The sequence below is a fragment of the Budorcas taxicolor genome, chromosome 1 (genome assembly GCF_023091745.1).
Source record: "Budorcas taxicolor isolate Tak-1 chromosome 1, Takin1.1, whole genome shotgun sequence".
Taxonomy (NCBI): domain Eukaryota; kingdom Metazoa; phylum Chordata; class Mammalia; order Artiodactyla; family Bovidae; genus Budorcas; species Budorcas taxicolor.
The window spans coordinates 180,636,694-181,213,409 of record NC_068910.1 but is presented as its reverse complement, the minus strand read 5'-3'; the positions used below and the strand labels follow the sequence as shown (position 1 = coordinate 181,213,409).

Genomic DNA, 576,716 nt, shown 5'->3' with positions numbered 1-576,716 from the left:
TGACAAGCACAGTGATAAGCTTGGACCACATGATCCTTTAATTCCCTTCTAAATTAAAAACCATTTTTTTCACAAGTTATAGCATTAAAATTTGTCCATTTGCTAGATAATTTCTCTTTTTCTTTGCTGTACTAACCTGTTAGGTATAATAGAACATTACACTGCCAAGAAACACTAGATGAATGATTATTCCAATTATTAAGTTTTAGATTAGTTAGTGAGCATTTCTAGGTTTTGTCTGACTTGTCACTAGTAATAGTGATTTTGATTTTCTTCCAAATGGATCATTATATGCCAAGGCGTCGCTAAGAGAGCTTCAGCAAGGGTTTATCAAGCTTCCTGTTCTAAGACAAGAGGCCTTTGTGAATCTATCCCATTTTTCTCATCTTTAAAGCAAAATCTGGCAAGTTTGATTGACGTTGCTTGACTAAATCAAGTTGCTGGTGATCCTGAAGTAGCATTGTCATTCTCTAATGACGGTAAGGGGGAAAAAAACACTCTACAGAAAGAATTGATTGATTTATTAGGGGGAAAATTACCACATGTGCTAGACCTTGATTGCAGCTAATATTTGTAAAGCTAATTGCTTGAACTAGAGGATTAAAAGAGTTGAGGGAAGGGAAGAAAAAGAAAACAAGTTCTCTTGGAATACAGATGAAGCCTCTGTGGATTTGGACTGGGAGGGAGAGTTCAGTGTGGGATTTTCAGGGTTGGTGATGACTATGAGGACATTTAAAGTATTATAAGTACAAGAGTTGGGCTTGTTATACAAAACAGAGAGCTGGAAGTGGAGGAAAGTTGTTGCCTGTGTCAAACAAGATGTGTGATACCCCCGATTTTTCTGGGTTTCTTGTTGGTATCTCATTACAAGGCTTGTTGATACTTAAATCTCTACCCAGCAGGATGCCTGAGCTATTACAGCAGGAAGAAAGTCTGTGATACCTCCTTTAATAAGAACAGATGAACCAGATTCCTAGTACAGGGAAATAGTGATAATTCTTCTTGTTGCTATAACCCAGGGTAGGTGTGTTGAGATGGTAAACTTTGGAGTAGTTTGGTCCTATCATTACTATTATTAATGTATAAATGTTTTCCTTTGCGTGGGTGTGTGACACCTAAAATACTGACAATTTCCTTGATGATTTGCATCAAAATAATAGTAGCAATATTAACAAAAATGTAATACATAGGGAGGCTTACTCTGTTTCAGCACTTATTCTACATATTAACTCATTTCTTTTCAGACACAATGGAGCAATTATTAGGTTTCCTATCCCTTCTCTGGTGAAGATATTCCAGGTAGTAGAATAGCTTAATTTTCAGTCAGACAGGTCACAAAGTCTCCTAAAATAGTCTTCAGGTGAAGAACTGAATTGTAGTACAATTAGGTAGATTTGTATCTTGTCAATTCTCTAGAAACAAGGAGTGTTGACTTCTGGGGCTATGTGAGCCAGAGAGAGCTTTAAAGTAATCCTAAATTTATTTTTTGTTGTTGTCATATTTTATTTCTACATTTGTTACAAATTCCATAATAAATTATTATATACATTATTTTGTTTAAAAGCAAAAATAAGCATTGCTTATTAGAAATGAGTGCTTTTTGTTTTCCACATATTTACCATTTTCTCTTTAATATGTTTATTTTTATTGAAGTGTAGTTGATTAAGGTTGTGTTAATTTCAGATGTACAGCAAAATGATTCAGTTATACATATAGACTTATCTATACTTTTTCAAACTCTTTGCCCATTTAGGTTACTGTAGAGTACTGAACAGAGTTCCCTGTGCTATATAATAGGTCCTTGTTGGTTATTTATTTTAAACATAGTAGTGGGTACATAGACATACTGTTTTTTCACTGACTTGCATCAAAACAAAGACTAGTCTCTTATCCAAAATGTTAACTCCATATCAAATTTTTATTTGAGCACTGACTATGGGCAGAAGAAGCTAAAAATAATAGATGATCAAATGGAGACTTGAGATAGTCTTAATAGTTCTAAGGATGGGACCAAAGCAACAAGACGTCTTTAGGTTTGAAAATGTAATTGCCTGGGGAAATCTGGGTTGGTGGAACTTCATATGAAAAGACAATTAACCAGACAATGAGCCCAACAGGAGCCAACAGTGTGAAATGACAACTGCAGGTGCTGCTACCATGTAACACACATACCTTTGGGTTGTCTGCTCAGCTCCCAGCACTTCCTTTGAAAAATTCCTTCAGTACCCACTGATACCAAGTCTGTGTGACCCACCCTTTCTCCCTGGTATTGATTAAGAATAGTCATCTGGACCAGTCAGAATCCGTGTCCTGAAAACTTAGAGGTATGTTGAGAGGCATAAGGTCAAAGTGTTGGAGGCCAGTCTGCAGAGAGAGAGAAGGAAGCAGTCTTGGCCCACAAAGAAGGCCTTGAATTGCCCTCTCCTGCTCTAGCTGACTGCTCCATTTTTCTACCACCTGTCATCCTTTTCCTTCCCAGAAGTCAAATGTAGGTCTCTGCTGGCAGAGTTTTCTTAGTCATTTACCTGTTTGATTGCTTTCCTGGGAAGCACTGATTTCAGCAGCTCTTCCCACTGTCTGGTTCTTGGTTCGATGTACCAAGTGAAACAACAGGGGGTTCCTGAGTGAAGGGTGTGTGGTGCCAGCCACGTGTGGGACGTGAGTACCTGTGTGTCAGTGCCAGTCACAGGGCCCCTGTGTCCCACTCTGCCCCACTCTGCCCCGCCTCATGGGAACTTTCACTAAGGCTGGGCTCACCTGGTCCTCCCTTCATTAGGCGTGAACTCTTCCCTTTCATGTTATCCCTATCCCCGTAGGTATCCAGGGCCCCACCCTCCATCCTGGAAGAACCACAAGAATCCTGGGCTGCTACTTCCTGGGACTGACTTTATGGAGAGGAGCAGAAAGGGGTGGGGAGGGCTGAGCTGAGTCCTGGGATGCAGACAGACCACCCTGTTCTTGGTCCACTGCTGGCAATGTGCTCGCTGCTGGCCAGCAGGAGGGGCCTCACTAGATAACAGTGCAATTAGGTCAGACCTAGAAAGACAAATATCTTATCACTAATATGTGAAATTTAAAGGAAATGATACAAACAAACTTATTTATAAAATAGAAATGGACTCACAGACATAGAAAACAAACCTATGGTTACCGAAGGGGATAGTGTGGGGGCGGGGAGGGGGAGGGTGGAGAGGAGAGAGATAAATTAGGAGTTTGGGATTAACATATACACACTGGTGGTGGTTTAGTTGCTAAGTCATGTCCGACTCTTTGTGAACCCATGGACTGTAGCCTGCTAGGCTCCTCTGTCCATGGGATTCTCCAGGCAAATATACTGGAGTGAGTTGCCATTTCCTTCTCCAGGAAATCTTCCCAACCCAAGAATCAAACCCTGGTCTCCTGCATTGCAGGCAGATTCTTTACTGACTGAGCTACAAGGGAAGCCCAAACATATACATACTACTATATATAAAATAAACATCTAAGACCTAATATATAGCATATATATGTGTGTATACGTGTGTGTGTGTGTATAAAACTGAATCACTTTGCTCTACACCTGAAACTAAAACAACTTCGTAAATTAACTATACCTCACTTTAAACAATGGTTAATAATAATAATAAGTGCAGTTAGGTATAGTAATCTGGGACTTAACTTCCACTGAGCTCAAACCCAGTCTCCCTCTACACCCCATCCTGAATGCTGGTTCCCTTCCTCTTCTTTGCCTTCCCAGACTACAGTGTCCTTTAGCAAATCTGCAAGCTGCAAGGTATGCCCTACTCAGATCTGATCCTTTCTGTCCACCCTCAGGTGGATCACACTTGAATTAATCTCTCATGTATCTTTCCTTCTACCATAACCATTCTCTCCCCACCTCCCCAGCTCCTTTTTCCCCAGCTTAATTAGGAAAATAAATATTTTATCCACCCAGGAGAAAGTCTTACCAGAGTGTATATTGGTTTGCCTTTGTAAAACAGTACTGTCCCCTTGGATGGTAAAACATAGCTAGTTACTAGGACATTAAACTGTTAAAATTTCAGACCTGGTGGCCAACATAGTTTCATTAAGCTCCTGTAAAGCTGGGTGTTCTTTGGAAGGGATGGTGCTAAAGCTGAAACTCCAGTACTTTGGCCACCTCATGCGAAGATTTGACTCATTGGAAAAGACCCTGATGCTGGGAGGGATTGGCGGCAGGAGGAGAAGGGGACGACAGAGGATGAGATGGCTGGATGGATTCACCGACTTGATGGACGTGAGTCTGAGTGAACTCCAGGAGATGGTGATGGACAGGGAAGCCTGGCATGCTGAGATTCATGGGGTTGCAAAGAGTTGGACATGACTGAGCGACTGAACTGAACTGAACTGAAATCAAGGGAAATGTTCTAGGTTAACAGTCTCTTTCCAGGAAATTCAAATTGAAATGAATGTAAGATCTTTATTAGTTTTCTGACTTCTCTGTGCATGGTCCTTATTTGAAAAAAAAAAAAAATAGTCATAGCAGATTGTCAACAAAGTAACCTAGAAGGCTACAAATGCCTTATTTTTAGATTCTTTTCAAGTAAATCACCCAGAGATAGAAAAAGTGGTGGTGAGTGGTAGGACAGGCTGGTCATGGTGGAGAGCTCTGACAAAACGTGGTCCACTAGAGAAGGGAATGGCAAACCACTTCAGTATTCTTGCCTTGAGAACCCCATGAACAGTATGAAAAGATAAAAAGATAAGACACTGAAAGATGAACTCCCCAGGTCGGTAGGTGCCCAATATGCTACTGGAGATCAGTGGAGAAATAACTCCAGAAAGAATGAAGAGATGGAGCCAAAACAAAAACAGCACCCAGTTGTGGATGTGACTGGTGACAGAAGTAAAGTCTGATGCTGTAAAGAGCAATATTGCATAGGAACCTGAAATGTTAGGTCCATGAATCAAGGCAAATTGGAAGTGGTCAAACAGGAGGTGGCAAGAGTGAACATCAACGTTTTAGGAATCAGAGAACTAAAATGGACCGAAATGAGTGAATTTAACTCAGATGACCATTATATCTACTACTGTGGGCAGAAATGGAGTAGTCATCTTGATCAACAAAGGGTCCAAAATGCAGTACTTGATTGCAATCTCAAAAGTGACAGCATGATCTCTGTTCGTTTCCAAGGCAAACCATTCAATATCACGGTAATCCAAGCCTATGCCCCAACCAGTAATGCTGAAGAAGCTGAAGGTGAATGGTTCTATGAAGACCTACAAGATCTTTTAGAACAAACAGTCAAAAAAGATGTCCTTTTCATTATAGGGGACTGGAACGCAAAAGTAGGAAGTCAAGAAACACCTGGAATAACAGGCAAATTTGGCCTTGGGGTATGGAATGAAGCAGGGCAAAGGCTAATAGAGTTTTGCCAAGAGAATACACTGGTTATAGCAAACAGCCTCTTCCAACAACACAAGAGAAGACTCTACACATGGACATCACCAGATGGTCAACACCAAAATCAGACTGATTATATTCTTTGTAGCCAAAGACGGAGAAGCTCTATACAGTCAGCAAAAACAAGACCAGGAGCTGACTGTGGCTCAGATCATGAACTCCTTATTGCCAAATCCAGACTTAAATTGAAGAAAGTAGGGAAAACCACTAGACCATTCAGGTATGACCTAAATCAAATCCCTTATGATTATACAGTGGAAGTGACAAATAGATTCAAGGGATTAGATTTGATAGACAGAGTGCCTGAAGAACTATGGACAGAGGCTCATGACATTGTACAGGAGGCAGTGATCAAGACCATCCCCAAGAAAAAGAAATGCAAAAAGACAAAATGGTTGTCTGAGGAGACCTTACAAATACCTGTGAAAAGAAGAGAAGTGAAAGGCAAAGGAGAAAAGGAAAGATATACCCATCTGAATGCAGAGTTCCAAAGAATAGCAAGGAGAGATAGGAAAGCCTTCCTCAATGATCAATGCAAAGAAAGAGAGGAAAACAATAGAATGGGAAAGACTAGAGATCTCTTCAAGAAAATTAGAGATACCAAGGGAACATTTCATGCAAAGATGGGTGCAATAAAGGACAGAAATGGTATGGACCTGACAGAAGCAGAAGATATTAAGAAGAGATGGCAAGAATAAACAGAACTATACAAAAAAGATCTTCATGACCCAGATATCCATGATGGTATAATCACTTACCTAGAGCCAGACATCCTGGAATGTGAAGTTAAGTGGGCCTTAGGAAGCATCACCATGAACAAAGCTAGTGGAGGTGATGGAATTCCAGTTGAGCTATTTCAAGTCCTAAAAGATGATGCTGTGAAAGTGCTGCACTCAAGATGCCAGCAAATTTGGAAAACTCAGCAGTGGCTACAAGACTGGAAAAGGTCAGTTTTCATTCCAATCCCCAAAAAAGGCAATGCGAAAGAATGCTCAAACTACTGCACAATTGTACTCATCTCACACGCTAGTAAGATAAAGCTCAAACTTCTAGCCTAGTTGACTTTGGCATAACATTGATATTATGTTGACTGTGTGGATAACAACAAACTGTGGAAAATTCTTAAGAGATGGGAATACCAGACCACCTTACCTGCCTTCTAAGAAATCTGTGTGCAGGTCAAGAAACCACAGTTAGAACTGGACATGGAACAACAGACTGGTTCCAAATCGGGAAAGGAGTACATCAAGGCTGTATATTGTCACTCTGCTTAATCAACTTATGCAGAGGACATCATGTGAAATGCTGGACTGGATGAAGCACAAGCTGGAATCAAGATTGCTGGGAGAAATATTAGTAACATCAGATGTGTAGATGACACCATCCTTATGGCAGAAAATGAAGAAGAACTAAAGAGCCTCTTGATGAAAGTGAAAGAGAAGAGTGGAAAAGTTGGCTTAAAACTCAACATTCAGAAAGCTAAGATCATGGCTTCTGGTCCCATCACTTCATGGCAAATAGATGGGGAAACAGTGGAAACAGTGACAGACTTTATTTTGGGGGCTCCAAAATCACTGCTGATGGTGACTGAAGCCATGAAATTAAAAGACACTTACTCCTTGGAAGAAAAGTTATGACCAACCTAGACAGCATATTAAAAAGCAGAGACATTACTTTGCCAGCAATGGTCCATCTAGTGAAAGCTATGGTTTTTCCAGGATGTGAGAGTTGGAGTATAAAGAAAACAGCACCGAAGAATTGATGCTTTTGAACCGTGGTGTTGGAGAAGACTCTTGAGAGTCCCTTGGACAGCAAGGAGATCTGACCAGTCCATCCTAAAGGAAATCAGTCCTGAATATTCGTTGGAAGGACTGATGCTGAAGCTGAAACTCCAATACTTTGGCCACTGGATGCGAAGAACAGACTCATTTGAAAAGACCCTGATGCTGTGAAAGATTGAAGGTGGGAGGAAAAGGGGACGACAGAGGATGAGATGGTTGCATGGCATCACTGACTCAATGGACATGAGTTTGAGTAAGCTCCATGAGTTGGTGATGGGCAGGGAAGCCTGGCATGCTGCAGTCCATGGGGTAACAAAGAGTCACACACAACTGAGTTAGTGAACTGAACTGAGTGGTAGGAAACCCAGGCTGTACTGGGAACAGCCTGTGGAATTACCATACGTAGAAGCCAAACCTCTTTGACTTGTCATGTGCTGAAAATCACCAGCAAGTCTGATCAGACATGATGCTGTATCTTTCAGTTCAGTTCAGTTCAGTAGCTCAGTCGTGTCCGACTCTTTGCGACCCCATGGGTTGCATCTTTAAATGATGTCAAACCCCTGGGCACCAAGCTGTGGACACTATGGAGAATAGGTGAAAATTCATTGAACCTTGGATCCTTATGAAAGTGAACCCCGCTTTACTCTATGCCTTCACTTCTGTTGGAATGAAAACTAGGCTATCAATGACTTTTTTGTATTAATGACACAAGAAATGTTTTATCATTATGAAAAAGAGCACTTTAACAAAGATATTTTAAAAGGAGAACTATAACCTACTAAAAATGAATTAGAAATGTGTTGCCTAAGACTCAAGGTTTCTCAGAGAAGTCCTTGTAACCTTAAGTTAGGTAAAGATTTTTTAGAGAAAAAGAGTATAAACCATGAAATTTAAAAAATGATAAAATGCCTTCTCTTTGAATGACACCATAAAAAATGAAAAGGTAAACCCCAGACTGGGAGAAAATATATGAAAAACATGTATCTGATAAAGAATTTGTATACAAAATATATAAAGAAATTTCAAAACTCAACAATAGGAAAACAACATACTAAGGTAAGAAATATGTCAAAATATTTTAATATGTACTTCATCAAAGAAGAGATGTGAGTGGCAAATAAGCCCTTGAAAAGATTCTCCCCATCATTAGTCAAAATAAAACCACAATGAGATACTACAAACCACTTAGTAAAATGACTAAATTTTTTTTAAAAAAAACCTGACAACACTAAGTCCAACACCAGAGTGTTGCGGTCTTTTACAGACCAGGACCTGGGGACTAGAGTCAACAAAAAGAAAGAGAGAGAAAGAGCAGTATCCCTCAGGTTATGTAGAAAACCAGGAAAGGCTATACACAGGACTTGTACCACTCACGAAGGCACAGGGCGTCCTTTCAAGGAAGTCTTGAAAGCCTGGGCAAGGATGTGAGCTTGGTAGGCTTCCACACTCCAAAGAACTAGCCAGAGACAGCAAGAAGGACACAGGGGACCCAAGTCTCGAGTGGAACAAGGGTATTTCATTAGCAGAAATGCATGCTTATATATCTTCAGCAAAATGATTACTCAGCAGTTAAAAAGAATGAAATTCCACCAGTTGCAGCAAAATGGATAGTCTATTAAGTACAAGGTCACTGAAGAGAGTCACTGAAGGGATTCACTGAAGGGAATCCAAGCAGGTGCTCTTTCTCATGATCTCATTTCTGAGAACTGCGTGCAGCTCTACTCGTTCCTGTATTTCAGGAACTGACAAGGAACAGAGAGTCCTTGAGAAATGGCACACAAAGAAACAAAATGCAACATATTGGATCCCCTAAAGTTGAACGTCCCCTGACCCCAGAGCAAATGGAACTTTAATGCATGTGAGTGGGAAGGCAAAATGGCACATCTACTTTGGGGAAAAGTTTAGCAGTTCCTTAAAAAATTAAACATACACTTTCAGTATGATCCAGGAACTGAGTACACACATGCGTGCGCAGTCATGTCCAACTCTGTGAATCCATGGACTGCAGCCTGCCAGGCTCCTCTGTCCATGGGATTCTTCAAGCAAGAATACTGGAGTGGGATGCCATTTACTTCTCCATGAGATCTTCCCAGTGATTGAACCCATGTCTCCTGCATTGCAGGTGGATTCTTTACCTGCTGAGCCACTGGGGAAGCCCATTTACCAAAGAGGAATGAAAGCATATGGCCACATAGAAACCTGTACTCAGATGTTTGTAGTGGTTTAATTAATAACTGTCCCCAGAGTGAAAAAAATGTCCACCAACTGTGAATGGATAAACCAACTGCAGTACAGCTACACAATAAAATACTACTCAGAAATGCGTGTGTGTGTTAATCACTCAGTTGTGTCTGACTCTTGGCGACCCCATGTACTGTAGCCCACCAGGCTCCCCTGTCCATGGGATTCTCCAGGCAAGAATACTGGGGTGAGTTGCCATTTCCTTCTCCAACCACTCAGAAATAAAGGGGAACAAACTACTGACACACACACAGAATGGGTAATTCTCAAATGTTTTTTGCCAAGTGAAAGAAGTCACACTCAATTGTGTGATTTCACTTACATGACATCTGGAAAAGACAAAACTATTGGGATATAAATTATATCAGTGATTGTCTAGAGTCGTCGGGGGTATTGACTATTAAAAAGCAGGAGGAAAAATTGGGTGATGATTGTGGTGAGGCTACCTGCCTGAAAACATTTGTCAAAATTTCTAGAACTGTACACCTAAAAAGGGAGAATTCTGTTATATTGAAATTATTTTCCCCCAAAGGGGGAAAAAGTAAAATATCTTGAAATGCCACAAATATATAGCTTTCCATATATTTTCTTATGTAAAAAATTAAACATGGGGACTTCCTTGGCAGTCCAGGGGTTAAGACTCTGTGCTTCCGATACAGAGGGCATGAATTCAATGCCGGGTTGGAGTACTAGAGCCAACATGCTGAGCAGCATAGCCAAAAAAAAAAAAAGAAAAGAAAAGAAAAAGTTAAACATGAATTAACTTTTTTCTTAGAATAGAAAAATAGGATATACTAATCAACTCAGTATTTTCTTTAACAAGAATCGTTGCTTCTAAAGGAGTTATAATTTAGGAAATACTTTCAATTTGTTCTATAAACATTCAGTGTGTTTTATTAGAAGAAGGGGCATAGTCAGGAGACCTGGGTTTGACTAAGGGTTTTGACATTAACTTGGCCAGTGACCACAGACAAATAACTTTCCTCTTTGGATTTTATTTTTCCTACTTCTCATGAGTAAATCTGACATGACTCTTAGTTCTCAACCTTTTTTTCTGCCTATACTGAAGTAGCAGATAAACTCCACTGTCATTGGAGGGAGCTTTCATCACAGATAGTGGTTTCCAATGGGTTAGGGGAAGCAGCCAAGGGGGAAAATAACCCTCAAGGGGATGATGAGACACTTCTGAAGTTCTTACACATCTGAAATTCTTGAGAGAGTCACCCTCTACTTGTTTGAAAAATTATTGGAGTAAACTATCTCCATGAAGCATTTTAGTTCATTCTGAGATTCTGCTGAGGATATAAATGAGTAAGACTGTGTCTACCTAACACTAACTTGATGTTGTACAAAAGTTCATCTTTCTGTCATGATTCAGAAGATGCAATAACACCTTGCAGTGTCCCAGGACCATCATCGCCACCACTTGGACCATCAGCTCCCATCAGACAGAGCAGAGGACGCAGATGGAACAATTAGGCTGAAACCGTGTTGACCCTATGATACCCTGCAAGTTCTATTTTTTAAATTTATTTTTTAATTTTTATTGGAGTATAGTTGCTTTATGATGTTGTGCTAGTTTCTGCTGTACAGCAAAGTGAATCAGCTATACATATACATATATTCACTCTTTAAAAAATTTCTTTCCCATTTAGTTCACCAGAGAGCACTAAGTAGAGTTAGTTCTCTGTGCTATACAGTAGGTTCTCATGATTTTTCTATTTTGTACACAGTAGTATACATACATGTCAGTCCCCTCCCAGTTCATTCCCACTCTCCTTCCCTCCTGGTATCCATGAGTTTGTTCTTTACATCTCTATTTCTGGTTTGCAAATAAATTCATCTGTACCATTTTTTCTAGATCCAAATAGAAGCAACGTTATATGATATTTGTTTTTCTCTTTCTGACTTACTTTACTCTGTATGACAGCCTCTAGGTCCACATCTAGGCCCACATCTTTGCAAGTGGCAGAGTTTCGTTCCTTTTCATGGCTAAGTAATATTCCATCGACTATATGTACTACGTCTTCTTTATCTGCAAGTTCTATTTTGAATAAATTGATTTGGGTTAATTTGTTGTGTATTTCTTTTTCATAGAAATAGAAGGAAGGGGAAAATACAGTTACTTGTATTTTCTGGTTCCTTGTATTGTGGGAGGAAAAAAGAGGGAGCAAGGAATTCTGATAGTAAGAATGTGAGCCACTTCTCCCCTAGAACTCTGAGAAAGGAACCATCAGATGATAGTGACTGGAAGAAGCATTTAACAAAACCAAAACAGAACACCTCACCCCTCCCCAGTCCCAATCATTTCCCATTTGTTAATGGCATCGCTGTCCCCTCTCAGCTCAGGCCAAAACCCAGAGTTGTTCTTGATTTTTGCCACCACCTTCTACTCTGCTACATTCAGTCCATCAGTGCCTTCTTCCTTCTCCGCCTCCAAATTACATCTATCCTGACTGTGTATTTTGATCACCCTAGTCCTAATCACCATTGACTCTGGCCTGGGCTCTTGCAACTACCTCTTAAGTTCTCTCCCTTGTACAATACATTCTCAATTTGGCCAACACATTGATTCTTTTTAAATGTAAATCGGATCCCAACACACTCATGAAGGATGCTTTCTGGTGACCATCACGTCATGCTTGTGATATAATTGGGAGACTCTACTGTGACCTACAAGCTCCTCTGGGGTCTGGCCCATCTACCCCATAACATCTCTTCTTATCACTCTCTTTTTGGTCTCAGCACCTGTCCATTTTTATTTCCCAGAGCACTCAGTGCTTGTGTGAGTCTCAGGGACTTTGCTCTTGACCTCCTCTGTGCTGGGAGTGATTATCCCCAGACCTTCCAAGAACTGGTCCCATCTTTCCATGCAGATTTCAGCAACCAACATTACCTTCTCAGAGGGTCCTTCCCAGATCATCCTTGACCAGCTACTCTGTCCCATTGCTCTGTTTTAATTTTTTCATATTACCACCTAAAATTGTATTATATGATTTGTCTGTTAGTCAACTTGAACTGCTGTCTGTTTCTCCCACTAGAATGAGAGTTCCCTTGAGGTCAGGGAGCTTTTCTTATTCTCTACTGTATCTCCAGGGCATGGAACACATTACAGGGAGGACCCAAAATAAATGCTGTTGACTGAATAAATGGGTGCATGTATAGGTTACTTGCACCCTAAGGGCAAAATGTTTCTCCAAATCAGAAGTGGAGAGAACAAGCAAAATCTGACAATAATAGCCTGTCTACAGTCTTTGCAGAATAAATGGTATTAGCATGCCTAAAGAGAAAAATAAGTCAATTGAAGAATCAGCAGAGAAAATACAAAAGAAAATATCAGAGGGATAAAAATGTGCCTTCAGTTGTTGGGAGAGGGAGATTTTAGCCTGTAAACCTGATATGTTGGGTTCCTGATGCAAGGACATTCCAGCAACAGAGATGGAAACAAAATGATGATGAGAGCTTGTCCTATAGACATGAGACTCACTGAACTCCACTGCTTTGACCCAAGCTGCCTGGTCCCCAGCTCGGAGCGGAGGGTGGGGAGGTGATGTAATCTGGCTTTACTTGTCATGCATTCCTCTGCAGAGAGAAAAGTGCTGTCCAGAGCAGGTGAATGGCCAGTCCCTTTGGACACTCTAGTCTATGCATTAAATAAGGAATCCGTGTCCTGATTTATTCTTCAGTTGTTTACGACTTTAGTTAATGGGAGTCCACCCTAGAAAGAGAACCTTCTCATAGACCTAGCAGAATCAAGTTCATGCATCTGCAATGCTGAGGGCCAGACTGTTCTGCAGTGTGGTACTGTGGTGAACCAATACCTCTAAACCATTCCCTTTCAAATTTATTTTCTTTCTCTTCCCCTCCTTCCTTCCTTCTTTCCTCCCTTCCTCTCTATCTCCCTCCCTTCCTTTCTCCTTCCTTTCCTTTACTTCTATCTATCCATCCATCCATCCACCTATTATCTATCTAACTGAAGTAGTAATGTATACACATGATTTACAAAATTTTAAAAATGATCAAATTGTAAATGGTGAAAACTAAGTCTTCTCCTTCCTGGACCTTCTGTCTCCCCAGCTCTCTCCCCTGAGATAATTTCTTGTAAAACTTGCCTGTTTTATTCACTGACCATCTAAGCATAGCTGTAAATATATCCTCTCTCCACCACCTGCTTTCTAAACAAATGATAATATACCATGCAGATTCTTCTACATCTGGCTTTATCACTTAATAATACAAGCATTCTAATGGGAACATATATATGATTGTTTTGATTATTTGGTCTGTCTAATTGTTTTGACAACCACAAATTCAGCCTTTAACAACTCTGGATAGGATCTCAATGACGTATGTGCCCTGTCCAGCATGTACCCACAGCTACCTACTGCAACTTCCCAAGACGCCCACACCCTCTTTCTAGTTTGAGATCTAGCAGCAGTTCTCTGCATCCATGTTGGACACCCTGGCAACCTCTAGTCCAAGATGCAAAAGGGGAATGTTTCTGAGTTTGAACTCTGTGTGCCAGGAGTGGGACCTAGCACTTAAGTTCTATTTTATTGCTATAACCAACCTGGGAAACTTACTCTCAGCCATGAAGCAGCTCCATATACCTGATTTGGACAGGGCTTCCTTGTGCAAATATTTTTGAAACAATTGAATATTTTGTCACCCCCCAAGCAATACCTTGATTAAGCAACCCTTGAATCTGTAATATCCAATACTAGAAATCAGGAATGGTCCTATGTCTTAAATGGGGGGTAATAATGGATGGCAAAGATGAATAGAGTAATGATATAAACACCTTAAAATAGTGCTTGGCACGTAATAAGTGCTCAATGCATGTTAACTATTCTTTATTATATTAATAATTATCCACATTATAATTCTTGAACTGCAGAGAACTGTTCAAGAACAGTTTCTTGAACTCTTTCGTCACTGGAAACAATTAAAATCATAAGCACATTTGAAGAAAACCAATGAACTAAGAATTAACACTTGCTAATGTTAGTTTCTATTCTTGTATCAAGTTAATAATATTAAACATAAGACTTAAATTTTTGACAAATTTAGACTTAAATTTTTGTTGCCCGACATCCTAGTATGCTTTGTTCAGTTGCTCAGTCATGTCCAGCTCTTTGTGACCCCATGAACTGCAGCACACCAGGCTTCCCTGTGTTTCACTCTCTCCCGGAGTTTGCTCAGACTCACGTTCACTGAGTCGATGATGCCATCCAACCAGCTCATCCTCTGTTGCCTCCTCCTCCTGCCCTCAATCTTTCCCAGCATCAGGGTCTTTTCCTAATATATTTAGTTACCATTCTAATATATTTCTTGTTACAATTCTCTCTGAGACATAACTTTAGAGATTACGAGTTCTGAAATGGGGCTATTTTATTTCTTGACAGCAGCTCCCTATGTGAATTCCCTGTAGGAACATGCACAATTTAGTGTGTGCAATAGGATTTATTTTAGTTCCGTAAAAAAGGCAGACTTTGTTTTTCCTCTAAAAAATTGAGCAACTTTTAGGTGTATGTGTATGTGCTGTGTGACCCTATTTAGCAGCAGTTGCATGTGCCATCAAAATCATCTCTTCACATCCTTGTGACATTTGCCTTACTTTCAACTTGTAGAAGTAATGTTATCTAGGTCACAGAGGAGAGAAAAATTTCCAAAGCTAATTCTCCAATTGAAAGCTGGTGTATGTAAAAACAATTCTGTTGGCATTTCCAGGGCATTGAATACCAAAGAGAATATATTTTTATATTTAACTTTGGAGGTGAATATACCTCCAAATCATGGGTCTTCCCTGGTGGCTCAGATGGTAAAGAATCTGCCTGCCAATGCAGGAGACCCAGGTTTGACCCCTGGGTCAGGAAGATCCCCTGGAGAAGGGAATGGCTACCCACTCCAATATTCTTGCCTAGAAAATTCCATGAACAGGGGAGCCTGGTGGGCTACAGTCCATGGGGTCACAAAGAGTTAGAACGACCTAGAGACTTACACTAAATACCTATGTTATAGGAGAATTATTAATAAAGAAGGTTTATCTATTTCATTATTAGTGCATTATACCCAGGCATTGGTGTATTTTTCGGTCCCTCAGACTTTGCTGTAATAAAGGGTGAATCTGTGACACAGCCCCAGATGAACTCCTAGTGATGTGGTTCCCAGAAGAAGTATCATGCCTATCACTGTCCCCTTTCCTAAAACTTCGCTCAACACTGAAATGCATGGTTGATTGCAAATATTCTCTCTTCAGCAATTTGGTAAGATGTCTTTGTAGCAGAATCCTTTGTGTTTTTTAAAAAAATTAACTGAGTTCCGCACAGAGGTATGAAAACATCTGACAGAATACACGAAGATAGTGCTGCCAGTGGCTCTGCCTTCGGGAGTCGTCCTGGGAGTAAAGCAGGTTGAGGAGAAGGGATGCTGTTACTTCTCCCAGGTCTGCCTGGTCGCACTGTTTATACGCTGCATGTATTAGTGCAGAAAAGAAGCCCGAGGCCTGACCATCTACTCCATCTTCCAGTTCAGAAACCAGGGAGGCAGACTTGCCCTTTTAGAATTTTATTTATTTGTTTATTTGGTTGTGCTGGGTCTTCATTGCTGAGTGGGCCTTTCTCTAGTTGTGGTGAGCAGGGGCTACTCTCTAGCTTCAGTGACTTCTCTTGTTGCAGACCACGGGCTCTGCGTGCACGGGCTTCAGCAGCTGTGGTGCACAGGCTTAGTTGTCTCTCGGCACGTGGGATCTTCCAGGATCAGGGATCAAAACCATGTCTCCTTCATTGGCAGGTGGACTCTTTACCCCTGAGCCACCAGGGAAGCTCCCTAGCACTCCCCCCACCAACTTTCTTCCCTTTTGTCCCCCATACCTGATATGCTCAGTCCAAGCCCTGTGAGTTTACTTTGTAAATACTCTCAGTGCACCCTTACCTGCCCCTCCTGTCTCTGTAGACCTTATGAGAGCTCCTGAGCTCTCATCTGACCCTGACACCCCTGTAACCCCACCCATTCTCTTCCCAGGTCCTCAGAAGCATCCCCACCCTGGCTCCACCCCACTCCCACCCCAAGAGCAAATCTAACCAGGTCACTTCCATGCTTGAAATCCATCCCTAGCACACCTACCCAACTCTGACCCCTTCTCCACAGACTGGCATTTATTTATTGAAGTACAGTTAACTCACAATGTTCTGTTAGTGTCAAGTGTGAATCACAGGAAAGTGAATCACAGGAAAGTGATTCAGTTATATATACACATATTTTTTTCTTTTTCAGATACTTTTCCATTATAAGTTATTACAAGATATTGTGTATTGTGTTCCCTGTGCTATATAGTAGGTCCTTGTTGTTTACCTGTTTTATATATAGTGAATGGCAAGCCACTCCAGTATTCTTGCCTGGAGAATCCCAGGGACGGGGGAGCCTGGTGGGCTGCCATCTATGGGGTCGCAGAGAGTCGGACACGACTGAAGTGACTTAGCAGCAGCAGCAGCAGTGTGTATATGTTAATTCCAGACTTAAATCTCTGGTCTGTTCCCAACTGTAAATGTGACCCAGAACACCTGTGCGTGTGCACTCAGTCACTAAGTCGTGTCCAACTCTTTTGCAACCCCAGCGACTGTAGCCCACCAGGCTCCTCTGTCCATGGAATTCTCCAGGCAAGAATACTGGAGTGGGCTGCCATTTCCTCCTCCAGGCGATCTTCCCGATCCAGGGATCAATCCTGCGTCTCCCACGCTGGCAGGTGGATTCTTTACCACTGTGCCACCAAGCCCTAAGCATACCAATGACCCTCCAAAAGAGTTAATCCTCTGCCTGGTGTTAAAAATTCTCATCACCCTGTCTTCCCATCTTCCCAGCCTCACTTTCAGCAGCAAGGCCCCTGCAATACTTCCTCTGTCTCCCGCCCTGTCTCCTGGCCTCTGCTGTCTCCTCTTCTGATGATCCTTCCCCACCTTGGCTTCCTTTGAAGTTCCTGCTCTTTTCCCCCAGTGAAGCTTTGCCAGTACCTCCAGGCAGAGCTGGCTCCTCCCTGTCTGATCAGGGCATCATCACACTTTATGGTAATGATTTCATACTTTCCCCTCTACACCACTGTTTCTTTGGGCACAAAGAGCTTATGCATTTATTTTGCTTATATATTTGCATTTTTCATTTTGGCATCCCCAACATTTTCCATGTGCAGTGAATGAACATTTTCTATCAAATATTTATGCAGATTGAATGAGTGAGTAGATGAATGAGTGCAAAGAGCACAGACTGGGAAGTACCAGCTTTGTGGTCTAGTTTTATTTCTGATATTCAGGCTGGATCTCATTTTTCTTGTTTTTCTTAATAGTACATTAAACACTCCCGATTTCTATGATTCTAAAATAATTTTTTCAGCTCACAGTTTCATTAGGTTCCAGGTTATGAATCCTGAGGGACCTCAGAGGAGCCCTGGAAGCCAGCTCCACCCTGGTGCCTCTAATAATTTTTTGCTCTGTGGTTCTTCAAAATGTACATCTCTGTGCTTTAATTTCCTCAACTGCAATATGTGATTGATAAGATAGTTGCCTCGTGGAGTGCCATTGAGGATTAGACCAGGTAACATAGGAAAAGTTTTTAGAATAATGCCTAGCATACAAAATATGTGGTAAGTGTTCAATAAGTATTGATGATGGTGCTGTTTCCTTGATGTTTTTGAGGGCACTGCACTATTCTGCACAGGAGGAGAGTAAAACATGAGCCTCTGTGAATTATTGTATTCTATAATGATTAAGACAGTACTGTGTCATTGAGTTATATGATTATAGAGCAATACAGGCATAGATAAGTTCATTTGTCTGCAGTGAATTAGGCTTCAAAGATGGTACAGTGAACCCAGGCAATACATAAATAACTATTCTCATGTTAAAACATTCCATCACTAGAAATGTTATTTGTTAATGGGATATTCTGTCCCCTTCTGAAATGTAGATATTCTAACAAATAGGAACATATGAATCGTGTAAACTTTAGTGTGAATGAATTAATTAAATCTTTCCCTGTGAGTAGTGTTGATGGGTAAAATAGATTGGTGCTGGGAGGCTAAGTGATAGAGGGAGAGGAGGGGAAGTGTAACCTGTAAGAATCAGTCAGATGTGATGGGTCTGGGAACTGTGGTGATTCTTGGCAGGTTGGCAAGGTTGCATTTTTAAATTGCAGACTGGCCTCAACCAGGGATCAGGGCTTCCCAGATGGCTGACCCAGTGGTAAAGAATCCACCTGCCGATGCAGGAGTCGCAAGCACCTCAGGTTTGATCCCTGCATCAGAAAGATCCTCTAGAGTAGGAAATGGCAACCTGCTCTAATATTCTTGCCTGGAAAATTCCATGAAGAGAGAAGCCTGGTGGGCTACAGACCATGGGGATGCAAAGAGTGAGACATGACTGAGTGCGCACACACACACACACACACACACACACACACACACACGCACGCACACACTCAAACAGGGATCAAGTTTTGTTCAAAGGCAGTGCTGTTCTGGTTGCTGAAAGCTTGTGCTCAGAACTGCTGGCCTGGATTGTGGCTGCCTGGTCACTCACTCTTTGACTAGCCATCTTATTTTCTGAATCAGCAAGGATCTTGGTTGCAAGTAACAGAAATGCCAACCAAAAACTGGTTTTGGAGGAAGGAATTGTTTGGATTCATGTAACTGAAAAGATCAGAAGTACTGATGCCTTCAGGGCTCAGAGGACGTAGATCACTCCATCCCTTGTCTCAGCTTTTTACTGTGTTGACATCAATCTTGGGCTCCATGGCTTGATGGTAGCAATAGTTTCAGTCTCTCGGGTTCAAGGCACATGGATCTTAAACTTGCTTTTGTTTCAGAAATCTCAAGAAAATTCTCCTTGTGTCTCGTTGGCTCTGAAGGGGCAATCAGTTCATCTTTGGAGAAATTACTGTGGCTGGGGGAAATATAAGTACAAATAAATGGAAAGACATCATGCTCCTGGATTGGAAGATTTAATAGTATTAAGATGTCCACCCTAGTCAAAATGATCTACAGATTTCATGTAACTTCTACGAAAATCAAAGTGGTATATTTTTTTCAAAAATAGAAAAAAAAAAAATTCATCCTAAAATTTGCATAAAATCTCAAAGATCTCAGATAGCCAAAACAATTTTGAAAAAGAAGAACAAGGTTGGAGGCCTCACACTTCCTGATTTCAGAGCATATTACAAAATTACAGTGATCCATACAATGTGAAATCTGCATAATGGCAGACATATAGACCAGTGGAATTGGATAAAGAGCCCAGCCATAAACCCTTGCCGATATGTCAAATGATCTTCAACAAAAGTACAAGTTCAATGGACAAAGGTAAGTCTCTTCAACAAATGGTGTTGGAAAATTGGATGTCCGTATGCAAAAAAAAGAAACAAAAAATCCTGGAAGTTGGACCCTTACCACACGCAAAAATCAAAGTGAAGACCTAAATGTAAGAACCAAAACTATAAAACTCCTAGAAGAAAACATAGGGGGAAACCTTAATGACATTGGATTTGGCAATGCTTCCTTGGATATGGCATAAAGGCAACAAAAGCAAAAATAGACAAATGGGACTATGTCAGCATAAAACTTTTGTGCATCAAGCAACATAATCAATAGAGTGAAAAACAGCCTACAGAATGTGAGAAAATATTTGCAAATTGTATATGTGATAAGGGATTGATATTCAGAATAGATAATCAACTCCTACAACTCAAAAGCAACAGAAAATCAAATAACCTGATTAAAAATTGGCTAAAGGACTTCAATAGATATTTCTCCAAAGATGATATACAAATGGCCAATAGGCATATGAAAATATACTCAGTATCACTAATCATCAGAGAAATTCATATCAAAATCACAATGAGATATTACCATCATTCCTCACATCCATTAAGATGGCTATTACAAAATGAATCAAAAACACCCCCACAAAGTAGCAAATGTTGGTAAGGATGCGAAGAAATTAGAACCCTTGTACACTGATGATGGGAATGTAAAAATGGTGCAGCCACCATGGAAAGCAGTATGGAGGTTTCTCCAAAAATTAAAAATAAAACTGTCATATGATCTGGCAATCCTACTTTGGGATATGTATGCAAAAGAATAAAGCAGGGTCTTGAAGAGTTATTTGCACACCCATGCCCATGCTCATAAGCAGCATTATTCACAGTAGTTAAGAGGTGGAAGCATCCTAAATATGCATCAAAAGGCAAATGGGTAAACAAGATGTGGTATAAACATACAAAGGGGTATTATTCAGCCTTGTCACATGCTACATTATTGATGAAACTTGAGGACATTATACTAAGTGAAATACGCCAGTCACAAAAAGACAAATACTATGATTCCATTTAAATAGAATATCTAAAGTCACTCATCTCACATGCTAGTAAAGTAATGCTCAAAATTCTTCAAGCCAGGCTTCAGCAATATGTGAACCGTGAACTTCCAGATGTTCAAGCTGGTTTTAGAAAAGGCAGAGGAACCAGAGATCAGATTGACAACATCCGCTGGATCATGGAAAAAGCAAGAGAGTTCCAGAAAAACATCTATTTCTGCTTTATTGACTATGCCAAAGCCTTTGACTGTGTGGATCATAATCAACTGTGGAAAATTCTGAAAGAGATGGGAATACCAGACCACCTGACCTGCTTCTTGAGAAATTTGTATGCAGGTCAGGAAGCAGCAGTTAGAACTGGACATGGAACAACAGACTGGTTCCAAATAGGAAAAGGAGTCCGTCAAGACTGTATATTGTCACCCTGCTTATTTAACTTATATGCAGAGTACATCATGAGAAATGTTGGACTGAAAGAAACACAAGTTGGAATCAAAATTACTGGGAGAAATATCAATAACCTCAGATATGCAGGTGACACCACCCTTAGGGCAGAAAGTGAAGAGGAGCTAAAAAGCCTCTTGATGAAAGTGAAAGAGGAGAGTGAAAAAGTTGGCTTAAAGCTCAACATTCAGAAAACGAAGATCGTGGCATCCGGTCCCATCACTTCATGGGAAATAGATGGGGAAACAGTGTAAACAGTGTCAGATTTTATTTTGGGGGCTCCAAAATCACTGCAGTTGCTGATTGCAGCCATGAAATTAAAAGACGCTTACTCCTTGGAAGAAAAGTTATGACCAACCTAGATAGTATATTCAAAAGCAGAGACATTACTTTGCCGACTGAGGTCCGTCTAGTCAAGGCTATGGTTTTTCCAGTGGTCATGTATGGATGCGAGAGTTGGACTGTGAAGAAGGCTGAGTGCCGAAGAATTGATGCTTTTGAACTGTGGTGTTGGAGAAGACTCCTGAGAGTCCCTTGGACTGCAAGGAGATCCAACCAGTCCATTCTGAAGGCGGTCAACCCTGGGATTTCTTTGGAAGGAATGACGCTAAAGCTGAAACGCCAGTACTTTGGCCACCTCATGTGAAGAGTTGACTCATTGGAAAAGACTCTGATGCTGGGAGGGATTGGGGGCAGGGGGAGAAGGGGATGACCGAGGATGAGATGGCTAGATGGCATCACGGACTCGATGGCCGTGAGTCTGAGTGAACTCCAGGAGTTGGTGATGGACAGGGAGGCCTGGGGTGCTGCGATTCATGGGGTCGCAAAGAGTCGGACATGACTGAGCGACTGAACTGAACTGAAAGTAGTCTAATTCATAGAGACAGAAGGTAGTATGGTAGTTCCTAGCATCTGGAGAAAGGGGGGAAAGAGTTGACGTTTAGTGGGGATAGAGTTCAGATCTGCAAGATGAAAAAGAACTAGTTATCTTTTTTGCAACACTAATAAATTTATAAACTTTAAAATAATTGTGATGCAGAGATGTTATGGGGAGGGAGGTGGGAGGGGGGTTCATGTTTGGGAACACATGTAAGAATTAAAGATTTTAAAATTAAAAAAATAAAAAAATAAAAAAAAAAGAAGAAAAGTCAAAGTGAAAAAAATAATAATAAAATAAAATAAAATAATTGTGATGGAAATTGTATGTTTTGGTTTTTTTATTTTAACCACAATTGAAAAAAAAATTCCAATTCCCAACCAGGTCAATTAAATCAAGTGAAATGAGGCTAGGACTTCAATATTATTTCAAAGCTCCCTGGGTGATTCCATGGTAAATCGGGTTTGCAAGTAACTGCCCTAATCTCTAATCCACCATCCCAATCTGTCTATCCAATTCTTGCTCCTTAGCTAATTCCTGCAAGGGGCAGGCCCTTACTCTTTCACATAGAACTGCATGAAGTCAGTTTATCGTGCACCTCCATTCAGAGCTGGATTTGGGTACAGATTCTGTAGGAGCCCTCAGATCATCCCAGATCAATAAGGAGCACAGCATCAGTTAACTCAGGTTTCTGTGCACAACCCTTTGTGTAATTTCCAGGCAGACAAAAACGGGAGATGCCTGGTGTAGCTCAGGATCTGGGTGCAGGCGGAGCCAAGGTTCTCCTTAAGGGTAGTTCAGAGTCGGACACGACTGAAGCGACTTAGCAGTAGCAGCAGCAGAACAGAGAGGTCAGGCAGAGAGGAAAGAGACCCTGGTAGCCCTGGGTGCTGCACAAGGAATGAAAAGCCACACTGGGCACCAGGAGGACAGTGACCCCACCCCCCAGTATCATATGATTGGGATAAGGACAGAGAGGAAGTTCCAGAAAGCAGAAACAATGGTTGAAAGAGGGAGAAGGGAAAACAGTACCATTCTCTTTTGCCTAGAACTGGACCTATTTGATTTGTTTTTAAATAAAATAAAAACTGCCAGAGTAGAGGGCAACAGGAGGTGGGGGGACAGGGAGAGGCGGAACATCATTCTTTATTAGGGAGAGTTGGGAGCAGGTAGTGGGGTTTTTTTGCAAGGAACAGTAATCAATATTCAAAATCTTCCTTCTTAATACACGGATGGATTGAATTCAGGCTTTAGCATAATTTAATTAAATGGACTATTGTTTTTCTTTCTCACTGGTTTTAGCATGAGGTGAGCAGGATTAGGTTCTAATTGAAGCAGATCTATCTGCCTCAGAGCCAAGGAGGCCTGGATAAACAGACTGAGAAGGCTTTTATGTAAATTTCATATTCAGAATGGTGTGGGTGCACAGATGGATACACGTTACCTCCTTAGTTTCCAGTTTTAGAAAGCAGGGGAAAGTGTTGTGTGAGTCAAAATTTTTTTAAAAATTACAGTTGAGTTTCTTCATAAAACATATTAACTAGGTGGTGTTGGAACAGGACTATGTAATTTGTGCTTCTGCAACACTTTCCTCCAGAAAATGTGTTTAGATTTTATTTTGTTTTAAAAGGGGAACCAATCTTTAAGTGCCTATTATATAGCAGCAAGCCCAGAATTTTAAAGGCACTGACTAATGAATTCCCACAATGATGCCTATTTTACAGTTGAAGAAACTGAGGCTCAGGGAGTTTTTTTAATAAATTTTCCAAGATCACTTAGTTAATAAATAGCAGAAGTGGGATTGAAGCCAATTATTTTTGTCTCAAAGCCAATGTTCTTTTTGTCAGTTAATGCAGATACTAAAGGAGGTGAACTAAGCTGTAAAATTCCTTTGATTCAGTTTTCAGAGTTAAACTTGAATGATGGATACACATCTTAGTCCTTAAACTCAGAAGTAAAAAAAAATCATTTTAAAATGTGTATTAATCAACTTAATCATAATGTCAGGCCTCTGTCCGGTTAGATGTTCTACTAATTTCAGCTGAGCTGTTCATTGTCTCGAGTGTTTCCTTAGGATCTTCAAGGATTAGTATTATTTGCTAATATATGTATGTGTGTGTAGTATTTGCTAAATGTAAGTATTTTACATGGAATGGTGGCTGATTTCATTTGATCCTGATGACCACTGAGTATTCTTTTTTTCCAGTGTTTTTCTTGTTTTTTTTTAATGGCAGCTTTCAGTCAGTTCAGTTCAGTCCCTCTGTTGTGTCCAACTCTTTGTGATCCCATGGACTACAATACATAGGCTTCTTTTTTTTGAGATGTAATTGACATGACATAAAATGCATTCCTTTAAAATATACAACTGAGTTTTTTCTGAACATTCACAAAATTGTACAACCATCATTATAATCTAATTCCAGAATATTTTCATCACCCTGTGAGCAGTCACTCTCCATTCCCCCAAAACACTGGCCCTGGCAACTACTAATCTATCTTGATGAATTTTGCCTTTATGGATATTTCATATAAGTTGACTTGTATGATATAACGATACAATGATACCTAGATAAATGGAATCATAAGATAACCCTTTATGTCTGGCATCTTTTACTTAGCATATTGTTTTCAAGATTTGTCATAGTACTCTTTCCTGGAAAATCCCATGGATGGAGGAGCCTGGTAGGCTGCAGTCCACGGGGTCGCTGAGGGTCGGACACGACTGAGCAACTTCACTTTCACTTTTCACTTTCATGCATTGGAGAAGGAAATGGCAACCCACTCCAGTGTTCTTGCCTGGAGAATCCCAGGGATGGGGGAGCCTGGTGGGCTGCCATCTATGGGGTCGCACAGAGTCGGACACGACTGAAGTGACTTAGCAGCAGTAGCAGCAGCAGCATGAATCAGTACTTCATTCATTTTTATGATGACCACTGAGCATTTTTATGTGTTTAAAGTACTTTTGAGAACAGACATGAAAATATTCCATGTACTTATCGAATTCACAAAATATGTTTATCCATTTTTAGTACAACATTTTAAAGGTTATCATGTTTTAATTTATAGCTATTTCCATACCACACTTTGACCTTGCTGGTCCTTAGCATGTCATGGCTACAGCTTAGGGCCCAATCACTGTGGTCCAGTCCCTGGGGCTTTGTTCTAGAAAAGTCCTTCTTTAGTCATGCTTCCTGGAAAAATATTCATGTCTCACCTCTAATTTGGCCTCAGCAATGAGTTTTGGCTTTTGAAAATAAAAACCAGGAAGAGGATAACAGTTATACCTACCTCAAAATGTTCTTGTGAAGATTAAATGGATTATCTTTCAAGTATGTAATACTGTTCCAGTCATATCATAGAGGTTCTGTAAATACTAGCTATTATAGCATTATTTTAGAATATATTTACAAACTAATTTTTCTCTAGTTTTACTTGTATGATTTACAAAATATATAGTAAGATACAAAATTTATGATAATTTGCATATAATCAGTGGTAATATTGGCTTATGCCTTATGGGCACAGGAAGTCTATTATTCACACAATTTCCTTAAAAGATGGAAGGGAAAAGTACAGTGCTGTTACACTTGTATATACTGAATTGTACAATGTATTCTTGCCAAGAGAGAACTTCCATTTTGTCTAGGCATCAATGAGAAATCACAACTGATGACTGGAAGGATTTTCCAAAGGCTAGTTTCTGGCTCTCTTTCTTTCAAATCTTGTTTCTCCTCTGCACCCATATACTCATCATGCGCTGTAGGTCACTTTCCTCTCTGGCGCTGAGCTTTGTTTCATGATGAATAAGTAGAGTGGATAGCAGAAATATTCCTAGAAACTATCCCTACACTGGGATGATTATAAACCACCTAAAAAGATTCCACTGCACCCAAATTAAATGTAATCTCAACTCAACTTCTCATTAGTCAGAACCAAAATTCCCACAGATACTCAATGTCCCCTGATAAGAAGGAAAGCATGATGGTAGGGAATTCTGGATGGAAAGAGTCAGTCATTTTAATCAATTAATATGAACACATCTTCTACTTGTTGTTTAGTCCCTAAGTTGTGTCTGACTCTTTGCGACCCCATGGAATGTCGTCCCCAAGGCTCCTCTGTCCGTGGGTCTTCCCAGGCAAGAATACTGGAGTGGGTTGCCATTTCTTTCTCCGGGGAGTCTTCTCGACTCAGGGATCTAACTTTCATCTCCTGCACTGGTGGCAGATTCTCTACCACCGAGCCACCAGAGAAGCCTTCTATTAATACTTACAAACTTTCTAAAAATATAACTATGTACATTTATTAGGATGTTTGTGCTAGTGAGAGGCCCTGAAGCTTCTTGGTTAGTTTCGTGGTAAACCATTTCATTTCATGAGTATGCAGTAGGACTATCCATGTAAAGGATAGGACCGTGCCTAACACATTAAAAAATGTCAGCCCTCACTGGCCATCAGTTAACTTAGTTTTCTGTGCATAACCTTTTGTGTAACTTCCAGGCACACAGAAATGCGAAATGTCTGATGTAGCTCAGGGTGGGGGTGCAGGCAGAGCCAAGCCTCTCTTTAAGGGTAGTTAGCAGAACAAAGAAGCCAGGAAGAGAGGAAAGATACCCTAGTAGCCCAGGGTGCTGCCTTGAGCAGTGGTGAGGGTAGTAGACATCCCTTGTGCTGACTTTTTCCCACATGCCCACTGCAGCTCGCCCATCCCTCCCCTGTCTTGCTCATGCCCCAGGAAGCTGAACTGTGTGTTCTGTCTCACACAGATTTCCTTAACACCACCATCACCGGCTCCCCCCACCTCTGCCCTCCCCCGCCCCCCACCCCCACCACCCCCCCCCACCCCCACCACCCCCCCCACCCCACCCCACCCCCCCCCCACCCCCGCCACCAGCAGCTTCCTGTTGGCTTTGGCCAGTGGGAGGCATCGGCAGGAGATTATTAAGTAGAAAGAGAGGTTGGGATACTTATCATCCACCACCCCCAAACCCCCAGTTTTCTTATGGTTCTGATCCTGTCTGCATCCAGCTGCAGCTCCTTGTGGGTGCCTCCTCTTCCAGGACCACAGAACTTGCTGGTTCTGTGATTTCCCCTTCTGCCCTTTGCTCCTATCCAGCTTGAAAGTAGCATAAGCTTCCTGCCACTATTCTTCCCAGAGTGCCTCACCACTCCTTGTTAGTTCCTTTAACCTGTCCATACTTCTATAACTAGTCCTTTCATTCAGTTCTTTCAGTCAGTCTTTTTGAGGGTGGGTTTTCCCAACTGATGCATTGTTGTAACCCCAAATCCTGCACCCAGTGGTCGTTTCTGGCTGTATTACCTTTTCTTTCTCCTGAGATAAAAAGTGTTGCTTCTTTTCTTCTTTCCGAAGTGAGCACTGAAGCCACTTCCTCCTCCTGTGGTATAGTCATAAAACTGTGAGATGCACGCATAACCTGGAGAGTTCTGCTTGTTGACCCAGTTGTTAATTTCCCCTGGGGGTGACATGTTCCACAGAGTATTCAGCCTCTTTTGAAAATTTCTAAGTCTCCATATGTGTTTATGTAACCACTTAGCTCTGTCCTGTGTAGCTTTAGGAAAATTTGCTTACACTTATTGGAAGTTGAATTATCCCATCATATTACATAAGATGAAAGCCTGACCCCATTCAACTTGCAGGAGGAGACATTAAGTGAGAAGCGATTTTCAGATCAGAGATCCTTTTCCATTCATGAGTCCTGGAGGGTTTCTCCAAGGCTGAGAAGATTGCTGTCTTTTGAAAGGAATGTAGTTTTTCCTACCCCCAGGAGCTACTTAATCTGGACATTAGAAACGTTTCTGGGAGTGGAGAGGCACAGAAGAAAAGCTCACCAGCACTGTGTTTATCTCTAGTAAGAGAGAAACACATAAGGGGATGCAGAACATTCTTACATTTTGTTCTTGACTTAGCTGCAGGTGAGATCACAGGGATTCTGACTTGATTTGTTTATGTTTTGACAGTATATTTGACCTTTTTCTCTTTAAATTTTTTTTAGGTTTATTTTATTTTAATTGGACTATAGTTGATTTATATTGCTTCAGGAGTACAGCGAAGTGATTCATTGCGGTGGCTTCTCTTGTTGCAGAGCACGGGCTCTTGGGCACATAGGCTTTACTAGTCACAGCTCCTGGGCTCTAGAGCACAGGCTCAATGGTTGTGGCACATGGGCTTAGTTGCCCCACAGCATGTGGGATCATTCCAGATCAGGGATCGAACCCATTTCTCCTGCATCGGCAGGTGAATTCTATACCACTGAGCCGCCAGTTATCTATTTCAAATATAGTAGTGTGTATATATCAATCCCAAACTCCCAATTTATTCCTCCCCCTCGCCTTTTCCCACTGGTAACCATCAGTTTGTTTCCATGTCTGAGTATGGTTCTATTTTGCAATTAAGTTCATTTATATCATTTTTTTAGAGTCCACATATAAATGACATCACATGATATTTGCCTTCCTCTGGCCTTACTTTGTATGATAATCTCCAGGTCCATCCATGTTGCAGCAAGTGGCACTATTTCATTCTTTTTTTATGGCTGAAGATATTCCGTTGTACAGATACACCACAGGTTCTTTATCCATTCCTCTGTCGATGGACATTTAGTTTGCTTCCATGGAAGAGACTCTGACTTTAGATGCCTGTCAGAAATGTGATCTCTGTGATGAAACTGCCTTCATAGTCATGATCACCCACGAAGGAGTTTTACTCCCTAAATGTTCCCAAGAAACTCACACCTGAACCTGGCCCAGGCTGAACTGTCGATCTCGTTCCCTCAGCCAATATTTGTTGAGTCCTGTGACGGGGGAGGCCCTGTTCAAGGTGTGAAAGATAATGCGATGAATGTGGCAGAGATCTTACCCTCCTGAGGCTTACATTCTAGCAGGAGAGGAAGACAATAACAGGTAGACAACTGAATAACATATGCAATATATTATCATTTTAGTTAGTGACAAGTGCGCTGAGGTAGTATTGCAGAGTGTATTTATTATAACCAATAAATATCTTAATAATGTTGGAATGAAGAAAATAACCAACTAGTAAGCCTGAGGCTGCAGTGTTGAAAAAGACTTCTTGCTGGTATCTGGGAACTTGAATGGTAAAAGTTCTCTGCACTGATAGAAAGCAGAGTGGAAAGAGTGGCTTACCTGCCTAAACTGTCTGAACAGCTCCTTTCCCTCCGGAGGTCTGAGATTTTGGTATGAGCTGGGCAGAGGGTGTCTGTGTAACCATCCCCCAATAAAAACTCTGGCACTGAATCATCAGTGGCTTCCCTGGTAGACATTCCATACGTGATATCATGGTATATTGTGAGAGGAACTAATCACATCCTATGTGACTCCATTGGAAAAGCCTCTGTTGGTTTCCTCCAGACTTCAGCCCATGTGCCTCTTCCCTTTGCGGATTGCCCTGTACTCTGTCGGTAATCAGTCACAGCTAGGAATCTGATTATTTGCTGAGTCCTGTGAATCCTAGTGAATCGCCAAACCTGGACATAGTCTTTGAGATCTATGACACAGTTGGGGACTCCAGAATTTCTAGAACTAGGAGATCAAGAAGACAATCCAATTGGGAGATGGTGGTGGGATAGATTAGAGTGCCACATAAAAACTAGTGTGAGTCTCAATAAAGCTATTATTTTTTTTAAAAAAATGCAAAACAGCAATACAAAGAACTGGAACACCACCTAAGGGATACTTAAAGGAAGTGAACTCTCCTTGACTAAAAGACACCCTAGTAGTGACATAACCTAAAATAATGATGGCCACACATGGGTTCCCCCTCCAAGGGTTAGTAAGCTCCTTGAAAACAGGGTGTTACAAGTTGTTCCTATCTTCATACTCAGAGAAGATCCTCTTGTAGAATGATGAGATGAATGGATTTACAGACTTCAAAAAAAAAATGTACCGGGACTCAGAGTTTTAGTGGAAGACCCATGATCACCCAACCAGCCAATAGCTGAAGAAAGTTTTAAATATCCCAACTTGTTTTAATTTCCATGAGCAAAATAGACTGGTTTTGAGATTTAGTGATGTTCTATTACATTTACATTGAGGTAAAATAATAAAAAGAGAAGACGTTTCTGCAGTTATCCTTGTAGCTTCCCTTAGACACCGCTGTCCCTTTAATTGACAGAGACTTTTTTAAAAAAGATTATTTTAAATTTGGCTGCACTGGGTCTTAGTTGCAATATGCAGGCTCTTTAGCTGTGGCGTGCTCAATCTAGTTCCCAGACCAGGGATTGAACCCAGGGCCCCTGCACTGAGAGCTTAGAATCTTAACTACTGGATCATCAGGGAGGTCCTGACAGAGACTTTTTAAATCAAAAAGGCCTAGACTTTGAGCAGTAAGGTGGAAGGCATGGGTGAGAACGGGTGTACTTTTGTGATACCAACAAAAAGAGTTTTACAGGTGGGGCCCCAGGCCCAACTCCCAAGGCAGATGGAGGGGTGGGGCTGGTTCCCAGGCAGACTTCTAGGTTCCAGAGTTGGAACTAACCTCTTCCTTCTTGCTTTATTCCTCATGCCTCTTTTTAGTGTTTCTCCCTCTTCTCTGGCCTTTCATTCTTCTCCCTTACCCGCTCCTCTCTTTGTTTTCTCATTTCCTTTTGTTCCCTCTGTCCTTGACTCCTGCTCCTTGTCCCTTAATTGTTACTGCCCCATTCCAGTACTCTTGTCTGGCAAATCCCATGGGCGGAGGGGCCTGGTAGGCTGCAGTCCACGGGGTAGCACAGAGTTGGACACGACTGAAGCGACTTAGCAGCAGCAGCAGCAGCAGCCTTCTCTCTGGGTCTTTCTTGATCCCATCTTCTCAGTTTAAGTTTTAACCTTCCCCTTGCTAGGCTCTGGCCACCACTTCTGTCTTAGGTCTCAAACTTCCTGAAACATGATCAACTTAGCCTGCATCAGAATGAACCCTTTCATGTGCTAATTCACTTCAGTCGTGTCCGACTCTTTGCGGCCCCATGGACTATAGCCCACCAGGGTCCACTGTCCATGGGATTCTCCAGGCAACAATACAGGAGTGGGTTGCCATTTCCTCCTCCAGGGGATCTTCCCAGCCCAGGGATGGAACCTGTGTCTCTTATGTCTCCTGCATTGCAGGTGGGTTCATTACCACTAGCGACCCCTGGGAAGCCCCAAGGGGATAGTGTGGCAACCCTTTCAGTCAGCTGAAAATTGGAGAAACAGTTGTGGTAAGAGTCTTCTTGAGCCAAGTGTTACTTTCCTCCCATTACACTTAAGCTTGGGGAATGTGTGAAAGATGACACCAACAGTTCAGTTGGGGTTTCCTAAACATTTACTGCTTTGAAGATGATGGTGATCCTTGCTTTTTTCACTAGGACTGTATTTTTAGCCAAAGTATTTGCCACCCCTAAAGATAATATTACCATGTGCTATAGTAAACAGATGCTGAATATCTGAGCATGTCTCTCAGGGGTTAGAGAAGAATCAATCACTCACTCAAACCACGAGCATCACTGGGAATGACTGACCTCTAGCCTCAGCTGGATGCTTGGGACCATTCAACAACCCTTGTGGTGATTCTAAGCAAGTCCCTACTCCCCTTCCCACCCAGGGACTCTGACAGCCATTTGCCATCCTCCTTGAGATCTTTACCTCCAACCCATAGTTCTCACATTCGGCAAATGACCCTCTCTCTGCTTTATCAAGAAAGTGATTGGACATAATCTGAAATAGATGGGGAAACAGTGGAAACAGTGTCAGACTTTATTTGGGGGGGGGGCTCCAAAATCACTGCAGATGGTGACTGCAGCCATGAAATTAAAAGACGCTTACTTCTTGGAAGAAAAGTTATGACCAACCTAGATAGTATATTCAAAAGCAGAGACATTACTTTGCCAACTAATGTCCGTCTAGTCAAGGCTACGGTTTTTCCAGTGGTCATGTATGGATGTGAGTTGGACTGTGAAGAAGGCTGAGCGCCGAAGAATTGATGCTTTTGAACTGTGGTGTTGGAGAAGACTCTTGAGAGTCCCTTGGACTGCAAGGAGATCCAACCAGTCCATTCTGAAGCAGATCAACCCTGGGATTTCTTTGGAAGGAATGATGCTAAAGCTGAAACTCCAGTACTTTGGCCCCCTCATGTGAAGAGTTGACTCATTGGAAAAGACTCTGATGCTGGGAAGGATTGGGGGGAGGAGAAGGAGGGGACGACAGAAGATCGGATGGCTGGATGGCATCACGGACTCGATGGACACGAGTCTGAGTGAACTCCGGGAGATGGTGATAGACAGGGAGGCCTGGCGTGCTGCGAGTCATGGGGTCGCAAAGAGTCAGACACGACTGAGCGACTGAACTAAACTGACTGTATAAACTTCCCCTTTCTCGTAATTTTCTCCTCTCCACCATTCATAGGGATAATGGGTTCCTTTTTTAGTTCAAAGCCGCCCCTTTCACCTGCATTCTTGTTCTGCTTCTCATTTCGGGCATCTTCTATGCACTGTCATCTATCTTATGTGTTTGTTGCTCAGTCTTGTCCAACTCTTTACAACCCCGTGGACTGTAGCCCACCAGGCTCCTCTGTCCATGGGATTCTCCAGGCAAGAATACTGGAGAGGGCTGCCCTTCTCTTCTCCAGGGGATCTTCCCGACCCAGGGACTGAACCCAGGTCTCCTGCATTTACCATCTGAGCTAGCAGGGAAGCCTCTCTTACACATTACCAATTGTTCTCCTCTCTACTGGTTCTCTGCATACAATCCGTGAATATGCTCGATGACTCCCCTGTAGAAACAAACCATCTCTTGACCCTTTCCACATTCCAGTGCCCTGGCTGCTGCCCAGATCTTTCTAGTCAAGTTTCTGGAAAGAAGAAAATTTACTTGTTTTTCCATTTGCTGCCCAGATCTTTCTGGTCAAGCTTCCCTTTCTAGTCAAGTTTCTGGAAAGAGGAAAATTTACTTGTTTTTCCATTAGCTCACCTCTCAGTCGGTCCTCACATCCCTGAGATCTCACTTCCATCATCCATCTCTCTGTCGAAAATGAGGCTGGCCAAGATCTCTCCTCTGGCAAAGATTTTGAAGGGTCTTCATGTTGACAACACCAGTAGCCACTTTTAATCCTTATCTTATCAGATCTTTCTATAGTACTTAATGCTATTGAACTTCCCATTCTTGAAATTTCTTGGCAACTGGGGGTATTCCTCTCCCGGTTCTTTGCCATTTCTCTAACTGTGCTTCTTGATCTCTCTAGTGGGATCCTCTTTCTTTACTCACCTTCTAAGCTGAGAATTAAAAACTCAAGTATCTACCAGGGCCAGGGAAGTAATATAAATAAATGAAGTAAGTATATGAAACAGCAGCACCATCGTAATAATTAATGAGGTCTGACATTAGCCTTGGTGTTAGAAAGACAGTGGGGAGCAGCAGGGGCTGTAAACAATGGGAGAATGTGTATCCTGTTTAAAAGGGGAAGCTTCCTCTCACAGCTGTGGAATACCACAGTGTGAAAATGCAAGTCCAGCTGGGTACAGAGCTCCTGATTTTAAGAGAATCTGAAAATTTTCATTTTCTGGTGAAATTTCCTGATTTTAAACGTTGGCCACAGAATCAAAGGAAACATGCTGAGCTTATTTGTAAAATCTGCCTTAAATACTGGCACCTCACAGTTGTACGCTAGCTCCATGGCTATTTCTTTACATACCCTCCTTGTCCTGTCTCAGTTATTCTCATGATTTTAACTCCCATTGAGGAACTAAAGCCCCTCCTCTCCTAGTCTGGTCTCCCCTGTGACATACAGATACATAAATCCAATAACTTATTGGACATTAGAATTGCATGTTCAGTAAGCAATTCAGGTTCCCCATGTTCAAACTTGCTCTCTTGGTTCCCCAAATACCTCCTCTACCCTCTCAGCTGCTTGCATCACCACCCTCCTAGCCATTTAATCCAGGCTTCAGGGAGTTCATCTGAATTTTTGTCCCACCCTACCACTATTGTCTTCATTAAGGTCCTCAACATCTCTTGCTTAAGTTGTTACATTAAACTCCTAAATATTCCCAACCACTTGCCTGCGTCCAGATTAATCTCCTTAAAATCCATTTTTTATATTGAGACCAAAGTGATAAAAGCAAATTTGATTTATCTCCCATCTTCTTGAAACATTTCAAGAGCTCACCAATGCCTGCTGAGTCAAGTCCAAGGTAGAGAGTAAGATTTTTGGTGACGTCACCCTTCCTTGTCTGGTCCTTGATGCTCTAGTAATTCCAAAGACCCTATAACTCCTCATATGTACCATCATGCTTTCTTTCTTCTTGACGTCACTCTTTCTGTCCTTTCATCTTCTTGCTATCTTCTCAGCACCTTCTAATTCTTTGTTCAAGATTCTTCTTTTTCTGGGAACCCTTCCCTGAATTTCCAGCTTGGGCCAAGAGTCACTCATCTGGGCCCCCATAACCACTGTGTTTCTATGTTACAGTTCACCTGTATCACATTGTAATGGTGTGTTCATGTATAGTATCAGTGTAGAAATCATAACCTAATTTCATTTGTATCCTTTCCCTCACCTTAGCGTCCAATACAATTCCTGGCACATAGCAATGACTTTATACGTAATACTAAACTAAACTGGACTAGCATATCAGCTGAGGAAATGGAAGCAGCAGTCATGGCAACTGGTAAAGAGAAACTTCCCAGGGATCAGAATGAGATGTGGAATTTAGCTGAAGACTTCAGAGAAAGAGGATTCGGGACAAGTTTCATATATAATTTTGGTTACAAAACCACAGGAAGAAAGCAGAGCCAAGTGGTAGTACACTGAAATCCCAGAAGATGGGGTTATAGCCTCATCAAACTAAAGAGATGAATGCAGTCTTAGGCTAGAGTAGTTGTACCATGAGTGTCCAGTTTAGAGAAAAGGGTAGTTCCACTGTTCTTCATCCCAGTCAGCCTGCATCCTAAAGGCAGTGTTCAGGTCTGGGTGCGTCATTCTTACAGGACCAACTGAGAGATGAAGACTGGCATGGTGAGGAGTCCCAAAGCCATGCCAATGAAAGGGAAGTTAAAGGACTGGGGGTATTTGGTCTCCAAAAAGAAAGTATTAGTAGGAACCTGAGAGGAGCCCTGAAACATTGGAAGGACCCTCATTTGGGGAAGGGAAAGTATCTACTTCATGAGGCATCGCAGGATGGAACTGGGAGAAATAAAGGAAAGCTACACAGAGGCAAATAACAATCCCGCATCAGGACAGCTGTCTCAGAAGCAAGAGTTTCCAGAAAGTAATGGACTGTCGCACCAACAGTTCCCCCCAGGCATGTTTGAGGAGATGCTAAACAGCCCACTGCCAAGGCAATTTCAGAAGTGCCAGCTGCTTTGGTGGCAGCCTGGCCTAGATGACCAGTAGATGACCTTCCAATACTAAGAACCTGGAATTCTGTGAGACTAGGGAAACCATCTTTCTTTGCTAAAGAGAAGGCTACAGTTCTGAGGTGAAGATGTGGACAGACGACAGAGCTGTCATTTGATTTCACCAGTTGAGCACCCATCACGGTACCCTTTCTTCCCCTTGAAAATTTCACGTTTGGCGTTCTTGGTGCTCTCCAGCCACATCCTTCTACTTTCCTTAGCCTTGGATCTCTACCCACAATGGATCCTTCAATCACTCCCAATTTACCTTCCCGTGGTGCTGCAGGAGTTTGAGCAACATCCCCCCAAACCAGGAATGACTGTGAGGGGCGGCAGAAGTAGAGATGACCATCCTGTGACAAGTGGATGGCTGATTCTGCGTCAATGCCTCTACTGGTTAGAGTTTGGTTGAAGGAGTCTATTTAAAGGATATATCAGCAAGTCCTTCTTCACAGGGAAGGAGGTTTGGAGAGCCCCACTCTTAAAAAGATAAGGATAAGAAACAAAGTGTGAAAATAACAGAAAGTGTCTCAGTTCAGCCGGATTTAGAGTTCACCCCTCAGAAGTAATCTGGGATCTGGAGATAAAGTTCTGCTACCCTAGAGTTTGCTGGAAACTGGCTAACTTCCTCATTGTTTGATTGTAATTGTCCCTTCTTTATTTTCTCTTGGAAAACTCATCTACCCCTGGTGCCCTGCAGCTAGTCTTGTAGGGAGAGGGATCCCAAAGTTCCTGGACCCAAGTGGGACCAGGAGGAGAAGGAGCCTGAGACCTGGGCTCCCTGGTAGAGGGTTGACTCCATGAATGGTCTCCTTGCCTGGCTTGGAATCTAGTCAGCCTCTTCTACCTGGTCACCATGGACACTCTAGACTCCCTCATCCCACGGCCATCACCAACCTTGTGTCATCCATTTCCTCTGGCCATATGTCCTTTCTTAGGCCCTGAACTGCTGCTGGGGAAAGTTTGGAAATCTGCAGACCTGAATCACTCCAAGTTTTATTATGCTACCAGCTGAGTCATTTTTTCTTCAGCCCTTACACATCGCCACGCTGGCTCTTTCCAAACCAACCACTCAATATGGCCCCAGTCCTCCTCCCAGAGGACCTCACCTACCTCTTTAATGAGGCTACTATCCTTCAGCTGTCCCATCGACACTCACCTGCCTTTCAGACCAATCCCTGGTTCAGAAGGGCTATCTCTCTCAGTTTTAAGAAGACACTTTTCCCCTGACCTCTGGACTTTGACTCCGCTTGCATACTTACCTCCTCAGACATCCTCCTCAACTCTGACTGCAGTCCTCAAATCCAGTTCTGTATGTCTACTGGCCTACAGGACACGTGTGCTGAGTGTCATGACATCACCGAGTTCCCTGACAGCATGCTCCGCATAGAACTTAACCATTTATCACAACCCTCTTCCAGTGTGGCTATCATCAGCTCGTTTCCTCATGGCCGCCTTCCCTCACAGCCATCTGGTCACCACGGAGGGATGAGAATAAAAGAGAGACTAGGAGCTCTGCAGAGATGTAACCCTCGTGGTCAAGCCTCTGAACCACAAGCAGCAGCTGCTTCCCTCCAGACTTCTAGAGACTGGACAAAAACTTAAAAAGGTTAGTTTGAGCCAGTGTAAGTTTGGTATTCTGTTACTTGAACTAAAATGCTCTAAGAAATGGTGCACCAATTCCAGCTGACTTCAGAACCCATGTTCTTTCTGGCATGTGGCTCACTGAGACTTATCAGGAATTTGGAATGGCTCTTGAAACATTCCCTGAATTTACATGTTTGTTAAATGAATGAATGAATGAACTCAACATCAAAGCATTTTTTGAACAAACAATAACCGTTAGAAATCTCATGTGTCGGTTCAAATTTTATGTTTTCTGGAGAGCTTTGAACTGTGGTGTTGGAGAAGACTCTTGAGAGTCCCTTGGACTGCAAAGAGATCAAACCAGTCAATCCTAAAGGAAATCAATCCTAAATATTCCCTAGAAGGACTGATGCTGACCTTTGGCTACCTGATTCAAAGAGCTGACTTATTAGAAAAGACCCTGATGCTGGGAAAGATTGAAGGCAGGAGGAGAAGGAGACGACAGAGGATGAGATGGTTGGATGGCATCACTGATGCAATTGAGATGACTTTGAGCAAGCTTTGGGAGATGGTGAAGAACAGGGAAGCCTGGTGTGCTACAGTCCACAGGGTCCCAAAGAGTTGGACACGACTGGGTTGGTTTTTGTTTTTTTGTCTGTGGGAGTAGAGGCGCTGATAAATAAATTTTGATTAGACTAATACTTTTTTTTAAGGCAGCGTGGTTGCAGCTACAATAGGTTAGGAATTTTCTGGTCTGTCACAGTGGATTGTTAGGATTGGGTCTAAACCCCTTTTGTAAACCCTGGGATTACTAATCAGCACTTGTTTTCCTGCCCCTGGTTGTTAACTGTTCATTTGGCAAAATGCCAATGTGGTTAATCACATCCTGGTTTCCTAAATCTCCATGTTTTCAACAAGAGCCTTCATTTCCTGGGATAAGCTGCTCCTAAGAGTTTGATAACTGAGGCGTAAAGGGCGAATTTTCAGAGGGATGAACTTTCCTGACCAGGTGACCGGAAAAGTGTAGCTGTCAGTCATGTCTCATGTGTTCTAGCAGTCAATTCTGATCACCAAAGGCAGGCATTGCCAAGAAGCTGTAAGTTGGAAACACTGAAGCTTCATGTTTCTCCAGTCACTTATTTCAGTGGTTGTCCGACTGTTTCAGGTAACCTGTCAATGTTTGCAGTTGCTGATGCTAATGGAGGCTAGTGAAACTGGTGACAAACTTTTGCATTAATCAAAAATCCTGTTCTTGCAGAATTCCTTGGCGGTCCAGTGGTTAGAACTCTGCACTCTCACTACTTGGGGGCCTGGATTCGATGCCTGGTCTGGGAACTAAGATCCCAGAAGCTGCACAATGAGAGGGAAGAAAAGTCCTGTTCTCCTAGTTAATCTAACTACAAGGAAATGTAAATTTACATTTAAAATTTTCCACTAATATATAGTCCTTGATGAGTTTCATATTTTAGGGTTCCAGTGAGGTTCCATTTTTTAAAAAAGAATTCTTCTGTTAAAAAGATTGAAACTGTTGCAAGGTCAGCGTGGTGGAAAATCCTTGCTGAGGGATAAGTAATATTTTCTGCCTTAGAGAGAAATCTCAAGGGTTAAACCAAATAATTTGTGTGAGAGCATTTGGCACAGTGCTTGATATAAAGGCTAGTAAAACTCAGTGGAAAGAAGGGGAACAGGAAGAAAGGAAAGGAGGAGGGACTTAATTAAAAGCAGGGATGCTATGGCGACCTGAATGGGAAGAACATCTAAAAAAGAATGGATCTTCGTATATGTATACCTGATTCACTTTGCTGCATAGCATAAACTAATACAACATTGTAAAGCAACTATACTCCAATCAAAAAAATTTTTTTTAAGTGTGTTAGGTATCATTAGCCTCTCTAGATTCACTCTTCACCTTTCCCCATCTTCCTCCCTCTTGGAAGGCTGTACTTTGTAGACGTATCACCAGCGATCCCTTGTCTTGGCCTCCAGTTCATTTTGGTTAACAGGAAATCCTGGTGGGACCCTAGAGGGTGGAATAAGGGCCTTGCGCTCAGTCACTCACTTGTGTCTGACTCTGTAACCTCATGGACTATAGCCTGCCAGGCTCCTCTGTCCATGGGATTTCTCAGGGAAGAATCCTGGAGTGGGTTGCCATTTCCTCCTCCAGGGCATCTTCCTGACCCAATCTGTCTTCCGATAGAACCTGTGTCTCCTGCGATGGCAGGCAGATTCTTTACCGCTGAGCCACTTGGGAAGCCCAGAATGAGGGGCAGGCCAGGGTATTTACTCCTGGGCCCTCCCTTAGGCTGCTTGTGTTTCTTCACTAACACAGCTACTCCTCTCAAGGCAGCCTCCTCCGCACACTCTCTTTCCGGGGTCTGATATCAGTGTTTCTTTGGGGCTGGGGTGCTATCATATGGTGATTTGTAATAAGAAATATATATATTTGGTCTTTGTCCCAATCCTGGCACATAGTTCCTAAAACCTTTGGTATTCCCTAAATGATGGGAGGAGGGGGATACTTTTGTTAAAGAGGCAACCTTTAGACAGCCCCCAGATTGCCAGGGGATACTACCAAATGATTGAAGGGTTGGAACTTCCAGTCCCACCCCCTGACTTCCCGGGGAGCGGTTGGGGGATAGAGAATGAATTCAACCACCCGTGGCCATTGATGTGATCAATCACCCTATGTAATGAAGCCTCCATAAAAATGGACAAGGATGGGGTTTGGAGAGCTTCCAGGTTGGTGAACCAGAATGCTTCCACGTGCCACTGTGCCAGGCCCCAGACTCGGTGGGGACAGAAGCTTCTTTGTTTGGGATCTTGCCCTATCTCTTCATCTGGCTGTTGCTTTGTATCCTTTAATATCTTTTATAATAAATCAGTAATCTAGTGGGTAAACTTTTCCTGAGTTCAGTGAGCCTCTCTTGCAAATTAACTGAACCCAGGGAGGAGGTCATGGGAACCTCTAATTTATAGCCTGTTTGTAAGTAACACAGATAACAATCTGGACTTTTTAAAAAAATAATATTTTTTATTTACTTAATTTTGGTTATGCTGGGTCTTTGTTGCTGCACAGGTTTTTCTTTAGTCACTGCAAACAGGGACTACTCTCTGTTTTCGGTGAGTGGGCTTCTCTGCAGCGGTTTTTCTTGTTGTAGAACATGGGCTTCAGGGAACTCGGGCTTCAGAAGTTGCAGCACAGGGCTCCGTAGTTTGCGGTTCCCAGGCTCTCGAGCACAGGCTCAATAGTTGCGGCACATGGATCTTGTTGCTCCAAGGCTTGTGGGATCTTCCCGGATCAGGGAATCTGTGTCTCCTGCATTGGCAGGCGGATTCTTCACCACTGAGCCACCAGGAAAGCCCAACAATCTGGACATCTGATTGGCATCCAAAGTGGAGGGCAGTCTTGTGGGACTGAACCCTTAACTGGTGGTATCTGATTTCTTCTCCAGGTAGATAGTATCAGAACTGAATTGTAGAATACCCAGTTGGTGTTGGGAAAAAAGAGCCCACATGTGGAATTGGTATTAGAATCACTAGGTGATAACAGCTCCACTGCTATTAACTCCAGGTTACTACTTTGACCTCTGTGGTTCCCCTGTGTTCTGCCCACACTTTTGTAAATAGATGCCTTGTAAAGGAACTCTTGATGTATTTTTCTAACTAAGGGTTACCATTTGTTCCTGCTGGACTCTGACAGAGTGAGTAGCTCTGTATTCTTTGACACTCCAAAAATATTTACCCTTTGCCCCGTCTTCTGTATCACCAGAAGAAGATCTCTGGAGACCTTGAGTTGGGTTTGGCCGGTCGAAGATCTGAGGGCTGGAGGGGAGGGGATAGGTTATTTATCCCCTGCCAGGCTTTGGCTTGGAAGTTGTGTTCTTGTACTTACGACCACAGCTCCTGCCAGGCAGGCCCTCTCCCAGGGCTCAGCTGTTATCAGGGCCATCACTTTGCCCTTCCAACTCTATGGATGGAAAAAGCTCCCCAGTGAACCTCATCCCTGGGTGCTTCAACATTTCTGTTTGGTTCACCCAACTCTGACCCATCTTCATGAAATAATTCTTTCCTTAAACTCTCCTTGTGTCCTCCCGAAGTAATTGTGTCATTATTCCTGCCAGGACCCTGACTGCTGTAGTGGATTTTAAGACTCATGGTGTTATATGCAGATTGGAGTTGTATTACAGCCAATGATTCATTTTTAAAGAAGTCTTAATAAAGCTCTGAGATTACTCAAATTCAGACAAGTAGCAAACACAAGGTTTTCCTTTTATTCCCCTTTCCTGTCTTAAGACAGTAAAGTTCATAGAGCAGGAAAAAAACAATACATTTATTGGTTCTCTATTCAGCCCCAGGCAGGGTGTGTAGTCAGGGAGGGAGCAAGATGACAGTACAGGGATGAGGAAAACTGGCAACTGAAAAGCAGAAGCTATATAATGAATTCAAAACATGTGGCAAACAGAATGGTAAATCTTCACCTATAGGATGTACTTACGTTAAAGGACACCTCATAGATTTAAGCTCCAAAGGAACATAACCAGTGACTCTTACTCTTGAAAATTCAGTAAGTCAGCTACCACCATGGAAGGGAATATGAGTTCCTCAGTTTAGAACTTGGGAGAGAAGGGTGTGAGAAATAAAAAGGCATAACAGAAAGATATATCACGGCCCCATGGTCTATGATTCCTAAGACTTTCCAAGTGAGAAAATCTGTTGTGTATGTAATGAATTTCAGAGAATATCAGCCTGTCTCTTGATCACCATCACTTGATATCATAACATTGATTGAGAGCTCACTCTGTATGAGGCACTGCAGGTGTTGTGGCTGCAAAAATGAATAAGGATGGCAGACAAATTCACTGATGACTCCATATCAAAGTGGACTATGATATTTACATAAGAAAATCTCTCATAGTATAAACATGAGTGACTTGAGAGCATGAGAGTTGTATTCCTCAGGCTGCAGTTAAAACCCAGTCCTGTTTCATTTCTAAGAAGAAATGGAAAGCAGCTATTTACTATCTTTTTATTATTATTATTATTTTTACTTTATTATTGTATTGGTTTTGCCATCAGTTCAGGTCAGTTCAGTCGCTCAGTCATGTCCAACTCTTTGCAACCCCATGAACAGCAGCACGCCAGGCCTCCCTGTCCAACATTAATTTACTATCTTTCATATGATTGCATCTAGAAGGGTAATTTAATGATGACTTCACCTTTCCTCTCCATCCTTCCTGCTAATTCGCCTTCATTATCCCAGTATGGACATCCCAGGTATTCTGTCCTACAAGCCTATTTCCTTGGCACATCCAGAGAGGCATCCAGTGCTTTGAGTTGAAAGTGCCCATGTTCTACAATAATAACCACAGTTCATTATGCCTCCTCATTGCAGTAGTACTTCCTGGTCTTTTTACGCATCAACATACAGGAAACAGTAATATTTTCAGGCTGAATGGAAGAGATTATCTGTGGCTTAAGGCAAAGAGCTTAGGACTGTGATGGTCTTGAGTCCTGCCTCGATACCCCAAGGTCTAAGAGGATATGGGTAGCCCTTTCAATATAGAGAGACTAGGTATTTCTGGTTTCCAGAATAAAGTCCAAATACCTTAAGTTTGTGTGGCAGGTAACACATCCAATTTAAATGGGGATCTTGTTACCTGGTTTTGTCCATTCTGGACACTGAACTCTTAACTCTCTGCTCAGCACAGATATCTGTGTACCAAAACTCTATTCAAAGGGGTTCTTTCACTGGGGAATATAAGAAGATGGCAAAAGATGATGACTGAAGACACACTCTCAAATGAGAGCACTATAAAGTTTATTATACACAGTTACACTCAGCTGATCATAAAGAAGATTTATAATGGGTTGTTTATTTGTCTCATGTTGATCCTCCCGTGACCCCATGGACTATAGCCCACCAGGCTCCTCTGTCCACGGGATTCTCCAGGCAAAAATACTGGAGTGGGTTGAAATTTCCTTCTCCAGGTTATCTTTCTCACCCAGGAATCAAACCCGGGTCTCCTGCATTGCAGGCAGATTCTTTACTGACTGAGCTATGAGGGAGTCGCAAGAAACTGGTAGTAACCCTTAACGATATTCCTCTGTGTGCTTCTATTTGATTCTAGGGTACCTGTGCAGTGATGCTCACTTTTTATCTCAGGGTTTTATTACTTTCACAGGTATTAATAGTTATTAATCGTATTTAGCTTCTGAACATACGCCACAGGAATGGTTGGTCTTAGGCAAATCTGTCTCTGGACCTCTTAGAATATGTAGTACCCCCTGTGGAAGTGTATTATTTGGAGATATAATGGTAGAGATGGGGAAACAGGGGATTAAATTTTTATTTGGTGTTAAAGATTACTTCTGTTCGGAGTGGGCTCTGAAAATAAATCCTCCATTGTATAGATGGATGGTTGCCATGACACTTCCTGTGTAACACCTTCAACCATCTTCTCTTGGCATTAATAGTCCAGACACTATTGCTCTCTCACCAGTCAAGGCCCGCACCAGCTGGATGCCAATTATCTTTCTGTTTTTCTCTACTGCCCACCATGCAGCTTGTTCTCTGGCCACAGCCACACACTTTTAAACTTTTCCTGCATATGTTTTCCCTTTTCAGCCTTTGTATTCCTTCTGTGTATCAACAACAACAAAAAATCTTTCCCAATTTGACTTTGTGGTAAATATTCACTCATCAAGATCTGTGAATCCTTCCTATCTCCCTGGTGGAATAAGTTCATTCCTTCTTTTTATTCTTATCTTACTTCCTCTTCCACAATATTTATCATGCTGAATTATAGTCATAGTGAAGTTTATGTGTTTATGTGTCTATCTCCTCCCCATCCCTATGAGACTATTGACCCCTGAGGTTAGCAGTGGTATCTTATTGAACTAGTGCTCAGTAAGTGCCCAGCCCATATTCTGGCATGGGGAAGATGCTTGACAAATGTCAAATGAATGATGGCAGGGCAGGCAAGAGCTTTCAGCAATGTTAGTGAAGCTTTTCCCTGTCCAGTAGAGACTCAAGTGGAATAAAACCTTGAATACAATCCTGAGGTTTTATATCAAGGTTCTTAAAATTTTCACAGGAAGTAGTTGTTGATTCCATGACTAGCTAGCATCATGCATGCTTAGGGAATAGCGCACGATTGTGATGATAGTTATTTGATAAAAGACATGCAGTTTCCTCTGCCTGGAGCACTCTTTCCCATGCCCACACCAAACTAGCCACTGTAGATTATCTGAACTTCCTTAATCGTCACACTGTGTAATGATAGTCTATTTATTAAACTGGGGCTTCCCTGGTGGCTCAGTGGTAAAGAATCTGCCTGTCAGTGCAAGGGATGTGGGTTCCATCCCTGGTCCAGGAATATCTCCTAGAGAAGCAAATGGCAACCAACTCCAGTATTCTTGCCTGGAGAACCCCATGGAGCCTGGCAGGTTATAGCTCATGAGATCTCAGTGCATCAGACATGACATAGTGACTGAACAACAATAATTTATTGAACTGACTGCTTCTACAAACTATAAATCCATGAAGACAGGATTATGTCAGGTATGTTCATCACTGTATCTTCCGTCTTACTAGAAGCCTTGTGTGTAATTGGTGAAAAGTATTTTTTGAATGAATGAGTGAGTGAATGAATGAAGTTAGTTATCCTTGCTGGCTCAGCCAGCAATCTTTCATAAAAGGATAACTAAATATTACCTGATGGAGTTTCACCAATATAGATCCAGCTCCTTTGAAAGTTAGCAGAGCGAAGCAGGTGAGCAAGATAAATTTGGCAGTGCTTTAGAACCTTGCAAGAGACAAGACATAAAGTCAGTGTAGATTATTTAGCAAACTCTGAAAAAAATTTCCCTGCTGACTTTTATATACTTAAATGAGAGCTATTCTTACAATGATTTTAATGATTCATTTGTGTTGCATCACGTACCTTAGTAGGCAGGAATATTTTTACTGTTTTACTCACCAGAATGTTTTCCCAAAGCAGCTTTTTGAGAGTAACAGAAGAGCTTAGATGGTATGAAACTCAGTCCTTCACTGCTCCATGGTGATATTGTTGGAAGGGGAAAGTTTTTCTATCCCTTTGTCCCACAGAAGATGGTTTGCCTTTCATTTGGCAACAGTTGTTCCAGGCTGGAAGGTTATGAATAGGCAAATCAGAGAAATAATACAAATGGCTGATGCGTATGCTTCATACGTTTCTATCATTTTTTACCTGATTTGGTGCCATTGTTCAGTCACTCAGTCATGTCTTACTCTTTGTGAAGCCGTGGATGGCAGCACACCAGGCTTCCCTGTCCTTAACTGTCTCCCAGAGTTTGCTCAAACTCATGTCCATTGAGTTGATGATGGCATCCAACTATCTCGTACTCTGCCTTCAATCTTTCCCAGCAACAGGGTTTTTTCTAATAAGTTGGCTCTTCAGTCAAGTGGCCCAAGTGTTGTAGTTTCAGCTTCAGCATCACTCCTTCCAATGAATATTCAGGGTTGATATCCTTTAGGATTGACTGGTTTGACCTCCTTGCAGTCCAAGGGACTCTCAAGAATCTTCTTCAACACCACAGTCTGAAAGCATCAATTCTTTGGTGTTCAGCCTTCTTTATGGTCCAACTCTCACATCCATACATGACTACTGGAAAAACCATAGCTTTGACTATATAGACCTTTGTCAGCAAAGTGATGTATGAGTTTTCTATTGTGTAAGAAATGACCCCAAACTCAAAGGCTTAAAATAATACCCATTTATGATCTCCCAGTTTCTTTGAGTCAGGAATTTAGGCATGCCTTAGCTCAAGCCTCTGCTCAGGGTCTCACTGGCCACAATCAAAGTGTTTGGGGAGGCTGTAGATTCATCTGAGGCTCAAGGTCCCCTTCTAAGCTCATGTGGTTGTCAGTAGAATTCATCCACTGTGGCTGTAGAAGTTGTGGCGATCAGCTTCTACAAAGCCAGCATTTCTTTTTTTCTTTTTTAACTTTTTATTTTGTATTGGGGTATAGCCAATTAACAATGTTGTGATAGTTTCAGATGAACAGCAAACAGACTCAGCCATCCATATACATGTATCTCCATTCTCCCCCAAACCTCGCTTCCATTCAGGCTGGTACATAACATTGAGCAGAGTTCCCTGAGCTATACAGTAGGTCTTCTTAGTTACTCATTTTAAATATAGCAATGCCTACTTGTCCATCCCAAACTCCCTAACTATCCGTTCCCCCAATCCTTCCCCCAGGTAACCATAAGTTTTTCCTCGAAGTCTGTGAGTTTGTTTCTCTTTTGTAAATTAACGTTTCTTTTTAGATTCCACATATAAGGGATATCATGTGATATTTCTCTTTCTCTGACTTACTTCACTCAGTGTGACAATTCTAGGTCCATCCATGTTGATGCAAATAGCATTATTTTGTTCTTTTTAGTAGCTGAGTAATATTCCATTGTATATATGTACCATATCTTCTTTATCCAGTCCTCTGTTGATGGACATTTAGGTTGCTTCCATGTCTTGGTCTTTAATATTGTAAACAGTGCTACAGTGAACACTGGGATGCATGTGTCTTTCTGGACCATGTTTTTCTCCAGATATATGCCCAGGAGTGGGATTGCAGGGTCATATGGTAGCTCTGTAGTCATGTATGGATGTGAGATTTAGACTATAAAGAAAGCTGAGCGCTGAAGAAATGATGCTTTTCAACTGTGGTATTGGATAAGACTCTTGAGAGTCCCTTGGACAGCAAGGTGATCCAATCAGTCAATCCTATCAGTCCTGAATATTCATTGGAAGGACTGATGCTGAAGCTGAAACTCCAATACTTTGGCCACCTGATGTGAAGAATTGACTCATTTGAAAAGACGCTGATGCTTGGAAAGATTGAAGACGGAAGGGGACAACAGAGGTTGAGATAGTTGGATGGTATCACTGACTCAATGGGCATGAGTTTGAGTAAACTCAGGGAGTTGGTGATGGACAGGGAGGCCTGGTGTGCTGCAGTCCATGGGGTTGTGAAGAGTCAGACACAACTAAGTGATGAACTGAACTGAACCCTAGAAACATGTAACGTTATTATTTCTATCCTTCGAATTCAAGAATTTTAGCAGGAATGCCTAAAGATATATGTTTTCTCATCAATCATTCTTGGAACTTGGTGAGCCCGTTCAATTTGCAGACTTAGACTTTCACTCATTGCCGGGAAATGTTCTTTTAATTTGTTTAATAATTGCCTCTCCTCCATCTGTTCCTTTAGCTCCTCTGGAACACCTCTTATTTGCTGGTTACACACCCTTGATGCACCCTCCAAGTGTCTTCCCTCTTCCCTAATAATTCCCTCCTTTTAATTTTTGCTCTGTGTTTTGAGATGACTCTTCAGTTTGATTTACCAGACCATTAGTAAATCTCCTCCAATTTATCAGCTGAATTGTATAGATGGAAAGTCATGTTTTTAGTGCCAGAAAGTCTGTGTGTGTGTGAATGTGTGTGATTCCTTGCATCTCCTTAAGTTCCCTTTCCTTGATCAATTTTCCATCTGTCTGTTCCAGAAGCTTGACTTCACTGGACATTTGTTCTTGTTAACCTGACTGGTCTTCTCTTTGCTGGACTACCTTAGAGATGTGTTTGTTGCTGTTTATTATTCCCTGAAGTGCTACTGGTTACTAGAGTTGTCTTCAAGGCAGCATTCCTGCAGGTGGAAGAAGATAGAGTCATCTTTTCTCTCATGAGGCTGCAGTCAAGAAGGCAGCAGGCTATTAGGCCCATCCTGGGTCACCTGGAGGAAGCTTGCTTGCTCCCAGTATCCTGCACTCTCCCAGTTTCAGGAGCAGAAGAATTCTGCCCACTGGGTCCATTTCCTCCAGGTTTCTTAGAAGCCAAGAAGATGTAGTACATATATGTGGGACTGAGATCATTGTCCCTGAGGACCAGAGATCTCTGAGATAAGGACTTGACTGGATTCCTTGCTTTGTGAAAAGCTCCCAGAGATGGGGACTGTGGACAGACAGGATCCTTGGCTGGCTTCCTCAGTCCACAGGGTATGAAGCATTTTGTACTTTGCTGAAACTTTTGCTGCTGCCGCTGCTGCTAAGTCACTTCAGTCATGTCCGACTCTTTGCGACACCATAGACAGCAGCCCACCAAGTTCCCCCCGTCCCTGGGATTCTCCAGGCAAGAACACTGGAGTGGGTTGCCATTTCTTTCTCCAATGCATGGAAGTGAAAAGTGAAAGTGAAGTCGCTCAGTCGTGTCCAGCTCTTAGTGACCCATGGACTGCAGCCCACCAGGCTCCTCCATCCATGGGATTCTCCAGGCAAGAGTACTGGAGTGGGGTGCCATTGCCTTCTCCTAGGACCTCATAAAGCTATTTATCTCAGGAGGGGCAGACTGATTGGAGTTAGGACCAGAGAAGAAAGGAGCCGTGTCCTCTTCCTTCAGCTTCTCATAATCCTCCTCTGTACTCAGCATTGCTTTTCATGGTAAAAGTACTGCAAGTAACCTATCAAAAGGGAGAGGACTAAATACATTATAGTGTATCCACACATGAAATGCTGCACAGTCACTATCAAGATACATAGCATAATGGGAAGGAAGATGCTTCAGAATGCAATGACTCCTGAGATTCCGTTTTAGAAATATTTTATGTGTACGTATATACACTTATGCTTTTTTTAAAAATTATTTTTATTTATTTATTTGTGGCTGTGCTGGGTCTTCATTGCTGTATGGGCTTTTCTCTAGTTGCAGCAAGTGGGGGATATTTTCTCATTGTGGTTCGTGGGCTTCTCACTGGGGTGGCCTCTTGCATTGAGAATCACAGGTTCTGGGGCATGCGGGCTTCAGTAGTTGCAGCTCCCAGGCCCCAGAGCATAGGCCCAACAGCTGTGGCACGCGGGCCCAGTTGTACCATGGCATGTAGGATCTTACCTGATTAGGAATCGAACCCGTGTCTCCTGCTTTGGCAGGCAGATTCTTTACTGCTGAGCCACCAGGGAAGCTCTACACTTAGGCTTTCTGACTGCAAACAACAAAAACTAATTGTGGTTAGCTTGAACTAAAAGTAAAATGAATTTTTTTTTTTTTTTTTTTGCTGCATGAGTACTGACATAGCTAATGCATAGGTGGCAAATGTTGAGCCATAAAGATTTGGGAATGGGAAAGGAAAGAACAATGTCAAGGGCAACGTCTATGCCTCAGGACACAGATCTCTGCAGAGCACTACCAGTGAAGTGGCCCAGCTCCCAAGACCTGGTGTCCCTGATACCCCACTGGATGGAGATCGTGTAATTATCTTGGCTGATGGTGTTCATTCTTGGATCGATCAGCATGGCCAAAAAGGGCAGAAGATATGTGGAATATTCCAGAGATCCATCTTTGTGTATCTCGAGACATTCTCAAAGAAAGGAACACTGCTAGCAGCCACCACTCCAGAAGTCCAAAACATTTTATAAACCATACACACACGCAGATAGATCTGAATACCCATCAGACTGGTACTATGACAGTTTCTCAGGCTTCCTTTGTTTTTGATGATCTTGACAACTATGAGAAGTCAGGTATCTTGTAAGAAGCTCAGCACTGGGATTTGTCTGATGCCTTGCTCATGATTATACTGGGTATGGGTTTTTGGGAAAAAAAGCACAGAAGAAAAGTGCCTTTTTCCTTAAGTCACATCAAGGGTACTAAACGTGACAGACCACTGTTGGCGCTGATCTTGATCACCTGCCTGAGGTAGTGCTTGTCAGGTTCCTGCTATAAAGTTACTCTTCTCCTCTCATCCCTTGCCATGCTGTGCTTTTTGGAAAGAAGTCACCCTGCAGAGCCAACTCTTACGGAGGGGCGTACGCTCCACCTCCTAGAGGGCAGAATGTTATTACATAAATTATTTGAAATTCTTCTGCATTAGAGATTTGTCTCCTTTCTCCCATTTATTCATTTGTTGTATCAGTATGGATTCATAGGTGTTTATTTTGTACTTTGATTTATAAACCAATACTGCTTTGTTTGCTCGAATTGTTCTCATTTTGCCCATTGGGAGCCCTTTCCACTGGCACCTGTGTTCCTTTGATGTACCCCCTCGTAGTGTTTTTATTTTGTTTGCAGTCACCTCCTCACTCTCTGGTACTTCAGTAGGCTCTGGACCCATCTTGTGTATTTCCTGTCCCAGTCTTACAATCACCCCCTTCTCCTGGTAGTCCTGGTTTCTTTTATTGGGGAATGGTGTTAGAAACAAAGAACTTGATGATGAATGTTCTTTTCTAAAGTGTAAAGAAAAAAATCCTGTAGCTTAACTTGGTTTATTCCAGGCTGAACCAACCTCCGCTTAACCAATGTTGGCTAGCTGATAGTCAGACACCTGGCTTCCTGCATGTATATACTTTATAGGAGCTCCTTCTTTCCCTTTCTCCCCATCAAATTTAGATTTTTACAGCTTCCATTTGGAGAAAATTTCTTATGTCCAAAGTTCAGAATGTTACCTGAATATAGCGAATTAATGTGCATCTTTTGAGAAAACCTAAGATACCAGGAAGAAAATATAGTACTCAAAAACCCATTTACATCTCCCATCAAAGATGCTATCAACTTGCTTAGAATTTTCTATTGAGAGCAGAGGCAAATGTATCCCACTTGCTCCTGTGATTGTACTGGGGATTTTGGACCTCATTAACATACAGATCCCTAGAATTAGTCCGTTTATAACACCTAAAGATGTTATATTGAAAGTTAGCTCATTGAAACAAAATCAAGCACTGAAAGCATTAAAGAATAGCACTTCAAACTATGAGCAGTCTGATGTTAGATTGGAAATATACATTCTACTGCAGCGGCCTCTGCCCATCATGGTGAATTTCATGGTGTCTAGCCATCTAACACACCACTGGGTGCAGACATCCTTATGGGACGTTTCCTGTGACGCTGCCACAAACTTGTCATTTCCTCTGTGAATTCCTATCACCTGCTCAATTTGCTCTTATCAGGTAAACACGCTCTGCCTTCCATGCACCCATCAGGGCTGTCCTGTCACTGTCTTGCTTTTCTACCAGTCCTTCTCATTTATTATCTGTTTATTAGAGCCACCTTGCTTATATTTTGCTGCACAACCTCTTTCCCTTATTTGATATGCTCTCAGTTTCTACTTTCTTCATGGAGCTTAAGCAGATGAAATAGAATTAGAGAGTACATTCCCAGCAAGAATCTCCTATATTTTTCCTTGATTTAACTTGTATTTCCTCTTTGATTTCTTCAGTGAACCTTTGGTTGTTTAGTAGCATATTGTTTAGCCACCATGTGTTTGTGCTTTTTAGAGTCTTTTTTCTTATAGTTTATGTCTAATTTCACAGCACTGTGATCAGAAAAAAATGCTTGACATGATTTCAATTTTCTTAATTTTACTAAGGCTCACTTTGTGGCCCAGCATGTGATCAACCCTGGAGAATGTTCCATGTGCACTTAAGAAGAACATGCAGTCTTCTGCTTTTGGATGGAATGTTCTAAAAATATCAACTGATGTGCCCTAAGTGTCCTTTAAGGCCTGTATTTCCTTACTAAATTTCTCTCCAGATGATCTGTCCATTGATGAAAGTAAGGTATTAAAGTCCCCCACTATTATTGTGCTACAGTCATTTTCTCCCTTTGTGGTTGTGAGTATTTGTCTTACATGTTGAGGTGCTCCTATATTCAGTGCATATATGCTTATAATTGTTATATCGTCTTCTTGGATTGAACCCATGATCATTATGTAGTCTCCTTCTTTGTCTCTTATAATAGTCTTTGTTTTAAAGTCTGTTTTGTCTGATATGAGTATTGCTACTCTAGCTTTCTTTTGATTTCTATTTGCATACCTTCTTCCATCCCCTTACCTTAAGTCTGTAAGTATCCCTGGATCTGAGGTGCATTTCTTGCAGAGAGCATGAATAGAGGTCTTGTTTTTGTATCCACGCAGCCAGTCTATGTCTTTTGGTTGGTGCATTTAATCCATGCACATTTAAGATAATTATTGATATATGTGCTCTCGTTACCATTTTCTTAATTGTTTTGGGTTTATTTTTTGTATGTTTTCTCTTATTCTGTGTTTCCTGCATAAAAGAGTTCCTTTAGTATTTGTTGTAAAGCTGGTTTAGTGGTACTGAATTCTCTTAACTTTTGCTTGTCTATAAAGCTTTTGATTTCTCCATCAAATCTGAATGAGGGTCTTGCTGAGCATTTTTGATTATAGATTCTTCCCTTTAATCGCTTTAAATATATTACGCCATTCCTTTCTAGCTTGTAGAGTTTCTGTTGAGAAATCAGCTGATAACCTCATGGATGTTCCCTTGTATATTATTTGTCTCTTTTCCCTTGTTGTTTTTAATATTTTATCTTTGTCTTTAATTTTTGTCAGTTTGATTATTGTGTGTCTTGGTGTGTTCCTCCTTGGGTTTATCCTGCCTGAGACTCTCTGTACTTCCTGGACTTGGTTGACTATTTCCTTTCCCTTGTTAGGGAAGTTTTCAGCTATTGTCTCTTCAAATATTTTCTTGGGTCCTTTTTTTCTCTCTTCTTCTGGGACCCTATAATGCAAATATTGGTGTGTTAAATTTTGTCCTAAAGCCCTCATACGCTGTATTCTTTTCTTTTCATTCTTCTTCCATTATTCTATTTGAGCACTAATTTCCACCAATCCATCTTTCAGGTCACTTATCTGTGCTGCCTCAGTTATTCTGCTATTGATTCCTTCTAGTGTCTTTTTCATCTCTTTGTTCTTTAGATCTTCTAGGTTTTGGGTAAATATTTCTTGCATCTTCTTTATTCTTTTTCTGAGATCCTGGGTCATCTTCACTTTTATTGTTCTGGATTCTTTTTCTGAAAGATTGCCTATCTCCACTTCATTTAGTTGTTTTTCTGGGGATTTATCTTGTTCCTTCATCTGGGACATAATCCTGTGCCTTTTCATTTTGATAAGGTTTCTACAATTTCATTCTGGAGACTGTAGTTCTTCTTGCTTTGTCTGCCCTCTGGCAGATGAGACCTAGAGGCTTGTGCAAGCTTCCTGTTGGGAGAACTGTCAGTGGGGAAAACTGAGTCTTGCTCTGGCCTTGATCAGTAAAACTTTAATCCAATTGTCTGCTGATGGGTGGGACTCCCCTCCTTCCCTGTTAGTTGTTTGGCCTGAGGCAACCCAGCCCTGGAGTCTACAGCCTTTTAAGTTCAGTTCAGTTAGTCAGTCACGTCCGGCTCTTTGCGACCCCATGAACTGCAGCACACCAGGCCTCCCTGTCCATCTCCAACTCCTGGAGTTTACCCAAACTCTTGTCCATTGAGTCAATGATGCCATCTAACCATCTCATCCTCTGTCATCCCTTCTCCTCCTGCCCTCAATCTTTCCCAGCATCAGGGTCTTTTCAAATGAGTCAGCTCTTCGCATCAGGTGGCCAAAGTATTGGAGTTTCAGCTTCAACATCAGTCCTTCCAATGAACACCCAGGACTTATCTCCTTTAGGAGGGACTTGTTGGATCTCCTTGCAGTCCAAGGGACTCTTCTCCAACACCATAGTTCGAAAGCATCAATTCTTTGGTGCTCAGCTTTCTTTACAGTCCAACTCTCACTTCCATACATGACTACTGGAAAAACCACAGCCTTGACTAGATGGACCTTTGTGGGCAAACTAATGTCTCTGCTTTTTAATATGCTGTCTAGGTTCGTCATAACTTTCCTTCCAAGGAGTAAGCATCTTTTAATTTCATGGCTGCAGTCACCATCTGCAATGATTTTGGAGCCCCCAAAAATAAAGTCTGACACTGTTTCCACTGTTTCCCCATCTATTTCCCATGAAGTGATGCGACCAGATGCCATGATCTTAGTTTTCTGAATGTTGAGCTGTAAGTCAACTTTTTCACTCTCCTCTTTCACTTTCATCAAGAGGCTCCATAAGGGTGGTGTCATCTGCCTGTCTGAGGTTATTGATATTTCTCTCGGCAATCTTGATTCCAGCTTGTGCTTCTTCCAGCCCAGTATTTCTCATGATGTACTCTGCATATAAGTTAAATAAGCAGGGTGACAATATACAGCCTTGAAGTACTCCATTTCCTATTTGGAACCAGCCTGTTGTTCCATGTCCAGTTCTAACTGTTGCTTCCTGACCTGCATACAGATTTCTCAGGAGGCAGGTCAGGTGGTCTGGTATTTCCACCTCTGTCAGAATTTTCCACAGTTTATTGTGACCCAAACAGTCAAAGGCTTTGGCATAGGCAATAAAGCAGAAATAGACATTTTTCTGGAGCTCTGTTGCTTTTTCGATGGTCCAGCAGATGTTGGATATTTGATCTCTGGTTCCTCTGCCTTTTCTATAACCAGCTTGAACATCTGGAAGTTCATAGTTCACATATTGCTGAAGCCTGGCTTGGAGAATTTTGAGCATTACTTTGCTAGCATGTGAGATGAGTGCAATTGTGTGGTAGTTTGAGCATTCTTTGGCATTGCCTTTCTTAGGGATTGGAATGAAAACTGACCTTTTCCAGTCCTGTGGCCACTGCTGAGTTTTCCAAATTTGCTGGCATATTGAGTGCAGCACTTTCACAGCATCATCTTTTAGGACTTGAAATAGCTCAACTGGAATTCTATCACCTCCACTAGCTTTGTTCGTAGTGATGCTTCCTAAGGCCCATTCGACTTCACATTCCAGGATGTCTGGCTCTAGGTGAGTGATCACACCATCATGATTATCTGGGTTGTGAAGATCTTTTTTGTACAGTTCTTCTGTGTATTCTTGCCACCTCTTCTTAATATCTTCTGCTTCTGTTAGGTCCATACCATTTCTGTCCTTTATTGAGCCCATCTTTGCATGAAATGGTCCCTTGGTATCTCTAATTTTCTTGAAGAGAACTCTAGTCTTTCCCATTCTATTGTTTTCCTCTATTTTTTTGCACTGTTCACTGAGAAGGACTTTTTTATCTCTCCTTGCTATTCTTTGGAACTCTGCCTTCAAATGGGTATATCTTTCCTTTTCCCCTTTGCTTTTCACTTGTCTTCTTTTCACAGCTATTTGTAAGGCATCCTCAGGCAGCCGTTTTGCTTTTTTTCCTTTTTTTTTTTTTGCTTTTGCTACAGCCTTTATGGTAGGGTTAATGGCAACCTCCAAGAGGGCTCATACCATGGGGCACCTCCCAGGACTGCTGATGCCCGTGTTTCCACCCCTGCAGCAAGCCATTAGCAACCCATGCTTACACAAGAGACCTTTCCACACTAGCAGTCAAGTCTGATTCAGTCTCCTATGAGGTTACTGTTCCTTTTCCCTGGGTCCCAGTGTACAAACAAGAGGGTTTTGTTTGTGCCCTCCAAGAGGACATGCAAGAAACATGGGTTCAATCCCTGGGACAGGAAGATCCCATGGAGTAGGAAATGGCAACTCACTCCACTATTCTTGCTGGAAAAATTCTATGGACAGCACAGCCTGGTGGGTTAAAGTCCATAGGGTGGCAAAGAGTCAGACATGACAGAGCAAACATGCACAAGAGTGGAATCTCTGTTCCCCCTAGTCCTATGGAAGTCCTGCAGTTCAAACCTGCTGGCCTTTAAAGTCCGATTCCCTGGGGATTCCTAGTCCCTTTGCCAGATCCTCAGGCTGGGAAGCTCGATGTGGGGCTCAGAACCTTCATAACAGTGGGAGAGCTTCTTTGGTATTATTGTTCTCCAGTTTGTGGTTTGTTCAGCTGGCAGGAATAGGATTTGATTTAATTATGATTGCACCCCTCCTACCATCTCATTGCAGCTTCTCCTTTGACCTTGGACATGGGTATCTTTTTCTTTGGTGGGTTCCAGCATCCTCCTGTCGATGACTGCTCAACAACTAGTTGTGATTTTGGCACTCGTGCAGGAGAAAATGAGTGTACATCCTTTTACACTGCCATCTTGAACCAGTCTCCTCCTTGATTCAAACTGTAAAAGGAAAAAGCAAAAATGAAAGAGTATATCCTACCCTCATTGAAAACTGATTCTCTTTTTAAAATCAGAATTATGAGTAATTTGCCTAAAGGAAAGTAAATAGGCTTTGAAGTCATTAGAACTGGATTAGAATCCTGGCCCAAGCATTGACTGCCTTTGTGATCCTAGGCAAATTATGGACCTTTCTGAAGCTAATTTCCCTTATCTATAAAATTGGAATAATAGCATTCTATTTCACAGGAAGGCCGTAAAGTTAATTTATACACAGTTGACCCTTGAGCAATGCAGGGGATTAGGGGTGCTGACCTTCCACAGAATCAAAAATCTACAAATAATTTTTAGTTGGCCTAATACATGGTTTCTCCTTCCTGCTGATTCCTGCCTATCTCAGGTTCTTTCATATTGTGCTTCCACATCTAAGGATTCAACTCACATGGACAGTGTAATACTGTAGTATTTACTACTGAAAACAAGCAATGGATTAGTGGCCCTATGTAATTCAAACCCATGTTACCCAACAGTCAACTGTAACAAATGCTAGTTGCTTCCTCCTTCTCCTTTTCAAGAAATTCTATGTAGGAGAACATTTCCCATGAGTCACCCAATCTTTAATACTGCTTGCTGCCAAGTACTTCTTTCTAGTCTGTTAAGCAAGATATACAGAATGATAAAAAGCATTCATTTTATGGATAAGGAAACTATAGCCCACAAGGGCACAAGGTCAGGCCATAGAAAACAGATATAATTCCAAAAGTCATCCAGTTCATTCATGGAATACTTACTGGAAATCTATCAGACATCGCATGCTGTGCTAGGTACCAGGAATATAAAACTGGAAAAGGTAATAGAATTCAGCATATTGTAAGCGAGATAAACACAATCAACAAACTATAGAATGAGGAGATGGGTGCTAATATTTCTCCTGTTGAAGAAATTTAAGAGGCCAGGGCTGCATCTGTACCAGAATATGAATGTGAAAATCAATTGATTCCAATTAAAGAGGCTGCAGAATGCTTCAGTTTGAATCTTAATAGAAGGAAAGTGACTTTCTATAGTGTTTTCGCTCATCCTAAAGCCTCAATCAGACATTCATTTATTTACTCTTTTATTCAAGAGACATTTTTAGAAGACTCACTATGTGTTGATATCATGCATGGAATTAGAGATACCAAGCACAGTAAGATTGCTTCCTCGAAACTCAGAAACTGAAAAAATATAAATTGGCAGCTTTTTAGGCTTATAATATGTATATGTTTTAAAGAAATCTTAGGAGCAATCTAAAGTGTGATTTCTTAATGCAGATACTTAAAGAAAGTACTACAATTAGAGTCTTATTACTTCAAACATCTATCTTCAATATAGAGGATTCTTCTCTTTTGAAAAGCAAGAGGAAAAGATGATTTTTGCAACTTGGTTAAGATTCATATTTGTTCATTGGCTCTCAGGAATAAGCAGTCTGAATTGCCATGGTTGAGAATTGATTTCTAATGCACGTCAGCATCACTGCAGTATATTTTCAAATCTCAACGCTTTTCTCTGACCCTGAAATAGAAATTATAAACTTGACATACATATATATTTATATATGTGTATAATTTTTCCACCAAAGCATACTAACTCAACTAATGTACCACTATTAAAATATAATAGCAAAGTTATTAAATTAGTGTTACAACAAAATCTATATCTATTAATGGGTCTTTCTTTTATTTTTTCCTTGTGTCTTCTAAACCATTTTCTCTTAAAATAAGCTGACCTCCCAAACTCTAGGGTGTTAGTGTCAGCACATAACAGACTGATGGACTAATCAATTTTTTGCTTTTTAGCATTATCTTCAGGGCCTAGATAAACATTATTTATTCATCTTTGTTTGGAACCAGTTTCATGGAACTATACTGAAGGGATTCAAGATACTACTTTATCTCTATAAATATCTTCTGGTAGTGGGTATAGCATATAGGAGAGAAGTGTTGCTTTCAAAGATTTATAATGACCTCAATTACAACACTCTGAAGAAAGGAAGTGGAAAGAATAATAAATATTCTGTGGATGCCTTTCCTCCAAGTCTTGTAAGGTCTCTTTTCCCCAGAACATCTCCAGTCTAGTATTGATTCAGAAAAAAGGGCCCATGTTCTTTTTTAATACTTCCTTTTTGCAACATCAAGAGTTCTGCGATGGATGGTAGAACTGTCAAAACAATTTGTGATAGAAAAAACTCCTTTTTAGAGCACAATGTCTCCATATAGTGTTTCTGCAGCCTAACCTGAAATTATGCATTCAAGTCATGATGCCTCTGTACTATAAGAGAATATCACAGAACACCCTAAGAATGGATTTTAGACCATAACAATTTTGATATAGGAACTGATGTTTGTTAGAAATAATGTCTTTTCCAGGGAAGCTTGATCACAAGAAAGCTTTCCTTAAGTAAACACTCCAGGGAATGGCAAAAAATCAATTGTCTTGTAGAAAAGGTCCTTCCCTAAAGGTCAAAGCCACTTTCATATAAAGTACAGGTAGTTATTTATATAGAATAGTTTCAACAAAGTGAGGTGTGCCATAGCTTCGTTTTTTCTTTTCTTTAATTTGTAAAGGCAAGATCATATGTAAAATCCACACCTCTTCTTGAGATTTGTATATAGATGCTAAATAATAAAGTCTCTTGTAGATCAGACTCCATTGGTGATGCTAGCACTATGGAAATAGAAGCATGGGTTGCTGGCATCTCCTTTTTTTAAAATATAGTTAATTAATTTATTATTTTTGGCTGCTCTGGGTCTTCATTGCTATATGTAAGCTTTCACTATTTTCAGCAAGAGGGGGCTTCTCGTTGCAGTGGCTTCCCTTGTTGTAAAGCACAGACTCTAAGCATACGGGCTTCAGGAGTTGTGGCATGTGGGCTTAGCCCCACGGCATGTGAGATCTTCCCAGACCAGGGATCGAACCCAGGTCCCCTGCATTGACAGGCAGATTCTCAACCGCTGAACCACCAGAAAAGCGCTGACATCTCTTAACATACTCTATCTCAACACACTCTCATGCTCTAGTACTTCCTATTGTTAAAATAATGAGGTAGCCACCTCCTAAAAAGGAGGAAATTAACTACTTGATGGTCATGACCCACTGGTGCCTAAGGATTGATAAGGTCAATAAGGTCAATCACCCTGTTACTTCAACATCAGCTAATCGGAGGATTGTGCACAGGCTCATCACTTCGCCTGCAGCAATAGCACCTCCCCTGGCCTTTAAAAATGCTTTGCTTGAACCCTCTGGTGAGTTCAAGATTTGTAGGGGCGTGAACCCCCCCCATTCTCCTTGCTTGACCCTGCAATTAACTTTTCTCTGCTCCAAAAAAAAAAAAAAGTAACATTATTCACATTGTAAAATACAGATCTTGATAAATTCTCTTTCTGCATCTCTAACCTTCTCTCTACCTTCCTGTTATTGTCATTTCTGTCTCATACACATTGTGTTCTGTCACTGAACATCTGGGCAGATCAGAACATATCTGTGTGACATAGAGGGAAAGGAAATGCTTCACTGGGGTGTAGGTATCTTAAAGTGCTTCACTCATCATGACCATTATTGCAATTCTTTTGTTCGTATCAGGGGAGAAGAGTAAAAATGGAATGAAGTTGGCATCTTTCTGTGCCAGTTAACAGCATTTGGAAAGATTCTTGCCTTACCCGACAGGGCCTCCTACTCTGATTACTTATAAAACCTGTCATTGAAGAGAAACTTCTGCCACAGATCATATGGTCTTACGGCTTTGATTTTTTTGGCTCCAAACCCAACAAGATGTTTTCTTCTCAAACTGAACTACCTCATCACGCATCATAGCGAGCCAGAGTGATATGCTGACTACTACGCTTTCGAGCGTGCAGCTTCCATATCCGAATTCTACTCTCAGAGCGCCACCCCCCCATCTTGAGACACTTAACAGAGAGCTCAGCAGATTTTGATTCCTCTCAAATAATTGGATGTTACATTGGAATTCATGTCAACCAACGTGCCTGCTCTGTGCCAGGGATTCACAGGGAGCCCTTTCTCTGTGCAGGGCTCCAGCTTCCATCCCCTTGGAAAGCCCCATTCCTGTGGCCTCAGCCTTGAGCCCTGACAGAGCCCGTCTTCTGTCTCTTCACACTCAAAGCCACACCTTTGCTAACTCCTTCCAGAGGAATGACTGTCTTCTCACCCACCAGAGACTTGAATCCTGTGGAAAAAGTAACCTTCACAGGATGTAACCAGGAGACACGAGTGCTCCTCACCATGTGGAATGGCAGACATCAGTTCCCTTGTCCACTTTCAGTTCAGTTCAGTTCAGTCGCTCAGTCGTGTCCAACTCTGCGACCTCATGAATTGCAGCATGCCAGGCCTCCCTGTCCATCACCAACTCCCAGAGTTCACCCAAACTCGTGTCCATCAAGTCGGTGATGCCATCCAGCCATCTCATCCTCTGTCGTCCCCTTTTCCTCCTACCCCCAGTCCCTCCCAGCATCAGAGTCTTTTCCAATGAGTCAAGTCTTCACATGAGGTGGCCAAAGTATTGGAGTTTCAGCTTTGGAGTCAGTCCATCCTAAGAACACCCAGGACTTTAGAGCCAGCTAAATCCCCCTTTCCACACACCACTATAATCCTTGCTCACCACTCAGGTGTAATTCCTTCCAGTCATCTCTCTTCTGTCTGTCCTGCTCTGGACTCCCCCCCTATATTTCTTTTCTGCCTTCTTTTGCAACTCTTTTCCACAGTTAACAACCCCATACCCCCACCATTAGTTGCTTCCCTGATGACTCCATCCCTTGGCCTTGAGACATCCTTATTCCAAAGGGTGCCACCTGCCCCCAGGCTTCAGCCTGTCTAGTGGTGGCTAGCCATCCTCCAAGTGCCCAGAGCCTCTCCAGTGGTCCCCAACCGTTTTTGGCACCAGGGACTGGTTTCATGGAAGACAGTTTTTCCACAGACCAGGGTGGGGGGATGGTTTTAGCATGACTCAAGTGCATTACATTTATTGTCACTTTATTTCCATTATTACATTGTCTCTACCTCAGATCATCAGGCATTAGGTCCGAGAGCTTGGGGTCCCCTGCTTCCACCATTCACCTCCACCCTCAGGGAAAATGCACCCATGCCATGAGCCTCTTGACCTTCACCCTCTGGCCCCTCTTTACCTTTTCAGCAGCCACCTTATCACTATCCATCACTGAAGAATGTTCCCCTCAGGAGGGCCTCATTTCCATCCCTCAGCATCTATGCCTGTGCGAGCCTGGGTGGTTCGACATCCAGATGGATGGGCTGACACTCTGGTCTCTGTCACAAAGTCTTCTGGTTGACCACTCACTACTTCCCAGTTTTCCTGGGCACGCATTTCCCTGGTCCCTGGCACAGGGGTGTGTTCATATGACTGAGTTTTAGCCAATGTGACTTGGGCATAAGTGATATATGCCACTTTCTGGTTTGGAGCACTAAAACCTTCCACCCATGATGCCCAAACCTCTTCCCTCTTTTACTGATTAGTGTGGAGAAGCTCAGAGTGGCCTTGGGACGCACTTGGGGAAGGTGTCAGAGGTGCAGGGTGACAGCAGCGTGGGTTCTTGAGTGAAAAGAGCTGCCCAAAGAGGAGCATCCACACCAGCCTCTGATGTGAGTGAAAAGGAAGCTTCTTGCTGTGCGAAGCCAGTCAGCTTTTGAAGTTTGTGACAGCCGCTAGCCGTTTGCCTTAAAATATCCCTCATCTCATACGTATAGCTGACTCACTTTGCTGTACGGTAGGAACTAACACAACGCTGTAAAGCAACTATACTCCAATAAAAATTCATTTTAAAAAATCCTCATCTCAAATAACCATCCCCCTACTTTAGCCACCCACTCCACAGTCACAGATCACAAATATTCCTCTTCATCTCAACCGCTTTCTTACCAATGTCTTCAACTCACTTCACTTTCCTCTCCCCGTACTAAATGCATTTGGAAAAGCCCTAGCCTGTTGGAGTCCAGTTATCCACCTCTTCTGCCTTTCTCCCCAAGGGGCTGGTACGGCCAAGGAAAGCTACTCCACGTGTGGACTGTTTGTGGGCCGTAGTCTGCGCAGGCTTCAGTGCCAAGAGTCCCGCTGTGTCTGGTGAGTCCCCGCTTCTGCGCTCTGCTCTCCTCACGCCTGTGACTCTGTTCCCCAGCCCAGCCCAGCAGTGCACCTCAGAGCACGCACGGCATCTTCTTCCTGCCCTTCCTTCCCACTCGCCACCACCTGCATGAAGAGCTGAACTGCCTTCCTCCAAAGGCCAGTCCCTTCACTGAAGCTGTCTTTCCCCTGCCCCAGCCTTCCAGACCTCTCTTCCTGGGCAGCATCCCTCCTCAGTAGCTACAAATGTTGCTTCTCTGTAGGTTCCTTCCTGTTAGCGTGGAACGCGCTCTCCACCCCTCACTCCCACCATCCTGCTCTTCATCACTCTCTCCTTATCTGCACAGATACACTTCCTGCAAGAGTGCCCTCCCTTGCCCCCTCCCCTTCCTCACCTCCTATTCCTCTTATTCCTCTGTCCTCTGGGATCTGCCGTCACTGTATCAGTGACACTGTCCTCACTGACATCACCCGTGACCTACTTATTGAGTCCAGTGGACACGTCTCAATTCTTATCTTACTGACCTCTTGGCAGCATTCCACAGTGCTGGCCATTTCCTCCCTTTGAAACAATCTTTTCCCTTGGGTTCAGTGACTTCTTACTCTTCCGGTTTTCCTTTTAAGTCTCCATTTAGCATTTTTTTTCTGTGAATTCGGAGTTCTTTTTGCCTTAAGCATTCTTATGTCTCTCTAAATATACACTCCCTGGGCAACCTCATCCACTGTTATATCTTCAAGGAATCTTTTGTCTGATGGTTCCTAAGTGGAAATATCCATTCTAGATTCTTCTCCTGAGTTAGGGATTCATCTTAGTCCGTGTGGCACAGTGGTAAAGAATATGCCTGCAGATGCAGGAGATGCAAGAGACACAGGTTTGATCCCTGGGTTGGGAAGGTCCCCTGGCGGAGAAAACAGTAACCAACTCTAGTATTTTTGCTGGGATGACCCCATGGGCAGAGGAGCCTGGCGGGCTACAGTACATGGGGTTGCAAGGAGTTGGACACAACTGAGCGACTAAGCGCAGCACAGCACAGCATGGCACTTTCATCTCAAATTTTTCAAAGCTAAACTCATGACCTACGCTTTCCATGTCCCACAGCCTTCTGCTACTGCTGTTTCTATCCTTGAAAAAGGCTTCTCCATCAACTCATCAACTGTGGCCAGAAATTCAAGAGTCAGCCGGATTCTCCCCTCTCCTTCCACCTTTATGTCAACCCATTATTCAGCTCTGTAGATTCTCCTCTTAAATTCCTCTTGAGTCTGTTCACATAATTCAACTCCTGTTACCACTGCTGTATCCCAGTCACCACTGGGTCCTGTCCCAAGGGGCCAGCACCTTCCTAACTAGTCCTGAGGCTCTCATTTTTCCCCTTAATAATCCATTATTCACATGGAAAAGTCATTGCTATCTCAAATGTGAACACAGTTATCTCCTATCCCCACTTAAAATGCTTTGCTCATTTGTTATCTATTTTATGCATAGTATTGACAGTGTATAAAAATTCCTCCCACTTCCCCTTTCCCCTTGGTATCCATATATTTGTTCTCTACCTCTGTGTCTCACTATTTCTGCTTTGCAAATAAGATCAACGATACCAATTCCCTGAATTAGAAGGAAGTCCAAAGGGAGGGGATATGTGCATATGTATGGCTGTTTCAGGGCTTCCCAGGTGGCGCTAATGGTTAAGAATCCACCTGCCAATGCGGAAGACTTAAGAGACTTAAGATCAGGGTTTGATTCCTGGGTTGGGAAGATCCCTGGAGGAGGGATGGCAACCCACGCCAGTATTCTTACCTGGAGAATCCCATGGACAGAGGAGCCTGGCGGGCTACAGTCCACGGGATTCCAAACAGTCAGACACAACCTAGCACACGTGCACAGGGCTGTTTCATTTGGCTGTGCAGCAGAAACGAACACAACACTGTAAAGCAATTACACACCGATAAAAAATTGTAAAAGACATCAAAATACAAAACAACATGTTTTGCTGACTTTCTCCTTCCCTGAGGATTGTAGTCAGCTCCTAGACTCCACTCCAGACTTATAGAAGCAAAATCTATAGAAAAATCTCATAAAAATTCTTGTGTTAACACTCCCCCGGCATGCCTGCTAAACTGACAGCTTCTTGGATCCGTCTGGAGATTCTGGTTCCCTGAGCTGAGATGGTGCCCAGAAGTGTGTGCTTTAACATGTCGCCCATGTTCTGCTGATTGTCAACAGAGCTTGGAAACCTCTGCTAGATTTATAAGCTCCATGAGGGCAGGGATCAGTCCTATTCTTTCTGTATCTATTATATTTAGGCTCCCATGCAGTGCCTGTATGTGTTGATAGAAAGATGGGAGGAAGGAAGAGAGTGATACGTGAAATGAACGTGGCTTTCGTAGTGCTGTCAATTTACTGAGTCGGTGCTGTAGCTTCCTGGGAGTTCAGCTGGTAACATTCAGCGCGAAAGGGATAATTTATCTACCTGCCTAGGTAGCCCAACTGCATTTCTAGTAGAGAACCAAATCGAGGCAATCATGCTTAGAATGCAACTGAAGTCAGCTACACCCATTGTTTCTGCAACTGAGTAATATGTGGAGCTCTTTAAAAAATAAAAACTTTCTGACAGACCCCAGGGTTGATCGTTATTGTCTTTATTATAATGTTTCTTGAGCATGTGTAAAACCATATATACATGTGTTATACTTGTAGAGCTTATATTATTATAAACCCAAAACAAACAAATAAAAGTACAAATAGCAAAACCAATAAAATTCAAGTTAGTAACATTAATTCAAAGTGGTAGCTGAAATGAAATGGCTTTTCACCATATGACTATCTTATTGCTGCTGCAGAGCATTCTTGGTGTTTGGCCTGCCTTTTCCTTTCTTCTTCTTCTTTTTTGATATTTATTTATGCTTGACTGTATCAGGTCTTTGTTGTGGCACTTGGGATTCTCTCTAGCCATGGTGCGGGCTTAGTTGCAGCATGGCATGTGGAATCTTAGTTCCCTGACCAAGGGTCAAACTCATGTCCTCTGCATTGGAAGGCATATTCTTAGCTACTGAACTGCCGCTGGATGGCCCTCGCTTGCTTTTCCTATCCTATATATGATTCAGTTCTTCCACAATGTCACTTATAAGGTGACTACTCAGATGAAATGCTCATACTCCACTGTTTTTTTTTTTTAAAGATTATCATTTAAGTGAAAACACACATGAAAAAATTTTCATAGAGAAAAGTCCCATCCCAGAGAATGCACCCATGGATTCCATTTTCAGTAACATGCTGTAACTGATGGACTGATTTGCTAAGTTAGCCAAACAGGGGATGTTCACACTCATGTTCCCCTACTGATCAGGAAGATGCTAGACAATTTGGTGAGCTTCTATTCCCAAGACCTAAAGCAGTACTCATCATCAGTTATTGTTTCAGTTGAATGAGCTGATTCTGCTATAGGAGTATTCAGCATGTGAGCATGTTGAAGGATGGGCAACCACTGTCCATAAGCCCAGTGGGCAGTGCACACCCAACACACTAGCTTCCTAACTCTCCCCAGGAAGAACCTTGGGATCACTTGGCTATGATTACACCAACACCAACCAGCCTTCCCTGGGCTTCCCCCAGGGAGTTTACTTCAAATGAGAGGATGTCCTAACCAACTCAGCCTCCTGGTAGCTTTAGTTCTCAACAAATTGGCTATCTGGTATGTGTGTATGTGTCCCTTGAGAATTTAGATAAAGTGAATCCAAAGGCTTTACCACCTCTGGATGGAGATAACTATACTGCCTGCTGTTGAAAGAATTAGAGAAGATTGTGTTTGTTAAGTGTCCATTATGCCTAAACTAATCTCAGTGCAAGGAATGTGGAGCAGCCAGATCCCCCTCTCTATGCTAAAATGTCCGTCCTTTAGGGGAGAGATGCAGATAGGGGACAAGACTGGATTTATAATAGTATGTTACATAAATTTTAAGTCATTGCTAATATATTTTTTAAAAATATATTAGTTTGTTTATTTGGCTCTACTTCATTTAGTTCCAGAATCTTTAGTTCTGACATTCAGCTTCTAGTTCCAGGGATCTAACCCTGGCCCTCTGCATTGGGACCTGAGTCTTAGCCATTGGATCACGAGGGAAGTCTCATTGCTAATGCATTTTTAAAGCATTGGTTTAAAAAAAAGTATACTCGATGTAGTTGTTTTGTTTCGTTTTTGAGGAAGAGGGGATAGGGAGCAAAGAAGTGCCTCTGCAGCCAGTGAGTCCTAACACCGAGCTTCATTGTCTGCTGCTTCTGCCAATTTTCCTGGAGAGCACATTTTGGAGTTGAAAATGACTTTCCAAAAGGCCTAAAACACATTTAAGGATCCCTGGCAAAAATAGTTATGAAATCATAATATTTATGTGGCTTCTGGCAACAAGAAACATCAACCTCTCATCAACAGTTATGTCATTTTTGTGTCATCCCTCTCTTGAAACCATTATGCAAATATATGCAAAGGTGGAGATTAAAGAATATATGCAAAGATGGAGAGTAAAGAGCAAGGTCTTTTTGCATAGTTAATAACTGTATTTTTTTCCTTATTTTGTAATATTTACAGCACCTAACATATCTAACTCTCCATGGGTTCCAGGAATGTTAATGTTTCAAATCATTACCAAAATAATTTCCAAGGTCTTAAAGAACACTTCAAAATGCATTCTGAGCCTATCTTTTACTTGTGTTTGTTGTTGTTGTTGCATAGAAGCACATATCTGCTTAAAACATCACATTCTGGCCAAGTCACTTTGAGCCCTTGTTTTTCACAGAGCACGTGGACAAAGAAGACTAGCTTCATGCCACTAAGAGAGCATGGAACCTAGCCTTGGTGGTTCCCACCCTGCAACTCTACTTGAAGTATGTTTGCAAGATAAGCTATCAATTCATTCTTATTTTTGTTATTTGATGGCAGCCCATGCTCTGAAATCAAGTGAGCTAAGGGAAAATGACAGAAGTGTACACACAAATACACGAGGAAAACGAATCTTACTTCTTCTCTTGGGCTCTCTGTTGTTGAATATCTCAAAATGCTGTGTCAGCAGTCATATATATATACACAAGTGCCATATTTTAATCTGCACCTATTTTAGAGGCTGATGGGAATTGCTAGGAGATATTCTACCATTTATTCCAGGATTCAGACTCAGATAAAGACCATCCCTGCTGCTGCTGCTGCTGCTAAGTCACTTCAGTCGTGTCCAACTCTGTGCGACCCCATAGACGGCAGCCCACCAGGCTCCACCGTCCCAGGGATTCTCCAGGCAAGAACACTGGAGTGGGTTGCCATTTCCTTCTCCAATGCATGAAAGTGAAAAGCGAAAGTAAAGTCGCTCAGTCGTGTCCAACTCTTAGCGACCCCATGGACTGCAGCCTACCTGGCTCCTCCGTCCATGGGATTCTCCAGGCAAGAATATGGGAGTGGGGTGCCATTGCCTTCTCCGAGAGACCATCCCTAAGGCAATTCAATAGTGAACCTGGACACATTTTAGTATTCTGTATATAGAAAGTTGAATGGAGATCACTTCCTATAAGGTCAAGAGGCCTTTGAAAGTTCACCAACTTGGTCAGTTCTAGAAATTCTTGATTATCTCTGAAGCATGAAGCCAATATTGGGTCACTCCAATAAGACCCACATTTTATTTTCAATCTCACTGACCCAGGGAATCAACATGTGATCATAGGAGACAGACATGTGGTTGAATAATTAAGATACACCATAATCAGGACTCCAAAAGAGGTAAGTGCAGAGTGCTATGGAAGGAGAATGGACAGGAGAGAGTGGCGCCAGTAGGGAGGCAGCGGGTGGTATGAGCATCCTATTAACATTTGTTACATGAAATGTATCTTGCACAATGTGACATAATAGCTGGGCTTTACAGGATGAATAGGAGTTGACAGAGCAAAGGAGAAGAGAAAGTGCATTCAGAGGGGATGAAGTGGTTCAAGAAAAGGCCACCTCAATGTGCAAGCTTGCTCAAGTCTCAGGGGTAATGGGGAAAAAACACTAGAACCATAGATGTGAAAGGAGCTTAGATATTAATTACCTAATCCCACCCTCTGATATTACACAAGGACCAGAGAGGATGAAGAGAATGCTCAACTTTGGAGGATTTGAGATTCCAAATCTTATGCTGAAAAGTGGTAAATAAGCAGGAAGAACCAGGCATTTATACTGCTTTTACTATATAAACCACACCTCAGGAATATCTATGAACCAATTACAATATATAGATCCTGGTTAGATCCTGATTTAAGCAAAACATAAAGAAAAAATCAGGGCAATTTGATTTTAATATTTGATGGTTTAAGAGGATATTACATTTTGGGGAGTAATACAGTTATTTGGTTATGTTTACAAGAGTCTAATCTCTGAAATATTTAAAGATGAAATGATATGATATCTGGTATTTGATTCAAAGAATCCAGTATAAGACAAGAAGGTGAAATTTAGATGAAACGAGTTTGACTATAAGTTGATAACTGCTGAAACTGAGTACATAGGAGTGTATCAAACTTTCTCTACTTTGGTGTATGTTATTGTCCACTATAAAATGTTCATCAAACAGATGAAAGTCTGCCTGATGAATCAGTTGTTCTGAAAATCAGTACTGGAGTCTCATCTTATCCCTAGGAACTAACAGCTACCAAGATTTATATTTATAACTAAAGTAGTTAGATATTTGCCTAAAGAATGATGATGAAATAATAAGTAACACGGAGAATATAAATGGACTTCAGAATGTTTCTAAGTTGCTTTGCATCTATCAACTCATTTTATCTTCACAACAACCCTATAAGATAGTTCATTATTATCCTCATTCTAAAGATGAGAAAAATGAGAGACAAATAATTCACCCAGGGACTCACAGGTAGGAAATGGCTAATCTACACACTTAACCAATCTGCAGAGTGCTTCTCAATGACATTTACAGGTGGAGGAGAAAATCCAGTGGCTTTAGTTACATACTGTATCACTCATCTATTGCTGTGTGATAAACCACCTCAAAACCAAGTGGCTCAAAACATCTATTATTACTCACAATTCTTGGGTTGGTTGGGCATGTCTGTGTTTCACCTGGCCTATTCATGAAGCTGCATTCTGCTGGAGGGTTAGCTGGGGCTTTGCTCAGGTAGGATGGCTAGTTCTCTTCTCCATGGCAGAAGCTGAAAAAAATCTCAGGGGGGAGAAAAGGAAAACAAAATCCTAGAAAGCTAGGCAGGCGATGAGAGGAGAGACTCTGTGCACGGATATTATACTTTTTAAAGTATTTATCAATATTATCAACACATGCAAATAGATTTTTAAAGATACATATTTCTAGGGACTTCCCTGGTGGTCAAGTGGTTAAGATTCCATGCTTCCACAGCAGGGGACATGGGTTTGATCCCTGCTTGGAGAAATAAGATACTGCATGCCACGTGGTGCAGTCAAAACTTAAACTAAAAAATAAAACGAACGGGCTGTAGCCTTCCAGGCTCTTCTGTCCATGGGATTCTTCAGGCAAGAATACTGGAGCGGGGTGCCATTTCCTCCTCCAAGGGGTCTTCCCAACCCAGGGCTCGAACCGCTGTCTCCTGAATATCCTGCATTGAAGGCAGATTCTTTACCACTGAGCCGCTGGGGAAGCCCCCATTAAAAAAGAAATAAAAGATAATTATTTCTAACACATTTGCAATAACCCTATAGCCCCTCAGTTCCTTCTTTTCATAGCAGTCATCCAGCTCCCCAGAGGCAACTACTTTCAATTCTGTTAGCCTTGTCTTGTGATTTCCACCCCACCCCCCACTTTTTAGCATGTTCATATATACCTTCTCTTGCTTGCCTTCATAATATAGTGATATTTCTATTTTTTTATCAAAGCCACATGTACAGTTTTTATTTTTATTGTTAGTTCTTGAGCCAAGTATTGTATGAAGATTGTTCTTCCTTTCTTTAATTACTTTTCTCCTAAAATATTTATCTTATTTTTTAAGTTACTGTAGTTAAAAAAAAAAAAAATAGTTGATGTCTTCCTACACACTGTAACCACTTTATGAAATACCCCCTTAGTAACTTTTCTACACAGTCAAATCTGTCAGAAAATTTCTCATTCTTCCTTCCCTATTTTGGTTTTGTTTTTGGCTCTTATGGAAGAAATTTGTCCGGAAGTCCTCTGTTCTGCCCTAGGTTGAACTGATTGCTCTTTGGGCCTGTTGCCCAGCTCTAGTCCAGCAGCTTCCCTTACCAACATTTTCTTCGCTTCTTGGTTGCATTTCTTATTTTCTCAGATCCCTCCTTTTTAGTTTATTTCCTCAGAGCACAGAGATATGGGGAGTAGAGTGGAAATACACTCTAGTAACACTCTGAAAAAGGTTGAACAAGAGACTTGGTTTGAAAATTCTATAATCCAAAAAATGTCTTTATTCCTTCCTTATATTGGATTTTCTGGGTGCAGACTTCGAGGCTGGAAATTGTGTTTGCCTTAATTTAAAGCCATTGCTCTACTCCTTGAGAGCTTTCTACTCTTACACTTGACAGAAATAGTAATGTTTTGATTCCTGACTCTGAATGTGGGCTATTTTATCCAGTATGTTTTTTGAATTCTTGTTTTCTCAAACTCCTATTAGCATGCATCAGTATTTTTTTTTTTTTCCCATTGTCCTGGGAAATAGGTAGGGCTCTCCTAGTCCTTATGTCTAGAAAACTTGTCTTCTTCTTTTGATAATATCCCCAAATTTTATCTTTTTTTCTTTTTAACTCCTATTATTCAGCTATTCAATGTCTTATAATCTTCAAATGTTCTTATTTTTGCTTTTGTATGTACCATTCCTTTTAAATATTTTCTGAGAGATTTTATAGACTTCATATTTCAAACCATATGTTAATTTTTTCATTTTTATTAATATGTCCTTGATTTATAAAAGGTTATTGTTTTCTGATTACTCCTTTTTATAGTATACTCTTCTTATTTTATGGAAGAAAGTGTTTCTTGTATCTCTGAGAATATTAGTTATATTTACTTTTGAGTTTTCTTCTCATTCTAGTTTACTTTAGGTTATTTTTTTGTCTTTATTTAGTCTTTGTACAAATGTCTGATGGCCTAGAGCTCTCTACTTTATATTAAAGAGTCAAATAGTAGAAATCTGACTGGAACCTCTTGTGCATGAGTGGGACATACCATTGGTGAGCTTCCTATAGGTCAAGAAGTGAGCTAGGAATTTCACTGCTGCTGCTGCTAAGTCACTTCAGTCGTGTCCGACTCTGTGCGACCCCATAGACGGCAGCCCACCAGGCTCCCCCGCCCCTGAATTCTCCAGGCAAGAACACTGGAGTGGCTTGCTACCTCCTTCTCCAATGCATGAAAGTGAAAAGTCAAAGTGAAGTCGCTCAGTTGTGTCTGACTCCTCGCAACCTGGACTGCAGCCTACTAGGCTCCTCTATCCATGGGATTTTCCAGGCAAGAGTGCTGGAGTGGGTTGCCATTGCCTTCTCCTGGGAAAGCCTAAATATCAGTAACTGTAGTGTTTTTCACCCTTAGGTGTCTTGAATGCCCAAACTTTTCTGAGACTTCCACAAGACAAATTGGCATCTCACTAGCACTAAATTTGAATTTCCTCCTCTCTGTTAAGTGACTTACAATTCTTCCTTCTACCTTTTCTATTTGAATGTAGTAGGAAGAAAGATATTTTCTAGTTTATTAAAAAATGGAGTTTGTGTTTCAGTTTATTCTTCCTGTCATTTGGGAATAATTTTAAAAGAGGAAAGACAGGAGAAACATTGTCATTCTACCACCTAGAACTGGATTGTAGAGACATTTTTTTTGAGAAGCATAAGAAAGAGACTTTGCAGAATTCTTTATCCTCTGCATCACCAGGGAAGCCATAAATAAAGAGGGTAAAGAATCCGCCTGCAATGTGGGAGACCTGGGTTCAACCCCCAGGTTGGGAAGATCCCCTGGAGGAAGGCATGGCAACCCACTCCAGTATTCTTGCCTGGAGAATCCGCATGGACAGGGGAGCCTAGCGTGCTGCAGTCCATGGGGTTGCAAAGAGTTGGACATGACTGAGCTACTAAGCACCACACAGCAAGCAGAATTCTAAAGATGTCCTCCCTACAGGGGAGCAGGGAGAAGGTGGGATGAATTGAGAGTGTAGCATTGACTTATATACACTACCATGTGTAAAACAGATGGCTGGTGGGAAGCTGCTATCTAGCTCAGCAAGCTCAGCTCGGTGCTCTATGATGACTTAGAGGGGTGGGATGGCGGGGATGAGAGGGAGGCTCAAGGGGGGAGGGGATATGTGTGTACATACAGCTGATTTGCAATTGTACAGCAGAAACAAACACAACACTGTAAAGCAATTAAGCTCCAATTAAAAATAAATTTAAAAAATAATTTTTTAAAATAGAGATGTCCTCCCAAGATTTTTGCTCAGTGTTCATTCAATCAAACACTAATCTAAGGATTGCTGTGAAGGAATCTTGCCAATAGAATTAAGGCTACTTAATAAGGAGATTAGCCTGGATCTTCTGGATGGGCCCAGTGTAATCACCTGCTCCACTGAAGTCAAAAAGAGTCAGAGGGTGGCAGAAGAGAAGAAGGAGCCATGAAGCAGAAGGAGAGACCAGGGAGATGTGAAGCTTGGAAAGGACTTGATGCTCACTGTTGGCTTAGAGGTGATGAGTGACCACGAGCCAAGGAACGCGATCCACCTCCAGAAGCTGAGAACAACCCCATGTCAACAGCCAGCCAGAAAACAGGGGCCTCCTTCTGATGGGTCTGGAACTGAATGCTGCCAACAACCGAAGGAACACGGAAGCACATTCTGCCCTAGAGCCTCCTGATAAGATCCCAGGGTGGCTGACACCTTGATTTCAGCATGGTACCCAAAAGAATACCCACCTGTGCCTGCTGGGCTTTGGACTTTCAGATAATCAGTGGTGGATTTAAAAAGTCGCTAGATTTGTGGTCCTTTGTTACAGCAACAATAGAAAACAAATACAGGGAAACTGCTGCCGTGTATGTGAAAGAGGCAGAAGGGAGACGGGAAAAGTGGACACGAGGAACTTCTGTGCACTGTAAACAGAGAACCACGGGTATTCCTGGGAAGACTTGACTTCACATGAAATGAGCTATAAAAGTCCTTGGCACTGTGGATTTCATCGGAGGATGGAACTTATTACCAAAAAGAGATAGTTATATTGTTTCAACATGTGTTGGAGATTATTGTGCTAACTGAATGACACCTCTGCCTATTTCTGTGTTCCCCTCCCACACCGGGTATGGGCTTGGCCACGTGACTTGATTTGGCCAATGAGAAACCAGCAAATGTGGTACAACCCAGACTTGATGAGTGCTACTGCTTTGGGGTTTGCTTTGTTGAAATGCTGCTGACAACCTGTGAGGAAGTCTGCTGCTGGTTGGATACGGGGAAGGGGAGGCTTGGGGGGCTGCAGGTTGATTACTCTTTAGAAATAATTGTCCTCTTATTCTGTTTGCATGGAAACATTGATACATTTAAGACACTATTTTTAAAAGCACAAAATCTACTGCTCTGGACCTCTCCTTTCATTTGCCTCCCAGCTCCCAAAGATTTTCAACTCTGCCCTTGTTTCCATTATCATCACAAAGGACCCAGACTCCTCCTTAATAGACACAGCAGGGCGAGAAGGAAGATAGAGGACTTATCACACGCATATTAATTTCTCTTCTTTTATTCTGTCTCACAAGTTAAAAAATGACTCTCATTGTGGTTGAGTGAGTGGTGGTGCTTCACTTCTCCATGTCTAATTTCACAAATATGTGCTTCAATTAGCTTCTGCAAATGAAATAACTTAAGTCCTCATTCAATTTTCTATTTTAGAAGCACCATTAATCTAGAAAACAAATAAAAATAAATTAATTTTTAATGGCTAATGTATATTTGCTCAAAATGAGACTTACAACATTAATAGAGCTTTAAATAGAAACTACAAGACCTCAAACTCTGTGTGTTCTAACTGGGCTAATTCTTTTATGCAGTATATCTAAGGATCAAAGGCAAACCTAGTCAGAAGTATTCAGAAAGAGGGTTTTTGTTTGTTTTCACTTGTCCTTTTGTTTTTAAGACTGAGAACAATCTATTCTTCCATAAGCAGTTTGACTCCAGGATTATATCTTATCCACCAGGCACTATTGATAGGAAGAAGCTGGACAAGGACTTCTGAAACCAAAGTCCAATCAAACCACATTTAATGGGAATATTCAGGGAATGAGTCATTCCAGTTAATTAAATTTTCTGGTTAACTAAAAATTAACCTGACACCCTTTGTTCAAATCTTTTCATAGAAAAATCTTTCTAAAATGCATTAGTCCCTTTAAGGCCTTAGGAAGTGTAGGGTGGTAAATGTAATTGAATCTTTGTTTGATGATTGAAGTCCTTGCAGTGCCCCAGAAAATCATTATGAACATAAATACTCATTGTACTCTATGGTGGATGGAGCAAGTCAAGGAGATTGTGTTGAATGGGCAATCAGCTCAAGATATAATCTGAGAGGAAATGTGTGTGTGTATATGTGTGTGTGTGTGTGTGTGTGTGTGTGTGTGTGTGTGTGAGTGATACTTATCACCTATATTCCATTTGTGTGTATGTACCTTTGTACTTTTCTCTTAAAATCATAAATAAAAATTAATCTCACTAATCAAGTGTCCCAGTTAAGTCAAAAAAATTTTTTTCTGTATGATCATAATTAGATTTCTATGGACCAACTTTAAAAGGATACATGTGTGATGCCCAACCTTATAAGTTATGACACAGCTGTAACTTTTCTCTAGGAACTTTTTACCTTCACCTTCTTTGTTTTACTATATAAAAAGACAATATACTATTATTACAGACCGTATAACAATACAATTATTTTTACTTTCTGGTCTTTACCATTTGCATGTGTATTTCCACAAAGTTATGATCCTAGTGTAATATGATTTTATTTCTTGCTTTATTTACTTAATACTATATAAGAAACACTTTCAGTATTGCCATGTAATCCTTATATTCATTCATTCATTCAAATATTCATTCAACAAATATTTATTGACTGGAACAAGATGTTTTAGGTACAGTTCCAGGCACTGGGTACATAGCAGAGAACCAAAAGGACAAAAATCCCTATCATGGAGCATACATTATTATGAATTATTTTAAATAGCTGCATAGTTCCCTTTTGCTTTTAATGTATTTTCATTTTCATTGTTGGCACCCTTTGGCCTTAGGGCCCTAGGCTCCATGTGTTGTCTCTATAATATTCTGTATGGAAACTAGCTCTTAGGATGCAGGAAACTCACTCACTATAAGGTGAAAAAATAATAGCAGCTAACAGAGCATTTGAACCACACTTAACCTTGTGCCTCGCATCATTCTAAGCATTGTACTACACATTTTTTTAGATGGCTCAGCCACCCCCTGAGGTAGGTGCTATTAACAACCCCGTTGTTCAGAAGAGGAAACTGAGACACAGTTGATCAAAGATATAAAAAAATGTATTTGCAGACCACTGCGGCAGTTGTTCTGGCTAATAGTAATAATACAACCTAATTTTTTGTGTTCTACTCAGTTTGTTTTTTTAATTGAAGCATAGTTGATTTACATTAATGTGTTAGTTTCAAGTATACAGCAAAATGATTCAGCTATATATATATATACAATATATATTTACATATATATCTCCATATTCTTGTTCTAGTTCTCTTTTGTTACAGTTTTTATAAGATATCAATCTTGTTGTTTATGTTATATATAGTGTTGTGCATCTGTTAATCCCATATTCCCAGTTTATCCCTCTGCCCCTCCACCTTTCCCCTTTGGCAACCATAAGTCTGTTTTCTATGTCTGTGAGTCTGTTTCTATTTTGCAAGTAAGTTCCTTTGTATCATTTTTATAGATTCCACATATAAGTGATATCATATGTTATTCATCTTTCTCTAACTTACTTCACTCGGTATGATGATCTCTAGATCACTCATGTTGCTGCAAAGGGTATTATATTTCATTCTTTTTATGGCTAATATTCCATTGTATGTACACCACATCTTCTGTATCCATCCTTTCGTCAACGGAACATAACATAAAGTTTAGTGGAATATAACTTTTTTTGAGTGGTCATTATGTGTCAAGTATTGTTCTAGACTTAATAATTTAATCCTCACAAAGTCCTATTGTAAAGTAAGGAAACTGAGCACAGTTTCATAAGTGACCTGTAGAGTATATGTTCTCAATTACTTGCTTCTCACCAATTGATATTTTAAAGTCCTATTCTTCCAGAGGGCATTTGTATGATAAGAGTAGAAAAGAAATGTTACATCTCTAATATGTGACTTCTGAAGCAGGAAACTGATCCTTCTCCATTGACAGTACCATTTGGACTCCGCTGTTTTCAACTCAAGGACAATTTGACCAGATCTCTACAAATATTAAACTCACGAGAAATAACCAACTGACAGTGGCTAGTGCTGGTCACAGATAACATGTATTAGAAAGGCACAAACTTGACTGAGAAATGAGATCTTTTTAGTGATACTGGAAAACTAAAATTTGATGTGGAAAATTAGACTCAGAAATTATCAACATAAAATTCAAATTTCAGGAATGAGACCTTTAGTAACATTTAGGTCTGTCTAATTTAACCAAGATAAAGACTGAAATTATTAAAAATTAGGGCAACAAAAGAAAAGACTTGGTGACAAAAATAAAATCAGTAAAGTCTGGTGTGGACAAAAACTTGAACGGTGCATCACGCTTCTGCTGGAATATTTTACATAAAGGACAACTGATTCCAGTGAAAATTATTTCAGTATAATAAAAATGGGACTATAAAACAAAAATGGAAATATTTTCACTATAGAAAATTGATCAAGGATTTAGATTAGTATTACGGCTTTTACCCTGGCAAACATGTACTAGTTCTTTCAAGGTGAGAATTAATTAATGTGACTGTCATTCTGATGACAACATCTTATTCAGACATTCTGAGACAAAACATTCTCAGTGTCAAATCCAGGAAGCCAAACATCCTGGATTAAAACTATCATGGCGGAAATAAGACAGAGCTTGTTGGTTGTCTACTCGTAATCCACTCCCCTCTTTTTGTTCAGGTGTCCACTGCCAATAGCCTGTGTTATACATCACTTTAAATCCATTTAGTTCCTATAAACATTCTGTAGAAATTAGTTTGAACCTCAAACTCAATTTGGCATTTAGACTTAGAAGCAATAAACAAACACTTACTGATCATCTAGTATCGGCTTCTGCTGCTTTATTAGCAGCTGTGGGCATCCATCCAAGAAGACCCAGTCCTTGATTTCAAGGAACTCAAAAGCAAATTGGAGAGTGGAGACCCATGATAGCATCACTGGGAATATGAGAGAATATATGATAGATAATAAATGAGCAATAACTCAGAGTGTGAAAATGCCCTTTTTTATTGAGGTGTAGTTGATTTACAAGGTTGTGTTGATTTCTGCTCTACAACAGAATGACTCAGTTATACATATATTTACATTATTTTTAATATTCTTTTCCATTATGGTTTATCACAGGATATTGAGTAGTTCCCTGTACTGTACAGTATGCCCTTGTTGGTTATCCATCCTATATGTATTAGTTTGCATCTGATCATCCCAGACTCCTACTTCATCCCTCCTCCACCTGCCCTCCCTCTTGGCAACCAGAGTGTGTTTTCTCTAGTCTGTGTCTGTTTCTGTTTTGTAGATAGGTTCGTTTGTGTCATATTTTTAGATTACACATGTAAGTGATATCATATGGGATTTATCTTCCTCTTTCTGATTTATTTCACTTAATATGACAATCTCTAGGTCCACTGGTGTTGCTGCAAATGGCATTATTTCATTCTTTTTTATGGCTGAGTAATATTCCATTACACACACACGCGCGCGCGCGCGCGCACGCACTGCCTCTTCTTTATCCGTTCATCTGTCAGTGGACACTTGGTTTGTTTCCTTGTCTTCGTTATTGTGAATAGTGTTGTTATGAACATAGGGGTGGATGTATCTTTTTGAATTATAGTTTTGTTCAGATATATTGCCCAGGAGTGGGATTGCTGGATCATATGGAAATGCTACTTTTTAGTTTTTTGAGGAAAATCCATACTGGAAAATGCCCTTTCTAATGGCTGCTCAGCACCAATTGTGGAACTGAGCCCTCAGAAAGCAAACAATATGTGCCTGTTGAAATAGATAGCTGTCTCTTCTCTTAGACCCACTTTGAGCATAGAGGCTGTGCCTTACTTTTCTTTGGAACCCCAGCACTCATCCCAATACACTATTATGGGTACTCAACGTATACTGGATAAATTAATGAAAGATTGAATGAGTGAATAAACAAATAGGAAAGTTCAAAGGATACTCAGGGGTTAATGAATTAACTAGTCTAGGGTGGAAGTGGGACTAATTTGGAGGTGGGTGGTTGTCAGTCTACACTGGACTTTGTCCAGCATGTAATGGAGAAGCATGATAGATTTTCAGCATGGTAATTATGAAGTGTTAAAGTGACCCTGAGAACAAGCAGCACCAACCCTTTATTGACTGGACTAAGTACTTTGTGTGTGTTAACATGTTTAATCCTCATCATTCTAGGGATTAGGTAATATTAACTCCATTTGTGTTAACTGAATCTCTAAGAGGCTAAGGAAATTATTCAGGATCACACAGCTAGCAAACCGCCTAGGAAAGACTTGAACCCTGGTCTGCTTTACTCCAATTCCTATGTTTGCCCCTATGCCACGGTGACTCCATTGGAGATTCACTGATGGTGACAGGAAGTGTGGACAGGATAATGCCAGGCTATTTGCAGCTCATACTCTTGGGTCTCTGAAATTTGAAAAAGCAGATCTGTCATGGTGTGAGTCAAGCAGGGATTTAATGATGAAAAGAGACAGATCCTTCTTCTCATTGTGTGCTTTAAATAATGCCTCTCCCAAGCCTAGAACTCCTCCTAGGATGAATTGCTTGGAATTCAGAAACAGAAAGTGAAGTGTCCTATCTGTTACTGTAAGATGAAGCCTGACTTCATTTCTGTCTTCAATTAATTATTTTCAATCAGATAACGGTTAGATTTTTCTCAGTGAACTCAAAAGGAAAATTTCTGTTCCCCATCCTCTTCTGACCTTATTTAATTATCTGAATATTGGCATTTAGTATTTGACAAATGCTAACATCTACTGTTGTGTATTCGTGATAGTAAATCCGCAAATTCTTTCCCACTTTAGAAAAATTGGTTCACTGTGAATTAATTTTGACTCATGTCAGTAGCAATGATAATATAACATTCATTTGCTATTCAGATGCTATTACTTGCATCGTGACACAAATTGCTTTATAATTCAGTCTTTATTTTCTGGTCGCCTGAAATAATATATCCTCAGTAGGTGAGGCCTTTCATCAAGAAATTGCTCCCAAATATTCTGTGTTCTGATGCCATCTTATTTTCTTCAGTGCAGAGTTTTAGTGAACTCCTGGAAGATTTGAAATCTGAGATCTGTCTACTGCTGAAGTACCAGAAGCAATAAATGGTCCCCTTTTTTGGTAGGTGATTAAATAACAAAGTGCAGCTGAGGCATCTCATAATCTCCAGGCCCAAATCATGTCGTTGAATGCATTCTCTGACTGTGGGAGAAATCGTTCTAATACACGGGAGAAAATGAGGTGAAAGAAACCAGCCTTTCAAAGCTTCCTGCCACTGGAGGACTGGGATTGTTATCTTCCTGGGGGATCATTGACATCCCGTCAGCACTGAATTACTACTGGCTTAGCTGAATGGGTCTGGGAGGATGAATCTAAAATCAAATGTCGGTTGAAGGGCACAATCTGTGAAGAAAGGCAGTGAATGTAATTGTTCACTCATATGTGAAGGAATGGAAGTTTGGTTTGTTCATAATTGAGAGTGACTGAATCTTGTCTCTGGGTGATGAATACATATTCTAAGAAAAACTATTGCGTCTTAGGTGCCTTCCACCCCGAGGATTCAGCAGCATTCTCTTCCTCTCACAGTTTCACCTTCTCATTCCAGCTGCTGCCAATGGGAACGTGGAACATCTGAGACTCATGCTTCCTGCATGTGTGTGTGCGTGACCCTTCAACCCTATGAATTGTAGCCTGCCAGGTTTCTCTATCCTTGCAATTTTCCAGGCAAGAATACTGGAGTGGGTTACCATTTCCTCCTCCAGGGGATCAGGCGGAGGGATCGAACATCTGCATCTTGTGCGTTGGCAGGTGGATTCTTTGCCACTGTGCCACCTGGGAAGCTTATGCTTCCTATCCATCTCTAATATAGTGAGGGGAATTGCTTTCCTGCAGAGGGCTTCCAGCTACTCTACAGGAGTATCACAGACTCGATGGACATGAGTTAGAGCAAGCTCTGGGAGTTGGTGATGGACAGCGAAGTCTGACGGGCTGCAGTCCAGAGTCAGACATGACTGAGAGACTGAGCATGCGTATGCACACTTTCCCATAAAGAATTAAATTTACAGTGGCAATCATGCAAAAGGGTAATCCTCATTGAATGTTCAACTTTGTGGCTCTTAAATTGCAACCCACAAGCATTTCAGTTGGGCTAGTCACCTTTCGAGCTGTTGGGTGGGTGTTTGAAGCTGGATACAGGCACTGTTCTCTGAGATCTTGCTTCTCAGAGTGTCTCTGGACAGGACCAGCAGCCTCAGCCTCTCACGGGAGCTTGTTAGATATGCAAAACCTCAGGCCCCACTCCAACCCTACTAAATCAGAATCTGCCCTTGAAGAGGATTCCCAGGGGAGTCATATGCACATTCAATTTGAGAAGTGTTGCACTGAGAGGGGGAGGGGTGGCGGAGGGAATGTTGCAAAAGGCCTGAGGGAACCATCCAGACTCATTGGTAGATAGATGTAGCAGAGAAAGGAATAGTGAACTAGCTTGGAAACTGGGAGAAAGCATTTCTCAGAAGCTGAAAAGGGACATTCAATGAGGAAAGGGCTGGACCCTAAAGTCAAATATTTTAAAAGGCTTAGGGAGGGTATATCTGTAGAATCTGCATGGCTTTGGCATGAGAGAGCTTCCTGGGGCAGAAGAGAAGCCAGATTGTGAGGGATCAGGAAAGAGTGACTGAAGGGTTTGCCTTGCTTGAGAAGTTCAGCAGCTTTGGTATTGGAAAAAGGTGGGAGAAATGCTTTGGGGGTTAGGAGCACCTGGTCATGGCAAAGGGAAAGCAGAGATATGGGAGTGCTTGAACATGCTGGCTGAAGAGGGACCTGGCTGGTTCTGGGTGGTGGTAGAATGCAGTACAGGTAGAGGAGGGCCTTCCTTTGCAGCACTGGAGGAGGAGACATCTCCCTGGCGCAGAGAAGAGGGGCTATGGATGATAACAAGATAGACGGAGAAATGTATGCCAGTGTCTGAGAAAGTCTTCTCAGTTCTGGAGGAGGGAGACCCTCCTGCTAAGAATGGATAGGAGAATGCAGAGAAGGCTGAAAAAACGAAGCAGTTCATGTTTTACTCTCTTAAAAAACTCTTAACAGTGATGAAGGGTATCTTTACCTTCCTCTTCTTGAGATTGCAAAATTATCTTTAATAAACAGTATAAGTGGGGGACTTCCCTGGGGGTCCAGTGGCTAGGACTCTGAGCTCCCAATGCAGGGGGCCTGGGTTTGATCCCTGGTCAGGGAACTAGATCTCACACGCCACAACTAAAAATCCCACATGCCACAACAAAGATCAAAGATCCCAAGGGCCACAACAAAGACCTGGAGCAGCCAAATAAATATTTTTTAAAAACTGTATAACTGGGTACTTGCTTAGCTGTCTGGGTTGGGATTTTAGCAAGTTGGGAGCTGTTGCTTTATGGGTGGCTATGTGTGAGCCAGCGCCTGGTGCCCCGTACATCCAAAGCACCCCAGTTTATTCCACACATTAGGTAGTTCTTTCTCACATCCCAGCCCTTTGGTTTCCGACCCCCAAGGCTATTGAATTTTTAATCTTGAAATGCCTAGTCACACCCAATTGGGCAGATCTAATGGCTTTTTTCCATTTAGGTATAACTTACATTCACAAAATGTACCCATTTTTAGAGTATAGTCTGTTGGGATTTGACAAATGCGTATTCTCATAGAACTACCACCACAGTTAAGACAGAGAACACTTCCATCATTCCGTAAGACCCCGAGACACCAAACAGGCATTCTTTTGTGTCAGCTTCTTTCATTCTCCCCCAAACTCCTCTCCCATTCAGAATACCCATTAAGCAGAGTTCTGTGTGCTCTATAGTAGGTCTTGTTGGTTATCCATTTTAAATATAGCAGTGTGTACATGTCCTGTGTCAGCTTCTTTTGCTTAACGTGATGTTCTTGAGATTCATTCATGTTGCTGTATGCATAAAGTATGTTCTTTTTTATTGCTGACTAGTAATCTTCCAATGAATTGAAAACCCACAATTTTTTTTTTTTTAAAGACAGGAACAGCACCTCAAAGGGAAATGTACTTCACTGAAAAGGCCTGAAATGTTCTCTTCTAATTTAACTTAATTTACTTATTTTTGGCTGTGCTGGGTGTTCATTTTGCTATTTGGGCTATTCTCTAGTTGCAGTGAGAAGGTTTCTTTCTCATTGTGGTGGCTTTTCTTGTCGTGGAGAACAGGCTTTAGCGTGCATGGCCTTCAGCAGTTGCGGCTCCCAGGCTCTAGGGCACAGGCTCAGGAGTTGGGGCGCAGGGGCTTAGTAGTTCTGTGGCACAGGCGGTCTTCCTGGACTAGAGATCTGACTTGTGTCTTCTGCACTGGCAGGTGGATTCTTTACCACTGAGTCACCAGGGAAGCCCCACAATTTCTTTATCTGTCCACCTGCTGGTGGACATTTGGGTTGTTTTTAGGTTTTAGCTATCGTGAATAAAACTGCTATGAACATTAATATACAAATATCCGAGTGAACAAATATTATTTAGGGGGAGTATATATTTAGAAATACTCCACTATATGATAAATACACATTTAAGGAAATGTCAAATTGTTTTTCCTAAGTGCTTGTGTTCCTAAGAGCAAAGTGAAAAAATTCCAGTTGCTCTGCATTGTCAGTCTTTAATTTTAGCCATTCTAATGGGTGTGTAGTCATGTCTCTTTGTGATTTTCATTGACATTTCTCTAATGATTCAGCGTATTGACAATCTTTTTCTATGTTTATTTTCCATTCCTACACCTTCATTTGAGTATCTATTCAAATACTTAACCCACTTCTAATGTTTTGTTCTTCTTAAGTTGTGAGAATTCTTTATGTATTCTGGATACCAATCCTTTGTAAGATATATTTATTATAAATATTTCCTTCCAATGTATGAGTTGCCTTTTCATTTACTTAACAATGTCCTAACATAGCAGAAAATTTTAAAATGTTTACTTATTTATTTTTGGCTGCATTGGGTCTTAGTTGCAGCATGTAGATTCTCTAGTTGTGGTGTGTGGGCTCAGTAGTTGCCCTGAGGCATCTGGGGTCTTAACTCCCCCACCAGGGATCAAACCCACGTCCCTTGCATTGGAAGGTGAAGTCTTCACTGCTGGACCACCAGGGAGTTCCCAGTAGAAATGCTTAATATTACTGAGACTAAATTTATCAGTTTTTCCTTTCGTGATTTATATTTTGTGTGTCCTAGCTTGACGGAGTCCAGCCCCAGTGGATCCAGGGTAATTTGAAGGTGGGGACGGAATCGGCATCCTAGGAAAAAACTTATTTAATTACACATAGAGAGAGATTAGAAAATTAGCGGAGAAAAAGAGGCTGAATAACTTGGTTTACGTAGAATACCAATCACTACCTACGTAGGCCACAGGTGTCTTTCCGTTCTCCCGAAGGAGAGGAGGCACTGAGGCCTCCCCAGTCTGATCTTAGAAGCCCAGGCAAAATTAGCAGGCTTGGTGAGTACCCACATACCAGATGGGAATTCAGCCAGAAAAACGGGGAGCAAGAAAGAATGACATGGGGGAATCAGTCTTTCCAGAAACTGATCCCGTTTCTTTATTTTTTAGGTTTGCTTATATACCTTTTGTTATACATAGGGATGAATACAGAGTCACGCGGGGGTCAGCAGTCCTGACCTTTATCAAAATCAGGTGCTTCACATAAATGTATAAAAAAAGGTCTTAGGGGTTTTACATCATCTTCTGGCCATGAGACCTGCTGACATTTTACGATCCTTTCTTTCTGATACCAAAACACTCATTTTTCCAAGGGTGTGTTTTCTTAAACCAGGCACCACCCTCTGAAGGTAGCAGATGAAGTTGCATTCCTATAGGGTGAGGGTGTAGTGGGTTACAACTAAGAAAGGAATTTATTTAACCTAAGGTTAGCATGATTAATCTTAAAGGTTAACACTTATTTCTCCTATATGCTAAAAGATTAATACTTATTTCTCCTATACGCTAGTTATATTCATTATAAGGGCAGGGAATATGGAGATTTAGCAGCAAACATCAGCCCAACAAATGAAAACCCTTCACCAATGTTCCCCTTAAGATCTATTTAGTCTTAAGATAGTGATAAAGTTACATTTTTGCATAGCAAGGACACAGTGATTTATAACAAAGTACAGTGATCTATTACAAAAGAGAAAATTCATTAACTCAAAAATTCTAGTATTGCTAACATCAAAAACTACTATATTTCCTTTTCTATATTCCAAATACATTGATTAATATATTCCCAGGTGCCTAAGGATATGGAGGCCTGGTGGCAATCATTGACTCAACAGTGAGGAAAAGCCCTATGGCAATTAAGATTTTCAAAATACTCCAAACTCTCTGTGCTGTTTATGGTTGAGAGGTAGTGAACAATCCTGTGTATGGCATCTGGGGTCTTAGTATGGATAATCCTGTCACACAAACTAGTTTGCAGAGAGTTTTGACCTGAGACACCCTTGTCACACCCAGGGCAGGGAATTAGCAGCAATTATTGGCACAACAAATGAAAAACCCTTCACCAATATAATTCCTAACCAACCCACTATACTGACAATTTCCAACTTCCCAAAAGAATCTGCCTTTTAGTAAGTCTAAAACATCTCGTGCCTCTCACAATTGGGAGGCTGTAAACAATGACATGTGGCCAGACGAACCTGTACAGGCAGGCTAGATAACCTTCAGAGGAGTTCGTAAGTTGAAACACTCCTGTCACACCCAGGAATTTTTATTGACTTGGAGCTGTAAGTTAACTCCTTCTCAGAGAGAGGTAATGGGGGTCAGCCTCCCATAAAGTCAGAGGTATAGGTGAGAGCATGAAACAGTAAAGTAGGTAGACTCTGGTTTTGGGGGTAGATGCTCGGGAACAGGGGGTTTCCTGAGGCTCGATCCGCCTTTGCGTATGCTGAAGCCTCCTTCCTCATGACCTTTGCCATGGGCGGAGTTCCTCACGCTGGTCCCAGCACTAGCTAATGAATCTTTGCGTATTCCACAATTAAGGAAATTTTCTCCTATAAAACTGCCTTATATTTAACCTTGCTACTCCTCCACTTGGTGATTTGTACCGTCCTAAATTATTTCCTTGTAGTCTATTTCCTTTCTGACTCCTCTTCTTCCTGTCTCTTAATCATGGATATTTCCAAGCTTCTTCTCCCTTTGATGATCAAATAATGCATGGTTGTTAAAGAAGAGTTAGAGGACAAAGAAGTGCAGTAATCATTATAATAATAGAACCAATTTCAAGTGCAGTACCAGCATAATGCCATCTGGAGGGTTGTAAGATATGATGGATAGGAGAGCATATCTGGAAGTCAGGGTTCCTAAGCTTGAATTCTATTTCTCCCATCTTCTGGTTGCATGGTCTTCGGCAGTGGTTCACTCCAGGAAAATTTACAAGATCCGATAGCAGTTTGCACTAGGATTTTCGGTAGCAAAGCCTACAGAGAAAAAGCATCAGGAAAATGACGTACTTCTTTAAGGTCTAGAAAGTGAAAGTGTTAGTTGCTCAGTCCTGTCTGACTCTTTGTGACCCAATGGACTGTGTAGCCCACTAGGTTTGTCTGTCCATAGAATTCGCAAGTCAAGAAAACTGGAGTGGGTAGCTATTCCCTTCTCCAGGGGATCTTCCCAACGAGGGGTCAAACCCGGGTCTCCTGCATTGCAGGTGGATTCTTTACCATCTGAGCCCCTAGGGAAGTCCCCAAAGTCTAGAGAGATAAGGCAAAAACTTCCAAAGCTCTTCCTCAGCTGAGGCCCCACAAAGTATGCTTTCTCTCTACCAGAGAAGCACAGGGACCTGGAATATGTCTGCCCAGGGAAGATTTTTTGAGTCTCAGGATTCAAGACTTTTATGCAGGGGTTGGTAGCATAGGCATCTCCTGCTACTCAATCAGCCTTGGCAATTAAAATGCAGGCCCCAACAGTAAAGCCAAGTACCAACATCATCAGTCTGATGTTATTGCAAACAGCCTGACAAGCCAGTAGAATGTGGCCCACTGCTCCTGGTGTACATAACAAAATCATTAATCACTAATAGGAAGAACTCTCTGAGGGCCACATTCTCAGGGATTGTTCGAGAGTCGGTAGTGGTTCCCTTGGAGACAGAAAGGAGTACGTGATCATACCTGCCGTGTTTACTCTTTCCTCACAGGTGTGCTAAGTCGCTTCCATCATGTACGACTCTTGGCAACCCTGTGGACTGTAGCCTGCCAGGCTCCTCCGTCCATTGGATTCTCCAAGCAAGAATACTGGAGTGGGTTGCTGTGCCCTCCTCCAGGGGATCTTCCCAACCCAGGGACTGAAACTGCATCTCTCTCTTACATCTCCTGCATTGACAAACGGGTTCTTTACCACTAGTGCCACCTGGGAAGCCTGGTAGCCTCTCTAAAGCCTCTTTTCTTTATCTGTAAAATGAAAAAAATAAGTCCATAGGGTTCATAGGATTGATATGAGAATTAAGCAAGATTATACACACACAGTTTTCAGCATTATTTTTTGTACATTGTTGTTGCAATGTACATTAATACTATTAATATTAAGTATTTTCCTTTTCTCTCATGAAAGGATAACAGTACCTGTTTCATTGGTTGGTTGTGAGCATAAAATACAGGTCTAATAGATAGAGTTTGCCACAGAGCTTTGCTCTTATGTCTTCACTAATCTTGGTGCTTCCTATTACCCCATTATCCAGAGGAAACCATGATTAACATTTTGTCAAAGGTGCCTTCCACTCAGTTTATAAACAATTCATTTACACTGTGTTTTCAATAAAGCAGTGGAAAGAGTAACACCCTTTTCAAAGCTAACCTCCAGAATTATCTCCTAAATGTTTCGTGATAGAAGGTTTTCTGGTAGCTGCAGTATCTGGCGTGTCTGGGAGCTCACAGCAAAGGCTGGAAGTTTTCTGGCTGTTAGAACCATGTGATCAGGGCCATCACCTAGACTCCCTCGCCTTGCTGGGGCCAGACAGTGTGCTTCTAAGGTTCAGGTCTGTGAACGCGGATGTGCTTAGCTTTCCCTCTTTCATCCAGTAAGTAGTTCTTAGCTTCTGAGTAGCAAACGTGATTCTCAGCTCCAAGGAACAAGAGCCATGGAATCCCTGCCGTGTCTCCTGCTTTTCCCTTATTTTATGTGAAAGCACTTGTATGTGTGTGTGTGTTAATCTTTTCTGTTTTGCTTGATAATCTGGAAGAATGCCGTATTAATTTTCAATAATCTCACTTTCTAATTAGATCTTTAGTCATCTCATTCTTCTGCTACTGACAATTTATACATTATTTACTTATGTTGATGACTTAATTCTTTTAAACTTTCTATTTTATACTGGGGTATAGCCAATTGGCAATGTTGTGATCGTTTCAGGTGGACAGCAGAGAGACTCAGTCATATATACATGTATCTATTCTCCCCCGTATTCCCTTCCCAATCAGGCTGCCACATAGCACTGAGCCAAGTTCCCTGTGAAAGCATTTGTTTTACATTAAGTACCTCTTCATTACTTCCCTGGTAGCTCAGCTGGTAAAGAATCTGCCTGCAAAGAGGGAGACCTGGATTCGATCCCTGGGTTGGGAAGATCCCCTGGAGAAGATCCACTCCAGTATTCTGGCCTGGAGAATTCCATGGACTGTATAGTCCCTGGGGTTGCAAAGAGTCCAATACGTCTGAACAACTTTCACTTTTTGTTACATGGTGTTTTAGGAGTATACCCCCACTGGATAAAATTAGAAATGCAGTAATGACTTGCCTTTTGCTTTGTAGTTTTTATCTTACATAGTTGAAGTCATACTGTATCCAGCCCCCCACCACTCCCAATCCCAATTATAAGTAGTTTTCCATGTCAAAAATTTTTTCATAATATTTTTTCAAAAATTTTGCTGCAGCAGAGCAGCAATTCCTTGAATTCATGTGATATCCTCTTAATCAATGGCTTTGCAGCTTTTTGGACCACAATTCACCAAAGAAATATGTTATACATTGTTACTCAGAACTCACACACACACCCCTGAAACAAGTTTCATGAAACAATACTTACCCTTACTACATGCTATATACTTTGATATATTTTTTCTATTCTCTATAAATTTTTTTCAAAGATGTTGGTCAAATATACTAGGGAAAATGGGTTACCATTCTTTTTAAAAATATATTTATTTATTTATTTGGCTGCTCCAGGTCTTAGTTGCAGCATATGGGATCTGGTTCCCTGACCAGAAGTTAAACCCGGGCCTCCTTCATTGAAAACAGAGTCTTAGCAACTGAACCACCAGAGAAGTCCCATCACTACTCCTAATGTTCTTGGATTCCCAAAGTGGGATAAATGAGAATTGGTACCTCTCTCTTCTTTCCTCACACAGTCCATTTGTCTTGGTTGGTTCCTCCCTAGAAGCAGAGCTTGAGGTAAGGATTGGGATGGGATGCAGGTTATTTATTTGGGATGTGATATCAAGAAACAGAAGCAAGAAGAAGGATAGGTTAAATCAAGGTGTATTATGGAGCTAGTTGCTGCCATGGGCAAGTGGAGCTCAGTCCACTGGAGAACCCACTTGGAATGGAAAGAAGGTCCTCAGATGTTTCCTCCAACAGATGAGAGGTTGGAGCACAGTAATCTACTGACTTCCATCCTTTGTTGGTTGAGGGTGTCCAGCCTACTTCCCAATCTGACTGCAGAAAAATGGAGAGACAAAAGGTGGGTGCCTGGGTGGGGGCTGTCATCATGCATAGATGTCTCCTCACAGCCTCCACTGAAACATGAGTGAACCAGGAGCATGTGATGCAGAGAACAGAAAAGCAGGAAGAGGGCAACTTCAGGCTTCTCCACCCAGTACATCTTTCTTCCTCCTACCTGGGCAGCCTGTCTCGGGTCTTTCTGCCATGGCAGACAAGCAGAACCTGACTATTGAACTCCTCCAGACATGGCACCCCACTCCAGTACTCTTGCCTGGAAAATCCCATGGACAGAGGAGACTGGTAGGCTGCAGTCCATGAGGTCGCGAAGAGTCGGACACAACTGAACGACTTCACTTTCACTTTTCACTTTCATGCACTGGAGAAGGAAATAGCAACCCACTCCAGTGTTCTTGCCTGGAGAATCCCAGGGACGGCGAAGTCTGTGGGGTCACACAGAGTCGGACACAACTGAAGCAACTTAGCAGCAGCAGCAGCAGCAGACTTGGCTCTTGACACATACACATCATTTAGAAAAATCTTCTGTCTTTCTCAGCAAAGCTGTTTTCTTGCTAAGATCTAATTTCAATGGAGGCTATAAGTATCTTCTATACCAGGGGTACCTCCGTATTTCACTGATGCCCGTCATTGCATCAGTGAGTGGGGGGATTCAAGGATATGGAAACCACTCTAAAACAAGTTCCAAAATGTTCTTTCTCTTACTTTTAATTGTACAGGATGTACAGGATGAATATACCATAATTTATTTAATTATAAACTTTTCTGATTTGAAACATTTATTTTGCTTCCATCCTTGCAGTATCAAAAATAATGTTATAGCAAACATCATTGTGCATAGTTCTTTGAGTCTCATATCATTTTTTTTTTTTTTGGTCTCATATCATTTTACTAAGATAGAATTTAAAGTGGAAATACAGAGTTAAAGATATAAAAACTGTAAAAGCTTTTGATCCATTTTGACCCACTGCTTACCACAAAGTATAAATTTAACCAACGGATACATTCACCAGTCATGTTGTGTGTATTAGGCAAACTTAAAAACATTTTTAAAAAATTCTCATTGTTGAAAATTTAGAAAGCGAGGAAAGTAAAACAGTAACAACCCACATTCCTGAGACATCCATTAATACTCTAATATATTTTATAGTTTTTCTCACTCATATATAATATATATGTATAATTTAAAAATAAAATAGGATATACCACATATAGAGTTTCATATTCTGGCTTTCTCCTTTAATATTACATTCCGCTTTTCAGAAAGATAATTTTAAGTGGTTGCAAAATGTTTCATCCTTTTCAGCTGGGAATTATGTTTGGCTGCCACGAACAGAGTTTAACTGGCATAAACATGTAACAGTTTATTTTTTTCTCATATAATGAGACATCTGGAAGGAGCCAGTCACCAGCTTTGTTACAGGGGTTCAAAGATGTCAGAACTGCAGTCATTACAATTCTCCTGGCTTTTCTCTCAAGGACCCCAAATGGCTGGTGGGGCTTGAGCCATCATCTCAGTGATCAAGACAGCTAGGTCCAGGCAGCAATCCAGGTGCTTGGAAGTCTCAACCAAGGACTTCTACTTATATCTTATTGGCCGCCTTGTCTGTAAAGAAGTCTGTGAAATGTAGTATTTTTAGCTAAGTACATTGCTGATTGTAATAATAGAGGATGTTGTTTATAACAAAGAGGAGGATGGAAATTGGGCAGCTAAGCTATCTCTGCCACAGCATTATATGGTATAATATTTTATTTGACTAATTTCCTATAAAGGAGTATTTAGTTTTTTCTAATTTTTACCATTATACCAATTGCCATGGTAAGCATCTTTGCACAAACATCTCGATATCTCTTATTATTTCCTTATGATGAATTCCCAGATGGAATTAATAAATCAAATCATGGAATGCAAAATTGCTTTCCAGAAAGATTCTACCAATTACACTCTCACCAGCAACATATAAAATCGTTGGGCAGTTTTTCTGAGAGTCATTCATTGAATACTTGCTTTCTGTCCAACACCAGATGGTCCCTTGAGATTTTTTCAAACAGTAATATCATTCACGAATGTTAGAAAATGCAATCAGTCCTTAAATAGAGTATGTCAAAATGGCAATGGCTGAGCACTCTGCCTTTTATTTAATTAAATATATACCAGAAGAAAACGTCCTTGGAGGATGCACCTGCAAGGTGACATACACATTTCAGACTTGTATGTTCTTGTATTTTGGTTTTTGAAGAAGTCCCTAAGATGGTTTTGATACCAATAATGACATGGCACCACGAGAGAAAGGATGACAAGGAAAAGACACCATCTGAGAGCCTATCAAGAAGTTTAAATCAATTTAAGATCTTTAAAACTTAATATTAGAAACTATTATAAAAGATATACATCTTAACATAACCATAGCTATTCTGTGAGCCAATGCAGTTTTAGCAAAGTTTTGAAGCCGCATCTACTGAGTTGCATTCTAATGAAGCTAGTGTTAGCAGAAACAACTCACAGCTATGTCACTGAGCTGAATTCCTCCACAACCACAAGCAAGAGCCAAAATTTGCCATATTTAGAGGTGTATACAGTTTTTAAAAAGTGGTAGTAGCTCAGTTGTGTCTGACTCTTTGCAACCGCATGATTATAACCCACCAGGCTCCACTGTCCATGGAATTTTCTAGGCAAGAATACTGGAGTGGGTAGCAATTCCCTTCTCCAGGGAATCTTCCCAACCCAGGGATCTAACCCAGGTCTCCTGCACTGCAGGCAGATTCTTTACCATCTGAGCCACCAGGGAAGTCCCAGTTACCATGTTCTCAAAAAATTCATACTTTGAGTGACTTTCTGGTAAATTAAGTTGAAATTTTAAATGCACCCTGGAACTCAAATGGAAAGAACTCATAGAAGCTCTGTTCAGGTTAATGCAGTAAAATTTACAAAGGGATTGCAGCACATCCTTTATTAAAGATAATTTTCTAAATAAGAATAATTACCTGCTAATTCATGTTTTGAGAGTCTGGTTTTGTACTTCAGGTCTCTTTAAAGAAAGGCTGGGCTTTAAGTGCTGTCAAAATTTTTCTGGCCTTTAGCTTTCTTTGCTCAAGAAAAGATGAAAGCCTTTGGGAAAAGAGATATCTGCATGTGAGTTTTTAGAATTTAGTCTGTGTTCTAAATAGAGCTGTGCATGGTCATCTAGGTCCCTGAAGTGGTAGTAGATTTTTCAGGCTGTGTCTTGAACCAAGGGAGCAGAAGCTATTGTTTGTTCAGGAGGGCGGAGACCATACCACAAAGATGCTTCCCACCTCTCAAGGGTACAGGCAGTCCCAGTGCTTAAAACTAGACCTGGGATGGAACTTCTCTGGTGGTCCAGTGGCTTAAAAAATGCCCTTCCACTGCAGGAGCCATGGGTTCAATCCTTGGTTGGGTGGTGTAGCCAAAGATTAAGGAAAAAAAAAAAAAATAGTCCTGGCAACTTCCTAGGGAACAAATGCACATAGTTATGAAGTGTATGGATCACAATAAACTGTGGAAAATTCTGAAAGAGATGGGAAAACCAGACCACCTGACCTGCCTCTTGAGAAACCTATATGCAGGTCAGGAAGCAACAGTTAGAACTGGACATGGAACAACAGACTGGTTCCAAATAGGAAAAGGAGTATGTCAAGGCTGTATACTGTCACCCTGCTTATTTAACTTATATGCAGAGTACATCATGAGAAACGCTGGGCTGGAAGAAGCACACGCTGGAATCAAGATTGCCGGGAGAAATATCAATAACCTCAGATATGCAGATGACACCACCCTTATGGCAGAAAGTGAAGAGGAACTAAAAAGCCTCTTGATGAAAGTGAAAGAGGATAGGGAAAAAGTTGGCTTAAAGCTCAACATTCAGAAAAGATCATGGCATCTGGTCCCATCACTTCACGGCAAATAGATGGGGAAACAGTGTAAACAGTGTCAGACTTTATTTTGGGGGGCTCCAAAATCACTGCAGATGGTGATTGCAGCCATGAAATTAAAAGACACTTGCTCCTTGGAAGGAAAGTTATGAGCAACCTAGATAGCATATTAAAAAGCAGAGACATTACTTTGCCAACAAAGGTCTGTCTAGTCAAGGCTGTGGTTTTTCCAGTGATCATGTATGGATGCGAGAGTTGGACTGTGAAGAAACCTGAGCACTGAAGAATTGATGCTTTTGAACTGTGGTGTTGGAGAAGACTCTTGAGAGTCCCTTGGACTGCAAGGAGATCCAACCAGTCCATCCTAAAGATTGGTCCTGGATGTTCTTTGGAAGGAATGATGCTAAAGCTGAAACTCCAGTACTTTGGCCACCTCATGCTAAGAGTTGACTCATTGGAAAAGACCCTGATGCTGGGAGGGATTGGGGGCAGGAGGAGAAGGGGACGACAGAGGATGAGATGGCTGGATGACATCACCGACTTGATGGACATGAGTCTGAGTGAACTCCGGGAGTTGGTGGTAGACAGGGAGGCCTGGTGTGCTGCGGTTCATGGGTCGCAAAGAGTCAGACAGGACTGAACGAATGGACTGAACTGATGAAGTGTGTACAACCAATCTTTTTGTTCTCTCTAGGGTATGTTTGCCTCTATTTCAGTTGTTTAAACTGTGTCAATTTAGGACCAAAAATCTTGATGAAATAAACTGCAAAAAAAAAAACAAAAAACTAGACCTGGCACATAGTTGGTGGTCCAATAACATTCCACTCCAGTATTCTTGCCTGGAGAATCCTAAGAACAGAGAAGCCTGGTGGGCTAGAATCCATGGGGTTGCAAAGCAAAGTGAAAGTGAAGCTGCTCAGTCGTGTTCGACTCTTTGTGACCCATGGATTGTAGCCTACCAGGCTCCTCTATCCATGGGATTCTCCAAGCAAGAATGTTGGAGTGGGTGGCCAAGAGTTGGACACAGCTGAGCACGGACACAGGCACTCGGTGAATTTCCCTCAAGGCATAGCTGGGACATTTGCAATTAGGTAAAATAAAATGGATATGTTTCTGGATAGCTGTGTACAGAGCTGCATTCCAGATCACAGTTCCCAGGACATTTTTGGTCTAGAGGAGGTAGTTGGAACTCCTCTCCTGGACTAGCGGAGGTAGATTACATCACATCATAGTAAAGCAAGCATCTTTACTAATCATGTTTAAATATTTTATATTTTAACTTAGACATGAGCTTTGAATTCATCTTTTATTTAACAGTATATATTGGGTGATCAGTCAGTTCAGTCACTCAGTCGTGTCTGACTCTTTGCGACCCCATGGACTGCAGTATGTCAGGCCTCCCTGTCCATCACCAACACTCAGAGCTTACTCAAACTCATGTCCCTTGAGTTGATGATGCCATCCAACCATCTCATCCTCTGTCATCCCCTTCTCCTCCTTCCTTCAATCTTTCCCAGCATCAGGGTCTTTTCCAATGAGTCAGTTCCTTGCATCAGGTGGCCAAAGTATTGGAATCTCAGCTTCAACATCAGTCATTCTAATGAACACCCAGGATTGATCTCCTTTAGGATGGACTGGTTGGATCTCCTTGCAGTCCAAGGGACTCTTAAGAGTCTTCTCCAACAACACAGTTCAAAAGCATCAATTCTTCAGCACTTAGCTTTCTTTATAGTCCAACTCTCACATCCATAGTTGACTACTGGAAAAACCGTAGCCTTGACTAGACAGACCTTTGTTGGCAAACTAATGTCTTTGCTTTTTAATATGCTGCCTAGGTTGGTCATAACTTTCTCTCTAAGGAGTAAGTGTCTTTTAATTTCATGGCTGCAATCACCATCTGCAGTGATTTTGGAGCCCCCCAAAATAAAGTCAGCCACTGTTTCCCCATCTATTTGCCATGAAGTGATGGGACCAGATGCCGTGATCTTAGTTTTCTGAATGTTGAGCTTTAAGCCAACTTTTTCACTCTCCTCTTTCACTTTCATCAAGAGGCTCTTTAGGTCTTCTTCACTTCTTGCCATAAAGGTGGTGTCATCTGCATATCTGAGATTATTGATATTTCTCCTGGCAATCTTGATTCCAGCTTGTGTTAGCCACTGATTATTTTATGTTTATTGTTTATGAGGTGCTTATTATTTTCATCTTAAGAAACTAAGGCAGAAAGATAGAGTGACCCCCCTCAATGTTACACAACCCATTGTTGAAATGGCAATGTGAGAATTTGAACTCAAGCATGTGTATCTCCTAATCCATATTTTGTCACTATCTTCTACTGTCTCCCAAATAATTCCAGTGTGTTTTCCCACTAAGATTTAAGCTACTCAATAGCAAGGACTGTGTTTCTTACTCTCTGGAGCCTAGTCTACTGGGAAGACTCAGGAAATGTTGAAATAAACTAATCTTAGATTTGAACTTTGATCTCTAACATATATATTTGTAATTACTAGTAAAAGTTGCCCAGTCATGTCTGACTCTTTGTGACCCCATGCTGTATACAGTCCATGAAATTCTTCAGGCCAGAATACTGGAGTGGGTAGCCGTTCCTTTCTCCAGGGGATCTTCCTAGCCCAGGGATCGAACCCATGTCTCCCTCATTGCACGCAGATTCTTTAACAGCTGAGCCACCAAGTTTACTCTAACATAAGAGTAAACAACAACAAAATGCCTTATAAATGTGTTTCTTCACAAGCAATTTGCAATTGTAATTAACCTTTTTTTTTCTGTTCTGTTACTTAAGAACTTGTAACCTAATAGAAAAATGGACAAAAGACAAAGCTTAACACACACTAAAAAAAGATAAAAATGGCTAAACATATAAAAAGATGTTCAACTTTATAATAATAAAGTAAATTAAAATTAAAATGGTAATATGAGATTTCACAATTACCATATGGACAAAAAAGGGAAAAGTTCAGCATACACTATGCTGTAGAGGTTTTAAGATAATAATGGGGCTTCCCTGATGGCTCACATGGTAAAGAATCTGCCCGCAATGCATGACACCTGGGTTTGATCCCTGGGTCGGAAAGATCCCTTGGAGAAGGGAATGGCTACCCATTCTGGAGAACTGCATGGACAGAGAAGCCTGGTGGGTTATAGTCCATGGGGTCGCCACTAGTCAGATACGACTGAGTGACTAACACTTTCACACTTTGACTTTTTCTCATATGTTGCTGGTGGAAATGAAGAATGATAAACCCCTGTGGAAAGAAAGTCACATCAAAATCTAGCAAAATATTTATTTGCCCTTTTTGATCCATGCATGCAACTTTGAGAATTTACCTTAGGAGCCTCTGACTTCAGTTTTACCCTTCAGTACCTGCTCTGTGATAATGGGCTGGACTCCAAGTTCTTCTGATCAGAGTGCCATGCTAAGCTTTGTCAGTAGAGGGCGCTGGAGGGACACTGCAGGAGAAAGGGGCTCTGTGATTCTGGGGTGCTGCATTCTGGGGTGCTACAGCTCTTGCTGTACAGTCCCTCAGTGGTGTGCACTGGAGATGGGGAGAGAAGGGAGGAGTTGATGGAATCAGCTGGTGCCAGAGTGCCCAACCCCTAGTGTCTTTCCAGCCCAGCCTAGACCTTGTGACCAGCTCGTTATGGAACTTTTGGTGAGGACACCAAGTGCTGCAAGAGAGCCTCTGACCACCTCTGTGTGCTTGTGAGCCAGACACTCGTTTCCTGCTGTGGAAAGCTATGGCCCAGGGAGCCCAGCACGTTCGCTACCATCCAGAATGCTGCAACCACATCTTATCCAACTCTGTTGAGCGTCATGGGAATGGTTCCCCTTCCAATGTTGTCCTTCCTTGCTTGAGTCCCCTCCCTCCAGCTGAAGAGCATCCTTTAGAGCACGAGTTGGCAGACGATGGTCTGCTGGCCAAATCCAGCCTATCACCTGTTTTATAAATAAAATTTTATTGAACGATATCCATGCCCATTTGTTTTGTATTGTCTATACAGTGTGAAATGATTGTGACAGAGATAGTATCGGGAACAAAGCCCAAAATATTTACTATTCGTGCTTTTGTATAAAAAGTTTGCCAATCCTATGTTAAAATTCTCTTCACACCTTTATGTTATTTTCTTATCATAGCTTAATAATTTTTAATAGCAACTTTTCCTATTTGAATCACCATGCAGTTTCTGTCTTCAGATAGATACTACCTCTAACAATACAAAAGTACCTGTGCACAAGGTTTTTTATTGCAACCTTACTTGTTATTGCAGAAAAAATAAATAATCCAAATGCTTCAACGTGGACATTGCTTTAATAAACTATGATATCCATACAGAAAGGACTCTGTGACTATGAAAAGAATTAGGAGATCTCTGTGAACTGGTATGGAGTGATTCAGGGTATGGTATTAAGTGGGGGGAGGGGGCAAGCACTAAAGAATATATAAAGTATACCATATCAGTAAGAAAGCTTATTTCTTAAACAAGAAACATGGGAAGGATAAGCCAGAAGTTAATAACATCCATTACCTACACATGGCGGATTGGAACAGAATGAAAGAAATAGAGGAATCAACACTTCTCTGCACATACCAAAGTAGTTTTGACTTTAAAACCTTGTTAATGTTTTACATATTCAAAAGTGAAATTAAATCTACAAGTATGAGAAGAAAAATTTGAATGCAAACAGAAACCAATACACAGTATTTTGAATTAATAGCTAGACCACATGAAAGAAAAAAAAAGAAGTAATTTGAGTAACATTTGAGTCAGTACTTTGACCAAATACATCAGTTCAAAAAAAGTAGTAAAAAAAGAAATCTTAAACTCTGCTTAATAGGTTTTTTTTTTGTAGATAACTGTTACAGCAATTCTGAAACTATTTTTGTATACTGTGCAATTAATTAATGAATAAATATACTGATGCATTAGAAGCCAGGTTCTCATTATAGGAGAGAACACATATAAATGTGAGCTGGGAGAAGACTGAAAAAATATCAAAGTATCTGTTGCATAGGAGTTAAAGTAATGTAAATAGATAGGTAGATAGACATATTGAAAAAAAAAAAACACTTCAATAGCAATGAACAAGTTACTGCCCAGCTTTTGGTTTTTAAATATCACTATACTAGAAAGATCAGTCCTGGGTGTTTATTGGTAGGACTAATGTTGAAGCTAAAACTCCAATACTTTGGCCACCTGATAGGAAGAGCTGACTCATTTGAAAAGACCCTGATGCTGGGAAAGATTGAGGGCAGGAGGAGAAGGGGATGACAGAGGATGAGATGGTTGGATGGTATCACCGATTCAATGGACATGGGTTTGGGTGGACTCCGGGAGACGGTGATGGACAGGGAGGCCTGGCCTGCTGCAGTCCATGGGGTCGCAAAGAGTCGGACACGACTGAGCGACTGAACTGAACCAAACTGATACTAGAAGGAACAGGAGATCCTTGAAAAGACGACTGATTCCAGCACTGGAACAATTAAAGAACAAGATGAGCCAGGATCGTCTTATCGTGCCAGCAGGTTAGAATGTGCTCAAAAAGCTGTGAGAACCTGTCTAAAAGATATGGGAACAGGTCTGAGGGGCTTCTGCTGGTCACTGCTGCTGCTGCTGCTAAGTTCCTTCAGTAGTGTCCGACTCTGTGCAACCCCATAGATGGCAGCCCACCAGTCTCCTCTGTCCCTGGGATTCTCCAGGCAAGAATACTGGAGTGGGCTGCCATTTCCTTCTCCAATGCATGCATGCATGCATGCTAAGTTGCTTCAGTCATGTCTGACTGTGTGCGACCCCATGGACAGCAGCCCAGTAGGCTCCTCTGTCCACAGGATTCTCCAGGCAAGAATACTGGAGTGGGCTGCCATTTCCTTCTCCATCTGCTGGTCAAACTGAAGCAATAGAAGCATCAGATAAACAATGATGGTAATAGATTGTATTGGGTTTCCCAGGTGGTGCAGTGGTAAAGAATTTGCCTGCCAATGCAGGAGATGGGAGAGACACTGGTTCTATCCCTGGGTCGGGAAGATCCCCTGGAGTAAGAAATGGCAACCCACTCCTGAAAAATTCTGGCCTGGAGAATCCACGGAAAGACAAGTCTGGTGGGCTACAGTCCATGGGGTTGCAAAGAGTCAGACATGACTGAGCATTAAAGTGAAGTGAAGTCGCTCAGTTGTGTCTGACTCTTTGTGACCCCATGGACACCAGGCTCCTCCTGCCAATGGGATTTTCTAGGCAAGAGTACTGGAGTGGGTTGCCATTTCCTTCTCCAGGGAACCTCCCAACCCAGGGATCAAACCCAGGTCTCCCACATTGTAGACAGATGTTTTACCGTCTGAGCCACCATACACGAGATTATATTACTGTTAAGTAAGCAGATAGTTCATTTATAGACTTAAAAAAAAAAGAGCTAAAAGTGTCAAACTTCTTAAAGAAGATACAGAAAGTATTAGAATAAATAAGGAATACTCATATAGGATGGGGCTTCCCTGGCAACCCACTGCAGTATTCTTACCAGGGAAATCCCATGGACAGAGGAGACTGGCAGGCTATAGTCCATGGGGTCACAAAGAGTCGGACACAACTGAGTGACTAACACACACTCATATAGTATAAAAAAAGAAAAACCAAAATGACAACTATGTGTAATCCTGGTTTGGAAAAGAAATTCTATAAAGGACACAGTTGGGACAATTGGCAGATTTGAATATAGACTGTGTATTAGGTAATAGTTGTATCGCTGTTAAATTTCCTAAATCTGATTATTTTACTGTGGAAAGGAATGTCTTTGCTGTTGAAAGACACATGATAGTGAATTTAAAGGGTAAAGGGTCATGAAAGCTGTAATTTACTCTCAAATATTTCTGGCAAAACTGCTGCTGCTACTACCACCTCTAATAATAATAATAATAATAAACAAATGTGAAAGTATGTTAACTGGTCAATGCAGATGAAGTGTCTGTGTTTCTTTTCATCAGCCATTGGCCACACTGTGTGGCTGCCAAGTCAAGTGACTGGTCAAGGACTCTTGCATTTATCAACCCTTGCTATTTATTAGCTTATGAACTTTCCCATTCCTTTATTTCATTTTCTCTAAGTACCACCCAAATGTTACCCTGTTTCATCTTCACAAAAATCCTGTGAAGTAGAAATTTTTTTCTGAATTTAAACAGGTGAGACAACTGAAGTTCAAAGAGGTTAAGTGACTTGCCAGAGGTCATTGTTGGTAAATTCCAGTGTAGTCATTCAAACCCAAGACTTCGGATGCAACTCCATTTAGCCTCCCTTCAACCCACTCCAGTGTTCTTGCCTGGAGAATCCCAGGGACGGGGGGAGCCTCGTGGGCTGCCATCTATGGGGTCGCACAAAGTCAGACACGACTGAAGCGAGTTAGCAGCAGCAGCAGGCCTCAGGGGCCCAATGTTGTGACCATCAGCAGATGCTACAGAATCAGGAAGCCAAACAGAACAGCTTTGTGAGGTTAGAAGGGAGAGGCTTAGAACAGAGACTGGCAATTCAGTAATTAGAAAGCATAATAACGTGAGGGCAAATGAATATCTACAGATTTAATGTTCATATTGTTACTTCTTTAAATGACCTGCAATTTTATATTATTTTCTGTTCATCAGACTACAGGCTAGACATCAGACTACAGACTACACATGCACCTTTATTGTTTTCTGATATATATAAATACCATCTTAAAATATTAATATACATTGGGTCTTGTGTTTTTAAACTTCCTACCGTATAGAAACATAAAAAGGAATGAAATAAAAAATAATAATTCCCCTGACATTAAAAAATATATGTATGTGGTTAAAATATCTAAAATATTCAAGTTTTGCTTTGTTTCTTCTATTTAAGATATATGTTCTTAGAACATACAGTCTCCTTCATTCTTTTTAAGGAGCTGTAGGGGATTCCATTGTAAGGTATCAGTACATGTGTGTATACATGTATAGGTATGTGTTTCTGGTTTGTGGAGGGGGGAGCTTATGTATGTGTGTGATTGTATATTCACGTGGCTCTGTGTTTGTGTATTTATGCCTATGACCACTGCTTCCTACTGGTGACTGTCTCTTCCATGCGCTGAAAAACTGGAAGTACAAGGATCATGTCTATGTCCAACTGACTTTGAATTCTCAGCATCTGAGCAAAGGGGTTAGAATGATTGTTGAAACATAATTTTTACTGGCGCATGAAAAGGTCTTTGCATACGATGAGCAGTGGCAAAGAACACAGGCTCAGACCACCTGGCTTTAAATCTTTCTTACACAGCTTACTGTGAGGTCTGAGATGTTTCCTGGGAAAATTCCTTGGCCTTCCTGGCCTCTGTTTCCTCATTGTTGTTGTTCAGTCACTAAGTGGTGTCTGACTCTTTGCAACCCCACGGACTACAGTGCACCAGGCTTCCCTGTCCTTTACTATCTCCTTAAGTTTGCTCGAACTCATGTCCATGAGTTGGTGATGCTATCTAACCATCTCATCCTCTGTTGCCCTCATCTCCTCCTACCCTCAATCTCTCCCAGCATCAGGGTTTTTTCCAATGAGTCAGCTCTTAGCATCATGTGGTCAAAGTACTGGAGCTTCAGCTTCAGCATGAGTCCTTCCAATGAATATTCAGGATTAATTTCCTTTACGATTGACTGGTTTGATCTCCTTGCTGTCCAAGAGACTGTCAAGAGTCTTCCAACTCTCACAGTCATACATGATTACTGGAAAAACCATAGCTTTGACTATATGGATCTCTGTTGGCAAAGTGATGCCTCTGCTTTTTAATGTGCTGTCTAGGCTTGTTGGGCTTTCCAGGTGGCTCAGTGGTAAAGAATCCACCTGCTATGCAGGAGATGCAGATTCGATCCCTGGGTTGGTAAGGTCCCCCGGAGGAGGGCACAGCAACCCACTCCAGTATTCTTCCCTGGAAAATCCCATAGACAGAGGAGCCCGGTGGGCTGCAAAGACTCAGACATGACTGATGCAAAGGAGCGTGCACACTTGGTTTGCATGACTTTCCTTTCAAGAAGCATGTGTCTTTTATTTCATGGCCACAGTCACTGTCTGCAGTGATTTTGGAGCCAAGCACATAAAATCTGTCAGTGTTTCCACTTTTTTCCCTTCTATTTGCTGTGAAGTGATGGAACCGAATGCCATTGTCTTCGTTTTCTGAATGATGAGTTTTAAGCCAGCTTTTTTACTCTCCTCTTTCACCTTCATCAAGAGGCTCTTTAGTTCCTCTTTACTTTCTGCCATTAGATTGGTTATTATCTGCATATTTGAGATTGTTGATATTTCTCCCAGAAACCTTGATTCCAGCTTGTGATTCATCCAGCCGGCATTTCACGTGATATACTCTGCATATAACTTAAATAAGCAGGATGACAATATATATCCTTGATGCACTCCTTTCCCAATTTTGAACCAATTTGTTGTTCCATGTCTCTTGCTAACTGTTGCCTGATGACCTGCATACAGGTTTCTCAGGAGACAGGTAAGGTGGGCTGATATTCCCATCTCTTTAAGAATTTCCCACAGTTTGTTGTGATCCACACAGTCAAAGGTTTTATTATAATCAATGTAGCAAAAGTAGATGTTTTTCTGGAATTCTCATGCTTTCTCTATGATCCAAAAATGTTGACAGTTTGATCTCTGGTTTCTCTGCCTTTTTCTAAACCCAATTTGTACACCTGGAAGTTCTCAGTTCACGTACTGCTGAAGCCCAACTTGAAGGATTTTGAGCATAACTTTACTAGCATGTGAAGTGAGTGCAATTATGTGGAAGTTTAAACATTCTTTGGCATTGCCCTTCTTTGGGATTGGAATGAAAACTGACCTTTTATGGTCCTGTGGCCACTGCTGAGTCTTCCAAATTTGCTGGCATATTGAGTGCAGCACTTTAACAGCATCATCTTTCAGGATTTGAAACAGCTCAGCTGGAATTCCACCACCTCTTCTAGCTTTGTTTGTAGTAAGGCTTCCTAAGGTCCACTTGACTTCACACTCTGGGATGTCTGTCTCTAGGTGAATGATCACACCATTGTGGTTATCAAAGTCATTAAGAGCTTTTTTGTATAGTTCTGTGTATTCTTGCCAACTCTTTTTCATCTCTTCTGCTTCTGTTAGGTCCTTACTATTTCTAGGCTCCTCCTATGGGATTCTCCAGGTAAGAATACTGGAGTGAATTACCATGCCCTCTTCCAGGGTATCTTCCCTACATAGGGGCTGAACCCACGTCTCCTATGTTTGCTGAACTGCAGGTGGATTCTTTATCCGTTGAGCCACCTGGGAAGTTGTGGATGTTTTACCATTGGAAATGGGCATATCTATAGTGAATTCTTGGTCAGTTTGTCTTACAGCAGAATCAGAGAAAAGGTTTTGAGAGCACATGATTTATTGAGGGGAGACTCTCAAGAGACTGACAGGGAACAGTGGGCTAGGGCAGGGCCTAGTTAGGGTGTGATTCTCAGAGGGGGTCTAGCTTCAGTGTGATCCACAGGGAGCTTATGAATTAGACCACAAAGTTAGTCCCACCATTAAGGCAAGGCAAGGGGCTGGGCTTTCCAGTTGGTGCTAGTGCTAAAAAACCCACCTGCCAATGCAGGAGATACAAGAGATGAAGGTTCGATCCCTGTGTCAGGAAGACCCTCTGGAGGAGGGCATGGCAGCCCACTCCAGTATTCTTGCTTGGAGAATCCCATGGACAAACGAGCCTGGAGGGCCATGGTCCTTTGGGTCACCAGAGTCAGACACGACTGAAACGACTTGGCATGCATGCACCCAAGGCAAGGGGCTAGGTTTTCGTGCCCCAGGTCTCTCAGTTGTTGGCTGCTGAAGTCACCCAAGACTGGTGTGTGGCATAACCTCCTCGGGCAGCTCCTATGAGTCGGAAGGCAAGTCTCTGGAGAAAAGGGAGAGCTGTAAACCTTTAGAAACCTTCCCCCACAGCAGCTGGGGGTGGGTGTGCCTGCTTTCTCAAGGAGATGGAGATACCACCACCAACTACTCCAGTCCCCAACTCACCAGGTCATGGTAAGAGTTAACCATTGTTGTTGTTCAGTCACTAAGCCATGTCTGACTCTGCAACCCCATGGACTGTAGCCCATGAGGCTCCTCTGTCCATGGGATTCTCCAGGCAAGAATTCTGGAGTGGGTTACCATTTCCTATGTGACACATAAACCACTCAAAATGAGAACAGGTAACATGTATTGTGCTTAAACCAAATTTTATTCCAAGTGCTTTGACCTTAGAAAACTGTGTCGTATAAAAGAAACCCTCTAATGTCAGCTAATTTTATTACCATATCTAACAGCTGATTTCCAAAAACATATTAAGTATTTAATAAACGAGGGATAAAACACATGTGCAAGGAAGGTGGCCTTCTCGTCTCTTGGATTAGTGTCTGCATTCTTCACTGTTCTTGTTTCATTAAGTTTTCATATAGTATTTTGGACCTTGTGTATCCTGTGGGTATTGAGTTAACATGAGCTATTTCAGTCATTTTAAAGACTTCCATATTTCTATTTTATTGATGTTCAAGAGGTGCTTGAACAAATGTGCATGAGGTTATAGTAAGAGAGCCCAGCAATGCCTGGCCTGCTTGCTGATTATCCCCATCCACCATTCTGGGATTCCTAAGGAAATTGGGCAAACAGGGAAAACTGGGAGATAAAAATCAATGAGCCCTTTTAGCAGCATCTGTGTCCACCAGTAAGGATTGGATCAGAGAGGCAGGAACATGAAGAGAGCTACCTAGTAAGGGGTTTACGGAAGGGACTTGACCTATCTGAGCAGTGGGAGCTGGGGGACCATGTGTGTGAGGCTGTTGGTTCTGCTTTTGGACCTGGGGACACAGACTCTGCAGGGCAGGCTATTGGGAAGGGAAATTGAATGTGAAGTGGGGGAAGCCAGTATGAGCTGGAACCCAGGTTTTTTCCTGGTGTCCCCAAACCTCCCACTTTGACGATAGGAGTCCTGCAGGAATCCAGCTGGTGCCTGTCACAGAGCCAAGCAAGCCCCTGACTCAGGAGTCAGAGAAGCTGAAGGGGGATGGATGGGGTGGCAGCTGGAGTTGTTGCGCGTAGGGCTACAGCACGATGCCACCAAGGTGCTGGAGACCCCTATAGCAACCTTCCCAGAGTGCAGAAGATGCCCCCCCTTCCACCTTCTAAATGGTGCACAGAATGTCTTTTAGGTCCACACAGACTCAGAAGTACACAGGGGAATCGGGGTGGCACAGTTTCAGTTTACACAATACAAATTGCCACACTTGTTGGCAATATCAAAATGAGCTTCAGTGTCCCTTTGGCTGCAGATATGGGATGCTTCAGGAGTCTTTCCTCCTAGTTTGATGATCAAACATGGAAGGAAACTACACAGCCATGAGGACACAGCAGTGGTGGTAGGAGGTGTGATCACACCAGGACCATTGCTGTAACCATCCACCACATCTGGCAACCCCAGGATGGTGAGAGCTCTATCAGCCTGATTCCTGAGGGGCCTTGAGGATCACAGGCCTCACCAGGGTCCCGTGAAGCACAAAGAGATTGAATGAGACAGAAATCTAGTTTTAGGCCACTGGATTTGGAGGTCATCACCAGAGGTCAGCCTAGACTATTCTGACCAATGCATCTCCTTCTCTCCTTTCTTCTCTGTTTTTCTTAACCAATAATGATAACTTCCAGGAGGGCTTACAACCTTTCTTTCTATGTCTCCATCACATACCTCTAAATCTAAATCCTGGAAGCCTTAGAGAAAGAAGAAGACAGAGACAAAGAGGGAATTAAGAGAGGTCCCAAGTCCATCGGCCACTCATTCACCCTAAGAGCCAGGCTTTGTCTAACTCTGCTTAACACACTGAGAAAAGAAGTTAAGAAATACAAGCCAGAGTGAAGGGAAATCTGTGCATGTGCCTTTATAACATGTCCCAGAAATGCCCTGGAATGACGGCTAGATCACTAATTCCTCTCCTGGAAGGGGAGCTAATGAGCTGAGCTGGTGAAGACAGAGAAGGATGATATTCCATTCCTTGCCATGCTGGAAGGTTTTATACTTTACAGGAAGTTTTGTACTTACAGTCCATGGAATTCTCCAGGTCAGAATACTGGAGTGGGTAGCCATTCCCTTCTTCAGGGGATCTTCCCAACTCAGGGATCGAACCCAGGTCTCTCACATTTCACGTGGATTCTTTACCAGCTGAGCCACCAGGGAAGCCTAAGAATACTGGAGTGGGTAGCCTATCCCTTCTCCGGTGGATTTTCCCAACCCAGGATTTGAACCAGGGTCTCCTGCATTGCAGGTGGATTCTTTACCAGCTGAGCTAACAGGAAAAGCCCTTACAGGAAGTTAGTAATGTTTAAATGGATGGTTGCATGATTACAACATGCCATGATTACACAGCTGAGGGTGCAGCCCTAGGATTGTGTCTGATTTGAACAGTAGTTCTTGTGCTTATTTTTTAAGCATTTTTCCCATCCCTGGAGCTCCCAAAGGCTCCTGGCCAGGAAGGAAGGTTTGAAGGCCTTCTGGAAGTTACAAATTATTGGTTAAGAAAAACAGAGAGGAAAGGAGAGAAGGAGATGCATTGGTCAGAATAGTCTAGGCTTACCTCTGGTGAGGACCTCCAAATCCAGTGGCCTAAAACTAGATTTCTGTCTCATTCAATCTCTTTGTCCTTCACGGGACCCTGGTGAAGCCTTTGATCGTCAAGGCCCCTCAAGAGTTAGGCTGATAGAGCAGTCACCATCCTGGGGTTGCCGGATGTGGTGGATGGTTACAGCAATGGTCCTGGTGTGATCACACCTCCTACCACCACCACTGTGTCCTCACAGTTGTGTAGTTCCCTCTCATGTTTGATCATCAGACTAGGAGCAAAGAGTCCTGAAAGCTTTCAGTTATGTAGTCAAGGGACACTTGTCACCTCTCACTACGTGAGAGGTCATGACCAGCGTGATGACACCACCTAACCATAGAGGGCCGTGAATGGATACCTTACCAGGTGCTAAGAAAGCCAGAAATATTCAGACGCAACCCCTGACTCACACAGAGATGTCAGGGAGCGGGGCGTGGAGTAGAATTCTGTTCAGTCAGGACCTCTGGGGAATGAATTACAATGACCAAAGATATTTGAGAGTCTTCCCTCTTCTCTCATCCTGTACATGATGATAAATATCCATCCCCAAGTCACCAGTTCTTGAGATGGGAATTCTTAAAGAGATGGGAATACCAGACCACCTTACCTGGTTCCTGAGAAATCTGTATGCAGGTCAAGAAGCAACAGTTGGCACTGGACATGGAACAACAGACTGCTTCCAAACTGGGAAAGGAGTACGTCAAGGCTGTATATTGATTATCATCCTGTTTATTCAATTTATGTGCAGAGTACATCATGCAAAATGCCAGGCTGGATGAAGTACAAGCTGGAATCAAGATTGCCTGGAGAAATATCAATAACCTCAGATACGCAGATGACACCACCCTTATGGCAGAAAGCGAAGAACTAAAGAGCCTCTTGATGAAAGTGAAAGAAGAGAGTGAAAAAGTTGGCTTAAAACTCAACATTCAGAAAACCAAGATCATGGCATTTGGTCTCATCACTTCATGGCAAATAGATGGGGAAACAGTGGAAACAGTGAGAGACTTTATTTTGGGGGGCTCCAAAATCACTGCAGATGGTGACTGCAGCCATGAAATTAAAAGGCACTTGCTCCTTGGAAGAAAAGCTACGACCAACTTAGACAGCATATTAAAAAACAGAGACATTCCTTTACAACAAAGGTCCATCAAGTCAAAACTATGGTTTTTCCAGTGGTCATGTATGGATGTGAGAGTTGGACTGTGAAGAAAGCTGAACACTGAAGAATTGATGCTTTTGAACTGTGGTGGTGGAGAAGACTCTTGAGAGTCCCTTGGACTGCAAGGAGACCCAACCAGTCCATCCTAAAGGAAATCAGTCCCAAATATTCATTGGAAAGACTGATGCTGAAGCTGAAACTCCAATAATTTGGCCACCTGATGCGAAGTGGACTCATTGGAAAAGACCCTGATGCTGGGAAAGATTGAAGGCGGGAGGAGAAGGGGATGACAGAGGATGAGATGGTTGGATGGCATTACCGTCGTGATGGACATGAGTTTGAGTAGGCTCCTGGTGTTGATGATGGACAGGGAGGTCTGGCATGCTGCAGTCCATGGGGTTGCAGAATTGGAGACAACTGAGCAACTGAACTGAACTGAAGTTGCTGGTTCTTCAAGATAACCTCCTATTCCAGAGTCTTCACTTGCTCTTCATCACCCACAGCATAAGACCCAAACTCCTTGTGTTGTGGCCAGTCTAACAGCTATCTGGGCCCACGGAAAGATTCAGACATGTCAGGTTATGCTAGTGGACAGGTGGTGGCAGAGGCCTTCACCATCAGGGCTCTAAGAAGAGACCTTGAGAGCCCTGAGTGGATAAAAGTCACAGAGTGGAAAAAAGACAGTGTCTGCCAGCTTGGCCCGATACCAACACCTAGGTATAATGCTACGCCTGTCACTGAGATGGGTTTAGGCCAGACTTCTAGGCAAGGGGTGCTGACTACAAAGATCAAAAGGGTTATTTTTAGAAAAAATATCTGGAAGTTCATTCAAGGCAGCCTTGTTTGGGATGTGGGTAATATAAAAGGTGGAGGTAGAGATTGCCTCCCCCACAGTGGGACACCCAGCCAGGCATTTTTGCACTGGTGTTGTTATCAGTGACAATGGTAGGGCAGGCCTGGGCCCAGATGAAGAAACTTAGTGCAGTGTGGTTTTGGCAGATATGAGTGGGAGATGGACCTGGCCATTTTGATAGCAAGTGAAGCAACCATTCCTTGACTGTGGTAGTGAATGTCAGAAGTAATGGCTACACACACATGCCCAGAAGAAGGTGGATCAGATGAAGAAGAAAATGAGCGTTCTACAAGTTAGCCAGAGAACTGGGTTCCAGGTGCACAAAGGGCCCACTCAGAGAGCATCCAGAAGTAATTTATTCATCTGTTCAACAGTTAACTAGACACCTACTATTTAGGGAGTAAACAAAATGAGCAAAGTTCGTTTATGTTTACCAGAGGGAAGGAATTGGGGGAAGGGAGAGTTAGGGAGTCTGGATTGGACATGTACACATGATTATATTTTAAATGGATAACCACCAAGATTCTGCTATATAGCACAGGGAACTCTGCTCAATATGTGGCAGCCCGGGTGGGAGGGAAGTTAGGGTGAGAATGGATACATGTGTATGTATGACTGAGTCTGTTTGCTATCCACCTGAAACTATCACCATATTGTTAATCAGCTATACTCCAATGTAAAATAAAAGGTTTTAAAAATAATGAACAGAGTTCCTGACATCATGGAGTTTACATTCCAATGGGAGATATTGGCAAAAAAAAAAAAAAAATAGAAATCCCCCAATTTAACAAATACATAAATGTGTATGTGTGTGTGTGTGTGTGTGTGTGTGTGTGTGTGCGCACGCGCGCGCATGCTAAGTTGCTTCAGTCATGTCTGACTCTTTGCGACCCTGTGGACTGTAGCCCATCAGGCTCTTTGGTCCATGGGATTCTCCAGGCAAGAATACGGCAGTGGGTTGCTGTCCTCTCCTCCGGGGGATCTTCCCCACCCAGGGATCAAACTTGCATCTCTTATGTCTCCTGCGTTGGCAGGCAGGTTCTTTACCACTAATGCCACCTGGGAAGCCCTTAAATATTTGTTATATAATATAATAGAATTTCAATAGTGTATATATATACTATTATACTGTTTACTATATGCTTTTAGATAGTGTATTAGGTAAGAAACTTTATATTTCTTCAATTGTGAATCAGTAAAATTACATTACTATAATCCTCATTTTTACTCCTAGGCTTTTGTAGCTGGGAGATCTTCAAGGTCATCTGTAGTACTGCTACAGCTCTCAGAGACTCCGCAGGCCTTGACTGTGACGCATGACAAGTCCTCAGCTGACGGAGATGGGGAAGCAAGCTGGGTCGGAGCGGGTCTAGGCCAGGGGACTAATGCTGTCATCACCAAGGAAGGGACACAGATGCTACCACTGCCATGGCTAAAGGGACATTTGAAATTTTGTCCTAGTCCAGGTCAGCATTGGTGTCCAAAAGTCTCTACAGGTGGACCATACCAGGAAGCTCTGGTCACAGGTGCTGTCAGTGACGGTGAAAGGTCTTGGTTCTATGAGAGACCATTCTGGAAGAAGCAGGATGGTGCCTATGGCAGGCACCCATAGAAGCGTCCTGGAATGTAGGCAAGGGCTGGGAAGGTTGTCAGTGACCCATGATTCAGTGAATATTTATTAAGCTTCAATTGTGTGACAGGCTGTGTGCTACGTGTTAGGAATACAGTGATAAAGTCTCAAAGACCCTTCCCTAATGGAGCTTATATTCTGCTAGGTCTCGGCCTAGAGAACTGTAGATTCTATTCCTAGCGGAAATCTATATTATAAATTATGAACCGAGTCTAGTGGTAGAGACTGGCCAGATATCTGGGTGGCAGTTGCAGTTTTATGGCTCTACAAGAGATACTGAGAATTCCAGCCAAATCAAAGAATTGAGGCAGGAGGTGAGGATGGAGTCCTAACACCATCAGGATCAGTCTCAATTAACTCAGAGCAAGGGGTCTAGTCTGCAGAGAGTCTGGAAGGCAAGCCATCCATGACTGACCAGGACTGGGGACAGCTACTCTCCTCCCAGCATCCCTGAACATTAGTGCAGCTCAGCCACCATGCCCTGCAGCCAGCAGCCAGTGAGAGGAGTCACACACACTCCGCCCTTTTTGCTTTGGCTTTTTCTCTGATTCTCATTACCAGCCCCTTCTCCCCTCAGATTCATCATAGGAAAGTCCCTCAGTCTTGGTGACAGGATTGTGTTTCTTCTGTTTGACCCCTGGGTCCCTGTTGCATTTAGCTTATACTCATTCTCAGACTCTTTAAGCTTTTGACTGTTTGGGGTGGAGTTCCTATCCTGAATATTCTTGATGCCAGGCTTTCAAGGCTGCTCACCTGGCCTGCATCCTGGTCAAACCCGCACCAGCAACATTTAGGAGAATCCTGATCATTTTGCCATGAACCCACGGTTTCAGGGGCAAGCCTGTTGCTATAGCAATATGGATGTCACTCTGCTTTGGGACTCTGAGGACCTCGCGAGAGGAACACCAACCTCCTTAGGGAGATAACCAACCCTGTGGGCCAATTACCAGAGGAGAGGGCAAAATGCCTCCCTCACTTAGTCCTGGCAGGCCCTGTGGCCAGCAGCCCCTCCTCCTCCCCAGAGCAGCTTCTGTTCCTGCCCCTAGGGAGATCTGGAGGGAATCCAGAGAATTGCCAGGTTTCATTATGCAGCTTTGAACCTGCATGTTGATTCTCCAGAGAGGCCTGAAGGCTGACATTTCTCACCTAACTCAGGATGGAGAAAGATGATAGTCTCACCCACACACCTGGTAATCCCTCTAAGAAGGTTACACGGGTTTTTGCCCTCAGAGTCTTGGAGATCAAATCCATCAAGGCTTTCATTTCTGTTTTCCCTGGTCAGGGTCCAAAGTACAGCCTTCGTCTCCATGCCTAAATGGTCATTTGATCCCCTTCCACCATCATCCTCATGAAGCTTTGTACATCCTTCTGTCCCAGGCTTGCACTCCTCTCCTTCTCATTCTCCTCCATCTTGGCCTCTTGAATCATTTCTCCATAACTAGCAAATTGGCCTACCTGCACAATTTCTTGTTTAGCTCTCCCTTATCTCCTGCCCCCTCTCTTGCTGAAGCTGTCTTCATCCCTGAGAGTCCTCTCATGTGATTACTATTTTCTTCCATAGTTTATTACAAACAATACAAACTCAACTAATTGGCTTAATGAAGTAGGGTTCATCTTTCTTTACATAATCAGAAATGTGGATATAGATCACTACTTGTATTAGTTTGGTGGCCGGTCAAAACCTAGACTCAGCTCTGTGATCATCTTTGCCCTTTCTTCATAGTTGTAATCTCTTTGTCACAATATGGCTGCTGCAGTCCAGGTATCACATCTGAATTCCAGGCAGAGCTAAGGGTTGGTGCCTGCATCAGGAAAGCAAAAACATTCTCAGATTCCCTAATGAAATTAAGTTTAGGTCTTGTTGGCTAGAAGTGTGCCACATGGCCACCTTTTGATGCAAGGGAATCTAGGAAGGAAATCTATACTTGCTGGCATACTGCAGCCTGGAACAAAATCAGGATTTTGTTAGTAAGGGAGAAGAGGGATAAAGATAGCAAGCAGTGTCTGCTGCTGCAGTCCCTCTCTAACTCCCCAACATTATATTTCCACTGTATGGTTAAAACCCTGCTTCTTTGCACTCATGCCATTTAGATCTCCTACTTTGCCCCCTGTTGTTGCTGTCGTCTACTTGGGCAGGGGTTCCTCTCATTCATTCTCTACATTGGCAATGGGTAAAAAGCCCACCACTCCATGGGACAAGCCAGTTCTTTGTTCCCTTTGCCCAAGCCTTGATCAGTCTGTGTGACAGCTATGTGCAGGTGAGTGGCCTGTCCATCACCATGGCTACTCAGATGCTCTTCTTCCTTCCATCTTCAGTGATTTCCTCTCCATTTTGGCCAGCCACTCCCATGTACAGTCCCTGGATATTGTCATTACCTGTAATATTACTCCTCCAAAATTATCAGTCTGAGTACTCCTTTGCTTTACTGTAACCTCCCCTGCTTCCTGCTGTTTATTCTACAGTTCTCCCACCAGCCCCTCTTTAACGTTATTGGTACTGTCTGTCCTCTGCTACCTTCCAATGCATCAACATTCCCCTTTCTCAACTTCCCTTATGATGGGAGTTCATGAGCAGTATTTCTAGACTCCCTTCTCTGCCCTACACTTCTCTACTTCCATCTCTACCCCTCTAGACTTCCTAGTCCCTCTGTTGCCTCCACTTGTCTACACTTCTGAACCCAATTGTCTGTTTCTCTGCGCCTACATCCAAGCATCTGAGTATCACCCAATGAGGCAGATGGATTCCACTATAAGTTCAAGGTCATTAACTTCAAACAGGTCCTCACACTACACAAAAACTTACTACAGTCCTGTCTCTCATTTTCCCATTTCCACAGGGGCTGTCTCAAGCCTTTCTCCTTTCCTGAATCCTCCAACCTGCCTTCTTTTCTTCCCTGACCTCCTTGTACTAAATTATTGGGAAAGTAGGATCTCACATAGAAACTTTCTTAATCTCCTGAGTATTTCTGCAGCTGTCCTGTGGGTCTCCTGTTCTAATAACAGAGCTATTTCACCTCCCATCTAAGGAGAATCCCCTTTTGCCTTCCAGGAAGCTTATAGTTTCTATTATTTCTTTTTCCTTCCTGTATATTCCTTTTTCTCTTGCCTGAATCTTTCCTGCTTTATTTATATGTCTTCTCATTTAAAAATAAAATAGCAATCATAATCCACTTTCAGCTCCTACTTGATCTCCCTTCCCACCTTCAGAGGTCGAATTCTGTCAAGAACTTTCCGTCTCCACTTCTGTTATCACCCAACCTCAATCCATACTATTCTGTCTTCCAGATGTACCATGTACTTTAGCTGGAATTGTGAACTATTACTTTCCTACCTAAAACAGTATTTCATATTTCTCTTACTTGACCATTCCCCAATTTGGGGGAACGCTGTCTTGTACTGACTTACATGATTCAACTTTCTACTAACTTTCTTTCCATCTTTCCAGCTGTTCCTTTTCTGTCTCCTTTGCAAAATCATCTCTCTCTTCTTGCCGGTACATTATGGAGCTCCTCTAGACTTGTTTCAATAATCTCTCCTCCTCCATTTTATACTTTGCCTCTCAGGATGCATGCATATCAAGCTTATAACTTTAGTCCAGAATTTTCTGTGCTCCTGATCTATATCAAATTTTCAACGTAATATTTTTCATATAAGATATGCATCTATTTAGGTCATCTGTATTAACTATCTATTGCTGTGTAACAAATTACCCCCAAACCACACACAGTTATCACCTCATAGTTTCTGTGGGTCAGGAATCTGGGTGTGGAGGAGTAAGCTCCTCTAGCTCAGGCTCTCAGGAGGCTGAAATCAAGGCATTGGCCAGGGATGCAGTCAGCCCAGGAGGACAGAGGAAGACCTACTTCTAAGCCCACTCATGTAGCAGTTGGTAGGTCTCAGATCCACACTGGCTGTCACTCACAGACATTAGTTCCTTACCCTGGTGCCTTTTCATAAAGCTTCTTAAAGCATGGCAGCTGGCTTTCCCCAGAGTGAGAATTCAGAGAGAGAGGAGAGGGAGGGGAAGATAGCAGTCTCTTTGTAATTTACTCTCAGAAGTGACATTCCATCACTTTTGCCTTATTCTATTCATTAGAAGTAAAGCAGTAGGTCCAGTCACCCACAAGAGAAAGGGATTGTATAAGGATGTGAATACCAAGAGTCAGGTGTTAATATCATGTGACATGTCACATGACCGCCTATTCATCGTCCTATTGGTGTACCTACAGCCCCACACCCAGCACCAGCAATGGGGCTCTACTCCTAGTTTCTCTTTTTCTGTGACTGATACCTCCATCAAGCCTGTTCAGCAACCCAGAAACCCAGGGATCATTCTGGACTGTCTTTTCAATCTCAGCCTCCCATATTTGATCATAACTAAGTTCTGCTCAGCTTTTTTCTCACATATCACTCAAATCTACTCGCTTATCTCTACCCCTTCAGCCTGACAGAAGCAAACACCATCTCCTGCTTGGGCTTGCAGTTTATCTGACTGACTGGTCTTCTCCCCCATCCACTCAAACCACTTCCCTTCCAATATACATTCTATGTTGCAGACAAAGTAATCTCTTCACCATGGAAATCTGATTGGGACACCCTTCTGCTTAAAACAACTAAATAGCTTCCCATTTCCTATTGGAGCGCTGAAGAACTGATGAGCAAATTGTCTGAGCACCAAAGAATTGATACTTTTGAACTGTGGTGTTGGAGAAGACTCTTGAGGGTCCCTTGGACTATAAGGAGATCAAACCAGTCAATCCTAAAGGAAATCAGTCCTGAATTTTCATTGGAAGGACTGATGCTGAAGCTGAAACTCCAGTACTTCGGCCACCTGATGAGAAGAACTGACTCACTGGAAAAGACCCTGATGCTGGGAAAGATTGAAGGCAGGAGGAGAAAGGGATGACAGAGAATGAGATGGTTGGATGGCATCACCAACTTGATGGACATGAGTTTGAGCAAGCTCCAGAAGTTGGTGATGGACAGGGAAGCCTGGCATGCTGCAGTTCATGGGGTTGCAAAGAGTTGGACATGACTGAGCAACTGAACTGAACTGAACTTCCTATTGGAGAAAGACAGGACAGCTCAATAACCTGTACTGTTCTTTGTGGTCCTTTCCACCTCCCAACCTCACCTCACACCAGTTCCCCTCTCTTTCCCCTGTCCAAGCATACTGGCTTTCTTTCAGCCCTGCTAGACACAGGGCCTTTGCACATGCTGTTCCTCTTTAAAACATTCTTCCATCTTTTTGCCCAGTTAACTCCTATTCTGAGCAAGCTCCAGGACACGGTGAAGGATAGGGAAGCCTGGCATACTGCAGTCCATGGGGTCGCAAAGAGTCAGACATGACTGAATGACGGAACAACAACTCCTATTCAGTTTTTAGATCTCAACCTAAGGATTGTTTCCATGGGAAATCCCCCTTCCAGAGCCTCAGAACTCATGTCCTTCTCCTTGAAGCTGTCGTCACAGTTGCAATTTTATACTAGTTTGCATGGTTGTTTGTCTCTTCTGTAAGTGCCATCTACTCAGTCATATCATAGCCACATTTAGAGTATCTGGTGCCTAATAGATACTCAATAAATATATGTTAAGCAAATTGAATTTCTTGAGCATAGAAATGGCTCAGACAGTAAAGAATCTGCCTGCAATGCAGGAGACCCGGGTCTGATCCCTAGGTCACAAAGACCCCCTGGAGAAGGGAATGGCACCACACTTCAGTATTCTTACCTGGAGAATCCCATGGACAGAGGAGCCTGGCAGGCTACAGTCCATGGGGTCACAAAGAGTCGGACACAACTGAGTGATTAACACACTTCCCAAGTAGATGAAGCCAAAGATCTACTGGCTTGACCTGGTGGGTATCACTGAGCCAGTATGTGAGTTAATTCTACCTGCTTACTCAGGATTCTCGAATGCTCTGGGCTTTAAATCCAGATCTGAGAAGGTCTCTGTACAGATTTAGGGATGAACTGGTCCACACCACTTATCTTGGCAGCTAAGCCTACTTCACTGACCTTTGAAGACAATTAGAGACAAATAATCACAGGCTATCTGGCCATACCTTCTTGCCTGTTGGACCTGGCTGAATGTGGTTTGTTCTAAATGGGCCACTGGGGTTTGTTGTTTCTTTCTTTCATTGCTAGGTGGGAGCAGCTAAGGGTCCACTGTGGCATATATGACTATTTCCATTACTTCTCTCCCTGGAAATGCCATAGCATACTGGTAATGTAAGATACTGGCTTTGCTCATCTTCCCTGTCCATAGTTCCTTGTAAGAATGAGGAACTCAGGCTCTGCCAGGATTCTGCTATTCTCTCTGTGGTGTGGATATGAAAATGCTTTTTAGTTTTGCTCCTCTCTACCTATTGGTTTACCCCAGAGTGAATCAGAATGCCCCAAGGCTCCATCTCTGGGGCATTGACAAGCTTCAAGTGCACGAGGCAGTGGGGTTGAAAATGACTTCTCTGTCAGACTGGTTTAAGCAGTTCCATACTCACTGTGTCCCCTTGCGATGCTCCCACTGCTCAGGAATGGAATCCTCCACTTTAAAGAAGAGGAAATAAAAGCCTCCCTAGACGATGCCTCAACTGACTTCCCAAACTTAACCCATGTCAGCCCTGACCCCTTCAGCATATTGTGAAAACAACTTGATTTTCAGATTAAGTTGAATCTTTAAAGTAGCAGGAATTTAGCAAAGAGTTTTTTTGTTTTGTTTTTTAAAGCAAGGAATGGCATGGTGAAATGAGGATTTTTAAAAAATTAAACTGATAACCTCTTGCGTTGGGTTTCAAAAAGAGAATCGGAGCAAGGACCCAAATTGGATTATGAGGAAAATCCAAAGCAAGAAATGTTCAGGGCTTAGACTAAAGCTGTAGCTGAGGGATTATTGAGAATTGGATGAATCTGAGAAGTCTGGGCAAGAAAGAAGCAATAGGCCTTTAAGAGTGCAGTGATTCTACATGGAAATGTTGGGAGATGTTTGCTGTCTATTTGAAGAAGCACCCAAGTGCTCCTTGTCTCCCACAATTATCACAACCACTTTCTGGTCACCTGGACCAACATCTCCTGACTCCTCCAGGCTCCTTTGCTGATTTGACTCCATTTTCATTTGCAACATTCTCTCTCCAAGACATGCTTTTTGTTTTCACTTTGCAACTCCACACTCCATAACTGTAGCCAAGAGCTGCTCTTCCTTCTGTCCTGACCCCTATAACCTCAGCCACCTGGTACTGTCCTGCAAACAAGAAACTGGGGCCGGCTAGGGATGCAGTGATGAACATCTTGAATTGAGGAGGTGGATGAGTCCTTTTTGAGCATCAGTAAAAAAGAGGCTGGAGAGGCTATGAAAAGCATAGACTGGAACAGAAGAGGAGGGTGGAGACTAGCAGGTAAGGAACAGAGAGGGAGAAGAGGTAGGGGGAGGATCAAGTTTAAGCACACTGGACAGGCAGAAGGAGTGGCCTGGGCCATTGACTTTATCTGATCACTTGTGGCCACTTCTACATTAGTCAAGCCCTGGTTTTCCTATTTGAAAACTAAGCAGAAACTCTGTTTCTTCCATCTTCTTGCTGACATTTTTTGGCTGATTGATAGCAACTCTGCCAGAGGGTGAGCAGAAGAAATGAAGGAAGATAAAAATCAAATTGCTAAATTTTATGATTTGTTAACAGCTTTGGAAAAAGGCACAGTGGTGAGAATGTTGAGCAATGATTTAGCAATATTAATTAAAAAATGCTATTATATAAAGGATTCATGTAATTGATTTGTGCACTGCTATTACCCAAATGCTACTGAGATCAAAGAGTTGGCAGCATTTATGTTTTATTCCTTAGAATTTAAACTTTAGATTTAACAAACAGTAGATACCAGTCTTTGATATGTCTAGTAGGTGGGGGAAAGAGTTTCTTCTTATATCAAATTTGATCCAGTTAATTTAGTTTATCATTTCAATCTGTCAAGATATTTTGTGTAATATTCAGATTCTGCCTTCCATGTTGTCTGTGTGACTGTAGCAGGTATATAAGGAAGTACAAGAGGATGTCCCTGGAACTGGGAAAAGAATTCTCTGAGAACTGAAATACTTCATCATAGAATAAATATAGGTTTGTAAGATTCACTTTCATCAGATATAAAACATCCTAACAGATGAGTTATAATCTGTAACTAATAGATGATGAAGGCTGGATCTCTGACTAATTAACACTAAGAAAGCAGTAACCAAAGAATCACATAACTGAAAATGAACTTCTCTTTCTGTATATGTCTCTCTCAACAGGAATGTCTGAAGTCAGCCCTTGTTAGCAGATGTCCCCATATAATAAGGCACTCATTCTCTTGAGCTACAGGAGCCAGGTGGGTGAGCCATCCTCTGAGGGGAGTTGCTCAGTTGGGGCTATAACGGGCTACACTCAAAAGGGCAGGTCTGCCTCCACACCAATAGATTAGTGTCACTTGAGAATGTGGACCCAGTTCAGGCAGGTTTTTCTAGAGTCCAGAAGTGACCGTGCAAGTCCAATATAAAACAAACAAACCTAAAAAAAAAAAATTGCGGACCACCAGAAACCTCTGCTATAGAGTAAATAATACAAGCATTGGAGAGGACAGTGTGTTAGTCACTCCGTCGTGTCAGATTCTTTACCCTCTGGGCCACCAGGGAAGCATTCAGTTCAGTTCAGTCGCTCAGTCGTGTCCGACTCTTTGCGACCCCATGAATTGCAGCACGCCAGGCCTCCCTGTCCATCACCAACTCCTGGAGTCCACCCAGACTCACGTCCATCGAGTCAGTGATGTCATCCAGCCATCTCATCCTCTGTCTTCCCCTTCTCCTCCTGCCCCCAATCCCTCCCAGCATCAGAGTCTTTTCCAATGAGTCAAGTCTTCACAAGAGTTGGCCAAAGTATTGGAGTTTCAGCTTTAGCATCAGTCCTTCCAAACAATTCTCCAAAGGCACCCCTGGGCTGAGGTGTGGCATGTGTCCCGTTCCGGTCACAAGGGAGGTGAGTTCTACCGCGGGACACTCTGTGAACATTCCCCAGAGAGTATTCAGTTCTCCTTGCTTTAATTTTATGCCTACTAAAACAACCTTCTGGTTGCTAGTTTGTTTTTACAACAAACTTGAAAACTAGCTAGAGGTGATCTGAATAAGGCGCTATCCCTATTTCAGTCCCTGGAAAGGGCTATTCCAGTGTGTCAATACTTAGCATTCTGATTTTCTACTGAACTCTTTCTTGAGTTTGTGTAGCATTTGTCTGCTGTAACATCTCTGGGTAAAGGAATAAAATAGGATTCTGGTGCCGAAAAGCTGGGTATGTGATCCTGACCTGTGCACCATAATCCCTCTGTAGAAATCAACTAGCTGTCTTTTTTGTAAATGTGGCAGACACCAATTTGCTGGTGAATGAGGTTAAATCTTCAGCCTTGTCATTGGTTCAGCTCTGTAATTCAAAACTCACTTATCTCATCCCTTGATTTTCAGTCCTCAGAGTTTTTTCTTTCCAGGTCCTTCCCTCTGTGACACTTCTGTCTCTTGAGCTACTAAGTGCTCTTTGGGTAGCCGCTGTTTTCCCAAGTTGTCTTTACATTTCTTCTTTACTTTCTGACCTTTTTCTTCTTTAATTCCTTCCATTATTTTTTGCTCTTTTAATCTGGAAACTCTCCTGCTTTCTCAGTGATTTAACTAAGATCCCACATGTTACAGGTTCATGAGGACTGAAACATCCCTTTAGAGTCGGGCTGACTGATATGGTAGCCACTAGGCATATGTGCCCGCCAAACACATGAAATGTGGCTGGTCTGAAATGAAAAAGACTGCAAAATATCTCATTCAGTTCAGTCTCTCAGTCATGTCCGACTCTTTGCAACCCAATGGACTGCAGCATGCCAGGCTTCCCTGTCCATCACCAACGCCCGGAGCTTATTCAAACTCATGTCCATTGAGTCGGTGATGCCATCCAACTATCTCATCCTGTGTTATCCCCTTCTCCTCCCACTTTCTATCTTTCCCAGCATCAGGGTCTTTTCCAATGAATCAGTTCTTTGCATCAGTTGGCCAAAGTATTGGAGTTTCAGCTTCAGCATCAGTCCTTCCAATGAATATTCAGGACTGATTTCCTTTAGGACTGACTGGTTGGATCTCCTTGCAGTCCAAGGGACTCTCAAGAGTCTTCTCTAGCACCACAGTTCAAAGACTGGCCACATGTTGAAATGCAAGATTTTGCTTATATTGGGTTAAACAAAACTATTACTAAAATTAATTTAACTTATCCATTTTTACATTTTAATGTGGCTACCAGAAAATGTAAAAGTATATATTTAGAATAGCAATATAATTTTACTGTCAATACTGCTTTAGGAAGTCTTTATGTCTGTATTCTTTACATTTCTCTAAACAGCCTAAAGACCATATTAAAAACTTCATTTGGTTGGAATGTTCCCAGATGAATCCCCCATTTCTCTTTTCCTCTATTTTGATTCCTTCTCAAATCATTCTTATTTTCCTTTTTCTTATTTTTAAGAACCTAAAAGAAAGGGGGAATTTTTATTTTTTTGATTCAGAACCAGGCATGGGATAAATACATTTAAATGTAATGGGGATGTAAGAAAAACTGAAAATAAGCAAGACTGCCTCTAGACAATCTGTTAACAAAACACAGTAATACATACACCTGGGCAAGCCTCAGTCCCATGGGGAAAACCAGCAACTTTAATTACTTCACCTACAGGCACTACACTGAGAATTGTTCCTTTCCACTTGAGTGGAAGCATGCACTATGCCAGAGTGAGCTGTCGGGAGTTTTGCTTCTCTTCTACAAGGTCTGTCTTCCGAGGTTCACTTGTGTAAGTGTTACATAAATGGTAATTAATACAGGTAGCACACTGACAATAAATGGAGAGTCAGAGGGATCCAGGTTTGACCCTGGCTCTGCCACTTGCTAACTCAATGGCCTTGGGCCAGTTAACTTCACCTCCGGAGCCTCAGGTGCTAATTTGTAAAATAAGGATAAGGTGCCATTGCTTCTGGAGGGCCAGCACCTTGATTCTGCTCCTAGCCATTCTCTACTCTCATTTTCTGAAATCTGCTTGGTGAATATGATCATGTCTCTCTCTCCCAAGAAATGTCATTCCTCCCCTCAAGCCTCATGAAAATAGTTTTGAGGGGATCACTGGCCTGGGCATTTAGCCTCTGTCTGCTGCAGTTTGCAAGAACCCAAAGAAGCAGTCTCTGACCTGGAGTTGAGATCTTTCAAGGTAAAGAACTGTGACTTGCAGAATGTGTCCATGTGGGCAAGGAGATAAGGCTGGTGAGAAAATGCCTGCCCCAGAGTGTGTACAGGCAAAGGACATCTGTGCATTTCCTACAGACTAAAAGCAGGGAGAAAAAGCCAGCCTGTGAGCTGTCTTAAAGGAACCTCATCCAAGAACACAAAAGAGGACTCAACTATGAGGGACTCCTTGTAGAATTTTGGAAAACCAAGACTAGCAGAAAGAACAGAAGCAGCTAGGAAGATCCCTGTGGCTCAGGGATCTTTGAGGAGTCTTTGGATGTGACCCAACAAAAAAGGTCACACCCCTTTTTACAAATTTCTAAACATGCCTCAACCTGCAAAAGCAGCCCTAGAGATTTAACCTCATGCTTAGAGGATAAAGTCCCATACGCTTTAAATGGCTAATAATTCCTCCTTCTCTGCCTGCATTTCAATCCCTTTCCCTCACCAGCTGTGTTAAAGTTCCTCAGGCACCTGAACTCATCTCTTCTTGCTGCTGCTGCTGCTAAGTCACTTCAGTCGTGTCCGACTCTGTGCAACCCCATAGACAGCAGCTCACCAGGCTCCCCAGTCCCTGGGATTCTCCAGGCAAGAGTACTGGAGTGGGCTGCCATTGCTTCTCCCATCTCTTCTTGCTAGGCTGAGGCCTAAGCTGGGGCCTCTCTGGGGAGCCTCTGGTGTTCTCTGAGTAATTCATGTTCTGTACAAACTGTTCCCAGGCCTAGGGAAGGGAGGGTCATTAACCAAAAAGATAAGATGCCCCTTACAGGAACAGTGGGCTTCCCTGTAGCTCAGATAGTAGAGAATCCACCTGCAATGCAGGAGACCTGGGTTTGATCCCTGGGTTGGGAAGATCCTCTGGAGGAAGGAATGGCTACCCACTCCAGTGTTCTTGCCTGGAGAATTCAATGGACAGAGGAGCCTGGAGGGCTATAGCTTTCACTTCCATAGGAACAGTACCAAATGAGACTCATGTTGTTTGATAAAGAATCTGTGCCTATCTGCTGTACTAACCAGCATTGTGATGGAAATTCAGGCACAGCAGAGACCCTGTGGCTAACTGGCCTTAGTGAGCCTAAAGATCAGCTCTGGAATGGAGGAGAGTGAGAGGTAAGATGGGGATGGTGAACAAGACTATTCTATGTGGCAAGTCTGAAAGTATGCCAATAAATGATGAGATATTAAAAGAGAATGACCACTTCTGGGAATATATCTGAAGGAAATGAAAACACTAACTCGGAAAGATATCTGTACCCCCAGTTCATAGCAGTTATATCCCTAGTTCATAGCAGCTATACTTACAGTAGTTAATACATGGAAATGACCTAAGTGTTTATTAATGGATATGGATAAAGATGTTGTGGAATATTATTCAGCCATTAAATAAATAAGGAAATCCTACCATTTGTGACAATCTGGATGGATCTCTAAGGCATTATGCTAAGTGATATAAATCAGACGTGTGTGTATGCTCAGTCATGTCCAATTCTGCGACCCCATGGATTGTAACCCACTGGGCTCCTTTGTCCATGGGATTCTCCAGGCAAGAATACTGGAGTGGGTTGCCATTTCCTCCTCCAGGGGATCTTCCCAACCCAGGGATCTTCCCAACCCAGGGATTGAACCCGTGTCTCTTGCAGCTCCTGCACCGGCAGGCAGATTCTTTACCACTGAGCCACCTGGGAAGCCCAGTTAGATAAATCACACAGAAGACAAAGGCTGTATGATCTCACTTATATGTGGAGTCTAAAAACAAAATCAACACAAAACCAAACTCACAGAAAAAGAAATCAGACTTGTGGTTACCAGAGGCAGAGGATTGGGGGATGGGGAAACCAAGGAAGGTGGCCGAAAGATACAAACTTTTAGTTATAAGATAAATAAGAACTAGGGATGTAATGTACAGCATGATGACTATGGTTAACACTACCATATGGCGTATAGGAAAGTTGTTAGGAAAGTATATCCTGAGTTTTCATTACAAAAAGAACAATTTCCCCCCTTTTTTCTCCCTTTTTTATTGTATCTATATGAAAGGATGGATGTTAGCTGAACCTATTGCAGTAATGATTTCACAATATATGTAAATTCAACCATCATGCTGTATGCCTTAAACTTGTATAGTGATGAATGTCAGTTATTTTTTCAATAAAACTGGTGAAAAATATGAGAATGAAAACTGTGTTAAGGGTACTGAAAGAATCAAAAGATGATTTTGTGCCTCAAGAGTTTGAGGTGGGGGCTTCCCTGGTGGTGGGGGATAGGAGTTCACCTGCTAAGGTTTGATCCCTGGTCTGGGAGGATTCCACATCCCATGGAGCAACTAAACACAGGCTACTGAGCCTGAGCTGAAGAGCTCGCCAGCTGCAACTACTGAGCCTATGTAGAGCCTCTGCTCCGCAACAAGAGAAGCCACTGCAGTGAGAACCCCCTCCTCCTCGCTGCAGCTAGTGAAAAGTCCGCACGCAGCAAGAAGACCCAGGGCAACTGAAAATAAATAAGTAAAAATTTAAAAAAAAAAGAGAGTTCGAGGTGGGCTTCATACAGGAGTCGACTCTAAGGACTGTCCTTAGGTGGCTATCAGAAAGTGAAGGGCCCAGGAATTTCATATTTGGAAATACAAATGAGAGCTAATTGGGGTGAGGGATTAAGGAGAAAAAATTGGATTGGTAGGTGGTGGCAGATTGTGACAGGTACAAACGTCAGGGTGAGGGAACCAAATATCCATGAGAAGTCCATGTAGCGAAATGATGATTTTTGAGGAAGTATCACAGCTTATGGAAGCTATTTTTTTTTAAATTTCACTTTTTTTTTTTTTAATGTTGAAAGGGCCGAAGAATCCATGCCAGACTGTCTCAAAACAAGGGAGGGAAAAAGAAGGGAGATCAACAGAACTCTCCTTTTCCCTTTTCCCCAAACACTAGGGACACATTATTAACTCACTTTGATTTTTAAAATCTTTATGGTCAGATATGATTTTGAGTGCTTCAAAAGTTTTTCCTTTGTGGAGGTCAGCTGGAGACTGTTGCCTAGGTATCTCAAGGGAAGAATTGAGGTTACATCTCTCAACCTGGTATCACCAAAATACCACTGGTAATCTATCTATCCACACACCTATTCACCCACATCTACTCATCCATCCCACCAGCTAACAAACATCTTTTTGAGTGCCCACCACATGCCAGTTTCCACGCTGTGCACCCAAGTCACCACAGTGAACAACACTGTCCTTTCCAGTGTATGTAACTGTGTTGGGGGCAGGAGAGATTAAACACAAATGGCAAAACTTTTCTAATTGTCACAGATGGGAGATGAGTACTTGGGGGTTCATTATGCTATTTTTTTCTGCATTTTGGTTTGACAATTTTCATAACAAAGTTAGATAACTATTTCTCAAGCAAGGAAGCTAGATTTGACAGATACCTATATCCCAAGGGCAAGTTCAGCTTTGAAGTTACACTCAAGGTGTTAGTGGAAGAGAAGTCCTTTGGGGAGGGTGCAGGGGGTGGTGGGGAAACGCTTCTTGGTGGAACTGTTCTCTGAAAGTACTTGCTCAGATTGACTCAAGAATCCGGAAACCACCGGCCTGAATTGGCTTCAGCTGCCTTGGGAAGTGCTAATAGGTCAGAGTCAAGAGTTAAAAACTAGTCCCCTATCCCCAGTGGCTTATCTACCCCCCCGCCCCCGCCCGCACCCCCCCCCCGCCCCCCGCCTTCCATTACGACCGCCTTGGCTTCAACTCATCAGATTTGAGTAGATAATCAGGGTTAACCAACATCTCCTGAGCACATACAATGTGCCTGGCACTATGCAAAGGCTTTGGGGTTAGATTCCGCTCGCACCATCTTATAGAGAATGGAATAGGAGTCTTGAGAATTCCTCAAGGTAGGAGGAACCTGACCCTATCAAGCAAGAGCAGTTCAGGAACCCATTCCTCCCAATTCCAAATTGTGCGCAATAGATCAGAAACTTGTGATCAGTTTGCTTCGTGGCTTTGAGCAAGTCACCGGGCCTTCCTAATGTGACTCGATTTCTCTATCTATAAAAGGGGTACAGTAAAACCTTGTAAGTTTCTTTCCTTTTTTTTTTGTTTTTTTAAAGGACCAGAGACCTTTACTGTCAAGATCGTGGCACGAAGCGAGGGCTCCATAAATGGCAGCCATCATTCCTGGCCAAGCGCGGGCGCATCCTCTCGGGCGCGCCTCCCGCTGGGCCCCTCGGGACAGACCGGGCCCGCCTCCGCGGCTGTAGTCTCGCAGGGCTCGCGGCAGGTGGCCCTGCATCTGGGTGCCCACGCCCCAGAGAGCGGGGAGCGCGGGCGGATTGGATGACCAAGGTCTCCCCTGGAGGATCCCCCCGCCCCACTCCACACGCCCGGCGCAGGTGAGGTTTCCGGCCCAGGCCACGGGGACAGCGACCTTAACAGAGGTCGAGGCGGGCTGCCCAGCTCGCGCCGGGAGAGGGGTCCTGGGGGCACCCCCTCCCTCTCCCACATTCACCCCAGGGCCAGCCCCGGCGCCCGGGCCCGCGGGCTGCGCGCTCTGCGGCTGCGAAAACCCGGAGAGGCGGATCGGAGCGCGCTCGCAGCCAACTCCTCCGCGGTCCGGCAGCCGAGCTGGGCATGCTCAGTGTGGCCGCCGCGCCGCCGTCCGCCAACTCGGAAGCTCGCGCTCCTCGGCCGTGGGGGCGAGAACGCCGGCGGCGGCGAGCCGGCGTCGTCCGCCGCCCCCAGACAGTGGCAAACTTCGCGGCGTCCCCGGAGCTCGCCCGGGCGAGACTGATACCTTACAAACCAGATCAAACCCAGTCCCCCCCCCTCCCGCCGCCCCTCATCCCAACCCGAATCATGGAGGCTGCGGCCGCCGAAGTGCCGCCGCTGCCGGCAGCCCCTGCCCACTAGCCGGGGACCAACAGGTAAACTGTCGGTGGCGGGGGGTGGTGGTGGAGAGGAGCTGCGGTCGGGTGAGGGTGGGGGGCGGCGGGCTAAAGGAGCCCGAGACGCCCGCGGGCTCGCTGCTCCCGTCGACGCTCGCTGCCAACCCTCTTCGCGCCCCCTTCCTTCCCCAGCCCCTGGAGGGGCAGCAAAGGGTTAAGTCGGCCCCGAGCCACCGTGAGCACGGCCCCCTCCAGCCGCCGCGACCGCCAGCAGCGCTGCTCGGCGCCTGCCCGGAGCCGCCGAGGGCACCGGAGCCGCGGATGCGCCACCGGAGCCCGGCGGGCGTCTAGGAGGCACTGGCTGCTTCCCCACCGTCCGCATGCCTGTCCCTCCCCAACCCCCCTCCAGGCCAGTCTCCCTCCCAGCCGGGTCCGCGCCCAGGTGGCGGGGTCTGCGGGGCGCGTGGCGAGCGGGGGAAGGGTCCCTGTCTTAGAAGGAGGGGCGGGGGCGGGCTGCTCCTCAGTCTCTTCTCGGGTTAGGCGAGCCACCCTCGCCTAGGGCGAGCACTTGAGCCACCCGCCTGGGGCGCCAAAAAAAGTTTTTTTCTCACCCCCTCCCCTGTGCCCCTCCCCCATCCCCACCCTGCTCCCGGCCGGGGTGGGTTTGGGTCCATTGGTGAAAAAAGTCACACGTTCCCATCAGCTGCTCCTCCCCCCTGGGGACAGGGTGGCGGGGTGCTGGGGGGGAGGCGGGTGGAAAGGGAGGTCGGCGCCGCGGAAGACCCCGGCGGACCTCCAGGCTCTCGGGCGGCGGTGAGTCCCGGGGGCTCCAGCGCAGCAGGGTGCCCGCCGAAGGCTGCCCCCATCAGTGCGTGTCTGCGTGCCGGGCAGCGGCAGCATCCAACCTGCTTTATTCCTGCCTGCAGCGCCACAGCGAGTGAGCGAGCGAGGAGGGGGGAGAGGGAGTCTGTCTGCAAAGTGCTGCTCCCTGGTGCTCAGAGGCGGCTGCTCCAGCTCCAACTCTCATTCATTTCGCCGGTTAACATGAGAGATCATGGCCGCCTTCGGGCTTCTCAGCTATGAGCAGAGACCGCTGAAACGCCCCCGGCTCGGGCCGCCAGATGTCTACCCGCAGGACCCCAAGCAGAAGGAGGTAAGGGCGCCGGCGGCCTCCCCGGCAAGCGGGGCTGCGCTCCGCAGCGCTGACCCAGGGCCAAGTTGGCCCAGTGGGCATCGCCGGCGCTGCGGGGGAAGGGTCTGCAGAGAGGGACTGGCGGCGGGGGCCGGACCGGGGGGGAGGTGCTGGGGGGACCCCTGGGGGGCGGAGACCAAGCAGCTGTCAGGCCCCACGCTCCCCTGGGGCGTTCGCTCTCCGGGTGCCGGGTCGCTTCCCGGTTACCGGGCCTTGCGCGGCGCAGCCGGGCGCTTCACCCGGTTCTTCCTTGCGGAAACCCTCTTGCTCCCTCTCTCCCGCCTCTGCCTGCCTTATTTTTCTCTCCGCCGCTTCGGTAAATCCTCGTAAACTTTTTGAAAAATGTTGGAATGCAGTGCCTCCGACACAGGTCTTGGGTTTTGCGCCAGCTGAGCAGGGACGGGGGGTGGGGTGGGTTGGGGAAGACCTTTTCTGTTCAAATTTTGCACTTTGGAGTGGAAGTCGGTTTTGTCCAGGTGATGAATATTTAGCTGTTTGAAAGTACTTTTTGTCTCCCCTCTTCCCTTTAAAAATCAATTTAACAGGGAAACACTGATTTTCTTCCCCAGAGGCGATTGGCTTAACTGCTGGAGGCTGTTTTGTATATGTAAAAGCAGTCAGGTTACCTTGGAAGGGAATGGGTCCCCGGGTTGCTTGTTTCTTTGAGTGAAATTAGAGAAACCTTCACTCTTGAACTAGCCTCAGTGGCCAGAGTAACCATGGCATTTTGTAGTCACGTATATGTTTGTCAGTAGTTAACAAGTAATTATGTAACAACTCTCCAGTTATAATGATCACCCCTGGCTACACAGTTTGCCCAGGGATTTGCTTTTTTTTTCTTTTTTAAGATCACCTGCTACCCAGCTGTACTTTGAGTTTGCCAGCTGCAGCCCACCCATCCTCTGTTTTTTCTTCAGCTAAACATGAGAGCACATTTCAGAACTTCTCTTGCTGGGAACCTAAAAAGCTTCTATTAAAAGTTTACAGGGCCAGTAATATCATAATAGCTCTCATCCTCTGGAGAAGGGGACAACAGAGGATGAGATGGTTGGATGGCATCACCCACTCGAGGGACATGAGTTTGAGCAAGCTCCAGGAGTTGGTGATGGACAGGGAAGCCTGGCATACTGCAGCCCCTGGGATGGCAAAGAGTTGGACACACTGAGTGACTGAACTGAATATCACAGAAAGGGCTTTGTAAAGAAGCCGAGAAGGGTCCTTAAGACTTCCCTTTTGATAAATGTTTCAATAATAGAGGAAGAATGCTTGTTCTGGTTAAACTGTTCTGTTGATAACGTTTCACAAGGATAACGAGTGACAACTCATTTTAGAGGTTTAGCGTGTTAAACCTGTGGAGTAATTCAGATAGAAGCTGGGAAGGTTTGACAGGTGGTTCTCAGTGGAGGGTTAACTGGAGGACAGGAGTTTGAGATTTTGCAGATTTTCCCCCACCCATCTCTCCCTGCTACTCCTACCCAGAATAAAGTTCAATGTTACAGATGAAATAACAAACACTAACAACTGGGTGTAAAGGAAGTTAATAACAGACATTTGTGGCAGAGGATTATTAAAGTTTTGCCGGGGGTCAGGGACACTGGCTGATTTTCATTATCATGTAATTAATGCTTCATCACATCTTACCAGAGGGCAGCATAATTGATAGCATCTCCCCAGTTAAGAGACTTCTCAGATGGTGCAGTGGTAAAGAACCTGCTTGCCAGTGCAGGAGATGTAAGAGAGATGCAGGTTCGATGTCTGGGTCAGGAAGATCTCCTGGAGAAGGAAATGGCAACCCACTCCAATATTCTTGCCTGGAAAATCCCCCATGGACAGAGGAGCCTGGCGGGCTACACCATCCATAGAGTTGCAAAGAGTGGGAAATGACTGAGCAATTGAACACACACAAACACATCCTTCCTCCCCTTGTTTTCTTGTTAAGGAATGGGGACCTGGGATGCCTTGTGGGACTATTTAACATTTATTCCTCAGGTCAACACTCATTCAGAATTGGGACCTCTCTGATTCTGGGAAAAATTAATTTTGGATTTTAGGGTGTCATGACAGTTCATGGAACTCTAAAACTAGAAGTGACCTGAGAGCTCACTTTTTAGAACTTCTTTTGACAAAGTGAGGCCCAGTAGAGTTTACCTGACTCTAGGTGTGTGGTTAAGGGTTAAGCAGCGGAATAGGACCAGCAAAAATGGTGTCTTCTGTCAAGACCAGTACTGTGTTAAGGGTGATTTATGCTAAATTGTGTTGTTCTAATGTTATTCCCTTTCCCTGGAGGCAACCAACATTTTATCTCTCTGGAGCAGAGTCAGAGTTATGTGGGGCTGTAGCCAAATTTGAATACAATATGGAACAGGTGCTTGGCTGTTAGGGGGCGGGGCTGTGGTGAGCAGTGTTTCACAAGCTTCCGTTATTTATGCCTTGACTCAAGAGTTCTCTCCCTCCATCACCTGTACTTCCAATTTTTTCTTTTCCTTTTAGGAAACGTCTTCTGTTTCTTAAGCAGTAATTCACAAGACGTCATGGATTTGATGTGATATATAAAAATTCATATGAAATCATGTCTATAGCTCATTTAAAATTTTATTTATTTGATATTACATATGATTATTTGTCCTGAAACAAGACCATAAATATTAAAACTTTAAAAACTTCAGTGGAAACCATTGGTGTAGTCCATCAGAGAGACTTGCCCCAGATTGTGGGAAATGCTGACTTTAATATAGGCAGACCCGGATTTGGGTTCTGGTTCAACCTCTTTTCAGTTGTGTGGCCTGGGGCAAGCTGTATAACTCCTCATTTGTAAATTAGTATAATTGTGCTGTTCAGAAAATTTTAAGCACTCTGGTTCTAAAACTATTACATTTTTTGTGAGGAAAAACCCTCCTCTTGGTAAAGCTATTCTTATTACTGTAACTGCAGCTTTTATTGTTGTTAACTGGTGCTAATAGTGTTCTGGAAACTAGTTCCCAGGGGACAGGATGGAAACTTGCATGAAGACCTCCTGCAGAGAGTGTGGGGGGGGGGCGGGGAGGGGTGAGGGGGAAACTGGAAGCTTTTGCTTGATCAATTGATTCTGTTCATTTGAGAGCTTGCCATGCCTCAGTGCTCCACAGGACTTGAGTATATCTTGTGTTAAAATACTTTATCCTCTGTCCTCAAGCCTTGAAACCAGGGCCTGAGAAAACTGCAAGGGCTCCTTGATTCCTCCCCCCTCCTCTCTTACACCCGCCCGTCTTGTCCAGTCGGTTTCCCAACTACGTTTCCAACCACCTGCTGCTCTCCAGCTTCACCAGTATGCTTGACTTCTTTTCTGCTTCAGGCTGACTCTTCTCTGCCCCAGGGCTCCTACACGTGCCACCTGGATCCCATCTGCCTTTCCACCCTCACTGCACCATTCCACCTCGCTCTTCTCACCCAAGCCTGTGGTTAGGAGGGTAAGCTTTGGAGCCAGTGTGCTTGGGTTTGAATCCCGGCTCTGCTGTTCACAATACTTCTTACGCTCTTCGAGCCTCAGTGTCCCCTCTTGCAGACTGGGAGTGAGAATACTTCCTTCTCCGTAGAACTGTTGGAAGATTATAGGGATAATAAACATAAAATACTGAGACCAGAGTGAGGCATGTTTCAACACCCAAATGTTTGTTGTTCTGAACTCCCATTGGCCTGCTGCTTCATCATTCAGGTCTCAGCCCAGCAACCTCCTCAGAGGCCTGCCTAGTATAAGTATGTAATTTGTAATTATGTATTTATTTGCGTGTTGCCCCCTGCCCCTGGTGGATCAGTTTCTCCAGGGCAGGGACGAGAGCCGTTTAGAAATCACAGAAATACGCAGCACCTTCTGCAGTTGGTTCCTAGGATGCCCAGGGCATAGGTACTTGTAGGAATGTAGGCATGAAGTGGGAATGAATGAAGAGAAGTCTGGTAACTGAGGGGTGGTTGGGGTGTTAGGGAAAGTCTAGGTTAAAGCAGCTTCCTTGTTTGGAGACTACAAGGCTGAAAGCAGAGGGAAACTGTAGTATTATGAAGGAAGAGGAGTTTTTACTTCTGGGGTGGAAGAGGCCTTAAACAACTGAATAATAGTAAATGTTTTTAGGAAATCAAATTAGTTAGAAAAATAGGTTGGGGCAGCAGTGAGATTTCTAGGCATTGGGAGCCATAGAAACCCACCAGCAGGGTCCTGGTGGAGGATAGCCTGGTGTGCAGGGACAGGGGCTGCCCAGGAGCGAGGTTTTGGAGAAGGCAATGGCACCCCACTCCAGTACCCTTGCCTGGAAAAATCCCATGGACGGAGGAGCCTGGTGGGCTGCAGTCCATGGAGTCGCTAAGAGTCGGACACGACTGAGCGATTTCACTTTGACTTTTCACTTTCATGCATTGGAGAAGGAAATGGCAACCCACTCCAGTATTTTTGCCTGGAGAATCCCAGGGACAGAGGAGCCTGGTGGGCTGCCATCTATGGGGTCGCACAGAGTTGGACACGACTGAAGCGACTTAGCAGCAGTAGCAGCAGCAGGGTTGGAATGGCTGTGTGGGGATAACGTGTCAAACTCAGCACACCTGTAGGGCTTGTTAAAAATGGATGGCTGGGTTTTTTAGACTGAGTAGGGCTGAGGGGGGCTCCACCTCATTTGCATTGCTAACAAGATCAAGGTGATTGAGCTGCTTGTCCGGGGCTCCACTTTGAGGCACTGACCTAGAGAGAAGGTGGCATCCAGTTCTGCAGGGGCTGGAGAGCTTTTTCCATTGCAGGCAGGGCAGGATTAGATATCTGTCAGTGTATTAGGCTGAGGTTGCAGTAGTTTAGTCTCACAGCTCATCCAGGGCATGGTAGGCTTTCCCCAGAAGGCGTCCCCTCCCTTAGCTCTAAGGGAATGAGATGTCTTAGCCCCTTCCAGTATCTTTCCGTCACACTTGGAATAAAACTCAAACTCCTTACCACGTTATGCCTTCAAGGCCCTACCAATCTGTCCTTGCTCACCTCCACAACCACTGCCTGTAGTTAGACCCCCTGGCTCTGCCTCCTGGCCCCATCACTTACTGCCTGTTTGGCTCAGATCTGACCTGTGGAATGGGATAAGATAAGATTTGACCAGTGCTTGGCACACAGATGGTGCTCAGTACTGGTCAGCTACTCTTAGTATGACCCTTGCCTCATTAAATGCTCCCAGGGCTTCCTTGTCCTTAGAATAACATGCACGGGACTCTGCCCTTGGAGGGCTGGCCCCTTCGTGACTTGCTTAGCCTCCTCCAGGCTGTGTGGCGGGTCCACCTCTCTCCTCACACGCCCAGCTCCCTGTGTCTGCGTCCTTGTCCCTCGTTGCTCCTGTGGTCATGTTTCTTGTCATTGACTTGCAGAGAATCCTGGGCAAGGGGGCCTTCCTGCAACCCATCTTCTCTCACCCTTGTTAGTTCACTGTTTTGTGTTAAATTAAAAAAATAATAATTTTACTAATTTTTATTTCTGGCTTTGCTGGGTCTTTGTTGCTGCGCATGCTTTTCTCTAGTTGCGGTGAGTGGTGGGTACTCTAGTTGTGGTGTGCAGGCTTCTCATTGCTGTGGTGTCTGCTGTTGTGAAGCACGGGCTCTAAGGTGCTTGGGCTTTAGGAGTTGCGCTCCCCGGCTCTAGAGCACAGGCTCTGTAGTTGTGGACCAGGGATCAAACTCGTGTCTCCTGCATTGGCAGGCAGATTCTTTTCCACTGAGCCACCAGGGAAGCCTCTGTTAGTGCATTTTGTACTGCTTGTCACTGTCTGAAATGCCATTATTAGGGTCCATATTCTCTCCCTTGTCTTCCTTCCACACTAGGATGTCAGCTGCACGGGAGCAGGGGCTTGTCAGTGGTGTTCACAGTTGGGATGAGACTAGGTGCTCAGTATAATTCTCGAGGAAATGAATAAAACGCAGAAAGAACTCTTAATGAGCAGTTGTATTTATAACCTGACTGTCCCAGTGCTTGTTTTATTTTGGTAACGCCTGTTTTCTTGTTAGCATCTAAAACCCTTAAAACATTAAATGCTTATTTTTAGCCACAGCTGGGGAGGTTGAGGGGAGGGGAGGGAAAATTTCTCAACGATCTTTGAGATGGGAATGTTGATGAAGTTGTTCGGGAGGAGAGGCAGGTTGACCAGTTCCCTGGGGGGATTAAAAGGCAGCGCTGGTTAAAGAGAAAACTTACCCCTGAGATAAATTGACTGGCCCCAGGGCCCCCTGATGGTGAAGGAAATGGCAAGCCACTCCAGTAGTCTTGCCTGGGAAATTCCATGGACAGAGGAGCCTGGTGGGCTATACAGTTCATGGGGTCACAGGTGTTGAACATGACTTAGCGACTTAAACCACCACTGCCAGGGCCCCATCATTTACCTCCCGCAATACCAGTGTTTGGGAGGGACGTCTATATTTATGCGGATATTCTGGCCTGAGACCCTTAGGCCAGAACCAATGTAAGAAGCACTGAGTCAGATTTTCCTGCTGCTCACAGGAGTGTTGCCACCCAAATTTCATGGCAAAGGAACTCAACTGGTTGTCATTTCTCAGGGGCTGCCATTGCCTGCAGGAGCATTGTCAAAGATGCTCCTTAAAACTGCTGCCATAATGCCCTGCCTCCACTCCAGACCTGCTGAGTCAGAAGTTCTGGGAAGGAGGTTGAGGAATTTGCATTTTAAACATGCTTTCTAGGTGATTCCTAAACATATTGAAGTTTTGAAAGCCACTGCTTTAATTTGTGTCTTTACTTGTAGAGACTGTTATAAGCCAAACTCCCCTTTAATCATACCTGCTCCCTGCTATTTGATGTGTTGGAGTCTTTAGATAAATACGCCGTTCGAAGTGTTAGTATAGTGCAAATGCATTTAGCTGCTTTCCCCCCTGAAGTTCTGTTCTGATACTCATGGTTCCCAGCATAGGCTTATTTTCCATCAGCTGTACAAGGTTTATGGCAGACTAGAATTCCATGCCTTGGGCTTGAGATATTCACAGCTCCCTTTTGTGTGCACTTGGCTAAGCTACTCAGTGCTTCACTTCTTGCTTTGTCTCATGAGCATGTTCTTTGAACATATTGGAGGCTACAGAAGTTTATGTTTGATCATGGGCCTGGGCTTTCAATTAGGCTTTTTGGGAATTTATGTAAGGCTCTTCACTTGGTGAGCAGCCACCATTCTTCAGCCTGGTGGATATTTCACTTAGTCTGGGACCTGTAGATATAAAATGTGATTCCTTAGATGGAAGACCAAGAAGTGAGGTCTGAAAGGCAAAGTGCCTTGAGTGAGCACTAAGTGGGAGAAGATGAGGATGAACAGAGCCCTAGGATTTTAGTTGAGGCAGTTAGCAGTGCCTCTCTTGGCTGTGTGTCTGCCCAGGTGAAAACAAAACAAAGGTTGGAGAATGGAGTAAGTGGAAATTCTAAAGAATTGTGATGGTATTGGGTTGGCCAAGAAGTTTGTTCGTTTTTTTTCCAAAAATGTTGTAGGATAAACCGGAACCAACTTTTTGGACAACCCGATGCTTGTTCTGAAATGCTCTTTTAATGAGGTTCTGAACCCGATTGTGAGACTTCTTGACAGACTAGGCAGGAATTAGAGCAGGTGGAGGGATCTGTAAGGAGAGTGAACATGACTAAAGGTTTCTTTTCCCAGTGTTCCCTTTGCAGTGATGAGAAGAGCTGGTGGACTTAGCCTGGAGAAGGGCTGACCTCAGGTCTGATTTGGGAAAGCCAGGTGAAGGGAGGTGCCTACCTCCTACACATTCCAGTCTGAGAAGGGAACATGGAAATACTTGGACTTTTCATTGTCTTTAGAAGATTTCTGAAGTTGGATGATGATGGCAAGGGGGTTCGTTATACTATCCTATTTCTCTGTTTTGGAAAATTTACATTAAATGTCTTATGTTACACAATAAAATGATTTCTATTTAAAAAATATGCATGTCTACATAATCTGGAAGAATTATCACCCACATGTAGATAATTGCTATCTCTTGCGAATGGGTTTGTTGTTGCTAGGTTATGTCCGACTCTATGCAACCCCATGGATTGTATAGCCTGCCAGACTCCTTGGTCCATGGGATTTCCCAGGCAAGAATACTGGAGTGGGTTGCTGTTTCCTTCTCGGGTGGGGGTCTTCCCCATTCCAAGGACCCACGTCTCTTGTGTCTCCTGCATTGGCAGGTTGATTTTTTACCACTGTGCCACTAAGAATGGCTTTAGGGGTGATCTTTTTTTTTTTTTTGGTTACTAATCTGTATTCTATGTTGTAACAGTTGATGTGCACTACCATTGTTATTGGAGGATATAACTTAAAGAGCAATTATTAGGTGACTTTGAGTTTACAGGAGTGCAGCTTTGTTGTTGGTTCCAAACCAAGCTAGAGTCCCTTTAGCTGAGGTTTAGGCAGAGGGATCTCGAGGGTGTAGGTGTAGGCACTTATGACCTGTCAAAGCTGTGATGGGTTAGGGGCTGTTACATGAGCGTTCCAGCCCTATCACTTAAGCTGTGTAATTTGGGGTGCTGTGTCATTTTCCTCAACTATCAGCTGGAGAGGATGATACCTAATCCTCTAGAGTATGGGAAGGAGCACTGTAAACTTAATTGTTACCACATGTTGAGGTATCAATTCAGTGGTGTGCCAGAGCAGGCTTATAGCAGCTGATCATTAAAATTTCAGGAATTTTGTGAGCTGGTTAATATGCTGGTGGCTTTAATTTTGGCACCAAGGGAGTATTTACACCAAGGAAGTTGGCAAATACTATAAATTTGGGGGTTTTGTTTTTAGTTTTTTCAGAAGCTGTCTGTGAAGCATTTACCAGGACGGTGCTGGATATGGTTATATTGTATTATTCTGTAAGATGTTGTGCCAAAACCAAAAAAACTTTTTGGCCAACCCAGTATGTACCAGGTGCCTTGTTGGCTACTTCACCATCATTCTTATCCCCGTTTCCCCTACCTGCTGCTGCCAATTCACTTTAGTCATGTCTGACTCTGTGCGACCCCATAGACAGCAGCCCACCAGGCTCCCCTGTTCCTGGAATTCTCCAGGCAAGAACACTGGAGTGGGTTGCCATTTCCTTCTCCAATGCATGAAAGTGAAGTTGCTCAGTTGTGTCCGACTCTTAGCGATCCCATCTACTGCAGCCTAGCAGGCTCCTCCATCCATGGGATTTTCCAGGCAAGAGTACTGGAGTAGGGTGCCATTGCCTTCTCTGTTCCCCTACCTACTTCCCACAAAAAAAAATTTTTCCCCTCAAAGCCAGATCCTCACTTTCTTTGACTCTCCTGCAGCTTGAGGTGACTGAATTCTGGCTAGATAGATTGAATGGAAATCTGCTTTGTGCCTGACTGCTGGGGAAGAATATACTTCTTTGCTGAAAAAAGTACAGGCATGGGAGACAGTGCTGTCTTTTAACGCCCCGAGAGCTGCTGTCTTCGGAAAATTAATAAGAGGGGATGGTCGTGGGAGCTAGGGCACCTGTCTTGTGACCCTGAGGCAGTGAGCCTGTGGATGAAAGTGGAGATGACGGAATGGCTTTATGAAATTGTAAAGCTACTGAACTGATCTTGGGCCCCCTCTCCATGGGCTTCTTGAGAAGTAAGCAAGAGCTGTCCACATGGTTTAAACCATCTTTGAACCAGTTGTCAGTCTCTTGAAAGTATCTAACATTGTCATGATGCGCATGCTTAAATGCTCAGTTGTGTCCGACTCTTTGCCACCCCATGGAGTGTAGCGTGCCAGGCTCCTCTGTCCATGGGATTTTCCAGGCAAGAATACTGGAGTGGGTTGTCATTTCATACTCAGGAGGATCTTCCCGACCCAGGGATTGAACCCGCATCTCTTACATCTCCTTCATTGGCAGGCGGGTTCTTTACCACTGGCACCACCTGGGAAGCCCAGTGTTGTCATGGTACTTCCCATTTATATTTTGTCCCCCTTATATCATCACAGACTGAGAGAATTCCAGAGAGTACACCTTCCCAGAATTCTCCTCCTAGAACAGCAGGAGACAAAGGTCACCTGCGTCTTGTCTGTTTGATGGCTAATTCTGCGCAGAGCCTCTCAGAAGTGGAGGGCATGCTCACAAGGCTCCTTTATTGCCATTTGTGGTGGGAAGAGGAGGAGAGCCTTCCTCTTTTCTGTTCAGAGGGGGGGATCCTGTGAGTCTGTACCATTTTTTGGGGAAACCAGGTATGTTTGGAGCTGGATGGGTTGCTCTGACTTTCTCATTCAATACCAGCAGACGCTGAGTCCCACAGAGGTTAAGATGCTTCCTTAAGGCAGACCTCCACACAGCACTTGTGTGCCCTGATCTGTCCTTACGACTTTACTCGCCCTGCACTTTGCACACAGCCTCCACTGCTGGTAAACACCCTCGTGTTACTCTGGCATCGAGAACTACTCTGCATTTTAGGGCACCCAGCGCCTCTGTGAGAGCTGGGGACCATTCAGCCATTTGTCTGATCTCCGAGCTTGCCAGAACCTTGAGTGGTGTCTCTTGGGCAGAGGAATGCTCTGGAAGCTCAGGTACTCTCATCTTCCTGTTTCTGGTGGAAGGTTCATAGCCCTGTCCGTAGCCTCTGGTGCTGCTAGGTATCTCAGTCACAGGCCTTTGTGGAGTGTGTTGGGGATTAATCCTGTCTAGCTTTCATTTTCTTGATTGAGATTCTCCTTTATTTGTAGGTAGCTTAGTTGGAGTTACAAACACATAAGATGTACCATTTGCCTGCTTTCAGGGAGCAACATTTATTAATACATGGTATTCCCAGGGACAGCAGAGCCTGGTGGGCTGCTGTCTATGGGGCTGCACAGAGTTAGACACGACTGACGCGACTTAACAGCAGCAGCAGCATTCTGTATAAAGGGATCCCTCTTTCATATAGTCATGAAGTGCTAGGGCCTGAGAAGAGAAAAATTTTAGCTCCTGGGTTTTATTTTCCACCTTCCAAGGGAAGTAGAACTCTATATATGCACGCCAAACAGATCCCGTCATTCAGTCATTATTAATGAGCACCTTGTAGGCACTTTGCCAGCTGTGGCTTCATGAGGACAGGGCCTAAGACTTGTATTTCCTACCATGTCCCTGGCTTGGAGCACAGTGCCTGGCCCACACCTCGGACTCAAAATGCCTTTCATGAATGGGAGTGTGAGTGAGTGCTGAGCATGTTGGAGATGGTCCCGGGTCCCTGAAGACTTCAATCCAGAGCAGTGCTTTTCATCTGGGGTGATCCCCTTAGGGACACGGGCAGTGTTTGAAGACATTTGGGGTTGTTACAACTCTGTGTATGTGTGTATTAGCTGCCGTTGGCATCTAGTAGGCAGAAGCCAGGGGACGAGGCTTACATTCTCTGGTACTAAAGACAGTCCCCCACAACCAAGGCTTATCTGGCCTCAGATATCAGTGGTTCCCAGACTGAGAAAGCCTGGTCTGGAGGAAGTGACATACCTGTAAATAAGGAGCACAGTGTTCTGGATATTCTTTGAGAAGGATGTACAAAGTGCTATGGAGATGATAGGGAGTGACCCAGCTTTTGGCAGGACCTAGTAAAGGAGGTGAAACCCACTCCAGTGTTCTTGCCTGGAGAATCCCAGGGATGGGGGAGCCTGGTGGGCTGCCGTCTATGGGGTCGCACAGAGTCGGACACGACTGAAGTGACTTAGCAGCAGCAGCAGCAGCAGTAAAGGAGGAGGTTTCAAGCCTCGGACTTGGAGGATGTGTAGGGTGGATGGGGCTGAGGTGTGGTGTGGGGCGTGCAGTGGGGAGCTGGGTTGGAGTGGGAAAGAAAGTTGGGATCAATGTATGGGGTCCTTTGCGTGCTGTGTGGAGGTGTCTGGATGTTATGGTCGAGCCCATGAGGTGGCTATTCAAGGGTGTGAAGGGAATGAGATTTAAGATGAGTAAGGGTCATGGTTTGAGGGGACAGTGCTTCTGAGGGTCACATTGAGGCAAAATGACCGACTGGCTAGATGGTCGCTGACATTGGAGGCCCGGGGATGGGTCTGTTAGGTTTCCATGGCTGCCATAACAACTTACCACAAATCAGGTGGCCTAAAACAATGGAGGTTTATTCTCTCGCAGCTCTGGAGGCCAGCTGTCTGGAGGGAGCATTGCTGGGGTTGGATTCCGACTGGAGCTCTAGGGGCGAGAGCTTCTTTTTCTCACCCAGCCTTTGGTGGCGCCAGACCCCCCCTTGGCCTCTTTGTGGCCCACTTGCATCTGTTTCATTTCTGCCTCCATCTTCACATGACTGTCTTCTCCGGGTGTTTGTCCTTCTCTGAGAGTGCCTTGTAAGGACACTTGTTATTGGATTTGGGGCTCACTTGGATAATCCAGAATGAGTTCATCTTGAGAGCTTTAACTTAATTATCTCTGTGAAGATCTTTTTCCAAGTAAGTAACACTCCTAGGTTCCAGGATTTGATAGGATACTCTTGTGGGTCCTATGGGGCTTGGGAAGAAAGAGTAACAGGGATTTAGGAGAAAGATTATTGAGGTGGAAGAGTTGGCAAAAGTGGATGTGTAAGGTAAGAGGGGCGAGTACGAGGATATACCAATATGTTTAGCTTAGAGCAGTGATTCCCAAATTTTCTGATTTTAGGACCCCTTTATAATAAACCTTGTTTAGGATGCCATAGAGCTTTTATATCTCAGTACTTATGGTATTAGAAATTAGACATGAGAAATACTAGAAAAATATAGTAATTCATCTACAAATAATGATAAAACCAATTTCATATTTAAAATGTTTTTATGAGCAATATTTTTCCAAACAAAAACAATAGTGGACAAAGTGGTATTGTTTTACATTTTTGTGAATCTGTTTAATGTCTGGATTCTCATATCTAGTTCTCCATTTAGTCCATTACAATATGTTGCTTCGATTGAAGGATATGAAGAAAATCTGGCCTCACCAATATGTAGCTGGAAAGTTCTTGGGAATCCCAGAGGTCTTTGAAATGGAGAACACTGGCTTATACAGTTGGGTGGGTTGCTGATTGATGGTAGTCCTCAAGCGAAACAAAAGAACTTGTTAAATTTTTTTCCCAAGGGTGGGAAGGTTGGGGAGGGGAGTAGAGCGACCCAGTTCATTTTTTAATATTTTCGATTGGAGATGCCTCTGGGGAATCCAGGTTGCACTGTACAGAAGTAGTACAAATGTGGATTTTGGTGTGATTTTTGTGTTGAAGTCCTGGCAGTGATTGCCTGTTCATAGTGGGCAGAGAAATACAGGACCAGGCAGACTGTGGACCCCTGCCGCAGCACCTCCAAGAGGGGGAGTTGTTGGGGGTGACAAGGGGTCCAGAGGGAGAGCTGGCATCGCCGTTAGCCTCTTCTCAGTTTGGCAGTTTCCCTCTTCAGGGCCTTTGCACGTTTGCTTCCTGTGGCCTGGTTGTCTTCTCTTTATCACTGCAACTGATGGTCAGCACTCAGTATAGTTAATGTTTTTCTTATTTGCTCTGTCCTCCCACCAGTATAAGTTTCATGAAACAAAAACTATGTCCTTTTTTATCCCCCGCTGATAACCAGAGGCAGGGAGGGGGTGTGGGATATGGTTGGGTTAAATAAATATTTGTTGATTGGATCTAGTAACTGGGGCAGTCATTATTAACAAATGGTTCTTAGAAGCCCTGTGTAGGGCACAGTGATGCTGGGAAATATAAGACATGGTTCCTGCCGTTGAAGAACTCTGTATGGAAGATTAGCAGCCCTGTGTGGTGGGAACTGATGAGGGAGGGGTCAGCTCTTTGAGAATTAGAGATGTCTTCAGAAATATGGATGTTTTCAAGGCCTTCTGGGCAGAGGTTGTGAGCAAAGGCACCGAGATGGGAAATGGATGTGATCTTTGGAGGAATTGGATGTAGTTCAGTAAAGCAAGAGTGTATTGAATCCTAAACTTGAACATGTCTTTAGATTTGGGAGCAGTTGAGAGGAGAAGATTAAAACTGCTGGAGAGGGCTTCCCTGGTGATTCAGTGGTAAAGAATCTGCTTGCCAATGAAGGAAACACTTGCCAAATGAAGGTTTGATCCCTGATCTGGGAGGATCTCACATGCCCAAAGCAATGAAGGCTGTGTGCCACAACCGCTGAGTCTGTGCTTTAGAGCTCAGGAGCCGCAACTGCTGAACCCACGTGCTGCAACTACTGACGCTTATGTGCCCTAAAATCTGTGCTCCCCAACAAGAGAAACCGCTGCAGTGAGAAGCCCATGTACCACAACTGGAGTAGCCTCCACTCGCTGCAACTAGAGAGAAATCCTCGCAGCAACGAAGACCCAGCACAGCCAAAAATAAATAAATAAAATTATAAATAAAAAATAAAGCTGCTGGAGAGAGAAGAGCTGTCTGCTGGAGCAAGGCTGGCTTGGTCCTGGGACAAGGGGACCAACGTCCTACTGGGAGTGACCCCTTATGTGTAGTGTTCCGCATGACTACCTCTGAGAAAGGACGGGAGGCACGACATACGCAGATCTCCCTGTTTACTTTTAATTTTCTACAAGCATTTCCAGAGTCATTCTGAATGTGTAGAGATTTTCCTCGGCAAGAATTAACTCAGCCTTCAACCCACATCCAATGTGCCCCAGCTCAGATATGCAAATGCTGCCTTGTCAATTAAAATTTGGTGGAATTTGCTGCTTTCCTTTTCCAGCCATTTCATTCATGGATTAATCTCACAGGGTTGTTGAGGTTAGGACTGTTTAAGGTATTGGCAGCAGGGAAGAGCTAAGACAAACGTATTTTGTCTTAAGTGTCATTGGAATTTTTTTTTTTTTGCTAAGGTGCTGGTTTACATAAAGGTATGGAAGCACTATCAAAACTATGTCCAAGGCAGTGCTAAATAATTTATATTTCTCCTGAGTTCTGCAAGGAAGGTTAATATTGACATTGCTTAGGGTTTTTTTTTTTCTTTCTTTCTTTTTTTAAAGCTCTACACACTGCTTCTGTAGACCGTATGGAAAATATTTTTGGGGTCAGAGCTGTTTTTACTCTTTGGTCAGTTGTAGACTAAATATCAACTGCTTCTTTTGAAAAAGGAAGATTGTGAACTGGAGACCCTATTTACATCTTGACTACTCGTATGAGATCTGCTTTTGTCACCATTAAATAATCGAAATGCATTTGAAGTTATATTTTCATTTACTTAGTACTTGATACGTACTTCCCACTGCACTCAGTGATGTGGGGGTGTAGGAAAGAAATAGAAGCCTGCTTCTGTCCCCTCTAGAACAGTGCTTCTCAAAATATCTGTGGTGAAGGGCCAGTTTTTTTTTAAAATTAATTTTCAATCTGTTGCAGACTGATATAGATGTATGATAAAAATGAATCACTAGAAAAATGAAATGCGGATTGAATGTACTGGCAGTATCAAGTTGCTATGAAAGTTTCCAAGCACTTCTCAATTTTTGCATATTGTTGAGGACTGGTAGCAGTTTCAGATCACACTCTGCGTAGCACAGCTCTAGAAATGAACATCTGGCTCACTGATGCACAGAAAACAATTGAAAAAAATGACTAATGCATTGGCTTTTGTTTGTTTTAAAATTGAGGAATAACATATTCCTCATCCTCAGCACTGAATAACACGTTCAGTATGTTGCAGAAGGGCTTCCCAGGTGGCTCAGATGGTAAAGAATCTGCCTGCCAGTGCAGGAGACTGGGATTCGATCCCTGGGTCGGGAAGATCCCCTGGAGAAGAAAAGGGCAACCAACTCCAGCGTTTTTGCCTGGAGAATTCCATGGACAGAGGAGCCTGGTGGGCCAGTCCACAGGGTTGCAAAGAGTCTGACACGACTGAGTGACTGACACTTTGACTTCACAATGTATAAAGTGCCATGTTCCATCAGGAGAGCCCATGTTGATTGTGTTGGTTATTCTGAAGGCTTTACATGTTTGGTTTTATGCCAGCCTCATGAACACCTCTTGGGTGGATACTATTATCGCCTTTTTTACAAGTGAAGAAACTGAGGCACAGGGGAGGGATCACAGGGGTCGACTTTACTTTCCCAGGGTCTGTTAGCTGCATCGTGATGGAGTTGAAATTGGACATCTGAGACTGTGCTGAAAACCATCCTGCTCTATATATAGGGAGGCTAAAAATGCTGCATGAGTTCAGGAAAGAGAGGGTTGGAATACTTGGAGGTCTTACTGGAGGGTGTAGGTGTGAGGGTCAGGATGCGAGTGAGTGGGAACAGGTTGCACCCTATCTTTCCTAAGAAAGAGCTGCAGGTAGGGTGAGTGAGGTGCCATGAGGGAGAAGACAAGCCTCTGAGATCAGGCTTGGAGTCCTGGAGTCCTGGCCGGCTGCTGTGGGGGGCGGTGATGAGCTCACCAGGCTCTGCTGTCAGATTTATCTCACTAGCTCATGCTTAATAAATCCGGACGGGGAGAGAGTGGAGTCGGGGAGGCTGCGAGGGAAGCGGCTGTAGTAACCAAAGCATGAAGTAAAAAGACTGATGAGGGCTTTAAACAGGACTAGAGAAGAAGAATTGGCAGTTGGTGACAAATTGGTCAAAGGAAACGAAGGAGAAAGGACTGTGGAAAATGCATCGATTCCTTGGACACTATTTAGCTGGGATGGTAGTAGATCCTGTTGCTTGAGGATCTCCGGGTAGACACATGTTTGTGTTCAGTCTTTAGAGAATTACCTGATTGCTGGATTGAAATGAATATTCGGACTCTCCTTCCTACCCACCTCCCTCACCCTGTGGCATGAACTGGTTTACTTGAAGGTCTGATGACTCAGAGGGCTTTGGTTTATACCACTTGTCCCCTGCTTTAAACCTCACCTTCAATACCTGTTATTCAGCCCCCCACAGGCTGCTTTGATGGTGGTAAACATCCCGAATTGCTTGGAAGGTTGGCTTAGCTCCCTGGAAGAGGTGGGAGTGAGCAAGCCTCCCGAAAATAAAAAGGGTGGAGGCTGAGAGGTGTTAACAGAGGCTGACTTTCAGGCTGCACTTTTGGAGGTGGACTGCGGACATTGGCTTTCTTGGCTCAAAATTTCTAGGTTTAGCCTCTGTTTTCGAGTACGCAAATGAACAGCATCACCACCCCCACTAACAACAAAGAAGAGACATTCCCAGCTAACTCGTCTTTGTAGAGCAGTTATCCTCTAATTAAAAATAGTCCACATTAAAAAAAAATCTTAAAAAATAGAAAGTAAAAATCAAATAGTTATGAGATCTAAATAACCATAATTTGAAGTAGTATTTGAATGACAGTCACAGTGATGTTTTTGAAACCTAGCAGAGACCTCAGGTACTTCTGAACTCATCAGAAAATCTAAATTCTCACATCATTTTAGTATCTCTTGATATTTTCAGAATTTTGTAAATCCAGTGATGATTTTTTTTTTTAATTGTCAAACATGGTGAAAGAAAAGTGAAAGTGAAAGTCGCTCAGTCAAGTCTGACTCTTTGTGACCCCATGGACTATACAGTCCATGGAATTCTCCAGGCCAGAATACTGGAGTGGGTAGCTTTTCCCTTCTCTAGGGAATCTTCCCAACCCAGGGATCGAACTCAGGTCTCTTACATTGCAGGTGGGTTCTTTACCAGATGAACGGCCAGGAAAGCCTTTGAACATGGTTCATTAATTAAATAATGGATTAAAAAAAAGAGACATTCCCAACCTCTGTCCTCTCTCCCAGGCAGGAACAAGGATGTCCTGCAGTTTCACTTGATTTTTCCTGCACGCTTTTCGTCTCTGTCACCCATCAAGTTTCCCTTTTTGTGAATTTGCAGTTCATTTGGTGGCAGTCACCAACACCTTCCTACTGGTGTGCACCCAGTGTGGGGTCAGGGGTGCACTTAGGCATGGGGTAGAAAGAGCCAGGATGGGGGCACAGTGAGTTAGTGCACTGGACGGTTAACTTCAGAGGTCAGAAACCATGGCTTGGATTAGTTTTTTCTGCCTTTGGATCACCTAGCCTAGTGGGAGGCAGATTTAGTCCTAAGTGCAAACTATGATTTGCAGGAGGAGTCTACATTAAGATGCGATTTCATTGCACGAGTCGTGTGGGATGGTGACTTACCTGACCTGTGGGGGCTCCAAAGAGGAAGCTGTCTTCTGAGGCTGCCTTATGTACAGTTCTGGGCCCGATCAACTATGGACACCTTAGGTGCCCTTTCCCACATTCTACAAGTCTGAAAGTATTTTTCTTTGGTAGTTTTCCTGAGAGCCACATCCAGGTGTTTGATATCCGAGGGTGACATGCATTTGAAGGTGATTTGAATATAAATTAATAGGCTACAGTTACTTAGAGTGGAATAAATGCCAAGTATATTTGGATGTAATTTGAATCAGAGTTTCTCACTTCCATTGGAGGGGGAGGGCCTGCCTGTCTCATGGTTGAGGGTGAGGGAGGTTTTTGTGGGGAGTCAGGTCCCCAAGAGTCTCAGCACATCATCCTTGGTGGATGTTTCCATTTGCTTCGTTGGAAAGTTACTGAGTCCCTGGATGTGCTGGTTGATCAAAAACCATAATGGCAATGACTGTGATGAGCCTATATATGGATATGTTTTGGCCCCACTGTCGCCAGTCAGGGGTTGAACCCAGGCCACGGCAGTGAAAGTGCCAAATCCTAACCTCTGGATGACGAGGGAACTCCCATAAGCCTTCTTATAAGTGCTTAGTGTGTACCTGTGACCATGTCGAGTGCCTCACATGTTTTTTCTCTTATCCTTTACAATAGGCCTGGGAGGTGTATGGAGGTATCTCCATTTCACAGACAAGAAGGGAGCTAGGATTCTAGTAGAGCTTGATCGAAATCTTACCAGTCTGCTCTAAGATCTCACGGTCTTGAAGAGCCCGTTGGGCCTGCTGGGGGCCTGATTGTCACGTGGCCACTTAAGCACGTCACTCGTCAGTCTGTTTCTCAGCCTGTAAACGGGTACTCGTCCTGCCTGAACCATTTGACTCTGAGGAAGATGGGTGTGAATATTCTGGTAAAAGGCCAGGGAGGAGTATTATTGTGGTCACGATTTTCTCTTCTCTTTTACCTGCTGCTCAGTACTGGTGTGAAGATCGGACTGCCGCCTTTGTGTTGAGCTCACGTCCTCTGGGGTTCATCTGGGTTCCCACTGTTAGTGATTGCTGGCCTGCAGTTGGAGTTTTGGGTAGGGGTGATATATTAATAGCTGGGTAGACGAGGGTGGATGTGTAAAAAGCTGAGTTTCAGATGTGGCCTTGATGCAAATGTGGCCCAGGTGTCAGAGATGTGGGTAGGGGCGGGGAAGACGCTAGGTTGACTTTTGGGGGGAGTCCTGCCTCCCCCCCCCCAGCGTCAGTCTGGCCCCTTCCTTGGCTCTCTGTTCAGGAGGCTGGTGGTAGTGCCCTCTCTCACAAACATTTTGGCTGAGCTGGGGAAACAGACCACATACCCTTCTCGCTCCCTACCCGCCCCAACCTTTTCCTCTAAACTTCTCAGACAGCTATCAAGTCAATTAGAAGAGATCAAACAGGAATCAGTCCCTGTTGCTGGGATGCTGGGCGGCTGGGATGTCCCGTTACACAGAGCCAGGTGATGCTGCTTTTCTCAGCCATTGAGACTCTGCCTTGTAGACTCTGGGTGCTGCCAATGACAAGGACAGTGTCAGAGGGTGGTCTTGCCATGAAGAATAGAGCAGAGCTTCTCTTTTCCCCTCGCCCCTCCCCTGCACGTACATTTTAGTTTCCTAGGGCTGCCGACACAGAATACTGCCCTAAGTTGGATGGCTTAAAACAACGGGAGTTTGTTCTCTCCCTCCTTTCCTTTCCTCTTCCAGCTTCTGGTGCGTGTGTGTGCGCTCAGTCACTCAGTCGTGTCTAACTGTTTGAGACCCCCTGGACTGTAGCCCACCAGGCTCCCCCGCCCATGGGATTCTCCAGGCAAGAATAATGGATTGTGGGTTGGCATTTCCCCTTCCAGGGAATCTTCCTGGCCCAGTGATTGAACCCGTGTCTCTCGTGTCTCCTGCATTGTCAGGTAGATTCTTTATCACTGTGCCACCTGGATAGCCCCCAGCTTCTGGTAGCCCCAAGTTTTCCATGGTTTGTGGCAGCATAATTCTAATCTCTGCCTCCATCAATCTTCTTCTGTGTCTTTCGTGAGGACACCGGCCATGTGCTGTTGGATTAGGACCCTAATTCAGCGTGCCTTTAACTTGATTTTATCTGCACAGACCCTATTTCCAAATAGGTCACAGGTATGGGGGTTAGGACTTTGACCTGTCTTTTCCGGGTACACAGTTCAGTGCCTGCAGGGCCTGTCTCTCACCCTTCCTGCACTTGTCCCCGGTTGGTCTGGTACTGGACCTTTCCTTCTGGGTCCCCTCCTGTTTTCTCAACAACTTCCACCTGTCCACCACCTCGCTTATCTCCTGTTATCTTCAATTTCTCCCTCTACTGGATTCTCTCTGTGTCATCCAAACACGCACACGCTTCCCTCATCTTCATCCCCCCTCTACTCCATCACCCCACCTTCCCATTTCTCTCCACCTCTTTCTCCAAAGCTTCCCCGAAGCATTCCGTGTGTTCAGTGTTGTCTTCACCTTCCGCTTCTTCCTCTGCTCCGTTTTGTTGGGCTTCTGCCCTCATTTTCCAGAGAGCCCTCCCTCTGGGCCCCAGCAGCCACATTGTGCCTGTCGTTCCCTCCCGTGGTGAAGCAGTGTGTCCCCTCAGCTTTTTTTTTTTTTTAAATTTGTTTATTTTGGCTGCGCTGGGTCTCCTTTGCTGCGTGAGTGTTCTCTAGTTGTGAGGACTTTTCTTCATTCTGGTGCTTTCTCATTGTGGTGGCTTCTTGGGTGGAGTATGGGCTCTAGGCTCGGGCTTCAGTAGTTGTGGCACACAGGTTTAGTTGCCCCATGGCATGTGGACTCATCCTGGACCAGGGGTCAAACCATGTCCCCCGCACTGGCAGGCAGATTCTAACCAGTGGACCATCAGGGAGGTCCCTTCCCTCAGCTTTGAGCTAAAGCACGCCTGGTTTCCTTCTCTCTTCTCTGGCCAGACCATCTCAGGCTCCTTTGAAAGCTTTGCCTTCTTTATCTGGCCATGAAATCAAACTGGGTGTTCCCTGGTGTCTGTTCTAGGCCGTTGTCTCTTCTCATTCACCCTCTCTTTGGATGATCTTGGCCACCCCAGGCTCCAGTTACTACCTAATGAAGACAGCTCACAACTTGACGACTCCAGCCAGGACCTCTCTGCACTCTAGACTTCTAAGCAACTATAAGAAACATCTTGTTTGGCCTGATATCTTGAAGTTCCATTTAAAACTGAACTTGTGATCTGCTTCTCTTCCTCCAAAAAACCCCTGTCATTGCTGTGTTATGTCTTAAGTTCTCTTGCTATCCCAGAAATCCAGGAGACATCCTTGATAGATAGCCTCACTCTTTGTCATTCCATCTTCCATGTCCCCAAAAGTCCTGTTGAGTAGCCCTATAGAGGTCCTTCCCGTCTCTCCACTGCTGTTACTGCCATCTTGGTCCTAGCTCCCATCATCTCATGTCTTGGCTCTTAAGGGAGCCTCTAACTGGTCCCAGTCGCCTTGCCCCCCGGGCCTCCTATTTGGCCTGACAAACTCTAATCTGTTGTCGCACTGTGGATTTATTTTGTTTGGATGATGTCATCCTGCTATATAAAATCCTTTACTCTATTTTTAAAACAATTTATTCAAGTATAGTTAGTTGATTTACAATGTTGTGTGAATTTCTGCCGTACACCAATGTGATTCAGTTATGCATATTATATATATAGACATACATTCTTTTTCATTATTGATTATCAAAGGATATTGAATAGTGTTCCCTGTGCTATACGCTAAGACCTTGTTTTTAATCCATTCTACAGGTAATTGTTTGCATCTGCTAATCCCAACTCCCAATCCCACCCCTTCCCCGGCCCCTTTTCCCCTTAGCAGCCTCAGATCTGTTCTCTCTGTTTCATATATAAGTTCATTCGTCATGTTTTAGATCCCACACAGAAATGATATCACATGGTAATTTGTCTTTCAGACTTACTTCACTTAGAATGATAATCTCTAGGTTCATCCATGTTGCTGCAGATGGCATTATTTCATTATTTTTTATGGGTGAGTAATAGTCCTTTGTGTATATATACCATATCTTCTTTATCCGTTCCTTTGTCATTGGACGTTTAGGTTGCTTCCATGTCTTGTTTATTGTGAACATTGCTGCTATGAACATAGGGATGAGTGTATATATTAAAAAAAAATTGATTTTATATCGGGATAGTTGATTAAGTGTTGTGTTAGTTGCATGTGTCTTTTTGAATTATAGTTTTGTCTGAAAATATGTCCTGGAGTGGGATTGCTGGATCATATGGAAATTGTTTTTAGTTGTTAGAAGAACCGCAATATTCTTCTCCATAGTGGCTGCACCCATTTACATTCCCGCCAACATTGTAGGAGGGTTCCCTTTTCTTCACGTCTCTCCAGTATTTATTTGTGGACTTTTTAATGAGGGCCATTCTGACCACTGTGATATGGTACCTCATTGTAGTTTTGAATTCTCTAATATTTAGCACTGATGAGCCTCTTTTTGTGTGTCTGTTGGCCATCTAAGTCTTCTTTGGAGAAATGTCTATTTAGGTCTTCTGCCTGATTTTATGATTGGGTGGTTTTTTGTTATTGAGTTGTATTAGCTGTTTGTATATTTTGAAAGTGAGGCGCTTATCTTTTGCATTGTTTGCAAGTGTTTTCTCCCCTTCTGAAGTTGTCTTTTCCTTTTGTTTACAGTTTCTTTTGCTGTGTAAAAGCTTGTGAGTTTGATTTAGATCCCATTTGTTTGTTTTTACTTCTGTTGCCCAAGACTGACCTAAGAGAATGTTGGTTCGATTTATGTTAGTGAATATTTTGCCTGTGTTCTCTTGTAGGAGTTTTATGGTGTCATATTTTAATGTTGAAGCCTTTAAGCCATTGCAAGTTTATTTTTGTGTATGGTGTGAGGCTGTGTTCTGACTTCATTGATTTATATGCGGCTTTTTGACTTTCCCAGTGCCACTTGCTGAAGAGACTGTCTTTTCCCCATCGTATATACTCTCTCTTCTGTCAAAGGTTAATTGACTGTAGGTATGTGGGTAAAGAGGAGGGCATGGCAACCCACTCCAGTATTCTTGCCTGGAGAATCCCCACGGACAGAGAAGCCTGGCGGGCTGGAGTCCACAGGGTCGCAAAGAGCTGGACATGACTGAGTGACTAAGCACGCACAACACATGTCGGTAAAAACCCTTTACTCTTCTTGTAAAGGGAGAAGCCCCTCACTGGGTCCACAAGACCCTGTGTGCTCCGCCCACTGCTCAGTCTCACTTCACGCTGGGCCCCTGTTGCCCTTGCCCTGCCACCATTCTTCCTTTCACTTTCCTAGGCCCGCAGACCTCACAGGCTTCTCCTGCCTCTGCTCTTAATGGACGCACAGTGCTGGTGATGGTTATGTCTTCCTGATGAATTCACCCTTTCATCATTACGATATGTGCCTTTTTATCTCTGATAATGCTTTCTATCTTGAAGTTTACTTTGTCCAGTATTAATATAGCCACGCTAGCCCTCTTCTGTTCATCATTTGCATGGTGCTCATCTTTTCCCATGTGTTTACTGTCGCCTTATCTGTCTTAATGTATTTAAGGTGCAGCATATGGCAGGGCTTTCTTTCCTTATCCATCCTGACAATCCTTGCCTTTTAATTGGAATCACAGCCTGTTAACATTTCATTAGCATTTAATGTAATTATTGATATGGTTGGGTTTATCTGCCATTTTACTTCAGGATTATCAAACTCTGTTGAAAAACAATTTAAATTCACCTATCGACATTTTAGCTTACCGCTTCACATTTTATTTTATAGCGATTGCTCTAGAAATTACAGTATACATCTCTTGACTCTTCAGGGTCTTTGTAGAGTTAATATTGTATCACTTCCTGCTGAATGTCAGCCTTGCTGTTTTAAGAGTCCTACTCTTAACTTGGTTAATGCCTATTTCACATTCCAAGACGAAATGCAAAGGTGGTTTCTTCAGGGAATTTTTTTCTGACTTTTCAGATTAGGGTAAGCTCCTATCGAGTGTGCTCTGAGCAGGTGGTGCTTCTCCTTGGGGCCTTTATCACAGTTGCAGTTTGCTCACTATGGAATCCCCAGTACTGAGCACACTACTATATACTTCAGTGATTAAATGCAGGGCAGCCCTGGGTTGTGGTTCAAAGAAGGCAAAAGATTGCATAATATACTCCAGGGGATAGGAATGGCATTAGGCAAGGCTTAGAGGTGGAAAAGACAATGTGTATGGCAAGGAATATAATAGTCAAGTAGATCACAGGAAAGTTAAAATATGAAGAAAAAGCTCTCTCTCTCTCTCTTTTTTATACCAGTAACCACCGTTTACAGAGCACTTAATATGGGGCCAGGCACTGTGCTAAACTCTGAATTTTATCTTATGTAACCTTAGCCCTGTGAGTTATTCTTATCTTACTTTGATTGAAGCGACTGAGGTGCGGAGAGGTCAGTTTATCTTGTTCTCTGTGATAGGTAAGGGCTCTGCATTCAAATCAGACCTCTGTGATTCAACACTCAGAATGGGAGCGAGGCTAGGATGTGGAGCTCGATTGTTCGAGGTGTCTAAAGCCCATCCTAGTGGGTTGTGTGTTTGAGTCCTGGCTGGAGTTGGGTGCAGAGAAGGCCTACAGAGGTTATTGAGAATCTATAGAAGGTGGTGCCAGATGCTTCCATTCGTTAGCTTCTTCTGAGGGGGAGGAAAAGGAAAGCCTCTGAGGCTATCGACAAAGGGGAGTGCAGAAAAGGCAGCCTATTTCAGAAGGATCCGTTGGGCAGGCTGAGCTCAGGCAAGGTCTGGACCTGGGTGGGGATGGGAGGTATGAGGCGTGAGAGCAGTGGCCTGGCCTGCTGTGCCAGTGGCCACAGTTAGAGAGATGGTTGTGTTCCTGTAAAGGAAGGACTAGATGTGAGATGTGTTTTGGTAGAAGTGTGCCTCAAACTGGCTAATGTTGAGGTGTGAGGAGAGAAAGATTTTTCCCTCATCTCTTCGGTCATCTGGCTCAGAGGTTAAAGCATCTGCCTCCAATGTGGGAGGCCTGGGTTCGATCCCTGGGTCAGGAAGATCCCCTGGAGAAGGAAATGGCAAGCCACTCCAGTATTCTTGCCTGGAGAATCCCATGGACGGAGAAGCCTAGTAGGTTACAGTCCACGGGGTCGCAAAGAGTCGGACACGACTGAACGACTTCACCTTGGGTCATCTATCTGCTAACAACAGAAAGTGTTGCCTGAAGACTGTTGAATCTGGGCTGTGATGGGTGTTATCATAGCCTTACTTTTCAAATGGGACAGCAGACAGAGAATGCTCTTCTGGGAGAGAGGTGGACAAAGCTAGGGAAAATAATCAAGAAGATATTAAAAAAAATACTTACTTGGCATCTGTAGTTGCAGGTCTGCAGTGGATCTCTAGTTGCAGTACATGGGCTCTAGCTCCTTGAGCAGGGATCAAGCCCAGGCCCCCTGCACTGGGAGCGCAGAGCCTTAGCTGCTGGACCCCTCCAGGGAAGTCCCATAAAGCTGATTTTAAAAATTTTGCTTGTTTGAAGTAAGACCCTGGCTAGGCACAGCCCGTCTGACTGGTCCACAGAGGCACCGTCTTCTACTGGTGCAGCGTTGTCATCTGCGGCGGCATTTCGTTGACCGTCACTGAGTTAGTTTGTTAGATGCGAGTAGGTGATGGAGGCAGTCCGCACGTCTCTGCACGTGTTCTGTGCTGTGGATGAGAAGTCTGGAGGAGGTTAACTGTGTGCACATTTATTTGCTTTTATGATGGTCATTGACAAGTGTGCCAGACTGACTTCCCCACCTTTGACTGAGAAAGAATTTAGCCAATTTCCAAACTAGACTCAAAATTTACTCACTTTCCTGATGAAACACTTACTGAAATTAAAAGATTGCTCCGAAAGTGATCCAAAAAATAACATCATTCTCTGAAGTTCAAGATAAATGCCCAAGATTTATGGGTGCCTTAGTAGTTCACCCAAAGTATTGAAGGTCTGATTTTTTTATCAGTGTCAAATACAAAACTGCGCAGTGAACGCTGGCCTTCTGTGTGAACATGGGCCAGTTTCTAGGCTTTTGTTGCTGTTTGTGTCTGGGTACTAGAATTTGCTGGACAGAAAGGTAGGAAAGCTGTTCTAGGTGAAGGAAATGGCAAGTAAAGTCATTTCCTAGGCAGGTTGATAAGAAGTCTAGGGGTCCCCAAGGAGAGAGGGGTCTGGAATTCCCAAGGAGGAAGAAAGGACAAACTTTTTTTTCCTTCTCTACATTCCTTAGGATTACATAACAACAATGTGTCCTGCCTGAGGACAGTCTCTGGATTAAACCTTCTGGCTAATTCTGTTATCTTAAAATGTAAATTATGGGAGTAGGTCTGGTGAGGTCTTTATAACCTCCAGACATTCTTTGGATTCATTGGAGAATATATAACTTCATTGCTAACACTAACAAGGAGGTACTCTTTCTACCCTCTTCTTATGCCTATGTCAGAAGCTTTCTCTATCTCATTTATACTTTAATAAAACTTTATTACACAAAAGCTCTGAACGATCAAGCCTCGTCTCTGGCCCCGGATTGAATTCTTCTCCTCCGGGGGCCAAGAATCTTGGGCGCCGTGATTCAACAACAACCTTACAAAGGCCCAATAACATTTAACAAGTTCAAAAACTAAATCCCCTAGTAGCTGAGTAAAAGACATTGCCAAGAGGGAATAATAATCCTCATAGTGGTTGTAATAGTAGTAGCCATAGCAATAATAATAACAGTGCTGGCTAATATTTTCTGAGACCTCATGTGCCCTGCACTGAGCTAAGAGTTTTACACAAGCTCACACCACCTAATCTTCAGAATAACCCAACAAGGCCTAATGTAGGGCAGGAAGAAGTCTTGGAAATCTTAGGCAACTTGTCTTCCCTCATGGAGCAAGACATAAACTTTAGAGCTTGTTCTTTTAGATTAAGAAGTTCTCCAACTTTTTGGTCTCAGGATTTCTTTACATTCTTAAAAATCCTTGAGATAAATAAACCATGGGATGTAATATATAGCATAAGCTATATGGTTAATAATAGTGTATGGTAGAAGAAGAAAGCTGAGCGCTGAAGAATTGATGCTTTTGAGCTGTGGTGTTGGAGAAGACTCTTGAGAGTCCCTTGGACTGCAAGGAGATCCAGCCAGTCCATTCTAAAGGAGATCAGCCCTGGGTGTTCTTTGGAAGGACTGAAGCTGAAGCTGAAACTCCAGTACTTTGGCCACCTCATGTGAAGAGTTGACTCATTGGAAAGACTGATGCTGGGAGGGATTGGGGGCAGGAGGAGAAGGGGACGACAGAGGATGAGATGGCTGGATGGCGTCACTGACTCGATGTATGTAAGTCTGAGTGAACTCCGGGAGTTGGTGATAGACAGGGAGGCCTGGCGTGCTGTGATTCATGGGGTCGCAAAGAGTCGGACATGACTGAGCAACTGAACTGAACTTGTCTCCCTAAATTTTTTTAAGTGTTATCATTTTATTTATTTTTAAATTTAGATAAAATTTATTTTTATGGTGTTAGATGTTGATTACACATTCTTTTCTATGTACACACAGAAAAATGTGACATTCTTGGAAACCTCTGCCTCTCATTTTAGAAAATTTATTTTTAATTGCAGGATAATTGCTCTTCAGTACTGTGTTGGTTTCTGCCATATATCAACATGAAATTAGCCACAGGTATACTGTATATCCCCTCCCTCTTAAACCTCCCTCCCACCTCCCATCCCATCTTACTCATTTTTAATGCAAAAATTAATATCCACTTTATGATAAAGAGGAAATAAAAATTTCCGAGCAAGCAGAACTTGAATTTCAGCCTATCGAAGGCTTATCATTTTAGTTGAAGGCAGTGATGTGGTGGATGAGTCTTCCTTTCTCCATGTTGAGGTTAACTTTGGACCACTCCTATTTTAAAGATGGTTTCTGTTGAAGCCCTCTGCAGCCTGGCCTGGTGCACCCCTGCTCTAGGCCACCAGGCTGGACTGTGAGCACGTGTTCTCAGCTAGTGTTGTCTCCCGGCTGAGTAGATAGAGGGGCTCACACAGGTATGCGCAGTGTTTGCCGCTGCTGCTGCTGCTGTTCAGTTGCTCAGTCACGTCTGACCCTTTGCAACCCCATGGATTCCAGCCCGGCAGGCTCCCTGTCCTTCACTATCTCTTGGAATTTGCTCAAACTCATATCCATTGAGTCGGTGGTGCCAGCCAACTATCTCATCCTCTGTTGTTCCCTTCTCCTTCTGCCCTCAATCTTTCCCAGCATCAGGGTCTTTTCCAGTGAGTCGGTTCTTCACATCAGGTGGCCAAAGTATTGGAGTTTCAGCTTCAGCATCAGTCCTTCCAGTGAATGTTCAGGGTTGGTTTCCTTTAGGATTGACTGATTTGATCTCCTTGCTGTCCAAGGGACACTCAAGAATCTTCTGCAGCACCACAGTTCATGATAAAAACATTTAAAACTCAGAGTTCATGGTTGGCACTTTATTTTTTATCCTCCACATTGTATAGTGGGAAAATTTAACCTCCAGTACAGCTGCCTCATTGGAAAAGACCCTGATGCTGGGAAAGATTGAAGGCAAAAGGGGAAGGAGGCGACAGGATGAGATGGTTAGGTAGCATCATCGATTCAATGGGCATGAATTTGAGCAATCTTTGGGAGATAGTGGAGGACAGGAGTCTGGTGTGCTGCAGTCCATGGAGTTTCAAAGAGTCATTCACAACTTAGCCACTGAACAACAACAGCAAGAGTTCTTTTACTGAAAATGGTTTGCCACTAAGACCCTGATTAGTGGTTGGGTGTGTCCTCAAGTGCTGGGGGCTTTAGTTGTCTCAGCTTTGCAAATAAGCAAAGCAGTAGCTGGTGGTTCTGCTTTTTTTTTTTTTTTTTTGAGAATTGTTGACTAGGTGCAGTAAAACAAGTTTCAGTCTCTGTAGGGACCATGGTCAGGACTTTGGCAGTTATCCTCTTTTATTTAGAGAAATCTTTGAAGAGGGTCAAGGCTAGTGCAAGAGGAAGCTATTTGTGTCCCCTGGCTTGGGGATTTTAGAGGCATGCTGTTTTAAAATCTGGACACTTTCCCTTCTATTTTTACTTGATTAGATTTGGCAAACATCTTCAGAGCAAAGTGTCATAAAAATTTGTAGTTTGAGTTCATATAACACATGTTACATCTTGTTCTGAATCTCTCAGTGCTGCCCTAAGGCCATTAAGTATCCAGGGCCTACCTCATTTTCCCAAATTGGGTCCTTCACGCATCCTGGGGTCAGAGAGAATGTTTTCCTTTAAAGGGGGTATGTTGCTGCATTACTGCAGTTTGAGAAACGCTGTGCAAACAACAATAGTAAACACTCTGGAATTCGAATCTTATTCTGAACTGGTTGCTTGAATTCCTGCCATCAACTTTCACTCTTCAGAAACTTGAGGGGAAAAAGCATCATGGAGCATGTTCTAGTTGTGACGTTGTGGTTTTTACCCATTGCCCTTAGTTTCTCTAGGAAGCTGACCTAAACTTTAACAGAAGTGCCCACCAGGCTTCTGTTTTAGCTCTGTGTGCTTCCTGATACAACTGAGTACTCTGCTGCTGCTGCTGCTAAGTCGCTTCAGTTGTGTCCGACTCTGTGTGACCCCATAGACGGCAGCCTACCAGGCTCCCCCGTCTCTGGGATTCTCCAGACAAGAAGAGTGGAGTGGGTTGCCATTTCCTTCTCCAGTGCATCAAAGTGAAAAGTGAAAGTGAAGCCGCTCAGTCGTACCCTACTCTTAGCGACCCCATGGATTGCAGCCCACCAGGCTCCTCCATCAGCCCTGGTGTTTTTATTCACGGGTCTAGGAGAAGTTAAAGGAGTGAAAGAGAAACCTTCCTGACTGGTTTTCTTCCTGGATGAGTGTGTGTGTGTAGCTGTGTGTGTGTGCTTTTGCAGTAGGATGGGTGTGTGGCAGAGAATTTGGACCAGGGATCTCCTGTTGCTGAACTAAGAGGGAGTACCCAGGTTCTTCCCGGTGGTCGAGTGCAGCCCTCTTGCCAGACATGGGGGCCCTGGTTTTCTAGAAAGCCATGAACTCCAAATATTTACATTAGTGGTTCTCAAAGTGTAGTCCCTGGATCCGCATGACTGATCTAGGAAGCTATGAGAAATTTGGATTCTTGGGCATTGCCTCCCTCCGCAACCCCTGACGCCTCGCCTCCCCCACCTCCTGAATTGGAGAGTCTCAGGGAGGGGCCCAGGCAGTGGCTGTTCTTTAACAAACCCATCAGGATTCTGATGCTTGCAGAAGTTTGAGAACCATTCGCAGCTCAAGGCCAGGGTCCTTTTAATTTCTGAAGCAAAACCTTTTGCATTCCTTAGTGCTTGACTGGAGATTATCAGGTTGTCAGGCTAACACTTCCCTGAAGCAGAAATGGGACACAACAGCAGCAGTAATACTAATTGCTGGCCATTTGCAGTGGGTGGGAACGTGGATTCTTTTGCGTTCTAAACCAGGAAATGATCTTTCTTATTTCCTCAGCTGGGATATGGAGGTAATAGTAGTGGAAACCGTACTATCCCTGTTTCACAATTGAGGAAACTGAGACCTAGAAACAGTTCCAAAGCTTGCTTTGAGTCACTTTTGTTTTTCAGGTTTATATATATTTTTTAAATTAAAATTTATTTTTAATTGGAGGATAATTGCTTTACGATTTTATGTTGGTTTCTGCCGCACGTCAACATGAATCAGCCATAGGTATACATATGTCCTCTCACTCTTGAATCTCTTGCCACCTCCCGCCCCACACACCCCTTTAGGTTTTCAAAGAGCACTGGATTGAGTCACTCTTAATTGGAGTTGGAGATTCAAATTCAGACAGTTTGAAGGCAGAGCCTGGGTCCTCCGTTCCCTCTTGTGTGTGGTTCCAGTTCGGTCATCCTTACCCTGGGGTCAGCACAGCCTTCACCTGTAACACAGCTGGAGGCCACGGGGGCCTGCAGTGGCTGGAGTTGGACGTCCAGTTGTCAGTCTTGTGGTGGAGTAGCAGGAGCGGGGCCTGTGTGAAACTCCGTGTTTCTGAAATCTGGATTCCTCTCTTCAGAGGCAGGGCTTTAAATGCTAAAAGCAGTCCCTCTCAGTACACTTTGGTTTTCAGCCGGGGTGTTGTGGCACTCTGGAGGCAGGTGTTGGCAGTTGCTGTGATGCGGGGGTCATTGCCATTTAGTGGGTGGGGCCAGGTGTCCTCAGTGTGGACAGTCGGGCTCAATGAAGAATTGTCCTTCACCGCACTGGACTCTGAGATTACCAGCAAACCTTCAAAGTCGCTTTCCCAGGTGGGAATCTACCTATGATCTTTTTTTGGTTGATTATAATACACATTCCCCTTGTGTGCATGCGTGCTTAGTCACTTCAGTCGTGTCCGACTCTTGACAACCCCATGGACTGTAGCCCGCCAGGCTGTTCTGTCTAAGGGATTCTCTAGGCAAGAATACTGGAGTGGGTTGCCATTTCCTCCTCCAGGGATCTATACACTCAGTATATATCGAATCTCTGAGGAATATAACTATTGCATTTTTAATATATTGGGAGAAGAGTTTATTTTGTTAGTTTGAAACTTTTACCATGTGTTTTCTCTATTTCAGAAACTTTACACCATGCTGTTCCTGATAATTTGAGATGGCAATGCAGACCACCTGTATCAGTCTGTATTTTGTGGTGGCTGCATGAGGTTGATTCTGGGTATAGGAACAAACATTTACTAACTCTTAACGGCCCGCTTCTCCAAATGAACTGCCTGGAGAATCTGTGGAGTTGACTGAGAGAGGGCCCAGGTGGGGCCTGCACAGCGGCCTTGGGTGGGAGAGGTCCAGTGGCGCATCCCTCAGGGTTTTCAAGTACCTATATTGTTATAACTTACTTTCGTTAAAAAAATTTTTTTTAGAGTGAGGGCATTACATTGATTTAAAAAAAAGTTATTGTCTATGAATTTCATTTCAGACTTGGGGGAAAGGGGTATTTAAAATTACTTGCCTTTAGGATAGTGCCTTGGGCTTGATGGGGAGAAGCTGCTGCTCTGGGAGGTGACGTGATTCTAGTCACAAATCCAAACAGAATTAGGGACCCCAAGTTCATGGGGTAGTGAGTGACAGTATGCTTATATTAATTGTTCAAAACAGGTTATCATGCACTTATTTATTCTTTCAACAAATCTGTATTGAGTGCCTTTGTGTGCTCTGTGCCAGTCACTGCTCTGGGTTCTTGGCATGATTCTTTGATTCTTTGGCATGATTATTTATGAACAAGATAAAGAGCCCTGTTCTCACAGATCTTACCTGCTGGCGGGGGTGGCAGATGGGACAGGGATTTTAGGTGGTAAGTGCTATGGACTGTTGGAAGATTAGGAGTGCTAGGGTGAAGGGAATGGGGTGAGCAGTTCCAATTTCAAATACAGTCATCACATTTCTCATTGAGAACATGACTTAAGGTGGTCAGGCAGTTGGCCATGTGGAAACCAGGGGAAAGAGACAGAGGGAGAAGAGGGAGGGAGAAGAGACAGCGCAAGGCCCCAAGGCGGGAGAAGGTCCAATGGAAGGCTTGAGGAGCTGGCCGGGGGTGGAGGGTGGGTAGATGTGTGGCTGAAGAGGAGTGTGCAAGGAGAGGGTGATCAGGGATGAAGTCTGAGAGGTGTCAGGGACTTGTAGCACCTCATGGGGCCCCTTCTCCCATTCTGAGGTGCGGAGTTATCGCAGATTTTGAGGAGGGTCACCATCTCAAGATTTGTAAACTCCCTGTGGCTGCTGTGTTGAATGTGGCCTTCAGGGAACAAGAGTAGAAGCCAGGAGGCCAGTTAGGAGCCACTGCAATGTTCAAGCCTGGGATGATGGTGCCCCTGACCCTGGGGGAGGCATCGGTGGTGGTGGGGAGTGGCCGGATTCTGGATGCATTTTTGTGACATTCTGAATGCAGGATTGGATCTCAGCACTCATGCTTCCCAGCAGTACCTGTATGGATCTCAGTTTGAGGAAAATCTCATGTGGCTGACAGATGCTTCCTTCTGGGGATTATGTGTGTGAGAGACAGACAGACATGGGTGTCCAGGCCAGTGGTTAGCAGTCAGTCACAAGTAGCTAGCTGAGCAGGGGTTTGTTGTTAAGTCTCTTTGCAATCCCATGGGCTGCAGCACGCCTGGCTTCCCTGTCCTTCATCATCTCCTGGAGTTTGCTCAGATTCATGTCCATTGAGTCGGAGTTAGTTTAGAATAGAAAGTGAAGTGGTGCTAAGTGGAGCTAGTTGGTCCTGAAAGCCTCACACATTTCCTCTTAATTAAGCCAGGATGTATCTTTCATGAAAACATATGCTATTACTCAATTAGTGTTTCTTGTGTTACTCTGATGGTAAAGCAAAGATAAAAATTCAATTTCCTTGTCCTGTTCTCCTCACGACCCGATGCGTCCTCCTTCTTCCTTAGACTCTGAGACTGCAGAAATCCCGTTAGCATGCTTGCTTTATTTCAGTGGACTGACACCTTTCTGACTTAAAATTTGCATTATGTAGTTTTGCCCTAGATTTCCAAATAATTAATTTGGAAATGCAGGAGCACCTTAAGATGTCTTCTGATACGAACGTGCAGTTCATTTTCTGTGCACATCCCGATTCCAGCGACCTTTGTGCTGGAAGGAGACTTGATTACCCAAGAGCTCAGTTTCCTCTGGTGGGGTCTTCTGAAAGCCCACCAAATCTGGGGCTGGCCGAGGTATTAGGTGGAGCTCATGCAGTTAAGTCAGGTGACATGGCAGGACTCCAGGAGACCCCAGTTCTTATCTGAGGGGACCTCACAGGAATGATTTGATCTAAGGCTTCCTGCCTAATCATAACAGTGATTTGATCAGTTTTGTTGTTTGTTTGTTTTAATTTTACCCGTGGAACAATGATTTGGGAAGAATTAAGTGTATATTCTCATTCTTGGGCTGTGGCTACCATTAACCCAGCTGGCACTGAGACTATTTCTTGGCCTGAAGTGAGAGGAGCAAAAGGTAGCTTCATTCACTCCATCTTTTCTCTTTTATTTTTTCACATCTGTATCGGGAACTCCGATTTAGTTCGGTAACAGTGATATGGGCAGGGGAAGGTCGTGGTTTTTTTTTTTTTTTAATGCCTTGGGCTATTTTTGATGTGCTGTGACCTTGGTAAGGAAAGTTTTCCTATGTCTGTCTCGTAGGAGATCTTTTTAAGAAGGATAAGAATTGTGGCTGTGTATTTTTAGACCACATTTTCGTGTGGTGTGTGTACTCTGGTGCATAGTGTCATGGAAATTTCTCTTCCTAGTCTAGGATTGAAAAGATGGCCTTTCAGCGCTGGCTTTGTCCATTAGCTTAGCCTCACTTTTTTCATCTGTAAAATGGGCGTGAAGACACATGTCCGCCTCAGATTTGGTAAAGATGAAGTGAACCAAAATATATGAAAGAACTTGGCAAGCTCTAAACTTTCCTTCAGTTGCAGGCCTGTGGTGTTGTGTGGTTAGCACAAACCTTGTGCCTAGGAACCCTTCATTTCTGTCTTGAACTCGCTATGGGGTGTTGGATACTTGAGTGAGCGAGCCAATTTTCCGGAATATTGAACAGAGATAAGCATAGGGGCTGGCAAGGGATGGGGAGTCAGACTGTGGGCTTTCTAGAAGCAGTTCTAGCTTAGAGTCTATGATTTTATGTTTATGGGAGAGGGGTTGCTTTGATTTCTTTCTCCAGTTTGTTAGTGAAAAATTTTTATCTGAAGTCAGCAGCAGTTAACATTTTGCCACCTTTGCTTTCTCTCTCTCTGCACATTTATGTATTGATTTTTAGACCCCCTACTTCTGCTTTTCCTTGGTGAGCGTTCAGCAAGAGTATCGTGAAAGTTTGTTGTCCCTCAGGCTGCAGGAGACTGGCTTCAGTTGGAGCTTTTACGTCCTTGGGACTAATCAGTACCTTTTCTCCAACAGGATGAACTTACCGCAGTGAATGTAAAGCAAGGCTTCAACAATCAGCCAGCCTTTACTGGAGATGAACATGGCTCAGCTAGAAATATTGTAATTAACCCATCAAAGGTAATGCTCATCGTTTCCTAAAACTTCTGAAATGTGTACGTGAGACCCTTGGTAACTGATGTTGATGCATCTGTGTTATTTAAGCCGTGGTCCATATCCACAGTTCCCCCAGGTATCCTTTATGGTGCCCTGCCCCGGGGTCCCGTCAGGGGGCACGCTTTGCTTTCGGCTGCTGTGTCTCCGAACCCTATTTTAATCCAGTGCAGTACTGCTCTCCAGGTTTCCTCACTGAGTCCAGTTGTTTCTCTTACTGTCTAGTACTATAGTCTAGGTTTGTTTGGTTATTTCCTCGTGACAAGATTCAGGTTATGTATTTTTGCTAAGAAGACTACACTGCATATCAGGAGATGTGCAGTGTTAGTTTGCTGATTATTGGTTATACTGTTTGATCACCTAAGGTGGTGTCTGCCATCTCTTTCCATTGCAAAAGTTGTCATCTTTTCCTCGTAGGAATCTCCCCAGGGTGCTGCTTTGAGACCATGTGAATATCCTATTCTGCAATAAAATTTTATGCTATGATTTTTAGCATCAATTGATGATTCCTGCTGAATGATTTATTTTGCTGATGGTTGCAAACGCAAAAATGCAGGTTTTGTAGTTATTCCTTGTATGTTTAATAGTTGGCATTCTTTTGTAAAGGACACTGCATTTTAAGGGGTTCACTTTGGACCCCTGAACTCTTTTAAAATCAATTGTATTACCTTCAGTTTTCTTTTTGATGTGCACATTGTCTCACATTGGCCAGTGGGGGCAACTTTGACCTTTTTGGACCTTTTTGACATATCTCTCGCATGTCATCATTTCCTCACATTTGACACAATAACATTGTCCAGGGCCATCTTGTTCTTTTCCTGCCCCAGCCCAGATCTTGGTGCCTGGGTTGCTCAAGGCTACTAGTGTTGCAGTGTCTGCTGCTGCTGGTGCTGCTAAGTCGCTTCAGTTGTGTCCGACTCTGCGCACCCCCATAGACGGCAGCCCACCAGGCTCCGCTGCCCCTGGGATTCTCCAGGCAGGAACACTGGAGTGGGTTGCCATTTCCTTCTCCAATGCATGAAAGTGAAAAGTGAAAGTGAAGTTGCTTAGTCATGTCCGACTTAGCGACCCCATGGACTGCAGCCCACCAGGCTCCTCCGTCCATGGGATTTTCCAGGCAAGAGTACTGGAGTGGGCTGCCATTGCCTTCTCTGGTTGCAAAGTCTAGGGCCTTTCAATGGACAGAGATGACAGATTTCTTTCCTTCTTCCTTCCCTGCCTCCCTCCTTTCCATCTGTCCATTCTAATGCAGGTACCACAGAGTTTTTTCCCTTACTTGTCCCCTTTCCGTCACTGTATCTCCTTTCTCTCAAATCAAGAACCCTGGATCCCAGCAATATCGACTTGTTTATTCATTGACTCTGTCTTACAATATACATAAAAAAGTGAAGTCGCTCAGTCGTGTCCAACTCTTTGCGACTCCATGGACTGTAGCCTACCACACTCCTTCATTCATGGGATTTTCCAGGCAAGAATACTGGAGTGGGGTGCCATTTCCTTCTCCAGAGCATCTTCCTGACCCAGGGATTGAACCTGGGTCTCCCACATTATAGGCAGACACTTTACCATCTGAGCCACCAGGGAAGTCCTCACTGAGTCCAGTTATACATAAAAAGTTCCAGAATAAATTATACCAGTGTCATTCCAACAGCAATATTAATTTTGTAAAGCCTACAGTTCCTCTACCATGCTTTTTGTCTTTAAGTTAAAGTTCATTTTCATTAAGAAAATGTAGTCAGTGTTGTGTTAAAAATGTTTCTTGAATTAAGTCTTTTTTCTGTGTAATTACATTAACAATTAGATATATAGATTATCTGTTTCTGTTTGTATTCTTTTAAGGTTTTTTTGTCCTTTCTGAGTTATTTCTGTTTTCAAATATTGAAATACTTTTACTCATTAAATTGAAAAAGCATGCATTCAGATAAAAAGAAATCAAGCATACAGATGAATTTCTATTCTTGTTTTGTTTTAGCCAGAGATAAGCATAGTTAAAAATTTGTGTATTATTTCAGATCTCTTTATATGCACACATGTATACACAAGCATATGTAATTTGCTAAACTGGCAACTGAAATATTCAGTAGGAAAGGCTGTTCACTTCAAGGTGATTTGTAATAGCAAAAATTTGAAACACTCTAAATGTCCATCAACAGGGACTTAATTAGATACAATGTAAGTATCCGCACAGTACACTATTATGTGTCTGTGAAAATGAATGAGGACGCTCTCCATATGCAAATATGGAAGGAAGGTTCTCAGATTTACTCAGTATACATAATGAGGTATAGATAAGAGAAAAATATATTTGTGTTTGTTTCTGTGCATTCACACATGAAGAAACACTGGAAAGACATAAACTAATCAAGGTGGTTACTTGGAGGCAGGCATTGGGAGCTGGGAATGAGGCTCTTAACTGTTTTTCTTTGATTTTGGAATAATGTGAATATATTGCTGTTAGAGTAAAATTAAATTTCATATTTTTATTTATTTGTTTATTTTTGAGTTCTGTCATGAATTTTCTCTGAGCTTGTTTTTTGGGAAGTTTGACTTTGCTTACAGTTATTAAATTGTTCATAAAGTTTGTTAGGAACTAAAACGTATATATAGTCCCTGTGTCCCATTGCTATTATTAAATACTTAGAAAAGAGTATAATTGCCAGAGATTGCCCAGACTTTTTTAAAACATAATTTTTGCAAAGCTCTTTAATGATTGCCCTGGTTTAATTGAATAGTCTCTTCAGATCACTGTGGATATTCTTGATAGTTCTCAGACTACTTTAAAATTGTTTTATGCCTTTATTTTGATTAAACTGCTCATACATAATTGCAAATAAAGAATCTTTTAAATATAAAACAATCTACATAGGTAGGGGTTTCGTGTCATTGGCGCAAAGACCAAATACTGCTTGAAAAACTTGCTTATTTTCAAACAACTGTTTTTGGTTGAATTTTTGCATTTAATTTATTCTCTGGATATTCTGCACACTTTGCTTAAAAAATAAAACCATACTAGGAATTTATTTAAGAAAAATAAAGTTCAGACTTCTTTTTTTTCTAATTACTATAATTTTTATTGTCTTACTTCATCAACTTAGCAAAACAAACTTTTTCATTGTATATCTATCTCAAGGAACAGGAGATGCCAATTCACATTAGAAAAGTTGTACCAGTTATTCACCCTGGTAGATAGACTTGGCTAATTGTTTCCAACTGTGCTCCAGCCTATAGACGAATGGTTCATTGAGTTGTGAGCATTAACCAAGGCAGTGATTCTTATCCTGCTGCAGCCTGGTAGGCATTTTGTTTTAATCATGGTTGCTGCTCTCTGCTGACCTTATTGAAGGTATTTATTAGAAATTGTTGTCCACATCCTGGTACTAAAGAATTTCCAAAGGACACAGTGTGATGCAGTGATAGGATTCTTGGAAATTCCAACAGGTTTTCTGTGGATTCATTGAGTTTTTGATGTTACTCAGTCCCTTCCGCTCTTGTCCCTGTCTCTTTCCTTTGTCCTCTTTAAGCGTGGTTAATTTGAAAATGTTAGTCATTCACAGAAGCTCCCTTTGCTACTTTGTTCCATTCAGAGCAAGTAACATTAGCTTTCTCTTGAAATGCCTGTCCTCATGAAATTGGCAGCTCGATCAAAAATGTTGAATATTTAATTTAATTGAACCTTTTGTAATTTTCCATTTAAATAAATTAGATTTCTCTAGACTCATTTTTTTTTTAAGGCACTGAGTGTAAATATAGAGTTTCCTTTCCAAAAATACATGCTATTAAGATAAAACAAGGAGAAGAATGATTACTCTGTGATTACTAGGTTCTGCTGTTGTATGCAACACCTCACAGGAAAAAGATTCTCTCCAGACGGGTGTGTATTATGAAAAAGACATAGAGCTGAAGATTAAAGCAGAACCCCTTCTCTTGAAATTTATTCAGTATGTAATTAATTTTATCTTACAGAGATTTTCAAAGGTGCTTTTTTTTTTTTTCCCCAAACTGCTTGTGAGTAGTGAAACAAAGGTGCTCTGGGAGCTTCTGCGTTATGTTAGTGTAATGAAATTACATCTTTTGGCTTCAAGGTCTCAAATTCCTCTTTTATTTTCTGATGGGCTCTTTGAAGATTTTCACTTAATACAAATAAAATACTAATATGTACATTGCTAACATTCTTGCTTTTTGTCTTTAAACTTTTTCCTTTTTTCCCTTCCACAGATCGGAGCTTATTTTAGCAGCATATTAGCTGAGAAGCTAAAGCTTAACACTTTCCAGGACACCGGAAAGAAGAAACCACAAGTTAATGCTAAAGATAATTATTGGCTGGTTACCGCTCGATCCCAGAGTGCGATTCATAGCTGGTTCTCTGACTTAGCAGGAAATAAACCGCTTGCTATTTTGGCAAAAAAGGTATTTAAGTATTTGTTGCATTGTTTTCCTTGTGGCCTTATAGAAATGAAACTATTTGGGATAACGTTGAAGTGTATATTTCTTTTCCCCAGTTCTCTCCACAACTCAGTTTTAGTGGCAGGTGTGTGCTGCTCATAGGTTGTTGGCCCTTCATTTTGGTGGATTGTGGTGCCAGGGACATCTGGAGACCTGAACGTGCCACACAGGAAGCTGTTGATACAGTAGACAGGGTTTTAAAGTCAAGAACAGGCAGTGAGACTTTATTCTTGTTACATTCTCAGTTTTCTTAGGCCATGCTGTCCAAAATGCACTGAATAGAAACCCTCGCTTTAATGCCATTTCCTTGTCTTGAAAAGCATCCATCCAAATTTTTAACCTAAGTCTCTTTCTGAACAAGTGAGATAAAGGATAGTGATTCTGTGTGTGCGTGAAGAACATCTTTGAAAAAGTTTCAGAACAAAATGGGGCAGTTTTATTCTTAGTTCCCAGCTTTTTGGAGGAGGGGGGAGTGGAGGGAGGGAAGGAAGGCTTCTTTTAGGATCTTTGCCTTTGATCATTTTCCTCAAATGGGAAATAACTGCACACATTCAACAGTCTTATAGTCCCAATAATATAAAACGTCCTTTGAAATTTAGATGAGAGCCAGAAACCTCCCTGTTAGTCTTGATCTCTGACTTCTTACATACCTTTCAAATAATTCCCAGGTCTTTCTCATCTCCCCTGAAACCCTTTAGTTTCAGGAGAGCCCATTTTCCATTCTTAAATTTTCACGAATGGCTGGGTGCAGGCTCAGGTGAGAGGAGAGCTCCTTTGTGTATTTACTTGTTTGTTTTCTAAAGCAATTCTTTGAAAATAGTGCCTGTAGCTCCCATTGGCTTCATTTTGCCCTAGTGTCAGAGCATCATGTTGCTTTTCATAGATGCTAGTGCTTAAAGGCAACAGAAGTCCTTGCAGAGCACAGTCATCAGCATAACCCCCTCTCGCTACTCAGGGAGTGCCTCTGTCTCAACACAGGCTGAACCACATAGCATCTCTTTTCCACTGTTCAACATTCATCACGTGGGCCCACAGGGGCGTGTGAATTGTATGTGAAGGCCACAGAAGTCAAAGGCCATCCTTCAATACTTAATGTTTTTCTACCAATAGTTCATACCCTCCATGTGGGTTAGTACCTTCCACTCCTCTCTAGCCAGCCTGATGTCTTTCTTTTTAGGTTTGCCTTTTTTGTAAGCTTCTGGAATGCATTTTTTGGGGATACTTCCTGCAGGCAAATACTGGTGAGGAATTGATGCCCTTGCTTTAGGGGTATAATGGCCTCTCATCTTTATGGAGGGCAATAAATCGTGGTGCAGTGTATTAGCCACTGTTCTTCTCTCTTTATTAGGAGCTGCCTCTGGCCAAGTCAGGTGTCCCTCAGGTAAGCCCTGACATTAATTCTCTTTGCAAAGTTAACATATATTTTCTTTGTAAAACCGTTGAATATACTTGGATTTATTCATTTCTTGGGCATTTCAAGAGCGATTCCTTCCCATCCCTTCCTCAGCACTTCATCCTCCTGAGATGGTGACGGTTCTGTAGAACTGGGTAGAAAATGTCATTCTCCACATGTTCCTTCATATTAGGAAGTTTAAATACATCTTGTTTAATTTCTGATATTTATCTGTGAGGTGTCTTGGTACAGAAGACCTTCATTTTCCTGTTAAGATCCTGAGTCATCTTCCAGCTCTGATCTAGAGTTCAAAATAGTTTTCCTGTATGGGACGGGATCAAGTTTCCGGACCTGGTTTTCTGCTACTGTAAAGCTCCATAGCACCCCAGGTGTTTAGCCTCAGAGAGGTCATCAGTGACTTACAAAAAGCCTCTTAATTCGATCATGGTCATAGCTATTTGGAAAAGGAGACTTCTTGCTTCTGGGGATATCCTTCTAGCCTTTGGCACAGCTCACTAGGAATGATGTGTTTCACTTGCAGTGACTTTGATTGCTGTGGTCTCAGATATTTCCCTTTGCCTCTATCACTGCCCAGCAAACAGGGGATGCGGATGTTAAGGAGCTTGCGAAGGGAAAGGTGATATAAGGGTGGCCCTTTGGCCAGTGGAAGACCACCACTTGCTAGGTGTCTTACTTTTCTTTTGGTACTTAGATGCAATTCCAGCTTGATTTAGAAACCAAACAGCTGCCCGGTGACTGCCTGGGTTCAGCTACAAGTTGACGTCAGATGGTTTCTTGGCTGAAAATGGAATCCATCTCTGTAGGAAGTCATACTTCAGTCAGTGTAAACATATTTTCCTTCCTGAGTTGGCCCAAACTGTAAATTTGACAAAACCATCAAAATGTGTTTTCTTCCTTAATTAAATAACTTTCTTCACATATGTTCTTCTGAATTCCAAAGCCCTTGATTTGAGCCAACCGTTTTTCTTAGGGTTCTGCCAGCAAGGGCAGTGAGCTACAGGTTTGCCTTGTGCTGTTCACGGAAGACTCAGCTTTGCCTGCTATTTCATCTAAATGTTTCGCATGATCAAAATGTACCCCTCCCCCCCACTCCTTCGTGTCAGTTGCTGCTCAGAAGAAATCCTTTAGGCTTCTGTAAAGATACTATTAGTAATACTTCTATGGAGGTGCTAACTTTACTTTTTGCGTTTGCCTTATTTTTAGGCCTTGATTTTATATATGATATATAGTCTTTTGGTACATCTTACCTAGCGGGGAACCTGACCTTGACAGCTAAAATTTAACTCCCTGATACTGTACTGTCTGTCCCAGTGAAAAATACAGCAGTCTGGTCTTCTGCTTTTCCTCTCCCCTGCCTAAATGATAGTAAACCCAAGCCTTGTGCTCCCTGAAAGATGTGTCTTGTAAGCTAAATGTTCAGGAAATTTTCTTGTCGAAATGTCTCACCGTGATCCACAGAGAGAACATTTCACACCTCCTTTTTAGTTATGTGGTGTGTGATGTGGTTGCCTCTCTCATGGGAGTTGCGTTCTAAAGTCAGCAACCACGGCAGGAATAGTACACGGTCAGAAGTCTGTTACATTGACCATAAAATACAGTGTATGGACACACTGCATCTCAGTGTCCAACCAGGCAGCTTTCCTTCATCACTGGAGCAGCTTGACATTTCTTTGGGAAGAACCAGCGCAAAGATACCTTGTTTTGAAGGGCTATATACAAAAACCACTTTTTAATTCTAGGATTACACTGTACCAAGATTGTGAGTTGTCAAGTTTGTAACGTATGTATAATGCAAAAAATCCACTGTCTAAGCCACTGGCTAACTAAGAAAAATGCCATGCTATATGAATAAATAAGCTGGTTTGAAGCTTTGATTTTTCAAGACAAATCGAGCAAGACTTTGGGGCATAGAAACCAGGGCTAGTGATGTTCATAATTGTGGTTTCCAGAATTTTCTTAGGAGAGGGTAGAGTCCGTGGCTTGAAAATACTTTGGGGGGCATGGAGAAATCTTTGGAACTGGCAACAATGAAAGTTGTCATAATTTTGATAAATGTAATTTTTTTGCTCTATCCTCCTCACCCTGCTGTGAAGTGGACAGGGTCAGTTTATCTCATTCATACATGAAGAGCCTGAGAGTGATGGGTTTAATCACACAGACTAGGGCCAGGAATGAAACACAGAGGTACTCATTGCTATTGGGGGCTGGGGGTGGGACAACACCTGCTTCTCCATCTCACTTTTCCCAAACTGCTGCGTTGTAGCCAATGTGCCCTTTGTCCACTGTGTTACCCTGTATTCATAAATTGTATAGATATGTATAGATGAATGGGCTCTTCCTAGGGTATTTATGAGGAATTCTACAAGACCGGATTAACTCTTGCAAGCCATTCAGCAGTACATTGGGATACTAATTTGCTAAATAGTACCTTTGTGGTCTGGAAGAAATAATTAACTGCCTCAAGTGCCCACTTTCAACCAGTGAATTAATTACCCAGCTATTTCTAGCGCCGTGTTTATTAGGCAGATTCACTGAGCCATCATTTTAGCCTCTATTTAAAATTTTGGGCTAAAGGCTCTTTTAGAAGCTTTCTGGAAATTTTCATTCTTATGAAATGTTACAGTTGGAAAGCTTTATACAAAAATGCCCTTCAATAAGATATAGAGTGGGGACAGCTTTTCTCATGATCTGTCCTTTCCAATTTTGAGATTAAACTCCTTGGAGGACTGTCATGAAATTATTTCCCTCTATTGTTGATGTGAGGAGTAGCTTTCAGCATCTGAGCGCTTGAAAATAATTTGTTTTTATAAATAAGAAAGAACAACAGAACTGTCCCACCAGTGTGCTAAACATAGTGTCAACTCTTTTTTATTAAAATCTGCCTAAAATGTTTTATTATTTTTTAAAAACCACACGTGCCATTTGAAAATCCATCAAGAATAACTTTCTCAGAGTCAGCATGGACTTAAGAGTCTTTTTCTTTCACTTCCCCTTTCTTTAGGCTGGCCTAGCGATGAACATAATATGGGATGATTATAAATGTTATTTCTTTCTAGGTTCCCATCCTTAGTAAAAAAGAAGATGTTTTTGCATATTTAGCGAAGTATTCAGTGCCAATGGTTCGAGCAACATGGCTGATCAAGATGACGTGTGCCTATTATTCTGCTATTTCTGAAGCGAAAATTAAGAAACGTCCGGCCACTGATCCCAATTTGGGTAAGTGAGACAGTGTGATGCATTTTAAATTATCTTGTAAGTCGTTGTTGCCTGCACCTTCTGTACCCAGCCCAGCGAGCTGAGTACTGAGATGGTCCGTTAGGGAAGCTAAGTCACTAGTGGTGTGGATACGGGCTGGTTCTGTTTCCTCAGGCACAGATTCCCAATTCTCTCGGCATGTCCTGTTGCTCTTAGCTGCAAAATATGTCCTGAACAGTTCACCAGCACACTGACTGACTTGTGCTTCCAGCTACCCCATCTCTTGGCTGGAGAATGGTCACAGTCTCCTAACTGGTCTCCCTGCCTTTATTTTTGCTCCTTACATTCTAGTCTCTCCACAGCCGCCACACTGTTTGCTCAGCCTAAATCATGCCATTTCATGTTCCTGATTATAAGTTTATGGTAGTTTTTCATCACAGTGAGAATAAGGATCCAGATTTTCTCCTGCAGGGCCATCCATGGTCTGGCCCCCTCTTCCTGTGACGTTTCAGCCACACAGCCTTCCATCTATCCCTCCAACATGCAGGCTCCTTCCTTTCTCAGGGCCTCTGTCTGTCTTCTTCCTTGTAGTTGGATTGTGGGCTTCCCTGCTGGCCCAGCGGTAAAGAGTCTGCCTGCAGTGCAGGAGCCGATGGAGACACGGGTTTGATCCCTGGGTCGGGAAGGTCCCCTGGAGGAGGGCATGGCAACCCACTCCAGTATTCTTGCCTGGAGAATCTCAGGGAAAGGAGAGTCTGGTGGGCTATAGTTCATGGGGTCGCAAAGAGTCCGACAGGACTGGAGCAGCTTGGCACATACTTGGGCTGTTCTTCCCCGGGGTGTCCGCAGCCTCGTTCACTCCACTGAGGCTGCTGCTCAAGTGTCATTTCTTGAGGAGGTTTTTCCTGGGACACCCAGATGAATAGCATCCTCTCTCTCTTACCTTCCTGCAGTTACGTTCTCACGTGTTGTTGTTTTCTTCACAGCGTGTTTCTCTGTCTGAAACTGTCTTTTAAGATTTTGTGTCTATCATCCCCTCACATCCGCCTGCACATATGCACACATACACGCTCTGGTGGGCATTTGCTGAATGAACTGAAGGGAAGCGGTTTTCAGTCAGTTTCCACTCTTTGGGTGACTAGACAGTGACTCCTTGAGGCAGTGCTAAAACATGCTTTATAAAAGATTTGGTGCTACATTAGAAATGTGCACAGAGGATGGTACATAAAGATTCCATTGAGAGATTAGGTTTACAAAGAATTCTTAATGAAACGGAAATGTGCTTATGGTTTTATAAGACAGACACCCCACCCCTACCCCAACTGCAAAGCTCTGAGGAGGAGCAGGAATGGAAAGGACAGATGTCTTCCGATGCCAGGCAGCACCCCAGATGAGAGTTCGCGTGTGATGTGTTTGGAGAGGTTGAGGGAGCCCTGGTAAACTGCAGCGTAGAGACACGCTAAAAGCGCCGAAACCTAGATTCAAAATGAAGCAAAGAAAACGGCCTAATTTCATGGAGTTAGCATTACCTCATGTGTGTCAAAATAACCAGCAAAAATGAACTATATCTAGAAAGCAAAACCAGACGGTCTTGTCTGTGTGTCAGTAGGTAAATGTCAATAAAACAATGGGAGGAAATAATTCACCCAGTTACCAACGGTTGTCTCTGAGTGTTGTTTTCACGGTATTCTTTTATTCATTCTGTATCTAATTTTTTTCACTGGTGGGTTAGCCGCTAAGTTGTAGCCTGCCAGGCTCCTTTGTTCATGGGATTTTCTAGGCAAGAATGCTGGAGTGCATTGCCCATTCCTTCTCCACAGTATCTTCCGGACTCAGGAATTGAGCCTGGGTCTCCTGCACTGCTGGCAGATTCCTGCATTGCAAGTAGATCTCTTTACTGACTGAGCTATGAGAGAAGCCCCCCCCCCCTTTTTTTTTTCCATTAGCTTATTATTTTACTGGGGGAAACTGAAGAAATGCCTCCCCCTTCTCTAATTACTAAAATAGTACCTTCTCATTACAGCATTTTCAAATGGTGCTGAAGTAGATATAGGACAGTGTTTGTTTCTTTTCTCATTTTCCATGTTTTCTTGAGCTTTTCTTCATTCAGACACAAACACGTATGTGCAGTTCTTATCTCTCTCTCTCTACTTTTCTACCCTTTCTCTCTCTGCATGTATCTATTGCATTTGCTGATACTTCTCCCCACAGCTTAGATATCTAGTTGCTTACTAGTCACTTCTATTTTGATGACTAGCATCTAAAACCTGATGTGTATCAAGTGAAAGTCTTAATTTCCTACCACGCCTAAACTTACTCCTTCTGCCGACTTCTCCCTAGTAATGTTATACATAGTCACCGAGTGGATAGGGTAAAAGACATAGTCCTTCTGGGCTTTTATCTTTCAGAACTCGGCATTCACTCCCTCCGCAATCCTGTGTACTTTTAAAATATAGCCAGAGCCCAGCTATGTATTCCTCTTTCCACTGCTTCTACCCTGGCCCAAAGCACATCCCGCCGCCCCCTCCCCTACCCCCCATGCCTGCCCTGTTTCTTGCAGGGCCTGTAGCTGATCCTGTTTTTGTTCTTGCTCCTCTAATGACAACTTTCTACTTGTAGCCAGAGTGGTCCTGCTAGGACATAAATCATGGCCCACACCTGTGCTCAGCGTCCCCTCACGGCCGCCTGTCTTGTCAGCAGCAGCAGCCTGTGTGCAAGTCGTGGCCTCAGGCATTGACCTGTGGGTGCCGCTCTCCCTCCCACCCTCCGTCATCCCCCGGGTCTACTCCATCCCCTACTCCGGCTTAGCTCAGAGGACACTTCTGGGAAGCCTTTTCAGACCACCGCAGTCAGAATGTCATCTTCCTGTCACTTTGTCTGTTTGTCCTGCTTCATTTTTCTTCATAGCTCTGGTTATATTCTAATTAATCGATCACCTACTTCTTCTGACTCTGAACTGTACTGTTCCTTCCTGAGATATTTTGTCAGATATGTTCTGTGCTTGGTATCTTAGGGCAGTACCTGGCACACACAAGATGCTCAGCAGTGCTTAAGAATAATAAATGAATAATTAGGCTTGAGGCATGCGTGCATGTGTGTGTGTGTGTGTGTGTGTGTGTGTGTGTGTGTGTGTGTGTGGCGGGGGAGGGGCGGGTGGGTAGTGCATACATACTTTTTTTTTTTCTAGTTTGCCCCAATTTGTAAATCTTGAAATTTTCAGCATCACTGGCTATAACGGAGAGACTCCACTGCCATTCCTTAGATGCTCTTCATATTTTTTGATAACTTGTTCCTGTTCATGTTTTCTTGATTTTAACTGTCACAATCACAGAAAGGCAAAACAAAACAAAACAAAACAAAAAAAACCCCCACAAACCAAAAAACAAAAAGGTTTTTGCAGGAATAATTCAGATGAAATATAAAACAATTTTAGGATAAATTAAAAGCTGATAGACTGTCATCTTTTGTGAAGAATGTTTTTAGGGGCCCCAGATATAAATGTATCACCTGGATGTTTCTTCTACCAAATGGAGGGATGCCTGGCTCCAGTGTCTAGCTCAGAACGTCAAGGACTTCTTGTTGGATTTGTTACCTTTTTAAAAATTTATTTATTTATTTGGTTGCACCAGGTCTTCATTGGGTGCTTTAGTTGTGGCACATGAACTCTTAGCTGTGGCATGTGGGATCTTAGTTCCCTGACCAGAGATTGAAGCCTGGCCCCTTGCTTTGGAGTTTGGAGTCTTAGCCACTGAGCCACTAAAGAAGCCCCGGATTCGTTACTTTTACTATTAATATCCTTACCAACGTAACCAGTTGGTTTGGGGTGGGGCTTATTTTCTAAACCGCACCCCCTCTCCCCCGCCCCAGCTAAAATTTCTTTTGTTTGCACAACCACAACAGATAGTTGCCTAGGTTCACCTTTCACCCACTAGCTGTTTTCTCATTTTCCATAAACCACATAATACCCATGATTCCGTTTTTTAATTCAGTTTATGAAGCATTGCATTTTTTAAAATTATTATTTATGTGTACTAAAAAGTGTGACTGTTAAATCCTTGAAAGTTGCCCACTGTCCTTTTCTCATGGTAGAGTATAAAAGTTTTGATCTTAAAAATAAGCATTTAAGGCTAAAAGTATTTTAAAAATGCATGAATTTTAGGAGTTCACCCCAAACCCCTAGGTCCAGCATCTCAGAAAGAGCTTTTGGCTGTAGCTGTCCTGGCTCTACTGCTATGTGGCTGGGTGACTGAAAGTAAAGTCCTTAGTCTCTTCAGCTGTGGGTCCCTTCCACCATGATCCAGTCCACATAGCCTTTAATCGTCATGGTCTTCGGCCTTTCTTTTTTGTGACCTTAACATGTTTGAAGGGGATAGGCCCATTATTTTGTCGGAAGTCCCCTGATGTGTATTTGTCCAGCTGCTCGTGGTCAGATTCATGGTATGCACGCTGGGTGGGAACATCTCAGAGGCAGTGCTGTGAGCGTCTCAGTTCTTCCCAGCACATTGTCCCGGGACCGGTGGTGATGACCTTGAGATGGTGTCTCCCAGATTTCTCCCCTGAAAACTTGCTATTTTACTTTTGTAATCAAGAAGTAATTTAGGTAAACATCCGATTGCTCTTTCTTTATTCTTACCTGTTTTTTAAGTAGTGTACTATTTATACTACACTATATGAAAAGAGCACACCGTTTCAAATATCTGACCTTGATTTGCCACCCCTCTGTTGCACCTGGTACCTCTCACTTTCTACTTTTTCTTCAGCACCTTCTTCAGCTTCTATAAGCAAATGACACAGTGTATTTGGAAGCATTTGGCTGTGTAGACATAGCCATAATGTAGCAACTTTCACACTCCAAGCAAGCTGTACAGCCAAGCAAGTATACACACATATATATATGTGTTGAGTTGGATTAAATTGCATACACTTCAGAAGATTAACTTGCAGTAATAGTGTCTGTGTTCTGGCTGTGATGGTGAAAAGAACCGTTCAGCACATTTGGGGCAAGATTGACTGTCAAGTGTCACCCTTTTCTGGCATTGGTTTTATAGTTTCTGTTATCTTGATGATCGTTCGTCGGATTTGTAAAGTGTTTTCAGTAGAAATGGCCTTTATTCCTTTGTAATAGAAACATATGTTTTATTTTCAGTTCCTACATTCAGCGCTGGAACAGAGCTATAAAGCACTGCTGTTTGATTTTATTGAAGAGAGTTTTTCCTAAAGTTAAGTGGGCTAACAGCAACAAGGGAGCAGACCTGTTGTGTAAATTCTTTAAATGTACCAATGCTACATGCTACTGTCATTATGCAGAGTTACAGATCTCAGATGTAGATGAAGTGAGTTTCTGCCCTGGGGAGACTGCAGAGGGCAAAGAGGTATCCTGTGTAGTGTGTACCCGAAAGCGACAGGAAATGAGAGGGGCCTTGGGTTTCTGGGTGAGGTTTCATGTGTAATTTCAAGGGGGTCAAAGGTTGTATCATGGACATGAGGCCCTTTTTTGGGGGAAACAGATTAGAAGAGGATTAAAATGCTTTGTGGTTAAAACTGCATTTAGGACAAATCCTAACATCAGTGTGTACATGCGTGCTAAGTCGCTTCATGTCCAACTCTTTGGGACCCCATGGACTGTAGCCCAGCAGGCATTTCTGTCCATGGGATTTTCCAGGCAAGAATACTGGAGTGGGTTGCTATACCCTCCTCCAGGGGATCTTCCCAGTCCAGGGCTTGACTAGCACCACATGGGACCGAGATTTTAAAATAGAAGTGATTTAGGTAAGCTTGGGAGAAGAAACTAGTTCTCCTTCTTTACAAGACCTGAAAAAATAAGAGATTGCAGGTGGACACGATGTTTAGAAAATGCTGTCCAATAGATACTAGTGTTAACAGACTTGAGGGAAAACACCAGGTGTGACACATACTTGATTTTAGATATGTTTTAGAATTGAATGGAGTTTTGTTTTTAAATATTTTGAGTTCGTCAGAGAAAAGCATTTAAAATGGGATAGCTAATACATAAAAATAAAAAAGTGAAACTTTACACAGTTATGTAATTAAAATCTTTGAACAGATTGGGAAATGTGACTTTACAGTAAATAACACAGAACCTTGTCTGTTTATGTGTAGGAATTTCCCCTGCTATAAGGAGGAGTCTTATTGTTGCTGAGTTAATGAGTTATGAATTCATCATATAAATCTCGTATTTACTATCATTATTGCTGATAACTGTTAGCAGCATCTCTTTTTTCCCCTTACTTTGAACTTTTTATTTTGTACTGGGGTATAGCCAATTAACAGTGTTGTGGTAGTTTTAGGTGAACAGCAGAGGGACGCAGCCACACATATACATGTATCCATCCTCCCCTAAACCGCCCCTCCCATCCAGGCTGTCTCAGAACACTGAGCAGAGTTCCCTGTGCTCTACATACAGTAGGTCCTTATTGGTTATCCATTTTAAATACACCAGCGTGTGCATGTCCTTCCCAAATTCCCTAACTGTTTCTTCTCCCATCCTTCCTGCTGGTACCCAAAAGTTCGCTGTCTTAAGTCTGTTTCTGTAACAGCATCTCTGGAGCGATTATGGAACTGCTCTCAATCCTGTGTTAAGCGGGACTTTGGTGTTCCCGACGTGTGCTGGGAAAATGAGCTTTCCAGCCTTGGGATTGCCCCTCCCCTTGCTGTCAGGCCCCAAGACGGTATTTCCTGTCGTGTGAGAACAGTCGGTCCTCCGTGGGGTCGCTAGGGTGGCTGTGATGCAGTCTTCCTCATTTCTTAGCGAACATTGCTCAGGCTCTTTTTTCCTCTGTCCCAGCTCTCATTTATTATTCCGGAGCCCTGTGAGAGAGGTGCTTTACCCCCAGCTCACAGATGAGTACACCGATGTGTCAGGTGCATGGAGCCCCTCAATACACGTGTCCTAACTCTGCCCTGAGGCTTTTGCTGGGCACTGTGCCTGGCCAGTGGGGACGGAAGGGAGAGTGTGGTCCCGGCCCCCTCAGTGTTCACAGCAGAGGGAGGGGACACATAGCCAAACAGTCCAGACCGTGGAGGAAGGAAAGGAAACAGCGACACGAATAAAAGGCAGAGGGAGTCCCGAAGGACTTGGGAAGCCAGGGAGGTCACAGGGGAAGTGACATTTGAGTGCAGTTTTGGAAGAGGCAGGATTTTCGGAGATGGGAGGTAGTGGGGATGTAGGTTGGGGGCTATTGTGCAGAGAAGGATGTTTCTGGCCGAAGAATGAGATAAGGAGAGGAAGAGGTTTGACGTGGAACTGCCAGGGTTTATGTTCACCTGGCCTGTCGGTTTCCCATGGGGCTGTGATGAAAGGCTGGCGTGTTTGCTGGAGTTGAGTGATGGGGAACCGTGGAAGGACTTTTCATTACTGTTACTGTTATAACCCTCTCTCTTTGCCTCTTGTCTGTAAATGGGCATAACTGATAGCATCTTCTGGATGAAATGAGTCAGTACTTCTACAGCGTTTAGAATAGTGTCCACCACGTAGCGAGTGGCCAGTGAATATAGACTGTAACTAGTCTGCACTAGGACCACAGTTATTACTAGCCAGTCTCTATTAATTATTTTATATATTGTCCTGGGAACGTTACAGACATGGTTTGTAATCATCGTAACACGCTTGCAATGTAGATTTTATTATTTCGTTCCGTGTATGAGGGAGCCGAGCCTCAGAAGTTAAGTGATGTGCTGGCCTACTGGAAAATGTTTGCTCTTTCCTCCCCGCTGTGGCCTAATGGGTGCTGGGAGCAGGAGGAATTGTGTGGATGCTGTAGGTCTGGGCCCCAGGGGCCAAGAAGTGTTGCTAAAGAGAAAGGTAGGCAGACCCCAGGCTGCAGGACTCAGTGGTTGTGGTCAGCATCAGAGGAGCCAGGACCCCATTGTCCCCATGAATGCCACCGGGAGCAGGCAGAGCGGAGCAGAATGTTTCGCCCAGGGTGCTCAAGAAGTGACAGATAGATGAAGTTGCTTGCAAGATGGGCAGCTCTAATTCTGGCTAAGAAATGTTGGGTGTTCGGTATGGTGAAAAGTGACAACATGTATCATGGACATGAAGCCCTTTTTTGGGGGAAACAGATTAGAAGAAGATTAACATTTTTCGTGGTTAAACTGCCCATGGAACTCCTCTGTTTACCCTCAGTCATTTCCTCTCTACCCCTGAGGTTTTGTTGGGTTGGGCGTTCGGGTTGGATGAGAAACTTCTCTTGGTTGACTGTACTCTTAGAACCACTATCCTTATCATCCCCTCAAAACAGAGAAGAAACAGCTCCCCTTCTTGCTCAGTGGGTAATTAATTTGTGACATATTCACTGAGCCATTTGGACTGCAAAAATAAGCCTTGCTAAACACATAATTGACAGTCTGGTTTCTTATCTAAGCCAACCAGCTTACTTTCAGTTCAGGTCCTTGAAGATGATGCATACTTTTTCTGATTCCAGGGACAAGCTTTGAGTTTCAAGTCAAGATTGCCTCCACATTTTCGTGTATGACTTGTCTTTTATTTGTCATTAAGGAGGCATCCACCTTGTTTACTATGAAAATAACCCCAAATCTTGGACAGATGTGCCTGTATAAGCATAATTTAAATTCATTCTTTACCTAGGCATGAAAGATAGGTTTTAATTGGTGATGTAACACTGGCTGTCTGTTGAAAGCCACTCTCCAATAGAAGGAACAGGACCTATAGGTACAGCTTTGGCACTGTAACCTTTCCCATTCCTCAGTAATTTTTCACCGGAAAGTTTAGCATCCATTGATGAATCAAGTTCAAAACCATCATTTCACTGGGAATGGCTAGATATTGACATTCTTGTGTAAGAGTGGGCTACCCCTCATCATCACCTGTGATAAATCATAATTCTTTTTTGAAAAGGCAGAGTAAATGCTAAATTCTTTTCCTGTGATTATCACTTCTCAGAGTAAGAATTGTTGCAGTTGCATGTTTCAGTTCAGTTCAGTCGCTCAGTCGTGTCCAACTCTTTGCGACCCCATGAATCGCAGCACCCCAGGCCTCCCTGTCCATCACCAACTCCCAGAGTTCACTCAGACTCAGGTCCATCGAGTCAGTGATGCCATCCAGCCATCTCATCCTCGGTCGTCCCCTTCTCGTCCTGCCCCCAATCCTTCCCAGCATCAGAGTGTTTTCCAATGAGTCAGCTCTTCTCATGAGGTGTCCAGAGTACTGGAGTTTCAGCTTTAGCATCATTCCTTCTAAAGAACACCCAGGGCTGATCTCCTTTAGAATGGACTGGTTGTTTAGCTTTTCAATAAATGAATTTCTGTAATTTTTTTTCTGATTAAAAAAATTATATTTGGTCATTTTTATGGGGTTAGTGATATTTATTCATTCAGCATTTTACAACCAGTTATACTTGTTCATTTTAGCGTTTAGTCCAGAGGTGACCAGTGGAAGATGCTTTGGGCTCTTTTGTATCCTTTGACATGACACCATTTGACTTTGATCACCTCCTTTTTGGGCATAGAAAGTCTCCCAGGCTCATTTTGTACTTTCTTCTGCCTCAGGTCTGCAATCAGCCATTTCTGTATGGAACCCTACTTCTTTCTAGTGGGGAATGGTGTTTAGAAAGCCAGATCTGAATGCTGTGAGGTGTGCAATTGCATCTAAGCCATGTCAGTGGATGGATGGATGCTTACATATCTCTGTGTGTGTGTGTGTGTGTGTGTGTGTGTGCATGCATATGGGAGCTCTTATTTCTATTTCCAATTTATCTACTGTTTCCCTTTAACATTAAAGATTATTATTGACTTCTCATTGATGTCATATGTGTTACGTGGACAGTGAAATGATTTTTAGTAACAAGGACCTGGTTACTTATTTGGTTTCCCTGCTGCAAACATATACTAGCTTTAGAATTGAAATCTATTTGATGGGAGAAAGGAAATATGTGAGTACATAACATCTTGGTGGGAGGTGAAAGAGAGCTTACTGTTCCACCATCTTCTGTAGGAGGAAGCTAATAGATAATGCTTAAAATCAGGAAGTACAACAGCAAGTGTGTTATTTAGAGATAAAATGGTAAATAAAAGAAGCACAATGAATAAAAGAGTTGAAAATAGCTGCTTTTGGAGAATGGAAAATGGAGTTTATGGACTGTAGGCTGCTGTTTTTCACAACGTCATATACAGCTATTGGACTTTAAGACATGTGCAGGTGTAACTTTGATATGTTAATGAAAAGTCAGCCAAGCCTAATCTCAGTCTCAAATTATTACTCTGTTTTTGCATTGTTAATGCCTTTTCTGGAAGATATCTTGGTGTATAAAAAAAGTGTTTTGTGCGAAAGATTTGAAGGAAGCTCAGGTAATGAATTACAGTTTTAGTTCTTCTTAAATGATATTTCAAGAGCTTACTTTTCATTCTGTTAGCTACTTTCTGCTGAAGACTGAAACAAAAATTGGAAGAATTTTGTATTTTCTAGGTATGTAGATGTTCAGTTAATTGGCTATGTAAAATTTACAGAGACTTAAAAGTTGTGGTGAAAACACATCAAATTTATCATCTTAACCATTTTCTGTGTACAGTACAGTCGTCTTTAACTGTCTGCACGTTGTTGAGCAGCTGGTCTCCAGAACTTTTTATCTTGCAAAATTGAAGCTCTATACTCATTAAATAAACTCCTCCTTCCCCTCTCTCCCCTCCCCTGCTGCTGCTGCTAAGTCACTTCAGTCATGTCCGACTCTGGGTGACCCCATAGATGGCAGCCCACCAGGCTCCCCCGTCCCTGGGATTCTCCAGGCAAGAACACTGGAGTGGGTTGCCATTTCCTTCTCCACTCTCCTCCCCTAACCTCTGTCAAATGCCATTGTACTTTCCTGATTTATATCTTTAAAAGTTTATAACCTTTAAAAGTTCTAATCAAGTTTAATATGTTCCAGTGTAACTCTGCATTCCACATTGCTACCCTATGGAAACATATTTTAGCTTTTTCTAAAGTAAAAATGTTACAGCCTGTTGCATGTTGGAATGCTGGTATGTGGTAGTGGTGGTTATTGTTGGCTGTGTGTGTATTTATGATCAGTTAAATTTTTGATGAAGTCAGAGGTAATGTCTGCTCATGATTGCTTCTGAATTTCTCAGGAAAATGTTTTCAGAGAGCTTGTTATATTTCATTTCAGTAAAGAGCGATCTATTTTTTAAGGTATATTAAGATTCTCTGCATGGGAATAGATGCTGTGAGGAATTTTGACCAAAAGGAGGCTGTGCTATTTGCCTTCAAGGGGGCTGCCTTTAAGGATTTTTGTGGAAACAAGATGCATACCCAGAACACGCAGCCATAGTCAGAACATAATTACCTGTAATCCTATAAGAAGCGATGGGAGACTGGAAAAATTAGGAGAGGTTTTCTGAGAGAATTAAGTATGAGCTGGGCCCTAAAGAAATCTAGTCTTTAAGTGAAAATTGGGAAATTTTTGTTTTGCTTTTGCATTTTAAAAAAGTATTTCTTGATCTTAAATTATCTAATTATCTTCCTCTCTGGTAAACTGAGAGCAAATGAGTTATGTTTATAGTTGTTGCGTGTACTGTATTTGCTTTGGTCTTTACCATTGCCGCTTCTGGTCTTGTTGGTTTGATTGAGTCACTTGGCCTTGAGTTTCCTGTTCAGAACCCGTTGCCACTCAACACTTGCTCTGTTTCTAGCCACTTTTAATACTGACTCCTGGTCAAATTAATCATTGTAATAAAATACGGAGCAGCATCTCAATTTAATGAAAATCTAGTTCTTTGCTCTTTATGAATTATTAGTACATACGTGTGTGTCTACACTTGGAACATATTATACAGCAAAAGTAGCTGTTTGTCAGAAGTTTTTGTAGTTTGCAGCCTGGTTTTGTATATCGTCATTTGGGCATGTCCTCACAGAATCCCTCTGAGGTAGCTGTGTGTCTCCATTTATTAAGTGGGTTGAGAAAAATCTGTGAAAAGTGGGAGAACAGAGAGTTGGATCCTGGGCTTTCATTTCGGGTTTGTGTGCTTTACAGCTTCCAAGCTGCTCGTATGAGAGGGGTGACTTTGAGTCGGGAGCAGGGGAGTGGTGCTGGGGAGAGGTGTGGAAGGCATTTTAAGAAGCTCAGTATTCAGTGAGGTTTTCGCTGGCTGCGCATCTTGCAGATCTGCTGCTTAAAGCATAAGCAGGGTTTTGAGGAAAGACAGCTGCTTGCATGACTGACAACTTTCTTTTGAAAGTAGATCACAGATATTCATGGTAGAAGACCACGTTAAATACTCAGAACATAGTGAAGTCTCACTTTCCTGGGTCCTCCTGTGGTCTCCCAGACCTCTCAGCATGTGCTTCAGAAGGAACTGCTGTTAGTTTATTTTGTATCTTCTGAAATGTGTTTTTATGTGTATCTTTAGTGCATGTTTTTATGCTCATTTCAGAATATTCGTGCTTGTTTCATGCTGTGCACAGAGAGCCTTGTTCTTGTAAGGGGCTCTACGCTACTAACTTTGTAATGACTTAGAGAAGCTGGATCTTTCCTTTTTGTAATTTGTACTGGAATGTTAATTCCTTGATGAATAGAAAGTTTTTTTTTTTTTTAAATTAAAAAAGATACTCTGAGTTTCCAAGTCATTTTCAGACAAAGTGTGTACAATCTTCCAAATGAAATCTGCAATAAATGGCTTAGGCCTGTTTCAATTCTCCATGATTTTGGAGTTGAGGACTATATATTGGGTTGGCCCAAAAGTACATTTAGTTTTTTCTGTACAATGTTATAGAATAACTTAAATGAACTTTTTAGCCAACCCAATAGACTATATTTATAGGATAGAAAACACATTAAGGGTCCATAAATGGTCAGTTGGAACATCTTCGTGAGAGTAACATTGTTGTTGTTTAGTAGCTAAGTCTTATCTGACCCTTTGTGACACCGTGGACTGAGGCCTGCCAGGCTCCTCTGTCCATGGGCTTCTCTAGGCAAGAATACTGGAGTGGGTTGCCATTCCCTTCTCCAGGGGATCTTCCTAACCCAGGGTTTGAACCTGAGTCTCCTGTGTGGCAGAGGGATTTTCTACCATTAAGCCAGCTGGGAAGCCCTGAGAGTAACATAGATGGAAATAAATGTATCATACACCAGTCTTGGGTCTCCAGAAAAAAAGAACCCAAAGAAACAGGTGATGCTGGGGCAGACGATTAAGCGGATGGGTCTGCACAGTCTGTGTAATCATTTTATATTTTAAAGCCTTTGCTGTGTGGCATGGTTGTCTGGCAATATGATGCCTGTAATATTTGTACTCATGTTCCACTGAAAGATGCTTGTTCAGGATGACAAATTTGACAGCAACTGTGCTCAGGACGTAAGTAGTCAACACAGTGCTGCTCTTTCTGTAGGAACTTTTACTCAGAGCACAACTGATCATGGAATTAAATTTCGACACAAATGCAAAAAGGAAAGAAAAAAGAGAGGAAAATGTAGTTTGCTCTTGCTCTGCGAATGATGGGTGTTTTCTGCTGCCTCCTGAAGAGTGAGGGTGACTGTGTGTCAGATCGACTAACTTCAGCAGCTTTGGTGCATCCAGTGGGGCCGCAGGGGACCTTCTGCCAGCCCTGCTCCTCTGTTCCTCCTCCTCACATGTCCTCAGGAAGGGCCCCCTTTTACTCAGGATTGCACAGAAGTATGTTCCTCTGTCTCCTCCTCAAGTCTCTTCTTGCCATAGCTCTCCTCTCCTGGGGCCGTGAAATCCTCGGCCTGGTCTCTTGACAGGGAAGGTGGTGGGAGCTTGTCCTGAGGGGTTAATTAAACACACAGTTTAATATTTGGAGAAGGAACTTCCCTTTCATTCCGTGAGAGGAATATCTGTCTCAGTGAGGCCAAGGCCGTCACTCACTCAGGTATATTCAGAAGTCAGGAAAAATTTGAGGGACTTACCTCTGATAACTGTACTGCTGCTGCTGCTATAGCTTCAGTTTTGTGAGACTCTGTGCGACCCCATAGACGGCAGCCCACCAGGCTTCCCTGTCCCTGGGATTCTCCAGGCAAAAACACTGGAGTGGGTTGCTACTTCCTTCTCCACTGACAACTGTAACATTAACTTAACCACCTTGGGCACCCTACCCGCCACCCCCCGAGTAGGGGTAGGGCCTCTCGGGGCAGGAGTTTCTTATACACCCCTCTGTCAGGAGGAATCCTCCAGGCTGTGCTGAGGTGAGAAGCTGGTGGTGAGGTTGATGGGCGGGATAAGAGATTCTTGTTCCAGGGGCTAAAATCGGATTCCGTAGTTGCCAGGAGTCTCAGCTTTGTTGCATTGACGGGATTGAGAGAGAACAAGGACAACTGGGGAAGAAAAAAATCCCTAAGAGTAGCAGTTAGCGCTTGTCTGCATTGGCCTGGGAACAGGAATCGGAGACCTGGCGGCGAGAAGGGAAAACTGAACCAGTGTCAAGTGCTGTCCGCAGGTTTCCGCTGTCACCTGGCCCCTCGAAGGCAGACGGGCAGGCAGCTTCCTTGTTGGGACTCGAGTCTCTCTTGCTCCCTCCCCACTAGCCCTTCTTTCTCCTTTTCCTGCCTGAGACCTTGCCGCCCGCTTCCTTGGTTGGCCACTTGGTCTCTCTTTACGCTGAAATCCTCCAGCATTAACTATCAGTCTCACAGTGGTGCAGGTATTTCTACATTGTCGCCAGGGCCCTTGTCTCCGGATGGGGGGCCGGGTATTGTCCCTCCCTCCTCACAGCAGCTCGTTGGGCCTTCACCTCTCTTCAGGCTCCCTCCCTGCCCGCACAGTTCTCTCGAACTTCAGAGAGAGGCAGACTCCCTCAGTTTCTCAGCCACCTACTTGCTTCCACCCCGTCGGACACCTGTACAGACTTAACCCGCAGCAGCCAGTCCTCACCTGTCTTCCTGTCTTGGCCAGAGAGTTCCTGCTTCCAGCCAAGTTTATCTCCTCCTCATCTCTGGGCTCTTGGCTGCCTAGTCCTGTCAGTTATGTAAGTTTGCTTCCTTTCAAACAACGTGTCACAGTTGTAAGCATCTTCTATCTCATCTTATTCTCAAAATAACCGTACAGGCGAAGTCCACTTAACAGCCCTATTTTGTAGACACATGACTGAGGCATGGGTGAGCGACTTGCCCAAGGCTCTGAACCTGCTGAGTGATTGGAGCTTGGACAGGTCAGGCCACCTGACTCCTGAACCCGTGCTCTTCACCACCAAGTGAGTTAACCTACGCTGAAGGCTCAGGATAGGGCTGAGTGACGGCACAACCCATGTTTTACCTCTGCCGGGTAAACCTGCTTAAACCTGTGCCTGCTGGGTTCTTCTGTTGTCATAATCTCATTGTTTAAGGCATTGAACCTGCATATGATAAAGGTCCCTCATCCATGTCTTCACCCTTACCCTTCTGACCTGTTACCCACCTGCCCTGGACATCTTTTCCCATGAATATCTTTGACATCGCAAATTCAGGTATTCAAAACTGAACTTAGAACCGGGAAACCTGAATAAGATTGGTGGATTGTGTCCATGTCGATATCCTGGTTATGATCTTGGCCTTTAGTTTTGCTGGATATTAACATTTGGGAAAAGTCGGGACTTCCCAGGTGGCACAGTGGTATAGAACCCACCTGCCAATGCAGGTGAGTCGAGAGATGTGGGTTCAGTCCCTGGGTTGGGAAGATGCCTTGGAGTAGGAAATGGCTACCCACTCCAGTATTCTTGCCTGGAGAATTCCATGGACAGAGGAGCCTGGTGGGTTTATAGTCCAGGGGGTCACAAAGAGCTGGACATGTCTGAGCGTGAACACACACACAGGTAAAAGGTACATGGGATCTCTCTCTGTTTATCTTAACAACTGCTTGTGACTCTGATTATCTTAAAGTTTAATTAGAACAAGATAATGGAAACAGACATTGAATTTAGCTCCCTCACCGTCCTCCCCTCTTGCCCTCTGTCCCACATCTCTTTCTATGGCACCATGACCTGCTCAGCTATCTCACTGGCAAATCTTGAAGCTACCTGCCTCTTTCTTCTCTTCTCTTGGGCTCGTCTGTGCTCAATCATGTCTGACCCTTTGCGACCCCATGGACTGTAGCCCACAAGGCTTCTCTGTCTATAGGATTTCCCAGTCAAGAATACTGGAGTGGGTTGCCACTTCCTTCTCCAGGGGATAAACGTGACCCAGGGATCAAACTTGTGTCTCTTGCCTCGGCAGGCAGAGTCTTTACCACTGTGCAGGAGACCTGGGTTTCTTCTCCATTATCAGGCGATTCCAGTACTGCCCTCCTCTTTCTCTTGTTCCCTCCTCAGTCACCTGTCCACTGGACTCTGCAGTCTCCTTTTTATTTGTCTCCCCTACAACTTCTGAGAATCTTAATTTATGTATCTGATCTCCTCATTCCTTTGCTTAAAATTCTTCAGTGTCTCTCAAGTCATTTGTGGCAAAAGATCAGACTGTATAGCTTGTCCCTGCCCTGGGGACCAGCAGGTTATAAATGCAGGTTTCTGGACCCCAGTTGAACCTTAAAGGGTAAAAATCTCTGTCAAGGCTAAATCTGTATGTTTAACCAACCAGCGCCCTCTGGTGATCTTTCTGTGCACTAGCGTTTGAGTACCTCTGGCTTCACCTCAGAGGTGACCCTCCCTCCCTCTGCCTTGCATCCTCTGCCAGGCTCCCTCTGCAGGACCTGCGAAATTGCACACTGCTGTTTCTGCCCATGGAACTCTTTCGTAACTTTCCTCAGAAGTTCAGTTGCTAAGTCGTATCCGACTCTTTGCGACCCCATGGACTGCAGCATGCCAGTCTTTCCTGTCGTTCACTATCTCCTGGAGTTTGCTCAAACTTGTGATGTCCATTGAATTGATGTTATCTAATCATCTCATCCTCTGTTGTCCCTTTCTCCTCCTGTCCTCAATCTTTTCCTGCATCAGGGTCTTTTCCAGTTGGTTGGCTCTTTGTATCAGGTGGCCAAAGTATTAGCGCTTCAGCTCCAGCATCAATCCTTCCATTGAATATTCAGGATTGATTTCCTTTAGGATTGACTGGTCTTCTGCCCATGGAATTTTCCAGGCAAGAATACTAGAGTAGGGTGCCATTTCCTACTCCAGGGGATCGTCCTGATCCAGGGACCCAACTCAACATCTCCTGCATCTCCTGTATTGGCAGGCAGATTCTTTAGGTAAAGAATGCAATGCAGGAGACCCAGGTTTGATCCCTGGGTTGGGAAGATCCCCTGGAGAAGGGAATGGCAACCACTCCAGTGTTCTTGGCTGGAAAATTCCATGGACAGAGGAGCCTGGCGTGCTACAGTCCACGGAGTTGCAGAGAGTCGGACACGACTGAGTAACTAACACTGCTGAGCGCCACCGGGGGAGCCCCACCTTCCCTCAGGACTACGCTAAAACCTTTCCATGTTTCCTTGCCTTTGCTCCACGGCATGTCAGACCACTTAACTCCCCGCCCTCAGTGTCTGTGTCCTTGTGTTTCTACCTCCAGAATGAATCACCTCAGGTAGGGACTGCTCTCCTCCCAGCTTTATAGTTCCAGGCCCCAGGAGAGCTTCTGGCCCTTAGTAGACATTTAATGTTTCCTGCCACATGCCCATGTTTTTTTTCTTTTCTTTTCTTTTTTTTTTTTTTGCCACACGGTGTGGCATGTGGGATCTTAGTTCCCTGATTAGGGATGGGACCTGGGCTGCCTGCAGTGGAAGCACAGAGTCTTAACCACTGGACCACCTGTGAAATCCCCCATGATTTTTATTTTATTTTGAGTAGTTACCTTAATCACCAAGTAACAGCACTTAGCGTCATTGCCAGTAAATAAAAACCAGAGAGAAATAGCCCATTAAAAATAACACGGTAAAATTACTCATCCAGACAAAAACAGATATTCGATGTTTGCCGCTCAGCACCAGTATTCTACAGGTAGTTATGAGTGAAAGGAAAAGTGTTTGAAGCATAAAAAAAAGTTTCAGGGACTTCCCTGGTGGTCCAGTGGTTAAGACTTAGGGCTGTCACTGCCAGGGCCCCAGGTTCCATCCCTGGTTGAGGAACTGAGGTCCCACAAGCCTCACCGTCCGACTAACAACAACAACACAAAAACCAAGAAAAAAACTTGGTGACTAAAAAAAGTTTCGGTAATTGACTGCACCACAGCGTGTCATCTACGAACCCCCATGCCCACCCTGTTTTCCCTGCTTTTTAGCCAGAGGGCCCGAGTTTGCTAACTGACCATTCAGCAGAACCAGCATTCCAGCCACTGGGCTGACTCTGCGTTGCTCACACGTCAACCTGAGGCAGCAGTTTTCACTGAGGCTATTTTTTATCCAGGCTGCTGATCAGCACGCTGATTTCCCCTTTCCTTCCCCAAGTAAGCAGTGGCCGAATGGGGGATTTTGGGCTTTCTGTGAATCATTTTATAGAACTCAACTGATTAACTTTTTAAAGCTTTTTGTTGTGGGCATTTCGAACATAGGAAAATATAGGAGGATGTAATAAAGTTCCTACTAACCATCGCTCAGGTTTACCCCTTCACTCTTCTGTTGTTCAGCTGTTCAATCATGTATGACTCTTTGTGACCCCATGGACTGCAGCACTCCAGGCTTCCCTGTCCTTCACTATCTCCTAGAGATTGTGCAAACTTATGTCCATTGAGTCAGTGGTACCATCCAGCCATCTCGTCCTCTGTCATCCTCTTCTCCTCCTGCCTTCAATCTTTCCCAGCATCAGGGTCTTTTCAAATGAGTCACCTCTTTGCATCAGATGGCTAAAGTAATGGAGCATCAGCATTAGTCCCTCCAGTGAATATTGGGGATTGATTTCCTTTCAGAATGGACTGGTTTGATCTCCTTGCAGTCCAAGGGACTCTGAAGAGTCTTCTCCAACACCACAGTACAAAAACATCAATTCTTTATTGCTCAGCCTTCTTTATGGTCCAGCACTCACATCCATACATGACTACTGGAAAAGCCATAGCTTTGCCTAGATGGACCTTTGTTGGCAAAATGTCTCTGCTTTTTAATAACGCTGTCTAGGTTTGTTATAGCTTTTCTTCCAAGGAGCAAGCCTCCTAATTTTATGACTGCAGTCACCATCTGCAGTGATTTTTCAGCCCAAGAGAATAAAGGCTGTTACTGTTTGCATTGTTCCCACATCTATTTGTCATGAAATGATGGGACTAGATGCCATGATCTTCCTTTTTTGAATGTTGAGTTTTAAGCCATCTTTTTCACTCTCCTCTTGCACTGTTCATCAAGAGGCTCTTTAGTTCCTCTTCACTTTCTGCCATAAGGGTGGTGTCATCTGCATAGCTGAGGTTATTGATATTTCTCCCAGCAATCTTGATTCCAGCTTGTGCTTCATCCAGCCCAGGGTTTCTCATGATGTGCTCTGCATAATGCTGATGATGCATAACTCTGATGATGCTGTGAAAGTGCTGCACTCAGTGTGCCAGCAAATTTGGAAAACTCAGCAGTGGCCACAGGACTGGAAAAGGTCAGCTTTTGTTCCAGTCCCAAAGAAAGGCAATGCCAAAGAAGGCTCAAACTACCGCACAATTGCACTCATCTCACACGCTAGCAAAGTAATGCTCAAAATTCTCCAAGCCAGGCTTCAGCAATACATGAACCGTGAACTTCCAGATGTTCAAGCTGAGATTAGAAAAGGCAGAGGAACCAGAGATCAAATTGCCAACATCTGCTGGATCATGGAAAAAAGCAAGAGTTCCAGAAAAACATCTATTTCTGCTTTATTGCCTATGCCAAAGCCTTTGACTGTGTGGATCACAATCAACTGTGGCAAATTCTGAAAGAGATGGGAATACCAGAGCACCTGACCTGCCTCTTGAGAAACCTGTGCGCAGGTCAGGAAGCAACAGTTAGAACTGGACATGAAACAACAGACTGGTTCCAAATAGGAAAAGGAGTACATCAAGGATGTATATTGTCACCCTGCTTATTTAACTTCTATACAGAGTACATCACGAGAAATGCTGGGCTGGATGAAGCACAAGCTGGAATCAAGATTGCCGGGAGAAATATCAATAACCTCAGATATGCAGGTGACACCACCCTTATGGCAGAAAGTGAAGAACTAAAGAGCCTCTTGATGAAAGTGAAAGAGGAGAGTGAAAAAGTTGGATTAAAGCTCAACATTCAGAAAACTAAGATCATGGCATCCGGTCCCATCACTTCATGGCAAATAGATGGGGAAACAGTGGAAGCAGTGTCAGACTTGACTTTAGGGGGACTCCAAAATCACTGCAGATGGTGACTGCAGCCATGAAATTAAAAGACACTTACTCCTTGAAAAGTTATGACCAACCTAGACAGCATATTAAAAGGCAGAGACATTACTTTGCTAACAAAGGTCCGTCTAGTCAAGGCTATGGTTTTTCCAGTGGTCATGTATGGATGTGAGAGTTGGAGTATAAAGAAAGCTGAGCACCAAAGAATTGATGCTTTTGAACTATGGTGTTGGAGAAGACTCTTAAGAGTCCCTTGGACTGATAGGAGATCCAACCAGTCTATCCTAAAGGAAATCAGTCCTGAATATTCATTGGAAGGACTGATGCTGAAGCTGAAACTCCAAAACTTTGGCCACCCGATGTGAAGAGCTGACTCATTGGAAAAGACCCTGATGCTGGGAAAGATTGAGGGTGGGAGAAGGGGGCAGCAGAGAATGAGATGGTTGGACATGAGTTTGAGTAAACTCTGGGAGTTGGTGATGGACAAGGAGGCCTGGTGTGCCGCAGTCTGTGGGGTCACAAAGAGTCGGACCCGAGTGAGCAACTGAACTGAACTCTGCGTAAAAGTTAAATAAGCAGGGTGACAACATACAGCCTTGACTTACTCCTCTCCCGATTTGGAACCAGTCTGTTGTTCCACCTCTGATTCTAATTGTTGCTTCTTGACCTGCATACAGGTTTCTCAGGAGTCAGGTAAGGTGTTCCCATCTCAGTGAAAACAAGACCAGGAGCTGACTGTGGTTCAGGTCATGAACTCCTTGAAATAGAAGATAGCAGGGAAAACCACTAGGCCATTCCGGTATGACCTAAATCAAATCTCGTGTGATAATACAGTGGAAGTGACAAATAAATTCAAGGTATTAGATCTGATAGAGTGCCTGAAGAACTATGGATGGAGGTTCGTAACATTGTACAGGAAGCAGTGATCAAAACCATCCCCAAGAAAAAGATATATGAAAAGGCAAAATGGTTGTATGAGGAGGCCTTACAAATAGCTGAGAAAAGAGGATAAGCCAAAAGCAAAGGAGAAAAGGACTGGAAAAGTCCTTTTCCAGGTTTTCATTCCAACCCCAAAGAAAGGCAATGCCAAAGAATGTTTAAACTATCGCCCAGTTGCACTCATCTCACATGCTAGCAAAGTAAAGCTCAAAATTCTCCAAGCCAGGCTTCAGCAATACATGAACTGTGAACTTCCAGGTGTTCATGCTGGATTTAAAAAAGGCAGAGGAACCAGGGATCAAATTGCCAAATCCCTTGGATCAAGAGAATTCCAGAAAAACATCTACTTTTGCTTCATTGATTGCGCTAAAGCCTTTGACTTGTGGATTACAACAAACTGTGGAAAATTCAGCAAGACATGGGAATTCCAGACCACCTTCACTCTTGGCCACTGTTACTTTTATCTTTATTCTCCTTCCCAACCCCCTCCCCTGCCCTCAAAGCCGTATCAGATCATAGTGAGCTACTTTTAAGTTTTTTTTTTTTATCTGGTTTTGGTTGCCCTGGGTCTTTATTGCTTTGTGCGACTTTCTCTGGTTGTGAGTGGGGGCAGCTCTCGTTGCAGAGCACAGGCTCTTGGCCCGCGCACATCAGTGTTTGTACAGATAGGCTCAGCAGCTGCGCTTGCGCTTTAGTTGCTCCGCAACATGTGGAATCTTCCCAGACTGGGGATTGAACCTGTGTCCCATGCATTGGCAGGTGAGTTTTTATCCACTGCACCACCAGGGAAGTCCCATAGTAGATCACTTTTTATCAGTGTAGAATAGTCGTCTTTTTTTTTCTTTTTGGTACTTCATGAAACGCTGGATTTTTATTTGTAGTAAAGTATTTCAAGCAAGCATTAAGAATTATGTAATAGCTTTATGGAGATATAATTGTTACTGTTTTACAGTTCATTTTAAGTTTACAATTTAGAAGTTTTTCATGTGTTTACAGCGCTGTGAAACCATCATTGCCTTTTTGAATTCTTCTATCATCCTGGAAGGAATCTCGTAACCACCAGCAGTCACTCTGCATTTCCCCAGTCCCCCTCAGCCCTGTAGATGTGCCTTTTCTGGACATTTTATCTAACTGGAATCATAACTTACATGGTTCTTTGAAACAGGTTTCTGTCAGTTATACAGTATTACGTTTTCAATGTTCCTGCATGTTGTAGTGTGTTTCCGTGGTTCATGACATTGTATAGCTGAGTAGTACCATTCTGTACATGGAAGATATTTTATTTTGCGAATGTGAGAGTTGGACCATAAAGAAGGCTGAGAGCTGAAAAATTGATGCTTTCCTGCTGTGGTGCTGGAGAAGACTCTTGAGAGTCCCTTGGACAGCAAGGAAGTCAAACCAGTCAATCTTAAAGGAAATCAGCCCTGAATATTCATTGGAAGGATTGATGCTGAAGCTGACTCTCCAGTACTTTGGCCACTTAATGCGAAGAGGTGACTCTTTCGAACAGGCCCTGATGTTGGGAAAGATTGAGAGCAAAAGGAGAAGGGGGTAACAGGGTGAGATGGTTGGATGGCTTCACTGACTCCATGGACATGAGTTTGAGCAAACTCCTGGAGATATTGAAGGCCAGGGAAGCCTGGCATGCTGTAGTCCAAGGAATTACAAAGTTGGACACAGCTTAGTGACTGAAGAGCAACAAAATTTACTTATCAGTTGGACATTTGTGTTGCTTTCGCTTTTTGGCTCATATGAGCCATGCTGCTACGAATGTGTACAGATCTTTGTGTGGACATGTGTTTTCATTTCTCTGGGGTTTATGACTACTTGTGGACTTTGGGTTACATGATAACTCTGTGTCCAACCCTTTGAGAAATTGCCAAGCCATTTTCCACAGTAGCTACATCATTTTACATTCCCACCAGCAATGTATGAGGAGCCTGGTTTCAACACATCCTCACCAAAAAGTTGGTATTGTTGATCTTGTACTATCCTGTTGTTTAGTCACTGAGTTGTGTTGGACTCTTACTACCCCACCAGGCCAGAATACTGGAGTGGGTTACCATTTCCTACTCCAGGGGATCTTTCTGACCCTGAGACCAAACCCACATCCCACGTCTCTTGCATCTCCTGCCCTGGCAGACAGACTCTTTACAATTGTGCCACCTGGGTAGCCTCTCTGTGAGTGTCCTAATGGTGCCTTATTGTGGCTTTGATTTGCATTTCTCTGGTGGCTAATGATGTTGAGCATATTTTCATGAGCTTATTGATCATTTGTCTATATTCTTTGGAGAAATGTCTATTAAGCTCCTTTACCCATTCAAAAAAGTGGATTATTAATTGCTTTATTATTGAGTTGTAATCATTCATTATATACTCTCGATCCAAGTCCTTTATCAGATAAATGATTTGCAGATGTTTTCTTCCCATTTATGAGTTGTCTTTTCACTTTGTTGATGGTATCCTTTGATCAAGAAAGCATTTTAACAACAGAAAATGAAAAAAATCTTTCAGTCTTTTATTGGGAGTTCGTGAGTATATGTATAGGGCTTCCCACGTAGCTCAGTCGGTAAAGAATATGCCTGCAGTGTGGGAGACCTGGGTTCGATTCCTGGGTCAGGAAGATGCCCTGGAGAAGAAAATGGCAACCCATTCCAGTGTTCGTGGGAGAATCCCATAGACAGAGGAGCCTGGCAGTCTGTAGTCCGTGGAGTCGTAGGAGTCGGACACAGCTTGGCGCTCTCTTTCTTTGTGCACCATCTTGTATGTATTGAACTCCTTTTCTCCCCATCTCAGCCCCCTCCCCACTCTCCCATCAGTCTGTACCAGGCAGGTTTGTACCTGAGTTGGGCTAGTTAAATCCTTTACATCCTGCAGTTTTGAGAAGCAGTCCGTTCCTCCCACGGGCAAGCAAGAACCTTTTATTGTAGTGGGATAGCTTCAGGGGTTGAGGATATAGGTTTTTCCATTGAGGAGCCTGTCATCTTTAAGTCCAGATTCCAGTGGGTCACTTTAAAGATGTGCACCTTCATCTCTGGACTTGGCTGGAGTTTTTACAAAGCAATCTTCGTTGCATCTGTTTTACATAGTGGGTTCCCACTCATTCTGATAAAAGGAAAGAATGTAGTAAGGAAAATAAGCTTTCACAAAATTAAAGGACGTAGATAATATTTTTATATGTATGTGTATATTAGGGTGTAAGGAAAGAATGTAGTAAGGAAAATAAGCTTTCACAAAATTAAAGGACATATATAATATTTTTATATGTATGTGTATATTAGGGTGTATGTGTATAAGTTTTATATTTATACTAGATGGAAATTCATTAAAAAGAATGAAAAGTTCTGTATTTGCATGGGCCTTTTGTAGCATGGTGACTAACGGATGCATAAAGACCAAGTGTGTTAGAGAGGGAACTTGGTATATTTCCTACAGTGGTGTTTGAAACCTTCTAGATCTGCTGTGATAGGTTTAAACTAGAAAATGGAGATATTTTTATGAAGATTTGGGAGACAAAATGATTGGGAAGGAACTTAGTTTTGAGAGGACCTTATAGTGTATTGATTGCAGTCAGTACTTAGGTCTTGAGTATGTGAGGCATGGGGATGAAAGATGGAGGGAATTCTAAAGCATCAGTTAGAGAGTGTGATCCCTGCCGGGTGGTGGTGTGGTGTCCAGCGTCTTGAGAAGGCTACGTGAGAGATGTGACATTTGAACTGGGCCCACATTCGAAAACAGGTGACTGGGGAAGATCCTGTCAACAGAGCATCATAGACGTGAGAGAAGCACCTTGAGCTCACAGCGCAGATCATGCTGGATAGTATTTGGAATGATTTTAATTCCCAGCTAAGGAGTTTGACCTTAATTCATTAAGGATTGCAGATCCATTGAAGGTTTTGGAACCATGAAATTGACATTGATTCCATAAACACTTACCCGGAGTGTTGGGTTAGGCATTGCAGCTCAGCTGAGGTAGAAGCAGGGCCTGACAGTGACAGTTAAGGCCTAACCTTTAGTTTCCTTTCTAAAAACTCTTCATCCCAATAATAATGAGTACTAATGATGATGATGATGGCCACTTATTGATCAACTTCTGTGATGCATGCACTCTGTAAAGTAACTCATCTGGATAGTTACTGACCTGGGTGTATTATTGAGCTCCGTTGTAGAGATGAGGTTGAGATTGAGTGGAGGCCAGATGCCTTGCTCAGGGGTGGAGCTAGGATTGGACCCAGGGCCGACCTCTGCCAAAGGTCATTCTGCTGGTAACCCTTAGTGTGGCCCTCTGTTGCTTCTCTGCAGTGTCACACTGCCAAGACACTTTCTCCATGAGCGTTGTTACATTTGGGGTGCTCTGTGTTTGCCCCCACGGTGAATGCTTGTCTTCTGCTGAGCTCCCAGTTCTCTTGGTAATACTGCAAGTATTCCAGGCCCTAGGGGGTCATTTTTAATGTAACTTGACATGTCTCTGTTCTCCCCTATTATGTATTGTATTTATCAATTTGCATATTTTCATGTACTGGAGTGGAGCATCCCACACCTGCTGTGTTCTTCTGGTTTACCTGTGTGACCTTGAGTTGTGCCTACAGCTCCTGGATTGGTTAGACGATAGGCTACCGTAGGGTGAACTGCATGGCCTCTGAGACCCCTCCTGTTTGGGGGTTAGGCATCAACAAAAAACAGTGGCTACAGGATGCTAGGGAGAGCAGCATCAGAAGGATGAGTCGGTCATTCTTTTTAATACTGACCCCTGACCCCACTCTCAGTAACATTCATGTTTGTAAACTTTCTAATAATCTGACTTCGTGGCCTTGAGTTCTACTTGATATCAGTGAACTAGAGATGTGGCCATAGCCTCAGAGTTTTAGAACTGGTGCACTTTCAAAGCAACTTTCTGCATCCTTTCTGCCTTTGAAACCTCCCCACCTCCCTCCCCCAACCATCTTCCTTAAGATCTCTAGCCATTCCTGTTTTCTTGGTATCACTTAGAACTGAGTCCCCACTGCAGACCAGTTAAACCAGAATCTGATGGGATTGGGCTGAAGATACTGGCATTTGGTAAAATGCACCCGCCCTGGGTGATGGTGTGTGCACGCAGGCCTGAGAATCACTGTTTCTTGCCACTGCTGCCCCCATTTCTCCCTTTTAATGACCAGTCCTAATTCAGCTTGAGAGGGATTAGTGAACCTGAATAATTTTAAAGCGTACAGTACTTGTGGCCATTTTTTATTTTTTGTTTTTAATTTTTAATGAAAATTTTGTGTGCATCCTAATTTTTATACTAGTTCACACTAGACTGTCGTAGGGCCCAGATCTCCAAATCTGTCTCATTGATGTGATAGCTTAACATCAGTTAAATATGGTGAAGTTAAAATATATGACCAAGAGGTCTATATTTGAATTCTGTTTGAATTTTTAAAGGTACTCAAATTGTGGAGTAATATCTTCAGCAATTAAAAAAAAAGATGCATGTATGTTTAAACAGTCAAGCACACAAGGAAAAAACCTGAAAAGATACAGAGCTATTAAATGGTTGAGATTTTTTTCTAGGCATATTTGCATTAAATTTTTTCTATAGTGAGCGTGTGTTTCTTCCATATTTTAATAAAAACAATCTTGAAAATATACCCGAGACAAAGTAGGGGGTGTGTGAATATGTGTGTTATTTTTAGCTCTTGAGGCTAAACTATTCTGAGTATTGAGAATAGTACCATACTGAGAGTGAGTTAATAGCAAGGCTTGGCACACAAAAGCTAGGATTTGGATCCTTGTTATTTTTGTTTTTGCTTATTATAGCTAAGCTAAACTTGTCTCATCTGGTGGTTGGCATTTTGCTTTGTTGAACAAGTGAGAGTCTTGAGATGATTAGTCCATAACAGGGGCACCAGAAAATGATGACACTAATAATTTATTGTTTGGTTTTTAATGACGATGGCGTAATTTTAACAACAATATCTGTTATTGATGGTGCTTTCTAACAAATGATTTATACTAGGAACAGAATGTTGACCTAGTGTCTGTTCATCTTTTGGCATTGGCTGATTACTGAAGCAATGCTTACTTAACATGTGCATTTGAATTTCAGTTTTAAATAAGACACAATTAGAATAAGTAGTTTCAACCAAAACCTAACGGTAGTTATCTCCGGGTTCTGTTGTCAAGTAATTTTAGTAGTGCTTAAAAAATAAAAACAAAACACTCAATTTCTAACAGATGTTTATTTCTACTCTTACTTTTGTTAGAATAGGTTCCTCTAAAATTGAGAAGGTTGGAGAACCTATTGCTGAAATAATGAGAAAACAGCATTGTGCGGTGATGTTTCAGGAGGACGATTTCTTCCGAAATGCTGTTTCACTAATCCTTGGGGAAATTTGGCTGTGAGCATGCAATTATTACATTTTTATCCACAGAATGGGCTAAAGTTGGCACCATATCCCTCATGGTTGCCAAAGGCAACCCATTGATTTAATTTGTGCCCCTGTGGCAGATACTTTTGAGTAATTTCAGTGATTTTTTTTTTATGCTACGGTCTCCTACCTTTTGTCACGCACTGCTCTTTCTGGCTGAGTCCTGAGGCATCTTGTGTTGGTTGGGGAGAGCAGAACGATTGAAGGCCCAGATGATGGTCTGAGGTGGCTGCTCTGGTGTCCCTGGCAGGGGTGGAGGTTGGGCGGTGCAGGTGGGAGTGCCGCCTGGGGCTGGCCCGTGGGGATGGCCAGCCCTTCTACAGATGGACAGAGACAGAACACCCCTTAATTAGGCATGTTTGAACCATGCCCTGGAGCCTGGAAAATGTACCCCAAGAGAACTGCATTTGGGGAATTTTGAACTTTTTTGGAGTAGAACTGTGATTTTTAAAAATATTTGTTTTAAAAAAGTTTTACTGAAGTATAGTTGGTTTCCAGTGTTAATTTCTGCGTACAACATAGTGACTCAGTTATTTGTATATGAAGTGTCAGTCACTCAGTTGTGTCTGACTCTGCAACCCCGTGGACTGTAGCCCGCCAGGCACCTCTGTCCATGAATTCTTCAGGCAAGAATACTGGAGTGGGTTGCCATGCCCTTCTCCATGGAATCTTCCCAACCCAGGAATTGATCCCAGGTCCCATGGATTGCAGGTGGATTCTTTACTGTCTGAGCTACTGGGAAAGCTACTCCCTACCCCCCCCGCCCCACAACACGCCCCCCCCCCCCCAACACACACACATACAACACTCACACACACACACACTTGTCCATTATGGTTTATCACAGGATATTGAATATAGTTCCCTGTACTATACAGTAGGACCTTGTTTATCTATTCTGTATATATAGTAGTTTGCATTTGCTAATCCCAAACTCCTAATACATCCCTTCCCCACCCACCCCCTTCCCACCTTGGCAGCCACAAGTCTGTTGTCCGTGTCCTGAATTAAGATTCTTGAATTACCTCCACTGTTCTATTTCCTGTTTGTGTCTCTGATATTTTTAATTTAAATGTGGACACCTCTTCTCCTAGGTTTGGGGTCACAGAGGCAGAAGGGGAGAGCTGGCCGACGTCGTTGCTGGGCGATGGGGCGGCCATGTCACACTGGTGCACATTACTTAAGGGCTTTGGCATGGGTGTACTTTTCTCAACAGTGCTTATATATGTTTGCCAAAGCCATTTTTGTGTAATAGATTTTTGTTTTATAAGTACACTCTTAACCAGAAAGAGGGAGGAAAAGTAGATTCTTACATTCATTGTATCTGGAAATGGCTTCTTTTTTTAAAAAAAATGCAGAGTGGACGCAAATATCTACCAGGTATCTTCGAGAGCAGTTGGCCAAGATTTCCGACTTCTACCACCTGGCTTCCAGTGCGGGCGATGGCCCTGTCCCTGTGCCACCCGACGTGGAGCAGGCCATGAGGCAGTGGGAGTACAACGAAAAGCTGGCATTCCACATGTTCCAGGTAAGCTTCCTACGAAACTCAAGACTGAGAGCAAGTTCCTTACACTTTAGTTTTTGGGGGGCGTTACATTATATCATCATCATATGAACTAGTGTGTTCAAAGAAAGCCATCCAGCATAGCTCTGAATTTGTATCAAAGGTGACACCTTTGCCCCGAGATGACAGCTTCCTATCATACGTATTGATCGCCAGCATTCAGTGATGTCAGCTCTTTTAATGCCATTAATTGCCTTATAATGGCACTATTAGACATAATCCTCCCAAGCCATTTGACTTTACATAAATTGGAGATATTTATTCAAATAATTTTTTATGCTGATGCTTCCTATCTTATAGTAGATTTTCTTTAGAGCTTAGTTATTCTGAAAGGTCATCTTAATTTTGTTTGGCTGCAGATTAAAATATGGTTGAGAGGATGGGTAATACATTGAGGACTGATTAAAACTCCCATCCTGAGGCACTGATGTACATCATAGTGACCAGAAGATGGCACTTGTGCTGTTATTTGCCTCAATCTTTACTCTTGGAGAAGGAAGGACAAATGTATTCAGCTGAAGTTGTATTATCAGGATAGACTTTCATGACCTGTTATTGTGATGGGGTGGGTGGGTAGAAAGGATGTGTGGTTTCTAAATTTCTACCCTTAGAACTTTAATTATAATTTCCAGGTGGTAAGCAACTTTTTCTAAGAGCTCAAAGTAGGAAACAGCCTGGTCCTTTAGGAGTTAGCTTTGTTAGTTTTAAATCAGTAAAAAAATAATGCTTACAAATCCTAGTTTCATTTAGCAGAGGACTCCTTCCCTGCCTGCTCTGAGCTTTTATTGAGCTGAGGATTTAGCCTGTCTCTTTGAAAAGGTGTCTCTAAGCATGCTTAGTATTTTTGAATGATTATTTTTTAGGACCATGGAAATCAGTATCTCCTTTATAGGAAGCAGTTAGGTTCTAAATGGATGAATCTAACTTTAATGTTAACATTTAAAAGTTCATTATATTTTAATCCATTGTAATCTGAAATGTGAAACTGACTGGAGTGTATGTGTGTGCAGACATTCATATGCATAAGTAAGGGTACGGGTGCATAACAAAAGCATCTTGAGGATGAACATTATGTCATCCTTGGAAGTCATGCTTATGAAGATTCTCTCTGTTTTTGAACCTTGCATTCACCATCTCTTAATCCTTAATGCAAAGTTCCATTTTATTTATTTCTTTAACATGAAGTTTACTTTATTGGTCTGATAATTTTAAATTGCACTTTTTCCTGTAGCTAAACTGTTAGCTGAAACATTAAAAAAATTAGAAATCAGCAATAAGGGGAATCCTCTGGTGGTCCAGTGGATAAGACTCCCTGCTTTCACTGCCAGGACACGAGCTTGATCCCTGGTTGCAGAACTAAGATCCCTTGGTGCAGACAAGAAAAGAAATTAGCAATAAGTGAAAACTTTGATATCATGAATGTGGTGTCACTGTAATGTTTTAAATACATAAACAGTAATTTAGCAGTATATTTTTAAATGCATTGTCGATAATCATGGTAGTGGACCGCTGGTTATATGGTCCATAGATACATCAGAGTTGCTAGGAACAAAGTAGGGCTTCATTTTAACTACTAAGATTGTTACCAGAATGACCATAAAAGTTTCAGTGACTTTAAACATAACTTTGTTTTTATCTTTGTTTGTTTTACATTTTATTGGAGTATAATTCTTTACAGTGTTGTATTTCTACAGTACAGCAAGTGAATCAGCTTCACACACACACACACACCCCCCTCCCTTTTTTGGATTTCTTTCCCATTTAGGTCATTTGTTTCTGTCTTGACTCTTTTATGATGTGAATCATAAAGCTGTAATATGACATTAAATTTATATGTACATAGAATGTCATAAAGAAGTATTTATTTGTGTGTGTGTATATATGAAGGCAATAGATGAAAATGTTAACAGTGCTTATTTTAAGGGGGGCCATACCAACCCTGTGGAACGGTTTGGAAATTTGTGGGAATGTTGTTTTTAGTGTAGTTATGTCAGAAGTTTATATATCATTTTATTATAAATTCCTTTCGTTTCTTATAGGCCATTATATTGATTTTTAAAGTTATATTTTGTAGGTGGGTTATGGTATCTGAAATTCCTTTTAGGATAGCAAAAGAGGCTACTAGAGGGCCTTGGCTCTGATGAGGTTATCAGCCTCTTTTGGAGATGATGGTATGATAGGTGCTTTGTTCTTTGTAGTGGTCAACATTGGCCAAGTTTCCTCCTGTGAGTATGAGTTCATCAGTTCAGTCGCTTAGTCGTGTCCGACTCTTTTGGGCCTCATGGACTGCAGCACGCCAGTGTACTATGAGTTCTTAGTATACTGAAATTTAGCCAGGTACTTGACATGCCCTGGGAATCTGGGCATTCCAAATTTTCCTTCTTGTAGGAATTAATTTTTATCAATTTAGAATGAGGGAGGTATGCAGAAACAACCCCAAAAAACCTCCAAGCCAACTGTGCAAAATAACACCAGTTATTTTCATTCTTTAGAATTTCAACTTTCATCCATGAGACTGCTTTGCAACAGGGAAAACAGTAGTAAAATTACACTTACACATAAAGATAAGAGTGTGGTTTTTTTTTTTTTTTTGAATTTTAGTTGGTTTTGCTGTAACATTATCAGTGTAATTTTTCTTTGTTCATTTAAGGAAGGAATGCTGGAAAAGCACGAATATTTGACATGGATTTTGGATGTGTTAGAAAAGATCAGACCAATGGATGATGATCTTCTTAAACTCTTATTACCACTAATGCTGCAGGTATAGTACATGTAATCGTGAGCCAATTGATTTTATGGGCAAGGAATGAGTCTGGTAAGAATGAAGAGGTAAGTAGAGGTGGCTTTTTTGAAATGGAAGGAGGAAAGATCTTAATGCTACAACACTCAAAGTGATAAGAGGCTTTTGTGTAAGTTGTAAAGGTCACTTGTACTAGCCATGTGTCCCTCTCAAGTATTCTCACTCACGTGAATTTCCCTCGTCCCTGAGCTGAGCAAACAGCTCTTTAAATACTGTCTCCTTCACATAGATCTCTGTGAAAACAAAACCCATTATCTCTTTTTAGGGATATAGAGGATCTTCTACATTCTTTTAATATTCTCTGAGCCCCTCAGGGTGGGAACATCGTATTTTCATGATTGTCCTAAGGTGTGTTAAAATTTAGGCTGTCTGGATGAAATTTATTTAAAGAAAAATTTCTGGAAAAGTAATTCATATATTTGACAATTCAGGCGATACGGAAGAGTGTCCAGTGAAAAGTAGCCAGCCCCTTCCAGAGACCACACCATACCGGTGATCTGTGTCTTCCCTGAGACGTCAGTACTTGTGATGCCTGCTCTAGGAGCTAGCCAGCCATGACTCGTGAACCCTTGAAATGTGACAAGTTCACATTGTCATGTGCTCTTTGTTTAAAGTGCTCACCAGGCTTTAGACCTGGTATGGAAAAAGGGGTACATAATATCTCACTAATACTTTTGTGGTGACAACATGTTGAAATGATAGCATTTTAGATTTAGGTATAGTGGGCCAAATAAAACACATCTTTCTTTTAATTTTGTGTGTGTGTGTGTGTGTGTGTGTGTGTGTTTGCCACCCAATGGATACTGGAAAATTTAAAATTACATGGGTGGCTTGCATTATATTTCTCTTGGACAGCGCTGGTCTGTATTAGTACTTCTGAAAGCTTTTGTTTTTGTTTGTAATGATGAGAAGCCTGTATTATAATGGTCATCTCACCGAGTAGCCTGAGATGTGACTGAAGGCTGGTGTCCTTGTGTTCCTCAGTATTCAGATGAGTTTGTCCAGTCGGCATACCTGTCCCGTCGTCTCGCCTATTTCTGTGCCCGGCGTCTGGCGTTGCTGCTGAGCGACAGCCCCAGCCTCCTTGCCGCCCACTCGCCCCATGTGATAATAGGCCCAAACAGCTCGAGCATCGGGGCCCCCAGCCCCGGGCCCTCTGGCCCCGGCATGAGCCCTGTGCAGCTGGCCTTCTCCGACTTTCTTGCCTGTGCACAGCATGGCCCCCTGGTTTATGGACTTAGCTGTATGTTGCAGGTAAGTCCTCGGCCCTTCCTGCTTTACACCCACATTCTGTGCAGCAAACAGCAGACTTGGGGGTGATGCTTCAACTGTCACGTCACAACTCTAGTTTTATCCTGGTCTAAATAACTGATAAATGGAAGTTTCCTGTTCTTGTATCCCTGTGTTGGATCACAAACGCGAGAGGATTCATTGCTTCTGTCTAGATGACTATCATAGTTCTTTATTGGGGCTGTTCTATGATTGAAAAATTGTTCAGGGAACCCATGGAATAAGTCAGCTGTGTTACTGTTCTTTGGGGAAGACAGCTTCACCATGCAGCATTATGTAGCTTCCTCAGTCTGCAGCTTGAGATGGTTGCCTTCGTTTAAGATCTGAATAGTTTTCTCAGACTCTGTTTAGCTGCCCAGCATCATTGCTTGTGTGGTCCAGGAGGATGTCAGCCACTGGCCCAGTGCTGACAAGAGTGAGATACAGCCCTGTCCTAGACCTGGGAGCTCAAAGATCAGTGTTCAGGTCACATTTCTTAGGCTCCTGCTAATGTGTCATGCTCTTTAGTAAAGGGCTTTGAGAGTCCATGTGCTGAGATGAGGGAAGGTTGGTGGAGGGATGCTCAGGGGGCTGATTTGAGAAGTGGAATTCAACCTAGAATTCAGGGAGGTTTTCTGAAGGAAGTGGTCTGGTCTAGCACTTATCATATTGGTTTAAAACAAACAAACAAGGTGTAGACTGTTCTTGGCAGAGGGAACAGCGTGGAGAAAGGCCCAGAGGGTTGGTAAGTCATCTTGTGGGCAGGTTGGCTTTCTTGAAACGTAAAGTGTGAAATGTGTTGGGGGTCAGGGATAGAAGACCCCTTGTGGGCCTTGTAATTAGGAAGTCATTGGGAGGTTTTATGCAGGGAGTTTTATGGTCAGTGTGTGGCTTGTTAGATTGCTTTGGCCACAGTAGAGGGAAGGTCTTTGGGAGTGGGGAGGATAGGGGAGAGAGAGACAAGGAAAAAGTCAGTTTGGATGAGTCTGTGTAAGTTCAGTTTTGGACTGTCTTATCTCTAATTGATATGTTCAGGAGATGGTTGCATGTCTGATTCTGAAGACGGGGGCAGACCACAGACCAGGGGTATGGATTTGGGCCACTTAGGGCCTCTTGGCTGGTCAAGAACTGGAGAGGGAGCGATCTCCTAAAGAGTTAGTAGTGAGGGATGATCTGTGGCCCAGAGGGAACAAGTAGGTAAGAGATAGCAGGGGGGAAGATCCCAGAGGTGACCAGGGAAGTTTGGCCAGGCTGGAGAGAGAAGAGGGAGGTGGGAGAGTACTGTTATCGAAACAAAGATGATGAGACTGTTACGGTCATAATTCAGTTGTAATGATAGCAGTAGCATTTTTCGTGTTCTAGGCACTCTTCTGAGATGTAGGTATATTGCATCCTTTAGTTCTCAGAATCATCCTATGAGAAGGGAGCCAATATCATTCCTGTAACAGGAATAATGAGGTGGTGGCACAGGTCACAAAGCAAGTGAGAGGCGAACCTGGAAATTGCACCCAGTTGGGACCCAGGGTTCACACTCTTAACCCCATGCGGGACTGCCTCTGTGGGCACTGCAGGAGGTTTCAAGAGGAGTGAATAGGGCACGGTGCCCAGGTGATTGGGGAGGTCTGATAAGGAGATGACTGAGACTGACATGGTGGTTGAGATGGTCAGTGAATGATAGTGAGGAGTCATGGTAAGGTGTGGGTTGAGGAACGTTGGAGATTTGAGAATCATTCCTGTGAAGGGAAGAGAGTTTGGTGCTAGGTGAGTGGAGATTTGAAAAAATTTTTTTTGGTTTTTGATGGGCAAGCCTGAACATATTCCTAAGCTAAGGGTACACTGGTAGAGGGGAGTCCGAGACTAGGAGCGGAGGACTATTGGATGGATCGGTGTCCTGGATACCAGAGGCTTTGGAATTAACACAGGGAGCTACTTCCCCATGGACAGGAGATGAGAAGAAGAAGGCAATGGGATGTGGACCAGTGAAGACCAATGGTCCTGCTGGTGGGCTTCAGGGCCTGAGTTTCATATATGCCATTTGGTTTCCATGAAGATGTCTCCTGGGCCTCAGAGTTTAGTTTTTTAATCATTAATTTTGCATTTTAGAAGAGAAAGACTGCATTCATTCTCTGAGCTGGTATAGTTGAGTGGCAGAAGAGCATACTGGGGAAGATGCCTTCTAGAATCATTACCGCCCTGATTGTAGCCTCTGCTCTGCCAGGTCGTAGCTTTCACGTTGCGCCTCTGTTTCCCCATGTGTGGATGGAGGCTGGGGACAGTTCTTACACTGTCGCTTCCAGGACAGTGTTCAGCACAGGGTGTGTGCTTAATTTAATGAGAACTGTAATAATTATAGTATTATAGAACTATAGTACTTAATTTAATGAGAACCTAATCCATAATTAGGATTAGTGAGTGTAGTGCTTCCAGGCCTGAAATCACCTTGGGCTGGTCGCTCATCTCCTCCGTGGCTTCCATTCCTTTTTGGAACAGTTGGGAAATATCGCTTCCTACTGCTTGGGGTGGTTGTGATGTTTAAGTAAGTTGGTCACAGAAACTGCTTTATGCAAGCTGACAGAGTAAAAAATGTCTACAGGGGTCCAAGGTTGGGGTAGGCAAGCTATAACCTGAAGGCCAGGTCCAGCCTATAGGCTAAGAATAGGTGTTATATTCTTTAAACAAAAAGGAAGAGTAGGTAACAGGGACTTTAGGTGGCCCGAAAGCCCTAAAAGAATTTTGCTAACTGGCTTTTATAAAAAAAGTGTGTTGCTCGGGCCCTGTCCAGGGTTGCTGCCTGCCCAGCGTTTATGAGGCTATATCGGTTCAGTTCAGTTCAGTCGCACAATCATGTCTGACTCTTTGCGACCCCATGAATTGCAGCATGCCACGCCTCCCTGTCCATCACGAACTCCTGGAGTTCACTCAGACTCACGTCCATCGAGTCAGTGATGCCATCCAGCCATCTCATCCTGTGTCGTCCCCTTCTCCTCCTGCCCCCAATCCCTCCCAGCATCAGAGTCTTTTCCAATGAGTCAACTCTTCGCATGAGGCTACATATCATACCATTATTTGAGAGGTTTAAAAAAAAATCTTTTTAGATTTTACAGCCTTAGAAATTAACATTTTAATTGCATGAAAAACATTATTTCAGGAGACAATTTTAAAATTTATTGAATTTTTATTAAATTTCCTAGGTTTCTTGTGCTAGAATTTAGCTTATAAATTAGAACATTCCTTAATTTCTCAATAGGTGTATTTTTACCTATTCAAATGAATAATTCTGTCATAATTTTTTGGTCTCACCATTTGAAAAGTTGAGACTGGGGTTAGAAAAGATGTTCATGTTTTAAGCTCACTCGTTGGAAACTGTAATTTAACTATGACTTTTTTCTTTAAGCTCTTAAGCTTTTGTGGTAGTTTTTTTCCTTCCTCTAAACATCTGAATTTTACCACTTTATTTCCAGACTGTTACTCTCTGTTGCCCAAGTGCCTTGGTGTGGAATTACTCCACAAACGACAGTAAGAGCGCGAACCCCGGCTCGCCCCTGGATCTGCTGCAGGTGGCCCCCTCCAGCCTCCCCATGCCGGGAGGAAACACAGCTTTCAACCAGCAGGTAGACTTGCTGTTTTGGTGGTTTGAGGGGTGTTTGCAGTCTGGAGCAGCATCACGGCACAGTGGGTCAGGCTTGGTTGCAGCAGCCTTGGGTTCTTAGGGGCCCTCCCGTCTCTGTCTCCATCTCTCTGGGGGCAGAGGGAAGTCCATAGCCTCTGTGAACAGCAGACGTTCATCACATTGTTCCTTTTCTTCTGAACATCTTGCTGGGTTGTTCTTGCAGAGACTTCTGCCCCTCAGACGGTAATTATGGTGGTAGTCCTGATATAAGATCACGGCACTCAGGGTTAGTGTTAATATATCAGAGTCTGTGTATTAGTAGAGTCATATACTATAGAGCTGGGAGTCTGGGTATTTAGTAACTATTATATATTTTTGTTAGGACTGGGTTATTTGGTTCAAAGACTGAAGAAACTTGAACCACAGGACTGGGACAAATATTTAACATAAAAGCTCTGTTTTTTTTCCTTTTAAACCAAGCAGTTTTCTTAATAAAACTTGGTTAGTTGCTTTCAGACGTAGGAGAGTGGCTCAAAGATGATATTTTAGAACTTTGACCTTTCTCTATGATGTTCTGAAAGTGTTTCACTTGTAATGATTTTTTGGGTAAGCATTTATTTTTGTGAGCATTTAGCATTGAACACTGGCATAGAGTCAGCACTTATAAATTTTAAAATGCGCTTCTTGGGCAGCCACCTGCATTTCCTACAATGCAGTCAAGACTGTGGTTCACTGTGGGATGCTCTGCTTGTGTGGAAAAACCTGACATGATTTAGACAGCTGCCGTGGCTTTCTAAGCAAAAGTTAATTAGAAGTGATTATCTTTCAGGTTCGGGCAAGGATTTATGAGGTAGAACAGCAGATAAAACAAAGAGGCCGTGCGGTGGAAGTTCGGTGGTCTTTTGACAAGTGCCAAGAGTCAACAGCAGGTACAGAACCCAGCAGAAGAAGGAGTGCTTTTGGATGTTGGATTTTATGCTATGTTTCTGATTCTTGCTACTCAGTCCTCAGTGTGCACAAGGATGCTTTTGGACAGAGTTCCCTCCTGAGTTTTGGGGTCGTTCTTTGGTCTGTGCCCTTTAGATCTGGGCTGTCTAGAATGTCAGGTTTGATTTTGTTGGCAATTCTTTTATGCTGAGAATAATAATGTCTCCTTTTGTCCCACCTGATGATGATTTTGTAGTATGCTGCTCTGGCTTTGTTTGGCCCTCCTTAACTGCTTGCTTGCTTTCTGCATCTAGGGGTGACCATTAGTCGGGTTTTGCACACGTTGGAGGTATTGGATCGACACTGTTTTGACCGAACGGATTCCAGCAATTCAATGGAGACACTTTATCATAAGATTTTCTGGGCAAACCAAAACAAAGACAACCAAGAGGTAATTAATATTTTTTTCTTCTTTTCACCTTTAATTTTCTTAGCATATTTTCTTCTTTTTTATTCAGTTAATTCTGGCAATTAACTGAATTACACTTTTCTATGAAGTGTAATATCTTGTAAGATATCTGCACCCTGAAATCATTGTTTTGGACTAAAATTCCCTACCACTATTAAAATGAAATGTCCATTGGCCTGGTCTAAGTATATTGGTTGGGAAGATTTTTTCTTAGCCCTTTTATCATTACACTTATCATTTTGGTGTTAGTGGAATATCCTTCATCTGATTGTACTTGATATAATGGTTTGGCTTTAATTTAGGGGGAATGTGTTTTAATATTTGGCATATCAGAGAGCAGTGAATTAATTAATACTTCTGGTCATAGTCTTTGAAAAATCTGTAGACAGTTATTTAGACAGGATTCTCTATGGAAGCAGAACCAAAAGAGGAAATTATATATATATATATATATATATATATATGTAAAAATATAAAGGCAAGAGAGATGTTTATTTTAATGAATTGGCTCACATTATTGTAGGGGTTAACAAATCTGAAATGTGTGGGGCAGGCCAGCAGGCTGGAGACACAGGGAAGCTGTTTTTTTCTTTTCTCTTAAGGCCTTCAACTGATTGGATGAGGCCCACCCTCATTATGGAGGATAATCTGCTTCATTCTGAGTTTACTGATTTAAATGTTAATTCACATTAAAAAAAACAAAACAAAACACCGTCACAGCACTATCTAGACTGGACTTTGACCAGGAGACTGGGAGCCGTAACTTAGGCAAGTTGACACATGAGATTAGCCATCACAGACAATTTTTATCTTACGTTTTCCTTCAGTGTCTCATTATTGAACTACTGTAGTAACATAGAGTTTTCAATAATCTTTTCTCAACCTTATTTTGGGAGAAATAGAAGTTTTCTCTGCTTCTACATGCATGTAAAGCGTGCATGTCCAAGCTGTGGAAGCACTAGGAATGCAGTTTTAACACATGGTACCCGTCTTGAAGGAACATTCAATTTAATTTGACTGATTGAAATATAGTTGATTTATAGTTAGATTCAGGTATACAGCATAGTGATTCAGTATATTTACACGTTACACTCCATTTAAAGTTATTACAAAATAATGGCTCTGTTTCCCTGTGCTATATAGGAACGAACACTATAGTTAACTGATCTTTGATTTTCGTCCTCGGCTTTGAGGATGTGTTAGGTGGGAAGAAGGGGTAAAACCAGAAACTTTTCCTTATCCCACCTTCATGTTAGCCTTTATCCTACATGTGATGTGAATTTGTTCCAGGTTACTCTTTTTATACCTTCCCAGGTGGCTCAGTGGTAACGAATCTGCCTGCCAGTGCAGAAACACAGGAGACACGGGTTCAATCCCTGGGTTGGGAAGATCCCTTGGAGAAGGAGATAGCAGCCCACTCCAGTATTCTTGCCTGGAGAATTCCACGGACAGAGGAGCCTGGTGGGCGACACTCCACGGGGTTGCACACAGTCAGATACAGCCGAGCGCACATACATGCCCTACCATTCTTTTTTTTTTTTTTTTTAAAGTAATTTGCAAGTCGGCGCCTTGCTGCTCAAAAACAAGGTTCTCGACCGCGATGCCACATCAGGATGTTGGGAGTGAGGTCTAGACCAGGTGTGTTTTCTGATTCATTGTGAGAGAGTCTCGGTAGAAACACCTCACTATTTCTGTAGTGCACATTGATGGTACGTCTACTTAATTCTGCCTGTTGATGCAGGTTAGAGTATTGCTGTCTTCTTTTGGTGTGGCGGCCTGAAAGTCTCTCTCTTTATAATAAAGGCTTTTTTTTTTTTTTTTTTTTTAAGATAAAAGGCTTTAAGAGTACTAAGATTTTTAATACACATGCATGCATGCGTGCTAAGTCCCTTCAGTCGTGTCTGACTCTTGGCGACCCTGTGGACTGTAGCCTGCCAGACTCCTCTGTCTATGGGATCCTCTAGGTAAGAAGGCTGGAGTTGGTTGCCATGTCCTTCTCCAGGGGATCGTCCCCATCCAGGGATTGAACTTGCTTCTCTTACATCTCCTCCACTGTCAGGCGGATTCTTTACCACCAGCGCTACTTTTTAATTCACAGAGGTGAGCTATCTGCAAAGGACAGTAGGGACACCCGACATTCAGGGTGTCCTTTTAGATTTGCTGAGCTTCCTGCACTAAGTGTTGAGTCAAGACGGTATGGTTCCTTGGAGGGAATTTTACCAAATCCTCCAGAGCCACTTCAGTTTTGTGGTTGGCCTGACATTTAACTTGCTAATGAATGAACTAACCCACTGCAGGATTATTTGCCTCATTCACCCAACCAAGCCAGCCTCTCAGGGAGAAAATGTTGAGTGTCTTCTCAAGGACAGAACTGAGGTCTGATGTTTTTGAGTGGTCACACTGTGCTGTCTCACACACAGTTGCCTCCAGAGTGGGTCGTTGAGATGAGCTATTGTGATAGGGGTGTGTGTGAGAAGAAATTACTAGAACTTGTATTTAGACAACATTTAAAAAGACTTTACACTGTAAGCAACTCTGGTCTAAGTTTTATAATGAACATATAAAAATTATAAATAAATATGTGTATATTGCAAGCATTTACTAAAAAAGCAAAACAAAACAAAACCCAGCTGAGCTGAGTGGCTGTGTGAGAATTGTTTGGAGGTCGCTGCTCTAAGCTCTTGTAAAGGAGTGACCGTTCCTCATTGGCTGTGGGGAAGTGTGTGCCACTAGAGGGCGCCATATGCCCGGGGCTGTGCTGGAGTCACAGACTGTTGGAAGGAACATCCATGCTACCCATTCAAGAGTGATGATATTGAATGTTGACTCAACTCCAGAAAAATTTGATGTGTGAGTGGTTGCTTTGTGGTTACTGAGCTGTTTTATGAGTAAGATGAAAACTGCATTTTAAATCCGTGATTCAGACTGGTCACCTTTTTCTTAATAATCTACCAGAAAGTTAACTGGACAGATCCTTCTGAAATATTTATAACAAGAATTTTTACAATATGACTTTGGCATCTGTTTGTGTGTGTATATCAAGGTATGTGTGTATATGCATGTAAACAACAGTGGTTCATCTCTGTGTTTCCTCTTCACTAGCGCTTACTGTTTTCTTGACTACTGAATTTTATTTATTTCTGAAATTCGTGTGTGAGCTGCAGAGCTGTTTTGACCCCTGATCAGCTATGTGACTTTGAGCAAGTTGCTAACAGGCAAGTTGCTTGTGCCTTAATGCCCTTTCTTGCCTTGGCTAGAATACTTCCTTGCTCTGTTTGTCTCTTAAGAAGACATGAGCACTTTGCCTTAAAAAGTTGTTACTGTTTACATTAATAACATAACAGTCATTATCAGTATTGTATTGGAAGAACCAATGTGATGAAGCTATAATTCTCTGATGAGTGGTACTTCTGTACAGTGGTATGGTTAGGATTCAGAAACACAGCTCACTTCTTTAAAATACACTTCCCCTTTGCTGCTTTCATAATTTGTTTTAGGACTTAGACAACATGATAGGCGACAGAACAGCCGAGCAACCTCTGCAGTTGCAGCCAGGCTGAGGTTCGCTCTTGCCCAAGTCGTGCGTAGGTAGGGGTGTCTTGGCCCCAGACTGCAGAGCCACTTCCCCACATCTCTTTGGGAAACTTGACATTTACCCCATGGATTCTCTTTTCTCTGGAACTGCTGATATGGGAAATTCAGTTCTCTCCCTCTCGTGTTGAGCGGGGTGGGGTGGGGGCAGCTGTCCAGGTGATAGACGAGTTCTGAGGTTCAGACCTGTGTGTACTCAGTCTTAGTATTCCGTGAAAGTCCATTGAAAGCAGTAATGCATGGGATGAAGGCATTAGAGGCCTTAGTCCTGCCCCTGTGGTTGAACTGTGGTCACATAACGAGGGGAGGACAGTGTCCCGTGGGGGCTGTGCTGGGCCGTGGAAAGCATTATTCCCTTACATGCCCGTGCCGCCCACCGTCCCCCAGTTGCCTTGTTGTCCTAGTGGCCCAGCCTCTGCTTCCGAGTTAGGGCCTAGGTGAACACAGAACCCAGAATCCTTGATGTTTACTCTTCTAGCATGATGCTGCTTGCCTTTGCATTCAGTGTAGTGTGAGGTTTTGTAGGCTGCCGTGGACAGGGTACTGAGAGGATGGGGCCAAGGTAACCAGGAAAGGGCCGCACTTTCTGAGGAGGGCGCTCTATCTCAGCTTCTGCTTGGTTTTACAGACCCACTGTCGCCTGATCACCCAGCCTTTCAGGAGAACCTGGATGTGAGAATTTGTACGTGAACTCTCCCAATTGTATATCACTCTGCCAGCCAAGCAGGATGTCTTTCTGGTTATGATGTTATTTTATGAGTAGGACGAAAACTACATTTTAAGTCTTTAATTCAGATTGGTCACTTTTTCTGAGTAATCTATCAGAAAGAGTCGCTGGACAGACCCTTCTGAAATATTTATGACAATTTTTTGCAATATGGCTTCGGCATCTGTGTGTGTGGGGGGGCGTGTTTGCTCAGATGCCTGTCACCTTCCAGGCCCTGCTACGTGTTTCATGCAACACTTACTCACATACTTGCCTGTTCAGTGTTTCAGAACCATTTCTGCTCTGCCTTCTGGATGCAGAGAAGACTAATAACCACACGAGGAAGTTGCCACAGGGGCTGTGGGGACCTCCTGCGGATTCCAAGCCCTGACAGCCTGTCACACGAGACTCACAGGCAGGAGTCACATTCCTGACCTTACCCCTGAGCAGCAGGGTGGGAGGGTCCCCCTCCCCCTTCCAGGGCCCCCAGATCACTTCCTTTCATGTGACTTCTCCCCTGGTTTGTGCTGGGTGTGGTGAGGGGGCGGTGCGGGAAGCAGCTGTGTCTCCGGGTGCCGCGAGGATGTGGATAGAAGGGAAAGTCAAAAGGAGGCAGGAAGAGTGGCCTTTCACTTCTCTATCTGGGACTGGAGGAAGCTGCCTCTCCTCTAAGTAATGCGAAGGCCGGATGGCACTGGCTGGTGGACGCACGTTCCTCTTCTTTGCTGTTAAATCCAAACGGATGTATTTAGTGTTTGTATTTGTTTTCTATCCAGGCTGTTCACAGAGCTCTCCCTGGGCAGGTGTGATGAGTTCACACGGGTTTTTTTGAACGGGGAGTCCAGAGCAGACCTTCCTTCAGCTCTGGCCCAGGCCTCCGGGGCCAGTCCGGCTCCGCATCAGTGTGGCTGCAGGACTCTGCCCACATGGTCCACAGGGCCGAAGCCTGGTGTCTGTTCTGTCCCAGCTGTGCTTGTTCGTGTCTCCTCCTGCAAGTGCGGGGCTCTGCAGGCCCAGGGCAGCATTCCTCCTGCCCAGCAGCGTATCATCAGCCTTGAGCACCGTGCCAGGGCCCGGCAAGCCCTTGGGAGACATTTACTGAGTCGGTACTTTGGGTGCTTGTAAAAAAGCTGCTAGGACCATGAACTGGAAGCAGCCACCCCTCTGAAGGCTTTGGCTTAGGTGGGAGGGTGTGAGGGCAACCGAGATCTATGTAGAATGTCAGGTTTGCCAGGGATTCAGGCACGAGAGGTTATGTAGAGGTGCAGGTACATGGTGCAGACAGAACAGCTTTCCACTGGTGAGGCAGAAGGTCAGTGCATTTCCTTGGTGGCATCGCAGACAGTTCACCTACCTTGATGAGTCTCAGTTCTTTGTTTGTGAACTGGGTATTCTGTCTGCTGATGATGGGAAAATTGCACAAAACTGTATGGATGAAACATTTCAATATTTTATAGCTGGTAGAAAAATACCATGGACGGAGGAGCCTGGTGGGCTGCAGTCCATAGGGTTGCTAAGAGTCAGACACGACTGAGCGAATTCACTTTCACTTTTCACTTTCATGCATTGGAGAGGGAAATAGCAACCTATTCCAGTGTTCTTGCCTGGAGAATCCCAGGGACGGCGACGCCTGGTGGGCTGCCATCTACGGGGTTGCACAGAGTTGGACATGACTGAAGCGACTTAGCAGCAGCAGCAGCAGCAGCAGACAGGTACTCAGTAAATGCCAGCTGCTGTCCTGACCGATGGGTTTAGGGAGGCAGTGAAAGACTCTGGAAAGATGGAAGCAGTGTGATCCTTTGGGACCTCTGTAGGTGTGCATGCATGCACGCGCACACACATGCACCCTTCTACCCATTTCATGCACGCACGCGCGCACACACACACACACCCACCCACCCTTCTACCCATCTCTCTCACACACCCCTCTGCCCATCTCACACGTGCACACATGTCCCTTTACTCATCTCATGCGCACACACACACCCCTCTCTACCCATCTCATGCATGCACACATATACCCCTCTGCCCGTCTCTCACACACACACCCCTCTACCCATCTTATGCACACTTGCACACACACACCTACACACCCACACACCTGTGCCCATCTCACAATCCACCAGTCCATAAAGCACAGCCTAGACCTGTCCACCTTTTTCACGTCCTTGGATTCTCACAGAGGCTTTACCCTCTGTAGGGAAGCAGTTGGACAGAATCAGCTCTCCTCCCTAGGCACTGTGTTTGAGTACCGTGTTATAAGAGAGGTCATGCTCATTTCAGTGCTTTAGATTGTTTTTTTTTTTTAAATGTCGTTGAAGAAAAAGGTCACCTTGTGTCTGAGTATTGTGTTATAAGAGAGGTCATGCCCATTTCAGTGCTTTAGATTGTTTTTTTTTTTTTTAAATGTTGTTGAAGAAAAAGTCACCTTTTAAAGACCAGGAATCAAGACTTATGTGTGCAACTTACTTGCTCACTTGTATCTTACTCTGCGACTCCATGGACTTTATGTAGCCAAGCAGGCTCCTCGGTCTATGGGATTCTCCAGACAAGAATTCTAGGGTGGATTGTCATTTCCTTCTCCAGGGGATCTTCCTGACACAGGGATCTCCTTCACTGGCAGGTAGATTCTTTACCACTGTGCCACCTGGGAGCCCTGGACTCAAGATAAAGAGATCAAATGAGGCAAAAGTCAAGCAAACTAGGAAAATACCACACGTCTGGCTCCCATTAAGGTTCCCTGTGCTGAGCTGTTAGGACACTTGTCCGTGCTGCTCATGGCCCAACCAGAGCTTGTTGAGCCTCAGAAGTCAGCCATCTTCCTACTGGATGCCCAACGGAAGCATTGCTAATGTTTTATTTTACAGCTGCCGTTTTTTTCTTCCTTAAACTAAATCTATTACATAACGGGCATAACATACTTAGGGGAGAAAGTGGTGTGTCCAGACACGTGGACTTTGCTGTTACTGAATCTATTTAGACTGGGGTGGGCCTCTCAGTTTTTCTTTTTTCCTCAAACTTTTCTTAAATACTTTTTTGGCACTAGGCACCGCTGTAAGAAATTTTCCCTGGCTAGTGAGACACCTGTTAAAAAACTGTTTGTTTGTTTTTTAATTTTCTACTTCACAGATGCAGGAATCAAAGCTTAAGAGGATGAGTAAATAGTCTAAGCTTGCACCAAACTCACTGGTGGGCAAACAGGGATTGGAGCCCTAAATGGTTCCGAACAGCATTCTTAACTAGTACGTTCTGTTCCTTGTGCTGTTTCTCTTTCTTTCTTAAAAAAATTTTTGGTAGATATGTTCATTTGTGTTTTATTTTTTTGTTTGTTTGTTTATTTTTTGGAGGCACTGGGTCTTTGTTGCTGCGTGGAGGCTTTCTCTAGTTGTGGCAAGCAGGCTTCTCATTGCAGTGGCCTCTCTCGTTGCAGAGGACAGGCTCTAGGGTGTGCGGGCTTTTGCAGTTGCAGCCTGCAGGCTCAGGAGCTGTGGTGCACGGGCTTAGTTGCTCTGCAGCATGCGGAATCTTCCTAAACCAGGATTTGAACCTATGTCCCCTGCATTGGCAGGTGGCCTCCCAACCACTGGACCACCAAGAAAATTTGAGTGTTGCTTCTTTTAAAAAACCCATTTGATTTCAGGTAACTGTAGCTGAACACGCACGTGTCAGATGTAATTTTGGGAAAAGGAGGAAAAAACTTTTGTAATTATCACAGACAGCTTCCATACTGATATGGGCATATTGGTTTGTGGGAATATCCTCTAACTGATTTTGCTTGGCAATTTTAACGTAATATTTACCTTAGACAGTGCTCAAGTTGAAAAATTTGTCCTTTGTAGGTTATCACAACTGTGAGGCCAGTTCAGATGTGGATGTCGATCCTAGCTTTGCTATAGAGTAGTTGGATGGCCCCAGCCTGGTTACTGGGCCACCCACTCCAGTATTCTTGCCTGGAGAATGCCATGGACAGAGGAGCCTGGCAGGCTATAGTCCATAGGGTTGCAAAGAGTTGGACATGACTGACATGACTTAGCACACAGCAAGCAGTGTCATTCTCTCTGTACATTGGTCTTAGTACTAGACTCCACTTCGCGTGGTGGCATATGGGAAGCACTTAGTAAATGCCACTTGTTATGTTCTTAGCTGGGCAACTTCGGTTGTCAAGTGGGTTGAACCTAGCACTATGTTTTAGAAATTTACATTTCCCTTCTTATCTGTAGGTTTCTTTCATTCATCATAAGAGGCAAGCAGTAAAGTTTATTGTACCATATGGTGACAACTTTTGGAAATAAGCCTACTGTTTCAGTTATTTTCAGTTTGAGAGATGTGGCACTTTTCAAGGACCTGGAGTGATTTACTTTGTGATTCTGATGCATCTCAAATGACTGCTGTTACTGTGTAATTTCATATTTCCCTAACTGTTTTCTTTATTCATTTTATTATTTAAGTGATGATGATTTAACTGAGGGATAGCAAATTAATTTTTTTTGGAAGAGTACCAATTAATGACAGTTGACTTAAATGCTCAGAGCAATTGTTTTAATTTTCTTATCTATCTCCTATCTTCTCAGAACTCGGAGTAGTACTGTTTTTAACTGCTGCTTGAAAGAAAACAAAGGGAAGTCTTTTTTTTTCTTTTTTTGCTTTTGTGGTATATTTTTTTTTCTTAGATGTCACAGGACCTGACTATCAACATTGAATCTAAGGATGTGAAACCAAGAAAAACTGCTTTTTCTGCTCAAAAATCAGCTGTCCCAAATATCTTTTGGAAATGTACATATGGAAATGCTCATATACAGAAAGAGTTTTAAAAAATGAATACTGCTTATATTTAAATAATACATCTTCTGAGTGTGTGGTTAATAATCTTTATATGGTGATTCTGTTAGAAATACTACTTGTGACTGTGTACGACAGGCTTATGTTCTGTTAGCAGTTGAGACCAGTTTTTACCTTATGTAACTCTTGAAATTCATCCAGATCTCCGTACATGTGCCTCAGGTTGCAAACCATGTGACTTGCTAATATCATTATGTATTATTATCATTACGTATCATATTATTTATTGGTGCTGTAATGTGAATTATGTTTTTGTTCAGAGATGACCATTTTGTTTAATGTTGACTAAGAGTGATTAATTACATTTATAAACATGCCCTTTTAGTCTCAGATTAAAAAGCTATTAAAGAGCTTTATTCAGTATCTGATCTCAAGTGCTTTTTGTTTGCTGTTGCTTACAGTAATGAGTCATTGATTTTTCCTATCCTTTTTATGGTACTGTTTTATAATGTAGTATATTAAGAGATTTTTTTTTTTGTTTTAAAATAGTCTTACCAGGTGCCTTGTAATTACTAAAGGAAACCTGCTTCTCAGATGTAGTTGCCAGTTTTTTCCTTTTTTGTTAAAGAATAGACCTGTGGTTAGTTTCTAGAGATTATTAGATTATTGAGTGATTGAATAAGAAATGAATTAAACTTAATCTATTTAGTCTGTGTCCACCCTCTCCTAGGAAAGAAAAAAATGTATCAAGCCCCCTTATGAGGAGAGTCTCTCTTTGCATTTGGAGTATCTTTATTACAGATGTAGGTAACACCATTAATGATGGTTGCAGCAAAATTAATAATGATTTTAGTTTATTTATTTATGGCTGCACTAGGTGTTCATGGCTTTGTACCGGCTTTCTCTCGTTTTGACGAGCAGGGGCTATTCTCTAGTTGGGGTGTGTGAGCTTCTCATTGTGGCAGAACTTGGACTCTGGGGTTCTCTGGACCTTGTAGCTGCAGTGCATGGGCTTAGTTGCCCTGTGGCACGTGGGACTAGGGATCTAACCTGTGTCCCTTAAATTGACAGGTGGATTCTTAACCACTAGACCACCAGGGAAGTTGCTAAATTTTAGTATTTTGCCCCTAGGAGTGGGTCCCATGCTTATGAGGCCAGATGGACAATGCTGTTAGTTGAAGGATCTTGTTCAGCTGCTAAGTCATGTTTGACTCTTTGTGACCCCATGGACTGCAACATGCCAGGCTTCCCTGTCCTTCACCATCTCCCAGAGTTTGCTCAGACTCATGTCCATTTGAGTCAGTGATGCTATCTAACCATCTCATCCTCTGTTGTCCCCTTCTTCTGCTGCCCTCAATCTTTCCCAGCATCACAGTCTTTTCCAGTGAGTTAGCTCTTTGCATCAGATTGGAGCTTCAGCATCAGTCCTTTCAATGAATATTCAGAATTGATTTCCTTTAGGACTGACAGATTTGATCTCTTTGCTGTCCAAGGGACTCGCAAGAGTCTTCTTTAGCACCACAATTCGAAAGCATCAGTGCATCAGTTCTTTGGTGCTCAGCCTTCTTTATGGTCCAACTCTCACAACTGTACATGACTACTGGAAAAACCATAGCTTTGACTATACAGACCTTTGCTGGCAGAGTATTGTCTCCGCTTTTTAATTATCTGTCTAGGTTTGTCATAGCTTTTCTTCCAAGGAATAGCTATCATTTAATTTCATGACTGCAGTCACTGTCCGTAGTGATTTTAGAGACCAAGAAAATAAAATCTGTCACTGTTTCCACTTTTTATCCATCTAGTTGCCATGAAGTGATGAGACCAGATGCCATGATCTTCGTTTTTGGAATGTTGAGTTTTAAGCCAGCTTTTCACTCTCCTCTTTCACCTGCATTAAGAGGCTCTTTAGTTCCTCTTCACTTTCTGCCTAGTGGTATCCTCTGCATACCTTGCTGCTGCTGCCGCTGCTGCTAAGTTGCTTCAGTCGTGTCCGACTCTGTGCGACCCCATAGACGGCTGCCCACCAGGCTCCCCCGTCCCTGGAATTCTCCAGGCAAGGACGCTGGAGTGGGTTGCCATTTCCTTCTCCAGTGCATGAAAGTGGAAAATCAAAGTGAAGTCGCTCAGTCGTGTCCGACTCTTAGCGACCCCATGGACTGCAGCCCACCAGGCTCCTCCGTCCATGGGATTTTCCAGGCAAGAGTACTGGAGTGGGGTGCCATTGCCTTCTCCCTGCATACCTTAGGCTGTTGATATTTCTCCCAGAAATCTTAATTCCAGCTTGTACTTCATCCAGCTTGGCATTTTGCATGATGTACTCTGCATATAAGTTAAATAAGAAGGGTGACAACATACGGCCTTGACATACTCCTTTTCCAATTTTGAAACAGTCTGTTGTTCCATGTCTGGTTCTAATTGTTGCTTCTTGACCTGCATACAGATTTCTCAGGAGGCAGGTAAAATGGTCTGGTAGTGCCATCTCTTTTTTAATGAATTTTCCACAGGTTGTTGTGATTCACACAATCAAAGGCTTTAGCGTAGTTAATAAAATAGAAATAGATGTTTTTCTGGAATTCTCTTACTTTCTCTATGATCCAGTGGATGTTGGCAGTTTGAGCCCTGGTTTTTCTGCCTTTTGTAAATCTAGCTTGTACATCTGGAATTTCTCGGTTTATGTACTATTGAAGCCTGGCTTGGAGAATTTTGAGCATTACTTTGCTAGCATGTGAAGTGAGCAAAATTGTACAGTAGTTTGAACAGTCTTTGTTATTGTTTTTCGTTTGGATTGGAATGAAAACTGACCTTCTCCCATCCTGTGGCCACTGTGGAGTTTTCCAAATTTGCTGACATACTGAGTGCAGCACTTTTAACAGCAGCGTCTATTAGAATTTGGAATAGCTCAGCTAGAATTCTGTCACCTCCACTAGCTTTGTTTGTAGTGATGCTTCCTAAGATCCACTTGACTTGACACTCCAGGATGTCTGGCTCTAGGTGAGTGACCACACCATTGTGGTTATCTGGGTCATTAAGACCTTTCTTGTATACTACTTCTTTGTATACTTGCCATCTCTTTTTAATTTCCTCTGCTTCTGTTACGTCCTTATCCATTTCTGTTCTTTATTGTGCCTGTGCTTACATGAAATATTCCCTTGGTATCTCCAATCTTCTTGAAGCGATCTCTAGTCTTTCCCATTTTATTGTTTTCCTCTCTTTTCTTTGCACTGTTCACGTGAGAAGGTTTTCTTATTTCTCCTTGCTCTTCTCTGGAACTCTGCATTCAGCTGGGAAAGGATCTTACTGATTTTGGAATTTTGGGTCAATGCTCTCTCATTTGTTTTCTTTATGGAAGTTATTTATTCTTGTGGTTTCTATACAGATAATACATGAAGACATTCTTGATAATCAAGAAGTCCCTTTTAGGAGGAGAAGAGTGGAAAAGTTGGCTTAAAACTCAACATTCAGAAAACTAAGGTCATGGCATCTGGTCCCATCACTTCATGGCAATTAGATGGGGAAACAATGGAAACAGTGACAGACTTTATTTTCTTGGGTTCCAAAATCACTGCAGATGGTGACTACAGCCATGAAATTAAAAGACGCTTGCTCCTTGGAAGAAAAGTTAGGACCAACCTAAACTGCATATTAAAAAGCAGAAACACTACTTTGCCAACAAAGGTCCGTCTAGTTCAAAGATATGGTTTTTCCAGTAGTCATGTATGGATGTGAGAGTTGGATGATAAAGAAAGCTGAGTGCCGAAGAATTGATGCTTTTGAACTGTGGTGTTGGAGAAGACTCTTGAGAGTCCCTTGCACTGCAAGGAGATCCAACCAGTCCATCCTAAAGGAAATCAGTTCTGAATATTCATTGGAAGGACTGATGCTGAGGCTGTAACTCCAATACTTTGGCCAGCTGAAGTGAAGAACTGACTCATTTGAAAGACCCTGTTGCTGGGAAAGATTGAAGGTGGGAGGAGAAGGGGATGACAGAGGATGGCGTCACCGAATTAATGGACATGAGTTTAAGTAAACTCTGGGAGTTGATGTGGACAGGGAGCCATGGCGTGCTGTAGTCCATAGGGTCGCAAGGAGTTGGACATGACTGAGTGACTGAACCTGAACTATGCTGAGGCCTGTTATCATTCAGAATGTTTCACAAGACTGAGCAGAGAGCAGGGCATGTAGTAAGTCCCTGGTAGAGAGATTGTTTTTTTCTTTGTGTTCAAAGAATTGCCCCAAGTCTTCACTGCCCATCAAAGACCCAAATCCAGAACGTCACACTGAAGATGAGAGTGTGAGGCACTACAATTAATAACCGGTTCCTTGAACTGCTTGGGGCAGGTGAAGGGGCAGTACCCGCAGAAGAAGTAGGAGTGCTGTTCCCAGAAGGAGAGAATGGTGGGTGGGCCGAGCTTGCACCTTACCTGAGGTTTGAGAACTTCCCTTCTTGCGAGGATTTGAGCTTTGCTAGTGGTCGTGTGCCTCTGACTTCCTCTTTCCTGTGTTCTCTTGCAAGCCTGTCTTATCTGCCTTTGCTATTTATGCATCTTTACTTAGATATTGAACTATTACTCTTTACCGCAGAAAAATAAAAACAAAGCAAACCTCACAGAAGTTCTGCTAGTTCCACTGCTGAAAGCAGTTCTCTGACTTCTGAATCATCTGTGTAGATCGTTCTCTTCCTGTCAGGTCACCTGGTTTTCTCTGATTTGATCCATTAGGTGCCCCTTGCAAACTTTGGAGGGGAAAGTTTGTCAATTTGGGGAGCTGGGAGGGGGCGTGTCTTGGTATCACGCTTCATGGTTGTCTGGAAGACTGGAATGTTTTTACTTTAAGATAATTTCCTTGGGCTGTATTCTTGAGATTGACTGATTGCAGCAAATAATATGAACATTTCAAAGACTCTTGTTTTATAGTAGAAATTAAGTCCAAAAAGAAAATAACCAGTTTTTATTCGTACAGAGTAATACATGAGACTGTTTATATCTGATGCCTAGAAGGCCTGGTGGCAATACGTATTTATTGATGAATTAGTAAGTAAATGAATTAATGAGGCTACTACCTATTTTGTGGTACTCTTTGGTGAGTACCACAAATTAAACTCTTTTTCTTAGGTTTTTAATCTTGTTTATTGTAGCCTTCCTATAATTGCCATTTAATCAGCAGTCCTCTGCCCCTGTAATTCTTTAAAGCTCCACATTTCCTTTTTTTTTTTTAAATTGACTTATAGTTGCTTTACAATGCAGTGTTTCTACTCTACAGCAAAGTGAATAGCTGTACCCCACTTCTTGGGTGTCTGTCCCATTGCAATCACCAGAGCACATTACTTTGCATAGATTTCTCTGTGCTTTGAGTAGATTCTCATTAGTTAATCTATTTTATACATAGTATCAGTACTATATGTACAAGTCAGTGCTAGCCTCTCAATTCATCCAATCCCCTTGGTGTCCGTATATTTGTTCTTTATGTTTGTGTCTCTATTTCTGCTTTGCAAATAAAATCATCCAGAGAAAAACAATGTTCAACACTACTTGCTATTGCTGTAACAAGTTATCAAAAGTTTAGTGTCTTAAAACAGCACAAACTTACCCTTTTATGGTTTTGGAGGTTCTGATGTTGAAAGAAAGTGTTAGTAGCTCAGTCGTGTCTGACTCTTTGTGACACTATGGACCGTACAGTCCATGGAGTTCTCCAGGCCAGAATACTGGAGTGGGTAGCCTTTCCCTTCTCCAGGGGATCTTCCCAACCCAGATTTATTGCATTGCAGGTGGATTCTTTACCAGCTGAGCCACAAGGGAAGCTCAATTATGATCTTACTGGGCTCTAATCAAGGGGTTCGCTGTCCTGCGTTCCTTATACGGGCTCCTGGGAAGAAATTGTTTCCTTCTGTTTTCCAGTCTCTAGAGATCACCAACATTCCTTAGCTTGTGTCACCTTGCTCCATCTGCAGAATCAACCAAGTGGCCCCTTCACATCTCTCCCTGCCTCTGTTTCTGTTGAAAGAAAGTGTTAGTAGCTCAGTCGTGTCTGACTCTTTGTGACACTATGGACCGTACAGTCCATGGAGTTCTCCAGGCCAGAATACTGGAGTGGGTAGCCTTTCCCTTCTCCAGGGGATCTTCCCAACCCAGATTTATTGCATTGCAGGTGGATTCTTTACCAGCTGAGCCACAAGGGAAGCTCAATTATGTTTCTGTTGTTGCATGTCTAACTCTGATTATTCTGCCTACCATATACTTATTTCTCCTTTTGTTCTTCTCAGGTTTTTAAATTCCATTTTTTTCCTTCTGTCTTTCTCTCTCTTTTTTTTTTTTTGGCTTGCCACTCGACTTATGGAATTCTAGTTCCCCAACCAGGGATTGAACCCAAAACTGGGTCCCAGCAATGAAAGCACAGAGTCCAAACCCCTGGACCACCCCTGTTCATCTCGGATTTGAAATTTAACTCATTCCTCAAGCCTTTTCTTGAAAACCACTTTCTGAAACAACTAATGATTTCCTTCCATCTTCTCTCTCTACTCCTGTTAAATGTTTTTGGCTTTCTGAGATGATTTTTATTTTCTTTTTTTTTAATGCATCCAAATTATTTATATACGAGTATGACTGTTCCACTTAATGTATCATATCATTGAACACAGGTTTAGTTCTTATCTTGAGCTGCTAAATTACCTCAAATTTTTGCCTTGAAGTTATTTTGTTTTAAAATAATATTTGTTAAACTTCATTTTACTTATTGATTGTTTTAAAGAAGAGGGAGGTGCTTCATATTTTTAGACATTTGTTTACAGGATAAGAATGCATTTCAGCTTCCCGTATTTGAAGTCATGATGTCCTATTGACAGTTACTCAAATTAATTTGTAATATAGCATCTGGCAGGCAAATTGAAGCAGTCCTCTAATTTCTAAAAATTCTTTAGAGCAGAGCATTGCTGGGGCTGGGGGTGATGGGTGTCTGTACATGGATATCCTGTATGCCTGTTGAACATGTCTGATGGGGTGTACCCTGGGGCTGGTGTTCAGAGTCAGATAAACAGGAGCTCCTCCTTATTTGTGATAAGCAGCAGAATCTAGAAGAGACCTCTTGCTAAAACCACTTAAAATGTAAATCAAAATTTTCTGTAAATATGGGGATAGGAGGATGTTTGAATGGGAAGTTACCTTGGAAAGTAATGCTAAATTTTAAAAATTCATGTTATAACAATTTTTCAGTAGTAAAGAACAAAATGTTTTATGCTGCTGCTAAGTCACTTCAGTTGTGTCGGACTCTGTGCGACCCCATGGATGGCAGCCCACCAGGCTCCCCCGTCCCTGGGATTCTGCAGGCAAGAACACTGGAGTGGGTTGCCATTTCCTTCTCCAGTGCATGAAAGTGAAAGGTGAAAGTGAAGTCGCTCAGTCGTGTCCAGCTCTTAGCGACTCCATGGACTGCAGCCCACCAGGCTCCTCCATCCATAGGATTTTCCAGGCAAGAGTACTGGAGTGGGGTGCCATTGCCTTGACTCATATATAAATATATATGTAATTATTCATATTGCAGAGATAGTTTGCTTTCTCTGCAGGTTGGTATAATATCACCTGATTTTCCAATATGATCTTCTTCTAAGTTAGTCATTAAACTTTTAAATATCTTACTGTTTCTTTTAAAATTGGCATCTACTGAGCCTGCCTCTTATTCCTCCACTCCAATATCCTAAGGAAAGAGTGGCACCATTTGGCAGGCTGTTTGATATTCAGAAAGGAGTGTACTTTTTGGAATCTGGCCAGTGTTGGGAAATACTTATTGGTAAAATAGATTTTGAGATGTATAACTTTTTATGGGCACAAATTGATTAAAATTTTATATTTTAAAAACTCATATTTTAGTGCCACGTCTCACTGATTTTCTTAATTCCTAATGAGTACGTTTTGAGGCCACAAGCTGCAGTGAGTAGACTGCAGGCCTGTTTCTTCATGTTTGTATCTTGGTGTCTGTAAACTAGCATAGGTGGATGCTCATCACCTATGAGGGGCTTCCCTGGTAGCTCAGCTGGTACAGGAGACCTGGGTTCAATTCCTGGGTTGAGAAAATCCACTGGAGAAGGGATAGGCAACCCACTCCAGTATTCTTGGGCTTTCCTTGTGGCTCAGCTGTTAAAGAATCTGTGGGCAATGCAGGAGACCTGGGTTCAATTGCCCATGTGATGCGGAAGTGCAGGTGCCTAGACTCAGTCACTTTCCTCCCCCACCTTCAGAACAGTTTGCTGCCTTACAATGAGTTCCCTTTTCTGAGGGTAAACTTTTTGAGAACAAGGGCCAGATCTTTAAAATTCTGGTTTCCTCAAAGACTAGCATATCCTGGGTGCTTAATAAGTGTTCTTGGAAATGAATTCTCTTTTTCTTAAGACTGATTTTCTAGCATATTTCTGCCCCAAACCAGTGGGTCAGTTTCTTGATGTGTTAAAAAGAAGTCTTTTCCTTTATAGTTTCTTTCCTGTGCATTTCCAGGTCTAGGAGAGCCTGTAACTTGAGTAAGTCAATTATTCTTTGGTAGCACATTTTCATTTTGTTTGATGCAGAGGGAAAATAAAAAAATATAGATACAGACATGTAAATGTAGACATGTAGTAGACATGTAATGTAGACATGTAAATGTAGACATGTAATATAGACGTGCAGTAGACATGTAATGGAGACGTGCAGTAGACATGTAAATGTAGACATGTAATGTAGACATGTAATATAGACGTGCAGTAGACATGTAATGGAGACGTGCAGTAGGCATGTAATGGAGGCGTGCAGTAGGCATGTAACGGAGGCGTGCAGTAGGCATGTAACGGAGGCGTGCAGTAGGCATGTAACGGAGGCGTGCAGTAGGCATGTAATGGAGGTGTGCAGTAGGCATGTAACGGAGGCATGCAGTAGGCATGTAATGGAGGCATGCAGTAGGCATGTAATGGAGACATTGTAAATGTAGATATGCACATTGCTGATGAACTTATTTAAAACTGTTGGCTTTGTTTTTAAAGTAAGTTCTTTTGTTCTCTTTAATATTATAAAGCTAAGCATGCAGTGCATCACTGCATTGACATTTATATATTTGCTTTTCCTGGGATTAGATTGAATCCAGGAAGTCATTCCTCCCAATTTGCTTTCTTTTTAAAAGTGTTATGTTGTCTTTATACTTTGTGATTGAAATATTTCTCTTATTTTACATTAAAAGATTCAGAACTCTTTTTGAGATATCTGCCCTAGATAATTTAACATTTCTTTGTTTTAAGATAAAGAGTTTGACTGAGTTTAGGATAGGAAGTGTAAAAATTTTGGAATAAACTGATTTTCATGGTATGAATTGTCTGCTGGTATCTAAAAGATGATTAGGGAATCTTATCCTGGGATTATTCTTGAATGTCTTGTCAGAGTCCACAAACCATCTGAAATGTTGTGCTAAAGTACCTGTGTGTATATGTATGTTTTTCTTGGGCCTGTGCTCATAGCTGTCATAGTCTTAATTGAGCTTATGAATTCTGAAAAGTTAAGAGCTTCTCACATAGCTTATAAATGCTAGTACTGTGACTGTCTGGCCCTTTTGGCATAGTGTTTATGCAACCAAATGAATGTTAAAGATGTGCAGTTTATGTTCTGTGTCTGGAGGCATAGATCCTCTATAAGGAAGGTGAGATTGCACAAAAGGACAATCCCCCTTCTTACTGTAAACCCCACCATCGCGCCCGCTGTAACCGTTTCTTGGGTCCCTGTGACCATTCTCTGACTCTTCCCGTCCTCAGTGTGTGGTCTCATGTCTAGGCCACGGCAGCTACAGCTGGTAGTTCTGGAGGCAGTGCTGAGCCCTACACTGATGTGGGCTCCCATCTTTTGTTAACTGGGTCTGCTTGTAACCCTTGCTCCTTTCCGTGCCTGGGTGTCACTCTTCATGCTTGTTGTTTCTAAGGCAGCAGGTTTTGATCAGCAGCCCTCCAGTTTGTTCCTTGCAATTCCTCCTTGGACTGGATGACTCGCTAGCCTGGCTTGTTGGGATTATGTGTTGATTGAGGCTGTGAGTAAGGGCCCAAGGGGGTCAGCAGCGGAGTGAAGCTGGTATTTGGGCTTTGTACCAGCTGTTCTTTTTTTTTCTTTTTCTTTTTTGAGGTTTATATTTGTTTCTTTTTTTCCCTATCTTTTTATTTAATTTAGTCGGAGCCTAATTACTTTACAGTATTGTAGTGGTTTTTGCCATACATTGATATGAATCACGGGTTTACATGTGTTCTTGATACTCAGTAGTCGATGTCCCTTTCTGCTTCCTTTGAATTCTGGATGCTTGACGGGGCTGGGTTATGATCTGTGCAAGTGAAGGCATATGCAAGGAAACTCTAATTCTCTTGGAATTATCACAGACTCAGCTGTTCTAAGTGATTTCCGTCCTTGTGACTAAAGTTTTACTCTTTATACCTCAATTGAAATAGATCTGGGAACACTTTCTGAAATGACTGTACTAAGAAGAAAGCTTCAACAGTTTAAATTTTCTGCTGCCTGCATCCTAACTCTCATTCATCAGGTGAGTGTTTCATGTGACATGGCTGGTATCCATTTCTCTTGGTCCTTAGGTTGCCCCCAACGATGAAGCTGTGGTGACGCTGCTGTGTGAATGGGCTGTGAGCTGTAAACGGTCAGGCAAGCACAGGGCGATGGCTGTGGCAAAACTCCTGGAGAAGAGACAAGCGGAAATCGAGGCAGAGGTAGACTTGACTTTCTTTCTGCTTGTTGTTAACAATACTGCTTTGAATGGGATTCTGTTTCTTACTTTCATTGTGCTGTTTTTTCTTTTCTTTTTAAAAGAAAAAGGAAGAATGTACAAATTCACATAAGGACTTCATAGCATGACCCCTCTAAGTTGATGAAGCCCGTAATTTATATTCTGGACTAATTTAAAATCAAACTTTAAAATCTGACTTAGAATGGAAATCTCCCTCTGTGAGGTTATATATGTCTGTACGTTTGGTGTTCTATACCTTTTATGTATATGTGCACACGTGTGTTTAATGAATATGGATATACTTTCTTGAGGCCATTGTGACTGTGAGATTACAGACGCCGATTTGTGTTCATTTTTGAGACTGTGTTCTGGCCCCAGAGAGAGCAGTTAAAGCTTCTGGAGTCGATTGGAAAGGAACCAACAAAGCTAACGTCGCCAGCATAGTGTTGTTGAAGGAGAGCATCAAAATGAGGCTTCCTTTCCTCCTTTCTAGGGGTGGAGAAGGTGTGTGCGTGTTCTGACCAGGCTGTCACTTCTCACCTGGATAACTGTGGGGTCTCCTGCCCCCTGTCTCTGTCTCTTCCCCCTCCCTACCACCCTCCACACAGCCTCCAGTGCTGACTTTTCACCATGGAAACGGATCATATTGTCCTCTTCCTAAAACACCTGATGGCTCCTTCTCAAGACCGACAGAGCCTCACCTGAGCCGCCCACCTGCCCTTCCCACCTCGTCCCCTGCTCCCGTAGATCACTCACAGCTCCGGCCGCCCTGGTCTTCCTGTCCATTCCACACTCACATTCCTCTTGGGGCCTTTGCTCTTGTTGTTGCCTCTGAGTGGCATGTTCTGTTCCCCCTTTTCACGGCCGTTGCCGTTTCAGGAGGCGTCACTTCCTTGTCTAGCATTCCTGGCTCAACACGTGGCACCTGCTCAGGAGACTCCCTCATCACCTCATCTGCGCTTCGGCCTGTCTTTCTCAGGCCATTCTGGTTTACTTTTCCCTATCGCCTCTATTTTTAATGCCTGTGAGTGTAAGCTTGACAACAGGGGCTTTGCTCACTCCGTTCAGTGTTGCACTACTGATGATACACCTGCTTCTCATGACAGTATTAACAAAAATGAAATAGGAAGAATATTTTCATAGACATCTCCTTTTGTTGGGAAAGCACCTTTCACCAAATACAGAGGGTCATGTTGTTGAAATTGGGGCTTAAAGATATTCACGCTAAGGTGTAAACCACATAGCCCCTTTTTATAAGGGCCAAATTAAGAAAAGCATTTCATTGCTTTTTTCCCTACATATTTATGAATGGACTATATTCTAAAGAGAAGTGCAGTGGTTAAACTTTAGTTAACTAAAGGTGATTCCTCAAATTACATTGCTCCTACTATATACTTTTTTGTGTGTCTTCCCTTCCCTCTTTGTGTGTCCCAGAAGACACACACACATAGATGACTATTATTTTAATAGATTTGAATGTATCCATCTCTAAAAATGTATTCTTTTAGAGATGTTTAAGATAATTGATTTCTACTAAACACCATATTCAAAATTTGACTCTTATAAAGGGGATGGATTGAAGAAATCGTATCTAATATAATAGTGTTTTAATGCTAAAATGGATAATGAAAATGGGAAGAAACAAACAAAGGGATAGCAAAAAGAACAGAAAATGAGGTTCTGATTGCTTTTAAACTGTTCCTTTGCTGGTCTTCTAGTTCTGGCCTTAAGAATATAGAAGTTAAACAGCTTCTCTAGATAGGTTTCCTGAACTGTGGAGATTCCTGGAGGTTCTGAGAGAGCTAATTGGTGAAGTGTGATGAGGAAAAGAATCTTGTTAGAGGGATATTTGACCCATTACTTCCTAACATACTCGTAAATTCACCACCTGACAAAAGCAAACACAGAACAATCAAACTCAATAATACATGCCCAATGTAGTTCATGAGAAATGCTGGGCTGGAGGAGGTGCAAGCTGGAATCAAGATTGCCGGGAGAAATGTCATGAGAAATGCTGGGCTGGAGGAAGTGCAAGCTGGAATCAAGATTGCTGGGAGAAATGTCAATAACCTCAGATATGCAGATGACACCACCCTTATGGCAGAAAGTGAAGAGGAACTAAAAAGCCTCTTAATGAAAGTGAAAGAGGAGAGTGAAAAAGTTGGCTTAAAGCTCAACATTCAGAAAACGAAGATCCTGGCATCTGGTCCCATCACTTCATGGGAAATAGATGGGGAAACAGTGTCAGATTTTATTTTTTTGGGCTCAAAAATCACTGCAGATGGTAGTTGTAGCCATGAAATTAAAAGACACTTACTCCTTGGAAGGAAAGTTATGACCAACCTAGATAGCATATTGAAAAGCAGAGACATTACTTTGCCAACAAAGGTCTGTCTAGTCAAGGCTATGGTTTTTCCTGTGGTCATGTATGGATATGAAGGTTGGACTGTGAAGAAAGCTGAGTGCCAAAGAATTGATGCTTTTGAAGTGTGGTGTTGGAGAAGACTCTTGAGAGTCCCTTGGACTGCAAGGAGATCCAACCAGTCCATTCTGAAGGAGATCCCATTCTGGGATTTCTTTGGAAGGACTGATGCAGAAGCTGAAACTCCAATAATTTGGCCACCTCATGCGAAGAGTTGAATCACTGGAAAAGACTGATGCTGGGAGGGATTGGGGGCCGGAGGAGAAGGGGATGACAGAGGATGAGATGGCTGGATGGCATCACCGACTTGATGGACATGAGTTTGGGTGAACTCTGGGGGTTGGTGATGGACAGGGAGGCCTGGCACCTGGCCTGGTTCATGGGGTTGCAAAGAGTCGGACATGACTGAGCAACTGAACTGAATGAGTAGTTTATTGTATTGTACTGTATTACGCATTCAGTGGTTATTTATACCATGCTGTGTAGCATTTATAATCACACGAATAATGTTTTTCACAGGAGTTCTTTGAAATTGTTTGAGTTATTTTGGGGCATTTGCTTCCCTGATTGTTCATTTGGTAAAGAATCTGCCTACAATGCAGGAGACTTGGGTTCGATCCCTGGGTTGGAACGATCCCCTGGAGGAGGGAAAGGTTACCCACTCTAGTATTCTGGCCTGGAGAATTCCATGGACTGTATAGTCCATAGATGGGGTGTCAAAGAGTTGGATACGACTGAGCGACTTATCACTTTCTTTCACTTTCTCTTAACTTTCAGAAATTATATTCGTTTATGATGCATGGTCCTCAAATAAGTATAGAGATCTCAATTTTGCATGTTTTATCCAAGAATGTAAATGTTAATGAAAAACCAACACATTTCTTGACTCATTGTGAGTGTACTTGTCTTTAATAATTAACTTTGCTTGTTTGTTTTTAATCTCAGAGATGTGGTGAATCCGAAGTCTTAGATGAGAAGGAGTCCATTTCCTCAGCCTCCCTCGCTGGATCTAGTTTACCTGTTTTCCAGAACGTTCTTCTAAGGTTTTTAGATACACAGGCCCCCTCGTTGTGTAAGTAAAGATCTTTGCTTCTAGATCTTAAACAAGGGAATTGACCTTTTTTTGGGAACTGATCTTTTTTCTCCCTTACCTGTAATCTTATCAGTGTAATTTGCAGTGAATATGCTGCGTATTTTACTGAACAAAATTTGGGGGCAGTTATCAGTGGATGCTTTTATGACAGTCTTCAAAGACTTGAACGTTTCTGGAGTTTTAGTAGTTAAAACAATAGGTCCGTTTGTTCTCTTGTATTTGATGGATTAATTTTCCCTTTCTAGATCTTTCTTAACCAGAAGAGTGGCATTAAGGTCCTGTGACGCTCACGACAGTTATTGTGATGATGAACTTCTCTTCTTTCCCTGTTTCCTAAGTTTCTGATTTTCCAACTTCTAATGTTAAAACGGGGCAAAGGTGAAGCAAAGGTACCTTAGAAGCAGGTTTCTGATACACGGAAATGATTTGTGAAGATGGTCGACGGCTTGTCTATGCTCTCTTAGTTGTTCGTGTTCTATCATGTTCTTTTTGTGTCTTAATTATTCCACTGCTGGTGGGGAGTAGGGTGGGGATGGGGAATAAACAACCACCAAGTGGGTTTATACTGTGGGTGGAAACTTGAAAAAAAATCATTTGTGTAAGCTCAGTTGGCTTAATCTTATTTTGAGGTTTTTATTTGATGAAGTACAGCAGGGAGTATCTTATCTTCAGTTCAGTTCAGTTCAGTTGGTCAGTCATGTCCGATTCTTTGTGACTCCAGGAATTGTAGCATGCCAGGCCTCCCTGTCCATCACCAACTCCCGGAGTCCACCCAAACCCATGTCCATTGTGTCGGTGATGCCATCCAACCATCTCATCCTCTGCTGTCCCCTTCTCCTCCTGCCCTCAATCTTTCCTGATACTTACAGTATCATGGTCTTTTCAAATGAGCCAGCTCTTTGCATCAGGTGGCCAAAGTATTGGAGTTTCAGCTTCAACATCAGTCCTTCCAATGAACACCCAGGACTGATCTCCTTTAGGCTGGACTGGTTGGATCTCCTTGCAGTCCAAGGGACTCACAAGAGTCTTCTCCAACACCACAGTTCAAAAGCATCAATTCTTCAGCACTCAGCTTTCTTCCTAGTCCAACCGTCACATCCATACATGACTATAGATGATGGTGGACCAACAGAAAAATGGCAAAAAGTGACAGGAAAGGGAAAAAAAGTGTGGGAGGCAGAACAGGAAAGTATCTATGGAGGAGAGAGAGATGAAGCCGCAAGAAATAGTGCTGCTTTGACTCCTCTGAGGAGGACCTCATTTTCAGTTGAGTGACGCCTGGGGGTGAGGTTTTTTTAGGTTCTTGGTGGCTATCCTAGGGTAAAGAAGAACAAGAACCTGAGCCAAACTGGTGATTGGAACAGAGGAAGCGCTGAAGCCCGGAGAAAGACAGGAGAGATTCTGGAGAGGAGAAACTGTGTTGTCGGTAATGGCAGTTAGCAGTCGGATGTACCTTGTGTCCTAGGGGAGACAGACACTTGGTCTTTGGTCCCCTCATCTCATCCCCATTCCTGTTCTTGCTTTGGGAAAAAGTTCTTCCTCCTGTGCCTGGCTTGCTCTGGATCTTGTTTATTGCTTTGTCAGGGAACGCTCTTCTGCTTCTCTGAAGAGTTTTCTCTCGCCATAGAGTTTGGAGGTGAGCAAGAACAGACATACAGGCTTAAGATTTTAGGGCTCTGAGTTTAGTGTTCCCTGGGTCCATCTGTCGTCTTTCTCAGTGTTTGAGTGTGATGGTACCAGGGCCTGAGCTTTGTAGCTTAGTCTTAGTAGTTTAATCATTTTTAACCTTATCTCAACGGTAGAGATACAAAGTTTGAGAGTGTAGTTGCAATATTAAAAGTCATAAGTTAAATAGCTTACTTATGAATTTTAAAAGATGGCAGAGCTTCATCTTGGGGCCCTTTTTATTGTATTGTTCCTTTTCCTTTTCAGTGGATTCTACTCACTAGCTTTTTTCAGATACCATCTGAATTATGGTTCTGTTGTGATGTCTCCTTTTAAAAAGTGCTCCATTCCCACCCCACCACCCCCCTTCCCCCGAGTATACAGATGCTCAAAGTAGAACAGACAGATATGAATCATGAATCATAACAGTTATAAAAGTAAAATGCGAGGAGAGTAATCTCGCCTTGCTTTTTTTTCCCTCTTACCTGAAATTTTGTGTGTTTACACGGTTACTTAAATGGTCATTCATTTGCCAGGGACCACTACCTTTAATTTTGAGATGGTGCCTTGAACACTGGATGCTGTTTTGCAGGTACAGTGGGGACAGAACTGGTGTACTGGTTCTGCAATGGAAGCTAGACTTCTGTAGCGAATTTTCCAATAAATCCTTTATTTAAAAAAAAAGAGAAAATAGGAAAAATAGTGAAAATTTTAAGCCTGAGTGCTTGTCTTTGTTCTTTTTCTCCCCTCCTCAGTCAGGGAAACTGAACTCTTGATGGCCTTTGTCTCCTCACAGCGGATCCAAACAGCGAATGCGAGAAGGTGGAGTTCGTCAACCTGGTGCTGCTCTTCTGCGAGTTCATCCGGCACGACGTCTTCTCCCACGACGCCTACATGTGCACCCTCATCTCTCGGGGAGACCTGTCTGTCACCGCCTCCACGCGACCGCGGTCGCCAGCAGGAGAAAATACGGACGAGCACTATCCAAAGGACCACGACATGAAAATGGAGGTACGGTCCTGGGAGGGGCCCCCGCCTTGGACCTGAACTGTGCTGGGAATCACTTTTGGAAGGGTTGCATGCTGGTGGAAGGGTGATGGCTTTTCAGTTGTAGTCTCTTGTTTCAAAGCTCATTTATTGCTGCTTCTCACTGACACAACAAAATTTGGACTATAGTTTATATCTTCTAGAATTTTCTTCTGGGTATGCTAAAACTGAAAAGATTCGACAGGCCATCACATTTTTCACTGAATTGGAATTGTGTGCTTCCAGTTTTATGTATTTCTAATCTCCAGTTTTACTGTAATGTTTAGCTTCAAATTTGGACTTGTTTTGGCCCTGATGTCATGACTGTTTTTATTCTAAATAGCATCTTTCCCCCAATGTCTCATTACTTATATCGCTGTTTGATACTTATATTGCTGTTTTATACGTATGTTTTAGTCATAACACATTATATTTTCATTTCAATTAATTGCAAATTTAATCTATCTTTCAAACTTAGAATTGCGCTTTTCAGCAAATTACTTTATGCTGTGAGTATGACTTTATCATTTTCTGCCAATTTTCTGATATTTTGGACATTGTTCCAGGTACTTATGGGACTTTTCAAGGCCAAAAACATGAAGTTGGTGATGGGAAATAATAGAAAATTGTTAGAGATTATGATAGTTTCTGAAAAATAAAGCCTCATGTTGGTCCTGTGAGAGTTTCAGCATATGCTGTTATGATATTTTACAATAATGGCTATCTTTGTAATTTAAAAATGTGCCTTTAGAATTGCACACGTGAATTTATAGTTTATACTCTTAAATATTTTTGAAAATTACTTGTTTAATATGAATACTTTTGTTTCTAAATTTGTCCACAGTAAAAAAGTTAGAGTAAAACATAAAATTACTTTACCTGTTTATGCTTTTTCTATGTTTCTCTGTCTCTCTCTTTTTTGTTTCCTGTTTTTGCACATCAAGGTATTTTGTATGTTAAATATACTTAGATTTTTCTTACTAAGGCTAGTTGGTGAGCATGTGACTGGGAATAGCCCCAAGAAGGCAATTATGGTCAGTTTGGTTTTAATCAGGAAGTTTGCAATTTTTTTCTTGAAATAGCACGGAAGTTAAATCTTTTTTATCATGAGGACAAAGAACGTGACTTTGTAAAGCAGTGTGTATCTTAACTTCCTTTTCTTTTATTGAAGAAAAACACACTGAGGGGAAAAGAGACATAAGATGACTTAATGTCACTGTCATGTTTTAGCTTCAGCTTCTTAATGAACTACAAAATTTACAATGTGACTTTCTTTCTCTGGCAATTATCAGGAACAGACTATTATGGCGCATATGGGCATTGACTCAGGAACTACTAATATTTTTGATGAAGTAGACAAGAATGACTTTAAAACTGACTTTGTTTCGGAATTTCCAGTAGGTTCAACCTTCCAATTCTTATTGACCATGAACCCCTCCTCCCCTACCTCTATCCCCCGCTGTCTCCTCCTTCTGCCCCTTGCCTCGTGTATTGGCATGACCCCTGTACTTGTGACGTAAGTGTCTTTCTCTGGAATGAATTCCACCCCAGGCCACAGTTCATCATCTCACGCTGCTGTCTCATTTCAGTTCATCCTCAGTTTTCGCTGCAGTCCCTCCTCCTGTAAATTAAAACACTCTCATCCTCCTGGTTGACCGTGACTCCTTTGTTTAGAGATCATTATCTCTCAGGAATCCATGAATATTTTCATCAGGACAGGACATGTTGATTTGCTGGATGTATGTTCAGCTTCTAAATAACAGCTTTCCTGGCTCTGGACTTCTTGTACATGCTTCTGCTTCATCTCGGCATAATTACAAAGTGTTCTTCCTCATGGATCTCAGTGTGTAACTAACTCTTTATGAAAGCACATGTTGGTTGGGGTACAGACTAAAACCTTTGTATCTGTTTTTCATGAGCTTTATAAGTGAATTATTTCTTTGTGTATGTTTTTGTAGGAAATGTAGCCCTATGAGGAAGACACTTAGTTATCAGTCTAATTTTATCCCTGGTCCTCTGGGAAATGGAGCCGTGCACATTTCTTACCTGTGTGTGTGGTTGCCACTTTCTCATCTTTGGAACGGGGGATGATGCTCCTGATCTGAATGTGAAATTTGTGGAAATTGACACAGTTCATTATTTTGCTAATGTTTAAATAAGGAGAAGATATGGTACGAGTGTCTTGTGTGTTGGAGTTGTGTGCTTTGGTTTCGCGCTTTTCATTTACAGTCTCCAACGTTTGTTTTACATGACTTAGATTTTTTCTCCCATGCCTGGAGAGTCCTGTGAGAGTGCCAACCCTTCTCTGGGCAGAAGAATGTCAGTTAATGGTGAGAAGCTGTTGAAGAGAGAAAAACCAAGGGAGTTGATTTTTCCATCTAATTATGACCTCCTACGACACCTGCAGTATGCAACCCATTTTCCCATACCTCTGGTAAGTCGCTTGTCAGTTGGCAAGCTGATCATTTCATTATAGGGTCATTGATTATTCAACTGCTTGCCTGAGTACTACATATGAAAGAGGTGAGTTTTTTGTATTCACTACCTGCTTTTGTTTGTTATGGTTCTTACCATGTAGCTTATGTGCTCGTGTAGTCTACATTTGTGGTATCGTACTACTGACATTTAGCAAAATTTTTCACATTAGTATACTTGTACTAACAGCATCTGAGTCACTGCAAATGATGTTGGTATGTATTTCCCTACTTCGATTTGAAACTCATTTACTAAGTAGCTTTTATCTGCACTGTATTGTGGTAGGTACTTTTGGCATTGTACAGATGAGTAAGAACTTTTGAGCACAGAAAAGATGAAAAAGATAGGGAGACAAATGTCTATAAAATGACAAGCCCCAGAATAAGTGAAATAACTTGAGTAAAAACCCAAGTGTCCACTGAAAAGTGAACCGTTTGACTTTCCCAGAGCTCTTCTGCTACTCTGAAAGAATAAAGATGGGAGGAGGGGAAAACATCTGGTTGAAAAATTGGCTCATGCTTCATAGAAAAGGTCATATATATATGTGATGGACTTGGATTTCCACTTGTTGACTTTAAGAACTGGATGATAGCACATGGGAAACAGTTGCTGGGAAATTTAGTGTTTGAGTCATAACAAGTGATGTGGTTTATTTTGAAGGGAAACAAGATTAGTTTTCTGCTATATGTTATGAAAATTGGGCCAAAATTTATAACAAAAAAATTCTTAGGTTCACTATCCTTTTTCATGGAATTTTATTTTACCTTATTTCAGTGAGTCTTTTTTTTTAAATAGAAGACTATTATTACTACTATTTTTAAAAAAAATGTAATTGTGAGGTGCATATTATATTATTTCCTGGACACCTTTGAGGAGCTTTGATCTCTAGGCTAAATAGTTTCTTAAATTTTTTTATTTTTTTGGTTATTTTTGAACATTCTCTGAAATGACTTTCAAAATCACTACACCCATATATTTCATTTTCTTGTTACAATTAAGAACCCCTTGTTAATTATCCTATGTCTAGGACTATATTGAAAGTAACTAAAATTGTTTCTTTTTCATCACTGGTTGAATATACCAATATTTTTCATCTGCTGCCTGTGGGCATCACTCATTTTCTACATATTGGAACAACTTCACAGTGTATTTAGGGCAGCAGAAACAGTAGCTTGATATTTTAGATAGATAGATATTTAGTTCTTGAAGAATTCATGGGTGAACTATCATGATGTCTGATTTGTTTTAAAAGAGTCAAAAAGATTTCATATTGAAGTCTAGAGTTGAGTTAATATTAATGTACTGGTGTTAATGTCCTGGTTTTGATGAATACATCGTGGTACGTAAGGCTTTAGCTCTAGGGCAAACTAGATGAAGAAGATATGGGAACTGTCTGTACTATCTTTCTGCTTTATCTGTAAATTTTAAATTATCCCAAAATGTGTATTTGGAAAAAATAGGGGAAAGGAAGGAAATGTGGCAGAAACTTGAAAATGGTTGAGACTGGTTGAGGGTTCTGTGCTCTTCTCCTGGGTGAGCAGTGCTTTGCAGGGCTCCCTGTGTGTGTGGGTGTGAGAGCAGGGGGCTGCGAGAGCGTGCGCTTCTTTCCTCTGTGATTGTGAATTCATGTGATCTGTGGTGACACAGCTGTTCCCAGCACTTAAATTCTCAAGACTGTCCTCTTCTTTAGAGGAAAGAGCGTGAATGATTCCCAGGGACCAAGTCTCCTGATGGATTATGACAGAATTCAGCTGTGATGCGAAATCATAAAAGAGCTGCTAGAAAATTGACATTAGAGGGTAGAATTTTTTAATAGCCTTCTATTACCAGTTGTCTGGAAGTGCCTTTACTGTGAGTGTAATTGAGACTAAACCATCAGAAAAGGGGAAATAAAAGCGTATACTAGTAAAACTGCCATTGTGGATGCTGTAGTGAGTCTGACTCGCCTATTATGCACATGAGAATACAAGAATATGATTTAAAAATAAAAAGTTTGTTTTTTATTGCCCCTGCCCCCACTTTGTCTCTAAAATGTGGCTCTAGTGAGTGAAGGCCAAGGAGAGAAGACTAAAAGGCACCTTGACTAAAAGATTCAGAAAAGTAAGCTAGTTTCATATATGCTCTTGTATGAATGATGTCTTCATGTGCTCATCAGTAAGACTGTGCTCTCAGTGGGCCACCAAGCCCAGGTCCTAGTGTCCAGGCATTCAGCCAGCCTCTGCCACAGATCATTTAGGGTCATTTAGACCCTATCTGTGTCAGACATGTGATACCGACAGGGCTTCCTGTCATTAACCACTAGCCCGCTGGGGCTGGTGCAGTGCCTGCCATGTTAGAGGTGTCATGGGCACTTTTTTGGGTGCCTTTTCTCATGTACTGTTCTCCTTAGACTATACATCCTCAGACAATGTGTAGTAAAGCTATGGGCAGGAGTTGTCCAAGGTTCAGCTGTCAGAAAATAGTTCGAGGCACAGAGCTAAAAAATGAGTCTGGAATTCAAACTTGTTACTTTTCAGGAACACCGTTTCTTTTCCCTTCCTTCCTTCCTTTTCTTCCCTCTTTCCTTATTTTTCTTTGTCTTTCTCTCTCCCTTTATTCCCTCCTACCGTCCCTCCTATCCTTTGAGATCATTTATTTATTTATTTTAGTTCTCTTTATTTTATTTATTATTATTATTATTTTTTTACTGTACAGTATTGTATTGGTTTTGCCACACATCAACATGAATCGGCCACAGGTGTACACGTGTTCCCAGTCCCAAACCGCCCGACATCATTTATTTTTATTGAGGTAGTGTTGATTTATAACGTTAGAGATGTTTCACGTGTAAACATTTTATTTCTACTGCGGTATCCCCCGCAGCGTGCTCACCACCCAAAACTTAGTTTCCCTTTGTCACCAAACAGCTGATCCCCGTTACCCATGTCACCCTCCTCCTCTGGTGACCACTACTCTGTTCTCTGTGTCTGCGTGTTTGTTTTTGCTCAAACAACACCATTTCTTAATAATTGCATTACTGATTGTTTTGATGTGGGCTTTTATAATGGAAACAAAAGCAATACAAAGTCTTATAAATGCTTATCTTGATTTTTCAGTCTTCCTCCCGTAAGTGAGTCTTCATTTAATACCGTCTACTGAACCCTTTCTGCTTTACTCGAATTTGAGAGGATTGGATCCGTGTGACTCTGAGAGTGGAGCCACGCACACATTGCATGGCTGGGCCCCCCATGGGGTCACACTCAACTCTAGGACCTGGGGGCACACTTCAGCTAAGCTCATGCTGCTTTCTTTCTAAGAAGTCCTTGAAATGTGGAGCCGACGTGTCTATTTCAAGGCTATTTGACTGGTGCTAGTTTTCCATACCTTTGATGTGAGTTCCAAAACAGTAGTTTTAGCAGTTAGTATAACTTAACATCCCCCCACTTGAAAATGTTATGGGGTATGTTCTTTACTGCTACAAATAAATAGAAGAAATCACTGAATTTGTCATTACTAACAGTAGAAAAATCGTTATTTATAACTTATAGGTAGAATATAAGGTACATTCAAAAACCATGCTTTTCCGAGCCTTTTTATAAGTAAAAAATTGTAAGCTACTGTGGTAGGACACACTTAGATGTTAAAAATTGGAGCATTGAGCCAAAAAGTTACTGTTTTTAAGTGATGGATTAAAAATCAATCAGGCTCAGGTGGTTTCAGGTAAGAACTCACTCCCCCCCCTCCCTTTTTTTAAAAAAGTGATCTAAAGGGCTTTAAAGTGTGTTGCTAAAGGGCTTTCTGGCAACTCACATAGAGAATATTTTGCGTATTTTTATCAGAAGTCAGCTCCAGGCCTTTAAATTAATACCTAATGAATATTTCAGACTCTGTCATAGAACTCATTTAGGTTTTAAGGATATTGCAGGGTTTATATTGGTTCAACAAGACTTTTTAGTTTTTTGTTTTTTTTGTACAAACATTTGTATTAAGGAGCATCAACAACCACAAGAGTACAGTTGGGCTTGTATTCAGAAACAGTTTCTCAGTAAACCAAGCCGCATTTGCCCTCTGTCTGTATTTTTACTTACGGAGGCTCTTTTCTCCCTCCTTCCCAGGAGTTTGTACACTTGATTGTCTAGTGAGGCAAGAAGTTATAGCATGAAAAAAATCCTGTATTTATGCATTGTTTTCAGACCTTGATTTTTCTTTTTGAGCCTTGGACTCCTTATGGGAAGCAAATGTCTCAGTGATCTTTAATCGGAAAGCTTTTGAGAGATGATAGTACAGGATTGGATCGAAACACAGATTGGACACAGCCAGGAGCAGTGTGGCCTCTTTTGCCTTGAAAAGTGAAATCCTGGTGGAACAGTCAGATATGACCTCTGTCTGGCTGAGGGTGTATGGGATTCGGACAATGTGATAAGGAACAAAACATATGAGGTAGCCTGTAGTCACCAAAAGTATACTGACGAGAGCTCTCTTCACGTTTGGATAATTTTCATTATCTTTGTTTCTGTAGAGTTGTCGAATTACAAGGCAGTTAGATATTAAGATGATGGCTGAGAAATTGAAGAATATTGCTATACTTATGAAATTTGTCAGCAAATGCCAGTTTCTTCCAAACTCATTTTTGAATTCCATGCAGCCCACGTTGGGCTTTTCCTTGATGTCTTTGATGGGAATGATCATGTTTGGCACCATTATAAGAAGGACCATTAGCCACACAACAGCCGATATCATTTTAGCAAACCCAGGTTCTTGTATTCGATAAATCTTGGAGGTGTGTGTCAACTGAAGACAGCGATCAATGCTAACGAATGCTAAGAAGATTATAGATAAGTACATATTGATGTAGATGAGGCAGGCTGTCACTTGGCAGTGGAATATCCTCAGCTTCCAGGGTGCGACACCCAAGTCAACAGTGATTTTCACTGGTAATGCCAGAGTGAGCAGGAAATCAGCTGTAAGCAAATTAATTAAGTATATGCTCACACACCTGTGATTTGTGTTTCTCTGTATGAAAGCCCAGGTTGCAAAACAACTTCCAATAATTCCAATGAGGAAAACTAAATAAAAGAAATATGTGAATGGCTCTAGGTCTCTGTAAACTGGGCAGAAGGTAGAACTGTTGGTCATCTTCAAGGACAGTAGGGATGATTGTCCAGAAAGAACAAAGACAAAAAGCTCCAAAGAATCTGTTTAAAAAAAACAAAAAAACAAAACAAAACAAATGAGAGGGAAGGGAGGTTAGTAATTCAAATTAGAAATTGTTTTCTTCAAACAGAATTATATTCCTGAAACCATGGTCTCAATGACTCTGCTTCTTAGAATTTTATTGGTGAAGTTACTTGATGTGTGGATTGGTGGGAACATCTTTGATTACGAGGAAGGAAGCCTGGGGTTTCCATGGTCTGATTTTGTGATTTTGGGAAATCCCGTGTAAGTTGCTGCTAGAAGGGATATTTTTGACTTCACACTTTTGCATCCTGATAGCTTGTTTGTAACCAGTTGGGTTGGAAGTTAGTTTGTAGAGGAAATAAGTGAACTGAATTTCTGAGAAATAGAGGAAACAAAAGGTTTGGTTGCGGCTGAGCCTGAATTGCTCTCAATGAGGCTTCCTGGCTTTTGTTTTCATAGGTTGATAGAACTCTTCATGCTGGAGAAACCTAGGTGGAGAGGGGAGGTGAGAGGGGACAGAAAATTGTACTAAAATCTAAAAGATTTTTATTTAAATAATAGGCCTTTTGTTGTGTAACCTACCAGAACAGTTTTACAATCAGAATTTCGTTTCATTTTTCTTTTTTAACAGAAGTTGTAGGATTAGCATCTGGTCTTTGCCTGATGTTCTGGATTATGATGGTGTAGACCTGTCCTGTCTGGTTTGGGAACCTACAACCACAGATGACCATTAAGCCCTTGAAAAGTTACCAGTCCAAACTGACTTGTGCTGTAAGTGCAAAGTACACACTGGGTCTTAAAAAATATTTAGTATGAAATATTATAAAGAGTAGTCACTACTTGCACTATTCTTACAATATTTTACATTAAATCTTTAAAACCCAGTGTGTACTTTGCATTTACAGCACAAGTCAGTTTGAACTGGTCACATTTCAAAAGCTTAAGGAGTAAAATTGTGCTGTTTTATGCATGTAGTGCAACAGTTAGTAAAATGTGTCAGTAATTTTTATATTGAGCATATATTGAAATGATATTTTTGATACATTAGGTTAACTATATTATTAAAATTATTTTCTCCTGCTTTTGCTTTTTTAAGTGTAGCTGCAAGATAGTTTTAAAATAGCTTTGTGGTTTGCTTTGTATTTCTCTTAAACAGTGCTTGCATAGATGTTTCCTTGTCAGTATTGGCAAGAAGTTTGACCAAGATTGTATTTTAAAGGCTTCTAGGGCAAGAGTCGGAGAAGGCAGTGGCACCCCACTCCAGTACTCTTGCCTGGAAAATCCCATGGATGGAGGAGCCTGGTAGGCTGCAGTCCATGGGGTCGCTAAGAGTCGGACACGACTGAGCGACTTCACTTTCACTCTTCACTGGCATGCATTGGAGAAGGAAATGACAACTCACTCCAGTGTTCTTGCCTGGAGAATCCCAGGGATGGGGGAGCCTGGTGGGCTGCTGTCTATGGGGTCGCACAGAGTCGGACACGACTGAAGTGACTTAGCAGGGCAAGGGTATATGATTGTTGGTTACAAAGTTCTCAGAAGCGAAGCTCAGTTATATATATATATAGATAGATGTATCAAAACATCTAACTTTAGCACTTTAGGGTTTTTTTTTTTCTTCTTTCATTGTGGGTTTCAAGGCAGTCAAGGCCAAGTGTATAAGTCCTGCCCTTGGAACCATTATGATCATCTCTGATAGTGACAAAGTCTTGTCATGTTCTCTCCAAATCTGGAATATTGGATGATGTATAGCGTAAGTTAAACAAACTAGGCTTCATAAACTCATGCCCTTAGGGCTGTGGCACCCTCCTCATGAATATTAAATAATTTCCTTCCTTTGATTTATTGATCAGAAGGTTTTGTGTTTTAGCAAGAAAAAAAATTCATGTGCAGCTTTTAAAAATAGCAACCAGTAACTTTAGGGGCTAAGAAGGCCACTTCTCTGAAACATCCTTTTGAAAACACAAAAACTTTAGAAGCTTTGTTGAATCATTAATTCTCCTAATTATTTAATGATCCATTGGGTACATCTTGGGGTGAAACAATATGTAAGTGGATGGATAAGGCAGATGTATATAAAGCTTTCTAAATTAAAGGGATATTTAAAGAGAGTACATGTTTTTCCCATTTCGCTACTTGAGATAGGACTTGAGAGTCCAGGAATAACATCATTCTGTACTAAACTCAGTGATAGTCATCAAACACATTCTTTGTATCTGGTACCATGCCAAATACTTTACATGTACTGATTTAACTTTTTATTATTTCTATCATATAGATGTTGTCTCCCTTACCTAGTGAGCCCATATATTGGGTATATACTCTGAGAAAACCATGATTCAAAAAGACACATGCACCCCAGTGTTGGTTGCAGCACTGTTTACAGTAGCCAGGACCTGGAGCAACCTAAATGTCCACTGACAGATGAATGGGTAAAGATGTGGTACATATATACAATGGAATATTACCTGGCTATAAAAAGGAACAAAATCAGGTCATTTGTGTCCCTGTTTTATAGATGAGAAAGCTGAGGCACCATGAGGTTGAGTGGCACTTGCGGTTTTATAGCTGGTAAACTGTAGAGCCAGGATTCCCAGCCAGACAGTCTGATCTTAGAAGCCATGTTCAAAACCGCTTTGAAACTATGTCTCAGTAATAGTAATAATAATAGTGGTTATTGTTATTGTTTTGAGGAATAATGGTGCATACTTGATTTACAGTGCTGTGCTAATTTTAGTTGTACAGCAAACATATGTCTACTCTTTTTTAGATTTTTTTCTTTTTTTTTCACCTGTGTAAGTCCTCACAGAGTATTGAGTAGGGTTCCCTGTGCTTGCAGTAGGTCCTTATTAGTTATCTATTTTATATACAGCACTCTTGCCTGGAAAATCCCATGGACGGAGGAGCCTGGTAGGCTACAGTCCTTGGGGTCTCGAAGAGTCGGACACGACTGAGCGACTTCACTTTCGCTTTTCACTTTCATGTTTTGGAGAAGGAAGTGGCAACTCACTTCAGTGTTCTTGCCTGGAGAATCCCAGGAACGAGGGAGCCTGGTGGGCTGCCGTCTCTGAGGTCGCACAGAGTCGGACACGACTGAAAGTGACTTAGCAGCAGCAGTGTGTTTATGTCAATCCCAATCTCCCAGTTTATCCCTCCCCACTTTACCCTTGGTAACCATAAGTTTGTTTTCTACATCTGTGACCCTTTGTGTTTTATGGATAGGTTCATTTGTACCATTATTTTTAGATTCCACATATAAGTGGAATCATATGATACTTGTCTTATTTTTATTATAATATCAAGCCTTTACTAAGTGCATACTATTGTCAGGAACTATAGTCTAAAAATTTTCATGTAAAAGAGCAGAAATAGCATATTCATTCTTAATTTTTCCCCTAAATACTAATGAATGACATTTAGGCTCTGTGTGTTTTGATGTTTCATTTTACAATAGATACATTAAAAAAAAATTCTCCCTTCTATCTTTTAAGCCTAAGCCTTCTTTTTTTTCAGAATTCCTGTTTGTAGTCTCTCCATGTCATCTGCACTGTCTTCCTCCCAACTCTGTAGTTTAATTGGTGGGACCCCTGCCGTTCTGGGAGCACTTCCTTCCTTCCTTTGTACTTTTTGTTGTGATAGGATTTGGGGCTCATAGGACTGCCAGGATGCAGGGAACCCTTATTTGTAACATTTGGTTCAGTCCCTGGGTTTGAGGACACTGAGGTCTGGCACCTGGGTGTTGGACAGTGTTCCCTGGCTTGTTGGAGCAGACTAGGGTCCCACCTTGTTGATCATTTTCTAGGCTCTCTGCCTTTATCCTTCCCAGCCCCGATCCTGCCTATCCTAAATGCCTAAAGGAAGCCCTTCAGATCTGAAGTCTGTTCTAGGTTTTACTGATATCCTTATGACTTGACTTTTGCTAATAACCATTTATTTATTAACCATTTATTCTGAGTGTTCTTTTGTTCTCTGGGTCAAAAGCTAGTGTCAATGTAGATGAACCGTCACCTCCCACCTTTGCTCATTGTTCCTTTACAGAGGTGCTAGGATTTTGGCCTAGGCCCTTGTATTTCAAATGCTACATTATGATCGTAACATATAATACATTTCTTTGAGTGTCCCTATTGCTCCTATGGTAAAGTCTCATTTTATAGATGACTATGTGGTAAAGAGAGGATTAGAGAATTAATTAGTTTTGATCAGTTAGCCTACTGTTATCTGGAACTGACCAGCGGAGGGTAATTTATTTACAAATAATTACAATGTAACTATTCACTCCATAGTGCTTGAGAGTCAGGCAGGGCCTCCCAGTTGTTTTTCTTGAACCTCCCGCTAGCTTGCAGTGAAGCCCAAATTTCTCATTTAAAACTTTTGGTCATATCAAAAATTTAACAGTTGTTAAATTATACTATAATAGCATTCTGTGTTTTCCATCATGAATTTGAAAACTAAGTGCTCGATGAATATATTTTTTTAAGTAAATATTAGCCTATGGACATCTGAGGTGCCCATGTGTATTCTAGCAAAATCAAGAAGAGATTTCTAGTGTTTCCTTTGTTTGAGAGTGCCCATTGCTTAGACCCTCATGAGATAACTCATTAGTTGTTCTTTACAGAAGTCACAATGGAGTTTTCTAGATATTACCTATCACAGTGTTTGTAGAGCCCTGTTGTGCCCTGTGGTGAAGAAATACAACATAGCCTTCATCCATTCCGTTTTAAAATCGAGTTACTGACTAGTTAGGCTTTCCCATCAGGAAGTAGTATTCAGTGTTGTGTGAATTAAGCTGTCTTTCTGAAAGGGATGGATGAGGTCTTCAGGTAGAAGAAAATTACAGTGTAGTTCACACTGAGAATCTATTTGGAGTTTAATAATTGGTGCCTTCTTGCACAGCAGCCTTATTACATGTTGGCATTTTCAGCTCACATGGTTTAAGCACTGAAAATCATAGATTCCCTGCCATGTAAAGACACTGAATATATTAAGTATTTAGGAAGACATACCTGGAGGTGTATTCTCTGTGCTTCAGCGGGCCTTGCTCCAAGTCTTCAGAGAAACATGAGCTGTTTGGCTAGCCTCAGCGGTAGTAGGCCCGCTGCAGGACTGCCGGCTGCACTAAAAATTTCCTTTCCTTTTTGTGTGGTTTTAAAATGTTGCATATTGACGTAGATGAAACTGTGGTTTTGCAGATAGTTTAACTGTATTTTTTTCTTTTCTTTTAAAAAATTTTACCTTTATGAAAGCCTCCTCAAGAAGTTCTTTTCAATTTTGTACAAGGTTTCTTCAACAATTAAGATTTGTTTGTTCTTGTAGAGGAAATATTTTTATTCATCTGTTGTAATACCTATGTTTTTTTGTAATCACCCAAGCTGTGTTTTTCATCATAACAATATTAAAGAATGCCAATTTTTGCGTCTTGAATGGTGTTATGAGTTAAAGAAACCAGGTGTTTAAGCAAAATTTCTTTAGTATATATATAGTGACACTCATCAGCTTTCAAAATGATAATTTTAAAAATTGTTGCAATTTTAATACTGCTGTGAGACATCTGCTAACACACAAAAAATATGTGATTTAAGAGAGTCTGATACAGTGTATTTTTTATTTATCTTCATTTTTTGTTCATTTTAGAATAATTTGGAAATATAAGAGGAAAATCATTATGTACAGAGATAATCACGGTTAACATTTTTGCTACATACATTTTCTGGCTTTGTTTTATTTATTTATCTTAATCAATTACTCAGAACTTTTTTTTAGCTGTGCTCGGTCTTTGTTGCTGTGTGCAGGCTTTCTGTAGCTGCAGTGAACGGGGAGTATTTTCTGGTTGCCATTCATGGGCTTCTTATTGGGGTGGTTTCTGTTGTGGAGCACTAGCTCTAGGGTGTGCCAGCTTCGGTAGTTGCAGCATGCGGGCTCAGTAGTTGTGGCACACAGGGTTTCTTAATTATCTTGTGGCATGTGAAAACTTCCTAAACCAAGGATAGAAGCCATGTCCCCTGCACTGGCAGGCGGATTCTTAATCACTGGACTACCAGTGGTGATGTCTGATATATACATTCTAACATTTTTCGGAGTATGCTCACATAATCTCACATCATCTCACAGAGGATGAAATGGTGGGATGGCATCACCGACTCAATGGACATCAGTTTGAATAGACTCAGGGAGATAGCGAAGGACAGAGAAGCCTGGCATGCTGCAGTTCATGGGGCTGCAAAGAGTCGGACACACTTAGTGACTGAACAACAGCATGCCCACATAAAAATGTGACTATGTTGGGCACACTGTTTTATAGTTGGTAATTTTTTTTATTCAAAAATGTATTGGACCTGGTCTTCTAAGTTATGAGAGTAAACCTGCAATGTAGTTTTGTCAATTTGGCCACAACAGCATAATGAATTGAGACAGGTACTTAGTAATTAATAACTTGTATGAAAAGGGACCCTCTGGTGTACATTTAAATTAGATAAATGTTTCTTTGTCCTTTGAGGAAGTAAGTTGTGTGGGCCAAAGGTGATTTGTCAGGGCAAATCGTTGCCTGATCATTTGGGGTGGGGTCTGGTGTTTCTGTTGCTTCATTGACCTGGTAGGTACTTTGGTTTTGTCTCTTTTTCTCCTAGTAATTCTTAGTTTTCTAAATTATAGTCAGAAGCAGCTTTGCTACGATCTAAAATGCATTCCTTTGGTATTCACTCTTCAAAAGAAAAATCTCTAAAAGACTAAATGAGAACTGTCAAGCTGGAGGGAATTTAAGGTGGATCTAGGGAACTTTTGAAAACAACAGTCTTCTATAAGGACTCTTATGAAGACACTGTACATTGGTTTCAGATACACTGGTGGTCTTTCAAATTCAGGTAGTTACTATCATTTGGCAAAAGAATAATTTTTACATATATTGACTTAGAAATTAGTGGCAAAATGCGCCAATCTTTCTCAAACTTTGTATTTAATTTGGGTTAGGAACCAGTGTTTGGAGAAGGCAAAGGCACCCCACTCCAGTACTCTTGCCTGGAAAATCCCATGGACGGAGGAGCCTGGTGGGCTGTAGTCCATGGGGTTGCAAGGAGTCGGACACGGCTGAGCGACTTCACTTTGACTTTTCACTTTCATGCATTGGAGAAGGTAATGGCAACCCACTCCAGTGTTCTTGCCTGGAGAATCCCAGGGACGGGGGGAGCCTGGTGGGCTGCCGTCTATGGGGTCACACAGAGTCGGACATGACTGAAGCGACTTAGCAGCAGCAGCAGGAGCCAGTGTTAACTTTCATCATAATACGAAATGCTCTCTCTTTTAAGACACTGATATGTGCATCATTACTGGCTAGGACTCACTGAAAAATACACTTGTATTTTGTAGTAGTCAAGTTAAGTGAGCAGTTATGATCAGGGTTTACACTCACTGGGGGATGGCGAGGGTGAGATGGAAAGAATTTGATGAGATACAGGTGGCTGCCCAGCTGAGTGGTGACTAGTTTTAAAATATGGTGTGAAGAAACATTGGAATCAAAGGTTTTTGGTAAAGTTTATTTTTCTTTTTTTTAGTTAGACATAGTCATATGAGTACTTCCCTCTTCACTTTGGGGTATAGATAGAATTAAGAAATATGTTGAACTGTTTGTGTGTGTATGCACATGTGTGGGTCTGGGTTGCCAAGTATAAAAGAGCTGAAGTCCCTTAGTTCTCCATGTTCTATTTCCTTTTAGGAATAATGAGGAACCAGTCTTTTAATCTGGAAAAGGGCATGGCAACCCACTCCAGTATTCTTGCCTGGAGAATCCCATGGACAGAGGAGCCTGGTGGGCTACAGTCCATGGGGTCACAAAGAGTCAGACACGACTGACGTGACTAACACAACACACAGTCTTTTAATAGTGAAACTGAGCATGTTCTTCCTCATTGCTGACAGTGAGCTTGAGGCAGCCTGGAGTTTTGTGGAAGTTTCTTCACAGTGTAAGAAGCATTCTTTTTTAGCCTGCTGTCCACTGTTGTTTTTGTCTTTAACACTAGTTCCATTTGAATTTCCATAAATCACTTCTTTCTGTTTCATTAAAGAGAAATGCTTGTCAGTGGGTGTTTTCTTAGCGTTCTAGGAAATTGCGCATCATCACTAACCCAGTATTTCAGAAACCCAAGTGGGAAGAAGTGAGGGGAAGTTGTTTTTCCCCTACCTCGGTTGTGGCAATACTTTTTATTTAAGAAATGACGAAGCATTTACTTTAATGAATATTTTGTATGTTTAAAAATTGAAAGTAAATTGCCCCATGAATTGACAAAAAAGATCTTTTTGTAGTCTCTCCTTTATCCACACAAATGATAGTTTTGATCTTGTTGAATGCAAGTACCCAACAACTGTATTTCAATAGAAGCATCATTTTTAATGTGTAACATTCTTAAATTTGCTTTTCAAACATAGCATGGTAGCCTTTGGAATTAATAAGGAAGGGGGAAAAAAAAAAGATTGTTGGGGTAGGTAGCCACTGTCACAGCCAGGAACACATGTTTGAGAATTTATTTTCTTTGAAGAAATCTGTAAAATAGAGGAGCTTCATCTCTTTACAGATGGGGAAACTAGGACACGAGGGAAATTGAGGCCTTGTTCAAAGCTGTACAGTTAGACCCCAGTGTTCCCAGCACTGAATTATTCTAGTTCAAATGAAAGTGTTAGATGGAAAATGTGGTTACCAGGCTGCCAGGTCAGTCGTATCCCCCTCCTCCCACCTGCAAACACACACACATTTAGTGTTTACAGCTGTTTGAACTTTAGTGCCAGGTCAAAGAAAGAGGCTACCAGGTCAGTCGTATCCCCCTCCTCCCACCTGCACACACACACACATTTAGTGTTTACAACTGTTTGAACTTTAGTGCCACTGGGCAGTGGAACAGGCACCTTTGTGCCACACTTTCCTCACGGAGTTTGCAACTTGAGATGTTGACAGCTCAAAATAGTTTGCATCCTGAAGTTTTTCAATGATCTTCAGGCAGGAGGCTGTTCTTTGGTTAACAAATGCCTGTATCTGGAGCATTTCTCCAGCAGCTTCTGTCACTCCAAGTCATTCTTCTCTCTGGAGTCCTTGTGCTTTAGGTTTGCATTTTGAAAGTGTTTTTAAAAGGTGGATAATCCCCTTTCCCACTTGAATTAGTCAAAGACATTCTTTCCTAACTCTCAGATTGGTAGCTTCAGATCTGACAGTGACAGATGTGATTAGACAGAGTAGTTTTAAAGTGAGACGTAGATGCGGAGCTGCTAACAGGTTACCGTTGCTTTCTGCATTGTTTGTATTCTGCTTCAGTTTTCCCTTTTTAATGAAGTGAAGGGTAAAAATTTGGGGCTATTTTGAAGATGGATGGAGGTGTTTTGCATCTTCTTAAAATGTGAATTTGATTGTAGGGGTGGCTGAGTCTATTGTCATTCCCCTGTCTGGTGCTTTTGATTTTCTGCCTTTTTATTGGCTGCACAGTGTTATCCGATCAATATATGATTCATCTCATCTTTCAGTTGGGAGGTGTGGCTGCGCTATTTGGTCCATGGTTATCAAATAAGTAATAGCTGGGGAAGTCCCTTAAAAAGAACTTTTAAATGTTATCTTGTGTCTTTTTAGTCACTGAAGATTCCCCCCCCCCCCCCCCCCCCCCCCCCCCCCCCCCGCCTTGAGTGTGCTATGATCCATTTCTTGTGCAGTTTGATTAACAAGTGTTTAAAGTGCAGGGTATATTTTATGAACACTGTTGTTAATTTCCAGGAGAAGGTTTTTAGAGCAATTCTCCCTTGCCCTTGCTACGTGAATCTTTGTTTTTTGGTCAAGTGGTTAAGAAAAATTCTAGTAACTATTTCTTGACTACAGGCTGCCTCCTTAGTTTCCATTCTCCCGAAAGTGGTTGTTGCTTTTAGAAGGTCACAGAATAGAAGGCATGGTAAGGACAAGACAGGATTGAGGGGTTGCAGGTGGACTGTGGGCTGTCAGAGCCTGTGGGAATCCAGGAAGTGGTCTTTTGACCAAAGGAGTTGAAGAGCTGTTCCTGAGAAGTGAGGGAGCAGAGGTAGGCTGGGGGAAAGATGCACGCAACTGGGTTGTGGTGTGGGGAGGGTGTTTGGGGCTATCAGTCTGGGTGCACAGAGCGTGTGTGTGTGTGCAGGGTTTGTGTGAGGAAAAGGCTGAGACCAAATCTCGGAGCCCTCTGGTCCATCTTGGTTGCTTTATTTAGTAAGTGGTGGAGAGCTCAGGGAAGTTGTGTGAGGAGAGGTCAAGTTCAGTAGTACCAGGTGAGTCTGCGGGTACTGGAGTATATTGGGTTGGAATGAGAGGAGAAGTGGAAGACAAAATCAAGTTTGGGGGGTCTCACAGTCTTTTTAGGTGAGAGGCAATGAGGATCTGGAATTGGCTCAGAAGAGATGGGCAGTTGGGAACGACTGTAGAGGTGAAATCGCTGAGGAATGGGCCTGGCAGGATGCAGACTGTGGTCTTAGTTCTGGGATGGGAAGTCTGAGGAGAGAATCTGGTTTAGCAGGTAGAAAGACAAGTTTGGTTTATTGACTTACTGTGTGTTTAGTGTTACCTCATTATCTGATATAGCATAATTTGCTTTTTATTTTATCCCTTTTCATTTTGCTACCACAAAAGAAGAGCAGGTAACTTCCTCTTATTAGTTAAAACTAACACCATGGAAGGTGACTGGCGAAATAGTACAAACTCAGGCCTGGTTCCATCAGCTGCAGCCCTTGCACCCGCCCATTAACGGATCCCATACCCACAACTGTGGACATTCAAGTCTGTCAGCCAGCAAATCTCTTATATGGCACAAGCCTAATGTTTGTTTTTTAGTGGGGTCACTTACAAATAATAAAACCTTTCCACGTTAGCATCACCTAAAAGATTAATCTAGAGACTCTGGAAAACACTCTTAAACTAAGCTTTTTTTCCACTTAGAGTTGATAGGAAGTTTGTGCCATTATTTCTTTATTCTGTCCTTTGTCCTGTTGCTACTACCTATGTGTTTTGACTGTGGAAAAAAATTAACTTTATTAGTACAGAAAATATCCATGACATCAACAGACGTCATGCAAATTATAAACATAACAGATCATCATCGGCCCAGATGACATGGGATTTCCTTTGGGTAACAGCACTGTGAGGGTTTGTGTGTTGGGGTAGGAAAGATCTAATACTCTCTGGTTTTCAACAGTAAAAGCTGCTGCTTCCTTTTGGCCACCTCTTCTCTGCAAGATTTCAGTGACATATGGATCACCACTTTATGGCAGGACATCCTCCTGATAGCTTACGGTGTGAACTGTATCAGATTCGTGATCTCTGAAGATGGTTTAACTTCGGGACCAGAGACCAGGCTTGATCAGTCAAGAGCTTTTGTATAGCAGAGTTTTATTAGAGTATAAAATGAGACAGAGAAAGCTTCTGACATAGACATCAGAAGGGGGACAGAGAGTGCCCCCCCCCTTGCTAGTTTTAGCAAGCTGTTTTATGTCAGTTAGAAAGCTATCAATCAATTAAAAGAAACACTTCAAGGCTGACTGAGTTTCACCTGGCCCCTCTCCCACAATATGGATTTTTGAGATAGGATGGCACAGGTGTGTCATCCCCAGCCATAAAACAATTGATATGAATAGTGGTTTGTTGAGTTGTTAGCAGCCAAAAGTTAATTTTAGGTGGAACCAGTTTGAAGAAAGGTAGATTCCAAAGCAAATACATAGTTTCCTTAACATGACTTAAGAAAAACATTTCCATAAGAAAAAAGCATTGGCTTAAGTTTTGAGAAAAAGTTCAGGTGGAACCAGGTATCGTCATGGCAACGCAGAATTTTAAGAGAAAAAAATCTGACACTTGTAGTTTGTTTCCTCCTGGCGATTAAGGGAGAGATTAAAAAAAATCTGACACTTGCAGCCTATTTCCTCTATTTGAAGACCCCTGGCCTTCCTGCCTGTTAACCTCTCACTCCTGAAAGAAGCACTTTAACTAAACGTAGCTTGTGTTTGCCATAAGCCAGTTTTCAAAATGCTTCATTTCATAGCACTGCTTGTACGAAGTGATTAAATGTTGTATTTTTTTAGCTGCAGCAAATATGTATTACAAGTCTTGTTTATAAACTAGAACATATTACACAAAATAATTTAAAATCTAGTGCTAATCTCAGAAGTTTCTGGATTAATCCACTTTTGTTCTTGTCTATTGTGTTTTTTTATTGTAGCCGTGGACCTTTAAGTTTCTCTCTTAAAAAATGCTCATTGCTTTTATTTACCTAACTTTTCAATATTTGAATAAACTCCTTATGATCTGACTTCTAACTCTGATAAATTTCTCACGGAAATTCCTCTCGCTAAAGTCTTAAATGATCTGCAAAAGTTAAATCCAAAGATTTGTTTGTAATCTTGATCTGAAGTTTTTTTCTTCAGTTTTTAAATTGAAGGATAATTGTCTTATAGCGTTATTGGTTTCAGGTGTACAACATAGTGATTACTTTTATACATGACAAGAGGATCACCTTGATATGTCTGGTTTCCATCTGTCACCAGTGAAAAGTGAAAGTGAAGTTGCGCAGTCGTGTCCAGCTCTTTGCAACCCCATGGACTGTAGCCTACCAGGCTCCTCTGTCCGTGGAATTTTCCAGGCAAGAGTACTGGAGTAGGTTGCCGTTTCCTTCTCCAAGTGATCTTCCTGACCCAGGGTTGGAACCTAGGTCTCCTGCATTGCAGGCGATTCTTTACCAGCTGAGCCACAAGGGAAGTTCATATTATTGATTAATTTCTCTGTTGTACATTACATTCACATCCCATGATTTATTTACCGTATAACTGGAAGTTTGTTGCTTCTTTGAGCCCTCACTTGTTTCACTAATTCCTCCCCTCTGACTACCACCAGTTTGTTCTTGGTATATATGTCTGTCTGTATGTGTGTGTATGTGTGTGTGTATCTCACATCTTCTTTATGCATTCATCTATTGATGGGCACTTAAGTTGCTTCCATGTCTTGACTGTTGCAAATAATGCTGACGTGAACATAGGGATGCATGTATCTTTTAGAATAAGTGTTTTTGTTTTTTTAGTGAAAAGTACTGAGAAGTACAATTGCTGATAGTTCTATTTTTAATTTTTTTGAGGAACTTCCATACTGTTTTCCATAGTGGCATTACCCATTTACATTTCCACTGATAGTGCGTGAAGGTTCCTGGCCTTTTTGCTTTTTTGTTTATTTCCTTTGCTGTACAAAAGTTTTTTAGTTTGATGCAATTTGTTTACTTTTGCTTTTGTTTCCCTTGCCTGAAACATACCCAGAAAAATTGCTACAACCATTGCCAAAGAGTGTACTGCCTGTGTTTTCTTCTAGGGGTTTTATGCCTTCAAATCTTAGATTTCAGTGTTTTATCCATTTGAATTTATTTTTGTATATGGTATTGGAAAATAGTCCAGTTTCTTTCTTCTGCATATAGCTGCCCAGTTTTCTCAACACCATTGATGGAAGAGGCTGTCTTTTCTCCATTGTGTATTCTTGCTTCCTTTTTGTAGATTAATTGATTGTGTACGTATGGGTTCATTTTTGGGCCCTTTGTTCTAGTCCATTGATCTATATGTCTGTGTTTGTGCCAGTACCATCCTGTTTTGGTTACTATAGCTTTGTAGTATAGTTTGAAATCACGGAGTGTGATACCTCCAGCTTTGGTATCCTTTCTCAAGCTTATCTTGCCTTTTCAGAGGCCTTTCTATTTTTGTATAAACTTTAGAATTATTTGTTCTAGTTCTGTAAACAATGCCATTGATATTTTAATAGGGATTGCATTGAACCTGTAGATTGCCTTAGATAGTATGATCATGTTAGCAGTGTTAATTCTTCCAGTTTGTGAGTACCATACATCTTTCCATTTGTTTGTGTTTTCTTCAGTGTCTTACACTTTTCCAAGTATAGGTCTTTACTTTACAAATTCTGATATGCAGTAGCTGTTATTCAACTCTTGCTTCACCTATCCTTATTTGCATTGCATATTTTCCTGAAAAATACTGCCTTTCATGTTTCCGATTTGCTTAGCCACAGTGGTTACAGAGGCATTACTTGGTGGTTCCTATCTTCTTTTATACTTTCAGTTTCTCCTGGTGCTGCAGTAGGGGCATGTTAAACTTAAATATGTAATAATTTGCCCTGAACAATGGAAACTGAATAAAAACAAGCTACTTTCTTTTGCAAATATATTTAGCCAGACAAATGCTATAGCAAGCTTAGTTTTGCTGGGCATGCTTATGATAGAATTGTGATTTGTTCTTTTTGGAAGAGAATATTTGACCCAGAATTGGGAGCAGAGAGTAGAAGGTGGATACAGAGTGTGAAGACCTTCCCAGATCTTCCTCAGTTTAAAATGTGCCTTCTCACTTTTGTCTAAAATTTGATGAGGTCCTAGAACATAGAAATACTTATTTTGAAAAGTCAGTGGCAAATAAGATTTCAAAAGTACTCTATATAACTCTTACCTGGGTATTCTTATGCCTTCTTTCTGTGTCTTTTATTAGCATGTGTGATCGAGTGTACTAAAGAAACCACCCATGTCTTGACTGAGGAAATCTGGTACTGTTTTTTAATATCTTGACTACTAAGGGAAAAATTGACACTATGAAAAATATTTTTTATTAGTACATATATGATACAAAAATGTTTGAGAAGAACATTTGAAAGTTGGGCTAAATATCTTCAGGCAAGTTAATAGCAAAGAATTTAGCTTTGATAACTCACAAAGCCAGCAGCCATATCCTATATCTGCACATACGAAATTTGTTTTTCATAAAATGTGATATGTAAATTTTCATTTTGTGTGTAATTTATGGCTCATAGATTTTAGATTTTCTTTTTTATGAAGTCCAGTTGCTTTCTACGAAAACTGTTTCTTTCTGCTCCTAGAGAATAATGTATGTTGCCAGCCTGGGAGGTGTTTGTGTACATATGCCTTTTCCCCAGTCAGCCTGTATATATTTCTTTCCGTACCATTGAGCACGGGAAGTTGCTCGCAACCCATGCCACTACCTAGATTCTCTCTGTAGAGTTCACTTAAACATATTCTAAGACCAGAACCCCAGTCTCATTAAGTGGCTTAGCTTATCTTTATATAAAGAATTTAAAAGTTACCTTATCCTCAAAATGCTATCAGAGAAAAATTACACTTTTTGCTGCAGTATACAGAATTTATATCTGCTTTCCTTTGAAATGTGATGAAATAAATCAGTTGGGGATTTCTTAAGTAATTTTCTCAGTGTCTGCTTACCCAGGTTCTTCAAATCAGAGAAAACTCGACTTTTTCACAACAAACTGGCTTCTAAGTCCGTATCAACTCTGCCTGCTTTTACATTGGTCTTTAATGACCTTGTTGAAAGAAATTGTATAACTTGATCCTTGTTTTTAGAAGATACACCTGTGAATTGTCTGTATTGCTTCCTATGTATTTGCTGTTTAAAGTTCTGTATGAACTGACCAGACTACTGATTATACTTTTAAACCTTCTATTTTGATGGGATAAGATTAACTAATATATTATTTTTTTCTTTGATGTTACAAAAGATGCATGGAAACCTACCTGTTAACTTTATTATTCCACTAAATTGAATAGTAATGCCTAGAGATGATACTATTGTGGACATGTGTATTCATTTTGTCTTGTTATAGAATTGAAGATTACAGTATGCATGCATGAACTTTATTTGAAAGGAGGTGGGAATTCACAAAGTATCTGTGCTTTCTTGTATTATATTTTCCCTTTTGGTTTTGGAAGTTTCTGAGTCATGCTGAGTTTTTAATGGGATATGCAATTTCTTACACAAGACCTCTCTAAATGGCTGGCATAGAAAGAAATAAATAATGGGGTCCAGGCATACGTTTGCAGCTGACAGTAGCAGAGAGAATTCTTTCACATAGAACAGGATTTGTTTTGACTGACAGCTGTAATGAGCTTCTGTTTGGCTCTGTGTATAGGGGATTCTGGCAATGTGGTAAGGTACAAAGCAGATAAAAAACACGAACATAATGCTGAATATATTGCGGCTAGATTTCTTCTTGACTGATATGGAATTCTTTCTGGACTTGAGGTGGGACTTAAAGATCTTCTTTGTGATAGCAGTGTAGAAGATGATTAAGGAAAGAAACACAATCCAGAAGATGCCCACAAAGATGTAGCTGGAGGCTTTGTGCCACTTGAGGCCCAGGTCACTCTTAAGGTCCATACATTTCACGCGTGTGGCCTCTGTGACACTCCGATTGGTCAGGATCATATTGGGAAGGGCGATGAGCAATGTGAAGCTCCACACCAGCACTGACAGGAGTTTGCTGTAGCTTATGGACTGGATGAAAGAAGTCAAGAGAGGCTTCACGATTTTATAATATCTGTCAAAGCCAATGAGCCCGAAGAACACGATGCTGACGTACATGTTGATGTAGAAGAGCACGGCCGAGACCCTGCACACAAAGACTTTTACCTGCCAGAGGCCCAGGCCCAAGTCCCCCAGGATCTTGAAAGGAAAAGTCAGGCTCATCAGGAAGTCGGCAATGACAATATTCTTGAGATAGACGATGAAACTCTTGGAGCTAGGCACGTAGAAGAACACCCACCCTGACATGCCGTTGAGCAGGATGCCGGCCACAAAGACCACGAAGTACAGCATGGGGATGATCTGCTTGGTGATGAGGGTGTTCGAGGGGCAGGACCCCTCCGCAGGTGGGGTGGTGGTGGCATTCATGGTCTGGTAACTTCCTAAGGTGTGGCCTGCAAGGTGATGTGAAAGAGTCACTCAAAGGGCACTCACGACCTCTGAGTCGTTTGCTGAGAAACAAAAGCAGAGGGCAGTAGATAAAACCAAGTAAGTAAGTGTTAGTCGCTCAGTCTGCCCAACTCTTTGCGACCCCATGGACTGTGACCCACCAGGCTCCTCTGTCCATGAGATTTTCCAGGCAAGGATAGGATATAATAAACCCCAGCAAGATAGAACCAAGCCCAGCAAATTCTGGAAGCTAAGTTTGTGCTGTATTCGTTAGGTACCCGTCCCTTCCTCCCTTTCACCTTCTCTTCCTTCCTTTAGAAAAGGGAAGAATCGAGTAGACAGGTAACAGGAAGGAAACATTAGAGAAGCAGCAGGCCAGCCTGAGCACTGAGGTGATCATGGAGACCAGCATTTCCCTGAAATGATAGGGGTTCCTGTAAAACTGAGTTCTGGGAGTACTCATTTAAATGTAGCTTCTGAGGTAATAAAGCTATAAAAACAGCATCTGTTTCATAGTAGGTTTAAGAGCTGTTGTTACACAAAACCCACGCTATGTATATTTTAGACAGGCCCATGTCTTACAAGCATACACGGCCACATGTAACTGGTATTTTTGGTATAGGATTATGGGTACCTTTCAAAATTGAGATATTCTGTGTCTTTTCCCATTTAGAAGCAGATTTGCAATACTTTTATAAATTAGTAAACACAAAAATGATAGAAGTACCTTAAACATTCTGAGAAATGTTCCCCAAAGTACATTCTAGTCTGTATTGTCCAATATGGTAGACAATAGCCATGCGTGGCTGTAGAGGACTTGAAATGGGTCCAGTCCAGATTGAAATGTGATGTAAAATGCACAATGAATTTTGCAAACTTAGTATTAAAAATTATGTAAAATATCTCGGTATTTTTAATACTTATTACATGTTGAGATGATATTTTAGAAATATCCCATTCAATAAAATATATTATTAATCTTAATTTCACTTATTTTAAAGAATATGGCTACTAGAAAATTTAAAATTACATATATGGCTCTCATCATATTTTTATTGAGGAGCACTGTCCTGGGTATTACCCAGAACCTTCTGTTAGGGAATCTTGTGTAGTCTTCACAGATGTTGGACATAATGATTTATGGCCAAGGAAGATGAGGAGTGAGTTTTTTGAAAGATTATTTGATGTATCAAAGAAAATGTCTGCTGCCCATCTTATCTGTAATGGCAACATCCTGTTTAACCCTTCATTCTTGCCCTCAGGGTAAAGTTCTTCAGCTCTTAAACCCTGAGCTACCAGAAGTCCCCTTCTTGGTCTGGTCCCAACTGATTCTACCTCCAGCAATGAGCTGCTGCTGTTCCGAATCCTCCTACCTTGCAGGCTCCATGATTTCTCTCACCTTGAATCTTTGCACAAACTTTCATTTGTGTGGAAGACTCTTCTGCTACCTTCTTGGTTGGCTACCTTGTCATCGTCCTTCCCTAAAGAAAGCTGTGACTTTCTTTAGGACACTTTGCTGCCTTGAGCCTTGGTTGCGGTGGATCAAGCGTGAGGGCCCTTGTATGTGAGCTCATAGTTTCGTGCCTTCTATCACAGCACTCGTCTCTTTAGGTGTTTGGTTTTTGTTTTCTCTACTATTGTAAGCTTTTTCAGGGTAAAAGGGATCATGTCTTTTTTTTTTTTTTTTAACCATTATATTCCTAGCATTACTTTAGGACATTAGATATTTAAAATATTTGTGAAATAAATGAATATACAATCTGGGAATACAAGACATGAATCCCTCTTAAGAAATTCACATCCAGTCAGGGATCATGGGAAAGAAAGATTATGGAGGACACTGGGTTCCTTGAGGATACAGAATGTATCTTATTCGTCTTTATTTTTCTTGTGCCACGTATGGTGCTTGCAAAGTGAGTGAAGGGTTAGGTCAGTGAATTTAAGCACATGTGAGAAGATGAAATTTGGAAATGTGAATATGAAATTCAGTCACGTTGTAAATAAAAATCATACTTGCAAGCTTTGTGTGCTACTCCTCACAAAAGAGTATCTTGCTTCTGTGTATTCTTCCTATGAGCATATGACAAAACTAGAAATATTTCTAGCCATTTGATTTTGCCAGTCCTTGGACTTTCTTTGGAGGGAAATCTAATGCCCTGTTCACTTGGATCTGATCATAATGGATTTGTAGTTGACTTGCTTCTTTGAAGGTCTTCTGTAGCCTGTTTTATATTTAGATGGTGAGTGAAGGGTCTATGTTTCCTATTGTAAACTGCTTACTGTGGCAGAGTCTGTATCAAGGAAATAATTGGTATTGTCCACTGAAACTAAGATGCAACTTAGTCTAAGAGCAGTTTCACAGAGCTTAAGAGACTGCCCCCAGGGGTTGCAGTGCTCGGGACACTGCCCCTCAGTCAGTGTGCTGCAGGGGTCATGTTGTGTATTCACTAATTGTTGGATTCATTGCAGTTTAAAATATAAAAATTTTTTAAAAAGCAGATCTCGTGCTCAATTGGTCAGTCATTTCCAACTCTTTGTGACCCCATGGACTTCAGCCTGCCAAGCTCCTCTGTCCATGGGGATTCTCGAGGCAAAAATACTGAAGTGGGTAGCCTGTCCCTTCTCCAGGGATCTTCCCTAACCAGGAATCGAACTGGGGTTCTTACATTGCAAGCAGATTCTTTACCAGCTGAGCTACCAGGGAAGCCCTAGTACATTGTAGAGAGAAATATTAAATATTTAATGTGTAATTACATGCTGAAGAATTTCCAGAAATTATTTAATGAGTGCCAACTTTTTCTTTTTAGAATAATTACAGAAGCCAACATATAGAGGAAAACAATAGAATAGGAAAGACTAGAGATCTCTTCAAGATAATTAGAGATACCAAGGGAACATTTCATGCAAAAATGGGCTCAATAAAGGACAGAAATGGTATGGACCTAACAGAAGCAGAAGATATTAAGAAGTGGTGGCAAGAATACACAGAAGAACTATTCAAAAAAGATCTTCACAACCCATATAATCACAGTGGTGTGATCACTCACCTAGAGGCAGACATCCTGGAATGTGAAGTCAAGCGGGCCTTAGAAAGCATCACTACGAACAAAGCTAGTGGAGGTGATGGAATTCCAGTTGAGCTATTTCAAGTCCTGAAAGATGATGCTGTGAAAGTGCTGCACTCAATATGCCAGCAAATTTGGAAAACTCAGCAGTGGCCGCGGGCTGGAAAAGGTCAGTTTTCATTGCAATCTCAAAGAAAGGCAATGCCAAAGAATGCTCACACTACCGCACAGTTGCACTCATCTCACACGCTAGTAAAGTAATGCTCAAAATTCTCCAAGCCAGGCTTCAGCAATACGTAAACCTTAAACTTCCAGATGTTCAAGCTCGTTTTAGGAAAGGCAGAAGAACCAGAGATCAAATTGCCAACATCTATCTGCTGGATCATGGAAAAAGCAAGAGAGTTTCAGAAAAACATCTATTTCTGCTTTATTGACTATGCCAAAGCCTTTGACTGTGTGGGTCACAATAAACTGTGGGAAATTCTGAAAGAGATGGGAATACCAGACCACCTGACCTGCCTCTTGAGAAACCTGTATGCAGGTCAGGAAACAACAGTTAGAACTGGATATGGAACAACAGGCTGGTTCCAAATAGGAAAAGGAGTACGTCAAGGCTGTATATTGTCACCCTGCTTGTTTAACTTCTATGCAGAGTACATCGTGAGAAACGATGGGCTGGATGAAGCACAATCTGGAATCAAGATTGCTGGGAGAAATTATCAATAAGCTCAGATATGCAAATGACACCACCCTTATGGCAGAAAGTGAAGAACTAAAGAGCTTCTTGATGAAAGTCAAAGAGGAGAGTGAAAAAGTTGACTTAAAGCTCAACATTCAGAAAACTAAGATCGTGGCATCTGGTCCCATCACTTCATGGAAAATAGATGGGGAAACAGTGGCTGACGTTATTTTTTATTTTTATTTTTTTGCGTTCACATATCACAGCAGATAGTGATTGCAGCCATGAAATTAAAAGATGCTCACTCCTTGGAAGGAAAGTTATGACCAACCTAGATAACATGTTAAAAAGCAGAGACATTACTTTGCCAACAAAGGTCCATCTAGTCAAGGCTACGGTTTTTCCGGTAGTCACATATGGATGTGAGAGTTGGACTATAAAGAAAGCTGAGCACCGAAGAATTGATGCTTTTGAACTGTGGTGTTGGAGAAGACTCTTGAGAGTCCCTTGGACTGCAAGGAGATCCAACCAATCCATTCTAAAGGAGATGGAAGGACTGATGCTGAAGCTGAAACTCCAGTACTTTGGCCATCTGATGAGAAGAGCTGACTCATTTGAAAAGACCCTGATGTTGGGAAAGATTGAAGGCAGGATGAGCAGGGGACGACAGAGGATGAGATGGTTGGATGGCATCACCGACTCAATGGACATGGGTTTGGGTAAGCTCAGGAGTTGGTGATGGACAGGGAGGCCTGACATGCGGTTCATGGGGTCACAGAGAGTCGGACACGGCTGAGTGACTAAACTGAACTGAACTGATACAGAATAATAGTGAAAAATTTCTCAGAAATGATTTAGCAAGAGCCACCGTTTCTTTCCTTTCCTTCTAGGAATGTGTATAAAGACATTTTCCACAGAGTCTTGTGACTTATGTCCATTTGAAATACAGTATGTCTGTGTGTACCCTAATGCCAGGTCTCCTTGGTAGCTCAGCAGTAAAGAATCTGCCTGCCAATGCAGGAAATGTGGGTTTGGTCGCTGGGTTGGAAGATTCCCCTGGAGAAGGAAATGACAACCCACTCCAGTATTCTTGCCTGGAGAATCCCATGGACAGAGGAGCCTGGGTGGGGTGCAGTCCATGGTGTTGCAAAGGGTTGGACACCACTGAACGACTAAACAACAACAACAACCTTGATCTCAAGGGTTGAGAGCTACGTGTTCTGTTTCCTCAGTGTCAAAAATTGAACAGATATGCCTTGCAGTGCATTTCACGCCCCCCTCCCTTCCTCGTTTGAGGTTGGTGGAAGGGGCTAGCTGACCCAGGCAGACTTCTAGAGCAGGAGTGCCTTCTGAAATGAATACTCAATCGTTGCTTGGATCTTTTTCTCCAAATGACATCTTCTTGCTCTTTTGGCCCGTTTCGAAGCAATGGCAGGTCAGAATCTTTCCATGTGAGATGTGTTGACTGCGGAAAGAGGGTATCACTGCTGCCTGTGCTGCTGTTTCGATACAGCAGAGGCAAATTTAGGGACAGTTTGCATGGGTCATGAGCTATAGCTAAATCCGAGACAGTGTTGGCAGTAATTTTCATGCTTTTAAGTCTGTGTTTCTTCAACACTAGTGTTGATGGCAGGGTGTTGTGACCTCCCGGTACATAATTTGCCATACTTGGTCTTGGTGTCTCAGGGTGTGGCAGTCTTCTCTGCAGTGATGGATCAAGAGATGTGTGGAAAAAGAACTATCTTAAGGTATCTGTAGCAGGTGAGGCCAGTTAGACATGGAGATCAAAAGGCAGGAATACATGTGAGATGAAAAATAGGACACGATGATAATAGAGAGAAGTGTTACTTTGACCTTGTAACTTCTGTCCTGTCTCCTCTCCTTATCTTAAGTATAGAGGTGATTTAGTATCCTGATAAAGAGACCTACTAAAACTTCAAACCCTGTCACAGATGGAGGAAATACTCACATATGGATGTTGATTTTATACTATAACGTAAAAAATAACCAAATAAATCCTAAAGAAAGAAGGTCTCGGTGTGGCCCAACAACACTCCCTTCCCTGCCTTAGGCTGTCAGCTGATGTACTGTTTCTAAGCAGCTTGTCCCAGCCCATTAAAGATGAGAGACAGGCAAAGGGGGAGAAGGAAAAAGGACAAGCACCTCTGGATGATGATCTACTGAAATACGGGGCATTCTGGAGAGCCAGTTTGTGGAAGTGTAGCCAGTCCTGCCCATGGAAGTTACTTCTGAGATTATCTCTGAATTTCTATAGTGAAAGTGGTCATTATGTTCACCTTAAGGCTTCAGGGGACATAAACAAAGCTCCCTGAATTCTTCAGACTTCATCTAAGAAGCATTTTAAGATAAGCCATAATGGAAAAGAATATATAAAAAAAGAATGTATACACACATGCACACATCCATTTATATTTGCTGTACAGCAGTAATTAACAGAACATTTAAATCAGCTTTGTTGTTTAGTTGCTAAGTCATGTCCAACTCTTTGCGACCCCACAAGCTGTAGCCCACCACCCTCCTTTGTCCATGGGATTTCCCAGGCCAGAATCCTGGAGTAGGTTGCCATTTCTTTCTGCAGAGGGTTTTCCTGACTCAGGGATCAAACCCGCATCTCCTGCATTTACAGGTGGATTCTTTATTGCTGAGCCAGCAGAGAAGCCCATAAATTAACTAGACTTCAATTTAAAAAAACATAAGGCATTCGTTATTGTTAGGTGGAAATCTTCCTCATTCCACAGATCCAGGTAAAGGAGAATGAAATGATGTGAAACATTTTGGCCTATATAAACCGTCACTTTGAATCTTTGGTCATATAAAGGTAAAATGGAATTTTATGGGACCAAAAGACAGCTGTTAATGTGTAGCAGGAGCCTATGAATTTCTTTCATCTTTTTTTGTACAACTAGAACATCCATGGCAAAGTTTAATTTTTTTCTTTGTTTTCTTCTTTTTTGGCAAAGTTTACTTTTAACCTAGATAGTGAGTACACTTGTCCCTAGTGAAATGTTAGGTCTCTGGATTGTGCCGCATTAATATTTTTGGGTTGTGGAGTATTTCATGTAACCTTAAGGCTCTCTCTTTGGGCAGAATTTAGTTGATCCAGGGCCAAACAAGGCGATGCTCACTCCAGAAATACATTCACCATAATAAAAGTTTGTTAATTACTCATCTTCTGTGTAATTTCATGCATTGAACCAATCTTCTCTTAAAACAGACCACCTTCCAGTGTTTTAATTGTGTGCTATAATTCTACTTTTTCTGAAGAAGAGATATTATTCCATCATAATATTTTGATGAAATTAACAAAGCTCTTGACGACATTAAAGTATTTCTTCAATTACCTTTTTAAAAATTTGGACCAATATGAGGTTTCCTTTCAATGAAGTAATTTAGCCCAGTGAGCGCTTGTCATCTTGAAGTGGCCATGATGTTTCTTCACCAGTGATCCTGTATTGTAGTACAAAAATGAAGATTTAATTATGTTAAATAAATGCCAGGATGTTTTGTTGAAATGTATGTGTGGTAGCAGGGCACTTAGTCTTTAAATATAGCTTGTATAACTTGAAATATTTCAACATATGCTTTTGTTGCTTTACCAAACTTCTTGTTGGTTGTCGCTATTGACCATTATAGATTTGATGTAAACTCTGGTGAGAACCTTGTAAACTCTACTTGAGAGTTGAACAAGAAGTGTTTTTAGTTACTGGTTTATTATTTTTTTCCCCCCTTATGGATGTAGATGCTCAAAACAGATGATATAAATTACTGAAGTTAACAAACAGTTGACCCTTTTAGCCAGGAAATCATCAGCAGGCTTTCTTTTGTTTCCTGTTTTTTTGTTTTTAAAACCTTTTTACCGTTGACATTCTGGAGTTAGATGACTTGTTGTGAGCGTTGTCCTCAGCATTGTAGGATGTTAAACATCAACATCCTTGCCTTCTAGCTATTAGGTGCAAATAGTTTTATCGTCCTAAGTTGTGACCAAAATGTCTTCTAGGGGGGCAGATTGCCCCTGGTTGATAACCAATGGTCTAGTTATACATGGACTTACTGAAATGACACCTGAAAGCTTTATTGTTTGATAGGGAGAGGATAAGTTTCGCAGAATGTGATTGGTTCAGTTCTGCCTTGGTCTGGGTTGGCACCTTTTTGAATTCTTTAAGCTAGCCCTCTTGAGACTTTAATGTGCGTACAGATTTTCTGGGGCTCTGGCTAACGTGAAGACTCATATACCATAAGTCTGAAGTTGGGTGTAATGTTGATGTTGGTAAGGCAAAGAGTACTCTTTGAATAGCAAGTTTTTGACTCTGTACACAGGAAACTTTAATAAATGTTTGATGAGGAAGGTTTAAAAAAACAACTTTTCTTTGCTGTAGTCGGCACTTCAGGTAGGTAAAAGTTATGTTAAAGGGAGCCTGAAATCTAGAAGTTTTCTTAGAGAGTTTACTTGTTACAGATTTCATCATCATAATCTTATCCTTCTGGTCTGGAAATATAAATAGATATTTTATGAGAGCCAGTGATAAAGAACATCTTGTATTTACCTAGGATAGTCTTAAAAGGTCATGAGGTTTTCTTTAGAAACAAGCAGATGTAGTTCTCTGTGGTGAAATACTGTGTTTGATCCAGGGTGATACTGAGCTTGTTCTGGGCAGGAATGATACTGTCTAACTTGAGAACAGTGCTTACTCTTGGAGAAGGAAGTGGGGCCTAGGGTGGTTGGACTTCAGCTGTATTTGTGGTCGTTCATCTCTTAAATTCTGAAACAACTAAACATTACTGTGCCTAACATTACTGTGAATTATGCGTAAGCATTACTGTGAATTAATACTGGGCAATTAGGTATACTGGTGTTACCAGCATTAGTTTCTGTACTTTCGTGTACTTGGAATAGTTCATAATTAGGAAAAAAATGTATATGGAAAATGAATTGCTTTCAAATCACTCTTTTATCCCTACCCACCTATGATGATCATTTTCCTCACTGTTCTTTGTTCTGTTCTTAGCAAGTGACAATGGTAGTTCAGCTGGTAAATAATCTATCTGCAGTGCAGGAGATCTGGGTTCAATACTTGGGTTGGGAAGATCCCTCAGAGGAGGGCATGGCAACCTACTTCAGTATTCTTGCCTGGAGAGTTCCATGGACAGAGGAGCCTGGCCGGGCTACCGTCCCTCCTTTTTGGGGTCACAAAGAGTCGGACACGACTGAGCGACTTGGCACAGCACACCTATGATGAGCATTTTCCTCCCTGTTCTTTGTTCTTTTTTTTAGCAAGTGACAGGCTCAAAATTCCTCCTCGAGTTCAAACATCAAAAGCTTTCATTCCAGGTGCCCCAAGATCTTTTCATATGCAATAAATACTTGTTTCCTAGATGATTCTTCTAACAGTAAAAAGAGTATGCTGCTGCTGCTAAGTCGCTTCAGTCATGTCCGACTCTGTGCGACCTCATAGATGGCAGCCCACTAGGCTCCTCTGTCTCTGGGATTCTCCAGGCAAGAATACTGGAGTGGGTTGCCATTTCCTTCTCCAATGCATGAAAGTGAAAAGCGAAAGTGAAGTCGCTCAGTCGTGCCCAACTCTTACAGATGTGTATAATCATTGTGCACGTGTCCAAACTTACTAAGGCTGTTTTCTTAGCATTGCTGGTTTTATCTCCCTTGCTGTAATGTGTGACTTTTTCTTTTCTCTCCTTGTCTTGCCAGTATGTAGTATCCTAGATGGTTTTCAGAGCAGTTGTAGTTAATGGGTTGACTAAAATGAGGATTTATGTATGGGCTACATATTCAGTCTTATAGTTGCATTTTATAATATTTTATGTTATTAAATATTCAACAGCATACTTTTACTTTAAAAATATGTTATACTTTTGAGTAGTATTAATTAATTCTGTCATCAGTCTTCTGGCCTATCTTACTCTATGGTCTGTTGAGTATTCAAGAATTTCTTCTTCCTGACTCTTGATCTTGCCTCTCTTTCCCGACACTGTGACTCCTGAGAAGTGGGTAAACAGTGTCTTTTTCTTCTAGGTCATAGACCTGTTCAAAAGGAAGTCATTTTAGGCTCATCAGTTTACTTCATAGAAGTAACTGTTTTTAATCTGTAACTGACTGCCCACCTTGCGACTCAGAAAACCATTTCTTACTCCATTTCCTACTTGGCTGCTGCTCAGACTTCGACTGTGGCTATCTAACCCCTCTCTGCCCTCCCTGTGTCCTCTATCTGGCCTGCGCTCTGTCTAGGCTCAGCCAGTGGGAATCTTGCTTTCTTTTGTATCCGAAGGAATGAGTACCTCCCTTATCTTTCTTCATCCCCATGAGCGTTAATGTCCAGTGCTCACCACACTTCTCAAAGGCTGCCGGGGACCTCATTTCTAAATTTATTGTCCCTCTCTCTGTCATTCTGTTTCCTGACTTCCCTGTAATAGTTGATGGTATTGATATTGACCGCTTGAAATCCTCTGTTCATAAGGTACATTATAGCCTTTAGCTGCTGTATACAGTGGATCTTCCTTTCCTTGATTTGTTTACTGAATCCAACAGAGCATGTTTTTAGGCAGTATGGAGATACAGTGGGGCTTCCCGGGTGGCTCAGTGGTAAGGAATCCGCCTGCCAATGCAGGAGATTTGTGGGTTCGATCCCTGGATGGAAAGATTTTTTGGAGAGGAAATGGCAACCTACTCTAGTATTGTTGTCTGGAAAATCTCATGGACAGAGGAGCCTGGTGGGGTCCATGGCGTCCCAAAGAGTCGGACATGCCTGAGCAGAGCACAGGCGGCAGGCAGGCAGGCAGGCAGGCAGGCAGGCAGGCAGGCATGGAGATACATTGGCAACAGGGAACACTCAGCAAGTTCCCAATCTAGGGGAGACGGAAGAGCACAGTGGTACTTTCCGGTGCAACAGGGGGCTGTCATTGAAGGAGGAGGCACAGGAGCAGAGCTACCACTCAGCACCTTCCAGCTTCAGGAATGGTGGTATTAAAGCTGTCTTCTTGGGTCATGTGACAGTGAGGGTTGACAAATTAGTTAGGTTTAGCCAGTCACAGGGGAAGGAGAATGTGTCGGGCAGAGAGAGCTACCAGGCACATTCACCAGGACTCCTGAGATGATAGCACAGCAGGGGTCTTGTGGCTTGCCTAAGCTCTTGAGTAACATAATAGAGCTTTGTTAATCAGTTACTGTTACCACCATTTTGCAAATGAGGCAGCTGGTGCTGAAAATGGTTAAGTAACTCATCAAAGGCGAATTGGGCAGATAATACATGGTTAGACAGTATTAAAACTTGTGTGTTCATCTCCCAGTGAGGTCTTCCCTACTCCTATGGTAGCTCAGGCAGGCATGCTTTGTGTGTGTCTGTGAGTGTGCAGGCCCTTCAGCATTGTTCTGGAATATTGTTTTTAGGAATCACTTATCAGGTATTTTTTTTTTGAGGTGAGGTGAGGTGGACATGTGCGTGTGAGAGTGGGATCTGGTGGTTAAAGCTCTGCCAGGTGTGTGGATGCCTTCAGTCTCTCCAGTCAGCCTCTGGGTGCCACTGCGTACAGAACCTCTGTTTAATTTGCCAGTTTCTGAAAGTGTTTAAAAATGAACACCTTTCTGACTAGAAACAGACCACGTATATTATTAGTGATTAAAACAAATGACATTAATCAGTTGGTGGTGGAGACCCTGTTGCTGGAGGAAACCCAAGTCTGCTGCTGTGGTTTGGATGCTGGGATCCCGGGCATGAGGAGGACCCTTTTGGTTGCTGTTTCTCCCTTCCAGCCAGTTTTCTCCATATGGGCATGAGGTCTAACTTGATTCCTCAAACTCCTGGCCACCATGACTCATTGACTTCATCGGTCAGAACGTACGCCAGTGAGAAACGTGCTTTCACTTATAAATGGGCGGATGTTGTTGCCTCTGAGTTGTTTGTTGTTCAGTCACTAAGTTGTGTCCAACTCTTTGCGACTCCATGGACTGCAGCACTCCAGGCTTCCCTGTCCTTCACTATATCCCAGAGTTTGCCCAAATTCATGTGCATTAAATCAGTCAGTGATGCTATCCAACTATCTTATCTTCTGCTGCCTTCTTCTCCTTTTGCCTTCAGCGTTTCTCAGCATCAGGACCTTTTCCAGTGAGTCAGCGTTTGCATCAGGTGGCCAAAGTACTGGAGCTTCCACATTAGTCCTTTCAATGAGTTTTCAGGGTTGATCTCCTTTAGAATTGACTGTTTTGACCTCCGTGCTGTCCAAGGGACTCTCAAGAGTCTTCTCCATCACCACAGTTCAAAAGCATCAATTCTTTGGTCCTGCTCTCAGATTTATACAGGGACTACTGGAAAAACCATAGCTTTGACTGTCAGTTCAGTTCAGTCACTCAGTTGTGTCTGACTCTTTCTAACCCCATGGACTGCAGCACTCCAGGCTTCCCTGTCCATCACCAGCTTCTGGAGCCTACTCAAACTCATGTCCATTGCATCGGTGGTGCCATCCAACCATCTCATCCTCTGTTGTCCTCTTCTCCTCCTGCCTTCAATCTTTCCCAGGATCAGGGTCTTACGGACTTTGAATTGAGGAGCAGTGCTAATTCATTCTCACATTGGAAACACCTGCATGTTCTTCATAGGCTGAATTGCAGACACCTCAGAACTTCTCTTCCACCAAAGCATAAGCTCAGCTCTGTCCTTACACTTCCGGGCTCCTTCCTGGGCCCTCCTGTTAACAGACTCTCAAAATCATGAAGACTAAACATCTGTGAGTTTCTGCCAGAAACAGCTGTTCTTTGATTCCATGTAATAACAGGTAGACTGATAACATGCAGACCTAGTTTTTATTTTACTTCCAACCACTTCCCTTAAAATACATGTAGCCAAACTCACAGCTATGTGCAAGAGTGGCATCTCCTCGAACCTGGGTCTGTCTTCACATCTTTGGGTGATGCAGGTAGATAATTAGGAGCTGGGGGAAGAGGTGAGGTGCTGCACAGGCCCTCCTAAGGCCACAAAAATTCCACCCGCCCCCCGCCTCTGTCAGTAATTGCATCTGGTTTGTCAGGATGGATTTGGGGGGATTTTTCACCTACAGTCTTGGGGTTGCCCAGGATTTCTCACCCTTGGTACTGTCAGCATTTTTTTGAGTTGCAGTTCTCTGTGGGTGAGTGGTCTGGTGCATCATAGAAGGCTGCATCTTCGGCCTCTGTCCACTAGGTGCCAGCAGCTCCCATGGTTTAAGACATGAATAGCCCCTTAATAATAGTTGTATTTCTTACCATTTTGATACAGGAATAGAATGTAATCAACTCTGTGATTGATGCTAAACTTTATGCATTGAGTAACTCAGCAGCAATATGTGATTCATATGTTTAGGTCTTGGAATGTGAAGTAGGTTTTCTTTACTGTCCTGTTGGAATAATGGGCAGGCAGTGGAGCATAATGATTAAATGGATGCAGTGGACCTTGGTTAAAAATATGGCTCAATTTCTTAATAGCTGTGGTAGTCGATTATTTGGGGCCTCCTGGGTAGCTCAGACGGTAAAGAATCTGCCCTATTTGCAAAGTGCCTCCCGGGTTCTGTGTTTACATCTAAAAGGAGAGGTAGTAGTTGCTAGGGTTTCTATTCCTGTAAGATCTGGTGCCTGGCAGTGTGTGACTCAGAGGGGCCGGTGGGGGTTCAGAGAGTGAGTGACTAAGCTGACAGCAGAATCGGATCGGACGTCTCTGGGACTCTCAGTAGGCCAGGACTTCCCCTGGGCCGGGCCCCACATGTGCCCTACTTCCCCACATCTATGTGACGTGGTGGTTCTGCACTGAGGCAGGGCTGCAGGAGACACCTTAGATCCGTTTTCGAGCGCTCCGCACCTCTCTGGGGAGTCTGGCCCAGCAGTGTTTGCCTAGGGGTGGCTGGGGCGGAAGGCTGTGGTTCTGTGGACCCCGGGTTCTAGTAATGGAAAGTGGCACTCTAAGTAAGTGAGGGTTTCCCTTCACTCTGAGGGATTAAGGGTGAAGTCCAGAGCATTTCATGCTCCTACTGGCAGTCCACGCAGTCCTGCGTCTTTGATGAGAGTGATGTAAAGCTATGAAACTCCTGTCTCCAGAGTTCGGGGGACTGCTTCCTTCTCTGGAATTAAATGGAGATGTCATGATTCCTGACTCTCCCTCTTCCTGCCACCCCCGTGCTTCTGCCCACAGCCTGTTCTTCTGCAGCATTGTTTTGGAATATGTATTTCTGTTCCCTGTGGGCCAGGCAAGGAAATGAATCTCTGACCTCTTTTTGCTTCACTGAGATGGTGTTTCTCAGTCAGGCGTGCTGTACTCAGATCTTCAGATCCTGGGGCTTAAGGCCTTAACACATGCCCCTTTGCTAGGGGGCTGGGGAACAGATTTTTAATTCTGAGAAACCAACTGCTTTCATGTCTTAGATGAATATCAATCACCTTTATGTTTGTTCAAGATTCAGGCTTACATATCCAAAGGAAAAGAATATAAATACCCAGGACTCTAAGTGGAAATGGAAATACTACGGAGAAGTGATTCTCATACATTTCAAAGCCTAAAATTCAGGTACTTCCTGCCTGTTGGAGGAAATCAGTAAATTTCGGTTCAATAAAATGTATTGTTATGAATTGGGAAAATTCTTTAAATGAATTTGTATTTTGTTAAACGCAATATACGACAATGGAGCAACTATAATTCACTTGAAAATGAATAGGACTTAAAGGTGAAAGACGCATTTTCAAGCAGCTTGGTGCTCAGGGTGCATATGGAATGGAAGACCTTTCCCAGTGGGATCCATTGTTGAATGTAAATATCCTCTTTAAATAATCCATTAGTGATTATTTCTCTTTTCATATGGATTTCAATATGAATCAGTCTTACATGTTTTGAGAGAGCTATCTTACATCTTGCCATACGCTATGGGAGCTATTAGTTGCCATTTCATCACTGCCTCAGATGTAGTTGTCTGAACTGTACCAAATCTGATAATTAGAAGTGTTCCTTTCCATCTGTACCACGAATTGCATTTCATGTTCATGACCTACTTGGACAAGGACCAGCTTTATTTTACTCCATACTGTGTTTTTTTTTTTTTTTTTTAAAGGCAGCCTTCCCTGACTTCTAATCTTTATCCATACATTATTGCTTTCCTCTTTTGTATTCAAGATCTGTCTCTGTCTTTAGACTATTTTCTTTCAAGGTGTAAACCTGCAGAAGTTCTCTTGAAGTTGTGACACCCTCATAGCTATAAACTTGCTCAAGCCTTTTCCATCCTCACATAACAAAAGTAGAAATCCTCAGTAGGTGGCAAAGAATGAGCCCCAATATTAATGAGCTTATCTTGTTTCTAGGTATCACTGCCCACTAAAAGGGACCAAGCCTCCTTGGGGAAATGACTGATTTCAAATTAGGCACAGGGAAAAGTGAGTTGATACCTTGCCGGCAAAAAGCAAGGGAGTACTCAGACTAACAAGGAAATGTTAAGGAGGGGAAAAAAGGACACGAGAGCTGACTTGGTGGCACTTCTGAATTTTGGATATCAGTAAGAATAACAGTAATAGATGAAAACACTTTTGAAAGTAAACCAAATTCAAGAGTTGCTAGTACTATTAAAAATATAGATAAAAAAAGGAGGATGAAGACAAGAGAATGTCTTCACAGAAGAATGTCAGCTAGAAAAGGTAGAAGGAATGATAGAAAGAAACCAGTTTTCAATCTCAGCGTAGTAACGGATTCAGGCAACAATCTTCAAGATTTGTGAAAAGTCAGCAAAAGTTTCTAGGAGAACAGGATGTTCTGAGTCTACAAGCATCACTCTCAGATCACTTAGAATAACAAAGGAAAAATTATACCTTTTCAGTAGGGATATTTGACAGTCACTGAATGATTGAACTTACCAAAAATGGAATAATTTGATATCCCCCCCCCCCATATAACTCAGATGTATACAACATACCTTGTTAAAAAGCTAATCATGGATAAACAATTGGAGAGATTCAGAGCATGATCATTCTATAAAAGAGCCAGCTCAGAACCTCTAAATAAATTAGTATCATGAAAAGCAAACAGATGGGATGGGGTGGAAGCAAGCAGCTCTTGGACATCTCTGCCTTCCTTACCTTTTCTTCTCAGTCACCTTTGGGAGCTTCTCTGCCTGCCCTGAAATAGGTGTTTCTTACTCTGTTCCTGGCTATCTTTTCTCACTCTCCCCCTTAGAATATTGTTTAAGACTGTCATCTGTAAGACAGACTTTTCCTTTCATCTATCACATAATGCTTTTGGCACCTTCTATGAGGCAGTGTTCTTGGTATGGGGGATCCTGCCCTCCTAGAGCCCAGAGTCCTTGTGGTTCTGGTATCTGAGCAGCCTCCTCACCCAGCTCTCTGCTGAGCACCTCCATTTCCTGCAGTACTGGAGTGTCATCTAGAAACAGTCTTGTCATCTGTTTCTACTCTCTTCACATTTTACAGCAATAACTGCCAGTTACTGGGAACTTTAGCTATGTATCAGACACAGGCAATGCTAACTGCTTTTAAAAATACTTAATTCTTTTCAAGGGATTCCCTTGTGGCTCAAATGGTAAAGAGTCTTATTCTTGTCAATGGAATATTTGATATTTTGAAAAAATTTATGCGAAGAAGCTAAAGCACACAAAAAGAATACAGCATTGACTTGAGAGCTAGAGCCTTATGGGGTATGTGCCAACTTTTCCCTCCTCATTCTCCCTGGGCTGTGCCTTCCTCCACTGGGAGAGAACTCTGTCCTGAATTTTGTGTCTTTTATTTCCCATCTGGGTTTAAATCTATATGAACATAGATTCCATTAAAAAATTATTCATGGTTTATGTAGTCTTCCAGGACTTTTTTTTTCTTTTTTTATCCCCAGCTTAGTGTTATTGTTTCTAAAGGAATTGGAATCTTTGAAAAGGCTTGGAAATAGTTGGAAAAGATGAACGTTCATTCACCCTTTCACTGAGCATTTTAATTCCTAAGTATATGTTCTGGAAGAATCTCTTTTAGCAGCATTCCAAGGATATACAAGAAGATGCACATGAAAGTGTGCTCATAGAAACATTGCTTGTAATGGCCAAAGTGTAGAAATAGCAACTGGTTATTGACAGGAGAATGGGTTTAAAATTTTAGTGGAATTTTGTGTAGCAGTGAAAATGAATGAACTACAGCTGTGCTTCTTTGAATCCTCCTGATGAGAGAAATCCCTCAATTCCAGTTGAGGAAACTGAGGTCTAGAGAGCTTGAATAACTTATCCAAGGTGTAAGAACAAGTATGTTGTAGAACTGAGTGTTATTCTAAAGCTGTAACGACTACGGAATATTGTTTCTTGTTGAAAAGTCTTGTTTTTATTAGCTTGTGTGTTCCACTGAATGGAGAGAGAGCTTTGTATTTTCATCTAGCTCAGCAAATGGATCGTAATAGGAGTTGAATGAATTTCTGATGAATGACTGAAGACATCCTTACTTTACATAGGAAGAATGCTATGTAAGGGAGCTTAGTAGCTTGAGCGGGTTCTGAGATGGTAACCAGAGCACCTGCAATTGAAACCCAGGTCTTTCAAGCCCTCAGTGACTGTAGCATCTTACCTGTATGCTCTTTCCTTGGTTTCATCCCCTACCCCATCCCAGTGGATGGCTGAGGGATGCCTGGCAGGTGTAATGTCAGCATAACTTGAATTATTACTACCCCAAATTCCTTAGCCAGGGCCCACAATTGCTCTCCTGGTGGACAGCAGAAGCCCTTCTTCAGCTATGTGGCTTTTTAAAAATTTTAACCTATAATATGAACCTGCCCAGCCTGCAGCGGCAACAGTGTCAGCAAACTTTCTGTCTCTTGAATGTCCCTGACATGATCAGCTTGTGGCAAAGTGCAGACAGTTTGTGCATATGGGGTGGGGCTGTAGAGAATGCAAGGTTGCAGATATTTGTTGCCTTTGACAAGTAAACCAGTACGTGTCATAAAAAAATTATTTCACTCTTTAATTTTTTTGGCTGAGTGGAGCAAAAGTTGAAAAGAAAGGCAAAAGCTTAACTGCCCAGCTATTCCCTTGAGCTTTTCCTTGCCTGCCATGCAGTGTCAGGAAAAGCTCTGAGCAGATACATGTTTTCTCTCTGTCTCAAATAAATTGTGAAAAGCTTTTGTTCCTTGATAAATTGGGGGTGAAGGGGCAGAAGGGGAAGAACCACGTAGGAGGAGCAGGAATGTCCAGGTGGATTTGCTTTCACACTGGCTATGCGTTGATGCTGAAGTTCAGTTCTATTGAACCTCAGTGGGGCAGAGGTTCTCGGAGACCTGACCTCTGCCTGTGCTTGTCTGTCTCTAGCATCTTACTGTGGTTGCCTCATATTGGTCTCTGTTAAAACATCACTTTCTCAGTGAGGCCTTACCGGTTTACTACCCCTGACACAGCCGAGCACCTACCCAGCACACTCCAGCCTCTCACATGTTTTATTTTCTTCAGAGCCATCTTCATTATTTAAAGTGATACTTATTTTTCCATTTATTTTCTCCATCATCCCTCCACCTCCCTATTCCTGCTGTGCCACCCTCTTAAAGGTAGCCTTCATGAAAATAGAACTTACTTCTTTTCTTCACTGTTAAATTAGTGCCAGGCATATAGTAGAAGTTTATTAGATATTTACTGAATTCTTATGAATGACTGTATCTGTACAACTTTGGTCAAATAAAGGACTCAACTGTTGAATGATGAATCTGTTCAGGACCTTAGAGTTTTATATTTTCTGTGTGTTTAATAGGTTAAAATGTATAGATATCTTTTAAAATCATTGGTGCATAAAATTGGATTAACCATAGTCTTTGGTTTATGGCATATTATTATCATGCAAGGTTGACTTTAAAAATTTATATCTTGTTATTCTTAATCACATTATTAATTTCCTTCAGACTTGTTAACCAAGACAAAAGCCAAGACTGACAACAATAAGCTATTAATATGTGGAACTGACTTCTCCTTCTTCCCACATGCCGTCTCTCTGGCCCCGATGCACCCTGAGCCTCATGTTTTTCACTGACTCAGTTTAGTTTTATTGTGCTTTGTTACATGTGTATATATTCCTAAAAGTGTGTTGTATGCTTATGTGTGTGCGTGAAATTGTGATCTTTAGGAAACATATGTACAATGACATCAAACTATTTCCCAAAGTGATTCCAAATCCTCTGTGGATACCAATCCTCATTTCCTATTCTCAGATTTACAAATTTTCTTGAGAAATATTACTCCATTGTGGTCCTGATTTACATTTCCACGATCATAATGTTATGGGCATCTCCTCATATGATAATTGGTTATTTCAACGAAATGTCTAGTTATGTCTATTGCTCATTTTTCTTTTGGGTTGTTTGTGCTATTGCTGACTTGTAGAAATCCTTCAAATACTCTTGATCCCTGCTTTGTTGGTTTTATATATGGTGAATAGCATGTCTCAGGTTGTAACTTATTCTTTCATCTTTAAAAGTACATTTTGATAAGCAAGTTACTTATTTTAATATATTCAAATTCTGATTTTTTTAATTAATGCTTTTTGTATCAGAATAAAGTATTCATATGTCAAAGTCATCAAAGAGATAATGGTTTGACATGGAGGCCTTGACACACTTTTAAGGGGATCAGGAGGTCAACCCATTTTCAAAAGAATACTAACATGTTGTTTATCTCTTTCATTCAGTGTGCTGACATCTGTACTAATGGTGCAAAAGCCACAGTGTGTAAAACAAACCTGCTGATACCTCAGCACACTTGAAGGCCATGTACCCAATTGTGTCCTGTAGTCATTTTGTAACTTACTGCCATGGAACCTTAGTAAACGAACAAAAAAGAAAGCCAACAACATATGGAGCTTCCTTGGTGGTCTAGTGGTTAAGAACCCACCTTGCAATGCAGGGAACTTCCTTGATCTAGGAAGGAAGATCCTACATGCCTTGGAGCACCTAAGCCTGTGTGCCACAGCAACTGGGCTTGTGCTTTAGAGCTGGGAGCCGCACCTATTGAGCCCTCGGGCCACAGCTGCTGAAGCCTTCGTGTCCAGAGCCTGTGCTCCGCCACAAGAGAAGCCACTACAATGAGAAGCCCACACCCCACAGCTAAGAGCAGCCCCTGCTTGCTGCAGCTGGAGAATGCCTGCACACAGCAACAAAGACCCAGCGCAGCCAAAAAATAAAATAACAAATATTAAAAAAAAACCCCTACAAAACAGAAAAAGTTAAGCTCACTTTAGAATGACTGTGATGATGTAATGTGTATTGTCCATTTGACAAATATTTAAATATTTCATGTGGCATTATAAGAATAGTTCACAAAGCACTTCTGCTATATATGATAGTTGTCTAGAGGAACAACACTTGAGAGTGAGTTACAAGCTAAATTAGGTGCTTTCTTGATGGAACACCATTTTTACTGGAAAGAATGATACACAAACTCCAGCAGTTCATACTCGGGTATTTGGCGGACATTTTCTCAAAATTGAATGGAATGCCCCTTCAAGTCAAGGAAAAAAATAGCAGTGCTTTCCAGTACTTAAAATGAGATCAGTGCCACTATAAATACTATTTTTTGATACTGTATAATGAAAAGTATACCTCAAAGTTCTGGGTGAATGTACCTCTCCAAATGACCAACGATTATATGATATAAAAATCTAGCAGTGGTAAAAGATTTCTTCAAAGACTAAATTATACTAAAGGATTTTAATGTAACAAAAATGTTCATTGATACGGATTTAGTTTCTCCTTTGCAAACAATCTTTAAGAAACTGCTGCTTTTTTGAGTTTTGATGTGGTACCAAAGAGGATAGAGAAGGAAATGGCAACCCACTCCAGTATTCTTGCCAGGAGAATCCCCATGGACAGGAGCCTGGCGGGCTACAGTCCACGGGGTTGCAAGAGTCGGACACGACTTAGCGTCTACACCACCACCATCACCGCTACCACCAAAGAAGAAAATCCAGAAGGTTACAAAAATACTTCCTTGTCCTGTTAGAATATATCTATGTGAAACTAGATTTTCTTCAGTATACTTTAACTAAAACTACGTTTTGAAACTCATCCAGTGCAGAAGTGGATGTGAGAATTTAACTGTCTTAGGACAGATGATAAAGAGATGAGCAAAAATGTAGAATCATGCTATTTGCCTCACTAAAACTTTAAGGGAAATATAATTACTTTGCACAGAAATGTGTTTTTCATGTTAACATTTAATGCTATTTTTAAAAGAAATTAAAAATAAACATGAATTTCACAATTAAAATTTCTAATATAGTAAACATTGCTGGGTATAACAATGAGCTTTGGGTTTCTCAGTAGTGTTCAAAGGCTCTTGAGACCAAAGTTTGACAATTCTTGGCTAAAATATATTTTACTCTATTTTCTAATAAGGCTTTTTTGGGTTTAGTTTGCTTATTTTATTATGTCAGCTCTTAATCCATCCCATATATGGACTGTCTGTAAATCCCAAAACAAAAAAAGATACCAGATCTTTATGGAGAGTGACTAAATGAGAAATGTATATATCTTCTGCCTATCATTGTAACTCCTGCCCATCAGCTATCTTTCATTTTTATTTTGAGTTTTTTTGATACGGTTGTTAATTTGTTTGGTTGTCCATCCATCCATCAAATGTGAATTGAGCAAATCCTACCTCTCATTAGTTCCTCCCACCCCTTTCTGTGTAAGACCATCACCTGTGGGGCTCATGGGCCCTGACCCGGATCTCCACGCTCCACAGCTGTCAGACCTGCTGATCTGGGCTGGAGGGACTGGTCTACTTGTTTACAGTGGTCACTGACTGCTTACAGTTAGTTAGTGGCCAGTGGACCCGTTGATAGGTACTTACTACTAAAATACTGATGTAGTGCCCAGTTTTCTGTTGGAATGATAGGAGATAATTTGGGAGAAGTATTCATTTCCCCTTATTTTATGATTTCTTACTTGGCCCGATGACTGTGTGAATCAATTCAAGCAATTTCCTGTGGGATTTTACTCTTGACAGGACTCCCTCTAACTTAGTAAGTTACTAGCTAGGAAGAGGGAGGAGTTCCCTTTTTATTGAGTAGCTCCTAAAGTACCAGGGACTGGCCTGTCTTATTGTCTTAGTAGTTCTTTGGGGTGATAGCTTTATTGTGATGGAGCAGAGGTGGATCACAGAGGCAAAGGAGCTAAAAAACAAAATGTAGCCCAAGCCCACAGTAGATTTAGATTCAGCTGTTTGTCTGAAAAGTGCCTGCTTTTTCGACGGTGGAAAATTTCCTCTCTAAAAACCTGAGTCCCAGTCATATTGACTGTTTTATACAATGTGATTATTGCCATTATTGTGTAAATACCTAGTTAAGGCGACGAGCAGTCCCACGTACTCTTGCATCTCCAGCTTTTATTTGTGTATAAATCACAATTCATATTGGACGTGTTTATCTCCTTAGGGCAGAGACAGGATGGGGCAGGTGACAGGGCATTTGATTTGAAGCCAGATGACTTTTTCCTTTTAAGTTCAACCCTTGGACTTTATTAGCTGTGTTATCCTGTTTGAATCACCAAAGCTTTCTGGACTCCAGTTTCCTAATCAGTAAAACAGAGCCAATGATAGAAGTTCTTTCCCAGTGTAATTTGGCTGCTAGAAATATCCACTTTTGATAACAGAATCTGTGCAGAGGCTTTAAAAACGGAGGAGTACTTGTACGGATAATTAGAAGTCCTAAATCTGACTAAAAGTGAAGTCGCTCAGTCGTGTCCGACTCTTTGTGACCCCATGGACTATAGCCTACCAGGTTCCTCCATCCATGGGATTTTCCAAGCAAGAATACTGGAGTGGGTTGCCATTTCCTTCTCTAGGAGATCTTCCCAACCCAGGGACTGAACCCGGATCTCCTGCATTGTAGGCAGACGCTTTACCATCTGAGCCACCAGGGAAGTCCCTAAGTCTCACTAGTATATAGGAATTATGTGGTGTTGTTTGTTATTCAGTTGCAAAGTTGTGTCTGAGTCTTTGTGATCCCATGAACTGCAGCATGTCAGGCTCCTCTGTCCACCACTGTCTCCTGGAGTATGCTCAAATCCTCTGAGTCAGTGGTGCTATCTAACCATCTTAAACTCTGTTGCCCTCTTCTCCTTTTGCCTTCAGTCTTTACCAGCATCAGGGTCTTTTCCAATGAGTTAAATGTTCGCATCAGGTGGCCAAAGTATTGGATCTTCAGCATCAGTCCTTCCAAAGAATATTCAGTCTTTCCAACGATTTCTTTTAGGATTGAGTGGTTTGATCTCCTTGCAGTCCAAGGTACTCTCAACAGTCTTCACCACCACCACAATTCAGAGGCATTGGTTATTTGGTGCTCAGCCTTCTTTATGGTCCAGCTATCACAACCATACATGAAAAACTACTGGAAACACCATAGCTTTGACTATATGGACCTTTGTCGGCAAAATACTGTCTCTGCTTTGTAATATCTTGTCTAGGTTTGTCATAGCTTTCCTTCCAAGGAGCAAGCACCCTTTACTTTCATGGCTGCAGTAACCATGAAATTATCTGCCTTCAAAATCCACAGTGATTTGGAATTATGTAGGTTGTTATTAGTGATGTTTCCTTCACCCTTTGATTGTTGGGGCTACCTTCTAACACTGTTTTCTTTTTTATTAGATCAAGTTATATAAAATTGCTAATATTTGACTATATTTTATGTGTAAAAAATGTCAATTTCATATAGTTAATGCAGATTTATTGAAAATAGTCTCTAGTAAAATTATGCATGGACAGTGAAAATCTGTATAGTTGCATAAAAGGGCATAGGACCAAAAGTCAGTGAGCCTTGATCTTGGTTATGTTTTATAAATTAAACTTTTATTATGGATTTTCTTTCTCAAACTATCTGATGACACGTTGTGAATGCTGCCTAGTAGCCAGTGAAATGTTTTCTGTTGAAGAAGTGCTGAAGGCCACGGAGCATTTTTCCCCGGAATGAGTTGATGCAGACAGTTGGCCCAAATGGAGGAAAGAGGAATTAGTTGCAAATGCCAGTCTTTTCTTTTTTTAAGTGTGAGATCTACCTTTATGTCTAAAGGTCTGTATATATAAGTGGATAGATTTTCTCCTGTGAATGCTTTTCTTTAAGTGGAAAAAACTGTCAGGAAAGTGATAGGTATAAAACTGAATTAGGGAAGACTCCTTTAAAGAGTAATTTATGAATAAGGAAGTCACTTTAGAGCAATAAATTTAGTGATTTCTGAAGTTTCTGATGGCAGAGGGGGAAACTGTTTGTCATTGGCAAAATGTGCTCTAAACCTCTGCCTTATTTCATTTGAAGAATTCTTACAATCTCACCAGAAAATGGAGCTGCTTAGCGAAAGATATTTTTTATTTTTTTTTTGCACTGGGAAATAAACTGGCATGGATGTTAAAAATGAACTAAGTTTTAAAATTATCTATGAATTTAGATTCTATGGAATTTACTACCCAGCTTTCTAGAAAAACAAGCAATAGAATAAGTTTTACAAGTTACATACTTTGTTCTTTCCATCCACGAATTAAGCTTACAATGGTACCAATGCTTGATATTTAATAGTGTTACATGAAATCTCAGAGGAAGAAATCAGAAGACCCAATCAAGATGAAAATAAAAACTTATAAGACATGAGGAATTGGGTCTAAGATGGCAGGGGAGCAGGTGGAATGGAGTGCGTCTGTCTCCACAGACACCTCTGGACAACACTTGAGATGCAATAGTTCTCACAGAACACTGGCTGAATACTGCTGGGAGCCTTGATCGCCAGAAAGGACGATACGAATCCGCACATGACTGGGTAGGATGAAAGAAGTGAGGAGGAGGAGGAGAGCAAGGAGGACCAGACTTGCACCCCGGGGTTGGGGAGCTAAAGCAGGGGAGAGATTCCTGAATTCCAGGGAAATCCGTTGGGACAGAAGGGAATCATTTGAAGAATCAGAGGAGAGTGAAGCAGCTGATCTGTGATAGTCTGCACAGAGTGAGAACCACTTGGAGTGTCTGCCACAGGCCTATGTACCCCGGACTGGACGCATGTCCACCAGTGTACATGGGGGCTTGAGCTGGAGTGTGGGGATTGGAGAGCAATCCTGGGGTGAGGACTGCTGTTGATTGTGGGGAGATGGTCTGAGGGAATGGGAGGAAGGAAATCCACAACAGGGAATGCCTTTGGAGGAAAACTTGATGGCATTGGAAGCAGGGCGCTATTGCTGAGCCACTCGCAAGGGGTGGAGCCACCACTGTAACCTCTCTCCCCATAGGCTACCGTTGGCAGCCCAGCAATAGAGAAGGACCACCCACGGTTGTCTCTTGTGTGCCTGCTGCTGGAGGCTAGAAAAAGCTCCTAATAGAACTGTATCCCTTGAGCCCACGGCTTCTGGCCTCTCTGTGCACCTGGTGCTTCCAGCGCCCTCAGGATCCAAGCAGCCGTGCCCCCTCCATGTTAGGTACTCACTGGGGCAGACTCAGGAGCAGGCTCCTGTGGGTGGCCCACGTGTAGAGATGGGGATAAAATCACAATTGAGCTCCAGTGGCAGAACAACCGAGGAAGAGCATCGAAAACCTTTCCATCACCAGCACAAGCTACAGGTTAAATCCACAAGGTCAACTAGGTAGACTCTGTCTGTGGATTATATGAAAGGACAGTGTGTTCCCACAAAAGAAAATGCTCTATCTCTGGCAGCCGTGGACACTGGAGGCAAGTACATGTGGGAATAGGGACAGATTAGCAACTCATTCAGTGTGGCCACCATCATCTTGATAGCAAAACCAGACAAAGGTATCACAGAAAGAGATAATTACAGGCCAGTGTCACTGAACACAGATGCAAAAATCTTCAACAAAATATTAGCAAACAGAATCTAACAACATATTAAAAGGATCATACACCATGATCAAGTGGGGTTTATCCTGGGATGCGAGGATTCTTCAGTTTATGCAAATTTATCCATGTGATACACTGTATTAACTAATTGAAAGATTAAAAACCATATGATAATCTCAATAGATGCAGACAAAGCTTTTGATAGTTCTCAACACCTATTTAAAAAAGTCTCCAGTAAGTGGCATAGAAGGAACCTACCTCAATATAATAGAGGCCATGTATAACAAGCCTACAACAAACATTATTTTCAATGGTGAGAAACAAAGCATTTCCTCTTAAGATCAGAAACAAGATAAGGATGCCTACTCTCATCACTGTTATTCAGCATAGTTTTGGAGGTCCTAGCCATGGCAACCAGAGAAGAAAAATTTAAGGAATCCAGATTGGAAAAGAATAAGTAAAGCAATCACTACTTGAGGATGACATGATACTATACATAGAAAACCCTTAAGATGCCACTAGAAAATTATTAGAGCTTATCAATGAATTTAATAAAGTTGCATGATGCAAAATTAATGCACAGAAATACCTTGCATTGTTATAGCTAACAATGAAAAGTCAGAGAAATTAAGGAAACAATCCCATTCACCACTGCAACAAAAAGAATAAAATATCTAGGAATAAACCTACGTAAGGGGACAAAAGATCTGTATGCAGAAAACTATAAGACGCTGACGAGAGAAATCAAAGATGACACAAACAGATGGAGAGATATATTCTTGGATTGGAAAAATCAATATTGTGAAAATGACTATACTACCTAAAGCACTCTATATATTCAGTGCAATCCCTATTATATTACCAGTGGCATTTTTCACAGAACTAGAACAAAAAATTTTACAGTTTGGCTTGAAATAAAAAAGACCTTGATTAGCCAGAGCAATCTTGAGAAAGCAAAATGGAGCTGGAGGAATTAATCTTCTTGGCTTCAGACTGTACTACAAAGCTACAGTCATCAGGACAGTATGGTACTGGCACAAAAACAGAAATGTAGGTAATTGGAGCAAAATAGAAAGCCCAGAGATAAACACATACATCTGTGGGCACCTTATCTTTGACAGAGGAGGCAAGAATATACAATGGAGAAAAGACGGTCTCTTTAGTAAGTGATGCTTGGAAAACTGGACAGCTACATCTAAAACAATGAAATTAGAACATTTTTCCTAACACCATACACAAAAAGAAACTCAAAATGGACTAAAGACTTACATGTAAGATCAGAAAGTCTAAAACTCCTAGAGGAAAACATAGGCAGAACACTCTTTGAACATAAATTGCAGCAAGAGCCTCTTTGACCTACCTCCTAAAGTAATGGAAATAAAATGAAAAATAAACAAATGGGACCTAATTAAGCTTAAAAGCTTTTGCATAGCAAAGGGAACTATTAAGTTGAAAAGACAGTCTTCAGAATGGGAGAAAATAATTGCGAATGAAGCAACTAACCAAGGATTAATCTCCAAAATGTGCAAGCAGCTCATGCAGCTCAATAACAGAAAACAGACAACCCAATCAAAAAATAAGTGGAAGACCCAAACAGACATTTCTCAGAAGAATACATATAGGTGGCCAATAAGCACATGAAAGGAAGCTCACCATCACTTACTATTAGAGGAATTAAAATCAAAACTACAATGAGATATCACCTCACCCTGATCAGAATGGTCATCGTCAAACAGTCTACAAACAATAAATGCTAGAGAGGATGTGTGGTAAAGGGAACTCCCCTGGATTGTTGGTGGGAATGTAAATTGATGCATGGTGAGTATTCCTAGTTAAGAGTGTTCCCAGTTAAAAAGGCATGAAGAGTATTCCTAGTTAAAAAACTGGGAATAAAACTACCATAAGAAACAGCAAACTCACTACTAGACATATACCCTGAGAAAACCATAATTCATAAAGATTATGAATGACTGTTTACTGAAGTAGATTTTATAATAGCCAGGACTAGTGAATCTTTATGAATCAATGTTTACTGAAGTAGATTTTATAACAGCCAGGACATGGAAGAAGCCTAGATGTTGATCAACAGATGAAAGGGTGAAGAAGAAATGGTACGTGCATGCAGTGGGCTATTACTTAGCCATAAAAAAGAAATGAAATTGAGTCAGTTGTAGTGAGGTGGATGTACTTAGAGTCTGTCGTGCAGTCGGAAGTTAGTCAGAAAGAGAAAACAAATATCTTACATTAACTCATATATATGGAATCTAGAGAAACTGGTACTGATTACCTTTTTGCAGGAAAGAAGTAGAGAGGTACATGTAGAAAATGGACTTGTGGACGCAGCAGGGGAAGGAGAGGGTGGGACAGATTGAGAGAATAGCATTGACATATATATACTCTACCATGTGTAAAATAGCTAGTGGGGAGCTGCTGTATAACACAGGGATCTCAGCTCAGTGCTCTGTTCGAGCTTAGATGGGTGGAATGGAGGCAGTGGCAGGGAGGCTCAGAAGGAGGGTTACTTACGTGTATACATATAACTAATTCAAATTGTTGTGTAGCAGAAACAAACACAATATTGTAAAGTAGTTATCCTCCATTAAAAATAATTTTTTCGTCCCTTACTGAATTAAAGAGGAAAAATAAAAGGAAATTTGTGTGAGAAATTCATACTGAAAAGTAAATAGATGTTGTGAGGAAGGAATCTATGCAATTCAGTTTCTTTAAATTTTTAGAAAGGAAGTCAGTAGTAAAATATTTGAATTATTTTGAGGGATTCTGTGTAACACTATTAATACTGCCTGGGGAATGTAAATTATTATTAATGTGAGTTTCAAAGTAGAAAATATTTCATGTATGAGAGCTTATAATAAACACTCCATTAAAGAAAAAAAAAAAACCAACTTCTGAGACATATAGTAAAAGCTAAAACAGCAACTGAGGCTCTTAAAATTCCAGTTTCTTTCCTTTGAAAATCAAATGGGATTCACCCTTAAATCCACACAGGTAGCCCAGGCATTTAGCGCTTCGCTTCGGAGGAGACTTAAAATGCTTGCTTGCATGAAATATTTCATGTTTGGTTTCAGTTTTTAGTGAGGTTGTGGCCTTTTGTGCTCTTACACCAAACCTGTTTTTTTTCCCCTCCAGTATTTTAGTTCTTCACTGGATTCCCTCAGCTCTGAGGATTACATCATAACCCAGCTGTATTTGTGCTCTTTACCATTTCCAAAACTGATTTTAACTCACTATCCACATACACACAACATTGTCTTATATTTTACAAGCAATAAGATAAAGTTTCTAAAACAGGAGTTTACGAAAGCCTGTGCATAAGGTCATGAAAGAAAATCCTGCTTCATGCAATTAAAAAGAACATTTACAGAGAAAAATTAATTGGACTTAGTTTAGTCTTTGAACCTGGAAAAGTAAAATCTCACCTGTAAATCTGTCACTCTGTCTGTTACGAAAAGGAATCTAGGACAAGATAAGCACAAAAGGGCCATTTTACAGTGGTACCACAGATTTTCTTTAAATACACTCTGCCTTGGATGGACTTTTTTACTTACCAGTTTATCCGTCTCTTGTGGTTTCTGAAGGCAAGACTGGTCAGCCACTGGGTGTAACATCTGATGTTGAGGAAAATCTGCTTTGCTTTCCGCCTGGACTCCTGTTGACCAGTGGGGAATGCCGCATTAGCTCTCAAACAAAACATTTAAAGTGCTCTATGAAATGTTGACATCTCGCCAAGGACTTGAATGTCAAGTACCACAGATGTCCAGCCCTCTCTGGAGCCCAGCTCTCTCCGCTGTGCTTGTGTGAGTTCGATCTGATTTGTGTTTAGGGTGACAAATGATCCAGGCTCTACCAAACAGTAACCGGTATGAAACTGGGTACTAAGAGAGAGACAGACAGATGCAGAGACAGAGAGAGTGAGAGCCAGTGAGCAAGAGTGAACGTGAGCGAGTGCAACCGACCTGCTAAGTGAGAGCTGCAGCTAGCAGGAGGAGGCAGGATCTTTCCCATGCCTGGCTGTGACCTTTGACTGTGAGGCTGTTGTAAGAATAGCTTCTGTATTTATTGGGATGTATTTCCAAGTTGTATTTCACACGGCCTCACTAACTCCTTGAAAAGTGTTGGAAAACTGAGAAAATATTTGAGAGTAAACCAGACCAGAACATTTCCCATTTTCGGTGCCAGGGGAAAGGGGTGGGGAGACTCTTAAGTGTGTGTTTACTGGAGTGTCTTGACCAGCAAAGGGCAAGATCATTATCAAATGAGAGATTGAAAGGACCTCAAAGCCGTCTCCTTTGAGCCTGAGGGATTTTCCTCTCTAGCCTCACCCCGTTCTGGGGGGCAGGGATGTGATGCCTGCTGGTGCCCATTCTACTCCAGGTATTAGGCTCACACATTCCCAACCTGGACTTGGTGCTGTTGGGCCTCCTAATTTTTCTTCAAGTGAGCACCCTATTTGTCTCTAATTTCTGAGTGCTAGTGAGTGCCTGGAAAATCCCATGGATGGAGGAGCCTGGTGGGCTGCAGTCCATGGGGTCGTGAAGAGTCAGACACGACTGAGCGACTTCCCTTTTACTTTTCACTTTCATGCATTGGAGAAGGCAATGGCAATCCACTCGTGTTCTTGCCTGGAGAATCCCAGGGACAGGGGAATCTGGTGGGCTTCCATCTATGGGGTCGCACAGAGTCGGACACGACTGATGCGACTTAGCAGCAGCAGCAGCAGTAGCAGTGAGTGCTAAGTCACTTAAGTTGTGTCCGACTCTTTGTGACCCCAGGGCTCACAAAGGCTTCTCTGTCCATGGGATTCTCCAGTCAAGAATACTGGAGTGGGTTGTCATGGCCTCCTCCAGCCATCTTCCCAACTCAGGAATTGAACCCAACTCTCTTGGGTCTCCTGCATTGGCAGGCAGATTTTTTTTTTTTTTTTAACCACTAGTGCCACCTGAGAAGCCTAGGTGGCTAATTTATGGATTGTTGCCTTATTTAACAGATTGTTGCCAGGGATCCTTTACTTTTCGTACATAGTCCTCTGGTTTAATGCAGTCATGATACATCTCCCTGAAGGAAGAGCCTGGATCTCCCATACTCTGTTCACTTCCGACTCAGCCAGTTTTGGACCGAGATCATCAGCTTTACCAGTTTCTTTTCCCTTTGTCCTTAGACAGCATGCTCATCATCAGATATGTATATTATCATTATCAAAATGATACAAAAACTCTGAAAGCCCCAACTGACCTTAAGTCCCTTTTATTTGGTACTGTTGTCCATGGATCACTCAAGCACTATAAAACATTACATTCTGCTCACTGTCTCATAGCTATCCAATCACCAAAATGTTTTTTTAATACCTAAATATTTCTTATCTATGATTCTCACCAAACTCAAGGTCATTTTTGGCCTGTACGCCCTGCCTCCAATCTTTTCCCCACCCACAATAGCTGCCATCTAGTCATCCATGAGTAGGATCTTTCTAAAATCCAAGCATGCCCGTGTCCTTTTTGTGGCTCTGTATCACTGATAAGTTCGTGATGTTTAATCCGTCAGACCTGGTGCTGTATGACTGGTTTGATCTCCTTGGGACTTCCCTGGTGGCTCAGACAGTAGAGCATCTGCCTACAATGACCCGGGTTCAATCCCTGGGTCCGGAAGATCTCCTGGAGAAGGAAATGGCAACCCATTCCAGTATTCTTGCCTGGAAAATCCCATGGGGTCGCAAAGAGTCAGACACGACTGAGTGACTTCACTTCACTTCACTTGATCTCCTTGCAGTCCAAGGGACTCTCAAGAGTCTTCTCCAACACCACAGTTCAAAAGCATCAATTCTTCGGTGCTCAGCTTTCTTTATCGTCCAACTCTCACATCCATACACTACTACTGGGGAAAGCCATAGCTTTCATTTTATGGACCTTTGTTGGCCATGTAATGTCTCTGCTTTTTAATATGCTGTCTAGGTTTGTCATAGCTTTTCTTCCAAGGAGCAAGTGTGTTTTAATTTCATGGCTGCAGCCACCATCTGCAGTGATTTTGGAGCCCAAAAAATCAAGTCTGTCATTGTTTCCATTGTTTCCCCATCTATCTGTTATGAAGTGATGGGAACAGATGCCATGATCTTCATTTTTTGAATGTTGTGTTTTAAGCCAGCTTTTTCACTCTCCTCTTTCACCTTCATCAAGAGGCTCTTTAGTTCCTCTTCACTTTCTGCCATAAGGGTGGTGTCATCTGCATATCTGAGATTATTGATATTTCTCCCGGTAGTCAATCTTGATTCCAGATTGTTCTTCATCTAGCCTTCCATTTTGCATGATGTACTCTGCATATAAGTTAAGTAAGCAGGGTGACATACTCCTTTCCCAGTTTTGAACCAGTTTGTTACTCTGTGTCTGGTTCTAGGTCTTGCTTCGTGACCTGCATACAGGTTTCTCAGGAGACAGGTAAGGTGGCCTGGTATTAGCATCTCTTGAAGAATTTCCCACCGTTTGTTGTTGTCCACCCAGTCAAAGGTTTCAGAGTAGTCAACAAAGCAAAAGCAGTTGTTTTGCTAATGGAGTAGAAGCAGACCTTTCTAATGGATGCACATGAATTGAGATAAAGCAGAGATGCTCCCAGACCCAGTTCACAGCTATGACATCTTCATGCTGAGAAGCCAAGTGTAGTTCTGGGGATGGAGCTGGGGGTGCCATTCCCACTGCTCAGGGCTGGGAGCTCCCTCTGTAGTGACTCCTTGAAATACAAATGCTGAACAGTATTTTTGAATTTCACTTTTTTTCTTTTCTCCATTAAAAAAAAGCCTTCAAATTTCTTTCGATGTTTTGAAAAGTGGAGATGATACTCAGTGTCTGAAGTTTTACTATGTCTGTGTACCATCTGTTCTATTTATTATATCTGATTTGCACTGACATGTCATTGCCTTAAATATAAAATATTTAGCTTTCCTCTAAGTAGAATGACTTTGAAATTACAGATTTTATGTGTTTAATCTTTTAATTAAAGTAACTGCATAGCTGTTGAGTAAACTTGTCTCAGTTTGATTCTCCTGAGTATTTCTCAGGCCTGTGGGAACCCAGGTTCAGACACAGTTTGGCCACCCTTCCTCTGGGAATCTGTTCTTTCCTCCTAAGTTTTACTTACAATGTTTGGTATGTTTCATAAAGGAGACTTCTAAACGTCGATAAAGGCCAGAGTAAAAGTTAATGTGTTCGCTTTTATTTTTGAAGGCTTGAGATCCGTGATATAAAAATAAACTGACTGTTTAAAATACTCAGTTTGACATGCAGGAATAGGTTTGTTTGTTTGTAATCCAGTAACTGCTAGAACTAGCTCAGTTACAATGAAACCTTGAGCCAAGAGCGTATTTTTTTTTTTTTTTAATAACCAAAACCAGTACTTGGGGCTGTGCACATCAAAGCTGGTTCAGTTTTATGGGATTAAATAATGATTGCAGTGTTAAAACTAACAAGAGCTACATGAGAATGCCAAAGAGGGGAAATTCCTTTTTTAAAGGAACTCGTACCTTTATAATGGTTCTGTTTTGTAAGCCGAAGGGAGAACTGGAGGCAGCTGAAACTCAAATCTCTGAGTCTTATGAATTCTACACTTTTGGGAAATTATAAGGGAAGAGCAAAGGTGAGCACTTGGGGAAACCTGGAGGTATGACAGTATCCCTGAACAATGAGATAAATGTTAGTGTCTGGGATTTAAGTGTGTCCAGTGTGAAATAGAACAGTTTAAACTAGGAGGGTGTCCTATCAGCTAGATGATTTAAGAGGCACACACCCTTTTATAGTATTTTAATCAATCGTGTCTGTAGTTTTGCACTGTCCCAGTAACCATTGAAATAACTGTCTGTTCCAGGAGGCACCCACCCCTCTCCACACTCTCCCTCATGTTGCTCTGAGGCCCAGCAACAGGAGACGTGGCTTTGACTGTGTCCCTTTTCCAAACACATCATCTCTTCTTCCACCACTGACTGTTCAGGTTTGCTGAATTGGCCCCTTCCATCCATCTCTACCTGTTGACCTCTTGTGCATTTCTTAAAACACAGGCCAGACTCTACCACCTGCGGAGCTTTTCCTTATCTTCCCCCTAAAAGTGAATGAATGGTTATCCCTATGGTGCTTAATTTGAGTTTTGATTAGGCCACTCCTGACAGTGTATATAACCTTCTACTGAGTTGCTGATAGTAATGGCCATCTCCTCGTTTTGGGGAGAGGAGAGTTTTTTGCTGATGCTCCCTGTGTCTGTTATTCATGCAGTCACCTGGCTTGTTGGGGTGGAGGGCACGATATTTTTCTGTGTCCTCTCTCATCCTACATGGCCAGGTTGGTTTCCTTGGCTTGGCACCTTACCTGTTTGCAATTCTTGGGCACCCTCTCTCCTAAGACTCCATCTCAATGAGAAGTGAAGATCTTTCAGAGACAAGGACATGATTGTAAATGAATGAGGACCTCTACTGTATTCCCTTCTTTGTTTTCCTAGTTTAAGAAATATAAACATCCTTTTAATTTTGATTTCTTTTTGTTGGTAATTCAAATTAAACTAATTAAAACATTTTTTTGTTGAAGTTATGCATTTATGTACTTTAATCAATGTTATAAAACTTATTAAAAAAATCCTGCCCTTTTTGTGTACCCTAGTGGCTCCCTCGATCACTTTTTTAGCTTCTACTTTGGGGTGTCAATCCCTGTGTTCATGTTGTAACTGAGAGTTCTTGTCTTCCATGCATGTCTGTTGATGTGGAAGATGAAGATCCAGTTCCTTTATTCTCCATGCTTCTCTTCACCTAGATAATTATGTCTATATTTTTTGATAAATCAGTAGCCTTTATTCAAATAGTTAAAACCATGGCAGTATTGTTATAACTGAGGCTCATCGCTTACATTAAAAGGGATCATAATTCCCCAGCTGTCTCTATCACCAGGCGAGACTGTGCCCTTTTGCCTAATGCAAGCAAGCTGCCCTGTGCATCCAGGCTGCCCACTTTCCCACTTAAAATTAGTTATGATATGTAAACAAGCTCTATAAATGTTAGCTCTTGTTATCACATTAATATTACAATTTGAGCCAAACCATATTTAGTCCAGTTCTTAACCATATGCATATGAATAAGCCTGAAAGTCCTTTTGCCAGCAGCTGCATTTAGAGAAAACACATAAAGTCCAGGTGTATGTTTACGTAATACCACTTTTACTGGATAGATACTTCTCAGTACTATACCTCAACAGGCAGAGAAAATGTGTGCTGTTGATACATCCTTGTTAATCATTGTTTTCTGATATATTTCACTGAAGAGCTATTCCAGCTTATCCATTTTAGAATTTTGCTTTTGGCAGCTTGCAATTATTGCTATCTTGAAAAAGTCCCATTCACAGTATATAAATACTTCCAGAACTGTGTTTTTCATTCTTCCTAGTTACCTGCCACCAAAAGCCTAAATCAGATTCTGATCCTTTGCCTTTTGTAGTTTCTCCAGAAGCCTTATATTATACTTTATAAGCAAGGCCCTTAATATTTTATCCATTTAAAAATACAGACAATCACTTAAAAGGTAAAAGCATCTGAGTCATAAATAGGCAGGCTGGGGATTGTCTTATGGAGTTGATGAGAATGTTGGGAGACCCTTTTCATGTAAAAATAAGCAGTTTGCAAAGAGAGCTAACAGCTGAATAAAGGGGATGTGAGAGGAACTCGATGACTTTCATTAGTTTATAAAAAAAAATCTTACTTTTGAGGATTCATGATAATTGATAACCCTCATAGTGCGAGAGTGTGACTTAAATGTCTACCTAAACTTTTGTCATAGTTCAAAAAAGTGAGGGTCTCTCAATAATGAGCATCCAGGAAAGACAGAGTCCATGGCAGTTGATTGTTGCTGAGCAGAAACATGTGGGTTGTAAGCAGCACCTTTGTGCTGCCGTGTGCCTTTTGCAGACTCATCACAGTGCGTTTTCCTGGAGCCTTTCGGTCCTTCTCTAGGGGATCTTGAACAGACTGTTAGAGTCTGCCCCTGACATGAAACCTTTGGCCATCTTTGGCTAGAGTTTCATCCAGCACAAAGTGAAGGGAGGAAAAAACAAAACCATAAACACCAGCAAATCTGTCTACTCTATCATGAGGAAAGGGTCAGGATGAGATTAATCTGTATTTCTTTAGAGTTAATCCCATATAACATAGAGTCAACTTGGGGTACAAAAGTAAGCTCTGCCTCTTATCAGCCTGGGGATGGTGGGCTAGTTATGCCATCTCTCTACATCCCTGTTTCCCCTAGTGTCACCTACCTCATTCAAGTCGTTTGAAAGTTTAAATGAAATAATGTGTATTTTCTTAATTGTTGTTCTCAGCCAAAGTAAGTAGCCAGTGAATGGTAGGGGCTCTTATTAATATGAGCAAAGGCTAATTGTTGCCTCATAATTTTCTTGAAGCTGTGTTATCATTGAGTATATGGGAGGTACAAAGTGATATGCTTTGAAGTTTTAATAAACATTGATTTTTACGGAAAGATCCACGTTTGAACAGATCTTTGGCTTAGTAACCATTGTTATAGGAAAACTCATTTATAACTTGTGTGTGTGTGTTTGTGCATGTTCAGTCATGTCCAGCTCTTTGCAGTCCCATGGACCCCACCTGGCTTCTCTGTCCATTAGATTTCCCAGGCAAGAATACAGGAGTGGCTTGCCTTTTCCTTCTCCAGGGGATCTTCCTGACCCAGGGATCAAGCCTACATCTCCTGCATCTCTTGCTTTGGCAGATGGATTCTTTACCATGAAGCCACCTGGGAAGCCCCTTTTTATAACTCAGGCATACTTAATTCTGAGAGAAATGCTTCCAAACTGTAAACATAATTTCAAAAGGGAATGAGCAATATGCAGGAGGCTGGAAGCCTTTAAAGATGGCACATCTGATGGAGTATTTCAGTGTTTTCACTTCCCTGGACTCCTAGGTGAGGAAGCCTGGCATGCAGCCTCTTTTGTACCCCTGGTTCCATCCCTCCTTTCACTCCGTCTCCACAGAGTGTGGATGGAGCGTGCCTCCTCTTTCCTGACTGTATCCAACTCCAGAAGTAGTTACGGCTCTACTGTTTGTTCCTAATGTAGACAAACTGTGTAGTCTAAAAGTACCTCTCCATTGCCCGAGATCACATCAGCCTACTGCCCTGCAGGAAAGACCAAAGCTTATTGTGCAGATAGCATTATTTAGCAATGTCTAGATGAGTTTCTGTCATTAAAGGCCTAGGAGATGAAGTGAAATCATAGTAAAGGTAGGAAACATTTATTTTGCCTTGGTCAAGGAGAGCAAAAGCTTGTACAAACAGGATATTTTGTAAATTTTTTTTTAGTTCAGCTGGCTGGTTGTTAATTTATTCTGGTGTTTTGTGGGAAATGACAGAGGCTTATTATTTTGTTTTTTTTTTTTTAAAGTGAGCCGTTGCGGGGAAAAACAATGTTTGAGTTTGCTCAATAATCTCTTGCCATTTACCAAACCAAATATCACTTATCAACTCTACGTATGAAGTATGTGCTGTTTGTGTGTAGTTCAGATGTTTATTATCACCCTGTTGGAAGCCTTTTGTTTCAAAAGACAAAGCAAAAAAAGCAGCACCATGATGCAGGTGCTTCCGAAATAAAAGAGACGGTATGGTTTTTAAAAGGAAACGATTATGAGAGATTGTCAACATTTTCAATCTGTCAAGTTTTCTCACAGTCATTTGGGATGGTTTCTAAGTGATCTTGCCTGGCAGGCATCCTGATGTACAATCTTTCTCTGTAGCTGTAATTTTACAACTTCATTTTAATCCTTGTTTTACTGAACGCCAGTTGGTGTGTTTTAGTTAGTCTAAATATTTATAGGATCTTACCTCTGCGTATTTATCTTTTAGGCATTTGTGACGTTTCTTAACGTGTGGTCGAGAGGAAGTAAGAGGCATTATGTCTGATTGATTGAGAGGGAGATCTCCAGAGTAATTGCCCTCATGAGACTGGCTCAGGCAATCCTGGCTGTGGATCCTTTAGCACATTACTTAACCTCTCTGTGTCTCAGCAGTCTCTTCCTTGGGGTGATCCCTGCAAAAGCAGTGGCAATATTTAACTCAGCAGAGTCCGTGGCCATAAAGAAAGCTGAGTACTGAAAAACTGACACTTTCAAACTGTGGTGCTGGAGAAGACTCTCAAGAGTCCCTTGGATAGCAAAGGAGATCAAACCAGTTAATCCTAAAGGAAATCAACCCTGACTACTCATTGGAACGACTTTTGCTGAAACTGAAGCTCCAATACTTTGGCCACCTGATGTGAAGAACCGACCCATTAAAAAAGACCCTGATGCTGGGATAGATTAAAGGCAGGAGGAGAAGGGGGTGACAGAGGTTGAGATGGTTGGATGGCATCATCAACTCAATGGACATGAGTTTGAGCAAACTCTGGGACATAGTGAAGGACAGGGAAGCCTGGTGTGCTGCAGTCCATGGGATCACAGAGAGTTGGACGTGACTGAGCAACTGAACAACAGGATTATATGACTGTCAAGCACATAGAAGAGCAGAATGAATGTTGCCTGTCATAAGTATTATTCCCCAATGGAGAATCAAAGAAAACTTGAAATGCATTTCTTATCTGTCAAAGGTAATGATTGCTTGGAGAAAACATGATTTTGAAATGGCACTTTAGTAGTTACAGATCTGTATTTTATTATAATTTTCCTCTGGCCTATGTTCAGACTATCTACTAAATGTCTTTGCACCATTTGGTGTAGATGAGGTTCTCACAAATTTTTATATTACAGGTTTCCTCTACATATGATGACATTTGAATGGTAATTCATATTTACTGCTTCCTTCCCCACTATTTTTTTTTTTTTTTAACTCATTTTAGAAATTTTGTTTGAAGACAACATAAGAATCAGTATGTTTTGGCTTTAAGTTCAATTTTTTTCTGGCTTGGAGCTCTATTTTTTATAAATAAAATAGTGAAAGTGCAGACTCAATAAACATATTCTTCCAATGTGTGGGTCATTATGGTGCTGAGATATCTGTAGGCCAACCTTTGTGATTCAGATTCATTCAGAGGCACAAAATCGAGTTCATACACTACTTATTTGTGGATAAATTAGAAAGATCTGGAAGCTACCTAGTAGCTAGCTCAGAGGCATAATCAAATATTCCAGACCCTCACACTTTTTATTTCTAATATAATTTCACTACTTTCTTTGTTGTCTTGCTGCTGACATAAGAAAATTTTAGTATATTCCAGTATGAGTGCCACATAGAAACCAGGTAAAGAAGATTTCTTAATGTCTTCTTGGAGAAGGAAGGAAACCGAGGTGATTAATGAAGTGTAATCTGGGACTGGAACCTTGGTCAAATTCCAAGGTACCCCTGGCAGCAGGAGAACTGGCGCTACCGAAGCTACTTTTAGAGTCACGGTTGACTCACCAGATTTGTGACACACCCCGAGGAATGTGGGGATTTTTTTTCTTTGTACCTGGGTTCACTTTAAATTTAGCATCAAAAGCTGATGAGCTTGGGCCCTTTTAGAATCCTGAGGGCAGCTCTGTGCCTCTGCCTGCTGCAGGGTGGGGAAGGTGTGATGGTGCTCTGGAGGTGGGTATTCTTCTCTAGCATTGGCCTTCGTCACCTGGGAAATGGTGCTGATAATGTTGCCTCCCTGACTGAGTTGCTGTGTGCATTAGGTGCAATAGTGCACATGGAATGCACGCAGTTTGTGGCACCAAGTAGAACTAATAAATGTTAGTGTTGTTTCTGTTGATTTTTGCAAGTCAAGATGATGATGATGATGATGATGATAATTGTATTCTGTTCCTCCCCCCATGCCCTTCAGTAGGCGTATCTTAGAAACAGGTTTAGCATTTTGATTCTTAGAGCATCCACCTGTATGCTATAGATGCACCATCACTTAGAAGTTGTGCAGATAGGATTTCAGCACTTCGCGTCAGTGGTAAGGTTTGTGGAACTTTGGGGAAAGATGTGAACTAATGTGGCAGGAAGTGGGGATGGAGATGATATTGTAAGGATATGTTTTTTACTTATAGGCTTACGGGCTCATTTAATTCCTCAGTTTTAATGAGTGAATTGTGTGAAAGATTATCTAAGATCCTTTCCTCAAATTTTTCAGACTTTTATTCAGGCAGTTGTAGTATCGTTTTAAAATGTTTATTCAGACTCTGGTTCTGGCAACAGGTTCTAAAGTGGGGTTTGTGTGTCTGGTGTGTATGTCAGGTTTTGTTTTGAGGGGTAGAGCAGTAGAATCCATTGTTTTCCTACTGAAATCTTAGCTGGAACTCTGGTGGTTCCATTTAAACAGGTGCTAGTGCACCTTTGGATGCAGATGGGGATGCAGCAACGAGTTGTCTTGCCGACACAGTCTCTACTGGCTGCCCACCAAGCTACGTCTGTGATCTCCTGTGGCTAAGAAATTCAGTTTGAAAACGGTGCCTTCTAGTGAATTCTGTGAAACACTTTTGTTCTAGACTAAGTCTATCCCACAAGTTGCAGCTGAGGGCTTTATAGATATTTTAGTAATGCAGGACCACTGAATTGAGATTTAGAAGCTGAGATGGAGATAAGAGGTAAAAAAGGGATGGTTGCTAATTGGATCTGGTCTCTTTGGGAAGTTACAATATCACGACACACAAAACTCCAGTGAGAGAACCAGTTAATTCAAGCCTGGGTTTCCTTCCTTACCAAACCTGATTGCGTTGGTGTGCGGTCAGTAGGTCCGAGTTTGTGCACTGGACCAAGAGGTAGGGGTTTACCTCTTTACCACAACCTCCTTGGCCCTTCCTGGGACAATGTGAGGTACTTTCTGGGTCAGATGTCTTTGGGGGCTAGAGTGTTTAAAACTGAAACAGCTTGTCTTAAACCAGGACTGTCTAGTAACTTCACATTCATGCTATGTTTGAACATGTCCCCCTTTTGTGATAGCTGCAATATCCATATGCACTTCAGGCATTTCCGAGGTGGGCCTAGACTGCAGAGAGGGCCAGGGAGCCAGGACAGTTAGCCACGCTTCGGGGACATGCATGGGCTATGGAGCCCCATGGAGTCAATAGCAACATAGGCACCAAAATATTTGCCTTTTCTTTGATTGACAGTGCCTTCCTCTTTTACATTTTTATTTGGCGTGTGCATGTGTATGTTCTTCTTAAAGTGAGTTAAATTTTTTTTTTTTTGCTTAAGATAATTTCTCTAATTTTGGTAAGTACTATGTATATGCCATGAAATTAAAAGACGCTTACTCCTTGGAAGAAAAGTTATGACCAACCTAGATAGCATATTCAAAAGCAGAGACATTACTTTGCCGACTAAGGTCCGTCTAGTCAAGGCTATGGTTTTCCCAGTGGTCGTGTATGGATGCGAGAGTTGGACTGTGAAGAAGGCTGAGCGCTGAAGAATTGATGCTTTTGAACTGTGGTGTTGGAGAAGACTCTTGAGAGTCCCTTGGACTGCAAGGAGATCCAACCAGTCCATTCTGAAGGAGATCAACCCTGGGATTTCTTTGGAAGGAATGATGCTAAAGCTGAAACTCCAGTACTTTGGCCACCTGATGCAAAGAGTTGACTCATTGGAAAAGACTCTGATGCTGGGAGGGATTGGGGGCAGGAGAAGAAGGGCACGACCGAGGATGAGATGGCTGGATGGCATCACTGACTCGATGGACGTGAGTCTGAGTGATCTCCAGGAGTTGGTGATGGATAGGGAGTCCTGGCGTGCTGCGATTCATGGGGTCGCAAAGAGTCGGACATGACTGAGCGACTGAACTGAACTGATGTATATATTTATTAATTTATACTATGTTATTTATTATCATTAATCAAACTTACAACCCCCCTGCCCCAACCCTTGCAAAAAGCATTTGGTAATGCTTTAGAATGGAATGGCAAGAAAAACAAAAGTTCACCTGAAGCCTTAAGCTCTGCGTGTTTGCATTTGATTACCGGTGCTGTAGGACAGTGGCTGCATAGCTCGCTTTGAGAATGATGCTCCCTGTGACATGCTATGAATATCTCCTTTTGAACTGTAATGTATTTTTCAGCTTAGCTTTAAGATTGAGGAGAAACTTTTTGATCTGAGGTTCCTTGCTCCAGGAAATACTTCAGAAGAGATTTCACTTACCAAAGGCTTAACCAAAACAGGTTTGAATAGAGTGATCTCAGAATTTATATGCCAACTGGGGCACTTTTGAGAGCAACTGCTGCGAAGTTGCTTCAGTTGTGTCTGACTCTGTGCGACCCCATAGACGGCAGCCCACCAGGCTCCCCCATCCCTGGGATTCTCCAGGCAAGAACACTGGAGTGTGTTGCCATTTCCTTCTCCAATGCGTGAAAGTGAAGTCGCTCAGTTGTGTCCAACTCTTAGTGACCCCATGGACTGCAGCCTACCAGGCTCCTCTGTCCATGGGTTTTACCAGGCAAGAGTACTTGAGTGGGTTGCCATTGCCTTCTCCTTTGAGAGCAAAAAAGGGTGTTAATTATAGTTAGAGTGGGGCTGCAGCAGTGAACTGGTTCTGTCATGGGCATATGAGACATATGTTTGCCCTGTAGTAGGTACACTGTTGAGAGTCAGAATAGAAATTTTAAAGTCTCCAAATCTTTCGAAAGCCCAGGTCTTACCTAGAACCTTAAAATGAGCCTCGAGACAGACAGGTGCTACCTTGTCTCTTTGTAGTGAATGCTCCTTTGATGTAGGGTTGGCATTGATGAGCCCATTTATTGACCATCTACTGTGTATAAATACTCTGTGCTAGTCTTGAGGAGGATTCTTTCATCAGCTACTTAAAAGAGCTTGTAGCTTTTCCAAACAAAAGTTTCAAGAGTCCTGGCTTACAGTTTATCCCCAGTGCATTCTCTTTGTGCTGTGTTTATTCTCTGTTCCAATTCTGATTCCTTCATGATGTCTCTCTGCTAATCCATCCTATTTTCTCCCTTCTGTAATTCCAGCATTTTAATTCTAAGTTATTTGGAGTCAAATTCTCCAGCCTCCCCACCTTTTTTGGTTACGTGCTAAATATTTCAGATCTGTAATCTGAAGTGGGGAGCTCAGGATGTTTTCTAGTGTGGGGTCACCTAGCATTCATCTTACTGCTGGGGATACAGTGAGTCCTCACTCTATTGATGGGTGTAGCTGATTACTATTAATCACTTAATAGTGACTCTCAAACTTCTTAAAGTGTGTTCAAGTTTGAGAATTACTACTAAATTGACAATGTGTAGCAGCTTTAGGTCATGAAGACCTCCAGAATTTGATGAAAGCCAGAAAGCTAGAAAAATGCACATCTATATTTTATATAATAGTAGGGCTTTGGGGAAGCCCTGATTCAGTCCTGTGATATAAACTAAGCACTCTAGTTTTCAGAATAAATCCTATAGGAATTATTAGAGTAAGTTGCACACCAGTGACTGTTTCATTTTATGGTTTGTCCCTAGCTGGTTTTTTTTTTTTTTTTGTGGGGAGTTCATGCCCTGAGATTTTCTCCAGGCATTAACCTGGGCCCTGTGGTGAATGTCAAGATGGGTGGTCCTGACTCACGCTCACTCAGCCACAGACTGGATGTGGTGTGCACTTCTGGTGGGCCCCCACCCAGCCAGGAGGGTGGGAGGAGACGAATGAATTCCCTTTACTTTAAACAACTTACTTTTAAAAATTAATTTGCTTTAGTTTTTAGTGAATTGCATTTACTAAAACAAGTAAAGTTGTAAACATTTCTAAGGAATGCATGGGCAGATTAGAAATATGGATGAATAAAAAAGGGTTAAAAGATGACAGGAAATTGTATCCTTGGGTAACCAGTTATTTTTCTGTAAATGGTAAAAATGAAAGGTACAGGAATAGTCACTCGGTGACTTTATACTTCCTAGTTATGCACGAGTTTAATAAAAATAGTAGTAATAATTGTTGAACATTTGTTGAAATTTTATAACATTCCAGATACTATTGTGTTTAAATACCCTATTTATAGTAACTCATTAAAACCTGACAGCTGATATATGAGTAAGTGTTGTTATTTTACCCCAATATAGCAAGGACAGTAAAGCTCAGAGTGGTTAAGCATCTTGCTCGAGGTCACACAGCTGGTAAAGATTTGAGTTGAGAATTTGAGACATTTATTCTGTGTCTCAAACATGTACCCTCTTCTGGTCTTCTAGGATAATGAGAAACACTATTATGAATCACCGTTGGATGGTGGTGGTGGTGGAGGAGAGGAGAGGAGACCCCTTGAGGGGAATGTGTTGGGGTTGAGCGTTGAGAACTAGGATGTTTCTGTGTGGATCAGGTTTGTGCAGAGATGGTTCAGTGACTCAGGAGTGTACCCTGATCCTATGCTTTGTACCCTTTAAAATTAGGCTGATCATCAGCCTTACCTTGAAATATCTCTCATTGCTTTGTAATCAACATGTGGAACTGTTGAAAGAATGTCTGCTGAGTGATATCTTTCATCTTGTCTTAAAACGGTGAGTGTCTGTTTAATTTTAAACTGGGTGCCATGACATCCCTTGTGCTGAACATTCACAGACAGCTGGGCTTAGAAAGGAATGTACAAATGTAGTGTGCACAGATTACCAATGTAATGAGGGCCGACAGAATTATTATAGGTCACTGAGCCTTTAAATAACATTTATTTGTAAAGTTGCCTTGTACTTGATCTTGAAGGTAACCCCAATTTGGGTCATACTGACTTTCCACAATGTCATGAACTTTGGATGTTTCCTCATTAAAATTAAAAATAATTTTTCCTAAAATTATTTCCCAGAACACTAACATTTTTTCCTGTAATGTTATTTAAAAGAAAGAATCCAAGAGCAAATTTATCGAATACACTTAATGAATAAGGACTTGTCTCTGAGAGATGAGTAATGTAGAGGTTAAAAAATCAGGCTGCAGGGTCGAAATTCCTGGATTCAAATCCCTCACTTAGCAGCACTTTGAGTCGGGCTAAAATACTTCACTTATCATGGCAAATAGAAGGGGAAAAGTGGAAGCAGTGATTGATTTTATTTTCTTGGGCTCTAAAATCACTGCAGATGATGACTGAAGCTAGGAAATTGAGATGCAAAACTAGATATTAAAAAGCGAAGACATCACTTTGCTGACAAAGGTCCATATAGTCACATCTATGGTTTTGTCATGTACAGATGTGAGAGTTGGACCATAAAAAGACTGAGAGCTGAAGAATTGATACTTTTGGTTTGTGGTGCTGGAGAAGACTCTTGAGAGTGCCTTGGCCTGCAAGGAGATCAAAATAGTGAATCCTAAAGGAAATCCACCTTGAATATTCGTTGGAAGGACTGATGTTGAAGCTTCAATACTTTGGCCTCCTGATACAAAGAGCTGACTCATTGGAAAAGATGCTGATGATCGGAAAATGGGCACAAAGAGGAGGGGCAACACAGAGAAAAGATGGTTAGATAACATAACCAACTCAATGGACATGAATATCACTGTCCAGAGATAGTGAAGGACAGAAAAGCCTGGCGTGCTGCAGTCCATAAGATCCCAAAGAGGAACTAGAGTTAGCCACTGATCACACACCCACACACCCACCCACACCCCTACCTCTCTGTATCCCATAGGATTGTTGTAAGAATTCAGTGAGATAATACTCATTACTCATGAAGCATCAGTGTGATATTGAAAGAGTGGAGAGCCCTCAATAAATGTGCATGCATCTCTGCACGCTAAGTCGCTTCAGTCGTGTCCAACTCTGTGCGACCCTATGGACAGCAGCCCACCAGGCTTCTCTGTCCACAGGATTCTCTAGGCAAGAATACTGGAATGGGTTGCCATTTCCTTCTCTGCAGTTGTTAAATCCTGGAAAAGCAGATAGGTTGCTATCTCTTATCATTGCTCCCCACCCACTTAGCAGTATGTCTCCATGTCTTTTCCATGTCAGTTTTTTAAGATTTTTTTTTTTCTATGTGGACCATTTTTAAAGTCTTTATTTATTTTGTTACAACATTGCTTCTGTTTTATGTTTTGGTTTTTTGGCCACGAGGCATGTGGGATCTTACCTTGCTGACCAGGGATAGAACCCACGCTCCCTGCATTGAAAGGTGAAGTCTAAACCACTGGGCCGCCAGGTTCTAGACCCCCCTGTCAGTTCTTAAAGTTCATTTCTCTTTTGAATAGTTGTACATCATCCCATTGAAGGAGAGAACCATTAAAGGTTATTTGGATTATTTCATATTTTTCCATCATTATAAATACCTTATGCTCTTACTCCCTGCTCCTCCAACATTCCTCTGAAAACTTTGAAGGTCGTGTTTTTAGATTGGTCTCAATACCACTGCTGTAATTATTTCCATTGTTTTATAAACTACTTGTTCAGTGGGGTATCAGGCAGAATTTGTGCTCATTTAGTGTAAAACTAAATAATTATTGGACATCCTGTCCTATAAATTGAAAAATTGAGGGCAGCAGGAATGAATTCTCAGATAAGAAAGAGGAAACTGCCTAAGAGCCTTTATTGAAAACTTCTTATGGCCCATCTCTCAAAAACTCAAACCTAAACTCATGAGCTGGCGTGTAATTGTAGAAAGTGCACATAAGCCAGCCTGGAGAGGTTTCTTATTTTTATTCAATGAAATGCCTTTTGCCTGAAATTGTTCCTCCTTGTCCTGTGGTTTAGTTTGTGTGTATAAAAACTTCTCTTGGTCATGATCAGTGCTCGGAAGGCTCCTCTCCTTCCTTCCTACTTCACACCTTCTCCTTCCAACCCCCACAGTCTCTTCTGTGGCCAACTACAAGAGCCCACATCCCATCAGGGCACGCCTTTGGTGGCACCCACTGGGAGAGATTTTGATTGAGATTTGCTTGTGGCTGCAAGGCCCTCTGACCTGGCAGGTCTTTGCCCATTTCACTTACTGAGTTTCCTGTGCTCTCAGACTCCTTCTCTTGTAGCTGCATCAGCCTTCTTGCTGCCTCTGCTCCTCCTCCTCCTCGTCCTCCCCCTTCAACATGTCAGTCCCACCTTGAAACCTTTGCAGATGCTCTTCCTCCCAGTGTCTTCCTCACTTTGTTCAGGTCTCCTGTTGTGGTTCCTCCATGTTCACTGTGACCATGCCTGGTCGTTTCATCCACGGGGCGCGCCCCATTAGGTCCTGTCCTGCCCCAGCCCATTCTATTTGTTGGTTCCTTCCCCAGGACTATGAGCTCCTGAAGTCAAGTACTTTGTCAAGTACATTGTGCCAGCACCTGGCACAATGGAAGTACTCGATAAATTCTGGTTGAACTAATGAAGAAATCAAGGAAGCAGAGATGCTTATAGAATTTCATGTATGATATTGTATTTTTAGGCTTTAGTCTGAATATCGATGACAGCAACAAAGAACAGAGCACGTAACCTTTCAAAGAGTTCAGAAAAACTGTCTTTCAGTTTATTTTTCAGAGCATAGGCTTGTAATGGTTTCTGAGAAATTTTCAAAAAGCAGAAATACCATGGCTTGATTTCTCACCTTTGGTAGCTGTCCTTGGCTTTTTGATTTTACTCTTGTGTTTATATCTTGTGTCATGAAAGTGGCTTTGGCTCTTTATTCTCATTTTCTCAAATGCCCACTTGCAGAGTGCTTCCCCTCCTGCCCTGCCTCCCCCCCTCGCATTAGTGATGACAGTCTTACAGTATATTCAGGCTGCTTTTTCTCTGGGGGTGTAGGAAGTATATGGCTGGCTCATCCAAGATCATTCCTGTCTCTAAAGAGAGGTCTGAGCAGTGGTTTCAAGCTTTTCCTTTGTTTCTAGGCTGGGGTCCAGGGCATTTCAGGGGAGCTGGAGTTCTTGCTTCAACCTCATTAAGAGCCCTTCCATTTCCATCTGTCTAGTGTATGAGTGTTCCTTATAAGACTTTGTTTGAGTAAGATGCGCCTCATGAATAAAACAGTATCAGAACACTTCTGATGTTGAGACGACTCTTACCTTTTCAGGGAATAATGAGAGGACTTGGAACAGGGAGGGTCTTGTATCCCTGAGAATTGAAGGTGGCAGACAAAGGCAAGGGTGTCCTGTTCTCGATGATTCTGCCTAGTTCCGATCCAAGGAGACGTTTGATTGATGTCTGTGCCTTAAACTTAATTACAGGGGTTCGTGAGCCATTGGCCTAGGCTTTGCTGGGCGGTGTCCACAGGTGCTCTTGGCTTTGCTGCTACCTTCCTTTGCCGTTTTTCAGTTCCTCCTTTCTCCTGAGTGTGTCTGTTTGTGGTGCAACATCGCCAACATTGCATGGAAGTTTTATGCTACTGGTTGCTCCTGGCAGTGTGCATTTGGGGAAGGCTCATCTGATTTCTGTTAAATCTTTTGATTTTCCTGCATGCCCTCAATTTCCAAGTCTTTTAAAATCCTCCATTACAATGAGAGCATGAACTCATCAAAGTAAAAATGTAAACAAACTTGTAAAGTATTTGAGCTTATCATTGAATATATCTGGAAATTCCAAACAGAAGAAGTTTCTGGGCTCATATTCATAGTACCCACCTAAATGGAAAGCAGTTAGTTGTTGAGTGAATGAACTTAGCATCAAACACAGGTTGCCTAGACTCTGGATACAGCTGTCTTTGCACAAAAGCACTTGTATAAATAGTTCAGTCCCTTATTTGTGGCAGTCTGTGTGTGTGTGCATTTTTGACTGCCATATTTATCTCAGCTCTATGAGATGGGGGTGCTGCATGTGATTTTCCTCAAATATTCTTTTGTATTCGAACTCTTCGAAGTAAATGAAGGAGTGAATAAGTAAGTGACGTGAACAAATCAGTGGAAAGGAGCTCCAGCCATAGCAGAAAAGCTTTAAGACTTGGTGGGTTGGCACAGGGGAAAACGAAGTATGTAAACAGGAGCAGTTGGGTGTCCAGTGAGGAGAAAGGTACGAATCAGAACAGAAAGTTGCTGTAGATGTGACATTTGTGAGGAAGAAGTGACCTCTCAGCCAGAAAGTGGCATTCTCATGGCCAGTTGGCCACGCCTTGCAGCTTGTGGGATCTGAGTTTCCAGACCAGAGATCAAACCCAGACAGTGAGAGCACAGAGTCCTCCAGGAATTTCCCTAAGGTTCTGTCATTTTTATAAACTCCTTCCTCACTGAATCAACCTAGCCTCTCGTGGGGTCCCTTCAGTGTGATTTAATAGGGATTTTGGGGAAAGCTGGGCTTCCCTGGTAGCGTGGCTGGTAAAGAATCTGCCTGCAATGCAGGAGACCCTAGTTCGATTCCTGGTTCCGGAAGATCCGCTGGAGAAGGGAACGGCTACCCACTCCAGTATTATGGACATGGAGAAATCCATAGACTGTGTAGTCCATGGGGTCTCATAGAGTTGGACCTGACTGAGCGACTTTCACTTTCACTTGGGGAAAGCTAGGATTTACTTCATGGCTGACGGTGAGTTCTTGTCAATGCTGTGAAGTACAGGAGAACTGTTCTAATTAAATGATGTGGGCAGCCCATTCTAGACTGTGAACAGTGAAAGTGAAAGTCGCTCAGTCATGTCCGATTCTTTGCGACCCCATGGACTATACAGCCCATGGAATTCTCCAGGCCAGAGTACTGGAGTGGGTAGCCTTTCCCTTTTTCAGGGGATCTTCCCAACCCAGGGATCAAACCCGGGTCTCCTGCATTGCAGGCAGATTCTTTACCAGCTGAGCCATAAGGGAAGCCCAAGAAGAGTGGAATGGGTAGCCTATCCCTTCTCCAGCGGATCTAGCTATCAGGGAAGCCCATTCTAGACCGTATTTTTTGCATATTAGAGTTTCTTACATTCTTTACGTGAAAAGTTTGACTATTATTGGAACCATTAAGTATTTCAGGGAATATTAATATATGACTTCAGACAATGTCTCTTACTGGGAGTTTGTGTGTGTGTGTATGTGCTACCTTAATTCTTTTTGACCTTCGGCTGTAGAAAGGATTGTACACTTAGGAAGGCATAAGAAATAATGGAGTGCTGTTAAGGAAATAATGGTAATTGAACTGCTTGATGAGAAAAGGAATTTAAATACGTAACTTAACCAAATTCAAGTATCTAGACACAAACCCTTCTTTTCTCTTTAAAAGAAAGAACACCAGGTTTATATGGCACTTTCTCTTCTTTTCAACCTAAATTATAAGTAACTACTGTTGATTACTTCCAAGAGCTGTTAGCTTGTGAAGCTGAACAATCATTAAAAATAGAAAACTTGCAAGCTACAAATGAGTGCCTAAGTTTTGTTTAGATGTAGTTTTCCTGTGGCATTTCCTCAGTTGTAGTGTGGAAACTTAAGCTAAAGCAGAGTAATAAGAAATGAGCCTTGCTAAACACAGAGTGTATTTTGGTTCAGAATTATTAAGGAAGCTATTAAGATTCGCACATGGCGCTAATGGTAAAGAGTCTGCCTGCCAATGAAGGAGACACGAGAGACCTGGCTTCAGTCCCTGGGTTGGGAAGATCCCCTGGAGGAGGAAAATGGCAACCTAGATCAACTGCATTACTAAGTACTTATGAAATACTCTGTGATCCTAGTTACTTTATTAATTTCCCCAATCTCCAATTAAATGGGAAAGAATATTTTTGCTATTCTCAATTCTTCATTTTCTTAGTAAAATCTCAAATAGACTTTATGTGAATAGCAGGAACAGTTTACTTTTTGAGTTGACAGGTTTTCCAGGTAAAGTATTAGTAAAACATTTAAAAAAGTCATCTAAATCCTACAAAACAATGAGAATGTTTTAGGCTATAGAAAATATGTCCCCTGAGAGTAATGTTTGTTTTTTTTTTTTTTTAAACATTTATTGCTCATTGTGGAGTCAGTTTTAATAGAACTGCTGTGAATCATTGAGTGTTTTTCTGGAGCCTGACTCATTAAAGAGAATTCAGTCTACACGAATGACATGGTAATTGTTGTAATGTGTGTACCAAGAAGAAAAAAATGTTGTAGCACAGTGTTCTCTTTTTTTTTTTTTTTCCCCCTGTGTTGGGTTAAACGGTTAACTTTGTAGAAATACAGACTGTGGATGATCCCTGTCCTAGTCAAAAGCCTATCATAAGACAGGGCCATAGCAACGGTTCTGAACAGATGTTTCCAGTTTGCTCCTTTGTGCTACAATCATGACTATTCCTGCCAGTAGGTTTTCCGTCCACAGTGTCCCTGAGGCTGAGCAAATGCCCCTCCAACAGGCTTTCAAAACACATTTCTCTTAACCTGTGGGGCATTTATAAGTGAATCAGCAGTGTTTATAGAGCACTTGTTCTCTGCAAAGATCTGTTACCAGAAGAAGGGGAGAAGGTGAAGAAGCAATTTAGGATGGATCGTGCACCTCAATATAAAACTGAAGCCATAAAGCTCCAGAGGGAAACAGAGTATGTTCCCAATGTTGGATAGGTGAGAGTTTCTTAGGAGATAAAAAGCACTAAGCCACAAAATAAAAAATAAATGAGACTTTATATAACTTTTAAATCTTTCATTTTTCCTTAGCACTAAGAAAATGAAAGGCGAGCCATAGATTGAGAGGGAATATTCACAATTTATCTCTCTGTTAAAGGACTCAGACTACTTAAAGAACTCATAACTCTCTAATAAAAAAGAGAAAGAACTGTAAAAAAAAATATCCAAACAACTGAAATGAACAAATCACAAAGATGTTCGACCCAGGAACACATAAAAAGATGCTCAGCGTCATTGGTCAACAGGGAAATGCAAATTAAAATGATGAGATCCTACTTTATCCTATTAGAATGGCAGAAAAATAAAATAAGTACAGAAAAGCTGAGAACACTAGCTATTGACAAGAAAATGGAACAATAAATAGTTCATACATTTTTGGAGTGTAAACTAGAAAATCTACTTTGGAAAACAGTTTGGTAACTTCTTATCAAGTTAAACATATAACTACTTATGAGCTAGTAATTTAACTCCTAGTTGTTTACCTAAGAGAAATGAAAGCATATATCCACAAAAAAGACTTACTGGAATGTGCATAGGAGCTTTATTCATAATAAAAAAAAACTGAGACTGACCCAAATGTTCATCAGATTAAAATGAGTAAATAAATCATGATATACATAGGGACTATCACTTAGTTATCAAAAGAAATGATACATGTCAACAATATGAATATATCTCAAAACAATATGTTGAGCCAAAGAAGTTAGAAAGGAGTATGAACTATGTGACTCTATTTAAATGCAGTTCTACTGCAGATAAAATTAAGCTCTAGGGACAGAAATCAGGAACTCAGACACCTGTGACTGGAAAGGAGCACCGGGAACTTTTGTGATGGAAAATACTATATTGTGGTAATTGGGGTGGTATTTACCTGGTGTCAAGCTCATTGAATTTACATTTAAAATGTTTTCCATTTTATTGTAGGTTGTTTATACCTGAGCCCAAATTCAGTGGGGAAGAAATCAAAGCTGTAGAACTTGCCCCTGCAGCAGTAAGGATATTGAGCAGACAGAATGCAGTTGTAAACTACATGTAAATGACACAGACTGTTAGAAGGGTACCAGAGATACACAAAGGAGGCATCATGTGACTGCAGAGAAAAAAGCAGATCAGATGGGAAAGGTTCTCTGGGCCATAGGTGGTTTGTGTTGTGTTTGAAGACAGAAATTAATATATGTTAGAGATTAGGATTGATGGGAAATTATTCCAAACAAGATTATGGTCTCAGGACAAAGAGTCAAGATAAAAATAAACAAAAGACATGTTTTGAGGTCAGTCAGCGTATTAATTGAATCTGTTCACCGACTCAGTTTTTCATGCCCCAGCCCTCTATTGGTGGATCACTTTCCTCTTTCAAGAAAGTGAAAATCGCTTCAGTCATGTCCAGCTCTTTGCAACTCCAAGGGACTGTAGCTTGCCAGGCTCCTCTGTCCATGGAATTCTCCAGGCTAGAATACTGGAGTGGGTAGCCATTCCCTTCTCCAGGCGATCTTCCCAACCTAGAGATCGAACCCAGGTCTCCCGTATTGCAGGGGGATTCTTAACATCTGAGCTACCAAGGAAACCCTCTTTCAAGACTTGGCCTAATTCTGTTCCTTCCATCTGTTCATTGCTCCAGCAAACCGTGTTCTTTACTATGTCTGAGCTCCTGTTTTAACTCCACCGCACATCACTTATTAACTTTTCACAGGTTATATTCTTCACATTGAATGTGTATTTTCTCAGAATGTATTTTCTGGGGGAAGGTGGCTTTTCCTTTACTGCCCTAAGTGAAAGGCAGAGTCCACAGTCAACTGATATGGGTTTTGAATTCAGGTTTGGTAGATGTTCAGGAGAGGACATCTGTTGGAATGTACAATAGATTTACTACTTTAAGAGTGCCATTAACACTATATTATATGTAGTGTTATGTGTACATATGCTACATTATATGTACACATGTAAGAGTGTTAATGGCTTAATTTTTTTACAGTCAACTATGTACCAGGCATTATGATAACGATTACAATAGTTTTTCTTAGGCATTTTTATTCTATTTATACAGAGGAGTAAAGTTAGGAGGCACAGGTTAAGTAACAAGCTGGAATTTGAATACATTTCTTTGGCTTCCACTGTTCTTGTAGTCATCAAACCACTGTATTTGTGTTACTGACAAATAAGTTTATGTTAGTGATGGCAGGAGTAAATATCGCTTGTACTCTTATGTCATGCCAGTCACTCTTTGGGCACTTTATACATATTAATTGATTTGACTTCCATGAGCAGTGAGGGAAATGATTCGTATAGTCATTAAGTAACTCTATCAGGGTCATATCAGAGTAAGCAGTATGTAGTCAAGGTTTGAACTAGTCTGATTCCAGAATACACGGTCTTTGCTCTTTATTGTTACGCTCTACTGCTTGGCTTTGTGAACATAAGGACTGGCAGTCTCTCTAAGTGAGAGTAAGGCATGCACTTTTCCTTGGGTGGGGTAGGAATAGGAATGGATTTAGATAAAAACTACTGAGGCAGCATGTTGTTTCCACGGCATATTTAGTTAGTTTCTTAGATTAAGGTTCTCCTTATTGCCATTCATCCATAAAATGTTTGTGGAGAAACTTTACTGTGTCTTTTCCTTATTAGGTTAAGACAGATTCCATTCTATTGAGGGCCTGAAGTCTAGGTCTGGTTTTCTTTCCTTTTTTTTTTTTTTTTTTAACTCTTGTGGCTTCTTAAGTATTTAAAAATTCTCATACTACTTGAAGTAAACTAAGAAACTGGTCATAACTGGCAATATGCTACGATTATTTATGGAGGAAAATTAATTACAGAACTCTCACCAACAGAAGCATATTCAAGGGAAAAAACCTTGCCACAACACCAAAAAATAAGACAATAAAGATACAGTATGTATTTTAAGTTAAAATAATGTATTCAAAGGAAATATTTATCCTTTTCTAATAGTGATTAAGAGGTTTTCCAAGTGGCCTAGTGGTAAAGAATTCTCCTGCCAAGCATGAGTCGGGGATTTGATCCCTGGGTCGGGAAGATCCCCTGGCGAAGGGAATGGCAACCCACTCCGATATGCTCCATGGGAAATCCCGTAGACAGAGCTTGGTGGGCTGCAGTCCACAGGGACTCAAAAAGCAGACATGACTCAGCGACTAAACAACAACAACAAACATGATTCCTACTTGGTCTAATTTTCTTGTTAACCAGCCACCTGCTTCACGGACCCTGGCGACAAGGATTACTTGGATTCAGACTCTTTATAAGACTTGGTGATAACAGAGGCAGCAAATCTTACACTTTAGGTTTTCTTTTCTCTTAGAACATATCCTTTCCCTTCCTTTTTTCACTTCTATAAAGATTTGCAGAGATATTTATAGTAGGGAAAGAAGTAGTGAGATCCTTTGTGCAGAAACGTAATTGGCAGTTTCAAGGGCCAGGAAAGAGAGAATATGAAACAATATGGGGCAGCTTCTAGGATAGTTAAAAATATTCAGTATTGTTCTCAATATTCTGTTTTGTCATAGTGCATGCAGGGCTATCAGCTCCTACTAGAGTTAGGTGTGGGATGTGAATCGAGTAAGTAAATACTGATTGGCTTCTGAAGAGATTAGGGTCCCCTGCAAATCTCTATTAAGAAAATAAAAATGTAACCTGCTTGTGTGCTTAGTTAGTCGCTCAGTTGTGTCAGACTCTTTGTGACCCTTTGGACTGTGGCATGCCAGACTCCTCTGTCCATGGGGTTTTTCAGGCAAGAATACTGAAGTTGATTGCCATTTCCCCTCCAAAATGTAACCTAATAAGTTAAAATATGCCCAAAGATTGTTGTCATACTGAGTAAGTATCATTTCCCAGAGGAGAAAGATTGACGTTGGAAAGGTCTGTGTTTGTATCTATTGGAACATAAGCTCCATGAGATGAAGGCCTCTTAACAAACAGAGTATCTCTAGTATATAGAATCTTGGCTGCCATATAGTAAGGAATCAGTATTTGCTGAATGATAATGACTGAAATAGCTCTAGGGTGAGAGGAGTTTATCCTCTGTAGCAGGAAGGAAATATTCCTTCGATGAAGCTTCCCTGGGAGCTCACTTAACAACCTTTTTTGACCTTAGGGCTGGACTAGCTGGGAAGATCCCCCCTTGATAAAAGAAGGATTGACACACTTCAGGCCAGCTTGGTGTAGGTCAGTCATGTGATAAAAATATGTATGTGATCCTAGAAGAATGAGAATCAGATTCTTTTTCCTCCTGATCACACCAAAGTGTATGATCACCTATGGGCCAAGTGTGAGGTGCCAAATAGCTGATCTTCCTGTTTTCCTTTGAGAGCTTAGCTTCCGCAGCAGACGTTACATAACTGAGTAGAAGCCATTGGCCCCTTTTTGACTTTTATCTGAAAGATAAAGTGTCAGGACAGGGTATCCGAGGCCTCTGATGCTTTTAAGAAACAGCAGATGGAAGACTTCAATGAAGAATAAGAATCCAACAATTTAATTTAGGCTGAGTGAAGACAAAGATTTCAAAGGAATGGAAAATGGATAAGATCTAAAAGCATGTGACCAATATTTCACTTTGCCTTTAAAAGAACAGGTGGAATGAGAAGCTTTGTGGTGAACTTGGTTTTTCTGTGAATTAATATTGCCAAGTTACTACTGCAAAAATAAGACTAGCCGATTACCTACTAGCTTTTCACTTTTCTCTGTACTAGTCGGGAAAAGAAAACTGCCTATATCAAAACCAGAAGATTTAGTAGAAAGGATTTGGAAGACCTGATAAAAGAGACTTGATACTACATGCTGGGAATTTAAGCCAGATTTTATATAGTTTGTTGGTGGATACTTTTTTGGTGACGATAGGATACCTCTTCTGAAATAGCCATACTCCCTAGACTTTCATGAAGCATCTTTCAGTGTTCAGGGTGGCTGTTGGTTTAGTACCAGGGCATAGCAGCAGTTGTGAAGCGAATTTGAAATCCCTAGTGATAAACAGAGTCCAACCAATGAAACCCCTTTACGGCATCCAATCTGAAGTGCAAGGATGACCATATAATTTATTGTTCAGACCAGGACACTTCTGAGGTGGAAAGGGGACACTATTTACAGTTATGTCAGAAAATGAAAACTGGGGCTGTCTCCGGATTCAGTGACACTACCCAATGGAACTAGAAATGGAACTTGCAATAAGATCACCTGGAAGGCTATTAAAACACGGGTTGCTGGACTCTACTCCCAAAGTTTTATATTCAGTAGCTTTGGGATCAAAATTGTGCCTGTCTGACAAGTTAATTGGTGGTGGTATTACTGCTCGTCTGGGGACTGTGGTTTCAGAACTACTGTTCTCCCTAAACAGGCTTGGCACTCTTGTGCTGATGATGCAATTTTTAGTTGAAAGAAACTCTCCTTAGTGTTAAATCCTTCTCAACCTTCTACAAGTGAGAATATCCATGAAGAAGATGACCAAACAAACAAACAAACAAACAAACTTGTGTTGGCTTTGCTTTGACCTGTGTCTCTGTGGACTGGTCTGTTCTTGATTTTCCAGAGACAACTCTCCTGGTACCAACCCAACTCTCAAAGAAATGTTGAAACCAAATGAAATAAATGTGACGTTGGTTTCTTACCATAGGGATTTCAGCTTAGTGAAGCCTCAGCACCTAAATTCATTCCAGAGCCATTTTATAGATTGAACATCCTCATGAGCAACAGTATTCCTGTACTCTTGCCTTTTGCATCTGTAAAAGCAAGAATGGGCAACGGCAGCTCTACTGGAGCCATCCGAGAAAACTCCGTCAGGGTTCCTGTTCTCGGTGCATCTGCTCAAAGTGGCATAGTCTGACCCAGAAATACTGCTTCAACATGAGCCAGCAGTGTTGACCGTCAGTACTCGAAAGTATTGCTTTCGTCATGTTGGACTAAGTGAACTTCCTAGAATTGCATCATCCAGGACTCCTACCTTACTGCAGAAACAAAGCTAGCTCTTTGAACGTTGGAGGAAAAAAACAATACGCACAAAACCCTCAGTGTTTTTCAATTCAGCAGTTGATTTTCAGAAGCATTTTAGAGCTAATGGGAAGTATTTTGACTCTGTTTCACTTCCTTTTTAAATCAAGAATAATGGGAGGATAATATGGTGGCTTTTTTTTTTTTTTTTTTTAAGGGCTTCCCTGGGTCAGTTGGTAAAGAATCCTCCTGCAATGCAGGAGACCTCGGTTTGATTCCTGGGTCAGGAAGATCTGCTAGAGAAGGGATAGGCTACCCACTCCAATATTCTGGCCTGGGGAATTCCATGGACTGTATAGTCCATGGGGTCACAAAGAGTCAGACATGACTGAGTGACTTTCAGTTTGCTTTTTCAGCATTTATTCAGCATTTTGCCCTCTCGCCTACTGACCTGGATTGAATGAGAAACGTGGATAGGTTTATTAGTAAGGCCGATGTGAACGTGAGAGTCACTACAGATCAGTGGTTCTTAAAGTGTGGACCCCAGGTCAGCAGCATTACTGTCACCCAGGACTTTGTTAAAATGCAGGTTCTTAAACCCCACTCCCAACTTACTGAAATGGAAACTTTGGGGTGTGGGGCCCAGGAGCATGTGTTTCCACAAGCCCTCCGGGTAATTCTGATGTGTAACAATGTTTGACAGGCACTGTTGTAAGGAATTTTTTGGAGGGGAGGATGCCTGCCGCATGCAGGAACTTAGTTCCCTGACTAGGGATTGAACCCATGCTCCCTGTAGTGGGAGCTAGGAGTTTTAACCACTAGACTGCAGGGAAGTTTCTATAAATGGTTTTATGTCATATCTATCTGTTTTGGTCTACAAAGGTACTGAAATGTCTAAATTATGCTTTCCAATGGTCTGATATATAATTATGTACAATCTGCTTTGATTAAATGTCTTTATAAGAATATTGAAAGCGATGATGTTAACTAACATTTTCTGAACACTTTTTACATCACTGTGTTGAAGACTTTGCAAGTAATATCTGATTTTAATTCTGTGCTAATGCCATCACTGTTGTACAGATAGGGGAATGAGACTCAGGAGCATGGTGGACTGGCCTTTAGAGGGTAATTTCTTAGTATTTTGCTGCCTGATGTACCCTTAGCTGGTTTAATGTGCGTCTCCACTCCACATTCACCCCCTCCAACCCTCACCCACCCCCCCCCCCCCCCCCCCGTTCTCCTGATTTTAAGAGACTTTTTCTACTCCTCTCTCCTTCACCCTGTTGTATCCTATTTAAATATGTCAGGGATGATTATAACTTATTCTTTAGAAGAATTTTTCTCTGCAGTATATGTGTGTGGCATTAGATTGAACATTCTTCTCTCTGGGGAATTAGCAATGCCATCCTACAAGTGCGTGACTGAGGATGAACGTAGTTGAAGAGGCTTGAAGGACACGCTTCAGTGAAGAGGATTGGGACGGGTGTGGGGCAGGGTGGCAGGACCAGGAGGAGTGTAGCAGTGGGAAGGCTGGGCTGACTGAAAACCTGTAGGGGTCAGACTCCTGCCCTGAATGGAATGCAAGTCCCTTCCTTGTGCCCAGGGGCTCAGGCTCACTCTGAGATCAGCTGGGTGATCTTTGTTGGGTGGTTACATCCTGTCTGCCTGCCTCCTCAAGTGTGAAACGGGCACTTTTTGCATCTCAGCAAACAGGAGTTCTTTCCCCATGCCCTGCCCACTCTCCCTTCCTGGGTCTTCATGCTCTGAGTATCTTGGTGACCCCTCATTTCTTCCTTACTCAGCTGTAATAAGCATGAATGTTATAAAATGGCAATGTAGTTTATGTGTATGTTACCAGTGTGTAATTGTGTATATGTGTATATTTATAGGTTTTATTGAAGTATGAAACTTGTTTATGTTTACAAATCATAAAATGTTATTTCTATATTTTAGAGTGAATACATTGTTTTATTTATTTTTAACTTACCTAGATTTTTCTGGCGCCAAAGCTGTTTTCAAGTCTATATATTTTAAGATGAAAGTACAAGCTATAGTTTTTTTTTGCCTTTCTGTTTTACCAGTGTGATCTTTGGCTCATTTTTCTCTTGTTTGAAAACAAGAACATTTCTGGCTTAAGATTGGTTGACTCTGCTGACAATGTGGATGTATAATAATTCCCCTGTGTGTAATTTAAATTTCTAATGTTTAAGGTTTTTAAAAATAATTTAGCTTGTTAGTCTTAGACCATTATAAGTAACAGATGAACTTAAAGTTTTGCTCTGCATAGGATGCTGCTGCTGCTAAGTCACTTCAGTTGTGTCTGACTCTGTGTGACTCCATAGGCTGAATGTTTATAATTCACTTTAAAGGTAAATACATACCTTACTAGGTATTAATAGGGTTACTTATCCCAATAAAAAAGATAAAAGCTTTTATCTATATAAATATATGTACAAATAGATACTGACCATATACTGATGCATATATGTAATTGTAAGCAAAAACATATTCACACTGACTTATAAGTATTACTGTCATAATTGAGTTTGCAGTTTTTAGAGGCAATTTGATACACATCTAAGGCTTTTGAAATGTTTGTCCTGGGTGAATACCTTTGAAGCATTTTCTCTGATAGCTTCTCATCACAAATGTAATTTGACAGCCACAATCAGAAATCCTGAATAATCATCAGTGGTAGAATTTCAGATTTGGATCCTCTGACCAGTGTGAGCAAATACATTACTGTATCAACCAGTTATATTTCTCAAACCCACAGTAACTTACTGAGGGTGGAGAGAGTCTGTGTTACTCAGCATTATTACTGCCAAGCTCAGAAATCTCCTTTTCTATTCTAATGCCCCTTTCACACACACTGAAGTTATTTCATGGAAAGGCTGTTTCCTTACCTGTTTGTAGTTTTTCACCTGTGAGTCAAGCAACAGCCATTTCAGAATGTCTCAGTGGACGCTCCAAGTTGAGACTGTTAGACACAGAGTTCTTGCTCGTCTTCAGGAACAGATGAAAATCAGGAACTTGATAGAAACCACGAGATAGTAGGTTGACTGTCACTCTGCTGAACTGGTTGGTCAGAACTCACTCAAGGTTGGGAAATGGAAACAAGGAGGAAGAGAGAGGTGTTTGGATCTCCGTGGTGTTGGGCCAGCCTCCACGTTAGTGCCTTTCTTTCAGTGATCCAAAAAAAGGCATAGTGCCTTTTTTTTTTTTCTTGCAATTTTCTACTACTTTTTTTTCCCCCTCAGCATTGCCACGTCATCTGGCAAACAACCTAAGTGCTTTCTGCTTTTATACTTTGCTATTGCCAAATTCAACATGTGGTAAGAGGTGGAGGGGCTGCTCGTGGTGCTGACCACTGAGGTAGGGACCAGGCTCTATCTGCTGCACCCTCCTAAGAGGAAACTGTTGTCGGGGAGGAAGAACTTCTCTCCGCCCTTCGAGGCTCCTCTGGCTGGTCCAAGAATTAAACTGACAGGAGACTGATTAACAGGAGAAAAACAAACATTTAATAACATGTATATATGTGGGCGAGACCAGGAAGACTGAGTAACTCACCAAAATGGCAGAAGTCGCCACCTTACATGCCGTCTTCAGCTAAAGACAAAAGATGTTAGGGGTAGTGGTGTGGGAATTAAATTCACAGGAAGATGAAGAAGAGCAGGAGTTTGCTGAACAAATGTTTGCTCTGCTGTACAGAGACAATGGGACACAGAGAGGCGTTTTAACAAACACATTGGCGCTGGGTCCCTCTGTCTGTGCAGCTAGTTCCCATTATACTACGCGGATCTGTAGTGGTAGCGCCCTTCGGGGAAGAGATCCTCTATCTAAATTCTTTAAGAAAGTTGGGGGACGGTCAGAGGTTCCTGAGTCTTTGGGGCCTGGCTTGTTTTCAGCTCAAAATAATTGACAGATCGAAGAGACGCATTTGGGGTTGGCAAGTTTTGCTTCTCTTTCCTTCAGCAGCCACACAGTGTAAACAGCTGTTCACCAACAGGTGGTGATCGGGGCGCCCCAGAAATGTGAAACTAGCATTTGAGCAAAGAAGCATTTTGGCATCCATGAACCCATCTGTTAGCTAAGAGGTGCTGCTACTGTCACTTTTTTTTTTCCCCACATTTGAGCGTTACTGACAAATAGATCACAAGTAGGACTTCAGTAATCTCATCATGTGTTGATCTTTTGCTCAATGTGTGATGCTAATATTACTGTTTTGAAAGCAAGAGGCAGGGCCCTCTTTGTATTTTTGGTTCCTTTCAGGCCTTATAATATCACTTGTAATGTCCCAAGGAGGGCTCCAGTATCTTTCCCACTGAAAAACAGTGTGCAGTTAACAGGGGGAAGTACTCTGAATTTGGCTGTAAATCCCTCATCAAAGTGTGTGACTCAGAAATAGATAAGAAAGAAACTCTGCCCTGGAAGGCTCTTTTTAATTTTTATTTTATGTTGGAGTGTAGTTAATTAGCAGTGCTGTGTTAGTTTCAGGTGTACAGCAAGGCGATTGAGTTATACCTATACGTGTATCTGTTCTTTCTCAAATGCTTTTCCCATTTAGGTTATTACAGAATATTGAGCAGACGGAAGACTGTTTATTAGGCTGCTGCATTGCAGGTGTGTTCACTGAGGTGCCCAAACTGTGGACTCATAGTTTAATGTGTCAAATTCCACTGGATCTAAAAATGTAAGAAACGTTTGCAGTTATAGTAGTCAGTAGTGCTTACTTATATACTTATGATATGCCCCGTGCTGTTTTAGATACTTTATATGTGCCTACTGTGTAGCAGGCAGTATTCCACGCCCTGGGGATGACATAGTGACTGAATCAGACCCAAGCCCCTTTCCTCATGAAGTGCGTTTACTTATTTTGAGTCTTACATACAGACTCAGTATTAACTATGGTGTGCTTAGTCGCTCATTTGTGTCCAGCTCTTTGCAACCCCATGGACTGTGGCCTGCCAGGCTTCTCTGTCCGTGGGGATTCTCCAGGCAAGAATACTGGAGTGGGCAGCCATTCCCTTCTCTATGGGATCTTCCTGACCCAGGAAATCAACCTGGGTCTCTAGCGTTGCAGGCAGCAGTAGTCACTATTGATCCTTAACATCCAGCAGAGGCCCTGAGGGACCCAGAGCTGGTTTAGGAAAGCTTCTCACTTGACTCTTCCTGGGGGCACCCATTCCCCATCCTTCCCCAGGGCCTATATAGGGTCCTCACTGCTTCTTTGACCACTGGGGCTAAGAGCACCTGTGTGCCTGCAGAGGCTTGCTAGCTTCAGCTGTAAGCAGATCTGGTGGGCAAACACAGGTAAGTACAAATGGATATAAGGATGATTACCAGGGCTCATGGCAGAGTCCTTCAGATGTAAACATTATGCTGATTAAATGGACAATTTGGCATTCACAGTCTCTTAACTGTGGCTCTCAAGGCTTCCTTGGTTTATTGCAGGAGGCTCTGTTTATTCTGACAACCTCATAAACACCCGTTAATTGTCTCCTTATGCTCTTATGCTTCTTGCCTTCTCCTTGGGGCGCTCCACATTTGTATGGAGCATGACTGTGATGGAAATGATCATTACATTAAAATTTACTTGATGTGCTATACCAGGAGTCGCAAAGCCCAAGGCCAAAGGGATAGCCCTACAGGTGGTCCCCTGATAGCAGGTAGTCCAGACAAGTGTGAGACCCTTGGGGATCCAGGAATTGTGAAGTGTAGCGCTCATGGCCCACCCAAGTGGGCAGCTGCTTCTCAACTAGACCTTGTCAGCATCCCTCATTGCCTCCTTTGTGGATAGGTCAGTGTTGTCAGAGCCTCTAATGGTGATTGTATGCATCATTTTAAACACCTGTTGTGTGTTTATGTGTTTTAACTCATGGGGCTCTCACAACAGCTCCATGAGCTGGGTTGGTTCCACCTCTTTTTTAATAGATGCGAAACCAAGGCACAGAGATGTTCCACAGAGCCTCTCCTGGAGCCCGTGCTCCTCTTAACTGCACTGTTAAATCTACATGTTGTCATCTAAGTCAGATGCTTCTGTAGGCCTGATGTCTTGTGGGCTGAAACAGACCCTGACTGTGCCTGGCTTGTGGAAGGCTGGTTTGTGATCTCTGCTGTGTCGTGAGTTGTCTAGGCAGAAAGCCAGGGGATTCAGAACAGTGCTCACCAGCAAGGACTGGATCAAAGCGCAGGTACACGACCTCCCAGATATTTGACGAAGGAGGGCTCTCTTTGTATCAGACACGTTTGCACCCAGTTTACATGGGAGCCATTTGAGGGCCAGCTAGTTCTATCTTTATAGACGAGAGAAGAGAGCTTGGGAGGATTTAACCAAGTTGTTCAAGTGAGGAGGTAGCTGGACAGGACTTTGCAGCCAAAGTTTAAAATCAAGAGTTTAGGATTCCTTCTCCGGTTCAGCAGCTCTTTTCTACATGCACATGAACAGTGAACACTGATTCATTAATTCATCAAACATCAGACAGTCCTTGGTGGGCACACAGGAGGAGTGTATTTTCTCATCAAGAAATCTGGTTGTATGCCCATGTAACATTTTATTCCAATGTAGAAAGGGCTCAAATGGTGAAGAATCTGCTTGCAATGTGGGAGATGGCTTCTATCCCTGGGTCGGAAAGGTTTCCTGGAGAAGGGTACCCACTCCAGTATTCTTGCTTGGAGAATCCCATGGACAGAGGAGCCTGGCAGGCTACAGTCCATGGGGTTACAAAGAACTGGACATGATTGAGCAACTGACAGTTTCACAGAGAGAGATGGCAGACATTTAAGTGGAGCAGGTGATGATGAATGGTAAAGTTAGTGGTTAAAGGCTGTACTTGCCTTGGAATTAGGGAAGATGAAAACTGAGTATCCAGGAAAAACTTGGTGAGTTATCTGGTTATCTTGTCTTCTCAAGATTGCATATCTCAAGACAGAGTGTCTGCGCTAGTAGAACTTTTGGCTGTAGGAGCTTATTGCCAGTGGGGCAAGGGCTCGTCTTATTTTTTAAAATTTTTATTTATTTATTTTAAAATACTAGTTTGCCTGCACTGGGTCTTCGTTGCCGCTTGTGAACTCTTTATTTGCAGCATGTGGGATCTAGTTCCCTGACCAGGGATTGAACTCAGGGCCTCGTGCATTGAGAACTCAGGGTCTTAGCCACTGGACCACCAGGGAAGTCCCTTGTGGTCTCTCAGTAAATGTTTGAGAGACTTTTAAGAAAAACCTGAAGCTGCCACCTGTTTTCCCCTGTGTTTTTGGGTTGCCCTTCTTGCCCTCCACTCACTTGGGAACTCTGAAGAAGTTCTGACTCTTTTAGGTCATTGTTCATATACTTGACTAGCCATCAGTACCACCCGGGGAGCTTCATCTGTGGATTCTAAGACCCTACTTCAGTAAACCAGTCACAATCCAAGTTTTTGGCTCAGGACTCTTACTTTCTAAAGCATCTGGGTAAGTCAGAAATATGGCCTGGGGCTGAGCATCCTGGCCTTGCTGTTTTGGAGCCTCTGATCTCACAACACTTGGAGGAACTTTTATCCTCCGGCCGGATGTCTTTCGTCCTGCCTTGTTTAGCTGCCTCCAGCCACCTGGCCCTTATCGGTTACTGTTGTAGGACACTGTGTAGACTTGTGCCCTGAGAGCAGAAATTGTGATAATCGGAGAACTAGGAGGGTGGTGTTAGTGAGAGGAGAGAATGGTAGAGAGACCTCGAGAGAGAGAATAGAGCTAGAGCATACAGAGATCAGGTAAAACCCAAAGAGGAAAAGCAAGACTGTCATCAGGGGCTCATGTTTCAACACCAGTGATGTCTGACTTCTGGGCCCTTAAGTTTCTGCTCCGGCCTGTCTGCTTTTACCACTCCTTTTCTGCACTGGGTGTCAGTGAATGAGAGAAATACATTCTTACACTGTCTGTCGTTACTCCTTTGTAGCAGAAAGGTTTTAGGAGTGGAGTCTTCCTTTCTTTATGCACCTCGCATTATGTGTTAATCAGATTTTGAAAACTGGCCTCAGGTGTCCCAGAGTGTAGAGCTTGTGGAAACCTGGGCATATTTGTGACTCAGAGGTATTGCAATGCAGGATGTAAAGGCTACCCTGCATTACTATTTTGTATTTCCTTGAGATTTTTGCTGGTCATTTTGTGGATATGCTTAAATGTGATGATAAGCTTGTAAACATTTTTCCTATTAGAATTGGAAATAATGTATCTTGTTATTGTTTGCAAAAATATTTTATTCCGACAAACTATTGATCATATTTTGTGTATTTCAAAGATAGTATTTTGTTATGATTAACAATACAAATTGCTTGGCTTTATTCAACACTGGACACCCGTTTCAATATGAAATAAATAAAATAATATATGATGATGGAAATAGTAATAGTATAATGGATAGAGGACATATTTCCTTCTTCCAGGACTCTAAAAAAAAAAAAGAGAGATAAAAACATAATCAATGTTCTGTTTTGGATTTGTCTCTGATTTTTTTTTTTTTCCCATGCTTTGTTTTATGCTGAGTAGTTCTATGTTCCCTCAGCTCATTCCCATTTCACTCTGTGGAACTCTTAAGATTAAAATACCATGGGACTTCATCCCCATTAATCTCAAAACCCTCCACATACCCCCAGTATGATTGCCACCCCTAGCCCACCCCCATGCTCACATGCACTCACACAGTTCCTTTCCCTCGCATCATTTCCAGGTTGGACTCTGCCTCGTCAGTACTAAGACTGGTTATATATAAATATCCCTTGTGTATTTGTCCTTCAAATAGAGTGAGTCTAATACATGGAATCCTCCAATGTCTGTTATTGTTTCCAGTCAGTTTCCATCCAGCCTGTCAACAACTGCCATAAAAGTCGGTTTACTTATTTCTATAAATGTCTTAGTTTGTTCCTTGCCCCCAAATTGTTTTTTGAAGTAAGTACAAAAACAACTTTATTGTTATGACCTTATCCCCAAATTTTTCCCCATTGGCTTTGTTGGACAGTTAGCCACACCAGAACATTTTGCTATTTCTCTCTTGCTGTCTTGGTACTTACTCACGTTAGCCCTAGAGAATTATGTTTTTTATTTCTCCTTATGACTTTGTAGTATCCCATAATTTATGTAGTCATTATATGAAGATTTTCGATGAACCTATTTTAACTGCAGGAGCTTTTTACTGGGTTATATCATTTTTAAAAAAGTTAAAAAGGCTTTTCTGGCAAGTGATTTATTACGGTGTGTGTGTTTGTGTTGGGGGGAGTTATGATTGCAACAGGATTCTACCAGACATTGAGAAATACACTGGGTTAAGAATACAGACAATTTTAGTACAAGACCCATTAGAAACACTATAGGGAAACTATAGAGAAATGAAAAGGAAATGAGTTTAGGGAGTTCCCTGGCAGTCTAGTGGTTAGGAGTTGGTGTTTTCATTGTTGGGGTCAGGTTCAGTTCCTGGTCAGGGAACTAAGATCCTGCAAGCCTCACAGTGTGGCCAAAAAAGGGGAAGTGAGTTTGAAAGTTGCCATCTTAAAGGATCTGTGGAGGAGCTGGTGTCTCAAGCGGTTCTTGATAGATGTCTCTGATGTCTAGACTCAGTCTAGAAAGTCCTTCAGGATAAAGAGAATGGTGTGACCCAGGCACCAACCGGGAAAGGAAAGTGAGCAGAGGCGGGTGGGATAGAGTGTGAGCATTCTGATCGTCATGCTGAGGTGTTCATAACTCATGACACTGTGACATTTTTCAGCGTTTTGGTAAAAATAATTGAAGATGTGCTTTAAAAACTAATCTGGTAGAAAAACATGGAAAGCAGACAAGCCTTTTTGTGTTTCCCTCTGTGAAACCATTAAATCCTGCCCAAGTCAGTGTATTGATTTAGGGTAGTGGAAGAGGGTGGCAGGATTTATGTCTTTAAGACATAATTACCCACTATTTTGTAAAACAATGCTTTCTTTCTTTTTTTTTTGGAGAAGACTCGAAATGAGCAACAGGCACAGGAATTCATTGGCAGTTGTGTGCTCCCCTTTATGTGAAAGTTGTAATTGGAGACACAAATGTCTGTTACAATATCTCCCCCTACTGGAAGATTGGCAGAAGTGACAGTTTATAAAAAGAACCGATGTGAGCAATATTTGTGTTTTGTAGACTAACAAAAACCTCACTTTAAAATAGGCACTAATATTGAGTCATGAGCTGAATGCCTAGTCTCAGTTAGTTGAATTACTCAAAACATTTTTCTTTGTTGCTAATAATAGTTATAACCTTAAGAATCAGAAGGAATGAATTTCAGTCTGTGATATTAGCAAAGAGTCAAAATTGAGAACTCACTGTCACAAAAATAAAATCTCAGTGCATATGTTTCTTCCTGTAGGTATAGTTTTTTGAGAAGATGGCCATGAAGCAGAAGAGGCTATTTTCTTTTATCCCTCTGAGCCTCCAAAATAATATCCTTCCTCATTATTTCATTCTGCTCCCATTTGCTCTTAAGACTCACCTGTCACTAACTCTGGGCATGTCTCTGCTATCTTGCCATTGTTCATATTCTTCCTATGTCGCCTTTTTTTTTATATCCATCCCAGCCAGAATGGGCAATAGCAATCTTTGTTGGCCTATTTTGGTCTCCCCAGTGCCCACACCTATAGCAGGCACTCAGAAATGTCTGTTGAGTGAATGTGTATTATCCAAATGGGAGAGAGGCAGGGAATGTCCCCCAGCTGTTATATCTGGTCCTGTTTGTAAAGATAAATAAGATGGACTTTCTGGGCTTCCCAGGTGGCTCATTGGTAAAGAACCCACCTGCAGTGCAAGAGATGCAAGAATAGTGGGTTCAATCCCTGGGTCGGGAAGATCCCCTGGAGAAAGAAATGGCAACCCATTCCAGTATTCTTGCCCGGGAGATTGCGTGGACAGAGGAGCCTGGCAGGCTACAGTCCATGGAGGTCGCAGAGAGTCTGACATGACTGAGTGTCTGAGCACAGCACAGGATGAGTCCCTTGGAGTAGCAGTCTCCGACCTTTTCGGAGGGACCAGTTTCGTGAAAGAAAATTTTCCCATGGACTGGGAATCGGGGGTAGTTTGGGGATGGTTCAGTTTCATGACGTTTATTGCACACTTTATTTCTATTACTATTACATCAGCTCCACCTCTGATCACCAGACATTAGATCCCAGAGGTTGGGGACTCCTGCTAGAGGATAGTATGCTGCTTTAGAAGATTTATTTGCTTAGCAGTCTGCATAGCTTTTTAGTAAGTCATTTGAACAAGTTAGGAAAACGAGGCTTCAGAGGCCACTGAGAGAAGCTTCAGTCAGAATGAGACTTAACGAATGTAGAGAGTAAATACTTCATTTTGATTATGTTGAGGAAAATAATAAAGAACCTGTAATCAGAATGGAAAAGAGTTTTATTTGAGCCAAACTGAGGAATAAAGCCTGGGGCACAGCCTTTCAGATAACTCTGAGGAATTGCTCCAAAGAAACATGGTTTTCAGTGCAGTTTGATGTCTTGTCAGAACAAAGAACATAAAACAAGCCAGGGATGCATTCCTTCAAGGTTTCAAACAAAAGAAAAGGAAAAAGAGAAAAAAAGTCAGCACATACACAGCAAATCAGTATGGACTTGGCACCTGGGAAGAGAGTCTTATTATCAACAGAACACCAGCATTGGTGTCCCAGGAAGAGAGGCATTTACTCTTTATTTTTGACATAGACATTCTTTACTCCTTGGTCAGTGTGCTCTTTCTATAAATCAGACAGATGTCCAGTGTATGTTTGACAGGCCACCAGCAGGCTGTTCTGCTAGCACAAAACTCAAGTCAACTCATATAAAAGCCGGAAGACTTTCCCATGCCTCCATGTGTCAACATTTATCAGCTAGATAAATTTTCCCAGAGTTGTTTTGATAAACAGATGTCGCCTGTTCAGCTGTGTGATGTGTGGGAGGAGCAGGCGCTCGCAAGTTTAGGGGAAGGTTTTGTGGTGGGGAGACTTCAGGGAGCTTGTCTGGGGTTAAACTGAATGCAGGGTTTTTTGGCTTTTTTTGTTTTTGTTTTTCCTGTTTGTTTTTTTACCCAACGAGTAAGCCATACCTGAAATTTGTACAGTCTTCTTCTCTGCCTAGAAAGCTGCTATTAGCTAAGCACACTTGTATATACCTCTGGTTTGAGTGAGTGTTGTGTGGTCATCTTTGGCAATTTAGCTTCATTGGCAGTGTGACTGAAATTTTTCTGCGGTTTTAGGCCATTCATGCTGTAGAGAGCTACATATCTGTTTAGTTAACGTTTGGGGCACAGCAGCAAATTGTGGGCTGTTTTTCACAGCCCAGTTGGCGTCATTAGAATGAAGACTCAACGGGGCCGAGTTTCTGTGTCTGTTCCTTGAACGAGCTGTTCGGGGAGCAGCTGTGCGTGTTGCCCGTGTCTGATTCCCAGGGAGAGCACAGACAGGTTGAAGGAGGATGTGCGGCTCCACTTGTGTGACTCGTCACGACCAGAAGGCTCCCTGGGTTCCCATGGTCTGTTTCTTCCGGAGCCTGGCAGATGTCTTGGAGGGGATGATTATCCAACCCTAGTTGTAGAATAGTTCCCTGACGCCAGTACCCTTTGTGGCCCAATGTCCTGACCACTTTGTTATCCGGCCAGTTTGTTTAGTTGTCTCTGCGGAGGCCTGTGCCTTGGAAGGGTGAACGCTGCAGCCCCCTTTTCTGCAAAATTTAAATTAAAATTTAGATAGATCATGTATGCTTGCCAAGGCAGAAGTACTAAATTTGGTGAGCAGGGTTCTTTCTTGTGGTATTAAACAAAGCCATTCGCAATGAGCACTGATCTAGAAACTATTATCCACACTCCCAGGAAACCTCCATTAGAGATTTTTGTTGAATAGTTGTGATTCCAGCATCCAGGGGTTCACAGTTTGTGCTAGTAAACTGGACAGAAGAGACGTCACGGTGGGGCTTCCAGTTGATGAAATGGCTGGGTTTCTTGATCTCTTTATCCTTGTCCTAAACTGCTTATTTAACTGGGCAATGCAATCCCCACAGACGTGAATTTTCAGGTATGCTGTGAACACAGGGGCCATATGTCCAGGTTTGTTTACACTGTCTCAGTTTACACCTGTGCCAGCTCAGTAATTGACACTTCCACACTCAAAAGTAGCCAGGTTTTGGTCATGAATTTTATGCTCACCTGAATTGTTGTTTAGTGACTAAGTCATGTCCGACTCTCTGCAACCATATGGACTGTAGCCTACCAGGCTTCTCTGTCTATGGGGGATTTTCCAGGCAAAATACTGGAGTGGGTTGCCATTTCCTTCCCCAGGGGTTCTTCCTGACCCAGGGATTGAGCCCGCGTATCCTGCATTGCCGGGTGGATTCTTTACTGCTGAGCCACCAGGAAAGCCCCCTCGTCTGAATTATGAGGGAGTAAAATGACCAAATGTGTGTGGTTGATGGACTCAGTATTCTCTTTAATAGTATAATCTTTCAGGTTTAGTAAAGGAATTATTGAGTCCTTGCTTAAGAGTGCTGCCTAGCTTCATCCCCAGCCTTATCTGCAGTGGCTTGTGTTTGTATTCCTAGCATTAGGTAAAGTAAATCATTTGCAAGGCTCTTGGTCATATCAGTAACACCTTAAGACATGTGTTTCACTTCATTATTGAGACTGATTGAAAGCAGAGCTTCTGGAGCCAGATGGCCTAAGTCTGCATCCCAGCAATAGCCTTTCTGACCTGTGTGTCCCCGAGGACGTTAAGGTAATGCCAGTGATTCCTTGGAGTTTGTCAAGGGCATAAAGGTAGTTGATAACAGGTCAGGAGCTCAAAATGATGCCTGCTTTGTAGGGAATACCAATAAAAGTTAGCTATTTTTATTTCATTAGAAAATAACTGTGTAGTGTTAAAAGTTCTGAAAGGAGTACATGAGGGCCTAGGCCAGAATGGAAAACTCAAGGCTCCTAGCAGAAGTACTGGCAGTTTAAAATCAGGGTGAGGTTGGGTCATTTTCTCCTCTCAGCTGGACACACAGTGGGAGGTGGGGCCAAGGTTTTTTGCTGTGCTTGCAGGTCCTTGCTGGTCCGTGAGCTCACACAGCTGCCTCCAGCCTGAGCTAGGCCTGACACTGGGCCATGCGGGGTGGAGGCCTATCTTGTCCCCCGTGTGTGAGGGCAGACTTGCAGGACTGGGTGCAGGGCTGCTAGTAGGGGGAAGGAAGGAAGGGCCATTGGATGACTCTGAATTTCCATTCAGGTGCCTGGGTGATGGTGATGGTGTTAATCAAATCCAAGGGTACAGAGCCTCCTTGGATATGATAGAGAAAGTGATACAGTCCTCATTTTTATGGTCCCACACTATTATACAAAGAGAGGTATGCATGTATAAATGGATTATATTACTAAAAATACATTGAACTTCCCTAGTGGCTCGATGGTAAAGAATCTGCCTGCAGTGTAGGACAGAGACCTGGGTTTAATCCCTGGGTCGGGGAGATCCCCTGGAGAAGGGAATGGTAGCTCACTCCAGTACTCCTGCCTGGAGAATCCCTTGGACAAAGAAACCCAGCAGGCTACAGTCCACGGGGGTCGCAAACAGTTGGACATAACTGGTGACTAACACTACTACTTGTGCTCATTTGGGCTCAGACTCTCAGTCATGTCTGACTCTTTGTGACCCTGTGTACCACAGCCCACCAGGCTCCTCTGTCCGTGGGATTCACCAGGCAAGAATACTGGAGTGGGTTGCCATGCTCTCCTCCAGAGGATCTTCCTGACCCAGGGATCGAACCCATGTCTCTTGTTTCTCCTGCTGTGGCAGGCGGGCTCTTTACCACTGGTGCCATCTGGCAAGCCCTAATGCTACTACCACTAAAAATACGTTGACGCATATCTCACAGAAAGAGTGCATTGGGTTCCATGGAGTTGAGAAGTTCTGATCTCGGTGATTCCAAATTTTTATCACATAAGTGTTTGGCCCAGTATTCATCTCCTTACACATTCATTTTTTCCATTGTGTTTAATGTTGGCATTTCTCTAGCTGCATAAAATAGCACATAAATATCTAAAGATACAGTTGATATGGCATTTTGAAAAAACACAGAATTTATTTTTGTTAATTGACAGATGGTTTCACTGTTACTGAAGGTATTTTGTGGGATAGTAGCAACAATCTTTGGCACCCCACTCCAGTACTCTTGCCTGGAAAATCCCATGGACGGAGGAGCCTGGTGGGCTGCAGTCCATGGGGTCGCTAAGAGTCGGACACGACTGAGCGACTTCACTTTGACTTTTCACTTTCATGCATTGGAGAAGGAAATGGCAACCCAGTCCAGTGTTCTTGCCTGGAGAATTCCAGGGACGGGGGAGCCTGGTGGGCTGCCGTCTGGTGGGCTGCACAGAGTCGGACACGACTGAAGCGACTTAGCAGCAGCAGCAGTAACAATCTTAAGAATGTGAAGTGATTTTTAAGGTGTATTTTTGTGTGTGCTCAGTCGCTTCAGTTGTGTCCAACTCTTTGCAACCCCATGGACTGTGGCCCTCCAGGCTCCTCTGTCCATGGGATTCTCTAGGTGAGAACTCGAGTGGGTTGCCAGCTCCTTCTTTAGGGGATCTTCCTGACCCAGAGATTAAACCTGAGTCTTTTATGTCTCCTGCATTGGCAGGTGAGTTCTTTACCACTAGCACCACCTGGAAGCTATCATAGGTTAGGGAGCTGAGTTATCTTTGGTATACTAAATCTCTTAGCCCTAGTTATAAGTACTGTGCATTTATATCTGTGTCCAGGTAAACGTGTCTAGAGTGTTGTTGGAAAGTCTTGCTTGTAACATTTAAACCTAGACTTAGAAGCTTTGGCCAGTCTGGTCGACTATTCTAGATTCTTGTTGATAAGCTAGGATGATCTGATCTGATGGGTGGCTTGTTTCTGAGAGCTCCTGCAGTCAATAGATTTCTCTGGCATTTTTCAAAGCGAAGCTGGACACTTTATTAAGAATACTTGCCTAGGATCTGATTTAATTCCATATCTTGAGTTTCCAAATGAGGGAAGGAAAGGCTAGTTGATCTAATAGCCACATTATACCATTTTAGATGATTTTTAAAAATCTCATTATTGTAGTTTATAAGAAAAATTTAAGAATATTCAAAATAAAAGTTGCCATTTGAATCCCATACATTTCTTGATAAGCTAAACATTTTAACACTGACAGTCTTAGTCTAATTCTAATAAATGATTTTTGAAACAGTAAATTACATTTAAAGACATTTCTTTTTGTATGTCAAAAAGCATAGTCAATATTTGTTCCGGTTTCCCTATGAAATCTATGTATATTTCAGCCTTTTTATTTAATTTTTTAAAGACACATCTGTAACTTACCTGGAGAAGGAAATGGCCACCCACTGCTGTATTCTTACCTGGGAAATCCCGTGGACAGAGGAGCCTGATGGGCTACAGTCCATGGGGTCGCAAAAGAGTTGGACAAGACTTAGCAATTAAACAACATAATTTTTTATAGGTCTTATTTTTTGTCAAACATTTCCATCTTATATTTATCTAGGCAGCTTCAGGACTGTTGTGCCCTCCCCCGCGCAGTGGCGCACCCCCCCCCCCCCCACACACATGCACACACACACACACACACACACACTGCTTTTTGTTAGCACTAAAGATGACTGACTGAAGGAAGCCTAGAGGGAAGGCCTAGGCCATGGTAATGTGTAGTCACAAGCAGGAGCTAGCACTGGACTCGTTTTCAGTTGTTTCATAAATTTACCACTAGATGGTGATAGAGGGCTGGGCATCTACCAGATGTTTATGTTTAAATTTGAAAATGTTTGATCTTAATGCTTTTATAATTCAGTTAGACATATCCAAAGATTATTGTAAATATCGTCTTAGCCATAATGTTTTTTTTTTTTTTCAAACATAGCATGTGCCTAGTATTTATTGATTTGATAAGCTGTTTTCTTGTGGTCTGTTTGAGACAGAATCTCTATTTACGAGATTTAAGTGATTCTCAAGCTTTATTTTGCCCTTGTTTTTTTACTTTATTTTTTTCTTGTATATCACATTTCTCCACCGTGATCATAAAATTTATGTTTGAGGTTGTGTATTCTCAATTTTGGCTTAGGTATTTAGTCTGAGCTTACGCATTTTCCAAATTATCATTCCTTTGAAACTTTAATTGAGAAACAAAATACTGATATACTATTTGGAAATGACAATAAAATGGTATGAATGGTATAATGAATATAACAGAGTTAGTAATATGCACACCAAAAGATTTTCTGCGAGGTAAGTTTCTCTGCATGTAATTTTTATGAATAATAGAAAACTTTCTTTTTGAAATTATCTGAATATATTTCTCATTTGCATAAAATAAAAATAGCTATGTTAAAATTGCTGCCTTAAGTGGGTCCTAAAATACTGAATATAATCCAAAAGTTCCATGTAAGAAATTTTAGATTTCAAATATAAAATTATTTCCAAATTTTCAATTAATTAAAAACCAATCAAATAAAATTTTTGCTTTCTTCAATGTTAGTGCAGCAGTTTATATTAACTTATGACACCAACACAATATTTTAAGTTATTCCTGTGGATATTATGTTAGTCATGTGACTGATTCATTCTTGGTTTTGACATAGTGTATTTGTGTAAAGTACAAGCAGTATGATTTGATGCTTTTGTAATATGGCTTTAAGAAAATGGAGATAATACTTTCAAATTTTTTTCCCTAAGTCAGTGTTTTAAGCTGTCCCATTGATTTAATAATGTAATTTCAGAGAATAAAACCACTATATTAAATGTACCCATTAACTCTACAACAGTACAATTTTAGAAACATTAAAATGGGATTGAAATATTTTAAGGAGCTCTTAGAATTGAGGCCTGAATTTTAGAGAATTAAATGCAGTGTGGGGTTAGCTCTGCTAAGTTTCAGAACACAAGTTGGAATCATTTGATGAAGATGATGGGTTCTTAGTTTTTAGGCATGTTCTAAGGTGAGCATGCTTTACACACACACACACACACACACACACACACACACACACACACACTGTGAGCTGTGATGCAGAGACAAGTAGAGGAAGGAGAGTCTAGGACACGCTAAGTTTCAGAACACAAGATGGAATCATTTGATGAAGATGATGGATTCTTAGTTTTTAGGCATGTTCTAAGGTGAGCATGCTTTACACACACACACACACACACACACACACACACACACACACACACACACACACACACACACACACACACACACACACACACACACACACACTGTGAGCTGTGATGCAGAGACAAGTAGAGGAAGGAGAGTCTAGGACACGCTGTACTGAGGGTTTTCCCAGCTGCAGCATTGCTCCTCCTTTTTATATAGGGCAGCTGTAACTCAGCCTGGGTGTCATGAGGAGAATGGAGAAAGGAATTAGCCTTTCAAACTGTCTTCTTAAATACCTAGTGTAAAGTATGGCTATCTTAACCTAGCTAGTGAACAAAACGAGCAGCAGGTGGTGGTAGCTAGGCACATGTCTAAGAGAGATGTGTATTAATTCATATACTGTAGATCCCCTGGAATTTATGGAATTTGAATCTTGATGGAGAAATAGATACTCTGATAAAGGTCCTTGGACAGTTCTTTTCACCTCTTTGCTTCTGTCCCTTCTTTTAAACCTGACTCACCTATTAGACCCCTTTTCTGTTCTTGAACCTAACCTTGGTAGTCACTGTTAGGCTGAGATATTCTTGGGACCTGCTTCCTTCTTTTTCACTCACTTTAGCTTTTTAGAATCGTGTAGATCGTTTGTACGAGTCTAAATAAAATGAAGCCTTTGACTGTGTTATACGTGTACACATCTGCTCTGTCTTCGTTAATCGTAATGATACCTTTTCGTTGGCAAATATGCCTTCATCCTGGTCTTCTAATGCGCCCCTGGCTCCTGTCCCATGTTAGGAACTTAGACAGTGGTCAGGCAGCTGCAGGCTTTGAAAAAGCATGGAGGTTCAAAGGTTTATATTGAAGAAGGAGAAATTATTCTAAGATTTTAAGTTACCCTTAATCTTTTTGACTTGATGTATTGAGCTCTACAACTGAAGGTTTAAAATGAATGATATTCCTATTAGAGATTGGATATAATTTAAAACTATGGTTTTTATAAAATAAAGATTATTAAATGGCTCTTAAATAAACTATATGTACTTGACTGTTAATGCAGCCTTCGTCTTCTGTTCTCTGCCCCTAGCACATAAGAATTCAAATGCAGCATAGGGTTATAATAATGGCACTGTAAGTTCAGTGTTTTATCAAAATTGACTTGTCTTAATACTCAGTCATACTTTTTTCTTCTCTGAAATAAACTAAGTTTAAAATCAATTAAGTGACTTCAGTCTTTTAAAGTGCATTGCTTAAAAAAATACAGCTGAACCTCCTTGCCTACTCCTGCACTGTGCAAGGTTTTCTAATGTGCATAAAACATAAACATAGATGAGGGACTATGGCTAATGTTGTGGGCAGGTCATAGATACAATGACAGAGAAACCTAGCAATCCGTGTTTACTCAGTTACATCTGCAACAAATGAGCTGTGTTGAAAACAGCATTTTCTTTCCCAAATCTTAAGGATCAAGGTCTAACAGAGTTCTCTCTACTTCCTGTCCTCTCAAAAGTGGCTTCAGAGCATCAGCACTTCCTGGACGATGACTGCAGTGCGCTGGCAGAGCTGTGGCCTTTGCTGCCCCTGAAATCTGCTTCTTAACTTTTGAGTCATGATTCCCGCTGCTCAGCCATATGCTATCTCGTCAGTTTCACTTTCTTCGTTATGCCTTAATGTTTTCCTCATTTCTGAATTATACCCCAAATTCATAACATTTCAGTTCTCTTTTCATCCACATTTTGATGGGCTCAAGCAAGGATAATGAAAATACACATTTATTTACACTTTGTACATACTGACAAACAAGAGTGGGTCTGGTGACCTTGAATACCTACACGTCAGTATAATCATAGTATATGCGGACCTCGGATCTTCTAACACTCTGTAGTGATCGGATGCTTTCGCTCCTTGTTCTGATGTTTGATTTTTTGAATAGCCTTCTTGAAAATGAGCGACACATGAAAAAGTAAATGATTGGGTCCAGGCACACGTTGCACGCAGACAGGAAAAGTGTCATTTCTTTGCAGTAATACAAGATTTTGTGTGCTGACTCATCTAAAAGTCTGTCCAAGTGACTGAAAGTAAAGGGAATCCTACACAAGTGATAGGGTAGAAAACAGGTAAAGAACACAGCCACGACCACTCTAATGCTCTGGTTGTGTTTTCGCTTTCGGCTTGACTGGCTTATGAATTGCCTGCTGGATTTGTGAATGTACCTGGAAATAGCAATGTAACACCCGATCAGTATCACCAGCACAACCACGAACAAGCAGCTGTTGACGTAAGTGATGGCGTTATGCCATTTCACTCCCAAAGGACTCTTAAGTTTCGTGCACTCATGAATATTTTCCCTCGTTGGTTGGACATTGGTTAGAATGATGTTTGGCAAGGACAGGACAGCCATGAGCACCCAAACACAAACAGATAAAACCTTTGTAAAGGTTATGCTGTACATGCGAGAGTCACCAAATGGCTTTACCACCTTCAGGTAGCGATCAATGCTTATTAGCCCAAGAAACACAATGGAAGTATACATGTTGGCGTAAAATAAAACCGAAGAGTATCTGCAGAGGATAAACTTGAAGTACCAAGGTCCAAGTCCTGCATCGTGGACTATTCGAAATGGAAACGTCAGTGTCATTATGAGGTCGGCAACCACTATGTTTTTGAGATAAAATATGAAGCTGGTTTTATTCCTAATGTGAAAGAAGATCCATACTGCTAGACCATTCAGCAAGATGCTTGCCACGAATATAACGAGGTAAAGCCCGGGCAAGACGATAGTGTCGAATTCGTTGTGAACGGTGGTGTTCTTTCCAGGTCCATCGCTTGTGTTACTTGGGGTGTGATTCCCTGGGCCATGCAGCTCATTATCTGTAGGAGAAGTGGGGAGAGGTCACTTCATGTTTTGCATGCATGCCCTGCTCATGCCAGGCTTCCTTACAGGCTGAACTACTGATGTTTTGGGCTAGTTAAAAGACATCTTTAGTAATTTAAAGAGTCTATTTAGTGCACTGTTAATGTTTTGAGTGGCTAAAGAATTGGTGGTCTCACACAACAAGATCCTACTCCATAGTACAGAGAGCAACCCTCAGTATCCTGTAATAAACATAATGGAAAAGAATATGAAAAAGAATATGTATTTTGTTTTGCTGTACACCAGAATCACTTTGCTGTATACAAGCAACTAACACAACATTGTGAATCAGCTGTAGTTCAGTAAAGAAACAAACACACAAAACATTAAAAAATATTAGTGACCTCACCCTTGAATCCCACTTCCCCCACCAAATCCTTTGAGTAAAATGTGAATTTCTGGTCCGTTGTGCTAATCATTTGAATGAAAATAAATATACCAGTGAATATGATCTTGACTCAATTTTTAATTCAGTTTTGATATAATTACAAATTGAATAAACTGGGGAGCAGCAAATTAAAATTTCATACAACAGAAGGGTAGCATGTGGTTATTTTAATGCAGTCTTTGGCAGGCTCTGAAATATCTTTTTCTCTCTCAGTTTTAAGCTATTTGAAATGCGAAAGAGTAAAACTAGGAGGTCATTTTTCAATTATTTATTTATTTTTGGGGTAATACTTAAAAAACGTTAGGGAGCATTGTTAGGAAGAAAGACAAAAAGGGACAATTGTCATTGGTATTTAAATTCATTATCAAGGAGGGCAATGCTTAAAAATAATTGCAGCCTGATACCTACATTTATTTATAAGCTAGGTTATACCTATTATGCTAAGAATATGAAAATTTTAAACCCTTTGCTATCTTGAAGTCTTGAGTTCATGAGCCTTACCACTGTATCACATAATCAGTGGAGCAGTTTATGAACACTGGATTTGCGTGACAGCCATGAGGAGGGGCCTCTCAGATCTCCGGCTGCAGGGAAAGTAATTGACGGGCAGCTCTAGCTCAGTGCTCTGAACCCAGCGCTGTTTTCCTGCTGATGCCACACTTCCATGGATCACTCCTAACCAGTAACTAACTGAGCACAGTAGGAACATTAAGACTCCTGGGGCAGTAGGGAGGGGTTCCTCTGATGACGACTTTGTCTGGAGCACTTTTCATCAGTCTGGTCAAAACTTTCTTCCAACTACACAGAAATATGAATCTTCCTATTTGCTCCCTGCTTTCTTCTCTCCTCCACAGGGGGTTGGACCTGCGTGGCTGTCTGCAATCCCTCTGGGCATTCCTGCTATAAATCTCCTGGCCATATGGTTACTTTTATCTGCTGCTGCTGCTGCTTTTTGTTTTTGAAAACTGAAACTGTTTACAAGTGAACTTTTTGGGCTGTGACTTTACAAGAAAAGTCATCTCTGAATTTTCATGTCTCACTAAAACATTTACGATAATGACAATTATGCTTTGGAATGATTTTGTTTTAGGGCTAACAGCATGATTTTAGCCCTCGGTTCCCTACATGACAGGCAGTGTAGTATGAACTTTGTTTTTCTTCTTTGAAGAAGTGAACCAAGGAAGAGAGTTTGGATGATTTTTAATCCAAAAACAGGTTCTAAATTGCTGCCTGAAATTTTAAGTGTATAGGCTCTTCCCAAGTAAACTTGTCCTCTTTTTAATTCTTTCCCTTTTATTCTCTGCTAGAAGTGTTTTTAAAAACTGGTTTCCCTGGCTTAAATATCCTTAAACAGGCTGGTAATTTATACCTGGACTAGCCTGTTATGATGAGACCCACAGTATTTATAAGTTTTAAATGCCTGATTCAGCTGCCATCTGTATCACGGTTGCCAGTTTCAAATATTGTCTTAAACAGTATCATTCAAGCTGATTTTGACTTAATGAAGTGTCTTGGTCTTGGTTGCTTCTGTACCACCAGATGCATATCAGCGTCCATAACCTTAGAAGCTTCTTAAGATTCGCAGTTTTACCTGGGTTAAGGTACCTGCTTGAATTAATTTCTTCAATTAAACTATTAGCAGTCCCTTTCATCTAACCCAGAAGAGACACCTAAAGGAAGTATGGAGAGGACAAGTAACTTTTAATTAGGATGAGTGGTCCAGCTGAGGGACCCCACCCGAAAAGGGGCAGCTACACCATCTCCGGAAACATTGGCTATACCTTGTAACAATGATTTTCAAAGCCATGGTAAGTGCAAATAGAAAGGTTCACTGGCCACAGATACATACTGCGTGTTTAGTTCTCTCCGTCCTACGCAACTCTTTAGAGTGTCGCTCACCAGGCTCCTCGGTTCATGGGATTCTCTAGGCAAGAATACTGGAGTGGGTTACCATTCCCTTCTCCAGGGGATCTTCCTGATCTAGGGATTGAACTGGAGTCTTCTGTGTCTCCTGCATTGCAGGCAGATTCTTTACCTGCTGAGCCATCGGGGAAGCCCAGTGTACATAGTAGGCGTGGAGTATTTCAACTCTTAAGTGTTAGCTCCCTGGATCTGCTATGCCTATCCATTGTGGGATAGAAGGACCCCTACTTCTCTGGGATGATGAGGAATTTTGTGTCCATTATATACTTTAACGTTTTAATTGTATGAACAAGCACTCTTATTAAATGATGATTTACTGATCAGTCATGGTCCGGAGAAGGTGATGGCACCCCACTCCAGTACTCTTGCCTGGAAAATCCCATGGGCGGAGGAGCCTGGTGGGCTGCAGTCCATGGGGTTGTGAATAGTCGGACATGACTGAGCGACTTCACTTTCACTTTTCACTTTCATGCATTGGAGAAGGAAATGGCAACCCACTCCAGTGTCCTTGCCTGGAGAATCCCAGGGACGGGGGAGACTGGTGGGCTGCCATCTATGGGGTCGCACAGAGTCGGACACGACTGAAGCGACTTAGCAGCAGTAGCAGCAGATCAGTTATGATTATTATTAAAGTTAGTCTTAAGTCAGAATTATAGAAATAGTCCTGATGTGTACTCTGAGTCATAAATAATACCAAGGCCAACTGACCTCTTTTCACAGTGATGATTGAACCGTTTTGTAGCTTTGAGAGTGTCTGCCAATCCTGTCACCTCACAGTATTTGCATCCTTAGTTTATGTATGAGATTAACATTTTGGAATACAGGACTTCTTACTTCAGTGGAATAGGCTTGGGCTTGGTTATTACTTCATTTGCAAATTTCACATTTACGATGCAGCTTAAACAAACTAGTGGTTAAAACCTGTTATGGGTTATTCTATGAAACACTGTGGTAGTAGAGGGAACAGTCATCTGTGGGCTGCTCTGGAAGGCTCAAACCTGAATATAGAGAGTTTTTTGTGACACTTGATTGATTGATTTTTTTTTTTTTAAGAATTAAGACTATGGCATATTCTTTCCTGCCAGCTACCTCCCATCATTTCCTTTCTGTATTATTGCCTCCAGTTTTCCTAATGCCTGTGGCTATGCCCAGAAGCAGTTCTCTGCAGTGTTCCTGCTCAGGAACAATGTCCATTTAAAGTGAGTGGCTTTCTTTACGCAGGCGGTTTTATCATGTGGTTCTTTGCTGTCAGTAAAGAACTTGGCTGAGTTAGGAAGCATTTTTAATGACAGGTGTAATAGTGATTCAATTAATAAAAATTGGAAGCTGCTTTTACAGCATAAAGGCTGTTTTCTCCATCTCACACACTCCTTGCTTCCTTGGATGTTATTCTCCGTGTTATTTAGTGCAGAGCTTGGTTTCAGAGGGAGCGTTATGGTCAGATTTCCTTTTTTATTTTCCCCCTGCACTCCTGCTTCCAACTCCTTTTAAATTAAGTTAGCAAAGGCAGTGACCTAATAACACCAGTACCAAAGTAAGTCATCATTTTGTGCCAGTGTGTGTTTGAGGGTGGGGCTTCCCAGGTTCAGTAGTGGTAAAGAATCCCCTTGCTAATAAAGGAGATGCAGATTCAGTCCCTGGGTTAGGAAGATCCCCTGGAGAAGGAAATGGCAACCCATTCTAGTGTTTTTGCTGGGGAAATCCCATGGACAGAGGAGCCTGGCAGGCTGCACTCCATAGGGTCGCAAAGAGTTGGACACAACTGAGCATGCATGCAAATGTGTGAGAGTGATTTTGTGGTATGTGTGCTGGGGCTGTGGTTGCCTGTGTTTGTGTGTAAGGGGGATTGTGTGTGTACTGTGTGTGCTGAAGAAATGCATGGATTTTGTAGTCAGATGCCTCATTAGTCCCACGTGGCTTCTGTATTGGACATTGCAGTCCTGTTTGTTAATGTTTTTTCAAATTAAGTTTTATTGGAGTATGGTTGATTTTCAATGTTGTGCTAATTTCCACTATATAGCAAACCGAATCAGCCATATATATGTATCATCCCTATTGGACTTCCTTCCCATTCAGGTCACCACAGAGCATTAAGTAGAGTTCCCTGTTCTATATAGTATGTTCTCAGTAGTTAACCATTTTATACATAGCATCACTAGTGTATGTGTGTGAATCCCAGTCTCCCAGTTCCTCCCCCACCCCCTCTCTGCTTGGAATCCATGTATTTTTCCCCAGTGTCTGTGTCTCTACTTCTGCTTTGCAGATAAGTTCATCGATACCATTTAGAAAGTCCTCTTTGACAATGCCGGTTCAGTCACCCCTTGGCTTTGTGAAATGGAATAAATAGCAGCCATTTTGCTGGGTCTTCTGAGAGTTAAAAATGCTCTGCATACATTTCAAGCGCAGTATCTGGTACTTAGTAGGTGGTCTGTCTCAATGTCAGGCCATGATTTTGATTTGTGTCATGAATAGCAGTCACATTCTGAATGAAATGTGATGAAGACCCTTGTTCCTTTTGCTTTTGGAGACGCTCCACTGTTGCTCATGGGAGCATGTCACATTTTGACACTGAATGTGAAAGCATCAACAATATGTCACTGCTCTACCTGCCAGGTGGGAATGAAATACCAAAGTCGTGCAGATGACTGGGTGTCACTGACCTGGTACAGCTGCCTTGCACAATCATGTTCTAGTTACCCAGTAGTGCAGGTAGGTGTTGTCTTTGGTCTAGACTGTTCCATCTGGTAAGTAATATATACTTTAGTTTCAGCGTGAAGGACTTCCCCAGTTGTTAGTTTAATCTTCCTGTCCTTTTACAGATCATCTCTAGATGAAACAGCTTAAGACTAAGTTAAGAGTTCTCTTGGCAACGCCATCCTGCATGTTTGCTGTTTTACATTTAATGAAGGCAAAGATAAATGCAAGTTTATTTTGTTAATTGATTTGCCAACCACCAAAATTGACACATGGTGTAAATAACTGTTATTGATTTTCTTTGCATTTTCCGCTACAGCTTACCTGGTAATTTTGCAAGTGTCAAGTTGAGCCCCATTCTTTAGTTGTGAGGGACTGAAAGCAAAAATCTGTGTCAGGAAACACTCGGGGACAGTTCAGTCAAGGGGTCAGCATAGGTTATTCCTGGTTTGATTTCTAGGGGAAAAAAGAAAAAACAGTTGAGCAGGTATTTGAATACACAGTACTTTGATTTTCACTTAAAAAAAAAAAAGAAAAAAGAATGCCCCTTGATTCAGAAAAGGCCTACCCTTTTGTTATGAACAGCTGTGCCACGTAAGACTTGTCTATTTTTGTGTGCTCTTTCCACTTGCCAGGGAGCATGGGACATTTCTGTGTATGCCTTCTCCATCTGAATGCTGCTCTGTGGCCCCGGGAAAGTTAATTAACATCTCTGTGACTCAGTGTTCTCCTCTCTGACATGAGAGTGGAAATAATCATACAGCAGAATTGTGACAAGAATTATGTGACATAGTCCATAAGAACCTGGGTCCAGGAGTGTTCTCAAGACACTTTAGCCTGTGTCTGGCAGTATTGCTTCTACTTCATTCTACCCCACCCCATTGACCTGAAGCTCAGCACATGTATTTAAATGCATCTCTAATGCCTCTTAAATGCAATTGGAGATTGTTAAAAGTCAGAAGATCTCTGACCAATATATGTTAAGAGTTTTATAAACTCAGCTATCTTCAGTACCCAGTCTTATAATCTCTGGGCTTCTAGTTCTGGCTTTACACTAACTAGCTGAGCGACTTCATCATGTCACTTAAGCTTTTCTGAACTGGGCTGGAAGGCTCTAAAAAAAAATCCCCAGCAGAACTCAGGTTTACGTGGGCTTCTCTGTTTTCCTCAAACATAGCTTCCCATTAAGAATTTAATACTGCTTGAACCTTTATCTTGAAGTCCCTGTATTTCTCTATGATAACTGTTTTCCATCCAACCTCAAAGTCTGGCTAGGAGTGGATAATTAAATTGGCTTTGAGTCATTAGTTTTTGAAATTTTGGCTAAAACCTCAAAGCTTTCTTAGCGTCAGATTCCTCACAGTCTTTTTCCTCACGATTACCCGAGACCACACGTGCACGCGACGCGTGTTAGTTAAACTGTGACAGTGCCCCCTACTTCTCCTTCGGCAGCCTGTTCCCTGTTTTCTGACTTCCTTCAGGTGTTCATCAAAGAGAGAAGAGATCCTGGGAACTGTTTTGGAAAGTGCGCCGCCGAAGTCAGATGTCTTTTGGGAAGGATTCATTCTAGAGGAAGTCACACTGTTTCTCATGAAACGAAACTGTGTGAGACCTTCATGCCCCCTCAGCAATACTGCTTATAAATACCACAAAGCTGCAGAGAGACCCCAAGTAACCTCACCGCCCCCCGCCCCCCCGCCCCGCCCCGCCCCGCCCCAAGTCCAAAGCAATCTACAGGTTGCGTAAGCAGTTATGTCTGCTGGTCAGCAGGCTCAGAGTACTTTCAAAGCAAAAGCATATTGAAGAATTGGGCAGCCTTTGGAGAGGCATGCATTTCTTTCTCTGTTATTTAGTCCTTCTCTTCTGTTCCCTAGTGGCACGTGACATTTGGATGCTGCATTTGGTAGATGGAAAAAGTGGTGTCCAAATGTTCAGTGATTTCCTCCCCACTACGAGTCATCTCTTGAGAGTTTAGACGCCCTGTCCATGTCTCACCTTGAATCATCAGGGTATGTGGTACATAGTGAGTGGTCAAAAAGTATTCATTGGTTTATGGAGCATAGATAATAGATACCCTCCTTTTTGGGTGCCAGTGTTGCAGTCTTTTTAAAGTAAGGCAAGGAGGTGAAACCCTACTTTCTTTTAATAAAGTTTACTGGGATTGAGGCAGTTTTCTAAACTTTATAATAATGACCCTTAGATTTCAGTACACCTTATTTTCTTGAGTCTAACTTCTCATGGAAATGTTTCAGGGAGTTTCCATGAAAGACATCTCTGATTTCATCTTCCTCTGTGGTAAAATTACGTGGTTTTCCTCTTCTTGACTTCATTTAAACTTTACTTGATAACAAGAAATCCAGTATGGCTTGTCCCCTCTGGAGGAAAAGCTGTATCTAGTGGGTGAGCCATAGTCACAGTAATAGATAGCAGACAGTTATTAAGGAGGACACGGAAAAGATTCTGGGAGAAATATTTGCATATCATATTTATTCTCATAAAGGGTTAAATTCAGAATATACAAAGAACATTTACAACTTTCTAATAAAAAGAAAATAGCCCAACTAAAAAGTGGTCTAAAGATTTGTATAGACATTATATCAAGAACACATGAAAAAATGCTCAGTATCTTTAGTCATTAGGGGGATTCGAATAAAAACCACAATGAGGGCTTTGCTGGTGGTCCAAAAGGTAAGACTCCACACTCCCAGTGCAGGGGACTTGGGTTCTGTCCCTGGTCAGGGAACTAGATCCTGCATGCTGCAACTAAAGATCCTGTGTGCTGCAACTGAGACCTGGAGTGATCAAATAAACGCATAAATATCTCTTAAAAAAACCAAACACCCACACAATGAGATAACTATTTCATATCTCCCTGGCTATAGAGTGGCTATAAATGAAAAAGATGGTAACAAGTATTGCCAAGTATATAGTGTCACAACCCTCATGCATTACTGGTGAGAATTTGAAATGATATGGCCACTTCAACAACAGTTTGGTAAATTATTAGGAACTTTAACCTACATTTATCTTACCTGATAATTCTATTTGTAGGTATCTACTCAAGACTAATGGAAACATAGACCTATGCAGAGACATATATGCAAATATCTTTAATAGCATTATTCATAATAGCTAAGAATTGAAAGAATTGAATCAATCCACATATCAGCTGATGAATGAATACACCAAAGGTAGTATAGTCAACAGAATGGGTAAACCAAAGGTGATATAGTCATAGAATGGATAAACCATAGGTAGTATAGTCAAAGAATGGAATACGACTCAGCAATAAAAAGGAGTGAAATTCAGCTATAATATGGATGAATTAAAAAACACTGTGCTAGGGAAAGAAACCAGATACAAAAGACCACATACCATTTCAATGAAATGCCTAGAAGAGGCTAATCTATAGAGGTGGAAAGTAGGTTAGGGCTGAGGGTAGGAGTGGAGAGATTAACTGTAAGGGGGGTGAGGAATTGTATTAAGGTGAGAAAAACTGGATTATGATGGTGGTTTCAGAACTCTATAAGTTAATTAAAAATCATCAAATTTTAAATTTAAAATGGATGATAATTATTGTATGTAAAGTATACCTGAACGAAGTTAAAAAGGAACCAAGAGTACACAGAAAAGAAATAGATACAGGATAGCAATTCACTGTGCAATAATATTGAGTTTTATAGACCAAGGAAAACTACCTTATAAGGACATTCCTTATCATGTCTTGAAGAAGACAGTGAAATGCAAAGTACATTTATCAAGAGTTCCACCCCTTGATGTAGGTGTGGGACATTGCTCAATGATCTGGATGATTCATTTATGAGTTTCTTCTTTTAGAATTTGGTTCAGAATCTAGAGACTCTGGCTGTGGCTGGTGATTTGTACTTTGGGGGAATCCATGCTCTCATTTTCTTAATTCCCATTGAAATTATGTGAATGAGTTGGGTCTTAATTAGTTCAGACAATACATGGACTTTCTGAAATCAAATTTGTCTTCCAGGTTTGGGAAATACTTTATTCTCCTCAACTGGCTTGTGAGAGTTTCCTCTTGCCACCTCCATCTCTTTTACCACTTTCTCTAAATGACTTACTTCCCAAAATTTGGGTCATAGATCCTCATTTTTTCTTTTTGTTTTTCTCGAGTGTTCATGTCTCCTTGGATGCTCATCACCTCTCTTCCATAATCTTCCTTCCCTAAACTTCTGTTCATTGTATCATCTTTGTTCCTCAGACTCAGCATCTCTAAACTTTAACTTTTTTTCTTCAGCAGAAGCCATTTTCCTTTCATCCCTCTTTATGAATATTTGCTTCAGCCCTTGATCAAGAGAGTTTAAAACCTCAGGACTGAATTGGATCGTTCTCCCTTGGTCAGTCACTTATCTAGTCTTGCTGCTGCTTCTGTTACAATATCATTCCTTTGCTTCCTGTCGTCACCTTGCTGCTCAGGTCAAGGCCCTCCTAGTTTCATGTGTGGCCTTCTACTGACCTCCTCCCTGGTCTTTCTGCTTCTTGCTTCTCTCCTCTCAGATGCTTCCTGCTGCTTTTTGTTAGATTCTTCTTTCTAAATTACCCATGTCATCATGCTCTCTCACCCTGAGTACAGTATAGGGAACTTCTCAAGTTGCAGTGATAACATATGTAAGGAGTTATTTTTTTAGTGTTGGAAATTATGGAGCGTGGAAGCCAGAGGCTGTTGGGTTCTGGTAATTAAAAGGTGGCTCTCAACTTTGGGAGAAATCTTCTTGTTCCATAATTAATCCTCTGAATCAGATGACCGTTGTACCTCCTCTGTAGAATCATTATGAGGTTAAATTAGAATATATGTTTATAAATTGCATGCTTTGTAAATGGAGCTTTTGCTTGTGTTTTTACCATTAATCCTTGCCTACATGAAATTCAAGATCATTTTCATTCGATCAGGAATTCTTTATGCTAACTGTTGCCTCACAGGGGCATGCCTTTCATTTAACCCCGTGCCTTTCTTCATACTGAGTCCTGCTCTTGAATGATCTCCTGTCTTCTCTTTCCCTGTCTTGGGAGTTTCTACCTCCTCATCAGTGTTAACCATAATCTGACCTTTCCTGTGAGGTTAATGTCTGAAAGTCTACTCATATTCCACACTCTGGGAGTTATAAAGATGGAGGGTAAGTTTCTGCCCTCAAGGAATTTAGAATCTAGTTGAGGATCCAGAAGTAACTAAACCACAAAATACAGAGTAAGAGGGGGGATGTTGTAGAAATCCAGACATGGTGGTGTCCCCTGCTGAACAGAAGCAGAGGTCAAGGAGGTTCCATGGGAGCTTTGATGCCTGGGTTGTGGCTGGTTTGCCAAATGTGAGATGGGGAAGGAACATGTGGAAATGTTCAGCATGGCCCAAGATAACGTCATCTGCTAGGGAGATGATGGCCTCAAGTGGTAGAGATGTGGGACGGGTTTGGGGCACATTGAGGAATGAGTGGCTGCTCATGCTGATGTGAAGGGAGGAGGAAGGTTGTGGCCTCCTAGTATTGGGCAGTGGGTATTGGTCTCTTTCACTGATAGGTGGGCCCATGAGAGGAGGAGCATGTGGAAGAATGGGTGGAGTTCAAATTTCCCTTTGTGGATGTCAGGATGCCTACATAGTATCCGTGTGGAGGTGTCTACTGAGTAACTGAAGTTGAGGTCTGGGGCTTGGGGAGGTGGCCCTGGCTGGTGGTGTACTTTTAAAGTTGACAGAAGATCAGGGATAGAAAAAGCAATGGAAATGGGTGCAATTGCCCGCAATGACCCTGCCCAGTAGACTGAGAATAGGAGAGGGCTGACTTTGAAGTTTTTCAGGAGCAGTTCTCCAGAAAGGGAAGTGTCTAGAGGAGTGGTCAGAGAATTGGAAGGATTATCAGACAAGATTCATGTCCTGTGAACCAAGACTTGAGGTTACAAAATAAGAAGTTGTAACTAGTTTTATCCTGCAGGGAAGTCCAGAGGCCTAGGGCAGCAAAGTGCCATTGGATGGAGTTCAGTAACAGAGAGGCCACTGTTGGTCTTTGTCAGAGCTGCATAAGTCATGCTTTGTAAGGGTGGGGGGCAGAGACAGAGGGCTGATAACAGAGGGTTGAGACAACTCTTTCAAAAAAGAAAAACATGTCTACCCTGGGAAAAAGAGAGGGAGAGGGGTGGGAGGTAGAGATAGATACAGGACTGATGGAAGTTTCTGCTAAGCTGCTCATTTAATGTCTTAACATTTTAAAATATTTTCACTTGGCTTAAAAACAAACGAGAAGCAACCCTTGGCACTACAATGAGCTGAGTAGGGTGGCCGTGTGGTGCTAGTCTGGGCTCTGTGAGTCTCCGTCTCTCCATCTGAATAGTGTGTGCATTGATGCATCCATTGTGGGGGTGACTCCAAAGTTGACATGAGAACCTGCACGAAGCATGTGGCACAGTTGTGCAGGGTGAGGTCTGAGTCTTACAAGCCCCTGTTGCATGTTGCAGGCACACGGTAGAAAGCAGTTTGTGACTGATGGGTTGGATGCAGGGTGCAGTGGAGTTCTTGCTGCCTTGTTTATGCTGACACTGTTGTGTGGCTTGTAGTTTCAGTCACCCAATGAGGAAGCCTTTGACTGAGCTCTTTGCTCCAAGAGCTTCATTTCAGTTGCCTCTGATCCTCATCTGTCTTTCTTCAGCAGCAGCGCCGATATTCCCCCCGCCTCCGACCCCACCCCACCCCTGTGCAGTTTATCACAGAGCAGCTATGCATACTGTGCGCATCCCAGTGCCTGCAGGGTGTTGCAATGAACATTGCTTCAGCCGTAGTTATGGGCTTGGGTCCAGGGCCTTGCTGATGGGCGGAAGCCCCGTCCTGCCACCTACGGCTCCACAAGCTGAGAGCTGATGAAACCTCTCAAGAATGTGATGTCTGTGGCAGGTCTGGGTTTCACAGCAATTCCTGAGGTTGGATAGTATCGATGCTTAGAGACCTTCTGGTTTTTTTCTGGCCAACCGTTGATATTTTGATTGTTTTCATAACCCTTGACTATTTTCATAACGGTGTTATGTTGTTGTTAGTTGTAAGCTGGCTTTTTAAATGAATGAAATGAAATAGTAGAAGAGGACATGTCCTCGGTGTCTCCTGAATCTTAGGCCTTAAACTTGTTGCTTGGTGTCTCCTACAACCCTCACAGCGGCCCGTGCCCTAGGTGTGTGTTATGCCTCTTTTCCTCCCCAGCCAGGCCGATCTGAGGTTCAGACATGTGAATCAGTATGCCCTGACAGAGCTAGTAATAGCTGGGATCAGAATTCCTACCAGATCTGATGAAAGCCGTATCCAAGTTTTTTCCCATTATCCTTCCCTAGAGTCCCAATGCAGAGCAGGTTTCCATAGTTGGTATTGGAGGGCGGGAGGTGGGAGGGGGAAGACAAGGCAGAGGCAGCCTTTGTTTTCCCTGTTGAGGCCGAGAAGGAACTGCTGATCTTCTAACCTGGAGGTATAGTTTGGTTTGACCTGAGCCATGTGGAAAGCATCAGGAAGTTTCCCTCTTACCTTGAGAAAGATCTGCCCAAACTGAGTATGAAGCGTCCAGCAATGTTTGCTGCCTCCTCTCTTTGGGAACCTGCTCTCTGGGTCACCAGTTCACTGCAACCTCTCCTGACTTCCCCGGGCCTCTTCACTCGGGAGCTTTGCCTGCCTGATCCTATAGACCCCAGCTTTCACAGCTCTTGATTCATTTATCATTTATCCTTATGTGATGACACTTGATCTGTACGGATCATCCAGTGGTCTGTGTTGACTATAAACATGCCTTTCTTCCTCTTCTTCTGCCCCCTCTCTGCCAGCTCCTCATTTTTCTTGCTTCAGTGACCAACATTGAGGGTTCATAACAAATGACTTTCCTGGTACCTCTCAACAACCCAGAAAGAATAGTGGCAGGTGAGCTTGTTTAATGCACCCCTGAGAACAAATTAATTGTCACAGTTAAGCTTTTCACCATGCCCATCCCTCTGCTGAGGCCTTTTTGTGAAAACCCTACTGGTCATATCAGAGTGCTTTTATGGTTGGGAGAACTGAGATTCTGGGTCTCCAGGAAGGAGAGCTTCACTCACGGTGGAGCAGCTTGAACCTGGGTGTGTAGGATGCGCACGCGTCTGCTGTGCCCTGGAGGGCTAGTGGGGAGGCTGGGAAGCTGAGCATCCAGGCCCCAGAACTGCTGCTGTGGGCACCCAGCCTTGCTCCCAGACTTCCCGGGTTAGATCTTGGCTTGGATGGGGAGCTGCTGTGCCAGACTGGGAAACTGCCTGTGCAGCAGGCAGGGCCAGCAGGCATGCCCGCCAGGCTACGGCCATGCCTTTATTTTCCCTGGCTTTCCAGGGTCTCGTTATTGTGCTTCTGGTCAAGATGGGAAAGATAAATGCCGGTTAAATGCTCACTCCCCAGACTCAGCTGCTCATGATTTTTTTTGGACTGATTATTTGGTGGTGGTGGTGGTGGTTCTCACATGGCAGAGCTGTAGTTTAATTTGCCCTCCACTTCTTAGTGTGTTCTTTAGAAGCTCACATTTGGAATCACATTTGGAACTGCAAGAATTTCAGATCTGAGGGGTTTTGTGTTTTGTCACTTTCTTAGAGAAAAACTGTACTAAAAGGTAGATACTAAATGGGGATACTACTATAATTCCTGAATATCAGTGGGATGGTGCCATTGTTCTGCTGCCCGTGTGTAATGTTCACAAGAACCATCTAATGTGAAGCTTCTGGTAAAAGGTGCAGCATTTCTTGCATTTTGGAATCACCTGTAACCTAAGACTGTGTGTGTGTGTGTGTGTGTATGTGTGTTCCAGTACTGCTAAGATACAGCTCCGCTGAAGGCCTTGGGAAAGAAACAAGTTACCTCACTGGCTATAATTTACTTCTTTTTGTAATAGAATTAGGTCACTGTATTCATAGGGCACTTCATTAATGCAAGCTTGGAGTCAGTAACCCAAAGGTGTTGGAATGCCAAGCAAACAACCTTCATTCTGGTTTTTCAGGTACCACCCTGAAGTTCTTTTAACAAAGTTAACGCTTGACGTCTATAGCCTACAATTAAGCAAAATTTGGTTCACACTTAGATTTAACATTTTTTTTTCCCAGGTGACCTCTGATTAATTTTTTACTTATTGATTGATTGATTGATTGATTGAGGGAGGGCGGTGGACGAGGCAGGGTATGAACTGGGTTGTAAACTCCCTGAAGGCAGGGTTTGTGTCTAGTGCTTCCTTATTACCTTACCCCAGACCTGGTTATTGTGCAGGTGAGGAGCCTTAGTGAGCTTCAGCAGCTTGCCCAACACCACACAGACAGTGAGAGGCAAAGCCAGGAGATGAGGTCCAGTTTCTGTGACCCCGGAACAGGCTGCCTCTCTGCTCTGCTACTTGGCCAGATCAGTGGCCCCTAAAAAGTAGGCTAGACAGTGTCCTGGACCTCAGTGCAGCCGGCAGGTATTAGCTGTTGATTCTCTCTTTGGCCCCGTGACCCTGGGCAAAGTATTTTAGCTCTCAGAGTTTTAGCTTTCCACTGTTTGTGAAATGAGGAAAATAATAGATACTTGGCCTGGCTCCCAAAGATGCTCTGAGAATCTGAAGAGATAGTATGTGCAAGTCTATTTTATACTCTTAAGTGCTACAGTAATATAATTCATGGCAAAGTAGTGGAATTCATGTCAAATATTTTTTTTCTGCTTAATAATAAAAATCTTCCCCTGTGCCTCAGATGGTAAAGAATCTGCCTGCAGTGCGGGAAACCCAGGTTCGATCCCTGGGTCAAGAAGATCGCCTGGAGAAGGGAATGGCAACCCACTCCAGTATTCTTGCCTGGAGAATTCCATGGACAGAGAAGCCTAATGGGCTACAGTCCAGGGGATCAGAAAGAGTTGGACGTGACTGAGTGACTGTCACTTCACTTCATAAAAATGTTATTACTCATATAGTCAAATTTTTTCATTTCCCAAGTTGAAATGTGTATTTTTCTGTTCTGTTTAGGCAAAGTCTAATGTATACATAGGGAAATTCTGAATTGTTAATACCAGTTTACCGGTCAGAGAGGTTTTGGGCTATACTCCCAGTAGGAGTAGAGGTATTGAATTAATATATTCTAAGCCAAACTGCATTTCAAGTAACTTCTGGCCCCATAAAAATTCTCAAAATCTAAGACCCCAGGTAAAGTCTTTAGCTGTTTGATTAGCATTTACAAACCTATTTAAGAAAAACTAGTACTTTTCATAGGCTTACAGAGATGTTGTTCGGAGGGTCATTCCATGGCTTAAGCACTATACTTAAGGGTCGTAATTATTCTTCATTATGATGATAATGATGGTGGTTGTCATGGTCACCATTCTAATCAGGTCATCAGTATGGCTGTGGGTTGAGGGGTTAGGTGTCCTCAATGCCGCTCTCAATAGAATTGGGTGTAAGTTTAGCTACCCTAATTTTTTGAATCAGTTTAAGCAAACTGTAATGCTGTTTAAAGTAATGAAACAAGACAGGTACCTAACAGACACATATTCCTTCTGTTTCAACCCCTCTTTCAGTGGTAAAGATTCACTAGCAAAATCTTCAATGCCAGTGGATATTGTACAGTTCTCATCGGCATCAAACCCTCACTGTGTCTCATTTTCTCCTCTCATAAAAACAAGAAATAGAATTTGGGGATTAACAGATACACACTATTATATATAAAGTAGATAAACAACAAGCAACTACTGTATATCGTAGGGAACTATATTCAGTATTGTGTAATAATCTATGATGGAAAAGAATCTGAAGAAAATTATCTATATCTGAATCACTTTGCTGCATACCCGAAACATTATAACTCAACAATACTTCAATTTAAAGTCAACAAATCCCCCTCCCCCATATGTAGTCAGAGGATATGACATCACATTTAATTCATTTTCCCTGTGCTTGTGTGAATACATACATACATACACACCCACATACATACATACATACATACATACATATATAAATAACATTTTCTTTAAAGTAGTTCCTACTGTTAACCTCACTGGCATTAATTACTTTTTTATTTATGAATGAATTGAACACAATATGACCCAGGAAGAACTGAGAGAATAGGAATTAGCAGTTCCTAATTCTACTGGGTGGGGACGATCCCCTGAAAAAGGAAATGGCTACCTACTCCAGTATTCTTGTCTGGAGAATAACATGGAGAGAGGAGCCTGGTGGCTACCATCCATGGGTTTGCAAAGAGTCAGACACAAGTGAGTGGCTAACACTTTCATTTTCTTTTTCTGAAAGGCATGGCCAAAGACCTGGGGAAAGCTGAGCAGACACTGGTCCTCTGATATTTCTGAACAGCCCACTGTGAAGTAAGGAGACTATTGCAGTGGAATGCAAATCCACATAAAGCCCCATATCTAATGTCAGTGAGGACAGTCAGCCAGGTATAAGAAGAAATAATCACTAGTATCAGCAGGCCAATAAAATACAGCTAACAGCGTAGTAAGAGAAGTGCTTAGCGGGGCTGGGGGCTGCAGTGAACAGGGGAGTGTTGCCCCATGGCCAGGCTCTGGGTTGTTGCCATGTGGATGTGTGGGTCACTTGCCACAAGACTGTAAAAATGGATTTTTGTATAAAATTACATGAATTTTAAATTCTGGCTTAGCTTTATTAAGACAGACCAAATAAAGCTTGTCTGTGGCTTACAGTTTGTAACATATAATTTCAAGGTGGGGCTGCCCCAGGTCTCTGCATGGGGTTTCTACTAGTACCTTGGGGTACCTTAAGCCTTGGTACCCACTGCCAGCTCCAAACCTGAGCCTTATTTTTAGTAATTATCCCCTCATTCAATAATTTCCTTCTTAACGTGAAATTGATAAGCTTGTAAGTCAAGCTTTGAGAGAGTTTATACAGTTTTAGAACTTAATGGCATTGCAGTTAATTTGGGATGAATACTTTTTCAAAGATTTTAAGGTTTTGTCTTCCTTGATGTTGATGCATTAAGTTGCACTGTTTAGAAGTGTTTTTATAGGTCAAATGGCATTTTCATATGGTTAACTTAATATGTCTAGTGCTCAGGAAATTTTGATGATTAGAACAGGCTTCCCATGTGGCTCAGTGGTAAAAAAAAAAAAAAAAATCCACCTGCCAAACAGGAAACCTGTGTTCAATCCCTGGGTCAGGAAGGTCCCTTGGAGACGGAAATGGCAACTCACTCCAGTATTCTTGCCTGGGAAATCCTCCATGGTTAGAGGAGCCTGATGGGCTACAATCCATGGGATCGCAAGAGTCGGACTAAACAACAACAATAATAGTACTGGGGAGAAAAGGACAGAGAGGTTTTACTAGATTAATTGCAAAGACAGCAATATAGTAAAACTGTGTTCTCCCGTCTGCCTCCATAGCTTTAACTGAGCTTTGAGTTGATACCTCCGTGTGGTCCCCCATCTTCACTGTATCTATTCTTTGGGTGTTGAACACAATTTTGTTTTTATGTATGAGGACTCATGAGAAAAAGTTATTTTTAGGCTGCATATTGAGAATAGTGTTCCTTTAATGCTTGTGCTTAGTTGCTCAGCCTTTTCTGACTCTGTGACCCTTCTGTCCATGTATTTTCCCAGCAAGTATACTGGAGCAGGTTGTCATTTCCTACCCCAGGAAATCTTCCCGATCCAGTGATCAAACCCATGTCTCCTGCATTGGCATGCGGATTCTTGACCACTGAAAGTGAAAGTCGCTCAGTCATGTTTGATTCTTTGTGACCCTATGGACTGTACAGTCCATGGAATTCTCCAGGCCAGAATACTGGAGTGGGTAGCCTTTCTCTTCTCCAGGGGATCTTCCCAACCCAGGGATCAAACCCAGGTCTCCTGAATTGCAGGTGGATTCTTCACCAACTGAGCTATCAGGGAAGCCCCCCTTGACCACTGCACCGTCTGGGAATCCAGTGTTCCTTTAGGCCTTCTACTATTAATTATTTATCAAAACTGTATTAGTGTGCCTTCTTGTTTTCCTTTTAGAGTTGAGATAGGAACTGATGCATTTGGTGAACTAATCTTTCATGTGGCTTTGAATTTCCCTCCATTGCTTTTCCCAGGCTCCATTTTTGTTAGCATTCATTTGAACTTATTTGATATTGAGCATCTCTGCACACTACCCCAGATCTTTTGGGGGAGTAGCAGGATCTAAATAAATATCCATGTGAGGGAGTACCTGCCTGGTGTAAAGTCAACTGGGGTGTAATTCGTGGCAGAGGATTGGGGGGGACACGTGGGAAATACACCATCTCCTTTTGGGGGTGTAGTAGGGAAAGGTAACGTAGAGATGCTGGGCTTGGCCACCCTGGTTGCAAGACAACTGTGTTGTTGGGATTGTCTTCCAGGATCAAGGAGGACCAGGGAGGCCACCAGAGCAAGTGTTAGGTGCCCTGGTACTCATTTATCATGTGCCTTCAACTTTGCCCTCTCAGACTCCATTCTCCATTGGCCAACTGTTCAGTGTCTGTGTGACTTGCAGTTTCATACAGATCGTAAACTGGTTCTAACAGTGTCCGTGCCGAGTCCCGTGTGAGCTGCATGAGTGGGTATCAGTCAGATACTCAGTGTTTCTAGGTCTTAAGATGATAAATGGAGATAATACTTGAGGTGTTGTACTGTTGTCTGTAGACATGGTATGAATAGTTGTTTTTTTGTTTTTTTTTAATACCACAATATATGTCTATATGTGTGTGTGTGTGTGTGTATTTGTTTTATATTTGTAACACAAAATTAGAATGAATCTTTTAGGGTAAAGGGAAAAGAATATTGATGTTGAGTAGGTAAAACCATAGTGTCTGTTGAACGGTGATCATAATATGCTTATTCCATTGATACAGTGACCTGAACAGTGGGATCCACTGTTCTTTTATTCATTCATTTTGCTGTGTATTGTATGAGTTCTACATGAACAGTTTTGGCACAGTACAAAATTTTATCCTGCTTAAAGTCTTCATTTCGCAGGCTTTTAACATGTTTGGTTTACACAACTCAAAACCAGTGCAGCTGTGCTTATTTAAGGTTTGCATGTTATTGCGCGCCCTGGATAGTTGCAAGGTACCCAGTTATGATAGGAAGGACCGTTCTCTTTAAAAATAAACCAATAAACAGTAAATTGCAGTTATTTCAACTTGTCTTTTAGTCTGTTTATCTACATTGTTTTGAGAAGCCCATTGATGATTTGTTTCAGTTGCGTGTCTCACCTTTGAGTTTAGCAGGTATGAGGAGGAACAAGTTTGGACAGGCAGGTCATCCTCCCCAAAAGCAGCGTGGCAGGCCCTAAAATGCCAGCAGTCTTGAGGCAGCTGGTGTACGTGAATTCCTTTCTTGGGTCTCTTCTGTCAGTTCTCACCTTGTGAGACACAGCTGACTGCTAACAGCCCCAGTGTTTTTCTGCTATGATTCTTCTTTCTGCAGCTAGATCCTAAGCTCCTGTAGTGCAGGGACCTTGGATTATTTTGTTTCTGCTGCCCCCATTACACTGGCTTCCATTCTGAAAGCAACCAGAATCTTGATATTTTTTAGCAAAGGATCTCTTTAGACTACGAGACTTGAAAAGTGGAGTTTGAAAGCCAGTAATATTTCTAACGTGAGAGCATGTCCAGACTACAGGCAGTGCCTCCTCTAGAAGCTGAAAGGTCTGTTTTTGTCTTTTTACTCACAATAGCAAGAATGATGATCAGACTGTGGGTTCAGCAAGCACTGCTTGTGTAATTTTGTGCCTATTCTAAGTTATTTAGACTAATTAAAAAAAAAAATTGGCTGTGACATGTGGAATCTTAGTTCCCTGAACAGGCATTGAACCCACGGCTGCCGCATTGGGAGCACAGTGTCCTGATCACTGGACCACCAGGGAAGTCCCTAGATGATTTGTGAAAAAGACATTGGAATCAAATTCCAGACCTGCCACTTACTTGGGCAAGTCGTCTAACCACTCTATACTTCAATTTCCTCTTCTGCCAAACATTCATATGGGATTGATTTGCGGACTGAATGAAGTATTGCCATAGTATTATGTCCTTCAAGCCTTCGAAATCTTTAACTGGAGCTTGGCATCTAGGAAGAACTCATTATATAGATGCTTTCTGAATGGTAGTAAGTATAGTCTGCCCATTTTTCAGTTGAAGAAACTGAGGCTTGCAGAGGTTCCTTCAGCACACACCAGCTGCTGTTGCTCACCCAGGTTAGAGGCCTGGTAAGGGCAGAGCCTGCATGTGAACACAAGTTGGTCTGAGTGATGGGCTTAACTACTCTTTTGCTTCTACTTGTGTACAACCCCGGGGGTTCATGTGTTGATTATAATCCGATGTCTCCTTTGTGAGAACTAAGTAATAGCCCCAGCTTGATTGCAGGATGTGATGTGCCTGAGAAGCTACTTATCTACTGCAGTCAAGTAGCATGGTAAATAAATTAGAAATCTGTGTAATTTTACCTATTAATTCTGTGTACGTGCTAAGTCACTTGAGTTGTGTCCAACTCTTTGTGATCTTGTGGACTGTAGCCCACCAGGCTCCTCTGTCCATGGGATTCTCCAGGCAAGAATACTGGAATGGGCTGCCATGCCATCCTCCAGGGGATCTTCCTGACCCGGGGATCAAATCCAGGTCTCCTGTATTGGCAGGCTGGTTCTCTACCACTAGCACCACCTGGGAAACCCACCTATTAAATTACTGATGAGAAAGAGATCCCAGATAGCAAACACAGAGTTTATTTAGAACTCTAAAGAGTGATGAGAGAAGGCAATGGCACCCCACTCCAGTACTCTTGCCTGGAAAATCCCATGGACGGAGGAGCCTGGTGGGCTGCAGTCCATGGGGTCGCTAAGAGTCGGACACGACTGAGCGACTTCACTTTGACTTTTCACTTTCATGCATTGGAGAAGGAAATGGCAACCCATTCCAGTGTTCTTGCCTAGAGAATCCCAGGGACGGGGGAGCCCAGTGGGCTGCCGTCTATGGGGTCGCACAGAGTCGGACACGACTGAAGTGACTTAGCAGCAGCAGAGAATGATGACTCAGAGCATGGTTGTTTGCAGGCAGACATGGGTTAAGCTCAGAGCTCTGCTTCCTATTTCTGCACCACTGAAGCCTCAGTTTGCTCAGATGTAAAATGGAAGTAACAGCAGTGTATATCTTAAGGTTGTGTGAAGTTTTTTCTTTTAAAAAATAATTTATGTTAAAATATGCAGTAGTCTTAGACATATGTTAACCTACCAGTGCATGTTAATGATTGTTGTTTTAGTATTACGGTTTAGAAAGACAGTTTGTGTTGTAAAGGTTCTAAGTCGTTTTAAGAATTACCTTCTTCTGAAATGTGTGAAATTATTATTAGAAATTGCGTTTAAAAAAGAAAAAGAAATTGCTTTATAAGAGAAATTGTGGAATCACTGATACGTATGACTTAATGTGATGGCTTATGAGTGCTCTTCAGATGAATTTTTAGTGTAAGATTTTCATGTTGGTTAATAAGGATGTCAGTGAAAGATAAGATGCACTACTTCAATACACAATGAAGAATAACAGTTCTATTCTTCCCATATTTGCCATATAAGGAAGTTGGAAAGTTTGGAAATTGTTGCCAGGTTGTATAAGGGCTTGACTTCAATCATTGGCCTCAAACAGCAGGTTCGCATCTTATTTCTTGTTCACCTGATGTTTTCCATGTGTTCTCATCTAGTTCTAAACTACAGTGTCCTGGTTACCTCTGCTCTCCCCTCTCTTCTTTAGATCGTCAACAGCTGTAGGGATTCCAGTTGGCCCTTGCCTTTCTACCGAGGCAAAACTTGCCACCCCTATAGTCATGTGTGTCTTGCAGAGGAAGAATCCGGGGCCTAAAGAGGCTGGGATTAGATGAACATCTTGTAGCCGCCTGGGACAGAAAAGGGCAGGACCAGTCTTCCTCCTCATCATTAGCATCTTCATTTGACTCAAGCCTTGGCTTCTTGATAACCAACCTGAGTGCCTAAGTACATCTCCTGAATCAGGGGAATCTAGTCACACAGGGGGCCTCTCATGACCTCTGATCGAGTCCCCTCATTTTACTGTGGGAGAGGGCAGTGAGCTCCTGAGGAAATGAGAGGCTTGCTCAAGTCACACTAACTTTTGGCATCGCCAGCACCCAATCTCCAGCCGGGATTTCTGCTCTGAACCAAAGTCCTGTCCCTCGCTTGTGCACACAGCAGTCCTGTGGAGCCTTTGGGATGCTCCCAGGTGATTTCACCTAGGTTTCATGTCCCTTCTCTCCTGTCTTCACCGTCATCCCTTTTATTGGGCTCTGAGTGTATTTTTCTAGTTTCTCCTCAGTTTATAGGAGTGCAGAGAGTGAATGGCCATTCATGTCTCCTCGATCTTAAATTTCTGTGGCATTTTCTCAGAAGACAGGACTAAGTGTGGAATATTTTTTGTTTTTAAAGGAAGTGAAGCCCCAAGATATCAAAGAAGGAAGGAAAGCAGACAGGCTCCGAAGGGGCCAGATAACACTCAGCTAAATAAAAACATCAACTCTAGTTTAGTTTTCCATCTCCTACTTATATCCTGGAGTGCAATAAACCATCTCAATATTCTGTCTGCCAGGAAATTTTCGACTCAGTCTCTTCATGGAATAGGATTTTCTGACTAATTATACTTTTTCTTTTCTAGACTATATCCTTAAATATGGTTTTCAACAATCTGACTGCTCCTCCAACCTCTTCTCCTTAACCAACATACACTCAGAAGAGTTTGCTAAAGGACTCAGAGAATACATCCTCTTGATTCCTAGTTTCAGCCTTGAACTGGCGGAAATAATAATACAGTATAAAAAGATGATAGCATAAAATCAAAAGTTTCTGGCTCTGTTTGGTAATATAGAACCAAAGTTTTTGTTGTTCATTTTGCTAGTAAATTGGAGTCTCTAATCAGAATTATGAAAGAAAATCTGTGTTGGAAATGTTAATATGCCTAATGTGAAACGAGACCCACTTTGAGAACATGATACAAAACACGGTAGCAGATAAATCTTAACCTAGTAAATGAAGAAAATCGCCCTACCCTATGCTCACCTATCTTTAAAAGTCCTTATTATAACTTAGAAGAGTTCAAATTTTCTTCTTGATTCCCTCGATGAAATGAAAGCCTCCCTATGACTTTGAACATGAACCAGACACAAGCTGTTCCTAAGCCATTCGTCACTAGTTAGGCGGCTTTCTCTGTGCCTTTCCAAACATGTTTTAGCATGATCTCCTAAGGAATCAGGGCAAGGATTGCCGTGTTCTTTGTGTTACAATGAAAAGATTGAGATTCTTTTATCAAAATAAGGCAGTTGGGGGAGAAAACCCATCTCTCTCTCTCTCTCTCTTTGTTTTCTTTTGATCTCCTTTTAAAAGAAAAGTCAATGAAAGATTATGAAACAAATTTCAGTATGGCGTCTAGGGAAACAATTATAATGGACTTTGGGGTTTACTCAACTAATAAAGCAAATGTGATTTAAAAATTCACTTAATAGAAGTGATTTCCTTAAGATCGTTTCCACTTTCGAAGGCATAACTCACAGTTTGCTTAACCTGCCTGCCTAAGCTGGGAACAGTGAAATTCTGTGAAGCACAATGGCCCGCATTTCAGAAATTGTTCCCTCCCAAACAAGACTCGTGGATCTAATTCACTTAGGTTTCTAACTCTTACTTTCTCTTCAGATCTAAGCAGAGGTATAATTACAGTGTTAATCAGTGCTATGTCCTACCAACCCTGGCTTTTAAGAAAATAAAATGTAAAAAAATATTTCATTTACCTTTCATTGCTGTGGCTGGCTGTCCATTCACCTAATGCAGGCGTCTTCAAGTCAAAACAGGTTTCTCAGTGCCAGTTACAAATAAGCCTTGAAACTAAAGTTGGCAGGGAAGTAGCTTTTTTGTTAAAGCATAAAAAATAGTCGTTTTCCCCCTCCCCTGCCAGAGAAGGTAGGTCTCCCCACCTGCCTAAAGATTGTCCTTTGAGGCGCCCTTTCAAACCCTCCTGCTCGGGAACAACTGGAGCAACTGGCTCTCTTGCTAGAGAAGTGACTCACATCTGAGAGGAGGTGAGATGTGCAGACGGGGGAAAGCGCTTCCTGAACCTGCAGGAATGAGACAGTGATTCACCTGAAGGGAACACAGAGGGCTGGAACCTGGAATGCCAGAGGACGGTTTAAGGAGCAGGGTGTCCAGGCTCAGGTTGGGCCTTGCTAAGTCAGACCCAGTGTTTAGAGGGATTTTCTGGTGGTGGTGGTGGTGGTGGTGGTGGTGGTGGTGGTGGTGGGAGGACAAACTTCCTATTGCTAGTTGGAAAATATGTGTTTACTAACCTTCCTGCTAGTTAAATATTGAGTTAAAGCAGATCAGAATATCTTTAATGAAACATCTTTCAGGATAATATTCTACACATTAAAGAACCGAGTTAACTATGTTGATATTGGTGATTGATAACCTGGGAAACCTGTGGTGTTGCTTTTGAGAATCTGTTGAAATCCATATACTTGTTTTCACCTATACATAAATATAAACGTTCAGAACATTTTAAATAAAATTACTTAGGTGTCCAGTTTCCCTAATCTGTTGAATTCCACAAGACAACTTTTACTCTTTTAAAAGATCTTCCCACAATGATAAAGTTAAATAATCAAATCACTTTTTCCTATTTGTAATTAATTGTAGAACTTCCAAAAAATTTCCCAAAGACTCCATTGTTTTCTTGAATGCAACATTCAAACAAAGAAGCAAAAAGATAAAAAATTTATCAAATATAATCAAAACTTGTTATTTTCATGGATGAAGAGAAAGATAAATGAAAATATTGAAGGTGGGACATTTTTTGAAGTTAATAAATAATAGATATTTAGGTAGTAATTTACTTATGCATTAAGGAGATAACGTATGTGTACTCTTTTTTTTTTTTTTTTCCGTGTTGGTACAGAAAAACAAATGTATTCAGTGTAAATACTGAGAGTTGAGTAGCTGTTTCTTCTGTTGCCTTTTTCTAAACAAACAAAAACAGACAACTAAAATTTAGTGGTTTTCCATTCCATTCTGTTCAGCGTGGACTAAGTATGTTGTGGATGTGTAGCTAGCCCTAGGGAAAGCCTCTGAACAAAAATTAGCCAATTTAATAGTGGTTCAGTCCTAAAAGAACTTGTCGGACTTACCAACCATACTTCATTCAGGTTGGACTCTGCTGATTGTCCTTTGGTACTTCTTCAGGGATTTCCCTTTATCACTGAAGCCATTTCCCTGCGTCTTGAGGGGGAAAGTTATGCCATGCAGGCCTCAGTTGGAGAGACTTTGTTTTTGTTGAGTTGAACTCCTTTTGGTTTGTCACAGTAATCCCTAAAATAGTAACTGATGTACTACTCAGAATGGGAAATCTCCCCGCCAGACTAACCAACTGCCAGTCTTAAAAGCATCCATTCAGAGGAGCATACCCCATATAGTCTTCTTTAAAGTATGTTGGGCAAAGACCTTCTCTGCAAAGTCTGAGGATTATCACCCTTCCGTTCCAGTGGTGGGTAGGAATTCATGTGAGGGAGCGTGTATGGACAAATATTTCACAAGCTTCTGTTGAGGGAATAAAGGCAGTTCTATTATCTGCCTCAATTTTTTTTTTATTGTAGTATAGTTGATTTATAATATTGTGCCAATCTCTGCTGAACAGCTAAGTGATTCAGTTATACACATACATACATTCTTTTTTCAAATTCTCTTCCATGATGGTTTATCACAGGTTATTGACATAGTTTCACATGCTGTAAATGAGGATCATTTTGTTTGGTGGTGGTTTAGTCGCCAAGTTATGTCTTACTCTTGACCACCTGACCTGCCTCTTGAGAAACCTATATGCAGGTCAGGAAGCAATGGTTAGAACTGGACATGGAACAACAGACTGGTTCCAAATAGGAAAAGGAGTACGTCAAAGCTGTATATTGTCACCCTGCTTGTTTAACTTCTATGCAGAGTACATCATGAGAAATGCTGGGCTGGAAGAAGCACAAGCTGGAATCAAGATTGCCGGGAGAAATATCCATAACCTCAGATATGCAGATGACACCACCCTTATGGCAGAAAGTGAAGAACTAAAGAGCCTCTTGATGAAAGTGAAAGAGGAGAGTGAAAAAGTTGGCTTAAAGCTCATCATTCAGAAAAGTAAGATCATGGCATCTGGTCCCATCAACTTCATGGCAAATAGATGGGGAAACAGTGTCAGACTTTATGTTTTGGGGCTCCAAAATCACTGCAGATGGTGATTGCAGCCATGAAATTAAAAGACGCTTATTCCTTGGAAGGAAAGTTATGACCAACCTAGTTAGCATATTCAAAAGCAGAGACATTACTTTGCCAACAAAAGTCCGTCTAGTCAAGGCTATGGTTTTTCCAATGGTCAGGTGTGGATGTGAGAGCTGGACTCTAAAGCTGAGCACTGAAGAATTGATGCTTTTGAAGTGTGGTGTTGGAGAAGACTCTTGAGAGTCCCTTGGACTGCAAGGAGATCCAACCAGTCCATCCTAAAGGAGATCAGTCCTGAATATTCATTGGAAGTACTGATAGTGAAGGTGAAGCTCCAGTACTTCGGCCACCTAATGTGAAGAGCTGACTCATTGGAAAAGACCCTGATGCTGGGAAAGATTGAGGACAGGAGGAGAGGGGGACGACAGAGGATGAGTTGGTTGGATGGCATCATCGACTTGATGCACATGGGTTTGGGTGGACTCTGGGAGTTGGTGATGGCCAGGGAGGCCTGGTGTGCTGCAGTCCATGGGATCGCCAAGAGTCAGACATGACTGAGCGACTGAACTGAACTCTTGTGACCATAGGCCACCAGGCTCCTCTGTGCACGGAATTTCCCAGACCAGAATTCTGTATTAGGTTGCTATTAACTTCTCCAGGGGATCTTCCCAACCCAGGGATCAAACCTGCACCTCCTGCATTGGCAGGTGAATTCTTTACCACTGAGCCACCAGGGCAGCCCAAGTATGTGGTTAAGGCCTGGAAAAGATTAGGCCATGCTTGGCCCACCCTCAGGAGGAGAAAAAGAGGGCCACCTACTGCAGTGACACCATCTCCAGCTCCCCACTCCAGTATTCTTGCCTGGAGAATCCCATGAACAGAGGGGTCTGGTGGGCTACAGTCCAGGGGCTCACAAAGATTCAGGCATGGCTTAGTGACTAAACAGCTAGTCACATAACAGTAGGATTGTGTATTTAAAAACTTCTTTCATTGGTGATGCAAAGTAGGTTTAGTAGTGAATAAGTTAACATGAGGTAGCCTTTATGCATTCGTCTTAAAGCCCATTATGCGTATCTCAAGTTGGGACTTGTTAAAGCTGGTCTGTCTTACTTAACATTCAAAAAGGGAAGTAGTACAGGTTTAGTCAGAAACAAAAGAAGTGTAATGCTTTGATGAAAAGAGCAGCTAAGAAATAGCCCATAACTTTATTATTATTCAAATCACTGAAAGGTTAACCAGCGTAATTTTTTTCTGCTGATTTTTATAGCAAGTCTCACATTTCATAAAAGCCACAGGAGACTTTATAACCATAATTATCTTGCTGCTTCATTGGAAGATCCTATTAAATGCAGAGAAGCTCTTTTAATAATTTTGTTCAGCTATTGGAAACCTCAAATTTATTTTGAATACAGGACGATGGATATCCTAGGATAGGCCTGAGTTTCTCTACCACTATAGTGTTTTTTCTGTTTAAAATTTTGTTTCATTTTTTTCTATAATAATATTACTTTTAAATATGTTAAGCTTATAGATAAGTTGAAATTATAGTTCAGGGAAATTTTATGTTTTCATATTGGTAGTTTTCACATCCTTCCCTTTCCCTTCCCTTCAACACACATTTTTGAGGGAGACCTATATGAAGTTGAAGTCATTATGACTGGTGCCCCGGCCCTAACTGCTTCAGCATGTATTTCCTAAGAACCAGGGTATTTTCGTACTAATCACAGCACTATTATCAATCAAGCGATTACTTCTGAAACAATAATAAATTCTAATGTTTAGTCTGAATTTTGCTATTTCCCAGTAACATTCTTTATAATATTTTGGTGTGAAACTAATGAGTTTGACATTGCATTCATTTTTTTTTTCTTTTTTACTGGTTTATTCTTTTACTTTTTAGAACAGTCTCTCTGCTTTATTTTTCCTTAATTTCCTTGGCTTTTAAAAATTGGTTTGCTCTGTATTTGCTAGGTCCAGCCCGTGGGACACTTAAATGGAAATACTTTTAAATGTTTCTGAGGACTTTTGGACATACTAATCCGAAATCTACATTGGTGTTTAAAAACTTGAAATAAAATATGAATATCTATACTCTTGTTTTGGACAGAGACCTGGTTCATGACTCCAAAATCACTTTTGCTTTGGAATATTGGACAACTGATTCAAATTTTCTTGGCTTCATTGTTCTGGAAAACTAGGATTCTGTCAGTGAACTTTAGAAAAGGATCTGTGTAATCTTTTAAAATATGTTCTTAAAGAGACAGAAGGACTCAAGGGGAGACTGTTTCTAATACCTTTAGAGGAATGACAATAGGTGGTGATGTTGATAAATCTTCCTAAATCCTGGAATAAACTCTTCAGCCTATTTCTGCTTCCTCACTTTTTAGTATGAGTGAAGTGAAAGGCACTCAGTGTCTGTTTGTGACCCCGTAGACTGTAGCCCAACAGGCTCCTCTGTCCATGGAAAATCCAGGCAAGAATACTGAAGTGGGTAGCCATTCCCTTCTCCAGGGATCTTCCTGACCCAGAGATTGAACCTGAGCCATTTGCAAATGGATTGCTAAGGCTTACCTTGGTCTTCTAGTCATTTCTCCCTTGCATATGTCTGCTTTCTCTCTATCCCTTTATTTGACTTCTCTGCATTGGCCTGGCCCCGGGCACAATGTTCCTGTCTCCAGTGTTGGTAGGCACAGAACTTTTGTCTAATTTTCTCTGTCTCTATAATCTTTGATGTATCCATTTCTTCTTAAAGGAAAACACACACATAAAGTGCCTCCAAATTCTTCCCAGTACTCGATCCCATTCTTAGAAAACAAAAATGAGCGGGGGTCTACTTGAAACATAGTTCATACGATATGTCTGGAATGCCCAAGTCTTTCGAATGTAGACAGAACATACAACAAGGATTGTAGTAAAATCACCAGATCTTCCTGTCCCATCTCTGTGTACAAAAGTCACTGTAATTGTGGCTTCCCATCTAGTCAGTAGCTGAGATTTGTGCTGAGTATAGTTATTACAAACCCTTTAATGTTGTCCTCACTGAGATTGATATCTTTAGGTCCCTGTGTTTGAATTACTGTGTTTAATCTGTCTTTTGAAATGATTTGTATCTGTTAGGTCTGCTTCAAATAAAGCTGCTTACCTTTTTTTGGTATGAGAACTTCATCTGTAATGGTCAGTTAAAGGGAAGGGAAGCTGCTTACCTTTTTCTGGCATGAGAACTTCATCTGTAATGGTAAATTAAAGGGATGGTGTGGAGACAAATCTGGAGGTACATCTGCATCTGACTCCTGCCCTCGTATTGATACTCTATTCTGTGTTCTGTGTTTGATCCAGCTCCTCATTTTGGAAGTCTTGGTTGTGAGGGATGCTGTCCGTACTGATACATACAGCCCCATAACCGGGGGCCCTATAGATTCCATTGTGAACTTCAGCCTGTCCACTTAGGAGCTTTCGGGCAGGTCATTATTACATCTGAGCTTCAGTTTCTTCTTCTGAAAGATGGCTGCCTTGTAAGAGTGTAAAGTGTAAATGGGATAATCTGTAGGATAATTCCTACAGTGTTTGAAGCTTGGTTGGTGCTTAGTAAACAGTATCACTTTTTGTTTGTTTCGTCTTGCTTTTGTTTTTGATCAGAGGGCAGAGGGAGAGTATATAAATGAATATGAATAGCAGTAATTTCTGTGAATGTAAATTTGAAATGATTATGAATTCCAACTAGAAAGTCAAAGTCGTTAATAATGTTTTGGTTACCCTTAGAAAGCTCTTAGTTTTCCTTTAGTGATGTCATGGTGATACTTGAAATACTTTTTATATTCTTTCTTGATAGCTTTCTCTTCTGAAAAGGAGGAAATCAGGGCTAGCTTATTCCAGATTGCGATATTGTGGGAAGGTGTAAAAGTTGAGGCCAGGCTATGTGGGTTAAGAAGTGGAGTGGTCTCCGCAGGGTCATGGCATTCAGGTTAATGCTTCGCTCATGAGTTCAGGCGTCCTTCGCTACGGGAAATTTCAGTGATAGAAGTAAATAGAATAAAAAGCATGAAAAGCATAGAGTAATATGATATGGATATGATATAAATTTAATGCACGAAGCTAGTATTTTTTATAACTATGAAACTATGTAGATATGTTTTAGATAAAACTCTTTAAGATGAATACCACTAAGTATGATCACATACAGGCATATAATGTTTAAGCTGAATTTAAAAAATAAAGTTGAATATTCTATTGCTATGCCTTAGAATTTCTGACCTTTATTGAGCCCATCTTTGCCTGAAGTGTTCCCTTGGTGTCTCTAACTTTCTTGAAGAGATCTCTGGTCTTTCCCATTCTATTATTTCCCTCTATTTCCTCTGCATTGATCTCTGAGGAAGGCTTTCTTATCTCTCCTTGCTATTCTTTGAACTCTGCATTCAAATGGGTATATCTTTCCTTTTCTCCTTTGCTTTTCACTTCCTTTCTTTTCACAGCTATTTGTAAGGCCTCCTCAGACAGCCAATGTGCCTTTTAGCGTTTCTTTTTCTTGGGTACGGTCTTGATCCCTGTCTCCTGTACAATGTCATGAGCCTCCGTCCATAGCTCATCAGGCACTCTGTCTATCAGGTCTAGTTCCTTGAATCCATTTGTCACTTCCACTGTATAATCTTAACGGATTTGATTTAGGTCATACCTGAATGGTCTAATGGTTTTCCCCAGTTTCTTCAATTTAAGTCTGAATTTGGTAATAAGGAGCTCATGATCTGAGCCACAGTCAGCTCCCGGTCTTGTTTTTGCTGACTGTATAGAGCTTCTACATCTTTCGGTGCAAAGAATTTAATCAATCTGATTTCGGTGTTGGCTACCTGCGGATGTCCATGTGTATAGTCTTCTCTTGTGTTGTTGGACCAGAGTGTTTGCTATGACCAGTGCGTTCTCTTGGCAGAACTCTGTTAGCCTTTGCCCTGCTTCATTCTGTATTCCAAGGCCAAATTTGTCTGTTAAGAGGTGGTAAGAATACACAGAAGGACTGTACAAAAAAGATCTTCACGACCCAGATAATCACGATGGTGTGATCACCCATCTAGAGTCATACGTCCTGGAATGTGAACTCAAGTGTGCCTTAGGAAGCATCACTACAAACAAAGCTAGTAGAGGTGATGGAATTCCAGTGGAGCTATTTCAAATCCTGGAAGATAATGCTGTGAAAGTGCTTCACTCAATATGCCAGCCAATTTGGGAAACTCAGCAGTGGCCACAGGACTGGAAGAGGTCAGTTTTCATTCCAGTCCCAAAGAAAGGCAATGCCAAAGAATGCTCAAACTACCGGACAGCTGAACTCATCTCACACGCTAATAAAGTAATGCTCAAAATTCTCCAAGCCAGGCTTCAGCAATACGTGAACCGTGAACTTCCTGATGTTCAAGCTGGTTTTAGAAAAGGCAGAGGAACCAGAGATCAAATTGCCAACATCCGCTGGATCATGGAAAAAGCAAGAGAGTTCCAGAAAAACATCTATTTCTGCTTTATTGACTATGCCAAAGCCTTTGACTGTGTGGATCACAGGAAACTGTGGAAAATTCTGAAAGAGATGGGAATACCAGACCACCTGACCTGCCTCTTGAGAAACCTCTATGCAGGTCAGGAAGCAACAGTTAAACTGGACATGGAACAACGGACTGGTTCCAAATAGGAAAAGGAGTGCGTCAAGACTGTATGTTGTCACCCTGCTTATTTAACTTATATGCAGAGTACATCATGAGAAACGCTGGGCTGGAGGAAGCACAAGCTGGAATCAAGATTTCTGCGAGAAATATCAATAACCTCAGATATGCAGATGACACCACCGTTATGGCAGAAAGTGAAGAAGAACTAAAGAGCCTCTTGATGAAGGTGAAAGAGGAGAGTGAAAAAGTTGGCTTAAAGCTCATCATTCAGAAAACAAAGATCATGGCATCCGGTCCCATCACTTCATGGGAAATAGATGGGGAAACAGTGGCTGACTTTATTTTTCTGGGCTCCAAAATCACTGCAGGTGGTGATTGCAGCCATGAAATTAAAAGATGCTTACTCCTTGCAAGGTAAATTATGACCAACCTAGACAGTAGATTAAAAAGCAGAGACATTACTTTGTCAACAAAGTTCGGTCTAGTCAAGGTTATGGTTTTTCCAGTGGTCAGGTATGGATGTGAGAGTTGGACTATAAAGAAAGCTGAGTGCCAAAGGATCGATGCTTTTGAAGTGTGGTGTTGGAGAAGACTCTTGAGAGTCCCTTGGACTGCAAGGAGATTCACCTAGTCCATCCTAAAGGAGATCAGTCCTGGTTGTTCCTTGACAGGACTGATGTTGAAGGTGAAACTCCAATACTTTGGCCACCTGATGTGAAGAGGTAACTCATTGGAAAAGACCCTGATTCTGGTAAAGTTTAAGTAGGAGAAGAAGGGGACGACAGAGGATGAGATGGTTGGATGGCATCATGGACTGAATGGACATGAGTTGGAGTAAACTCTGGGAGTTGGTGATGGATAGGGAGGCCTGGCGTGCTGTGGTCCATGGAGTCACAAGGAGTCAGACAGGACTGAACAACTGAAGTGAACTGATTCTTTAGAATGTTACATTTGTCAATTAAGTTTTATTACAGTAGAGGTGAATGTTCACATGCTGAGTGAAGTTCTGAGTTTTTCAAATCATTGGTTTACCTGCCATGGGGCTTAGTAGGTAGCTCAGTGGTAAAGAATGTGCCTGCCAATGCAGGAGATGCAGGTTTGATCCCTGGGTTGGAAAGATCCACTGGCCTGGGAAATGGCAACCCACTCCAGTATTTGTGCCTGGAGAGTCCCATGGACATAGAAGCCTGGTGGCCTACTGTCCATAGGGTCGAAAAGAGTCCGATGTGACTGAGTGAGTGAGCACGAGTTACCTACTGTGAGTCTCAAATTCAGTTCCTTTTTCATTCATTTTTCCTTTCTGTTTAATTACTCTTCCCCATATTCTCCCCTCACATGCCTGTCACTTAATGGTGATCCCCAATCCCTTTCTCCCTGCACTTTATACTAGAATGGGTGTGGGCTGGGGATCAGAAACACCAGGACCGTGGGTTTGACACTTTGGCACAACCGTTTTCTAGCCACAGCTGGTTTTCTTGGTCGTATGGTTCCACCCATCATGCGATTTGTGCCCCTGCTGTGTTGCCCGTTTTAGGTGGATCATCTTTCCTGTGCATTGCATGAGAAATATGGGAAGAAGCTGCTCCAGCTGTTCTTAGGAACGCTTGGAAAAAGCTGAGCTAATCTAACAGCTGTCCTTATTTCCTCCTTGCAATGCTTGTCAACTGACTCGTCCTTCGTGGCCAGAGTAGCTTGTCGTCCCTGCCTTCCCATTACAAACTGGGGCTCCACCCACCTCCTCCTTCGAGTGACCACTGACCTCACAGTTGTCCATTCATCACATTCGACCTCCCCAGAGTGTGTGATTCTGTGGACTATCACTTCCTCCTTGAATCTCTCTTGTTCCTTGATTCCCAGGGAATGTCTTGTTGCTCCTTGTCTTTCATTGATCCAGTCCTGGGCACCGTTCCTTTTTTTCTGTCTGTTTTGTCCATGAGACTTGGGTAGCATGGCCTCTGAGGTGAATAGCTCATTCCTTATTTTCTCCCTTTCTTGGGAAAGATTATTCCCACAGCTTCTGATCTAGCTTTGTCTTGAGAGCCCTGGATCCATATTTTGCCCCCACTAGGTAGACTCCTTGACTCAGCTCTCACTGGTACTTCCTATTCAATATACCTTCGTGGTACTGCACATCACCCAAGCTAATGTTCCTCAAAGCAATGATTCTTGGTTGGGATGGGGTACAAGGGGGATTATGGACCCCATTGAGAATACATTTTGCATAGTTATCACATACGTTTTATATAGAAACCCCTTCTCTCCTTTTGTGTTGGACTCAAAACCTCTCTCTCTCTGAAAATGTCTCTGAGGTCCATATCAGATTTCTTTCCACTTGGCTCTTAACAGTGTATAGATGAAAGACTTCTTTAATTGATCTCCTGGCCTTAGTGGCCCTATTAATCCAGAATCATCGTCTTGCTGACAAATTGATTTTCCTAAAGCATAGCATAGAGAACATAATCTTCACTTCAGCCGCCTGCAGTGTCTCATAGAGAACTCCAAGCACCCCAACAACCCTGAAGTGCTGTACTGTGGCGCCCCACGCTCACTTCTCAGGCTCATCCCCCACCCCCACACATGCTTCATCAGCCTGAACAGCCCCTCCTTCCCTGGGCCCCATGGCCCCTCTCACTGGACCACAGCTCAGTGCCCAAGCCCCTGAACTTTCCTCCAAACTGCTCTGAGTGCTGCAGGGTCTCCTTTCAAAGGCCCTGGGTCTTCATCCGGGCCTAGCTCACACTTGCACCTCCTCCGAGCCTTTCCTAACTTTCTCCATCTGGCATTAGCTGCCTTTTCCTCCGAGCTAATTCTGTCTCTTATTCTGGGAGCCGATGGCTCAACAGGTAAAGAAGCTGCTGCAATGCCCAAAACACAGAAAACGCGGCTTCAGTCCTTGGGTGGGGAAGATCCCCTGGAGAAGGCAATGGCAATCCTCTCCAGTATTCTTGCTTGAAAAATCTTATGGACAAAGAAACCTGGCAGGCTACTGTCCAAAAGGTTGCAAAGAATCGGGCACGACTGAGTGACTAAGCATATTCCGCGCTCTACATTTTTATTCATGGTGGTCTGAGTGCAGCCTCCAGAGAGGCCAGGACCCCTGCATGAAGCACAGGAGGAAGGGTTAATGGGCTCAATGAATCAGCCATCCTATGCTTTGTGATGTTACTCCTCTTAAGGGCCGGAGGGCCCCCACAGGTCTCTGGGGACTCGTGGTGGAGCTGTGCAGACCCCTGAGGTTGTCGAAACTCTTTTGTGTTGAGACCTCTCTTTTTGGGAGCCCCCTCCTTATCGTTGTCACAGTGGGGGCTTGAGGTCACCCCTGGAGGAACTGGGCTTGTTCTGTCAGGTGTGGTCTGGAGGCCATCCGCTGGGTGTCTGTCCCAGCTCTGTCTCTGCTGGTGCTGGGGTCGTGGGCACCAGCACAAGGGATCTGTTTACTTTGTGCCTCAGTTTTCTTTTTTGTTTTCTCCCCTTCAGGGAGCCCTGTAGTGTCCATCTCCTGGGATAGAGTGAGAAATACAAAGGTAATAATCCTTGTAAGGTCATACATAGCGATATGCCACACACATAGTAAAGGAATGTAAGGTCCTGGGAGGTGCCTGTTAGCTTCGAAGTCAAGGATAAATAGCCGGCAGTATGTGGGCTGCTGTGGCCCACACATGATGTATTGTTTTGCTGGGGCCAGGGAGTGAGGGAGTGGCTATGGAAGTGAAGTGATGTGAAGTCGCTTAGTCCGTGTCTGACTCTTTGCGACCCCATGGACTGTAGCCTACCAGGCTCCTCAGTGATCTGTGGTTGATAGTTGTTAAGAATAGATGGTTAAGCTCAGAAACCGGAGTCTGAATTAGTCTTATCCTTGCTACTTACAAGCTGTTTGACCCCATGCAAGTTGCTTAACTTCTCTGTTTCTCAGCTTCTTTATATCTAAATCGGCAACAACTATGGCACATGATAGGTCTTCCCAGGTGGCTCAGTGGTGAAGAATCCACCTGCAGGGCAGGAGAGGCAGGTTTGATCTCCGGGTCGGGAAGATCCTCTGGAGGAGGAAATGGCAGCCCACTGCAGTATTCTTGCCTGGGAAGCCCCATGGACAGGGGATCCTGGTGGGCTACAGTCCATGGGAGAGCAGAGTTGTGTGTGCAGAGTGTGCACGCATGGTACTTGATAGGCTTCCTGGGATTGTTAACTGGAACAGCATCCTTAAAGATCTTGACACACTTCCCTGGTGCATAGTAAATAGAAGATAATGTGTGCTGGTTTTATTGTTGCTGGTGCTGATTTTACTACCACTGTGGCTACCAGCTAGCAACTCTCGGCCCCAATTCCCTCCTGTGCCAACAGTTGGCATTGAATAGTAGATGCCCGCCCCCCAGTGGGACACGAACTTTCCAGGTATCCATAATTCATGTCACTGCCTGTCACCCTATATGTGCCCTGCTCCCTTAATAACAGTTGTGTTTGTCTCCTGTTGACAGATCCCACCGTTGGACATTCGTGTCCAAGAGTGCTGTGTTTTATGGTTCTTAATATGTGGCCCAAATTGATAGCATCCTTATTTCCTCTCCTGGAAACTTCTTCTCAGTTTTCAGCCCAGACCTAGTGAATCAAACTCTGGGGGCAGGCCTAGTGATCTACTCTTAGAGCTGGTTCTGGTACCTGTTAACGTTTGACTACTGATTTCACACATGTACTATATTCATATTACCTATGTTTGGCTCCGTGTAAAGTTTAAAGTGTTGTGTTTTGTTTTTAGGCACTTCAAATGGTGTGTAAATTCCACGCTAGGGCTGCTTTTCAATATGTGCTTCCTAAGCTGTTCACACAACTGGGTATGGGTTCCTCTGCTTGGAGGCTTTGTTCTGGTGACATCTAACTGTATGTGAACTTTGATCTGTTAACTTACTGGAGGAATACAGTTTACCCAGGGAGATGGTGAGAGAATTTTAGAAAGAAGACCTTAGAAAGTTATGGAACAAGCTGCATTTAAATGAAACTGGAAGGTATGAAGTGATGAGATGAACATGACTGAATTGAGCAATTATTTGATGTTGATGTCACCATCACTTTATCAGCCAGCTGACTCCTTTGAGCTGGGAACACACGCTGCTTCTCTGTCTCTTCCTTCCCCCTTTACAGTGCTTTCTCTTGGTTTCCGACGAATAATTCTGTGTCGGGGCAATAGACTCTCCTACTTCCCCTGCATAAGGGGTATTTGGAAGGCCTTATTCAGTATAAATATTTACATTTTAGATTTTTACAAAAACCCTTAATTGTGCTGTGAGCTTACGGAGTTTACCAAAGCTGTTATTTTCCCCCCACCTGTCTTCTGTGTCATTAATGACTGTGGGTATAGTGCCCCATTCTGTGAGTCTTCTAGATTTTAGTATTTGTGATTGCTAGTTTGGGAAGTTCTTCTCAGGTATTTGCTTTTCATTTTGTGAATGTGATTTTATAATGACTCTTCTCTAAGTTCTTGGTAGATTATTTCATTCTATACCTCAGGTACTCTGCTTTTGACTGTAATTACGATAATGGAATATAAAATAAATATCTCTGGAGGACAGATTTGCTACTGAAATTTTATCTTGAAAGGTATTTCTAAAATATATTTCTTGTCTATATCCATTCGGTTTATATTGAAACTATTTAGATGCAAAATATACATGGGTTATATCACCAAGCCTCGTTTGATGGGTGGCTTAGATGCAGTTACTTATAATACATTATTAGAGTCTGCTCATGATCACATAATGTATTCAGTAAAGGTAACATGGATTTAGTGGCATCTCTAATAGTCATTATGACTTAATTCTTTTTGCAAATGAAAATCTGGCCCTCAAAGTACTTTCTAAGAGTTTTGCTGATTGTGATATGGTACAGTTACAAATTTTATTTAACCAAAACCAACAGTACATTGCTTAAGCATTTTGTCAGTGGCTCTAAAATTGAAATGATGATAGACATTGGCCCTCAAGCTATACGTGTACTGTTCAGGAATCCTCCTTCCTTCCTGGTCATTCACTAGTGAACCCAAGAATGCCCCCGCTTCCCAGGCTTCTGTGTACATGCATAGGAGACCAACTAAAAAGAGCTTGAGATTTTAAGAAATTTATGTTATGTTTTGAAAAGTAAAACGTCAGTGAGAATTGGCTTCCCTTTTGCTTTTCTGGTATATAAAAATAAAGGTAGTTTGGTTTGGTATATTTTATCAAATATTTATTGATTGCACAGTCGCCCACACTTTCTGCCCTCAAAAGTGCACATAGGCTATTAAAGGAGTAGATACATCTGTGAATCAGTAATTGCAAAGCAGTGTGATCATTACAATATTTGAGGTATGACAACATACCGATGAGGGAGTGATCGGGTTTGGGGCGATGTTGGGAGGTAGCCAGATGAGATTTCATGGACTGAGTAATGGCAACTTAGAGTTCCATGGATGGGTAAAGGTTTTCTTGGTGAGTCAGAGGGAAATTTACAAGTTCATTGACACAGGGGTAAAATAGGAGCATGGCTTTTTCTGATACTTATAAACTTATATAAGAGAGTTCCAGGGATGGAAGAACAGTTAGGAGAGAAGGCTAGAAAGTTCGGGCAAGTGCTAGGGTCTTTGGGGCCATGGAAGAAGATGTGGGCTTCACATTCTGATGTTTGTATTGGAGCTACTGGCATATCTGCAGAGCATAAGTACTCCTTTGTACATTTTATCTAGAAGGCACAAATCAGCACCCACAACTGCAGAGGAACATACTTTAAGGGTTTTTTTTTTTTTTTTTTTTTTTACCACAAAGGTATTCGGGGAAATGCAGAGATATATAAGTACGAATAGGTCATCATCCTCTAAAAATTTCCCAGTATGGATATCACTGATTGTGGGTCAGCATTTCTGTCTATATACATACCAAGAAATGGCATAATGACATATTCTATTTAAAATATTAGTAATTTATTATCTGTTGAAAGTATCACGGGCGATACCAAGAAAACATAGCATATTTCTGTCTTTAAAACATGTTGCCTTTCTTAAATAATCCTGACCATCATTAGAGGATGCATTCAAGAATACTGCTAACTATAGGAAATCTGCATTGAGACTCTACCCAGATGTGGGAGTAGTAGTTGTTTTCCACCAGAGATGTGAGGAAAGAGCGCGGAGGTGCTGGAAGGCTTTGCTGAATAGGTGGAACATTGCACCACCGTTAGAGTATCTGCTGGGCAGAGGGAAGATCCCAAAGACTTAAGAATACAGTATTCTTACTCTTGAATTGTACACACTTAGGATGTATTCGACTGAAGCAACTTAGCAGCAGGATGTATTCCGGTATTTTATATGACTTCATAATGCTGCTCGTGCCTCCTCTAGTGTAGTGGCATACTGGGGAAGAGGCCATTTGTAATTGTAAGGAGAAGTACCTTCATCTGGTGTCAAAGGGCTTTCTGACCTACTCCCCAGAGGCTTTCCATCTAGCATCCATTTCAACCTCTAGCTTCAGTTCTCACCAAAGGACTTGCAAGTTGTCGTTTTTTTGTTGTTGTTTTTTTAAATTGGCAAGTGGGATACAAAAGCAGTAGTGTTGTTTGAATTACATGCAGAAGAACTTGAAGAGGCATTTTAGAGTGAAGGAATATATTTTTTTATATTTAAAAAAATAGGTGTTTTTAGAAACACACATTTCCCCATAATATACCTTTTCCAAAGTGGAAGTGAATGCTCTTGAAAAGGTGACCTCTAGTGGCCACCATTTGCTTCCTATTGTGCTTTCTCTTACTAAGGCTTTATTCTGCTTATGAATAGATTACAGTGGAATTAAAGTTGACATGATCCTTTCTATAAACCAGTATAGTAAAAAGTAACACAACTTTTGTTCTAATCCATTTTTTTTTTCATTGCCTAGGTTTGATTTCCAAGTAAATTGTCATTTGAAGTCTCATCAATAAATAGTTAACCATGATAAGGTTATCAGCCTAGGGTTATATTGTCTGACTGACTCGTATGATTTTCCTGAGTGAATGCTGCAGTCTGCCTCCCTTTCATGCACGGTAGCCTCTCTGTGAATCTTTTACATAAGAGTATATATATTAAGGGATCCATGCAAATGTTAGTTGCTGCCAAAAACAGAGTTGCTTCTTTAGCTAGAAACAGTTGATTTTGCAGTCGGCAATCAGTCTTACTGTTGGTTTGACTGTGAGTATATGGGATTCTGGAGAAATGAAACGGAGCAAAACACACAAAGAAAACAGCCACAACAACAAACACTTTACCTTCTAGCCTTTTGTTGTTCTTGCTGTCCTTACTCTTGGACTTCCTGTAAGAATCATACACCTTTTTTGCAATAACCGTATAGAAGAGAAGCATTAGGACAAAAACAGTCCAGAAGATGAACTGGGAAATGTAATTCACTGCTGCATGCCATTTCAGCCCCAGAGGACCCTTTAAGGAGGCACACTTTTTCACAGAAGATGGTGTTGCTTCCTTGTTGCTCAAGATCATGTTTGGCAGTGAGAGGAGGAACAAAAAGAGCCAGATGAGGGTTGAGACCCCTTTTGCAAAAGCAGGTTTCTGTACGAAGAATTTTCCAAAAGGTCTGATGATCTTGAGGAACCTGTCAAAGGCTATGAGCCCCAGCAGTGTAATGCCCACGTACATGGTGTCATAAAAGATAACGGCAGAGAAACGACACACGAAGGCTCTGAGCTGCCAGGGTCCGAGACGAGCGTCGGAGAGGATTTTAAATGGAAGCGTGAGCGTCATTATCAAGTCAGCCACCAAAGTGTTTTTGAGGTATACAACGAAGGTGGAGGAGCTGGGAATATGAATGAACACCCACAGGGCCAAAGCGTTCAGCAGGATGCCCATGAAGAAAACAATAGTGTAGATGGCCGGGAACACCAGCTGTGCCGTCTTCAGGTCTCGGGGGCACCGCTCAGACCCGTTGAAGCCCTTCATCCCTGTCACGTTCGTGGTTTCCAGTGTCATCTGTTAAAAAAACATATACACAAAGTAAAACAAGAAGCATTTCATGACTTCAAAATGCTCCTTGTTAAAAACAGACTTTAGGTTTGCAGCATGTTTGCACCTTAAATTTATTCATCACATTTAATAAATCCGTTGAGAAAGCACATGTTATTTCTGGCTAGCATTTTTAAAGCCCATAGTACAGTTTTGGTACTTAATTAACAGTCCCATTACTTTCACACCCTGATGAAATCCAAATAACAGACTCTACCCCATTCACAGGTTCTACTTTTAATTACCTGGCAGTAAAATAAAACTGGCGAAGAGGTAAAAGTATCCATGTTGCATTGCTGTACACTGTGTCATTTCCTGTGCTTATAATCTATGGTTTATAGAATGTTAAACTTAAAGCATTTTTCCCTCTTGAAAATATTCTATCGTTTATAAGCAAGCCACTCATAATAACAATTGAAATTCACCTTTGTTTGGAAGAAAACTCAGCTCAGTGTCTTCTGATCGATAGAGGCAGTCATTAGTTCAGCCCGTGAAAGGCATATGAAGCAAATGCTGTTCTGCTTTCTTATACCAAGTTTCCTTCCTCATTTTCACGTGTGCAGTGAGATCCATTAGAACCTCTTCATATGTAATCCTTTGAGGGGTTCTCTAATAAGGAACCTCTTTATTTTAAACTTAGGTACTGTTAATGTACTATGGTTTAAATAAATCAGTTCAGTTGCAGTCATTTTTATATTTTTCTCGTATAATAACTTTCCTGCAGTTTATCTTCTCTGCATGTTCAGTGAAATTTTTAATGCCTTATAATAACAGGAGGGAGAAATTGTAAAGAAAATAGCCTTAAACTATAGGAGAGTAAGTGTTGACTGTAAAACCAGACAGCGTCATCATCTGCATGCACTCTTATAGACTGTTCTTTTCAGAAACATGTTCATTGGGATGACCTGATGATTTCTATAGACATTTATCTTAATCTTTTGTTTGGTCTTTCAGCCTTTGAGAGATGAAGTGATATATTTTCTAAGAGGTAAGGCCTGTTAGACCCAGGTTTTGGGGGTTAGAATTTCAGAATCATGTATTGCTAGGTAGTAGATAATAGACAAATGATTTAGTAGCTTTGAACCTCATTTTCCCCATCTGTACAATGGGTTTAATAACACTGCATACTTCGGTGTGTAGAGACTGAGATGAATGCCTAGAATAGTGCTGACTACATGTGAAGCATGAAGAAAAGTTCGCTACTCAACTGCTCTGGTGAACGAACTGCAGATTTAAATGGAAATACCCTGTTTTACTTATGGGAAAGCCATTTTTGGAACTCTGTTCCTGTATTTGTGACTTGGCAAAGTGCTAAAGATTTCAGGAATTTCATCAACCTTGAGCCGAATTCTGTAAAATTTCTGAAAGGACGTAATTGCTGCTTTTGTAAGGAGAAAGTTGTCTATGAAGAAATGTTTCCTCACCAGATAAAGTGAATGAGGAAATCAGGAGATCTTATGAGGTAATGTGGAGTTCTCCATGGTGAGTTTCATTTCATATTTCTTGCTGTAAGTTTTATCACAGGATTGGACTAGACTGTTGTGTTGGCTTGATCGAGCATTTTCGGTGAATTCTGAGAATTCAGTAACCCACTGGACGTTTTTCTGAGAGAATAGGATGCCAAATAATTTGGGTTGAAACTACCATTGTGGTGGCACAGTTTGAAAAATTGGTATTCTGGCAGAAGAATGGATAAGAAAGCTGTGGTATATAGACATGATGGAATATTACTCAGCTGTTAAAAAGAATGCATTTGAATCAGTTCTAATGAGGTGGATGAAACTGGAGCCTATTACACAGAGTGAAGTAAGTCAGAAAGGAAAACATCAATACAGTATATTAATGCATATATGTGGAATTTAGACCATATGACCCTATATGCGAGACAGCAGAAGAGACACAGATGTGAAGAACAGACTTTTGGACTCTGTGGGAGAAGACGGCGAGGGTGGGATGATTTGAGAGAACAGCATTGAAACATGTATATTATCATATGTGAAATAGATCGCTAGTCCAGGTTTGATGCATGAGATAGGGTGCTCAGGGCTGGTGCACTGGGATGACCCTGAGGGATGGGATGGGGTGGGAGGGGGATTCAGGATGGGGAACACATGTACACCCATGGATGATTCATGTCGATGTATGGCAAAAACCACTACAATATTGTAAACTAATTAGCCTCCAATTAAAATAAATAAATTTAAAAAGAAAAGAAAAATTGATGTTTGACTTAGATAAATTTTCTTGGAAATACAGATTTTGAGTTTTATTAATGTTATGGAACATAATTAAAACATATATCCTTTCGTTTGCTTCAGTAGAGAATGAAAACAAACTTAGACAAAAATTTAAATAGAGGAATTAGACCTGTGTAATTAAGTATAAATTTCCTGATGGCTCCAAATCCATTATTTAAATGCAAGTTTGGGATAGTTTCAGTTTAAACAAGGGAAATGCTGTACAAGTTAGTTTCATAATATGAAAACTGGAAATCACTTTTTGGTCAAATTTCAAAATGCCAAAGAGTGGGAAACCTCAAAAGGGGAACTGATTTATGGTGGCATTTCTAGAGTTACAGAAGTATCTTCTCTTAAATATAGGTTTCAAAATGTTTGACCATAGGAAATATCCAACAGACTCCTTTATGTCTGTGTGCTTCATACATGTTAGCCAGTGGTCTCTTAGTTCACAGCAGTGTTGATACCCACTAGGGGAGGGTCCTCTGCCTTGATGCTGCACCTGAGAGGCTGTGATGGGACAGGAGCAATGCTCACGAGCCAGAGTGCCTGGGTTCATTTCCTTATATTCCAACTTATTTTTCTTGTGACCTTGGTCAAGTTACTTAGGCTCTCTATGAATCCATTGTCCCCTCATAACAATGAAAATAAATAATAGCATTTGCTTCATTGGGTTGTTAAAGGTATAACAATGTTTGAATGTTTGCCAAGTGCTTTGAAGAACGTTTGCCAAATGGTTTATGTTAGTAAGTTTCTTGTTAAGTGAAATTAAAAATGGAATACTCTATATCTGTGGGAATAGCCGACTAAAGGAGTGAATCAAGGAAGATATGCCATGAAAGGTCCTGGAAATTATTACGATTTGGCAGGTTCCTAAACAAAACATTTAAAATCTCATCAAGCTCAAAGGAATTTAGTCAAAACCAATGAAATTACACTAGATATACTGTTCTAAGTGATTATGTGGTCTTAAAGAAATCAGTCCTGCATTGGAAGGACTGATGCTGAAGTGAAGCTCCAATACTTTGGCCACCTGACGTGAAGAACTGACTCATTGGAAAAGACACTGATGCTGAGAAAGATTGAAGGCAGGAGGAGAAGGGGATGACAGAGGATGAGATGGTTGGATGGCATCACCGACTTGAATACGAGTTTGAGCAAGCTCTGGGAGGTGGTGAAGGACAGGGAAGCCTAGCCTGCTGTAGTCTATGGGGTCGCAAAGAGTTGGACATGACTGAGCAACTGAACTGAACTCTTACAAAAAGCTCAGAGATCTGTCCTATTTTACAGATGAGAAAATGGAATCACAGGCATTAAGCAGGTTGCCCAAAGTCCTGCAACTGAAGCCCTCTGCAAACCCACACAATTTGGTTCCAGAGCCTCCCGCTTGGAACCAGGCCCTCTCTCTTCCGACTGCCAGAGACAGGATGAGTGTGGGAGTGCTTATCAAATTCTGGAGTTTTTGAGCTGGATGTTTCTTGTTGCTAAGAGGTATAATCCACTTTGGCTTAGACGGTAAAGCATCTGTCTACAATGCAGGAGATCTGGGTTCGATCCCTGGGTCGGGAAGATCCGCTGGAGAAGGAAATGGCAATCCACTCCAGTACTATTGCTTGGAAAATCCCATGGACAGAGGAGCCTGGTAAGCTACAGTCCATTGGGTTGCAAAGAGTCAGACACGACTGAGCGACTTCACACACATAATACACTTTCATGGATTTGTGAATCTCTTTGTCTCAAAGTGAGGTACTCAGTTGAAAACATAAATTGGTTCACAGCAGTATTATCAGGAGAGAGTTAAATATGTAAGGAAAAGTATTAGAAATTAGAAGCCTGCCAAATGGAAATGAACGAAGCATTTGTCATCTCCTTACAGAATGTCTTTTGAATCAAACTCAACAGTATAAAGTTCCTATCAATGTAACCAGTACCATATAAATAATAATGGAAAAGATGAGGAAGTATTTGCTTTCAGTTGAAATGAAAGTCAAAATTGGAACTCCTGTACTCATAGAAGAGCCTTTTACTTCTCATCGAAGGATACCATGGTACTTCCCCAGATTATATAAAAGTGTTTAAAATCTCACACTGAATTAACCCAAGGTGAAAGTGAAGTGAAAGTGAAAGTTGCTCAGTGGAGTCTGACTCTTTGCGACCCCATGGACTCCATGGGATTTTTCAGGCCAGAATACTGGAGTCGGTAGCCTTTCTCTTCTCCAGGGGATCTTCCCAACCCAGGGATCAAACCCGGGTCTCCCACATTGCAGGGAGATTCTTTACCAGCTGAGCCACAGGGAATCCCAAGAATACTGGAGTGGGTAGCCTATCCCTTATCCAGCAGATCTTCCTGACCCAGGAATCAAACCAGGGTCTCCTGCATTGCAGGCGGATTCTTTACCAACTGAACTATCAGAGAAGCCCTAACCCAAGGTGGTAGTAATCTAAAATACATTATGCAGCTTAACATTACTGTAGTGATCCATGTGTATAAATGAATTTGGTATTATAAAATCTCTACATATAACTGGAAACAGGCAATAAATTTACACTATAATCTGAAATATCTATATTAGTATCCAGTTTCATAATTTTGTTATAAAAAAAGAAGTTTGAAGAATTCAGTTATTGACATATTAATATACAGTAGAAAGTTCAGTTCAGTTGCTCAGTGGTGTCCGACTCTTTGCGATCCCATGAACCACAGCACGCCAGGCCTTCCTGTCCATCACCAACTCCCACAGTTTAGCCAAACTCATGTCCATCAAGTTGGTGATGCCATCCAGCCATCCCATCCTCTGTCATCCCTTTCTCCTCCTGCCCTCAATCTTTCCCAGCATCAGGGTCTTTTCAAATGAGTCAACTCTTCGCATGAAGTGGCGAAGTATTGGAGTTTCAGGTTCAACATCAGTCCTTCCAGTGAACACCCAAGGACTGATCTCCTTTAGGATGGACTGGTTGGATCTCCTTGCAGTCCAAGGGACTCTCAAGAGTCTTCTGCAACACCACAGTTGAAAAGCATCAATTCTTCAGCACTCAGCTTTCTTCACAGTCCAACTCTCACATCCATACAAGACCACTGGAAAAACCATAGCCTTGACTAGACGGACCTTTGTTGACAAAGTAATGTCTCTGCTTTTTAATATGCTGTCTAGGTTGTTCATAACTTTCCTTCCAAGGAGTAAGGGTCTTTTACTTTCATGGCTGCAATCACCATCTGCAGTGATGTTGGAACCCCCAAAAATAAAGTCAGGCAGTGTTTCCACTGTATTCCCATCTATTTCCCATGAAGTGATGGGACCAGATGCCATGATCTTCGTTTTCTGAATGTTGAGCTTTAAGCCAACTTTTTCACTCTCCTCTTTCACTTTCATCAAGAGGCTTTTTAGCTCCTCTTCACATTCTGCCATAAGGGTGGTATCATCTGCATATCTGAGCTTATGAATATTTCTCTCGGCAGTCTTGATTCCAGCTTGTGCTTCCTCCAGCCCAGCGTTTCTCATAATGTACTCTGCCTAGAAGTTAAATAAGCAGGGTGACAATATACAGCCTCGACGTACTCCTTTTCCTATTTGGAACCAGTCTGTTGTTCTGTGTTCAGTTCTAACTGTTGCTTCCTGACCTGCATAGAGGTTTCTCAAGAGGCAGGTCAGGTGGTCTGGTATTCCCATCTCTTTCAGAATTTTCCACAGTTTCCTGTGATCCACACAGTCAAAGGCTTTGGCATAGTCAATAAAGCAGAAATAGATGTTTTTCTGGAACTCTCTTGCTTTTCCATGATCCAGTGAATGTTGGCAATTTGATCTCTGGTTCCTATGCCTTTTCTAAAACCAGTGAACATCCAGAAGTTCACAGTTCACATATTGTTGAAGCCTGGCTTGGAGAATTTTGAGCATTACTTTACTAGCATGTGAGATGAGTGCAATTATGCAGTAGTGTGAGCATTCTTTGGCATTGCCTTTCTTTGGGATTGGAATGAAAACTGACCTCTTCCAGTCCTGTGGCCACTGCCGAATTTCCCAAATTTGCTGGTATATTGAGTGCAGCACTTTCACAGCATCATCTTTGAGGATTTGTAATAGCTCAACTGGAATTCCATCACCTCCACTAGCTTTGTTTGTAGTGATGCTTCCTAAGGCCCACTTGAGTTCACATTCCAGGATGTCTGGCTCTAGGTGAGTGATCACACTATTGTGATTATCTGGATCGTGAAGATCTTTTTTGTACAGTTCTTCTGTGTATTCTTGCCACCTCTTCTTAATATCTTCTGCTTCTGTTAGGTCCCTACCATTTCTGCCCTTTATCCAGCCCATCTTTGCATAAAATGTTCCCTTGGTATCTCTAATTTTCTTGAAGAGATCTCTAGTCTTTCTCATTCTGTTGCTTTCCTCTATTTCTTTGCATTGATCACTGAGGCTTTCTTATCTCTCCTTGCTATTCTTTCGAACTCTGCATTCAGATGCTTATATCTTTCTTTGTCTCCTTGGATTTTCACTTCTCTTCTTTTCACAGCCATTTGTAAGGCCTCCTCAGCCATTTTGGGTTTTTGCATTTCTTTCCCATGGGAATGGTCTTGATCCCTGTCTCCTGTACAGTGTCATGAACCTCCGTCCATAGTTCATCAGGCACTTTATCAGATCTAGTCCCTTAAATCTACTTCTCACTTCCAGTGTATAATCATAAGGGGTTTGATTTAGGTCATACCTAAATGGTCTAGTGGTTTTCCCCACTTTCTTCAATTTCTTCTTGTCTGAATTTGGCAATAAGGAGTTCATGATCTGAGCCACAGTCAGCTCCCGGTCTTGTTTTTGCTGAATGTATAGAGTTTCTCCATCTTTGGCTGCAAAGAATATAATCAATCTAATTTTGGTGTTGACCTTCTGGTGTTGTCCATGTGTAGAGTCTTCTCTTGTGTTGTAAGAAGAGGGTGTTTGCTATGACCAGTGTGTTCTCTTGGCAGAACTCTAATAGCCTTTACCCTGCTTCATTCTGTACTCCAAGGCCAAATTTGCCTGTTACTCCAGGTGTTTCTAGACTTCCTACTTTTTCATTCCAGTCCCCCATAATGAAAAAGACATCTTTTTTGGGTGTTAGTTCTAAAAGGTCTTGTAGGTATTCATAGAACTGTTGAACTTCAGCTTCTTCAGCATTACTGGTTGGGGCATAGGCTTGGATTACCGTAATATTGAATGGATTGCCTTGGAGACGAACAGAGATCATTCTGTCGTTTTTGAGATTGCATCCAAGTACTGCATTTTGGACCCTTTTGTTGACCAAGATGGCTACTCCATTTCTTCTAAGGGATTCTAGCCTGCAGTAGTGGATTTAATGGTCATCTGAGTTAAATTCACCCACTCCAGTCCATTTTAGTTCACTGATTCCTAGGATGTTAACGTTCACTCTTGCCATCTCCTGTTTGATTACTTCCAATTTGCCTTGATTCATGGACCTAACATTCCAGGTTCCTATGCAATATTGCTCTTACAGCATTGGACCTTGCTTCTATCACCAGTCACATCCACAACTGGGTATTGTTTTTGCTTTAGCTCCACCCCTTCATTCTTTCTGGTGTTATTTCTCCACTGACCTCCAGTAGCATATTGGGCACCTACAGACCTGGGGAGTTCCTCTTTCAGTATCCTATCATTTTGCCTTTTCATACTGTTCATGGGGTTCTCAAGGCAAGAATACTGAAGTGGTTTGCCATTCCCTTCTCCAGTGGGCCACATTCTGTCAGACCTCTCCACCATAACCCGCCTGTCTTGAGTGGCTGCACAGGGCATGGCTTAGTTTCATTGAGTTAGACAAGCCTGTGGTCCTAGTGTGATTAGATTGACTAGTTTTCTGTGATTATGGTTTCAGTGTGTCTGCCCTCTGATGCCCTCTTGCAACACCTACCGTCCTAACTTGGGTTTCTCTTACTTTGGACGTGGGGTATGTCTTCACGGCCGCTCCAGCAAAGTTCAGCCACTGCTCCTTACCTTGGATGAGGTCGCCCCTCCTGACCTTGAACGTGGAGTAGCTCCTCTCGGCCCTCCTGCGCCCGCGCAGCCACCACTCCTTTGACGTGGGATAGCTCCTCTCTGAGGCCGCACTTTTGGGTGGTCCGTCACTGCCATCATGCTTCTGCACGGTGAAAGTTAATCCTCCTTAAATATATGTACCATTGTGTGTGCAAATATGTATATGTGTGTATATATATATTTATATTTACTGACATATTGCATCTTTTTTTCATTCCATGTTAGTATATAAAGATTTACTAACAATTTTTATAAAAGGGTTATACTATATAAAGTTATCATAGTTTATATATGCTGTTGCTTTTGGGCATTTACTTTTTTTCCCTCCAATTTTTCTCTATTAAAAACAAGCTGTAGATCAAATCCCACTCCATGTATTTTTATGTATTTATTCTAACATATATTTATAGAAAGTTTCCTAGAAGTGGGATTTCTGGATCAAAGGATATGCATTGATATGTTGAATGGTATTTTAAAAAGTTTTCCCGAAAGATTGTCCTCATTTTTTGTCTCATCAAATGGGATTATCCAACAAAATTGTTAAAAATCTTTTAAATCAATTCTAAATTTACAGGTGAAAAAAGCCATGTCATGTAAACATAAACTTGTTTATTAATGAGGGTGCATATCTTTTCATATTTTTAATATCTATTTGTATTTCTCTTGGGAATTGATTTCTTTTGCCCCTTTCCCATTTTTATTTATTTATGTTTTTAAAGTCAGGCTGTTTCTTTTATTGGCTTGTAAGTATATTGCATATTTTGTTCTCACCAGCATCAATATAATCCCACTTTCCGCTTTGAATGTTACCAGCCAGCCATTATGACCTAGATCAGCCAAAGGTACCTACAGATGTTTTCAGTGCAAAGCTGCTGAAACACTGAGATGCATGAAGAGAGGGCTCTTTCTCTATACAGTGCATTTCTTTGAAGTTTTAGGGTTCCAGTGCAGGGCTGTCAGTCTTCTAAACAGCCAGGTAGTAAATATTTTGGTTTTATGGCCCCTCAGTCTGTCACAACTACTCAGCCCTGTTGTTGTAGCAGGAAATGAGACATAGTAAACCGTGGGTACGTGTGGCTGTGTGCTAATAAAACCTTACAGACAGTGAAATTTGAATGTCATACAACTTTGTGCAGTGTGAAGTTTTATTCTTCCAATTTTCCTCCTGCAAATATTTGAAAGTGTAAAAACCATTCTTAAATCACATGTTGTATGAATCAGGTGCTGGGCTAGATTTGACTTGCAGGTTAAAATTTGTCACACCTGCTTTAGACTATTTATATAAGAAACCACTGGGAGAAAATGCCAGTAACCAGCATCATTAGGACTTCTTAGCCACTTTTATGGCCACGACTGTGTTTTGTCTGTCTCATCTTCTGAATCTCTATCTATAAAATTTGATCTCTCTCTCTCTCTTTTTGAAGTTATTGTGAAATGAGAGATATAATGTGTATATTAAAATTCCTAAAGCTAGAGATAGTGACATGTTCTGTGTAAAGTGAGTACTCCATAAATAGTGATCTCTTAATCTGTCTTGAATGGGTTCAGTTTGATATTTGATAAAGGAGTATATGCTTCTAATGTATTTGAATAAAAACTCTCAACTAAGTATGGTTTAGTATTTTTTCATATTATGTATAATAACCTAGATAATTCCAAACATTGAACAAGTTTGTTTGTTTGTTTTGCAAAAGTGTTGCGACACCATTAGCTTTTCTGGTTATTTCTCTTATTGAAATCATCATCTCAGTGAATGCATTTAATCCCAAATGAAAGATTATTCAGGAAATCTCTGCCTGCCATGCAGTCTTCCGATACCTAGTGACCCTGGCAGCATGACGCGGCCGCTCTCATCCGTGGCCAGCCTTCCCTTGACTTGGCTAGACTGAAGAGTAGATCTGCCCTTTATATTTCCCATATGCAAAGTAAGGTAGTCAGATTTGTCGGCCCTTGTTTCTTTTCCAGCTCAAATATCCTGGTGTTCTTACAGAACGAGTTTGCTCATAGGACATTAGAGTGAATTGCATTGGTCTCTCTGGCAGAAACGGCTACTGCCTTTGCCCTAGCAGTAAGTCGAATATGCATCTTTTTTGATTTGTATCTCTGTGTTCATCTGCACTGACATCCAGTGCTCGCTTGCAGAAGTGCCAGAGAAGGAAATGTGGCTGCTTGCTTGAGAATAGTTACTGTCTAGAGAGTTAAATGAGCTCAGCTTTGTACTGAAATTTAACTTAGTAGAATAGAATCTATTATATTGGAATTCGGTGAACTTCCTTTTACTACAGCTAATCCCGTTTATTTCTTCTCACATTATATTTAGATATTGGTATCTCTGCTTTGTATTTGGGAATCATCTCTGAGGATCATAAATAATTGATAAATCATGTCCATTTCCAAGTGTGATGTGTGTTTTGTTTACATTAAAAAAAATACGGCTTGTGTGGAATCTCACAACATTATAAGTTTGACCTAATTTTTCATTTAGGTATGAACTAATTGGATTCCCTGGTGGTAGAGAACCTGCCTGCCAATGCAGGAGAAGCAAGTTTGATCCCTCAGTTGGAAAGATCCTCTGCAGAAGGAAAAGGCAACTTACTCCAGTATTTTTGCCTGGGAAATCCCATGGACAGAGGAGCCAGGTGTGCTTTAGTCCACGGGATTTTAAAGGGTCAGACATGACTTAGCAACTAGACAACAATAACAACAATGAACTAATTGACATGAGATATCACCTTCAAAATAGATTTTGCCTAATCAGTTCAGTCGCTCAGTCGTGTCGGACTCTTTGCGACCCCATGAATTGCAGCACGCCAGGCCTCCCTGTCCATCACCAACTCCCGGAGTTCACTCAAACTCACGTCCATCGAGTCAGTGATGCCATCCAGCCATCTCATCCTCTGTCGTCCCCTTCTCCTCCTGCCCCCAATCCCTCCCAGTATCAGAGTCTTTTCCAATGAGTCAACTCTTCGCATGAGGTGGCCAAAGTACTGGAGTTTCAGCATGTAATAAAAAGTATAGTATTGGTGACTGTCCTTTCTTAAATAGGTTCATTTGATATAGGAGTATAGAAAATATCAGTTATAGTATCTCATAACTTTGAAAAAAGAAATTCCAACAAAGTATGTTTTAGAGTTTAATGTTAATTATTTATTATATACACAAATGACAAACAGGTAATTCCCAACATTTTCGTCACTTTCCTGTTAATGTTCATACTGTTCAACTGCATAATCTTATTTAAGTTGTTTTTCTCATAGGGGAAATGTTCATTAGCCCAAAACACAGGCAGTTTTTAGAAGCTAGTTAATAGAGATCAGTATCAATGATGGTACTCTATTTACTAAAGTTATCAAAATATGAGTAAACCAGTTCCTGTGCTGTTAAAGAAATATTCATAAATTCCTGGTGTTTGAATGTTGTAAAATAACTCTGTTTTAATAACTTTGCTATTTCTGCTGTTTTTCTTGAGAAGGTAGTTTTACAACCTTTCAGTCTGATCAGTTACCATTTCAATTAGTTTAAATCCCTTAAGTTTTTTCTCATAATTGGAAGTTCGTAATGACTATTTTTACATGTCTCAGTTACTTAAATTTTTATAAGGAATATCACATAGGTCAGCATTTGGTTAAGGGACTGCAATATATACATACATATATATATATATATAAAAGCATGTATAAGTATATATACATATATTAGTATATAATAATTGGTGTGATTTTATCAGATTTATCATTCTTAGCTGATTATAATAAATTCATAGTAGGATTGCGATCAATGTATTTTTTTAAATTACAGTATACATTATTATATGGTTACCCGTTTTGTCAAAACTCTACATATCATGACCTGTGTGTGGTTTTGCATGTGCGTGGTGATTGGATGCAGTTTGTTTTGCTACACAGCTACATGTTAGGTTACCTCCCTGCTTCTTAAGATTGCTTTCAGTATTGGACAAAGAAATGAAAATTGCTTTCGTAGTCTTTTATTTATTACTTGTTTCAAGAGTTATTGTTGCTAACTCAGCTACTTCTTAGTCAGTGTTAATATTTTCCACATAGTGCTTGCCTTTGGGGAGTTCTATGCACGAATAGACTGAACTGTTATCTCACTTTATTTACATTGGTGTCTCCTCACTTGGGTCACTGCCGTCCTGTCCTTTTTTCCTGTTGTCATGGGATGGAGATGATGCAGAATTGGAACATCTCAGCATACTCATCAAGGAATTTTTGAAGGATTTGCAAAGGAAAAAGTAGATGAATGGATCCAGGCATGCATTTAAGGACGTTAACCAGAGTGTGCTCTCTTTCACGTAGAACAGAGTATTCTCAGCAGCGCAGTCAAAGACGTCCCGGGTTTGACTCAGGGTGTAGGGAATTCGGGCAAAATGGAATGGAACAAAACATATAAAAAATACAGCAATGATAATGAAAACCTTGATGTTTACCTTTTTCTTGGGGACTTTGCCGGCGCCCCTTGTTCTCACATATGACTTGTACAGTTCTTTGGTAATGAGCGTATAGCATACGATGACAATTAGAAAATTAATCCAGAAAATGACTTGACAGACATAATTGACTATTTCGTGCCAGACCAGACCAAACTCTGACTTCAGAAATGAGCATTTCTTCACAGTCTTGTCACTCGGCCTCCTGTTGGTCAGAATCATGTTAGGCAAGGAGATTAAGAACATGAACGCCCAGATGACAACCGAGAGAATCTTAGCCCCCAAGAGATTATTGGGGTTGGCCATCTTAAAGGGCCTGGTGGTCTTCTGGTAGCGATCAATAGTTATTAGTCCTAGGAATGAGATACTGATGTACATCGTGAAATAGAACACGACGGAGGTCACTTGGCACACAAAGGCCCTCAGAGGTCCTGTTCCCAGTTTAGTATCGCTGAGGATTTTGAATGGAAAAGTCAGAATCATGAGGAGGTCGGAAATGACTGTGTTCTTAAGGAAAATAATAAAGTTGGATTTGCTGCGGATTTGAAAGAAAATCCTCATTGCCAGGCTGTTTGTGATGAGTCCAGCAAAAAACAGGACCGTGTAGAGGAGTGGGAAGAGCACCTGGGTAATCTTGTAGTCCCGGCCGCACTGGCTGCTGTTCCCAGCCACAGAGCTGAGGTTGTCCATGGCTCGTGTCTCTCTCTGCGACCTAGAGGGGGATGGAGGGAATGATCATTTTCAGGTCCCTGCTGTCTGATTTTGCCCTCATCGCTGTGGGTAACGTTTTTGGAGAGACTTCTCTAAAAATTGAGGTGCCTGATCCTCACTGGGGCAGTTAGTAAAGAACAGAAAAACCAAATCAAAATATTTCATAGTGGCAGATATTCTATATGCACAGTAAAATAGTCTGAAGAACATTTTATGAAGATGTAGTTGCTTTGTATTTCTTATTTTTTGAATGTTTGCCTCTTATAAAACATTTTTGATCTTAGGCAAAAGTGCGTATACATAAAACCTAGAAGAGAAATACTTAGGCTATGCTTTATTCTTCTCCAGTTTCATTTCCTTACCTTCTGACTTTGTTGTTTTTATTCATAGTCACTTTTCCTATAGCAATCCTTACTCCTGGACTTCATTTTCTCTAGTACCTTCAAAGGGTTCTGAGGAGAAATGACTGATAATTGCGTAGAGACTTTTAAAGTAAAAAGTGAAAAGTTTGTATCAAATCACTTGTATAAAATTTACTGTTAAATATAAAGCAGAAGACAAATTTTTCCCTTTATAATTGGACTGTATTTCTGCCTCTGTATTGCTCTGTCATCCATTCGAAAATCAGCCTCACAGAGTATTCTTTGCATGCAAATATTGTAACCCATGTGCATCTCTTTTCCAACTTTGCTTAGTAAATTTTAAGGTTTCATGTATGTTTTCTTGACTATCATTCAGGGAAGAAATTTTAAATGGTTAAAAAAAAATGAGGAAATGATTTCTCTATGTAGTCATTAGATGGCATTCCTCAAAATACCCCAGGCATACTTTCTAGGTTTATAGAGTGTATAATGGTAACTAAAATAAAATACCAAGATCATGTCCTTGCCTGGATCCATAGGTTTTTATACCACAACAGGCAGCAATAAAGGAAATTAACCCTTGACTTGAATATATTAATTTGAATACATTATTTGGCATCTAAGTTTTGAAATATAAAATGAAATTTGTAAAATTTGAATTTATCAAAAAACCAATGGAATTGATTGTAAAGAAAATATTATTCCTAAATAGAAGACATGGTGATATTAATGCACAGATACCTCCATAGCAAGAAAAAAATTCTAAGTTCCCCCAGATGTCAATGGAATTCTATTTTCCATCCTTTTATTATTGAACGTTAAACAAATTAAGGTTTACGTCATATACCTCCTCAGCAGTTTAACTTAAAAAAAAAAAAAAAGACTAAATAAACCCTAGAATTTGATAGAAGATAACCGACTTAACCTTACTTGCAACTGCCATTTTTCTTTGTTTATGCCTTGATAGTTTTGGAAATTATACTTTGAGAATGCTCATTTTTCATAAACAGTTGCTTGTTTATCAAGTATCGTTGACAATGAAGAGCTTCAGCTCCCGCTAACTATAGCAAATCTGATTTTATACTCAAGATAAAATAAGTAAGACCATTTGAATATTTTTTCCATGTTCTGTATAATTTCTTTTTAATGAAGAAGTTAATGGTTATCTCCAGCATCATTAATGCAGCTTGTATTTTAGTTTATATTCCATTTATATACCCATATTGATACTGCTATTAAAGGTTTCCACCTTAAGAAAACTTGAAATAAAAAGTACACACGCATCATAGTGCAAATACATATGCTTGTCAAATACCTAGATATAAAATTACCTGGTTACTCTTGATCTGAAGGATTTGAATGTGTCCAGTAAGCGGTAGTTATTACAGGCTGTAGAGTGGCATCTGTTATTTTCCTTTTAATGTCTTAGTTTAGCTGCTCACACTCTTTATGATAGAGAATCTGCTGAGGTTTCATCAGTCAGGTCTTGAATGTTCTGGAGAGAAATAGGGGGAGAGAGGAAGAAGACTTCACCATCAGAAATTACCTTCAGATGCCGTGGACTCAGGGCTGTGCAGACACTGTATTTCCGTCTGGCCCGCTTTTAGGACTTCTGCTTTTATTTCCTTGGGAAATATGGGGCACGGTGGGTGAGAAGTCATCTTTTAAAAAGCAATTTAAAATCCTGTGGCTTTGTACTGAAACCTGCCATAGAGTTGATGCGTTGTGAGCTCTTTGGGTTATTTCCCATGCAAATGATAAGTCCAAGAGATCAAGCCTGGTGATGTCTGCTTCCTGGAGAAGGCTGCAGACTTGCTTTGTCAGATGGTTATTTACCTGAAAACATATTGTGCCCAGCACTGGAGATCTATTGCCTTTTAACAGGTAATCACATTAACTTGTAATGTGTGCTCATTAGGGATGTTAGGTCTCTTGCTCTTTGTTTTTTTTCCTGGTTAATAATGTCATTATTTTAAATCTGTATTTGATCAGCTCTTTGTAGGCGATACAATTTCCTCCCATTATAAAACTGAAGATTGTAAAATTACATTAAGAAAGAAAAAAACAGTTGTATCCATTGCTAGGCTTATTATATAGGACTTTTATGCCTGTCTTGAGTAGAGTTTAAACAAATTTCTTTTGACTTTGCCTTTGTTTTTTGGGGAAATATGTCATTCAGTGAGGGCTTTCCAGGTGGCTCAGTGGTAAAGAATCTGCCTGTCAGGCAGGAGACATGGGTTCAATCCCTGAGTTGGGACGATTCCCTGGAGAAGGAAATAGCTACCCATTCCAGTATTCTTGCCTAGGAAGTCCTTACAGGCCACGGGGTTGCGAAGGAGTCGCAGATGACTTAGTGACTGACAACAATCATTCAGTGAAGAGACTCACTATCACCTTTATATAAATATTGTGGATACTCACGCTTGTGTACACACTCACACACTGTTTCAAACTATAATGTCCTTCTGTTACCAGCAGATCCACTTGGGTAAGTGTCTTTGTTGTAAACATATCTTTCGGTTATTTATTTCTTCTGAGTTTTGAGTGTGTCTGTCGCAGTGTGGATTAGATGATCTTCACGGGCGGTTTTAAAAGTATAGAACAGCAGCTCAGTGTCACCTGAGGAGTCATGAGAAGTGCACTTTCCTGGGCGCCATTCTAGCCCCGGTGGTCCAGCAGCTCAGGAATGCAGCCCTCATCTGTAGTTTCCTCACCTGTAGTTTCCTGAAGGAGTGATGCTCATATTGCTTAAGGGTTGAAGGCCACTGATTTAAACTAGCTGAGAATTTTGCTGGCATTATGGATTTGAAATCAAGCTATGGATTTGGGTAATTTCAGGTGGAAATGTCAGTCACGTCATGGTCCCCATCTGTTAGTCATTTAGACGTCGGCTTGATGATATACTCTTGGAAAATTAATTTATTTGTTGGTTTAGAGACAGATCATACTTTTTGAAAAAGCTTTTATGCCACATACACTTCAGAATAATAATAGCCCACTTTGGGTTTCTTATATTGTCATCAGTTAACTATTCTGTGAAGTAGATAATCGTCTTATTTCTGTTCTCTGGATGAAAACAGAGGAGCAGAGCAGCGGAGTTAGAGACCCGATTTCAACTCATGCTCTCTAGTTCTAGAGCCTGCACCTGTGACCACTGTGTGCAAAAGTCTTCCCCATCTTACTGTCTCCACAACCCTTCCCCCGCACTGAGGCCCACCAGTGAGAGGGGAAGGCCATGAATGGGATGGCTATACTCCTTTTAGGAAAATAGGAGTCATACTTGCCTTTACACCAGATTGATTGTCAGCTTTACGGAATGTTTGTGAAGCGTTTCTAAGACCTCTGGATGAAACAAGGCTTGGGGGGTGATGTGGGGGAAATCCTGACTATTTTCAACAAATTAATATGCCACACAAAAGGAACATTATTTCAGTATACTTAACTCATTTATGTTTCCAGATTTCTATAGTGCTGTGACTAGGGAGTTGAGGGATAAATGAAAGGCTCCAGATCTTGATCTAAATTAGCTTTATCTCTCCTCTGACTTTAACTCGCAACCACACCTGTCTGTGAACCTTCTCTGATAGTGTTTTGTCATTGGAAGATGACTGGAAAAGTGAACTAATTCTGTATACCCTAGGATTTTTATATACACATGGTTTAATTGGTTTCTTTTTTTTTTTATCGAGTCTACTAAAGGTAGTCTGTTTATCCGAAAATACATATTTGCTTCAAATAGGATTACAGAGAATGAAGAGGGCCATGCCCTGAAGTGGTAGGAACCTGTGGTCCTTGTGAAACTGGGTTGGGGAGGAGATGAAGAGGTAATGATGCCCTTGGATTAGCTCTTAATGCTATTTTAGTTTTCTTGTCTTATGGTTTTAAAATGCAGTTGTGTTGACATTAGTGAACGTCTGATGGAGCACGTGCATTTTAAGGCAGTTCTCATGTCATCTGGTTTGGCTTTACCTGTTAGAATGTAGAAATTTAGGTTATATATTATAAGATATGTTCAAAAAGTAAGGAGTATTGGGCATTGCGATGTTTAGCAAAAAAAAAACAAAAAAAGTATATTATCTCTGGTGATCCAGTTATTTGTCATCCTTGTCTTGGGTGTTTTGCTTGAAAGCATAGGAGTGGTATCTATAATTAATCCACTTGACAGCCATAATGCTCCTAGGATGCTCTGAGTTTGTTGGATAAAGGCCTCATTTTGGCCATACTGTTGACTATAAGCTATTATTGTACAAAGCTTTCCTTTAAATATCTAATTATAGGAGTCCCTGATTCTCTTGATTTAGAAAAAATTACTCCAGGTAATTACAAAAATTACTCCAGGTGTCATATTACTGAGAACCTGCTGCTAATTTCCTTCTTCTTTAGCAAAGCCTCCCTGCAGTGTGCACACCCATTCTCCTCCACCAGCCCAAGGCTTATTCCTGCTGTAACACTGATTTGAGTTTATTCTGTTCTATACAGAATAATATAGTCCATTGAATGCTTCAGCTGAAAGAAATAATGACTGGAGATGAAAGGAGAGTTCACAGCTCTAATCTCACCACCGTGGTCACATCCTTATGAACTCACACACAAGTTTTGGCAACATTTCTAGTCACTTACTTTAAAGAAATGAGGATGACTAACATCAGACCAGTTAATTCCGGTTTTCCCTTCTCAGAACATTTGGCTTAAGGAACATTTTTCAATTGCTATAGTATCAATGCAACAAGCCTTCCAGAGTTTTTGGATGTGTATCCTCCTAATTGCTCTTAAAATCAGTTAAGTCTTTGTGAGTTTGAGATATTATCTGAAGAAAGAAAATGATTGATCAGGAGGATAAGATTTTCAGAACTCAGTTTATAGGAAGGTGACCTTCTTAATTCAAGGATAGCAGTGGGTAAGCGTGAAAGGGGATGGCTAGACTTCCATAGACTGTCCTATGGATTCTTTCTCCTGCCCAACAGATGTGTCCTTCAGGGTATCAACAAGAGAATAATCCTTTGATACTGATCTTTTGGGCTTCCCTGGTAGCTCAGACAGTAAAGAATCTGCCTGCAATGCAGGAGACATGCATTTGATCCCTAGGGCTGGACAAATCCCCTGGAGAAGGGAATGGCTACCCACTCCAGTATTCTTGCCTGGAGAATTCCATGGGCAGAGGAGCCTGGAGGGCTCCAGTCCATGCAGTCTCAAAGAGTCAGATAAGACTGAGCCACTAACACTCTCTTGGAGCTTTTACAGCCATGCAACTTCAGTGTTTTAGTACTTAATTTAAAGAGCAGAACTTATCCGATACGTTTGGTAATATGTGGTCCATTTTCTGAGACTGACCTTATTCTCATGTGTATGTTGCTATTTGAAGGCTTGTACATTTTCTACATGCACAAAAAATGGATGTAAACGAATCTTGTAGGCTATCGAAAAATGGTTTGCTTTTAAAAACGTTGCCTTTCTTCTTTGAAAGCTAGTAACAGCTATCATGATTTCCCTAGAAAATGTTAAATGTCAGAAAAGCTGTCTTCATGCCCCATGTAGAGAGTGACCAGTGCTTTGGGCTTGTTTTCCCCCAGCTAGCTGCAGGCTTCTTCTTTTTTTTTTTTTTAATTCCATCCCCTGACTCTTACCTCATGACTTTGCCTCTGGCCCATTCCCTGAGCATAATAGGGCCAGTGAACTGATACAGCGTCTCACTTCTTCACCTCCAGATTTCCCTGTATTTTCACCAGTTTTCATTTCTGTCTGTGGTTAAGTGGAAAGATGTCCTCGTCTTTCTTCTGATGTTAATCCAGACAAGAGGTCACTGTTGCCTGTCTCCTTTGTTAGTATGATCTGCCTTCCAATCCCGATTTCCTTCCTGGAGACTCACTTGAAACATAGCTTTGAAATGAGAGTATGTCATTGGCCATCCTAATAAAGTGACCACTTTCCTCTCAAGCTATTTTTCTTTACACTTAGCTGCTAGTAACTGTGGGCTGCTTCCCTCATAGTCACCATTGCACCATCACTGTTACTCCAACCTCCTGTTTCCTCCTCTCTGCCCCTACCACTCTAGAGAAACTTCTCTTTTGAGGTTCACACGATTTTTTGTTTGTTTTTTAAGAAACAAGTCAGGGAAGCCAGCATCCACTGTGAGTTCTTAACTGTTTTCAACACTGTTGATGGCCCCTGTTATTAACTGTTGCTTCCCTCACTTTTGTGACCTTGACTTCTTTGGTTACTTTTTAATTATGGAGACTGTATATCCATCATTTGATGATTTATTTATCCCCTTCACTGTCTCAGCATTCTTCCCTCCCATACCCTTTCCAAAGAGAACATGGGGGGTTTGAATCCCTTCTAGTGACATATTGCTTTTTTCCCTAAGCTGTCACTTCTACACTATACCTGCTGTCAAACCACCTACTAGACATTTGTAATATGTTTCCACCCACCCCTTGAATTTCTCTCGCCTAATGGTGAATTCATGAGCTCCCTACCCTTATAACCTGCTCCTTTACCCACCAACAGATTATATCTAGTGAGTCCGTCTTGAAACTTCCCAATCCTTTCCTAACTTCTTTCAGGTACCTCTTGATTTTGCTTCTTATTTTTTATTTCTGCCAATAAGACCTAATTTATACCCTACAAACTTTTTTGGTCTTTCTCTCTGCCTCTCATTTCTCATCTTATGTTTTTCAACACTTAGTTATCAAGCCAGCTTTTCTATAAAACCATGTTTTGTTCTTATCTTCACCCCTGCCCCATTCTTTTTGTTTTTTGGTTGATCTACTTAATTATTCCTTGTTTCACATATTTATCAAATATAAAGTGCCATTAAGGAGAATGCAAATGTGAATAAAATAGACCTGGGAGAATGCAAATGTGAATAAAATAGACCTGGGTTCTTCCTCACAAAGCTGACAGTCTAGTGGAGAAGACAGAGATTTAACAGGTACTGAGAAAATAAGTGCTGTACACCATGATAAATGCTCCAAAGTCTGTCCTCTCCACCCCTTCCCCTGTAGTGAGGGTTCTCACTAAACTTGGGTGACAGAAATGCTGTCATTGCACACAGCATTTCTACAAGTGCGGTTGAGGGTGTTGAGAGTATTTCAGGTAGCAAGAGGAGACCAGCAAAGGAAGGAAGTGCTCAGTGCCTTTGGGAAATACTGAGTAGTAATGTGGTTGTAGGGTGCTTACCGGGGGAGGTGCAATAATATGAATGGGCAGCAGGGGGTGCTGTATCTGATATGCCACTAAGCATTTTTACAGACATATCTCAGTTCTCACCCAAACCTTGTAATAAAGGTGGTGTTATCAGTTTTTAGGGGAAGAATCTGAGGCTCAAAAAGGCTCGTTATTCTTGACCATGGTGTTGGCAAGGGCATACTTTGGGTGCAGTCAAAGCCCTCTCTTACCCTGAGCTTGGGCTGTTACTTGATCGGTGTGGAGCCATAGTACTCCATGTCCATAGAACACAGGGATCCTTCCTCTTCCCTGTTTGGGCCTCAAGCTCTGCAGATGCTGCTGGGATGACACTGAATCTGTACTCCTTAATCAGGGGACATGCATCCAAGCATTTTTTCAGGGTGCGTAGTACCTTGTCTTGCTGTAGGTAGGTACTCTCTAAACACCTGTTGCTAACACCTTTCCATCACCCCTCACACTCAAGTTTGCATTTGAACCACTTGACAGGTAACTTAACTGAAAACAATCACCAGGGCACATGACTGGCATCTGAATTTTGTGCAGTTTCCTCATTGCCTTTCTGTTCCCTTTGTAGGGCTTATATTTACACATCCCACCAGACAAAAAGGAAGTATATCAGTAATGCTGTGGAGGAACAACAAAATCAGAGATTAGTGCAGTAGCTCAGGTCATAGAGCTATAGGAATCACTGTCTGTGTTGACTTTATGCTGGGGTTAGGTCTGTCCGTTGAGACTTTGGAAGAGATTACGCAACTCAGGGTATTAAATAACAGCTTCTAGAAAACACTGCTAGCTTTTTTTTTTTTTTTTAAAGAAGGGAAATTTGAGCACTTAAAATAACATTTGGGGCTGTGGTAGCAAGCTAGATTGGCAGATTATGCAAATGTATGTTTCTGATAAAATGTTATAAAGAAGGAAATGGTGCCTTGAATGCAGGCAGGTGAGAGAAAGACAGAAGGACAAAAAGAGACTGAGAGAACAGTGACTGAAACTGGGAGGCAACAGGGTCTCACTTCAAGACTGCAGGGGCAAAATGCTGCTTGTGCAGAGCACACACACGAGTGTACTCCATATTGAACATTGGTGTGCTTCAGGTCACAAGGACTCTGCTCTTTTTTGCAGCCACTGCTAATTTATATGCACAGAGTACAGTTTGTTTTTCCTGGGACAAATCTTTCCCTCACGTGAGCTTCTTAGGGATAGATACTATTAGTGATAGTAAGTCAGGGAGGCCTGGCGTACTGCGATTCATGGGGTTGCAAAGAGTCGGACACGACTGAGCGACTGAACTATGAACTTAGTACCTCGCACGAGTAAATATGGGCAAATGGTAAGAAAAGGAGATGGGGTAAATGATAGAACTAGGAATTTTACCAAGAAAATTTAGGAATATAGGATCAAAGAGAAAAGATTACATAGAAAAATTCAAAACCAGGCATAAGAGAGGACATGTCTGGGATTATTGAACTTTAATTAAGGAATGTGTTTCTGTGATGCTCTGCCTAAGTAATTTCCTCTCCTGTGTAGGAAAAACAGTGTTTGAATTCACTGTGTTTGGGATGGGGGTGGGGTGGGGGAGGGAGGTGGTCCAGGAGAGGAAGGTGGTGTCAGAATGTGTTTGCGTTTCCAACTATTTTTCTCACACCTAATAAGACCATGCTGTCTTTTGTTTACATTTGGAAAGAAATACATTCTTGTGTCTTACACAGTCATGTTGGAAGTTAATGGAGCTGTCTTTTTTTTTTTAATAAAAGTACTTGAGGATCCTAGCAAAAATATAAACTGTTTAAAAATGTTTAGTGAATATAGAAAACCAAGCTTACTAAGAAATAACATTTTCCATAAGGAAAAAAATATAGCTAGTATGTAATTAGGATGTGACATTAACACCATGTTAAATTTTAAACAATCAAGAGTCAAAACTTACTCTGTAAGGTACGCCCACATCAACTGCTTCTATTAAGACTTCAGGTCAGTTGACACTGTGTTTTTGTTTTGTTTTTTTTTTTAAACTTTAGCAAGTTCCAAACTGGAAAAACAAGGGTGTTGCCAGTGGAGGTTGAGGTGAATTGAAAGGCGGGCCAGATGCCACCACCGCACGAGCCAGCATGGAGATGCTGTGGTTAGCGCATTTCATGTCCATGAACCCCGCCCTTTAAACAGGGCTTTCAAAACGCGTTTTCTCTTTTTCAGGATGAATCTTCAAGTCATGAATGTAACCAGCGCACAATCCTTCTTTACGGAGTGGGAAAAGAGCGTGACGAAGCCAGACATCAGCTGAAGAAGATTACCAAAGATATTTTGAAAATCCTAAATAAGAAGAGCAACACAGAGACAGGGGGTAAAGAGCCCTCATGCATTTGCCCCCATTTGCTCTCTTTTGTCTTCTGCCTTAGCAGTCTTTATCAAAGTCATACGTGGCATGGTCAGCGGTGTTTCCTCCCCCAAATGACTGTTACATTGAAATATGAATAAGCACATTGAAATTGTAAGGCCTTGATTCCATTTATAGTTACATATTCCATTTATTTATAGGCACCATTTAAAACGGTGCCTTCCATGGATAGATAGAGGTAATTTTTACTTGCTCCTCTTTTTTTCATATTTCCCAAATTTTCTGCAATAGTCATACATAAAGTATTAAAACAACTTCTCTGGTGGCTCTGAAGGTGAAGAATCCACCTGCAATGCAGGAGACACAGGATATGTGGGTTCAGTCTCTCTGTTGGAAAAATCCCCTGGAGAAGGAAATGGCAACCACTCCTGTATTTTTGCCTGAAAAATCCCATGGACAGAGGAACCTGGTGGGCTACAGTCAGAAGGTCACAAAGAGTTGGACATGACTGAGCAACTAAGCATATGTGATAACGTATTAAAAAATGGAAAACCCTTAGTCTGGAAGAGGTCTGTTCCCCTAATTCCATCCTTTTCTCAAGCTTGCAGTTGGCCCATCATATTTTTGTTGTTGTTTCGTTGCTCAGTCGTGTCAGACTCTTGGCAACCCCATGGACTTTAGCCCGTGATGGTTCTTTGTCCGTGGGATTTTCCAGGCAAGCATACTGGAATAGGTTGACATGTCCTCCTCCAAGGGGGTCTTCCTGACCCAGAGGTAGAACACATCTACCCAGAGGTAGATTCACATCTCCTGAATTGGCAGGCGTATTCTTACCACTGAGCCACCAGGGAAGCCTCATCGTATTTACATGATAATTTAAATTCGTGACAGTGTAGTGACTGATCTTTTCTTATGTTATTCAGAAGAATAGGTGCAATAGGTAGTGGAGGCTACTTGCATCTGCAAACAATTTCTGTTAAGAATAAAATTGGGTCTTTGCTCCATAATGACTTTACTTGGAATGCTCTTTCCTCAATCTTTTTACATAGTTTTTACAGTGAAGTTATGCCTTTGTATTATGTCACCTTATTGCGCAATTGGAATTTTGTAATTATCCGGTTCACATTGGCCTAATTACCCTTTCCAAAATTTATTTTATTAGATAGTCATGATTTAAAATGTGATATCATTTTGTATACTCCACTGCCACCAGTGGTGTTTATTTCTCTTTTACTTAGGTAATACAATGGGAAAAACGTTCGGACTTTCCCTATGAAAATAGCACACTTCCTACACATGGCATAAACCACCTGTAGGAATTCCACTTTGTTGTTTACTACAAAATATATACTGTTTTATGAAACCTTTTCCCAGAGGATCCAGTCCTAGGACTTTAACTGAATAAAATACTGAAGCTTGTCCACAGTAGATCTTTCCTACAGAAAATTTAGATATAACCAATGCAAATAGCTCTCTTTCCTCTCCGTCATTAAGGGTGCAGATGCAGAAACAAGGAAGGAGGGTGGCATGTTTTTTAGTCTTAAAGTGTATTTTGGGCATCTGATGTATTAGAACTCAATGGGGCAGCTAGCTTCATGTTATTTACATCAGATTCCCCAACTCTCTTCTGTGGCCACGTAAGGAGCTAGTGCTCTAGGAGCTCCATGAGGTCGTGGAAGGGAAATGAAACCTGTTGCCATTATCGAGACTGTGAGGAGGGGGAAGAACTACTCTAAAAAAACTGTTGATCTGCTATTTTTCTGTTTTCTCTATTAAAGAAAAGAGGAAATAGGCTGAATTCCGAAGCTCAGCAGCTGGCTAGCAAAATGTACCCGAAACTACTCTTTTGTATATTTGGGAATGGGATGGACACTTTCTCTTTAGGAGGTTCAGTAACACAGGCTTTTCCTAAATTAATGTTAGCAAGTCTTTCCAGATCCTGTGGAATTTTTGGTGTTGGAAGGGTGAGGGGTAAGACAAGGAAGGAAGCGCTGTGGTGTCCTTTTCTGCTGAGTCCACTTCCTTTCTTTACAAAGAGTTTTTTTTAAATGTTTCACTATCATCTGTCCTATCTTTGGATTAGTCTCTTAAATAGTCAGTTCTTGCTTGTGGACTCATCAGGAGACCATGGTTCTTCCACACTAATTTTTGAGATATTTGGTACTAGAGGCACCGCTGAGGAGAGGGGCATTTTCATTGGCAATTTTGTCTTTCCCACATTCTAAATAAAACTCCTCATCAATCAAAAATATGTTTGTTAATTTGGGATAGCGAGCTGCCTTCTGCTAAGGAGTCTTAAGTTTAAGTCACTGTGTAAACACTAGCATTGATATGCTGGTGAGGCCAGAAAACAGGTTGTGTTAGCATGTGTTTGATTTCTGGTTACAAATAAAAACATGAAGTTTATCATAACAACAAAAGCCCAAACTTCTAAGATTAGAGATTCAGTATATGTGCTGCTGAAGTGAGCACCAGGATTAGAATTATTTTAAAAAATGGAAAACCAAAATTAAGCCACAGAAGAGCAATAATATATATTTTGAATGAGACTTGCCTATTTCGACTTGAAATGTCATTTCAACATTAGATTAGACCAACCAGACTTTGCCTGGGAGGGTGGGGTGGATTTATAATCTAATGTTGAAATGACATTTCAAGTCGAAGTAGGCAAGTCTCATTCTACATTTACATTGACAAGTCATCTTTGGATATGAATTTTCAAACCACTAATGAAGTTTATCATAACAACAAAAGCCCAAATTTCTAAGATTAGAGATTCAGTATATGTGCTGCTGAAGTGAACACCAGGATTAGAATTATTTTAAAAAATGGAAAACCAAAATTAAGCCACAGAAGAGCAATAATATATATTTTGAAAGCAAATGAACATAAAACAGATGAACATCTATGAATTACTATTATATTATTGCTTATGTAAATGTCATTAAAATAAAATATTCCTTTGAGAACCAACAGTAATTTCTTAAATTTTTCTTCCACTTAGCTATGTATAAGTAAATAGAGCCTATTAATATAGAGAGACCAATAAAGAGGCTCTTTTGAGTTCTCATACTGGGTCTTGATCCTCAATTCTGTTACTTTTCTTGATGACACACTTGGTTTTGGTCCCAAGAAAGACTGAATAAATATATTAACTTCACTTCCAAAGCTCATGGTATCCAAGACTATTGGTGTAAGCTTTCAGTCTTGGATCATTGATGTTAGTAAGTGAAAAATTCAAAACTTGAATATTTTAAACGCACTTATGACCTGTGAGCAGTTATATTGAAGGCAAATATCACACCTAATTTGTACCTTAGACTAGATATTGAAAAACTAGTAGGTTTCATGAACTTCTTTATTCTTATTCTTTGCATTATATTTGGTGTTATTTGGCAAAAGTTACACATAATCTTGTACCTTATTTTACTCAGCACATTTTGATTCTCTGTTTGTTTGAGGAAATAAAACAGCCTGGGTTTTTTGCTTGTCTTTTGCCCCTAAACCATACTTGCTTGTTATTGAAAGAGAAATCACCCAAACCCATGTCCATTGAGTCGGTGATGCCATCCAACCATCTCATCCTCTGTCGTCCCCTTCTCCTCCTGCCCTCAATCTTTCCCAGCATCAGAGTCTTTTCAAATGAGTCAGCTCTTCGCATCAGGTGGCCAAAGTATTGGTGTTTCAGCTTCAACGTAAGTCCTACCAATGAACACCCAGGACTGATCTCCTTTAGGATGACTGGTTGGATCTCCTTGCAGTCCAAAGAACTCTCAAGAGTCTTCTCCAACACCACAGTTGAAAAGCATCAATTCTTCGTCACTCAGCCTTCTTCACAGTCCAACTCACATCCATACATGACCACTGGAGAAACCATAACCTTGACTAGACAGACCTTTGTTGACAAAGTAATGTCTCTGCTTTTTAATATGCTGTCTATGTTGGTCATAACTTTCCTTCCAAGGTGTAAGCGTCTTTTAATTTCATGGCCACAATCACGATCTGCAGTGATTTTGAAGCCCCAAAATAAAGTCAGCCACTGTTTCCACCATTTCCCCATCTATTTGCCACGAAGTGATGGGACCAGATGCCGTGATCTTAGTCTTCTGAATGTTGAGCTTTAAGCCAACTTTTTCACTCTCCTCTTTCACTTTCATCAAGAGGCTCTTTAGTTCTTCTTCACTCTCTGCCAAAAGGGTGGTGTCATCTGCATATCTGAGGTCATTAATATTTCTCCCGGCAATCTTGATTCTAGCTTGTGCTTCCTCCAGCCCAGTGTTTCTCATAATGTACTCTGCATAGAAGTTAAATAAGCAGGGTGACAATATACAGCCTTAATGTACTCCTTTTCCTATTCGGAACCAGTCTGTTGTTCATGTCATGTCCAGTTCTAACTTTGGCTCCTTGACCTGCATACAGGTTTCTCAAGAGGCAGGTCAGGTGATCTGGTATTCCCATCTCTCTCAGAATTTTCCACAGTTTATTGTGATCCACACAATCAAAGGCTTTGGCATAGTCAATAAAGCAGAAATAGATGTATTTCTGGAACTCTCTTGCTTTTTCGATGATCCAGTGTATGCTGGCAATTTGATCTCTGGTTCCTCTGCCTTTTCTAAAACCAGCTTGAACATCTGGAAGTTCACGGTTCACATATTGCTGAAGCCTGGCTTGGAGAATTTTGAGCATTACTCTACTAGCGTGTGAGATGAGTGCAGTTGTATAGTAGTTTGAGCATTCTTTGGCATTGCCTTTCCGTGGGATTGGGATGAAAACTGACCTTTTCCAGTCTTGTGGCCACTGCTGAGTTTTCCAAATGTGCTGGCATATTGAGTACAGCACTTTCACAGCATCATCTTTGAGGATTTGAAATAGCTCAACTGGAATTACATCACCTCCACATCACCTCCACTAAAGCTTTGTTCATAGTGATGCTTCCTAAGGCCCACTTGACTTCACATTTCAGGATGTCTGGCTGTTGGTGAGTGATCACACCTTCGTGATTATCTGAGTTGTGAAGTTCTTTATTATACAATTCTTCTGTGTATTCGTGTCACCTCTTCTTAATATCTTCTGCTTCTGTTAGGTCCATACCATTTCTGTCCTTTATCGAGCCCATCTTTGTATCACATGTTCCCTTGGTATCTCTAGTTATCTTGAAGAGATCTCTAATCTTTCCCATTCTGTTGTTTTCCTCTATTTCTTTGCATTGATCACTGAGGAAGGCTTTCTTATCTCTCCTTGCTATTCTTTGGAACTCTGCATTCAAATGGGAATATCTTTCCTTTTATCCTTTGCTTCTCACTTCCCCTCTTTTCACAGATGGCTGTAAGGCCTCCTGAGACAGCCATTGTGCTTTTTTATGGTTCTTCTTCTTGGGTTTGACAGTCTTTTTCTTGATGGTTTTGATTCCTGTCTCCTATACAGTGTCATGAACCTCCATCCATAGTTTATCAGGCCCTCTGTCTGTTAGGTATAGTCCCTTAAATCCGTTTCTCACTTCCACTGTATAGTCATAAGGGATTTGATTTAGGTCATACCTGAATGGTGTAGTGGTTTAGTTTAGTGAAATCTTTCTTAAATACAAAAATCTGTAAAATGACCTTTGTTCCCTGAAATTAAACTTTCCCATGTAAGACGGTGTGTGAGGAGGGTTTTGTTTCAGTAGCATTTGACTACTTAGAATCATAGTGTTGGAAGAGAACCTTGAGATCATACAGTACAGCATTTTCTTGGTTTTAGATTTGTGTTTGTAAATACATATATTAAAAAGTATTTTTAAAAAGGACCTAATTATTTCTGGATCTTATCCTCAGAGCGGTCAATTACAAGAGCTCTTCTGGAATAAGCAGTGTTCGTAGTATTTCTTACTTTTATTTTTTCCAAGCTTCTCTATGTTAAATTGATAAAGTTAGCACTTTTCCAGTAATGTGGACAGATTTAATTCTTTCCTGTCCCCTAAAAAGTTAGGAATTGTGTAGATTTCCATTTTTACATACTAAGTTGTTAGACAGTCTCCTAACAAGATACCAGTGGAGTTTTCTGTTATGTTCATTTGGGTGATTTTTTTTTCCCCATTCAATGTTGATATCATATTTTAAAAGTCAGTGAGTAAGAAATATTTAAGGAGGGATTTCTCATTAATCCTGGAGAAGGGAATGGCAACCCATCCAGTAAGTATTACTTGGAGAATTATATGGGGAGAGAAGGTTGGTGGGGCTAGGGCTTTGGTTGCAAAAAGTCAGACACGACTGAGCAACTATCATTTCTCATTAATAGCCAAAATTTAAGTATATTACATAAATGAAAATTGTTAATGTTTAGAAAATGATTAGAATTACCTCATCAATATGGATCAATCTCAGAAGAATTCTATTGAGTGAAAGATGACAGATATAAAAATATATATCATATGATTCCGTTTGTATAGAGTGAGCAACACTAATCTGAGCCATTAGAGGGCAGGCTCTTGGTTCTCTGGGGCGGGGAAGTGACTGCACGGAACCTGAGAGGGCTTCTAGGGTTTTGGTATGTGATTTTGTTGTTTGAGTTTCATTACATGAATTAATTTCTTTTGTAGAAATTCAGTGAGTCTGTATACTTTTCCGTATGTGTGTTATAGTTCAGTAAAAAAGTATCCCTGAAAAAGGTCAAGAGCTTCCATTAAATGAAAAATAATGTATCTACTATGTGTTTATTTAGTTGGAGATGAAGGACAGAAAGCCAGGAAGAACAAACAGGAAGCATTTCCAACCCTGGAGACTGTATTCACAAAACTTCAACTCCTTTCATATTTTGATCAGCATCAAGTGACATCTCAGGTAGCCATTAAAGCTGATTTATTATTATTTATTAAGGAATACCTGGAAATTAATTAAGCATTTATAGTTCTACCTTTAGGAGAGTTAGGTCAAGATCTTAATGACTGCTTGTCTTATTTCTTCAAATTATATTTGTTTTAAGGATATTATTTGATTTGTACGTGATTTTCTTTTCTGTAGAAATATGTTTCAACTTCTAAGTAGAATCATGTATAAATTCACATTTCTTAGCTTCCAAAATTAAAATAATACATAAAAGGTATTTGGAATATTGGTCTTCTAATTACTTTCACTTTTTCCACATAGATTTCTAACAATGTGCTAGAACAAATCACAAGCTTTGCATCAGGAACATCATACCATCTCCCACTGGCTCACCACATTCAGCTCATCTTTGATCTCATGGAGCCAGCACTAAATATCAATGGACTCATTGACTTTGCAATACAGGTATCAAAGGCATCTGCCTTTTAGCAAAGCAAACCTACTAGGCATTGTACAGTTTACAGTGAGCCACCCCATGCAATTTTGTATAGTTGAGACATTCTCTGTCAACAGTATCTAACTAGCATTTTCAGCTAGCGTCTGTGTCCATAATTTTCAAATAAATATAATTGGTGTTAAAATAGTAAAAATCATGAGAGTTTTGACTGTATTTCTTATTTGTCTTTTGTTGTTTTGCTTAGCGAAAGGTGAAAATTTGTTTGCTATTTATAATAGAGTATATTTTATGTAAGAGCAAAAAATATGAAACATTGTTGATTTGTTCCACTATTTTTCTTGTACACATAATTGAGTTCTTTTGTTAGTATATGTTGTTAGTGAGTAGAAATAAAACATATCTTTTACTTATTCTGTTGGAAGTGTTAGCTTTGTTAATAAGAAAATACTGATGAATAACTTCCATTTATTGAAAATGAGGTGTAAATGGAAGAAAATCAAGAGGCTAGGGGTGTTTTTTCCTGAAACTATCCAGTCCAGAACTTTGGACCACTATAACATTTTGGCAACTATTTCAGTATTGAATCCCTCTTGCTGGCATGGACCGTTGTGCCCAGACAAAAGGAAAACTATAATTTTGATAAAGGATTAAAAGTAAAAGCCATTTAATTGCCTGAGGTACTGCGATGGTGGTTTTATTTATTTTATTGTTCCTGCGGCAGAACAAGAAAGGATATCAAGCAGTTTTAGGATGCCTCAGTATATCCAGAGTGTGTAAAAATTAGCGTTTTTTCCTATTTGTTTTGGTAGTTACATGTTCATTCGATCGTTTTGCCTATTGCAGCTCCTGAACGAGCTGAGTGTTGTGGAGGCGGAACTGCTCCTGAAGTCCTCCAGCCTGGCAGGAAGCTACACGACAGGACTGTGTGTCTGCATTGTGGCTGTTCTCAGGCGCTACCACAGCTGTCTGATCCTGAATCCCGACCAGACAGCCCAGGTGTTTGAAGGGTTGGTATATCCTAAAATGTGTAAGGTGGCTTTTTTAAAGAAGCTTTATTTTGAAATAATAACTGAATATAAAGTTTGAAAGAAGAACAAAGACCTTCCTATATCCCCTGTTCACAGATTTAACAATAGAATGTGTATTTGTGATAAAGTTTTATAGTGTCTTTAAACGAAAAATAGTACTGTTTGTTTCATAAAAAGATGCATAGTTAAAGAAGGCTTGTGCCAGGAAGCGTTTATCAGAACGGTGATAAAAGCGTAGAAAGCCTGCCTGCCTACTTCTGTCTCCCTAGTTACTGTCATCTCTGCTGACCAGAATCCCGAATTATTATGATTGGTGAATATGCGGTTGCTTCATTGTTCACGTAATTTCAGTTTCTATTTGGAGAATCTAGCTCCAAATAAGCTTTGAACACATACCATCTTACAGATTTAACTTTTCAATTTCATTTCTTTTATAAATTAAAGGAAAAATTTGATGAGTTAATCTAGAATAAATGACTTTTTGATTCTTAGTCTTTTTCAGTTTGGATGAATTGTAGGCTAAGGTTTTCTCTTCTACCATTAGAGAAGTTGGGCTAAGTAATTACATCACTACCATTAGAGGCTGAAATTACTGGAACCAGAGAAATATAATGAGCTGTCAAAACACTTATTCTGAGCTCTGTTTTGTCCACTGCAGACTTCTTTCTCCGGGCTTTATGTATATGTTCTTAAAAGAAAGGCTACCTCTTTTTTTCCCATTTTTCCTAATGGGCTCAAAAGACAAACATGGAGTTCTTTGGTTTCACAGTGCTTTTTTATTGGTAATCCAGCACATGTAATCTGTCTATTCTAGAGTGGCATCTATTTAACAGCAGCTTTTGGAGGGAAGAGGAAATGCTACCACATTAATTCTACACATAGCTTTTTTAATTTGTAACTATTCTTTGAAGTCTTAAAGATGTTTCTGTAATAACATATAAATTAAAAAAAAAATCAGAACAAAGTAAATCCAATTATTACATTCCGTTCATGTAAGAGGCTGTCTCTTAACTATATATGCTTTTCTTTAACTGCATTTCCCAAGATGAAAATTTTCACTTTAAAGTTAAAGTACATTTTGGACTAGATTTTAGGCTAAAGTAGAATTTTTGCTTTTAGACTTTTGCTATCATTGAACTTGATATAAGTATTTCTGTGCCTCTTCTCTATTTGCAGCCATCCTCACCTAACAAATACTATCTTATCACTTAAAGACACCTGATTTAATATCTTGTTAATCTTTGCTTCAAGTTTGTCTCTCCTATTCTGGCCTCTTTCTTCAATTTTTTCTCTGTGACCAGAGTCAGCAGAATTTTTTTTCTCTGTTGAGCCAGTTAAATATTTTAGCTTTGATGAACCGTAAGTTTTCTCTTCTTATAAGAGAAAAGCCACAGATAATAAACACTTAGATTATTACTAAGTGGCATCTGAAACATCCCTGATATTCTTAAATGTAAAAAATAGCTACCTTAGAATCCAGAAAATATAGAACTATTTTACAGCCCTCAAATACCCTGTGGAGTTGAATAATTAGTACCATTTTCCAACTCAAGAAACTGACACTCAGGCCTGTTAATTGGAGTGGCTGGTGAAGTGTTGTACCCAGCATCTCATAGCTAATTAATCTGCCAGATTCCTGAAACAGTTAGCAATCATTTATGGAGCTCATTCATACTGTTTGATTTACACCATACTTTTTAAACTGTGAATGGAAATGCCCTAGTTGGTCATGAAATGAAAATAATTCTTTTTCACAAGTACTTTTTTTTTCCCTTTATTTTGAAATTATGTCATTATCATTCATTTTGATATTTTAAATTTGTGTTCTATTAAATGTTTATAAAATCATGTTTGATATTCACTTTGTGTTTGTTTTTTATCATATATGGTAAAGATAAGTACTTTTCCCCAAACTCTTATTCTGGGTTGGGTTTTTTTTTTTTTTTTTGGTACTTATATAAACATACTGGATCTCGATGTGAAATATTTTGTTACTTCTAGGAAGTCGAGGGAACACTGACTTTGATAGAGTAAATGCCTGGCAATCTTTCAATACATGTTTGTTTTCTTCAATCACAAAATAATTCTTTGCTTTTTCAAGGTATGCCTGGAGCTATTTTGGTTTAGATAGGTAACAACTGACTGAAGCACCTACTTTTCTTCTTAACTTTGGGACACTTTTGACGCAACTGACAGCCATTTTCAGTAGTCTGCATCGGCTGCTGTCAGTTCACAGGCTTGGGATACTACATGCCTATTTCTTTGCATGGTTTGCTAGTCCCACCTCTGATGTTGGGCTGGATTTCTTTCTGGATGTTGGCGCTTCTCTGTCTTAGTTTGAAAGGCATTTCTCATTTACACCCACAGAGAAAAAGCCCACAGCCTGGCAGGCCCATTTCAGGGAACACTGCTCTTCCTGTGCTATTGCCAGCTGAACCACAGAGCTATCAGGGTTCTGCTGCTCCCAGAGCGGGAATAACAAGTCCAAGTCTGTGTGAGCCTTCAAGTTACAGGTCTTGGGAAGGGTGCCCGGAGGTATTGCCTGTGATTCCAGTGTCCTTCTCAGCCTTGTCATCCCAGGCTTCCTCCCATCTTCTAAACAGCAGAGAAGGCTCTAGACTGGGCCTCTGGAGACCTGAGTTCTCTTTTAGGATGTGCTATAAACTAGCTCTTTGCCTTGTGGGCAAATTACATTACCTTTCTGAGCCTCAGAGCCCTCTTTGTAAGATAAAGAAGGTGAATCAGATGATTTCTGAAACATGTTTCAGCTTTAATAATCTTGAGTCATATGTGACACTGTTGTAGTAATCAAATGCAGCATGGCGGTGGAATCTGACTCTGATAGTTGGATGGACCACTAGGTGTCTATATGTGTCACGTGAAATTGTGTGCTGTATGAACTGTGGCCCGAGAGGCCATCTTCCTGACCTGGGAAACTGGAGTAGTAAACGCTTCTTCTGAAGTGCGAGTGTCATATCACCAAAAAGAAGGAGTTTGGAATTGTTAATTAAGATTAACTAAAGTAAATTTGTCTCTAGTTTGGATAAAGAAGGAGAATGTGACCTCAAACCATTTGTCAGTTTTATGCCTGAACCAGCTTATGGTCTTAAAATTGAACTTACCAAACTTACTGATATGAAGAAATTGCTCCTTTATAAAGTGGACATGGGGTCCTTTGCATATTTCCTGAATTTATCAATCTTTTTACTCAAGAGAGATTCTCTGCTAAAAGTTTTATATCCTAGTACAGAAACTTTATTCATGGACTCCTCCCTATACATCTTCTGTATGGAGGAATTTCTTTCATTTCTTATTATTAATGGCATTTCTGAAGTTTTAAAAATACTTAGTGTTTCAATATCATAATAGAAAATGATATTTTATTCAGTTATTTACTTGTTATAATGATTAGTGTTAACAGTCTGATATGTTTTTTTCTTACTCAAAGTAATCAGGGACATATTCTCTAAAAGATTCAAGCAATAACATATATATTGACAAAGTATGTGTCTCATGTCCTCGTGTATTTTTCTCCTTAGATTGTGTGGTGTGGTAAAGCATGTTGTGAACCCCTCAGAATGTTCTTCCCCTGAAAGATGCATCTTAGCCTACCTCTACGATCTCTACGTGTCATGTAGCCACCTCAGAAGTAAATTTGGAGACCTCTTCAGGTGGGTAGAAGAAAGTCAAAAGAATAAGAATAGGTTTATGCCCCCCGCCCCGCTTTTTTTTTTTTTTTCCTGTGGGCCAACCAATATTGTCATCCTTTTTAATAATGAGAAATAATCCTAATTATATCTGCCAGAATTCCTGTTGAAGTACATTTCATTGTACCTGTAACTTCCTATTCCAAATTACTATGCATGCTTAACTCTGATTGCAATTTTTGTAGAATAGAAAACATTCTGTATTTTGCAGTTGCTATTACCTCACTTAGAAAATTGTTTCCCCATCGTTTGCATACTCCTTTCTCCCTGCATTTGTTTCTTTGACTCCTTTTCCTTCCTACTTGAAATAGCATTTCTGGCTCCTTGTCATTCTTTGCAGTTTAGCACTTGTACCCCCAACAGATGGACAGGTGCTGGAAACTCCTTACTTACTTAATGTTGTTTGAGGAAGTTTAGATGATTAATTATAAGTTGGTGGAGGGAAGGAAATGGTAATAGCTGACAAAATAAATTTGGAATCGAGAATCAGGCAAGGAAAGAATAGTCAGTTATGATTTTCTTCACTCTCTTGTACCTTGCATCCAGTTTGTAAATCTGAGAAACTCTGTCTTCCAGGTACATCTAGAATCTGATCACTCTTTATTGCTTTGCCACTCCCACCATGCTCATCTCTTGGTTGGACCATCACATTTTCCTTCTAACTGCTTTCTTGGCTGGCATCCTTGATTCTCTTAAGAGTATTCTCAACACGTCTTCAAAAGTCACCCTTTTGAAACAAGAATAACTTGACATATACTAGTGGCTTCTTATCTACTCAGAATAGAATTCAAAATCCTTCAGGATCTACTGGATCCAGCCCTGTCTTCTCTTTCTCTCTGTTCAGATTAACCACATGGACCTCCCTATTGGTCTCCAAACATTCTAAACACACTCCCATCTTGGAGCTTTTGCCCTTGGCTGTTACCGCTCTTGTAAAGTTTTCCTGCAGTTACTTGCTCACTCCCACAGTTTATTCAGGGCTCTGCCTCTCTGATCAGCCCCTTTGAAGTAGGACAGCCCTTGCCCCCACTCTCTGTCATTCACTGAGCTTAGCATGATTCCCCCTCCCCACTTCATACATTATACACTTATTTATGGCCTGGCTCCTTTCTAGAATATAAGCTTCTTGAGAGCAGAAGCTTTATGTTTTCTTCATTGCTCTATCCCAGTACCTTGAAGAGTATCTGGCTCATAGTAGGCACTGCAGGGAAAAAAAAAAAAATCTATTTAAAGAATGATCTATACCAAAAACAAAATCTGTGATATTTTTAATGGTACTGATAGGGAAAAAAATGTGAAAGTACGTCTTTATGAAATGAATTAGGTTTAGAAATAATCCCTTATGAAATATTAATATTTTCCCCCAGAAATAATGTAAAAACAATGCCCATGTTCTTCTGTTACTTTGCAGAGAGCTTTCAGTTTACAGTTTTCAGAGAGTTTTCTCATAGATGACTGGGTTCTTGCAACAGCCCTGTACGTTTCTCAAGAAAGCCACAGTGTTTGACCGCTAATGCTCCTGCAGGGTAGTAAAGCATGTTAAGAGAGTTAATTCAAGTATTGCACTCTGGCTGTGCAGAAACTTAGGAGACCAACAATGAACTGAGGGGCTACTTAGCATTAGCAATTAAAGACATGGAAGAAAATGGCAATTCTCTTGGAAAACCTTCAAGTCAAGTGTTATTTATAGTCTAGGATTAAGAAAATGGTTGAAGAAAAGCTAGATGTGCAGAGAGATGTCTATTAATATATTACTAAACCAGTTTTAATGATTGGATCTGAAACATCATCTATAATGTGTATAAGTGAAATATTTGAATGAAATAGATCACTAATCACATCTACTTATGACTGAGCAGGCTTCCCTGGTGCCTCAGACAAGTAAAAAATGTCTGCCTGCCAGTGCAGGAGACATTGGTTTGATCCCTGCATTGGGAAGATAACCTGGAAAAGGGCATGGCAACCCACTCCAGTTTCTTGCCTGGAGAACCGCATAAACAGAAGAGCCTGGTGGGCTACAGTCTGAGAGGTCAAAAAGAGTCAGACATGGACGGAGCAGGTAACATTCACTATGACTGAGCTGCTGCTGTGTGCCAAGGGCTTTGCTGGGTTGTTTTCATCAAGATCTTTAATCCTCCTAACAACCCCAGGAAGTAGAAGTAATTTTTCCTATCAATAAATGATTATTCTTCATCGTAAGTTAATAAATGATGAAACCCACATTTGAATATAAGTCATTTTGGCCTTGAGCTATGTGTTGCTTTCATTATTGTATCAGGTTTTTATGATGCATACAGCTTCAGAAGGAAATGAGAGTTTTTATTTGCTTGTTAACTGCATATACTCCTGAAACAGAGAGTGCTAAGAATTTGACAGTGACCTTGATGGCAGCTAATGTTTCATTAAAACCTAGGGCTCATTTGTAAAGAGTGTAATAAGTGAAATAGGAAGCCTCAAAATGAAGGGTGAGGAGACTCAGCATGAACCACAAAGTTCAGGAAAATTATAAGTGGAGGCAGGAGGGCATCAACTTGAAAGAAGTCCCAGAAAAGTGAGGCTGACTCAAAAAAATGCAGAAAGAAAAGCAGAGTTCTTTTGCTTTCTAAAGACAGACTTGGGTAGATTGTTAGAATTAAGTGGAAAGTTGAAAAAAGATACTGCTTTGCTGTTTGCAGAACTCTGTTTCCTTAACACTCGGAATACTGGGAGGTAGAGGAAACCAGGGACTGATACTAGGAAGGGGCCCAGCAGAGAGAAAAATTGGTTTTTATTTCCTTTTTAGTGGAGAGGTAAAGCAAATTTAGAACTATCGCTAAGTGAGAATATATGAATGTTGAGCGGAAAGCATGGCAAGGGTTAAGACAGGGAAAAGAGAGATTTTAAACGTGCTTGGAGGACTTGTCTAGTGGTCCATTGGTTAAGAACCCACCTTCCAATCCTGTGGACATGGGTTTGGTCCCTGGTCAGGAAAGATTCCACATGACGTGAAGCAACTAAGCCCATGCGAGCCACAACTACTGAAGTGCACACGCCCAGAGCTTGTGCTCTGCAGCAAGAAAAGCTACCACAATGAGAAGCCTGAACACCACAACTCGAGAGGAGCCCCTGCCTGCCACAAGTAGAGCAACCTTTCCTGCAGCAGTGCAGAGCCAGCACAGCCATAAATAAACCCCATTTTAAAGTTAAATGAATAAAAGCTCTGGGAACTGTTTAATATTTGTCATTTTGAACAGGTCATGAATTCAGGTTGCAAACTTATATCCTTCAGCAACCACTGACAAGCATTTATATAAGTTGTCTGCAAAGAAAAAGCATGTAGAAAGTTGTATTTGCTACCATTTAGTGGGTGGCTTTAGTCCTCCCTCTTGTCCCAATACTTTCCAAGCATATCTGGGACTTAGTTTTACCTGGGACAGTTGTTTTTTTTTTTTTTTTTTTTTAAAGCATACAGATTCCATACACCTAACAGTGAGGTTCACAAGTCTTTTAATTTTTACAAATTCCCCGAGGTGATTGTGAAGGAGAAAATCTGAAGTCACATTTTGGTAAACACTGAACTGAGCAATCTCTGTTTTCTGGAAGCAGTTGTCAGTGGTAACAGTTTAGGGTAAAGAGTCTATGCTGCTGCTGCTGCTGCTAAGTCACTCAGTCATGTCTGACTCTGTGCGACCCCATAGATGGCAGCCCGCCAGGCTCCCCGTCCCTGGGATTCTCCAGGCAAGAACACTGGTCTGGGTTGCCATTTCCTTCTCCAAAGCGTGAAAGTGAAAAGTGAAAGTGAAGTCGCTCAGTTGTGTCTGACTCTTTGCGACCCCATGGACTACAGCCTACCAGGCTCCTCTGTCCATGGGATTTTCAAGGCAAGAGTACTGGAGTGGGTTGTCAGAGCCTTCTCCACAAGAGTCTATAGATCTTTTCATTTGTGAGGAAATCATTCCTGGCTACTATTTTTATAGGTGCATAAAACTAGGGCATGTCACCTTGATCACAAATAAATTTACTGAAATTTAAAAAGAAAAAATTTTCTGGTGCTTAAAACAGCTCTTTTATAGAGAAGATGAAATGTTGTTTATGGACTTGTTATCCACAGCAAGTGGGCAAGGACAGCAATGTGCACGTGGGGTCTGAGCTCGGAAATCAGGTCATACTTCAGCCGTAGCTGCAGAGCAAGATTTGAGAGGATGCTTTCTAATTCTCTTTTATACACTTAGACAATATATTCTATATGTTATTCTGTATAATTCTGAATGTTGTAAACCAGGTTCTTAAAACACCCTAGATGCCACGGAGAAGCACAACATGGTACATTTCTAGGAACAGTATAATGGTTTCTCTACTCTCATAGACTTTGTATATTATCCATATGTGCCTTCCTAGAATTTAAACTCCTTGAAGGCAGGGAGTGAACCCTTCTTTCCTAGTTAGGCATGACACTTGAACCTCCCTGGATATTCCGAATGGAGAGAAATAGTTTTACAGGATGCATGATTAGGATAAAAACACCAAGTTATTGTGGGTGTGTAATCCAATCCATTTTTATTAGTCTTAAGTTATAACACTCACTATTCAGAAAAGTTGTTGGACGTGTTAGTAGATGATTTTATTTTTAAAGCATGTAAAATGTAGAAACGACCTTTAACTTAAAATTAGTACCCAAATGTCTTATTTTTGTTTTGTTCCTCTACCCAATTAGTAACTGTTTTTGGAGCTAGAACATTCTAGGCAATGTGTCCAATGCTTATTATTGGGAAGTTGGAATCAAGAATCCATAATGTGAGCTTTCTCTAGGAATACTTTACAGTTGCCATTTAATCTGTCCTTAAATGAAGTCACTTTCTAGTTATTGTAGTTTTGTTTTGTCTTTTAACTCTTCTGCTTCTAACCTCAGTAGTGCCTGTTCAAAAGTAAAGCAAACCATATATAATAATGTGATTCCTGCAAATTCTAACTTGCGATGGGATCCGGACTTCATGATGGATTTTATTGAGAATCCCTCGGCCCGTAGCATCAACTACTCAGTGCTGGGCAAGATCCTCAGTGACAACGCAGCCAATCGCTACAGCTTCGTCTGTAACACTCTCATGAATGTATGTATGGGTCATCAGGATGCTGGAAGGTGAGCTGGGCTTTTTGATTAAACACAGTTGTTGCACGATTGCTACTTTGAAATTCAGATCTTTAATTTGAGACATTTGGCTTTGTTTTTTAAATCTTATTTTGTAACTGAGTTTACTTCAGCTCTATTCTGGCTGCTTTTCTTAACCTGGCTTATTGATCTGACGTAAGATGCTTTAGATATAGTCCATCAGTTGTCTGATCCATTTTCAAAAACATATATGACAAAAATACCAATGAAAAATACACATAATTTTGGAAATGTTGGATTTAGTTCTTCTTTTTACTTTTTTAAATGTTTTTTAAAAGCATGAATTCATAGGTGAGATTTGTTTACTGAACTAAAAATATGTTAATTGCTATCTGTACTGGTTATTGTTTGTTGCTAGACAGCATTAAATATTAGAAAACATGTGAAGACATTTCCTTTCTCTTCTGTCCTGTATTCTAGTAGGTAGTTTGTCAAGTGGATTTTTATTATATCCTTGAATCTAAGAAATGAATCCCATGTTCGATGATACTGAAATTATATGTTCGTTGAGTTTATCCTGTATGAGTATTTGTCTTTTGTTACCTTCTCCTATGTTCTTTTTCTTCTTTGTAGGATTAATGACATAGCCAATTTCTCCTCCGAGCTGACGGCCTGCTGCACTGTTCTCAGTTCAGAATGGCTGGGGGTCCTGAAGGCTCTTTGTTGTTCTTCAAATCACGTGTGGGGGTTTAATGATGTTCTTTGCACTGTAGATGTAAGTTTTCTGTTGCATTTAAAAACTCAGCTGTGCAACTAAATATTCAATTAGTTATTTTTTTTTAGTTGACTCAACTCTTAACTGAAATAATATAAATTGTTTTCTTCTCTCTCTGTAGAAGTGATAAACCAGCATGTGATTGACAAGGAAAAGTAAATGGAAAAAAAAAACAAAAAACTAAAATAGCTTAATTTAGAATGGAGATGCCAGGAGTCTCCTTCTTTGTTAGCTGAGACTTCTTGTCTGTGGTCTCCTCAGAGTAGTCTGTTCATAGTTTACTAAGTGCCTTGGGTCCTTCATGGTGCAGGGCATAACTTAACTGAAGCAGTTTGCATTCTGAAGTCAGCCAGTTTGTTTTCTTAAGGTGAGAAAAACTCTCCTTAGAGTATTGGTTCTGTTGTGTGGGATTAGGATGTCCAGGCTCAGATTTGTAGAGCTGTCCAATCTTTCTTAGAGACTGTGTCTGAAAGTTTTGGAAGAGATGTCTGTTATAAAGTAACACATATTTTCTCAACTATCACATTGCATCAGTGTGTGAATATCTTAAAAATCCATCTTGATTCTTTATTTCTGCTTGTTGCTTCCATCACTTCTTGCAGTAAATCATGTTACATATTAGTGTATCTCATATATAGAAGAACTGTATACATTATAAAACCTGCCTCTCAGTTAAAGTTTTATTTCCTAGTTCTGGTGACTCAAGACCACATGGGCAATCCTACTCTATCCTGTGGGCACCTAAGGTGTAAAACTCATATCTGTGACCTACTCTTCCAGACAGCAAAGACCCAAATTTCTGTCTTTAACATAGGTCCTTAATCTTTCAGTTGTTTTTGTTGCACTTTACCTCTGCTTGTTTCCTCATCTGTAAAGTTGGAATTAATAGTATGAACCTCTAGGTGCTGTACTCTTTCTCTGTAAGTCTCTAACCATAGTTTTTGACTTACAGGACAACTTAATGTGGAGGCTGCCACTACAGCTGTTTTTCTTATTGCTTTCTGCCAAAGTCTTGTGAGATCTGCAAAGGGTAGAAGTTTCACTCTGAATGAATGATTTTTTCTCCTCTGATTCTCCTCTTTCTTTCATTTTCTCCCTCACTCATCTTCACTCTTCTTTAAATTTAGGTGTTGATGAGAATTTTCACAATTGTTTTTGAAACTAATTTAATTATCTAAGATTAGTTATTCCTGAAAGAAACACCCAAACACTCACAAGGCTTGTTTTTCAGTTAGAGAACCTCCTTGTTTTCCATTGCTTCTAATGATCTTACCCGTCAATATCAGATTATACTGCATTCTGCCAAAAAGACTTACTTATGTTATATCGGTTAGAGATATCTTCATTTTGCTGTTTTATTGTTTAGTTTCTCAGTTACATGTACTCAAGGTACAGCTTAGAACTGTCTTAAAGCTTTGCGATATGGGTGAACCCCTTTCTTTGTCTTAAAAAATAGAAAAACGCCCAGAGGGTAATAACTCATAAGTGATTTCCCTCTACTGGTTCCTTTTGGGATTTGAGATCTAATTGGTGTTGCCTACTTTCTCTTAGATATGAATCTTAAGATGTTATTCCAAAGGGTGTTAGGTATTAAAACATGTCAATGTTTTTCTTGAAGGTGAGTGACCTTTCATTCCATGATTCATTAGCTACTTTCATTGCTATTCTGATAGCACGACAGTGTTTCTCCCTGGAGGACGTCGTGCAACACGTCGCACTCCCCTCTCTTCTAGCCGCAGGTAAGGCTGCGTCCCCGAGCTGCCCTGCTTATTTGATTGGTGTCTTGGTGCTGTGGTCTCTCACAAGTGGAAGGAGTGACAGATTAGAATTTGAGCAGACATGCAGTGTGCAGTAATACGTCATCAAGGTAGAGGTGGTAGAATTATAATAATTGTTCCAAACAAAGTCACACTGATTTAAATGGAGAAGGTTGGAAACGGCTATCTTAGTACTTGTTTGTAAGAGAGCTCTCAGGTGTCTCAGAAAAGAAATAGCCAGTGCTTTACTTTCTACTGTAAGGAGCATTTATTTAAATTATCCCAGAAACTTCAGCTTACGAGAAATGCCGAAGATATGTTCTTCAGTATGTTACAAAACTTGCTTTTAAAATCCTCCCTCCTAGCTTGCGGAGATGCAGATGCGGAGCCTGGGGCAAGAATGACATGCCGCCTACTGCTTCATCTCTTTCGAGCTCCCCAGGCCTGCCTGTTACCTCAAGCAACTGGTGAGATGACAGTTGAAATCTATCTGATGACGTTTTCATTTGGAGCTTTAGGTTTAACTTGACCAAGTAGGCTGTCCATTCTGTAATCTCCTTCCTGATTTTGGTGGGCTTGTTTCAAGGTGATGAAAGAAAGGGGTTGTCAGCTGTTGAGAAAGGTTGTCAGCACCTTTCTTTTACGTAATATCAGGGTGTATTGAGAAACTCACATCAGGAGTTAATAAACAATAAAATTACCTCTGCTCCTTGGCCAAGTCATGCTGGTGGGCAGTGTGATCCTCCAACATACTCTTGTTGGTTAAGAACCATACTCTAGCAGTTTAGGGCAATGGCATTTCATTTATTCTTTTACTAAGGTGAAGGGAATAGGTAAAGAATTCTAGGGATTAGAATTTAGTGCAGTCTGTTCCTAAAGATCATTTCTATGTAAATGTGTGTGCGACATCAGCAGAAATGGATAAAAGTGCTACTGATTTTTTTTCGATAACATCTCTCTGAAGAGCAAAGCCATTGTCTTAATAATTAAAGAAAAACCCAAAAAACAAACAGTACTGGATACTGGCAGTGTCTCTTAGTGAATCCATGAAACGCCAATTAAAGCTAGCTAATAGCAATTAAGCGCCCACAGCTTAACAATGAAAAGCCCTGCTGACTGTAAATGGTTACAAACAGTGGTTAATGATGATGATGAATCTGTTAAAGCTTTGTTTTTCTTACAGGCAAACCTTTCCCCGGAATAAGATCATCTTGTGATCGACACCTCTTAGCTGCTGCTCACAACAGCATTGAAGTGGGAGCCGTGTTTGCTGTCTTAAAAGCAATTATGATGCTTGGTAAGATTATCCTGGCACTGAGCTTGGTTAATCACTAGAAACAGAGGCAAAATAATTTCTGTTCAGGTTTAACTCTCGTTAAAATTATTAGAAACACAGTTTTGTTTGTTTATTCTCTTGGAAAAATTAGTTGTTTTTTTTTTCAAGTTTATGTTCAGTTGGACTGCAAGAAGTCTGTCCCTTACTTACAATTCTGGGGGAGTTTAAATACTTTTTTTCCTGTGGTATTTTAGCTGCCCATAGGGTTGTTAGGATTTCATTTGTTGGCAGAAGTCACACTTTGTGATGAACTCTGTTGAAATGGTAATCTGTGTAAAGGTTTACATTTTGTATTATATTCCTGGACTAGAATACAAGAAAATCTGGGTTTTAATCTTAGTTTTTCATTGTGATCCTGAAAAAGTTTCTGTCCATCTGCCTTAGTTTTTGTCATGCAGCAGGTGATAATTTCAATGATATTGATACTGTTGATAAATCAGTATTGGATATCACACTTTTTCATTTAATTTATAATGTTCATGACATCCCTACATCTTTATTGATATGTATTCTCCAGGAATAGTAGTACTGTCTTTTCTGTTCATTTACAGTGCAGTAGTTAAAACATTTTTATTCTGTAAATCATTCAGGATTTAAAGGATTGGGAAGGATTCTTGAATTCATACTGCCTAATTTCAACTTAAGGTACCCTCTTTTGGTCTTGACTAAACAAAAATTACCTCTTATGTTCCAAAGGGACTCCTTTTGGCTAGAACCGAATTTGCTGAGTTTAGATGAATTGTTTTAGGTGAGTCTTAAACGTGTTTTAGAATGTATCCTGATCCTTTTATACCTCTCTTTATGAAGTATTGGGGCTTTCCTGGTGGCTCAGATGGTAAAGAATCTGCCTGCAATGCAGGAGATCCAGGTTCGATCCCTGAGTCGGGACGTTCCCCTGGAGAAGGAAAAGGCAACCCACTCCAGTGTTTTTGCCTGGAGAATCCCATGGACAGAGAAGACTGGTGGCCTACAGTTCATGGGGTTGCAAAGAGTCAGACACGACTGAGCAAACAACACTTAAGTATTATTTGGTGATGATGGGGGTAGGTAACAAGAGTTTTCATCAAACAAACTATGTAAAGTTCACCTTAACACACACACACACACACACACACACACGCGCGCGCACACACACACACGGACACACGGACACACGCACGCACGCACACACACACACACACACACACACACACACACACTCCTATTGAAATGCCCAGGGATTTTGTATTTGTAATGGAAAGGTAGAGCCATATGGAGGGCCACAGGCTCTCCTCTGAGCTCTTAGTAGTATACTGCCAACATTAAATGCTCATTTCAGTAAGATTTTTCTACTTTTAATATGTTTGAAAGGAAAGCTGGCCAGTGAGTTCTATTTAATAAATAAATATAGGGACTAAGCAATCAGGGACTGACTTTTTTTTACTGGTATTTCTAATGCCCATCAGGGAAAGATTTTCCATAAGCTAATGTTGAAAGTGTGAATGCATATGTGATAGACATTTGCAGAAACTAAAATGTGTACCATAGAAACATTATATTTAATGGTTTAATTCCAAGTATAATTTGCCAACCTCTTAAAGTATACATATTTTAATATCAGTGCCCACCAGTTTATCTCATGGCCTTTCCTTGACCTATTTAATTGGCCCCAGTTCTTGGTGGATTCTACATCTTCCTAAGTGATAGAGGGTTCTTCAGGTCTGAGAAGTCAGGATGAGGTTTGTTGAATGTCAACAGACCCTTGGACCAGGCAGGCACTGAACACTGTGTCTGTTCTATTGTCTCTGCCGTTGCAGAAGCTTCTAGCACAGCCTTCCTGACCTTCTCAGTCATCCTAACATCTAAATTGAATAAGGATCGCCTAGACTGGGGCTGGCAGAGGTGTTTCCTTGTTTTTGCAGTTTTATTTACCTCACTGTGTTCTTATCACAGTGTTCTCTCAAGTCCTGTCCACTAGGATCTATTTTGAGTTAGGGAGATAGTACTGTTTTATGGAATTCAATTTCTACTTTCTCTAGTAGTTTAAGGTCTGGAAACAGTTGTTTATAGGGCTTCCCTGGTGGCTCAGTGGTAAAGAACACTCCTGCCAACTCAGGGGACGTGGATTCTACGCCTGGGTCAGAAAGATTCCCTGGAATGGGAAATGGCAACCCACTCTGGTATTCTTGCCTGGAGAATTCCATGGATGGAGGAGCCTGCCAGGCTGCAGTCTGTGGGGTTGCAAAGAGTCAGACATGACAGAGCATGCATGCACAGGATATTTATGGGCTTCCCTGGGGGCTCAGTGGTAAAGAATCTGTCTGACAATGCAGGAGACTCGGGTTCAGTCCCTAAGTCGTGAAGATCCCCTGGAGAAGTAAATGGCAACCCACTCCAGTATTCTTGCTAGGGAAATCCTATGGAGAGTGGAGCCTGGTGGGCTATAGTACATGGGGTCGCAGAGTTGGACACAACTTAGTGACTAAATAACAATAGCAACAGTAGTTGTTTATATCTTCTAAGTTTGGAAATAGCATGCTAAATGTTGGTACATGTAGAATTCAGTCTTTGTTCCAGCTTTTGAAGAGCTTTGCTGAATTAAATAAATGCCTATGAGTGAAGTGAACTTGGTGCTTTTTTGCATAAATATTTGAATGAGAAATGTATAATATGTGTTAAGATACTGAGTTGAAATGTATTATGTGTTCCTCCCTCCCCTTAAGATTTTTTCAGTAAACATTTACTAAGCGATTCTGATTTTTAAAATTCAGCAAAGTCAAAAGTTTTTCTTGGCTGACTTAAGGGTTTTAAAAGGCTTTTTGCACTGACCTGGGGTTGGTTTCCCTTACAGTGAAGTAGTGAGGGCTTTATCTAAACTCATCTGTTGGTTACAGGAATTTTTCCTGTTCAATGCTTGTGATCTTTGTGGGTAAATAGACAAGAGTTTGGAGGCTCTGTTTCCATCTGGCTGTCTTTTTTTTTTTTTTTTTAAACCAAATTACATTAATTTTTCACTTTTAAAATATGACAAATTTTTGTCTTTCATGGCTAGAGAATATTTCTTATTTCCAACTATCAATAATTCTGCTCAGTTTTCCCCCTAGAACTTTGTTTTGAGGAAAACACTTTCCTGAGCTTCATTTTACTAAGTATATGAGAGGCTGATCAGGTGAGGTTTTCTAATTTGGATGTTTACAAAGAGGAAAGTGAAAGACATGGGTTATTCAATGAATGCCCTATTTTCCAGGGCTTCCTTAGTATGCATTGCCCTTTTCCATTCCCAGGGAAATAAATCTCTCTTGTCAAGAAGTTGATAGTAAGGTGGGCTAAGGCAAAACTTTTCTCTTGACCTATGGATAGAAAATAAGTCATTCATTGTAAGAGAAGAAATGAAAAAGGGACATCTAGAAGGGTGAGTAACCCATTTTTTCCTTGTCTATATAAGTCAAATGAATTTGCATACATTTGTGCTTGAAATATTGGTGAAATCAATGTTCTGTGATTCTTGTGTGATTCATAATAGCCTTTCCAAGTTTGGTGAAAGTATACTTAATTCTATAAATGAAATAAAAAATGAGCCTTGAACTGTTTTTTCCTGTGTCTGATGGAACTTCTCAGTGTTCCTGTATTGATCCCTTCTCTTTGTTGCTGAACAACTTACTTTACAATAATGATCCCATTCATGTATTTTAAATCTCTGAATGCTTGCCTCATTTATTTTCCAAATATTTGGCAATATTTTGAATTTCTATGATTTTGCTTTTGTGATTCTGTTATGTAGGAGATGCCAAAATTGGCAATAACAGTGTCAGCTCTTTAAAAAATGATGACTTCACCATGAGGGGTTTACGACGTGATGGGAATGCTGAGGATATCTGGACTGCCTCACAAAATTCAAAATCCTGTGGGAAAAGCATTTCCATAGAAACGGCCAATTTAAGAGAATATGCTAGATATGTACTGAGGACCATCTGTCAACAGGTATTTTTCAGGTTTAATTTGCCTTTAACTTTGAGTGTATTATTGTTCTTTTGGAGAGAAAGGCCCAATATTGTAGGAAACTTGTACACAGATAGTCCTCTTTTGCCTTCTCACTTTATTTTGAAATAATTTCAAATTTTCTGAAAAGTTGTAATAATTTATAAAGAAGTTTAGTATACCCTATACACAGATTCACTGATTTTTTAAAATCTTACCATGTTTGCTTTATAATTCTATTTGTGTGTATGTGAGTATGGTCTCATATACTTTTTACTTCTTATATTTTTACTTAAGCATTTGAGAAGAGATAGAATACATTGTCCTTTTTTACTTTTTAATATTTCAGCATTTATTAACATAACTAAATACAATTTTTAAAAAGGAAAGGAAATTTAGCATTGGTATCTTAAGTTTTTCTCACCTATAGGCCACATTCCAGTTTGGTCAGTTTTCCCAATAATCTTGGCTTTGTCTTTAGTTTCCTGGTGGTTAGTGTCAGATTATGCCTTCCTCACCATGATACTGTAGAAGTATGCTATATTCTTCTCAGGTGATCACATCCAAAGGTGCCTGAGGCCCATTTGTACCTCATTGGTGATGTTAGCGTTGATCAGGCTGTTTCCACTGTGTTTTTTTTTTTTTAATTTTTGTTTTGTATAGTTATCATTTTTCCCCTTGAAATTAGTGAACAGTTTGGGGGACACTCTCTGAGACAGCGCAAGTTTTCTGCTTCTCATCACACTTCCTCACCTCCCATAGCGCATCCATTTGGATTCTTGTCTAAACCAGGCTTTACTATGACGGTTGCAAGATGGCTTTTCCCAACTCCTCCACTTTTTTCACATTTATCAGTTTTCATTCTACTCTAAGGAAAAGCCAAACCTTTTCTGCCTTCCCTTCCTTTCTTCCACTTATTTATTATCCACAAAAGTTGCAGTATATTGTCCTCAGTTATTATAATGTTCAAATTGTTCCAGATTTGTCCAGAAGTGGGAATCTTTTCATGCTGACTCTTGTGTTATTTTCACATCTCTCTCGCTCTTTCTTTTTTAATAACAAGTATTTTCTGCCTTTCTGGCCTATCTTATATTTTTCCTGCCCCAGACTAGATGTACTCATCTTTTCATGGAACCTTGGTTCTATTTAGAAGAAGATGGTGTTTAGAAACCAAGATCTGAGTTCTGTGTGTGCTTATTGCTGTGGGCAATGTGTGTTTATTGCTTTTAGGCCCTTTAAGCAGGCAGAGCTGGGGGAAAAAAGCATCCATATACATAAATGTGTGTGTGTATAATCATGAGTTTATACTGATAAACGTCCAGTTCTGATGAAGCAGCTTAAGTTTTTGTTAGCATCCCTTCAATCTGTGTTGAAACTGCTCTCTTCCATATTAAGAGTCCTGGATACCAATAATATCAATCATTTACTGATTTGTTGAATTCTACAATACACCTGAAGTAGGGTTAGAATTATTACACCTATACTACAATGAAAGAATGAGTCTCCTAAAAGGAGTTAAGAAATTGCTTATAATTCTTTTTTCCCTAAGGTTTTACAGTATGTGCTAAAAAGTTATTTGACCTTTCTTTTTCAGTATGGATATATTACTCACTTAAAATAGAATTGATTTCATTTGGTTTTGTTTGTTTTCAGTTTACATTTCTTTTCCTACCATATCTATCTTTAGAATAACATACTCCCAAAGGTCAGCTGGGGTTTCCTGGTAGGGTCAGTGATAAAGAATCTGCCTTCCAATGCAGGAGATGTGGGTTTGATTCCTGGGTAGGAAAGATCCCCTGGAGAAGGAAATGGCAACCCATTCTAGTATTCTTGCCTGGGAAATCCCATGGGCAGTGGAGCTTGGTGGGCTACAGTCCATGGGGTCACAAAGAGTGGGACACAGCTTAGTGACTGAATAGCAGTAGCAATAACTAAACAACAGCGAAGGTCAGTCTACTAGTGAGAAGGTATGCTCAGAGATGTACATCTCTTTCCCTCATCTTTTCTACACTGTGTTCCTCCCTGCCCTAGGTAATCAGTTTCATTATTTTCTGATTTATCGTTCCAATTTTTATTAAATTCTCCTTTCCTATTAGAAAAAAGGCATACCGTATATGCTCTTTTTCACTTTGCTATTGGTATAATATAGTGTTGAGTCATGTTTTTCTTAACTTTTACCATGGTTACAGTATACTTTAACTATTAGTCATATATATGTTTAGAGTGTGCTGAGTTGTGCATTGGTTTCTAATTGTGGGTACACATTGGAGTCACCTGGAGAGTTTAAAAACATTTTGATGCTTAAGAAATTACTGATGTCTGGATAGCATTACTGAGGTTGATTAACTGCTGTGATATGGAGACTGATCATCCTTGACTCAGCAATTGTACTTGTAAGAAGTTATCCTAAGAACATAATTGTACAGAGAACAGATGTGCACAAGTATTTATAAAGGTAACATTATTCATAATGATATCAAAAAGGAAGACAGTTTTCTCAGTGTTATACTATATCCTATCTATTCAGTGGGATATATTACAGTGCGTTCCATGAAAGTGAGGAATACATATTATAATACAGAATCACTACTGTTACATAGCAAGTTAAAAAAAATGATTACAGAACAGTGTTTAGAGCAAAGTTTCATTCTCCACCTGAAAACACATACTAGTGTTTTCTTTACTGAGCTTTCTCCCCCACCTCCTTTTTTATCTTTTTGCTAATTTCTTTCATGCATTCCTTTTTAAAAAAATTTTTATAACCAAGATTCTACTTTATACTTTTAAGAAGTCAAAATACTGGAAAATTTCTAAGCCTTTTCCCTCCTACTTTTTCCATCTATTATTTTTTAAATGGAAAATTTCCTGTCCGCTTTCTGTTGTGAGCCATGAGTTCAGTACAATCTAATTGCCATCTTATTTTTAGGAATGGGTAGGAGAACATTGTTTAAAAGAACCTGAGAGATTATGCACAGACAAAGAACTTATTCTGGACCCTGTGCTCTCAAATATGCAAGCACAGAAATTATTGCAGCTGATCTGTTATCCTCATGGCATTAAGGAATGTACGGAGGGGGACAACCTCCAAAGACAGCACATTAAACGCATTCTTCAGGTGAGTGAAAATAGTCTAAAGACTGTGTTTCTGTCATTTTGACATGTTCTTTGTGTTTGTACAGGAGTTACTGCTTCTCTTTTGTCATTGCTAGCTAATTCTTAACTTTATTTAATTCTGATTTTTATTCCCCCAATTTTCCATTTTGTGTAACAGCCACACTTTATTGCTGGGTAAATATGCACACTGCAAACCATATGCAACCATTATGTATCTATAAGTGCGAATATGTTAATTCATGTCAGTATTTATTGTGTTCACATGAGAAATAAGCTTTGTAGAAGGACTGTCTTCATTATGTTATTCATAAAATATCAAAATCATTTTGTAATGGAGTTGTTTAGATAGACTTTGGGAGAAGAAATGATTGTCTTATTCATTTCCAGCACCTAGCTGAGTAAGGCACATTATTTTAATGTTGCTGTTTTTTCCTTTGTCTCTATAATGAGCATATGTAATAGACTTGGAAGCCTTTTGTGTCGTATGAATCCCTTTATTGTGTGTGATCATTCGTCTGTTTTTTTGAGAAAGAGAATACTGCAGGGGATTCTTATACTTTAAGACATGTTTGGTATTCTTAACGTGCTAACTCCATTTTCCCCAGAATCTTGAGCAGTGGACACTGAGGCAGTCCTGGCTGGAGCTTCAGTTAATGATCAAACAGTGCTTGAAGGACCCTGTGAGTATATTAATGAAAGCATGAACGTGTGTGACATTTTATGAAAAGCAACACAACATTGATGCTTGTGGATAAAGTAAAACACAGGGGTGCTTGTTTTCTCATGTCTGACTCCAGGGCTCTGGTTCGGTGGCTGAAATGAACAACCTGCTGGACAATATTGCCAAGGCAACAATAGAGGTGTTCCAGCAGTCAGCTGACCTAAACAATAACTCTTCTAACGCTGGCGTGGGCCTCTTCAGCCCAAATGGGATTGGCAGTACTGATACAAGTAGCACAAGGCAGAATGGAATAAAGACATTTCTCAGGTATTTTTTTTACCTGTGGTTTTACAAAGCTATCATTCATTTTTCGCATGTAACTGCACATTTTACTTGGATAATGCAGACTTTTTTTTTCATAAAGCTGCAGGAATGTGAGGAAAATAATTGCTTGTAAGTGTCCATTATCATATTTAATATGTCAAAGGGCCATGCTGCTGGGCTGCACGGTAGCTGAGCATTCCACATATGCGGTTGAGCAGGCCCAGACTCCTTGGAACCACAGTTTACGTTCCATAGGGGTGAATTTCTTTCATGTGCCCTGAGGCTGCCCTATTCTGTTGTATTCTTAATATAGGAAACACTCTTTCTGCCATCTTTTTTAGTTGGCAGTTTTGCTCAAATGATAATTACAAAAGGCAGATAGACTTGTATTTCATCATTTTGGTGTCAAATATAACTGGTGAATTTTGAAACTTTAGAAATTGGTTATTTAAATGCTTAAATATAATCAGTACATTTCATATTTTAACCATGAGAGAAAGGTATATTGCTTGTTAGACAAAAAAACAAATTGCTTGTTTGTGTTCAGAAAGCCAGAATCATAGAAAACCACTTTTCCAGACTTGAGCTATAGTATCCTTGCAGAATCCCACCTTTTAGTGCTTTCCATAAGCACGAAGAGTGTGTGCAAATGTCTGGTATTTGGTGAGAGGAAACAGAGTATAGAAGTAAAAGGCAAATGTTAGAATAACCCATGTGTCCTGTGAATGTAAGTTTTGCTTTGGAGTTTCGATCAGAACTGTGGGAGCAGAGTGAAAGGATGCCTTGGGTATATCCTTGGGTATAACATCTGTTTCCATTTTTAGTTCCTCTGAACGCAGGGGTGTGTGGCTGGTGGCCCCCCTAATTGCCAGGCTGCCGACTTCTGTGCAGGGAAGAGTGTTGAAAGCAGCTGGGGAGGAGCTGGAGAAAGGACAGCACTTGGGTTCTTCTTCCAAAAAGGAAAGAGACAGGCAAAAGCAGAAAAGGTATGGCTGGAAGTTTTGTTCCTATGTGAGCGGTTAAAGAATGGTTGAGAAAATTCAGTGTCCTACAGATGTACATGCTCATTATACTCTGCTGTTGGTGGTTATTAATAGTTGCTAAGTCATGTCTGACTCTTTGTGACCTCATGGACTACAGCATGCCAGGCTTCTCTGTCCTCCACTGTCTCCTGGAGTTTGCGCAAATTCATGTCCATTGAGTCTGTGTTGCTATCTAACCATCTCATCCTCTGCCACCCCCTAACTTGTCTTGCCCTCGATCTTTCCCAGCATCAGGGTCTTTTCCAATGAGTTGACTCTTTGCATCAGGTGGCTGAAGTACTGGAGCTTCAGCATCAGTCCTTCCAGTGAACGTTCAGAGTTGATTTCCTTTAGGATTGACTGGTTTGATCTCCTTGCAGTCTAGGGGACTCTCAGGAGTCTTCTCCAGCAACACAGTTTGAAGGCATCACTTCTTCTGCCCTCAGCCGCCTTTATGGTCCAACTCTTACACCCATACATGACTACTGGAAAGAACATATCTTTGGCTAGACGGACCTTTGTCTGCAAAGCGATGTCTCTGCTTTTTAATACGCTTTCTAGGTTTGTTATAGTCATTGTACTCAGAGTCCACTGAAATTTCGCCTTTGTATGGAATTGAAAATAATCTGATAGGCCAAGTTCTGTTAGATAAAGTCTCCAGATTATAATATGTAATGCACTAGCATTCAGTTCCGGAGAAGGCACTGGCACCCACTCCAGTACTCTTGCCTGGAAAATCCCGTGGACGGAGGAGCCTGGGAGGCTGCAGTCCCTGGGGTCGCTGAGGGTCGGACACGACTGAGCGACTTCACTTTCACTTTTCACTTTCATGCATTGGAGAAGGAAATGGCAACCCACTCCAGTCCAGTGTTCTTGCCTAGAGAATCCCAGGGACGGGGAAGCCTGGTGGGCTGCCGTCTATGGTCCGCACAGAGTCGGACACAACTGAAGTGACTTAGCAGCAGCAGCAGCAGCAGCAGCAGCAGCATTAGCATTCAATTCTGCCTGTGTACCCTAATCACTGCTGCACTATTAAAATACTGACTTCTCAGCTCTGCTTCAGACCTGCTGAATCAGGTCTGTATATCCATAGTCCCTGTATTCAACAGTTGTTTGGGATTTTTTCTTTTTATTTAGGCACTTAAATTTCATGGAATTATTTATACTTCTATTATGCTGCACCCTGAAATAAGTTACTAATATTTTTAACATTTAGGGCTCTTGTTCTAGCCTATATATTAGGCTAGATCCTAATATATAGGATCCTCCAAGTTGAGTCTTCCCAGTTGAATGTTTTTTAAGTTTTGTGGCCTGGAAAAGGTTTAAGTAATTATATTAGAAAAATGATTATGTTACTGAAAAAGAACATAAACACATTCTAATGTAAAACTATGATGAATTTAGTACCTCAGAGGTAAAAGGAAATTCCTAACATTGAAAAATAAAAATTCTGAGCCTTTTGAACATTTTGCGTTTCTTATGCCCTAATCAATAATGATTTCTAATGACCTAATCGGTAGCTGCCATTTACTAAGGCCTTATGAAATGTCATCCTCAATATAGAATTCATTATGTACATATGTGAAGTTTTAAAATCTCCCAGCAGTCATACTGAGGTGCTTTCATTATGTCCTTTTTACAGAAGAAGAAACTGAGGCACTAGAAAGTTAAGTAAATTTATCAAGGACACATAGCTAAGAAGGTGTGAAGCTGAAACCCAGGTGGTCTGGCCTCTGAGTCTGTGCTCTTAACTGAAGCACATTTTGGTTTTGGCCTAGCTTTGCACATATGTTGCTTGGCATCTGGTTGCTTCATCGCCTTTGCCAGTATTTATTAACCAACCAGGTAACTCAATTTTAATTCTCACAGTTGATTGGCTAACGATGGCATGTACATTGCCTCACTTCCCACAGGAATCCTAGATGGTACTGCAGAGATTGAAGGTGGCTCTTCCTAAGTCAGTCTCTCTAAGCTCTGCTAGTGTAAAATGAAGCGAACTGAAATATTTTGACCTCAATCTCATTTTAAGAAATCTTTCTTTGCAGTGTAGAAAAATTAGTTTATCAATATGTTGGCTGTTTCTGATCATGTAAGAAATAAGGCTAAAATGCCAATTTAAAATAAATTTAAAAAATCAAATATCTTAAAACTCTTTTACAAGTCAAGCCTGTGGGATGTAGTGGAGCTGTGCACTAGGTCACTGGCCAGCAGAATGGTTTTGGAGGCCTTAGACCTCGATGCTCATCTCAGTTCTACTCATGCCCATCTAATTGGTCTTGAGAAATGTGCTGAAAAACAACACAAGCACAACAATCCTAATAGGCCTGTTTCCTGGCCTGTAAATAAGAATGGTGGCTCAGTGGTAAAGAATCTGTGGCAATACAGGAGGCAGTTTCACTCCCTGGGTTGAGAAGATTCCCTGAAAAAGGAAATGGCAACCCATTCCAGTATTCTTGCCTGGAAAATTTCATGGGCAGAGGAGCCTAGTGGGCTAAAGTATATGGGATTGCAAAGAATCAGACGTGACTTTAGTAACTAAACAACAACAAAATACAAATACTACGTGAGAGAAGTTTAAAAGTTTTTCTTTTTGTTCTGTGTATACAGTGATATTCTTCCTGCTATGTATCTTTAAATTCAGTTTACTGATACAAACCATACATTTTCTTCTTCCTTCCCCGCCCCCGGCTCAGATGCAGTATGAATTTATGCTCGTTTGCAGATGCCTTCAAGGGCAAGAGAACATATTAAATTATTTAGAAGCATTACAGTGATTTTAAACCTTATTAGTTAGAGATATGATTTAACTTTTCAAGTAGTCTTGGGTATTTACTACTTCCCTCCCTTTTCTAATAGTAAAATGAATAAGAGCCAGTAACCCGAGGGCAGGAAATCAGTGTTGCACAGGAAGGAATCTGTTCTTTCTAACTAGATCTGCTGTTATTACTTCCTTTATAGTATGTCTCTTTTGAGTCAACAACCATTCCTCTCACTGGTCCTTACCTGCCTTAAGGGACAAGATGAACAACGAGAAGGCCTTCTAACATCTCTGCAGAATCAAGTTAACCAGGTAAAGTACAGTAGAATATTGAGCTAGGCAAGTATTTTCCTAATGGCATTCATTTGTTTTCCTTTCAAACCCTGAGCTTAAACTAACAAGGGCAAAGCATGTTTTGATTAGATGTAGGAAAGCACCACCCATGTCCTGTTCTCCTACCTGACATTCTGGTCACCATGAGATTAGCAATAGTATAATATGAATTAGGCGTTGGACAGATGTCTATGAAAGTTACATTTTGCAGATTGCGCATTACTTTGTCATATCTGCTCCTAAGAGAGCTTTGTCTCTTAGGAGAGCTCCTGGAGCAGTCTGTGTTGCAGGGCACATGTCAGTAACAAAGAGAGCCTGCCCTCTCTCCAGGTCTTCTATTGGGCTTCCACATGGCAGGGAAAGTCTCAACTTGAGCTCTGTAGGTTCAAAAGCCAGTTTTACTTGCAGAACTATAGTGATGCTGGTCTAGGGCACAAGATGTGTGCATGCTTGCACATGCTACATCGCTTTAGTTGTGTCCGACTCTTTGCAACCTTGTGGACTGTAACCCATCAGGCTCCCCTGTCCATGGGATTCTCCAGGCAAGAATACTGTAGTGGATTGCCTTGTCCTCCTCCAGGGGCCTTCCCAATCTAGAGATTGAACCTGCATCTTGTGAATCTCAGGTGTTGGAGGGCAGGTTCTATACCACAAGCACCACCTGGGAAGTCCCAGGGCATAAGATACTCATTGCTGAATCAGAAGGCATTTTTAGTTCATTTACAAAGATTTGGGACTTTGCCTTTCCATCAGCTGTAATTCTCATGGTCACTATTTGAAACACTTATGTTCTGTGTGCCATGAGGAAACTGAGTGATCAAACTGGAATTTGAAAGTATAGAATGGAGAAGAGTGAGTAGATGCTTCCGTGGGATGTTTTATCCTATAGTAGTGCCTAATGGAGGCTTCCCACACGGCTGTTAATTTTAGACACTGTGTCTTCTTTAATGGTACTGGATGAACCTGAACAAGACACTTATTCGTCTCTAATCATCTGCTACCTTTTGGATATGTGAGATTTACCTCTGCACAACAGCCAGAGTGATCCTTTTAAAGTGTAAACCACATGTTTTTCTGGTGCCCCAAAATGTTGCAGTGTTTCTTATTGTGTATATGTGTTTGTGTGTGTGTGTGCTCGATTGTGTATGATTCTTCGCGACCTCATGGACTGCAGCCTGCCAGACTCCTCTGTCCATGGGATTCTCCAGGCGTGAATACTGGAGTGGGTAGCCGTGTCGTCCTCCAGGGGATCTTCCCAACCCAGGGATCAAACCCATGTCTCTCTCGTCCCCTGCATTGGCAGGCACATTCTTTACCAGTAGCGCCACCGGGGAAACCCCTGTTTCTTACTATACCTGGAATAAAACTTCCCCATACAGGCTTATGTGACCCTCCATGATTTGTCACTGGCTCCCACCTCTATCTTGTTTCTTTCCTGACATGGCCTTACTCACTCCATTCTGTACGCAATGACCATGTTGCTGTTCCTTAATCTTGCCAAGCATCTTCTTGTTGCAGAGCCTTTCTCCCCTTCCCTGGAAGTTATCGACATGACCACCTCCCTCAGTTCAGCAGATCTCTGCTCAGCTCTCACCTCCTTAGTCCCCTCCCATCCCTTAGTCCCACCCCCATCACGCTCTAAAACGAGGACCACAGTTATTCTCTGTCCCCTTGTCATGATTCTTACCACTTGCTCTGCTGATCTTGATTTGTCCTACTACCAGAATGTCAGCTCCATGACAACTTGTGGGCTTTTTTAAGCTACCTTGTACCCTTCACCTGCCTCGAGGGAGATTCGTCTATATCTTTTGATGAGATTTGAGAAGTGCTCCACATTTACCGTGTGGCGTACTCACAGATCATCTGTTGGACTCAGTTACTTCTGCATATGACTCATTTCAGCTCTTTTGAGATGATTCTCCATAGATGCCCTACTTCAGAGCACTTTTTTTTTTTCGCTTATACATCTGATTCAGAATTTCTCACTGGTTGTTTGCCTTCCCTAAGCAACCTGTCCCTTCCCCAAGCAACCTGTCCCTTCCCCAACATTTGTCTGAATAAGTGAGGAAGCGTTTAATAAATTGGTATGCAACTCGGCTGATGTCCAAGATGTCACATTTTTCAAAGTTGGTTATATTACCTTTATCAAGGAAGATAAGCCTCCCCTTCAATGAAACATCAGAATAATGCGTTTGCTAGGATTCACAGCCTCTCCCTAGAAATACAAGTGGAGACTGATATAAAATGTAATTCTATTTCTCTTTATCTTTATGGTGGTGGTGGTGGTGGTGGTGTAGTCACTAAGTTATGTCTGACTCTTTTGCGACCCAATGGACTATAGCCCGCCAGGCTCTTCTGTCTATGGGATTTTCCAGGCAAAAATATTGGAAATAGTAGGTTGCCATTTCCCTCTCCAGGGTATCTCCACGACCCAGGGATCGAACCCACATCTCCTTCATTGGCAGGCAGATTCTTTACTGCTGAGCCACCTGGGAAGCCCCTTTATCTTTACACTTATCTTTATAAGACCAGTGTAATGATGTATTCTTAAAATATTCTTTATTTTTGTTAATGCTTAACCTCATGATCCTCTAAAGCATTTCCTAAGACTTATCAACAGTGTATGTAATTACATAAGATTTTTCTTAATAGGGTATGTAATTAAATAACAAAAAAATAGCTATATTCCTGTCTGTGTGGAAGAAGGGGAGGAAAGTGAAATTTTATACCCCCCACCCCACCCCCACTGCTTTTTAAAATTTATTAAACTAAGAAGTTGTCTTCATCACTTAAAAACTCAGTTTAACTTTAAATATGAGAAAAATAAAATTTAACAGGGAAAACAAGTATTGGGGTTTGTGTTCATTTATTTTCTGGTTTAGATTTTAAGTAACTGGAGAGAAGAACGATACCAGGATGACATCAAAGCACGACAGATGATGCATGAGGCGTTGCAACTCCGCCTCAATTTGGTAAGAGACCCTTCTAGCGTCTTTCCTCCATTAAATTTACCTCCATGTGAAAATAACTCCAGCTTTCCACTCCTGCTGTGGTCACAGCCTCCGTTACAAGGTGAAGCCCACTGTTTGCTCTCTTTACTGCTTCCTTGACTCTCAGACCTTCTATTTTCCTTGCCACTGTCCTTCCTGTCTGGTCTGGCTTCTAGACAACAGTAGATATTTTTGGTATCGTCTTGCTTTCTGCATCCCACCCCCAGTGTCTCTCTCTCTCTCTCTTTTCTGTTTGTGCCAAGACTAGGTCATAGGGAAGTACTAACTTGAGGTGAGCATTAGCTTTTACTCTACTTGCTTAAAAACTGTATTAAAATGTTCTTTAAGTCAAAATGTTATCAAACTTTCCATCAAATTGATCATAAAGAGAAATCCCATAGGCAGGTTTTCTAGAAATTTTATATTTCCTTCTCCGGCAGATATTTTTGACTGTTCCTTTTCTCAATGCACAAGACCAGATAAAAGCTACTCTGAAAGATGGCTTGCCTGATGCTTGATATAACTTCCCACTCGTGAATGAGCAGTCCTAAGGGCCAGGCCTTCCACTCATCATTACTTCTGTGTTACTGGCTCTTTCCAGGTGTTGTTATGACAATAGACTTAGATGAAATAGTTAACTGACAACACAAAATTTTTAGATACTGAGTCACTTAGTTTACATCTATTCAGATTTAATTGGATGAAAGTTACATAATGAAACTGAATATCATGAAATTTAGGAACAACAGAGAGCTAATTTTACTAGTGTGTAATTCATGTTGACATGTCTACACTCCATACCTCCTCCTCCTCCTTTTTTTTTTCTCAATGTCCAGTTCCTGTGCTAATGGAACCAAAAAGACTGGCAAATATATAGCTAGTTGACAGAGAAGACAGGATAATCCATAGCTTAGAGCAACTTTAAAGTTTTTAAACCCCTGAAAATGTGGCTGTGTAAAGTGGTGGTAGTAGTCTTTGTGACACTATGCTGATTTTTCCATTGTATTCTTTATGTGCTAGGTCGGAGGAATGTTTGACACAGTGCAGAGGAGCACCCAGTGGACAACAGACTGGGCGCTTCTCCTCCTTCAGATCATTACTTCTGGCACCGTTGACATGCACACTAACAAGTAGGTTCTTATCATTTCACATTGACTTTGCTTCATATATGTATAGTGGAGGCTTTCATATTCTGGCCACAGGTTCTTCCACATCATATACTCTTAGGTTACCATTAACAGTTCTATGCCTTAAATAAAAATGCTCAGTTAGTTAACAGTATCTTGGTTTTGCTTTAAGCTGCAAACCTTTTCTTTCTCCTTCTAGTGAATTATTCACAACAGTTCTTGACATGCTGGGTGTTTTAATCAATGGAACATTGGCCTCTGACCTGTCAAATGCATCCCCAGGGGGATCTGAAGAGAACAAACGCGCATACATGAATTTAGTCAAGAAACTGAAAGTAAGTTTGTGGCCTGCTTAGGAGTTTCTGGATTTGTTATTTAGCGCACGTTATTTTATTACTCCTTAAATCAGACGTTATTTTTTGCGTTTAACTTTGTATCAGGTGATTATTTTGCTGTTTTACCTCAGCTTCTCAGTACCCCAAAGTTAGAAGTATATATAGCTTGAATATTTTTCTTAAAATAACTATACTCATAAAACATATTTAATTTTTTAAGGGACTGTAGAAGTCCATTATCAAATATGTAACCAAAATGCCAACATTAGATTTAGGGTAAATTTCATCTTCCACTGGCAATATGCAGTTGAATATTAAACATTTGCATTGCTATTTCTAAATTCAATTCACTTGCCTAGCCACTAATACAGTTTTTGAAATAAATTATAAACAAACAATGCAGGAAAAAAGTTAATAGATCTGATGACCTTACTAATAAAACAACCAATGATTACCTTGTGGCCTGACTGTGGATTGGAGAACATGTTCCGTGCCGCAGCTCCTGTCTTCGGGTTGCAAATACTACTCTGGGTTTTTGTCATTTCAGCACTGTGATGTTTGTTGTGTAACGAGGGTGCCTTCATATGTGTTCTATTTTCTACTTAAATAGAAGAAATGAAACATATGCATCACTGTAAATGAGAGCTGCCCCCTAGACCCTGTTGAAGGTCAAAGAACATTCCAGCTATAAAAAGGAAATGTTTCGTAGGGGAACTTCCTCCTTGTAAACATTTGCCTTTGTTATAATTTCTATCTCACTTCTGTCTCTCTCACTGTCTCCCTTTTTTAGAAAGAGCTGGGGGACAAGCGGTCAGAAAGCATTGACAAAGTTCGACAGCTGTTACCTTTGCCGAAACAGACATGTGACATCATTACCTGTGAACCTATGGGCTCCTTGATTGACACAAAGGGAAACAAAATTGCTGGATTCGATTCTATAGATAAAAAACAGGCAAGAGTAAATGTTTGTTCCTTATGTATATAAATGCATGCACTTACACTTTCTTGTCTTCCTATAGGGCATATGAAACATCTTAATATTATTGTTTCTTGATTTTTTAAAACATATCCTTGTCATTTAAATGCAGCGGTCTTTGGCATTATCATACAGATAATGATGTTGAAGATCTTCATTTAAATGATTTTCTGAATTTAAATGAATTTTCGAAGCCCATCAAGGGAAAAGTAAGTAGAACCTTGTTTAAAAAAACAAAAAGGAATATGTTTAGTAGATGAAAAAATTTGTATTAATAAAAGTCTCCGTATAGTTTAAAATTAAAATTTAAATGGCTTTAAAATTTAAAGCTGTTTAAAAAGTTTTAAAGTGATAGCACTTTATTTTCTTATCAGCTGAACAGCATTTAATGAACACTTGATTTATATAAGATATTAAATATGGTTCTCTAAAACTTGAGTCAGTCTAAAGCTCTAAAGCTGAGCTCAGTTACTCAGTCATGTCTGACTCTTTGCAACCCAATGGATTGTAGCCCAAGGCTCCTTTGTCCATGGGATTTCCATGGAACAATACTGGAGTATTCCAGGCAAGAAAACTGGATTGGGTAGCCATTTCCTACTCCAGGAGATCTTCCTAACCCAGGGGTTGAACCCACGTCTCCTACATCTTCTGCACTGGCCTGCGCATTCTTTACCACTGCATCACCTGGGAAGCCCAAAACATGAGCAACGCTGTCAGGTATTCTTTGAATGAACATTGAACAACTGTGGGGTTCCAAGATAACGGAGATGAAAGACAGAGCTCCTACCCTTAAGGGAAAGTAGATAGACAATTATTGTGTCATGCTTCCCACATGACACAGTGGTAAAAGAACCTGCCTGCCAATGCAGGAGACACAAAAGATGTGGGTTCGATCCCTGGGTTGGAAAGATCTCCTGGAAAAGGAAATGGAAACCCACTCTAGCGTTCTAGCCTGAAGAATTCCAAGGACAGAGGAGCCTTATGGGCTACAGTCCGGTCCATGGGGTTGCAAAGAGTTGGACACAACTAAACGGCTAACACACACATGTCGTGAGATTTGTGTGTCTTGGTACAGAATGTTAGAGGACGCTGAGAAAGAGCCATCATATTCAGATGAGGGATAGGTAGTCAGAGCAGGATCCTCAGGAAAATTGACACATCATTTTGGTAAGAGTTAGCAGGAGGTAGGCAAAGTGTGGTACAGGCAAAGGGAAGTGTTTATGCAAAGACCTGAGAGACTGTAGCTCACAGGCAAAATGCAACTCATCAGTAAAGTAGAGAGCTTTGAGAGTACTGATACCCACACAGTTGTGGAGAGAGAAGACTAGAGTCAGGCACAGGTTGACCTTGCACCACTGTCCTTTCCAGTGGTGACACATCTGGAACCCATTTGGATACGTGGTCTTGGCACCCAGGAAAGAGCTCTAATGTCAAGACCAGATATTAGGAAACAATCAAAATACAGGTGGTAACTGAGCCGTGGTTTTGGATGAAGCCACCCATGGAAGAGTATGTGTAATTGGGAACAGGAGCATTCACAAGTTATTAAAGATGACTTGAGCAGTTATCTTCAGGGTCACTGTGGAGAAAAATATTTTCTGATTGGTATGGCAGGGAAAGGACCAAGGGATAGCACCAATTGGTGTTAAAAATCAGAAACTTGTAGTTTCAGAAAGAGAATAACATTTCCTCTCCTCAACTTAGTGGAGATAAGCTTGAATTGAAGGATTTTATTTGTACCTGTTGGCACACGTTAATTCTGTAATAATATTACTTAACTACTTAAGAGACTGCCTAATTAAGTACATGAAAGATGATTGTATTGAACCGAGTCCATACGTGTTTGGATTGAAGTAAATTTGAGCCCAATTAGAGGTTGAATGTAATTTGACTCTTAAGTTTTATCTTAAAAACAGTAAATAGATTCCAAAGGTTTTTAGTACAGTAATATCAAATTTTCAGTGATTGGGTTTTTTTGGGGGGGAGGGGGTGCTGGGGGTGGAAAAAGAACCTAAATGGAGAAAATGGCATTTACAGTAAAAATTACTGGGGTGTCTGGTGTCCCAGCCTCAACAGAGTGTCGTGTGTTATAACAGACTGTAGATCTGGACTTACAGGCCTGGAATGTAGCCACTGCCCTCAGTGATCTAGTATCAGCCTGGACTCATTAGTTAACCTGACTGCTGTGTGCTAGAGTTAAGGCCCCCTCGAGCCAGAATGCTCTCTGAATCTGTGTCCTGAGCAAGCCTGGCCTCCATATCAGCAAAAGATCTGAGCACGTGGTCATAGCTCCTTATTTCACCACAGGGTCTCCAAGTCTCCACGAAGCAGAAGGTGTCCCCGTGGGATTTGTTTGAGGGTCAGAAGAACCCGGCTCCTCTGTCCTGGGCCTGGTTCGGGACTGTCCGAGTGGACCGGAAGGTGATCAAGTATGAGGAGCAACATCACCTCCTCCTGTATCACACGCACCCCACGCCCAAGCCCCGGAGTTACTACCTCGAGCCACTGCCCCTGCCTCCCGAAGAGGAAGAGGAAGAGCCCACATCTCCTATCTCTCAGGAACCTGAGAGGAAATCAGCTGAGCTGTCAGATCAGGGAAAAACCGCAACAGATGAAGAGAAGAAGACAAAGGGAAGGAAGCGCAAGACAAAGTCCAGCTCAAGGGTTGATGTGAGTATGGGAAGTAGAGATCGTGGGTGTGTTAGCATCCCACAGAACATTTACTAGTTCCTGAATTACATCCCTAAGAAACATTCTGAAGTGCAGTGTAAGCCTATTTGTAAGTTATCATGAAGGCTCAGATATAATGAACAGAACAGCACACAAACTTTTCACAAATAACAGGGTCATAGTTTCTCATTTTGCCTCTTCTACTTTTCATAACTATGTTTAATTTTATACTTTGCCTGTGAATAATATTTATTTACTATTTCACTGTCTCACAGTTTCTGAAATTTAGAACTTGAATTTTTTGACCTAATAAAATCTCATCCTTGTATGTATTTTTATGAGGCATGTCTAAAATGTTTTTTGTATTTTGAGCAGTTGATATCTGTAGTAAATTAACATAAGAACTGTTTCCTTAGATAGGATCCTATCTAACATATCTTATAAGATGGTTCTGAGGTTTCATCATTTGCTATTTCATCTTACTCTCCTATATATTTCTACTTCTTTACCATATTTTTAGATTTTATAAGAGAGAAAGTGAACATAATTTAAAGCAGTTTTACTTCTTGTTTCCCTGATAGCCTTCCCTATCTAGAATAACGTTTTCTTGAAAACCTCAGAAATCTATGAGATGGTAATTTAGAAATAATTTTATAGAATCAATGTGTAAAATGTCTTATCATTTAAATTTACCTGGAAAATACTCTAGAGGGAATTTGTGATGTTTTTCTATAAAATATAAGAGTTCTTATTGTGCAGTGGAAGAAATATTCACAGTTTGTTGACCTGTCATCATGACTGCTTATTCTTATTGTCCACCTAAGTCAAAACTAAGACATTTTTTCTTAGCTGATAGCTTGGTGATTAGTATTATTCTAGAAATGACCACCCTCCCTTTTGGATCCCCACTTGAATGTCAGTGCCCTCTTCTCATGGAGCCTTTCTATGAATGTGTCTCTATTTTGAAAAAGATGTTTAATAAGATCCAGACTGCCACCTCTGCGAGTCTGGGTCTCTTAACCTGTTTATCCACACGGATAGATTTCTGTTCTTTTCAGATGCTTTAAAAGACATCAAGCCCATCTCCTTCCCCAAGTGAGTCCTGGTCATGTCCTTTTCTCCCACACTTCTCCTGAAGTTGCCTCTTTTCAGTCATATATATTGCAGGGAACTGAGCTTTTATTTTTCCTTCATCCTTCATGACTAGAGAAGGAGGAGCACTGGGGGAAATATTCAGGTGTGATCCTTAGAGTCTCTGCACCTACTCTGAGGAAGAGAAAGCCCTGGACAGGAGGTGTGGTGAAGAGCAGAGGGGACAAGATGGGGGGAGTGGAGTGGGGGGAGTCTGCTTCTTTACAGTGCTTTCTTGAAAGCTGAAGCTAAGACACTGTCTAGGCTGGAGACTAGTTTCAAAGTCCTGTGCGCGTTTCTGGCTAATTCTCATCCAGGTGCAAGATATCAGGGAAACTTTCTGAGATGAAATCGTTGGGAGACTCAGCAACTGAAGATGCGTTTTCTACTCTAGGTGATGGTCAGCATTGGTGTTCTAAATGTACTTCTAGTATTTAAAAAACAGATTTTGGAAAAGATCCTTTTCCATCTTCCCCCACTGTTGTTGTTGTTCAGTTCAGTTGTGTCTGACTCTTTGCGACCCCATGGACTGCAGCATGCCAGGCTTCCCTGTCCTTCACTATCTCCTGGAGTTTGTTCAAACTCATGTCCACTGAGTCGGTGATGCCATCCAACCATTTCATCCTCTGTTGTCCCCTTCTGCTCTTGCCCTCAATCTTTCCCAGCATCAGGGTCTTTTTCAATGAGTTGGCTCTTTGCATCAGGTGGCCAAAGTATTGGAGCTTCAGCATCAGTCCTTCCAATGAATATTCAGGGTGGATTTCCTTCAGGATTGACTGGTTTCATCTCCCCCACTGTAGCCAAGTCCATTTAAGTCGAGCAAGAGTTTTAACTTAAGGGAAATTTTTGAAGAGAATATATTGAGACTCTTACCCTCTGTCTTCCACTCTATCAAAATAACCTTGTCTGCTGGGATAGGAGCTCTCTCAAATAAGGAATTTGCATTAGTCATCTATGTGGTGTGTGGAGTAAGTAACTTTTGTCTTTAACTCTGTGTTGAAGGAGTATCCGCAGAGCAGCGTGTACCGAGTGCCTCCCAACTACTCACCCATCTCCTCCCAGGTGATGCATCACCCACAGTCCACGCTGTGGGGCTACAACCTCATGGGTCAGCCCCAGCAGCCCGGCTTCTTCCTTCAGAATCAGTCTGTCACTCCAGGTAAGTGAGGACAGAGCTAAGTCGGCCGACTCCAAGATGGGAAGTAATAGCTTGGGGTTCTCTTTGCTCTTACAGAATTTGTATATTTCAGGGAGTGAGTGAGTGCTCAGGGGACATTTCTGTAATTCTCTCCACTCAGTTTCTTCCTTCTTCTGAAATAAGGTTTCAGTAACTAGTTTATGTCGCACTTTTGCAATTTTTATCCGTGTTAGAAGGGAATTAACCACTGATGAATGTCTCAGGTGTAACATATAAACCTGATAAAACTTTTGAGCTGTGAAAGTTTCATTCACTGTTATCAGATATAATTCTTATCAACATGTTAAAAGATTAGACAGCATTTCAGTGTCTTTTAAATTGTTTATACCATGTAGGATCTCAGAAATTTGGTGCAGCAAATAGATTTAGATATCAGTAATAAAACCTTCCTAAATCACAGTAAATGTTAGTATTGCTTTGATTTAAGCCCAAATAATCTTTATATCTAGAATACAGATTTTCTAAATTAAAAAAATCTCTTAGTTAGAAATGAAGTTTTTCTCTAAATGAAGGTTTGCCTGTTTTTAGAAAACAATTTCTTTTGAAATTTCAGTCTGCGTTTTGTTAGGATGTGCCACTCTTTTTTTTTTTTGGATGTGCCTCTCTTAACATATAATATGTTTCCTCATTCTGTGTTATATTGTGATTTTTAAAAATTGTGTGTTGAATATTACATTTTGAGGCCTCAGGAAGAAACCCTTTCCTGGAGCTTGCTCAAACTCATGTCCATTGAGTTGGTGATGCCATCCAACCGTCTCATCCTCTCTCATCCCCTTCTCCTCCTCCCCTCAATCTTTCCCAACATCAGGGTCTTTTCCAGTGAGTCAGCTCTTCACATCAGGTGGCCAAAATATTGGAATTTCATCTTTAGCATCAGTCCTTCCAATGAATATTCAGGACTGATTTCCTTTAGGATTGACTGATTTGATCTTCTTGTAGTCGAAGGGACTCTCAAGAGTCCTCTCCAACACCCCAGTTCAAAAGCATCAGTTCTTCAGCCATCAGCTTGCTTTATGGTCCAGCTGTCACATCCATACATGACCACTGGAAAAACCATAGCCTTGACTAGACAGACCTTTGTTGGCAAAGTAATGTCTCTGCTTTTTAATATGCTGTCTAGGTTGGTCATAACTTCTCTTCCAAAGAGCAAGTGTCTTTTAATTTCATGGCTTCAGTCACTACCTGCAGTGATTTTGGAGCCCCGAAAAATAAGTCTCTTACTGTTTGTTTCCATTGTTTCCCATCTATTTGCCATGAGGTGATGGGACCAGATGCCATGATCTTAGGGTTCTGAATGTTGAGTTTTTCACTCTCCTCTTTCATTTTCATCAAGAGGCTTGCTCCCATAAGGGTGATGTCATCTGTGTATCTGAGGTTACTGGTGTTTCTCCCTGCAATCTTGATTCCAGCTTGTGCCTCATCCAGACTGGCTGGGGCCTTAAAAGTAGGTTGTTGGGCGAGTGAATATTGACTACAAAGAGCAAACTTCTGTTGTTGCTCAGTCTCTGAGTTGTGTTGAACTCCTGGTGGCCCCGTGAACTGCAGCATATCAGACTTCCCTGTTACTCGCTATCTCCCAGAGTTTGCTCAGATTCATGTCCATTGTGTCAGTGATACTATCCAGCCATCTCATCTTCTGCTGCCCCGTTCTCCTCCTGCCCTCAGTGTTTCCCAGCACCAAGGTCTTTTCCAGTGAGTTGGCTCTTCACATCAGATGGCCAAAGTATTAGAGCTTCAGCTTCAGCAGCAGTCCTTCCAATGAATATGCAGGGTTGATTTTCTTTAGGATTGACTGGTGTGATCTCCTTGCTAACCAAAGGACTCTCAAGAGCAAACTCTCAAGGCAGTAGTAAGTGTGGAAGTATAACACATGCTCATGCTCTCTTTTGACATTCTCTCCTTACTTCCAAGGTGCTTATGAATTCAAGCAGTTTTAAACTTTTTAGATATTGAAGTCAAACACAAGGACCATCTCTAAATTGAAAATTAATTATTTTATATAGGCACATACCCTTTCCCCTCACCCCAGAACACTATAGAAGGTGTTCATAAGTAGGGAGACTTTAGGTATTAGGTAAGTCTTAATGTTTTATGATGTGTAAGAAAAAAATTTGAGGAAAACAGTTAATTATGGGGATTTTACATTTGTGAATTGATAGATTTTCATAAAGTTATGTATCCTCTGGAGTTGAAGAAGAGTTTATACAATCTGCTTCCATTCATACATTTTTAAAATTTTATTTTTGATTGCACTGGGGCTTTGTTGCTGCCTGGGGGCTTTCTCTAGTTTTGGTGAGTGGGGGTACCCCCTTGTTGTAGAGCATGGGTTCTAGGGCATGCAGACTTCAGCAGTTTTGGCCCATGGACTCAGTGGTCGTGTTGCCTGGGCTTAGTTGTCCTTGGCATGTGGAATCTTCCCCGAAAGAGATGGAGCCCTTGTCCTGTGCGCTGGCAGGTGGATTCCTGACCATTGGAAGTCCATCCGCACATTCTTAAAAATGCAAAAGAGTGCTGTTCACAACACGCACACCCACACGCACACACACACCCACACACCCCTTTAGCAATCTCTTTCTTGTTCCTGTATACACACCAGGATGGTAAAGTTTATAAGGAAACATATGTGAATAATAAACACCATTTGGTTAGAGTTGAGAAAGTTATGTAAGAAAATAGAGCAGAGTTCAGCATATTTGTTCTTATTTCTTTAGGTGATTCAGAGGTATAAGATTATATGAAAGTTAGGAAAATTAAAAGAGAGTAGACCATAGTCTAATCTTGAAAAAGTATGTCTTGCATAAAATGAGTCATTCAACTTTGTATGTATTAGCGTACATTCAGTTCTTGCTTCAGCAAAAGTCACCTTGCCACGTAACTCAAATTGACCTCCAACTTTTTTCCAAATGTTCTTCAGATGCTGTTGAATGACTTCATAAACCATTTTGTTCATTTTGATACTAAGTCTTTAAAAAGTGTAGGCTTGTCCAGTGATCAGTGTTAAAATGTTTGTTTTTATCATACCACGTGCTTTATATAGAAGTTTTCTTCCATACAGTAAAGAATACAAACTCTATGATGAGTTGAGTATTGGCAGCTATTTGAAACCAGCAAATCTCATCATTTTTTTCCCTCTTAAAGGCATTTGACAGATTATGTATGCAAATGTGTTAAGGTTTCCGTTTGCTTGTTTTAGCCTCACTATAATCGTCGTTTCTTATTTATTTTAATTATGCACTTCAAAAAAGATGTGTTTTGTCTTTGGAGTCGTGGTATTTGAAGTTTCCAAGCATTTCAAGTTTGTGAAGTATTGTCATGCCTCTCTACCACAAAACAGGCATTTTTATTTTGCTGTGTTAAAAAAAACTTAAATACCATGAACATCAAAAGGGTCTCTCTGCCTGGCTTAGCACACTTGACAAAATACACCACAAAAGGCAACATGTCTTGTGAAAGTAACATGTTCCCGGGCTTCCCGGGTGGTGCTAGTGGTAAAGGACCTGCCTGCCAGTGCAGTAGATGTAAGAGACGTGGGTTCAGTCCCTGGGTCAGGAAGATGCCCTGGAGGAGGGTATGGCAGCCCACTCCAGTATTCTTGCCTGGAGGATCCCATGGACAGAGGAGCCTTTTGGGCTATAGTCCATAGGATCACAGAGTCAGCCGTGACTGAAGCGACTGAGCACAGCATAACACTACATGTTCTTGGGGGCCTCACGTAATTTAAAACCCGCATGATTCTGAAATTGTACCAAGGATTCTGGATCTCGGATGTTTCACTTTACCAAGCAAAATGGGCCCTCTGATGTCATTCAGATAGTATCATTCACTGGACATTGCCCTCCCCATTGTCTGGAATTTATGCAATTCATAACTGATCTTTCAAATTTGTAGAGGGTGGGGCAGTACTCTACTTCCCAGTGGGCTCCTAAAAGGAGGCTCAGAAGGTGAGATTTCTGTGTTTTGATAAAATCAGGAAGAGTTGCATCCACATGCGCAGAAAACCCTTCCTTCTGATTGCTTTTGTAGGTGGCTCCCGGTTGGACCCTGCTGGCTCCTTCGTCCCCACCAACACCAAGCAAGCTCTGTCCAACATGCTGCAGCGGCGCTCGGGGGCCATGATGCAGCCGCCCTCTCTGCACGCCATCACATCGCAGCAGCAGTTGATACAGATGAAGCTTCTGCAGCAGCAGCAGCAACAGCGGCTTCTCAGGCAAGCCCAGACGCGGCCTTTCCAACAGGTTTGTCCAGATCAGCAGTGTCTCCCACATTTCATTAGTTCCTCTAGCAAGGAATGGGTGTGGGCCTGTGACTGATTCTTCCTGTGCGGGCATCCCTGAGTACCTGTGTGAGTGCACGTATCTCTCTCTTGTACAGGTTTATACATACTTCTCCCCTCCTTGTATTTTACCATTATCATCGATCAAAAAAGAACTTGAAATGTCTTAAGTTGGTTAAAAGTATGCCTGAAAACAAAAAGAAGAGCTAATGATTTTCTGATCACTTACAAGCGGCAAGACTTTTATGCTTGAGATGACCTTATCTGAGCCCTCACTCCCTGTTACAATTATCGTCATACTCTGTGCTCCTTTGAGCTATGCTTAAATGATTTATTCATTATTTGCTGTATTACTTTGAGGTTGTATCTCTGAAACACTGGTGTTCCTTAGGCTTTCTCCTACAGTGCCCTGCATTGCCCTGACTCTGGCTTTATACTTCTGGCTATATACCTCACCAAAATCTATAGAAGGCAAAGAGTAGACTACAAGTAACAGTCAGGATATGGATATCTTTAATTATTGATTTGTATTATTTCTATTTTTATGCCCTATAAAAATAGAACTAATCTTTATTTTTTTCCTAATTTTTTTTAATGTTCGGGATAATAGTGATTGTTTAATAAAGCATTGGTGGAAGTCACACAAAACTTCGTACAGACTCAAACTACAAATCTGCACAAATACATTAAAGCCAAAAGAAGAAAGTGAGAATATGACTTTTTCTTTTGGTTTCTGTATTCATTTTGTGTTTTCCAAGTTTTCTTAGGAAAATTGCACTTTGATGATGCTAATGATAGCTGCTAACAGCAAGAGAGCACTTACTATTTGTCAAAACACTTGTACGCATTTCACTTTCATGTACTGATTATCTTAGCTCTCACAGCAGTCCTAGGAGTAAGGCACTTTATGATCCATAAAGGCAGTAGCCAATCTACAAGTGCATCCTGCTCTAAGAACAACCACAGGTTTTCAAATTAGCAAGGAATTCCAGTGCTTTTAGAAACAGTCTTTGTATTTGGAGTAACTTTCTAAACGTACCTCCATTATACAACTTACAGCAAGCATGTCCACGTTCAGTCCACTTAGTGATTTGGGGGATGGGAGTGGTAGGGTTAGGTGTGCAATCTTAACAGAGATCCATTAAAAAAAAAAAAAAATTTTTTTTTTTAACCCTTGTTTTAAGAAGGACAGGAAAGAGCAATCTAGTTTGAACCACACAAGAATGTAAACAGCAGTCACAGTATGCTTATCTCCCCCGACCTCCCAGGGAGGTCTGATTGTTCAGATTTCCTGGGTATTAGGAAAGATGGGCCCAAGTTGTTTCTTATACAGAAATGATGAGAATTTGATGAAAATATTTTAAAAGCCTTGGTTTTTCTCTAAACAACAAGTTTGGAGTCATTCAAAACCTCAGTGGGATTTTAGCTCTTTCTGAGGATAGTTACACCACTGTTTCCAATCCTCAAGGAGAAAAAATTTACTAGAAGCTAAATAATCACTCCACTAGAATGAATTCATCTCCCTTTTAAAGTAATAGAAGCCTAAGTAAAATTTACCTTACATTAAGTATGTCTTTTTCTTATCTACTTTTCTATCACAAAGTGTTATTTGACTTACTAATAGGCAACTTTCAGACTGTTACTGGCGAGTTCAGTTTTGAATTTCTCTTAAGTGGTTCTTAACACTGGGGAGCAGCTTGCCAGCCTGGTTATAGGTGAAACGTCTGTCCTCAGAAATTCACTTCCTGATATTAGCCATGAGAAGCAGTTTCCCCTGAAGCAAAAGACTTTTATTAAAAGGGAATTCAATAGAAAAATCTTCATGTATTCAAAAATGTCTTTGCATGTTTGGAGGTAGATTTATGACCTAAAATGTCCCTATAGGACCCCATCATTCACACCACTCAAAAATACCTGTTACTCTATTCTTTTATGGGCTTCTCAGGTGGTGCTAGAGGTAAAAAAACAATCCAGCTGCCAATGCAAGAGACTGAAGACGCACGGGTTCGATCCCTGGGTCTGAAAAATCCCCTGGAGAAGGAAATGGCAACCCACTCTATTATTCTTGCCTGGAGAATCCCATGGACAGAGGAGCCTGGCAGGCTACAGTCCATAGGGTCGCACAGAGTCGACACAACTGAAGCGACTTAGCGTGGCCTTCTTTTATACCATCTAAGGTTGTACAGCTTATACTACTAGGAATTCACTGATAATTTGTTAACTGATTCCTCTGTAGTAATTTGATCACAGCTTAGATTTTTCTTTTTTCTTTTTCCCCTTGAGAAATCAGGAGTTCTTTCTTCAAGTGGTAAAAGCTCAACTGCACAACAGTGATTGTACTGGCATACCTTGTTTAGTTGTGTTTTGCTTTGTTGTACTGCAGAGATATTGCACTGACTACAAAGTGAAGGTTTGTAGTAAGTACAGATTGACAGCCCTGCATTGAACAAGTCTCAGGACTGTTTTTCCAACAGCATTTGCTCACTTTGTGTCTCTCTGTTACATTTTAGTAGTTCTTACAATATTTCAACCTTTATTATTATTATATTTGTTATTGTGATCTGTGATCAGTGTTCTGTGTTATTTCTCTGACTCTCTGAAGGCTCAGATGGTTACAATTTTTTAGCAATAAAGTATTTCTTAATTAAAACATTTTTAAAAGACACAATACTATTGCTCACTTACTAGATTATGGTGTGGTTTATTTTTTAAATTTTTATTAATTTAATTTTGGCTGCTCTGGGTTTTCATTGCTGCACCTGGGCCTTCTCTTGCTGTAGCAAGCAGGGGCTACTCTTCAAGTTGTGGTCCTTGAGCTTCTCTTGTTGCAGAGCCAGGGCCCGAGAATGTGCCAGCTTCAGTAGCTGTGGCTCACGGGATTAGCTGCCCTGCGGCATGTGGTATCTTCCTGGACCAGGGATCGAACCCGCATCCCCTGCATTGGCAAGCGGATTCTTCACCATGGGACCGCCAGGGAAGTCCTACAGTATAGTTTAAATATAACCTTTAGATGCACAGGAAAATAAAAAAATTCAGATGACTCACTTTATCCAGGGGATCTTCCCAACCCGGGGACTGAACCCACATCTCTTGGGTCTCCGGCATTGGCAGGCTGGTTTTTTACCACCAGCGCCACATGCGGGGCCCTACTTTATTACAGCATTCGCTTCATTGCTGTGATCTAAAACCAAACCCACAGTATCTCCAAGGTATGCCTGTATGATAGTCACCTCTACTCCTCTCCTATGTTCTTTTTTAACAGAAGCAGGCTTTTTTTTTTTCCTACCTCATCATTCTGTAAGTGTTGGTTAATCAAGAGAAATAGTATTCTTTAAAGAAAGAGGAATGTGTACATGATGCAGACACAGGGTGGAGTGGTCCTCCACAGAGCAGATGAGATTGTATGTAGCATTTATAGCATGCCTGCACCAAGGAGGTTCTGAGGGAAATGTTAGCGCCTTTTCTTTCTCCCAGTAGATCATGGATTAATATACATAGATGCTAGCTAAATATGGTATTGTGGCAGAAAACAAATTGTCTTGTAATCTTTAAAAACTCAAGGTAGAATTATATGGAATATAAGTGATATTGATACATTGTTTTCATATTTTATTCTTGATGCAATTAGCTGTTTTCTAGTAAGTGCTGACCTATGTGCTTTATAGTAAGAAAAGTTGATTCTGATTTTGGCAGCAGCATTTTCCCAAGTTAAATGCATACATAAAATGTGATTCTCTCTAGCTGTTTAAAACTTGTTTTTTTTTCTTTCTCAGTTTTTGGCTTCTTTCAGAGAAGATGAAATAGGTATCATTTTCCTCCTTATCTTGCCAATTTCCTAATTACAGATACCCAATTTTTTAAATGTAACAAGCTTGATGGAGAATTTCAAATTATCTTAGCTTTCAAAATTGATCTTGCTATTGTGACAGATCCTTTTAAAGACTAACCTGTTCCTCCAAACCCTGGATGTGACTGCTCCTTCGGCTGTTTGTACAGTGACACCCTACCACCCACCTGCTAGCTGACCCTCTCTTCTTAGCTCAAGCATTGGGTTTTTATAATACTTTGTATCATTTCATTTACTGAGCAGAGGGTAGAAATCTATGAGATGTTTATTGAATGAATTCATGTTTTGAGCAGCTATTTCCAGAACCCTGAAACAAATGTTTATTTATGTTGACTGTGCTGAGTCTTTGTTGCTGCAAGCAGGCTTTCTCCATTTGCAGTGAGCGGAGGCTGCTCTCTCGTTGCAGTGCACTGGCTTCTCACTGCAGTGGCCGCTCCTGTTGCAGAGCACAGGCTTTCGGGAGAGACTTAGGGACTTAGTAGCTGTGGCGTACTGGCTTATGACGTGTGGGATCTTTCTGGACCAAGGATCGAACCCATGTCTCATATGTTGGCAGGTAGATTCTTAACCACTGGACCACCAGGGAATCCCAACCCTGAGCATCTTTAGCAACCTTAATCCCTAGCAATGTGATTTTTATCCACAAATTCATCTTGTAGCACTTCCTTTGAGTGCTTCCAGAAACTCTTCCCAACAGTGACCTCTGCTACACTTGTTTTGAAAACATAGATGGGCAGAGAAGGCCTAAGCTCTTGAGTTCGAGATATGTCTCAGACCTGGCAGAGTCATCCCAGCCTCTTTCCATCTAATGGAGAGAGTTGATGTGTAATGGAATCTCTAGCCTTAGATGGTGCATGGGGAAAACTAGAGTCCCATATAAAGTAACTGATTCTGCTTCAGAGGCTGAATATATCAGCTTCAGTTGGTCATGCAGTTTTCTGTTATGAACCATCTTACATTTCCTCAGGATTATATTAATAGTGTTGTATATTAACACTAGTGCTAGAAAAATGGTGCTAAATATACAATAGCATGGATATTGTATCAAATTATTTGATGTAATGACTTATTATAATCAAGTGTATTTTCTTATGGCTTTAGTGCATATTGACATGCATAAAGATGTTTTGGTGAGGAAACTTGTTTTTATTTTTCCCAGTTACAGTCTTCATCCAGAAAAGTAAAAATGCTCTCCCTCCATTCCTTACTCAGTGTCCCTTATTGAAATGGGACCCAGTGTCATGATTTTTGTCATCTTTCTGCTCCAGAGTCTCATCTATAAAATGGAGCTAATGTGATACTTACTTCATCAGCTTCTTGTGAAATTAAAGATTTAACATGTGTAACAGCCCTTAGAATAGTGGCTACCTTATAGTGTGTTCTCAAAAAATATTAGCTGCCATACTTCATGTTACTGTTTTATTAGTATTATTTTATGGTTGTATTATTTCAAAGGACATCCTTGCCCCATAAAAATGATCTTTATTTTCTTAAATATGTTGAAGGGCTAAAAATAAATGTACATCCAATGCTTTACTTGCATAAGTACATTCATTGTCCTATTATGACTGGTACTTAGTGGACACCAGTAGAAGAGACCAAGAAAAAGAAACATTGTTTAGTTTTCCTAATAGTCATTTTGGCTTCTTGGAGCATTATGTTTTTACCATCTAAATTCTGTGATATAAATGAGAACGATGATTCCAGTTTGACTATTAAAAGTATCATTGTTGTATTTTATTTCCCACATATCCCATGAGAATTATTGTAAAATATATAATTTTGTTTATAATAATGCCAAATGCTGCTTAAATTGTTTTCCAGTTACCTTTTTATTATTTCTCATATTTTTCTTCTGATAGGAGATACCTTCCTTCCCTGCCCCCACCATATCAACCTTCTAGGGAAGGGGGTTTTGAAGGGAATTTTAAGCTTTGACACAGGAAGAGGACCTAATTTTCTACCTTGATTTATGATATCACTTAATCCTGATTTCTCCTTTTCAGTGTACACAATCATCTTGTGTTCTTTGGAATAATACTAGAGAGTTTGAGAGTCCAGTGAAAGATAGACAAAAGATATGTTTATCTTAATTTGATTGAGCAGATTTGGAAGAAAGCAATTCACTGCTGGCTATAAGTAATGACTCCTAAGGATATTCATGACATTAAAGAGGAGGATTTCTGCCAGGCAAAAATGATGTGCTCAGTTATAGCATATGGTTACTTGGATATCCTGAAGTTGGCACTTGGTTTGCTTGTTCTCATGTTGGCATTGGATAAGAACTGAAGAGTGCTGTGCCTTACAGAAAGTCTTATCATCCGCCCCTGCCAGCAAGCATGGCTGGGTTCAGAGAAGGCTTGGAGACCCTCCCAGAAACTGTGTGGAGGAGAGAGGGCTTTAACAGGCCCCCACACCAGCACAGCACTTTCTGCAGGGAGTCCGGGTCGCCAGCAAGGGGATGGGGCTCCCCGCAATAATGGCAACTGACACCCTTCTAAGGTTTTAATGGAAGAATACTCAGTGAGTCAGAGCCTTCTAGAGTTGTTAGTGCCTTGGCAGAAGTGACCCTGTAACATCCTGAAAACAGGCCTCTCGGATTGAGAGACCCCATTTAAGTTAAGCAGCATCCTTTTTGTCTGGTAACTGATTTCCCTTATGGATGTGGTATCACCTTGGTGTATGTTTCCTTCCTCTGATCTTTCACTCCTCCTTACTCTCTAGCAGTGTCTCTCAAACATACAAGGTTAGATAATAATAGAGCAAACACTTGTACACTTACCACCTAATTTTATTAAATAATAATGTTTTGCCACATTTGCTCTAGTTTTTTTTTATAACATAAATACGATAGACATGGATGAGGCCCCTGGTCTCCGTCATTTCCTTTCTTTCCTGTAAAGAGGTAATCATTATCATGAATTTGTGGTTTTCTTTCTTATCAATGTTTTTATATTTTTGCTACTTATTTTTGCATCCATTGATACAAACATTATAAAATATCACCTTCAGATTTCAAACTTTATGTGATCGCCTCACATTGGTATTATTGTATTGTTTGGTATCTTTTTAATGTTGGCTAATTTTGAATTATATCTTCTTTGTTATACTTACTTGATTTTATTTGCTTGTCTGCTTAGGTGCTATTTCATTATGAGTGTTAACATTTATCCATTCTGTTAATGATCACTTATGTTATTTCCAATTTTTTGTTACTGTTAACCATGCTACAGTAAACATTTTTGTACACTTCTTCTGTTTGTGCAGAGTTTTAGGGTATGTATGTGGAAGTAGAAGTGGAGATTTAATTTCCAAAGTGGTGGTGATTCCCATCAGTTATAAATGAGTGTTTTACTTTCTCCACATCTTCACTAAATAATTTTCTCAGTCAGAGCTGGTGAAATGATATTGTATTATGACATTTTAATTTGCACTTTCTGATTACTTGTGAGGTTAGGCATGTTTTATAACTCTACTAGCTACTTTAATTTTCCCTTCTGCAATTTACCAGATTGTATAATTTGAACATATTTCAAAATAATCTGGTTCTTATTTGGTAAAGGTATGCAGATCAGTCTTATTAAAACAAATCTTGAGTTTTGACAAGAATCTTTCATGCACTTACTCAGAGACTATTATTTTTATACATCTCAGTGACAAAAATGAGCTTAAGAGAACAAAACCCAATAAATATGCCCTAACACCTATCACTTTGTTCCTTGGGTGGAAACTGTCCAGGAAAGTGGATGCTCTGCTTATTACTTAATAGCTGGTATTTCTCTATTTACTTGGATGATGAGGAAGGTGCCCATGTCATTTGCTGAAATTATGATTGTGCAAATATAGTGATCCTGTAGATAGTGTACACAGCTTGATTTTTATGAATGAAGTGAAGATGGGATAAGGGTCGAGAAATGAACCACTCATACAAAGGTGATAGAGTTGGATATAAGACAAATGAATAGATACAATGAATTACGTACTTAGCCCTAAAATGGTGAGAATAGATATTATTTGCTTCGGAAATTCCTCCTGTTATTTCTAGTTCTTATTATAGTAAACTGCTTTTTTTTTTTTCAATTAAGGTTGTGAATTTTTTATGTCCTCGCTATTTCTAAACCTCAGTGAAAAGAAAAACTTTAATATCTCAAACAAAATGTCACTTAGAATCCATTTATAAAAATGATTAAGCAAGGAAATCATTGACTTGAAAAAGAGGAATTTTTTCCCCCCAGCATGGAGTTTCCTTTTTGTTAATAAATTAGATTCCTTGTTAGCATGTAAACACTAGGGGCACTGTAAATAGTTTTTGTCTATTTTGGTTGATTGAATGTGTGGTTAAAGTGATGATCTGTTTTCATTTGCATTTACTGGCAATGGAGCAATCTAATGACCTCCTCCAATAATACATGACTTGTTCACTTAATGTCTCGTCTGTTTCATGTAACCCAAATGTCCTGAGCTCTTCTCCCCTGATTCTGGGCTGGGAAAGTCTCAGGCATTCTTTGGCTTACACTGGGGGGCCCAGCATCCTTTTGTTTTGGGAAGTTATCTGGTTCTGATCACTTCTCTACTTCCTGTCTGTCCCCATTTAACCTCCAGGTTGTGGTATTATTCCATTTTGTGACTGTTGTCATATTTGTGTCCCAGCCTATGGTGGTATTGTTTGGCATATAAATTAATATAACCTATCTTAGGGCCTGGGGTTTTAAGTCTCGACTCCCTGAAAATTGTTTTAAGATGAACTGATTCTTATGTGTTTTGGCTACCCACATCATTAGGCTAAAAAATCTTATCTGTATTGTCTGCCGTTTTCTTGCTGTCCCCTTTCTGTAGGACTTCTGTAACTCTGCTGTCTCCCTTCTGGAAGACTTTGACAACATAATGGTAACACCCCTGCTGTCATTCCTTATACTTTCTTTTCTTTCTTTCTTTTTTTTAAATTAAGTAAACATTTATAGCATTACTTTTGAACATCAAAATGAGAAGCAGGTTATTCCTCTATAGCTGGTAATAATTATAGTCTTCATTTCACTGTTACTCACTTGGTTTATGTTTGAGACCGTTACACAAAATCATGAATGCATTGCCCATGTTCACTTCAACAGAATTTATTTCTGGAAGTTGGCCCCTTTGATTGCCTCGTGCTTCCCATCATATATGTGTATGGTGTAGAAACCAGTGAACGTTTGTGGCCTGGGCTTGGGAACATAGGCGAGTTCGTGCACCATCATCTCAGTCCCACTTTCAAACCCATCTATTCCCGAGCTCTTGCTTCTCTCTGTGGTAACTCACATCATTAGTGGAGGAACGCATGGCATGCTGACTCATAGGCCAATGCAAGATAATGAAAACTGTGGTTATGACAATGCCCTACTCATCACATCCCACTCACTGGTTCTTCCTAAATTCTCAACAGAACCCATCATCTCTGTTTTCTTTCCGGTATGGAGAAGATTATTTTTTTTTATTTTTTATTTTTTGAGCATAGGTCTTGTGCATGCATGTCACAAGACCTCATCTCTACCTACCGCTTTGCCTGGGCTAGCTAAGAATGCATGTTTTGCATTAAATTACTTATAGGTTTCTATATCAGGTAGCCAACCCACAACATAAACCCAAGAAGCACTAGAATAAAACAGAGCACACATCTCAGATGTGAATGTAAGTCAACTTGTTTCACTATGAATTTAATGGGTAACATTTTCTGTACATTGGTGAAAATATCCTTAACTGCAAATACAACTTTGACAATATTTAGGTGATGAAATACTGCTACGTAGGCAATTTCATTAACTGTTCTTTAGGCAAAGGAAAGTTTGCAGGCTTTTCTGAAAACAATTTTTCTATCAGTTTTTCCTGACATTTGTAGTGTACAGAGAGCAAGCAAAGTTACTGTTTAGAAACTTGAATTAAACTATCAAATTTTAAAATACCTTGCATATAGTTTATGTTTGCTGTAATTATTGTTCAGATGATAATGTAATTTAAACAATATAATTTGCATTTATCATTGATTTTACTTTTTAAAAAATAGACGAAATATTTTATTCATCAAGTATTTAAAGTTAAAGGGTTATATATAACCTACATATTCACTCAGATAAATGGAAACGTGTTTATATATCTTTGCTATCATTTCACCATTCTTATCTTTCTTTAATAGTTTCCAATATTAGAAATTTAATGAATGCATATATTCGACTAATCAATATGCTTTAGTCATCATTTATGAGCACATCAACAGTTGTTTATTGTTATTGAGGTTTATTATTGAAGTGTGTTTATTTCAAAATGAACCTGTTTGTGCCTGTAGTTAATGTTACTGTTAATTGATTACCAACTGAGTTATATTTGATGTGAAAGCTTTATGAAAAAATCAAGCACAATGGTCAGCAAGACCTCTTTTAATTAAAGAATTTTCTGTATATCTTTGTCTGCAATCAAAATATACCCATGTAATGTGATGCCAAAACTTTTAGTTCACACCATTTGTTGTTTAACCTTGGACGCCATTACTCAGGACCTTCCAAACAAGTAGTTTGAAACATTACCCACTGGTTCTCACTGGGTGACCTTTATTAGTATTCCTAAATCAGCATTTTCAGAAACACAAAACAGCATTTTCAGAGTCACAAAATCTGGCTGTGGTTTTCAGGTACAACACTTCTCTCTTCTCACAGCCCTTAAATGGTATTGGCAAGTTACTAAATAGGAATTTGAAAATATCATTACTAGTGAATTAAGTGGAGAGAAGTTTCCTGATCCTGAAGTGCTGCTGATTGTAATGCTTACTGTCTGCTAATTGGAGTCATAACCAATTCTCTTTTAGAAAGAGAGCCTCACATTTTCTCAGTTGACTCAGAGAGTGAACTAATGAAAAGAAGAAGACCCAGAAGATTGAAAATTGTCTTTGAGGATGATTTATCAAAAATTTTAAACCTACTGCATTCATTCATTTCCAGTCATGCAGGAGGTTTTCAGTCTGTCTGTCTGAGCTCAGATACTCTCTTGTCTAATTAAAAATAAAGCAGTAAGAGAGAGACTTATTTTTATAAAGGCCAGGAAGAAGAGTCATTATTGAACAGCACAGCTTCTTAAAAAGTTTTTAGGAAGTGGAAATTTTAGAAAATAAAATAGATTGCTATTTCTTTTCCAGAACCAAACCTAAAGCAAAGTGTTTAAAAACAAACATGGTAGGAATTTACCTTGTAGGAATTTACAAGGTAAATTTATCTTGTGGGAATTTACCCTGGGTCTCAGGGTAGAGATGGGTTCATGCAGCTGTCAGAATTGCCCAGTTAACTGTTTCTTACTCCCTTGGCACTTGTAAATTGGGTACCTGAGCCAGGGCAGCTGAAGCCAGACCACAGTGTGGCCCCTGGCTAGATACAAATGCTTTATCAGAAACCAGCCTCCTGAACTGCCCTTTATACTCAGCCTCCTGAACTGCCCTTTATACTCACAAAATGAGAGGGCAGTTGAGCTACTCTCTAGGTACTAATAAAACGAAAGAAGAAACCATTAGAATGACAGATGCTAAGAATTGAATTGAAAAGTGAGTTTTTAAAACAAAAGCTGATATTCAAAAACACGGGGCACTTGAAAGCACTTGGTAAACTAATTTATCCTGAGATATAAATCTCAATTTACCTCTGGATCTCTTCTTTAGCAGATAAACTCAATTAAATCTTAGATTTCCTCAATAGATATTTATTGAGCACTTACTATATGCCAGATACAGTGCTAGGAACTGATTTTGCTTTAATGAAATAAAGCCTAGATAGTTTTCCAAAAATAGCAGATAAATAGGTTACATGTGAAAAGGTGACCCTAAGTCATGATTTGCCAGGAGTGGTCTCTGCCCTGTTCCCCTGGCCTGTCCCAGTTTGGATGATACGTTATGTAGTCCCTTCTTGAATGCAGCAAAACCATCCGATTTGGAGGATTGGTCCTCATTCAGCATCTTTTAAGTTAAACTCCAAGAGATAGTGAAGGACAGGGAAGCCTGGCGTGCTGCAGTCTGGGGGTCTCAAAGAGTCAGACACAGCTGAGCAGCTGAACAACAACCAAAACAACAAACGTTACTACAGAACTTCTTGGTCATCTATTCTTTACTCAACAGATTGAATATCTCTACAAATTGAAATAATTTGTTCCTGGCATTATTCTGGGAAAAACCAGATAACAGCAGGAAGTCATTTCAGTTTGGAAAAAGAGGGATATTTTTCGTTCAGGGCAAATGGGACTATAAAGCCCTTAGGGATTTGTGATTTGCTCAGGGAGACTGTTGAATGTTAGAGCCCTTACCTCCTGTACTTAAGGAGTGAGTTGGGCAAAAAATAGCATTGGGAAGAAACACAGTCTATTTATAAATAAGCAGTTTACCTTTGGATTAAAAGTGGTTCACTGAAGAATGCATGAATTATATAAATTTTTTTACCCCTTCTTGCTTTGTTTTCAAAGTTATAATGCTTTTTCTTGAATGTTAATTTTGTGATTTTAAGAATGGAAATAGTTTACAATACATATTTCTTAAATTTCCACAGTCTCAACTATTTGTCAATAAAAGTATGTTGCCCAGTAACTCAGATACTTACCCTATTAGTGTTTTGGTCCTTCTGTCCCCCCACATATAAGTCAGTTTCTTTTTATAAGATTCTTTAGGAAGCAAAGGAAGAGTGAAGAGCTAGAAAAGATCTGTAGATCTTAACCTTGTTTACCTCCAAGCCAAAAAAGGGCATGGGTATTTTAGACCACTTAGGGATCTCAAGGTTCTAACTCACACAAATAATTCATTGTTCTTGTGTAAAAAGGATAATTTACATATGTTGTCTCCACCAAGAAGCACAGCAGTATGTTTCAGGGACTTGGGATGATGCTGTCAGCAAGCACAGATTCGAGAAGTGTCATGTAAAGATCTGGTTGATTTAATGACTCCCTGACTTAGTGTTTGGAGGATTGAGCGCTACTTGGATAGGTCAGGGCGATCCTTGTATGCTCTGGATGGCCACACTGCCCTGACATGTGCTGTCCTAGAGGGAGCTTGGGGTATTTTTCTGTGGAAGCAGTGACAGATTTTTTTTCTTGGGCTCCAGAATCACTGCAGGCGGAGACGGCAGTCATGAAATTAAAAGATGCTTGCTCCTTGGAAGGAAAGTTGTTACAGACCTCGACAGCATATTATAAAGCAGAGACATCACTTTGCCGACAAAGGTCTATCTAGCCCAAGCTGTGGTTTTTCTAGTAGTCATGTATGGATGTGAGAGTTGGACCATAAAGAAGGTTGAATGCCGAAGAGTTGATGATTTTGAATTGTGGTGCTGGAGGAGACTCTTGAGAGTTCCTTGGACAGAAAAGAGATCAAACCAGTCAATCCTAAAGGAAATCAACCTTGAATATTCACTGGCTGACTGATGCTGAAGCTTAAGCTCCAATACTTTGGCCAGCTGATGCGAAGAGCTGACTCATTGGAAAAGACCTTGATGCTGGGAAACACTGAGGGTAGGAGGAGATGGAGGCAGCAGAGGATGAGATGATTGGATGGCATCACTGATATAATGGACATGAGTTTGAGCAAACTCATGACAGTGAAAGACAAGGAAGCCTGGCGTGCTGCAGTTCATGGTATCGCAAAAGTCAGACGCGACTTAGCGACTGAACAACAAGCAAATAGAGATATAATTACACTTAGTAAATTAATCAGCTAGAATCTCAGAGTATCATCATGGTACCCTACACTGGAATGTTACATTCTTGTTGAAGCTACTATATATAGATATCATAGTAGATACATTCAGAAATTTATGTTTGGTCCATGTATGTGTGGTCAGTCACCTTAGGAGAGGCCAAAGTTTCTTAACTGCTCTCAAGTGATTTTATATGTGGGGATCAGAGAAAAATGCTTCACCATCTGATGTATGCATTCATTTCAGAATCTTACTAACAAGTCTTAATAAAGGATATCCTTTTTTCTTATTGGGGTGAATTTAAGAGGCTATATGTCCCTAAAGAATAAGCATCAGATGAAATTTTAAATATTTTCAGTCTTGATATCACATATGAAAGCATCTTATCGTCATGGAAAAAACCCTGGGCTTTGGAGGCAGGCTCACATGGACACTAAGGGCTTGGCCAGGTTTAACCGGGTGAGTTAGCTAAGCTGCCGAGGCTCTCTGAGCCTGGCTTTTCCTACCTGAAGAAAATGGGGACTAAGTTCCCTCCCTGCAGAGTTCCTGTGAGAAAATGGAAATATGAATAAGAAGCCTAGTCCCTGGCATATAATAGATGCCTAAAAAGTGTTAGTGTTTTTCCTCTTAAGCTAAATGTTTATACCTTTTTTTCTGCCAGAAGTATCTGTGCTTCTCTCCAAGAACATTAAAATTGGTTTTGCATTACTATATTTTAACACTTAAGAAAAATGAGAGCATCTAGAATATAAAATGACACTAAAATATCCTAGAATAAATCCTGTTTCTTTATAATTAGTAAGTCCTAGAGAAAACCAAGGGATGGTCAGAAGTTAGTCCTCTTTCTATGAGTAATACTGCACACTTCTGTGAAATGGCTTCTGCTGCCAAAACAAAATACATATAGCTGCTTTGAGGAATATAGTTTCCCCAGGCGAAAACATGTATTAAATTAAGGCTGGTGAACAGATGTTAATTGGTTTTATTTTATATTGCAGTTGGTTAGAATTGCATTTGATATTAACTTAAAAAATTTAATTGGTTCTATTGGTTATTAGAATCATAAAAGATAACCAAATTCTTCCCTTGCATACTTGGCTAAATAGGCAATTTTCAGGTCCCTGTGAAGAAATATCATTAAAAAGTCATGAAGACTGTATATGCCATTTGTATGGACCATGTGTTCTCTTAATCGATGGGCACAGGATGAGGCAGGTCTGTGATTTCATATTTCACGCTTGAGAAACTCACGCCTTTTACTCTAGAGGGGCCTTTGTACCCTGGAGTATACAGGAAAGCTGTCTCAGATTCTCTCTCATGAGCAGACCATTGAATATTTTGACTTGTGTTTATGTATGTCTTATCATCTGGGATAGCTGTAGTCTTCTTTGGAAGAAATAATAAGTGTGAGAATATCTAGTGTCAACAGGAAGTTGATGAGAAATAGTATTTAATACCGTTTGGAATCTGCAAGTGCTGTTCTCACGTAAGGTTTGGTGTCATGGGTTTGGGGTTATGAACCAAGAGCTTGAATCACACCCTTGCTGTTATGACCAAGAGCCACCTCGGCTTTGTTTTCCAGGGCCAGCCAGGGGACCAGGCTGCTCTCTTCGCTGCTCAGGCACGGCCCTCCCCTCAGCTCCCCCAGTATCCAGGACTGCAGCAAGCACAGGTACCCATGTTTGCTTTGTAGATGCTACTGGGATTTTTAATGCTCTTTATTTGAAGGGGGGAACCGAGTAAGTAGGGTATCAGTTCCCTTATGGGGTATGGGACTTAAGTCACGTCTTCTGCCTATAGATTATAATTGACATTTCACAGAAATCTTTACCAGTGATTATTAAACAAGTCTGGGGATTGATTAAAGGGCATAAAACATTTTAGGAAATTGTTAGAAATGAGTTAGAAATACCAATTCATAACTTTACGTTAATGATGATAGATATTGAAGTGGTTATTAGTCCTATAGTACTTACCTTGTAATACATAATGATGTAATTTATGATGGAATTTTATGATATTCAAAGATAGCTTCGAAGAGGAATCATGGTAGAATAAGAAGAAAATTGGCCTTGGCATCATACCTTGACAAAATTGCTGACAACCTCTAAGCTGTGTAACATTGTGAGAGTTACTTGAAGTCTTGATTTCTGTCTCTGTAAAATAGAAATGAATGTTGTGGGGATTTAAGACCACCTATAGAACTAGTGAGGAACTAGATACATGGTAGTTATTCAGCAAAAGATAGCTTTGCCTTAATATAATGCAAATCCTGAGCTATTTGTTTTCTAATAGTTTTGTTATTTCTGCCTCCGCATCCTTTTACTCTACCCCTCTCATAATCAGGAAGCCAGGGATGTTGGCAAGACCTCTAGTTGGGGCCAGCAGTTCACACTGTGTCCACAGCTGAAAGGAGGGCTGAGATTGGCCTTCATGGGCACCAAGCCCCATGGCCTGCATCCCTGCGTGCTGTCTGCAAGAAAGTCATTGTCCATCACTCTATCTTCCAAGTCAGAGCCATTCAGCTACCTCGAAACGTGGTATTTAGAGGACCCGGAGAGTGGTCCTCTTCTATTTTAATCAGCACTCTGTTCTGTATATTATAGATGGTGATCCAGCAGAACCTAAAGCTTTTCATTTACATCAGGTGTCAAGATTTGAAGAAACAGCCGCTATATAATGTTGAATGGAGAAATTGAGTATCCTGATGGTATTATAGAGTGCTGCAGCAGGCTACTGTCCAACCAGAACTCAAGGATATCAAATAGTCACTAATGCCACCCTCATTGGGCTTTCCTGGTGGCTCAGACTACCAGTAAACAATCTGCCTGCAATGCAGGAGACCCAGGTTCAATCCCTGAGTTGGGAAGATCCCCTGGAGAAGGGAATGGCAACCCACTCCAGTATTCTTGCCTGGAGAATCCCATGGACAGAGGAGCCTCGCAGGCTACAGTCCATAGGGTCACAAAGGGTCAGACACAACTGAGCAACTAACACTTTCAGTGACACCCTCATCCTCTGGTTAATTGACTTTTCTTCTTTTTTGTTAACTGGTTCGTTACTCTAGGCAAATTCATTAGGCCCAAGGAAGTGTAGTTACATACCATACTAGGAAAGTGTACTCCATTATTTTTATTTGCCTCGAGTGTGTGTAGCTTTTCTGAAACAGCATTAATGATGCTTGAACCCTGTTGAACGCTGATATCATGTGTGCATGGAGGTATGTGTGCTTGCCTGATTGTTTCTATGCAGAAACATGCCTTTCCTTTCCTGAAAACAAGCATCTGAGCTTAAAACTGATTGCTTAACCAAATGAGGATTCATGTTTTATAATTGAACTTTCTGGTGAATCAGTACTCAAGTTCATCCTGTAATTTTCTGACTCTTCTCTTGGCCTCCAGAGTAGTCTTCCTCATATTTTGAGTTAAAAGAGCCTTGGAGAACAGCGCATCTCAGGGAGCTTCTCCTGGCTTGGTTTTTGCCCTGTGTGTCTTAGTGATAGGAAAGCTGGTAAATGGAAACGTTGACTTCTTCCCTTGTGCCTGCCTGCAGACCATGCCCCAGGGCTACACAATGTATGGAACCCAGATGCCTTTGCAGCAGACCCCTCAGCAGCAGGCTGGCAGCGTGGTCCTGTCTCCTACCTATAATTCCAGAACTTATCCGGCCGCTCACTCCAACCCAGCGCTCATGGAAAGACTCAGACAGATGCAGCCCCCGCCGAGCGGCTACGTTCAGCAGCAGGCGCCACCGTACCTGCATCCCCTGACCGGCTCCCAGAGGTGATGCATGTGGAAATGGTTACAGTGGTGGCCACTCAAATCCTGATCTTTACTGTGCTTCCCTCAGGACGTGGTGTTATATAATTGTTCTTATGAGCTTGCATATTTCCACATCATTTTCATTCTGTCGTCTCATTTTTAGCAGCATCTGGATTGTGGTTCAAAAGAAGCAGTGTCTCACCTTGTTTATTTCATTCAAGGCTTGTTGTTTGACTCACATCTCCCTTAGTATTTGTGTAGTATTTTTCAGTGATAACACTGTGTTAGCTCCAGTGTTCTTTTTTCCTTCTCTTTTATAAAAAGGTTTTAAATTGTAAAAACCTTTTTTTAATTCATAAAAAAATTGCTGCTTAGCCCTAGCAATGCCTTACTAGAATATGTTGATTGGCACCTTAAAGCCTGTGATTACAGTTCTCATTGTGTGTGGTGTGCAAACAGTTCTGTTACACATCTCAGTTTTTACCTTTTCCACTTCAGAAATGGCTGGCAAAACAGGGCCATGAATGTCTCTTATTCAGTTCTTGCTTAGCTGGAAGTTGTAGACATAGTGTATAACTGAACTGTCCATTAGAGTAGCTACTAGCCATGTGGGCTGTTTTAATTTAGACTAATCAAAGTTTTAAAATGTTGTTCCTCAGTTCTCAGTCACAGTAGTAACATTTCAAGTGTTCATTAACCACATGTGGCCAACAGGACCAGCTTTGAAGATATGTGATCTGTGCAATCAGGCAGGACTGTGTATTTAGAGAGGCCTGTGTGGTTGCTATTAATGCTCTGCTGTCACTCACTTGAAATTCTTGCTCATTTTTGATCAGAGAGCCCTGCATTCTTTTTTTGCCCTGAGACCCAGTAATTGTGTAGCCGGTGGCCAGTGGCTGTCTTACTGGACAGCACAGATGCAGTCAGCGTAGAATGTTCTGTTGCATGGCATCAGTCTAGGGGAATTGAGTTTCCTGCAGAATGTCGGAATGTTGCTCTCCCGTGGACAGCAGCTTTACTCTTGTGTGTTACTGTCAAAGAGTTCAGGTCAACTCCAAGTAATCACTGTTTGGAAAATTGGCATGGTTGATGGCAGCACATTTGGGAACATGAATAAATTTAGCAAACATGCATTGTATTTATTATTTGTCTAGTAAGTGGCAACATAGCATACCGCCTAAGAAATTGAACTTCAGAGCCCCAGAGTTCTGGGTTTAAATCCCACCTGTGCCATTTGCTGTCTTACTACCTTTGGTAACTACTTCTCTAGCTCTGTTTTCTCACTTTAAAAGTAGGGCTAACAAAACTGCTGAACACGAAGGAGGGCTGTGGGGGTAGTAAATGAAATAACAGATTTCAGATTTTTCCCACAGCGCCTGCTCCAGGTAAAATGCTCAGTTAATGTCACTTATTAGAAACTATCAGAACATTTTAAAAAAGTAATTTATCCATGTTGCTATCTTACTGTAAGTAGTAAGTATACTTGCTGTTCTTTGTCAGGTGATACCGTGTGTCCCTGAGAATCTAGGTGACCTTGACTGCTGGCCTTTATTGCATTTGAATTGTACAAAGTGACTATTGAATATGATGGTTTATTTGTGAGTGTATGTACAGCTCCCACGGCACTGATCAAAAACTTTGACAGTGCACTAGGGCCTGAAAACAAGTTCTTTCTTCTTTACCAGGCTGAATCATCAGTCGCTTCAGCAGAGCCCTCTGGTGGGTGGAGGAATCGATGCGGTGCTGACTTCCGCACATCCAAACCTTCCCTCAGTGCCCTTGTCTCAGGACCCGATGAGACCCAGACAGCCACAGGTTCGACAACAGCAGAGGCTTCTCCAGGTAGGGGGCTGGGAGTGAGTGAATTGTGGGTAGAATCCTCAGCAGCCTTAAGAAATAACAGACGCTTCAGACTATAATTTCTGAGTTCCAAGGAATCCTGTGTATGTGACACTAGGAGCTAAATTGGTGTCATTTAGCTCCAGTTTGGCAGAGGTCTTCCTTCCTCTGTGCATCCACCTGGTTGTTGTAGGCAGGAGGGTATATAATGTAGATATCCCTTTGCCACTCCCAAAGGTTTGGGAGGGTAACTGGATGCCTTTATCTTAATAGTGTAAGCCTCAGTTTCCCCAGTCACTGTTTAACTACAGACCATGTGATTTGAGTTCAAAATTTCTTGTGTGTGTTTTTCTTTTTTTTTAAATTGAGCTGTACAGAGTTTTCATCATATTTCTAGAGGGCCTGTAATGCCTATAAATGTTCTGTCTAACATCTCTAGTCTGATTGGGCTGTGAAGTTGGAGTGATGTAAGGAGGATGTTTCAAAGGGATATTTCATCTTGCCTCTGGTAGTATCCGGACAGTTGTCCCTTTGATTCTTCATCATAAATATTTGAGTCTCCTAAATAACTCTTCCTCTTGACACATTCTGACTTCTGCCTCCCTTGCTTAGGGAATGCAAGCTATTATGTTTGCCAGTTGCATTTGGCTTTGTTATCAGCAAGCTTGTCCTGTGATATTGGATTGGAAATTGCTGATGAGTCTATACAGTGGACTCTAACCTTATCAACGTTCCAACTTAAGATGCACTGTCTTTTTATGTGTTTCTAAGAAAGGAGAAGAGAGCAACACCAGGAATGGGAGCTCCAGTAAAACGTGGGTACCCAAGGGTTGCAGTCTTCATGTGAGGTCAGTGGGAAATAAACCAGTCATGCAGAAAGGGGCAGCAGAGGAACTTTCATGTCTCAACCTTGACACTGATGGTGGGAGGGAAATATTTGGACCATTAGCTGAAATGGGTTTCAGATCTGACTTCAGTATGATCCGAAGAATTCTGGTTGGCAGCGCCATCAGGTGGACAATTGAAGCCAACACAAGTCTTCAACAAAACTATGCTTCACAGTTATAAGACGCTGTGAATTACATCCTCGTTTTCACCGTTAACATGTGGAAAATTTAGAAAACATATGGTAATTGATTTCAGGGAGTGTGGCCTACAGATGGCTAACCCCACTCACTGCATACATATAATCTCCAAGGTGTTCAGAACCCCTCTAATCTTTAGCTTTGTCATAAGTAAAATGGAAATGATTATAGTGCCCACTTCTTACATGTATAGTGAAAATCTAATAAGAAAATACAAGTGAAGCACTTATTTGGTAATACTATTGTTGATATGACTATTAATACTTGTGGTGATATTTTCTTGAATCACAGTTTTCCCCAAGTTCTGAGGATAGGTTTCAGAACTTTCTATGATTGGTGTTTACATTTTCCTGTGTTTTAAAATTTCTAATTTCCAAATCATGGAGGAAAGTTGTTGCATTATTTATTTACCACTTCCTATCTTCCACTAGTATTTTTTACTGCAAATTTTGAGAATCTTTCTTACTGGTTACTGTGTACTTTTTAACCCAATTCACATGATAATGTCCTTCTAATAATTTTTCATTACCAGCACATTCCTTGGAGATTAGGAAAAATGACTTGTTTCTACATCCAATTTACACTTATTCCTTTTTTGGTGATTAGCTTACTCCATAAAGAGACAGATTAATAGTTATAAAGTTGGGTTGACTTTTCCTAACAGGCTCGCAGAGAGCCCAATGGAGAACTGGCTTCCTATTGCAGTTGCTGTATTTCTGATCCAACTTGTGTTTTTCATGGTGGAAATAGCCCACCCAGACCTAGCTCGGATTCCAAATCTAGGACCCTTGTCACTTAGAGAAAAGTGCCATCTGACAATAGCCATTGATTACCTTGCCCTAACAAGAAGAGGTAAGAAAGACTTCTTCAGCGATCAATGCAAAGAAATAGAGGAAAACAATAGAATGGGAAAGACTAGAGCTCTCTTCAAGAAAATTAGAGATACCAAGGGAACATTTCATGCAAGGATGGGCTCGATAAAGGAGAGAAATGGTATGGATCTAACAGAAGCAGAAGATATTAAGAAGAAGTGGCAAGAATACACGGAAGAACTGTACAAAAAAGATCTTCACGACCCAGATAATCATGATGGTGTGATCACTCATCTAGAGCCAGACATCCTGGAATGTGAAGTCAAGTGGGCCTTAGAAAGCATCACTACGAACAAAGCTAGCGGAGGTGATGGAATTCCAGTTAAGCTGTTTCGAATCCTGAAAGATGATGCTGTGAAAGTGCTGCACTCAATATGCCAGCAAATTTGGAAAACTCAGCAGTGGCCACAGGACTGGAAAAGGTCAGTTTTCATCCCAGTTCCAAAGAAAGGCAATGCCAAAGAATGCTCAAACTACTGCACAATTGCACTCATCTCACATGCTAGTAAAGTAATGCTCAAAATTTTCCAAGCCAGGCTTCAGCAATACATGAACCGTGAACTCCCTGATGTTCAAGCTGGTTTTAGAAAAGGCAGAGGAACCAGACATCAAATTGCCAACATCCACTGGACCATGGAAAAAGCAAGAGAGTTCCAGAAAAACATCTATTTCTGCTTTATTGACTATGCCAAAGCCTTCGACTGTGTGGATCACAATAAATTGTGGAAAATTCTTCAAGAGATGGGAATACCAGACCACCTGACCTGCCTCTTGAGAAATCTGTATGCAGGTCAGGAAGAAGCAGTTAGAACTGGACGTGGAACAACAGACTGGTTCCAAATAGGAAAAGGAGTGCGTCAAGGCTGTATATTGTCACCCTGCTTATTTAACTTATATGCAGAGTACATCATGAGAAACGCTGGACTGGAAGAAACACAAGCTGGAATCAAGATTGCTGGGAGAAATAACAGTAACCTCAGATATGCAGATGACACCACCCTTACGGCAGAAAGTGAAGAGGAGCTAAAAAGCCTCTTGATGAAAGTGAAAGAGGAGAGCGAAAAAGTTGGCTTAAAACTCAACATTCAGAAAACGAAGATCATGGCATCCAGTCCCATCACTTCATGGAAAATAGATGGGGAAACAGTGGAAACAGTGTCAGACTATTTTTTTGGAGCTCCAAAATCACTGCAGATGGTGATTGCAGCCATGAAATTAAAAGACGCGTACTCCTTAGAAGAAAAGTTATAACCAACCTAGATAGCATATTCAAAAGCAGAGACATTACTTTGCCAACTAATGTCCATCTAGTCAAGGCTATGGTTTTTCCTGTGGTCATGTATGGATGTGAGAGTTGGACTGTGAAGAAGGCTGAGTGCCGAAGAATTGATGCTTTTGAAGTGTGGTGTTGGAGAAGACTCTTGAGAGTCCCTTGGACTGCAAGGAGATCCAACCAGTCCATTCTGAAGGAGATCCCATTCTGGGATTTCTTTGGAGGGAATGATGCTAAAGCTGAAACTCCAGTACTTTGGCCACCTGATGCGAAGAGTTGACTCATTGGAAAAGACTCTGATGCTGGGAGGAATTGGGGGCAGGAGGAGAAGGGGATGACCGGGGATGAGATGGCTGGATGGCATCAGAGACCTGATGGACTTGAGTCTGAGTGAACTCCGGGATTTGGTGAAGGACAGGGAGGCCTGGCGTGCTGCGATTCATGGGGTCGCAAAGAGTTGGACACGACTGAGCGACTGAACTGAACTGAAAGATAATTTGGGAGAGAGTATGCCAACCAAGTGGAAAATACAGAAGATGAAAAGAAGTCTGGTGCTAACATCATCAGGATGAAGTGTTTGGGTGGAGGAGACTTAAAAGTTTGAGACAAACTACCTCCTAATATTTTCTGCTCCTCTGTGGTGTCCCACCAGATGGATGTCTAGTTTATATTTCTTTTGTGACTTGGAGCTGTTTTCCAAGAGCCATATATTTGAGCCAGCGTTCATGGACGTAAGCTCACAATTTTATGCTGATAATTTACACCAGAACTTCTCACATCTAAATCTTCTTTTAAAGCAAAAACAAATTCAGGAGTTCCTTTGGGTGTCATAAGGGATGAAAAGATAACTAGTGAGCAGTCCTTGTCTCACTTGGTAGCATAAAATGGGATAAAATATGTGGAAGGTCAAATGGCACTAAAGGAATGGTTAAATACAAAAAGTGTCCCTGGACGGTGTCAGATGGTTTAGACTGATCACTGACAACAGTGGAGGAGCTCCTTAGTGTTGGAGTAGTCTGAGAGTGTGTGGAGGAGCAGACTTGGGTATTGCCCTTGAAGATGAATGATGTGTGGCAAGAAAAAGATGGAGGAGGCAGGTGCATGTCATCTTTGTTAAAATAGTCAGAAGGTATATTGGGGTAGGAAATTGGAATGATATTGTGGTGGTGGTTTAGTTGCTAAGTCGTGTCCGACTCTTGCAACCCCATGGACTGTAGCCTGCCGGACTCCTCTGTCCTTGGGATTCTCCAGGCAGGAATACTGGAGTGGGTTGCAATGGCATTCCTTCTCCATGGAATGATATTAACCTCCTACTTTAGCTGTGTAATTCTTTTTCTTTCTTTCCAGATGCAGCAGCCCCAGCAGCCCCCCCAGCCCCAGCAGCCCCCTCAGCCTCAGGGGTCCTCACAGACACAGAGTCAGACCCTTGGTCTCCAAACAATGCAGCCCCAGCAGCCTCTGGTAAGGCCTAGCATTTCAAAACCAAACATGAGGGTTTCTTCTTCTTCTTTCTTTTTTTGCTGGGGTTCTTCAAAGGCAGATTGCGTTTTTTGATGTCCCATAAGATTGTTAAGAACTGAAAAAACGTAAATATACCCTGCCAGTTTCCTCCCTTGAACTTTATCAGAGAAGGATTGTGTTACTGTTGTAGTCAGTATATTTGTTTTTATGGAAGGTATAAATAAATATTTAGGGTTCAGCAGGTCATATAATTTTTCCTCTTCAAATTTCTTTAGACCTCTCCATTCTATGGACTAAATGTTTATATTGAGAAACCAAGTTTTTTGTAAACAGTGTTAAAATGATAACTTACAATGGGTATGCTTAGAATATTATCGTACTTGGCTTTGAGTTTCCTTTGAGTAATCCCAAAGAAACGTGAGTGTACTTTCTAAAGTATTATCTTTATTGATGTAAAAGAAACTCCCAGTTTTAGCCTGTGTTAGCATTTGCTGGAAGAATTTTCATGGAATTCATTTCATGTAATTTCGTGAATTTTTCATGTATTCTTATAATTTGCTTCTGTGGCTTTGTAAAGCAAATTGTGAAATGTCACTCATAGTATCAAGCAACATGTGCCAAACCTCAGTAGCTTTTACTTTTGCCAGTACCATATCCCTTCTTTATTATTTACCTACTGTTTTTCTTTAAATTGCTTCTTTTCCTATTTCCTTGAACATATTCTAAACAGAAGCGTTTTATCACTGCTGTCATTGGTAGTGGGCACATCACTTGTCATGTGTTGGAAATACCTGTGAAAATAAGTACTTACTCTGCAGGTAATTCAGCCATGGGAGTTGGGTGAGTGAGCACCATGCCTGAGATGAGCTGTATGACTACATGTCTCTCACACTTTGGAGAACATTGATGTAGATTTCTTTTCCAAGACAGAATTTGAAAGATGGGTGGTTTTTCAGTTTTTAGTAAGAAGGAACAGTATGGCCAGGGCTCTAGTGTATTAGGTGGGATAGAGTGCAGTTAGGTGGTAATGGGCTGATAATGCCCCCATAAGATGGAAATAGGACACCCCGAGGGAATTTAATACACCCCTGCATTGGCCAGTTTGATCTTCATTTTTAAAGAAATCCTTGAAATGTAATAGACTGCTGCCATGAAATTAAAAGACGCTTGTTCCTTGGAAGAAAAGCTATGGCCAACCTAGACAGCATATTAAAAAGCAGAGACATTAGTTTACCAACAAATGTCCATCTAGTCAAAGCTATGGTTTTTCCAGTAGTCATGTATAGATGTGAGAGTTGGACTGTAAAGAAAGCTGAGCGCCAAAGAATTAATGCTTTTGAACTGTGGTGTTGAAGAAGACTCTTGAGAGTCCCTTGGACTACAAGGAGATCCAGTCTGTCAATCCTAAAGGAAATCAGTCCTGAATATTCATTGGAAAGACTGATGCTGAAGCTGAAACTCCAATACTTTGGCCACCTGATGGGAAGAACTGACTCGTTTGAAAGACCCTGATGCTGGGAAAGATTGAAGGCTGGAGGAGAAGGGGACGACAGAGGATGAGATGGTTGGATGGCATCACTGACACGATGGACATGAGTTTGAGTAAGCTCTGGGAGTTGGCGATGGACAAGGAACCTGGTGTGCTACAGTCCATGGGGTCGCAAAGAGTCAGACACGACTGAGTAACTGTACTGACTGGAAAAAAAGAAATGATTCTATCACAAAGTTAAAATTATATGACTGGAGTGGAAATTAACTTCAAACTATTTTCGTTATAATTGTTAGCAGAGGGTCCACTTTCTCATACAGCAAAATTTAGTACCTTTCTACTCTTCTAATAGTTTCATAAATGTTTAATAATTTTTTGTGTGTAGAGAACACATATCACACATTCAGCGTTGACTTCTAGGTCAATATTGATATGTTTTAATGCAGCAGGTTGTATTTCACTCACTGGCTTAAGACACTTCCATCCCAGGGACTTAGTGGGTCAGTCAGGTCAGGCTCATGATTCTTCTTCAGTGTATTCCAAGGAAAATAATTCCAGAGAAACAAAGACCTCCATTCATAGTCATGTAAATAGAAAGTAAAATCCACAGTAGGCTTTTTTTTTTTTTAGCTTTTAAAAAGCTACCTTGAGAAGCACGATGTTTTATTTTGATATTTAGAGCAATACATTATAATCTGCTGCTGCCACTTAGTCGCTTCAGTCGTGTCTGACTCTGTGCGACATGGACTGGAGCCCGCCAGGCTCCTCTGTCCGCGGGATTCTCCAAGCAAGAGTACTAGAGTGGGTTGCCATGCCCTCCTCCAGCGGATCTTCCCAACCCAGGGACTGAACTCAGGTCTCCTGCATTGCATGTAGATTCTTTACCACTGAGCCACCGGGAAGCCCAATACATTATAATCTAGTCAGCAGCTATTTGTACAAAGGCAGATGTGTTGTACATCCTAAGTTTTAAGGTGAACTGAGAAGCTTCGCACTTAGAGTGATAGACTTCAGATAATTTCCAAATTACAAGTTATAGGGATGACCAGTGATCTTGGACTTTTGCATTAGTATAATTGGTTTTTGCATAATTAATTATAGCATGCTTATTTACATATCCTCTTAAGCTTATTAATATAATGCATGTTTGTCATTGAGAATAGCTGTGAAGAAGTCAGTCCATTGTATTGTTCTGCTATTACTTGTTTAACCACCCTACCTACTGTTGAGCATTTAGATCATTCCTAGAAGGCAGTGGCACCCCACTCCAGTACTCTTGCCTGGAAAAATCCCATGGATGGAGGAGCCTGGTAGGCTGCAGTCCTTGGGGTCACTAAGAGTCAGATACGACTGAGCGTCTTCACTTTCACTTTTCACTTTCATGCATTGGAGAAGGAAATGGCAACCCACTCCAGTGTTCTTGCCTGGAGAATCCCAGGGACTGGGGGGGCTCCCGTGCATGGGGTCGCACAGAGTCGGACACGACTGAAGCGACTTAGCAGCAGCAGCAGCAGTTGCATATTAGTGATGCTGGGGATATTTTGTTACATATTCCATTGCTCTTTTTTTCCTTTCCCCTCACAGTGAAAGAAAATAGAAGTATAAGAAAAAGGTTCTAGTTGTATATTTTCAGAAGAGCCATGACACAAAGCTTCAGCAATTTTAACACAGTTTATTTCTTTTTATCTTTAGGTATAGTTCCTTTTCTTAGTAGTTCTGCTAAGATTGATTATATGTATTCTATTTATTATATCATCTCTAGCAGATCCAGTTCTTGTTACTGGCTAGTGTTCTTCCTCTCCCGCTTGTTTCCTTGCTGGTGACCAAGTGGTAAACTGGCTTTTGAAGAGACGCCAGCTCTGACTCACTCACAGCTGTCCTTCCTGCAGACTCAGGAGAAGGGACGGTGCTAACGTGGCCGCCACTCTGCTCATGACTTGCCCTCCTGCTGTCTGGTGACATTCACAAGTCTACATGTGTACGCTCAGATGTGCAGTGGAGGCCAGCACGGTGCCTAAGGTCACGGAGCACAGAGGTGATGTGCCAGGCTTGCATCCTGCCCCCGGATGGCTTAGAATCATCGAAGGCTGTTAGATGTCAGCCTGAGCCCCGGAAAGTGGTGGAAGCCTGGTGAGGTTGTGTGTATTTCCAGAGCTGTTGTAATGATATACCACCAAGGGTGTGGCTTGAACAATCAGAAATTTATGCTCTCACCGTTCTGGAGGCTCGAAGTGCAAGATCATCCAGTTGGTGGAGCCAGTTTCTCTGAGAGCCTGAGCCACACCTCTCTCTGAGCTTCTGATTGTTTCCTGGCAATCTTGAGCATTCCTCGGCTTGTAGACACATCACCCAATCTTCCCTTTCATCCTTTCATGATGTTCTCTCTGTGTTTGTGTCCAAATTTCCCTTTTTTAAAAAAGAGACTTCTGTTTCCAACTGAAGTCACTTTCTGATGTACTGATGGTTAGGATGCTAGTGAATCTTTTGGGGGGGAAATAATTCAACCCCTAACGGAGAGTCCCAGGGACGGGGGAGCCTGGTGGGCTGCCGTCTATGGGGTGGCACAGAGTCGGACACGACTGAAGCGACTTAGCAGCAGCAGCGGCAGCGACAGAGGTCAAGAGGAGTAGGAGAAGTATGGGAAGCTTTGAAAGAGGAAAGTGAATGCAGGGGACCTCAGGATGCATTTGTACTTGATTTACTGCTTTTGACTACTAGTTCCTTATCAGGCTGTTTCCTTGTTGACAACAGCAGCTGGGTCACGTAGACAGTTATCATCAACACCCCTGTGTGCAGGCTCGTCATTTCTGTAAGTGCACCTAAGAGTCAAAGTGGACTTACAACAGAACCAGTGCTTTTTCAGAAAGTGTCATCAGAAAATAGAACTTTCCTCTAAGAAAGAAAATATAAGAAAAGCCCGTGCTTAGAAATTAAATCGGGAGTTGTCATTTGCTTACTTAAGTCACTTGCCTTCTGTGAAGGAAGAGCATCTGGAAAAGAGTGGGTGCCCTTGCTGAAGAATTAGATTTGGCATCTCAGGCTTTGGTCTGTTCTATGGTTATTGACTTGAAAAATACTTATAAAGCTCATGAATTGTTATGATTAAATTTACTATGTTAGCAGGCTATGATTTTTTTCTTTAAAGTTGCTTTCAGCTTTAAAGAAAACAGTGTTTACACTATCGTGCTCGTAATTTCTTTTCATCTTGAATTCAGGTTGCCATAGTTGGGTGGCCAGGAAAACATGCTAACAGAAAGCTTTGGAAAGATGGCTTTTAAAATTAACTGATCGTTATGTCAATATCATACTGTGTTGAACACTTGCTTTTAAAAATGTGCATAATGGCAGAAATAGATACTTAAATAATTGCATTAACTTTTAATCAAAGATAAGGGTGGAATTGTCATATAATTTTCCTCAAGGAGTTCATATGTTCCAGTCAGAAATTTTTCAGAATGCCTCTGGAATTCCAAATTAGCTAGATAATATTATTCTTTTTTTTTTTTTTCCCAAAAAATTGGGTCCATGGAACTTATTGAGCCAGATTGCCTTCCTTTGTATGAATAGGAGTCCACGCCCTGCCCCCACCCCCACCCCCAGCCCCCCAAGGAAAAAGAGAAGTCATATTTATGGAAGGCGGTATGGGGAAGGCTTTCTTGGGAGATTTGTGGTAACAGCACTGATACTTTTGGTTTCTTTTTTTCACTGAGAAGAAAAACTAGTTCAGGTTAAAAAATAAAAAAAGGCTGGGTGGAAGTTGCTAGTTAGCTGGCAAATGAATGCATGCTAAATACTCTGAAATCCGCTGGCTGCTGGTCCTCTCTGTGTTTGCCATCCGGAGCACACTGTTCCACCCACGTGCTCGGAAGAGGGGACTGGGCAGTGCCGCAGTCTGTTCTGCCAAAGCTGGTAGAGAGGAAGGCTTGCGTTCTGTCAGTCAGAGGCAGGCCTGTCTGTCTATGGAGCCTCAGTCGGCAGCGCGGGTTTAAGCTGAGTGTTGCCTTGTTACTTCGTCCCTTGCTCACTGATAGTGGTGTCACAGTGTCAGGACACAGCTGTCAGGAGGCAAGGACTGTGTTTACTCACTTTGGCATCCTGGAATCCAGAAAAGCACCTGGATTTGGATAACTCATTTGTTGGATGTCATAGCAATGGAGGAAAACACCCAACACATTATTCCTAAGCAAAGGAAAACACACCGGAGATTTGACTCTGCTTCTGCCCTGCCATCTCCAGGGTGCGCCCCATCCCTGCTTAGAGGTCAGGAGGTCAGTGGGCCAGCACTCCAGCCCGAGTGGGTGGGGGATGGGCCTGTGGAGGTAAGTTAATTAATTCCAATGTGTATCTGATTAAGATAACCTTGCATCAGAATGCATCCTTTGTTGGGACAGTCATAGGCCCGGCTGAAAGAAGGGGCGGGGAGAGGTAGAAAGAAAAGGAAGACTAGAGTGACACTCTGAAATCTGAAGGTTAAGGAAGAAAGTAAATCAGCACTATGAATGATGTTAATCAAAGGTGGTTTTACTTCTGCCACATAGGTTTTTTTCCCCCTCTTTGGAATAACTACTGCAATTTCTTGTATCAACTTAATGGCTGGAACCAGGGCACTCAGGCCCTCAGATTGTTCTGCACACATAGAACTCTGGAAGCCAGCGCCTCCTCGAAGTGTGGTCCTCCTCCGTGCCTCTCTGGTCTCACCCTACCCAACTTCTCTCCTCCACCAAGCAGGAAGGTGCAGTCCCAATGGGGTCCAGGCCTCTGTGCCCACGCTCTTGTCTCCATTCACACAAGGCCAGGCCTGTGGTACTTGACCCAATCCTCCCACCAGGCAGCTTTCAGTTTGCTGCTGCAAATGGTTTGTAATGTAGTGACACCAACTGGTCAGCTGGTGATGGGTGAGGGATCAAGGATCTGTGAACCACTGGGCACCTCTGGACTCTTCCTCGAGGCTCCTCCGGTAAAGGCTACATCCCCACCTGGAAATGGGTTTGGAATGGATCAGGCACTTTCAGGTGAAGGCCAGATGTGGACCAGGCGTGGCTGCAGGCTTTCTCTTTTCTCTGATGGGTGCTGACTCTCTGCTTTCTCCCGATGACAGTTCCCCAGGCAAGGCTTGCAGCAGACCCAGCAGCAACAGCAGACGGCCGCCCTGGTGCGGCAGCTCCAGAAGCAGCTTTCCAGTAAGTATGCTCCCTCAGAAACACACGGCTTCCAGGAGGTGGAGCCACACACGCTTGGCTGCTCCTCAAAAACCATGGTCTTCCTCGCCGCTTTCCTGTTCGCTTTAGTCCTGGCTGTCCCTACTGTGTTCAGTCTTGGTTTGAAGGCTTCTTTTCCTGCAAAGCCCCAGTCTTTTCCTTGAGTTCAGCAAAGATGTTTTCCTATTGCTTGCACCTGAGTCTAGGAATGTTTCTTTCCATCTCGGGGACCCCAAGAAACAACAGGTTCTTTGCTTGCAAAGCTAGATGCCCCGGAGAGCATCTTGGCTGATGCCCTCAAGTGTACTAGGGGGCAGGTTCCGGGCCCCCAGGCACTATGACTTTACATGTGTTAATTCACTTAATTTCTAAACCACCTCATGTTAGTCGCTCAGTTGTATCCGATACTTTGCGACCCCATGGACTGTAGACCATCAGGCTCCTCTGTCCATGAGATTCTCCAGGCAAGAATACTAGAGTGGGTTGCCATGCCTTCCTCCAGGGGATCTTCCCAACCCAGGGACTGAACCTTGGTCTCCCACATTACAGGCAGATTCTTTACCTGCGATAAGGTATTATTGCTATTCCCATATTACAGAGGAGAAAACAACTAGAGAACAGGGACACTGACGTGTCTCCCAAGGTTACTCAGCCAACAGCTGGGACTAAAGCTCAGAGTGACTCGTTCCAGAGCCACCTTTTAACCACAGTATAGATTCTGCTGCCTGACATTAGCAGTGATGCTGGTCTCCTTTGTTGAATAAGGGCGACTAAGCTGAGCTGCCCATTGCACATCTCCAGAGGGCTCCATTTATGCCATAGTCTGTTTGCATGGGGCCTCTGGATTTGAACAGTCCCACCAGAGTTGTGTGAGCAGTAGCTGTTTCTAAGCCTGTGTCATTTTTTTGAACCTGTGCATGGTTCTTTGTCTGTGTGCATAGACATACGTGCATAGGCATACGCTCGTCTCATACACGCAGCCTCTCTCTCACGTGGATACACTCTTGCCTAGTTCTCTCTGATGTATCTATGGCCATTTGCAGAAAACTGCCCACTTCAAGCTACTTCTCTTTCAACTATTATAATGTCAGTGTTAAAGTAGAATTTCTGGTGTACTTTTATGAAGTTTTGAGAACCTTTAACGTTTTATGATACTTAACAGTCCCTTTTAATGTTAGCATTTAGGTGGTTCAGGGATAGAGACTTTCGATGGGCCAGTTACCCACATCCCAAGGCCTTTTGCTGACAGGTATGGGACCGTGATGTAGAGCTGGCCCCTCTGCAGAATGAATCCAAGAGTGCTGTTAAGACCTGGCCACTCAAGTGTCTGTCTAGTGTTAGACTCCCAAGCCAGTCTGTTCTCCTGTTCCTGAGGCTGGTACTGAAAGCAGTGACACGTGCATACCATCTATCTGTAGCATAATTTTGCATCTGCAATTTTGTTTGAATTTTTTTCTCTCACTAGGTAACCAGCCACAGCAAGGAGTGACTCCCTACGGGCATCCTTCACACTTCTGAGTCTGGAAGAGGACAAAGATACAAACTTTTCTGTTTGCACTGAAAAATAGAAAATCACATTTAATGCATTAGTGATCTTTGGAAATGTCTGTTTTTTCATTGCTCTGAAGTTTTCCTATATTTTACGCCACATTTCGTACAAAGGTGTTGAAACAAAAAGTAACGGAAAGGGTGTGGTTTGGTTTCATTTCATTCAACTTGAAAAGTAGGTTTAAAAATGTAGATCATGTGGGCCTACTGCAGGAAGAGTTTGGTAGCAGACTTTTAAAAATTGGTGCTCTTATTGAATCTCGTAGTTACAGAAAGAATGAATTATGGTGGATTTAAAATATTTATGTATTCACTGATGACTTTTTTTTTTTTTTTGGCAAACTGTGCTGGACCAAACTACTGATTTGAAAGGCATGTCAGATCTTGACAGGAAGGTGATCCATCTACTCTGTAGTCACCTTTGGTGGTGAAGTGGACATCTATTTGCATTGCTCTAATTTAAAATATTTGTAATTTCATAAGCACTTTATGAACTTTGTTCTTATTTATGTAGGATTTTTCTTTGCTTTTGTTGTGGTCAAAAGGTGCTGAAACAGATTGTTGCTTAGAACTTAAACTTCTTAGACCAAGAACTTAACCCAAGGCTTCTGTGAGAGCCACCCTGAGGTACATGGAAACCCGTTAGGAGTAGCTGTCCTAAATTTTTCCATGGCAGGATCACTGACCGGAGTCTTTGTGAAGGTACAGCATGTAAATGCTAAAGGCCGGAATGAACCGCAGTGGAATTGATCCAACTATTTGCCACATTTGGCAAAAATGACTCTGTCCAGTTTGGGTTCTCCTGAACCTTTATGCCAACTTGAGGGGGAAAAAAAAAAATCTCGCAGCTGGCCTGAGATTCCACAGTGCTCAAACTTGACATGGTTTCCAGAGTATGGCCCCCAAGTCCAGAGGGCTCTGGTTTTCATAAGAGATGTATTTGCTGTTTATTTTATATGGTAAGTATTTGCTATTTTGAATTTAATTATTAATGTTGGTGTCTGTCTTGGTTGTGTATTGCATATACTGTATTTATAAATTGGTGCAAAAAGCACAAGTAAAGTAAATTATACATCAAATTTATTATAAAGAAATAGTAACTATTTTAACTTTGTTCAAGTATGTGGTAATTTGCTCCTATTAGAGTAAAAAATACAGTAAATTATTATCAGTTTGTGTAACTTAAGAGTATTCCATATAATATTTTTTTAGACTTAGATGCATAAAATTTTGAATGTGAAAAATTGCAGGGCATTTTAAAACATGTGGGGGATATTTTCCCATGTTCTGTGCTAATTCATTTTCTTTTGCCATATGAATTTACATGTAATATAGTCGCACATACTGTGAATAGATTTGTCTATAATGAGCAAACCATGTAGAACTACTTTTTTTAAAATGTAGCTGGTACAACTTCAGTAGATCATTTCCTTTGCAAATCATTATATAAATAATTTATATCTTCCTAGGTGAGTTACTCATTGCAAAGTTTGACTCATGCAAATGACCTCAAATCCATGTCCGCTTACTTTGCTGTGGCAGCATCCATGTGAACTGCTTTGTACACTGTGAAACAATTTCACTCCAGCCCACTCATTTCATGTTTACTCTGGGCTGAGAAAGACTTTGCCAAAACATTAAAGACCATCCTTTTCACTAAATTAACATGTTCTATCTGCTTTCAGATGAATCTTGACATTTCAGCTAGTTTTGTATATCAGGTTTGGTTTTCTTGTTTTTTTTCCCTTTTCAGAGTGATAGAGTTCATAAAGTTATTTTTCTTCAAAGTAATATATAATGACTGCCTTGGCAAAAACAAGCGAAATGTGAATGTCGTGCCTAGTGAGTACGAGTCATGTTCTGTCCTGATTGTTATTTTTCGTCTTTTCAAGAATTACTGGTGTTTGAAATGCCACTTTCAGTTTGAACCGTATATATTTCTAGCTCAATATTGCAAACAGCAGTAAGACTGTTTCAAGAATGAGTGTTATAATTGCATAGCATTTGTATGCACTTTATATTTTACAGAAGTTAGTGAAATTAATTTATTAATCATTTTGCACATGAAGGCTGTGGGGCATAGCTTTTTGTTGTCATCTCCCTATTTTTTAGGTGGGAAAGCTAAGATATGGTAAGGCCGTATGATTTGAAGATTCTACAGAGAGTTGAGGAAACACCTAGAACCGGTTTTCCCCCGTGTACTTATACAGAGAGAAACCAGAATTTTCTGTCTATTCTTATATTTCCTCCCACTTAATCCTCTCTCATGTGAGTTTTCTTTTCTTTTTAGAATATGCATTAATTTATCTTGAAATGATCACAAAGGATAATCCTGTCCTTCGGAAAAACCTGATAATTTGCTTGGTGAGACAGAGAGGAAGTTATCTTAGGAAAAATGGAGCCCCCAGTTCCCCTTAAAGACTTTGAAATAGAATGGAGCTTGACATAGGAAGCCCTTCCATGTACCTGTTTACACTGTAGGCCCCTCCCTAAAAGGGTTCCATTTGTCCTTAGATTGATCCCTCTTGGCCCGGAAGTAGAATGAGATCTCTGTTAAAATGAGTATCCTTTGACCACTTGTGGTCACTGGATACCAAAATCAGAGAAAGTAGGAAACAGGTTACCTCTTTAGGTGGAGCAAGCCGAAACTTGGTGTGATGAAGACACAGTGAAGTGTCCCCCACCCCCCATCTTTCTCAAATGATACACAGGGGCAAACATAGTTCTCAGTTTTGTGTGCTGAGATACTTGAGCAAGACAGATGGCATTTTCTCATTTTTCACTTATTAAGGCTCCTATAATTCTTCTTAAATAATAGACAAATATTTAAATAGATGCTGGAGAAATTACACTGGAAAATGCTAGCCTCTAGAGTTAGAAAAGATTAATCATAATGTCCTTAAATTAATTCAGGTTGGATTAAGCACGTGATATAAATAAATTCAGTGGATTACAAAAAGTAAGATTTTGTAGAGTTGATCACATTTTCAGTACAGTGACACTCTATTATATGTATTCAATCCAAATTTTCCCAAACATTTCCCCACCACGTAAAGGATGCTCACTTAATGAAATAAATGCTCATAAAGCAGTGATTCCTCCTAAGAAGATTTTCCTTATGAATAATTCCAAACCAGGGGTGCCTGAGCTAGATTTTGAAGTTATAAAGAAGTGTCGATGTATTTTAAAAGCTTTTTAATGGCTTTATTTGGGATAGATGTTATCAACCCCCTTTTCACATTTTTGATGTGTGGGTGTTAAGTTGCTTTTTACAAGAGGAAAAGTCAGCCTGCATTTATTTTTCAATGCAGTTATTAAAACATTTTTTGGTATTCCCCATCAATGAAAATTTTCAGTATGTACAAAATGGTGAATTATAGAACAGTGCTTAGTTTCTGTGGGTTTTAGTAAAATATTTATAAACCAACTGCAATATTTATACATCAGGATGGCAAACTTAACATCAAGACTGCAAATTTAATCCTTTCCATTGTGTCTTGTCCTCAGTGCCATGCTTGTAACATTGATAGAAGGTGGACACTAGGCAAACAGTAGTGAAAGAAAAAAAAGTCCATTCTTTAATGAAGAATTCAGGTACATTAGACATTTGTTTTTTTATGGTCAAGAGTTTCCTCTTATTGTTCATTGTTATCTGTTGGCAAAATAAAAGTGCCTTAAGTTAAAAGTTTGTTTTGAGATCCATTTAAAAAAAAATCAGTATCAATTCATAATGCATTTATTTATAAGTCCTTTTTTTTTGCATGTCTATTATAAATTTAATATTGTAAATGTATTCAAATTCATTTACATGCCTATGGCTGCCTTTGATTAAACTTCTTCCAAAAACTAAATTCTGTCCAGATGTTGACTTTGTTCAGGCAGTTTTATGTTCTGTTAGATTACTTGAATGTAAGTTGTTGAATAATCGCTTCCAAGTGAATTCTTTGCTGTGCATTTGTATATCCCAGAATCCGAGGTTTGCGGATTCTGAATGACTAGGGTACCTTGTGGGTGAAAAGGCCGAATTCTACGTGTCCTCCCTTTGTTTGCCGCTGAGAACAGGGAGTGGTCAGGCATCTCCCATGTGATTTCTGGCTTGGGGATTCCCAGGGCCTTACAGTGGAGCTGAATGGCCACACCTGTCCTCGTGAGGACGCTCCTGGGTAGGCGATTTGTAATCCGGGGAGGGTAGGCTACAACCATTACTGGAACAGTAATCAGTGCGTGACCAATACTATTTTGAGCCTTACAGATGTAGTTTCCTCTGTCATAAGCTGTTGCTTCTTTGATGACTAAGGTGCCATTTTTATGCAATATGTATTTTCCATTAATTTGAGGCCTATCTATTATGTAACCACTTGGCAAAGTCCATTTGATATGTGGCTTAGGGCTTCCAAGAGAGACGCAGTGCAGCAATACAGTGTCTCCACTGAAACTGTAAACTGTCCCTGGTTCATAAGTTAGAATCACTGGCTTTCGGCCAATTTCTAATACAATTAATTTCTCAATGTAACCAACTTTATTTCTTGCCCCACACCGGTATTTTCCTGCATCATCCCGTGTTGTTTTATAAATGATAAAAGAACCGTTACTTGCTATTAGATACTGAGAACTGTGTGGTCCACTGGGAAACTGTGTGCCATTTGGTAAAATCCAGATTATTTCAGGTGGTGGGTTCCCATCAACAGAGCAATTCAGTGCTGTGGACTTTCCAAGCTGGGCAACTATTTTTTCATTAAATGGATTTCTGAACGTCGGCCTTCTCAGCATTTCCACCACCTCTAACTGTATCACTAGCACACTCTCTCCTCCTTCATTCCGAGCCACGCAGATGAAATCAGCGGAGTCTGAAAGCCTCACATTCCTGATTTCCAGGGTTCCATTTTTGTGGACGGTGATTCTGCTCCCATAGTATGGAGCCGTGAGGAAAATATTCTCGGGCATGATCCACATGATTTGAGGAGACGGTGTCCCTTCTGCTCTGCAGTCAAAGTGTCTTTTGGAATGTCTCACAGCTGTGGCTTTAATGACAGTTTTGTTTGCATACAGACCATTGATTAATGGAGGCTTAGAGACAACATCCAGCTTGTATGCTTTGGTGTCATCCCCGCTGGGATTCCGGGCCACACATACATACTCCCCAGAATCGAGCAGTCTCACTTCATTGATGGACAAAGACCCATTGTTATGGAATGTATACCTGTCCTTAGAGAATGAAATCATGTCATTGGAAGGCAGCAGCCAAAATATTTTTGGCTTGGGTTCTCCAACAACCTCACAGTCAAGGACAGCTGTGTCTCCTGCTGTGATTCTCGTGTTGGTCTTGTAACTCTGCTGGATCCGCGGGGCGGCTGTTAGGACTGTTAGGTGGACTTGCATTTCATCCTTCCCTAGGGTGTTCTGGGCATAGCAGGTGTAATTTCCTTCCTCTGCCATCCCAACTTTGTTGAAGTATAAGGTTCCGTTGTGGAAGAGGGTGAGCCTTCTGGTTCTGTGGCCACTGTCATCGGCCTGCATGGCGCTGTTTATCATCGTCCCATCAGGCAAACTCCAGGATATCTCGGGCACTGGTGAGCCAGAAGCCTTGCAATCGACCTGAAAGTCTTTCCCGTGAAACACTTGCTTTTTAAAGTGGTGCTTGTGGTCAATTTTGGCCGGTTTCCATCTTAGGCTTACGTGCATCAGGGTCAGGTCGTCACCCATTTTGTTTCTTGCCACACACAAGTAGTCCCCGCCGTCTTTTTCTGTTACTGACCCAACAAACAAGGATCCATTTGGGTAGACATGGATTCGGCTGCCCATTCTGAGGAAAGAAGAGACTGACTGAGGTGTGCAGCTATTAGCAAGGGTAAGAGAGTTATATTAATTGACACAGGACTAAACGTTGCAGTGAAATTAAAATTAGTACTGACTTCTTTACTGTCTTTTAAGCTTTTCTGAAAGATGAAATTAACTGAACAAATAAATTGTGTGCAAACAAGTAGTATTTCTTAGATGGACTTCAAACGCACCTCCTTTGCATTTCAGTTTAAAAAGTTTTTAATGATGACGAGAATGTTAGAAATAGCGGTTTCCTAGACCCATGACTGTCCTGACCACTTTACATAGCAGATGACCATTCTGTGGTATATGTCAGCAAAGAACAACTCACATACAAATCTACTTGCTCAGAAAAGATACCAGATTGTCCCTTTTAAAGAGTATTAGAAGCACAAGCTGGAATCAAGATTGCCGGGAGAAATACCGATAACCTCAGATATGGAGATGACACCACCCTTATGGCAGAAAGTGAAGAGGAACTGAAAAGCCTCTTGATGAAAGTGAAAGAGGAGAGTGAAGAAGTTGGCTTAAAGCTCAACATTCAGAAAACGAAGATCATGGCGTCTGGTCCCATCACTTCATGGGAAGTAGATGGGGAAACAGTGGAAACAGTGTCAGACTTTATATTTCTGGGCTCCAAAATCACTGCAGATGGTGATTGCAGCCATGAAATTAAAAGACACTTATTCCTTGGAAGGAAAGCTATGACCAACCTAGATGGCATATTCAAAAGCAGAGACATTACTTTGCCAACAAAGGTCCGTCTAATCAAGGCTATGGTTTTTCCAGTGGTCATGTATGGATGTGAGAGTTGGACTGTGAAGAAAGCCGAGCGCCGAAGAATTGATGCTTTTGAACTGTGATGTTGGAGAAGACTCTTGAGAGTCCCTTGGACCGCAAGGAGATCCAACCAGTCCATTCTAAAGGAGATCAGTCCTGGATGTTCATTGGAAGGACTGATGCTAAAGCTGAAATTCCAATACTTTGGCTACCTTATGCGAAGAACTGACTCAGCGGAAAAGACTCTGCTGCTGGGAGGGATTGGGGGCAGGAGGAGAAGGGCTGACAGACTCGATGGACATGAGTTTGAGTGAACTCCGAGAGTTGGTGATGGACAGGGAGGCCTGGCGTGCTGCGATTCATGGGGTTGCAAAGAGTTGGACACGACTGAGCAGCTGAACTGAATCAGTTATTTGGTTAGAAAGTAAATTTTACTTTTTTTATAAAAAAAGTAAATGCCAAGGTAAAATTCCTTAGAAGCATACTAAAGCTTTGTCTGTCTCTGCAGGCAACTGTACAATGACTTGGTCTCTGCCTTATGTTGAACTGCATAAACATCACTTTTCTCTGAAGCGCTGCACGGCCCGCTCTTATCACACAGAACCACCAGATGGCAGAATTTCCTTGATAAAACTAAATAGTTTTTCAGAAAGACCAGTGGAAGCTGAGTAACTGCTAACAACGCAATCAAAAACACCTATAGGTGAAAACATTCATTACATGTGTTTCTCCTAATTTTTTGGCAACATGAGCTAAGAAGGTGAGTGAAAAAGTGTGTATGACCTTTCATAGTATAACTGCTAAACAAGTCCAACAGCCTCAAGTCATTTTTTATCTTCCAGCAAAAAACCTTAGTTAGGAAGAGTATTGTAGGACAACTTATAGCTGCTGATAGCCTTTTTTTTCTTCTCTCAAGCCTGGAAATAATTCATCTGGCATGTAAAGCAAAGGAAAGTCATCATTATGGATGCACTTAAAAGTGGAAACTACAAGGGTCTTAGCTTTTATTTTTTAATCTTTAGGTGGTTCCTCACCATACAGCTGAAAAAAAAAAAAGTACTTAGAGGTAGTTACTTACCCTTTTCAACATGTTACATCGCTACCTGCTGTCATTCTTCCCTAATGCTAAGAACAGTGTTTCTCAAACTTGGGTGCACATTAAAAGTATTTGCATAAAGTAGTGCTGATGCCTGGTTCCCACCTCTAGAATTTGTGACTTATAGTGTGGACTGTGACCTTGGACTCAGTTTTCCGAATGACTCTCAAGTGCAGCAGCGTCTGAGAACCACTGCTGTGAATCTTTATCCTCAATACAGTTCCCTCATCACCTACATCAGAGTTACACGGGGGTCTCATTTAAGATGCATATTTACTGGTTTTCACTGTTCAGAGATTCTGATCCAGTAGATCTGGCCACGGATTGGGTAACCCAGTGTTTAACAAGCTTCCCAGGTGACTGTGAACAATTAAGTTTGCAGACCAGTCTCAAATTTGAGTGTGCACCTGGACGGCTTTTAAGAACACAGATTGCATGTTTTGATAGAGAATCAGGTTCAAGTTCTCAGGTGATGCTAGTGCTATTAGTAGGTGGACAAGCCTTTGAAAACCAGTGACTTAAAATGAACTTCCCTGACCTTTAAATCTGATACTTCTGGAAGTTGTTTTATATATATAAGAGAATTGTGTTTCCTTTTATAAGCTGATGTTTTTAAGAGAAAACTGACTTTGGAAAGTGGAAGTTTTCCTTGAGTAAAAGAAAGGGAATTCTTTTATGAAGATTAATGGACAATGAAGCATTTGCAATCTTTTTAAAGCAGTGTTTCTTGGACCTTATTGTGCATGTGATTCAGCTGGAGATATATATATATTTTTAAAGAAGCCTGGGAGAATTTATTTGTCCAAGTAAACGACACGCTTCAGTGATCACATGCTGATTTAATGAAAATACTTTTAATTAGTTATATGATATTTTTGTATCTTTTTAATAGAACAGATATATTACCATCCTAACTATATTTTTTTCCCCAGACTTTTAACTTTTTATTTTGTTTTGGGGTATAGCCAATTAACAGTGGTAGTTTCAGACTGAGTGAAGGGACTCAGCCATACATATATATGTATTCATTCTCCACCTGGGGATATTTTTAAAGTGCAAATTCTGATTCTGCCCATCTGGGGTGGGGCCTGATGTTTTGTTGTAACAAACTCCTTGAGAAGCAAAAATCTGAAGCAGAGGAAACAGAATTCTGTCTGAAACATAGGTCAGGTAAGTCCTATTGAAATTCGTGGAGGTAGACCTATAGTGCTCTGAGACAGTTTAAAAAAAATTCAGAAAAGGCTTGCTTTCTTCAGCTGACAACTAGGCTTTTAAAAAGTAAAAGGTTTTGCTTATTTCGGTCATGGTTGAGTAGACTCGTGTGAGTGTAGCTATGATGAAAATTTTCATTTTTAGAATCTAAAATTCAGACTTCTAGAACCAAGAAATGGGAATAGCAAGGACTCTATTTAACAGCAGAAGTGCCCTTTTTATTTCTGGTGATATCTTAAGCACCTAACTAAAGAGTATTCTTGTCTCGTTGAATGGGTTACTTGCAGAATAATCACTAAAAGTGTCCAGTTAGCAGACAAGCTGTGTAGTTTTTTATAAAAGAATGCTGGTACCTCTGGTGGGCCTTTGATAGCATCTGTGATCTTATACCGTCTATTGGCTTTTCCACATTGTGAACAATCTTTCCTTGTTCCAAAAGTCTTTCTCAAAGTGAAATACCAACAGCCTACCTGATTTCTTTGCTATTAAACTCTGGAGGATTTGTTGGACTGTTTAGGTCAAGATTTATTCTGAGAATGCTAATGTGTTTTAGACATTCCTTTGGATTAACTTTTTAAGACATTCCCTTACATTTTTTCATACCTCTTCCATTCTTAAAAACCTACTTAATGTCTAGTAAATATTTTGGGCGTTCTCTTTACAGCCTAAAATTTGAACTTCATTTGTAATTCCCATCACAGGTGTGATGTCTTCTATTCCTGCATTGGTTTCTTCATGGATAGTGAAACTGTGTTAACGATTACACAGAATAATGAGCAGTTTCTAGGTAAATGAGAAGCACCCCCATGTACTGCAGGGTGATTAATAAATAGACATGCTGATACAATTAAATATAAAAACTGGTAAACTGTTGAATATATTTGATGCCACAAGTGGGTATATGTACAGTAGATGACAAGCATAAACGTGTCTTGTGAAGTTTACATTTCATAACTCAGCATTTTTAAATTTTAAATCTAAATTTCAATTTAAAATTTAGTTTTTTTGAGATTTGAACAACATAAGTTTAATTTGATGAACATATTATAAAACTCTGTACTCCACGCTTATCAAAGGTATCTCTGCAATGATTAATTATAGATATGGTCTATATTCTTGTTGTGTTAAATATCCCTAAAGTTTAGCCAGTACCCATTCCTGAGTCATGCAAAGTTATCACTTGTTTTCCAAGAACATTATCTTGGGCCTGGTTTACAGGAACCCGATAATGACTGACAGAGGCATGTGAAGAGTTTTTCTTGTCCCTTCAAGATTCTTATTAGCATCAGCTCAAACTCATAACCATGACTCCTTCAGCTGAAAATAAGCTTGAATTAGTTCCTTAGAAACTACTGGTGCTGTTTATACTTGGGATGAGTGTAAAATTTAGGTAATTTTGATGACTTATTTGAAAAGCTTGAAAATTAACATTTATCTTGGCATTAAAGATCACAAGTAAAATTCCTTAACTATATCCATTACCAACTCATACTTCGAGACTAGAAAAAAATTATCTATTTTACACATAAAATGTGAAAGTGAAGTCGATCAGTCGTGTCTGACTCTGCAACCCCATGGACTGTAGCCTATCAGGCTCCTCTGTCCATGGGATTTTCCAGGCAAGAGTGCTAGACTGGATTGCTGTTTCCTTCTCCAGGTGATCTTCGACCCAGGAATCAAACCCGGGTCTCCCGCATTGTAGGCAGACGCTTTACATATAACTTTACACACATAATTTTACACATATAATTTTACTTGCACGGGTAGTTTCTATTAATAAACATTAAATGGAAATGTTCAGCCCATCTTTTCTGTCATATTATGAAAAATCATTGCATGAAGTCATGCAAATAGCAAAAATCAATAATCTAGTAAGTTCTTATTTTTTCCAAGAGATTTAATTGCCACAGAAAACAGAGAAAAATTAATATGCCTGAATCAGAACATATTAGAGAAAGTCTGTATGTGTATATGTGTTGTCTGACACCATCAGAGTGATGGAGGTCCTGAATACATTTCACTTTGTGAAGCCTTAACTTCATAAAGTGCTTTGCACTTTTAGGGTCGAGTAAAGGAAGTGCAGATTGCACTAAAATTGAAAATGCTTTACTAGGAGACTCTAAAGAGTAAACTAATGAAGTGCGTCTCTCCAGACCTTGTTTGCATTACAAAATTCCCTCTTATTTTTTGATAGAAAGATTATAAATACATTTACACAGTTACTATTTTAAAAAACCTGTCACAAGTATGGAAGAAAATGAGAGGTTTTTTTTAAAATCTTTTTTTAACTATATAAACTCAACAAGAAATTGGCCCTTAGAATACAGCATGTAAGAAAGTTTCTTTTTACATAATCTATATTTTACATATATCTATATACATGTCAAAAGGATTAGGTCTCTTTAGAGCAAGTTATTTTTATGAGCAGAGTCTCCCTAACATTGCTGCAAGCCTCGCTCTACCACTTTCTCCATTTCAGAAGTTGTAAAGCTAAACAGACGAAGATAATCTCAACTGAAAGGTATGGTTTACCTGTGCCACTGGTCGACGACAGCCTTGGATGGTAGCCTCCAGGTGATTTTCGGTTTTGGCTCCCCAGTGGCTGAGCAGTTCAGCAGTAGTTTGTCCCCCAGATTCACCTCAGTCCATTTCTGGGATGCAGATTCTATCCTGGGGATGGTCTCTTGTTCTTCCACTGTGATGATTACCACCCTTCTCTCTGAGCCAGTGGAGCTGGTAGCAATGCATTCGTAAGTGCCCCTGTCTGAAGAGGCTACATTTCTTATAAACAGAGTTCCATTTGAAAATAAGAACTTAGAGTTGACAAATTGTAATGGTTTCACTTCAGTGCCATCTGAGAGGACCCAGTGAACACTGGGCTGAGGATTGCCTTTTGCAGTACAGGGCAGTTTCAAACTTTCACCCCACGTCCCTGCAATAACTTGCCTCTTTTGCTCTAGAATAACAGGTGGGGCCGCGATGACTTGTATTTTAACCAGCAGTGCATCCTGGCCCACTGAGTTGCTGGCCACACATTTATAAAAGCCTCGGTCATAAATGCTGAGATTGTGGATGACCAGTGTTCCGTCAGATGTCACTAGGGCCTGTCTCTTCCCCTCAGATGATTCAGAGATCACCGTCTGGTTTGCAAGAATCCAGGAAATTGTAGGGCTGGGCCTCCCATCAGCTCTGCACTTCAACTTGACTGTGCTTCCAGAATGGACTGTGATTTCCTTAGTATGTCTCTCCATGATCCGGGGGGGATAGGAAACCACGGACAAGGTGACATGAAGGTGGTCTGTGCCGAATGGATTGGATGCCGAGCACAGGTACTGTCCACGGTCCTGAATGTCCACTCTCTGTATGGACAGGGTGCCATTGGAGAGCACCTGGAACCTGCTATTCAGTTTCCTCTTAGATAAATCAAGTCCTGATAAGAAAGAAATTTATAGTCATAGGTCATCAAAGTTTAGATGGAAAACAAATTGCTCATGTGGAAGTCACAAAAGGAGGGCTATCTTTTTGTTAGGCTCCTGGGAACAAATATATTTAAAATTAAGATCCTTAGTCTTCAGATTGCTAAAATTATTTCTGGATTAAAAAAAAAAAAAACACCCTAGTTTTCATGTAAAAGCCAGATGGTTCAACACAATGACTTTTGTTTTTAGACCTGCTTTAAAAGCATTTTTTTTAAAAATGGTCTTAACATACGTTTTAAAACTTTCTAATGAGCAAAAAGTCATGCATATATCAAATGAGGATATTAATAGTTTGTGTGTCTTGGAGAAATTTCATGCTGATGTTGACTCTTTGAATATGTAACTCTGAAATGTCACACAGTATTTTGTTTGTTTTGTTACTAAAGACTAAGTATAAAGAAACCGTTTCAAATACCTGACGAGACTCTGGTCCAGTGGATAGTGGGCACGGGATTTCCAGCAGCCTCACAAGGAAGAAAGGCATCTGAGTTAGCTGGAACAGTAAAACTTGCTGCTTTTCCTCCGATTATTCTGGGCCTTTCAAATACATCCCTAGATAAAGCATCAAAGGGGAGGAATTCGGAAGTTGTTATTTTTTGAACTGCTGTTTTATCAAAGCCACTTTTCTTTGCATTCTTCTGTATATCCCAGTTTGAAGCATGAGTGGTGACCTCTGGCAGGCCTGGAGTGGGCAGTACACTCACTACTACTGGCTTTTGGCCTTTTTCAGCAATTTCTGGGTGTGACTTGTGCCAAAAGTGGTTTTCTGACCAGGGAGAGTGAGTATGCTTAGAATCCTGTGGTTTAACTGTTATTAGTGCTGGCATAGGAGTAGAAGGTAACAGATTAGAGTAGGTAAAGTGAATGGTTCCAACTGCAAATTTGTCATTTGGGTGAGTTTGGGGAGATGCTACTGCCAGTTGCTGTGGAGTAGCTTTGTGCTTTGGGGATTCATGTGCCTCAACCATTGTACTTGTCATCATCCTGAAAGTGGGCATGGCCATATTGTCAGTAACCTCACTTTGATTACTCAAGGGAGGGGAGGTGGGAATTGGCATTGGAGTGGCACTGGAGCTTAGGAAGGTTGGCATGGTTGAGTGTCTGATTGTGTTCCTAGTAGGGGTACTCTGTAGTTTGCTGGACAAAGTGGTTTCAGAAGCAGTTCTATTCTTCAAAGCCTGAGTACCCTCCTGGGATGGTTGTCCAAGTACAGCTGTCAGATGAAAGGCTCCTGGATGAAGACCAACTGTGCTTGAAATTTCTTTTGTGTTCTCTAGAGGAGAATGAGTGAAAGCAGACACACTGGGCTTGGTTGAAGTTTCAGCTGCTGTTGGAACAGGAGATGTCACAGTGGTGGATGTAATGAAGCCAGAAGTCTGGGTGGGAGAGGTATTTGGGTCCCTCATCGTCTTCTGAGGCTCCTTTTTCCTTTGTACTATTCGTGCCCTGGGTCTGTCTATCTGGGCTTTGTTGATAATGATAGATGCAGGGGCAGTAGGGGTGGTCGTCAGCATGTCTGTTTGCATTGATAGGGAATTTGCACTTGATTCTTTGCTGGAGCTACTAGGAGGCGTAGGGTAAATGGGTAGGGAGGGCAGCTCCTTCATTGTTGGGAGACTTACAAGGCTGTGTGTGTTACTGAGGTGAGTTGTGGCTGCTGTTATGGATGGGATTTTCATTACACTAGCTGAGAGTGTTTTGAAATGGAAGGGAGAAACTTTATCTGTGGGCAAAGCAGGAGATATTTTAGGAAGCACTGTGTCTGTGCTGCTTTGTGAACCAAATTTATGCTGATTCTTTAGCTTTTCTCTTTGGATGTGGTTATTTACAAAGATCTGATGCCAGGGGATTTTCCTTCTTGAAAATCTGCTAATAGCTAGAGTGGTAGGCACAGGTGACTTGATGGTGGGACCTGGCAGTGGGGATACAATCACAGAGTATCTGGTGGTTTCACTGGCTTTAGACCCACTTGGGTAACTAGTATTTGTTGCATGAGTCGTAACTGCAGTAGCTGAAGTCACTTGGGCACTTTCAGCACTGAAGTATCTTATCATAGGGGTGGTCTTCTCAGCATCTGCATTCGGTTTGTTCTCAAGCAGTAATGATGAGTTGTGAACTAGAGTTGTAGGTTCTTCTACTGTGACGCTGGCAATTTCAGTTTTGGGGAGGGTGATGGGGGATAAGCTTGGAGAAGACAATGCTGCCTCATCAGTGGTGAGCCTTTCTCTGGGAGAACAGGATGGGCACACTGCACTGAGCTCGGGGGCTGGAAATGCAGTGGTGCTTTCTTCTGAAGAGCCTCTGAGTGTGGGCCTTACAACGCTGAATCTGTGCTGTCGGAGAACTGGTGTCCTATATGGGCTGATAATTCGCCCCCGGCTCCAAACTTTTCGCCATCTTCCAAAGTGCCTGGACAGCGGACTGTTCATTGTACTCTTTCTAGGAATGTGTAACTGAGAAGGAGCAGCAGTGTGTGGGCCTGAACGGAGCTTAGTGGGGCTAGGTTTGTGAGTACTTTGAGAAGGAGAGTGATGGCTCCTGGGTTCACCAACTCCTGTTACAGATCTCTGATAACTATTTGTGGCTTTTACTGACCCTAAAAATATACCAGCTTTGCCCACAGCATTACTCAGCGTTTGGATATGGGTATCTTTGATCGCAGTAGCCCCCACTGTTACTGGGGATGCAGTTTGCAAGGGCTCTTTTTTACTCTCCATGTTGTCAGCATCCTGAAACAGAGTTGCTTCAGTTAGTAGAGGAAACACATTAGGTAAATTTGGGTTGGTTGTGTCTTCCATTTTGCTTGATGCGGTTGGGTTTATATTCTTTGGCGTGACTTGAGTTTTAATAGTAGCAGATGGTCTGAAATCTCTTGGTTTTTCAGGTGATAGGGTCTGTGGACTCACAATTGGGGAGACTGGGGTGCCATCAGTTTTACTTGTCACGGGGCTGTCAGGTGATTTTCTGGAATCTGCAGTCACTGTCCTTGTCAGAACATCTGCAGCTTTAGTTGTTGGGACCGTAAGTTGCTCATCTGGAGGGAGCATGCCTGATGAGTCTGCTTCCTCACCAGGTATATCCAGGAGTTGGGTGACTGGTGGAGGCGGCTTTCCTGTGGTATTTTCTTGCTTTTCTGGCATAACATTCTTTTTAGCTTTCTCCAAAAGCGCTGCCCAGTGCCGTGGGTCAATTCTCCGGGCAGAGGGAGGGAATTGCCTCCTGTGCTCCCTGTAACGCCAGCTGGTTGACTCTCCACGCCTTTGGGATATTAATACCCGCTGTTGGGGATTCTTACTTGGGCTCAAGACGTGTGTTCCAGCCTCAGCCCCCACGGGAGGAGACGTGGGGAGATGTGTAGCTGGTGGACCCTGAAGCTGACCCATGGAACTGGGCTCATCAAACCCTGATCCATCTGTTTCTGCATGATGCTCTGCTGACTTTTGCCCTTTTATTTTGACTAAGACTTGGTTAACTAAAATATCGACCCCTGCTGGGTTGGCTGCTACACAGTGATAGTGACCCTGGTCTTTTTGAGCGACCTGTAATAGTCTTAATGTGCCATTGTTAAGAATTTGCTTATCTCTTGAGGACTGTTGAAGCACAGTGTTTCCTGGGAGAACCCAGCTAACAGAGGCATCTGGGATACCGGTAGAATGGCAAGGAAGGTCAAGTGTTTCACCAACAGAAGCTATATGACGAGCTCCATTTTCCCGGTAGGCTTCTACACTGGGCTCTACCACGGTAATCCTGTATGTGAGGATATCTGCATCATCGTAGTTAGTGCTTATGCAGTGGTATAGGCCAGTGTCAGAACTATCAGCCATCTGGAGTCCCAGTTTTCCACTTTTGCCTATCAGGATTCGTCCGTCCTCACTCACATAAGGGGCTCTCACTTTACTTCCATCAGCTAGAAGCCACTCCAGATGTGGGGGAGGCTCTCCTTGGCCAGGGCAGTCTAGGTCAACGGTCCCACCGACCAAAACAGTGCGTTCCAGCTTAGTACTGTTATCTTTGGAAATCATGGTCCATCTGTGTGTCTCTGGCTTTATCTCTGACCTTGGTAAAGTGACTTGGACATCACTGGAGTACTGGATCTGCAGTGTACTGAGGGTGGTGGCAGTTCTGTTTAGTTGCAAGGAAATTCGGTGTTGCATTAACCACGGGGGATCTGCTCTGAGACCAGCCTCAATGTTGGTAAAGATGTCTTCAGGCTTCAGTACCACCTGTTTATATTTGTAGCAGAGTTGTGGGGTTTCAGTGAACAAGTGACTCCTTTCTAGGATCAGAGGAGAGTCACTGTACAAAGCCAGAACCTGCCACACTGGCTGAATGTGGCTGTAATCTATGTTACACACCAGGAATGTTGAAAACGAAGCATTTAGCATGATGTAGTCATTTTCTGCAGTGAACGCAATGGATGAGGTCGTTGCTGGCTTTTGGATACTGCAGATCATGTTAGCTTCATTTCCAGTCTGGTCTGTTATATTCAAAGTCAGAGAGCCGAAGGGAGCCATGAACTCATGGGGAGAGATCGACACAGAACCACTGTCTTCCAGAACAGTCAAGTTCTTCAGCTTCAGAGAGGGGTCAATGGTGGGTTTGGCACACAGGAAAGCTGCAGCTGGGACCATAACTAAGGGCTTGCCTTTAGAGGTCCTGGGGTTCATGCAAAGCGGACACTGCTGAGGACTGGAGGGACTTCTGTCCTTTTTGCATTTTATGATATCTAGAAAAAAATGACAATTATTGCCCATTGTGGCTTCTTCATGAATTAACATTTAAACATTTTGAATAAGTAGCTTTTGCTAGAACTTGAAACAATTTGGAAATTTTAGTGTTTCCTTTTTTTTTTTTTTTTGGTCTTTGGATTGATTTCTGAAAATGTTATTGTCTATATACCCTGCCACAATATTACATCCATAGGCACAAGAATTTTGTTTCTCATGCTCATAGCTATATTTTCCATGCCTAAAAAGCACTTGGGGTACATATTTGGTACTCAGTATTAATTGAGTAGTTCCCTTACCTGGCAAAACAAAATGATATGTTTATCACTTTTTATTAGCTTATTTAGTTCTGTTTCCCCATTTAATGTTTTAAGACTCAGAGAATTTCAGTGTCCTTTAAATGATAACTTGTTTGATAAGTTACCATTTATACATTCTTGGATATCATTAAAAACCCAAGTTTCTGTCCATTACTAAAAAGAATGATGAATGAATTACAAGGTACCTTGGCCTGGTCTAGCTTGGTCCCAATAGGAATGGAGAGAACAAGATGGATGCTGGAAATAATGAAGCCGGTAGAACCAATCAAGAAAGAGGTGAGGATGTGGCTGAACAGAGGGTTATTAAGAAGAGTGCAGAAAGACACAGTATGACTTTGGCACCTGAGGTAGACTCAGTTGAGGAGGATCAGGTTTAATGTGGAGAGAGGAAAGCTGTGCCCAAGCAATGGGGCAGCCCATGAAAGGTCTGACATATATACTATATATAGGTATGTACAAAAGCTTTTTGTTTCCGCTCATTTTATTTAGTATGCATAGAGTGTTAGATTTCTAATTTACCTGAAAACTTTGATATAGTTCCATGTATTTTGGCATCTAGTATTACTGCACTCGCCGTCAGACACGCCCTCGTCACTCTGGAACGCTTGGGCCACGTTGGCACAAGCGTTCGAGAATGACGAGGGCGTGTCTGACGGCGAGGGCGACAGGGTCACCCTCTTCAGCTCGGCCACTCAGCTGTCACCCAGCGGGCAGGGCGATGCCGAGACTCTGACTGTGATGCTGCAGGAGCAGCTGGACGCCATCAACAAAGAGATCCGGTTGATCGAAGAAGAGAAGGAGAACACGGAGCAGCGGGCCGAGGAGACTGAGAGCAGGGAGGGCAGGGGGAGCTTAGGCAGCCTCCGTCGTTTTAAATCAGTGAGCTCCCTCAACCTGCATCCCGCCTGCTCAGTTGCCGGCTCCTGTCCGCCCCTGCCCAAGCCCAGAAGGAGGGGGCACCTCCCGGCACGGGAGGGAGACCGGCTGGGCATCATGACTCGGTTACAGGAGAAGGCAATGGCAACGCACTCCAGTACTCTTGCCGGGGAAATCCCATGGACGGAGGAACTGGATGGCTGCAGTCCATGGAGTCGCACAGAGTCGGACACGACTGAAGTGACTTATCAGTAGCAGTAGCATTACTGCTAAAAGTCTATAAAATTTACTAGTGATTTAAAAAAAAAAAATTGAGTGAGGCTTGAGGCTTTAATCCAACTCTGAGAATATAAAGAAATACTATGTTGTAAAAAAAAAAATACAAAACAGAAAATTAACCAGTGATATAGTATTATTTAAAGTACAGATTTTGTTCAAATTTCACAAAATTTTATGCTAGTGACCATTATTTGTTTTCATATCTTATTCAAGATTCCACATTGTATTTAATTGAGCAGCTTCAGTTGCATGCAACAAATTCTGGTAAGTTCTCTTTTCATTTTTATTCTAATTTTCCTTGTCATGGCATCTTAGATACACCTATCATTTAAAAGTGGACATTTAATTTCCAGATACATGGGATTTTTGTGTAAAGTCTCTTTAATATTAGTCTCATTTTGATATTAATTTGTCATTCTTCTCTGCAAAAAAAATAAAAATACTACTCTGGTGAGCCTATTTTAAATGGCTGGTCACAGCAATACTTGATAAGAGATACGGGTTTTACCTTATACAAAATACAGCTAGGCCCTTCCATCCTGTTCCATATCATGCATTTAGACACAGCATGTAAAAGAAGCACTGTACTTCTTAGAAGATCTCATTTGACAAAGTGACTGCACAGGGTCAAATCACCTTCCTGTAATTGTGCAGTTCCTCAAAGGCCTGAGACAAATCTCTCTGATCACTGACTCCAAACTCTTCAGTGAGACAGGCACTGTCATATATATCTGGCTCCTCAGCATTCTTCAGCAAATTGTAAAGTGCCAGCTTACCCAGAGGAGGTAGTTGGCAAGCCTGTCAAAGAGGCTTTTATCAACCACCTACTTACCAACCAGCTGTGACCTTTTACTACTTCCCAGTAGCCTGGGCTCAAACCCTGCTATAGCAAAAAAAAAAAAAAAAAAAAGCAGACTGATGGTTTAATTAAACCTCATCATAGAATTATACTCACAGCCCTGGACATCAAGTATTTTAGCTCAGTTGCAAATCTGATCACATTATTTCCATTCTCTCCATCACCCTAGATTCCATTCACACAGAAACACCTTCCAGTCCTCAACTCTGCCATACCCTGTCACGCTCTTAGCATACGCTGTCCTTCTACTTGCAATACACTGGCTGTCTGATAGGCTGTCTTCCATTACTGCCTGACTACTTACCTTCTTCGTCAACAAGCTGGAAGAGCACTCCTTCTCAGTGGGCTCCCAGCTTTATGTTCTCCCGGTACCTTCCACTTCCCCTATCCTAGCCCTCATCACCCACTAGTAGAAAGAACTGTCTAGTCTGTTTGTCTCCAGCCCTGGCAAATGGATGGAAAGATTAGAGAAAGGGAGGAAAGGCAGTCTAATTCTAAGACCACATTTCTTTCACATTTTAGCTTGCAAATTGAGATGTGTCTTACAGTTGGTTGTCTTACAGCAGTGACTGACCAGCTGGCAGTCTTGTTATAGCTACCACTGCTGGCACACACACCAATACTGCCATAGCTGTTTATATATTTTGTTTTCTCTTCAACTGAGTTACATGCACTGTTGGTATTATATAAAAATTACACTGTGCTTGCCATTAAAATAAGTTATGCATATAGAAAGGCTTGGGAACAATAAAAGGACATAAATTTAATATTTGTGATAAAGCTGTCAGAGAAAAGGCCACAAATCCATATTTCCTAGAAAAACAACACCTAGAACTTTGTGAAGCCCAGGAGTGGAAGATAGCCGTAAACAGATGAAGCTGTGTTATATTTGACTACTGACCACATACATACAAAAGGATCAAATAAGACATTTGAAGGTATGAGAAACTATCAGTCTCTTGAAGTAGATGAAAAAAAATATCAAAGCAGAAGCTGATGTGACTGGAGAGGATGAAGAGAAAAGGGAACCCTCCTACACTGTTGTAGATGATGTACCCAGTACGTGGAACACTATCTAGGTTCCTTACACACAACAAAAGAGTTAACATATGATTCTGCAAATCATACTCCTGGACATATATCCAGAGTAAACTTGAATTCAAAAAGATCATGTGCCCCGGTGTTCATAGCAGCACTTCTTACACTGGCCAAGACATGTCCATTGACAAATGAATGGAAAAAATTAATGTGGTGTATATACAATGGAATGTTATGTAGCCATAAAAAGAATGGAATAATGTTATTTGCAACAACAGGGATGGACCAGAGATTACCATACTAAGTGAAGTAAGACAGCAAAAGACAAAACCCATGCCAGTCTATGCTAGCCCATGCCAGGGAACCTGGGCTACTTATTGCCCTCTTCATGAGACTTACCCTGTTTATATGTACAAAGCAGTTTCTCCATCACAAATACATTACAGAAAAAGGACTAGACTTTGAGTTTCTGCTTTTCTACTTTCTAGCCCTGTTAGCTGGGTGACAATGAAAATCACGATAATCACGTTTGTTGAATGCTTATGTTATGTCATCTATTTTGCTAAGCACTTTATATGTATTATTTTAATTACTTGTTTCAATTATTGGTATCCCTATGTTGCAGGTGAGAAAACTGATCTATAAGAATCTAAATGACTAGCCCAAGATACCCAACTTTTCTAGCCTCAATTTCTTCATCTCTAAATTGAGGATTAAGTAGAAAGCAACAGGCACCATGTCCAACACAAACTGAATATATGTTACCTTCCTGCTCCCTCCCTATTATTCCTTCCTTTTCTTTCGGTATGTTTTTCAAGGCAGAAGTGACTTACTGATTCTGCCTCCTATAGAACTAAGTTTTCAGTATAAACATTTTGCTGTTTTTCATCCATGCCTCATTGTCTTTCTATGGGTTGAGCATATTTACCTACAAGATTGCAAACTCGTGGAGCGCAAAGGTGGTATCTTTTGGCCTAAAGCAGTTCACTTTTTGACTAATTATATTGACTAAGTGTATATACACATACATATATATATATATGTGTGTGTTTCTATATATTTCACCACAGCAACTGCAGATTTTTTCCACTTTTCTCAGACTTCCAACCTTGACCCCTTCCTAGCACCCTCCTTAGTTACCTCTCCTACAACTTAACAAAGAAGGAAAAGGCATCAGGTAAGAACTTGCTTACGCTCTCCACTAGACCCATGAACTCACTTGCCTCTGTACCCATCTAGTCCTTTTCTCTCCTGTCTCCTAAGGAAAACCCCTCCACCCACCTAAAGGCTGGGTCTGTTGCCATCCAGCCTTTTCAGGGGACTGGCTCAGTTGATGATCTGCTCTTTCTGCAATGTTGCTGCCTTCTCCCTCTCAAAACTCTCTCCTTAGCTTTAATGTGCTCATGTCTGTTTGATGCTCAGAGAGTCCTGAGTGATGGCATATTTCCATCTGGCAGTCACCGTTCTTCCCTCACTTCAAGCCAGGTCTCTCCAGGATCAACTGTAGCCCTGCCTCCCCAACCCCTGCATAACAATCCAGCTCTCATTGCTCTTTCCAATCAGCCACCGCTTAGATGTCAAAACTAATGGGCTCCTTTCAGTCATTCCCTACGGACTGAATTAATTGAAATAGTGCAATTAGTTGTTAACCCATTTTCTCCAGGAGTGAAAGCTCCACAGTCACTTTTGCATCCCTGTGTTCTCTCTGACTTCTTGTAGCTATTTGTTGACTGAATGCATCTTGTCTATTACTTTGCTGTCAAAGCACGTTTTACATTCTGATTGCTTATCTGTATCCCACCAGATGTGTCATTAGAGCAGACACAGAGCTCTTGGCAGTTGCTTTGCTGAGCACAAGGCCTTGAATAAAACTCAAAAAAATATGTATTGACCAAATGACTGAAAGGAAAATAAGAAGAGGGAAGGGTTTCTATGTCTTGTGGTAAGTAGGGAAGAGTAACACATGATACATTTCTTAGCTCCCAATCTTGCTAAAAGCCAGAAGTGATTATTGACCTGAATTAAAGATTATTAATTGATGAATTAAGACAGTTCATTCTCACTGAATTATTGAGATTCCATTTTCTTTCAACATCTCCATGCAGATTTCGTCTATTGAATTATAACAAAGAAATAGTCTAGGTACCTGGCTTCTCCCGTAACCAGTCAGACAGCCATTTCAGTTGACAGTCGCAGATCCAAGGATTCCCATGAAGATAAAGGCTTTCCAGATCAGACATGTAGGTGACCATCTCTTGAGGGATGGAGCTCAGAAAGTTATCAGACAAGTATAGGTACTTAATGAAAGATGTTTTAAATATCCGGAGGTAGCGCAGGGAGACAAATGTATCCGGATGAAGCTTAGTGAGGTGGTTCCCTTCCAAGTGCACCAGTCGGAGAGAGGTGAGTCCATAAAAAACCTCTGGGTTTATAAACTCAATGTTGTTGTGGTCCATATGCAACCGTGTCAAGCTCCTGAGGCCATAAAAAGTGTCCTTCTGAAGTTTTCGAACTTTGTTATAGCTCATTTTTAAGACCTAAGAATACAAAGAACACGCTTATTTTGTCAAAGGAATTACCGCAAAAAGGACAAGCATATTCATAATAAAACATACACTGAGATTATCCAGTCATTGTGTGGATCCTAATTCGACAAACTAGCTGCAAATTAAATATCGGAATATCAGGGAAATTAGAACACTCATGAATAGTTTGTGATATTGATGAATTAATGCTATAATTTTAAGGTAAAACAATATTTTACACCTATTTTTAAAAGACTCAAATTTTGATATATATATATATAGAAGTACTTACAGATGAAACATGATATCTCAGGTTTATTTCAAAACAATGCAATGAAGTAAGAAAGTAGTGGGGTGGAAGTACAGGTGAAACAATTTCCCCCCTCCTCCTAGACCTAGAAAACCACTGATTTACTTTGTTTCTCTGGATTTGCCAATTCTCAATATTTAAAATAATGGGTGATACAATATGTGGTCTTCTGTGTCTGCCTTTTTCCAACTAGCCTTATTTTCAAGACTTACCACTAGTTTAGTGTATAAGTCAGTTATTCATTCTTACTATTGAGTAGTCCACTTTATACATGTAACTTGTTTATCCATTTATGAGTTGATAGACATTTGGGTTTTTTTTTTTTGTTTTTGTTTTTGTTTTTTTAAGTTTTTAGCTATTAAGAGTAATGTGATTTTAATTGAAGTTAAAATAATTTTTCAGTATTTCAGTCGCACTTGGGTATTCTCCAATTCCTTCTCCAGCTACCAGCTGAACATACTCTTTTTCCCAAAAAGAAAAAAAAATGCTAGTAAAAACGATGATTTACCATATTTTCCTGATTTGACCTAATCTGTCATCTCTGTTGAGAATGCTTTTCTGGAATGTTAAGTTTCCTAATAAAGAAAATTTGGTGACATGGAACAACTTTGCCCCAAATATTACCAAACTCAATGTTCATCAATATCTATTGGAAACTTGGTCAAGAAAAACATGTGTGAATTCCATGAAGAAACTCCATCTAATCTGCTGAAGATATATCTTCCAAATAAAGCCTGATTAAACCAAGTCAACATAATCACTTATCTAGACTTAAACCTATGGCTTTACACAGCCTTGATGTGGTGTGAGAAGACTCACTGTGCACTGGCAATTTATCTTTTTTAAGGGTAGAACTGACAGTTTGCTTTACTGTCATCTATGAGGACCTTTGGGAGACATCTTTTTCTAATTTAAAATCAGGTATGGTTGTACTTCTGAACAGTAGTTTTACTTTTTATTAAAAAATTAATAGACATCATAAATTGAATTAACTTCTCTAAAGTGTCAGGTCCTACTTACAGCAGACATACCAATCTTTATGCCTGATGTTTCCTGCATTACCTTTGTTCTTGTTCCTAAGAGTTCTTCCTACTTTTCACTTTCTTGCCTACTGGAGTAGTAATTCTTAAAATATTTGATACATTCTTAGAAGTCCTCATAACTTAAAAAAAAAAATTTTAATAAAGCAATGCAAAAGTAAAGTGAAACTTACAAAATATATTGCTTTTACAACCAAACAGTATGGAGGTTCCTTAAGAAACCAGGAATAAAACTACCATATGCCCCAGCAATCCCAGTGGTGGGCATATACCCTGAGAAAACCATAATTCAAAAGGACACATATAACCCAATGTTCATTTCAACACTATTTACAATAGCCAGGAGGTCCATCAACAGATGAATGGACAAAGAAGATGTGGTACATAAATACAATGGTATATTACTCAGCCATCAAAAGGAATGAAATTGTCAGTTGTAATGACGTATGAACCTAGAGTCTGTCATACAGAATGAAGTCAGAAAGAGAAACACAAATACCATATATTAACACATATATACGGAATCTAGAAAAATGGTACGGATGAATCTATTTGCAGGGCAGGAGCTTGTGGATGCAGCAGGGGAAGGAGAGGGTGGAGAAACAGTAGCTGACATATATACACTACCATGTGTAAAACATAGCTTTGGGAAGCTGCGGAATGGCTCAGTGATGCTCTGTGATGACCTAGAGGGCTGGGATGGGTGGCAGTGGGAGGGAGACTGAAGAGGGAGTGTATATATATATATATATATATATATATATATACACATATACACATATATATGGCAACCCACTCCAGTGTTCTTGCCTGGAGAATCCCAGGGACAGGGGAGCCTGGTGGGCTGCCGTCTTTGGGGTCGCACAGAGTCAGACACGACTGAAGCGACTTAGCAGCAGCAGCAGGAACAGGTAGGTTTTGGAGGCACATCTCACCTCATTAACTTGCCCCTTCCCAACATCAGTCTCACCTGCAAGGCTTGCAAATCTGAGAAGGTCTTAGCAGGGATTGTGTGAATGCCATTGCTGTGTAGCATTAGTAACTCCAACTTGTTCAGGCCAGAAAAATCTGCTTCTGTTAATCTAACCAAGCTGTTGTACCTGAAATAAAAACATAAGTCTGTCAACTAAAGTACAAATGTCAAAGCAAAACCCAACAAATGCACACACACAACTGAATTTCACTCCCCACCTCTCAAACACACACCCCACTAAAGATTCCCTGTGCTCTAAGGAGATAACCCAATGCTTGAAATACTGGAATTCATCAGATGCCATGGAAGGTCAGCCCCTTCACCCAGCCCTTGCATTGTCAGTTAAAATTATTCTACTCACATTCCTGGAACATGCTACATCCCTTCTCATTTTCAAACCTTTGTATGTTATGTTGTATCTTCACGTTGGAATGCCCTTAACTCCAGCCTTCTCTATTTGTGAACACTGTTAAGACCCAGCCCATTCCCTAATGACATTGCCCCTCGTTCTCCCAGGTGGAATTCATCATTATGAAACAATGGTTAAGAAGTCTGGGCTCTGAAGTCAAGTGTTTTAGATATGATTATGAACTCAGGTACCTGGCTCCTGGGAGTAGGGCCAATCCTGGGTTAAAAAAAAAAACCAATAACCTTTCTTTGCCTCAGTTTCCTTGTCTATAAAATGCAAATAATAGAACCTACTTGAAACAGGTTTTGAGGATTAAATGAATGCATTCATGAAGAGTGCTTAGCCCAATGCCAGGACACAAGTAATGTTAGCTGTTATCAGTAGTGATTATTCCCAAGACACTTAGTATGCTGTATTACAATTCTTAGTAAGTTGTACTGATTATACATCTGTCTTTTCACTTTAACTGGTTTCTACACATGAATAATGTATCCTTCATCATTATATCCCTGGTACTGTCCTTGTGTTTGGTCCACAGTCGGTGCTCACTAATGTCAAAAGATGTTAAGTCTGCCTTTTTGTTCATTCACACACATTTTTTCACCAGCCTTTAAAATACAGTCACTTTTTAGCAGATTTAATTATTTATGCATTTTTAAAGTATTTTAAATAAGTCAGTTTGTGTGGGAAAAAAAATCCAAAGGCCTTAAAAAAAATATCTAGTTAACTTTTCATATATATTATAGGAGGACATTTACCTCATGGATATTATCATAACTCTAAATCTTAGCAAGAGCTATATTGTTACTCAGCCAGAATAAAGATAGAGCCAGAATGAAGCTTTTCTATAATCATGGGGGTCTCAGCCTACCATGAATGACTTTGGGTTCTAGAAAAACTTTCCCTTAGTAAAAGCTTACAGGGAAAATTTTTCTTATTGCCCCAGAAAGCTTAAGATCCTCATGCACTCATTTCGGAAGGAAAGTATTATTAACAGAATTGTGGTTAATCTACCAAAGTCGCAACTGTTTTGGGGATATCACTAGTGTACTCAATCCCTCCTTGAGAATGAAGCAAGACAAGCACCCTCACTCACCCTAAATTGATACGTTCCACGTTGGGTGGGATGCTCTCTGGGATGGAGGTGAGGTACCGAAACGTGCAGTGCACCTCTGTAGGCACGTAACAGGCACAGCGGCGAGGACAGGCCCTGCCCCCAGGGAGGGCTATCAGGCAGAATGCAGTGAAGGAGAGCAATAAGCTGGTGTTTCCCCTGCCTTTCGGCTTCATCCTGAAAAAAAAAACATCATACCTCAGTTATAAATATGGTTTGAGCAGAGTTCCAGTAGACCACACACAGTAATGGATAATCTGGGACACTGTCCTGTAAGGTTCAGTTCAGTCGCTCAGTCATGTCCAACTCTTTGCGACCCCAGGAATCGCAGCACGCCAGGCCTCCCTGTTCACCAATTCCCAGAGTTCACTCAGACTCACGTCCATCGAGTCCGTGATGCCATCCAGCCATCTCATCCTCTGTCGTCACCTTCTTCTCCTGCCCCCAATCCCTCCCAGCTTCAGAGTCTTTTTCAATTAGTCAACTCTTCGCATGAGGTGGCCAAAATATTGGAGTTTCAACTTTAGCGTCAGTCCTTCCAAAGAACACCTAGGACTGATCTCTTTTAGGATGGACTGGTTGGATCTCCTTGCAGTCCAAGGGACTCTCAAGAGTCTTCTCCAATACCACAGTTCAAAAGCATCAATTCTTTGGTGCTCAGTTTTCTTCACAGTCCAACTCTCACATCCATACAAGACCACTGGCCTTGACTAGATGGACCTTTGTTGGCAAAGTAATGTCTCTGGTTTTGAATATGCTGTCTAGGTTGGTCATAACTTTCCTTCCAAGGAGTAAGCGTCTTTTAATTTCATGGCTGCAATCACCATCTGTAGTGATTTTGAAGCCCCCCAAAATAAAGTCTGACACTGTTTCCTCATCTATTTCCCATGAAGTGATGGGACCGGATGCCATGATCTTAGTTTTCTGAATGTTGAGCTTTAAGCCAACTTTTTCACTCTCCTCTTTAACTTTCATCAAGAGGCTTTTTAGTTCGGTTATTAGGGACCAATTTCATTTGCAGCTTTTACGGTAAAGCTAACTACAAAGCCATAGTGTGTGTGGGCCTCATATGGACTCCTGTGACAAGCAGGGTATTGTGAAAATTCCTTTACAGATTTTCACTTCTTAATGAAAAGCAGGAATCCCTTTTACTTAGGGATTCATTAAAAAAAAGAAAATGGAAAGCATAATGGGGATATTGTGACAACTGAAATACATAAAGTTTAGTTTCCTGTTTATACATTCGTTCTTTTAGACTTAAAAAAATTGATTATAAAGCTAATACGTGTGCAACACTGAAAAGTTAGAAGTTGTAAATAAGTCAAATAAAGAAAATTACTTATACTCCCCACCACCCAGATATAATCAATATCATTTTGTTCTATTCCTTCTAGCCTTTTCTTTATTGGATGTGTGTGTTTCTGTATATGTGTGATCAAGTGAAGTTTCATAATACATGTTTTATCACTGAGCACGTTTGGTTTTTCATTTTCTTAAACCTTCAAAAACACTTTTAGTTAGAGCTGTAATCAGTGAAAGGATGAATAAATCTCTTCCTATTGTCTTAAGTTTTTGCCAAAAAAAAAAAAAAGACAAATTATACACATCACTGCCAAATGATGACCATAACGAATAGTAACTGGCCAGCTGAGAGGGCTTGAGCCTTATACCTGCCCTACAGTGGGCCACGCTGACCCCTCGCAGGCATGATGTTGTTTTTGCTCTGCTTAGAACATCCCTCTGCCTCTTCCCTTGGTCCCTTCTTCTCACATCTGCTGTGGGCGTGGGGGTGGGGGCATATGCAGGGAAGAAACATGCTCAGCTTGGAAAAAATGGTATCTGGTACCCACATGTGAGGCAAGCCCAGGGAGCCAAACCAAATTTTTGCCTGCAATTGAGAACATACAAAGACGTAATAAGATCTCTATTATGCTTTTCTAAGAAAAGTGATCTTCATAGAATTGTTTTTTAGATTCTACCAGCAACCATTCTTTAACTACAAACTACATTTAAAATAACATGAATGCTGAATTGCTTGTATCTTCATGGAATTACAATTTAGCCCAAATTAAAATCTAATACTGGTTTAATCAGATGGCCACTTTTGTCATTGTAACTGTCTGGTTACCAAATATTTAAATAAATATGTGACTGGAGACAGCATTTCCACCTTCTTCTTATAATTAAGTAAGAAAAGAAAAGAATAGGTTGAAGGCAGTTCTGTCGTTCAGCTAGAAAAATAGAAGTTCTGGGTTTGCCCACTTGAGAGTTACTGAAAAGACACCCAAAAGTCTGAACACATGGGAGTGGATTCCCAGAAACTTAAACCTGAAAATGTATATAATGAAATAGAAATTGACAGTACCTGAGCTCTTCTGCCGTCGTCCTGAATCCTCTCCTGACATAGGAAAAGACTGAAAATCTTCCCAAGAAATGTACCCACAGCTGAGTGAGGAAGGGTTCTCTGCTCCCCAGGTGGGCGAATGGCTTGACCTCTCTGGCTCACCGCTCAGGAGTACTGCTCTCAAGAGAGACCTGGAGGCGCCTGGACAGCTGCAGCGTAGATATCCCAAAGTCGCCAGTCAGAAGTGCTTCTTCATAACTGCTGTTGTTACAGAAACAAAACGCAACGTGGAGGTTCGGAAGTGTTCTCTCTCCTCCCTCAACAGTGCGCTTCAGTTCCCCTTTAAGCTGTCAATTTAGGTATATCTATCAACATCACTCCATTTTACCCCCAAGCCCCAGGAATTTCTCCTCCCTTAGCCTTTACGGGCAAATCTATCATAAATGCCCACAATAAGGGTCTCTACCTACTGACGAATCTTTACTAAGAGTGTGTCTTTTGTTCGGCAGCAGTCACTGAAGAGGTGATTTTTTTTTTTTTTTTTTTTTTTTGCTTTAACTCCCTTCCCTCGTCGGCCCTTGCTCCACCCCTCCCGACTCTCACCCCTCCCTCACTGCTCCCCTTGCCCAGACTGGGGCAGAGGACTAGCTGCATTCCCATGCCAAGCCGCCCCTCGCTGGCGCGGGTATCGGTCCTCTCCTCGTCCCAGCAAACGACTGACGGAGCCGCTCACCTCTCCGCCCAGGTGACCAAGGGGCTCCCGCCGCTGGCATTTCCTGAGTTCAGCTGCTCGGGGCAAAGGGACCCTCGGGAGCCGAGGAAGGGATGGCGGGGCGGCGTGACATTGACTTACGTGTCTGGAGACTGAGCCGAGGCTCCACGGCACACAGACAGATAATAAACGACCACCCAGTTTTATTTTTGAGAACGCACGGATGCCTGCTCGCTTCTCGTTTCCTCCGCTTTTTTCTAATTCCCAGGATTTCTCAGGCGCATTCTGACTGGTGCGCAGGGCAGTTTCAGCCGCGGGACCTTACCCACGTTTGTCTCCTCCACCTGTTGAGTGTAAGGACTTGGCTTTAATCACTGTGAGCTCTTCTCAAGTCTGAGGGTCCCCAGAGTTAGGTCTGAAGGCTGAGAGGTAGCGATGATAACCTGTGATACCTGCAGTTTGATTTTTGTGGGCCAATTTTGGAGAAACCTCTCCTGTTGAAAGGGATTACCAGCACACTGGGTTTAAATGCTGTTTTTCTTCTGAGGGTGTGGTTTGGGGACCAGCAGCGTCAGCATGATCCTAGACCTTGTTAACAAAACATAAATGCTTAGGCTCCATCCCCGACCCACAGAATCAGAAACTGCAGGGATGGGGCCTGGGGTCTGTGTATTAACAAGCCTTCCAGATTGTTCCCATGCAGCAAATTTTGAGGATTTTTGCCGGTTTAAGGAAATAACTTCTTGTAATGACAACAGGGTTTACTCTGGCAATATTATTATAAGCATTTCCCAAATACCAACTCATTTAAACTTCACCAAAAAAATCTAAAAGGAAAATGTTCGTGTCATTTTACAAGTTAGGCACATAAAGGTAAGTGACTCACCACAGGTCACTGCCAGCTTGTGAGTAGAGAAAGTTGATTCAAACCCAGGCAACCTGGCTCTCCAGCCTGAACAGTTAGCCACAAAGCTTCGGCTGCCTCACTTAGCCCACTTAGCCAAACACTGGGAATGCCCCCACATCCAGCAGCTAAACGTTCAAGTGATTTATAGTTAGTAATAAGTGAGTCAGCGACCATGGTTGAATTATAGAATCGGGAACTCAGAAGTAACTCTAGAAGTACGTGTGATATGAACATGGTTTTTAAATCTGCAGTGCTGACATGGTTAAATTAAAAAGTCACATGTGATGTACAGATTTAGATGCTTGCTTGGGAAATATGGCATATTTGTGGGTTCTTGGCATCCACAGTTTTTCTTCCAAAGCTCCTTGGCAACCAACCTCATGGCATCATACTCTTTTGTTAGTTTCTAACCCAGGTCTGGACTTGCAGACCCTTGCTAGGATGAATCACAGAAAGATGACCATGGCATGTTACAGAGCTCTTTATTTTCCCAGGATGGATACATGGGTCATTTTTTGTTTTTTGCTGTCAGTTTTAAAAAAGAACTATTGTTAGGAATGTTTGCTTCTTTTAAGAGTTTTTGTAAGAGATATTTCTACAGCTGCTTTGTGTCAAGAGTTCTCCATGTATTTTCTACTTTTATTTAATCTGCCAGAATTATTAGAAATTTGAAGGCTTGTTGGGACTAATTCTAGTTCAACTTGCCCTATTTAATAATGCATGCTGTGTGCTAACTCACTGTCCAACTCTTTGCAACCCCATGGATTGTAGCCTGCCAGGCTTCTCTGTCCATGGGATTCTCCAGGCAAGAATACTGGAGTGGGTTGCCATGCCCTTCTCCAGGGGATCCTCCAAACCCAGGGATCAAACTGGAGTCTGTTAAGTCTCCTGCATTGCTAGACAGGTTCTTTACCATTATCGCCACCTGGGAAGCCCTAAATAACAACAATAGTAGTAGTAGTAATCATTGCTATTATTGTCAGAGCATGTATGTGCCAGAGGCGTTACATGTGTTAATTCTCAGAAATATTCTCATGAGGTAGGCATTAAAATTATACCGGTTTTCAGGTGATATTCTAAATAATTCAGAGCCAGAATATACTGTTGAATTAATTTTAAAACTCTAAGGCCCCATTCTTAAGACCCATGTTTCCCAGCTTCCTCCACTTCTGTTCATATTTATACTATTGAAAAATTTGGAGGGTCCACAGCATATGAAGGATTAAAATTTGACCATTCTCCTTTATAACCATACTTTATAGTGTTTCTATGGATTCTTAAGGTGTATAGATCAATTTCATGCTTAAATATGGCTTCATTTAATGTTTACAAGAAATAAGTAAAATTCAATCATAATAATTCCATTTTATATAAAAAGAGACTGAGGTTGACTAGGTATATGAATTGCTAAGATCTCACATTTGAAGTTAATCTGAACTCCTAACGCTGTACTTCTTGGACTATGGGCGGTATTTCACCAACACCTTCCAAATGGTTTGCCATTTTAATTACCTCCCAATATACCTAGTATTTTTCTTTAAATCACTCCTCCCTTCTTCTTTCTAAGTCTTTCCCTAAAGAGCAAATTCAGTAAATTCATCAGATCAGTAAATTCATAGGTTTGATATTTTTTTTAGTAAACATGACAATAAATATACATCTTTTTTCACCCTTTACATCAGCCCCTGGGAATTTACATCTCCCCCATCTCTATGTCATTTGCTTGACTTGTTATCATTTTTGGTATCTATGTACTTCTATTTCATCTCTAATATGTCAACTGTGCCGCTTTTCATTTCACCCCCAAATATTTCAGAGCAAATAATACCAACAAATCAAGTCTAAGATATTACATCATATAGCACCTGACAATTTAAAAAACTCCTTTTCTTTTCTTTGTTTGGCCATGCCCTGCAGGATCTCAGATCCTCTACCAGGGACTGAACCCAGGCCATGGCAGTGAAAGCCCAGAATCCTAACCACTAGGCCACCAGGGAACTCCTGAACTTATGTATTTTTTAAAAACTCACTCATATGTATTTTGGGCTTCCCTGGTGGCTCAGATGGTCAAGAATTCACCTGCAATGCAGGAGACCCAGGTTTGATCCCAGGATTGGGAAGATCCCCTGGAGAAAGAAATGGCAACCCACTCCATGGAATCCTTGCCTGGAGAATTCCATGGACAGAGGAGCCTGGCAGGCTACAATCCATGGAGTTACAAAGAGACACAACTGAGTGACTCACACACACACACACATATGCATTTCAACAGATAAACATAATGTTAAAATTATTGTGTCTCTTAATTAGGGCTGATCATTACTAGCTCCCAGCCCTATAATTTTCTTATTAATTAATCAATTACTCAAACAATCAAGTCATATGCTTAGTGAATACAACAGCAGTGAAGTAGACTAAAATCCTGGCCACTTATTTTGTGCAATTTTATGAACTTGCCTAATAGAGCAAGTGATAAGAGCCACGAAGAGAAATAGTGCAGAAAAAGGAGATTGAAGTCAATCAGCATCACCCCAACCCAATACGATTGCATCTCAGCCAACCGAAGTTAATCTGCAAACCCTAAGGCACTTATTTATCAATGAACAATTAGTATTTCAGGCTCCTAACCATTTAGACCTTAGAAAGCTATGTATGGGTACAATTTTGGAGGTGGGAGGTGGGAGGGGGGTTCAGGATTGGGAACTCATGTACACCCATGGCTGATTCATGTCAATGTATGGCAAAACCAATACAGTATTATAAAGCAAAATAAAGTAAAAAAAAAAAAAAAGATTTAGAGGCATTTTTAAATGGATGGTCCTCTTGTGAGTCCATAGGCTCCAGATTATAGGAAATACAAAAGCTACTTAGGAGGCAATTGTAATAGTACTATCTCAAAATGACAAATTAAGTTAGTGGTTTTGAGAGTAAAGAAAGAGATAGAGGAGGCATGTAGGGGCCAGAATAGTTAAGAATGTATATGGAGAATGAAGGGAGAATAAAGGAGAAATGAAAGAGAAATGACGGGTGAATTTTAACATTTTTCGTTGCTGACTTCCTGGGAAAACTAGAGCTAAAGCAGATAAAAGTGAGAGCCCCACACAGATGCAAACCTGAGAGAAGACCAAGACAGAAGAGGGAGCACTCTCATGATCAAGTATCCACAGTTGTCAAGACGTTAGAAGCAGACGTCTATAGGGCAGCCTTACTGACTGTGACATTGTAAACTGGTCACTAAATGCTACATATCGCTTTTCTAACAGGTACTATATCAAAGGCCATCATTGGTGGCTATTTGCAGCTTGTCATGATTTCATAAGGATGGGCAAGATATACACCTAAGGATTCTCACATCTGTGAGATGAAATCTCAAAAGCTGTCCAAAGGTGAATGTCCTGTGTGTGTGAAAAGAGGGTGGTACAATGTAGGATGAATTCCACGAGCGTTTTCTAAGAGCAAACAGTGTGTGAGCCAGTACTTATGGAAAACTCAAGAGCATTATAGTCAATCTCACTAACAACCCTAGAAGTTGATTTTCGGGGATGAACAACTTTGAGGTGATTTCTGAGGTCAGCCACTGGGAAGAGGCGTGAGGAATACAAAACTGTGATTATGGGTAGAGCATACACAATGTCTGATTAAGTCATTGGCCACTGTATGAAGCTTTCTTCTCACTGAGGTATTCTGGTGTTCGAGTTTTGTTTTCCTGATACACGTGGTAGGGATTCTGGGTGGAGTGAGTTCTAGAGAATCACATCCTTGTCAGTCAATGCCTTAAAAATTATTTTTTTTAAAGATTTTTTTTTGATGTGGACCATTTTTTGTCTTTATTGAATTTTTACCATATCACTTCTGTTTTATGTTTTATTATTTTTATTTTTTTGGCCATAGGGCATGCAGGATCTTAGCTCCCTGACCAGGGAGCTCACCCCCTGCATTGGAAGGTGAAGCCTTAACTACTGGACCACGAGGACCACAAAGTCCCTGAAAAATTATTTTTTAAAGCCAATGACTACACTACTTACATTCTTATCACTCCCTTCTACTGTTCTCTTATCTCAGTTTGAGTCTTTGCCTTAATTCTATATTTTATTAGAATCTTGCCTTTTCTTCACAGATACCAAATGCAATATTTTCCAGATCCAGTCTCTCCAATGATAAAGAAAAGTAATAAAGCCATATGTGTGTGTGTGTGTAAATATATATATACAGACATACATACACACATATACATGGCTGCATTTTCAAGTACTTTATAGCATTAAACATAGATAGGATAAGTGAAGGAGTTTCTTAGGGGATGGGTGTCTTGGAATTTTAAGATTTATTTTACATACATAATAATGACAAAAAATATAGATGTTTTTCTTTTTATTCATCACTATTATTAAGTCACTAAACATAGTTGTAAAACATATTAGACACTCTCTTGGAATAAGCTACAGACATGTGAGGACATTATGAAAGAACAAAGATTTATGTCGAAAGATTCAGTAAAAAAGATTCCAAAGACCACAATCATCACACACTCTATTTTTTCACTTCTTCCAATAGAGAATTTTATTAACACACTCTGAGAACAACCACGGAATGCAGAGGAAAGTCTATGGTTTTCAAGCAGAGTCAGAAAATTTTTTCTGCAAAGGGCAAGATAGTATGTTAAGCTCTGTTGGTTATAGAGTTTCTATCACAGGTACTCAATTCTGTCACTGTTGTGAAAGCAACCACAGACATTATGTAAATGAATAAGCAGGGCTGTGTTTCAATAAAATTTCATTTATAACCACTGAAGTTTGAATTTTCATATAATTTTTATGATATACCATAATGATATTACTCTTTTGATTTTGTTTCAATCATTAAAAAAAAAATTCCTAACTTAAACACTGTGCAGAAACATGCAGTAGGCTGGATTTGACCAGTTTAAGTACTTCTGCTTTAGAGCTAAGCATTCCCACTAGGTCCTCTATGGTGGAGAGGTGATCTGATCTGAATCTGAGCATTCAATGTCACATTAAACTGTGATCTGACTTATCAAATACAAAAGGGAAGAGTTTGAGGGTTTTCTTTCACTTCAATGTCTGGAATTAAATGGCCAAACATGATTTAAGAGGTTTATCTTCAGCAGTCAAAAGTTACTTTCTGGATGGATCATAGCTGTTTTGTAATTTGGAATTTCTTCATGCAGTATTCTGTGCTAATCTTGCCAGAATACAGCAGTGACACACTCCAGCATTGTTGAGATTCTGACATATTACTTAACAGGATGCCTAACTAGACATAATTTAAAACCACAGTTCACAAGTAAATGCCCCTTTTCTTCTTGGAATTCTGTATTTAGGAAAGAGAAAATTTACTTCTGATCATTATGAGATGACTTGAATTCCAATGATCTATAAGAATAAACCATTTTGCATTTGAAAAGGACAAATTCTAAGAGATAAAAGGACAGCCAAGGCCCAGCCTCAGGGACTGAAAAAGAGTGTGCTATGGAAGGAAAAATGTAAGTGATGGGATGAAGTCATAGAGGCAGCTTTGGATGAGATAAAGCCCTTTCATATTAAATTACACTGATATATGTTCAGGAAGGTTAGCCTAAACCAAAAATATCAAGAGTAAGACTAATCAAACACACAAGAAGAGGTATTTAATTTGATATTATCTCCCAACACCTGAACTCTCAGGCAAATACTCTTTAAAGTTTAATTTATCTTATTTTTGTGCAAAATCTAAGTTAGGAAAGCTATGTCTGCAAATTATAGCAGGGAGATTTTCCCATATCACATAGTTCAGATCAAAGAAATCCTAGCTGCTGCAGTTCTAAGACCTGAGAGAGCTGAAGTTGAAAGCATCCAAATAGATGAATTTTTCTTTCCCGTATAAAAATTAAATACAATACTGGAAGGAAAGTAGGATGTTGGCCATTCATAAGCTGGGATAGATTCACTGCAAGTCTTGATGAGGAAAATAGAAACTGGGTGATTTCTGCTGCTGCTGCTAAGTCGCTTCAGTCATGTCCGACTCTGTGCGACCCCATAGACGGCAGCCCACCAGGCTCCCCCATCCCTGGTATGCTTCAGGCAGGAACACTGGAGTGGGTTGCCATTTCCTTCTCCAATGTGTGAAAGTGAAGATGCTCAGTTGTATCCAACTCTTAGTGACCCCGTGGACTGCACCCTACCAGGCTCCTCCGTCCATGGGATTTTCCAGGCAAGAGTGCTGGAGTGGGTGGATTGTGACTCCTACATATATCTACACCAGTTATTCTTTCTGGCTAACATGAAAACAGAAAGTTTAAATGTCTTTTAATTAGTTTTATTTTCTACACTTTTATAGTTTTAAATCTGTCCCTCGGAATATAACTGAGTAGTCTACTTACTACTCACTGTTTAACTTCTCCAGTTAATAGATATAATATAGTACGGGAAACTCCTGGCTAATTTTACAGACATGTACACAGGACAGTTCACCAGTTAGCACAGTGATTAAACATATCCTCCATTAAAACAAAAACACAGAACAGAGCTTTCCTTGTTAGGACCAAGAGTTTTTATTGGGATCTAAGAGCTCTAAATGTATAGCTTGTAAATATGTCACTTTCTAACAATGTCAGGGAATATGGAAAGCACACCTATGAAGTGATTTCAGAGTCTGGATAGAGGTCCATTACCTATAATTTTTTTTATTGGGGTATAAGTTGCTTTACAATATTGTGTTACTGTATGCTGCACAATGAAGTGAATTAGCTATTTGTATACATATATCCCTTGCCTCTTGGACCTCCCTCCAACTCCCCCTACATCACACCCGTCTAGATCATCATAGAACATTAAGCTTAGCACCCTGTGCTATGTAACACATTCCCACTAGCTATATTTTACACATGGTAGTGTAAACATGTCAATTAATAAAAAAATACACACATGCACTCCAGTGTTCACTGTAGCACTGTTTACAATAGCCAGGACATGCCAGCAACCTAAATGTCCATCAACCGAGAACCACATCAATAAACATGTGGTACATATATACAATGAAATGTTACTTAGCCATTAAAAGGAACAAAACTGGGGCATTTGTAGATGTGGATGGACCTAGAGACAGTCAGCCATTAAAAGGAACAAAACTGGGGCATTTGTAGATGTGGATGGACCTAGAGACAGTCATACAGGGTGAAGTCGGAAAGAGAAATACCTATAAATTATTATATGGAATGTCTTTTGCATCTTCCTCTTCACCATCATTACCTGCATCAGTGACTCACCATGCAGCGTGCACTCTACAGAAAGAGTTATATTATGAAGAAGCATAGTCTTTGCTTTGAGGAGTTAATATCCAGTGAAGAGAACAAGACAAAGGAGCAATTATCACCTTTATCACACTTACCTGTAGAGGAGTATACACCTAAATGACCATGTATGAAGATGGCCATATATTTATTGCTGCTTTAAAAAAAAAAAAAAAGCCTGTTCAGGGAAGTGGCCAGGATGGTGGAGTAGGAAGACCCTAGCTCATCTCCTCTCACAGACACGGCGAAATTACAACTATTCACAGAGCAACTATTGATGAAAATGACCTAAACCCCAGCAGAAATATTCTACAATTAAAAAGGAGGAACAATAACAAGATGGGTAAGAAGACTGTAAAGACAATATAGTCTTTATAGTCAAGTATAGTCAAGTCTCATATCCGTAGGTGGGTGACCCATAAATGGGAGGATAATTACAGTTGGAGAGGTTCTCCCCAAGGCATGAGGAGTCCAAGCCACACATCAGGCTCCCCACCTTGGAGCCTCCTGCACTGGGAAGGTGAACATCAGAACATTTGGCTCTGAAGGCAGACAGGGCTTACTTTTGGGAGAGCCATAGGGCTGGAGGAAGTACAAAACATCACTCTTAAAGGGTGCACACAAAATGTCATATGCTGAAACCTAGGCAAGAAGCAGCAGTTTGAAAGAAGCCCATGGGTCAGACTCATTTGCTGATCTTGGAGACTCCCAGAGTGGCAAGTAGAGCTCACTTTGGGGGACACAGATGCTAACAGCAGGCATTATAGGGAGCTCATTCTACCATGAAGACATTAATGCTGGCAAGCACCATTTTAGAGTTGTCCCTCTAGCTTATTAGCACTGGGTCCTGGCCCCACCCACCAGTGACAGAACCAGTACTTGGACGCCTTAGGTCAAGCAGCTAGCTGGGCAGGGGCACAGCCGCGTCCACCACCAGGCCAGCTGCATTAAGACTCCTGAGCCCCCAACTGCCACCAGGATGTGACCCATTCTCAGAGGGCCCAGGACCCAGTCTTGCCCACCAGTGCACCAGCACTAGAGCCAGGACCACCTATGCCCTGACCGCACCCAGTAGCAGACCAGCATCAGCTCTGGGGCATCTTGGGCCCCTCAGCTGCTGCCCAAGGGTCTGACCACACCTACAGTGGGCTGACAGGCTGACACCAGCTTCAGGTTCACTGGGCCCTGCAGCCAGCCATATCAGGAATTAGCCCACTCACCAGCAGCCCAAACCATCTCCAGGAACCCCCAAGGCTCTGTAGCCAGAGACCACTAGATCCAGCTCCATTCACCAGTGAGCTGGCACTAGCCCAGGGACCGCTGGACTTGACCTGGGTATTAGTGGGCTGAAATCAACTGTGGAACCCCAAGGGGCCTGTATCCAAAGACCCCAGAATTCAGCTCCACCCAACAGTGCGCCAGCACTAGCCTCAGGATCACTATAATCCTGCAGCCAGAAACCTTGGGACACAGCTGCACCCACCACTGGCTGATACTAGCACTGGAACAAGCCTCACTCACTAGAGGGGAGGCACAAACTCTCTAGGGCCCTGCAACTAGAGACATTGGGACCTGGCTCCATCCACCAGTGAGCTACCCAGAGGCTACCCAGGCCCACTCACCTATGGGTCATCATCAGCTCCAAATGCCTGGGTCCTGAAACAAAAGACCCCAGGTCCCAGCTCCACCCACCAGAGAACCAATACTATTTCCAAGACCTAACCCCACCACCCCCACCCCTCCCTACTAGCACACTAATACTAGCTTTAAGAAACCTTAGGATCATTATCCAGCCAGGATCCAGCCCCACTCACCAGCCCACCAACATCAGCTTTTAGACACCTAGACCCTGCAGCCAGCTATGTCAGAAACCCACCCCATTCATCACAGGCCAACAGTAGATCAGGTGTCCTGGATCCACATCACCAATCCTAAGACCTGACTCTACCCACCACCCCTAGGCTTCAGGAACTCTGAACCAGCTGTTTTGTGACAGAGCTCCACTCACCACCAGTGGCCAGTAGCCTCTTCACATGGCAGGGTCTGACAACCAATCAGATGGAGGGCAGCCATACTAACTGGGCTTCCCATGGTAGTCAACCACCTATAACAGAAAGACCCATGAAGCCCACATAGGGCTACCCCTAGAGCACATAGTTCTGGTGACTAGAGGGGGAATACACTGCTGGGACACATGTCTCCTCTGTTCTCCAAAACTGGAAAATGTAACCAACCTACCAACTACATAGAAATATAAACAGTGAATTAGGTAAAATGAGTCAATAGAGGAATATGTTTCTAACAAAGGAACAAGATAAACCATTAAAAGAACTAAATGAAGTAGAAATAAGAAATCTAACCAACAAAGAATTCAAAGCAATAATCATAAAAATGCTCAAAGGCCTAAGGAAAAGATTGAATGAACACGGTGAAACTGTACAAAGAGCTAGAAGACATAAACAAGAACCAAACAGAGCTGAAGAATATAACTGAAATTAAAAATACCCTAGAATGAGTCAACAGTAGACTAGATGAAAAAGAAGAATGGATAAGCAAACTAAAAAATAGAGGTTCAGTGGAAATCACTGAAACTGAACAGAAAAAAAAAAAAAAGAATACAGTTAGATTCCCTACATATGAACCTTCAAGTTGCAGATTTTCAAAGATGTGAAAGTATACTTACATATTCAGTCATGTGAGTGAGTTCACATGTTTGGTGCACATTGTCATGTGTATACATTCTCTACAAGTCGTTGTGCATTTGTGTACTTTACTGTATAGTACTGTACAAAATACGGTAGTACCATATTTTTATTTCAAGCCCATGATGTCTGAAAGCAAGTATAAAAGCAGCGGTGATGTAGTTGATAATACTGTACTGGACTTCCCTGGTGGCTCAGACGGTAAAGTGTCTGTCTACAAGGCGGGAGACCCGGGTTCCAACCCTGGGTTGGGAAGATCCACTGAAGAAGGAAATGGCAATCCACTCCAGTACTATTGCCTGGAAAATCCCATGGACAGAGGAGCATGGTAGGCTACAGTCCATGGGGTCGCAAAGAGTCGGACATGACTGAGCGACTTCACTTCACTTCACTTCACTGTAAGATTAGAAATATTTTTGGGGTGTTTGTTTTTATGTATTATTTGTGTGAGAAGTATTATAAAACTATTACAGTATAGTACTGTATAGCCAGTTTTGTTAGTTGGGTACCTAGGCTAACTTTGTTGGACTTATGAACAAATTGGACTTACCAATATCTTCTTGGAATGAAACGTGTTGGTATGTAGGGGACTTACCATAAAAAGAAGAGACTTCTGAAATAATATCAAACACGCTATCATTTGTATTACAGAAGAGAGAGATAAAAGAGCAGAGAAATTATTTGAAGACATAATAGCAGAAAGCTTTCCTAATCTGGGAAAGGAAACAAGCATCTAAGTTCCAGAAGCGTAGAGTCACAAACAGGATCAATCCAAAGAGGACCACACCAAGAACATTGTAATTAAAATGGCAAAAATTATAGGTAAAGAGAGAACATTTTTTTTGCCAGGGAAAAGCAACAAGTTATATGTAAAAAGTAAAGGAACTCTCTTAAGACAATTAGCTGACTCATCATCAGAAATTCTGCAGGTCAGAAGGGAATGGCATGATATATTTAAAGTGATGAAAGAGGAAAACTTGCAGTTAAGAATGATCTATCAAGGCTTTCCTTATGATTTGAAGGAGAAATCAAAAGTTATACAGACAATCAAAAGTTAAAAGAGTTCAGTATCATGAATCCAGCTTTATAAGAAACATTAAATTGACTTTTCTAATTAGAAAAGGCCACCTCTAGAAATATAAAACTGACAAAGGAAAACATCTCATTGGTAGAGTCAAATATACTGTAAATGAAGTAAACAAACTGCCTATAAAGCTAGTGAAAGGTTAAAGACAAAAGCACTAAAATCATCTATAGCCACAATAAGTAATTAAAGCATAAACAAAATTAAAAGATACAAAATATGATGCTAAAAATATTAAATTCTTGTTGGGGAAAGTAAAAATGCAGGACTTTTAAAATATGTTTGAACTTAAGGGATAAGGCAACTTGAAATAATCATGTATATGTATAGATTGTTGTATATAAACCTCATGGTATCCACAAATTAAAAATATGTAAAATATATACATACAAAAAAGAGAAAGAATCCAAACATAACATTAAAAGTGGTCATCAAATCACAAGAGAAAGGAGTAAAAGAATAAAAGAACAAAAAAGAACTGCAAAACACACATAAAAAATTAACAAAATGGCAATAAGCACATACCTATCAATAATTACTTTAAATATAAATGAACCTAAAAGCAAGAGAGTTCCAGAAAAACATCTATTTCTGCTTTATTGACTATGCCAAAGCCTTTGACTGGGTGGATCACAATAAACCATGGAAAATTCTGAGAGTTATGGGAATACCAGACCACCTGACCTGCCTCTTGAGAAATCTGTATGCAGGTCAGGAAGCAACAGTTAGAACTGGACATGGAACAACAGACTGGTTCCAAATAGGAAAAGGAGTACGTCAAGGCTGTATATTGGCACCCTGCTTATTTAACTTATATGCAGAGTACATCATGAGAAATGCTGGACTGGAAGAAACACAAGCTGGAATCAAGATTGCCAGGAGAAATATCAATAACCTCAGATATGCAGATGACACCACCCTTATGGCAGAAAGAGAAGACGAACTAAAAAGCCTCTTGATGACAGTGAAAGAGGAGAGTGAAGAAGTTGGCTTAAAACTCAACATTCAGAAAATGAAGATCATGGCATCCGGTCCCATCACTTCATGGGAAATAGATGGGGAAACAGTGGAAACAGTGTCAGACTTTATTTTTGGGGGCTCCAAAATCACTGCAGATGGTGATTGCAGCCATGAAATTAAAAGACCCTTACTCTTTGGAAGAAAAGTTATGACCAACTTAGATAGCATATTCAAAAGCAGAGACATTACTTTGCCAACTAAGGTCCGTCTAGTCAAGGCTATGGTTTTTCCTGTGGTCATGTATGGATGTGAGAGTTGGACTGTGAAGAAGGCTGAGCACCAAAGAATTGATGCTTTTGAACTGTGGTGTTGGAGAAGACTCCTGGGCGTCCCTTGGACTGCAAGGAGATCCAACCAGTCCATTCTGAAGGAGATCAGCCCTGGGATTTCTTTGGAGGGAATGATGCTAAAGCTGAAACTCCAGTACTTTGGCCACCTCATGCGAAGAATTGACTCATTGGAAAAGACTCTGATGCTGGGAGGGATTAGGGGCAGGAGGAGAAGGGGACGACAGAGGATGGGATGGCTGGATGGCATCACTGACTCGCTGGACATGAGTCTGAGTGAACTCTGGGAGTTGGTGATGGACAGGGAGGCCTCGTGTACTGCTATTCATGGGGTCGCAAAAAGTCGGACATGACTGAGTGACTGAGCTGAGCTGAATGCTCCAATCAAAAGACAGAGTGGATGAATGAACCCAAAAAAAGACTCATTTATGCTGCCTACAAGAGACTCACTTTAGATCACACTGAAAGTGAGAGGATGGAAAAAGTTATACCATATAAATAGAAATGAAAAGAAAGCTTGGGTACACAATATTTATATCAGACAAAATCAAATTTAAAAGAAGACTGTAACAAGAGACAAATGAGGACATTGCATAATGATCAAGGGATCAACCATGAAGAAGATATTAACAGACATAAAAACAGAAATTTACAATAACACAATAACAATAATGGACATAAACACTCCATTTACATCAATGGACGGATCATCCAGACAGAAAATCGATAAGGAACCACAGGCCTTAAATGAAACATCAGATCAAATGTACTTAATGTATATGAAACATTCCATCCAAAAGCAGCAGAATACATACTCTTTTCAAGTTCACATGGAAAATTCTCCAGGATAGATTTCAGGTCAATTCACAAGTCTCAGTAAATTTAAGAAGATTGGAATCATATCAAGCTTCTTCTGACCACAAAGTTACGAGACTGGAAATCAATTATAAGAAAAACCCTGCAAAAGACACAAACATGGAGGCTAAACAAAATTCTATTAAACAATCATGGATCCAAGAATAAATCAAAATACATCTGGAGACAAATGAAAACAGAAACAAAACAATTCAAAATCTATGAAATGCAGCAAAACCAGTTCTAAGAGTAAAGTTTATAGCAATAGAAGCCTACCTCAGGAAACAAGAAAAATCTCAAACAACTTAACACTATACCTAAAGGAACTAGAAAAAGAAAAACAAATGAAATGGAAAGTTATTGGAATGAAAGAAATACTAAAGAACAGAGAAGAAATAAATAAAAGAGACTATTTTTACTACACAGAAAACAAAGGAAAATGAATGAATGAAAAGAAGACCTGGTTTGTTGAAAAGACAAGCAAGATTGATAAAACATTAGCCAGATTCACCACAAAAAAAAAGAGGGCCCAAAACAATAAAATCAGAAATGAAAAGAAGTCACAATCAATACCACAGAAAAACAGGATCATAAGCTATTCTTATGAACAATTACACATCAATAAAAATGACAACCTAGAAGAAATAATAGAAGTGTGCAATATCCCAAGACAGATATAGGAAGAAATAGAAAATTTAAACATATCAATTATCAGCAATGAAACTGAATTCATAATAATTTTTAAATCTGACCCCACCCCCAGCCACCAAACAATATCTAGAATCAGGAGACTTCACAGGTAAATTTTACCAAACTTAGAGAAAAGAATTAATACTTCTCAAACTATTCCCCCAAATTGCAGAGCATGGAAAGCTTCTGAACTCATTCTACAAGGACAGCATCACCCTTATACCAAAACCACACAAAGATATCACACACACATACTCACAAAATTACAAGTCAATATCATTGATGACATATATGTAAAAATCCTCAAAAAAATATTAGCACATCAAATTCAATAATACATTAAATGGATCATACATCATGATCAAATGGAATTTATCCCAGTGATGCAAAGGCTGTTTCAGTATCTGTAATCCTATTGATGTGATATGTCACATTAACAAAATTAAGAGTAAAAAACATATTATCATCTCAATAGATGCAGAAAAGACTTTTGAAAAATTAAACAGCCATTTATGTCAAAAACTTTCAACAAAATAGGTACAAAGGGAATATACCTCAACATAATAAAGGTCATATATTGATATTGCAAGTCCATAGCTATTACTATACTCACCACACTGAAAGCTTTTCCTCTAAGATCACGAACAAGACAAGAAAGTCCAGTTTTGCCACTTTTATTCAACACAGTATTGGAAGTCCTAACCACAACAATCAGACAAGTAAAAAAAAAAAAAAAGGAATCCATATTGGAAAGGAAGAAGTAACTGTCACTCTTTGCAAATGACATGGTACTATACCATAAAAAATTCTAAAGATGCCACCCAAAACTATTATAATTTATTAACGAATTCAGTAAAGTTGTAGAATGCAAAGTTAATATACAGAAGTCTGTTGCATTTCCATACATTAACAATGCTCTATCAGAAAGATAAATTACGGAAACAACCTCATTTAGAATCACATCAAAAAGAATAAAATACCTAGGAGTAAATCTAAGGAGGTAAAAAACCTGTATTCAGAAAACTATAAGGCCCTGATGAATGAAACTGAAGATGACAGAAACAGATTAAAAGATAAACTGTGCTTATGAATTGGAAGAATTAAGATTGTTTAAATGACTGTTATACTCAAGGCAATCTATAGATTCAATACAATTTCATCAGAATACTAATGGCATTTTTCACGGAACTAGAACAAATGATTCTGAAATTTGTATGGATACACAAAAGATCCCCCCAAACCACAGCAATATTGAGATAAAGGAACAAAGTTGGAAGTATTCCTTTTGATTTCAAACTATACTACAAAACTATAGTAATCAAAACAGTATGGTACTGGCTCAAACACAGACACATATGTCAAGAGCACAGAAATATACATACACTTATATGGGCAATTAATCTATGATTAAGGGGGCAAGAAACACAATGGAGAAAAGACAGCTTCTTCAATAAATGGTGTTGGAAAAGCTGGACAGTTCAGTTCAGTTCAGTCGCTCAGTCATGTCCCACTCTTTGCGACCCCATGAATAGCAGCACACCAGGCCTCCCTGTCCATCACCAACTCCTGGAGTTCACGCAGCTCACGTCCATCGAGTTAGTGATGCCATCCAGCCATCTCATCCTCTGTTGTCCCCTTTTCCTCCTGCCCCCGGTCTCTCCCAGCATCAGAGTCTTTTTCAATGACTCAACTCTTCACACGAGGTGGCTAAAGTATTGGAGTTTCAGCCTCACCTTCAGTCCTTCCAATGAACACCCAGGACTGGTCTCCTTTAGGATGGACTTGTTAAATCTCCTTGCAGTCCAAGGGACTCTCAAGAGTCTTCTCCAACACCACAGGTCAAAAGCATCAATTCTTTGGTGCTCAGCCTTCTTCACAGTCCAACTCTCACATCCATACATGACCACAGGAAAAACCATAGCCTTGACTAGATGGACCTTTGTTGGCAAAGTAATATCTCTGCTTTTTAATGTGCTATCTAGGTTGGTCATGACTTTCCTTCCAAGGAGTAAGCATCTTTTAATTTCATGGCTGCAACACCATCTGCAGTGATTTTGGAGCCTCAAAAAATAAAGTCTGACACTGTTTCCACTGTTTCCCCATCTATTTCCCATGAAGTGATGGGACTGGATGCCATGATCTTCGTTTTCTGAATGTTGAGCTTTAAGCCAACTTCTTCACTCTCCTCTTTCACTGTCATCAAGAGGCTTTTTAGTTCCTCTGCACTTTCTGCCATAAGGGTTGTGTCATCTGCATATCTGAGGTTATTGATATTTCTCCCGGTAATCTTGATTCCAGCTTGTGTTTTTTCCAGTCCAGCGTTTCTCATGATGTACTTTGCATATAAGTTAAATAAGCAGGGTGCCAATATACAGCCTTGACATACTCCTTTTCCTATTTGGAACCAGTCTGTTGTTCCATGTCCAGTTCTAACTGTTGCTTCCTGACCTGCATACAGATTTCTCAAGAGGCAGGTCGGGTGGTCTGGTATTCCCATCTGTCTCAGGATTTTCCACAGAAAGCTGGACAGTTAAATGCAAAAGAATAAATGTAAACCACTTTCTCACACCATGCACAAACTTGAATGTAAAACCTTAAATGATAAAACTTCTAAAAGAAAACATAAGGAGTATGTACTTTTACATTGGTCTTAGTAATATTTTGGAGGGTATGTCTCCTCAAGAAAAGGAAAAAATGCAAAATTAAAGAGACTACATCAAACTAAAAGCTTTTGCACAGTGAAGGAAACACAATAAAATTAAAAGGCCATCTATGAATGGCAGAAGATATCTGCATACAATACATTCATGAAGGAACTCATATAACATCAAAAAGCCAAACAACCCAATTAAAAATAAGGAGAGAATCTTAATAGATATTTATATACATAAGACATCAGTTCAGTCGATCAGTCATGTCTGACTCTTTGCGACCCCATGAACCTCAGCATGCCAGGCCTCCCCGTCTAACACCAACACCCGGAGTCCACCCAAACACATGTCCATTGAGTCGGTGATGCCACCCAACCATCTCATCTGTCATCCCCTTCTCCTCCCACCTTCAATCTTTCCCAGCATCAGGGTCTTTTCAAAGGAGTCAGCTCTTCGCATCAGGTGGCCAAAGTATTGGAGTTTCAGCTTCAATATCAGTCCTTCCAATGAACACCCAGGTCCGATCTTTACAATGGACTGGTTGGATCCCCTTGCAGTCCAAGGGACTCTCAAGAGTCTTCTCCAACACCACAGTTCAAAAGCATCAATTCTTCTGCACTCAGCTTTCTTTATGGTTCAACTCTCACATCCATACATGACCACTGGAAAAACTATAGCCTTGAAGTTGGACCTTTGTTGGCAAAGTTATGTCTCTGCTTTTTAATATGCTGTCTAGTTTGGTCATAACTTTCCTTCCGAGGAGTAAGCGTCATTTAATTTCATGGCTGCAGTCACCATCTGCCGTGACTTTGGAGCCCAGAAAAATAAAGTTAGCCTCCCACTGTTTCCACTGTTTCCCCATCTATTTCCCATGAAGTGATGGGACTGGATGCCATGATCTTCATTTTCTGAATGTTGAGCTGTAAGCCAACATTTTCACTCTCCTCTTTCACTTTCATCAAGAGGCTTTTTAGTTCTTTTTCATTTTCACCATAAGGGTGGTGTCAACTGCATATCTGAGGTTATTGATATTTCTCCCGTCAATCTTGATTCCAGCTTGTGCATTCTCCAGCCCAGCGTTTCTCATGATATACTCTGCATAGAAGTTAAATAAGCAGGGTGACAATATACAGCCTTGACATACTCCTTTTCCTATTTGGAACTAGTCTGTTGTTCGATATCCAGTTCTAACTGTTGCTTCCTGATCTGCATACAGGTTTCTCAAGAGGCAGGTCAGGTGGTCTGGTGTTCCCATCTCTTTCAAAATTTTCCACAATTTGTTGTGATCCCCACAGTCAAAGGCTTTGGCATAGTCAATAAAGCAGAAATAGATGTTTTTTTGGAACTCTCTTGCTTTATCCATGATGCAGTAGATGTTGGCAATTTGATCTCTGGTTCTTCTGCCTTTTCTAAAACCAGCTTGAACATTAGGGAGTTTACGATTCACATATTGCTGAAGCCTGGCTTGGAGAATTTTGAGCGTTACTTTACTAGCGTATGAGATGAGTGCAATTGTGTGGTAGTTTGAGCATTCTTTTGCATTGCCTTTCTTTGGGATTGGAATGAAAACTGATCTTTTCCAGTCATGTAGCCACTGCTGAATTTTCCAAATTTGCTGGCATATTGAGTGCAGCACTTTCACAGCATCATCTTTCAGGATTTGAAATAGCTCGACTGGAATTCCCTCACCTCCACTAGCTTTGTTTGCAGTGATGATGCCTAAGGCTCACTTGACTTCACATTCCAGGATGTCTGGCTCTAGGTGAGTGATCACACCATCGTGATTATCTGGATCATGAAGATCTTTTTTGTATAGTTCTTCTATGTATTCTTGTCACCTGTTCTTAATATCTTCTGCTTCTGTTAGGTCCCTACCATTTCTGTCCTTTATTGAGCCCATCTTTGCGTAAAATGTTCCCTTGGCATCTCTAATTTTCTTGAAGAGATCTCTAGTCTTTCTCATTCTATTATTTTCCTCTATTTCTTTGCATTGATCACTTAGGAAGGCTTTCTTATCTCTCCTTGCTATTCTTTGGAACTCTATGTTAAAATGGGTACATCTTTCCTTTTCTCCTTTGCTTTTCACTTCCCTTCTTTTCACAGCTATTTGTAAGGCCTCCTCAGAGAGCCATTATACTTTTTTGCATTTCTTTTTCTTGGGGATGGTCTTGATTCCCGTCTCCTGTACAATGTCACAAACCTCTGTCTATAGTTCATCAGGCACTCTATCAGATCTAGTCCCTTAAATCTATTTCTCACTTCCATGGTATAGTCATAAGGGATTTGATTTAGGTCATGGAAAGTTATGACCAACCTAGATAGCATATTCAAAAGCTGAGACATTACTTTGCCAACAAAGGTCCATCTAGTCAAGGCTAAGTTTTTTCCAGTAGTCATGTATGGATCTGAGAGTTGGACTGTGAAGAGAGCTGAGTGCTAAAGAATTGATGCTTTTGAACTGTGGTGTTGGAGAAGACTCTTGAGAGTCCCTTGGACTGCAAGGGGATCCAACCAGTCCATTCTAAAGGAGATCAGTCCTGGGTGTTCTTTGGAAGGACTGATGCTAAAGCTGAAACTCCAGTACTTTGGCCACCTCATGCAAAGAGTTGACTCATTGGAAAAGACTCTGATGCTGGGAGGGATTGGGGGCAGGAGGAGAAGGGGACGACAGAGGATGAGATGGCTGGATGGCATCACTGACTCGATGGACATGAATCTGAGTGAACTCCGGGAGTTGGTGATGGACAGGGAGGCCTGGAGTGCTGCAGTTCATAGGGTAGCAAACAGTTGGACATGACTGAGCGACTGAACTGAACTGAACTGAATGGTCTAGTGGTTTTCCCTACTTTCTTCAATATCAGTCTGAATTTGGCAATACTGAGTTCATGATCTGAGCCACAGTCAGCTCCCAGTCTTGTTTTTGCTGACTGTATAGAGCCTCTCCATCTTTGGCTGCAAAAAATGTAATCAACCTGATTTTGGTGTTGATTATCTGGTAATGTCCTTATGTAGAGTCTTCTCTTGTGCTGTTGGAAGAGGGTGTTTGCTATGACCAGTGTGTTCTCTTGGCAGAACTCTATTCTGTACTCCAAGGCCAAATTAGCCTGTTACTCATACAGGTGGCTAACAAGCACATGAAAAAATGCTCAGCATTACTATAGGGAAATGCAAATCAAAACCACAATGAGATATCACCCTGTACTTGTAAAATTCTAGGCCCACCAACAGACTTCCAAACCTGGGGATCTGGCTAAGGGACTCAGTATTCCCAAGGAATCTGACTTTGAAGGTCAGCAGGACTTCATTACAGAACTTCCATTGGACTGGGGAAACAGAGAGTCTTGGAGAGTACAAACAAAACTTTGTGTGCACCAGGACCCAGGAGAAAGGAGCAGTAATCCCGCAAGAGATCTAACCAGCCTTTCCTGTAAGTGTCCAGGAGTCTCTGGTGTAGGTGTGGGTTGACAGTGGCCTGCTGCGTGGTCAGGGTCACTGAATACAACAGTCCTGGGAGGCTCTGCATGCTGGCATAAGTCCTTTTGAAGGAGGTCACCATTACCACCATTACACCTACCATAGTTTGGCCTCAGGCCACATTACAAGGAGGGAACACAGGCCCACCCATCAGCAGAAAATTGGTGAAGACTTACTGAGCAGGGCCTTGGCCACCAGAACAAGACATAGTTTTCCCCATAGCCAGTTCCTTCCTATCAGGAAGCTTCCACAAGCCTTTTATCCTCATCCACCAGGGGGCAGATGGAATGAAATCATGAACCACAGAAAACTAACCAAACTGATCACATGGACCACAACCTTGTCTAACTCAGTGAAACTAAGAGCCATGTTGTGTAGGGCCACCCAAGATGGACGGGTCATGGTGGAGAGTTCTGGCAAAACGTAGTGCACCAGAGAAGGGAATGGCAAACCACTTCAGCACTCTTGCCTTGAGAATCTCATGAACAGTATGAAAAGTGAAAAAGATAAGGCACTGAAAGATGAGCACCCGGTAGGTAGGTGTCTGATAGGCTACTAGAGAAGAGTGGAGAAATAGCTCCAGAGGGAATGAAGAGGCTGAGCCAAAGCAGAAACAATGCCTAATTGTGAATGTGTCTGGTGGTGAAAGTAAAGTCCAGTGCTCTGAAGAATAATATTACATAGGAACCTGGAATGTTAGGTCCATGAATCAAGGTAAATTGGAAGTGGTCAAATAGGAGATGGCAAGAGTGAGCATCAACATTTCAGGGATCAGTGAACTAAAATAGGTATGGATAGGCAAATTTAATTCAGATGACCATTATATCCACTACTGTAGGCAAGAATCCCTCAGAAGAAATAGAGTTGCCCTCATAGTCAACAAAACAGTCCAAAAGGCAGTACTTGGGTGCAATCTAAAAAATGACAGAATGATCTCTGTTTGTTTCCAAGGCAAACCATTCAATATCACAGTAATCCAAGTCTATGCCCTAACCACTAAAACCAAAGGAGCTGAAGTTGAATGGTTCTATGAAGACCTAAAAGACCTTCTAAAACTACCACCGCCAAAAGATTTCCTTTTCACCATAGGGGACTAGAATGTAAAAGCAGGAAGTCAAGAGGTACCTGGAGTAACAGGCAAATTTGGCCTTGGAGTACAAAATGAAGCAGGACAATGGCTAACAGAGTTTTTCCAAGAGAGCGTGCTGGTTATGGCAAACACCCTCTTCCAACAACATAAGAGATGACTCTGCACATTGACATCACCAGATGGTCAATATTGAAATCAGATTGATTACGTTTTTTGTAGCCAAAGATGGAGAAGCTCTGTACAGTCAGCTAAAACAAGACCGGGAGTGCACTGTGGCTCTGATAATGAACTCCTTATTGCCAAATTCAGACTTAAATTGAAGAACATAGGGAAAACCACCTGGCCATTCAGGTCTGACCTAAATCAAATCCCTTATGATCATACAGTGGAAGTGAGAAATAGATTCAAGGGGTTACATCTGATAGATAGAGTTCCTGAAGGACTATGGATGGAGGTTTGTAATCATGAAGCAGCAGTTAGAACCAGACATGGAAAAACAGACTGGTTCCAAATTGGGAAAGGAGTATGTCAAAGCTGTATATTGCCACTCTGCTTATTTAACTTCTTTGGAGGGAATGATGCTGAAGCTGAAACTCTAGTACTTTGGCTACCTCATGCGAAGAGTTGACTCACTGGAAAAGACTCTGATGCTGGGAGGGATTGGGGGCAGGAGGAGAAGGGGATGGCAGAAGATGAGATGGCTGGATGGTGTCCCTGACGCGATGGACATGAGTTTGAGTGAACTCTGGGATTTGGTGATGGACAGGGAGGCCTGGCATGCTGCGATTCATGGGGTCACAAAAAGTTGGACACGACTGAGTGACTGAACTGAACTGATCCCAGATAAGAACTTGGAACAGAAAAATGACAATAAAAAGTCTGGGAAAATCTGAATAACGTCTGTAGTATAATAGTAGTAAGGCTATAGTATCAAGGCTATGAAATGCTTTTCCAGTAGTCATGTACCCATGTGAGAACTGGACCATAAAGAAGGGAGAACACTGAAGAATTGATGGTTTTGAACTGTGGTGCTGGAGAAGGCTCTTGAGAGTCCCTTGGACTGAAAGGAGAGCAAACCACTCAATCCTAAAGGAAATCAACCCTGAATATTCACTGGAAGGACTGATCCTAAAGTTGAAGCTGTAATACTTTGGCCACTTGTTGTGAAGAGCTGACTCATTGGAAAAGTTCCTGATGCTGGGAAAGATGGAAGGCAGAAGAAGAAGACAGCAGAGGATGAGATTGTTGGATAGCATTACTGATTTGATGGACATGAACTCAGGCAAACTCCAGGAGATGGTGAGGAACAGGGAATCCTGGTGTGCTGCAGTCCATAGAGTCACAAAGAGTTGGACATGACTTGGTGACTGAACAACCAACCAAACAAATCATTTATCAATTCTTAGTGTTGATGGGTTGCAAAGAGTAGGACTCTCACAAAGAGTTGGACATGACTTGGTGACTGAACAACCAACCAAACAAATCATTTATCAATTCTTAGTGTTGATGGGTTGCAAAGAGTAGGACTCTCACAAAGAGTTGGACATGACTGAGAGACTGAACTGAGAAAAACAGTGTTGATGGATATCTCATGGTTATATAGGGAAAGCTGGGTAAAGAATATGAGTTAACATATATGGAATAGATAAAAATGGTGTTGATGAACCTATTTGCAAGGAAGGAATGGAGACAGATATAGAGAAAGGATTTGTGGACACTGTTGGGGAAGGAAAGAGTGGGATGAATGGAGAAAGTAACATCGACATATATACACTACGATGTGTAGAACAGAATGCTGGTGAGATGTTGCTGAATAACACAAGGAGCCCAGCTTGGTGTTCTGTGGTGATCTAGAGGAGTGGGGTGGGGGAAGGAGAGGGAGGCTCAAGAGGGAGATGATAAAAGTATAATCATGGTGGATTTGTGTTTTGTATGGCAGAAACCAACACAACATTGTAAAGCAATTTTCCTCCAATTAAAAAATAAAAATAATTAAATTATTACAATAAGTTAAAAAATAAGGGATATGAGGACTCTCTGTAACATCTTTACAACTTTTCTATAAATATAAAATGATCAAAAAAGAAAAAACTAAAAATAAAGAATCTGAACTGTGTAAAACAAACAAACTGAAAATAATTAAAAAATCCTTCAACTGGTGGGTGGATAAACTGTGGAATATCTGTACAGTGGAAGACTCCTCAATAATACAAATGAATGAATTTTGATACACACAACCACATGGATGAATCTCAAAAGTATTATAGTTAGTAATATAAGCCAAACTCAAAATCATGTATGATTAATTTTTATGACATTCTGGAAAAGGCAAAAATGTAGCGATGAAGAACAAATTAGAGGCTACATGTTGTAAGGGTTCATAGGAAGGACTTGACTTCAATGGGGCAGCATAAAGAATTTTTTTCGGAGTAGTAGAGTCCTGCAGCTAGATGGTCGTGGTTGTTACACAACTCTATTTATCTGTCAAAACATAAAACTATATAACATGAAAAGTCAATTTTACTTTACAAAAAAGTTAAAATGAAATTGTAAACCAAGAAAATTAATAGTATTTGCTGAATATCTTGACACTAATAATTTTATATATTGCAAATAAAGATAGAAATATACATGTCAAGTTACATATTGAAAATATATACTTTATCAAAATGGAGTCAAATTAAAATAGAAGGCCTAAATAATGCAGTAATTTAAAAAATACAATTGACTGTAACAATTTGCTCACAAAGAAAACAGACCATGATGGTTTTACCAGGAAAATGTACTCTGACCATAAGTAAACTATTACAGAGTGTAGAAAAGAGAGGGAAAAAATCCACTATTTTGTAAAATTAATGTAACTTTGACATCAAACTCAATGAGGATTGTATAAGAAAGTTATAGGTCACCATTGTTGAGTCCTGCCCCCAAGGACACAGAAGCAGAGCCCAGAATCAAGGTCACCTCTGAAGCTGATGGAGCCTCTTTTTAAGCATTGCTAAAAGCTCCCCGATCATCACTAACAAGCTTCCTTACTCCCAATTAGGCAAAGATGCCCACTCCAGTAAACACCCTATAGCGTCCCAACCAATCACCTCAGAACAACCTTCCAACAGGAATTTTCTTCCTCTTGAGGCTATACAAATTGGCTATTAATTCACAAAAACTGTTGGCTTTCCCTGGTCTCTCAGGAGGCTGGCCCACTGAGCTTGGTGTGCCCACTTATCTGTGCTCTTTGTTCTTAATAAACTCACTCTGTTCAGAAATGTCCTGTGTCTGGAAATTCTTTTCCAACTTGCTCTTAGACTACCTCAACAATCATCTCTCATGAAAAATGATGCAAAATTAAATGAATACCAGGATCAAGTAATGTATAATAATTAAAAATTGATATACTAGGATTGAGTTAATTTATCCTACAAATTCAATTTGAATTTAACATTAGAAAATTAAGTTAATAAACACATTAAAATATGAATGTGTTAAAGGAGAAAAGTGGGGCTTCCCTGGTGGCTCAGTGGTAAAGATTCCGCCTACCAATGCAGGAGATATGGGTTAGATCTCTGATCCAGGAAAATGCCATATGCCGTGGAGCAACAAAGCCCATGCACCCCAACTACTGAGCCTGTGCTCTAGAGCCCAGGAGATGCAACTACTGAGCCCATGTGCCTCAGCTACTGAACCCTGCATGCCCTGAAACCTGTGCGCTGAAACAAGAGAAGCCACTGTAATGAGAAGCCTGAACAAGGCAACTAGAGAGTAGGCCCCACTCACTGCAACTAGAGAAAGCCAGCATAGTGACAAAGACCCAGCCCAGCCAAAAACAAATAAATAAATTTATTTATTTTTAATTAAATAAAGGGAGAAAAGCAATCCAATCATCTCAATACAGGAGCAAAAAAAAAATGCTTAAAAACATTCAACAATCAATCATGACTTAAAAAATAAAACAAATTAGCAAACTAGGAATAACAGGAAACTTCTTTACCTTCATAAAGCATTCTTCAAAAATCTACAGCAAACATCTTACATGATGGTGTTAAAGCAAATCCCTTTACTTGAGGAATTTTGAAGTGTTGAAGCCATCCCTTTAAAATCAAGAACAAAACAAGACGTTCATTACTCTCACTTTTGCCCAATCTCTAGCTAGGGCAGAAAACCAAATTTATATATATTTGTAAATATGTGTGTATGTGAGGGCATAGAGTTTGGAAAGGAAAAAACAAAACCTTTTAATCTCAGGTAATAAAACTGTCTAACTCAAAAATTCAAAGGGATCCCAAATAAATTATTAGTATTAATAGATTTTCTAGCAAGTTTGCTAGACACAAAATTAACATATGAAAATAAAGTTTTGCTCTATGTAATTAAATATCAATTAAAAATGTAATTTAAAAAGTAATGGATAAAATACAAACATATCTAAGAAAAATTTTAACAAAGTTGTATACAACTTCAGAGATGTATGAAATAACTGAATTATATTAAGTAAAATATATATAAATAGATGTATAGTAAATATTTAATAGGGCAGTGAAATACTGGTTCAGGAAGACTCAATTAGTAGAAATTAACAGGGTTTCCCATCTCTTTCAGAATTTTCCACAGTTCATTGTGATCCACACAGTCAAAGGCTTTGGCATCGCTAATAAAGCAGAAATAGATGTTTTTCTGGAACTCTCTTGCTTTTTCAATGATCCAGCAGATGTTCGCAATTTGATGTTTGGTTCCTCTGCCTTTTCTAAAACCAGCTTGAACATCTGGAAGTTCACTGTTCATGTATTGCTGAAGCCTGGCTTGGAGAATTTTGAGCATTACTTTACTAGTACATGAGATGAGTGCCTCTTGAGAAACCTGTATGCAGGTCAGGAAGCAACAGTTGGAACTGGACATGAAACATCAGACTGGTTCCAAATAGGAAAAAGAGTACATCAGGCTATATATTGTCACCCTGCTTATTTAAATTACATGCAGAGTAAATCATGAGAAACGCTGGGCTGGAGGGCCGGGAGCCGCACAGGAGATCCCACCCATGACAAGGTCATGCGGAAAGACCTGACGGGGCAAGGTGAGTCAGGTCTGAAGGGATCCTCTGCCTGAGCATCTACCCCGAAACCAAAATCTGTCTGCTTACTGTCTGCTATACTATACTCTTCTGACATTACAGGGGACCATCCCCGACTACCTTTCTCTGGAAAAAGTTAACTTAGAGCTCCAGCTGGTCTCCTGTATATGAAAGGAAAGTTTCAGCTCAAATCCCTCTGATGGCTCTCTAACTTGCCTGACAGTTGGAGACTTTTATAACTTGTGATTGTTTACAGCCCCCCAACCGTGAGGGGCACAAAGCTTAAAACATCTTAAAGATATAGAGCCTTTTAGAGCTAAGAATTAGTTTGGTGAAGGATTTCATTGTTGAGTTAATGTTTGCTGCCAGGCCTCCATATTCTTTATCTTTTAGGTACCTGAAGTACATTAATCAATGTAATTGGGATATAGAAAAAAAAAATATAGTAGTTTTAATGTTAGCAACACTAGACTTTTGAGTTAATTAATTTTCTCTTTGTTATAAATCACTGTACTCCTCTTTCTTTGTTATATATTTAGTGCTTTCTGAGAGTGGCACCAGACTTTGGAAAGAACAACACTTTTAAGGGCAAATAAGTTTTCTGGTTGACAGACTCTTATCAGAAAAGGGACGTAAAATGCTAATAGGCCTTCTGGCCATAAGATGATGTAAATCACCTAAGGCTTGTGTATACAGCTAGGTATGCAGAGAGAAAGCCTGGTCTCGATAAGAGTCAGGGCTGCTGATGCTGCATAATTTTGTATTATCCATTGATCTCTATGTACAACCAAAAGTATAAAAGGCTTTCCCAAACAATAAAGGAAGGGCCAGTCACTGGAAAGACTGGTTTCCCCCGTGTGGTCTTTTCTCCTTCTCTTCTTTTCTGGCTGAATTCCCATCTGTGGCGTGGAGGCTCATAATGTCTACTTACTTGCCCTGGCTTCTAAGACCAACGTGAGAGGGAGCCCAAGGCAGGGCACCCTCTGCTATTAAAGCAGGCGCTGGTGGCCTACGTAGATGGTGCAAACCTCTTGTCTTGAGGTTTTATTAGCTTTCCACGTAAAGCAAGTTATTCAGCATCTTTTCTCCACTAATTTTCCTACTATACTATTCTTTCCTAATATCTCCTTATGTTTCTAAATAAGTAAGTTTTTCTTTGCCTACTCCATCTCCCCTTAAAATTACCCTGGATCCACCAGGGCTGGACCCTGGCACTGGAGGAAGCACAAGCTGGAATCAAGATTGCTGAGAGAAATATCAATAATCTCAGATATGTAGATTACACAACCTTATGGTAGAAAGTGAAGAGGAACTAAAAAGCCTCTTGATGAAAGTGAAAGAGAAGAGTAAAAAAGTTGGCTTAAAGCTCAACATTCACGAAACTAACATCATGGCATCCAGTCCCATCACTTCATGGCAAATAGATGGGGAAACAGTGTCAGCCTTTATTTTTTTGGGCTCCAAAATCACTGCAGATGGTGATTGAATGCATGAAATTAAAAGACGCTTACTCCTTGGAAGGAAAGTTATGACCAACCTAGACAGCATATTAAAAAGCAGAGACATTACCACCAAAGATCTGTTTTTCCAGTAGTCATGTATGGATGTGAGAGTTGGACTATAAAGAAAGTTGAGTGCAGGAGAACTGATGCTTTTGAACTGTGGTGTTGGAGAAGACTCTTGAGAGTCCCTTGGACTGTGAGGAGATCCAACCAGTCCATCCAAAGATCAGTCCTGAATACTCATTGGAAGGACTGATGTTGAAGCTGAAACTCCAATACTTTGGCCACCTGATGTGGAGCTAACTCCTTTGAAAAGACCCTGATGCTGGGAAAGATTGAAGGCAGGGAGGAGAAGGGGACAACAGAGGATGAAATGGTTGGGTGACATCACCGACTCAATGGACATGAGTTTGAGTGAACTCCGGAAGTTGGTGATGGACAGGGAGGCCTGGCGTGCGGCGGTTCATGGGGTAGCAAAGAGTCAGACATGACTGAGCCACTGAACTGAACTGAATAGGGTTTCCATAATAGACTCAAGCAGTATGGAAACCTGATTTATGACATATGTGGTGTTGACAGACTTTTCAATAAACTGGCTAGGACAACTGCTTGGAAAAAAAAAAACCCCAACATATAAAATTTGACCTGTACTTAACACTGTGCAAAAAAGTCATTCCAAATTTATAGTCTTCTGAGTGTGGCTTCTTTCACCCAGCATAATGAATTCAAGACTTATTCATGCTGATGATTTCAGCAGTAGTTTGTTCTTATTGTTGAACAATAAACCATTGTGTAATGAACTAAATTATTCTCCAGTTAAAGCTTATTTTTGTTTTTATTTTATGCAAATTATGAATAAAGAAACTGTAAACACATGAAAAATTACTTGTGAAAACAAAATTTTTTATTTTTCTTGGATAAATACTAGGAGTTCCATAGTTGGATCATATGATAAGTGTGTTTTTAACTTTACAAGAAACTTCTAAAATGCTCTCCAAGGTGGTTGTACCATTTTACATTCTCACCAGCAATATTTGAGTTCCACTTACTGTCCATCTTCATTAGAACTTGTAGTACTATTTTCTTGAATTTAGCTATTCTAATATGAAATCTTATTAAACATATTTAAATATGAAGTTAGCTGTAGAATTTCTTTTTCTTTCCTTTCTTTTTTTGATAGTTGCCCTTGATCAAGTTAGGAAAGTTTTCCTATTCTTGGTTGCTAGGAGATCCAACCAGTCCATTCTGAAGGAGATCAGCCCTGGGATTTCTTTGGAAGGAATGATGCTAAAGCTGAAACTCCAGTACTTTGGCCACCTCATGCGAAGAATTGACTCATTGGAAAAGACTCTGATGCTGGGAGGGATTGGGGGCAGTAGGAGAAGGGGATGGCAGAGGATGAGATGGCTGGATGGCATCACTGACTCGATGGACGTGAGTCTGAGTGAACTCCGGGAGTTGGTAACGGACAGGGAGGCCTGGTGTGCTGCGATTCATGGGGTCACAAAGAGTCGGACGTGACTGAGCAACTGAACTGAACTGAAGTGTTTTAAAATCATGAATTAATAATGTACTTTGCCAAATGCGTCTTCTGTTTTATTGGTATAATCTTGCAGGGTGTCCTTTTCAGTCAATTAATAGAGTTGACTTTCAAACATTGAATGACTTTCATTCCCTGTATAAATTTGAATTGGTCATAATTGTTTTATTATTTATAATTACTGCTGCATTAAATTAACTAATATTGGTTTCAGAATTTTTGTGTCTATATTCTTGTGGTTTATTGGCTTGGAGCCTTCCTTTATTGTCTTTGTCTGGTATCAAGGTTATGCTGGTTTCATAAATATGAGTTAGGAAGTTTATGCTCCTATTTTCTGGAAGAGCTTGGATAGAATTGATAAATTTTATCTCACAGAATTTGTCCATTTCATCTAAGTTATTAAGTTAGTGGGCAAGAGTTGTTCATAATGCTTTTCATTGCTTTTTAAATGTCTAAATCTGCAGTGATGTCTCTTACATTTTTAGTCAGTTCAGTCACTCAGTCGTATCTGACTCTTTGCGACCCCATGGACTGCAGCATGCCAGGCCTCCATGTCCATCACCAACTTCCAGAGTTCACTTAAACTCATGTCCCTCAAGTTGGTGATGCCATCCAACCATCTAATTCTCTGTCGTCCCCTTCTCCTCCTGCCCTCAATCTTACCCAGCATCAGAGTCTTTTCAAATGAGTCAGTTCTTTGCATCAGGTGGCCAAAGTATCAGAGTTTCAGCTTCAACATCAGTCCTTCCAATGAATATTCAAGACTGATCTTAAGGATGGACTGGTTGGATCTCCTCGCAGTCAAAGGGGCTCTCAAGAGTCTTCTCCAACACACCAGTTCAAAAGCATCAATTCTTCTGGGCTCAGCTTTCTTTGTAGTCCAACTCTTGCATCCATACATGACTACTGGAAGAACCATAGCCTTGACTAGACAGACCTTCGATGGCAAAGTAATGTCTCTGCTTTTCAATATGCTGTCTAGTTTGGTCATAACTTTCCTTCCAAAGAGTAAGCGTCTTTTAATTTCATGGCTGCAGTCACCATCTGTAGTGATTTTGGAGCCCCCAAAAATAAAGTCAGCCACTGTTTCCACTGTTTCCCCATCTATTTGCCATGAAGTGGTGGGACTGGATACCATGATCTTAGTTTTCTGAATGTTGAGTTTTAAGGAAACAGTGTCAGACTTTATTTTTTTGGGCTCCAAAATCACTGCAGATGGTGATTGCAGCCATGAAATTAAAAGACGCTTACTCCTTGGAAGAAAAGTGATGACCAACCTAGGTAGCATATTCAAAAGCAGAGACATTACTTTGCTGACTAAGGTCCGTCTAGTCAAGGCTATGGTTTTTCCAGTAGTCATGTATGGATGTGAGAGTTGGACTGTGAAGAAGGCTGAGGGCCGAAGAATTGATGTTTTTCAACTGTGGTGTTGGAGAAGACTCTTGAGAGTCCCTTGGACTGCAAGGAGATCCAACCAGTCCATTCTGAAGGAGATCAACCCTGGGATTTCTTTGGAAGGAATGATGCTAAAGCTGCAACTCCAGTACTTTGGCCACCTCATGCGAAGCGTTGACTCATTGGAAAAGACTCTGATGCTGGGAGGGATTTGGGGCAGGAGGAGAAGGGGACGACAGAGGATGAGATGGCTGGATGGCATCACTGACTCGATGGACGTGAGTTTGGGTGAACTCTGGGAGTTGGTGATGGACAGGGAGGCCTGGTGTGCTGCGATTCATGGGGTCGCAAAGGGTCGGACATGACTGAGTGACTGAAGTGAACTGAACTGAACTGAAGCCAACTTTTCCACTCTTTTCTTTCACTTTCATCAAGAGGCTCTTACATTTTAGATTTTTGTAATTTGTGTCTCCCTTTTGTCTTGTTCATTTTGGGTGAAATTTTATCAATTGCATTAGTCTTTTCTAGTTTTTGGTTTCACCAATTTTCTATATTATCTTCTTAGATTAAATTTCACTGATTTATATTCTCAATTATTTCCTTCTTTCTAACTTTGAGCTTAATTTGCTCATTTGTTTGTTACTTAAAACTTGAGTTATTGATTTGAGACTTTTTTTTGTCAAATATAAGCCTTTACTACTATAAATTTACTTGTAAGTACTGCTTTAGCTATGTTCTGGAAATTTTAGTAAGTTATATTTTCATTTTGCTAAACCTATTTTCTAATTTCCCTTGAGAATCTCCTTCTTTGATTCATGAGTTATAAGTATTGTTCATTTCCAAATCTTTGGAAATTTCTAAGATATCTGTTTTTGATTTCTAGTTCAATTCCACTATGGTCATAGAACATATTTTGTATGATTACAGGTCTTTTAAATGTATGGCCCAGATTTTTTTTTTTTTTGGCAAATGTACAGTTGAAAAGAACGTATATTCTGCTATTGTTGGGAGGAATGTTCTTCTATAAATGTAAAATAGTTTTTGATGGTGTTCAGATCCTCTGTATCCTTGCTAATATTTTGTGTCTTTTTCTTTTTCTATTGTTTATTGAGAGCAGAGTGTTGAAATGTCAAACTATAATTTTGGATTTGCTCTTCTTCCTTCTACTTTTATGAGCTTTCCCTTCGTGTATTTTGAAGCTCTTGTTTTAGTTTTCTACTGTTATGCAACAAATTATCACAAAATTAGCAGCCTAAAATTGTAGTGTGAATTCCTAATAACGTACTTTCACAGCCTTGAGAAATTCCACATAAATAGCACCTGAAAAAACAGCATATATTAAGAAACTGTGCTAATGATTATCTTCCATGTTTTTATTAAGAATAATCTTGTTATAAACCCCAAGGCCAGACCCAGAAGGGAGTATGACTGGAATCATGAAAGCATGGACCTTGGAACACAGGGTAGGTGTCAGGCCGGAATGCTGCTTATGCACTTGCTGATTGTTCCTGAGACTAGCCCAAAAGGGAATGGCCTGGGGTAAAAACAAGGTAATCTGGACTATGTCAGTGTAGTGTCTTGGAAAAGATAAGATCAAAAAAGTCTTGTAGTCTGCAATTAGGATTAAAAGCTGGACTCAGAGTGGACTCTGCACTTCAGTCCAATAGAGGCTGCAGGTCCCCTGACCCACTGCACCAGATTTTGTGTTCTGTTTTCATTCTCATCACTCGCTCCAAGACCAATAGGGCAACATAAAATAACATTTATTTATTGTTTCCCGGTTTCTGTGGGTCAGAAATTCAGGTACAGATTAGTTATGTCCTCTGTTCAGGGTTCCCTAAGGCTGAAATCAAGATGTGAGCCAAGTCTTTGTCAGCACCTGAGACTCAAGGTCCTCTTCCAAGATCATTTAGGTTACTGGCATAATTTTATTTCCTTGATATTGTCTACCTGAGGTCCAAGATTTCTTGTTGGCTACTGACTGGGCTTTACTCTCAATTCCTAGAAACTTCTACAGTTCCTGCCATGTAGTACTTCCACAGACCCTTTAGCAATATGGCACCATACTTCTTCCAGAGCTATGGGGTGAATTTCCTCCTTCATGAAGAGACCAATTACTCCTTTAAGGAGGTTTTCCGGACTAAATTATACCCACAGAGGAAATCTTCCCTTTTGACCAACTTAAATAAAGAAGTTGACTTGGGAACCTTAATTATATCTGCTAAATCCCTTCACCTTTGCCAGGTAATATAACCTAATTCCGCAAGTGATATCCTGGTGTAGTGCAGTTCCTGCCCACACTTTGAAGGATGGAATTATACAGGTGTGTACACAGGAATGGGGGTGCCAGAGAGGGTCATCCTGGAATTGTTCCTACCACGACCTTGGTGCTAGGTATGTGCATATTTAGGGTTTTTATGTCTTCTTGGTGAATTGACCCTTTTAACACTGTCTAATGTTTCTCTCTACCCCTGGTAAATTTTTTTTTGCCCTGAAATCTTTGTCTGATGTTAATACAGCCACCACAGATTTCTTACGATTAGTGTTGCATAGCATAACATTTCTATGTTTTAAATTTACTTGTATCATTCAATTTAAAGTAAAGTTATGAAATATAGCTAATCTGACCATGTTTTTCACTTAGTACATTTAGACCATTTACGTTCAATGTGGTTATTGGTATAATTAGATTCACTATTATTTGCTTTCTGTTTTTCTCCTTATTTTTTGGTTTCTCTATCAAGTTTCATGCCTTCTGTTGGATTATTTTAATTTTTAATTTCATTTAAATTTATCTGTTGGATTTTTATCTATCTTTTCTATTACATTTTTAGCAGTCTATCTATGGATTATACCATATACAGTATTTTACATACATATGCATGCATGCTTTTGAAGTCACTTCAGTTGTGTCCAATCCTTTGTGACCTTATGGACTTGTCCACCAGGCTCCTCTGTCCATAGGATTCTCCAGGCAAGAATACGGGAGTAGGTTGCCATGCTCTCCTCCAGGAGATCTTCCTGACCCAGGAATCGAACTTGCGTCTATTACATCTCCTGCATTACAGGCTGATTCTTTTACCTCTGAGCCACCGGGGAAGCCCTTTATATGTAAATCTCTCACAGCCTTCTTAAAGTGACAATTTTCAATTTTAAATAAAATGTAAAATCATCAAAATCATTTGTTATAATTGTTATATGTATTTCATTTACATACACTGAAAAATATCACCAGCAAATGTTATAATTTTTGCTTTCTATAGTCATTTATATTGAAAAAAATGTAAGAAGAGAAAAATAGTCTACTTTATTTACCTTGATATTTACCATATTTGTTTTTCTTTCATTCTTGAAATTCTAAGTTTGATTCTTTCATTTTCCTTCAGTTTGAGGAACTACTGGTAGTATTTCTTTTGGAGAAACTCTGTTGGAAAATAATTCCTATTTTTCCTTCTCAGAATGTCTTTACTCTTGAATCATATTTTCTCTTGGTATAGAAGTTGATTTAAAACTGTTGACAGTCTTTTACTAGTAATTTAATGATATTTTCCTACTGTCATCTAGCTTCTATTGTTTTTGATGAGAAATTTTGTTTCCTTATAAGTAACAACATTTGGCTGCTTTCATTTTATTTTCTCTTTTGTTTTTAGCAGTTTTATTAAGAAATATCTGAGCATGGTTTTGGTGTGAGAATTGGACTGTGAAGAAAGCTGAGTGCCGAAGAATTGATGCTTTTGAACTGTGGTGTTGGAGAAGACTCTTGAGAGTCCCTTGGACTGCAAGGAAATCCAACCAGTCCATTCTGAAGGAGATCAACCCTGGGATTTCTTTGGAAGGAATGATGCTGAAACTGAAATGCCAGTACTTTGGCCACGTCATGCGAAGAGTTGACTCATTGGAAAAGACTTTGATGCTGGGAGGGATTGGGGGCAGGAGGAGAAGGGGACGCCCCAGGATGAGATGGCTGGATGGTATCACTGACTCGATGGACGTGAGTCTGAGTGAACTCCGGGAGATGGTGATGGACAGGGAGGCCTGGCGTACTGCGATTCATGGGGTCACAGAGAGTCAGACACGACTGAGCGACTAAACTGAACTGAGCATGGTTTTAAATTTATTATGTTTAGAATTTGGTGAGCTTCTTGAATCTGAAAATTTATGTCTTTTACCAAATTTGGAAAGTTTTTAGCCATTCTTTTCCCACACCAGTTTATGTTTTTACTCTTGTGGGACTTCAATGACACAAATTTTAAACATTTCTCATTCTCCTACAAGTCCCTGAAACTGTTAATTTTTTCAACCTTTTTTCACTATGTTCTTCAGAGTGGGTAATTTTTATTTCACTGTGTTTAAAGCCCACTCACCTTTTCTTCAGTCTTCTCCTTTATGCTATTTAAGATATCCACGGAAGTCTTAATTTTAGTGTCATATTTTCAGTTAGGAGTTTTAAAACATTTATTCTATTTCTGTCTCTATGTCTGGAAGTTTTAGATTTCCATTTACTTCCAGAGTGTTCAGATTTACCTCATGGTTACCCCAAAGTGTATCTGATACTTCCAACATTTGAGGATCTCAGAGTTTGTGTCTGTTGACTTTTTTTCCATTGAGAATTGGTCAGATATTATGTTTGCAAAATTTCTATGTCAAATCATTATGAATGTTGTTATGGAAACTTTAAATATGTTGTGAGGTTCTAAGCCTCATTACAATCCTCAGGAAGAATGTTGATTGTTTTGATTAACAGGTAATCTAGCCATGTAGGTTTGAACTGCAGACAAATTCTGTATTGCTTTCTGTGGATGTTGGCTTCAATGTGAATTTAATTTTTTAAACTTTTTGTTGTAATGTTTGGGTCTCTCACTCAGGGGTTAGTCTGGGACACGGTACAGTTTGTGCAATAACTATGAAACATTTGCTATGCTTTTGTGTCTGTGCTACTCACATAACCAATTCATAGTGTTAAATCTGGGGCTTCCATCTGTTCATACAAAGAATTATGGGAGCTGCTTCTCTCTCTCTCTTCTCTTATGGATTTCCCCTCATGCTCTAAATCCCAGACGCCCCATTTCTCAGTTTCTCTGAGAAGAAAAATGGCTTTCTCTCAGAGTTTTAGGCTTCTCCCACTGTTATATAATTCTATGAGATTTTAGCTGCCCTCAGGGCAAAGCAGGGAATTAGAAGGAAAAACTAACAAGATTTCCCCCAACAATCATCTTACCATAGAGGTCCCTTTCATGGATTCCCTGACCAGGGTGACAGATCCTCTCAGGATTTTAGGTGTCTGTGCCACCACTTGTGATATGGCAGTGCAGTTCCCTATCGGGGGCTTACCTGTAGGCAGAGCTAGAAAAGGAAAAGAGAGAGAGAAAAAAAAAATGTGAGATTTCCTTGACTCTTTCTTTGGGAAGCCATTTGCCACATCAGAAGGACATTCAGGTAACACTTTGGGGAGACTCACATGGTGGAGAACTGAGGTCTCTCAAACTGGAAATAAAATCTCTTGTCAACAGCTGTGAGAGTGAATTTGGGAGCAGGTCCTCCAGCACCAGTCAGATTCTGCCTCCTTTAACATGATGCAGCTCCATTCAGCAATTCATCGCAACCTAGTGGGAGACCCTGAGTCAGTCTCCCAGCTATTGAAAGCTGAGTCCCAGAAACTATTAGGACGATAAATGTGTGCTGCTTTAAGCCACTACATTTTGCGAGGTAACTTGTTACACAGCAATAGAGGACTAAAACATGGAATAATTAAGGGAGCATTATAAAGAAGAGAGACAGAAAACAGAAGAGAGACAGAATTTATACTGTAGCTCTGAGCCTAAGTTATTACTAATGTCTAATAAATAAACATTTTATGAAAAAAGAAAACAGAAATTTCTAGTTTAGTATCTTTAAGTTACCACAACTATAACTCACCTTCTCCAAAGTACCTTATAAAGTTTTATTCCTTGGGAAAAAGACCCAGAATTCCAAATTCTCAAGAGTGTTATTTTGGTTGATATAACACTAGTTTAACTTTAAATGCTATATTCTATGAAATAAAAAAAGAGGAAGAAGAAATAATGATTTACCTAGAATTTTCTATTTAGTTAGGGAGGAAGATGGGGTGGATGGAAGGAAAGTGGATATGTTCAAAAACCTTAGGCAAATCTTGAATGAGAAGACTACAGATTCCTATTATAGCATTAACTGTATAAAAAATAATCATAAAGGCAGTCTTACTAATTCAAGTGACCAAAAACTTGTACTTTTCCCCTCCTCTGTATTATTTAGTGATGGTTTTGTTTATGGAAAAGAGGGGGTGATTTTATGAACAAATAAACATAATTCAAGAATACAACTCTTTTTACTCTGGTTCAGTATTTAATAATAAAATTTTGACTGTAGCTACATTTGGTTAATGTTCACAAGATAATAATCCCTTAATGTTAGAAATACTGGAAAGTTTACCTTTTGCTCAGAGATTCGGTCGAAAATACAGCTTACATTAATGGCAACTCTCTTGGACCTCAAAGGTAATGAAGTATATCACACCTCTGTAAAGTATATGAAATATATCACACCTCTGTAAAACATGTGTGCCAGTATTTGCTGGCAAAACAAAACAATCAGCAGAGTTAAACAATTATATTTTCTTTAATGCAGTGCCATTAAATTACAACCACATTTCAGGGTAAAATATTCCACATGTTTCTCAACAGCTATCTGGAAAGGGCTTAGTACTTTTAGTAATTCAATATCAAAGTTTTTGAGAAGCATAGAAAAAATCATTTGGGAGCACACTCAGTGTACTGTGAGGAAGAACATTCTCTTGGTCTGGCTACTCACTATTATACGAGCGAAAAACACCAATGCATATGTTGAAGTCTGCTTGGAAAATGGAAATGACATACTTTTCATCACAGTTTAAGACATACATAAGTGTTCTTTTTCTTTCTTTCAAGTAAAACTTATTCTCAAGTATAATAGTTTTAGTACAGGCTACTCCAAAATTGCTGCCTCTGCAATTTAGAAGTTGCAGAACGATAAACTTTCTGTGGTCAAAATACCAAACCCTAAATATATTCCTGTATAATACAGAAGGTCGATTGCAAAATGAAAACAGCACCAATGGAATTATGTAAAAACTAAACAGGACCTTTGGAATGAAACCTGTTATGACGAAGAATATGACTGACCATGAGTATCAATGAATATTCATGCCTTATTCAATGTAAATGAGTCAAGCTTGGAACTTGTGGTATTTGAGCAGTAACACCAGTTCTACAATGCCCATGAAAAATCAGAAGTAAAATGAAAATATTATTGAGGCTGACAACTCGCAAATGTAATTTTCACTGTTATCCCCAAGATACCTTCCTCACAGCTAATGACAAGTAGGCCAAATGACTTGTTTGATATTCACCTTTTTTATTCCCCCTGACTTCAATATTTTCACAGTTGAAAATATTCTTGAGGAGTGAAATGGTCAAAAGACATTTAGCCAGAGAAGGAGACACAAGTCAAGGGTTGTGGATTACTCACAATCTGAATATTTAACCACCAAATCATGTAATTTTCTGGAAATTAGTGAACTGTATTTAGATATTTCTTACTGTGTGTGTACATGTATGCATGTGGATATATGTATTAACATTTCTTACCACATCTACACTAGGCTGATTAGTACCAAAGTTTCACCTTCTACTTCTGATCTAAAAGTTTCTTTGTATTGAGGTTTGGTGGATTATTACCATTTTTGCTTACATCTGTAATACCACTGGCCAGTATTGGCCTATGATTTAAGTTTTAGTGTCAAAATCTATATGATGCCATAATAGTAAAGAACTTATGAAATACTTTGATTATTTGGCTAGTATAGAAGCTATCCTTGCTCCTGAAAGACAGAACAAATCCCTTGCTGGTTTACATGCATGCTTTCAGCAAGGTAGATATTATCTGAAGGCCACACAGCTCATCAGCTGCTCTGAAGTCAAGTTAGCCACATAATGTTTAGGACATAAAGCTATAAGAGTAAGCATTCAAATAAAAAATTCAGGTATAAATCAGGTTTTGATGGGAAAAGAGCTAAAAAGCAGGTGAAAGTGAAAGTCGCTCAGTCGTGTCCGACTCTTTGCGACTCCATGGTTGTAGCCCACCAGGCTCCTCTGTCCATGGAATTCTCCAGCAAGAATGCTCGAGTGGGTTGTCATTTCCTTCTCCAGGGGATCTTCCCGACCCAAATTGAAGCCAGATCTCCCCCACTACCACCAGATTCTTTACCGTCTGGGCTACCAGGGAAGCCCAGGTAGCTGGTTCATAAATGGAATAAGCAGGTCATGGCAGGAGAAAAGGAAGTGCAACTTTCCCCTCACAATGGACCAAATGCTTCACTATTGCTTTTGTGCATTTTCAAAAAGTCTACTTAGATCTGAAGATCCTGATTATTTCAATTCCAATAGCTCAGTTATCCTCAACTGAGGCCAACAGTGGTTTAGGAATGGGCTACTAAAATGGATGTTTTGGCTCACATATCATTTGTTTTAAGTAGTATTTTATTTGGAGAGATGTTTCACTCAAATGTCTACTTTAAAAATTCCTTAACATGCAAAAGGGAGCCACAGGATGTATTTACATTTAAAGTGGTAGCAAGTGATACATTTTACTTTTATACAGGCTTTCTTGCACATCTGCAGATCATTAGTTAAACATTTGTTCAAATGAGAGAAAGCGTACAATTCCTTTGGCTATGTATTTCACTTGAATTATTAATCTTGTTGAGAGTCTGGCAGCAAAACATACTCAAAACAATTCCTTCATTTTATTTGACTTCAAAAAGCTTGCCAGTGCTCGCAGTAGATCTTTTCCTAAAAGGTAATGCTGACAGAGAACTCAGCGAAAGAATACATTTAGAATACTTAATTAAATGATGTCAGTTTGCCACTGGCAGAGAACTGTGTGTATTCTGTTCTGCAATAGAAAACATGTGGCAATACATGGTAAATCTTTCCAAGGATCTAGAGAAATGATTTCGCTTCTTTCCACCCAGTTCTCAGTAATAGCAATTAAGGATTACAATAGAGTTTATGCAGTTGAACTAAGTTGGCTACATTCTTGGAGGTCAGATGCTTTCAGTATCTGTGGCACTCTATAAGCTCCCTACAAACCAGGGTGTTGTGTTCACAGTAAATGCCTGATTAATATTTTTATTTTAATAAACAATTTTTGGCTCCTTGAGAACCACAGAGATGAAATGCTGTACCTGGGCTCCCAGGTCCCACTGGTGACTCTCTTATCTCTGCACACTGCACCCAAGTGGTTCAGCCTACACAGAGTGCCTCATTCACTCCGAGTCTGTGGCTTCTGATGGGGTTCACTTCATTATGTGTCTGAGGCGTGAAAACCAAAGAATAAAAAATGAAACCTGCATGCAAAGGAATGTACTTCTAAGGGCTTAATAGGTATGCTCACTGCCATGTTATTTTTAACAGCAAGTTATAATCAATTCCTAATTTATTGATGAAGAGCTTAGTGTCTTTAGATCTGGATTGAAATTTAATCTTTTTACTTTGAATGGAAGAAATCTGTAGTGTAAGTAAAATGTGAACTAGATTATCTTTTTGAAAATGATTATTTAAAAATCTTGTCGTTATTTTTTAATATTACTGCTGTTATTCATTACTAATAAATTCTACTTATCCATTGTAGCAGATCCAATCAAGTATCTACTTAGGAATACTACCTTGATGGTTTGATTTATTCTTCTAGATGGTAATATAACTGTATTAAAATAAGACATCTAATCCCAACACCTAGTTTATCCTTCAATATGTAAAGCTTTATCTCATCAAAGTTTAATAAATCCACTAGATTATCTTCCCTTTAGGAAAAAAAATGAATGTGTGTGTGTATCCTCCAAGCACTAAACACAGTGCCTGATACCTGATAGTCAGTTAATATCTGGGGAATGAACTAGTATATTTTGCTCTTATTATTTTGACTTGCAAAGAAATTTTTGCGGCCAAATTTTACATGGGGATGTTACCTTCATTTTGTTAGAGGGCAGTCTACTCCAGAAATAAGAAAGCTCAGATACAGCTGATAACTTTTTTAGATAAATATAGCATTCAGCACCAGAGTGGGGAATAATAACTACCAGCTACTGCATGTGCCAATATGTCTAGCTCTTTAAATCCATTTTCTTAGATAATTCTCCCATTGTTCAAAATATCTACAAATTGACATTATTAATCCATTTAACAGATGAAGTAATTAAAACTCAGAAAAGCAAAAGTGATAATAATTGACACTAAAGCTTTGTGGTTTCAACAAAGAATTCTCTGTCACTGACAGTCCTTGTCCATAACACATTTGCAGGTATACTTGCCATTGTCTATATCCTATTACTCAGCTTTATGGAGCAGCTCCTATCAGGGTTGCAGCCAGACCCATGGCAGTGATTAAAAACATCACAGTAGATCTTAAGTGGCCTTTTAAATGTTGTCCCTGACACTTTCACTCATATATCACTGGTCAAGACAAGTCATGTGGCCAAGCTGGTTTCAAGGAAGCACAGATATATAATCTTCCCATGAAGCCCATGACCGTGCATGCATGATCAGTTGTGTCTGACTCTTTGAGATGGGCACCTCAAAAAGGGGAATGGATATTTTGAAAAAGAATACAAAGAGTTGGACACAACTAAGCGACTGAACTGAACTGAATAATTTCCCACCATAACAGCAAGAGCTGATCTGATCACAAGCTTGTGGCTAATAGAAAAATAAAAAGGTCACTGTCCAGAAATGCAAGGGCTGCTAACAGCTATGGAGATGATCCATGAGGCAATTTGAGGTTTTCTATGCTTCCTGTTTTCTCCTTAGCTTTGCCTGACGCTTCTCTGTCTTCTGTACTTCTGTTACATAGGTTGGGTTTTGAATTCCAGCTCACTCATGAGCTGAAACAAGCTATTGGCCTCTCTGAGCCATTTTTAAGATCCATCTGTAAAAGAGGGATCCTTAATACCCACTTTCCAGGATTAGAGATATTGAAAGTCATGTACTTTGAATAATGCTTATTTTTAAATAATGGTACAAGGAACTACCACAAATCATCAACAAATAGAATATTCTCAAATTTGAAATCTAGGAATGTCATGACAATACTTCTGCCAATCCCTTTAAGAAATGCCGAGTTAGTGGTTTGACGGAAATGTGTAGGATGTAGGTAGCTGGATGAAATTTTAGAAAAACAAACACAAAATGATAATCAATAGATCTGTGTCTCAACAACGGTCAGTCAAGCCCTCATCAGAACACTGAGTGTGTAGGTAAAACAATCAGGAAAGTACAGATTCACAAACTTCTGCTTATTCAAACTTTTCACATAAATTTAGAAATATCATTTTAGCATTGTTTTTGGAAAAGCAAACAGTCAAAGAACTCTTTTGCTCTTGCCAGTAAAGTTACACAATAACTGATAACAACATCAGCATTTATTTCTCAACATATTTCTCTTTAGTTCTTCTCTACTTTAAATCAAAGAGTCAAGTCCCAGATTATATCTATAAAGAGTGATGAACCCAAACACTGCTTAAGATAATGGGAAATTACTTAATAGATCCTCCTCTGTACCTCATGGATCCAGCCGCAGGACTGCATGTGTGGCTGTGTGCCTTATCTAAGTGTTCATATGACACTTAGGACTCTCTACAGCCATATCTCACGGAGCCAAAAGTTCAGAAATTTTTTTTAATCTGTAAAGTTTCAAACAACAAGTTTTATCAGATTTTGTTTTGTCTTGTTTTGTTTTTTTATTGTGTGAGTATGTAGACTGGGCCAGAAGATTTTTCATAGCAACAACAAAAACAAACTCAGGAGAAAAATAACATTCTGTAAGTAAGCTTTTATCTAAAAATATAAATTATCTAGCAGTTTAGACACAGTCATGGATTTAAGTAGAAGGGAAGGTGGGTAGGGAAATGAATCGATGGAGTAACATGTATTTCAGTCAATCTTTGCCTGGTATTTTGGTATGGTATTCACAAGACCTTAACGCCACTAAAAAACAAATAAACAAAAGCAGTCTCTATAGATTTTGCCACCCCCACTGCTGGTTTTTTTTTTTTTTTGTCCTTGGGGAACAGCATGCAGGATCTCAGTTCCCCAGTGAGGGACTGAACTTTTGTCACCCCCAGTGGAAGTGTGCATTCTTAACCGATGGGTGGCCAGGGAAGTCCCCTTACCTCCTCTTTTCAGCTAGACCTTAGTAAAGAAAAATCCAGAGTATAGGGTATTTATTTCAATTTAGTTTTATGTAATGCCCCAATTCTCCATTTTAATTATTATAAAGTTATATATTAGCATTACCAAATTGCTTTAAAATATTTGAGACTTGAAATGGGAAGACTTCAGCTTCTGGTATTGGTAGGCTTGGTTATCTGGATGTACTTAGAAGTGCTGAGAAGAGCTAACAAGCTCAAATAAATTGTTAAAAACAATCCTTCTTAAAAAATATGAAGAGCTGACAATACAGGAAGGAAGTACTGACCAAAAACTGAAACGAAAACAGGACCCTAGAGAGAGAGAAGGAAGCCTGGGAACTGCTTTTGTCCTGAAGGCTTTTGTGACTTAGCAAATCTGAACTTTCATTTTGAAACCTCTTTAGTAAGAGGAACAGAAATTATATGCTCAGGTCTGGTTGAATTGGGAATCCAACTGCCGACTGTCTCCAAAATAAACTGGGACTCCAGCATCACTCAGAGTAAATCATAAGTAGAAGAGCCCTCAGAAGCCCTTGAAACCTGAGATTGCATTAAAAGGGAATAAATCTCTAACCCTGAACATAACATAAAGGGTCAGGACTGACAGTTCGTATGGAAAGGCAAGTCGTCTCTGGAGAAATAAATCTTTATAATAAGCCTCCAAATAATTCTTAAGTAAATTTTCAAGTACAGCGAACAATATGCAGTCAAAGACAATCAGGCTCAGTAGGAAGAAACACAGTAGGAGTAACAAAAACAGCTTGTGTAAACAACTGCCCTAGCTATCTGAATAGCTAATCAGTTCAGTTCAGTGGCTCAGTCCTGTCTGACTCTTTGCAACCCCATGGACTGCAGCATGCCAGGCCTCCCTGTCCATCATCAACTCCTGGAGTTTACTCAAACTCATGTCCATCGAGTTGGTGATGCCATCCAACCATCTCATCCTCTGTCATCCCCTTCTCCTCCCGCCTTCAATCTTTCCCAGCATTAGGGTCTTTTCAAATGAGTCAGTTCTTCGCATCAGGTGGCCAAAGTATTGGAGTTTCACCTTCAACATCAGTCCTTCTAATGAATATTCAGGACTGATTTTCATTAGGATGGACTGGCTGGATCTCCTCGCAGTCCAAGGGTCTTCTCCAGCTCCACAGTTCATGGTGTCAATTCTTTGGTGCTCAGCTTTCTTTATAGTCCAACTCTCACACCCATACATGACTAGTGGAAAAAATCATAGCTTTGACTAGATGGACCTTTGTTGGCAAAGTAATGTCTCTGCTTTTTAATATGCTGTCTAGATTGTTCATAACATTTCTTTCAAAGAGCAAGCACGTTTTAATTTCATGGCTGCAGTCACCATCTGCAGTGATTTTGGAGCCCAAGAAAATAAAGTCTCTCACTGTTTCCGCATCTATTTGCCATGAAGTGGTGGGACCAGATGCCATGATCCTAGTTTTCTGAATGTTGAGCTTTAAGCCAACATTTTCACTCTCCTCTTTCACTTTCATTAAGAGGCTTTTTAGTTCTTCTTTGATTTCTGCCATAAATGTGGTGTCATCTGCATATCTGAAGTTATTGATATTTATCCTGGCAATCTTGATTCCAGCTTGTGCTTCACCCAGCCCAGCATTTCTCATGATGTACTCAGCATAGAAGTTAAATAAGCAGGGTGACAATATACAGCCTTGACATACTCCTTTTCCTATTTGGAACCAGTGTCTTGTTCCATGTCCAGTTCTCATGCTGCTTCCTGACCTGCATACAGATTTCTCAGGAGGCAGGTAAGGTGGTCTAGTATTCCCATCTCTTGAAGAATTTTACAGTTTGGTGTGATCCACACAGTCAAAGGCTTTGGCATAGTCAATAAAGCAGAAGTAGATGTCTTTCTGGAACTCTCTTGCTTTTTCGATGATTCAGCAGGTGTTGGCAATTTGATCTCTGATTCCTGTGCCTTTTCTAAAACCACCTTGAACATCTGGAAGTTCACGGTTCATGTACTATTGAAGCCTGGTTTGGAGAATTTTGAACATCACTTTGCTAGTGTGTGAGATCAGTACAATTGTGTGGTAGTTTGAGCATTCTTTGGCATTGTGTTTCTTTGGGATTAGAATGAAAACTGACCTTTTCCATTCCTGTGGCCACTGCTGAGTTTTCCAAATTTGCTGGCATATTGAGTGGAGCACTCTCACAGTATCATCTTTTAGGGTTTGAAAGAGCTCAACTGGAATTCCATCACCTCCACTAGCTTTATTCGCAGTGATGCTTTCTAAGGCCCACTTGACTTCACATTCCAGGATGTCTGGCTCTAGGTGAGTGATCACACCATCGTGATTATCTTGGTCGTGAAGATCTTTTTTGTACAATTCTTCTGTGTATTCTTGTCACCTGTTCTTAATATCTTCTGCTTCTGTTAGGTCCCTACCATTTCTGTCCTTTATTGTGACTATATTTGCATGAAATGTTTCTTTGGTATCTATAATTTTCTTGAAGGATTCTCTAGTCTTAGCCATTCTATTGTTTTCCTCTATTTCTTTACATTGATCACTGAGGAAGGCTTTCTTATCTCTCCTTGCTATTCTTTGGAACTCTGCATTCAAATGGGTATACCTTTCCTTTTCTCCTTTGCATTTAGCTTCTCTTCTCTTCTGAGCTATTTGTAAGGCCACCTCAGGCAACCGTTTTGCCTTTTGCATTTTTTTTTTTAACTTGGAGATGGTCTTCATCATCCTGAACAATGTCATGAACCTTCATCCACAGTTCTTCAGGCCCTCTGTCTATCGAATCTATTTGTCACTTCTACTGTAAAGGATTTGATTTAGGTCATATCTGAATGGTCTAGTGTTTTTCCCTACTTTCTTCAATTTAAGTCTGAATTTGGCAATAAGGAGTTCATGATCTGAGCCACAGTCAGCTCCTGGTCTTGTTTTTGCTGACTGTAAGAGAGCTTCTCCATCTCTGGCTGCAAAGAATATAATCAATCTGATTTCGGTGTGGACCATCTGGTGATGTTCATGTGTAGAGTCTTCTCTTGTGTTGTTGGAAGAGAGTGGTTGCTATGATCAATGTGTTCTCTTGGCAAAATTATATTAGCTTTTGCCCTGCTTCATTCCGTATTCCAAGGCTAAATTTGCCTGTTACTCCAGGAGTTTCTTGACTTCCTACTTTTGCATTCCAGTCCCCTATAATGAAAAGGACATCTTTTTTGGGTGTTAGTTCTAGAAGGTCTTGTAGGTCTTCATAGAACCCTTCAGCTTCAACTTCTTCAGCATTACTGGTCAGGGCATAGAATTGGATTACTGTGATATTGAACGGTTTGCCTTGGAAATGAACAGAGATCATTCTGTCGTTTTTCAGATTGCATCCAAGCACTTCATTTCGGACTCTTTTGTTGACTATGATGGCTACTCCACTTCTTCTAAGGGATTCCTGCCCACTGTAGTAGATATAATGGTCATCAGCAGTGCACTGCTGACCCGTACCTCCACAGGAGACACTCAAACACAATTCTGTCTCAGTCTCTGTGGGGTCTCTGGGTCCTGGTGTGCACAAGGTATGTTTGAACCCTCTAGCATCTCCAGGATGGACAGGTCATGGTGGAGAATTCTGACAAAACATGGTCCACTGAAGAAGAGAATGGCAAACCACTTCAGTTTTCTTGCCTTGAGAACCCCATGAACAGTATGAAAAGGCAAAAAGATAGGACACTGAAAGATGAACTTTGATGAGTTGAGTTAAATTCACCCATTCCAGTCCATTTTAGTTCACTGATTCCTAAAATGTCAATATTCAGTCTTGCCATCTCCTGTTTGATCATTTCCAATTTGCCTTGTTTCATGGACCTAACATTCCAGGTTCCTATGCAAATTGCTCTTTACAGCATGGAATTTAGTTCCACTTCCAGTCACACCCACAACTGGGTGTTGTTTTTTCTTTGGCTCTGTCTCTTTATTTTTTCTGGAGTTATTTCTCCACTAAGTCCAATTTAAGGAGATCAGCCCTGGGATAACTTTGGCAGGAATGATGCTGAAGCTGAAACTCCAGTAATTTGGCCACCTCATGCGAAGAGTTGACTCATTGGAAAAGACTCTGATGCTGGGAGGGATTGGGGGCAGGAGGAGAAGGGGATGACAGAGGATGAGATGGCTGGATGGCATCACTTACTCGATGGATGTGAATCTGGGTGAACTCCAGGAGTTGGTGATGGACAGGAGGCCTGGCATGGTGCGATTCATGGGGTCACAAAGAGTCGGACAGGACTGAGCGACTGAACTGAAATGAACTGAACTGAACTGAATCTCCAGTAGCCTTTTGGGCACCTACCCACCTGGGGAGTTCATCTTTCAATGTCCTACCTGTTTGCCTTTTCATACTGTTCATAGGGTTCTCAAGGCAAGAATATTGAAATGGTTTGCCATTCCCTTCTCCAGTAGACATTTTGTCAGAACTCTACCATGACCTGTCCATCTTGGAGATGCTCAGAGGGTTCAAACATACCTTGTGCACACCAGGACCCAGAGACCCCATAGAGACTGAGACAGAACTGTGTTTGAGTGTCTCCTATGGAGGTGTGTGTCAGCAGTGCACTGCTGCAGGGGAAGGGCTCTGGGTGTAGTAGACCTGGGTATGGCATAAGCCCTTAACCAGGCTGAGGTTGCCATTAACCCGACCATAGAGCCGTCAGAACTTACACAGGACTGGGAAACAGACTGTTGGAGGGCACAAACAGAACCTTGTGTGCACCAGGACCCAGGAGAAAGGAGCAGTGACCCCACAAAGGACTGACCCAGATTTGCCCATGAGTGTTCAGGAGTCTCCACTGGAGGTGTGGGTTGACAGTGGCCTGCTGCAAGCTTAAGGGCACTGAGCATAGCAGTGTGTGCATGGGACCTTTTGAAATCCTGAAAGATGATGCTGTGAACATGCTGGACTCAATATGCCAGCAAATTTGGAAAACTCAGCAGTGGCCACAGGAATGGAAAATGTCAGTTTTCATTCCAATCCCAAAGAAAGGCAATGCCAAAGAATGCTCAAACTACCGCACAATTGCACTCATCTCACAAGCTAGTAAAGTAATGCTCAAAATTCTCCAAGCCAGGCTTCAGCAATATGTGAACTGTGAACTTCCTGATGTTCAAGCTGGTTTTAGAATAGGCAGAGGAACCAGAGATCAAATTGCCAACATCTGCTGGATCATGGAAAAAGCAAGAGAGTTTCAGAAAAACGTCTATTTCTGCTTTATTGACTATGCCAAAGCCTTTGACTGTGTGGATCAAAATAAACTGTGGAAAATTCTGAAAGAGATGACCTGACCTGCTTCTTGAGAAATCTGTATGCAGATCAGGAAGCAACAGTTAGAACTGGACATGGAACAACAGACTGGTTTCAAATAGGAAAAGGAGTACGTCAAGGCTGTATATTGTCACCCTGCTTATTTAACTTCTATGCAGAGTACATCTTGAGAAATGCTGGACTGGAAGAAAAACAAGCTGGAATCAAGATTTCTGGGAGAAATATCAATAACCTCAGATATGCAGATGGCACCACCCTTATGGAAGAAAGTGAAGAGGAACTAAAAAGCCTCTTGATGAAAGTGAAAGAGGAGAGTGAAAAAGTTGGCTTAAAGGTCAACATTCAGAAAACTAAGATCATGGCATCTGGTCCCATCACTTCATGGGAAATAGATGGGGAAACAGTGGAAACAGTGTCAGACTTCATTTTTGGGGGCTCCAAAATCACTGCAGATGGTGATTGCAGCCATGAAATTAAAAGACACTGACTCCTTGGAAGAAAAGTTATGACCAACTTAGATAGCATATTCAAAAGCAGAGACATTACTTTGCCAACTAAGGTCCATCTAGTCAAGGCTGTGGTTTTTCCTGTGGTCATGTATGGATGTGAGAGTTGGACTGTGAAGAAGGCTGAGCACCGAAGAATTGATGCTTTTGAAGTGTGGTGCTGGAGAAGACTCTTGAGAGTCCCTTGGACTGCAAGGAGATCCAACCAATCCTTTCTGAAGGAGATCAGCCCTGGGATTTCTTTGGAAGGAATGATGCTAAAGCTGAAACTCCAGTACTTTGGCCACCTCATGCAAAGAGTTGACTCATTGGAAAAGACTCTGATGCTGGGAGGGATTGGGGGCAGGAAGAGAAAGGGACGACAGAGGATGAGATGGCTGGATGGCATCACTGACTCGATGGACGTGAGTCTGAGTGAACTCCGGGAGTTGGTGATGGACAGGGAGGCCTGGCGTGCTGCGATACATGGGGTCGCAAAGAGTCGGACAAGACTGAAGAAACTCAGCAGCAGCAGCAGCAGCAGCAGCAGCAGCAGCAGCAGCAGCAGCAGCAGCAGCAGTCTCTCCCCTCTGCAAGCTTCCATAAGCCTCTTATCCTTCTCCATCAGAGAGCAGATAGACTTAAAATCACAATCACAGAAAACTAACCAGTCTGATCATATGGACCACAGTCTTGTGTAACTCAAATAGCTAAATAGCTATTTAAATAGGGATCATGTATGGAAGATGGATAAAACTTATTCTTTGTGATTTAACTACATATATGGATTCTGAGAGGAAGTCAGGAAGAGGTCACTGTTTTAAAAATTGGGATATAGCTGCCTTATAATATTGTATTAGTTTCTGCTGTACAACAATGTGAATCAGCTGTATGTTTACATATATCCTCTCCCTCTTGGACCCCACTCCCATCCCATCCATCTGGGTCATCACAGAACACTGAGCTGTGCTCCTTGCTATAGAGCAGGTTCCCACTAGCTATCTATCTGTGAAAGATATATAAAAGTATACACTGGCTGAGGAGGCCTTATAAATAGCTGTGAAAAGAAGGGTAGTGAAAAGCAAAGCAGAAAAGGAAAGATATACCCATTTGAATGCAGATTTCCAAAGAATAGCAAGGAGAGATAAAAAAAGCCTTCCTCAGTGATCAATGTAAATCAATAGAGGAAAACAATAGAATAGGAAAGACTAGCGATCTCTTCAAGAAAATTAGAGATACAAAGGGAACATTTCATGCAAAGATGGGCTCAATAAAGGACAGAAATGGTATGGACCTAACAGAAGCAGAAGATATTAAGAGCAGGTGACAAGAATACACAGAACTATACAAAAAAGATATTCATGACCCAGATAAACACAATAGTGTGATCACTCACCTAGAGCCAGACATCGTGGAAAGTGAAGTCAAGTGGGCCTTAGGCAACATCACTGCAAACAAAGCTAGTGGAGGTGGAATCAAGTGGAGCTATTTCAAATCCTGGAAGATGACTCTATGAAAGTGCTGCATTCAATATGCCAGCAAATTTGGAAAACTCAGCAGTGACCACAGGACTGGAAAAGGTCAGTTTTCATTCCAGTCCCAAAGAAAGGCAATGCCAAAGAATGCTCAAACTACCGCACAATTGCACTCATCTCACATGCTAGTAAAGTAATGCTCAAAATTCTCCAAGCCAGGTTTCAGCAATACGTGAACCATGAACTTGCAGATGTTCAAGCTGGTTTTAGAAAAGGCAGAGGAACCAGAGATCAAATTGCCAACATCCGCTGTATCATCGAAAAAGCAAGAGAGTTCCAGAAAGACATTTATTTCTGCTTTATTGACTATGCCAAAGCCTTTGACAGTGTGGATGGATCACAATAAACTGTGGAAAATTCTGAAAGAGATAGGAACACCAGACCACCTGATCTGCCTCTTGAGAAACCTATATGCAGGTCAGGAAGCAACAGTTAAAGCTGGACATGGAACAACATACTGGTTCCAAACAGGAAAAGGAGTATATCAAGGTTGTATATTGTCACCTTGCTTATTTAACTTATATGCAGAGTACATCATGAGAAACACTGGGCTGGAGGAAGCACAAGCTGGAATCAAGATTGCCAGGAGAAATATCAGTAACCTCAGATATGCAGATGACACCACCGTTATGGCAGAAAGTGAAGAAGGACTAAAGAGCCTCTTGATGAAAGTCAAAGAGGAAAGCGAAAAAGTTGGCTTAAAGCTCAACATTCAGAAAACTGAGATCATGGCATCTGGTCCATCACTTCATGGCAAATAGATGGGGAAACAGTATCAGACTTTATTTTTCTGGGCTCTAAAATCACTGCAGATGGTGATTTCAGCCATGAAATTAAAAGATGCTTACTCCTTGGAAGGAAAGTTATGACCAACCTAGATAGCATATTAAAAAACAGAGACATTACTTTGTCAACAAGGTCTGTCTAGTCAAGGTTATGGTTTTTCCAGTGGTCATGTATGGATGTGAGAGTTGGAGTATAAAGAAAACTGAGCACCAAAGAATTGATGATTTTGAACTGTGGTGTTGGAGAAGACTCTTGAGAGTCCCTTGGACTCCAAGAAGATCCCACCTGTCCATCCTAAAGGAGATAAGTCCTGGGTGTTCATTGGTAGACTGATTTTGATGCTGAAACTCCAATAGTTTGGCCACCTGATGTGAAGCGCTGACTCCTTTGAAAAGACCCTGATGCTGGGAAAGATTGAGGGCAGGAGGAGAAGGGGACCATAGAGGATGAGATGGTTGGATGGTATCACCGACCTAATGAACATGTGTTTGGGTGGACTCCAGGAGTTGGTGATGGACAGGGAGGCCTGGCATGCTGCGGGTTGCAAAGAGTCGGACATGCCTGAGCAAGTGAACTGAACTGGTACATTGACACGGTAGTGTATATGTATAGTCTTGTCAATTCTAATCCCCCAATTTTGATCCAATAAAAGGAATACATTAATTGGAACTCTTAAAGCAGACTGGGCACATTTCCAGGGAGTGAATCTACTTGCACTAAAAGTATACAAAAAGATACTGGAAATTCAAGTTACCATTGTAAAAGGGTCTTTCACTGAGTGACAGTTTAACTAGATAACCTTTTAGTTTCCCTGAAAGTTGCAATAATATTTCAAGAATCAAATTAAGACCAGGAATTAGGCACCATGGATGTGACTACACAGTTAATAAGGCAAGGCTTGGCCATAATGGAAGGCATTACTGACTCGATGGACATGGGTTTGGGTAAACTCCAGGAGTTGGTGATGGACAGGGAGGCCTGGTGTGCTGCGAATCATGGGGTCTCAAAGAGTCAAACACGACTGAGCCACTGAACTGAACTGAATGCAAATTATATTACCTAAACACACCACTCAAATATACCTTTTTTGTCTGCTGTGGTTTTCTATAGGCTATTATTCATTGCCTATGATGTATTTTAACTATGAAATACTTATTTGAGAACTATTTTACTGAGCTGAATTCATGATAAAAATTTTGTTTATAGAATAACTGAAACATACATATAGATGTTATGATGTTTAAACTGTGTTTCCTTTCCAGATAGTAGTATATATTAGTTCTCTTTATTTGTAGTCCTGACATTTTTAACCATGGAAATGGCAATCCACTCCAGCACTCTTGCCTGGAAAATCCCATGGACAGAGGAGCCTGATAGGCTTCAGTCCATGGGGTCACAAAGAGTCGGACACAACTGAGCAACTTCACTCACTCATATCTTCAGATTAATATTTTAAAAGTCTAAAATATAAATCTATATGTTTAATTGGGAAAATAGTAATAAAATAAAATGCTTTTTCAAAAAAACCACAAAACCCAAAAGACACAAGCAGAATGTACAGCAGCAGACCCCTAAGATCTTCAGATGTTAAAAATACCGGTCACAGACAATAAACAAACTACAATTATTATCTTTAAATAATTAAAAATAAAATGCAAGCTTAAAGATATTGGCAGGAACAACAAGCAATACAAAGTGACATAGATCTGGAACTGATCCAAATTGAACTTCTATATAATAAAAATTAAGATAGATTGGACACAAAGAATGAATATACTAGGAGACTGGAAGAAATGGTACAGAATGCAGCATAAAGAGACAAAATGATGGAAAGAAACATAAAAGAGAATCTGTGATGTGGAGTTAGGAATGAGAAGGTCTAACATGTTTAACCAGAATTCTAGAAGTTCCAGAGAGAGAAAGAAGACAAATATAATATCTGAAGAGATATGTTGGAATGTCAGCAGGATGGAGAGCTAGAAGATGCCAACACTCATCTCCCTGACAAAAAAGCAAGAATAAATAAGCAACTAAAAACTCAAAAAAACAGTTCAAGGAGAATTTTAGATGATAGAGTAACAGCAAAAAGACCTGTGATGCTTAAAAATTAAGGATGGCCATAAAAATGTACCAGAAGTATTTTGCCTACATCATTCTATTCTGTCAGTCTGGAGCTGCTGGACAGTAAGAGGAATCCCCTCAGAGGAATTTTGACCACTTGGAGAACAGGCGAAGCCCAGTAAGTTATTGTGGATATGTGCAGCTTTTGCTAAAGAGGTCTCTCAGTCTTCACAGATGCTGATCCTAGCTAATATAGTAGCCAGGAGTGCCTCCTCCTTCTTCTACTTTTAGAGGCTAGAGATATTGCTAAGGTGAGACTTGCCCTCAGGGGCTCCATTTGCTGTTGTGCCCCACTCTCAGGGATAAGGTGCCATAGTACCTTACCATATACCTATCTTGAGCTGCCATTGCTCTATGCCCACCCCTGACCCCTGGCTAGGGCTTCTTCCCACCATTACCAATCTTCACTGCCCTGAGCCATGCACCCTGAGTCCAAAGTCTCTCTTTGACTGTCATTATCTGATGATGTTGCCTCCCCTTGAGTCCCACCTACCAGGTTCCAGGTTGCAACTCTGAATAGCCATTTCCAGAGACACTAATGCTGCTCTGAGACCCATCCCCCCATCCTAATTCTAGTCTCTGAACCATCATTTCTGAGACTGCCCTCCTGCTGCCCTTCATCCTATCTCCTGGGCTCTTCCAGGTCATGGCCCTGACCCATCATTTCCAGAGGTGCTAATGCTGCCCTGAGCCCCACCCCACCCTCATCTCAGTTGTGGCTCTGGTCCATCATTACTAGGACTGGATTGCTGTTGCCCTGATCCCTGTCCCTAGATGAAGATCTTATCTTTTATCCATCAGTGCTGAGACCATGCTCCTAGTGTCCTGAATCCCACTTCCCCCATCACAACTCTGACCAGTCATTGCCAGGGTTGTGCTGTCATTGCTCTGAGCCCAGGTTCCAACACATGGCATAAATAGACCACCAGCAGCCATACTACTGTTGTGACTGCATGCCCACTGGGGCTGGAGTTGGGACTGTACCCCACCTTCCCTAGGCTGTTCTACTGTTGTGTCTTGTCTGCTGATTCTGAGTCACTGCTGCACATTTTCATCTCAGGACCTGTACCATTGCTGCATTCATACCACCTCTTACCCTCATTTGTCAGCTGGAGTCATAGTGGCAACCCCCTGAGACCCAGGTATTATTAGTTCCATGGGAAACCTGCACACATTCACACCCGACCCGCAGAGTCTAGCCTCAACGAAAGGAGCGCATGAGATTGGACCACTGTGCCTTTCTAGAAACCAAAGGTGCTGCATTCCACCTGGTTGGCACCTTTACAGCCATTTCAAGGTGAAAATCTTTCCTTACTAAAGCCAATCTGAAAAAAGTAGGATAACTGTGCCCTCAAATGCATAGAAAAGAATGCAAATCTATTGGAAACGTAAAAACACAAGGAAACATGATACACCAAAGGAAGACAATAACATTTCAGTAACCATCCCCAAAGAAATGGATAGGCAAGTTATTTGAAAAATAATTTAAAATAATATAAGAAAGCTCAGTGAGATTAAAGAGAACACAGATAAATAAACGATGAATGTAGGAAGAATGAACAAAACAAGAAATTTAATAAAAAATAGAAATCATACAAAAGAACCAAACAAATCTTAGAGATGAAGATTACAATGATAAAATGAAAAATGTAATAGACAGCTTCAGCAGCTGGCTCAATCAGGTAAAACAAACCTGTTAGCTTGAAGATAGATCTCTTGATATTATCCAATCAGAGGCAAATAAAGCTAGAATTAAAAAGGAACTACATTAAAATTATAAGTAACAAAAGCCTAAGTGAACCGGGACATGATTAAAAGAAAAAATATTCACATTGTGAGAGTTCCAGAAGGAGAAGAGAGGGAAAAAGGGATAGAAGCCTTATTTAAAAAAAAAAAAAAGACTAAAAATGTCCCCAAACTGGAGAGAGATGTGACCATCCAGGCATAGGAAGCTGTAAGATCACCAAACAGATTCAACTCAAAGAGATCTTCACTGAGATACATGATATCAAGCTCTCAGAAATCAAAGAGAGATCTTGAAAGCAGCAAGAGAAAAAAAGAATTGTTACATACAAAGGAATCTTGACAAAGTAATCAGTAGACTTCTCAGCAGAAACCTTGTGGGCCAGGAGAGAGTGGGATGATATATTCAACACGCTCAAAGGGGGGAAAAAAAACAAACAAAAAATGCCAACCAGGAATAAATAGTTAACCCAGAAAAGCTGCCATTCATAGATGAAGTAAGACTTTCCCAGACAAACAAAAACTAACGGAATTTATCACCACTAGGCCTGTCCTGCAGAAAATGCTAAAAAGAGTTCTTTAAGCTAAAATGAAGGACACTAATTAGTAACATAAGAACATATGAAAATATAAAATTCACTGGTAAAGGTAAACATATAATATATAAAAGTAAATATCTAATCAAATACTCTAATACTGCATGGTAGTATGCAAATTTCTTTGAAATCTAAAATACAGAGACAAAAATGTTGAAAATAACTATAAAGTTATATTAATAGACACAAAATTTAAAAAGATATAAGTTAGGAAGTCAACATAAAGTAGGGGGCAAGCAAATGGGTAGAACTTTCTTATGCAATTGAAGTTAAGTTGTTATCAACTGAAAGTAGACAATTCTAACTAAACGGTGTGTTATGAAAACCACATGGTAACCGCAGAGCAAAAACCTGTAATAAATACATAAATGATAAGGAAAAAATAATCAAAACAAGCCACTACAAGGAATCATCAATTCACACACACAAAAGATAGTTAGAAAGGAATTAAGGAGCCACAGAACAATTAGGCAACAGTGAAAAAAATGTCAATAGTAAGTCTTTACCTATCAATTATTTTTAGTGTAAATAGTTTAAATTTGCCAACTAAAAGACACAGAGCGGTTGATGAATAAAAAATAAGACCTGTCTATATACTTCCTACAAAATACTCACCGAAACATTAAAGACACTCTTAGACAGAAAGTGAATGAATGGAAAAATTATTTCAAGCAGATGGAAACCCAAAGAAAACAGGGATAGCTATATTTATATCAAACAAAACATACTCTGAGTAAAAAATTATAAGGCAAGGAAAGTCATCATATAATGGTAAAAGGGTCAGTTCATTCAGAAGATACAATTATAGATATGAAGAAAAAGTGAAAGCGTTAGTCATTCAGTCGTATCTGTTTGTGACCTCCTGGACTGTAGCCCGCCAGGCTCCTCTGTCCATGGGATTCTCCAGGTAAGAGTTCTGGAATGGGTTGCCATTCCCTTCTCCAGGGGATCTTCATGAACCAGGGACTGAACCTGCGTCTCTGCATTGCAGGCAGATTCTTTACAATTTGAGCCACCAGGGATGAGACAAAGAAGGTCATCATATAATGATAAAGGGGTCAATTCATCAAGGAGATACAATACTTACAGATATATATACTCCCAATTTTGTAGCTCTTGAGTATACTAAATAATTATTAACAAATATGAGGGGAGAAATGCCAACAATGCAATAATAGTAGGGGACTTTCAACAGTATAATCCAGAGAGAAATATAATCCAGAGAGAAAATCAGTAAGGAAATAATGGACTTGAATGACACTTTAATTGAACCTAACAGACATATACAGTGCATTCAATTCAATAACAGTAGAATATGCATTCAAGGGCACATAGAACCCTCTCCAGGAGAGATCACACAATATGTCACAAAACATGTACTAGCAAATTTAAGAAGGCTGAAATAACACCAAATATCTTTTCCAACCACAACAGTCTAAAAGTAGAAATTAGTTAGGAAGAAAGCTAGAAAATCACAATGTGTGGTGACTGAACAATATACTCCTGAACACCAATGGGACAAAGAGTCAAAAAGGAAATAAAAAAATATCATGAAACAAAAGAAAGCACAATATATCAAAACATACGAGATGCAGCAAAATCAGTTCTGAGATGCAAATTCATAGTGATAAGTGTGTTTTCTTATAGTTTTTTTATAGTAGGAAACAAGAAAGATCTCAAATCTCATTTTATAACCTCAAAGAACTAACACTAGCAGAAAGAAGGAAATAACAAGGATCAGAGCAGAAATAAAAAGAGACCAGACAAACAATAGAGGGTATCAACAAAACTCAGAGCTGGTTCTTTGAAAAGGTAAGCAAAGTTGATAAACCTTTATTTAGATTAGTTAATAAAAGGAGAGGACCCAAATAAACTCAAAAATGAAAGAGGAGACACTACAATTGGTACCATAGAAGTGCAAAAGATGAGAGACTACTATGAAAAATTATACGCCAACAAATTGGATAGCATAGAAAAAACCAGTAAGTTCCTAGATACATATGACCTATTAAGACCTTATCATGAATAAGGAGAAAATTTAAACAGACTGATAACAAGTAAGGAGATTGAGTTAGTACTCAAAATCCTCTCAATACAGAAAGCCCAGGACTAAATGGTCTTACTGGTGAATTCTATCAAATATTTAAAGAATTAATGTTAATTCTTCTCATACTTGCCTAAAAATCTAAAAGGAGGGAACACTACCAAACTTATTTTCGAAGGCCAGCATCATGCTGATCCCCAAAATACTACAAGAAATGAAAATTACAGACCAATATCTCTATTGAAATACTGACTTCATCTATAGGTTCATTCATTTCCTTAACAGCAGTAATAGTAATAGTTTTTACTATCTAAGAAGCATTTGCAACAAAACAAGAAGTCTTGACAGTAGACTTAACTACTACAAGCTTAGAATGATTAAATGGATGTCTTCCACCATATCACACATTTGAAGAACCTACATATGTCAATTTAAAATAGATAAGAAAGAAAGGAATCAAACCCCCCAACTACTGGTGTCAAGCCAACATCATAGCCATTACGTCTTTCTCGATTAACAAGGTATCAGTAAAATATTAAATAATTTTGTTGAAGTCGTAGGTGAAAAGCCTGTATATCTCATTGGCATATCCTCTACAACTAGGCTTTTAAGATGCAACAACATCCATTATAGAATAATTACTACATTTTCAAAATCACACATTAAGAATCATTTTTTAAAATTAGCTTGCTGGTTCTATATATTATTTCACTTATATTAACAACAAAACTTACACTAGTACAATAGATGCACAAGAAGTAGAGACTGTTTGAACACTCTTACTGGCTATTATCTTAATCTTAACCGCCCTTCCATCACTATGAATTCTATACATAATAGGCAAAATCAGCAATCCATCTCTTACAGTAAAAACTATAGGACACAATTGGTACGAAAGTTTTGAATATACAGATTATGAAGACTTAAATTTTGATGCCTACAAAATCTTAACAATAGAGTTAAAATCAGGAGAGTTGCGACTATTGAAAATAGATAATAAGGTTGTGCTGCCTATGGAAATAACTATCCAAAAGTTAATTTCCTCAGAAGATGTACTACATTCAAGACCTAAACCAGGGTACCTAAACCAAACAACCCTATTAACACAACCAGGCTTATATTATGGACAATGCTCAGAAATTTGTGGATCAAATCACATTTTTATACCAATTGTCAAGTTGGTACCACTAACACAGTTTGAAAAATGATTTGCATCAATGCTATAGATTCATTAAGCTAAGCTAGCACTAGCCTTTTAAATTGGAGATTGGAAGTTAAATTCCCTTTAATAATTTGCCACAGCTAGACACATCAACATGATTTATTAATATTTTATCAATGTTTTTATCTTATTTATTATATTTTAACTAAAAATTTCAAAATATAATTACTGTTAAAATCCAGAACCAACATCTACTAAAATACAAAAACGAACACCTCTTGAGCACTAAAATAAATGAAAATTTATTTGCCTCTTTCATTACCCCAACAATTATAGGACTCCCTATTGTCATCCTAATTATTATATTCCAGAGCATACTATTTCCAACATCTGACCAATTGGTTAATAATCGTTTAATCTCTCTTCAATAATGGTTGGTCCAACTCACCAAAACAATGAACAGTGAAAATATGAACAATGAACAATGAAATAATAAGTGCTCATAACAGTAAAGGACAAACTTGAACACTAATATCACTTATTCTATTTATTGGGTCAACAAATTTATTAGGATTATCACCACACTCATTTATATCAGCCACACAACTATCAATAAATCTTGTATAGCAGTCCCTCTATGAGCAGGAACCGTAGTTATAGGCTTCTGCAATAAAACTAAAGCATTATCTGCCCATTTTCTACAAGTGACACCAGTCCCCCTAATCACTATTCTAGTTATTATCGAAACTCTTAGCCTTTTTATTCAACCAATAGCCGTAGGGCTAATGGCCAGCATTACAGCAGGACGCTTGCTAATTCGCTTAATTGGAATTAAACTGGCATTAAGAAGCATCAGCACCACCACAGCCCTTTTACATTTTTTGTCCTAATTTTACTCACCATTCTTGAATTTGCCATGGCCATAATTCAAGCCTAAATATTCACACTATTAGTAAGCCTTTATTTACATGATGATACATAAAACAGTGTGTGTGTGTGTGTGCGTGTGTGTGTGTGTGAGACCCACCAAACCCATGCCTACCATATAATAAACCTTAGCCCCTGACCACTCTCAGTCCTTTTAATAACATCTGGTCTAGTTATATTATTCCATTTTAACTCAACACCATTTCTACTTGGCTTATTAACAAATATCCTTATAATATATCAATGATGATGAGATATTCAAGAAAGTGCCTTTCAATGTCACTATACACCAACTGTTCAAAAAGGACTTTGCTGTGGATTTTTTTTTTTTTAATCATCTCAGAGGTCTTATTTCTTGCCGGGTTCTTTTGAGCTTTTTATCATTCAAGTCTCGCTCCAGCACCTGACCTGGGTGGAGGCTGACCTACTACAAGCTTTTGTCTTCTCAATCCTTAGAAGTCCTGCTCTTGAATACCTCTGTACTACTAGCCTCTAGAGTATCAGTCACCTGAGCCCATCACAACCTCACAGAAGGAAATCAAAATCACATACTTCAAGCTCTTTTTATCACAATTGCCCTGGGCATTTATTTCACACACTTACAATCCTCAGAGTACTGCAAAATATTTACCATATCAGATGGATTCTATGGCTCAACTTTCTTTGTAGCCACAGGATTTCATGGATTACATATAGTTATTGGATCAACTTTCCTTGTTGTTTATTTTTTATGTTTATTAAGATTTCCTTTTACACCCAATCATCACTTTGGCTTTCAAGCCACCGCATGGTACTGACACTTCATAGATATAGTATGACGATGCCTCTATGTATCTATCTATTGATGGAGCTCATGTTCTTTTAGTATTAAATAGCACAACTGACTTCCAATCAGTTAGTTTTAGTATAGCCAAAAAGAATAATAAACCTAATATTGACACTACTAACAAATCTAATTCTAGACACACTGCTTGTTATTACTGCATTTTGGCTCCCCAATTGAATGTCTACTCAGGAAAAGCAAGCCCTTAGGGGGTGCAGATTTGACCCCATGATATCAGGCCATCTTCTCTTCTCCATAAAATTTTTTCTAGTAGCCATTACATTCCTTCTTTTTGATCTAGAAATTGCACTCCTCCTGCCACTTCTCTGAGCATCACAAACAAATAACTTAATACCATACTTATTACAGCCTTTTTTCTAATATTATTAGCAGCAAGTCTGGCCTATAAATGAACTCAAAAAGGATTAGAGAGAACTGAATAGGGTTTTTAGTTTAAAACAAATGATTTTGACTCATTAGATTGTCATTAAATTCATAATTACCAAGTGTGTTTAGTATATATAAATATTATCATAGCATTCACAGTATCCCTTATAGACTAATATATCAATCCCATTTAATATCATCCTTACTATGATTAGAACAAACAATCTTATCCTTATTTAAATGGCAACCCTAGTAATCCTCAACACACATTTCACCCTAGCTAATATAATGCCCATTGTGTTATTAGTATTTGCAGCCTGCAAAGTAGTGCTCAGATTGTCTCTACTAGTAATTAATAGTATCAAACACATATGGCACTGATTACACACAGAATCTCAATCTACTCCAATGCTAAAAATCATTATTCCTATAATTATACTAATACCCCTAACCTGATTATCAGAAAATAACATAATCTGGACCAACACCACCACTCACAGCTTACTAATTAGAATCACATGACTTCTTCTTCTTAATCAGTTCAATGACAATAACCTCAATTTCTCATTAGCTTTTTTCCTGACTCCACTGTTGATTTTAACTACATAATTACTACCCCTTATGCTAATGGCAAGCCAACACCATTTACTAAAAGAATCCCTGCTGCTGCTGCTGCTAAGTCACTTCAGTCGTGTCCGACTCTTAGCGACCCCATGGACTGCAGCCTACCAGGCTCCTCCATCCATGGGATTTTCCAGGGAAGAGTACTGGAGTAGGGTGCCATTGCCTTCTCCAAAAGAATCCCTAAACCCCCCAAAATTGTATATTACTATGTTAGTTATGTGCTTCGCTCATGGCTCAGTCAGTAAAGAGTCTGCCTGCAATGCCGGAGACCACGGTTTGATTCCTGGGTCAGGAAGATCTCCTGGAGAAGGAAATGACAACCCATTCCAATATTCTTCCTGGAGAATTCCATGGACAGAGGAGCCTGGTGGGCTGCAGTCCACATGGTCTCAGAGAGTCAGACACGACTGAGTGACTAACACACATATTAATTATATTACAACTATTTTTAATTATAACATTTACTGCCATAGAATTAATTCTCTTCTATATCCTATTTGAAGCACACTAATTCCATTCCTCTTTATCATTATTCGATGGGGACCCAAACAGAACACCTTAATGCAGACCTCACCTTATTTTATATACTAACAGACTCTCTCCTTCTCTTAGTAACACTATTCAAAATTCAGTAGGATCATTAAATTTCCTAATGCTCCAATACTGAGCTCAACCAATATCCAGCTCAACCAACATCCAGGTCTAGATTGCACAGTGGCCTGTAGAGTAAAACTACCATTTTATGGCCTCTACCTTTGATTACCTAACGCACATGTAGAAGCCCATATTGCAGGTTCCACAGTACTTGCAGCGGTATTGCTAAAACTTGGAGGCTATGGTACATGATGGATTAAAATAATTCTAAGCTCACAAACATACTTCATAGGATATCCATTCATTATACTGTCCTTATGGGGCATAGTTCTAACTAGCTTAATTTGCTTATGTCAGGCAGACCTAAGATCACTCATTGCATATTCTTCTGTCAGCCATATGGCACTTGTCATTATAGCTATTCTTATCCCAACATCCTGAAGCAATATAGGAGACACTGCCCTAATAATTGCCCATGGCCTTACATCATCTAATATTATTTTGCCTGAAAAATTCAAACTACATGTGAATCCACAGCTGAGCAATAATTCTAGCTTGAGGCCTACCAACGTTTCCTCCACTATAGCAACCTGAAGGCTATGCTTGTTGTTCAGTCACTCAGTTGTGTCTGAATCTTTGTGATCCCATGGACTACAGTACGCCTTCTCTGCCCTTCACTGTCTCCCAGAGTTTGCTCAAATTCATGTCCATTGAGTCGGTGATACAATCCAACAATCTCATCCTCTGTTGTCCGTCCCCTTCTCCTGCCCTCAATCATTATGAGCATCAGGGTCTTTTCCAATGTGTCCGTTCTTCACATCAGGTGGCCAAAGTATTGGAGCTTCAACTTCAACATCAGTCCTTCCAATGAGTACTCAGGGTTGATTTCCTTTAGGACTGATTTGATCTCCTTATATCCAAGGGACTCTCAAGAGTCTTCTTCAACACCACAGTTCAAAAGCATCAATTCTTTGGTGCTCAGCCTTCTTTATGGTCCAACTCTCACATCCATACGTGACTACTGGAAAAACCATAGCTTTGATTATACGGACTTTTGTTGGCAAAGGAACATCTCTGCTTTTTAATATGGTAAATTCATCATAGCTTTCCTTCCAAGGAGCAAGCATGTTTTAATTTCATGGCTGCAGTCATCATCTGCAGTGATTTTGGAGCCCAAGAAAATAAGTCTGTCACTCTTTCCATTTTTTTGCCATCTATTTGCCACGATGTAATGGGACCAGATGCCGCAATCTTAGTTTTTTGAATGTTGTGTTTCAAGCCAGCTTTTTCACTCTCTTCTTTCACCCTCATTAAGAGGCTTTTTAGTTCCTCTTCACTTT

At 41.3% G+C, this 576,716-nt stretch overlaps 7 protein-coding genes across 7 annotated transcripts; 1 reads left to right on the top strand and 6 right to left on the bottom strand.

Moving 5' to 3' along the window:
* Positions 1-127,636: 127,636 nt before the first annotated feature.
* MED12L (mediator complex subunit 12L) lies at positions 127,637-482,503 on the top strand. Its single transcript, XM_052636382.1, has 45 exons — positions 127,637-127,735; positions 162,771-162,875; positions 167,124-167,315; positions 168,700-168,732; positions 171,822-171,981; positions 200,866-201,035; positions 203,722-203,832; positions 204,856-205,125; positions 208,602-208,751; positions 209,580-209,679; positions 209,992-210,128; positions 229,802-229,933; positions 233,318-233,444; positions 235,927-236,141; positions 238,414-238,590; positions 402,541-402,688; positions 409,382-409,500; positions 409,807-409,950; positions 410,786-410,949; positions 414,510-414,641; positions 419,566-419,793; positions 420,397-420,538; positions 422,157-422,277; positions 422,661-422,762; positions 423,479-423,592; positions 427,392-427,591; positions 430,515-430,703; positions 431,308-431,382; positions 431,500-431,690; positions 432,512-432,673; positions 435,668-435,779; positions 438,683-438,772; positions 439,811-439,920; positions 440,117-440,252; positions 441,043-441,204; positions 443,536-443,898; positions 446,032-446,188; positions 450,251-450,462; positions 465,619-465,708; positions 467,589-467,818; positions 469,483-469,639; positions 474,214-474,327; positions 480,355-480,548; positions 480,915-480,996; positions 482,480-482,503. Exons 1-45 carry the CDS (start codon positions 127,637-127,639, stop codon positions 482,501-482,503), a joined length of 6,642 nt encoding a protein of 2,213 aa, XP_052492342.1.
* On the bottom strand, positions 242,787-243,746 carry GPR171 (G protein-coupled receptor 171). Its single transcript, XM_052636441.1, has one exon. It carries the CDS (start codon positions 243,744-243,746, stop codon positions 242,787-242,789), a length of 960 nt encoding a protein of 319 aa, XP_052492401.1.
* Positions 259,494-260,507, bottom strand: P2RY14 (purinergic receptor P2Y14). The gene has a single exon (XM_052636433.1). The coding sequence runs from the start codon at positions 260,505-260,507 to the stop codon at positions 259,494-259,496; it is 1,014 nt and encodes a 337-aa protein (XP_052492393.1).
* Positions 337,404-343,852, bottom strand: GPR87 (G protein-coupled receptor 87). Its single transcript, XM_052636395.1, has 2 exons — positions 343,819-343,852; positions 337,404-338,446 (listed from the first exon to the last, which is right to left on the bottom strand). Exons 1-2 carry the CDS (start codon positions 343,850-343,852, stop codon positions 337,404-337,406), a joined length of 1,077 nt encoding a protein of 358 aa, XP_052492355.1.
* P2RY13 (purinergic receptor P2Y13) lies at positions 378,333-379,349 on the bottom strand. Its single transcript, XM_052636419.1, has one exon. It carries the CDS (start codon positions 379,347-379,349, stop codon positions 378,333-378,335), a length of 1,017 nt encoding a protein of 338 aa, XP_052492379.1.
* On the bottom strand, positions 391,757-392,776 carry P2RY12 (purinergic receptor P2Y12). Its single transcript, XM_052636408.1, has one exon. It carries the CDS (start codon positions 392,774-392,776, stop codon positions 391,757-391,759), a length of 1,020 nt encoding a protein of 339 aa, XP_052492368.1.
* Positions 482,504-486,456: 3,953 nt separating the features above from the next.
* On the bottom strand, positions 486,457-509,595 carry IGSF10 (immunoglobulin superfamily member 10). Its single transcript, XM_052648903.1, has 6 exons — positions 509,402-509,595; positions 507,894-508,023; positions 505,195-505,585; positions 495,365-499,675; positions 494,003-494,900; positions 486,457-488,365 (listed from the first exon to the last, which is right to left on the bottom strand). Exons 1-6 carry the CDS (start codon positions 509,593-509,595, stop codon positions 486,457-486,459), a joined length of 7,833 nt encoding a protein of 2,610 aa, XP_052504863.1.
* Between the last annotated feature and the right edge of the window lie 67,121 nt (positions 509,596-576,716).

Bases quoted from the DNA above. Each gene is read 5' to 3' on its own strand.
- MED12L (XM_052636382.1), top strand. From the start codon at position 127,637: ATGGCCGCCTTCGGGCTTCTCAGCTATGAGCAGAGACCGCTGAAACGC. The intron at 422,763-423,478 runs GTGAGATGACAG...TTTTTCTTACAG, and splicing joins CCTGTTACCTCAAGCAACTG to GCAAACCTTTCCCCGGAATA. The intron at 450,463-465,618 runs GTTTGTCCAGAT...TTTGTTTTCCAG, and splicing joins AGACGCGGCCTTTCCAACAG to GGCCAGCCAGGGGACCAGGC.
- GPR171 (XM_052636441.1), bottom strand. From the start codon at position 243,746: ATGACCAACAGTTCTACCTTCTGCCCAGTTTACAGAGACCTAGAGCCA.
- P2RY14 (XM_052636433.1), bottom strand. From the start codon at position 260,507: ATGAATGCCACCACCACCCCACCTGCGGAGGGGTCCTGCCCCTCGAAC.
- GPR87 (XM_052636395.1), bottom strand. From the start codon at position 343,852: ATGGGGCTCAACTTGACACTTGCAAAATTACCAG. The intron at 338,447-343,818 runs GTAAGCTGTAGC...CTTCTCCTACAG, and splicing joins GACACTTGCAAAATTACCAG to ATAATGAGCTGCATGGCCCA.
- P2RY13 (XM_052636419.1), bottom strand. From the start codon at position 379,349: ATGACACTGGAAACCACGAACGTGACAGGGATGAAGGGCTTCAACGGG.
- P2RY12 (XM_052636408.1), bottom strand. From the start codon at position 392,776: ATGGACAACCTCAGCTCTGTGGCTGGGAACAGCAGCCAGTGCGGCCGG.
- IGSF10 (XM_052648903.1), bottom strand. From the start codon at position 509,595: ATGAAGCCGAAAGGCAGGGGAAACACCAGCTTATTGCTCTCCTTCACT. The intron at 508,024-509,401 runs GTGAGTGAGGGT...TTTTTATTTCAG, and splicing joins GTGGAACGTATCAATTTAGG to GTACAACAGCTTGGTTAGAT. The intron at 505,586-507,893 runs GTGAGACTGATG...TTGTATTCTTAG, and splicing joins CAGATTTGCAAGCCTTGCAG to GTCTTAAAAATGAGCTATAA.